At 37.4% G+C, this 576,716-nt stretch overlaps 3 protein-coding genes, 1 long non-coding RNA gene, 1 other non-coding gene and 2 pseudogenes across 9 annotated transcripts; 4 read left to right on the top strand and 3 right to left on the bottom strand.

Moving 5' to 3' along the window:
* The first annotated feature begins 17,608 nt into the window (after positions 1-17,608).
* On the top strand, positions 17,609-72,324 carry Rhobtb3 (Rho related BTB domain containing 3). Of its 5 annotated transcripts, none has more exons than XM_076856997.2 (12): positions 17,609-18,289; positions 18,471-18,696; positions 22,997-23,183; positions 32,004-32,155; positions 34,462-34,573; positions 37,493-37,858; positions 44,830-44,942; positions 48,416-48,536; positions 54,967-55,140; positions 57,676-57,842; positions 65,885-65,981; positions 71,276-72,324. In XM_076856997.2, coding segments are annotated over exons 1-12 (1,833 nt in total). In that variant the 5' UTR covers positions 17,609-18,287; the 3' UTR covers positions 71,392-72,324. The 5 variants fall into 5 exon arrangements, with proteins under 5 accessions (XP_076713112.1, XP_076713111.1, XP_076713113.1 ...); XM_076856996.2 differs by having other exon boundaries at positions 32,001-32,155; XM_076856999.2 differs by lacking the exon at positions 17,609-18,289 and adding an exon at positions 20,311-20,415 and having other exon boundaries at positions 18,624-18,696; positions 32,001-32,155.
* A 6,055-nt stretch (positions 72,325-78,379) lies between these two features.
* Trnae-uuc (transfer RNA glutamic acid (anticodon UUC)) lies at positions 78,380-78,457 on the top strand. Its single transcript has one exon. It is a non-coding gene; the product is annotated as a tRNA-Glu (tRNA).
* An 11,191-nt stretch (positions 78,458-89,648) lies between these two features.
* Glrx (glutaredoxin) lies at positions 89,649-97,704 on the bottom strand. The gene is made up of 3 exons (XM_076856995.1): positions 97,415-97,704; positions 92,122-92,241; positions 89,649-90,676 (listed from the first exon to the last, which is right to left on the bottom strand). The coding sequence occupies exons 1-2, from the start codon at positions 97,619-97,621 to the stop codon at positions 92,128-92,130; spliced, it is 321 nt and encodes a 106-aa protein (XP_076713110.1). The 5' UTR covers positions 97,622-97,704; the 3' UTR covers positions 89,649-90,676; positions 92,122-92,127.
* Positions 97,705-111,083: 13,379 nt separating this feature from the next.
* Positions 111,084-111,575, top strand: LOC143400465 (neo-calmodulin pseudogene; annotated as a pseudogene).
* A 49,401-nt stretch (positions 111,576-160,976) lies between these two features.
* Ell2 (elongation factor for RNA polymerase II 2) lies at positions 160,977-235,009 on the bottom strand. The gene is made up of 12 exons (XM_076856994.2): positions 234,720-235,009; positions 218,014-218,061; positions 194,486-194,607; positions 189,407-189,570; positions 182,541-182,800; positions 176,064-176,188; positions 175,813-175,900; positions 173,291-173,858; positions 170,595-170,661; positions 167,078-167,249; positions 164,907-164,951; positions 160,977-164,811 (listed from the first exon to the last, which is right to left on the bottom strand). The coding sequence occupies exons 1-12, from the start codon at positions 234,864-234,866 to the stop codon at positions 164,695-164,697; spliced, it is 1,923 nt and encodes a 640-aa protein (XP_076713109.1). The 5' UTR covers positions 234,867-235,009; the 3' UTR covers positions 160,977-164,694.
* On the top strand, positions 234,604-556,806 carry LOC143399884 (uncharacterized). The gene is made up of 3 exons (XR_013091444.1): positions 234,604-234,731; positions 476,407-476,523; positions 556,699-556,806. It is a non-coding gene; the product is annotated as an uncharacterized LOC143399884 (long non-coding RNA).
* Positions 373,714-375,027, bottom strand: LOC143399310 (elongation factor 1-gamma pseudogene; annotated as a pseudogene).
* Positions 556,807-576,716: the final 19,910 nt, after the last annotated feature.

Here is a 576,716-nt window from a genome sequence, read left to right as displayed (position 1 = left end):
TTTTACTTATTTTCCAGGGTTTTTTGTTTTGTTTTGTTTTGTTTTGTTTTGTTTTGTTTTGTTTTGTTTCTGTGTGTGTGTGTGCTGGGGATTGAATCCAGGACCTTGTGAATGCAAGGCAAGCACTCTACCAACTAATCTATATCCACAGCCCCTTGTCCAGGTTTTTTAATAACAAAAGTACATTTTGCTTTTTTTTGTAATCTACTGGAAGATGGTTTTCAATAGAAATAAATGTCTTCTTTTTATACCACTATAATCCTATTTCTTTTATCCTATACCTAAGACATGAATATAAAGACACAAATATATGAACTAAAGATAGCTTTCCACACAACAGACACACACACACACACACACACACATACACACACACACACACACACACATCACAGAAATAGAGAAACATACAGAATCTTAAAGTTGGGCATAATGAGAATTTGGCAGTGACTGGTGGTTTTAATCTTTTAAATAGCTTTCATTATTCTCTAAATTTCTCTAGTTTTCATTTCAATCCCTGAATGCAATGGCTTTTATGCTTGTGTACTTTAACATATACTTATGTGACTAAATCCTCTGTTCTCTCTACTAGGTCTGTGTACTAAACTGTCTTGGGAAAAGTGAAGATACATGACTGCAGCAGCTTCTTGTCTAAGGAGATAACAAATTAGTGGTTTAGTCACAATGAAAAGATCTCTGATGCTCAAATTTTTCAGTTTTATAACTATGTATAGAGCAAAATAATTAAAATTTTTCTTTAAAAGTCCAATAAAGGTCAGCTGGTAATAATGCTTATGAAATTTATTTCCCTAATAGAGTTTTATGCTGACACAGTTGGTGGCAAAGTTAACCTTTGGAGACTCTGCAGGAGAGTCAGGGAGGAAAATGTCCTGTCACTTTCTGGTCCCTCTGATCTCCCTATTGACAGAACCCACTGGAAGCCAGAAGCCAAAGGGGCTGGTTGACACAGTGCATACAGACTAGCTTCCCAGTATTTAGACAGGGTGGAGTGAAGAGTGGGCCTCAAAGGGCAAAGGAAGATTTAAACCCATAAAGAAAAGCTGGGAAATTATCATAATATTCAGTGTAGTGGTCACTTCTGGAAGAGTGAGACGGTCCATTTAGGAGGGACATATGTGATAGGATTGATCTGAATAATAATTATATTAATTATTCATTAAACTACACATTTACATGCCATGCTTTTTATATACTTCTTCATAAATTTAAGGAAAAAAGCAATGCTGAGAATAAGAACTTATATCTTTGGATTCTAAAAGTCATAACTTTCAGATGAGCAAATCTGTTTAAAACAGTAGAAAATACATTTTAAACAAGTATTCAAGTCATTACAAGTGAAAAATAACTCTGAATCAAAATATATATATATAATTTGTTTTAAAACTTGTTTCTAACCAAAGAAAAAAATAATAATAGCTAGATACTTGGTGTATTTGTTTTTTTGTTAGTGTAACAGAATTCACAGGTAAGCTGGTTTATTTAGTGTATAGTTCTGAAGGGCGTTTGGAGAGGATCTCCTGGTGGATGGCAATGGTGTCATAATGGCAGGAGTATGTATAGGAAAAAAGGATCACCTTTCAAAACAGGAAGCCAGAAAGAGAGACTAGGTTTCCAAAATCCCTTCCCAGGAAATGCCCCCAATTGACCCAAGGATCTTCTAGTAGGCCTCACCTCTTAAAAGTCTCACCACCATCCTATCCTGCCACCCTGGGACCAAACCCTCAACACATGAACCTTTGGAGGAACACACTTAAACATTCAAATAATAACACTTGGATGTATTTAAATGCTAACACCAAAGAGCACTAGAAGTTGGGAACAGTGGCATGCACCTGTAATCCCAGATATTTGGAGTCTGAGGCAGGAGGATTACAAGTTTAAGGCCAGCCTTAACAATCAAGAGAGGCTCTAAGCAACTTAGCAAGTCTCTGTCTTGAAATAAAACATTAAAATAACTGGGCATGTAGCTCAGTAGTAAACTCCTGAGTTCAACCACAAGTAACAAAACAAAACAAAAGGGCTGGGGATGTGGCTCAAGCGGTAGTGCGCTAGTCTGGCATGCGTGCGGCCCGGGTTCGATCCTCAGCACCACATACAAACAAAGATGTTGTGTCTGCCAAAAACTAAAAAAATAAATATTAAAAATTCTCTCTGTCTGTCTGTCTGTCTCTCTCTCTCTCTCTCTTTAAAAAAAAAAGCAGTAAACCAATAAATGCTGAAGACATAGAGGAAGAGGAAAGAGAGTACAGTTCTTTCAAAGTCAGAAGAAGAGGCACACATAGCTCTCTGAGAATGATTGGCCTTAAATTAGCTAAGGGATTTATATTAACTAGCTCTATATTACTACAATGAAATACCTGAGACAGGCTACTTAGAAAGCAAAGAAAGGTTTACTTACTTCAGAGTTCTGGAGATTCAAAGTCCAGGATCAGTGGGCACCAGTGGTTTGGCCTTGGATGAGAGCAGCAGATGGCAATGGCAGTAGTACGTTTCAAAGCAAGAAGTCATATCACAAACCAGGAATCAGAGACAAATTGAGAGACTGGGGTCCAACAATCTCCTTGAGGTCATGCTTCTAATGACCTATGGACCTCCCCTTAGGTCTCAGCTTTTATAGGTCCACAGCATCTCCCAATGCTGCCACCCCAGGGGGCCAAGCTCCACTGACTCACTTCATTACTGGGGATTGAACTCAGGGTAACTTCTCCACTGAACTAGCTATGTCCCCAATCCTTGTTATCTTTTGATACAGTGTCTCCCTAAGTTGCCTAGGCTAACCTCAAACCTGCAAATCTCTTGCCTTAGCCTTCTGAGGAGCTATGATTACAGGTGGGTGCCACAGCATCCAGCAGGGCCAAGCTTTTACATGTGTACTTTTGGGGAAGACCTTTATTGAAAGTTAGCAGCATTATTATTGCTCTATGATTGGAAGAGGAAGCAAAGGACTGTGAATACATTTGTGGGCAGCTGAGGGGATTTCCCCAGCTGATGTTTCAATTTTCTCTGTGATGTGGAACCTGTAACTGAAGGAAGAGATGTCAATATGAGAAGAGGAAGAAAGGGTAAAGACTTGTACCACTTTTGAGAACAAGAGCATTAACTGGAGAACAAGAGCAATACTGAATGCTGGGTTGAAGTTCAAAGCATGAATTTAAAGTGCAGTCAATCTGCACAATGTTGTGATTTTCTACAGTGATATTTTTACAACTTAGATTTGAGTAGAGGAAAATCAGACACTTGGGTTTATCCAGAGTTGGGGTTTTGAATGGAAAAACAATAAAGCAAAGGATGTGAGCATAGAGATAAGAGATGTACCAGGAAATTTCAGTTGGATAGGGAAGGGGATGAAAACAGAAGAGGACTAGCAGAGGGAGAAAGTGAGAACATCAAGAGTTAGGAGGTCCTATGAGAGAATGAGAGGGAGAAGCTGAGTGATGAAAACAGGACAGAGGACAGATATTTGAATGCATTGTTTTAAAGGTGGAGAAGCTGCAGATAATGGTAATATCAGGCCTGGCCATGGGTGAGGAGAATGAAGTGGAGTGGATGTGATGGTCACCAAAGATGAAGAAGCTAAGGCATTGAAAGTGAGTTCCTGCTGATGGTGAGACCATGGAGGACCAAGAGCACCTTTGGGGTCAAGGGAAAGACAGATATCAGAATTTGATGAACAATATGTGGAGTGCAGGGATGAGGCCAGGCAGGTGACTGGGAGGTTGCTTAATGAGAGTAAGAGGAGAAAGAAGGTTCATATACAGTAAATATCTTGGATCTCAGAAAAACAGAAGTGTTTTAGAATCATGGAAAAATAATGGTCTAAGACAGTTTGAATTCCAGGCCGTGGACTACAGAGGATTGGCAGGTGGCAAAGCATAAGTAAAGCGCAGTGATTAGGATAAGTTATGGGCTGGGTCTATAATAAGAATATCTTGGTGATGCAAGCCTGTAATCCCAGTCGCTAGGGAGGCTGAGGCAGGAGGATGGTGAGTTCAAAGCCAGCTTTAGCCAAAGCATGGTGCTAAGCAACTCTAAATAAAATACAAAATAGGGCTGGGGATATGGCTCAGAGGTTGAGTGCTCCTGAGTTCAATCCCCAGTACCAAAAAATAAAAAATAAAAAATCAAAGAATGGAGCATGTTAGGGTAAACCAGCTATAAAGTTTCCAAGAAGAATTTACCCTATAAACACCCTGATACTGAGTAATGGGCAATATTGATGGCCTAGATGCCAGGTTGGTTCTGAAAAATTCCAATATTTAAGTCACTTCTTGATGTGAGAATCTAGTAGTCAAATATACAAAACTTTTATATGCAGTCATTTGCATTCCTGTCCAGAGAGTTATAATTCCTTTAAAGAACCATATTCAGAGGGTGGCTCTGTGATTGTGACTATTGGATGGTCTTTATGCCTGAAGCCATCATACCAATAGTTCACAAATCTTTCCTAAATTGTTGGACCTGCCAATCAGAGAAGAAAGATTTAGAAAATTGGCCATAATAATGTCTTTCTATGACAAGTCAGTATTGGCATAATTCTAATTAAAATGATTATATACATAAAACATTTTGGGGATCAAAATTACTTGTGCTTGATAAATGTTTAATAACATTTAGTTGCTTAGTAAATATTTGTTGAACCAAAAGATATTAATGGGCTTCCCATGTAAATATTCTACAGGGGAAATAAAGTGCTGGCTACATACCATAATTTCTAATCCCTTTGATAGTTTTCCTTCTCATTAAACATTAGCAAATTGGTATTCCTGTTTATACACTGGCCTCTTGTGCATTGGTTTCACATAAGCCTACTCCCCTGAGTGATCAATCATGGGCACCTTGGCAAAATAAAAGTTTCTAAAAACTTGCAAAACTGAGGAACAAGTCTTGGAAAATGTGACTTAACTGAGGCAATGTCATCCTGAGGCCAGATTGAGCAGTCCAGCTGGCCTCTCCCCATGACATTTCTAGCTTGATTTTTTAGAACAGCAACTCTATTTAGATCAATTTGACTTTCTGCAATAACAATCTTTGAGACTATGATGGGGATTGTTAGAAAAACATTGTTGTAATCAGAGTTAATATAAGAGAACTGAGTAGTTTATTAGATCATAGTGTGTCAACAAAATATGCTGGCCGGAAATGCCTTCCAATTCTGTAGTCTAGCATGGAGAGTTCATAATAGGATATGGTTTGTGGCTATTGGTAGGCAGTGGGTAGTGGTCCAGTAATCGACTGTTCCATTTTAAGGTTACAGTTAGTAGGTACTAAAATGCTTCCACAGAAACAAAATAAAACAAAGTTCATTCCGTTTGTGTGTCTGTGTGTGTGTTGTTTTGCTTCACTGAATCTTGTCTTTGACTAAAGTTACACATTTCTGGGTGTCTTGTTCTTTTTTCTTCATAGACATCGACTTTCTCCTCAATTCTGCAGAAATAGACATAATGATCCATAAAAACAGAATTTTCTCAACATAATGAACATTTCAATAACAATTACTGATTTTCTTTTGTTTCTGTTCACCTACAAAAAGATAATTTCTCACTATTTCAACAAAATGCCACTTTGCTAGATTTCACCTGAAGAAAAGTTTTCTGGATTCTCAGGTTTTAATCCTCCTTATGATTTGCCAATTTCCATTGTAGAAATCAAAATATATGAAAGAAAATTCATACTGATAACATAGCACTATAATAAGTGCTATAATAAGTGCATAGCACTATAATAAGTATCTCTTGGTAATTAGTTCTTGTTTTTAAATTAAATTAATGAAGATATACTGTGACTTAAAGGCAAAACTTGAGAAGGCTGAAGAAATCTGGACTTTTAGCACACTACTTACGCTGCAACCTGGTGGGAGTTTAGAAATGAGAATATATTGCAGAGTTTATTCAGGTATCAGGAGATATTTCAGAGGAAAAGTTTGAAAAGCTCTTCCTGTCCCTGGTATTAGTCCAGAAGCACCTTTGCTTGGCTGTCTGTACTTACTTCACTGAGATAGGACTGAATGTCTTAAAATGGAATCAGATTGTCTTTGTTCTATCCAAGACCTAAAACGGCTGACAGGATATTTTAACACTAGAACATCTTGAAGCAGAACAATGAACAAGCCCCTTCATTAGTAGAAACAATATTAGTCCTATAGAAGCTGTTCCAGTTACTGGTTGGGAAGGGGGTTGGGATCTTTTTACACTGTGGAAAGAAACTTGTAGTATGGCCAGAGAGATGATAAGGATGGTAGTTACCTAAATCCTGATGTTTTAATGTTAAGGTAAGAGAGGCAAGTATATCAATCAAAAGCTGAAATGCTAGCTTAATATTTAAAAATTTAATGCAGCTCTGAAGAGGAACATGAAAACCATTGTCAGAAAGAGATTGCACAAGAAGATCACTGGAGAAGGTGACAAGCAGAAAAAAATAAAGTTAAAATAAATTCCTCAAGGTAAGTTGAACATTTTACCTTTTTATTTTTATTTTTTTAAATGTTTTTTGTTTTTTAAGCTTTAGGTGGACACAATCTTTATCTTATTATTATGTGGTGCTGAGGATTGAACCCAGTGCTTCACACTTGCCAGGTGAGGGCACTACTACTTGAACCACATCCCCAGCCCCATGTTGAACATTTTAAATGACTCTTATCGGTAGACTGTTAGACTGTCCAAGGTACTATTCGCAAAAAATGCAAGCTGCCAACTTAATGGTATCAGTTGGGCTTTCCTTGGAAAGAAAGATCTCTATGAAAATGTCAGTTGCTGTTCAATGTAAAACAGAGTTTGTAAGTGTAGACAGAATTGTAGTCTCAAAAGTGAAACATATAAAGCAAGTTGAGAAAAATAAGGAATTATCACGTGAGGGCAGAGGAGGTCTGGTGAAGATGCTCCTGCAATGACCTTTGAATGAGAAAAGAGAACATTTCTAATCATGCTGGTGAAATGTTCCAATTGGAATAATGCTCAACGAATGGCCATAGACAGCAGAGATGCAGACACCCCAACATAGCAAATTAAAGGAGTGTGACATATGGAGAGAACTTTAAGAGGAATTTTCCTTTGAAAACAGAACAGCTTCTAGTACAGATAAAACAAGAGCCAGATTATAGCAATACTGAAAAAATCTATTTTAGTGTATTAGAGCTCTAAAAAAAAGAGTTTATCAACAAAGTAATTTACCATTTAAATGTAGCATTCTATAATTCTGCATAGCTATGAATGAAAACTTTACAAAAATATCATGTATAAATAAATGACACGTAACCAATTGTGCTTGATAATGATATTTTATGTACTTCCCTGGGCGTCATATTTTAGAATTGAAAATAGTATTAAAGCTTTTCAAGGGCTCAATAACAGAGAAGCATATTAAAGGCCAAACAACCAGACTTCTTTGAAGTTAAACACTTTGAAGAGTGCTGGTAGTCCTGATTCAAAGGAACATATGTTCTGGTATTTTTATGTAATATTTTTTACTGGAAAACAAAATGGTTATTTGAAAAACACCACTGGCCACAGTGATAAATGTGGGTGGATAAGAGAAGTTCAAACAAAGAAACAAACAAGTTAGATCTTTTCTGAAAGAGCTTAGGGTAGTTGCAATTTGTACATGCATAATATTCTGCATTCTCCTTTTGGCTTTTTCAACAACTTATATTGCAACCTTGAAATTTGGAAGATTAGGGGGGAAAAAATGTAGGCTACTTCCCTGGGAAGAATCACCCAAATAATAGAATGAGCAGATCAACTTACCTTGTGTCTGAGTAACTGAATGATTACTGACCCTGGTAAATGATTCTATTTAGGTTATTCTCTGTGGATTGTACAGGGAAGCTAATCTTAAATTTTATGATTTTTGTATAAATTTGCAAACTTTATCTCTCATGAAATTAGCTAAAGCCATACTGTTTCAATCCGCTTTTTCACTCCTGTGACCAAAAGACTGACAAGAACAACTTTAAGAGGAGGAAAAAGTTATTTGGGGCTCACAATTTCAGAGCTGTCAGTCCATAGTTGGCCAACTCCAATGGGCCTGAGGTAAGGAAGAACATCATGATGGAAGAATGTGGCAGAGAGAGCCCTCAGGACTTGGCAATCAAGAGAGAGAGAGAGAGAGAGAGAGAGAGAGAGAATATGAGAGATTTGTCATCAGTGACAAAATATAAACCCCAAAGTCATGCCCCTGTGATTTATCTCCTTCATCCAACTCCTACCTACATACAATTATCACCCAGTTAATCCATTCAAGTGGATTAATGTACTGATTAGGTTAAAGCTCTCATAATTCAACCATTTTATCTCCAATTTAATTTTTTTAGATTATCTCACAAATGAACTTTTGAAGGCTATCTCATATATAAACCATAACAAGTACTAATACATTTTTTTTCACTGAAGTGATTTCTAGGCAAGTTGGTCTATACATTTTTTTTTTTAAATTCTGCCGCAGTCTCTTGCTGGGCACAAATCACGAGTCTCCACACAGCTTGTAGATTCAAACAGCAATTCTTTATTCCCGAACTCACACCGGCTGTCTACAAACACGCTCTGGGGGAATCCACGTTCTCTGCCCAAATCCCCTCTCTCAAATCCACTCCTGCCTAAATCCACCGCATGGGCTTCTGTCTCTCAAAAAATACTGTTTGACCCTAAGCACTCAAGAGGAACTCAGCAGCAGGATACGCCCTATTCCAAAAGAGGAACACCCTAATCTCCTATTACTAAACTGCCCTATTCTAAAGGGGAAACACCCTACTCTCCTATTATGCTAAACTGCCCTATTCTAAAGGGGAAACACCCTAAACACGGATCCTGCCCTGGTCCTTGAGCAAGGTCACCTTTCAGAAGTCCTTCCACTAGACAGCATGGGAGTAAGCTGGCAAGGAATTTGTCATACCTACTTGGCTGATGGCTCCCAGCAAAATTCCATCAGTGATTTATTGCACTTCTGGTCAAAATACAAATTTAATTTTAAATCAAAAAAGATAGGGGAGATAGATCCATAGCCAATGAAGAAAAAAAAAAAAAAAACCATCAGCACTTACATAGTTTGTATTGTTTTCCCCTCTCTTTTACTTCCTGTCTTGCAGTCTCCCTCACCTCAGTAGCCAGCCCCAATGCCCTGTTCTGCTTTCTGGCAGCCCCAGCTTCACTTTGATGTTCTAAGCATGCTTTCCAGAGCAGAATTTTAGACACCAAATTTGGTAAGTTCCTTTTTTTTTTTTTTTTTGTATTTGGGATTAAGCCCAAGGCATTTTACAACCAAGGTGCATCCCTAGCCGTTTTTTATTTTTGAGACAGAGTCTTGCTAAGTTGCTTAGGGTATTACTAAATTGCTGAGGCTGGCTTTGAACTTGCCATCCTTCTGCCTTTGTTTCTCCAGTTGCTAGGATTATAGACATGCCCTACCATGCTTTATAGTTCCAAACCTTCATCTGAAAGAATTTTAAACATGGTCCCAAGAGTTCTATAGTTACTTGCATATATTACAGTTAAGACATTGTGAATACAATAAAACATACTGAAATTGACATTTTTAATAGATGAGCTATTATCAAGTAAATGATACTAATTAAAAATGCATTAATAATGATACAAAAAATTTTTATCTGTGATGCAATTATTAGTAAAGCTTTTTTTTTGAAGAATTATAATTGAATACATATCATTATTTTTAAAATCTTGGTTTACTCTATGATACAGCAAAGATGTCTGATTTTATGTTCGGTTTATTTAAATATACTCTGAAAGCTTACAAAAATTGTGTAGCTAAATGGAAGAACTGCTTCATTAGGTGGGTTACTAAATGATAATACTTATTTTTTAGTCCCATCACCCAATATGCAAAGATTTTACTTGAAATCTGATGAATATATTTCCATTTTGCTTAATATTGCTCAATTGTCTCAGCAAACTAATCAGAAGTTGTTGTGTATATTAACATTTTTAACACATGACTTCAAAACCCACTGAAATTTATAAAATGTTTAGGGAAGGTAGAAAGTTGCATAAGAGTTTTTATAGGTTACATGCACTATTCTTAGTCAGAAAAATTGCATGATAAAGGAAGTATTTTCATACATCCACATACCACAGTGGGTAAGGGCACAGACCCTGGGGCCAAGAGCCTAAGTTGGAATCCCAGCTCCTCTACCCACTGCCTGAGTAGCTATGGATCGGTTACTTATTCTCACTATGCCCCAATATTCTCTTCTGTAAATTAGGATAGTAATAGAATCTACTCATGGGGTTATTGTGAGAATTAAATAAGTCAATATTTATAAATCACTTAATATAATGTCTGTCATTATATTTAATTATATTTAAATATATAAAGGATTATGAGGAGAATTCTCATGCCCCGATGTTGGGAGAATATTGAGTAAAGTCATGTTTGAAATCAGTTGATTATTACATAACAAAGTTGAACATACACATGCCCTGAGACTTGGCAAAATCACAAATATACTTCATTTTAAAGTAAGAGTGATGCTAGCAGCTTTGTTCATAATTGGCAAAAATTAAAAACAACCCACATCTTGCTACAATGGAACTGATAAAATAATGGTCACATATATTTCTATTGGATGCTATTTAGTAACAAAATGGAATGAAAGGAATGGACTATAGTTACATCAACAAGGTTGAATCTTATAAATGATGAACAAAACAATTGAGGCACAAAAGTATATACAGCATGAAACCATGTAAAGAACGTTCAAAAGGAAGCAAAGCCAAAATATTGAAGAAAGTACATATATGTAGTAAAACTATAAGGAAAAATAAACGAATCACCATAAAAGTCAGTCTCACTCTCTCTGAGGAAATAAGGGCTGTAACTGAGGAGAGGCACTGCTGGGGTGTGTGTGTGTGTGTGTGTGTTCACACATGCACATACACATTGATAGCACTCCATATTTTTTAGCCTGGAAAATTTTAGGAATGTTTATTTTATAATTATTTACTAAATTATGAGCATATTTTTCTGTATGTATATTATATTTCACAACAGAAAAAAAAAGTTTAAAACCTGCTATAAAATTCTTGCTTTCACAAAATTAACCATGTTGATAACATTCTATAGCATTTTGTGCTCTGGCCCTATCTTTTTTGCTAGATATGACTGCCTCTGAGAGATGATGTGATGAATTTCATGTGCTTGCTCACAGATTAACCTTCATTTGGAATCTTATCTCACTCCAACAATCCCTTCCCTTCGTTTTTAGTTGTAGGTGGATACAATATCTTTATTTTTATTTATTTATATTTATGTGGTGCTGAGGATTGAACCCAGGACCTCGTAAGTGCAAGGCAAGCACTCTACCACTGAGCCACAATCTCAGCCCTTCCCTTTGTTTTTAGCAAAAGCAACTGACCCATCAGTGGTCACACTTACAAAAGTTTTGCATAAAACATACCTTTTATTTTTTAAAAGTTGGTTATTATTTATAGTATTATTGTAAGATGCAGAAGAGTAAGTACATCTTCTTTACTGAGGTATTTCTTTTTTAGCTCAGAAAAAAAATCATTTTGAAATTGTATTTCATTATTGAAACATAATCTAGTAAATACCATACCAAAACAGAATCCATCAAATACCATAAAGTAGAATATATTAAAAACATCTGTGCTTTCAGTTCAACCTTACAATATGCTTCTCACACAGTGTCATTTGTTCTAACATTGCATCTTTGGGTTTTAGCAAAGCTTTACATGCATAGTCACAAGGTATTTGCTGACAAAGGAATGCAGTTGTTTTTTTCCATTTGTGTTCCATGTACTATCTCAGACATTTTAACTTGGCATGAAGACAGCTACTTTCCCAATGGTTTGTTGCTTTTTTGACTTTCATTTTTAAGAAAACTCAGAAGCTTTTCAGCATTTAGTATTGGTGATTTTTCTTTAAAGAATTGATTTGACTAGTACAATACTTAGGCATGCTGGGAGCATTCTTGAGTTTCACCTCATATGTGGATGTTTAGGTTTTTAAAGGGTAGCCAATTGTGATTGTTTCAGAAGATCATTATCTATTAACTACAATATGTACTTTGGGCGAAGTCAATGTTCCCAAAAGTAGATGTGAATTCACACTTTAAACAGTGTTCTTAATCAAAGGGAGATCAGTAGAGTGGAGGAAACAGACCAGGGAGAGGGAAAAGGGGAGAAAATGGGGAAATATGGGGGAGTGATATTGGCCGAATTATATTGTCATATCGTGTGCATGCAGAAATACGTAACAACAACTTCCACCATTATAATGCAGTAAATTATAATGCACCTATAAAGATATGGAAAAAAACACAGTGTTCATTAATATCAATTATTTTGGTCAGTTTCTCAGCTCTGATTAGCTATTTGGTTTTGACCTCAATGTGGCTCCTGAAGTGTCAGGAGTCAGCCAGGTTAGCTGTTGTTCTTCCTTTTTTAATACTATTTCTATTGGTCTATGTTGCAGAGCTTACTTTACTTATAATCCATAATCCCCTTAGCTAGACACAGAAACTGCAACATGTGACCATACGCTGAAAGATCACACAGAACAGCACCCTCCCTGTCCAATCCCCGCCCACCTCCCCCTTGCCACTGTGTGTTTTGTCCTAATCAAGTGAAAGGTGTCAGTGACAATTCTACATTAAACATTAGTAAACTTTCTTCCTTTCTTTTTTCTTTTTGGAAAAAAAATAAGTATTTGTGAATAGAAACTGAATATTTATTTTGGAATTTCAGTGGGCATCTTCTGTACCCCACTTCAAAGTCACTTGCTCAGTCATAAAATTTTGTTTGTTTTAAACCTGAGAAACCCCTTCTTTGAATAAAAATGAACATGAAACTGTAATCTTTAAAGGAAACAATGACAAAAAAACTGCTCTTGTCAACTTTAATGTGATAGGGCATAAGAGTTCAGATCTCTGCTTACTTACCTTTTTCTGCCCCCTTCTCAGGGAAGACTTGAAGATTACTCTGTGAAAACCTAGTTTCCTTGAAAAACAGAAAAAAATTGTGCCATGTCTACCTCTCTAGGGCTGCCCTCACCAACACTTGCTTCCTCTAGTCATTAAGGAACCAGTTATGCTTTCAAAGGCTGATATGTTCATGTTCAAAATCTGGGGACCAGTAATAACTCACTAGTTACCTCACATGTACTATTCACTGCATCTATTCTGGGATAAAGAGGTCTAACAGAGTGAATGTGAAATGGTGGAGGTATTTTAGCATCTAAAATAGGAGAAACTTGTTTGGTCTAGAATCCTTTTCAGTGTGTTCCCCAGTGGCCTTGAGGTTGAAGACATGATAATCTAATTTGTTACAATTTGTTTCAATAAAAATAATAATTAAAAAAATGCTGCTAATAAGGGAAACTACAAAAATATAAATCAAACAAAATTTAAAATAAAAGGAAAATAACTTTTAAAAAGTGATCTCAAGATAATTATGAAAAGTATCTTTAAGATTCAGGAAATGGGCCATCTGTGCTATGCAATCAGTTGACACAAGCTCCTATAAAAATGGACCTGAAAATGTCTGACAGAACTCAACAAAGATCTAAATCTTACTAATGTCACAGTGCAGCACATGCTGTGAGGAGGCTCTGCTGTAACAAGCCATTTAGGGACTGGTTCCACACTGCAGTGCCAGAGTCCTCCAATATGATTCAAGGCTGACCTAGCTCCATTTGGTTGGGAGATAGAAGGACATAAGAAAGTAGAGAAGAAATGCCTTCTCTTAATTGTGTAGTAGGATCACATCCAATTAGTGAGAACTTATCATGATTCCAAAAGTTTAGGGAATGTAGGTTAGCTATTTTGGAAGAGAAAATGGATTTGGTGAGCAACTAGCCAGGGTTTGTTATGTATACGGGAGGGGAGAGAATCTAGATCAGGGATTCCCAAAGTATAACTTGAGCATCAAGGGGTTTGACTTTGAAAACACCCTGGGAAGTTACTCTTTTTTCTACTTGCCTTAAAATAGAACTGTGCATGCAAGCACTAACTTCACTTCTTGTTGTTCTGTGAATAAACTGTGATCATGTAAGACCCAATACCTTTGCATGTGATTGGTATTTGGCATGAGATATCTCTCCAGTTCTTTTTTTTTTTTTTTTCTTTTTTCTTTTTGTGGTACTGGGTATTGAACTCAGGGACTCCCACATGTTATGCAAGTGCTTTACTGCTGAGATACACTGGCAGCCCTTTTTATTTCATTTTGAGACTGACTTTGAATTTGGGATCCTCCTGCCTTTGCCTCTCAAGTAGTTGGGATTATAGGCATGAGCCCTGTACCCAGCTGTCCAGTTTTTTTAAAATATTCCTTCTCTTCCAACCTCTTCCAAATCTAGAAACTTTTCCTCATCTTTTAAGACCCAAGACAATGTTTACTTCCCCTATGAACTTCTCTCTGATGACACAAACAGCACAGATCTCTTTACAGTAACTGAAATTTATTCTTGTACTTCCTACATACCCTGTTACTGAATGCATTAGCCTGTAACATAATTATTAAGGGAAACAGCATATTTTCCAAAGGATTGGGTATCTTAATATTCATGATCTAGTGACCATTAATTGACTTAGCCTCTTAAGGGCAAAGACTGAGATCTATCTTAGTATCTTCTATACCTACCCAGAAGAGGCCTGGTCTCTCTCTCTCTCTCTCTCTCTCTCTCTAACTGAAGGAAAAATTAATTCTTTCTCCCTCCTGCCACTTCCTAGTTATCACACATCTGTGTCTTTTTGTTTGTTCTTATAGGTTTTTCATTGTGGTAAAGAAAACGAAAACAAACAACAAAAAACCCACAAAATTTACCATTTTAACTATGTTTTAGTGGTATAGTAGTATTAACAATATGCACTTTGTTGTGTAACTGATTTCTGTAACTTTTCATTTTGTAAAAGGGAAACTCCGTGATTCATGGTGGGGTTGGGAGGGGGAGCATGGGAGGATTAGATGAACTCTAGATATGGCAAAGAGGTGGGAGAGGAATGGAGGGGCATTGGGGTAAAAAAAAGGTGGTGGAATGAAATGGATATCATTACCCTAAGTAAATGTATGAAGACATGAATGGTGGGGATATATTTCGTATACAACCAGAGATATGATAAATTGTGCTCTATATGTGTAATATGAATTGCAAATCATTCTTCTGTTATATATAATAAATTATGATAAAAAATAAATAAAAACTTAAAAAAAAAGGAAATCTCCACCCACTGAACAACTCCCTTTTTGCCCCTCCCCCAGCCCTGGTAAACACTGTTCTACTTTCTGTTTCTGAGAGCTTGACTACTTTAAATACTTCATGTAAATGGAATGATTCAGCATTTGTCTTTTTATGACTGCTTATTTCACTTAGCACAATGTCTTCAAGATTTATCCATGTTGTAGGATATGACAGTATTGCTTTCACTTTTAAAGGCTCATTAACAATTCATTGAGCCAGGCCAATGAATTGGCCAGCACTTGTAGACCCAGCTATCATGGAGGGAGGATAGCTTAAGCCCAGGAGTCTGAGAGTAGCTTGGACAACAAAGTGAGAATGTGTCTTAAAAAAAAAAAGAAGAAGAAGAAGAAGAAGAAGAAGAAGAAGAAGAAGAAGAAGAAGAAGAAGAAGAAAGGAGAAATTTATAAATTTAATATATTTATTTAATTTATATACTTGTTTTCCTTATCCATTTACACATTCTGTTTGTTTTTTTTTTTTTTTCCTTTGTGGTACTGAAGACAGATTTAAAGGTAGGTAGTTAGTGTAGTTAGGTAAATCGGGTCTAATATGGAGTAATGAAGGCTATATTGAGAATGGAGTCCAGGAAAAGGGGAATTGAAAATGTCCCCAAGGCCCAGAGCCCTTCCCAAGGAAATGTTAATGAAGCAGCTCCCAGCAAACCCTGAGATGCTAATCAGAAGTCCTTCTGGCCCGCCTGTCTCCCACCCTTTGGACCTTCCCCACCTACATTCCATCACTGCAAGAAAACAGGACAAAGGACAAAAATGCATGCGACTGGAATGGAGGAAATCTGAAAGTAAACCTTAGCTATAAAAAAAGGGAAGACCTGGGGCTGGGGATGTGGCTCAAGGGGTAGCGAGATTGCCTGGCATGCCCCAGGGCGCTGGGTTTGAGCCTCAGTACCACATAAAAATAAAATAAAGATGTTGTGTCCACCGAAAACTAAAAAATAAATATTAAAAAAAAAAAAAAAAAAAAGGGAAAAGCTCCCTCTTCCATGGATTCCACCTCTTGGGTCCCCTTCTTCCTACAGGGAGAAGTCTTTTCTGGGGTCCTTTAATAAAGATTTTACTTTCCACTCTAAACTTGCCTCTGCATGCTTCTCTGGTGTTAAACTTCAGCATCGGGGAAGCAAGGACTCCTCACCGGTAAACAGCCTTAACAGTACTGGGGATTGAACTTGGTGGTGCTCTGAGACAGGGTCTTGCTGGCCTTGAATTTGTGATCCTCCTGCCTCAGCCTTGAGTCACCGGGATTACATACATAGGCCACATCCTCTGGCCATTCTAGTGTCTTTTTGTTTGCCGTGTCGGTAACTGGAGGGGATTGATGAAAACATTTTTTATTTACTGGAGAGAAAAGGCGACAGTATATGCTTGAACTTTTTAAGATGACTAAGGTTCTAGAGATTAAAAGAAATTATACTTAGGTGCAAAGGGAAATTAATTTAAAAAAATCTCTTTGACCACTTAACGGTAAGAAGAAACTATTAAACTATTTTCAACTGAAATAAGGGCCCATAATAAAAATCTGTTGACATTCCAAAGGCCTCCCCGACCTTTTCTTTTTATTCGTCATACACTCAAAACATTGCTCTGGTGAGAAAAGAAACAGCCCAGTTTTAAAGTAGGGCAAAATAAATATAAATAAAAGGATCAACGAACTCTTTTAGCACAAGAGTATTTGTGCGAATTTTAGTATTTATGGAGAAGCTGCAGAGTAACCCCTGTCCCCTTGGTATTAGCAGTAGTCCCTGTGTTCATTTGCACCGAAGAAGTTTGAAGCCCTTTAGGGACTGGACAGGCACCATCTTTACTACAGTGTGTCATCGTGAAAGAATCTGAAGTATCCTTGCATTAACGCGATGCTTATTTTTTCAGTTGGTTTGTGAACTATTATTAAATATGTAGCCATAATGTGTACTGAAAAATCTCCAAGTAAATTAACAAACTTCCTTCAAAAAATATTACACTAAAAATCCCAGTATTTAAAATCTGCATGTTGGTAAAAGTATGTCAAATATAGCTTGAAATAGTAAATAATCCCCCAAAGCAATATTTGCAAATTAATTGGTGTGTGAACAAAGAACCCTTTTTCGCAGCAGCAGCATGAATGTTGCCTTTATTTTTGTTCTCACAAGTATGATTTTAGAAAACAGCTGTAGCGCATGTTGACAAATGACAAAGCGGCAGACGTGGTAAAACACTTTCCGCCAAGGCCAAAGCGTGGGGGGGCGGGGGCGCGGGGTTGCTGGAGCGGCAAACTGGCTGGAATCCCTAGTTTCGCTAACCTCTTTTTTTTTTTTTCCCCAGTCCGGAGTAAGAGGGGGCCTCCTCGCCCCACCCCCTTTCCTGGCTCTGGTTACAGCCTTTCGAGTTGAGCAAACTTGCTGCTGGCGGATTGGCGGCCGGGAGCTCTCCGACTCAGGCGTTGTATTTATTAATTTATATTCCACGGCGCCCAGCGCGGGCCGCTCCTTTGTATCCGGCCGCCACCGCCCGGGTCCAAGGCCTCAGCGGGCAGCGCGTCCCCCACGTCCACCGGACTCCCGCGGCCGGCACGTGCTGGGCCCAGCCGGCCGAGGGGGCGGAGGCCCGTTTTTTTTTTTTTTTCTTTTTTTCTACCCCCTCTTTGCCAGGAGGAGGAGGAGCAGCAGCAACAGCAGCAGCAGCAGTAGGAGGCGACAGCTGCCCCGCCAGGGAGGCGCGGCAGAGCACGGGCTGCGGTCAGCTGAATCCTCTCGGGGCTGCAGACCTGCCCCGCGCTCGGCGACTCACTGCGGCGGCGGCCGCCGGCGATGTTCCCCAGCACTTCCTGACTGGCACGGTGCACTCGGCTGCGCTCACGCGCCCCCAGCCCTGGGCCCCCCGGCTCGCTCGCTCGCTGGCTGACGGGCTCACGCGGCCCCGCTCAGCGTCGGCCGCGCAGTGGTGGAGGCGCGCGAGGGGGTCGCGGCTGGGGATGAGCGGCTTGCGGGTAAACACGCCACCGACTGGCCCCGAGAGGCCGTGAGGAGCTGGTTTTCTCCGAATCGCCGCCCTGCCCTTGAATTTGAGATCATGTACGTACCCGTCGAAGTCCTGCCATTGTCTGTAGCCGGAACGCGAGCGGTGCGCCCTGGGAATAGGGGCTCGCGCCCACCCTCGCTGCGCGCTGCCCCCGCCACTTCCTGTTCGGATGAAAGGGACAGGCGCGCTGACCGTGCTGCTTTTCTCCCCTCGTCCCCCTCTCTGTCGATGCAGGTCCATTCACATCGTGGCGCTGGGGAACGAAGGCGACGCGTTCCACCAGGACAATCGGCCGTCGGGGCTCATCCGCACTTACCTGGGGAGAAGCCCTCTGGTCTCAGGGGACGAAAGCAGCTTGTTGCTGAACGCGACCAGCACGGTCGCGCGTCCAGTGTTCACGGAGTATCAGGCCAGTGCGTTTGGGAACGTCAAGCTCGTGGTTCACGACTGTCCCGTGTGGGTAAGGGACACCAGCTGCTCCGTGCTGAGGCTGAAGGATTTTTTTTTTTTTTTTTTTTAATTTTCTTCTCCCTACTTTTCCCAGTTCCACGAACGCGGAGTGTTTGCCTTACATGGGTAGAGTTTTAAAACATTTTGGGGGACATCTGTAGTCTTTGTTTAGTGGGACACGGGGCAGCCCAGTCAAAGAACTTGGCAATAAGGTAAAAAGCCCAAGTGGAGTGTGGAGCACTTAGTCGTACACTTCACGACTGTGGTATGTTCCTTGGTAGACAACTGACAGTTGAATGTGCCAGCCTCAAAGGACAGGGTCACCAAGTTCCACTAGCAAAGAGCAATGTTTTTTCATGCCTACTCTGTGGAGGATAGGGTAATACTAGTGTTCTATAAATACAGCCCTCTTATAGCTCAGTGTAGGCAAAAATACTTTTCACTGGACAGTTCAGAAATAGTATGTAAAGGTGGGGAAAGACAGAGACTGAGAATTAATTTTAAAGACTCATTTATAGCACTGATAACCTCTGAAAGTTTTAAAAAATATTAATAATACAAATACTTTTTATATGCAGTTCTTTGATTTTAATGACTCATAACTAGAAATAATGTAATTAATGATGTTTGGAATTAAAAAAATCTTTATGATTGTGATAATTAAATGAAGTTGTAGTGAGATAGATAAAATTCAGCTTGATTCTTGTATGTTTCATAAAGGACAAAGGAATCTACTTCTTGACACATATAAATATTTTCAGTACAGTGTAACATTATATTTAAATGTTTTCATTTAGTTTTATTCAAGAATGTCTGTTTTTTTACTAATATTGTTAAATATATTTCAGCTAAAGAGTACAGAAGAAACTTTTATGCAGAAGAAACTTTAGTGTCTAAGAATACACACACACACACACACACACACACATATATATATATATATATAAATTTTAGTGTCACAGAATATAAACTACTCTGAGATTTTACAGTTAAACAGCAATTTTAATGAAACTATACTAGCATACCTTTAAAAAAATGTATAGAATGAATTAGAAAAATTCTTATGCAAATTTCCATATTCCATATTATGGAAAGAAAAGACTGCTTGCTCATATAAATATTCAGATAAAGGAAAGTTTTGTTAGTGTGCTTTTCAATATGTAGGATGCTAGTAAGCCCCTAGCTATGACAGTGATGCTGCTGTTCGTAGGAAGCATCAATGGAGTCTTTGCAAGCAAATGAAGCATGTGTTTTACTTTTGGCCCTTTTATTATGAAAGATCTTATAGCCTCTAAGACTTATTGGATCAATGTGCAGTTGAACAAATGTTTAGTGAACAAATAAATGTGCATAAAACAAAATAAGCAGAATTAGGATGTTAGTATTACTTTCTCTGTTTTTAATTTGAGCCATTACCCTTTCCTGTTTATGTTGTTAATTTAGCAAACAATGCTTGTGATCCCATGTATTGTGTGTAGTAGAATGAAATCTTCCAAATGGATAAAGTAAGCCTCTGTAGTCTGGATTCTTGTCATATATTGATTATTATGGTTTATTATGCTAATCACTTCATTTAGTTAAGACTCTGGTGGAACCAAGTTTGTAACTAGGTGTAATTTTCTAGGTTATAGTGGATCTTCAAACATAGTAGATTACATTTGCAGAATTTCTCATTCTAAGGTGCTTTTCTTCTCTACGTGTTAAGTAAAGCCCATCAGAGATGTTAAAGGTAAGTGTGTTAATCAGGTGTTATTGACATATGTACTGAATCAGAATGTTAAATGTAGCAGAGCAGATAGAACACAGGTTTTGATATCAAGAGGAACTGACTTCAGAACCCCACATTGCCACTTAGTGCCTTTCTGTCTTTGGTAAATCATTTACCTTTTTTCAGTCTTACCTGACTATAGACTAATCATAATAATCTCTGCCTCCTACAGCTATGCTAAGGAGTAAATGAGATAGTAAATGTAAAGTTCTAAGTGTAGAGACTGTGCTCCATAAGTGGTATCTGCTATAATAATAAAATGTTTATTGTAACTCTAGTATAGTCATGTATCACTTATGCTAAGCAAAGGTAAAGTTTCCTCATGTCCTTCAAGATTTAAACCAATACACTAGATTGGAACAGTGATATTAGTTATCACACAAATATATTATCTACTACCACAATCAAGTAAAATAAATTTTTTATTTCAGTATAGAAATTCAGATTTAAAAAAAAAAACAAACACTATTATTTTTTTAAGATGAGTTCCATTCTCTAAATGTGGTTCCAAGTCTTGCATAATCCCCTAGAGGAAATCCTGGAATTGATTTACAAGAGATGGAAGAGTCTTTATTTCCTTCATAATTCTAGAAACCAGTGGAGTGTTTTCTCTTTGACATAGCTTGAGAAGAAATGTGTTGTTGCTCCTTGGAGTTGGGATCAGATGGTTGTGCTTCTATTCCCTAGTTACTTTCTGTAAATCCTTAGCCTTGTTCTGTCTCCTTGGCCATATGTACTTGGCACTTTTTAAATAAATGTGTTTCAAATAACAGCTCATTATTTAGTATTTCTCTCATCCACTCCCTTTTTTTGTGCAGTTACGTTATTACTTCATTTCACAATTCTACATCTTTTCCTGTTTACCAAAAAAATTTTATAAAAAGCAATGAGCTAATACATTCACAGTTTTCTTGTGCAGGATCTGAAGTTCTGATTTCTATTAACAAATGAAAGTATTGTGGTCTTTATAGACAATACTACAGAGTTAATGATGCCCAAACCCAATTTTTTTTTTTTCCCATGACATTTTCCTTAAATGTCTCCTTTTCCTGTATACCTCTCTAGTAGCTCTGGAATTTTGACCTATTTGGAATGTTGAAAGCAGATGCTTCCGCTCCCCCCGCCCTCCCATTCTCTGAGTTAGATGAATGCTTAATATTGGTTCCACCTATATTTAGTTATGAATCCTATTTATATGAATTTACCCTTTTTTGTTATTCTTACATACTCTGGTATACTTTGAATTTGAATACTGTTTAACAGATATAGTTGGAATTGTATGGGGTTTGTGGTTTGGGATTTGGAAATTAGTGAAGTGTTCTGCTGGGAAGTGCTTACATTTTCTTGGGCTGTGTCTCACATCACTCCCCACAACTCACCCCATTATACTCTCTACCAAGTTCATTCCTTTGTCTTTGATCGTCTTTCTTCTTTGCTTTTTTCTTTCTTTCTCTTTTGGTTCATTTAAACTTCCTTCAAAAATGCTCGCTCTATTCCACTTTCAATGGGGTATTCACGTCTAGATATTCTGCAGTTCTCATTACTTGGAGTGCCCTCGTGAGAGATGGGTCAGTCGACAGGGTGTAGGTAAGGGGGGCCACTGGTCAGAAGCTCTCTCTGCACAAGGGCAACTCTGTGTAACACTCCAGAATTTTTCTATCACAGAATAAAAGTTCTTTCACATAGATCTTAATTGATTGATTCAAATACTGTTAACCCTGTTTTGAACTCATATTTCAGACTCATACTGCAAACTTTCATAGCCAAACAGTTGGTCAACCAGGTGTCTTATTTCCTTAGTCTGACTGTATTATATCCCAGAAGACTATACCAAAGGCCAAATGTAAGGATGAATTATGATTAATGATTAATTAGAATATGAGAAGAAAGTTATTGGTATATATTTGGCAGTAGAAGTAAAATCCATAAAGATATTTTCCACATACTACTGTTTGTATAAAAACTTTGAAAAATTGTTTTTAACATATCAGAGCACTAAATTTTAAGGTGTAGGGTCCATAATAAATTACTTATGGTCTCAATTCTAAACATAAATATTATTCATTAGCATACAAAAAGTAAGAATTTCAGAACTAGAAAGACATTTTGAATTTTTAATTTATACAAGCAAAACAAACTGGGTTACAGAAAATCCTTTGAAGCATCATTACTCACACTGTTGTTGCTTTTTCATTTATAATAAAAATGTAACATTCCAGAATGTTAGGTGATTAGAAACAGTATTATTTTTAGAAGTGCTTATTCTTAAAGCATAGATATTGAAAGGGGTTGCTTCTTTCATCAAACTCTTAATTATTATCTAGATATCATGTTGAGCCAGTAATACTTATCTTATACAAAGAAAACTTTTTAAAAAAATTAAACATTTTAAATTTTATATAGCTATGTGTTTAAAAATAAATTTATGTGAATTCCAAAAATTAAAGTATAGCAAATCAATTTAAACTAATATGTTACATTTAGTTTCATGATGGATTTGAAGATAAGTAGACTCAAGTTTACTGTCTACATTTTGGTTTAGGACATTTTTGACAGTGATTGGTACACTTCTCGAAACCTAATTGGGAGTGCTGACATCATTGTGATCAAATACAACGTTAATGACAAGTTTTCATTCCATGAAGTAAAGGACAATTATATTCCAGTGATAAAAAGAGCATTAAATTCAGTTCCAGTAATCATTGCTGCTGTTGGTACCAGACAAAATGGTAAGTATTTAATTTTTTTTATAATTAGCTTGCAGGTACCACATTAAGTTTGAATAGAGTTAAGTTTATTAATGATTAGTACAGTTTTTTTTTTTTTTTATTTTTACCCAAATGACTGTGGGTTCAAATGCCAGTTGTTATCTCTTCATCATCTGATGATAAGAACACATCAAAGGAGAGGATTGAAAACTTCTGCCTTGATTCTGATGGGTACAAATCTGTCTTTTAACTTGCTCTTCCCACTAATAAAGCATTCAGGGGTTGTGTTCTTTTGACATATGAAAGGTACTAACCTGAAATTGAGCCCTAGAAAGCTTTTTTTTTTTTTTTTTTTTTTTTTTTTGACAGTCTAATGATTTACCCAATTGGAAAGAATGTGAGTGTGGGAGCAGAATTTTTAGGTGGATAACAATGAGTGAGCTGAAAACACTGACATTGCTGCCTGAGGAAAGGCAGTTGACTCTGTGGCTAATGGACTGGGTTGGTTGGGGCAGTTGTAGTCACTGCTGCTATGTATCTTATTGTCATCTTTCTTAAGGCCAACTCAAGATTCACTTTGATTAGGTGGTATTTTACATATCTTAGTAATATTTACTCAGTAGAACTGTTATTAAATTATTACTTTTTATTTATTAAAATATTTTAACCTTTTAATTAAGGTGTAGCAAAGAAAATAATATAAAGTTCATTAGTATTAAGAAGTGTAGCTTAATGCAGTTGTACCTGTGTGTATGTCTACACAACCATTGCACAGATCAGGGGGCAGAACACCTGTAGTACTTTAAAAGGTTCCCTCAGGCCTCTTTCCTAGATAATAACACCTTTCCTCAGAGGAAACTGCTGTTCTGACTTCTAACTACAGAGACTAGTTTTTACTTATTCTTGAACTTTATACAAATGAAATTATAGGGTATGTTGTGCTTATCTATAGTTTGCTGTTTTTATTGCTTTACATTATTCTATTGTATGGATATGCCATAATTTATGTGTCCATTCTCCTTTGGATGATACTTAGTTTGTTCCCTAGGAGTAGGATTGCTGTGTGATAGGGTAGGTAAATGTTTAGCATTAATAAATACAAATAAGCAAGCTTGACCCACTCTTGACCCCACATCCTACTTCCCTATCCCCCACTCCACCCCACCCCGTGGTTCTTGAAAGAACCATTCACACTTCCTGAGTCCACTTCCTTTTCATTCTTCAGACTACTACAGTCTCATTTTTACTTCCATAGTCACACCAAGTTCTCACTGGGGTTGCCAGTTTTTATTGCCAAATTTAATATGTTAGTAACAATTCTGTCTTTGAAATTATTTGTACATACCTCTGCTTAATAAAGCTACTCTTTCTTTTCTGTTTCTTCTAATTCTCTGTCTTTTTTTACTGGTCCCCTTGCACTCTCCTGGGCCCCTTTCCATGAGCAGCAACACATCATAGAATTGTTTCCCAGGGTTCCATCCTTTGGCTTCACCTCTTGCTCTTTAACCAAGAACATGAACCAGCCAGTCGGTTGCCCTGGCTTCCTTTCTATGTACAGTGATTGTCCAGTCTGTTTCTCTTGCTCTAGTCCTTCTCCTGACCCATATTTCATAGACAGCATCCTCTTACTGCTGAGTTCCTTGTCTTGGTGAATGATGCAAAATGTCTCCATTCAACCAAAACCAGAATCATCCTAGATCCCCCTTTCTCTCCTGTCCCCTACATCCAGTTGATTAAGAAGCTTTTTTTTTTTTTAACATTTTAAATAACTCCAACACATAAACCCATTGTTTTCTTTTTTATCTCTGCTGGATTTCAAATGCTTGTTATTTAATTATCTTTCCTGGGACTTCTTTATCTCCTAAAAGGATAGTTCAGGTTTTATAGGACCTCAGACTTACATTATTTTGTGATTGGGATAGGGAACCCCACATGAATAAGAAAAGAAAGAATGACAACTCACAAATCTCAAAGGGTCTGTCAAGTACCACATTTAGAAATATTTCTACTTAACAGCCCAACACTTCTTTAAATTTTCTTACATTTTTGGGGGGCTGTGAAGTCTTTGATCACCCCTTCATATGAATCACTTTGAGATATTTTCTGTGGAGAGAGGAGAATGATAATCAGTTTTTCTAACAGCATGTTTTTTCATTCTGTACATCTTTCTGGCTCCGGGCACCAGTTTGTATTGTGTATATATTTCAGCTTAGCATTCTAGTATCTGATGCCAAATAAGTTAGCACTGTGGGTGTCAGAAGTATTCCTCAAAGTCCTTCCTATTCTAGGATAGTTATGGAATAGGAAAATATAATGCACACCTGTAATCCCAGCTATTTAGGAGAGAGCAGGATCACAAGTTCAAGGCTACCCTGGGCAACTTAGAAAGACCTTGTCTGAAAATAAAAAAGGAAAAAGGGCTAGGGGTGTAGCTCAGTGGTAGAGTACCCCTGGGCTTATTCCCAGTGTTGAGGAAGTTTATTTCACTCAGCATGATAGTTTCTAGTTCCATCCATTTACTGGCAAATGCCATAATTTCATTCTTCTCATGGCTGAGTAATATTCTATTGTGTATATGTACCACATTTTCTTTATCCATTCATCTGTTGAAGGGCATCTACTTGGTTCCATAGCTTAGCTATTGTGAATTGAGCTGCTATAAACATTAATGTGGCTGTGTCACTATAGTATGCTGGTTTTAAGTCTTTGGGGTATATGCCAAGGAGTGGGATAACCAAAAATAATAGCACACTGAACCTAAAGCTAAATTTCCCTTAGTAGCATCCCCAAAATGCCTATGATTACTTCAGAACTGCCTTGTACAAGATAAATTGAATTAGAATAGAAAAAGACAGTGGTCTTAGCCAAACATAGTTAAAATATCTTATTTTTCAAATTTGACAAAAGCATATGACCCAACATGAGAAAGAATATGTTATTCAGGTTCCTCCCAGGGCTTTGGAAAGGAAGCACTAAAAGAAGGCTTTCTGTTAAAGCTTTATCAGTCTCATGATAAATTGGCCTCTGACCTCCTATTTTTGGTTTGCCTCTGAAATAATTTCTTTCAGAATAATTATGCTAGAATATTAGTCAGATCATGACACTCAGTGCTTTGAATTGTTTAGGAACTTCCTTCTTCATTAACTTGTATTTTGTAAAATTTCAAACCTAAGAAGGTTGACAGGACTAGGACGCTGAACCCTAGAATTTATAAACACACATGCACATGCACACATTTTTTTCTGAACCATTTGAGACTGAATTATAAATATGTGATTTCTTCACTCCTAATTACTTCAGCATTTATCATTTAAGAACAAGGCCATTCTCCTATTAGCCATAATGCAATTATCATGCAGAAGTTTAACATGCTGTTATCTATTATGCTGTTATTTAAAATATAATTTGTATTTACATTTTTTCAGTTGTTCCAGTAATGTGCTTTATAGTTGTGTGTGTGTGACAACTCACAAATCTCAAAGGATCTGTCAAGTACCACATTTAGAAATATTTCTACGTAACAGCCCAACACTTCTTTAAATTTTCTTACATTTTGGGGGGCTGTGAAGTTTTTTTTTTTTTTTGTGTGTGTGTGTGTGTGTGTGTGTGTGTGTGTTTTTCCAATCCAGAGTATAAATTATGCATTGCATTTATTGGTCATGTCTCTCTGGTCTCTTTTAATCCAGATGGTTCCTCATAATTTGGGGTATATATGTAGTATTTTTGTTTGTCTTTTTGTTTGTTTTGAGGGTTCATGTCTTTCATGACATTGACATTATTAAAGAATTTGGGCTGGATCAGCTGATTTTAAGTCTTTTGGGTATATGCCAAGGAGTGGGATAAGTGGGTTAAATGGTATCTCCATACTGCTTTCCAGAGTAGTTGCACCAATTTGCAGTCCCACCAGCAATGTATGGTGTATGCATCTTTATCCCCACATCCTTGCCAATATTTATTGTTAGTTTTCATACTTATATTTTTAAATCCCAGGTTCCCATTGATAATCCTTATTTCTGTCCAGTATTTGTATCTCACGTTGATGACTTTCTATTGGAAAATCTTACCTGAGATCCAAGATTGTTCATGATCAAACTTCCAACTACTTCTAGAACCGTTAGGAACAATCCCCTTTGCCTTATGTGCCATTCCCACTGAACTGCCTGAAGAACTTAATGCTTTTCTTCAGATCTGGGAAAGCATTGACTTTCTCATTTCTTTGGGTGTCACTGGGTCTCCACGATCTTTATTCTGTTTCTTTCAGGATCCTTCTCAGGCTGTTGGTGATGCTTCTGTGTCTTGGCTGCTGTTATCTTTCTGATTCCTTTACTTTGTTGTGTTGCATTTTTTTCTTGGCTTCCCCCTTCCCCCATGCATTAGTCTGCTGGGTCTGTTATGCTATTCTGCTTGATTAAATTCTTAACTTCAACAACTTTTCATTTCCAAGATCTCTAATTGGGTCTTTCATAATTTCTTGTTCTTGTCTTAAGATTGCAAAACTTTATTTTAAAATCTTAGAATAATTAATTATACTTAGTAGTTCTGTTTTGATTAGAATATTGTCTAGTTTTGAATATGCACCCCAAGTCTTTCCATCTGCTGAGATTTTGTTTCATGATGTGGATGTTTCTCAAAAATTAATTCTTTACTTTCCTACTTTTGAAATGTACTTTCCCTGTTGGATTGATGCCTTCCTTTTTCCCTCCTCAATAGCTGTCTGGGGATTGGGACAGAAGTGAGTAGGTCAAGAATCACTAGACCTATTTGCTTCTCTTGGTGTACTTTGTTAGTTTCCAGTGAGTTGCCTTTGGGCCTTCTGGTTCTTGCCTCCCCCATTGTTAGCTGTGAGCATTCCAGCTTGCTGCAGCGTGTAGGACCCCCACAATGCACTCTGCTTCATTCCTGTGCCATCTGCCTTCATTCTTGAAGGCACTCCTAGTGTTTTGAGCTGATATTTCCCCTCTAATTTTTTAGTTGCTGTATATTCAAACATTCTCTCCATATGTCCCTCCCTCCCTCTTTCTTTTCTCCTTTCTTCATTTCTCCTTGCTTCCCCACCCCCACCTACTTTGTTTAATATTTCCATAGTTTGGCAGGAGGAGAGATCACAATGTGGGCTTAGCTTGTCATCTTGAATCTGGAAATGAATACGTTTTCCTTTTCCCACATGCAGACCTCTACATATGCTGTACCCTGTGACTGGAGTGCCCCTTCACACAGACCTCTCATATCTGCTTTGCAATTTCATACTCATCCTTTCAATCATTATCTTTCTGTGAAGCCTTCCACAATCTCCCCAGGCAGTTAATTTCCTCGGTTCTGTTCCCATGGTAACTGTATGTCTTCATTTTAGTACTTATTAATGTTGTATTTGTTTGGAGTCATGTCTATCTTGGTTCAGTTGACTATGCTTTTATCTTCCTATCTTTTTATCAGTAATGCTTGATGTGTGGTAGGTATGCAATAAACATTTGTTCAATGAGTGAATGGATGGCTTTATGAATAATCTAAGTGAAAAAAATCAATTTCACTAACAAGATAGAGCTAATTTACCGTATAAGATGTGATTACAAAATAACTGCAGAGCTAATATGGCTCTTCAGCTCAGGGACCTTTATTGCCATCCCCTTACCCATCCCTTTCAGTATATGCAACTGCTGGGTACTCTCCTGTTAATTTTCTTGGAAACTCTTAGAGAACTTGTTCAGTAAATATAACCAGTCTTTCTTTTGTTATATATGTATTTGACAAGCTTGACTATGTGGATGTCTTCATGATATTTGACTCTGAATACATTTTGGCTTTTACTAAATATTAAACCTATGTTTAAAGGATAATGTCTTTTTATTTTTTTAATCAGAGTATACCTGATTGTCTTCATAGCCTCAAACTTCTGAACATGGGAACACTGTCTATTATTTTTGAAACCCTGACCCAGTCTGATACATTGCTGAGCTAGAATTTTTGAAAAAGAATTTCTAAAACTTTCAGGCAGTAGCAACATTGTAACAATCACCCTATAGGTTCCCAAAGCCACACTACTTTGAAAGAGATACCATTCATTTGAATGCTAGAGTTACATTGTATTTGCCTTTGAAAACTATCTTTGTAACATCTTAAAAGATAACATGTAACAGCAACAACAACAACAAAAAATCCCACAAAGTTAACAAGAAGCATAGGACTGATTCCCAGAGCCACTATGACTACAAGAATCCACGATTTAAAATTATTTTGGGTCCTCTAATTGTTTCTAATAAAATGCTTAAGGTAAAGTTATTTAATCCTGAAATATCTTGTTGGTTCTCCATTCTCTAATCAACCCAAACCTGACTTTTACTTAAAATCCCATAGGTGATTGATATGGAAAAATGTCAGAGAAATTCAGAAGTGAATCACAAAATAGTTAATTGGAGAAAAAAAAAAAACTTATGAAGGTTTTAAGAAATAAAACTCTCTGGGTTTTATACTGGAGAATATAACAGTGATGGAGCTCTTGCCTATATACATGGCCCTGGGTTCAATCTTCAGCACTGCAAAAACAAATGAATAAAATGGGAATGATATTTGGGCTGGGGTTGTGGATCAGTGGTAGAGCACTCACCTAGCACATGGGAGGCCCTGGGTTCAATCCTCAGCACCACATAAAAATAAATAAGTAAAATTAAGGTATTATGTCCAACTACAACTAAAAAAATAAATATTAAAAAAATGGGAATGATATTTTAGAATTTTAGATGACTAAGTGGCAACTTGTTACAGCATAATATGGTGTGTAGTGACTAGGCATTTTTCTTTTTGCGAGTGAACAAAAAGAAATATCTTCAGTGACAGAGGAGATAGGATTAGCTATAATCGGACAAGCTTTCTCAGAGAGTGTGTCAGGAAGATGCTTATAGCTACACACAGCTAGCTCAAACCTAAAATTAGCTGTGTTTTCCCCTTAAATCAAGATTGTTTGTTAAAACTTAATTCATATTAAATTAACTTCATTTTTCCCCCTGGAAACACTACTGGCTTGGTTTGATTTTTATCCAGAAATAAAGTTTAATGAAATGATTTGCCTACCCACCACATTCCATCAACATAAGGAGACCTTTGTAGGCACAACAAGGCCTCTGTCTTCAGAAAACCAAAGGCACTGTTTAGAAAGGCTTCATAAAGAATGTGAAATATCAATTCATTATTTTTCAGAAGAGACTAAATTCTGCTTGATAACTTTGCTCCAAACCTAAAATGATCTTAGAAAAGCATATCCTTCAGATTAGAATATATCACATAAATGAAGAGAGCAAGCTTAATTTTTAAATTACTTTGTCTTTGGAATCACTAATTCTTTAGTTAAACTTAGTTTTTTTTTTTTTTCTTTCCTTTTTTGATATCATTCTTATTTAGAGGGTAGAACAAGTAATGGCAATTTTACTCTTCACCAGTGGGAGCTCCCTTGCCCAAGGCTGTGCCTGCTCCAGGGATATGACACTCACCTACTGACTGATTTAGGGAATAGGATGCAAAGGCCCAGCTGTCTTTCCTCAAATGTGGAGCACTCTGACAGGCCAGCGGAGCTCCAGAGCCCCTCCAGGATAGCTTGGTCTCTGGTGTTACTGCATTGTTCTTCCAAGTTTTTCCTCTACCCAAATCCACATCCCTCACTCCTGAGAATAGTTGTTCCCCAGATCACTTCCCAGTTGACCTCCTGCACACCCATCTCCATCTTACAGCCTTTTTCCCAGAAAGGCCAACCTGCAACAACAGGCATTTCTACAAATGACTTCTCATTCTTTTGACCTGACTAACTTTTGAACAATGACCCATATTTTAGTCCTGAAACAAAACAATACAAGCTGACGAATATGGAGTTGAATATATATTTTTAGCCTTAGTAGGGAATGTTCTTATAAATAGATTGCTCTGTACTTTCCAAGCCATAAATCTGTATTTGCTACAACTGTGAATATTGGGACAATTCTTTTTTTTTTTTTTTTTTTACATTTGAAAGATTTCTTCAGCTTTTAATTTTTAAGTCTTAAAGATAAAAATTGATTGAATTTGGTCTCTAAAGTTGACTGCTTTAGAACCAAATGATTGAAATGAAATATTTGAATAAAATGTACTTCAAGCTGGGTGCAGTGGCACACGCCTGTAATCCCAGCAGCTCCGGAGACTGAGGCAGGAGGTTCTCAAGTTCGAAGCCAGCCTCCAGCAAAAGCAAGACACTGAGTAACTCAGACCCTGTCTCTAAATAAAATACAAAATAGGGCTGGGGATGTGGCTCATGTTCAAGTGTCTCAGAGTTCAACTCCCAGTATCCCCTTCCCCACCAAAAATATACTTTATGTGGAATTCACAAAGACAGTAACAGGTTGCAGCTTTAAACATTATATCAAATAAAAGTATAAGGTTTATTCAAATTTGGTGACTATATTTATATTTCAAGTTTATTAGAAAGAAAGAAAGAAAGTCCACCTCATTGCTTTTCATGGTTTCTGTGGGCAGTCTCCTTGTAAATTTTGGATTTTTTCCTACTGTCCTAGAAATATTGATGTTCTGAATGTCAAGGTTGAACAAGCAACAAGTCTGCCATTACTGCTGGTTAGTCTAATTACTATACTAGCTTTGGTAATATCCATTCACCTATTTTTAAAATTCTATTTTCTAAAATGCTACTTATTCTCTTTGCAGCTAATGCTTATTTATTTATGAATATCCTTGACACATTTTATTTGAAGTCTAGTGGAGAGTGGTTCTGGTGTATTGTGTAATGATCAGATTGCCTGTGTACTTTTTTCCCCCCTGTGTACTTTCAAAGTTGTCAAATTCATTTTTTTTTTTTTTTTCCAGAAGAATTGCCTTGCACCTGCCCACTGTGCACCTCAGACAGAGGGAGCTGTGTCAGTACAACAGAAGGGATCCACCTTGCTAAAGAGCTGGGAGCTACCTATCTTGAACTACATAGCCTTGATGACTTCTACATAGGGAAGTATTTTGGAGGAGTGGTAAGTGGAAATTCCCATTATATATGAAGTTATTTGTCAGACTATCTTTTTAGCTATTTTCTGGAACATCAATTAGAGTTTTAGTTTTAAAAGCATGAAAGCATGATTAGCCAGGCACGGTGGTGCATGCCTGTAATCCCAGTGGCCTGGGAGGCTGAGGCAGGAGGAGCTCAAGTTTAGAGTCAGCCTCAGCAAAAATAAAGTGCTAAGCAACTCAGTGAGACCCTGTCTCTACATAAAATACAAAATAGGGCTGGGGATATGGCTCAGTGTTTGAGTGGCCCTGGATTCAATCCCCAGTAACACCCCTGCCCCCGCACCCCCTCCCAAAAAAGTATTAGTTTGGTCAAAGAATTGTGTATGTCTGTGGAATAAATACCAGGGAACTGTGGGGGTGGGGAAGATGGTTTTGTTTCATTTGTTGGAGATTCCCTTGGCTGGATTTGGTTTCGTTGGTGGAGGAGGAGGCTGGTTCTGTGGGAAGCTGCAGATCTCCTGCCTTCCCATGGACCTAGAATACTCAAGATCATTCTTTTCCTGACTCCCACTATTTCTTTTCTGTTTCTCTTCTTTCTCCTCTTTGCTTCTCTCTCTCCCTCATACCTAATGTTGCAGTGAGGGTCAGAGAAGGACTGAATATTGGCCAAGGTTGCTAGGAAGATATAGTGTTTTCTTTTAAACTCAAGACTTTAAGAGTATTAAATAAGAACAGAATGATTTCTTTTTAAATTTGTGGATAATGTTGTGCAACTGAGATCTTGGGTGTAAGAAATAATGGCATTTATAAGAATATGAAGGAGATGATGGAATGAAATGGGCATTTGAAATCCTGTGTTTAAGGGGCTGGGGTTGTGGCTCAGTGGTAGAGCATGTGCCTTGCACGTGTGAGGCACTGGGTTTAATCCTCAGCACCACATAAAAATAAATAAAGGTATTGTATCTATCTACAACTGAAAAAATATTTTTAAAAAATCCTGTGTTTAAGTCAGGGATGGGATAAAGAGCTGTGCAGTACTCCTTTCAAACCTGGGCAACAGGGACATCTGCCTTTTGTCCTGTTGCACCACCACCCCACCCCTGCTGAAACCACAAATTGGTGGAGCCAACAGGACGTGCCACCTGGAGCTAGTACCATCTCCCTTCCATACCTGCACCATCTATATAATAGCTGCATGTGTGTCTACTTGTACTGAAATTAAGTGAAATAGAACAAAATGGAATTCATTTCCTCAGGCATTCTAGTTTTCATTTCAGGTGTTCTATAGCAACATGTAGACAGAACTGCTGTATTGGATTATAAAGATAGTAAAGAGCATTTCCACCAGCACAGAAAGTTTTATTCAGTGTTATAACTGTGCTTCCAAACCTAGGACTCCTGAATTTTGTGCCTGTTGACCCAGAGCCTGTTTCCTTGTCTCGTGCAAGCCTCTTTTTCTTGGGTCTGTTCTTAAGTGGACTGCATTACTGATTTGTGTACCTCTAGGCCTGGTGGTGGGAGAGTGACTGAGGGATGACTTCCTGAGGTTTGGGGAGGGGAGAATGAATGGAGTCCCAGTGTCTACTTGTGTGCATAAAACTCCTCAAGACATGGAATGGAGCTGGGGTGAGAAGAGAGAGGTTGTCTTAGAGCTCAGGAGTTAGGGGCTAGTTTCCTATACTTCATGAACTATTGAGGAGTCTGAGAATTTAAATCTGCATCTAGCTGGCCAGGCCTTTATAATGATGTATTTGTCAAATATATATATTTATACAACAGTTTGTTTTCTTGATTTTATAGCATTGAAATATTTTACTGTATGAGTAGACATCCATTTGAGCTTTTGCCCTAGGCCTTGTAAGGTAGATCACAGGCCCGGGATTATATAAGTGCATGTGGATGAGATTTTTCAACTTATAAAATAAAGGACAGGTTTCAAAGAAATTTGTTTAAGAGAAAAAAGTGAAGTTTCCTAGCTGATTTGAACATCTGTAGACATAGAGCCAGATCTGTTCTTGCCTTGAATCTCACTAGTTTTAGCTGCAAAACTTGCCCTCTGAGAAAATTATTGAAAGCCCCATAGTTAGTGCCTGGCTTCTTGATTGTTCAAGATACAATTTCTACTTGAATAAATAAGTTTTCTTATGTTTAATCAGGGCACAATCTGTTCTTCTAGACACATTTTTACAGATAAAATAAATTGTTTACAAGTGTTTGCTAATGCACTGACATTAAGAACATTTGGCAAATATGATTTGGGGTACAAATAATTATGTCAGATATAATTTTTGGACTTTTAATTTAGATTTTTTTTTTTTTAATATTTTAGTTGGAATATTTCATGATTCAAGCCTTAAATCAGAAGACAAGTGAAAAAATGAAGAAAAGAAAAATGAACAGCTCATTTCATGGAATTAGACCACCCCAGCTTGAACAACCAGGTGCGTAGACTTTGGTAGACATTTATTACAAATCATTCCTCACAGGTCTTAGAGTTGTTGTTCTCAAATTTGAGCATGCCAAAGGCCTACCCAACATTCTAATTCAGTGAACTTAGAACAAGGCCAAAAACTTCTCAGGTGATACTTAAGCATGTGGTACTTAAATCACAGTTTGAGAATACCGTTTTAGAATTTGAGCCTGTACATTCTTAAAAATAGCATGTGTTAGAGGGGAGCTATTCTAGATTAAAGACTTATGTGAAATAACTTTCAGCGCTGTGCATGAATCTTGAGTGAATACTATCTCAATTTTAAAAAATTTAAAAGATGTACTTTGGACATTTGGGAGAAATTTTATAGTGGCCTGGAAATTAGACGATATTATAAATTGTTAATTTTCTTGTCTGTGTTAATGGTATTGTGATTAATAAAAGAATGTTCTTATTTTGGGAAGGTAAATGTAAAAGTATGTTAGAGCCAAACTGTCCTAGTGACTGCAACTTACTCTTACATGGTTCAGCCATGTGTGTCTATGTGTTCATCTATCTAGAGATTAGGCAAAAATAATGAGGTTAGTAATTGCAAGACCTAGGTGGAGGATATATGTTCACTGTATCATTCTTTCAACTTTTTAAATGTTTGAAAATGTTCTTAATAAAAAGTTGGAGGAAATAGAGGTAAAAATAAATAAAATTGCATTAATTATAATCAGAACTTTTACATAATTTTGTGAAGTAGACAAGTACTCTTGGGTCAATTTGTTTTTGATACTGTCTTAAAGAGCAGGCACTTGATAGCACAGATGGTGATTATAGTTTACAATGTAATTATATATTTATGAAGAAACTTAAAGAGAGGAATTAAAGATTCCCAAATATAAAGAAATAAGGAGATGAAAATTGCATTATAACCCTGACTTGGTTTGAACATCACACATTGTATGCATGTGTTCGATGATCACATTGTACTTCATGCATATGTGGAATTATTATGTGTCAGTTAAAAAAATTTTTTTAAATTATTTATTTTAGTTGTTGATGGACCTTGTTTTATTTATATGTGGTGCCGAGAGTTGAACCCAGTGCCTCACACATTCAAGGCAAGCACTCTACTACTGAGCTACAACCCCAGCCCAGTTAAAAAAAATTTTAAAGTAGGCATTTGATAAGTATTTGTTGAATAAATGAATTTAAATTAAAAAAAAAAAAAAACAGAAAAACAAAGACTAGAATGGAAGGACATTTTCAGTTATAAAAAATTCATATAAATAGACCATAAAATATACACTTTTGACTTTGAACTTTCTGGTTTGCTTAGTGTAAGGGGAGACCTGGTGTGTTATATGACAAACCCTGGGTTCTTAAATACTTTCTGAATTGGAAGATGGGGGAGGGGTGTAATGGCCGAACAGATAATATAGCTAGCAAGTTATTAGTTCTTATTGATCCAGAAAACATATTAGTTTCTCTGAGAAAGCAAAACATCCCACATCCTTTAGCACTAAAAGAAACTCCTTGTGTGCATCTTCATTTGGGTGTACTAGGTGGTATAATAGACAGGGTCTTCAAAAGCATCCCTTCAGCAAATGCAGTCTCCACTTTCATAGGGCTGCTTCCTGTACCCTTTAGTTAAGAGAGCTGTGGGCATAGCTCTAATCATAACCAATGGGCTATCCCTACAGTCAGGGTATGATTCTGTAGGTGATATTTTCTAAGGACCAATCCTGGGCTCTGGAGCATGTGGCTTTCAGACATATCTCAGCATTTAAGGTACTGTGAAGGTGCCACAGGCAGTGGCAAAGAGGGTGGAATGGGGTACAGTGTAAGGCAAGCCTCACCCCCCCTAATTGCCTTATCATCTACTTTATGAACTGGGCTTTGCTTTGAAGGATTTTCATTGCTAAAGAATTTGAATTCCACAGGTTCAGAAGAGCTCATATCCTTCCATCAACACTCCACAAAGATTCCTTTCCTCAGCTTGGCTGTGGATAAAAGGGAGATGGCAGACATTTTATAGTAGGGTCTGTGATAGGGCATGGGGAACATGGATATTTTGAGCCCATAGAGGGCTAGTCTTACTTTGTTGGTAATCAAACTAGTAAGTGGAAGGTTATATCCTCTTTTGGAAACTAGAGTGTTTAGTTAGCACTTTTGCTGAGGTGTGCTGAGTAAAGAGTTGTTCTGGGAAGCCTGTTGCTTTACTAGGAGGAAAAAAGATGAGGCTCAAAATAAGATGGTTTCAAACAGTAGAGTCCAGGATTCTGAACCCTGACTCTGAGAAGTTGCAGAATTTTCACAGGTTTCCCTTGATCCCCACTCCTGGTTCTGGGAGGAAAAGGACTTCAGATGTGTGCTTGGGTTTTTCAGAACTTAGTACTTTGTTTTAGTTTTTTTTTTTTTTTTTTAACCTCATTAAAGTAAAGAATGAGGGGCTGGAGTTGTGGCTCGAGTGGTAGAGCACTCGCCTAGCATGTGTGAGACCCAGGGTTTGATCCTCAGCATCGCATATAAAAAAAGGTATTGTGTGCAACTACAACTAAAAAATAAATAAATGTTCAAAAAAAAAAAAAGTAAAGAATGATAACTACCAAAATACTGACATTCAGTATTTGGGGGGATGTTTTATTTTGGGACATACAAATAGTGATAAGTGTTGCTTTATTGCTCCTTTTGTCATCAATATATTTTTTATTTGCATGTTAAAATGTAAATGTATGTGTGTCTGTGTTGTAAAATTCTCCTGTAAAATTCATTTCATGTTTTTATGATGATGGTGAAAAATGATCAAATATTGGCCCTTTCTTATGGTTTGACCTGATTACTATTTTAAAATATTGTACTGCATTTAAAGAACCTGAAATTATTGGATCTGTAGACTTAAAAATGTAGTTTATTATTCTTATTTTCTTTTTTGAAACAGAAAAAATGCCTGTTTTAAAGGCTGAAGCATCGCATTATAACTCTGACTTAAATAACTTACTGTTCTGCTGCCAATGTGTGGACGTGGTGTTTTACCACCCGGATTTAAAGGAGGTCATAGAGGCCCACAAGATCGTTCTCTGTGCAGTAAGCCATGTTTTCATGCTGCTTTTCAATGTGAAGAGTCCCACCGAAATTCAAGATTCCAGTATCATCCGAACTACCCAGGATCTCTTTGCTATAAACAGAGATACCGCCTTTCCAGGTGCTAGCCAGGAATCTTCTGGCAACCCACCATTGCGAGTCATTGTTAAAGACGCCCTCTTCTGTTCTTGTTTATCAGACATTCTGCGCTTCATTTATTCAGGTATTCTGTCAAAAGGTTCTGGTTTCTTAAACTCTCATAAGCCTTTGAAATGAAGTATGCCTATAGTCCTCAAGAGTATTGGTTAGTGTTACATTTATTCTTTATAACATCTGAGGTGAAATTTATACATGATATAATATTTGCTTTATTTATAAGAATTGGTCCAGGATTTCTGACATCCTTACAAATTTGTTTACCTGGTTTCCCCCACCAGTTTTTTAAATTGTGGCAAAATACATGAAACATAAAATTTACTCTTAACCACTTTTAAGTTTGCAGTTCATTTGTATTAAATACATTCATAATGTTGTGCAACCATCACCACCATCTTTCTCTGCAACTTGTTTTATCTTGTAAAACTGAAATTCTGTGCCCATTAAACAATAGTTCCCCATTCTCCTCTTCTTCAAGCCCCTAGAAACCACCATTCTAAAATTTCTGTCTCTATGATTTTTGACTATTCCAAGTGCCTCATCTAAGTACAATGGTACTTGTCTCTCTAGGTTTATTTCAATCTTATTTCTTAGCAGTGTCTTCAGGGTTCATCCAAGTTGCCATATCTGTCAGATTTCATTCGTTTTTAAGGCTGAATAGTATTCTGTTGTGTGCATATACCACATTTTGTTTATCCATTCATCTTTTGATGGGCATTTGGGTTGCTGCATTGCTTCAGGTGTTGTGAATAATGCTGCTCTGGGCATGGTTGTACAGGTATTTCTTTTGAGACCCTGCTTTCAGATCTTTTGGGTATCTACCCAGAAGTAGAATTTCTAGATCATATGCTAATTTTTTTGTAATTTTATTTTTAATTTTTAAAGAAATTGCCATATTATTTTCCACATTAGCTATACCATTTTTTAAAAAATGTTTGTTTATTTTTTTAGTTGGACACACTACCTTTATTTCATTTATTAATATGTGATTCTGAGGATCGAACCCAGGGCCTTGCACATACTAGGCGAGTGCTCTACCGCTGAGCCAAAACCCCAGCCCCACCATTTTTTATTACTATCAATAGTGCATAGGGATTCCAGTTTCTCCACATCCTCCACACTTATGATTTTCTGTTTTTCTCATGGTAGCTGTCTTAATGGATTATCAGGGTATCTCATTGTAGTTTGGATTTGCAGTTCTCAAATGACTAGTGGTGTTGAACATCTGTTTTTACCCTTATCGTACTTGCTTTAGTTTCACATCTATTTGTAAAAACTGTAGTCTCCTACTGAGCATGTGTGTTAAGATTCTTTCTTTGAATTACAAATATGAAATGTAAGTCTTTACTGCCAGTTTAAAGAAATAAAATTTTCCAATGGTATATGAAATCAGGTGTTTTAAAACCTAGCTATTCACTCTTTGGTTTGACTCTTAGGTTTTGGAGAGAATTGAAGACATTGCAATTTAGAAACTGGGAGTCATAAATCTAAAGTTAGTTGAGACATGATTAAGTTTGGCAATGATTTCCTTAGAATTTTTTTCCCTTACTTTCTAAGATTCATATTTTCAGTTACTTTTCTTTTTGTCATTTTAAAAACTCAGTGGTAACTATATTCTAAAGAATAGGAGTTTTAGATAGAATTTAAATAGAATTTGCATCATTTTAGCAAAAGAATTAATAGTCTCATGTCCAAGTGTCCTATGTATGCGTAGAAAAGAGTACATATACAATGATCTTTCAAGTAAGCATCTGAATATAAGTTTTCTAAGGAAAACTTTCTTCTTGATAATTTTCTTTTTCTACTTGAAACCATGTATTCGGATAGTCCTCATTTAAATGATTGATGTTAAAAATAAGATGACACTATTTTCATTTGTGTTATAGTTATATAATTTTATAAATTAAAATGTTATGATTTTGAAAAGTATAGTTACAGCATACAGGTTTATGTGTTTAAAATATATATGTATTGGACTAGAATGTGGCGGAAGGTCAGTGAACACTGGCTTGGAAAAGGCAAACGTAAGGACCCGTACAGCACACACCCAGTACTCTGCCTTCAGCATAGCGGGTTCACCGCACGGTCCACTTCCATTACAGAGTATTTTCTAGTAACTGGGAATCATCATATGAATAAGACAAGAGTAGTTAAGGACTTCTTTTAGTACTACAGATTTTAATGTTTAAACCTAGAATTTCACATTGAGTTCAGAATTTGAGACTAATTTTGGAAAGCCAAAATGTTTGCATGTTAAATGAAAAAAAAAAGTTTTTAATGACAAGTTTAAGGAAATGTGAAGGATGTGTTTTACTTCTCAGTGATTTTACTGTTGAAATTCTATGAATTATTCAGCAAGTTTCCCACAATATCCATTCGGTCCTTTCAAAGACACACAAACATTCTGAAGTCAGTTACATCTTTAATATGGCAGCAGTAAAACAGCTACATGTACCTCCAGTGGTTGAACATGCCTGGCTTTCTCCTAGGGAGAGATTTTTTAAAATTCCAAATTTATACAGGCAGATGGGGGAAAAGGGTTAAAATAAAAAGTTCTCATTGTAGCCCATACCCATTCTCCAGACTCAGTTACCTATAAAAACAATTTCTTTTTGTATTCTCTCTGATGCTATTTGAAAGTGAATAATAATGAACTATTAAATATGCTTTAGTAAAAATGTAGTCTTCAGTAACTGCTGTTTTCCAGGGACCATAGATAGTTTCCTGTGGCTGGAGCATAATGTGGAAGTTGAAGGCTGATGGGAGATGAGGCAAGGCCTGTGGAAACAGTTCCTGCCTTTCTTAGAAGCTATGCTAGAGTGTTTTAAGCATCATCAGACTGGACGTTAGAAAACTCATTTCTGGTGATTGTGTGAGGTTGGAATAGAAAAGGTAAGACAGGAAACCAGTTAGGAGGCCCATTATTTCATTCTGGTGACCAACATTTGGGCAGTGACTGTGTTACCCTTGGCCCTTCATCATCTAGACTAGTGCTCTCAAATATTCAAGTCACCTGGCAATCTTGTTAATGAGCAGATTCCGATTTTGGGACAGGCCATAAGATTCTGCATTTCCAACAGCCTCCCAAATGCTTGATGCTCTTGGAAGAATGGGTACCAGTTAAAATTTGGCTTCAAATTTAGTTCAGAAACTGAAGAACAAACCCTATACCAACTTAGGGCACAAAGTCAAAATGGAGTGAGCTGCAAGGTTGATGCTGAACTTTTTGGAGTTGGTGTGCTCAGCATCCTATTGTGTCCTCTGCCTGAAGTGGGGGGAAATGGATGCTTAGCTCTTGATTAGAAAGTAAGTGAGCCAGGAAACGGATTAGAGGGCAGAGGCCAGTGGAGTGAATGGAGTATGGAGAGCTTCTGAGCTACCTTAACTTCATAGCTCCGCTTCCTAACCTGACACTGAACTAGCCCATTTCTTCATGATCACTTCCTGTACATCTCAATGAGGCAGGAGGTGGGTCAGTTATGAACAGGGGTACAGGCCCATGATCTGAGGCTATGGGAGACCCTGGTGCTAGTTGAGGAGAAGGAAAAGTAACTGGTTCTACAGTTAGTTATTCTTCATTATTTAGCTTACTTTTATTCTTTCTTTTTTTTTTTTTTTAATTTTTAGTTGTAGATAGACACAGTATATTTATTTATTTTTCTATATGGTGTTGAGAATTGAACCCAGTGCCTCACACATGCCAGGCAAGCACTCTACCATTGAGCCACAACTCCAGCCCCTTCTTTAATTTTTTACAGGTAATAACCTTTGACTCTGGCAAAAGCTATGTTTAAAAATTAGTAAAACAAGACTGGAGATGTGGTTTAGTAGTAGATGCTTGCTTAGATGTGCAAGGCCCCATGTTCAATCCCCAGCACCTAGGGGAAAAAAAAGAAAAGGAATAAAATATATTTTCAAATAGAGAAAATTTTGAAAAATGTAGAAAATTTGTAAGAGAAACAAAAAAATCACATAGATCTCACTGCCAGGAGAAAATGTTTGAACAATTTACTTTTTTCTAGTCCTTGTTTGTGACTGCTTTAAAAAAAAATGTCTTTTATCCAATCAAACAAAAATTTTTGAATGTAACATACATTTTTCTTAGAGTCTTCAATAAAGGAGCCAGGTCTGTTTTTTTTTTTTTTTTTTTTTTTGTTAGGATATCATGGCCAACGGGACTGTTGGTATTCATGTCAGTTCTTCTGCTCACACAGAGGTAGAACACTAGGGCATGGCATACTATGGATATTTACCCTGAGAAAACAAGGGCTGAAAGGTCAAAAGAAACCTATCTCCTGCCCTTTATTTTGTTGTTCAGGTTTTTCTTTTTCTTTTTTTTTTTTTTTTTTTTGGTTAAATTAAGCAGATTACAAAGAATATTTTGATTTTTTTTAATAGCATGCTTTTTATTTTAACCTGTAGGAATTTGAAATTTTGTTTATATTGTGTCACCTTGGTCATCTGGTCCTTTATTTAAGAGGGTCCTATTTAGTAGTATGGTTAACATTTTATACCTAAATTTAAGGCTTCAGTTTATTTTCCCATTCAGATTTTTAAATAAATAGATAACAGTCCAGGTATGTCTGTTTTGTATGTGTTAATTTTCCATTGGATGATAAAGAACACTGCATAATGTGTCAGTAGTATCTCATGACTGCTCCTTAGAGAAAAAGAACTAGTGGCACAGTGAGGCCCATGGTTTCTTGGTCTTCAGGGAGTAATCCTTAAATGGCATACAATTGTAACATTCTTACAATACTTGACACAGTCTTAGGCTTGCAAATTTCTGTCACCTGATCTCAGATGGTTAAGAATTTAAATATTTGTAAGAGCCTCAAAAATGTAGCTTTGATCTCTTCCTGTCACAGAAGAACCCTAGCATTTCATATCACTTACTGAAATGCTGCAGGGTAGATAAATATGTGGAAATGAGTGTTGATCTTTAGTTTGCATTGTATACCCCTATGCTTAGAATTATTCTTGGCATGTTCTTTTCTGCATTGCATAAAAGCAGCCTGTTACACCTGAGGTTATACCTGAGTACAATGTGCTAAGAGGCTAGATAAGTGCTTTGAAAAGCTATCCTTTAAAAAATCCCACTGAGTTAACTCCCGGGTCTCAGCACCAAAAAAAAAAAAAAAAAGAAAAGAAAAGAAAAGAAAAATCCCACTGAATAATGCAAGATGAATAAACTCTAGCGATCTTGCCATATGGCTTCATGCTTATTCTTAACAATACTGGACTATAAACTTAAGAAATTTAGGAGGTTGGGCTGTGTGTGGTGGCACATGCCTATAATTCCAGTGACTAGGGAGGCTGAGTCAGGAGGATCATAAGTTCAAGGCCAGCCATAGCAACTAAAGGAGACTCTGTCTCAAAATAAAAAGGCTGGGTGTAGTTCGGTGATAGAGTACTCCTAGATTTAATCCCTAGTACCACAAAATAAATAAATAGGTAGGTAGGTAGGTAGATAAATAAATGTAAAAGGAGGAGGGTAGATCTTTTATATCTCATGTTAAATGTCTTTATTACAAAACAAAATTCCTAATGCAATGATTATGGTTTTATTTGGACCTAAAGGCATCAAAGATGATTCCATTAGCATTTCTGATTGTGAAAACAGCCCACTCAATTAATGTGCACTTAAAAATTAGTCTTCCTTTCAGGCTGGGGTTGTGCCTCAGTGGTAGCATTTGTGAGGCACTGTGTTCAATCCTCAGCACCACATTAAAAATAAATAAATAAAAATAAAGTATCATGTCCCTCAACAACTAAAAAAATAATTTAAAAAAATTATCTTTCTTTCATTCTTAGTTATTGGTTCTTTTTGTGTCTTTTTTCACAAACCGATAGCCCAGTGACCTGTGTGTGGGGGTGGGGTGGGGATATAGATGCTCTTTAGTTAATGTAACTTTACTTATGTTAACATGTTAACTTAGTGTAACTTTTACTGATCATATTAAAGGTGACTACAGAGACATTATCTGTGTTCTCCTTCAGCTTGGGTGAGTGTAGACAATCAAAAATACCTACACCTACTACTTGCTGTGTACCGCTTAACCTGGGTTATGATAATTGATGAGATTTCTAAAGGTAGAATAGTGGTCATCAGCAGCACTCCATACATATCAGTCACCTAGGAGGTCTTAAAAACATATTGGTGTCAGGGCCTCAGCTCCAAAAATTATAATTTAATTGGTACGAGACCTCTTCTGATAGCATTTTATAACAGATACATTTCCAGGTAAATATAATGCACAGATAGGACTGTGAATAGCTGGTATAGAATAAATTTAAATATCTTCCTTCTTTTCTTTTAATTAGTATTGAACCTGAGCTACATCCCTAGCCCTTTTTATTTTATTTTTTTGTTTTTGTTTTTGAGACAGGGTCTTGCTGAGTTGCCCAGGCTGTCCTCAAACTTGTGATCCTTCTATCTCAGCCTCTTAAGTCTCTGGGATCTCAAGTGTGTGCCATAGTACCCAACTGAACAAAATTTCTTTGTTCAATTTGCATTGGCTTTTCCACTGGGTCCTTAAACTCTTGATGTTTTTATGCAGACTTTGTGTATGCATAGGGGATTTTCTGGAGAGATGCTCCCATTCATGACACCTTTTGAACATTTTCTGTGTCTGCTGCATATTCCTCTACCTGATGGTCACTGCTCTCCTTGATCAGTATAGGAAAGAGTACATCTACCTTCTTCCCCAGGGCAGACAAATAACTTGGATATTGGAGCCCTTGTCGTAGTAGCTCATATTCTGGTCAGTGCTGTTATCACCAGTCACAGAGAGGTGGCAGCAGTTCAGACAAGAGTACTTCCGGTTTCAAGAAATGTAGGGGAAGCCCAAAACTGATTTGTTAAAAATATAAGAGCTATTAAATGTATTCCATAATTGTAAGACTATGTTTGGTAAAGAAAAACTAGAAGAAAATGCTAAAAAACAAAACAAAATGAATAATGATATCTAGTGTGAGATTAATTTTTCTTACCTTCTGCTGTAACAGAAAATTATAACATGTACTAATTTGCTACAGGTGCTTTTCAGTGGGAAGAATTGGAAGAAGATATCAGGAAGAAGTTGAAAGATTCTGGGGATGTTTCTAATGTGATTGAGAAAGTTAAATGCATTTTAAAAACACCAGGAAAGGTAAGTTAATTTGTTTGACTCTCTCTAACATAAAATGGAGTATGTAATATCGAGTCATTAGAAGAATTAAGTAATATATAAATGAGTGTTTACCCTGAATATATTTCTTCCATGTAACATCTTAAGTAGAAACACATGCTATTTGTTACTTAGATTTAAATTTATGTAAGAATTAAAATATGTGTGAGTCATGTCTTCAAAATACTCATTTGTGAGTTCCAATTTCTGGAATACTTCACTAGAGCTCTGGAAATACATGATCCATGTCAGGAAGGAAGGGTTGTTTGATTTTTCCAGCTGCAGTTCAACGTCTTGGAGAGGATGCTTTCTTATGGCTCACAATCAAAGTAGTTTGCAGGAGGAGTACAGTTCCTATGTGTGCCTTTTTTGAGGGTTCTGAGAAATTTATATAACCAGGTGGGCAATTAAGGATTCTATCTAGTTCAAGTTCAAAACTATAACTAAGTTTGGGGTTATAAAAATATATAATTTATAAATGGTCATAAACATGTGTACATTAAAACTGTAGTAACTTAAATTGTAGACTATATAAGAACTTTTAAAAGTAGATTTGTTAAATTTTAAAACAACGACATTATATAATTAAACCAATGTACTCTTATTTCAGATTCTGTGATAAGCAAGTTGACTATAGTAGATAAAAAGGTACATTGTGTATAATGCCTAGCAGAATACAGATTTATATTTAATGTAAAAAAAGAATATTATTTATTTATTTTCTACAATTGACTTTGTCACTTCTACAACCCTAAATTTATAGTTTAAAAATATAAACTATAATTATAATGAAGATTCCTGACTGTTCTTTAATTGAGAAGAAAGATTTTTTAGCAAAGTAGCATGGAATTAAGGGGCCAGATCTTTCTTTTACTTCAGTAACTTATTGAAGCAGATACTGAAGCTGTCTAGTTTTACAGGTGTTTAGCAGGATGGTAGCTCTCTTGCAACTAATTCAAGTAAGTAATTATTTTGTAAAAATATGTAATACACCTACATTCTGTTTTTCAAAGCAATTGGTCTAGTTAACTTATGTTATGGACCATAACTTATGTATTGACCAATGAAAATGCACATCATATACATCTGTGTTCTCACTAAACTTCTGCCCTCTCACTTTTTTCTTTCAAATTCAAAGCAGAAATGACACATACATTCATACATAATATATAGATACATAATGTTCACAGTGTACAAATTCATACCTTTATATACAGGTAAGGGAAGAGTGTTGCTTTTGTTCTGAACCTGCACCTTTTCATGGGTCTCATTCTGCATACATCCCTTTGGGTACTGAATTTAAATTGAATTCCTCTTGTGAAGGGAATTCCATGCTATTGAACTAAAATCCCTTGCTTGCACGAGAGGGAAAAGTTCTTCCACCCATCTTCTGTGCTTTCCTGGGATAAAAGTCCGTCTCACTGACTGAACACATTACAGGAAAGTAACACTGTGTTGGAGATGCTGCTCAGAGTGCTTGCCTAGCATGCTCAAGGCCAAGGGTTCCATCCTCAGTACTGAAAAATGGAAACAAACAAAACAAAACAGAGAACAAGTAACACTGAATTAGAACTTAGGGAATGTGGATTTAAATCGTGAGACTGCCACAAATTATCTCTACAACTTAGAGCAAGTCAGGGCTTTCTTTAAATGGAGGCACTGTGCTCCTGGAGGCTTCTACTAACTTCCAAATCTGTGATACTTCCTGGCTGATAGTCTCCTTTTTGTGAAGCATTCACTAGCTTCTATCCCTGGCTCCTTCACGGTGTATTGTGGCACATTGTGAATAGGTGAGAATGTGGTCAAAGGACCCCCCATTCATGTGGTCTGTTTTACCTCTCTGCTTCCTCTTGGATGCCATTCAGCAGTGTGTTTCCTTTTTCTTTGTGAGGAAGGATACTGTTATGTTTCCCATTCACTAAAGATTTAAAATTTTCACCACAGTAGATTAATCTGGAGTGGGGAGTATGTGTCATTTATTCTTATTATTCTTAATGTTACATGTGTGATTATTTCTAGGGGATAGAGTGTTCTGATTTCCCTAGCTAGCCAAGTAAAGGTTTAAAATTCTGACCAGGGCTGCGATTCAACCAGGGAAATGGGTGAATCTTTCAGGAATGAGTAAGATATGATGTTTCAATAAAAATCATCATTAAATCATCCCAAATGAGCGTATAATAATGCAATATAATCTTGTAGTCCTAATGAATCCTAGTATTTCAAATAAGTTACATTTCCTCATCTTTTGGGCAACTCTACCTGAAAATGTTCAGGTTTGTTTAACTTATTCATTAAATAATAAACCAGAGTAAGTAAGAAAGGAAAAGAAAATGGATGGAGGTTGAGGAAAGTGTGGCTGGCCCTCAACTTCTAGGTTTGGAACAAAGGGACGTCTGAAGGCTGAGTGGGACGGAGGCACTGCCCCTTGAGGCTGCCAGCTGCAGCAGGCAGGTGTGATGGGACAAGGGATGTTGTTGTCAAGGGAAGAGCAATTGGAGCTCCAGATCAGAGACCCAGGTGAATGAGTAGTCTGTGCAGTGTATAGAAAAGATATTAGGATTATAAGATTGGCGATTAAGATGGACATGAGCCAATTAATCACTCTAAGGTGTGTGTGTATTTAATGTTCATTTCTTTAGGAGAAAATATTGAGCTAATAGGCAATAAAAGAACATGGTATGATAAGGGGAAAATGTATTTTCCTAAATTGCCAATTAAATTTTTGTCTTCTTACTTTCTTTTCTTTTTAAGAGAGAGAGAGAGAGAGGTAGAGGAGAGAGAAAGAGAGAGAAATTTTAATATTTATTTTTTGTGTTTTGGCGGACATAATATCTTTGTTTGTATGTGGTGTTGAGGATTGAACCCGGGCCACACGCATGCCACGAGAGCGTGCTACCGCTTGAGCTACATCCCCAGCCCCTTCTTACTTTCTTAATGAACAAATCAGATAGAATAAGTAAACTTATTTTGTTAGGCATTCATATGTGTTTGTGCTGCTGCTGTGTCTCAATGAAGACCCGTAGCAGTTCAGGTTCCTATAGCTTCTTGGCTATAGAGTTGTGTTTTCACTTAGCCAGTGCCTGTCCTGTGTTGTGTGTTGAGTGTGGTACTATAAACAGGGAGCAGAAGTAGTACTTCAGGGTGAGTTTCCTCCAACACTGTGATCAGAAGTGCCACAGAGAGGGGCTGGGTTTGTGGCTTAGTGGTGGAGCAATCGCCTAGCACGTGCAGGGCCCTGGGTTCAATCATCAGCACCACATAGAAATGAAAAAATAAAATAAGGTCTTGTCCAACTACAACTAAAAAATAAATATTAAAAAAAAAGAAATGCCATGGAGTAAGTAATCATTATTTCTTCAGACACAGACAGTTTTCCAAATTCTCAAACCAGAACTTAAATATTGCCAAAGCATATTGAACAATCTCTCTTCTTGTATTTGTGTTTTTTCTTATAGATTAATTGTCTAAGGAATTGCAAAACCTACCAAGCCAGAAAACCTCTGTGGTTTTATAACACTTCCCTCAAGTTTTTCCTTAATAAACCGATGCTTGCTGATGTTGTCTTTGAAATACAAGGTATGGCTCAAATTTGCAAAGTTCATTATGCATTTTCATTTTTTTATTTGCTTTCCTCACTTTGTTTCAGCTTCTGATAAATGTGTGTGTGTGATTGTGTGTGTGTGTCTGTGTGTGTGATTGTGTGTGTCCGTGTGTGCACATGAGAGAAAGGGGGGAGGGGCGCTTAGAACTTGCAGTCCTTCTGCCTCAGCCTCCAGAACTGCTGGGATTATAGGCATGTGCCTCAACACCCAGCTGTTTTATAGAAATCAGCAAGGATGAGATAATCTGTAATACATTATTATGTATTTTTTTTTGTGTGTGTGAATTTCTTCAAGATCCTGAGTGGTTTGTTTGCTTAGTTTTGGGGCAAGTGTTTTTTGAGTATATGTTTGTGCTGAGGATTGAACACAGGGGTGCTCTCCCAGATCCCTAGCCCTTTTATTTCAAGATAGGGTCTTACTAAGTTGCATAGGCTGACTTTAAACTTGCCATTTACTGCCTCAGTCTCCCAGGTCACTGGGATTAAAGGCCTGGGTAATATACTGGTTTTTGATTCAAGTAAGGTCAGCTCCCTTAAAATTACATTACCTTTTGTTTATTATGTTCATTTCTCTCTCTCTCCTCTCTCTCTCTCTCTCTCTCTCTCTCTCTCTGTGTGTGTGTGTGTGTGTGTGTGTGTGTGTGTGTGTCTTTATTTGAGTGAAAGGATCTAATTTTGAATAGAGGGTGATGCCTGGCCTATATCAGACACCCACAGATATTGCTGCGTTGATTTCTCACAGTGCTCACAAGTGTTTTCCAGAGCAATTGAAAGCTGCTTCTTATCTCTGTGGGAAAGTAATGCCACCTAATTGTAATAAATATGAGCTGTTTTAATGCCCATTATTAATTACTTGCATGGATAATTTTGTCAGATTAGCATGTTAAAAGCAGAATCTTGAAATGAATTCTCATATATATTTAGTTATGCAAGAAGGGTAGAAGCAGATGTTTCCAGATGAATTAACTAGAACTTTATGTGGGCTATTGTGAAGAGTAAGATATAATTCTAATTTTATGGTAGAAATATGTGACAGCTAACATGGTCATTTACTTTAAAAACTATTTGCCCAGAAAGATTCATTTTACTTTTAACTTTGGTCACCTTCCAAGACAAACAGTTAATTGGAAGCTTTCCAAAATACCTTCCAAAGCTGCTGTCAGCACTGTAGGCAGTATGAGCCTAGGACATTGAAAATGAGACAATGAGAGTAACCTTGAGACATATAAAAAGTGATGGGGTGGGGGGGGAAGCCAACAAGAGGCCACAGATTTTCTGTAACCCTTTCATCATTTTAAGAAACCTAAAACTGACTCTGACTAAGCCCCTAATATTATCATGCCTTGATTTATTACTTGCCAAAATAAAACCCAAAGTGAAGCCAGGGTTCATTGATTATTCATTATAGGTGGAGCAAGCCTTTTGGGGATAAAGCTCCCTGTGGTTTATAGAATTCTCTCTAGCTTCTAGAAGAAAAATCTTTGTTGATGAAAGTATTCATGGAAAATGGTTGATGCATTCTATCTATGCAAAAGGCATAGAGATTTTTTTTTTTTAATAAGTCATCTAAGAAGCGTTACACGTCAACAGGAAGGACTGTATCCATTGTTGAAAAAAATACAATTTGTTTTTCCAAGATTAATTTTTTTAAAGTCCATTTTAGAAAGATGGAACAACAGTTTCTATATTCTAAAAGAAGGTGGCTGATGGCAGGAGATGTCCAAGTACGCTTTTCCAAATGATTTCCTGTGGGGCACTGAGATCTGTTTAGCCATAAGTGTTTTAGAGTTGATTGGATTCATACTGAGCAGTTGAGGATGAGGTGGGAACAAAGTACTCCAGGGACCATATGACAATCTAGGGCATGTTTTTCATAAGGGAAAAAAGAAGTGGTAAACTGAAGGTTATGTGGTGAACATAAGAATAGTTTGTAGTGCTGTTTCATCAGGACCTTAATGAATCTAAAGAATGTTTTTTACCCTATAATAGAATATAGTGTGTTTATTAATCATATCCAATATTTTGGACTTTCTCAGATGCTCTGGTACTGGTCCTGTGACCAGGGCTGACCAATCTCTTATCACTCACACAGTATTTGAGACAAATCAGGTAAAATATAGTGGACTCAGTATTTAATTCTTCATTGATGATCAAGTTCTAGTCCTTTGGTTGTCTTTAGTCATTCATTTATTTTTTGTAACCTATATTTCCTTGGTTGGAAGTTTATATTTCCAAACACCTCGGTAATCCTCTTATAGATGGACTGTTGGGTTATTCTGCAAATGAGTAATCACATCACACATGCTTTGTTGCATCACTATGTCCCACAACATCAACCAACCTTTAATAAATGACACTTGATAATGAGATTGATGATTCTGAAGTTGAGAATTGACATGTACAACATAAACGCTCTTCAAACCTTTGCAGGGTATATGGCCTCCGGGGCAATGCCTCTGTTCCACACAGGCTTGGTCATTTTGTTTACCCTTCCTGTGGACTTTTCAGACATCCTTGTGTTTCACATCTTGAAGTTGAGGGCCAGGCTCCCTCACCTAATGTCACTCTAAAAAAAAAAAAAAAAAAAAAAACAATGTCTTTTTTGTTTTGTTTTGTTTTTGGTATTAATGGAAATAGCTGTTTGAAGTGTGAATGTATCTCTAACTTTTTAATCGATAATTAAAGTATTTTATACCAAAAATAGGGAAGGAAAGCATTCTTATATTTCAAAATATTTCAAGTTGACTTATACTGGAATTGATACAGACCCTCAGAATAATGGTTGATAATAAATCATCTCAAATATTAATTATAGAATTTTTTAAAGTTATAGTGAAGTCTTAGATAAATGTGCGGTTTTTCTTCTATACACTTGACCTAAAATATTTGTAATGCAAAATATGTGTTCTGAAAGATTCATATTTGTGAAATAATTCACATTTGGATATAACTTTGGTATCCTTAGTATAAATTTATGTGACACAATAGGAAAGACCATTTTAAAACTAAGTAGTTATTTAAGTGGAAGGTTTACTCTTATGCAATAATAGTAAATTTGAAGTCACAAGTAGTAACTCTTTGGCTTCTTTACTCCAGTTTTGAGCGTGAACATCACTGAACCTCATGGGAGGCTTAGGGAAACCTAAGTGAGGATGAAATGTCTGGGGTATCAGCCCAGAACTAATAAACCAATGCACCTCGATGAGGTAGAATTAGCATAGGCCAGGAAGTCCTAGCTGGGGTCTTTGCTGGGACATGTATTTACTATACAGATTTGAGTGAATTACTTTCCATTATTGATTTTTAAGATTGATCAAAAGTACCAAGTGGATAGTAGATGTGGGTGAAATTTGATGTCACCTTTAAATTTTAACAGAAATTTTTCATTCATAAGGTGAAGCACCTTTGTTTCCTCATCTGTGGGAGGAGATTCTAATTTCTGCCTTGTGAGGTGGTGGTTACAAGAATTGAGAGTGAATGTGGAGGACCAGTGCAGGCCTGACTCATAGATGCCACCTTTTTTCCATGCATGGTAGCCATCTCTGGCAGGTCACTGTGCCATTCATGTTGAACCCAGGCTCCACAGAAAACCCTTCTTTTAGAAGGATTCATACTGTTACCAACAACTGGCTGAAGTCAAAGTGGGATGTAAAAACCCGACATGGGATACTGTCCCTATAATAGGTGATCATCAAATATGTATTTTCACTACTACCTGTAATTCGTTGTTTGGGTTTATTTAAAAAAAAGAAGTTACTCTAGCCACTCTAAAGTTAGTCTTGGTAAATATTTAGACGTGTATAGAAAAATAGGGGTTTCCTTTGACATTTGAATCTGTGTCACATGAAAAGTTCTTTTACAAAATTATTCCTTCCCTGTTTAGCTATGTAGTACATACTCTAAATCTCTCTTCAGCAAGACAGATATCCTTTTTTTTTCAGAATGAGATCAAACACAATTCTAAAAATTTCACTTTTGAAACCTGAAAAGTAGTACAAAAATGGTGTAACAAATGTAGTATTTTATTTTGTATGCAGTGGAATCAAGGCCTTTGATAATCCATCAAAGCTAGTAGGAGAACTGAGCTTTTATATTTTGTTTCATTCTTAAGATTATTTTTTTCCTTAGAAAAAGTCTCTTAAAATGGCAACATCAAATGAATAATACAAAGAAAAGATAGTTTGGCCTTGACATTTTCCAAGAACATGTTTATCTTTTAGCTAGAAAATTGTTTTTTTTTTTTTTCGTTCTTTAAGTAATTCTTCACTTGTATCCTGTTACTGGTTAGTATATAAACACTGCATAATGTTCTTTTAACAAATATTTTTATATACAGTGTTAAAAAAAACATAGCTCTCCTGGGGTATTATGTTAACACAACAATTTATAGCACCAGAACAGTGGTTTAAACAGCCGAGAAACAGAAGTTGATGTTTTCTTTACTGGAAGTCTGATGGCTTTCCAAACTAAATTTCAAGTTTGAAATGGTCTTGAAAGTGTTTTGCTGTTGGTTTTGCAGTTCTGTTGTAACATGATCAACAGAAATTTCTTTCTTTCTTTTTTTTTCTTCTTCTTTTCCCCTACTGTGCTGAGGGTTGGACCCAGGGAGGTTCTAACACTGAGCTACATCCCCAGACATTTTTATTTTTTATTTTGAGACAGGGTTTTGAGGCTGGTCTAGAATTTGTGATCCTTGGAGTAGCTGGGATTATGTGGTATGCCACTGCATCTGGCCTCAACACAATTTCTCTTAAAATTTCAAGACTTATCAAATTCCACCCCCATCTACTATCCACTTGGTATTTTTAGTCAATCTTAAATCACTCTGCTTAACTCAAATTATGGGTCATTCAGCTTGTTTAACTATGCTTCTAATTTTCCTTCTTTTTCTTTATTTTTTTAAAAATGATGCCCTATTTATCTTGAACATTTTTAAACCTTTAAATTGCAAGTCTGATTGCATTACCTGTTTGAATCCTTTGCTAACTGCTGCCTACATATATATCTAGCATGCTTTAATTATGGAACTGGTTCATTTGGTAGAGGGACACTGTCACATTGAGACTGGGAAAGTCGTGACAGAGAAGGAGGATGACAGAGAAGGAGGAGGTAGGTAGTGTTTATTGGGTGTAGCTTTGGGGGCTCCTTCCTTGCTCCTGGTGGGGGAGATATGGTGTAGACTGCAGTGCCAAACATTGGGCTCAGCTAGCAACATCAGGGGCTGCATGTGGATCCCAAGGAATTACTGGCTTTGGAGAGACACTGGGCTTAGGCGGAATTATTCTTCTCTGAGTCAGAAGAGGTTTGGCGTGGATGTAAAGGAGATAACCCAATAGTAGTAAATATTTTTGAGAAGAATATATACCCCTGATAAGTATGAGATTTTACAGATGTGTATAAATTCTTGGGCAGAGTAGTTTGGCACATAGAGTTACTTTCTGGAGGGGGCTGCTTTGTCACGCCCTCTGGCCATGGTATTCCCCATTAAAACTCCTACTCCAAAGCATGATAGCTTCGATTTCCTCACCTTTGTAGCTTCAGTTCCAAACACAATGATTGGCATATGGTGGGTGCCCAGCAGTGATTTGTGGAACTTGTTAGGTCAGACTGAAGGCTGGCAGTGTGGACTTATGGTCTCCTGAGGCTGTAGGAGTGCTCCATTATCTCATGATTCTCAGGCCACCTGTGCCCCATGTGGAACTGCCTTTGTGTGGTGGTGGAGAGCTTAGCAAGCTCTCCCATGAGAGTCAGTTTAATTTAGTGAATCTTCAGTGTGGAGTATGGGCTGAGGGGGCCTTTAAATTAAAGTCCCGATTCCCCTAGAAGAAGGCATTGTTCATGTGGAAAAGAATTGTTGCCTGGGGAGGTAATATGCTTGGGAGAGGCAGGGCCACAGAGATTCTCTTGTCATTCCTACTGTGAGGTATGGACTGTTCCTGGTGTGCTTGTTACAGTTTTCTATTTCTAATATGGGGAAGCCTGTCCAAGACTATTCTGTGAGTTTGGCCAGAAAGGGTCATGGGGTGGTTTTCTTGAAGGAAGGTATCCACATCATTTTCGTCCTCTGTCCAGGGAAGGTGTTACTTTGAGTCAATCAGAAAGGATAGACATTTCGTTATAAAAACAAAGCAAGAACCCCTTTCAGTATTACTGTGTTTAGGAAATATAAATTAAATAAATGGTTACCTGATTTGAAAATTGTTGCTTTCAAAGTCAGCATTTGAACTCTACCATTGAACTTCAAACTAAAATCACTGGAGTAATAAGTGGTTGCCATCCCCCAGATTTGGCTTTTGCATATCAGTTTAGCTGATGATATGCAGTGCCACTCTAGAAAGAAATTGCTAGTGTGGTAACTCAGCAAATTTATCCTACTTGACTTTGTCTTTCTTTTGCATCTTCCAGGTACAACAGTGCCAGCCCATAGGGCCATCCTGGTGGCCCGTTGTGAAGTGATGGCGGCCATGTTTAATGGTAATTACATGGAAGCAAAGAGTGTCCTGATTCCAGTTTATGGTGTTTCCAAAGAGACTTTCTTGTCATTTTTAGAATACCTGTATACCGACTCCTGTTGCCCAGGTGAGCAATATATATGCTAAATAATAACTCACAATATACTTTCTGTGTTACCCATTTTGATAAATTGTGTTCTGTGAAATCTGGTTTTGGTTAAGGTCTACCACAATCGGCATCATGGCATGCGCTGAACAGTTGGAGATGGTGTTGGGACAACAACGAATCTTCAATTAGTTCAAGTAGGAAAGCAATGATTGGAAGCCTTTTATGGGCTTTAAGTCTCTGGCATAAATGTACAGGTCCCAGCCACCTCCAACTGTGTTGTGACCCCTCTAGGCACCCAGAAATGGAGGGATTTGGGGATCCAATGGCCATTCTGATTCTAGAGATTGGAGCACTATCTCTTCCACACAAAGAAGAGGGTTGGGAGACTACTTTTATGATTCTGACTTCTGAATGAGGTATTTTTGAGGACTTTTGATATTCTGAGAGACCATGGAGTCTGGCCCAGAGGATGTGGGATTTTTTTTTTTAAAGCTCCTTCCAACTTCTACTAGAGTCAGACTGTCATAAAACTGACTCTCCCTGAAAACTTTTCCCAAGATGTTTAGGATATCTAGTGAACTATAGAATTTATTTACAAATTCACCGACCAAGGGCTGTTTTGACCAGGAACTAACCATCTGTGGCAACTGTAGGTTGGGACACATCTTGCAGATTTTCTCTAACTGGAGGCAGTTTGGAGAAAGCAAAATCCTTTCAAAGGCCCAGAGCTTTGTGATGCAGTCATAGAAGCCCCTTTGATTACTCTTTATCCTTTGGCCACCAGGTGGCTCCCGCCACAAACACAGCTAGAGCCCCATATAGTCCAAGAGACTAAGACCTTTATTACAAAACCTAGGGAGGCATCCTAGCAAATACAAAAAGAAAACATGTCTCAGACCACATTTCTCTTTAAGGTTCCCTCCTTTAATTTTCAGAGTAGGAAAATTTCCTGCTTTTATTATTGAAATATTTTAAATGTAATAAGCCCTCTACGGGAATATTTTAGAAATTTCAGAAAAGAAAAACAATTTTTCTTTTTTTTAAATTAAATTAGGTTTGGTCTAGCCATGGAGTATTTTGGAGATACTTGCTTATTAACAGATCAGCTATTAAAGATCAGCTTATCCTTTTTGCCTAATAAAAGTTAAAACACTGGTTCTTATTGGAAATAAATGTGATTGTTTATTATTTCAATAATGGTAATTTTGTATATTAAATTAAAAAGTTGACCAGATTTGAAATAATATTAAAATTTGGTGTGTCAATTACTCTTTGGAGTAACTGAAACTGCCCTAACATTAGGCTTCATCCTGCTAATTAGAAAAAATGTTCAGGAAAGAGATAGTAATCAGACTCACAGAAAAGTGTTTACAACAAACAAACTGGGTGGTTGCCAGAGGTGAGAGGCATGGAGAAATGGAAAGAGATTGTTTAATGGATCTAGAACTTCATTTTGGAAAGATGAAAAAAGTTCTGGAGATGGTAATGCTGGGTGCACAGCACCATGAAGGCACTTCTTGTCACTCAACTGTATGCTCAAAAATGACTAAGATGATAAATTTTATGTTATATCTGTTTTACCACAATAAAAACAAGACAAATAAGGCTGGGGACTAGAGCCAAGAGAGAAAAATTGGTAACAGAAAGATTGACCTGAGGGGCTGGGGCTGCAGCTCAATGGTAGAGCTCCTGCCTCGCACGTTTGAGGCACTGAATTCAATCCTCAGCACCACATAAAAATAAATAAATAAAGATATTGTGTCCATCTATAACTAAAAAAAAAAAAATTAAAAAAAAAGATTGACCTGATATATATATATATATACACACACAATGGCATATTACTCAGCATTAAAAGAGAATAAAATCATGGCACTTGCAGGTAAATGGATATAGTTGGAGAATATAATGCTAAGGGAAGCTAGCCACTCCCAAAAAACCAAAGGTCGAATGTTTTCTCTGATATAAGGATGCTGATTCATAATGTGGTTGGGGGGATGGAGCATGGGAGGAACTCTAGATAGGGCAAAGGGGGGGGGAGGTAAAGGAGGGGGAATGGGGGTAGGAAATATTGTGGAATGAGTTGAACATCATTACTCTAAGTACATGTATAAAGACACAAATAGTGTGACTCTACATTGTGTACAACCAGAGATATGAAAAATTGTGCAATATGTGTGTACTATGAATTGAAATACATTCTGCTGTCATATATAACAATTTAGAATAAATTAAAAAATAAAAAAAATTGACCTGATGGATCAATTGACCTCTGGGTTGATACTTAAGGTCAGTTAGGAGTTGCCTACTCTGGATTCCTCTCTGAGTGTGACAGCTTAAGTGGATTTTTAATATGCATAATGGTTTAGAATGCTGATACTGAAGGCTTTTCCTAGGCATTCTTGTCCACATTGGATGATACCATCAGTATGTTTTTTTTTTCCTTTTTCTGTGTGTGTGTATGTGTGTGTGTGTGTGTGTGTGTGTGTGTGTGTGTTAGATTGCGAAAGCAGAGGTTTTATCACCTGTTTCCTCTTATTGCCCTTCTGTTAGCTGGCATTTTCCAGGCCATGTGTCTCCTGATCTGTGCTGAGATGTACCAAGTCTCCAGGCTGCAGCACATCTGTGAACTGTTCATCATCACACAGCTACAGAGCATGCCAAGCAGGGAACTAGCCTCCATGAATCTTGATATAGTCGATCTGCTCAAAAAGGCTAAGGTAATTGGTCCTGTATGTCTGGTTCTTTTGATTTTTTTTTTTTTAATTATAGAAAACTATACTACTCTTTTTTTAATTTTTAAGTTTGTTTTAATTAGTTATTCATAACAGCAGAATGTGTTTATGCACTTTGATATATCATACATAGATGGGATATCATTTCTCATTTTTCTGATTGTACATGTTATAGAATCACATCAGTCATGCAGTCATATATATACATAAGGTAATAATGTCTGTTTTATTCTACTGTCCTTCCTATCCCCATATATCCTCCCTTCCCCTCCCTTCACTCCCCTCTACCTAATTCTTCCCTGATGACCCCCTTATTGTGAATTAGCATCTGTATATCAGAAAAACATTCAGCCTTTAGTTTTTTGGGGTTCTTGTATTTCACTTAGCATGATATTCTCCAACTCCATCCATTTACTGGCAAATGCCATAATTTCTTTCTTCTTGATTGAAAATATATACATTTTATTTATCCATTCATCTATTGAGGGACACCTAGGTTGATCCATAGTTTAGCTATTGTGAATTGAGCTAATATACATTGATATGGCTGCTCTTTTAAGCTTTGTTTTTAAGGGAGATATTAACACTAGTCTTAATTTGGAAATTTGGCTAAATGCGGCTAAAGTGCCTCCACAACAGTTTCTGTAGCTAAGTAACTTCAAATAATTTAGGTTTTGCTCAATCCCTTTCTAAGATGGTGGAATTTATGGGTATGCAATTCTTTCTCAATGATGGCCCTTAGCAGAGTCATTTAAGTGTGGTGCTAAACTGTGTCACATTGGCATTGTAGGAGGTAGAATTTTCATTGTATTTTCCAAAAAAGGATCACATCTTAGCCCTGAAAGGACAATTGACAGTATTGGTCCATATGTACATGGTTAGCCTAACTGGTTTAATTCTCTATTCATTCATTCATTCATTCATATCATTAAGATATTTTGAAGTTCAGTTGCATGTAGGAATATTGATGTACTTCATTAATTTTTATAAAATGCCTTTTGTTGGTATGGCTTACTGTATTAGGAATATAATTAAAAAAAAAAAACCAGTTTGAAATTGAAAATTACTTTGGTATGCCATATTTCTTCCGGGCCTCTTTTAAGCTCAAGACTTCTTTATTTTATTTATTTATTTATTTATTTATTTGTAGTACTAGGGATTGAACTCAGGGGCACTTCACCACTGAGCTACATGCCCACCACTTTTAATTTTTGAGACAGGGTCTGACTGAGTTTCTCAGGCTGGCCTTGAACTTGCAATCTTTCTGCCTCAGCCTCCTAAATTGCTGGGATTAGAGGCATATACTATTGTACCCAATTAGGACTTCTTTATTTTAAGAACTGTATTGCTCCTAATTCTAGGGAACAGATGGACTTTACACAATTAAAATAACTGTGAGTAACTGTAGTTATAAAATCTCAGAATCTGATGGAGATAATCCTAAGTGAAGTTAGCCAATCTCAAAAAACCAAATACCGAATGTTTTCTTTGATATAAGGAGACTGATTCATAGTGGGATAGAGAGTGGGAGCATGGGAGGAATAGAAGAACTCTAAATAGGGCAGAAGGGTGGGAGGGGAAGGGAGGGGGCATGGGATAATTAATGATAGTGAAATGTGATGATCATTATTATCCAAAGTACATGTATGAATACATGAATTGGTGTGAATATACTTTGTATACAACCAGAGATATGAAAAATTGTGCTCTATATGTGTAATAAGAATTGTAATGCATTCTACTGTCATATGTTAAAAAAAAAAAACTCAAAATCTGAATCTGACAATGGTCTATAAATAAACTTGAATTGCTATGTTGAAATCTGTCTCCCCTTGTACCCCATGTGGTTCCAGTCAAAAGTCTACCATCTCCTTATTCCCACTCTCTTTTATTCCTGAGAGCAAAGGACAGGTTATCCCAGTGGTACTCTGCCAGTCTATCCACTGCCTAAGGCAAATTAGGACTTGTGGGGGTTGGGATCGGCTGAAGTGGTATGAACCCTCTAGTCTTTTTCAAAGGAATGTCTTTTATTATTTATTTATTTGTTTGTTTGTTCTAATTAGTTATACATGGTAGTAGAATGAATGCATTTTGACACATCTTGCATAAATGGAGTATAACTTCTCATTCTTCTGGTTGTACATGATGTAGAATCACACCAGTTGTGTAATCATATATGCACATAGGGTAATAATGTCCTATTCATTCTACTATCCTTCCTAACCCCATACCCCTCTCTTCCCTTTATTACCTTCTGCCTAATCCAAAGTACCTCTGTTCTTTCCTAGTGTCCCCCGCCCCCCACCATTGTGAACTAAGATCCACATATCAGAGAAAACAATTGGACTTTGGTTCTTTGGGATTAGCTTATTTCACTTAGCATGATGTTCTCCAGTAACATCCATTTACTGGCAAATGCCATAATTTCATTCTTCTCATGACTGAGTAGTATTCCATTGTGTATATGTACCATACTTTCTTTACCCATTCATCTGTTGAAGGGCATCTAGATTAGTTCCATAGTTTAGCTATTGTAAATTGGGCTGCTGTAAACATTGATGTGGCTGCGGCACTGTATATGCTAACTTTAAATTCTTTAACTATAAACTGAGGAGTGGGATACCTGGGTCAAATGGTGGTCCAGTCCAAGTTTTCTGAGGAGTCTTCCAAGGAATATCTTTGATCCATCACTACAGACTGTCAGGATTTCTTTCTTTTTTTTTTTTTTTTTTTAATATTTATTTTTTAGTTTTCGGCGGACACAACATCTTTGTTTGTATGTGGTGCTGAGGATCGAACCCGGGCCGCACGCTTGCCAGGCAAGTGCGCTACCGCTTGAGCCACATCCCCAGCCCTGTCAGGATTTCTTAAAATGTTATCTGGCATACAACATATTACCTATCGTTATCAACTTTGACATCCAGGGTTTAAAAAAAGCACAACAATTTTGTCTTCATCCAAGTTGCTTAGAATGGAGCCATTTGATAAGGCAAAGGACAGAACTCTCTGATCACTCAAAGCTTGCCTCCAGGCTGAGGTGTACTCATTCTTTGTCCTGTGTATTTCTGGGCATAGAAGGGAATTCATTTAAAGCATTGGGTCTTTTTACTATCTTCCTATTTTGGACTTTATTTGTCTTATAATCAAATCTTAGGATCACATATTAGGGATAGAAACAGATTTAAAAAATTAACCCTCATCTGTCTCTGCAATCTATTTACATTGAGCTTGAGATAATTACAGAGCTCCCCTTCACAACCTCATTTTTTTTTTTTTTTTTTTTTGGTGGTGCGGGATGCATAACCAGGGATTGAATCAGGAGTACTCCACCACTGAACCACATCCCCAGCCCGATTTTATATTTTATTTAGAGACAGGTTCTCACTGAGTGCCTCAGCCTCCCGAGCTGCCTGGCTCTCAGTTCATTTTTGATTAATTATTTTCACACTATTCTAACAACTCTATCATGTCTATTTAAAAAATGGACACAAGCTTCTTTTCCTTTATCTTTAAATAGTTCATGTGTAAGAGAGCTTCCTGTGTGGTCACATTGATTTCTTTAGGTGTTTCCCCTCACCCCATACATACTTGGTTTTCATGAAGATATTCTTTTTGACCTGTTCCCCTACCCCCAATCCTATGGTTTCTCACTGTTATTATCTTTATATATCCCTACCCCCCATAAATTTAAAAAGTCTAATAAAATACCTCTTTTTGAATTGCATTATTTGTTTCTGAAAACTTTTTTATTTACTAAGATTAAGACTAAATTTACCACTTTTCCTTTATTCTATTCCTGGGGTCCCTTGTTGGGCAATTATGAATACCAGATAACAGAAAATATTTCTTCCTAAGTGCTATACTTTGAATCTTGAGTGTCCCTCAAAGGCCCAGGTGTTAAAAGATTGGTCCCCAGCTTGGCACTATTGGAGAGGGTGAAAAATTTAAGAGGTGGGGCCTAGTAGTAGGTCTTCAGGTCACTGGGGGCGTTGTCCTCAGAGGGGATTGTGGGATTCCCATTCCCTTCCTCTTACTCTCTTTCACTTCCTGGTCATGAGGTAAGTGGTCTTACTGTGCCAGGTCCTCCTGCCATGATGTGCTGCCACAGCCCCCAGAGCCACAGGGCCAACCAATCATGAACTGAAACCCCTAAAACTGTGAGCCAAAACAACCTTTTTCACTTTATGAGTTGATTATCACAAGTGTGTATTTGTGATAGTATAGAAAAGTTGATTAATACACAAGTTTCCACTTGAAGTTCCTAGTTTCATGTTCCATTTTACCAGCCACCTCATTCTGATGTGATAAATTTTTCTCTCACCATTTCTCTGGCTTTTTTTAGCAGAATTAGATTCCCTAGTAGCTTTCTGAATAATCAAAACTTCAGTCAGTTTGTTCTCATCCCTGCCAGTTTTGGACCACATATCAGGAAAGCATCTTTCATGTCTTTTATAGATGAGCAGTTTTGGTATTCTCTCATTTCTGATTCCACTCTTCCCAAACCTTTCTCAATTCTCTGCCATGATTCTGTCTTCAGGTTCCTATATATCCATCAAGACATTGCATTATATATGCCATCTCTTAACACAAAGAGATGCTCATTTCCATCAGACATATCACTTTTTCCAGACTGATGTGAAGATTCTTTATCTCTAGCACTCATTTAAGCCCATTTGTCTGTACTTTGATTCCTATGAAGTTGTATTTAATCTCATATTAAAATTTAAATTATTTTTCTTATAATGTATGTTAGTATTTGGCCACCTGTGTCTACAAGCTTTCTTTCTGACCTTTTTTTGTGAGTTCCTGGGAACCTTCTCCATATTCTTCATATAGCTCTTAAACTCTTGCATTTGGTTTATAGATTTTTTAGTGCTTTTCTCTTTTTTCCTTTTGCTTATTTCAACTTGAACCTATTATTTTAGGTTAGCAAATACTTTTTTCAAAAACTTAATTTTTACAATGATGTGTATTTCATCTCTTGTCAAGCTGTCATGGTGCTGGTATCTTATATCTTGGTCAAAAAATAAAATTTTGCATTTTAAGTCATGTCTTTTTAGTTAGCTGTTCATATCTGTGATCTCCCTTCTCTTTCAAAGTCACAGCCCTTAGGCAATATCCTGACCTTTTGGTGATAAGTTATCTGCTCTGGGTTAATCATCTAACAGTAATGGTGGCTTCTGTTAAAGTAGTTCACAGGTTCTTATTCTATTCCCCTGAGATTAGTCACATTCATCTGCTGAAAGATAGGGGAGAAAATTGTTAAAATGTGAATTGGATTGATTAGATGAGCTGTAAACTTCCTTCCATTTGAAAATTCTAATTATATGTACTGAAAATAAGAGGTACTTGTGAATTTATATATCAAAACACACACACACACACACACACACACACTATATAGTGTGTGTGTGTATGTGTATGTATATGTGTATATATATATATATATATATATGTATGTATATATATATATATATATATATGTATATATATATATATTGAATTACACTGCCAGCCACCTACCCCCTTTTTAAAATTTTTTTATTCTGAGACAGGGTCTAAATTGCCTAGGCTGGTCTAGAAGCTGGAGTCATCCTACCTTAGCTTCCCAAATAGGTGGGATTGTAGGTATGTGCCACCATATCTGGCAAGGTTTAAAAGTTCTCATCCGTGAGTTTCCTTCTTAAGGATTTATGATATTATGGTGGCTCATGCCTGTAATCCCAGTGGCTAGGGAAGCTGAGGCAGGAGGATTGCGAGTTCAAAACCAGCCTCAGCAACAGCAAGGTGCTAAGCAACTCAGTGAGACCCTGTCTCTAAATAAAATACAAAAAAGTGTTGGGGATGTAGTTCAGTGGTTGAGTGCCCCTGAATTCAATTCCTGGTACCAAAAAAAAAAAAAAAAAAAAAAAAGATTTTGATATATTATAACTCTCTTTAATTTAGCATCACTTATTGCTTATTTAACATTTTTAAGTATTGTTAGAAGAGCTATAATTAATCTACAGGTGGAAACAACCTAAATGTCCATCTGCGGATAAATGGATAAACAAAATGTTATGTGTGTGTGTGTATTATATATGTGTTATATATATGTTATATATAACACATATAACATATATATATATATATATGTTATATGTATATATATATGTATATATATATACACACACACATATAAATATATATATAAATAAAATACAGTGGAATATTATTCAGCCGTAAAAAGAAATTAAATTTTGATATATAGTACAACATGGATGAACCTTGGAAGACATTATGCAAGTGAAATAAGCCAGACTCTAAAGAACAAATATTCTATGATTCTATGATTCTACTTATGTGAGGTACCTAGAATAGTCAAATTTAGAATTTAGAAAGTAGAATAGTGGTTACCAGGGCCTGGGCATATGGGGTTAAGAGAAATTATTATTTAGTGGGCACAGGGTTTCAGTTTGGGGTAATAAACAGTTCTGGAAATCGATAGTGGTACTTGTTGCACACATGTAAAGGTACTTAACACCACTGAACAATTCACTTAAAAATGGTTAAAATGGTAAGTCTAGTGCATAGTTTACTAAAATCATAATGATAATAATAAAGTTGCCTATCAACAAGTTACTATAATCCAAATTGGTGATTGGATGGATCAGTGAATATTACTGGTTTGCATTGAGATGATGATGTCAATAGCCATGTTGCTTAGACTTGCGCTGTTGAAATGAGAATTGTGTAGAAAACCCTTCTCAGTATTGCAGTACACCCATCAAAGCAACTATTCAGGTATAACTTTTTCATAAGAATATTTACACATGGAAACCCATGCCCTTAGGCTGATGTTTCCTCAAAGTAATTTTTGGTTTGTTCTTCAAATGAACTTGTTTGGATGCTGCTCATCATAATCTTTTGCTCCACAGACACAAATGTAGTTAGTGAACTCCATGACCTTAGTTAAAAGTTTAAATTAAGTTGTACCTGTTGCTACATGTCTGTAATCCCAGTCTGTACTTGGGAAGCTGAGGCAGGATCACAGGTTCAAGGCCAGCTTGGGCAAGTTAGTGAGACTGTATCAAATTGAAAAAAAAGCAAAGGGGCTAGGGATGTAACTCAGTGGTAGAGTGTTTACCACCAACCATGGGTAAGGCCCTGGGTTCAATCCCCAGTATCAAAAAAGAAAAAACCTCAAGAACCTCTAATACTCTTGGTTAACCACAAGCACAGCCATACCTCTGCTTAAAGACATTTGGCCGCTACGGCAGCAGTAGCTTGTTGTTCACTATTGATTCAGCTTATTCATTGAATGATGTCACTTCACTGTTCTGTTCAAAGTAGGGACATACTTTTCTTTTTTTATTGATTTGAAAAAAAAATAAGTAAATGACAGCAGAATGCATTACAATTCTTATTACACATATACAGCACATTTTTTTCATCGTCTCTGGTTGTATATAAAATATGTTGACACTAATTCGTGTCTTCAGACATGTACTTTGGATAATGATGTCTATCACATTTCACCATCCTTGCTAACTCCCTGCCCCCTCCCTTTCTCTCCCACCTCTCTGCTCTATCTAGAGTTCCTCTGTTCCTCCCATGCTCCTCCTCCCTACCCCACTATGAATCAGCCTCCTTATATCAGAGAAAACATTTGGCATTTGTTTTTTTGGGATTGACTAACTTTACTTTATCTTCTCTAATGCCATCCATTTACCTGCAAGTACCATGATTTTATTGCCAAGTAAAATTCCATTGTGTATGTATGCAACATTTTTTTTTAATCTATTCATCTACTAAAGAGCATCTAGGTTGGCTCCACAGTTTAGCTATTGACTTCACTGTTATTTGTTAATGATGGTCCACTTTCCTTTCTGCAGTTACAGCAGCCTCAAGGCTGCATCATACATGGGTACTTACATGTGAATATGGACTCTTACATGGTTCCTCCCAAGTCACTCTCTCTATCTGATCTTCATCCTGATCAAAGGGCGTGGATGTACATTGTTGTTTCTTTTTCATTTTTCTTCCAGTTCCACCACTCTGATTGCCTTTCAACCTGGCTGCTTCATTTCATTGCGACTAACTACCTCATCTTCAGTCAAAAGCCTGAATTTCAGGATCTTTCAGGTAGATCTCCAATTTATGCTTTGCAAAGAAAACTTTGTTCTTTTTTCGTAGAGTTGAGACATAATTTGTAAAAGTAGCAGTTTTATCACAATAAGAAGAGTCAATGTACTACATTCCTTTTAAATTGTGCAGGGTGGTAATTAAGGGCTCCTTATTTCATAGTCACCTGTGTTATATAAGCAGCTTGACCTGTGTTACACAAGAAGTTTTTTAATGATTATTTCATAACTCCCATTCATTTTTAAAAACTTTTTTTCCCCTGAAATAGAGAAGGTGGTGAAATGTGTCCTCAGGTGGCATTTGGCTGTGATACCTGAGATCTAAGTTTTAACTATCTACATAAGTCAGAAGCAAAATTTAATAATACATTCAAATTTATTTCTTATAAAGGAATTTATTGCTTAATATTTGTAATAAACAGTTTTATGTGTTAAATATTTGTATTTATTATGTATATATATGCAGGACCCTCCTATATTACTTTGAAATAACTTTTTTGTTGTTGATTGAAAGTGTTATGAAACTTACTGATCAGAAAGCATACATAATGTGATTTCTAAGTTAAATTACAAAGAGTAAAACCAGTTAAGGGTGAGATTCCTAGTACTCTGTAAGAGGAAAGAAAAAGAAAATAGAATTGTTGTCAGAAGAGACAGACTAATTAGACAGCTAGATACAATGGTTTGCTCACATTTTCACAGCATAGAGTCGAGGAAAAATTGAACTAAAAAGACAAGGAAATGACTGGACACCTGGTCAAGTACTTTCAAGCTCTGGCCAAAGAGGTCTCCATGGAGATGCCTGAAGGTCTTCTGGGGGCAAGTTGCAGAAAGCAGGGAATGAATGAGGAAAAGAACCAGAAAAGAATAAGGGAAAGGGGAAGGGAAGGCTAAAATTTGTGGTTCTTGGACTCTTCTCTTCCTCCTTCTAGTTGATTCCACTTCTGTTTTACACCTTGGAGTTCTGCTTAAAAGTTTAATTAATAAAAAAAAAGATTCTGCTGGTAAAAGACATGAAAATCTCTGGGTTTCCTTCAGGTACTCATGCAAGTACTCAAGCATTTATGGAAACCAAGGAGCACCCAGTTTTTTGTTGTTTTGTTTTTGTTTTTTTGTGGTACTGGGAATTGAACCCAGGGCCATGTGCATGCAAGGCAAGTACTCTACCAACGAGCTATATCCCCAGCCCACCCAGTCAGTTTTTGACAGAGGTGTGCAGCCAATCAAAAAACATGACACGCTTATTGGAAGCATCCCCATTTACATGGAGCTCAACTACAAAGATAGTAGAGTAACAATAAAATCAAAGCAAATCAGTAGTATTATTTTGTGTCTACATTGTGTAAGAAAAACAAGGTTCATTCACAAAGGTAAAGCGGGCTTCTACTTGCTGTCAGTTGGTAGGGACATACTTGCATAGTCATTCTTTAAGCAGTCAGTACTCCCCTGAGCTGCGGTTACTATGCCACCTTAAGTCACCTTCATTATAAAAGAAGAATAACATTATGTTCTACTTACTGTTTTATATAGCTATATGCTATCATGACATACTATTACAGTCTTGAGAGAAAGGTGCTCTATAAATCCTTCATGTCGTTAATTTTATTATATTTTATTACTTATATAATTGCCTATAAAGTATATAATCACTAACTGGAATAGTGAAAAGCAGGGCTGCAGGGTGTAATCCGAGTGGGCAGAGCAAGGGGCTAAAGGCTCTGCAATGGCTGTCTCTGTTTTGTGGGTGGGAATTGTGGGGGTATCCTGAACTCTCTTGTTCCAAGGTGCCTGTTTGGGTTCAGCAGCCTGCCATGGTGTGTGATCCTCTTTAGCAGAGGCATAAAGCCCTTCTGGTTGGGGGGAGGGGGCAAGGGGGGGAATTTGATTCTCTAAATCAATAGTTACACACTGGCCCTCCATAGGTTCCTTGTAGTCTGTCAAGGGCTTTATGTGGACCACGTTTAAAAATTTTCATTTTAATGTTATATTGGCATTTTAAAACTCCATGTTTCTGGCTACTTTGAAAATTGGAAGATGTGAGTACTCTGCGCCCATCATTCCATGGGCAAAAGCCTGAGCAGGGCAGTGGCTGCCACTGAGAGGAGCGTGTCCTTCCAAGTGTTGCAGGTAGCTCTCTCTCCCTCATACCCAGCTTGTTTCACATGGTCACTTGAAGTTCAAAAGGGTTCTCATCACAATTTCTCTAGTTTCCTTATAGAATTGCCCATTTTCAGTTTTAGGAATTATCCCATTGTTGAAATTCTACACATTGTTTTCTCTTAACTAAGAATTTTTCTTATTTAGAGGCGATTAGAAATGAGTAGGTGAGACTAGAAAAAAATCTTATCAAGGCATGGATACCTGAGAACCCTGGTTAAATAATAGCTCATTAAATATTACGAACAGCAACTCATAGGAATATATGACCCTTGGTGGCTATAGATTCATTTTTATCAGTTTAATTTAGCTTAATATTATGGGTTTGTTTTTTTTTTCCTGTCTGCCTGAATTCACGGGTGATAATTGTTCTCTGGTGTTTTGTCTTAACTGAGCCTGTCATATCTTGTCTCCTGGAACCTAGAGAACTATAGTTTCCCTGAGCGTCCAGCTTGTTTCTGCTTATTCAGGTCCTGCAGCCTAACCAGGACCTTGTTAATCCAGATTCCAGTAGTTGAGGTTATGGAACAGATGGAGAAGTGGAAACTGGTTTAGCAGAAAGAAACCTCAGTGCATACAGAAGGGGAAACAAGCTGATTCACCCAGCAGAATCCTAGAAGCTAGCCTTACATGTTTGAGGTAGCAGGTGTTTGAGAAACCAGGACAAGGAGTGGGGCCAAGGCAATGGGATGAGTTGAATCTTTTGCCACACCCTCACTTCCTACTCGGGCAGCTGCTTCTTTTCTTCATAGGAAATAGGAAGTTTACTTATGGAGGCATTAAAACAAAACATATTATAGAATCATGAACTCTGGGTATTGATGGGATAAAGAATGAGGAGCTAGACTGAAGCAGGGAGTTATGTGAAAGTGTATAGATTGTTTAATCAGGTTCCACTCTCCTTCCCATATCCAGGTTCTAGAATTCTGGCACTTAGGTATTTGCCACCCTGCCCTCCATACCCTGTGCAGTGGAAAAATACACAAATGCAATCATTTGGGAGAAATTCACTCTATCATGTGGTGTGTATTCTTCCAGTCACCAAGTCTTACCCATGCCCCAGAGGTTTCTAGACAGCTTTCTAGTAGCTCACTGTGAATATGAAAATATCACTGAGGATCAAAAGTTATTTGGAGGGGGCTGGGGTTGTGTCTCAGTGGTAGGGCACTTGCATAGCATGTGTGAGGCACTGGGTTAGATTCTCAGCACCTCATAAAACTAAATGAATGAATGAATGAAAATAAAGATGGGAAAAATTATTGAAAAAAAAAGAAAGGAAATATAAAGATATTTGGAGCAATCACTGATATAAAAAATGTATACCAAAAATGAAACTAAATAAACAAAAATAAAAGAGAATGTGCTTAAAGGAACATAGATACAGGAGTACCCACAGATTTTAGGTGTTGCAATTTCAAAGAATAAGAGATATGCATTCATAAAGTAGGACTAGAACTATAATAAATATTCAGCTGGGTGCAAGGCATACTTCTATAATCCCAGTGACTAGGGAGGCTGAGGAAGGAACATTGCAAGTTTGAGGCCAGCCTCAACAACTTAGCAAGAACCTATTTCAAAACAAAATTTTAAAAAAAGACTAGGGATGTAGCTCAAGGTAAACCTCCCGTGGGTTCAATCTCTGGTGCAAAAGAGGTGGTGGTGGTGAAGAGGGAAGAAGAAAGGAAGGAAAAGAAATAATATTCACAGAGTTAGAAAGTATAAAGTGATGGTTTCCAGGGCCTGGGTAAAGGGGGATATAGGGATTTGTTTAATGGGTAGAGTTTTAGTTTTGCAAGTTGAAAAGAATCTGGAGATTCTTTCTTTCTTGTGTAACAGTGTGAATGTACTTAACACTATTGAACTATATATTTAAAATTAGAATGGCACATTTTATGGTATATGTATTTACTACAATTTTAAAAAACAATAAAAATGTTGGTCTTGAAAATTAAAAATATGATAGAAAAAATATAAAATATATAAAAATGAAAAATCAACTAAATAAAATAATTAAAAGGCAAAAGTAAAGAAATCTCTTGGAAAGTAGGACAAAAAAATGCAGGGACAGATAGGAGAGAAAGTTTTAGTTTTTTTTAATTGGAGTCTTTTTCTAGATTGAGACTCCAATTTTTAATTGGAGTCTCAATCTAGAAGTTCAGTGTCTATTAGAAGTTCATACAGGGGGCAAAAAAATCCAGTGGGGGAGGAAATTACCAAAGAAATAAATCAAGAAATTATCCTAGTACTGAAAGACTTGAATCAACTAGTGAAAAGAGTTTACTAAGGGCTCAGCTAAATGAACATACAAAGTACATCATTAGTTCGTGTAAGAACAGAGTATAAAGAGAAAACTAAGTTTCCAAGCTTGAAAAACACAGATCCACCCTCAAAGGACTGTGAATCTGAGTGGCGGTGGAGTTCTAGAAGGTAGAAAGCAGTGGAAAACATCTTTAACCTCATAAGGGGAGTTTTCAACCCAGAATTCTATACCAAACCACATAATCTATCACGTGTGAGCATAGACTAAAGACATTTCATCACAAGCACGACCTCAGAAAAACTTCTCAAAGGCCCCATTTTCAGAACACTAATAACAGGTTGTACTTCACCAAAACAAAGGGGATAAACAAAGTAAAGGCCCAAGAGTTGAGAAATGGTGAGATCCAGCACAAAGGCATGGATAGGCCTGGAAAGCAAGAGGGCGAGGGCTCCATGAGAAGGGCCCTGGGCGCCAGCCACAACTGGAGTGGGGAAACTGCTGGATGACTGCGTCCTGGTGGGAAACAACCAGGAGCACTTCACAGAGTTTGGATGGCCAAGTTAGCTACAAGGAGAACTAGGTGGAAAAAGGAGCCAGTTATCTCCAGGAAAAACAAAAGTTTTATTGAAAAAAAAAAAAAAAAGAAGAAGAAGTAAAATAGTCAAAAACTACTTGATGAAGCAGTGGATGAGATGTATATAATTGTAAAATCCCATAATAACTTAAATTCTGATGACTGATTTAACTGGGATGGTGTTAAATGATTTGGAAGGCTTGAGGGAAAGCTCGGATCTTATCTGTTACATAGGAAGTCAGTGGTTAATACTTTGATCAAGAATAAAATGTATTCATTCACATTCTCTTTCTTATAATTTTAGTGGAAGAACGCAGTTTTGTTGAAAAGCACAGATGGCCATCAAATATGTACTTGAAGCAGCTTGCAGAATACAGGAAGTATATTCACTCCCGGAAATGCCGTTGCTTAGTGATGTAACCTGGAGCTTTTATATAAGTACACTTTTTTATTATTATGGAGAATGGGTTGCAGTGAAACTTGTATGACTGAAACCAATGTGGGCGTTACAACAAAGATTATCATACAGTTTAATGTGTTTATTAGTTCTCCATGAAAAAAAAAACTATTGTGATCTTAAAAGGGAGCAAACTATACTACCAACTAAAACAGGCTTCACCCTAAAACATAAAGCTGTTGTACAGCTGTGTTTCCCCTTTAAGATGTCCTGTTGCTTTAGTGATACTAAGACCCCCTCCCCGATAAGAAATGTTTAAATTTTAAAAAATCATTTAGGATTAATATAGAAATTTCATCATGTCTGATTAATTATTAAAATACAGGGTTTTCAAAGACCCAGTGTAGCTCTTTCTCCATGAGAAATATAGGGGAAGACGAAACAGTCCAAGTTGAGATATTTGGAAAGTGATGGGCCACTTGGTTCCAAAGCAGTGACAGTGTTTGAATCAACATCATGAAAAAAAAAATTCTTTCATCTGGACAATCCACCTGAAATGCCTAGTGTCCTCCCTGGGATTTTGATTAGGCAGGAAACTGAACCAGGGTCAGCTTTGTCTGTGTGTGACCTTCAGTCACAAGGGTTTCCCACTTAGAAGGGCATGGCATTTTTTCAGTGTTGTGCTGTTGCAGTCACAAAATTCTTAATAATGATTGAAGAAGGGTCCTGTGTTTTCACCTGGCACAGTGTCCCCTAAATTATGGATCTTTCCTGACAGAAAAAAAAATATATAAAGTTTTCTGATTCAAACATCATTCTCTCTCAAAGAAAAGAGGCTCTGATATCAAGGGAAGAGAATATATATGGATTCCCACCTTTGGGGAAGTCCTTACCACCCAGGGCCTCTGTTGCCACTTCCGCAGGCAAATGAGTGTTGTTTTGTCTTTGTTTTAAAACACTCACATTTAGGCTGTATCACAGAAGAAGAGTTACTTTGATGATTCTGTAACATCAGTGAGAGTAACCTACTTGCCTGACTTTAATATACATTCTATGAGATGCTCACAGGAAAAGGTGCTTTCTAGAGAATTTGCTATGAAGGCTCAAGAATTTTTTTTTTTTTTTTGGGGGGGGGGTAAGTGTTTTTGCTAAGAGTAGGACGTGGATGTCAGTGGCTTGAACTGTTTGAATTTTTTCCAAGGACTGCAAAGCTATTTGATATGGAGTAGCATGAATCTTATCCCTTAAGGTTACCCAGTAAGTTAGAAGAAAGGATATGTATCAAAGATTTGTCATGTGTGGAGAGAAGGGTACTTCGATGGAGGACAGATTAGAACCTCTCTCATATTACACGTGTGTAGAAATGATGACATCAGAAGTCTATAAGCCCGGAGATGGGCAATCCGATTACTATTTATTGTGAACATTATTGTCATCTGTAATTTAGTACTGGACTATATCTTTCTGTTAACATCCAGTGACTTTAGAATACGTATATTTTTCCCAACTTCTTAAAGATCTGATTAAACAATCTTATAATATTAGGATTCCTTACAGTTAACCCTTGTATGTATGCCATCACTGAAAGAGGAAAGCACTAAAAATTTCCTCTAGATATATTTCAAGAAACCTGATTTTAATTGAACTGTGTAAGTGAAGACTGCTGGAATTTTATGCTTTTTGTTTAATCCCTTGGGTTAATCAAAGATTGGCAGATCCTATGAGGCTAGGATTAACATTGTGAAAGAGTAGACCTATAGCAGATTTCTAGAAATTCATTCACATTTATGAACTTTTAAAGTGCAGTGATAACCTTTTGTTCTTCATAAGCATAGTCTCATCCCCATATTAATTACAGCACTTAAAATTCTAAAACCTTTAGGAAATTGAAAAATATAAGTACAAAACAAAGCAAAGTCTTTTCTCAAAAACACTTTTTTTTAAAGATTTCAATAGAATGTAGCTGTTTCGTTTAGGGTGTTTGACCTGAGTGGGGGTTGAATTTGAAAACTGGTACTCCTTGGTATTGAGTGTGTTTTTATTATGCAAATTCTTCCTCCTGTGTGACCCAGACAGTCAGATGTCACAATTTTGCAGAGCTAGTCAGAGTAGAATCAAATTAGTTTTTAAGTGCATTGAATGCATAGACTCAAGACTTTGAATTTACTCAATTTAAAAGAATAAGAAATTTTACTTATCAGTTATCTTGGAGAAGTGAGTGTTGTTTTTGAGGATTTTTTCCCCTAAACTAAAAGTTATTTCTAGGTGGATGTATGCTTTGTGCTGATCTCTGCTTCAGTATATTTACCTACCATTTTATTTAGAAATGATACTATATAGTAGAACTAAGGCCTTTTGTTTCAGAGCCAGGTTTTCATCCTATTTAATCCTTTATATACTTTCTGACTATTCCATGTTCATGGTATAAGAGACTAGATTTGTGATAGAGAATTTTCAGTATCATAACAGACTCACCCTGTTCAAGCCAGCATGATAGCTTCACATTGGGTAGTAGCAGAAGAATAAAGATTGAATAAATTTGATTCCAAGACAGCAAAACTTTTCAACTATAATTTTACAAGCTCTACACTACACTGATATAGTTAATTAGACAAAAATAACCTCAAAGAGTACTTTATTTTATTTAAAGCATCTGTTTAATTCAATCTTTAACAATTTTGCAAAGAAGGGTATGTGTGTATTTTAATATAGCCTGATCTGAATTTATATGTTTTTAGCTTTAGTATTTAACATTTTGTAACAAATAAACCTTTTTTTTTTTTTAAAACAAGTTTAACAAAGTGTCCTGTAGTTATTTATTTTACCTTGAGTGTTGACTTGCTGAAATGATTTAGGGAATACTACCTTACATTTATCAAGCATAATTATTTTATAGATAATTTCCATTACAAAATATTTTACATGTTGTTGATATTATAGATGACTCATGCATGATATGATAAAAGAATTTGTAGTATTTTTAACAACTGTTTAAAGAATAAAAATTTCTCTTAGGAAGGTAACTGTCTTTATTCATGAAAATACTTTGATAATTATTTGACATAGGAGTGAGTTCTATGGGAAAATCGATTTGCAGAATTTGCAAAATCCTGCATATTTAGTAAAACCCAACTGAAACATCCTTTTTATTTTGCTGTCTCTGACTCTTCAAGAAGAATGAATTGCTTCTACATGTGTCCTTCCTTAGCTCTTCATCATACCTTTGTTGTGGCACTTAGGCCTTTGCAGGTACTTATGTGTTAGTTGTCTCTACTTGACCATTACTTGAGGCAGGGACCATGTCTTGACTTATCTTCCTAACCCTCTGTCAAGCAGAGGCCCAGCATAACTATAATAAAGGGCACTGAAAAGGCCAGATATTTATGCAGGAGAAGTAATCACAAACTTGAAAATGGAAAATGTGCTCATACTAATCTTTGTTTGCCCTGTGTTAGGGTTACCAGAGTCAGGTGCATGTGGGGCTCTGGGTGTTGAGGGTGGCCAGTTGTCTGGTGAGTTGAACATATAGAACAGAAAAGTGATAAGCAGTGAGCCATTAAGTGAATGTAGAACATGAACAAAGGATCCTTGGGATACCTGTGTCTGGGAGTCTCTAGTAGACATCCAGTAGTAAACTGGGATAAAGAGATGGAAGAGCGGTTGTTGGGTGTTGTGAAGGGGCAGGTACCTTCAGTGTTGCACAGAGTATACAAATGCTCCCTTAACCGCATGAAGGATTTCCCTGTCATGAGGCAGGTTATGTTCTCAAATTCTCAGTTGTCCTGCTCTGCTATTGCAGTTTAAAATTCTTCAGCTAGCTAATGATCATCATTAGTGTGAGAGTGTCTGAGGACATTCTTGTACATATTCAAAAACAAAGAGCTCTCTTATTTACTCCTACTTAAGAAAAGGCATGCAAAGAAAATGGCATGCAGTTTAGTGAACATAGTATGTTAATTATTTATAAAAAATTAAGGGAAAGGAATGGGGACCTGAGCCCCTTTTTTATTGGGGACTTGGATCCCATAGGACCCACAGGAGAACTCCCAAATAAATTAACAAAACTCAAAACATTACATTTTCCATAAAAGTTCAGCTTAGTCCCTCACCTGTGACTTAGTGCTTATTTTCTTTCCTTTAGATCTAAGGGAGATCCTATTTCTTCTTCCTCCCTGGCTACCTGTGTCACCGCTGGAATGCTTTTGCTTTTAATGCTTATAACCTCGAGGACTCCAAAATTCCCAGGTTTAGTCTCTGACATGTTATGTTCAAACAGAATAGCCTAATGACCAGAAATTACTTAAATTGATCTCTTTATTTTCATGAATGTGTGTTAACATTGTGTAATCAGTAATATTTTGGCTTGGCTCAAAGCTCAAAATATAAAAAGTAAACTTTGGGAACAAAGTCCTTTCTCATGCATGTTTTCCTTCCCCCGTGTCCTACATTCCTCATAGGTAATCACATTGATTAGTTTCCTACAGGCTTTATTTATGTGGATATAAGCAATTCAAAGCACATGGTCTCATGTTCCTCCCACAGTAGACAGAATCATGGCCTCCTTAAGATGTCCACATCCTACTCCCCAGAACCTGTGAGTATATTACTTTTCATGGCAAAAGGGATTTTGCTGATGTGATTAAATTACAGATCTTGAGATGGGGAGATTATTCTGAGTGTGTCATTGTTGTCACAAGGGCCCTTATAAGAGGGAAGCAGTGGAATAATAAGAGTTGGAGGAGGAAGCAATGTATGGTAAGAGTTTGGAAGGTGCTGCCTTTTGAGGAAAGAGGAAGGGGTCATGAGCCAAGGGATAAGGACAGCCTCTAGAAGCTGGGAAGAGCAAGGGAATGGACTGTCCCCTGGGAGCCTCCAGAGCCAGCCTGGGTGACACCTGGACTTGAGCCAGGTCAGACTAATTTTTTATTTGTGGCCTCCAGAACTGTAAGAGAATAGAATTGTGTTGTTTTAAGCCACCAAATGTGAAATTTTCTGCTACAGCAGCCCAATCAGCCTAATAGTAACTGGTTTAATGATTGCTGTGTGAGGTCTCAATATGTCAAACAATGTTTTGTTAAGCCAGTTGTTCTCAAGCTGTAACAGTCATCAGGATCACTGAAGAGGTTATTAAAACACAGATGCTAGGTCTCAGTTTCAGAGTTCTGATTTTGTGGGCCTGGGGTTGGGCCTGAGATTTTGCATTTATGACAAGATCCCATGCTGGTACTGGTGATCCTAAGACCAGACTTTGAGAACCCATGAAAATTCCAGTTCTTGGAGCAAAAGGGCTAATAGCAGCCAACTTCTTCAGGCATTTCTTACCCACCACTTTGTCTTAGCCACAGGGCTTGACATTTAACCTCTCATCCCTAGTCCCTCCTCTGTCTCTTAAATAGTTTTTCTATTTAATGTATCACATTACCTCCATTTTTCTCACTCTGTTTCATAAGGAATTGACCTAAGACTAGGCTTTACCCTGAAATCAAGGCTGGTGGAACAGTCAAGCAAAGACTCCCAGGATAATTTCTCCTTTTTGCTGCAGTCTGGCTGGGCACAATTCAGGAGCCACTTGTCAAAAGAAACTAACTTTATTTTTAGAACCACACACGCCAAACAAAACAGCTCCTCAGGAAAAACCCTCAGAGCCCAACTGCCACCACCGGCTTCCCACAAGCCACTCCCCCAACCACCAGCCTCTCCACCTCCCACAATCCTCCTGCTCTTGAGGCCAATTGGCTGGGTCGCTTGGGCGGAGCCAAAAAAGTTCCCCAATGAGCAGCTCTGTGGCCTGAAAGGGCAGGGAAACAGCCCAATGAGCATCACCGCAGAGGAGCCAATCAGCTAGATGTTGCTGGGGCCACTGTGAGCCAATCATCCCCTGGCAGTCTGAAAGTTTGCTGGGGCCCCTTCGGCTGTGGCTCTCAACATCTCCCCCTCTCTGTTTAAACAACAAGCATGTGGCTTAGGGACCGTGCCTGCCTTAGGTTGTCCAATAGTACATATGGTCCTTACCCGTTATCTTAGGTTGGTACCATTGTAATTGGATCTTACCCGTCACTGACTACCGGTCCAGTATACAGCCACACCTGTGGAGAGGTCTTTGTACCAGCGGGGGGGGGGGGGGGGAGGTTCTTTGCCTCACCTCTGTTGGCCCCCAAATTTTAGCTGAACGATCATGACAAGCAGAAGGGAGGAAGATACACCAAGCCAATTGACGGCTCCTTTTGGAAAAATGTACCACCGATGACACCATCAGCATAAATACCCCAACACTACCACAAGTCACTACACCAACAGATAGTTCACAATGCATACAAGTGAGTTCATAGTCCAAGCAAGTTCTGCAAGCAGTTCAGTGATGGCTATTGCAGAAGCTGTAGATTGGTTTTATCTTTATCTTCACCGGCACTGGGATGCCTTTATTATTTATTGTACTATCAACAAAAAATATTCCTACAGGAGTATTTTGGCAAGAAGGTCCATTATTATGGATACATTTATCTTATTCTCCTAACACTATTCTTACTAGGTATCCTGAGGCTATAGGACAATTAATACTCAAAGGAATAAAAGCAGCAAAGGGAGTGTTTGGAATTTCTCCCAATAAAATTATTACTCCATATACTATGAATCAAATTGATGAGTTAGCTAATGAGTTAAATACTTGGGCAATAATCATGTGCAAATCTAATGTTTCATTTGATAACCACTTACCATCTAATCCTTTATTGTCTTTTTGATCATTGCACGGGGGGAGTGACTTGTGGGAAGCCGGTGGTGGCAGTTGGGCTCTGAGGGTTTTTCCTGAGGAGCTGTTTTGTTTGGCGTGTGTGGCTCTAAAAATAAAGTTAGTTTCTTTTGACAAGTGGCTCCTGAATTGTGCCCAGCCAGACTGCGGCACCTTTTGATATGAGGTGGGGGATGGGCTCAGACATTCTGAAGGACACATACTAAACTTTCTGCAAACCTCCCCTTGTGCTGTTTTGTAGATCTGAAAATCTCTTCTTGTGGGGACTGTGGATATAGCTCAGTTGGTAGAGTTTGTGCCTTTCATGCCCAGGGCCCTGGGTTCAATCCCCAGCACGGCCAAAAAAACAACAAAAAAAAGTCCCTTCTTGTGCTCAGTGTATCTCTAGGCCTAAGTGCTGGATTCTTTTTTTTTTTTTTTTTTTTTTTAATATCTTTCTTTATTTATTTATTTTTTTATGTGGTGCTGAGGATCAAACCCAGTGCCTCATGCATGCTAGGCGAGTGCGCTAGTACTTGAGCCACATCCCCAGCCCTGGTTTCTTACATGTTTTGCCCAGATGAGATGCAAAGTTGTGATTAATGTGGCTTTCTGAATGGTCTTAGAAATAGTCCTATATGCATTTTTAAAGGATTTTAAAAGGAATTTCAAGTTCCTTAATATTTTTGTTTATAAGGATAGAATTTGCAAGTATTTCAGAAAATACTTATTTCCCTGAGTTATCTTTTTATTAGTTTTGGAGTTTTAAAAAGCTATCCCTCTAAGAGTTGGAAGAAATATTAGAGCACAATCATAAATGATGTTTTTAAGGCAAAGAGCCTTATGTGTCTAAATTTGGTTAAATCAGATTTTTATCACAGGGTCCAAGGAATTGGTAAGTAACTGCACCTCAACAAGCAGTCTTGGAACTTTACTTTTAGTAAATTTAAGGCTATAGAAAAATACAATTTCAGTTCAGTTTCAGTTCCCATAAAATTTATGTAGATAATTTTTATTTTTCTAGAAATCTCATTTAATCCTCTCCACTTTGTTGCTTGGGCCACTGAAGTAACAGCAGTTTACATGAATATGTAAATAAATCTTGGGAAAATGTCCAGGCAATAATTGATAGCATCTACTTGTTACCAAAATTAAGGTCCAGGTTGCCTGCCACATAAAGCCAACATTTAGGAGATGAGAATTGGTAGGAAAGGATCAAGTTTATTCAAGGGCAAGCAATCCTGAGAAGATAGATGGATTACCTCCTCAAAGCACCCTCTGGAGGAGATTTTATAGGGAGGAAAAGGAGAAGCAGGGCTGAAAGCTAGTCATGCAGGGTGTCTACTGTTCTTCTAGGGAACATGGCAATGGCTCTTGACCTCAGAGACTTCATGGACAGGACCTTTTATCAAGGGGCAAATGTGAGAGAGGAGGGAAGCCACATGAGCCTGCAATGGTATGTGGAAATGTACCATTTTTCCTAGGACTTGTCCTATTGGTTGGAAGAGAAGTAGAGTTGGTTTTCTAAATTGACAGTGCTTTCCTCTGGGAAATGAATTGCCTCAGAAGCAACTGACATTTTGGTCTAGAATAACACACTTTAGTAGCCATCTGCTAGGATCCCTGCTACCAAGGAGGAAGGCCAATAGCAGTGGCAGAGTGCCCTGGTGAGGTTAAAATGCTTTCCTTGACTCGATGAAAAGCAAGATTAGAATAGTTTCCTTAGCAGGAATTCAGATGTGGAGATGACCTTTTAGATAAGTCAGGATGTAACAGGACTGCTTCTTTGGAGTGGACTGTGGCCTCCTCTCCCTCTGCCCTCTGCCCCTTCCTAAGCCTTTTGAAAGGTTTACATCCCCTCCCTTTCTCAGCATTCTAATTTCTAAAGAGTAGCCCACCTAAATATGTTCTGTACATCAACTTAACGCAACACATGTAAATTGCTGTGGAGTTTAGCTTGGAGAAAAGTAATCTGCTTCCTAACTGAAAGTAAAAACTAACCCCAGGAGGCTGAGGTCCATTGCCTTTGCTGAGTAAAAGAAAAACAGGAGACATACACCCTGGATGACAAAGAGCCTGCTCAGCATGTAGCCTTCCTGCCCTGCTCTAGCTCCAGAATAAGAGTGCTTAGAGGACCCTGGATTCAATCTCCAGTTAAAAAAAAAAAAGCCCTTTTTGTGCCTGACATCCTTAAGATGGAATATAGCCCATCCATTTTCTCAGGCTTGCCAATCCTCAAACAAACCTGCTTCTTTCCTCCCAACTCTTATCTCCTAGATATTGGCTTTTGAGTGGAAGGTAGCCCAGACCTTAATTCTGGTAACAAATAGATGCTTTCAATTATTGCCTGGATGTTTTCCTAAGCTGCTCATAACCATTATCAACAGGAATAAGATTTCTGGGCTGCAGTTGTGGCTCAGTGGTAGGGTGCTTGCCTAGCATGCATGAGGCACTGGGTTCAATTCTCAGCACCACATATAAATAAATAAATAAAATAAAGGCCCATCAAAATCTATTTAAAAAAAAAAGAAGAAGAAGAATTTCTCTTTTCTTACTCTCCCAGTTTCTAAGAAAGGCTAGTTTTGTCAGGGATTAGTCTGAGTAGGCATTGGGAGTGCCTACGCTGTTACAGGGAACCTCTTTTGACCTACTTGTTGCTTATGTCTTCATTTTTATATCTTGTATATGTCCTTTATATCCTTTATGTTTATATATATTATATATATATATATATATATATATATATATATATATATATATATATATATATATATCTTCTAGTATCCTTTCCAAAATGTAATAGTTACTTAACAAATGTCTGTTGTATGTAACAAAACATGACTACTGGAAAACCTAGCACAGTTACTTGTCTCCACGTTCACAGCATTGACTTTATGGCCCAGTGCCCTGTTTCTGCTTAGCACCCAGCCAACTTGACCAGAGAGTTTAGGCCCAGGATAGGGGAATAGGAGATACCAATATGAATAGCAAGATGAGGCTCCACCCTCAAAAAACTTCTCAGGGTCTTCAGTGAGGAGCAACTGTGGGAGAGCAGAAGAGCCACAGGAGACATACCAGGAAGGGGCTTAAGGAGACTTTGGGATCTGGATCTCGTAGGCAGAGGTATTTGTATAAAGTCCAAAGACTGGTGAGGCCTGAGCAAATGGGAGTATCATTATTTCAGCATTACATGTTGTTATGGTTTGAATATGAAGTGTCTCTCAAAAGTGTCTGTGTTAATGCAGGATTCTTTGGAGGTGAAGTAGTTGGATTGCGATGACTGTAATCTAATCACTCTATCCTAGTTCGAATGGACTGAGTTTGAATGACAAGTGGTGTACAGCTGGAGGAAATGGGTCGCTAGGGATGTGACCTGGAAGGATTGGTTCATCTTTCCTGTGGCCCCTTTCTCTCTCTGCTTCCTAGCTGCCATGAACTGAGCAGCACTTCTCTACCACACCCTTCCACCATGATGTTTTGCCTCACCTTGGGCCAGAGTAATGGAGTCAGTTGACTATGGACTACATCTCTGAAACCATGAGCCAAAATAAACTTTTCCACCTCTTAGTAGTTCTTGTCAGGTATTTTGGTCATCTATTAATGCAGAGCTGACTAACGCATCTCATCTCGGTTCTTCATGGTGGCTCTGGAGAGGTCCTTATCACTGGAGGGTCAATCTCCCTTTGCTGCTCAGGATGTTTATCCAGAAGACCTATGATCCTGGGGCAGTTCAGTTCCCATGAGATGACTGCTTCTGCTTAGGGGAGCAGTCTCATGGGGTGATCCATCTGCAAGGGTCTGCTGTTCCTGGAAGAAGGTATAGGGCAGTGACTTGGAGACTTGTAGGCACCACTCCAGAGGTCTGGAACAGGATGTTGTAAAAGCGGCAGTTGAACATTCTTGTAAATTTTGAAAGTACCTTAGTTATTATTATCTTGGTATCCTCAGTCTTAAAAAGGGATGAGATAAGTTATGTAAACTTAGGGCTAATAAACCTTGTATTACCAGTTTTTACATGAACATTCCTTAAATGATTAACCTGCCTACCTGCAGAGCAGGAATTTGAAGACAGATACAAAATAAAGGCAGAAATGTCAAGCTTTTTCCTGTTGGATATCTGAGAGTCCAAATGAAGAGTCAGTATTTGTAGCAAAAGTAGCTTCTAATTTTCTGTTATATTAAAACTTTGGGCTATTGGTGATATTGCCAGTTATGAGTTCTGCTTCCTTGCTTGTTGAAGTCTGAACATTAGAGAAGCACGCCAAGGCAAGCATATAAAGCAGGGTTTATTTTAAAAGGGGGTAACATAGATTTCTCTCGGGAGTGAGAAGGGGGCCATAGCTGGTATCCTGTTATCCCAAGAAACAAGGGTGTTTTGCTTTTTTATATATGCCCTAGGCTTCCTTTTTTTCCCTGCTCTCTTCCCTTTATCTCTCTCCTTCCTGCATATGTGAATAGGTCCAGGAGATGCTCAGTGAGTTGGCCAAAAGGTGCAACTAGGTAGGCTGAAGGGGGAAGGGCAGGATAGAGCAGCCCTGAAGACAGTAACATCTTTATAACTCCTTGTAGGGAAGAACTGTTTAATTTAGCAACAGGTTGGAGCTGGGGCAAGTTCTTGATAAGGGTGGTGGAAGGGTTCTGAAGGCATTAACATTTCAATTCCTCCATTCTCTGGATGGGACTCTTGTCTATCTGGCTTCATTGGAATAGAAAAACTATTTTGTGTGTGAGAAGTACATGAATTTGGGGGGTCAGGGGCTGAATGCTGTGGTTTGAAGTGTCCCCCAAAGTGTGTGCAAACACTGTGAAACAACAGTGTTGGGAGGCAGGGCCTGGGGAGGCAGGTGTTTAGGTCATGAGGCTCCACCCTTGTGATGGATCAATGCCAATTCTAGAAGGACTAACATCTGAAGTTTGATCTCTTGCTCTTTAGCATTCTCTCGCCCTTCCACATTTTACTATGGAAATGCACAGTACAAAGGCCTCTCACCAGATGTAGGGCCCTTGACTTTAGAATTCCCAGCCTCCAGAGCTCTTTAGAAATAAACTTGCTTTTTAATAAATTGCCCAGACTGAGGTATTCGCTTAGAACAGAACAAAATGGACTAATGGATAAGACTGGGATTAAGGCCCAAGGTGAGCTCCCCCTGTGTGACCCATCCCCACTTCTCTCTAAGCAGGAGGCTCTTGCAGTTTTCCCACTCTCCATCCGTTGTTGTCCTCTTCCAGTATCAGCAAACGGGGGTGGGGGTGGGAGTGAAAGATTATTGGTTTGTGGGTTTTGGTGAGGCAAACTTTAATCCAATAAAGTTTATTGGGTTAAAGACATGGACCATTGCCAGAGCAGTGGCTTATGCCTATAACCGCAGTATCTCAGGAGGCTGAGGATGGAGGATCATGAGTTCAAAGCTAGCCTTAGCAATTTAGCAAGGCCTTAAGCAGCTCAGCGAGACCCTATCTCTAAATAAAATATAATATAAAAAAAGGCCAGGGATGTGGCTCAGTAGTTAAGCATCCCTAGGTTCAATACCTGGTACAACAACAAAGAAGACATGGCATAAAAATGAGTGCAAAACCTGCAGGCCAGTACATTGTGTAGCTCAGCATTTCCCAAACTCATTTAAACATGGAACCTCTGTTTTCATCTAACATGTATTAACGTGCCATGGAAGCAGTGTTGTGAGAAACCTACTCTGGGAAACACCAAACACTGAGCTAAGAGATAGTTCCCTCTGGAAAAGTATCTAATTATTTTTTGAGATTGTGGTTCAGTGCTCAAAGGCCTAGGGAAGCCTGTTAATTGCCTTATTGGCCCAGGAAGCATCAACCCCTTGCAGTAAAAGCCTGAATATAAGGCAGAGTGGTTTTGAGTGCATGATCCCGGAAGCCTTCTGGGCTCAAATCTTGACTCTGCTAATAGAACTTGCAATTTTAGTCTCTCTATGCCTCGGTTATCCCATTTGTATAATGGAGATGATAGTAACAATTGTCTTGTCTAGAGTTTCTATGAGATCACATGGAAACATATACAAAACTTAGAATTGCTTGGCAGCTGGTGAGTAGCTGATGCCTAAGCATAGTGTGAACATTCATTGTATTTCAACCAACAGGGAAATTAAATAGCCTCTTTAAAATGTTTTGGAAACACTGCTTAAGACTCATTAACATTGATTTTGGTAAGAGTTAATCATTATTTGAAATGACTTGGCACTACAGTTGTTTGCTAGGTTCTGATCTGCAGAAGTAGATCTATGAACTCCAATGTTAAGTCACTTCTTTGGTACACAGATGGAGTCTCCAGGGTTAAGATGGAGTGGAGCACACTTTTACACTGTTGTGTAAATTAGTACAAATACTATGCAAATTAGTGTGGAGGTTTCATGAAAAACTAGGCTTGGAACCACCATATGACCTAGCTGAACCACTCCTGGGCATTTATCCTGAAAAATTAGAGTCATCATACATGCATACCCATGTTTATAGGAGCACAATTCACAATAGCCAAACTATGGAACCAGCCTGGGTGTCTGTCCATCAATGGATGAATGGATAAAGAAAATATTGTATATATCCATGGTGGAGTTTTATTTAGCCATAAAGAAAAATAAAATAATGTCATTTGTAGGGAAATGGATGGAACTTGAGAACATTATGTTAAGCAAAATTTCTTAACATTATATTAACCCAAACTCAGAACATCAAGTCGTTTTCTCTCATATATGGAAGCTAGGAAAAAGAAAAAAAAAAAAAGCTAGGATGTCATGAAAATCAAAGGGAGATCAGTAAAGCAGAGGAAAGGGACCAGGGAATGGGAGGATGGGAGGGAGGCACAAGTGCTGAGGAGTGCTATTAGCCAAATATATATATATATATATATGGCTGTGTGTGTGTGTGTGTGTTAATATGAAACAACAAATCCATTACGTACAACTTTAATGTGCCAAAAAAATTGGAAAAAAGGTAGATGGGGCACAGCTTTCCAGGTGTATTGGCTATGAATTAGCTATCAACTGAGAAAACAGCAATGGTTAGAAGTTACCATGAAGGTTGGGATGCTTTTTTTAAAAAGTAAATATTTTAAATAGTTTATTATATGTACATGGTAATGATCCTATAAATGAGTTTATATTTTATTCCTTGCTGCTGTTGCCATACAGAAAATAATCCAGGAAAAACTACTAGTTAGGTAAATTAAATATTGGGGGGAAAAACCCATGCAGTGTAATATAGAATGGCACCTTTAATATATAATTATGAAAAGTAGGGATGTATTTGTATATTCTTGGACCTCTTCCAGATCCCCAAGAACTCTGCCCACTGCCTCTACCCTTGGGGTCTGCAGCTTTCAGGGACTTAATCTTCTATAGTCAAAAAATAACCAGAAGCAAAAAGAATCCTCATATTCTCAAAGATCATGCTCATTAGTGGGGAGCACTTATCCTTCACTCCTCAAATTCCTATAAAGTGGGATTTCTCTTCTGCCAACTGCGGGCAGGGCAGGGAGTATTTAAGGGAAGGCTTTGCATCCTCTGCTCCTTCCTTTATTTGGAGGAGGAAGAGGGGGATTTTTCTGGTTAGATATACAGTCTATCAGCTATTGGGCCACATCTTAACCAAGAGGCAGGGGACACAGCTTCCAAGTGGCATAAAGTTCCCTGTCCCCTCTCTGAGGCTGCCTGCTACAAATCTCCTTGATAGAGAGGAAGACCTGTGCCCAAGCTTGCTATTCCTGATCCATTTGGGAATGCCCGCAGTCCTCCTGTTCTGGAGGCAGCCTGTGGCCCTTCTCTCTGGTGCTCTCCAATCATACAGCACCTGCCTGGCAAGGTTAACAGAGATTCTCTGGAAAAGGATACCCACTCTGGCCTCACACTGGTTAATTCTAAATGTGCCACAGGATCCAGCTGAGTTCTTTGCTTCTGCCTTCCTGGGTGTTGCTGGTCCCCATTCCCAGAGTGGATCTTTTTATCCCCATTTGACACCTCTGGTTAGAACCTAGGATGGATTGCATTAAAGATCATCATACCCAGTTCTCTCGGATGATCTGGAGGAACAACAATTGAGAGGCAGTTCGAAATCCCCCCCTTATAAATGACTTGCAATTTTAAGTTATGAAGTATTCCAGGTTTCACAAGGCACAGGGAAGAGAAATAAGAAGGCTATGATCTGCTCTCTTCCAGAAGGCTCAGCTGCATCTGTCCAGAGGCTACCGACCAGGTGACCTGGAGGGAGGATCCTGTGTGGGTGGGAAAATCTGCTAGGGATAAAACCAAATGCCCCAAACTTGCCACCTTCCTTGTTTCCCTTGTCCCCTCTATTCTCCATTCCCCTCCTTCAGCTCTGCATACCTCACCAGAAAAGTTGCCTGGGGACAGGAAATATAAACCTGCACATAAATATAGACGCACATTTAAGTATCAGTTGTACTTCAAGGGATGAGGCCAAAATTCTCTTCCACTGATGAGCAAGATTGAATTCTGATCCTTTAAACATTCAGTGTACTTAATTTTAAAAAAAACAATGATATTTATGTAATAAAGGACTTTTAAGTAAAATATCTTAAGAGCCTAGTTCTAGAAAATATTTCCCAACACTGGAGAATGATTTTAATGGAGTAGTAAATTAGGGAGCATGGGTTTCTCTTACAAGCCAATGTCAAGATAATGGCCTAGTGATACTCACTGGAATTTAAACATTGTGGTCTGGGCCATACAGACACATTTATCATCCTTGCTGTTGTTTCCCAGAAGGGCCATCTTCAGACAGCCTTGAACTGGGAGGAATGGCCGTCAAGAATCCAACACAAGGAGCTAGACTGGAAGCAGTGGAGAGAAAGTAGCTATTAGAGTGAGACATTCATAGGAGATCAAATCACTTGCTTTCCAAAGTATATAGCAAGAAGAGAGCTTTGGCTGTATATTTTTTCTTGGCCATTCTTGTTGCTTTGCCTCTGCCCAGCCTTTGTGCCAACCTTTCGTTGCCCTTTGGAAGACAGTCTTTTTCCTTGTGTATTTATTTCACAGAATTACTCAGCAGAAAACAGAAGGTGATTAGAGAGCCTGTACTCTGCTTAGGAAGTTGCCAAGTACCTTTCCCCTGCTTGTCAGACAGAACCCTGCCAAGGAAGTCCAGCTCTGACACTGCTGAAACTGAGTAGCTTAAAAGAAAAGAGATTCAGGAATGAACAGATGGGGGAACCCCCCAATGATATGACCAGATCCATGCCTGATCATCCACTCATTAATTCATCCATTCAGACACCTAACAGGTATTTATCAAGTGCCTACTCTCTGCCACATTCTTCCCCAAGCCATGGATACAGCGTTGATTAAAACAGGATTTGTTCCTTGACTCCAAGGGACTTACAGTCTAATGAAGGACAATAAACAAGTAAGTAAACTATGGCATTTAGGTGATAAATGTGAAAACAAACAAGAGGGGTAGGAATGCTAGGGAGAGAGGAAGGCAGGGTGTTTATTTTAGATGGGGTGATCTGGGAGCTCTTGCTAAGATGGTGACATTTGAACAAAGACTCTAACCATGGTGAAGTCTATTGGTTGACAAGCCAAATTCAGGCACACAAATCTTCCAACCAGTTTCTTAGTGCTCCCCCCAACCCACTTTTTTTTTTTTTTTTTTTTTTTTAATAACAATATGGGGTTTACAGTCTGGCTTTGAACTTCTGGGTTCAGGCAATTCTCTTGCCCCAGTTCACTGACTAGCTGGGAATTATAAGTGTTGTGCTTCCACACTGGGCTTAGTGCCTCATTCTCAAATATTTATAGACAACCATATCTCCAGACATTTGAGGAAGGCTTTCAAATGTAGAAACAGGGAAAAGACTAAAAGAGAGAAAAACCAACATGCTAATTTTTTTTCCATATTCATTCTCTGCTTGCCTTGCATTTATCACACACCTGGCCAGTTGAAGGGGGTGCAGGTATTCTTTAATCAACTTCTGAAAATTGGAAGTGGGCCATTGCTGAGCTTAGGAACAGAAAATATAGAGCTGTCCACTGCCATTGACCATAGTTTTTGGGGACACCACTATCTGGTTCACACCATAGCCTCCAGACCCTGGGGTGCTCTGTGTTTCCAAGGACTTGCTCAGGGCCTCTCTGGCTTCCCCAAAGGCAGCTCTGATCAACTTCCTGGCCTATGACTCAGTCTTTGGCGTATCTTTTCTTGGCATCGTTCATCATGGCTGTCATAATAGTGCCCTTTCTTTACATTGCAGGGTGGTGTTGCTATTGCTGTTCAGAAGTAAAATGTATTGCGAGGGATGTTATAGAAAGTAAAAATATAAATATTAGAAAAATTACAACAAAATGAACCAGTGATTATCTGTGTGGGGAGAGAAGGTATGCTTTGGGAGGAGGATGTGGGCCTCTTAGTATCTTAGAAACACTCTTTCTATAGGTGCTAAATAGAACCATACATTCTATTCACTCTTGTATATGTCTACTACATTTTATGATTTTTTTTTTTTTTTTGTATTTTTGTGGCATTGGGGATTGAACCCAGGGGCACTCTACCAGTGAGCTACATTCTCAGCTCTTTTTATTTTTTTGAGACAGGGTCTCACTGAGTTGCCCAGGCTGGCCTCAAATTTGTGATCCTTCTGCTCAATTTCCTGAGTAGCTGGGATTACAGGCAAGTGCCACCACTCCCAGTTCATTTTATAATAATTTTAAATAGGCTTAAATACCCACAAAACTGATAAGGAATGGGGTTTGGAAGGATTACACCAGGAAAGCCTTTTAGTACCGTTTTGTATTTTAAACCATGTGCATGTATTGCCTTGATAAAATAGAGCTTCTTTCCTAGAAAATGAGTTTATAGAGATGGAAGTCAATTTCTTGCCTTTGTGCATTTCTGAATCTGTCAAGAGACCAATAGAGATGACTGACTACAATACAGCCTGGTAAGAGTTATAAAGAACCTAAGTGCCAGTACTTCTGGACTGAAGAAGAGGAAGCAATGATATGTTTTTGTCAAGTCACAAAGAAGAGAGGTGAGTATAGGGGAGACAGTTTGTAAATCAAGCCTTGAGGGAAGAGGAGGAGTGTGAATATAGAACAAAGTAGAAAGGGCATTTCTTCACACAAGGAGCAAGGACACAGGAGTGTGAATGAAAGTATAGATTAGTACAGGATCAGGGATGATACCTAACCTCCAGGGTGGCATTTGTAGTGTTGTGCAATGTGACTTGCATAGTCATCCATAGCAATCTTGGCCGAATTGAGTGTCTAGAGCCATGTTGGAAAATAAAATATACAGGGTATTAGGTAGGAAGTGGAAAAACAACATATGAAATGAAAACGATGGTTATTGAACCCCAAAAATAATTCACAGAGCTAGTTTTGACATATCTAAATTGTCATTTCAATATGAAATTTAAAAATCATACCAACCACTTGTACTTAATGTGTGATAGCAGTACATGTCTTTATAAGGGCAGGGACAAACATGAATAAAACTCTGAATATATTTCATATTAATTCTATTCCTTAAAGTCTTGAGAACATAGAGAACTGCATAAAAACCATGAGATAGCTGTATGTACATCTTTATTAGAAAAGAAATTAACCATTACCACTAGTTACCACAGAAGGAAATTAACAATCTTACAATTCTAGAGATAAATTTCACAGTAAGGGAGTCTTAAATTTCCAACTTGTGTGTGTGTGCATGTGTGTGTGTTATTTAGGACAGTGTTTCTCAAAATTTGGCTCCTTTCAGACATACTCTTGGGATTTCTTGGGACAAATTTGGGATATAAGTTTTCTATGCTAATGTTTTACATCTTATATTTTAATCTTGCTGGAATCTAAATCCAATGATACACAGCTGTTCAGGGTGATCTGGAACCATCTTATCTAAGTGTTGCCACATGTTTGCCTCTTGCCCTGCTGCCTCTATCCACATGACCCTGGTGAAGACCAACCCTGTGCTCAAACTTTTCTCACAGGTTCTCAAATTGGGTGCTCCTGCCCTTTCAGAATTGTGGAATGTTTCCAATGAGATCTGTGAGATGGCAAGGTGAGAACAATGGCTCTAAGCAGTGACCCTCAAGGTTAGATGGGGTGGGGTAGGTTTGAAAAAACACACTCAAAATATCCAGGGATTTCATGATACAAATTGCATAAAGTCATGTTCAGCAAAATAATTTCAGCTGATGGGAAATGGCAGGAAACCAACTGTAGATTCATCCTTGGAGCATCTGGATAGATATAGTTGAGAAACACTGGCTTGGAGGTAGAGGCATGCTGGCACACACAGAATGGTTAATAAGAAACACAAGCTAAAGAGAAAAAATATATATCTTTTGGATAAGTGAATACTAAACCAGAACTTGTCATGGTTTTCTGGAACCCAAAGGACCAATCTAGAAGAAAACTGGGATGATCCATCAACCTTCTTGGCCCTGTGGTTAGGGACAAGTTGGTCCACTTTTTAATACAGAGGCAAATGAAGAAAAAGCCGTTTGTGCTAAAAAAATCCCATCCACCAGGAAATACTGTCATCTTCTGCGCTGTCATCCAGCTCTGTAGGAGGACATTGGTGTGCCGTCTGCTCCACTAGGAAATAAACAATGAATTAGTTCTTCTTGGAAGTTCAGTTTCCCCTCATTTCCCTTCCCATAGCCAAACCACTTCCTCTTGCTGTTTAAACACACTACTGTGGATAGCCTTGGGATGAAATTGGCAGCAAAATAGGGACAGCATAGACTGCTGAGGAAAGGATGAATCAAAGAGACTTCTGAATATGAAGATTCTAATCCTACTCCAAGATAGAGGGAATTGGGGAAATGTTACTTTCATTCTTCATCTAAGCCTAACTGGTGAACGTGCTCCAGAATAGCAAACATTTGCAACCACTAATTGGGTTTTTAGTGCTTTAGAACCTCACATAAAACCAGAAAATTAGCACTCATCTGCTGTGACAATGTCATATGGTGTGATTGGAAAATGTATTGTGTTGATTATTTTATTTCAGGGGATTCAGTTGAATTTTTTCAGGCTTACTCCTCCCCCACTTCTGTTACTATTCTATGTAACCATCACAAATCATACATACTCATTGACCAAGGGATAAAGTTATTAATTGGTGAGCAATAGATGCCTTCAAAGAACATTTGGTTAAAGAACCATTAATTTCTCTCATGACAAGAAAAAAAAATTGAAGTCATTCCTGTTTATGAGTCAGTGGAACTGGACTATGTAGAAGTTTGGCAGCCCTGAAATGTTGGGGCAGTGCTGGCAGTTGCTTATTAGACCCCAAGAGCAGCCTGGTTTCTTTCCAAGCTGCTCTTCATCCCCTGGTTTTCCATCAAGCCAAAGATCTCCTTTAGGTGACTGATTTTATAAAATTTACTTTGGTGTTGGAGAAGCCAATCAGACTGAGTCAGTTTGCCATGTGAACCCAGATAAGCAAAAATTATCTCCATTCATACTGCGCATAGAAGAAATCCAAACTGCTTACCATGGCCTGTGTACTCAGTTCCTGCCCACAGGTCTTACTCTTCCTCCTCACTGCCCTTTCCTCAGCCTGCTCTTTGTTTCTTTCAGTTCCTTGAATATGCTTACAGGTTGGCTCAGATCCTATCTCGTGTGCTAATCCCTCCACCTAGCAAGCTCTGCTTCATCAGGGCTGTTCCCCTCCTCCAGGCATGTTCTATCACATCATTCTATTTGTTTCAGGAATTATTCATTTACTTTTTTGTGATCTGCCTCCCTCTCTAGAATACAGTTTTCATGTTATCTTTCTTATGTATGTCTGTTTAGTACAGTGTCTGGCACATGGTAAACCCTTAATAAATATTTGTTAAATGAAGTTTGAGTGAAATAATTTCTCCCATTGATACAATTCATGCCTTTGTAAAATGTAAAATTCATAAATAATTGATGTTGCAGTTCCTCAAATCACTAAGTCATTCTTCCTTAGCGTGAATCCTTCCTATAGCATGAGATATGGCAGTAGAATTCCAGTCTCCTAATGTCCCAGCATCTAGTCTGCCATTCACCTGTAATTACTTCAGAGCTCCAATCTGCTTCAGCCGAGTCAGCAGTTCTCCGTTCTCTTGCATAGTTATTAGATCACTGCATCCACCTATACAATCTTTACCAATAAAGACCCGAGGTACCTATAAAACAAAACAAAAGCCATCCAGGAAAGTTATTAATGAGAACAAGTGATATTTTATCCTTTCAAATCTTCCCCTGATCCAAAGGTTTCCAAATGACTTTAAAACCTCTTTCTCAATATTCTTTTAGGAACTCTTTTTTTTTTTAAAAAAAAGCACTTTTTCCTTTTTTAATATTTATTTTATTTTAGTTTTTCGGCGGACACAACATTTTGTTTGTATGTGGTGCTAAGGATCGAACCCAGGCCGCACGGATCCCAGGTGAGCGCGCTACCGCTTGAGCCATGTCCCCAGCCCCCTTCTTTTAGGAACTCATATGAGGGCAAAATCATTCATTAAAGAATGTTTTTAAGTCAGAATATTTTTCAAACAGAGTATGCTGTTTATGTGATTGTTCAGCTTGTTAAACGGATTTAAAATTTTTGCTCTATAGAAACATGTTTCAGGGAAAGAATTTTAACTGGCTGTAGCTGGACCACCCTGACTGCAATCTATTTCTTTGTATCTGGGACCACACCTGAGACCTTAAGCTGGGCCAGGGCAACCAGGAGGCCTTCCATTTCTAAACAGAGCTGGAAAGTACTTACATTTGGTCTCTCTCTTGGGTTTATGGGTTTGGGTTTACACATAGTCATCTCTTTGTGTTATTAAAACAGGTGAGCTCTGTCCTCAACTAGGGGACAGTGTAATGGTGTCTGAATCTCTTTAATCCCTGGTCCATCATAAGATATTTAAATGCTGCAGTTCTGGGACCAAGGACATTCATCTGGTTTGGCTTCACATCTGGTATAGGTGGGTGGCCCAAGGCAAGCCAGACATTATACCCGCTGAATAGGTTTCTCTCTAGTCACTCCCACTCCCTCCCTCCCAATAGATATAAGCACATTCCAGAATTCCAGGAAGGTCTTAGAATCCTGAGGGAGAAGGAAGTTCCCTCATTGCACCTAAGCAGCTTCCAGTCCCAGAGTGTCACACAAGGCAACTGCCAATGAAGACATAAGCACCATATAGGTTGCCTAAGTGATTGGAAGCCTCCCCCCCCCCCCGCCCCCAAGAATGTACTAGATGGAAGGATGGGAGAGGGGTTAGGCGAAGGCAGTGAGAATATTTTCAAAGCATTTCATCTTCCCCAGAAAGCATAATTAGAGTAAATTGCTTAAAAAGCAAGAGCAACAAGAAAAAGGGTGGAATTACTGTGGATAAGTTTTTATAGTATTCTTATTGAAAAGTGGATCTAAGTGGAAGTGGGCTTTTAAAAAATAATGGCTAAAAACTAAAAATAAATTCTGTACAGCTGGGCATGGTGGCGCCTGCCTGTAATCCCAGGGAGTTGGGAGGCAGAGGCTGGAAGAACTCAAGTTCAAGGCCAGTCTGAGCAACTTGGTGAGACTCAGTCTCAAAAAATAATAATAATAATAATAATAATAATACATATTATATTATTATACTTCCAGATATATATATCTGGAAGTATATCTCAATGGTAGAGCATTTGCCTAGCATGCAAGAGGCCTTGGGTTCAATACCCAGTACCACAAATAAAAAAATTACCACTATTTACAGTGGTCCAAGAATGAGGGAAAACCCAGAGGACTCATTTTGGCCTTGGCTTGCCTGGTAACCTCCCTGCTTAGTCTTAGAAGATCCACCATGCGATGGGATGCATGGGAGGCCTTACAGTGGAAGCACCAGCAACACAACCTGCTTTTTTTTTTTTTTTTCAATTGAAAGCAGGAAAGATGAGGTAGGAAACCTAGGATTTCCCCTGAATCCTGAACACTGCTTCCAACCAACATTTCTGGGGCCCCGTTTAGCTTCTTTCTTCTTAGAATAATGTGGCTGTGGTCAGTTGTAGCAGTAAACAGAATTCAAATGTAATCCTGAGGTCACTCTGCTGCAGAACTTCTTCTGTTGAAAACATTGGCTAAATAAAAACCATCTGAGCTTTATATAGGCAGCCTTGTATTCATTCTTGAACTTCTGTATTTTTGAGAAGGATTGAGCAATCCTCACCATTCCTACAGATTGCCACATCTCCACCTTTGACTTCAGGATTGGAGTTAAGGCAGCAGTCAGGAAGGCCCCAGGTCCCAGGAGTTCTCTCCAGGAAGTGGGTTCTCCCACTTGACCTTGCATCACAATCATGCAAGGGCTTGTTAAAAATGCAGATTTGTACTCCCCTCACCCCTACCAATTTCTGATTCAGGAGATCAGTATTGGGGCCCAGAGAATTTTCATTTCTAACAAGTTCCCAGATGCTGCTGCTGCTGTTCCAGTGATTTGCAAACCATTGTTTTACATTGAGCAGCCATTTATTCCTCCCAGGGTAACCTGGACTTTAAAACCCACAGCACTACAGCTGCCTCCAGTTGCTTGAGACAGGCCCTGAAACTTGAGCAGGGTGTCTGTCCCCTGGGTGGAGTTTTGTTCACACTATCTGGCAAAGTAGCTGGTTTGCCTGAGAGCGGAAAGGCCCCTAGGCCCTCCCCGCACTCTCCAGCGTAGGCAACAGTAAAACCATCTTCAATCACATTGGTGAACAGGAAGGGACACAGGGTGGTAAAACAGGAAACACAGAGGTACAGTTGATTCAGTTGAAAGAGGAGGAAACACCCTCTTCCACCTCTTCTACCCTCCCTCCCGCCCTTCCCCCTCCTTGGAGGAACTTGTTACTGTCCTAGAGAGAAAAAGGAAACTATCACTATAACAGCAACTTTGGTGATATGGGGCCCTGTACTGCTGGAGTAGCCTTAGTTAGGCAGCACTGTCTACACTTAAGAGTTAACTCAGATGTAGCTACTCACATCTGTTTCCCAGTGACTCATCTGTTTGAAACCCACTAGTGGCATCTTATCCCATCCAATACAAACCATGGTCCATATGATGTGTGGTCCCATTATCTCCCCTGGCTCTCTTAACTCATAGTACTCTAGCCATACTGGCTTTCTTTCTATTCCATGAACCTGAGAGGCATAGGACCTTAGTATTTGCATTCTCCTGCCTGCCACATCCTACCCCTAAATTCCTTTCTCTTTACTGTCTATAGAGATATACTCAAATGTTTACCTCTAATGGCTCTATTTAAAACTCTGCTACCTACTTCTGTCTATTTAATTTTTCTTTATAGCCAATCATTTACCTCCCAGTGATTTTATTGTATTTATTGTCTTCCCCACTTGAATGCAAGTTCAGAAAGGCAAAAACCCACCCCCATGGCTATATTTCCAATTTCAAGAAAAGGCCCTGATACTTAATAGATGCTTAAAATAATTTCTTATATCCAGCAAAAGCATCCTTCAAATATGAAGGAAAACAAGCTTTCTCAGACAAATGAAAATTGAGGGAATTTGTTGCCAATAACCCAGCCTTGCAAGATGTGTCCAAAGAAGTTCTTCAGGGAGAAGAAAAATGAGATGGACCAGAACTTAATCCTAATGAAGAAAAGAGAAGCATTAGAGAAGGCCCAAATGAAGGCTCTGATCTAGGGACTGTGGCCATAACAAAATCAAAGCATGCAGCCCGATTGAAGGCCCGTTTCTGTAATCAGTAAAGTCCTGCTGAGCTTCTACTACATACACAGCAACACAGGTCATTACAGGATAACTAAGACAGCAACTACTCTCAAGTGTTCAATCTCTTTGAATATTAACACTTCATTATTGGGGATCAGGAAACAAATAGCTTTGAAGGATTTGTTCTTCCCCTTAAGGATGGCATTCTGGACTCAAGAACCCATGAAAAATATTTTCTAAATGTTAAACCTTAAAGACAACTACAAAAAACATTGTTGCTTTACAAGAAGTCAGCTTTTTCTACTAAAGAACAGATGCTGCCACTTAAAAGGGTAGTTTCCAAACTATGTTGCAAATTAGAATCACCTAAGGATCTTTCAAACTATTGATGCCTGCTCTTGCTGCCTCTGCACATTGGCATGTATTTGGTCTGGAGTGACTTGGGCATAGGGATCCTTTCAAAAGTTCCCCAGGTGATTCTACTGGCCAGCAAAGTTCAGGAACCACAGGCTGAGAGGGATCCAGGGCAGGAGACCCTGTGGGAACACATGGTTGTTTGAAGTGTCCCTTTCTTTTCAGGACCTAGCTCTGTGTTTCTAAGCCACAGGGATTTTCCTGTCATGGAGTCTGCTCCAGAACCTCAGCTGAGAGCAGTAAGGTAACTTATTTAGCCTTTTCTATACTACAATGCTGATTTCTGATTGGAGAGAAGGGGAAAAACCACCTCCCATACTTTATACTCATAGCCCAGAGAAAACTCTTGTCAGTTAAACTAAACTGAAATAGGATAAGTGCTTTCTGCCAACACTGTTTCAGAACATGCCTCCTGAAAGGGAATTTGGATGAGCTGGTGGGACATCTCACCCTTCCCAGAATCAAAAATTGTTTGGCCAAGTGCTAAGGAAGGGGAGGCCTTTCAGAGGCGAGCAGTTTTCAGAGGGTCCCACGGTATATTTGTTTGGAGGTCACCCACTCTACGAGGTCAGCCACTCTAGTCTTGCACCTGGGGTCCTTGAGGATCTGAGATGTGGTGACTTGCCGAGGATCACAAAGCAAGCCATTGTGAGAGCCGGGCCAGAACTCTGGCAGGCCTAAAAATATCCCATAATTAACTTAGAGCGAGGGGGATAATGGTGCATGAGATTTTTTTTTTCCCCTAGTAGGAGGAGTTTGATAAGGAAGAATGAGCAAATTAGGTTATAGTTAAAGCCTAGAAAAAAGATCATAGGACAGCAAATCCCACTCAGCCACGTGTAAACAGAAGGAAGTGTGCACACGAAATGGCTTCTTCCCCCCACCTCCAGCCCCAGCCCATCTAGCCATCAGTGGAAAACTGTCAGTTCAAGGCAGTGCTAAAAACAAAGCCTCCACATAAGTCCTTGCGACTCCCACCCAGCAGTTGGGCCCGCAGACCTGACAGCACACTCTGCCGGGCTCCCTCCTCTACTGAGAGGACCCTCGGCTGCTGTCCAGCTGCCAATTCAAGTGACCAGCGTCTTCCCTCAGGCTCCCTCCCCCACACCCCACAAAGCCCTCTGGTTGCCTTGAAGGACAGAGCCCTGGCTGGCGGTGTCCTAGAAAAGGCACAGGCGTATGTAAGTTCCTAGCCCTGACAAGAGAGAGCAACCCCGGAGTCTTTTAAAACTGAATCCCACACTCACCGTTCTCGCGCCTGTGAGCTGTTGCAAATAATCTTGTATCTCATTTGTGTCACCGGTGGCTGTGATATCGACAAATTCCAGAAGCCCTTGTTTGAAGGGCAGTTGACTGAGGATCTCCTGGGTCTTTCTGCAGAAGGGGCAGGTGGGCTTGATGAACACAACGACCTTCCCTGGCTGGATTTTGCTGTCCACAAACTCCTGAGCCATGTGGACAGGTTGTAGTCTCCCGGGAGGAATCCTCAGTTGCAGGTATTGCTCGGGTGTTAAGCCGCGGCCCAGCCAGCTGGCTCCCTTTTAATAAGGAACCTCCCTGGAGGAGGAGTTTGCCTGATTGTGAGCTTGAGTTTTAAAGGGACAGTCCTGAAGTCATTTCAGCCCGGTATGATTCACTGGTTAGTGTGCCCATGAATGCATGCTTGCTTTTCAGGCATTAGTAGCTATGACCAGGGTGTCTTTGTTTTCCTCCAACCCATCATGAGTGTCTGTTCTTTACCAGGGATCAGAATTAAGTCACACTCTGGGGGAACAGAAAGCGAACAGCCCAGCCTCACAGAGGGCTAAGGAGGCAGTGACCTCTTAAAGCAATTTTTTCCCCCTCTTGGAGCTATGATTGGTTTTTAAAATGGAAATGAAGTCATTCAAGGAACTGAAAGCTTTAACATCATTTACAGGAAGCTGAATTGAAACAGTGACTTTGCACTCTGTGGAAATTGCTTGTGGGGTGTTACACTTGGCTTATATTTCAAATGTTTGTTGTGACTGCTTTAATGAAATCTGTTTTCGGCATTTAAAAATCTGGACAGCAGGGGTGGGGATGTGGCTTGGTTGTAGAATGCCTGCCTAGCATGCATGAGGCCTCTGGTTTTACCCCCGTACCACACACACACACACACACACACAGATAAGTAAATAAAAACCAGAGATTTTGCTAAAGAATCTGGACTTGCAGCTTCTCTAAAATCAGTTGGATAAAATTGAGCTGGCTTTCTTCAGTGGCAGCAGCAGTAGCTGAGTAGCTGTTGTGCATCTTGGCTCCAGTTTGTCACAGGTCTCACCTAGCAGGATGGCCATTGAGACATCAGATTCACCCCCATCAACTTTTGAGTTGGTCGTCCTCGAACAGCAGTTCAGTAAAGGCAAATTCCATCGTAATCCCTGACTTCAAACTCTAGATCAAACAAGGATCTTTTCTGTTTGGCCTTTTCTGTGACCTTCTGTGCTGTTTGTGAGTAGGTGTGGTGTAATGACTCAGCTGTCACATCCACCTGTTATGCAAGACAGGAGGCAGGGCCTGCAGGACTAGATTTTTTGCTCTTCCCAGTATTTCCATTCTCCATGCTCTTCCCAGTATTTCCATTTGGGCAGAGCAAAATCTTCTCTTAGGTTTCTTTCAGACCCCCTCCAGTGTGGGGTAAACTATCAAAGAAAAAATAGCACCTTTAAAATTGAATCATCTTTTCCCAAAAAAGTTTTATGTTGAGCATTAATCTCCAGTAAACATAAAGAACTCAAAAAACTTAACACTTCCCTCCACACATACACACACAAAAAAAAAAAATAAAAATAAAATTTAAAAAATAACCCAATCAATGAATGGACTAAGGAACTTAATAGACATTTTACAGAAGAAATAAAATTGATCAACATCTCTAGCAATTAGAGAAATGCAAATCAAAACTACAATGAGATTCCATGTCACTCCAGTCTGAATGGCAATTACCAAGAATACAAGCATCATTAAATGTTGGCGAAGATGTGGGGAAAAAAGTAAACTCATACATTGTTGGTGGAACTGAAAATTGGTGCAATCACTATGGAGAGCAGTATTGAGATTCCTCAGAAAACTTGGAATGGAGCTACCATTTGACCCAGTTATCCTACTCCTCAGTTTATACCCAAAGGACTCCTCAGCATACTACAGTGATGCAGCCACATAAATGTTTATAGCAGCTCAATTCACAGTAGCTAAGCTGTGGAACCAACCTAGATGTCCCTCAACAGATGAGTGGATAAACAAATGTGATATAAATACACAATGGAATATTATTCAGCCTTTAAAAAGAATGAAATTATGGCATTTACCAGTAAATAGATGGAACTGGAGAATATCATGCTAAGTGAAATAAACCAATCCCAAAGAACCAAAGGCTGAATGTTCTCTCTGATATGCAAATGCTGACTCACAATAATAGGGGGTGGTTAGAGAAGAACAGAGGTACTTTGGTTGGCTATGGGTGTAGGAATGATAGTAAAATGAGTCAGATGTTATTACCCAATGTGCATATATGATTACACGGTTGATGTAACTGTACATCATGTACAACCAGAAGAATGAAAAGTTAAACTCCATTTATGTATGATGTGTCAAAATGCATTCTACTGCCATTTATAACTAATTAGAAAAACAACAACATTTTATGTTGAAACCAGAATACCTTAAAAGAGTCAGGACCAGGACCACAGCTGGACGACGGTCGCCATTGTCACAGAATCAAATTCCAAGCATTTTTTGATAGAAGGGGAGAAAATTGATTCCCAGAAGCAGCTCTCTTCTGTTGCTCTAATTGTTACTAAAATTTAAATGGAAAATGAGATTCTGTGCCCCAGAGAGAGAGCTCATAGAGAGCTCTGTCAATAACAGAAGTGTGGTAGGGCTGAGACTTCTCAACTACAGCTTCTCTTCCCTTCAGAATAAGTTGGGTGGAGGAGTCTGTGTCTCCCCTTTTTCTTTACCTCACCCAGCCTGCCTGCAGGGTTTTCAGAGTCCTTGGGGCTTCTGTGTTCATGGGGCTCATGGTTCTATGTCAGCCTTGTATCTGGCTATACCATTGGAGCCTTTTCCTCTTCAGTGTCTGTTGTGAGTCTCTCCCTTCCTGACACCTCTTTCTACTCTGCATGAGACTGTTCAGTTCTCTCCCTTGTTAAAAACCACCACTCCACCACCACTTATATTTCTTGCTTTCCTGTCTCTGCCCTTTCAGGAAACTTGCTGTTAAATTTGCATCTGTCATTTACTTACCTTCTCTTCTTTACTCATTTCATTGCAATCTGACCTTATTTTTGCTGAAACTCCTCTGCATTGCTAAATTACCTTGTAGCTAGGTATCCTGATTGAGCTTAACCTAGAAGTCTGGGTGTTAAGCTTTTGGGGGAACTGGTGGAGCAAACTCACAAAGGACTGGTCTGAGCCAACTAGGGGCTGGGGTAACTGGGGCAGAGGCTGGATAAGGGAGACTCTATTGTCTGCTCTACAGCTTAGCCCCAGGGACAGGTGTCTGAAGCCCTAGGGCACATGACATAGGACAGGTTCAAGCTGAAAAGGTGTTTTCCTGAGACACTATTTGAGACCAGGAGACAAACAGATGAGACAGAAAAGAAGGGGATGTAGTCTCCATTTCTCAGAAAATCCTGTGGCTTGTGCTTAGTTGGAAATTCAAGCATAGGATCCTTTGGTGCAGCAGCAGAGCTGCTGAGACCTCAGGGGAATTTCAGTGGGAATTGCAGCTGGTGGCAGGGGTGAGGAGTGGGGGTACTGTAGGTAGGCTCAACCTCAAGAGCTGTAGACAACAGTGTGTGTGTGTGTGTGTGTGTGTGGTGTAGAAGCACCTGTGGGCTCTCCCATGGGCCCGAGTGAGATATCCCAGCCCCTTCTAGAAATACTTATTAGAAAATGAGGGTGATTTTTAGGGAGAGGCAGTTCTGCTATGCAGATGGTTGGCAGTGAGTTAGTGATCTATGGGAAACATGTGCTATTACTATTAGCATGATCTCATCTGTATTCACAGACTAATAAAGGCTGCAAAAATTGAGCACAGATGAATATTTTCCAGGCTTTTTCTTTACTTGTTTACTTTGCAAGATTTGACTCTGCCGATCACTGTCCCCTCCAATGTCCCCAATGCCCAGTTGCAAAGGGATATTTTTATTCTTCTCGTATATATGGGTATTCTGTCTCAGCCTCTTCCTCAACAATTTTGCCTCCACCTATGGTGTATCCTGAGTTTGATCTTCTTACACAGCGTAAGTGTCCTCCTTGAAAGATCTTATCATCACATGTGGCGGTTTGAACTCTCACCTTTTTGCTGGTGGGTGTCACATTCATTTTTCTTGTCTGGACCTCTCTCCTGAGCCTTGGGAATGCATTGCCCCACCTGGAGTTTCCTTAGGTCTCTCCACCTCACAGAGACCAAACTGAAGCCACCCTCCCCTCTTTCCATACTTGCTCATCCTCCTACATGTACCATATCATCATCTACCCTGTTGGTTGGGGTAGAAAACTAGAGGCATCTTTACTGTCCTCTGCCCTCCCTTATGCAGAAAAGCCAAGCACTCACAGGTTTGCCTCCTAAGTCCTTCCACAGAGTGCATGCTTAACTGCTCCTGTGGGTCCAGCCCTCATGGTTTTTCATTTGATCTCCTTACTTCCACCCTGGCCCCACAGCCCACTCCATACTATTGCTGGGCAATCTTTTTTTTTTTTTTTAAGGATATAAAAGTTTTATTGGATGCAATATATCATTTTTGGAATAACATATATAATAATCAATAAATGGTGTGAAATTAAAGCAAAATATCTTTAAATAAATTGCCCTTTACAAGCTGATCTACCTGTTGTTTTTTATAATCTTTCTTGTGCAATTCTAAATTTTATTTTCTCATTCTACAATTTTCTATTTCCCTTTTGAAAGGGAATGATGATAAGATCTTTCTTAGCAAGAAGGGTTTCTTCCTTTTTTAATTGGTTCTTTTTAGTTATATATGACAGTGGAATCCATTTTGCTATAGTTATGCAAACATGGAATATCTTATTCTAATTAGGATCCCATTTTTGTGGATATACACAATGGTGAGATCCTCTGTGCTGTATTCATATATGTACATAGGAAAATTATGTCAGATTCATTCCACTGTCTTTCCTTTTCCTATACCCCCTCCTTTCCTTCATTCCCCTTTGTCTAATCTACTGAATTTCTACCTCCCTTCCCACCCCCGCGCTTATTGTGGGTTAGCTTCCACATATCATATTGCTGGGCAATCTTTAAAAATACAAATTTTATCATATTCTCTGTGTCTCTGTCTATCTTCTGTCTGTCTTTCTCTTTCTTTTTGGTACTGGGGATTTAACCCAGCAACTCTACCACTAAATTACACTCACAGTTCAATTTTTTATTTTTAGACAGGGTCTTGAGCAAGCTGGCCTGGAACTTGTGATTCCTTCTGCCTTGGACTCTTGAGTTGCTGGAATTAGAGGCATGTGCCACTCACAATTATTCTTTCTTAAAAGCCTTCCAAGCTTCTCCAGGAAAAAATTCAGATTCCCTAAGGGATGTGGCCCTGCAGATTGGTACCCCCTGCATCCCTTGCTGTACTCCTGCCTTTCCCCACCCTCTCTGTCCCTGAGCTACTGGGACTCTGTGCCATTGCTGTGCTCCTGCCATTCACATCTTCACCGCATGGGACCTGCTGTTCCTGTGCCCAGAGTGCCCTTCCCTCCCACTCCTGTGTGCTGACTCCCGATGGTCCAAGGGGATCCAGATCCAGATTGAGCATTAGCTCCTCTGTAAAGTTCCTCAGAGCACACACTTTTTTCCCCACTCAGTTGGATGACCTTAGCTGAGCTCATATGACACACAGATACATACACAGATGTCCTGTTATTGTTAATTGATTTTCTGTCATCTAGAATCAGTTCCTTGATTATCCACCCACACGTGTATCCATCTACCTATCCAACAAGCATTACTTCACTGCTCTGGGCAGATACAATATTCACATGCAGTCATAGTCCCTAGGAATTTGTAATTTATTGGGTGATATAGACCTGAAAAATGGACACAAGTGTTATTAAGTATTCTGGGTGATACATATGGGCACTAAAAGAGCCCAATCCCCTAAGATGGGTTAGGGAAAGAGCCCATGAAAAGTAGAGTGAGGCTGAATCTTGAGCCCTTGTTGGCATATGTTAAGCACCGATAGATATTCAGTTAAGTATCTGATCAACTGATGTCTATGTCACATCTCCCAAGTAACAATAAGTTGCTAAATGCAGTAGGATCTCCAGAAGGATGTAAGGAGTGACAAGAATGCTTTGGGGCAGGCAAAGCTTATAGCATCCCTCCAAGCTCACTCTGGGACCATTTCCAATCTCAAACACATGAAGATTCTGGCTTGTTATCTGTTTTCAGAGTCTGATCCTGTTTGAAGCTCCCTCCAGCTGTCTCCAGATTTGACCATAGAGGACCAATGACTGACTCTAAGAATCTCTCTGGAAAGACTGTTTCCTTACCTTCCATCTCTTTTCAGACTGCTAGGAGCTGAACTCACTAACACAGCTCCTGTTAACTATGTACATTCCATGTACCAGGCTCAGTGCTAAGAACTCCATAGACACCATCTCTGATCCTCACAGCAACTTTTTTAAAGATAGATATTTTTTATTCCAAACTGACTAGAGGAATAAGGGAATGGTCCCTGACTTGGAGAACAAAGTTCAACCAAGGTCAGGAGTGTAGGCTGCTTTCCAACAGGCTCTGCCTTACTTTTGGAAAAATCTTTCTCATTGCCACAATTTCTAAATCTGACTACAGTTTAGACCTGGAGCTTCTTCTTCCAATACTGTGACCTGAGAGTCCTCGTGTCACACTGAGGTTTCTTGTTCTCATTTGAGTTTATTTGACTCTGTATCTGTGGCATTTCCAGGTTTTCAGCACATTTGGGTCTTATTCTTGCTCTTGGGTTCATGAAAGGGATTAGCCCTGACATAATTATGCCAGGTAAACCAAATTGAGTCCTTTTGAAGTGGAAGTTTCTTTATTAGACAACCAAGATAAAAGCAGCATTTTATTTCTCTTTCCCCAGTCCGTGGTGCCAAGGTATTCTGTCTCATGGGATATCATCTTGTTACCATGCATAGGCTCAGACCATTTACCATGGGAAGGAAGCCAATTAGTTGAGAGGAAAGGCAGTGGTGGAGAAAAAAGTTAATTACAATGAAGTAGCTGATCAGATGTCAGAGATTTTCATCCTAAAGTCCATCTTGCCCAGGAAGTGATTTGGAGGCAGCCTATATAGGAGATGGGTGATTGCAGACTGGTGAGCAACTTCCCACAAGTGGATGTTTGTAGCCAAATGAAGCTTATCTGATCCTAATCACCTAGTCAGGAGATGTTTCTCAGTTCCATAAATCTCAAGATCAAAGATCATTCCTCTGGCTATTCTAGTCACTGATAAGTTTATCCATGTGTACTTTCTGACATATTACACAACGGGTGGACTGGAGGGTAGCTACCCAATGTCCTCTTGCTGATCGTCAAATTCAGGGTAATAAGGGAAAACATGCTTCTCCTGCTTACTGTGAAGTTAAATAGAGAGTCAGGCATGAGATCTTGTCTGAGGGCTTGGCTTCAATTCCTGTCTTCTTTGAGATGGATTTGTTGGGGATAGATGGAGGGTTGATTTCCTTCTAACAGGTTCTAGGGTACTTGGGGGGAAAGCAAATAGATTCAGATGTTAGAAAAATATGTGAACACATTGACTCTAATAACCCCAGCTTTTGTAGCTGCAGCCTCTAACCAGCTTGATCAGGGTGTTTCTGGTAGAGAGTAATAGAATACCCAATCAAAACTAGTTTTGGTTAGAGGAGTTCATTTTTCTCATCTCTGGGGAAGTGGGGGCGGGCGGTGGGTAAGAAGCTGGCACAGAAGTTCAGTGATCCTGGGGCTGGGGGTTGGCGTCCCTGAGATTCTTCTGGTCATCACCTCAGGAGTTCCAGTGTCCATCCTGGGTCTACACATCTGACCTTCACACACTGTGTTCAAAGGTAGGAGGCAGAGGGAGCCCAGGCAGGTATTCCTCCTTAGATGCCTTTTCCCAGCAGACTTTCCTTCCACCTCTTGAGTGGAAACTCGTTCCTGTGTCCACTCTAGGTTCAGTTTCTCTTCTGTAAGCACCTTGCTGTGTGACTTATTCCTGAGCTTTCTGGGCTAGCAAGGGAAAATATGGCTGCTAGGTGATCAGCCTCATGTGGAACTCTGATTTTAGTCTAGCGCATCCTCACCATCAGGAGATGGGGGCTGCTTGTCACTGGTGCTGCTTGTTACTGGTAACTACTTCAGAAGCAAAGGGATTTTTAGTGTTAATCACTCCCGTATCTCTTTGGATGTCTTTTGGCTATGAGCGATAGAAATCACAATTTATACTATCTTAAAAAATTATATTGGAGAAACCAAACATCTAATATAGGGCTGGCTTCAGGATTGGCCTAGTGCAGTGGCTCCAGCTGCGTTTTCCTTTCCTTTTCCTGTGGTTGTGTCCACTTCCGGCCTGATGATGGAATGCCTCATGTCTACAAACAACAATGTCCAGGGGAAACAAGAAGGGACTATTCTGAAATTACTCCACAGCCAACGTCACCTTGTTATTGTTTCAAATTGCTTCACAGGCTGGTTCCTGACCTGATTGCCTACAAACCCACGCAAACACATCTTTCAAGACTAGCAGAAGGAATGGAATGGGATGACTCCCTTTTGGAGAAAATGAAGGCCCATCCCAGTTTCTCCTGTTGAAGAACTCTGATGGGGAAGTATAGATTCCTAAACAAACAGGAACTCTCTAGGTAGGAAAATGGGTACAGGGCAGGTACCAACACTGTTCATCACCATCTCCCAGCATTACCGTCTCCTAGGACACATTTCTTAGAAGCAGTGAGACACCAGTGGGAGTCTTGCTAGTTGAATGAAACTGAAGATACTGAAATAAGAGGTAGGGTTTCTGCTGTCGATTCAAGGCAGTGCACTTTAACCTAAAAGTTTTGAGCAAAGTTACCAAAATGATATTTACTTAACAATTATCCCACTATAGTAGTTATTAGTACTGCCATTTCCGATAAGAAAAAAAGACTGAGGGGGCTGGGGTTGTGGCTCAGTGGTAGAGCGCTTGCCTCGCACATGTGAGGCCCTGGGTTGGATCCTCAGCACCACATTTATGCATAAATAAACAGAGTAAAGATATTGTGTCCGTGTATAACTAAAAAATATTAAAAAAAAAAAAAAAGATGACTGAGGAAACTTAAGCAACTCTAAGGCTTCCCAGCAGGAGCATTGTAGACATGGATTGAAGCATAGGAGTGAGTCCAAAGCAGGTGCTTTCTTCGGTGATCTATAGAGAAAATTCCAGGGTTTTAGAGGGAGGGCAACTTAAGGCTGGAAGGGGTCTCAAAGACTATGTACTTGCACCCCCAGATCCTGAACTGACCTCTGGTCATGACATTTTTCTGCTTTCTGCCTCCCCTCAAGGCCCTCTATGAAACAGACAGGAAATCAAATTAATGAAGAGAATGCCAAGTAAGCGTCCCTTAGGGAGGCAGAAGCTTCTCCTCAGGGGAACCGAATGCCCACACCTAACACAAACACATCTTTCAAGTAAGAGGACATTTTATTCTTCAGGATGGTCCATCCAGGATTGGAAGCAAATGACTCATATGGGCAAAGACATATGAGATAGAATCATAGCTTGCATGTGAGAAAGAAAAAAAGTGGTTCCAAACAGAAGTGGGCATATGCTCACATGGCTAAGCTTTTCTGAAAACACACCTGAACACATTGGTGTTAGGAAAGTGTTTGTAATGTTTCTACCAGCTGGTGGCATATCGGAGCACCAGCTCTATCCTTGAAGCTCAGCTTCACTTCACCTAGCTGATAAAGGTTCTGCAAAGCTACACTTGACCTGTGATGAACTCCCATTTATAATTAGATATTCCCATTATCATCTTATTTCTAGTCTTTTATTTTATTTTTGGTACTGGGCATTGAACCCAGGGGCATTTTACCACCAGCTACACCCCCAACCCTTTATTTTATGACAGGGTCTTGCTAAGTTACTGAGGATGACCTTGAACCTGTGATCCTCCTGCCTCAGCCTCCTAAATTACTGGTATTATAGGAATGTACCACCGTGTCTGGCTGTCTTCTAAATTTTATATGTATACTGTCATGAACAAGCTATGCCCTCAACATACACCAGACACATTTGTGTTTTTGTACAATGTCAGAATTTATTGAATAACAAAAAACTTCAAACTACATCTTTTCATCAGTTTTAATTCACAGAAATGCTTATGGTTCACTTGGTGTCATGACCCAGACAATCACAAATTCTTTTATTCCATTCCAATCTTAATATTCTGACACCCACATCACACATCTCACTTCACTCAATCTCTCTCTCTCTCTGTCTCTCTCTATCTATCTATCATCTATCTATCTATCTCACAATGAGATACATGTGTTACAGAAAGGTTGAGAAAGCCACTGCAGGGTTTCAAAAGGCTTACTTAGAGCAAAGGCAGAGAGCAGATACAAATGCAGAGTCATTGGGCTGGGGATGTGGCTCAAGCGGTAGCGCGCTCGCCTGGCATGCGTGCTGCCCGGGTTCGATCCTCAGCACCACATACAAACAAAGATGTTGTGTCTGCCGAAAACTAAAAAATAAATATTAAAAACAATTCTCTCTCTCTCTAAACAAACAAACAACAAAAAAACAAATGCAGAGTCACTGCAGGTGGTTAGATAAGAGTTTTTTTGGGTGGGACTTTCCTATTGCAGTAGAATTGGGAGGCCAAAGGGAGGGCAAAGAAGTGAAAATACTGCACACTGTATATAAAGTTGCCAACTGGTAAGTTGGCAAAATTCCCTTTCTAGACTTGATAAAAGGTGTCAGAACTATCCCTGTGATCATCCACACACACTCCCTGCCTTCTAACTACTTGTCCTCGAAGAGCTGCTAAAGTTTCCCCTACCACAAGTCAAGTAAGAAGGGCTTCAAGAGAATGATTCTTAAAATTGGGCTATACCTGCAAGAGCCTCTCTCTCCAGGTGGCCACTTCTTCAGAGTTGATCCATTGAGCTGCCCTATGCCTTCTGTTTATTTGTTTGTTTTTTTGGTGCTGGGGATCAAACCCAGGGCCTTGTGCATGCACATGAGCTAAATGCCTAGTCCCTGCCTTGTGCCTTCTGATAGGGGATGTAGAGCTTCCAGAGAAATGGCAGAGTATGATTTAGAAAGAGTGTGAGTTGCCCATGTGGTGAATGGGCACCATGCAGACCCACAACCTGAGCTACCTGATTGCTCTCCACCTGCTAATCTAGCTTCCTGATGGAGTCTCTTAACCATGTCCTGAGTCATGGAATTTCCCAGGAGGCTTGAAACCTGATGATAGCCTTCTCCCCCACCAGACCTTCTGCTAGGGCTTGTCTAAGAAAACTCACTCCTTTTAAAGATGAGTAGTCAGAAAGCAGCCACCACCAGATGGTGGCTATGTTCACTATGTTCAGATAGTACAAAAAGAAAAGAGTCTGGGAGCAGGAAGAGAAGAAGTGTCACCACGGCACTATGAATAGATGGACAAGGAGTCTCCCTGTGGCATTGTTTGTACTAATAGTAATAATAATAACCCCCAAACTCAAGAATGATCCAAAGATCCATGAATACAGAATTAATTACACAAATCAGGGTAAATCTACATAATTGGCTACTTAAAATCCATTAAATATATGAGTTATATCTGTACATGCTAATGTGAAAAGATATTCAAGAAATATACAAACATAAAATTATTTTTTCTTTATATTACAAAACTCTAATGATAAAAATGTACATACTAAAGAGGAAGTTGTTCTTTTATTCCTTCCCCCAAAGTATTCAAATACTTTCACCAGGGTAATCACAATTCCCATTGTTCCCAGACTCTTGTGCCAGAATATAATATTGAATTCGTAAAACAAAGGTCAGAATAATGGATGATTTCATTCCCAGGTATAAAATTTACAAGTTTATATTGCATATATACTATATTTATTTATATATTATTTACATTGCATAAAAAACCATAATATATAAAATCAACACGTGTGTGTGTGTGTGTGTGTGTGTGTGTGTGTGTGAATGTGTGTATATTCCCCCACCGCCTGAAAAGAGACTTGTGATCCTGTTACTCAATTAGTTAACAAATTGTCTCAGTCATCTTTGGGAATAATGACTAGCCTCAGATGGGGTAGGTGCTGCAACCTGCATGACTGTTAATTCAGAAAACTGACCAAGGGGGCACTGGAGGGATTAGAAAAAACAAAAAGATACACATAGAAAGAAAGCTGAGACAATGTGGAACATTATACCCTGATAGCAATGCAATGACCCAGAGCTAGCTTGGCACATTTATTATATAGGTTTCAACATCAAAAGTGTTTTCTGTGAGAATGTCAAAGACTAGAAGCCCAATTATAATTATCAGCTTGTGCTCATAATTCTCTACCCCTGGCAGCTGGTGTCTGAACTCAGATTAAGACTGATAGCTCTGTGTCAGGCACAGAACCTCCTTTTGAGCAGGGTATCACCATAGTGTTATGCTCGAATTCGGGACCCCCAAAAGACCACCAGAGACCCAGACTGATGTAAGCAGCAAAGAGGTGTTTATTGCGAGCTAGCTCGGTCCTCCGCGCACACACAGCAACTGGTGACGCTGAGAGGCCTCGAGCCCAGGGTTTGCAGCAGTTTTATACACTCTTTGGAGAAGGCAGGGACTTCACATACATCATAGCATCTCTTAGCAAATCATCACATGCTGCGGGAAAATCATAAAACAACTCTAAAACATGATTAGCGCATTCACTGGCAGGAACAAGTTGGGTAAGGGTGATTGGCTAGTAAAAGGGGGGGATTCATTTGAACTGATTGGTTTAAGCCATGAGGGGAGTACGTGCTGAACTACATGCTTTCCCAACATGTTATCAACCACCATAAACTACTGGGAGGGTCATCTGGCATCCCAGGTATTTCCCTGTTTCATGCTGATTGGTGGCTGTTAGGGGATTGCTATGGGTCCTCACCTAGCCTGACTGAGTCAGGGACACCTGGCGCAGCAGATCTCTCCTGTTATTTGTAGATAAACAACTTAGTAGGGTGGGAATGTGCCTAGGAGTGTTCTGTAGGTCTTTCCAAGGACAAAGGTCATGTCCCTTCCTTGGACAGGCTTTGCTCTGAGGTAGAGGCTGGTTTTTCAATAGCAACTGGGCAGTCTCAACTGATACCTTTGCACCTGAGTTCCCATCACAGGTGTGCTCCTGTCACAGGGACAAAGGCCGTAATTCAAATCACTGCTAGGTAGGGGCATTTTATTTTCCATCCTTTTTTTCACTGAACATTTACCATATGTATGTGTCACTTTTATGTTTAATTTTTTTAAAGTAGTTATTGGAAGGTAAGGAAATAAAGAAAAACAGTGAAGACTAGTCTTTAATGCATTCAGTCCCAAATTATCAATTCTTCAAATGTTTCAACAAAATTGGCACAGGTGTATTAAACTTGGTTGGAAATCATAATCTATAGCTTATGTTATAGTAAATAATATATCACAATCATAATATGATTATATTCTTATTACATAATTGTATGTTTAAGTTTTTATAGATACCCCATGCCTGGGATGATGGAACAAAATGGGTTCAAGAACTTTGGTAGAGAGTTGGACAGTGGTTCAGGCTGCAGTGGTGGTACTGGGCAGTGAACACCATGTCCTAGCAGCAGCAGCAACAGCAACAGTGGACACACCTGCCACAGCTCCTGCCTAGATGCAGCCATATCTGCTTCTCTTTCTTGTCCTCCCTTCACTCACCCTATGGCTGATAAACTGACCAAGGTACAGACTGTGAATTTAAGGAAGCTCTCTGTTTGGTAAAGATGTCAATGGCTCCATTACAATAAAGGAATTTCGAACTGTCATGAGGTCACAGGATCAAAAACCAACAGAAATAGAATTGAAGGATATGATCAATGAAGTGTATGGTGAGGTTATTGGCGCCATTGACGACCCAGAAGTTTTGACTCTGATGGTCAGAAAAATGAAAGATACAGATAGTGAAGAAGAGATCCTTGAGGCAATCCCAGTCTTTGACAAGGATGAAGATGGTTACATCAAAGCAACAGAATTATATCATGTTGGGACAAACTTATGGGGAAAACTAATAGATGAAGAATTAGACGAAATTATCAGAAAAGTAGCTATCAATGAAGCAGACAAATCAACTATGAAGAATCCATACAGATTATGACTGAAAACCAAAAACCTACTTTCAACCTACTTTTTAATTCTCTAGAAGAATCAAATTGAATCTTACCTCCTGGGGGAAAAAAGAAAAGAAAAAATTTTCATTTATTCATTCTTTTTCTATATAACAAAACCAAATATTGAAAGTACCTTCTGTTCTCACACAAAAAATCTGCATTAATGTATTGGTTGGTGGTCATACCCCGCTAAACATCAAGCTATAAATCAGGTTTATAATATAAATATTGTACTACCCAATGACAAGGAAACACTTAGTAGACTCCTTAAAGTTCCTTTTGCTAATGATTAATATACTGGGCTGGCCAGTTTTTCATGCATTCAGTTTAATGACTCAGCACAGTCAGGCATTTGTATTAAAAACAAAAAACTGGAAGAAATTCAAAACCTATTCTGATGGGTTCTCATTCAATTTGTCATAGCTGGTTTACTTCAACCCACATTTAAAATTAGTTTATCTCAGGATGGTGTGCAGGAAATGGGTGAAGGATAATCTGTTGAGCTGTAGCTATGTAGTAGGGTATTCCTCTTGTACTTCATGTGTTCTGACTGGTGATGACAATGACATACCCTGTTGGCATGCCTGCAATATTGGTTTAGGATTGTTTGCATTATGATAAAATGAAATGGGTATTAGGTTGTCATCTCTCATGCAAATTTTAATAAGAAATATTTATTAAGGGAGCTTTTTGGACTCTTTTTGTTTTTGAAACCTTCTTAACCATAACTTAAATCTGCAGAGTAGGCTGTAGCTGTGGACTTCAGACAACCATCAACATTGCAATTTAAGAAGTTAGAATTTATGTTCATTGCAAGTTGTAAACTGTAGTCTCCCCCAGTCCAATAGAGAACAGAAGTAACAAAACCAAAAAACCTTTGGCAGAGAATGGAGTAAATAAAACAATAGTTTAAATATACCAGGACTGAGAAAAATGACCTTTACTAGAAAGAATAGTGTGTGTGCATGTGGTGGTGGTGGGGGGCAGTTGTGGAGAAAGCAACCAATTGAAGTGGGTTGGGGAACAGGATGCTTGATGGAGCAAGGTCACAGGCTGGAGGAGAGGACAGAGGACCAGTCCCAGAAGGCCTTGTATGAAAGGGGGAGCATATTTTGAGGGCAGTGCTGAGTAGCAGGGATTGTCATGGGACCCCCTGAGATGAAGATGGGCAGGCTAAGTGACCACAATGAAAACCCAAGGGGAAAAGGGATTCTGGACTCTGGACAAGTCACTAAAATGGTTGATTTTGGATTCCAGCTAAGGGAGGAGCCAACAGAACCGGAAGATGATGAAAGTACAGAATAGGAAGGTGTTAAAGTCAAAATGAAGATGGAAAAACTGGTTCAGTGATAAAGATTAAGCAACAATAAATAAGCGATGTTCAGCAATAAGAAATTCAAGCGTATAAGTAGAAATCTGTCTGCCTGGCTATATGACTAAGGATATGAATCAATGTCAGAAATGCTAAAACAAAGCAATAAATATTAAAAAATAAAAAACAAAACAACAACAAAAAAACAGGTTCAAGCTTTTCTTGGGAAACAATTGGCTGAGATCACCTCATAACTAAAAAAGTTTTATTTAACCAGGTAGGCAGTACTTTCAGAGGAAAGCAAACCACCTAGGTTGATAAGTTACCAATGCATTAAACCTTAAAATTGTTAACATTAGGTGTATAATACCTCCCTTACCCAGAAATAACAGCTAATTTTATGCACAACTGGTTGCAAAACAACAAACAACAACAACAATAACAAAAAATCCTTATAAACACAAGGTGAGAAGCTCAAAGGAAATGAATCACTTAGGGACAAAAATATCTTTAATTAGAAAAAATAGTTTGTCCTTCCTAGAAATAGTCACTGGGCATATGTATAGATGGAGCTATTATTCGGAATGATTTATCTAAGGAGCTTGAGGTAAAATAAGAGAAGCAGAATCTTGAAAATAAAAATCTGAGCAATATCATCAGTAGGTTTAGGAAACAACCAAAAGGAAATAGCAGCCTCTTGGCCCTTCCTCACCCAGGATGCCTCTCTTCCTTTCTTTTTTTTCTTTTTTCTTTTTTTTCAGCATTTTTTCCCCATGGGATAACTCTCAAGTTTTGTTTCTCCTCCACAGGACATAAGTTTCAATTAAAGGACTTTCATTCAGATAGATGAGAAGGACATTTGTGGGCTTCTAGTTAATAAATTTCAACACATCCAATGGTAGAGGAGGATGCACTTGTCAGAAATAACAAAAGCCCTATGTATGTGGTGAGTTTTCTAGTGTCTAAAATCAAAATGTGGAGCCATGTCCATAGGATCTCTTATATGAACATAAAAATGTAGGTATCATGCATGACTATATAGAATGAGATGATATATCTATGTAACCTATGTGAAAAACATACTAAGTTTTAAAAATTGCAAAGTACTATCTATGTCAAAAAATGAGAACTAAAAAAAAAAAATGGACCCCTAGGAATAAAGGGTGCCAAGTGGGCAGGTGGGAGCTCCTAGTAGCAGGTATAGTTCAGTGACTCTGGAACCAGAGGTCTTTGGGGTTGTATATGCAAGATTCTCCTCTTCTTCCTCCAGGACAACTGTAGTGGTGTGGAAATTTTTCCAATGCTCTTAGTTTGGTGACTTCTCCTCCTCCTTCTTCCTTATTAGAAATGTTGTTCAAAAACATATACATATGTGTCCTTCCTCTCATTTGTATCTAGTCTTAATCCTCTCTCCAAATGCAATCACTGTTACCAGTTTCTTGTGTGTCCTTCTGGATATGTTCTTGTATTTTTTCTTAAAATAGTATCACTTCTGCCTTCTTTTCTAGCCTTTCCTTTGTTACTTAACAATTTACCTTGAATAAATGTAGCTCTAACTCATCCACCTTCACAATGTTACTTAGTATTCCATTATGAATGCACCATAATAAATAGAACAGTTTCCTATTGTGGGAATTTTTGGTTTCCAGTCTAGCAATAATGCAATAGTGAGTTTTTTTTTTTTTTTTTTTTTGTGTGTGTGTGTATTAGGAGAACTCACTGAGGGATGGAGAGCCATGATTTTGTAGAGATAGCTGGAAGGGGCTCAGGAGCTTGAAATCGGAGGAGTAAGAGAGATCACATCTTGGGGAATTACTACTGTTGGGAAACTCTGGGGGCTTATATAAAATGGTATAGCATTTGTATATAACCTATAAACGTTCCCCTTTATAATTTAAGTCAACTCTAGGTTACTTATTTAATACAATATAAATGCTAGGCAAATTACTCTTATATTTATTGTTTAGGGGATAATGGAAAGAAAGTTTTTACATGTTTTGTACAGATGTGATCTGAAAAATTTCAATCTGTGGTTGGTTGAATTCATGAATGTGGAATCCATGGATATGGGATATACGGAGGGCTGACTGTATGCCATATTTTTTGGTGTGTGAAAAAATTAAAAAAAAAAAAGTTTTTTCCTTTCTCTGAATCTTCCAGGGGAGAAGTTCAGTCCTCACAAACACTTGGTTGTTCTGGGAATCAGCAGAGGGTGTTTTACATGCATTGAATGGTAAGTTCTTTCAGCAACTGCATGATGTCCATGGTTGATTTGACCTTCCTCTTGACTCTGGCCCCATCTCTTTTGAGCCTGCTGCTGTTTTTACAGGGTTGAGCAGAGCAATGTTCTGTTCAGATCAATGTTTAACATCACACTGAGGCTCTTGCTGCTTCCCCAGAGGAGGGCAGGCACTTTTCATTCCCTGACATGTCCCCATACTACCTAACAGGCAAGAGCAGAAATGTTCCAGTTTGGGTGTTGTCTTCTTCTCCCAGGACTGGGTCAGTGTTCTAGAATTATGAAACCAAATGTATTACTCTCTTGTGACCTAAAAAGCAAATGGAAATTCCCTTGGGAGGAATAAGTGGGTGGCTGATGTGTAGACAGCTGCTGGGTTTCCTAATAGTTGAAGTTTGAGATGAGCAATAGGGCAAAGCCACTTAATAACAATGCAATGGATCATATGCCTCACCTCACTTTTGTTACTCATCTTGGGTACTTCTGTCCCTTGCACTTGAGAGAATTATTAGCTCTACCATGAAGAAATTGGTTGGAAGGTTTGTGTAAAAGAAATGAAAAAGAAAATAATGTGTCGGAGACCAGCTCCAACAGGGGGTCTCAGGAGATGAACGGATAGTGAGGAGTCAGCGAAAGAGGGGTGGAGAAACAACACAGACACCAAAGTGCAGGTGTTGATCCCAATCTTTACTTGTGAAGTTGATCATACATACTTTTCATTTTGGCAGGCTCACAGTACTTTGTGGTTACAAAACAGGAATCATTATTCAAAGAAACAAAATATTACCTAGCTACAATCAGAATAGAAGAATGTATCTTGGCTTATGCATAAGCAAACATTTGTACTTTCAGTTCGCGTTTTGCTTTGAGCTGTTTCTGCTTAGTTAACTTTTAATAGTAGTTACAAATGTCCCAAACTATTGGCCTATACCTTGACTATTCTTTCTTGACTTACTGGCTGGAACTGGTGCCATGGTTATGGCAAGTGGTTGACTTGTTATTAATTTTAATCAAACAAGAGTAAGAGCACAAACCATTGTGCACAGGAACAAGAACAAGTTGCCCAGTACTAAGCACTAATCTGTCTTCTTAACATTAATTCTCCTTCTCTAGATTTTAATTTAATTTCTCAAAAACTTCCTTGACAGGAATACAGGGAGTTTTTCATTAGACATTAACAATTTACTCTCCACAGCTGAATCATTGCATTTAGAGCAAACAGATCTATTCTTTAGAAGTAGTTGCATTAATTGGGAAAGTCATGTTTTTTTCCTTCATACTTTATGGTCATATGAGAAATCGCAACTATACTTATTAAAGGAATACAAAAACAAATCAGCCCATTCCCAGAAACATACTGCGCTCCTCCAGAGGATGGACGCCTTGTGCCATCCACCTCAGTCGGGCCTTGCCATTGCCTGAGTCAGGGGAGGGGCGTAGCAATAATGTACTTTTTAATTTTTGTTTCTTCTTTACCTAGTAGAATTTTATGGCACAATTAGAGAAACAATCAGTTCTATTCAGTTATCCTCAATTGTGGGCAGTATGGCAGGACTCCTGGATGGGGTGTTTTTTGGTTTGGTGCTTGTCTAGCTTCCATCAGTGTGCCAGAGGCCAGCAGGGGTTTGGATTGGCGGAAGCCTATGCCATCTTAGATGTTATATACTTTAAATGTGTCTGGGGTGTATTCTGAAAATCACATATAATGTTACATGATAATTTTATATATGAGAAATAAAAGAGAAGGTTTCTTCTGTAATTCAACTGTCAGAAGTGAAGCTCAGAGGAATCTACTGGATAGTGAGATAGAGAAATGCAAAAAATAGGGCTGGGGTTGTAACTCAGCGGTAGAGCGCTTGCTTAGCATATGGAGGCCCTGGGTTCAATCCTCAGCACCACATAAAAATAAATGAGTGAAATAAAAAATTAGCCTCTCTCAGAGAGAGAGAGAGAGAGAGAGAGAGAGAGAGAGAGAGAGAGAGAGAGAGAGAGAGAGAGAGAGAGAGAAAGAGAGATGCAAAAAATAGATTGGAAGGGAAGAAAGCACTGGGAACCATATGGAATTTGGAATGACAGTGTAAAAAACACCTTTCATTTATCAGAAGGGATATGAATAAAATAAGGTTGAGAGGTTGAGAAACAGTCAACTTTATAAAACAGATGGTTCTGGCTAGGTACCAGACTGAAGTAACACATGAAAAAATCTCCTGTTGTAATCTCTTTTGAGTATGTGTGTGTGTGTGTTATCAGACCAAGATTGAAGTTGGAATTGCTCAGCCTTGTGGTCTTCACAAGCACCTGGCCTTCCTGAGTCTTTGGGGGCTCCTGGGTATCCCAGCACACTCTTGTTTGTTCTTGTCATTCTGTACCTTCAGGCTCCAATGCTAAAAGAGGGCTTCCTGCAGGGGAGGCCCCCCCAGAAGGCAGTGTGTAGCAGTTAAGAGCCTGGCTCTCACACCAGGCAGACCCAGGACCTGTCCCTTGGCTGACACTCTCTGGCTGTATGAATTCAGATAAACAACTCTCTGTCTCCCAGTTTGTGTGTGTGTGTGTGTGTGTGTGTGTGTGTCTGGAGATTTAGCCTGGGGTGCTCTACCACTGAACCACATCCCCAGTCCTTTGACACTTGGTCTTCTTGAGTTTCCCAAGTTGGCCTCAAACTTGGCATCCTCCCGCTCCAGCCTCTTGAGTCACTGGAATTACTGGTATGTGCCACTACACCTGGCACCAGTTCCCTCTTTAATTATAGTAACAGGATTCACCTTAAAGGAGAGTGAGGATTGTTTAAGATAATATACTAAAGTATTTTCCACAGTGTCTGGTCCAGAGAAAGTTCTCCAGAATGGCAGCTGGCACTGCCAATATCCAGGAGTGAGAGAGATTCCCTAAGGTTCGTTTCAGAAAAGGAGACAAAAGCCGGGCACAGTGGCACACACCTGTAATCTCTGGGCTTTGGAGGCTGAGGCAGGAGGATCATGAGTTCAAAGCCAACCTCAGCAAAAGTGAAGCACTAAGCAACTCAGTGAGACTCTGCTCTAAATAAAATACAAAATAGGGCTGGGGATGTGGCTCAGTGCTTGAGTGGCCCTGAGTTCCATCCCTGATTCCAAAAAAGAAGAAAGAAGAAGAAGAAGGAGGAGGAGGAGGAGGAGGAGGAGGAAAGGGAGACAGAAATGCCACAAAGATCAGGAAACCCAAGGGTGGGAACCTGAAAAGGATTCCATTATTCCATAATCAGGAAAAATGATCATAAGAAAACAGTGAGGCATCTGAATCCTGGAACTTCTCTCAGTGCCCAGTGTATCTCCAGTCCTGATAATGAAGAAAATCTTGTTCCTTGTTTTCGAGAGTATCAGAGGTAGCTTGAAAGATGTGTCTTATGCCTAGCCAAAGTTAGGAGAAGAGAAAACTCCCATGAAAGGGTAGAAAGAAAAACAAAGGCTGGTGCCCTGGGGCTTGCAAGAAGGAAGAAAAAAGTAGTTGACAGTAGACCAAGATTGCAAATGCAGCCCGGAACTTGGCCTGTGGTGCTTCCTGAGACAGTGGTTGCTGGCAGCCGTTTGCCCAAGTCTCCTGGCAGGTGCTCAGTCCAAGACTGTGGCTCACTCTAAGTAAGCTTTTGTTTAACAAACACATGATTGAATGGCAGTCTAGCTTGGCTAATGGTTTCTATTACTTAGTTACTTTAGAGCCCTTAAAGGTATCAGGTGTGCCTCGTGCCACCAGCAAAGGGAAGTAGGTGGAGGGAGCCCACAGTTGTGGTTTTCCTGTTCAGTATCCTTCCTCTTGCAACAGACTCATATTTCTCCTTTGGAGGACTATTTCTCTCCAACTCTTCCTTCCCTTGGCTTTGGTTCCATCTTTTAAGACGCAGTTCTACCAGGATATAACCTCTGGTAAGTTCCCAATTCCCACTGCCAGGGGGAGCCATGTGATGCAGGCTGGCCAATCAGAATCAAAACAACATGTCCAAGGAGGGGCGCCTGAGTCCAGTCAAGTCAGTGAGATGCAATTCCTACTACCTGGAGCTCCCAAGCCAAAGGTGCTCTTGCTGGAGGGTTTTCAATTTGTGTGCTTGTAACTATTGAAGTTTTGTCTCTCTCCAAGATAACTTGAGTGAGGAGCAAGTCAACACAGAATAAAGCAGAAATGAGAGAGGGCCAAGGGGTTCCTGCCGACTCCATTGTGGCCTTATGTGGCTGGGCATTAACATCCCTGCCTCCTGCTTTTTTGCATTCCTTGGTCTTTTTTTGTGTGTGTGTGCTGAAATTGGCTTGAGGTGGGCTTTTTTTTTTCTTTTCACCCAAACAGAGCAGGACATTGAGGGAATACCTTCTATTTTCGTTTCACCAGCAGAGTAAAAAAGCAACAGGATCCTTCTCCTTATTTCCCAACTATTTTTAAGAGTTAGTTTCTTCTGCTAACCTTTGGTTTCCCCAACTTGTGTTTGACTCAAGCTCTCAAAGCTGGTGTGAAATTAATTCCACATTTTTTTTTTTTAAAAAATAAGGAGAAAACAAAAGGTGATAAGAGTCAACATTTTACAACAAAGGATTTGTATACAATTTACTGTCTTCCCATGTATCCACTGCCAAGTCTGGATTAAGTTCTCCATGAAGGGGTCCTGTCTTTTTCTTGCTTATAGTGGAGGCTTTTTGAGAAACAGTAGTAAATAGCTTTCAGTTGAAAGATGGGGAAAAAAAAAATCATTTGGTCAATGAAGTGAGTATTTATTAACTTTCTAATTCTATGGGTTATGAGTTTGGGGCTTAGTGAGTGTTACTATGTGTTGTGTGTCTGTCTCTGGGAAGAGAATATCTTTCAGTAAACCAGGGGCAAAAGTAAACTGTCTTGGGCTGGGGATGTGGCTCAAGTGGTAGCGCGCTCGCCTGGCATGCGTGCGGCCCGGGTTCAATTCTCAGCACCACATACAAACAAAGATGTTGTGTCCGCCGAAAACTAAAAAAAAAATAAATATCAAAAAAACTCTCTCTCTCTCTCTCTCTCTCTCTCTCTCTCCTCTCTCACTCTCTCTTTAAAAAAAAAAATAAAAAAAAAAGTAAACTGTCTTTAGGTTTACATGGTTTGACAGGTAACACTTTTCTACCCTATGGGCTAGATGGAGATGTGGTTCCCGTATATACTTTGTCCTCCCTTCTTCAGCATATTCAAAATGTTCCTACCTGTAAGATTCAGTTTAAGCTGTGTATGATCTTGGGAAAGTCCCCAACTTCCTTTTATTATCTCATCTGCAAAATGAGTAGTTTGGGCTAGATTAATGGTTACACCGTTGGGGAAATCAAAGTAGGATTTTTTATTCAAATAAAGTTTACACAGAACCTCAATAAAGCAATCAATCAATCAAACTGGAGATGTTTGGTTGATGTGGGGGTGGTGGGCCGGGCATCCTCCTTGGCTGGAGTTCAGAGAGCTCCTGAGGTACCTTCATGAACTTCTAGGACTTGGAGGAACTGTTTGAGAGCTCCAGACCAGATGTTCTCCAAGGTCTTTTCCAGTTCTACACACTATAGTGTCTAGAAATGTTTCTAAATGTTTCTCTGCAAAGTCTTTTTAATATCCTGGTTCTTGCAAATTGCCCCCCGCCCTTTTTATGCCACTTAGCATTTGTGAGGATATCACATACCCTGGCCTATGATTGCAAACTGACTCAGATATGGAGATTTGTTCTTTGAAGCTGAAAACATGCACATTTCTTGTGGGAAATGACTCAGAACTTATTTGGGAAATAGAATGTAACTGAAGGAAATCCAGGAAATAAGGAGAGAAGCTTTGTTCACAGACCAGGAGACTCTGGATCTTAGCTTCCTGGGGTAAGTCCCCTGTGCTGGCCAATGCTGAGCTGCTAGCCCAGTGCAAATGAAGTCTGGGTGGAAGTTTAGTAGGACACAGCTGGGCCAGCTACATACCTAAGGCTCCAACATGGTCCTTCCCACAGACTCTTCCCTCTACACATGTTGGCTAGGCTGTTGTGTTGGAAGGTTGTGGAAGATGTTTGCAGTGATCATGGCTTCACTGTTCAGACCCTGGAGTGGGTGGTTAAGTGACTGTTGACAACATTGCCAGGAAGAAAAGTCTGGGTCTGACAACAGTAGATGTATCCAAGACTGGCCTTTTCACTAGGACCGCGTGGTAATCAGGTTCTCAAGGTTTAGGTAGAGACATTGTGGTTGGAGTACCACCTAGTGGCCATGAAGAACAGTGCATGTGATGAATGAATTCTTTCCAATCAAAGGTTAATGGGTAAATAGTTTGATAAATAGCATTCAGGGGTCTCCTATCAACAAACACAATTCCATTTACACATGATTTAAAGAAAATTATACTGAAAATAATTTTTGCTAACTTTTTAAAAAAACGAATGATTTCAAAGGCATGTCAGTGTTATTATAATAAACAACAATTATCAGAGTTCTCAGTGATAAGATTTGTTAATACCTGTCTACGAATGATTGCTATCATTTACAAGAAAAATTAGGAGAAAGAATGTGGCTAATTCAGTGGAAAATTATTGCTGAAAAATAATTCAAGTTGCCAGAGTATCTTTTGAAATATTGAATCTAAGAATCTTAATGTAAAATGTCTCAAAGATACTCTAGTCCTATGCTTCATATTGTCTTAGCCATAGAAACCTTTCTTCTTATACAATATTATTATTCTGCCTATTTTCAGGTATACAACCCTTAGATTTTCAACAAAGGAAACCATGAAGTTGTCTCTATATTCAAATCTGGTGTATGAATTTGAGGTAGAATTCATGCTGTGGTCACACTGAGATTTTCAACAGACATACTAAGCCACATAAAAATAATCATCATTAACTAAATCACCAGGGGAGGCAGTAAGTACATTTATTGCAAGGGTGTTACCATTGATTAAGTCCATTGAGGACTTCTGTTTTGAAATTGTCTTTGTATCAGTTTATACCACTCACATGAAGAACATATTACCTTGCATTGCCCACTCTTTTGGAAATAAAAACTGCTTAGTCAACTCTGTCATCAAGTTCCTCAGATATTATTTCTTTCTAAAATTTAATTCTCCCTAAAATATGAGAAGACAATGTGAATAAATTCAACGAGTTAAGGATCAGCTCACTGAGAGGGAAAAGGTTAATGGGTAAATAGATTAGGTTCCTTGAGTGACATTCTGAGATCTTGAGTATGTTCTTTCAAATTCTAAATGTTTCACTTAGGGGCTCGAGCTAATACCCTTGAATTGTCTGTAGTTACAATGGAAGGAACAGTTGGGCAAAGAAGTACCACTCATGTCCAAATAGAAAATGTTCCTTTAATTTCCAGTTAGAAAAGTTTTAGCTGATGTGGAAGGTAGGACTAGGTTAAGTGGAGGTGACAAAAATGAGAAAATCTTTAAAAAGAGGAAGCCCTCTCTTCCAGGATGGTTCTGGTGTAGTGTGCATGGCTGCAGAGAGCTGGACTTGGTTCCTAGTGCAACAGAAGATATGAAAGCCAAAGGAAAATATATCCTTTTATTTTTTTCATAAAATATGTAACACATACAAAGCAGTTTACAAGGTTAAGTTCAGATCTAAAGTTAAACTTAGAGGTAACTGGTCACAGAGATGCAGAGCTGGAGCCTTTTAGGAAACTGAGGCAACATGAGGTGAGAAACTAATGTGGCTCCATTTTTAAAAATAAATAAATAACAGCAGCCTGTCCTAAGGAAGGAAGCGTGACCCTTGTCCTTGGAAAAACCCACAGAGCACTCCTCAGTACATACCCACCCTGCTGAGTTGTTTGTCTGTAAATAACAGGAGAGGTCTGTAGCGCCAGGTGTCCCTGACTCAGTTAGGCTAGGTGAGGACCCATAGCAACCCCCCTAGCAACCTCCAATCAGCATAAGACAGGGAAAATACCTGGGATGCCCGATGACTCCCCAGTAGTTTATGGTGGTTGATAACATGTTGGGAAACCATGTAGTTTAGCACATACACCCCTCGTGGCCTAAACCAACCAGTTCAAATGAACCCCCCTCTTGTACTAGCCAATCACCCCTACCCAACTTGTTCCTGCCAGTGAATATGCTAATCAATGTTAAGAGTTGTTGTTTGATTTTCCTGCAGTATGGAATGATTTGCTGTGTGATGTTGTGACGCATAGAGTATCCCCCCAAAACCTATAAAACCTCACTGAACAGAGGACCGGGACTCACTCCCTGGGACCGCTGTGTTGGGAATGGTTGTGAGTCCAGGCTCGAGCTTGCAATAAAGACTCTTGTGTGATTGCATTGGATTCGGCTCCTGGAGGTCTATTGGGGTCCCACAAATCTGGCATAACAGAGCACACACCTTCAAAACCTGATTTTGTGATCAAGTCAGAAAGATTTCTGACACGTTGCTCAGAGTAACATAAATGAGTTTATTGAAGGGATAGGAAGAGAGAAAGGAGATATTCTCAAGGAAGAGAGTGGGTCCTCTCATAGAGGAAAGGGACAACATGATTTTCCTGCCCTCCAGTTTTTTGGGATCCCAGAGAAGTTTCCAGAGAGTCCCTCTTATGTCCGCCTCTTGACTGTGTTGACTGACAGTAGGGTGACGGTAGACTTTCAAGTACCCATTGCCATGACAACTCTAGGTTACCTTGGCCCATGCTGACTGGTTCTAATTGGAATCATAAGTTTTTACTGAGTTTATGATTAGGAGGAATTATCCTTATCTCTCTGGGTTTGGGGATCTGGTCTATGAAAAGAGTCACAAAACTCTCCCTCTTCAGGGTAACTTGGGTTCCTCTTACCAGCACTATTTTGGACCTGCATTTCTCCCACAGATAACAGCTAGTTTGCTGAGGAAAGTGACATATCTTATCCACTTAGGCCAGGCAGAGCTTTTTTGGAAAAGAAAGCATGTGGAAAAAAGAAAGCATGTCAGCACAGTGGACTCATTTTATAGAATTATTCCCTTAACCTCATGTTCCTACCATCTACACCTGTCTGTCCCCTAACAATAGTACTAATCATGATACCCTTTGAATTTTAATATTTGTTCACTTAATTTAGGTGAAATTTAAAAGTAATTTTCAAAGTATAATTTTAATACCTCAAATTATTTAAAATAAGCAACATATACCACTGATTGGTTTTAGATCTGTGCTTGAGTTAAGAGTGTGGGTTCTGACCCTCCAGGTTTGAATTTTAACTTGATGTTGGGCAACTCTCTGTAATGTAGTATTCAGGCCTATAAAATAAGGATGGTTAAAATTGCACCTTTTAAAAAGAATGTTGTGAGGAATGGAAATGAAAACTTATTTATTTATTTGTGGCGGCATTTGCCAAGGAAAGATCATAGCAGACTATTGTGTTTCTCAACACTGGCTCTAACCAGAAGATGCTGATAAAAGTCCATGAACCTGGAGTGACCATGAGACACTAGCAACTGGCTCCAACTGAAGTCTCTTTCCTTCACAGTGAGCAATGGCATTTGTTTTGACCAACTGTATTTAGAACTGCAGATTCATTCTGTTCTTTCCAGACTATGGGATGCCAATTCTTAGTGATAACCACATGGACCTCCCTGGCTAGCTCTTTAACAATTCTGACTTTTCCCTCTCAGTGAGCTATTCCTTAACTCATTGAATTTCTTCACTTGTCTGGTCCTGTGTCTGGCAAGTCAAGAGACTTTAAACTCAGCTCTTAGTTCTTATCTGTCTGCCTGGTCTATTGTCCTCTACTCAGTCATCCATCTATCTTCCCAACTATTTTATTTATTTATTAGCTCTCATGGTCTTAATTTTACTTGATGACAGGACTAAATAATTTATCTAAATCACTTAGACTAGTGCTTTGCAATGGTAAGCACTGATATGTGATAGCTATTATTATCTATTTGCTCACTGTCTGGTATCTTGTCTATATTATAAGATCAACCTATCATTGAAATATTTTAATTATATCTCTATAAAAGTATACATGAGTGATAATACAGTAATAGAACGTTCTAGCCCAAGTTTGCAAGTAATGATGTGGTGTTCAGGAGCCTCTTCAGTGGGGAAAAGGCTGGCATGCTCAGGTCTAAGTTCAGGGTCATAGACCTTGAAGTCTGAAGACTATTCATTCTGCTTCTCTCTGACTGACAGCTTGTAGCAAATTATAATTCTGAGTTCTTAAAGGAAACAGGATTAAAGGTAGTTTGCAAGGCCTGTTTTGACAGCTCAGTGTGTGTACATGCATACTCAGCCTTGGCCTTGGACTACAAACTCCTAGCACAGCACACAAGTGTGGGCTTTCCTTGCTGAGGAAATGACTTCCTTAGAGGAAAGGGCTATCGAGGACACTTCTCAGTAAGTGATACAGAACAAGGCTACATTGTTTCCCAGACCTGCTATTCTATGTAACCTGAAGCTGGGGTCCTGTCCTTATCCATCTGGCCATCACTGCTTCAGTGGTTGCAGCCAATCCAGGGCATTCCCCAGTGGAGTCCAGCCCATCACTGACCTCCACCGTCTCTTCCGACTCGCTTGGTCATTGTGGCACATGTTTGAAATGGCCAATCAAGAAGGGTCTTAGGTGATTTTGTCAGCCTCTGAGTTCTTAAGAAACTTTATATTCAGAAGTAGATAGGGTCACTGAGGTCAGGAACTTGAGATTCCTGCCTCATGGCCACAGGACCTGCTTCTGGAGGTTAGGTTGAGTGCTATCAGGGACTGCATGAGGAAGGTGATGGTAGGGTCACTTAAAGGAGTCAGTAGTCAAGGCCATCACAAGATGGGGCCAGTTCTGCTTCACATGTGAGTTCTAATTGTCCTTTTGATTGGAATTCATTTGTCATTTATTCAGAAGTTTCACTTCCTGCTGATTGTCCAACTGACAGGGTTGAAGCTCTTGTCCTCAAACCAACCCAGAAGAAACTAGAGACCCAAGAAGTAAACAGTAGCTGGGTGAGGTGGTGCACACCTGCACTTCTGCTACTCAGAGGCTGAGGCTGGAGGATCCAGAGTTTGAGGCCAGCCTTGGCCACTGAATGACAGCCTCAAATATAAAAAATAAAAAGTCAAATAAATAAAAAGGACTAGGAATGTCACTCAGTTCAATCCCTAGTACCACCACACCCTGTCCCCAAAGAAAGAAGAGAAGAAGAAGAAAATAGATCCTAGAAATTGATGACATTACTCTTCTCCTTAAGGTTAGAGGTGAATCCTGACAGGAGAAGCTGTAGGAGAAAGTGCAAATGGGAACAGGGACAGTGGCTCTCATGTTCAGGGCTCATCACCTCCTTCCTTAAACTCCTTCCCTGATGCAGAATACCAGAGAAGGGCCAAGTCCTCCTTTCAATGTGAGTTCACAGAACAAAAACTCAACATTTCAGGAGTAAAATTACATTAAAAGAAAGAACAAAACTGCAAATTATATACTCTAAAGCAAACACAGAGAAGAACATCTTAAGAGAATATACTAGCAATTTAAAGTAAGAATAAGAAATCATAAAACTCCCAAGTGAAATATTAGCTGTTAAAGTATTTGAAATGAAGGGCATAGTATATAAGAAGGATAGAGTAAATGAAGTGAATGAATTGGTGAGTTGGAAGATAAGCTTAAGAGAAATTTCCCAGAAAAAAGCAGAAAAGATGAAGAGATAAAGTATTAAAAAAAAAAAAAACACCCAAGATATAGCTTTGAGATAGAAGTAAAAATACCAACCTCCACATAATACGAGTCCCAGAAGAAGAGAATGAAAATCTGGGAACTGGAAATATTTGAGGAAGTGATGGAGGTAATTTCCCTAGAAGAGACTTGGGGAGTTTTCAGTTGGATGGGCCTGTAGCAAATTCCACAGAGATAAAGCAAAAGCCACACCTAGACATGTTGTAGAAAAATTATTTCACAAACAAAAAGTCTTAAAAACTCCTAGAGAAACGGCAATCATTTTGTAAAGGAACAAGAAAGTCAGATGGCTGACGTCTTCCCACAGATGTCCTGGCTGTAAGTAACATACGGAGTAACTTCCACTGCCTGATCTTGTATTCCACCCACATTCAATGGGAGGGTTTCCCCTCACGGAAGATTTGCCACAAAAATCCCCCACACTAAAAATACTTTGGGGGAGTGTTCTCACATTCAAATGAAAAAATGTACAATGAATAAAGAGAAAGGAGAAGGGGTGAAAAAGAGTCATAAGATATCTTGATGACATTAGCACTGTTGAAAGTTAGTCAGTTTTCTTTTGTATATGTGGCCCGTGGTTTGGCTGGTTAATTTTTTTTTTTTCTGGTGAAGCCATAAAAAGCAAAGTTAGTCCATTTGATATGGAGGCAGCAGGAATCTGGGAATTTATACCAATCAGCAGAAAAAGCAAGGATTCTGTGTGGTGTGTATAACCACAGCTGCTTTCTCCTATCACTCCATCACATGCTTGAGCTTTGAGTATACAGTTTCATTTCTTCTTACCTCATGTCCGTTCATGAATGTGATCACACAGTACTCTTGCTCATCAGTAACCCTTCAAACAAGAGTTTACATATCAAATCCGTAAAACATCTCTCTCATACACCAGTCATTGTCCCCAGGGCATCCCCATAGTTCAAATGTCTGGGTCAGAAGATATTCCTAGCCCTCACACATGCTGGGAAAAGCCCATCCTGAGAAGCGCCCGTCTGTGGGATTGGTCCTAGGTCAGGGGTCTAGCCTTCATCATTCCCCTTGGCAGTTCCCCTGGTGTGGCTACCAGTCTGCTGGCCTCCTTTGGGGCTGCAGCCACCCTCTGAGATATTATTGAACTTTTGAGGAGTGGGGTCAGGACTCCATCTCTATGCCTGCCAGATAATCAGATCTAGGTTATGTGGGTGGGCAGCCTTAGTATTCACTGCTCTCCCCGTGCCTTGATTTATTCCTCGATCAAAACAAACCTTAACTAGCAGGAATGCTTGGATATACCCACTTCAGAACAAAGAGTATTCATCTGAAGGGCTCATTGTGACCTTTTTGTGACTATTTCTGTTGTTTCATCTTTTTCTTCACCAAAGAATTCACTATATAGATTTAGATTATCATTTTATTTGTGCAAATGGTCATTTTCAAACATACTTTTTAGAAACAAATATTTTTCCAAAGGAATTTTTTTTTTGTTGTTGTTGTTCTAGGGCTTAATCCAGGGGTACTTAACCACTGAGCAAAATCCCCAGCCTGTTTTTTTTTTTTAACTTATTTATTTTAATTAGGTATATATGACAGCAGAATGCATTTTAATTCATTGTACACAATTGCAGCACAACTTTGAATTTCTCTGGTTGTATACAATGTAGCGTCACACTATATGTGCAGTCATACATGTAGCTAGGGTAATGATGTTCATCTCATGTCACCATCTTTCCTGCCCTCATTCACCCCCCATTCCCTCCCTCCCCTGCCAGCCAGTTTTATTTTTCATTTTGAGACAGAGTCTCACTAAGTTGCTGAGGGTCTTGTTAAGTTACTGAGGTTAGCCTCAAGCTTGTGATTCTCCTGCCTCAGTTTCCTATGTCACGGGATTATAGGTTTGTGTTACCATGCCTGGCTTTCCAAAGGAACTTTTAGAAAGGATCATAGTATTAAAAATATAAAAGTGGGGTTGTTTTGGCTGATATGTAGGGATGAGAGTATTGAGTGTCATTCTTACCCTCCTGCTTCTGTTCTGCAGGCCTGAACTTTAAGGATATCATAGAGAATGGTCTCTAGAATGAGAAACCTGAGTGTGTGACCACTGGTCAGGGTTCCTGACTTTAGGTAGAAAATGAATTTAAAAGCATCATAAAGCTCACCACAGTCCTGGGAGGAAGAGAGCACAGGCCTATAGCTAGGAATGGTGGCCCCAAATCATAACGCCGTGAAGCTGTGGTAGCTGCTGGGCACATGAACTATGTCTACCCCTCAGACATGGGATTATCCATTTGGTTCCCACCAATGAGCCTGGACACAGGAGCCTGCTGCTGGAGCCGATGAGACTGTGGAGCCTCTGGAGGGGCTGGGTGCTGTATGGGTCCTGTTGCCACTACCCCTCACCCAGGAATGGAGCTTGCCAAGTGCTTGCTTCTTTACTTCACCAGTTCTCATTCAGTGGAGGGCTGGAGTCTCTGCCTGGATGATCTTGCATCATGTGCCTTACCTTAGCTGCAGGAAGACGGGGGAAGTGAGTGCATGGCATCTGGCATCTGATCTTCCCTAACGTGAGATGGTTCAGATGCTGGGGGCAGAAGAAGGGATGAAGGATGCCCAGTAGGGTAACTTTGACAATTAGCTCTGTCTTCTGAGTATCATTTCTCTAGGTAAGACCATGGCTCTTCTAAGTCTTTCATCCATAGCAAACATTTTGTGAGAACTATTCTAGTTATTTATTGCTATATAACTACTTCAAAGCTCAGTGACTGAGTCAACAATTTCATTTTATCTTTGGGTGGGCATACAGGGGATTGAACTCAAGGGCATTCGACTACTGAGTCACATCCCTAATCCTATTTTGTATTTTATTTAGAGACAAGGTCTCACTGAGTTGCTTAGAACCTTGCTTTTGCTAAGGCTAGCTTTGACCTAATGATCCTCCTGCCTCATCCTCCTGAGCCACAGAGATTACAGGTGTGTGTCACTGTGACTGGTTATCTCACAGTTTTTGTGAATAAGGGATGCAGGCAAGGCTTAAGTGGGTGATTCTTCTCCCTACAGAGTTAACCAAATGCTCTGGAATATTCAGGCAGTGGCCATTCTGATCTGGAGGGGAAAGGATGGCTTTAACCACTTGCTGATTCCTTGGTGGGAGGCTGGAAGGCTGAACTCTTTCTCTCCGTGTAGTCACAGACCTCTCTGCATGGTCTAGCACTGTAGCTGAACTTTCTATGTGAAAGCTTAGGGCTCTAAGGGACCAAGTACTCTTTACGGCTAGGTTTGGAGCTGGCAGAATATCACTTCCATTATACTCAGTTGGTCAAAGCAGTCACAAGCCATCACAGATTCAAAGTAGGAGAAAGGAAGTGTCACAGAATTGTCAGCAATCTTTAGTTCACTGCAAGAACCAGCTATGTGCCAGGCAAGGTGTTGGGAGCAGGGGATGCAAAACTGAATAGGACATGGCCCTTTCTTCAAGGAGCTCATGATCGTACAAGGTTATAAGACAAGAAAACAAAAAAATGAAAGCAGAAAATGAGATCAATGTAAAGAAGCATTGTAAATTGCAAAACAATTTTAACAGGAGGCTCTAAAATTAGATTAGTTCTAAAACTATATCTAACAAACTATATCTAACAAAAATCATCTCTCTGATGTTTTCCTATATCAATTGCCATTTATTGATTGGTTTGCCAAGAATCAGGTTTCATGAAAAAAAAATCAGGCTTTAGTTAAGAGCTCTGTTTTCATGATCTCAATTCTCAAACCAACTCCTTGGTAGCAGCTGCCACACACAAGAACCTCCCCTGGCTTTATATTTGATTTCACAGCATCTCGCAATCTGTCTTGTGTCAGTACCCACCACTTTCTACCAATTGATACCACTCAATAGATGCTTCTTGAAATGCCCACATAGGTCTGGAGGGACTTAAGAAGAGATTTTCAAGTTATAATGACCCAACCATCTACTCATTAGGTACTGTGATCTGTTCTTTTCACAATCATTACTTTTTTTTTTTTTTTTTTTTGGTACTGGGGGTTAAACCCAGAGGCATTCTTCCACTGAGATAAATTGCCCAACCCTTTTTATTTTGAAACAAGGTCTTGCTATATTACTGAGGCTGGCCTCAAACTCACCATCCTCCTGCCTCAGCATCCCAAGTTGCTGGGATTATAGGCATGCTCCATTGTACCCAGCCACAATTGTTACTTGAATCTGCTGCCCTCTAATGGGCCATGGGCAACACATTTGCAGGCTAGAAAGTAGATAGGGCTGAAGATATACTTAAAGGTGCTTATACTTTATTTGTGAAACTTATTAAATTTCTACTGCATTTAGAGATGTAGATGACAGACTTTGAGTCAACACAGTTCCTACCCCAGAGAATGGTCACCCAGACAAAATGCTAAAACTTTCCATTGGTTTTACCTGATTGTGAATAAGAGATACATAAATAAAAGAAGAATATAGACAATTAGAAAGGTGAAAAATGAAATTAGCATAATTTTATTATTCAGATAAAATTAACATTTTGATGACTGGGGCTGTGACTCAGCGGTAGAGTGCTTGCCTCACACATGCGGGGCGCTGGGTTCGTTCCTCAGCACCACATGAAAATGGATAAAGACATTGTGTCTGTCTACAACTAAAAAATAAAAATTAAAAAAACCCCAACATTTTGATATATTTCTTTCTGGTTATTTTTAGGTAAAATATTAAAAGACTTCATTTTTTAGAAGAGTTTTAGGTTTACAGTAAAATTGAATAGATAGTAGGTGGGACATTTGCTATAGTAAATGAACAAGTATTGATACATCATTATTAACTCAAATCTACCGTTTATGTTAAAGTTCACTCTCTGTGTTGTACAGCTCTATGGGTTGTGACACGTGTAAGATCACTAGCCACCATTTCAGTATCGTACTGAATAGTTGAACCACTTTTATATTGTTGGATTCTACACAGTAGGCTTCTGTATGCAGCTTTTTGTTGCTGTTTATTTTCATGTAGGAGCCTAGCAGGAGCCTCCCTTGATGCCATCGCATGCTCTCTGCAGTTTGACAAACTCCCATAAATCTCATGGGACGTATCATTCCACACTTAACTGGTCGTCTCATGTTGAACATTCATGTTACTGATACATTTTCACATAATTATAGGATATTTTAAAACTAGTTCATAGACACGGCTTTCCAGGATCTCTAGATCAAGGGGGGAAAATCAACTCAGAAACAGTGCCTGGTGGCGTCCCCAGCACCTCCTAGACAAAAGGCTTTTGTGTGCAGGCTGGAGGCCTGTGCTTGAGTGCCAGTTTCCACATGGCTGCCTGCTCCTGGGGGATGGGCCTTCCAAGAGGCAGGCTGGAGGCAGCTTGTGGAGTCTGGCCAGGCACTGGGCTGGCCTCAGTCTTACTCCCCTGGTCCTACAGGAAGGACTAGAAGCATTCATTCCCCTCTCACTTCATCCAGTGCTGCCGAGCCTTTCGACTATATCTGGAACTATTGTTGTTGTTGTTTTCTGCTTTTAGAACTGGTTGGCTTAGTGTAGAAAATAGCTCTGGTGTGGTGGAAGTGAACTGAGGCTGTGTAGGAAGATTTTGATAAAACATGCCACTCTGATTACCCTGCAAGGTCAACCTGCCTCATGGAAACTTCAAACGGTGTCACTCTGTCCAGGAGGTTTCACCAGAGGGCAAAAGACCACAAACATAATATCCCTTTGCTGCTTCTCATGTAAGCCTACACCAGAATTCACAAGAATAGTCCTTTTATTTATTTAGCTTTGGAACTGATAAGCATAAAGCTCAGTATTTGCAAAACCTAGTGTGTCACTTTCTCATGCAGCAGCTTCTGTTCAGTACCCTACAATTCCGTGATGTGGGTGTTGTTATTGCTTACTTTACAGTGAGAAACCTTGGGATCGTTGGAGTTCTTCAGAGATGACTCTGCCATCTAGGGCTTGTCAAATCCACCCACAGTTCTGCAGCTGGTATGTGGCAGGACTGGGAGCTGAATCCAGGACACTGCTTTCCTTGCCTGCCCCCATGAGGATGGTGAGGATGGGCAGGATGCCCTCCGCAGGCTGTTTCATTTGGTTTGAGACCCCCAGTCCACAGGTCCCAGCACACCCAAGAGCTGCTGTGAAGGCCTGTTTGTTTTTGCCCTCCGTGGCGTCTGGCCTGTCCCCTGACCTCCAACCCAGAACTATTTGTTCCAACCATTTCACAGTGTGACATCCTGGCTAAAAACAAAGTGAAGGAGTGTTCTCTCCTCCAGTCCTGCTGTCACATGAGGATCAGTAGTAGTGAGTGGTGTGGTCATCTGGTGATAACAGTTTGTACCTGAAACAAACAGTAAAGTGTCCTGCAGTTTAGGGTCTGGCAGGGCACAGATAGCTGGGAAGCAGCAGAACAAATATTAGTTAGGGGAAGAGTCTTTGGGTTACAGAGACCTGCAGGAGTCCTCTCTTTACTTCTGTGCTGCATAATGTTAGGCAGGTGTCTCATCTTCTGGCCCTTAGTTTCCTCATCTGTGAAGCAGCACTGGTCATAATGTACAGCTTACAGAGCAATTGCAAGGATTATAAAGGAAAAAACCAGTCTGCTGCCTGGCAGACTGGCTATAGTAAGCCCTCAAAATACAGTTTTTATTATTTAGTAGCCAGGAAAACACAGGACAATCAATCCTCTGGGTCCCTGGTGTTCCTAGAACTATCAGCAGACACTTCCACATGGCCAGCACAGCGGGGCCCTTCCCTGAAAATCTTTGTGCTTGTCTTTCAGGTCTCCTTTGTCTACAAATGTCCATGGGTTCAGGTCAAAAAGCTTAGGTAGCAAAAGTTGATTCTTGATTGTGACTTGTGAGCATGCTAGGGGATCTGGCAAAACCCTAAACATACTGCTTGTCTGAGTTTTCTGAGTGCCCATTGCTAGCTTCCCACAAGAGGCTGGGCTTTGAGCCCCACAGTTGGTTGGATTTCACTTTATCTTCTTTACCTGATGGCCAGCCCTGCTTGGCTGGGGGATCATGATGATCTTCATTTCCATGTGGGTGACATTTTTAGAAAAAAGGGAAAGGTTGTCCATTAGCTGTCCTCCTTGAATATGGCTATTTCGTGGGTAATTCTACTAGTAGAAACAGTATAAATTTGGTTCAGACTGTTTTATTTGCTTATTCAGGGTGGTGGAATAATAAATGGGATACTTTATATAATAAAGTTTCTGTCACCTGTAGAAAACCATACAACCCAATAAGAAGGATGACAGTGATGTCACTCTCCCTATTTTGAAAGGTCACGTACAATCCCAGATACATGCACACAACATACTATACTTCTACACATGTGCGCGCACACACACCACAAACACCTATATATTCTTGCATGCATACACACCACACCACATCCTGTAGTGAGAAAAGGATTGTGTGCAAACTCGAGGATTGATTTGGATGAAGAGTACATATTTCCACTAATGTTTTTGTTACCCTTGCTATCAGGCCTGGCTGCTACCTCAAAGCAAACAGGGTACCTAACACAGAGCAAACAGAGCCATCCTCTCTAGGCTGCTGCTTAATCACAAGAAGTCCAGCAGGTGGAGCTGTACCCTGTGCAGAATGGCCAGCCTGCCTTGGCTGCCCAGGAGGCCAAAGAGTTACTGTGCAGCCGGGAAGTGGGTCTACGTGCACCCAAGCTGCTGTGGCTTACGCAAACGATGACACACAGGCTTGACGAGGTCCTTTGTCAGAAGCAATGGGGCTCTGGCATCGTCACCCAATGGAAAACAAAGTGCTTCTGCCTGGCTGGCTGGAATTCACGTTTACTCACCATGGATGCCTAGTATTTACAGGCAGAATGAGTTCATGTGAAATTTCAGGACCTTTCCGGGACTCAGATTTGCTTTTTGTAAACTAGAGTTTACATTACACTTCCCCTCACTTTGGACCATTATTTGAATTTTTAAGTCACTGATTATTCTTCTGCCAATTGAAGGAGTATTTTGAATATTTCACAAGCAATTTTCTCTTTTTTTTTAAGCCAACATCAGCTTGGGTCAGATCTATAGTGTGAGATTTTTTTCACACTTAGCTCCAAAAATAGGTGGCCTTATATCCTCATCTTCCCTTATCCTCAGAGAATACCTCCATGGGATTCTGGAAACCTAAGGTACTACTGAAAAAAAAAAAAACCATGTATATATATATATATATATATATATATATATATATATATATATATACACATTCATACATATGTATACATACACATACATATATATACACACACATATGTACACATATGACTTTTTTGTGCATACTTATTTTTTTTCTTCATTTATTGCCTTCAATATGTTGCTAAGTTTACCCCAGGGGCATGTGTGTGTGTGTGTGTGTGTATTTAATGAGATGCTATGGATTAGAACCCAGGGCCTTGTGCATGCAAGGCAAACACTGTACCAACTGAGCTATATCCCCAGCTCTGCATACCTATTTTTGTTGTGTACTGTGACTGTATATTTTGCAGTTGGATGTATGATAGCAAAACCAGCATGAGTGTCTTTTTCCTTCTTCTTAATTTTATGGATAGAAAATTCATTCTTACAGAAGATCTTAGCTACTTCAAAAAGTTCTTTTTTTAAAAAAAATTACTAAGTAGAGAACTTTCATTTTATTATTTAAAGGAAACACTTTATAGCTATCTTCGGCATATCTGAATTGATGGCACTATTACTCTTATGCTTTGGGGCCATTGTTAAACAAGATAAGGGAGACTTGAAATGAATAACTGCAGGACTATGACAGACATTCTGATAACTGAGATGCTACCAAGTGACTAATAGGTGGGTAGTGTATATGGTATGCGTTTTCTGGACAAAGGGATTGTGTCATGGGATGGACAGCACAGAAAGGGGCAAGATTTCACCAAGTACCCAGAATACTGTGCAATTTAAAATTAACAAATCATTTGTTTCTGGAATTTTCCATTTAATATTTTTGGAATGTTAACTGTGAGGCTTACTGAAACCATGGAAATAAACATGGCTGGTAAGGGGTTAACGGTATATCATTTACATGTTCAAAAGTACATTGTGTAGAAATTCAGGTGAAGCTTGCAAAATGTTTTTCTGTTGAGGAGCCTTGAGGGGATTTGTCCATGGAGACAATGATGACTGGAACAGTCACAGAAGTGAGAAGATAGATGAGTTTTTATTTATTTTTATTTATTTTTACACAAATGGAGCACAACTTTTCATTTCTTGGGTTGTATATGATGCAGAGTCACACCATTCATGTAATCAATCATAAAGAGCTAATAACACAGCTCAGAAGCTGAAGGGAGGAGTGTGAAGCAAACATTGGGCATCTTTCAGGCACAGGATATGAACATCTCTTGTCGAACAAGGAAATACAATGACAAAACAACAAAAACACAAACATTTTTCATACTAAGTCCAGCAAATTTAGCTTTGTCCAACTAAACTCCTTCCTGTACCACAGCACATAGGAAATAAGTGCTCTTATGTATACTCCGTTCTTGTGGATGTACGCGATATCATGAGCAGTTTTTGGTTTGTGATGTAAATTCTTCTCCTTTCTCACTCAGAGAAATATATTAGGATTGAAGAAAATGTGTATGTTTGTATGTCTTTTACATGTAAGAGAGGAAACAAGTATAAACGGACACTTTGCTTGTAGGTTATGATTGAGTCATGTGCATCAGGGCAGTAGGAACAGTAAGGCTGGAGAGGAAAATAACTGTTAGCAATATATAAACACCCCTACTCATAGACCTGTGATTTCATCTGCCACTTTTGTTATCTGACCTTTGCAGAATGGGTACAGCAGATTCCAGTGAGATGGGTAAACAGATTTACGGAGAACTCAAGTGAATTTTCTGAGACATCTATGTCGGAAGAATAACGGAGTCTTTCAAGTTCCAATCATGCCTCTTGTCCCGTATGGCTGACTCGGGAAGACCAGGCTTAGGTCTGAAATGTGCTTCATTCTTTGTCAGGGGAACTGAGGTTCGACATCTCCTATATGTCAAGGAGGTCTCACCAGTGAGGCCATTGGCTACGTTCACTGGTTCTTGGGTGAGTGTTCTATTCCTGGGTGAATAAGAATCACAATCACAATCAGGAAACACACAGATGGAAGAATGGCCAGAGTATGCTTATATTCTCAGGTTTTAAAGCACTAACTTGATGTAAATTGTGAGGAGTGCAGAATGACAGCCAGACTTCTGTTCTGTACCCCTCTTCCCTTCCTGAGGACTATTGTACAATGGAGAATTCCTGACACTATCTTTAGTGTCTAATTCTCCACTGTTGCACAAGTGTTTGTGGCCATGTTTTACTGACTCATGCCCTGCTGCCCCCAATAGAACCGATGACTGTTGAATGGAAAGAAGTCAGCATGGAAAGCCCAGGAATTGTCCCATAGCTTGCCCTGTGGTTTTCTGTTGGTTCTTCAGAATAAGTTGCACGTAGCATAATTTTCAGAATTAACAGGTTTTTTTTTACTGGTTACCCTTCTTCATGGTGAATTGGAAAAAGGATATATTCTGGGGTAGGGCTAAAAGGGAACTTGGTACAGCGAACATTCCTAGACCATGTTTTCAGAGGTTGTCACTCCCTGCTGCTATTCTGGATTTCCCAGAGTCCCACATCTGTGGCAAAGGCCATGGTGAAACAGCTGAGCCACAACTTTGCTGCTTCTCTACAATTAAAACGTTATCACCTCATCTGACACAGAACGGGTGTTGGTTGGAAATGAAATATACATTAGGAATAAGCTCTTGGGAAGCAGCAAAACTGCTTTTACAAAGTGAGGCCTTTTTTTTAAAAGTCTGGAGCTAAACTTATAAAGACACAAAACAGTCTTCTTCCTTGCCACCCCTACTATAAAATTAAAACGTCAAAATACACAGCATTGTACATTTCTCATTGCAGCAACATGTCTTCTAGTTGTTGTTTCATGTCCTCAACACACATAAAGGGCTAATGTATCATGCCAGCTACCCCAACCCTTCCTTTTCCCCATCTTCTTTGCTAATCTGTCTCTCCACACCTGATTAAAAATCACCTTCACTATGAAGTCTTCTTGCTCCAAATATTGTTTTTCATAGTATATTATTTTGCATTGAAACATAAAAAGAAAGAAAACAAACTAACAAGGTTCTCAGGTCATTCCCTGGGTGCATCGTATCTCCAACTGATTGAAATAGTTTCAGAGTAGAGGCAATGCCTTCAGATGTCTTTTTATTCTTTCTTCTGCTTCTTCCTTCCCACGGGCTATCTGCAGTGTAGGTAGCATCCAATCTCAGATCTCTTATTTCCACTGCTGCTGACAGAATGCTCTCCTGGAAAAGCTAAGAACAAAACCACTTCCCCCTGAAGTTCGTGTGAATGGCCCCCAAAATAGCCAGGACATGCAAACTAATTAAGTTTCATGTTCCACCTCTACCTAAATATGACTTTGCTGAAATCATGTCCTATTAGATGACAAATCCGGATGTTTCTATTGCATGGTTGCTGTTTGCCACATACTTCCTGGTCAGGTTTCCAGGTAACCTTAATGGTTGTGTGCTTCTGGGGAAGGAGGAGTAGAAAATAACTCACCTCTTCAGTAAGTGGTTTTAAAAATATAACAGCATTTAAAAGCTTTTAAAGAGCAGTTCTCTCCTTCCGGCTCTGTTTGCTTTGTGATAGGAGCCCCCTAATGCTTCAAGTTTGGCAACATCTGAGTAGGACAGAAGGCAGGTTGAAAGGGCATAAGATTGATTTTTTTTTTCTTTGTAGGACTTTCCTCCGTGAGGAGCGTGGGAGAGAAATCACTTGGGGAAGTGGTGAGGTTTTCCTCTCCATATGCTCTTCATTCATGTGTAAGGCTAAACAAACTCTTTGTTTCAACAAGTGAATCCCAAACCACAGTGGAAGAAGTTCATCCTGGAGCCAAGGAGCTGGCAAGGTCCTGGAGGCAAGGGGCTGGGGCTCCTGTGGACTTTCCATCCATTTTCATTTCCATCCAAAACTTGCTGGGGAAATGGATACAACTTGCTTTTGTGTTTTGATTTGATGTGGCCACAGAGTGACCACCCAGGCGTACTTTGGTGTAGCTGAATTCTGTGGCTCAAACTAGGCCAGATTGTTCTATTTTGGAAACCAAGAGATTTCCCCTCTGCCAGGGTTTTGGGTTTACCTTCCCCAGAGCATTGAGCAAGGACTTCAATGTTTACAAAAATCCCCAGGCCCCATGATTCCTTCCTGTCAGGGCAGAGGGAGGAGGCGTACATACAGAATGTTGGATAGATCTTGCAATTTCAGTCCCTGCATTCTTACCCAGCAAGGACATATGGGGTACTGGGGGTGATGGGATGTATTGGTTGTTTGAACTCTGAAAACTTAATTTAAAAAATTTCACTGTAAATCTAATCATTAGGTTTTCTGTGTATAGTTTTATTATTTCCAAAACTGTGTTTTTTAAAGATATTTTTAGTTGTAAATGGATACAATACCTTTATTTTATTTATTTATTTTTATGTGGTGCTAAGGATCAACCTTGGTGCCTCATAGTGTCAGGCAAGTGCTCGACCATCTGAGCTACAACTCAGCCCTCTAAAACTATTCTTAAGGCCATATTAAAAAAATACTTTTATTATATTTAAATGTTCTTGGAAATGAAGTTTTAAAAATGTTTTGTCTTGTAAGTATTTTTGATTTTTGTTTTGTTGTTGTTGTTTGTTTTTCTAAGTGCTGTTGTAATTCCTGTACAAATGAACATTCTCTATCTGGTTTATTTTTTGTCTACACAGTACTCAGGGTGTGTTCATACAGAATTTATTGATACTAAAAGCTGCTAAGTTAACCTCAAATCTTCTCTAGATTTTTTTTTTTTTAACCCATCTGGTATTGCCTGGAGCAGAAATGGCCCAACCATGTTCTCCGGGTTCTCACCCCAGGGGACTCCCACAGGCAACTCACCCACAGGCTTTTTTACCTCCCTATGCAACTGCTTTTATAGTTTAGGGAGAGTTCTCCTACACAGAACCTCCTAAGTCCTAAAAAATATCAACATGCATTTTATACAGTGGGTCTATGTGGGACCTAATTAAAATATATACATACATCTTTTAGGAGACATGAAGTATTGGGAGCAGGCAAGCTTTTTGCACAGGTGAAAAGAATAACCATATGAATTTAGTTTACTAACTCTATGAAAACGAATATTCTGAACTACTACCAAACTGAGGAATAAAGCTTCATCGTTTGACTTTAAAGACAGACTCTGAAAGTACTGGGTTCCGCAATTCCCTGAACTAATTGGGGCTCTGCAACAGTGGGATGATAGGAGCTAAACAATTCATGTTAAGGCAGATTGAGGCTTGACAAGTTCCAGATTCCCAGCAGGATTTGACTCTCTGAGTCACATCAGCTTTGGGTAGCAGGGAGGAGCAAAACCAATCCGTAGAACTCTAGTAAGCAACACCTGAAAAAGACCTTTAGAGTTCTCGTGAATCAAAAAATATTAAGACTGGGTTTTTGCCACCCTGCCATATAAAATTCAAACTACAGATTATTCAAAGTCACAGATAAATATAAAAAAAATTGTCCCATGGTAACTACCTGGTTAATTAAAATATTTTCAATTTTTTACATCTTTCTATATATTGCTGCCAGTTGACCTGTCAGTTATCTTAGTACATGTAGCAAGGGGAGGTGAGGGCAGCGATGGAGGTGGTCATTTGAAAGAATGTAGATGCAAGGCTGGGGACAGCTCTAACTGGAGGATAAATAGCAGGCCTGTCCAGTTCAGGGTCAAACAGAATTAAGGGGCAGTCCCAGCAAGAGCTTCAGAGTGAATGGATTTCAAAACTTATAGGATAGTTCCTCTCAGGTCCTGAGTGCTGGGTATTTAGTTTATGATTTGCACACATTCATCTTCTTGCTGGAAGACTGGAGGCAAACAGACAGCTCATTAGGAAAATAACTAAAGAGCTAAATATAATGGAGGAAGTAGGCTGAAGTTCCTGGACTGGCAAAGATGGCTCAGCTCACAGTTCACAGAAGATCACAGGCCAGCCAAACCAATGCAATGCATCTGTTCCCCAAAGGTCAGTCATCTAGGACCAGGAAGGGAAGGGAGTTTCAAAGGGCCTTTTGTGAAGCACACACAGCTCTGGCCCCTGAGATTCAAAGCAGGATCTGGAAACTTGTGGAGCAACCACCTGCACACGCTCTGCTTAGAGACCAGCCAGAGCTTTCCATGTCCTCCCATCTTTTCTTTTTATGAGCACTAAAGAGATCATTAAAAACAAACAAACAAAAAACAACTAAACAAAAAATTGTCCCAATTGCTATATAAAAGAACTTCAAATTGAAGTTAATTATTTACCTATTTAAGGATAAGACCAATGATGCTAGATAGTATTTTTTGTTGGGTATTATTTAACAAAAATATATGAGAAATATATTTTAAAATCAAGACATTTTTGTTTGTATCATAGATCATACTGCTTAGTGGCAGCACAGGGAATGTATTATTTGTATCAAAATGAGCCAAACATATGATTAGATTAGCAATAAACTTGCCAAAATTGAAATATACATTACAATAGATTCTCAGTTGTTTTTGACCTCTAGTTTCTTTGACTGGGTCCATCTTTCTATGTATATTATTATTTCTTTCTTATCCTTACAATGATTTTCCTTTTTTTTACCTTCTGTGTTATAAACTCTCACAAGGGATTGTGCTTGTGTTTACTTTTTTAAAACAAAACAAAACAAAACACAATTTTTAGACAGGGTCTCTTAAATTGCTTAGAATTAGAGCTTTCCTAAGTGGCTGAGGCTGGCCTCAAACTTGTAATCCTCCTGCCTTAGCCTCCTGAGTCACTGGGATTACAGGCATGTGCCACCACACCTGACCTTACTTAAGTTTTACTAGAGTAGCAACCACATGGGCTCTGGAATCTTCAGACTTTGAATTTAAGGAAAAGACTGACGATACCTGCGGAATACGAGTCCTAATCCTGGTGCTAACTCTTGTGCCATTTGCTAGTCCATGTCCTTCAGCTGGTCCTTTAGGTTCTCTGAGATTCAGCTTCTACAACTGCTTACCTCACAGAGTTATTACGGACATCAAACAAAATAATGACCATCAAAGCTCTACTCAAATATAAATTGCGTATTATTATTAGTCAGGTTTCCATTTTATACCAAAACAAAGGAACACTGGGAATCATTCATTTGGTATGCTTTCTTCTTACTCTTATCATTCATTTTACATGTTTCCCCCTTCTATTTCTGTCATGTTTCTTTTCAAATTTTATGAGTTAAAGTGATGTTGTCATTATTGAGTCAGGACTGAGTCAGCTATTGAGAATATGCATCAGCTGAACTTCAGGAAGGAATCAGGTTTAGTCCAGGAGGAACTGTCTCTGTAGGAGACAAAGTCCTCCTTCTGCTGTGAACCCTTTATCAGAGCAGAAGGTAGAACTTGCAGGACAAAGAACCAGGGAACTCATGGACAGTAAATATAGAGTCAGAGGAACTTACAAAAGCTGCAGAGGGCAGTTTTGATCCTGTGTGACTAGTAACCTGTAATCATCCTTGAAGACAAGAATATCATAATTTCAGCAAGCTGAATAAAGGAGGCCAGTAGTGAGTCAAGCCCAGGGTTATGCAATGGCTGCCTTGCAGTTCTGAAAGCTTGCTGACAACAGGCTCTTTTTCTCCCCACCCTTTCATTGAAGTTTCTTGGTCCAGGATGGTTGCACCTCTGTTAGAAGTCCATGTTCAAATCAGATTCCTTCAGCATTGGTCATTATCACCTGCCATGCTTCCATTGTGATTGATGTATTTATAAACCAGCAATTCAAGTTCCTCTGTGAAACCCAGCACTGAGAGTCTCAATCTTTGATTTTTGAACCATGGCCTCGTTTAGAAGAATGATGGAGTCTGTGGCACCTTCTCAGAATGATGTTTTTAAGAGCATAATACAAAATACAAGGGATAATAGGGAAATCAATTACTGAAGAATAGTTATTGAACATCTTTCAAAAACATGAGTTATTTTTACATGGATATTAATATATTAAAATATATTAAATGAGATCTACTGGTAGGCTTAATAAGTATTGTACTTTCAAAATAATCATGAATTACACTTTTACATATTTAAGTTTTTTTTGACAACAGTCATTAGTGACAGAGTCACAAAGTCAGTAATTTGTTACTGACCTACATTATTAAAAGTTAGTAAGAATAAATAAATAGGTTTTTCCTCATCCAGTATTATGAACTAGCAGTGTTCCATCCCAGAGCCCCCAGGATGTCTGAGGGCTCCAAGGTAAGCCCCCAAGCTTCTTTGCTGCTGGTGCAAAGCACAGTTGCATGGACTAAGAGCAGCATTATCCATGTCTTCTAGGCATATCTATTTAAAAAACTCAGCTCTCTCAATTCATCCCCAATTAGTCTTCTGTAGTATAAGTTTAATGGCAAGAAATGGTAAAATTAATTTGGAATCTAGAGTCAATGTATGCTGTATTTGCTTTGTGTTATATCCCTGTGACACTCAAGGTTTGAGACTATTTATCAAAATAAACTTTTAGAGTCATCTTGACTTTGAGGGCATGTAGGCCCCTTGGGGGAAGCTGAGAAGGCTGGCACAAAAATGGGCTAGACCTGGTCATGTTTACAAACATTTCCCTAGCATGAACTGAGTACGCCATGTGATAGTTAAAAATACAACTTTTTTTTTTTTTTTTTTTAAGCTTGGGAGAAGTAGCTTTATTTTGGGACCTCAAAGGAAGCAAAGAACGTACTGATTTCCACAATTAGGCAATCTCTGTAGAGAAGATGTTTAAGAAAGCGAAAGGATTAGTAGAACTTAGAAATCATATGCTTTAACTTTTTCGTGGCATAGTTATTAATATATTTTGTCATGAAGGAGATGTTTTTCTTTAAATGTATATAACTTTTACAGTAAATCATTATTGACATTGGCTAAATATTTTATACATATATATATACATATATATACACATATATATTTGTATTTGTACTTATGTATGTATGTATATATATTTTGCCTTTGAACATCCTTATTTTTATTCGTTAATACACACAAAATAGCTAAGTAAACCCTCACTGCTAGAAAATAAATTAGTGAACCAAAGGCAGGACACTGGAATGCTTATACTTCCTTCTTACTTGTTTCTGAGTCACCTACACAGTATTTCCAGATAAATGTCTGAGGGAACTACACACACATGCTTTGATAAGGGCTGAGTCAAAACTAGATGAGAGAAGTGCTATGGATAGAAAGAAGGGAACGTAAGTTGGCAATGGATTTAGGAAATATGGAAATGAGATCATATCCAGAGAACAACACATTTCTTTTTACTTTTGAAAGTAACTCCTCTGAACTGGTAAAGAGCATGGGCCTAGCTCGTGGAAACCACTTAGGGTGACGAGGGCCAGCCAATGGTTCTGGAAGGGAACTGGGTTGGCTTCTGTGGGAGGTGGAGGCTGGGGGCAGCTGCCAACCCTCCTGAGAAGTGGGAACCCTGAGGGAGCAAGCAATCAGCTTCCAGGTTAGGCCCAGCTGTTCCCATATGTGTTCTTAGCAATGCGAGTGACATTCTTGCTATTTCTTTTGATGTCTCTGAGAAGCAGTGGAGTCTCATTTGTTCTCAGCTGGGATCACTGGGTTCAGTGGAAACCCTTCAGCCAGCTTGATACCATCCTCTGCATTCATGTGAAGTGAGCTTGGCCTGAGAGTCCTCCTTATCCTCTCCTTTCACAGAAGGTGGACGGTTAAAGTCCCAGCCATGGTTCTATGCAGGGCCATTCTAACTATGGGAAAAACATCACCATGAAATTTCCCTAGAACTCATCTTTGCAGTGCTTTCAATGGGATTGTGAAACGTTTGGGGTCTCTTGCTCTTGTGAAGAATTTGTTCCCTGTTTTGCTTTATAGGAGTCATTTCCTTCCTGGAACAGTGAAAAACCACTGTACACAGTGTTCTGGGAGCTGTAGGAGGATTAAGAATGACCTTTAGCTGAGAAGCGAGGCGGCACATCTACAGGAGATTCTGACCTATTTTCCTTTCACGTGTATCATGTTGCACCTCTATGGAAAACACGGGCAAAGTCCCAAGCCAGCCACAGGCAGACCCTAATGATTTTCAGTAAACTGGCCTTCAATGAGTACAAAACTTGTTTGAATACACACCTGGGTAAAACCCAGTTTAAATCTGCTAAGGGTGTCCCCTTTTCAAAATGGACAGGTGTTGGGATTTCTTCTAAAGGAGGGAACATAAGATATGGTACACTGGTTGTGTACCATATGTTTGTGTCTCTGAGAAGCGGTGGAGTTTTGTTTGTTCTCAGCTGGGGAGTCACTGGGTTTAGTGGAAACCCTCCAGCCATGTTTGATACCATCCTCTGCACTCACACTGGTTATTTCCTTACATGGGTTATTGTATGATAGCTTGAGGAGCCCTTTCACAGCAATTATCTCATTTGATTTTTCAGACAGAAGGCTACTATAACAATGATTTAGTTAAGAGCCACACGATTACATAGCAGATACAATTAACAATAAAAAAGACCACTCTTTTTTTTTAATTTTAAAACTTTGTGTTAAATAGTTAATAAAACAAATACAGCAATTAAGGCATGAATCATGTTATACAAATAGACTTCATTCAGAAAGAAAATAAACACTTATAAAACACCTACCGTGGAGCCAGGAGTGGCAGCACCACACTTGCAATCCCAGCTATTTGGGAGGCTGAGGCAGGAGAACAAAAATTTGAGGTCAGCCTGGGCAACTTAGTGAGACCCTGTCTCAAAATAATAAGGGCTGGGGTGTAGCTCACTGGTAGAGTACCCCTGGGTTCAATCCCCAGTATTGCAAACAAACAAAAACACCTGCTGTGAGCCAGACATTGCTCAGTGATCTTAACACATTTGACCCTTACAACAGGTTTGTAATATTGGATATTTTACAAAGGAAAAACAATGTTCAGAGATGAGTGGTTTTAGCAAGGGCACGCCATCATTACAGGATCTAACTCCAAGCCCATTGCCTTGCCACTGTGCCATCTTCCTCAGGTTACACCGAATGGATTCTGCCCATCATTTCTCTTTCCTTTTGGTTTTTGCTGTCCCTCCACCAAAATCTGATCACACTCTAGTCTAATTCCATAGCTTCTTTCATCATCATCGCTGTCATAACAATGATTATTCACTGACCCCATTTGAATGTATCTTATTATAGTTACTTACAGGTTTCTCTTCTTGTTCATATTATACCGTATGTTCCTTGAAAGTAGGTCTTGAGTCTTACTCATTTTTATATCTTTAGTAACGTTTTTCATACTGTTCTCCATCTATTATATTCTCAATAAATGTCTTTAAGTGAAACTAAGTGAAAAAAATCTTGTTACCCAGGGAGTGCATAAACTAGACAGTTAAAAACTTAATGTCATAGATAAAAGATGGTGGGGGAACATAAGTTGTGTTTTCTCTTCTCCCTTTCATGAAACCTATTAAAAACATTTAACATTTTCTTTTCTTTCTTCTTTTTTCTTTTTTTTTTTTTGGTAACAGGGATTGAACCCAGAGGCACTTCACTGAACCACATCCCCAGTCCGTTTAAATTTTTTTAACTTTGAGACAAGATCTCTCTAAGTTGTGTATCAAAAAGATCTTTAAAAGTATGAACTTTGATATGAAAAAGTCATCTACAATGAAACTAAAAAACAGCTAAAATCTCAGATCACATAACCTGCCAAATATGGTGAATCTGGATCAAGTAAAGGGAGGCTATAGAGAGTTGAAACACACCATCTAGGTTCCAATTAGGTTGCAGTTTTCTCTGAAAGTTATATGAGACATCCCAGGGATACTTGTACTTTGAACAAGGACTGAAGGTATATATGGAACCCAGGAGAAATGCAGAACATTTCCCAGAGGTTGGTTCTATTTTGCAGAGAAAAGCATGGTCAGACAGATGGAAGGAAACTGTTGGGCAAGATGTGTGTATTTTTCCCCAAGTAGAATTCCTATTTAGGAGGTGAGGCCAGAGTATGAAAAAGCAGTAATGCCAACCAACTTTTCACCGGTTGAAGAGATTCAGACTAGCAGCTACAAATAAACAAAATAACCTAGGAAATGATTGGAGCTGGGAGTCTCCCCCATGATCCTTACATCCTGCTTGGACAACTCACTTGCTTGAGGTCAGAATATGGCAAATATGGCTAAAAACCCTTGTGAGCAATCACATTCAATTTGAGCTCTGCAGCTGCCTCTGGTTAGCCGACTCCTTTCCACAAATTGTAAGCGAATAGCAAACCAGGAGAGAAGTGTGCTCTTTAGAGCTAGTGTTTTCACATAGACTTAAGCATATGGATAACACCAAAAGCAAATAAAGACAAAACCTGAAAACATCAGAGATGAGACACTCTCTAATCAAAAGGATTATGAAGAATAAACTCTTTTTTTATATATCTTTATTTATTTTTATGTGGTTCTAAGAATCGAACCCAGGCCTCACACACATGAGGTAAGCACTCTATTGCTGAGCTGTAACCCCAGCCCTGAATAAAATCTTAAATATTATTCCAGTGAACCAAAAAGTTTCAGATGCATATTTATCTGCATTCTTAAAGAAACAAAAATATATAAACTCTTTGTGAAGTAAATTTTAAGATGAGATATAGGTCAAAGAAAAACAGGGAAAGGAAGTTAAAGTCAGCTAAAAGAATGGTGAAAGAAATTGAAAATAATGAAACCATAAGAAAAGAAAATCCCATTAGAACAGATATTGGTGGGCTGGGGATGTGGCTCAAGTGGCAACTCGCTTGCCTGGCATGTGCAGGGCGCTGGGTTTGATCCTCAGCACCACATACAAATAAAATAAAGATGTGTGTCCACCGAAAACTGAAAAATAAATATTAAAAAAAATTTCTCTCTCTCTCTCTTTAAAAAAACAGATATTGTTGAAAATATAGTCAGAAAGAATAAAGCAGCATTTAAAGGATGGGGAACAAAATAAATGAAATTAAGTAGAGAGAAGATGACACTTGTGAGAGACAGCCATCCATCAGCAAGCATATGGGATAATGGTGTCCCTGAAGTAAAGAACAGAACAAATGAAGCCAGAAAAAAAAAATGCCCCAAATAATATTAAAGAAAACTCTGCTGAAGTAAGTGATGATACAACTGTGCAGATTAAATAGATTTCAGGTGGGAAAGCACCTGTGCATAGAATGTTCAACATGAGGAGTCATAGGAGGTCAAGTTACTGAACTACAAAGACAATGTAAGAATTCTGTGAACATCTAGGCATAAAAAGCAAGTTTCTTACAAATGGGAAAAGAGTAGATTTTTCAGAAGAAATATTCAAGTAGATAAAAAGGGAGCAAATAAAATCTCATTGACTAGGAGATAAATTGAAACAGTCTCAGGAAAGGGGAAAACTAAGGTCAAAGGTGAAGGTCTTAGGCCCTTGAGTCCACTTAAACTTAGGGCTAAAGGAGTGCAGGCAATATCCTGGTTAGAAAACAGAATGAAACTAGTGTAAATCCAAAACACATAGTAGAAATGTGCCGAATAACAAACAATAGCCCAAAATTGTCGGTAGGGAAATGAGGAAATTAGCTTTTATTTTTCTCTCCCAATGGAGCCATAGCCACCACTAAAATTTACTGAATTCAAGAAACAGATTTACATTCTCACTTTTAGAAATTAATGATGTACAGTATTTCAAAGTTTTGTATTTGTGAATTATTTCTGAAATCCTCTAGCTTTACTGAAATCCTCTAGTACAGTTGATCGTGGCTCCTTTTGGAAGACCCAGGGAAATCTGAAGTTTTACACCAGAGGACCCACCATGTCCTTGCTTTGAATATACAATCTTTGCCTTTTTTTAAAAAAAATTTATTTATTTTTTTAGACTTTGAGAGGTTGATGAGTGAGGCAAGGTAATGCAAAAACTGTGGGCAAGAGTCAGTGATTAAATGTTAAACCATTCTGTTTGGTGACAATTCTAGTTTTCACAATTAGGAATAATCTGAATATCATTCAACAGTGATTAAAATAAGCACTATGATATAAATGATGGAATGACATACAGCTATTAACAAGAATAAAATTGGTTAAGAGGGACTATCATGAAACAATGTTAAGAAAAATTTATGTTGCAAGTCTATACTTTGATATCCTTTTTGGACAAAATTAAAAACTGCATGGATAGTTATTCCTGAAGTCTGGGATTGGTGAGTCAGAATAGGGACCTTCTACTTTTTACTATATTCTCTATATACTATTTGAAATTTTTTCGAAAAGCAGAAATGTTTTTTTAGAGCAGATTAAGAAAAACACAAAGGATGCATTTTTGTCTTTTATTGAATCATGAGCACTGTCATGTTTAGTGAGTTAGGAAGATAATCTGCTGAAACTGCTTTGCTCAAGGTGTTCTTTAGAGTCTCCCTCCATTCTGGCATCACACTAGGGGACGCTCAGGACCTACTGTGCAAACCTCACCCCTTGCCTTGGCCTGTTCCTATGGTCTATTCTGTCACTTGCTGGGCCTGCAACCTCACCATTTAATTTACAGTTCTATTTACCTCAACATTTGGACTTGTCTGGCAGTTTTTTTTTTTTGGTTTTGTTTTGTTTTGTTTTTTGGTGGTGGTGGGGGATAGTTCTTAGTGGGTACTCATTTTGTTCTTTTTCTTTTCCTTCTTTTCTTCCTTTTAATACAAAGACAATGGAGAATCATGCACTGCTGGCCATGAGTATGCATGCTTCTTTGCAACTGGTCCTAGGATGGCAGAACCCTTCATTTTACCTTTATTATTTACTCTGAGCTCAGTATTAACTTCAAAGTGAAGAGATATGCTGTTTTTTTCTCCAGTATGACTTTTGCTATTGAATTCCCATCAGAGCCTTCTTTCTGAGCTGTGGTTTGCCTTCTTGTCTGGCCATTGCTGTGTTACCACACCAGTGATGGGAAGGCTGTTCATTTATCCCTTGGTCTCCTTCACAGAAATGATCTACAGATTTTTGGCTCTGGTGTTATAGCACAGTTGATCGTGGCTCCTATTGGAAGACCTAGGGAAATCTGAAGTTTTACACAAGAGGACCCACCATGTCCTTGCTTTGACATCTTGAACTCCAGAAAGGGACAGAAAGGTGACAGTCTTCTGATTTCCCACTCCTATTGGTCTAAGGCCATTTCTGATATGGTCTTCTGTAGACCTTGGTTCACTTCTCACCCAATAGACACAGGCAAAGGAAACATTTCTGAAAAGAAAAACTTTCAAACTTAGGTCACTGGTCAATTTCTAGGCTGGCACTGAGTGATAAAATTTACCATTTGTGGGGTAGTGTTTAATTGACACCAGATTGCTCAAAAATCAAATCAATTTTTAGCATATAGTGGTAACCAGAATTGACTCTATAATCAGCCTGGGTTCAAAGTCCAGCTTTGTCACTTACTGTCTAGCTGTATGGCCCTGAGAAAAATATTTAACCTTTCTGTGGCTCATCCATAAAATTGGATTAGTAGTCCTGGGTAATTCTGAGAAGTAGACAATGTAATTATTTCCTAAGTATTTAAATAGTGCCAGATATACAGGGAAAACTCTACAAATGTTTGTTAAATAAAATATTTGGATTTTTAGGAGTTTGTTTCCTCTATTTTTCCCCTGAGAATGCTTGGCTCTGACTTTTAGATTGCAACCTCTTGAGGGGAGGGGAGCTGTGTTACCCACAGTGCCTAGAAGGTAGTTGTTATGTGATAAACATGCCACCACTGTCTGTGTTAATGAACGAATGACTTATTACACTAAGGCAAGGATTCTGGAGGCAAACCATCATGCTCAGACAGTTGATTACTTATTTGTCCTTTCTTTTCTCCTATTTTTTTCCTCTCTGTTATGTTTTTGTGTCAGACACCTCTGCCTGCGGCAGGCTGCCAAAGGTGAAATCTTGATTAGTAGTGTAGATTTCTGAATCTCATTTGTCATACTTATATGACAAGTTCAGTCCATGTCAGAAGTTTTTTGGGTGAAAATCAGCTAAGTAACACTCAAGGGTTGACAGAAAGCTTTTAAGAAATAGGAAGAATCCTAATTCCATTTTTATTTACTTTTTAGTTGCAGATGGACACAATTTGTTTCTTTTTATTTATTTTAATGTGGTGTTGAGGTTCAAACCCAGTGCCTCACACATGCTGGGCAAGTGCTCTACCACTGAGTCACAACCTCAGCCCTTCATTTTTATTTTTACAAAAACACATAGGTGGGGCTGGGGATGTGGCTCAAGCGGTAGCGCGCTCGCCTGGCATGCGTGCGGCCCGGGTTGGATCCTCAGTACCACATACAAAACAAAGATGTTGTGTCCGCCGATAACTAAAAAATATATATTAAAATTCTCTCTCTCTCTCTCTCCCTCTTTCTCACTCTCTCTTTAAACAAACAAACAAACAAACAAACAAAAAAACCACATACGTGTAGGGCTATAGTCCTATTCCTAAAAGAAGGATGGTTGACGGGGGGCTGTGAACCCAGAATAAAAATTTTATTTAAACATCAGGGTCTATGCTTCTGAAATTAGGTTCAAAATGTGGTGACTTTCATCTTGGGTCCAATCACTTCCATTTTCTTTCTGTTTTATTTCTCACGCTGGGAGAAGCCACCTTCATGAGTAAGGACTTTCAGGTAGCCTAGGGACAGTTTCCTGTGGTGAGGAACAAGGTATTCCAGTCAAAAACCACCAGAGTAAGCCAGGAAGCCAGTCTCTAGCTCAGTCAAGCCTGGAGATGACTGTATCGCTAGTTGACAGCTTGCTTCTAACCCTGTGAGGGACCCCGAACTAGAACTACTCAACTAAGCTGCTTCTAGAATCCTGATCCTCAGAAACTGAATGAGATTTTGTTTGGTGTTTTAAGTTTCTAAATTATGGGGTGATTTGTAACATAGCAACAGACAAGTGCTTGAAAAGTGCCACACAGGACATTCAATCTACTATTTCAGAATTTCTTGGGTGACTGGGTATTTATGGAGAACACTCATAATGAGATCAAACAGGAAACAATGAGTCATATTTTCAAAAATATTATCTGGCTACTACAACTTAAAAATTTTATCCTGTTAAATTTTATAGGAGATAAGAGCTAGGACAATGGGCAGTTTCAGAATCATTTTTGCAGTTTTAAAAAATAATTTTTTTTTTGTAGTTGTAGATGGACAGCATGCCTTTATTTTATTTGTTTATTTTTATATGGTGCTGAGGATCGAACCCAGTGTCTCACACATGCAAGGCAAGTGCTCTTCCACTGAGATACAGCTCCAGCCCCTTTTTTTCCCCGAAGTTTTTATGACTCACTTTTCTAAGCACAGATAGTGTAAGGAGTTTTTAGAGAAAGGAAACCCACAGAGGTACAAACTCTCTATTACTTCTTTTTTCCTTTTAAAAATTATACCAAAGCTATAGATCTTTAATCTCCTCCTAGAAGGGGTTAGAAAATAGGTGGTAATGAATATTACCAAGTCATAATTTATTAAAATAGATGAAAATACCCTGCTGACTACAGTTGTGGGAAGATAACAGTATTCCAGAAAATCCAAACTAATGCCATCAATTACAACTGAGCACATGACTTGAGTTCTCAGCTTTCATACTGACAACCAAACAAGGCAACATGGTGGGCACCAGAGTTTTCATTATCTAATTTAAGGAAATGTAAATGACATTTGGAAATGTAAATGTAAACTTTTGTAAAAGTTCATCAGGAGAAAGACTTATCCCCAACACAAATCTGTAAGACAATTTAATTACATGGACTTGTAAAGGGTGGTGGGCAATAGAATTGTTGAGAATGAGTGTACAAAAAAAAAAAAAAGAGAGATTTTTTTAATATGACTATTTCTTATAGGGACCCTCACTCTGCTAAAGAGATGGCTTGAGAGATGGGTACTTAAGTATAGGTACATGGCATTCTGACTTTGATTTGCTGGAGTAATTCTTTCTTTCTCTTTGTAGTACTGGGAATTTGAACCCAGAGGCACTCTATTGCTGAGCCCCTTTATTTTTTGCTTTTTTTTAGTTTGAGTCTGGGTTTCACTGAGTTGCTGAGGCTGGCCTTGGACTTGCAATCCTCCTGTCTCAGCTTCCTGAGTCACTGGGATTTCAGGCGTGGGACAAGGCACCCAGCAGCTGCAAAAATACTTTTTAATAGAAAAAGATAGCATTTCTAAAATGCGTGTTCCTTGGAATTCTGATTCTAAGAGACGGATAAAAGTGAGTACACTATGGTCTCTACTCCCTCTTGGAGAAAATATCAAAGTATCAAAAGTCATGAAAAGATCTTCATAAAGTAAAAAGTTCCACCTCTGTTAAATCTAGCATTTTCCAAATTTCTTAGGGTACACAACTTTTTGGGTAATGCTTACAAACATTACTGACATTCCTTGGGAGATACCAAAGTCTTATCCAGATGGTGGTCTTTAGTTTTCATTCATTTCCATTACTTGGTGAACTTTTGTAAATACCCTCTGTGTGGGCCCTTCTCCAATGAATTCTGGTTCTTTTGCTTTATCTGAGCAGGGGCCTAAGCAGTGGTGTGGTTTTTAAAAAAAAATCCCCAGGTGATTCTAATGAATGGAGAGGGTTAAGGACACAAATTTGGTTTCAAGTCAGAATCACCCAGAGAGCTGTTGAAAGCACTGATTTGCTGCATTTTCCCTCATGGGCCTCAGATTTAGTAAAGATGGAACAAGGTGTGAAATTTTGTATTTCTAACATGTTTCCAGGTGCTGCTGCTGCTATTGCTGATGCTGCTGGTCAGAGGACACACCTGAGAAACACTACTCTGGGAACAATGTGTTAACAAGGCTGTCAGGCTATCCTATTGAACATCAGTGTCAGTTTTCCTACAACTCATAATTCAGAATAAAATCAGGAGAAAAGTGTGAAAACAGTGCAGATTCCCCCTTGTTCTGGGCTGAAGGGAGATCCAGATGATGCAGATGTCAGGTAGAAACTTAATCTGGCAGATGGTGTTGCGCCTCAGGCGGAACACAAGAGGAGACCCTTACACTGGGGGATGGGAGCCCGTGAGGGCCAGATGTGATCTGTGGAAAGGCCTCAACTCAAGGGCAGAAAGGGAGGCATTTTCATAGCAGATTAAGGTGTTTATCTGTGGGAAGAAGACAGGGCAATGTGAAACACCTGGCTCAGAGCACAGGAAGGACAATGTAAAGTTCACCTCCTGTAAAAAGAGCTTGACTTGAAATACTCTTTGGGGAAAACTAAACTTCACACAGACAGAATGTGAGCGGGCTGTGAGGAGACATGCTGGTCCCCTCTGCCACCAGGTAAATCTTGGGGGATCAGCACAGAGTTGGAGAACAAGTTCTTGAAGCAGGATGACAGGAATTATGATGCAGTGGTGAGACAAGACCTGCACTGTCTGTCATCTAGCGCTGATCCTGCGTGACCCTTCTGGGCCTGTTTCTTGGTGAGTTGTCCTACCTCATACACAATTCTTTTAAAAAAATACTTTTTTTTTGTAGTTGTAGATGGATGCAATACCTTTATTTTATTTATGTGGTGCTGAGGATTGAACCCAGGCCTCTCACGTGTTGGACAAGTGCTCTACCACTGAGCTATGACCCCACTCCTAAACAAAATTTTAAGGGAGAACCAATTGAGAACATCTGCAAAAATGTCTGGAAAGGCATAAGTGTCATATGTTGTCAAATGGAAAAGAAAATAGCCACTGCACTTTCCCACTGTTGCTCATTTCCATTCCCAGAAGAGTGCCATCTTTCATACTTTGGCATCGGCCTCCCAGCCCTGTTGTTTCAGTTTCTTGCCTGCCCACCAATAACCTGGGCAGTCTAACCACACAGATGGCTTGCCTGGCTGCTGGTAGCAGAAAGAGTTTGTTGGCAGTTTTAATAGTACAGACCTATTTCTTTTTTTCTGGGAGAAACTAATTCTAGATGATAGTGCTCTCCCAACATGGCCTTGACTCTTTGCTATAACCCTAGGAGCCTCCTCTCCAACAGGGGGGAGTGCCAGTGGGCTTGGCTCTCCATGCACCAGCCTCTGACCTCGGGGAGGATGGAACAGTTTCTGGGAAGGGCAGTCACTGTTCCTTCCCAGCTCAAACCTTCCCATGTGAAATCCCATGGACCAGCTTAAGGTCCACTCGCCTACTACAATGACATCTATTTTGGAAGATTTTCTCAGAAGGAATTAGCAACATGAGAAGGCCACCAGATAAGACCCTCAAGTGCCAAAATACCTCCGATAAAGCAATAACCCAAAATGGCCTGGCCTCAGGACAGAATCACAAGTTCAACAAAGAAAAAGCAAGACCCTAACTGGCTTTTGTTAATGAGAGGTGATTTGGATAAACATATATTCCATAAATGCTACAAGCCTTTCCAACATGTCCCTCTGGTCCTCTCATCTGACAGGTAGCTTCATGCTGCTTCCCCATGGAAGCCTTGCCCCACTCCCTCACTGCATTATATCCCTTTATTACTCATTCTTGCAGCTACACTTATTCTGCAGCATTTACCATAGTTGAGATCAATTTGTATAATTCACGTGTGTCTTGTTTGATGATGTTTTCCCACAACCAAGCACAAAGCTGAGGTCCATGGAAGGATTTGTTGAATGAATGCATGATGCCGTGACTTAGGAACTCACAAGGTGGTTGTTGCCCTCTACCCCTGGCCACCTCCACAACAGAAAATCAAATTTTGAGCCACACCTGCTGGCCTTGCAGAGTGGTTGGTAAAGAGGAGCCCTAGTTTTGCTCCTCTTAGTGTCTATTTCCTTTCACTGGCATAGGGATTAGAGGTTGAAAAATCAGCAGTTTGGGGTTGGGGTTGTGGCACAGTGGTGGAGCACTTGCATGTGTGAGGCACTGGATTCAATTCTCAGCACCTCATATATATAAATGAATAAAAATAAAAGTCCATCAACAACTAATATAAATATATATTAGTGGATATATATATATACACACATACATATACATACATACATATATATATATTTAAAAAAATCATCAGTTTGGAAAGCAGAGGATTTCTGCAGAGAGCTAGTGGTGTGCTTCCCTGTTACCACAGGGCTGATGGGAGCAGCTTCATGAAGACCACTTAGAAAGAGTGACTTGTGACTCCTCAAGCTTGGGAACTCAGAGGGCTGGTGGGTGGTATATGCCTGAAAACGTTCACAGCAGAGACAGAGCCAGTGTAGGCCAAAAATGCTCATTTGCTTCTGGCTGGGGTGGGCAGGTGGGTGAGCCCAGACATAACACTTCCAGTTGGCACATTCTCCTGGCTAGTTACAAAAAGCCCCTGAGCCTTCTGTATAAAGAGGCTGGGGGTGTGCTATCAGAGGCCAATGTTGAGGGGGTCTTGCAAAGGCCAGCCAAATGAGAGGCCCTGCCAACACCTGGAGAGGCCAGAGAAGGGTTCAGGGTGCCAAGGATGGGCTCTGACATTGTCCAGAGTAAACGAAGGCAGATTCCAAAGGTAACATCCAAGACCTTTCCTCCCTCTCACCTCTCACCCTCTGTTCCTTCAATGCTGGGGGAAGCCAAGTGGTGGGAGGAGGCAGGAAGATGGCAAGAAGCATTTGGCATCTTTCCTAAACCAGGTCTAAGCTAAAAAGGGTGAACAGCTCTAATTTTAAATGCATTTCATAGTTTTGGCTAGAGTTGCATGTTACTGAATTGACAGCCATGCTAAAAGAGACAATGAGGTCTACCTAAGAGTAGCTGTTTTAAAGAAATTATGGGATCTGCCAGAAATTTCACCTCTAAAGGCAAATAGCCCCAAAGCAGGTTTGTAGCGACACGCATGAGAACAGAGTTGCTTTATGATTGCCCTACACATTCCCTCTGGTTTAATCCTCATATAGCCATGGTATTATTTATCCAAGATGATAGAAGGAAGATACAGGGGCCTAAATAGACTTCCCTGCATCACAGGTTGGTAAATCCCAGGACTAACACTGAGACACAGTGTATAAGACTCTCTGTTCCATCATTCTTTCCCCTCAACACTATAAAGCTCTTTCAATCATACTTCCCAAACTTTTCATGTCTTGTTTTTGGGTCCTTGCCTCTGAACTGGCCTGTTCACTAACTATAAGTCAATTTATCTTTAACTAAAGACAGGGGGAAAAATGGCAAGATATGCATATCAACAGTGTAGAAGAAGGATTTAGGCAAGAAAAGTGAGTGAGGAGGAGCAGGTGGGGTGGTGATAATTGGCTATAACAGCAATACAGACTTGTCAACAGGGGCAGAAAGGGAGGCAGGAAGTATGAGGGTGGATAGAAAGGTGGTTTTGCCACAGTCCCCAGTGTCCCCTTATACCTGTTCTCAGCTGCAGAGTTCTGTAGCTCAGGTGGCCATGAGACCCCTGGAGACCCTCTTGGCACTCCTTAGACAAGGCTTATTTAAATGAACTGTATCTTTGGGAGAAGGAGGAAATGCTTACAGGTGTAAGAGGGAGTTGTTTTTACAGCAATCTTTCCCCCAAAGCTTCTTTCTTTTAATTAACAATTCTTTCTAGTAACTAGGTGGCGAGATGTGTTTAGGCTTACAGTCAAGAAGGATCTTTTAAAAATTAACCTTTATATAGACAACTGGAAAAGACAATAAGGAAAATATTCAAAATCAAGCTCAAGTTTGAAACAGAGGTATTAGCACTCTGTGTAGGTTACAGGTAGCCACGATGCTAAGAGATTCTAATGTGATACTTGAAAAGATTCACAGAAAAACTTATTTCACAGAGCAATTAGGGGCAGAGCCTTTAAAAATTCTGAGATGTGTCTCTACCATAGGAGGTCTATCACTGTTATGCCAAATCTTAATTAACCCAGTTCAGTTCTGGCTGGCTGCTTTGCCAAGTATATTGCTACAAAACTTTCCAATCCAAACAAAAGATGGGAAAAAATAATTTAAAAATATGCAGTGCATATAGCATGTTTACTAGGTGTCAGTACCTCTCTGCATATTCATTATCACAACAACCTCTGAAGCAGCTACCATCCCATTTGCAGATGGGAAAATGAGGACGGAGAGCTTTATGAACTCGAGCGGTATGTGGCTTGTGAGTGGCAGAGCCAGGACTCTAAGCCAGGCTGTCTGCTCAGCTCTTCTTGGAGCCACAGGGCCCACTGCCCAGGCTGTGGTGCAGCTTGTCTGGCACTAAAGCACAACCTGTCTGTGTCATTTTCCAGCAGAAACTCCTGGGATGTCTTCAGCCCTACCTGGAAGAGTATGTAAGCTTCTGGGGTCTCATCCTGCTCTGCCATGTGCTGTCATTTAGACATTGTCATTTCATCACCTACAAAATGAAGGCAGTTGCTTCAGATGTTGTAGATGGGCTCTGGTAGCCTTACCGTTACAGGGATCCCAACATCCTTTGATTTTCTTTAGAATGTCTGTTTGGACGGTTGCATGTATACTAGGCATGCAGTAAATGCCAATAAAGACACATGTTAAACTTAAGGTAATATAAGCTAAGATACTTTAATGAAAATGGAAAACCACACCCACTTTAGACTGCAATCCACCATGTCCTTGAAAAGTGAGAGAAAGCTATTGAAAAAAACATATTAGGAAATGAAAACAGAACTTATCTGTAAATTATGACAAATAACAAACATAACTTTTAGAAATTTTCATTTCATACTCCAAATCATTAGACTGTTTAGACACTCAGATTAAGAGGTAACTAGAGGATTGATTGCCATTATGGCAAAGAGATGTCTCCTTTGAAATGTTTGGTTAGTTAATCAAAAGGATTCCCCAAGTAGTTAGTCTGCCACGGGCATCACCCTGCCATTGTTAACTAATGCCTAAATAACAACTTTGAGAAGATATAGTGGCAATGTGCAGAAATCTGAATGATACAGTAGATTCTTGGAGTACTCAAAATCTCTGGCTGCATGAATTTTAAATATGACCTACATGAACAGTCTGCATTCTTTCAAGCACCTTTTATAGGCCAGGCACTAGGCCAGGGGCTGGGGATACCCTGGTGAGCAAGACAGTCTCTACTCTCATGGAACTTAATAATGCAATTAGTATCCAGTTATAATTATGATACGTGCCAGAGGAGGAGCACAAAATGAAAGAGCATATTCCAGGGTGACCCGAGTTAGTATGGATGGTTAGGGAAAGTTGCAGTGGTGATCTTTAGGATGAGGAGGACTTGGCTAAGTGAGGAAGACAGGAGGGCACAGCCGTGGTGTGGAGCTTATATAGCATGTAAGGCCTTGGGATGGAAGCAAGTGTGCTGAGAACCTGAAGCAGGGACTGTGTGACTGGGGTGCAGAGAGTGGGAGTACCAGGAAATGGGAGTGGGACAGTAGATCAGGCTGCTCATGTAACCCCCCAACAGAATTCGAAAGCCCAGTCAGAATTCATGAAGCAGGAAGGGCAGCCAGCCTTTCTTCTGGAAGTCCCAGTTTCTGGCTAATTATGTGGGCTCACTCTTCTTAATTTTTTTTTATTTTTTATTTTTTATTTTTTGTGGTGCTAGGGAATGAACTCAGGGCCTCATAAATGCTAGGCAAGCACTCCACCACTGTGTGGATTTATCTTTAGGAAGCACTCTCCTGCATTTCATAGACCTAGATATGGAATTCTTATTGTCCATTTACAAATGCCCACGTTGTACCAACTATCTAATTACAGTAAGAAAAACCAGCCTGGCTGGTCAGTTGAATCAGGCAGGCAGGAGTTGGAAATGACACATCTCCACCTTCACACACAGTAGATTCATCTGATCCCTGATGAGAATTAAGCAATCATAAAATATCAGAACCACCTGCTGCCACTGCTGGCCTCCTAGCCCAATCTTAGAAAAGTAAAAACAGAAAAGCAGCTACATGTATGTCTAGTATTCAATAAAACAAATCCCAAAGGCTCCACCTTGAAATCTAAAACCTCTCTGCTTTCTCCCTTTCTCAATCAGATAAATTCATTCTCACCTGGAAAACAATGCTTCAAACACTCCTATTGCATGGGGCAAATAATGAATCCCATAATTTAGATTACGATTTTTTTCCAGAACTCTTAAGTGCTTTACATAATGAAATCTTTTCCACAGATTTCTTAGTAAGGAGGCATATTTTCACTTTAGAGCTGAGAACAAGTTGGGCTCAAAGGCAAATACAATGTCAGGTGACCCATGGGAGGAGGGCCTGATGGGGCTGCTGACACAATGACAACTTTTAGAACCTCATTCATCCTTGAGGCTCCTTGTAAACCTAATCAGAGTCACTGTTGGCATCCATCCTCCCAGGTTTTTAATTCCAGTGTTTAACTGAGACTTGCTTTGTTTTCTCCTACCTTATCCACTCATAAAGCTTTTATAAACTGGAGGTTAAGGATTTAGCTAGAATGTCCTTATGTCTATTTTAAACTGGATGCACCCAGAAGCTGGGATAGTCTCTTCATCTGGAGAGAAAATGATATTACAAGACTGTACCCTTCCCTACCTCTACCTGCACTGCTCTACTTTCAAATACCTTACTGCTAAGTCTGAACACATTCAAATGTAAAGGGAATGTAGGGGAAATAACCAGCTCTCAGAAAACATTTGCACCACCCTTCCAGTTTGTCTATCATTTCAGACACATCAACTCAACAATAATAATCCATTTGACACAGCAACCAACCCCCTTTTGCTACTTCTTCAGAATCAAGGGGTTATCTAGCCTGTGTGACTGGAGTTGTCACTTTGCAAAATTAGCCTTGCTCTATATAAAGACAGAAGAGAAATGTGGAGAAGTGCTGCAGAACACTGACTCTGGGGTCAGGCTTCCCAGCTGCTGCCATTTACTAGCTGTGTGATGGTTTCTCCTTTAAACCGCAGTTTACTCACCTGTAAAATGGAGATAACAGATGGTGACGAGGAATGAAATGACACATGCAAAACTGCAACAACTCAGAAGCCCCGCCCCCCCACCCATGGTAAACAGCGTCGTTATTCCCTTGTGATGGTGCTTCTGAAGGCATGTACCTCCTTTATAAAACAGGCAGAGTCCTGGAGCAAAGACCCTGTTCTCATTTCCTGGAGTCACTGACAAGTATGCTCTATCCCAGGACCATAATTTACATGAGGGCATCAGATATATTGTCATATGCTTTGTTCTTTTTTTTTTTTTTTTTTTTTTTTTTTTTTAAGATAAAGTGAAGAGACTTGAAATGAGACAAAAGAAAAACAAGTACCAGAATTGCAAAGTTAACATTTTTATTGAACTGAAATCCGTGTAGAACAACAGGGGCCACTACAGCTGCTGAGCTCAGTAACAACTGAAAAGTCTCTGTGACATTTTACCTTTGAGAGGCCTAATATGGTTTGGGTGGAACAACTGAGAAACAGCGTGTGTGTGTGTGTGTGTGTGTGTGTGTGTATTTTAACACTTCGAAATAGTTTAACATGAACCTCAGAGGCTGGATCAATTTTCAGGTTACAGAGATGACATCTTTTGTGGCCTTCATTCAGTACTGTCAGTTAATATCCTTTTCCAAAACATTTCTCTGAAAGTGCTGGTTGTGATTTTTTTCCCCATCCAGTACACGTAAGAAAAAGATTTTATAATACTTGGGCAAGTAATAAACTGTAAGAACTTCAAAAGTAGTAGAGGTATGTACCAAGCACACCGACTCTGCTGATGAATTGACTACAGAGTCTCAGCTATGTTCCAGAAGCAAAGAATACACCTAGAAAGTGCGAGGTACCCAAGGAGAGTGTTGGAATCATTGGACTATTTTTGTCTAATCTTCATTTCAACATTGTACAACCAACATCCAACTGTGCATCTGTTTAACAAAATAAGGTGAAATACTTTAAGAAAACACCCACAAAGGCTGTAAGATCAATCAGAGAGGAAACAAAAGTAATATTGAACTTTTATCAATCCATGGAGCAATGATAAAACTGACCACACCAATAACTCCTGTGAGAGCAACTACTGAACATCTCTTAACTATTTAAAAGAGTTGAAAGTTAGTCCCTCTAAAGTATCTCAAGGGAAATAAATAACAAACAAGACAAGAGATGAAATTCCCACATTAAAACAACAACAATAAACACATTTGTTAATGTTCTTTCAGTTTGTTTTCATTTAGCTGCTCATTCAACATGAAGTTGCTTTATTAGTGTGTTGGTAAAATCTTTAAATGATTTTAGATGAAATGTAACCAAAAACAAAAACAACCCCTCCCCCTGCACAACACATTCTCTAATTTTGACAATGCTATTTTACACTTAAGTGTTTCTCAAAATTCTTCCACTAGAATAACTGTTATTGAGTGGCCACTCATTTGCACGAATCTAAAAATCTTGCAGCAGGGGATGAAAAGTGATTATAAATATTTTAATGGGCTCATGCTCATCTTCAAAAGGTATGCAATCTGGAGTAATAGATTCAGAGATTTATAGCTCTAAACTTTGCAACACTTATATATCACATTTTGCAACTATCTATCCAGTGTATATACCAAAAATCTGAATTAAGGCTTTTATTGGTATGTGGTCAAGTCTATGTGCAATGCTGGATTTCCACAAAGCATTTCCAACTTCCATTGTTACCCAATTTGTAAACCAGAAGATGTGCTGCTGGAGGTGGGGAGGAGTTCCAACTGGTAATGCTTCACCAACTGGAAATTTTATTTGTAAACAGGTTCTGAAGTAAGAGTTGGCAGTGAAACAACTGAGGTGCTGCCTCAGATCATGCAGAAGGAAAAAGGGATTTGTACCTGCAGACAGGAATGGACTTAAAAAAAAAAAAGTCAATAGTTGGCCTTCAGTTTAAGATTTCAAGATCTAAAAGCTTGAAAGTTTAAAGCTACACCCAAGTCAATGGTTCTCATACTTTAGCTTACAAAAGTCATAGACAGGAAACGTGTGAAATGCAGATACCTGGGCCTTATCCAGTGATTCTATTGCTGGTAATGAAAGTGATCCAAGAATCTTGCTTTTGAGAAACATTACTCACAGCAAATAGCAGCACATAATCCTTGAATAAAAGACCAAGATGCTTAAGAAATAACACTAGCGAGGTAGTTACCTATCGCCAACCCATCAGGAGATATCATAAAAATATGAGGATCAAATGTATTCCCAGATACACTGCTTTTCTTTTTTTCAACTGAAAGTTAGAAATAATATTTAATAATGATTGTACCAAATCTGAGGTAAAAAGAAAAGCACAAGGGATCTCAGGGCTAAAAGAAACAGAATTCCCTAGGAAGTCCATGTTGCATAGAAATCAAATTTCTGCCTCAATGTTTTACAGTTGCAAAAGAGTCTTGTTCATTCTTTGTATAGTCTGTGTACTTTAAGTATGTTATCTATTGTTCTAGTCAATGTTTAGGAAAGAACTTCAAAGAGAAAAGTAAATCTACATATTCTCTCATGTCTCCTAGATACCAACATGTTCTGGTTTACAGTGATACACGACAAAGTCATTTGTTTTCTTGGATGCTGAAGACAAACATCTTTATTAAAGATACTACCAAAAATTTTGGCAAACATTTCAAAACAGATTTGTAAACATAATGCTTCCCTTTTCAACTGGCAGCACTTTGAAAAGACAATACAATAAGACAACACAACTTGAATCAACATTAGTTCAAAATCCTTATATTTTTGACCACATAACTTATGTTCCCACATGATAAAACAAGTGATAGTTTAAATCAACGTTAACAGATAAACTCCATGAAATGAAAGTTTGTGCTGTTTGATGAATCACAGTATGTTATGGTTAAATATAGCCGCTCTTTTTTTATATTCCTGGCATCCAGGATGAAAAAAATCTTTAAATATACATCTCATGTAGGTAATAGCTTCTTTGCATATCTCTCTTCAAAAAATACTTTATAGCAGTATATAAATAGTTTACCTACACATTTAATTTTATAATTTTGCCCCAAAACTATAGATCTGTTTAATTTTTATAACATATCAATTTTTGCCCAACATTAATAAAGCTGACAAACTGTTGAAATGGAAATGCTTTTGTCTTCCACAATAGAAGTAGCAATTTGACAGGAAAAAAACAAAAACAAAAAACAAACCCTACAGTAACACTCGTCAGTTGTTTAACCTGAGCGTTTGGCCTACTGAGAGTAGCAGCTTTTTTCCTTCATGCACGCTCACATCCACATCACCTCTGCACACATACAGGTTGGGCACATGCTTCCAGACGCTGGTAGGCCACAGTATGCTTCCCATTGCTCTAATCACTGGGAAGCAGTGTAGCTAATGATTAACCACACTAGGTACACAACTAGCAAACACCTTAAGGCAACCATTGTAATGGGGGGTTAACTTGCAGGGCGGATTTAATATTTCAGATCAAGTTAGCCTGTATACCTGTGTATAAAATTATACACAAAAACATACTCATACAACTTTATTTTTAACCCTCCAAAACAATGTTTTAATTTTTTTGTATTTTGTGCAAATTTCTAAATATTCTACCATTTAAGGCAAAGAGTTCGCATTAAGAAAGGTCAGAAAATAGGCTTATGTTTATCCAAAAGCATTTCACCTTGCACATTACTGTTGTTTTGTTTTTTAAACACACACAACTTTTAAGTGTGGACATTGGAGCCCCAATATCTACAAAAAATAATTTCTAATGACAAACACAAGTTTTCAAGGAAAAAAACTGATTTGAAGTATAGACACTGGATCCCCAAAATCTAAAAAATTATTTCTATTAACAAACACAAGTCTTGAAAGGAGGGAAAAAGGACCAGAAAAAGCAGCTTTAAAATGCAGGGAAGCAAAGTAAAATGGGGGAAAAAAGTAACTCAAGTTTACTAATACTGAAACTTTCAACAGGCAAAGTTTCATCTTTTTAGAATCTAGAGCAACTCATTTGGAATTTTAAATAAATAAGCTTAAGTTTATTCACATCTTCTGGTCCAAGCAGAGTTCTAGTGCCATGACTCTGCTTGCTGTTGGTCAAATTCACCTATTAGTCTTTTGATGTGAGCCAGCTTGTTATGAAGATACTCGCATCTGTATTTTTCTTCATGATAATTGGGACTAGACTGCAGGTGGGGAAAAAAGACAGTGAGGAATTAGGTTGCAAAATTTATAACATTTCTCAACCACAAGTCAACAAACCAACAGTGATGATACCTACCTGCTTGATCTTCTGATATTCTTGTAAGACTTCTTCATGAACATTCTACAAAATTAAAAATCAGAATTAGAAAAGAGGAATTTTTTTTTTTTGCAACGTAATAGCTAATATGTATTCGGGGAGGATGTAGGAAATAGCAATGAAAGAATATAACTTGGTACATCTTTATGGACAGCAGTTTGGCAACAGCTATCAAAACAGTCGATGCAAAACTGACTCAGCAATTCTACTTATACTACAGATTTATTTGTCCCTGAGTAAAATGATGCATATGCAAGGTTATTCACTGCAGTACTGTCTGTAAAGCAAAAGATGGCAAACAATATCAAAATGTTCATCAATCTATACAAAAGATAATAAGAGGACACTAGAACATATGGAAATACTCTATGTAGTGATACAAAAGTATTTTTAGATAAATTATATTGGTTAGTGCAAAATAATATGGACAATTTTGAATGAATTTACTTAAAAGGAGAAACAGAATGACTAATATATTCTAAGAATTTCATTGTTTTTAAGACTTAAATTTCTTTTCATTTTAATGAAACCAGGATAAACAATAACGTATCATGCTCTAAATTACTTGGACATAATAAAATAATGCAACCTATAGCTGAAGAAATCGTAGATTCAATTAAATATATTAGATATGCAAATTTACTTGGGTATATACATACATATATGCATTTCATACACACACATATAATACACACTTCTGAAAGAATATACTGGAAGCCATTAGTGGTGACATCCACTGGGGCAGGGAGAAGATCAGGTAGCTGAGCAAAAATAGCTAGCTAGTCCTCATGTACCAGATATCAGACTTGGATCTGAGCAGTTGACAAGTGCTTACCTACATTTAGTACTCACAACAACCCTATCCTTATTCCATTTTGTGGATAGGGATTTGAGTCAAAGAGGCATTAAGTAACCTGCCCAAGGTCACACAAGTATCAAACGCAGAGCTAACGACTAAGCAGTACTTGGAATTACATTTTAGTTTAAGTAAAATAATGTACATTGGAAAATAACTATATAGGGAAAAAATAAACCTCAAACTTATTATATCACTAACGTCTCCTACCCACAAACACTGATTCCTCTCCCAAAGTCTTATTGAAGAGGTTCCTCTTACCAGCTTATTGAAGAGATTAATGTCCACTATTATAAGACATAAGCAATCTCTAGAACACAAATGCTCTTGGGATCTTTTGCCTGTTGTGGGGAAACAATCATTTTCTCACACAGGTTGCAGTCAGAATAGTGGCAATGGGCTGGGAGAGAGGCACCATGTCCTCTATGGCTGTAAGTGGGAAAAGGTGATCTGGCCTACACAAGGATGGAAGTATTAATTTCTATCAATGTTTTTGCTAAGAATTAAAAAAAAATCAGGAGACAGGTCAGGAGTCTACTTCTTTTTGTTAGCTATAGTTATATTACCATGTAAGGTAGCAAAGCAAAAACATACTAATATTGGTTAACAAGCATCAGGCTCTGGAATGATTGGAAATAGCACACTTGTCTTCATTTAAACCCCAATCTCTGTAGTTTTCACCTCCTTTATATTCTGTGTTTGTATTGTCTCTAATTTATGTCAGACTGGGGTTTTTATTTTGTTGACTGATTGTGGCACTGGGATTGAACTTAGGGGTGGCTTTACAACTCAGCTACTCCCCACTACTTTTCTTTCTGAGACAGGGTCCCCTAAGTAGCCCAGGCTGACTTGAATTTATAATCCTCTTGCCTCAGGTTCCTGCATCACTGAGATTACAGGTATGTACCACCATGCCTGGCTCAGACTAGGTTTTTAAAAAATAATAATTAAAAAATTTATTTGAAATAGCATAGTTTTGGAGCAAAGCACCAAATTGAGTGGACAGTGTAATCAAATATTGAAATGTATCCCAAGATCCATTTTCCCCCTACTTAGTTGTATTTGGTTTGTTTTTAAGAAGTACACTATATATTATATTGTAGTAGCACAAAGATTTTCTGCTGTGTTTATTTGATTTCAGAAGTGCTTAAAATATTTAGTTTTCTAAAGCAGCAGATGCTGGTCAGTAAGAGGACTTGTTCTAAAGGTCAGTGGGATGGCTGGGGTTGGGTACAGTAGGAAAAGAAAGGAGTAAAATGTAAAAGTCTGTCCATCTAGGAAAAAATTCATTTACCTGGTACTCTTTTGAGCCTGGAGAAAGGCGCTTCCGTTGCGCATCCAGTTTGATAAATCTTCTAGCTACCGTCTCCATCCTGGCGTGCAAAGCCCTGTACTCATCATACTCAGCATTGAAGTCATCCTTGTAATTCTGGCGTTGCTCATAGGAGACAATAGCAATGTATTTTCTAATGAGAAGAAAAATGTAAATGGAGAGTAGCTATAGAACCAATATGACTACACAAGTCTGAGATTTTTTTAAAAAAATTGTATGTATGTTTTTGTTGTAGATGGACACAATATCTTTAATTAATTAATTAATTAATTTAACATGGTGCTGAGGATAGAACCCAGTGCCTCATGCATGCGAGGCAAGTGCTGTACCACTGAGCTACAACCCCAACCCCTCAAGTCTGAGATTTAAACCATATATTTAGAAACTATATCCATGTATGCATTATTTGTATTTAGTGCTGTTCTGCCATTATTCTGTTGCCAGGTCACTTTTTCAAAGAAGCTTCCAAGTGAAAAGATCACACAGGAGGGTTTAAAACCTTCAATGAAGGAGAGCAAATGTGAAAAAGATATAGTGGCAACAGAATTAAAGTGCAACTACATTAAGAAAAAAAAGTATTTACACAGATTTGGCTTCCTGAACTCTTCTTTACCCTAAACAATTCACTACCACACCAGTGGTAGAGGCCAGCCCATTTATTATAAGTTGCACAGAGACAGAAAGACTTGACGGATTAACAGACACCAGAAAAATGTCTTGCAGTTAGAGTGCTGGGGTCAAAGCTGTCCCTGGATCCACTGCTTTATGAGGGAGCCTGTCTCTTAGCCTTTCAGACCTGTAGCAAGCAGAACTCCTTAACAAAGGGTCTTCAGCTAGCTCTCTTTACCTCTTTCCTCATATTTCTGATTAGGCAAATATAAAAAATATAAAAGGGAATTATTTATAATTTTTTAAATTAAAGACATTTTAATATTAAAACTATTATTTGTGGATCTGGGAACCGGGATCATATCTGACCTGGTTGTTTGTACTCTGTGCTCCTCTCATGAAACGCAAAATTCCCTTGACTATTAGACAAAAAAAAAAAAAAAAAAAAAAAAAAAATTGAGGTTTTCAGGCAGATGGAGGAGCTTTGGGATGTACCCTGGGATACACATTTATTTTTCACTGTGTGACATCTTGGAGTTGAGTCCTCTCCATTTGGTTTTATATAATCTTAGCTGTTTTATTTAAATTGCTGTATCATAGATGCCTAGCTGGAAATGTGAGAAAAGTGATGCAGTGAGCAAACTTAGTGTCCTCATTAATATTTTTATTCATGCTGAGTTAGACAGTGTGGAGGTTTAATTTTCTAAGTGTAATTGAGACAGCAGTCGTATGCTGATTTAGAGCTGCCCTGCTGTTGCCTTAGCTGTAAAAGGAGCCCAGGCAGCCAAGTTGGGAAACAGTTCTCCTAGACATGGGCTGCCTTGACTGCACACCAGAGGGAGCCCCTAGGGAAAGAGGTTTCTGGGGATAAGCAAAATGGCTGAACCAATCTCAAAACTCACATTTAATTTGTTGTATAATATATTTATCCCATGTTCTCAAAATCACACCCTCAGTATTTCATTTAACAATTTCCTTAGGGAAAAATACCAAACTGGCCCCAAATGGTGTTGTTTATTTGCTTATACTGGCATTTGAACAAAAACCACTTCACTATTTTTAACAAAATTGTTACAGTTTTACAGTTGATTCTTGAAGCAGTGATGGAATAAAAATTTAAACAGTCTGGATAACTCATAAGCACAAGTAACAAAAGTATTCTTATTGTGTAAAAATTAGTAATACTGTGGAACAACCATTTAAAAATGTTATTATATAAAAATTAGTAACATTGTAGTTAAGTATGAATTATTCAAAGGCTAATCATTTAGGTTTTATACTAAGTTCTTTTGATTTTCTTAAGAGGCAACTTAAGTTCTGTGTTTTGGGTAATTTTCTCATTACTTTTAGATAATTTGCTACATTTATATGAAAACGATTTTTTGTTGTTGTTAAAATAAGTTGCTTTTATCTAAATAAATCAAGCATAAATCAGAGCACTGGAAATGTGATTAACACAGAGATGCACTGAGGTAGAAGCAGCAACCATCCTTAGACCAGTAACCTAAAAAAGCTTTTTAAATATAGAATTAACTAATTAGGTTGGCAAAACACAGCAACAGCTTTGAATCCATGGGGAAAGTTTAGAATATTTTTGAGTCTCCCCACATGATTTCATCATACATAACGAGTATTTTTCACTATGATAAAAGAGGGATTCAAAATCCATCACAGATCATTCAAGCAGCATCCTGGAGGGGACAACTTTCAGAAGACTTTTAAGGAGGAGTGGGTTTGCAGCTGGAGAGAGGAACCCCCCAGCAGTGGAGCCAGGAGCTGTCTGGGAAGCCTGGTTGCAGACCACTAACCCTTCCTGGGTCACTCAGAGGTGGTTACTTTTAAGGGTTCCCCCACAGAACTTTGAAACCACACACTGCCTCAGATGACAGAGTACTCAGCACAGTTTCTCAGGCTCCTGTTAGTTAAGAGATGATAACCAGCATTATGGTTTCATGTGGTCTTACTCCCCAATAAGTATAGCTTTCAGACTACTGTTAAGCAGAAACAACACACTTCAAATCTAAAATGTTTTCTCCTCTGGAAATGAGCAAGGCTAACCTGCATAGCTTAACTTTATCCACCATTAGATGCCACTAATAGGGAGAAAAATGTTCATACAGCCTAGATGCTATTTTCTCCATTCAAGTTATTTTGCACATTTGTTCATTTTCAAAGCTATCTGCAGTCAGATCTCTTTGCTCTTTCACTCTCATTCTTCCAGGCTCTTGCAACTTAATTATTTTCTCCTTACAGAAGCCTTTTATTCTGTAAAAAAGCTAGAATTATGTGTCCACGTTACAATTTCTGTGATAACCAGTTACAAAAATGTCCCTGGCTTACTGTTTTGCAACTTGTCATAACAAGAAAAACATTATAACTGATACTAAAGTGAAATGACCAAATTTTACTATTCTCTTAATTTTAGGGCAGAAAATTGTTTAAACAAAACCCAACTTATCTGTACTTTGTATTATTAAGTGCAGAGGTTCAAGCACTTTGTCAATAATATACCATCCCTTTGGGGGGCCTGAGTGAATGGCTGTGCATTGACAGACTGTCAGCTTGAAGAGTCAGATCCCTGAAATCTTCCATAATCAAAAGCTTGGCCTGGCCCTGGAACAAAGGACAGGCTTCTCTATACTTAAGGCCAACGAACACAGCTCAGAGCAGGGGGAGGCACAACCTGCTCATGCAGACAAGGGTGGATTTGGGACAAGCAGGCTTAATGGCAGCCTTTCAATTGCAGGGGTGGCTCCAGGACTCTATTTCTAGAATTTCTTACTTTTTTGATTTGCAAATTATGGGAAAAAGAATTTGCAAACTTTCTAAAATTAAACAGCTCTCTCCATTGGCAGACAGATGAACTTACATCAAATAATCTGGGAGTTCAATTGTTGAAGAAGGCTCCATGGAGGCAGTGCAACCCGCTTTAACTCCTATGAAAGAAAAAGAAAAAAAATCAGAGCGTTCATCAACCAGCATGGTTATCAAATGCCTGTAATTCTAAAATAGATTAGAAACATCTGGAACACTTTTCCTCAAATTCTATTCTTCCATCTCAATAAGCAACAGTGAGCAAGGAACACAATTGAACACGAACAATAGAGGCCCTATGACCAGCGCCAGCAGAACCCACGCCAGGCATTTAAAGCACCCTGGCTACTGCAGTGTCTGCACAATAAAGGAATTCCATCTTAACCCAAGGTCACTCTTCTATTCTTTCAACAACAGTTGTGGCATCTGCCCAGCAATTCAAAGATTGTGGTGGCAGATGCAGCCAGACAATGGGAGATACAAATTTTACATCAACATCTACTTTTCATAGGATTCAAACAAGGCAGATGAGACAATAAAGTCAGGTAGCAGACTGCTTTGGTCACTGTATTTTTATCGCTCCCCTTTCTTATATGCAGTCAGTAGAATTGGGTAGGAAGTTTCCCCATCAGTTTAAAATAAGGTATTATTGAATGTTGATTTATATTCTATCTTTGTTCCTCATAATATGAAACAGATCATTATTATTAGAACCAAAAGAAAAAAAAAGTCCTAGTCACTCATGACTATGCAGTTAAAGTATATAAGTGCTCAGTATTCTGTTTATTTAAATGTACAATTTCTAGGGGCTATGCTTGGACTTTTCATTGGGGTAATTTTTTTAATCATTCGAAGTATAGTTAAGTAAATAACTCAAACCCTAATCTGTTGGCAAAACATGTATGTTCACTATAAAATAAATGCATATATTTTGAAGGGCAAAGTACACTAAATAAATTGCAAGGAACTATGATAATTGTTTAGCTACACACATTTGATTCAAGCTTGGGTACAGAAGCATATGTTTGTACAACAGCCTGAGTCTTCAAGGGACAACATCAAGTGCAGTACACTTTCCCTTGCCACAGACACCAGAGAAATCCCAGCAGATATAGAGGATGTGGGTCAGATCTTCCCTTGGTTTGAGGATCCCACTTGCTCTGAAAGGCATTTCTGCATACCCTTAGGGAAGGACGCAAAGAGACTAGGTCTGCCTTTCCAGGTCTCAAAGTCTGAGAATACTCAAGACTGTGCTGTAGGTCTCAGCACACTGGAATCCAGTCCAACTGGCACTAGGCAGTGCCTTAGGATCACCCATTGGGGGTGGGGAACGTGGAGAGTGGAGTATGCCTGGGAACCTGATTCATTAACTTTGAGCGTGTAGTTTTACTCCTCCATGACTTTTCCTTATCTGACAAATTCAAGGACAAGAGTGTTGGAGGGGAAAAAAGCTTATGCCTACCTCTCAGGCCATTCTATAGTACAACTTGATCTAAATATTTCAACAGATATGTTTTGCCATTCAGTATAAGCAATCCAGGTAAACAAGTCACTGTGCAATTGTATTCTACAACTCCTTTTGAAGTACCACTAAAAGGAAACAATCAGGGCTTTTCTGTTATGGTAGAATGGTCAATTACATCTGGGTTTAAAACAGGCAGTGATGCTAAATGACAGATTTGGATCTTTTATGTGCTGGCATGCAAGACATTAAATTTAGAAGATAATTTTTGTTAAGTAAGAAAAATCTAAATTTGTCATTAGATTTTCAAAATTAGTATGTCTTAGGTAAGCAGTCTGTCTACTGCTTAGCTTTCTTTAGAGGTAGAGTTATTTTAAGCTTTTCAGGTCTCTAGATATTGGTTTTTAAGTTTCCTAAAGCCTGATCGGGTTAATTTTATGAATAACTATAGATATTAGCTTTCTAAAACAGAACTTCAAAGGTGAAAACAACCTCCCCATCAAAAAATAAAAACTTAATATCTATCTAGCTAATAATAGCTAACAGCCTTGTAAAAGGCAAACTGCTTTCACTGCAAATGAAGATGGTGTTATAGATCTGCAAATATAATTTTACCTTGCCTGTTGTATAATGACATTTCCCTTATGCTAAAATTAATTAAAGCAGGGGTGACCCCCCATTTCTCTGAGAAAGGAAAAAATGAATATTTCTATTGCTAATTGTGTGTCTAGTTAAATCAGTTCAAGAATGGCATATAATCGTCAGACATGTACAACGTCCTAACAAACGTGGAGAAGAGTATCAAAGTCTACCTTCTAAAAGGAGGCTCTGGAGGATGACAGGGTCACTTTCAAATGCTATTATCTTACTAACAAATATGGAAATTATGTGTAACAGTTGATGAAAAAGAAACTAAAAATGACAGTATAAAATTAAAGAAAACAATCTGCTTAAAAGTGCAAATTTAGCTGGGTATGATGGTGCAGTGCATGCCTATAATCCCAGTGACTCAGGAGGCTGAGGCAGGAGGATCATGAGTTCAGAGCCAGCATCAGCAACTTAGCAAGGCCCTAAACAACTTACTGAGGCCCTGATTCAAAAATAAAAAGGACTGGAGATGGGGCTCAGTGGTTAAATGCTCCTGGGTTCAATCCCAGGTACCAAAAACAAAAAAAGTGCAATATTAAGAGCAATAATTAAACAGAAGGTGATTTGCTTAAAGAACATTATTAATTATAAGCAGTAGAATTTCAGACTTGTGAATAGTATGTTCTTCAGTTCATTTATACCTTCATTGGAATTTGGACTGGAGTTACTCAGCTTGGCAATTTCTTCTCTTTGAACGTCTTCCTCCTTCTCCTCAATAGTCTCAATGTCATGCTTTTTTATTTGGTCCTTTTCCTTGTGTTTCTTAGACTTCTTTTTGGACTTTTTGTGAGACATTGAATAGTTTTCTTCCATAGGCTTTGGACACTTTAGTAGAACTGAACCAGGGGGTAAGGTTTCCAGAGAAGTCCTAGAGGTATATTTGTCTTGCTGGTCCTCATAGATACTACCATTTTGACTAAAACTGTCAACGGGTAGGTCTTGAGTCCCCCGGCCTTCTGGAGTGCTAGGGGAATTGGAGTTAGAATTTACAGTCTGAGGAGGATTTGAGACAGGCAGGTGAGTTGAAGGCAGCGGTGGAGGGGTGGGGATGGCAGCAGCTGCAGGGGGTGGCGGGAGACCTGCAGCAGATTTGTCACTGGTGGGATTCAAATGACCATTTAATGTTGGCTGTACTCTATTTGTCAGGTGAGATATTCGAGCTTTTTTATTCACTAAAGGATCAATAAACTCTGAATCCACAGGTCGTTTCTGGAGGGAGGGGGAAGGAAAAAAGTGAGCTGGTTTGCAATAAAATCCAATAAATTCACTATATATATATATGATTGGTTAAACAACTGAGTATTCTTATTCATACTAACCCTTCTCCAAATTTAAATAAAAACAAAACAAACCCTATGACAACCCCCAAACCAAACCAATAGGAAAACAAATTTAAATGTCTAATGTTAAAAGCAGAACCTGGCAAATACATATTTTGCAGAGATACTCAATTATTTTTGACTATGCAGTCTTATTCTAAGTTTCTATGAGACTATGCTGATTTATGAGGATTAGACCACTATTAAATAGAGACAGCCACCCTCCACATTAGTCCAGTTCCAGTAAATAAGAAGAGAAAGCAATTTTTACCATTTGACTGAGAACTAACAAGTTCAGGTAAAAGGGAAGATACCCATGCCCTTTTAATCTCTAATGTTCTAAAATGCTCCAGTTATGAATATTTTGGCTATCATTTATCATTTCATCTGTTTTAGAGTGAGTACAGCTAGCACTTTCAGGGTAATTTCTCTAAGTGTCTCTATCATTGCTAAAAAGCTATTTAATTTTTAAAATTTTACATGTCTCTTCATCATATTCTAAACTGGTAACTGCAAATTCATAACTGATCCATTAAAATTATGAAATACTTTAAAAATCATGCTAATATTAGTTCAGTCTAGCAGTAGCAATAGTATTGAAGCTCAAAAAAGTATAAAACGTAAGTCTATTTTTATGTTTAAATGTAATGTTATAGCTTATATTTTAGCTTGAAAGAAAATAATAGATAATAAACCCACTAATTTATTGTTTTCAGTTCAGTACCATTTACTTGGTACCTGGTATGTAATCTGATCAGAGTAGAAGTAGCTTTTTAGTAGTTGGCATTAAAGTGAGGCTTTCAGGGGCTGGGGTAGTGGCTCAGTGGTAGAGCACTTGCCTGGCATGTGTGAGGCCCTGGGTTCAATTCTCAGCACCACATATAAATAAATAAATTAAATACAGGTCCATCAATGACTAAAAAATATTTTAAAAAATGAGGCTTCCACACACAATATATGTGCAAGGATGGAAATGCTGCCCCCCCCCCTTGCATCCTTCACAATAGGTTTCTAACATTTTCTGTGGTATGAATTGCCTTTTGCCCAGGGCAAGCTTATTTTTTTCTACACATCTGTCTGCTTCTCCCTAATTCTTAGGAGCAGGGTCTTGCAGGGTGGGGAAAGAGAGGAGAAAGAGAACCCTGTGTCTGCAATAGGAGGTGGGGAGGTCTTCCCACTGTCTGTCCAATGTGTCTGGACACTGAAACTCTCCTTGAGAACTCACTCTCTCAGGAAGTTTCAGTGCTAGCTGGTGAGCTGAGAACCAGAAAGCTGGAACTCCAGCGCTGCCCAGGGCTTGCCCAACCTTTTCTGGGATGGGCTATATCTCTCAGGGGAATTCTAAACTGGAATAGAGTATTTTGATTAGAACCAACTGAAAAGAATATTAAGATAACACATATATGAGAAAGCCATAATTTTAAAAATCATTTGCTTATTACAAATACATTTTGCCCAAGAATATTTTTCTAGAAAATGTTTCAGACAAAATTAAATATCTTTAATTTTCCATACAATCTGTGAATTAAATGTAACTAGATAAGTCTTCTAGTGACCAAATTAGAAAGTAGATAATGTTAGAACAAAATGTAAACTTTAAAAATGGAAAGCAAGGTATGTGTTAAGTAATCTGACCAGTAGTGCTGCACAGAGGGGACAGTTCTGGGATGAGAGCCGAGACCTGAGTTCTAGGCTGAGCTTGGCCATGAACTAGCTGGGTGGCTTTACGAAGGCAACCTGTGCAGTCTCTGGGCCTCATTTCCCTCACTTACAAATCAGAGGACCCAACTAGCTGTCCCCTGAGGTCCTTGTCAATTCTGTGGTTTTATAATTTTATGACATACCTGAGGAGAGGACGCAGAATCTCTACTAGAACATATGGGAGATTCTGAATGGCTGGGACCAGCAGAATTCTGAGATGAATTTAGTTTTCTGTAAAGGACACACATGTTCCAGGTAATTAAAGAGAACTTTAAAATGTTCATGATAGAAAGTTCAACCTTGCTTTTCTTTCCCACCTCAACACTAAAATAACAGTGACCAAAATAATTATTTGTATTATTAAAAAATAAATAAGTAAAAGGAAAAAGCTTACCTAGAGAGCACTGATTCCAATAACCGTCTGTCTGTTTCATTGTATCCTGGCCAATCTCGCTGCAGCTCCTTAAACACATAATCCTTTAAAGTATAGGAGAGGTCTTTTGGATTCAGATTGGCCACCTAATGTGTGGTGTAAAGACAGATCATTAGATATTTTTGCTAAAAAAGGTCATCTTCAGGATTTATATTAAAAATAATTAAACCAATTGGCCACAAAGGGACTGCTACTTTGTACATGCCAGATCTCAAAAAATGCTGTTCTTTCTTCATCATCCTTATTTCAAAACTTCATTTTGAGAAGGTTAAAAAAAAGAAAGAAAGAAAAGAAAACAGAAGGAATTAAAACTTTATAAGCTGAGCTGGATGTTTTTTTCCTGGGTGGCTACTGAACTGTTAAATTTCCAATCAAATAGTAAGCACACATTAGGGGAAAAAAATGGGGGAAACAAATTTTAAATAAAGTTTTCTAGGAATCTAAAGCAGTTATATCATCATCATTTACTTCCTGTTATTAACTCCATTACTTCTGAGTCATAATAAAAAGCCTTGACCAAGGCTGGGGATGAGCTCAGTGGTAAAATTCTGGCCTAGCAAGCGTGAGGCCCTGGGTTAAATCCCCAGCACCACAAGAAAAAAATCCTCCATCACTTGTATTAAGAAGAAAACAGTGTCCAAATGGGTTACAAAAGTGTCCTTTCAGCTAGCAACAGAAACTGCCTTTATAAATTGTATCAATTCTGATAACCATGTCTTTTTTTTTTTTTTTTTTTTTTAAATAACCAAGCTTGCTCCTTTATCTGCCAGGTCTCCTGAAGAACCCAGTCCTTAAAATTCCCCCAAACCGATAAACGGAAATATAAACTAAAGAAAAACCCAAATAACTGTTATTAGCCAAATGGTTTATCCCCAAATGTAATCTTTTCCTATCCCTTAACTACAATTCCTAGAGTGTCAAGGCCTATAATCCATTAACTACACAAATGCATGGTTTCAGGTGCCAAACCAAAAGTAACTTTTAAGGCTAGGAACAAGATACTCCAGCCTGTCACTTACTTTGGATATGTTCTTTATAAAAACTTGACTTTTCAGTGTGCCTTTTAAAAGTACTATCAAGCATAGTTTATGCTTTTCTCATAGCTTAGCTGAATAGTAACCTAATATTAAAGTTGGTATAAACTAGAACACAGTACACTTCTCTGAAAATTCAAATTTGCAAATAAATTAACATAGAATACATACTATCAGAAGTGTCTTAAGTGGAAAAAATATAATAGTCCCTTGATTTTCTACTATTCTTGGCACTACACATGCCAACACCCACCCCACAGAATCCCTTCTCTAGGCTTCTGTACTAGGACATTCTTACCCTTCTTTCTCCTCCTGCAGCACCTTTTCTTTCTTAAGTCCCCTTTGCTCACTGCTCTATAGGATGGAATGCTCAGTGTCTGCCTTCTGCCCTGTTGTCTTCATTATCTTTATCTCCTTCTAAGATGACGTTAGTCCACTGACTTTCAATGCCCTCTTTATATGCTGTTAATTCATGGCTCTAGACTCAAATGTTCTCTGAACACCAGACCTTTGTATATAATTACCTATTCATGTGCAATTACCTGGACATCTTTCAAAGAGAATCTATGTAAGACAGAATTTCTGACCACCACTCCACACCATTTTATACCTGTTCCTTTTCCATCCCTCCTATCTCAGTCAGGGGTTGAATATCTATTCAGCTATTCTGGACAAAAGCCTAGTTATAATCACAGATTCCATTCTTTCCCTCACTCTTTCCTAGCACCAAGGCCCTTACCAAGTCTTATTACAAAATATATCTAATCTGATAAAATATCTCCACCATTCCCACCAGACCAAGCCACTAACTCTTCATATCTGGATTTCTGTAGCAGGCTTATGTAAGTAATCTTTCTCTTCAGCTTTTGCCTGAACCTCTACCCCCACCTCTATCCTCTTTTTTCACTCCTCCCCCTGCCCAAGCCATTCTTGCCACAGAAGTCTGAGTGGCCTTATTGAAAGTATAAATCAGATTACTGCATATTCTTGCTTAAAGTTTTATAGTGGTTTCCTTCCTCACTCAAAAGAAATCTGAGCTCCTCACCTATGACCATAAAAAGTCCTCTGAAATTTGGTCTCTGTATCCTCTTCTCTGTTCCACCCTGAACACAACAAACCTTCTCTTCCTCTAGACTACCAGGAGTACTGACTCTTGTTCCTGTCTTTTGCCCAAAAAGGTTCCCTGAACTCCCTGCTGGAAGTAGCAGGTCTCTTTCCCAGAGCCTCCAAACTCCCTGTTCTTCCTGAAATTGTCCAAATATACTCCAGAAGGGCAGGGATCATCTGTCGGAGTTATTTTGGGATTCCAACATTTAGAACAGTACCTGGCACATTCCAGGTACAGACATGCCTTAGTATCCACAGGAATTGGTTCTGAGACTCCCATAGATATCAAAATCCTTGGGTGCTCAAGTTCTTTATATAAAGTGGTATAGATCTTTAGTATTCTCCCATATACTGTAAATAATCTCTAAGTTACTTATTATATTTAATATAATGGATATGCTATTAAATAGTTGTTATGCTGTATTGTTTAGCAAATAAAGGCAAGGAAAAAGTATGTATGTTCAGTACAGATGTAATTTTATTTTGAATATTTTTGATACACAGTTAGTTGAATTTGTAGATATGGAAGGCCAATTATACTTAAAATGAGTAGAATAAATGAATGTTAAGCTTGAGCCAAATAGCAAATGTTAAGCTTAAGAAGAACATTATTCAGATTTATCTAGTTGCTTTTCTGATTTCTAAAATTTATTTTTTCTCCAGGAAAACCATCATTCATTCTAAGAAAAAGCTTTATAAATATATACCATTTTAGTAACAATCCAGATTTGCTGATGGATGTCAAGCATTTTAAAATTCAGGTACAAGCTTTTAAATTTCACTAGGTGCTAGCAGCTTAGTTTACCTTAGATAGCTATAACTTTGATGAATTAATAATGTTTACAGGGTACAAAAAACAACTATATAAGCAATGAATCAGCAGATATCTTTATTGACAAAGAAAAATCATGACTGATCATTTTAGGCAACTTGTTTGTCAGCTGGCTTCTCTGGGACAGATTAACCAATTTTTGAATAATTTAAGTATTTTGTTATTTTTTTCCCCTTTCTCTTTCATGCTTACTTTTAGTCAGTTTCATTGGTGCACAAGTCATTTTATGTTAGCTATCAGGAGTGTTCAGGAAGAGAAACAAGAGGGTAATTGTTTTAAGTAAAAATTCTAAATATGCTTTTGCTATCTTCCTTCTGAGGATTAAATGAGATTGCACAAGTGAATTGCCTAGCACATAGCAAATGCCCCCCAAATGATAGATGTAAGTAGCCCTTGTATCTATGTTTTCACAAAACCAGCAGTTTTCAGCCCATATCATACATTAGATTTCTCAAGAGTTTTATACAATATTAGTGCCCAGGCCCTATTTTCAGACCCTTGGATTTGTTGCTATGGAGTGGAATTCTGGCACTGGCATTTTTAAAAAGCTCCCTGGAGTATTCTAATATACAGCAAGGATGAGTCTTTACATTAGATTCTACCAACCATAATTGGTAGAATAACTCTATGTCCCAATTGCTCAGAGGTCAAGTATATCTACATTTTTAGATATATCTATCTACATACATATGACCATACAACTATGATTGGTCTCTATGAGAACCCCTTCTGCCATTATTTTTCCCTCTCCATCCATTAACCTAGAAGGTAATCCATAACCTTTCTGGAGGTGCAAGTACCAAATATTTTGTCAAATGTAACCTGATTCTCACTTACTCAAATGTAAGACTGAACACACACTCTCATCCTCACTTTTTCTTTCATCCTTTCTTTGGAGCTCTTAAACCTTCTATGGGATATATGGATTTAAATTGTTTCTAAAAGATGTTCAGATCTAAAAGATCCTTGAGGCAGACAGAGGTGATAGGAAATGGCTAATCCTGAACTGGAGTTGGTGGTTTTTCTCTTTTATAACATGTAGTATTACATCTTGAATATAAGAAATGTATTAATAAAAAACAGATTTAAAAGTGTTATTCTTTGAAAAACAGATGAAAGCCTATAGGGTTTTTTTTAATGATGAAATTTAAGAACAACTTAAATTTGGAAATGTTATTGCTTTAGAAAAAACAGAGATGGATCACCATTTATGGTGGATCTGAAGCCAGTATGAAAAATACAGGAAATTAACGATCTGACAAACTATTGACTTAATTTAAAAGAATGGCTTATTATTATACTTAAGCTTGTGATTGCAAGGGAACTCATCACAGCTAATACTGCTCAGAGTATATACTGAACTCATCACAGCTAATACTGCTCAGAGTATATACTGAACTCATCACAGCTAATACTGCTCAGAGTATTAACACATTTATATAATTTAATGCAGACATGGGACTGATATCGGCACACTTGGTGGCAGAAAAAGGCAGGGCAGTGAGGGCAGAAAGTTATATTCAAGACAGGAGACATTCTAAATTATGTAGTGGCAAAATATCCTGGCTTTTACCAAAGACCACAAAATACACTGTATAACTTTACCTATACATAAACAAATGAAAATTAAAGCAAAAGTTTAGGTGATTTGAGACTAAAGGCAGAAGAGAACTTCTTGACTATTCTTTTTAAAAAAATATTTATTTTTTAGTTATAGGTGGACACAATATCTTTATTTTTATATAGTGCTGAGGATTGAACTCAGTGCCTCATGTATACTAGGCAAGCACTCTACTACCTCTGAGCCACAACCCCAGCCCCTTGCCTACTCTTAATGGAATTTTATGGTAAAATTTGTTTGATGCACATGAAGATAAGCCACATTTCAATTAGTTTTTTACTAAATGCTGAATACAACAGACACTAGTATGGCAGTATGTAAAAAAGTGGATGTGGAACTGATGTGAATCTGCAATATGTATACGGGGTAAAAATGGGAGTTCATAATCTGCTTGAATCAAATGTATGAAATATGATATGTCAAGAGCTTTGTAATGTTTTGAACAACTAATAATAAAAAAAATAATCAAAAAAAAGAAGCAATAAATTGGATGGACTCAAACTAAAAAGTTTCTTCTCAGAAAAAGAAACAATCTGTGAGATGAGTAGGAAGCCTACATTTTGGGAGAAAATCTTTACCCCTTACACTTCAGATAGCGCTCTAATCTTTAGGGTATATAAAGAACTCAAAAAACTAAGCACCAAAAAAACAAATAACCCAATCAATAAATGGGCCAAAGACCTGAACAGACACTTCTCAGATGATGATAAATAATCAATCAACAAATATATGAAAAATGGTCATCATTGCTAGCAATTAGAGAAATGCAAATCAAAAGCACTCTAAGATTTCATCTCACTCCATTAAGAATGGCAGCTATTATGAATACAAACAACAATAAGCATTGGTGAGGATGTGGGGAAAAAGGTGCACTCATACATTGCTGGAGGAACTGCAAATTGGTGCATCCAATATGAAAAGAAATATGGAGATTTCTTGGAAAATTGGGAATGGAACCACCATTTGACCCAGCTATCCCTCTCCTTGAACTATACCCAAAGTACTTAAAAACAGCATTCTACAGGGACACAGCCACATCAATGTTTATAGCAGCACAATTCACAATAGCCAAACTGTGGAACCAACTTAGATGCCCTTCAGTAGAAGAAAAAATTGGCATATATACACAATGGAATATTACTCACCAATAAAAGAGAATAAAATCATAGCATCTGCAGGAAAATGGATGGAGTTAGAGAAGATAATGCTAACTGAAACTGACCAATCCCAAAAAACAAATGCCAAATGTTTTCTCTGATATAAGGAGGCTGATTCATAGTGGGGTAGATAGAGGGAGCATTGGAGGAATAGAGGGACTCTATGTAGGGCAGAGGGGTTGCAGGGGAAGAAAGGGGGCATGGGGTTAGAAATGATATTGGAATGTGATGGTCTTTATTATTCAAAGTACATGCATGAAGACACAAATTGGTTTGAATATACCTTATATACAACTAGAGATATGAAAAACTGAGCTCTATATGCATAATAAGAATTGTAATGCATTCAGATGTCATATATAAATTTAAAAAATAATTTAAAAAATGAGGAGGGACGGAGTGTGGGAAGTTCTGGGGAGTGCTACTGGCCAAAGTATATGTTTATATTGTCTGCATGTAACAACACATCTCATCATTGAGTTCAACTATAATGTACCAATAAAAAAGGGAAAAGAAAAAAAAGATGATTTAACTTAATATTAGGCAATTACATATTTCATGCACCATTGATCAAATTACTCTGAATTTCTCTATTACAATAATAAAAAGATTAAATGATAATAAACTCTCTTAGTGAACTTCTCAACAAGAAGTTATACAGAAGGACCTCTCCCTAGATGCCCTCACCTGTTGCAGAATTGCTCCCAGGGAGTTCTTGTCCTTTTGATTCACTCCATCTTTCTGTAGTCTAGCCAGGAGCTCAGGTTTCTTGTAGGTCTTTAGTGCCAGTAAGTGAATCACCCTGTCTCTATATGGCCGCTGAGAAACACTGCTGCTGCCATGAGTCTTTCGAATTGTATTTGCAGGGTTCATGGGGGTTGACCTTTTCCTCTCCGGCACTGCATCTGAGATGGCTTGAGGTGCTTTCCGAATTTGCACTCTTTTCCCTAAAGCCCAGTAGAAATGACAATGTTACATGTTTGAGGGTTATAATATAATGAACATTTGGGGTTCCCCAGCTCAGATTTAGGTACTTTTTCATTTCTGGAAGAAATAAAGATCACTTTATTTCACTTTTTACTTTATAGAGACCTGCAAACAAAAAGTATTCTAAATACATGACCTAAAATTAGGACTTCTTTTGATGAAATCATTTCTTGAAATAAATACGTATTATAGTTATTTGGCCACTAGGCTACACATGGATAATAATTATAGACACAAATGTAACAGACTAGAAATTTTTAGATTGTAGGTTATTTCATATTAAATGAAAATAATTCCCATGCTTACCTGTCCAATTTATAGAACTTAAATCTGCATATTATATGGCATTTCTGAACAGCAGAAAGGAATACAGTGAACATGGTAATAGGAGAAAAACCTGTCCAATCTCACTAAGAGCACATTCTTGGCTAACCTGGGTGACGAATAATTTCACAGATTCAGAAGCCTTGAGAGGGGAGTCAGCATCCACTAGGGATATAGTAATGATATTCCTTTTCAAAAAGTCATAACAAATTTTAGAAGTAAAAAATCAAAACAACAAACAACAAAAAAGAAAACACCAACCAATAAATAAAATCAACTAACCCACAAACTAAACAATCTCAGAGGGGCAGACAAACAGATCTGCCCTCTGTGAGCTGGGACTAAAGGAACCGATGGATAGTGGTTGGAGGAATGGAAAATGGTACAAAGGAGGCCTTCACGCCATTGCCTAATGGACCAGGGCCATTCATGTGGGTAACCCATTTTCTGTTTGGACTGAACACTGACACTTGGCAAATGGTTACTTTGTAGAAAATGTGTGGGCTGACACGATACTATGTGTATGTGCGAAGCTACCCAGAGATGACTGGTTACCGAAGACCCTGGTAATCATTCCCTGTTGAAGGGACAGAAAGTAGCATGAAATGTATAAGACCCTCCTTTTATGATTTTTGAGGTAGAATCTTTTAGATTATTTAGTTCACACTAAGCCCAACTCCATGCCCTTTGGTTAAAAGTGGGGGAAGAACTAGTAATAATGTACAGTGTGGGGCAATTACATTAGGAACAGGACTAACAACTAGAAACAATGAATAATTACAGCAATTTTCATGAGCTGTGGCCTAGGATGAATCAGTTCTAATGAACAGTAACTCTGTCCATGTTGGGCTCCCCATGCTTGGCAGTTTCTTGACACCATCCTATCTCAAGAAAGAGGAAAAGGAGAAATATTCTCTGGAAACCTCTATCAGCTGGGATGTTTCTTTACTATTCAGACATAACTGGTTGCAAATATCAGATCAAAGTACTGCACAACAAAGGAACTCACCATTAAGGAGACTGTGTCTAATAATATGAAAAACTATTAAACTACTTGGAGTTTTGGAGATAGATCTGATTTCTTTCTTTTCTTTTTTTTTTTTGTAATTTAGAGACAGCTGGACCAATGTCAGATGCAAAGGGACCTAATATTTACCAGGCATCAGTTATGTGAGGACAGTATGCTAACAGCTTCATAAACATTATATCATTAGATCTTTCAGTAATCTGAAAAGGTGAACATTGCCCCCAATTCGCAGATGAGGTATCTGAGGCTTTCAGTGAGATATGCTCAAATGGTGAAGTGCTCACTTAGCATATGGGATGTTCTATGATTGACACCCAAATTTTCTCATTGTACTTCTTTGTTTTGCTGTTGGTCCATATTAGATTGTTAACTCCATGAGGGCAGGACTATGGTTGTTTTCTCTACCAGCAGATTATGAATCAGTGTTTGATAACAGAGTGAATGAGAACAAGACAGCAAATAAACAGAGAAGTAGGAATCAACAGAGCTATATTTTCCCATAATGCCATATGGGAATTATTACGATTCTCCAGTATTGATAGTCTGTAGACACACTGAAATTTCTAAAATGAAATTTTAAACTCAAACTTTCCAACCTGACATTACTCAGTTGTAATAGTTTTAGCATTACCATTCTTTGAAAATTTAAGAGGAATTTGTGAGAAAAAAAAATAGGATCGGGGTCATAAAAATATAGGAAATGCTATAAATTCCACACTTGCCAAGAAAGAAACCTGTTTCACTCCTTTCCAAACCAAGCTGACTGATGGATCATTTGGAATGAATTCAAGCCAGCAAGGCAAATAAAAATAAAAACAAAGTGAGAGCACTGCTGCTGTGCTCCAGCTTCCCCACCTCCTCTGAATCTCTCTTTGTCTCTGCTCCTTGGCCTCAGAGGGGCTCCAAGGTCTGGGGTTTAACCCCACCTTCCCAGAATCAGGCAGAAATAAATAAGGGAGGCTAATACTCCCCTAAGAGGGGAATAGGTATGATGTTTAATGGGAAATGAGAATCTGGTCAGGGAAAAAACAGAGCTGGGCCTAGTGACAGGCTGTCATCTCCCTCTGGATCCCTCACCCCCAATACATGCACTTCACTTTTTATCTCCTTTTCCTTTTAGACAGTCAAGCCGTGGTAACCCATTTTTTTTTTTTTTTTTTTTTTTTTGGTCAAATGCTTGAAAGAACAACCCAGATACACTGGGTCACTGAATTGCACTGATCACTTGCTTGCTGCCTCCTCATTCCTCCTGTGCTATACAACCAGGAGGAAGACCTTGGGTTTAAGAAAAGACAGGTTACAGATGAGGAAAACATTGGTGATAGAAATGAGAATTGAGAAGCTAAAAAAAAAAAAAAAAAAAAAAAAAGAAGAAGAAGAAGAAGAAAAAGAAGAAAAAAGCAAGAAAATGTCAGGTTTAAAGTGGGCAGAATGGCTTTATTTTTATTTTTAATATTTGCCTCAGAAAAGCCCTTCTAATAAAGCCTATGGGAAAAATCTAATTCTCTTTCCAGACCCAACTGCTAATCAATTCCCTGGGCTCCTTTATAAACAGCAGCAGTGGTACCAACAGGGCTGGGCAATCTGGGACTATATCTGAGTCGTTGTTTCATAACAAGGAGTCCACTTCTAACTCTTCCCTTTCTTATGCGATGGTAAAAGTGTTTCTCCCTCAATCTATTGGCTCTGAGTAAACAATCTGAAAGAGAGAGGTTAAAGCACTTCATCATAAAGAGAGGAGGGATGGTAGCCATCTTCTGAAGTTGCTTTTCTGGTCTAAGGAACCTGACCAAAAACCCTGGCAACACAGACCTGAGACTTGAAAAACATCAGCAGGGGTGTGCTGATGACATGGCCTAGGTTATGATTAAATACATAATCCACTGCAATGGAATCCATACCCACCATTTGGCATTTGTGATCACTTTTTCAAAAGGTTTATTAAATAAATAATAAATAAATAAATAAATAAATACATACATACTCAATAGACAAAAAAACGTTAAAACTACAAAAGACTTTAGATATTATCTGGTTCAAATACCTCTTTAATATTTGAGAAAATTAAAATACTAAATGATTTCTCTAGTCATTCAAATATGTGTTAACTCATTGAAATTAAGGAGGGTGAGGGAAAGTTTCAAATATAATCTTAGAAATAATATTGATTGTTATTTTAAATTCCCAAATAAATATTAGTACATATAAAGATTTGCAATTCAATACAAGTGCAAAATTTAGGTTGGAAGTTATAAGTAGACTTAAGATACTAGTAAAAAAGAAGTCAGGGTGACTAGTGATTTTTTTCTCAAATATAGTAATGTTCACCCTGACATAAATGTCATGACTAGAACTGAAAATGTTATTCAAGAAATAAAAGTATTGTTTTCTAGGTTAAAGTTGCTCTGCTCTTCTCTAGGCAAATAGGTTTTGCTTTGTTCAGCTCACAAAAGGGTTGCAGGAGCTCATATTCCTGGTGATTAGGCCAGGTGACCTTGGACCTCTAAGAGTACAGTCTCTATCCTGTAAGCTGGGTTTTTGCCCTAGTTCAGCTGTGAAAGGCCTGGTGTGGCATCATGCCACCACTGTACCAGAGCAGAACAGCATTGTTCTCATTTGCCTCCACCCAGGCTGACCCTGCTGAAGGAAACCTGGTTCTGTAGGTACTGAGGCAGCATAGGTGAGCTTTTGGTGTCATTTTACATGGTATAGTCAATTATGAACTAAAGGGGCATGTCCTGCTGTTTTAGGAAGAGAACATGTTCACGAGGCCATGCCTATATCATTTGCTATTTGCTGAGCCCAACAACAACTAGATGTGTAAAATGGAGAGATAATCATAACCTATTTCCTAGAGTGATCATGAGACTTAGATGAGTAACCACAGGTAAAGCGCTAGCTGATACCTTGTGCTAAATGATTTCTCTATTCATTCAAATATGTGTTAACCCATTGAAATTAAGGAGGGTGAGGGAAAGCACTCAGTAAGTGCTGGGTAATATATTTTGAAGAACAAAATTAATTGGATACTTCTGAGATTCAGAAAAAAGCAGGAAGATACAAACCAAGCTGCTTAGTTGGAAAGAAACATGTGGAAAAGAACTGGCAATGGATACAGTTAAATGCAAAAGATCAAAACTTGACAAAACTAAGTACAGTAAAAAAAACAAAAACAAACAACAGACAATCCAATTAGGATACTAGAGTCTTCAAAATTGATTAGACTCTTATTAGGAGCAGTATGTCCAGTTTTGAACTCTGAGGTGAAGAATTGGAGGCAGGCCAGAGGGGAACACTAAAAATAATTAAAGGGTGGGGATATGGGCCATATTAAGAAAAGTTAAAAGGATCTGGGATCATGTGATCTAGAGAATAAAAGGATGCAAAGGTTAATGACAATATTAAGGTCAAGGAAGAACACTGTGCTATGACAGTCAGTGCCAGGGCACTGAGGACAAAGCAAACAGGATGAGGCTGAATAGGACACTTGGGCTGGCAGAGATCACTGCAGGGCTCAGAGGGGAGGACAGCCCTTCTTAGAATGGGGAGACAGAATGCTTCAGACATAAATTTTGGTAAGCTCAAATTTCCTATAGTTACCCCAAATGTATATAAATTATTTGCAATGCTTACAAGAAATCCTGTGAGTTCTAAAATTCCTAATCCCATTAGGAAGTATATGGTCTTTGGGATTTTGGGTGTTGAAAATTTTGTTGTATAAGTTATAAGTAAACACCTGACCAATCTATGTAATCATTGATGATTTTCAAGTTTTGGAATAAATCAAGGTGAGAGTTTTCAGCTTGTTTTATTGGGAGGGGAAAAATTGTTTTCATGATTTGAGTCTTCTATTCTTTTGTCATACACATCAATTTGCCTCACTGTTTATAAAATGTTGGTATGGGTCAGAATCAAACAACACTTTCAAGCAGGCAGATAATTCATAGTTAGTACTTAAATGTAATGAGAGATCTTGTGCATCTTAAAAATAGCTTGAGATTTAGCCTACTAGCACAGAAAGCTAATTAAGTCACTTATGAGAAGAAAGGAGAATGAAAGGAGGCTGGAAGTTGTTACCTCACTCAGTAGGAAAGGGAAGGTATAAAGTCTCATTGTTGGTAACTTACTAGGCAGGGAACCCAACCTCATGGGTCCAGATACCTGGGGAAGCCATGAATTGTTGTTAAACCAAACTAAATGTATCTAAGCTAAGCACCAAGTCCCAGGAGCATTGGCCTTATTCCAAAGAAATACTTATTAGAGTCACTAGTGGAGCCTTTAGAAGTTGAATGTATTATAGCTGGATCAGCTATAGAAAAATACAGAAGTAGAATTATATCAAACCTGGAAAGATGTTGATTAAGGAATTGACTCTTCAAGAGGCTATTTTTGTTAGAATGTAAATTTCTAAGTCAATATCCTTTCATCATTTACTATGGTGACTTGCATTATGAAACCCACCAAGGACTCAAAAAGCTCATCTTCACTTTTGATCATTCTACTACTGTTAATAGTCACTGCGAATGACTCCTCAAAGTTGTTCAAGACACTGCTCATAAAGAAGACTCATCTTGCTGGTCTGGTCTTACTTCCTTTCGATCTGATGCATATTTGAGTGAGCTAATGATAAAGGCGATGGGCATGGTCCAGGCTCTTAATTAATGGATAGATGAGTATGAGGATCATAATTGTGGTACCAAAGAGTCATCACCCTAATTCTTTGCTATAATGCTTTGCCATAAGCACATTTTATAGTCTTGTAATAAAAATTCCTCATTGTTTAAAGATCCTCTGAAAATACAAGAAAAATCTGCAACAGTGAGGTCAGCAACTCAGAAGTTCAAAATAGCTTTTACTGTTAAAAAAAAATCCCTACAAAAGTGCAAAACAAGATCTATACTGTCCATCATAGAAATTACATCATCCAATGACAAAGAAAACACAACGGTACCACTGATCAGAACCCAGTACTGTAAAATAATAATAAATAGGCAACAGAGGATTCCAGATTCAGTAAAGTCATAAAACTTTAAAATATGTTATTCAACTAACTAGCAGTCTGAAGGTAACAGATGACCTTTCTTTGACCACATTATACAAAATGTTCTGAAAACTAGTTTGTGTTTTCATTAAATTAATATTACCCACATTTACCTACAGTGATCTTGAATTACTCCAATCAATCAGCAAGAAGAAGAAAGATATCTATACAAACCTACATATGGTCCACCGGGTTTGATAACTTTTGTGCTTCGGTTGCGGGATTCCTCCTCTGCCTGGGTCATTCTTTCTCTTGTCATCTGATATGAGTCATTTGTTGCACACACTGTAATTTTATCTTGTATAAATCCCAGGCAATTGAGCTGGGAGGCTCCAGAGCTGTCAAGTAAGACAGTGGCTTTGTCAGAGATGACCCTTATTTTGTACAATAAAGGTAAGCAAGATTTTTATTATCCCAACAACAGCAGCCCAAATAAATTTGCAATTCTAAAACAACTAATATTAATTTTAAATGTAAAAATTATTTAAAATATTTAAGTTCCTCTTCTTCATTTCATATCACATTTTTTCCCATGTTCTATACAGAAAGGGTAAAATGAGCTCTCAGAGACCAAATCCATGAATTTTTTAAAACAAAAACTATTTGGACTGAAGACCAGAGTCTTAATGAACACTACAGTTCTACTTTCATTTAATAATCAACTATTTCAAAAATTACCTATCACCAACATGAGAAATGTTTAAAAATTTAATTTTAGTGTAACTATAATGTGAATGCTTTACAGATGACTGGATAAAACAAACCATAATTCTTTTTATTTTTAATAAGGTATTAATTTTAAGGCTAATATCAGAGCTTACTTTTACATTATAAGACTAAACTTCCCCAAAATTTGCAGAATTTACATTTACTACCTTGCTAAATCTCTATATAATAAATATTAAAGAAAATACAGGGAAAATTATTTTTTGCAGAAATATTTTAAAAATTCTTATTGGAACAACACAAATATTAACATTGGCCAAGACAGCTTTGTTTCAAAGTAATATGCTAATATTAGGGGAATCTTGGTAATAGTTATAACTGGGATTTTAAAAGAAAATATTATAAATTGGAATATAAAAGTAATGAAAATAACACTCTAGCTCTGATCCTTTATTTCCAAGCTGAATTGAAAATAACTTTATTATATGATACTAAGAAATAAGTATTGATTAAAATTTTGTAAATTGCTAATAACTGTATTTACAAATGCTTTTTTAAAAAAATAGTTCTTTCATCTCATAAATATTTATTGGGCAGGAACTGTATGCCAGGCAACATGAGAGGCGGAGTCTGTGACAAGGACTTGACAAACATGGTCCTTCATTCAAGGAGCTCTCTAATGGGTGACAAGAATAAGTAAACTAGAAATTGCAACACAGTGTGAGAAATTCCAGGAAGCAGGGGACCCTCTGGAGAGGCATTTCACTTGATGTCTGAGCTGATTAGAAAGATGACTGGATAAGGGGGGTGAAAGACAAAAGTGTTCTAGAAGAATAAAACAACCTGTGTCAGCCCAAGGCAAATAAGAAGGCTTTCAGTTTGGCCACAGAGAGCTAGAAAGGACAATTACCATGAGACTGAAGAGAGAATGAGAAATAGATCACGTAGGGCTTTGGGGGATTTATGGATATTGGACTTATTTCAAAAACACCAGGTTGAAAACAGAGAAAATACCTCATTTGTATTATAGGAAGATCAATCTGGATGGAGAATTGATGGGAAGCAAGAAGGATGCAAGAATGAAAGCTGAGACCATTTAAGGCTACTAAAGAACTACAGGCAGGAGGTGATGGCCTGAACCAGAGTAGGGCAGGGAAAAACACAGAAGGGTATCAAGAATCCAGAGATAGTGAGAATACAGGATTGACAGGATTTGGTCAGTGATTAGAGAGAGGAAGACATTAAAGATCATGCCAGATTACTTGGTATATAGAGCTGCTCTTTACTGAGACACTGAACTCAAAAGAAGGGTGGGTTAGGGATACCATTGGAAGAGAAATGAATTCAGTGTTGAAGACAGGGACAGAAAGAAGGCCAGAAGGGGTATCAGAAGAGAACCAGCTGTGAAGAATATTATTATTTAAGCAAGGGCCGGGAGAGACCTCATGAGACTGAAAAAAACATAGCTAAAGAGGAAAACAGAAAAGTACTATATCATGGAAGCCATTTTAATGGAGTACTTCAAACAGGAGAGTGGCCATATGAAATGAAATACTAGCCATAAGTCAGAATAATAAGGAACCTGTAAGTATCCACTGGGTTTAGGGCCAAGGAGGTCACAGCCCTCTTGGGGGGATGTTTTAGTGGAATGGTGGGGGCCAAAGCCAGACTTTATGTCAAGAAGTAAATGTAAGGGAGGTTGTTTTGGCTTTTTATTTTCTCTTTTAGTAAGACAGATTTGAGCTGAAAAGCCAGTGAAAGAGGACAAGGAGGTATAACCCTCAGGGGAGGCAGGATGGAGGGGGAAGATAGAGAGGAAACAACTGCAGTATACTGAAGGTCTGATGGTAGGAAGTTTGTTTTAACATCTCTCCCTGTTATCTGCTAAGTAATTCACAGAGTAAGCTGAACCTATTGCCAATCATAATTAAGTTACTGCTTACACCATTCAAGGTCAAGGAACAGATTTTTACATGAAAACAGGTGCCAATCCCTATAAGTCAGAGGGTCTTCTAGATAAAATTCTTCATTGGTCCTTTCTTAACTGAGCTACCTTGGAAATTAGACACTTGGACATATGTGTATAAATGTTCTGTTCATCATTCTTTGGCTTAGCTCACTGCTTCCTGTACTTGAGTAGATATTACTGTATGCCCAGTGCTCCCCAAACTATATATTTTCACTAAGCTTGTGAATAGAAAGATTTAAGGAGGTTTTGAAAGGTAATTTAGACTATGAAGTCTCATCCATTTTGTATATGAGAGAAGTGAGGTTTGGAAGGTTTAAAAAAATAGATCAGGAAAGAGACTAGTTAATCCATATTGGTTGAAGATCAATTTGCTGGGCATTCATTTTGAACCCAGCTGACACTAAGAAACTAGAAAAAGGACACATGAAGAGCTTGCACTATTATAGGAGAGACAAGATGCATGGGGAAAATATTAAATAGAAAGGAAGGAGTCATATTATGGATAATTCTGCTTCCAGTCTGAGAAGTGAGTTTGGGTGCTTACTTATTTTCACAATGGGATTTCAAATTTATTTCCATACCACATCATTTTACAATGCTCCTTGAATCACTGAATGGATACTAATATATTTGCCCCAATTTTCTCACAACTGTTTCTATTCTTTTGATGCATTATGGATGGTTTTATAATTGACCTTAAATCTTTCTCCAAATAAGAAGTAAACATGAAGGGTTATTTATGATCTAAGAGCGAGACCATATTCCTTTTTGTGATAAGACCAGTTTTGAAGAAGGGATTAAATTCCTTAATCAGAATCCTAAGGGGACACAGAGTTCAATCTGATGTCAAAATGTCCTATTTTAATAAAATACAAGCATCACAGATGATGGTATCACAATGAGTCTAGTGTGGCCTGTGTTGTCTAAAGAATACTGCACTAGGAGTTGGGACTTGGTTTCCCTTTTGTCCAGTCACTAACTAACCAGCTGTATGCCTTGGGTAGCTCACCTATTAAGTGAAGGGGTTGGCTTACATGATCCCACTATGAAAAATAAGCACCCAAACTCACTTCTCAGATAGGACCCTTGTACTTGGTGATATTACACATATCACAGGGCTGTCCCACAAAACTTTCTGCCGTGGTAGAAATGTACTATATCTATGCTGTCCCTAGGATAGTCAAATGTGGTTTTTGAGCTGGTAAAATGCAATCATTAAGAATGAACAATGGAGGTAGAGAGAAGTGATGGGAGGGGAGGGGAGGGGGTGGGGGGACAGGGAGAGGGGGGGACAGGAAGGGCAGCAGAATAAAATAGACACTAGTATTGCTGTATGTATATACATGTCTGTATAACCAATGTGATTCTGCAACCTGTACACTTAGAAAAATGAGAAATTATATCCAGTTGATTCAAATATATGATATGTCAAGATCATTGTATTGTCATGTGCAACTAATAAAAAAATGAAAAAAGAGAAAGAATTAAGAAGATCATAGTCATTCAGCTGCCTTTAAATTATGTCCTAATATTGCTCCCTATAACCCATAATCTCCATGAAATAATACTTTTTATAAATCCTTTCATTACCTTTGTGAATGATGATATTAAACTTGCATTTTTAGTTAAAAAAAGAATGAACAGTGGAAATGTAAATATTACCTCATCCTCACTTTTACCAATTGAAATGTAAACAGCTACATGTAGCCATCAAATTGAACAGTATAGAAAAGGCTATGATGATCTATAATTCATGCAATTAATATAAAAAACATGTTTAGCGGGAGTAATTTTCAGAAAGGAAAAAATTAAAATATACTCAGGGAAAGCAACATATTAAGGTTAAAAAAAGATTTAGTCATTTTAAATGAGAAGAGAAATTTAGAACTCTTTCAGTAACATGTCTTATTTTGTATCACTGCCTTCTGTTCCTGCTTGAGTCACAACTTTTCTCCCTTTTTGCATGGACAGTACTTACACAGTTTCAAGTACTGCACTCATGAGCCACAAGGATGGACTGATACTGTTAAAGCCTCATACCTCAAAGAAAGGACAGCCCCCCAACCTTCCTTGTCTCTGTGGAGGGGCAGAACAAATTCCCCCTGCCCAAAGGCCCATTCTTGAATCAGGAACAACCAAAGTAAAGCAAAGCAAAACAGCTTATTGTTTCCAGAGGATCTGAGCAGATAAGAGCTTCGTGGTACTCTGGGGTGGGTATGCATTCTTGTCTTCCTCTCTCCATTTTTAATTAATTTATTTTTTAACCAGGAAAAGTGCCTATTCCACTGAGTATAAACATTAAATACAGTATTAGACACTCTTACTAAAATGTATAAAACCTTTATAAAAAATCTTCAAAATTATTTTTATTTAAAAACTCTTATTTTATAAGGTAACATTTTTTTTAACCTTAAAATCCACCCTTACCCAGGGCAAGAATCTAAGAATTTTTGTGATTGTATTCCAGTGAAAAATATAAATTTAAGTGTGTAAGTGTGCTTAGCTCTGCAATTCAATTCTATAAATATTTATGGAATGACTAATGTGTATTTAATTAATTTTTTAAAAACCCTCTTAAGTAAAAATTTTCCCTTCAGTATACCTTGAAAAGTACTTACCTGGAGAATGTTTGCTGGATGCAGTCAAAGCTGCCCTGAGGGTTGTCTTTGCCCACATTTGACAAATAGAAGTTAAAGTTATGTACTTCATTGAGGGGATCACTTTTGGGAATTTTGACAAGCTGAAAGGGGTGAAGGGGGAGAAAGAGACCTCAAATTATTAATTTGCCAGAGAAGACTTTATAATTGACTTACTGGTTTTTCAAGTGGATCATTTTTAACCCCCTTGATATACATCTTTACAGCATTTAAATGATCAAATAATTAATTCAAGGAGTCTGACAAGTATGGCTATAACTCACCAATTCTTATTTCTATTTTCTACCCTTACATATCAGTAATCACTTCTGCTTAGTAATTAGCTTATAAGAGGAACTCTTCATTTCAAACTAGCAAATGATTACAGTTCACATGGAAGTCATATTAGTGAATTTGCTAAAAAAACTCTTCCTCCTTTGAGCTAAACGTTTTCTCTTTGAAATATGCCCCTGATGAACGACTGCAAGATATTTAAATGGTCTCTGACATACAGTCCATATCCAGTATTTTGCTCTCTTAATAAAACACATTTCATTAATTTTTGTTTCTTGAAGAAGAATAACTAGCAGAACGAGGTTAATATCATAATTACATTCAAAGGCAAAATGCAGCTAGGGCGTTTCTCCCTGCCCCACTATTCCCTGATTCATCATCATGTTTATACAACAGGGTCAGCAGTCTACAGAGAAGATTCTGCAAGCCACTCCCTGGCTGAGCCCCAGGCAATGGTGTGGAACCTATAGATGTGTTTTCTGTGGTCTTGCTCAAGGCTGGTTTCCCTACTAGATGGAAAACCTCATAAGCAAAGAAACAGTGTTTCTCTAGATGATAAAGGCCCTGTATTAGGCACATTTCTTGGAATATGGGAGGAGAAAAATAAACCTGTGTACAAGTTTTGGAATATTCTTCCTGTCTTTCAACTGCTTCACTCACCTCAACACCTGAAACTTTTCTTATATTTGTTCTGAAGAGGCTTCATTGGTGTTAAGTGATGATTAAAAAGAGGGTTCATTGATAAGTATGTAAAGTATTACTTCCCACTCTCCAGCCCTCAAACACACAGAGTCTTGGTAATTTAGTATATAAGTAGAGAGGGGTTAAATGTTTTATAATACTCATTTGTCTCAAAATCTGTTCTTTCTATTATTGGAAGATAAAAAGCTAACTGGATACCAGGTATGTGACAGCTCATGAATGTGCTAGTGAGTATCAACATGTATTAGCAATAAAAGAGAATAAAATCGTGGCATTTGCAGGTAAATTGTTGAAGCTGGAGAATATAATGCTGAGTGAAGTTAGCCAATCACAAAAAAACCAAATGCCGAATGTTTTCACTGATATAAGGAGGCTGATTCATAGTAGTGTTGGGAGGGGGAGCATGGAAGATTTAGATGAACTCTAGATAGGGCAAAGGGGTAGAAGGGGAAGGGAGGGGGTATGGGGGTTAAAAAGATGGTGGAATGAGATGGATATGATTACCCTAAGTACATGTATGAATATGCAAATGATGTGAATATATGTGCATATAGAGCATGAAAAATTGTGCTCTATATGTGTAATATGAATGGTAACACATTCTACTGTCATATATAACAAATTAGAATCAAAAAAATTTATGGTCCCTGCCCTTGTAGAGGACACCCTGTAATCTCTGACTTAACCCATCTAAAGAGTCACAAACTTTGACCTACAAGAAAGACTTGGAGTCAACATCTCTAACTCTCCAGAAGAGAGTGAAGAAAAGTAGAAGGGAGAGAGTGTGCACTATGTGGCATATACTAGACATGCAAGAGATATCTGTTGAAGGAATGAATGAAAAAGGAGATGAAATAAGTCAAAGAAACAAATATTTCCAAAGGAAATTCAAAGACTCAGAGTTTAAAAGGTCAAGTTTTATGAAGTGCTAAGAGCTAGGTAATAATCCATAGTGCCTCTATTATCTATGAATTTAAACTATCTTTGTCTCCCTATTTTAAATTAACCCCAATTTCTGAGTAATAAGTCTCTACCTTTATTATCTAGTCTATAAACAATGTTTTGGGAGCACTACAATCACTATTTAATTCCTCCAATTTCCCCCAGTTCTAAAAAATGCTCTAACTTTGTGAACAAGTCTTAATGTACTGTCTGTAGGTAGTCATTAGGCTGTCTTACTGTGAGTGCAAACTCAACACCTAGTCTGCACCCACACTGGCAACTTCTTGATCCTACAGCAGTGGAAAATAGCAGGAGCTAAAGAAATGCTTGTGGCAAACACAAGAGAACTTGAAGTCCATCTCTATGCTGGTGTTAACAGCTTTCCCTGATACATGTTTTGGTTTTCCCGAGAACAGGGAAATGCTGCTGGTCAAGAAGGATATATCCTAGAGCCTCCCTAAGACTTGGAGAGGAGGCAGAGAGGTAGGAAAGGTGTGGACAGCTGAAATCCCATCCCCAACCTGACTCCCTGAACTTCCATCCATCTTCCTCACAACTTTCCATCTCAATCTGCAGAATCTAGTTGGGAAGATTTTCACAGTGGTTGAGGTTTCATCTCCAAGTCAGACTTTGGATTCAGTTTAGGTGGAAAGATTTCTTTTGTGAAGTTCAGGTTGGGGGAATAGAGCCATACTTTACCCATCAAAGTATGAAAGGTCACCCCATTTGGGAAATTCTAAGCTGTATTTTTTTTAAAAGTAGAGCCCTAAAGGGGCTAGAGTTGTGGTTCAGTGGTGGAGCACTTGATTAGCACATGTGAGGCACTGGGCACTGGTTTGAACCTCAGCACCACATAAAAATAAATAAATAAAATAAAGGTATCATATCCATCTACAACTTAAAAAAAAAGAACCTTAATTTTTTTTCCTATTTTTTAAAAGAATGACTGAAGTCTGTGCTAAAATTCTACAAACATGAATTATTCTTTCACTGAAAACTATTAACTTAATTACTAGGGTTCTTTAGCTCAGATGTTAACTGACAAGTCATGGGAAAGCTCTTCACATATCTTTATATTAAGCATTAGATTTTTCCTATTTCATCCTCCAAACTTAGTCACATTTATATTTTTATGGTGAAAGAATGATCTTACTAAACATTTTTTCCATTTTATTATTTATTTTTAACTAACACACATGTAGTTAGAGTCTTTTGTAAATGTGGAGAGTTCTATCACAAAAATATCTTGTATGAAGTACATTTCTCAATAGATTAAGGTCTGGCTTGATGGACAAAGGGGACTTTCATATTCTCATTTTTAAAAAGCCTCTTGAAGGGCTGGGGTTGTCACTCAGTGGTACAGTGCTTGTCTCACATTTGTGAGGTACTAGGTTGGATCTTCAGCACCACATAAATAAATAAAATAAAAGTATTGTGCCCATCTACAACTAAAAAAAAAAAGTCTTACATCCTACAGTGTAAAACTTTTCATTTCCTTCTGATTGGAAGTTATAAAACTTAAGTCATTTAGCTAAAAGTTTCAAGTAAATCCTGAGCATAGGCCCCATAACACAGTTACCCAGTACAGTATGTCAGGCTGAGGCTAAGAGATCTTGTATTAGTCATAAAGAGTCAGACATCAATCAATCCCTTAGAAAAGTCAAAATTCTGACTTCATTGACTTCTTAAAGTGCCCATTTTACTTCAAATGAAAGAGGCCACTTTAACTTATTTGAGATATTTATTCTAGTTCTGTAACTTCCAATCAGAGGTAATTGAAAAGCACATATGAAGCATACATGAACCATAGAATGGCTAAATATCCTTTAAATAAGGCTCATGTGCATTTATTAACTTTTCATTTTCTTCTAATTGGAAGTTATAAAACTTAAGTTATTTAGCTAAAAGTTTCAAGTAAATCCTGAGTCCCTAAATATAAAGACATTCCCACTGACCTATTGGAAAAGCTTAAAATACCTAAAATTGAGAAGTTCCTATATCTTACCAAGGGATGTTCTTCCAAGACTGTTTCTAAATCAGACCTCAAAATTAATTTCCCATGGTAGTTAGCCCAGTTCCCAAAAGCTGATCCTAGGCCCACCTTTACCAGTACATTTTTACTTCCCCATCCCTATAGTCCATAAATTTGAAGGGCAGTTAGTTTTTCAGAACACGCTTTGTGACCATTTGGAAGAAAAAACCACCTATACAAGCTGTGGAACTGGCTCCTATATATCTCAGAGGACATCACAGATGCATATCCACAAGTTCCTCTGACACTCTAGCTATCCATAATGCTCTAGGTTAGATAACATCTCAAGATATCCCAGGTGCAGCCTTCAACACCTAGTTTAACTTCTTCATTTTATAAGTTAGGGACAAACAGGCTCTGGTCTACTCTGAGATATCCTAGTTTAATTGTGAAGCCTCCTCTCTCTCACCTGTCCTATAACCTGCTTTTCCCATTTATTGAGTGGATTGCTCTCTGAGTGAGCCAAAGTGTTTGTTACATAGACTCACTAGTTATAAACATAGTGCTACTCTTTATATCCATTTCACTCTTGAAGACATGCTTAGATATTGGTATAAATAAACTTTGTGTCTAATGGGTAACTTAACAAGAAAATATTACTTAGAAAGTATTAAAGATTGCCTGATTCCAAACAGTTTCTTATTCAAGCTGAAGGAAAGAAAAATATATCACCCTGTCTAGGTAACTGGAAGAGCAGATTTTAATTTTCATTCCAAAAATGAGAGACTGAAAATCAAAGGTTTAGGACCACAATCCACAATTCTCCTCCCAAACACCAGTCTGTCTTTGATAAAAAGCTACAAAGACAAAGTTTCAGGAAACTTTCAGACATTTATAATTAACATAAACACTGTATACCGTATACCAAGATGTGTAAGTCAAAGCTTCTAATTATTCTCGGATACAAGCTCAGGCATGTGGCAATGGAATACTGTCTGAAAGGTCATTTCGACATCAATTCACAGACCTGCTATTTATATAAGGATCCAGGGCAGAAGTGCAATGTGCATGCTGCTGCAACTTTTGCATCTGCTTAAAAGTGTATGCTAACATCTGCTTAAAAGCAGTCGGCACCTTTCCTGCAGAGGTTTCCTACCCTTAAGTCCAATAATACTCAGTATTGGATTGAGGTATACACTAAATTAAAAATAGGGCCAGTAGTGTTTCTTCTCCCATTTATTAAAAGCTTTGTTATTTTGTGAACATTATAAATGATTGAAGTGACAGAGCTCTTCTTTAGCAGCAATTCTATGAGCTTTAATATCCAACTTTTCTGCTAAGGTGACTATAAATGTTCAATGAGATACTCATGAACCAGTAATATTATAGTTTGATATGATAATTCCTGTCTTAAAGTAGACCTATAGGAACAGGAGAGCTAAATTCACCTAGTTTAACGTCTTCATTTTATAAACTGGGGACAAAGAGGCTCAGTGACTTGCTAAAGGTTATGTCCATATTTTAAATTGTAATCCCTAGACTCTCAGTCCTCTTACCTTGCTCCATGGTTGCCCAAAATACTTATTACCATAATAGTCACATGTTATGTTTATGGTCTTTCTTCCCCCACCAAATATAAGCTCTGCAAAGACAGAGGCCTTTGTCTATTGTGTTTCCTGAATGTATTGCCAGCATCTCCAATGGTACTGGCACAAAGTTGTCACTCAATACATATTTGTTGAATGAATGAAAATGTGGATTAATGTCTAAGCCAAGGCTAGAACTGAAGTGTCTGCTTTCTTTCCACCAATATTTCCAAAGCATGCTGAAAAGTTTCCTTATGTAAAAAGGGAATTCTACCCTCAAATAAATTTGGGAAATGCCAGGTTAAACAAAATGACTTTCTTTGCTGTAGGTCCTTTCAGCTTAGTAGTTTTTCCCAATTGGTATGACCTCAGAACCCATCTCCTCTACCCCTCCAGTTATCTTAGAAAGCCAGCTTGCCTCTTAAAATTATTTGGCTAATTTATCTATCATTCAACTGCACACTCAAATTCTTTCCAGATTCTTGATAATTCTAATTTCCTAACAATCTAGAAAATACAGTTTAGCTAGAAAAATATATTTGCATGTACCATTCAGACTGTACATGGTAGGTACAGAATAGATAATCTAGAATCAGAACAGAAAATAGAAACCTCAACCTGAAACCCACAAGTCCTATTTTTCAAACTAGAGCAGCAGTTATAACATTAAGGCCCAACCGACATTATAGGTTTAGAGAAGGAAAATAAAACCTCTCAGATCAGCCCAGATGTGCAAATAAAGGCTGGGGGAGGAGTAGGAAGAAGAGGGCATCCTTCACCAGCAATAAAAAAAGTTAAGAATTAGAGAGATCAGTAAGAGCTAAGTATTTCTGAAGATAAGAAGGGTGGGAAGTGGAGAGATTCCAACATACTTTCTTGCATGTGTTTCTACATCTGGAATTTCATATGAGAGAGATACTTTGCTGAGGAGAGTAGTACAAAATGCCAACTTCATCTAGCACAAAGAGAAATATTGGCAGTTATCCAAAAAAATTCAATTCATGTAGCAATTAACATAAATAATTCAGGACAAAATAAGTCCATTTATTTCTTTGAGTTCTTCCCTTTTAGTAAGATGTTTATAAAGTAAAACAAAATAGCTTTCCTTGTTGTTCTTCATATAGCTCTGTGAGATCCAATATTAGAATTTCTTAAGTAGTTCTGGATTGGAGAGTAGAACAGCCCAATACTGAGCTCTTCCCTGATTTTGGTAGGATCCAGAGTTACTGGAAAAATGATTCCTTAGAATAGCACTCTCATTTCTGATGTATTCTTTGAAATTTATGACCCTTTTGGAGAAAACATTGGTGGCAACATTTCAAAACTAATTTTATTTGAAATTATAAGTAAGCAATAACATCTATGGAAGACAAATACTCATTTTTAAAAATCAAGTACACCCAAATTGCTATATAAATGAAACTGAAGAAACTGCCGAATAATTGTTGGCTCTCTGAATATAATTACTCAGTTAATACAAAGCCAGCCTTCTGGTGTGTCAGATGAGGTGATGTTGATTAACTAACTGATTCATTTAATTTATTTATTCTACATATATTAACTAAGTGCTACCGTGCTGGGCAATGTTTAAATTTCTGCAATATACAACTGAATAAACCTCACAAAAATCCCTGCTATTGTTGCACATATGTAATAGAAATCCAGACATGAGATGATAGTAGCTAGGTCCAGGAAATAGAGAGAAAGGTATTTATTTTTCAATTAGAGATAGCAGAATTTCTAGATATATTAAATGTGAGGAAAAAGGTATTTATTTTTCAATTAGAGATAGCAGAATTTCTAGATATATTAAATGTGAGGAATAAAAGAGAGAAGTAAAAGATGACTGTAAGGTATTTTTGCCAATTGTGTGTGTACATAGATAGACATATGCATTTTTACATAAACATATGAGATTGAATGAATAAATTAATATATCTTGGATGTGATAAGTCCCTTAATGTAACTGAATTTATTAATTAGCTGAATTCACCTTTTATTTTTAAAAAACAATTAACCAATGTTGGTTTCACCAGCTAAAAGGGGGCTTCAAAGTTAGTTTTGTTATGACTCATTTTGTAGCTTCATGGCTAAAAATTATTTAGAAGAAACCAGGTGGTTGGGTGTGAGTTGGTTGGTAGCTGGGTATTTCCAGGAAAAAAGTGGGGATGACAATTTTTGGCAGGGGAAAGATGCAAATAACAGATACTAGAGATACTGTATTGGGGGAAAAATATTTGGCTCATGGAGCATGAGAAAATGAAATCGTCTGTTTAAAAATGAATGCAAAAGTGAAGCAAATGCTAAAGTAGCTTTTGGAAGAAAAGTGAGAAAGCCAGTACTTTGTTCAAAATGTAGTCATAGCTGGTCTAAGCACAAGGGCCTCCTCAATGGCTAGTGAAATTCAGCATCTCTTATCACAAAATTGAATTTCATTTTGTTTTATTAACCAGTTACTTCCAAAATGTAACTCCCCTTCCCACACACAGAATCAATGTTGGTATAAAAACGAACTAAATTATCATCAGATCCTTAAAACCACCCCTGAGCCCCATTGTCTACTTCCCAGTTAACAAATCACCATTCATTTAGTGACTGAGGTTACTGACAACCTGAGGAGTTGACCTTGACCTCTTTTTTTCACACAACCTCAGCCCTTTCAAAATCTAGGTCATCATAAGTCCTACTGCCTTTCCCTCCTAAATTATTCCTTAAGTGTATGTGTTCATCTACATCCTCTGCTTTGGTTCAATATTACCTTTTCTTATTGTGGACAATTTGCCCTCAGCCTCCATTTTGGACCCTTCTCAATCCCATCCTCTAAATCATTCTTCAGTTATCCCCTAACACTCAGTTTTTATTAAAATTGCTATCATAAAATGCCAATTTTATGTCAATCCCAAGCATCATTTACTTTTTCATATCTCCCTCTTCAGTATTCATGCTCCTTAATAGGATATATAAGGTTCCTTCCCAATTGACTAGCACACTTGCAACTAAACCAGTTTAACTGGGCCTTATTCTCTGTCTTATATTTTGTTTTAGAAACAATATTGTGCCATTAGGCATCAAACACACTAGCCTGGTTCCCTATGTCTTGTTTTAACTCTTGCTAATTTATTACCCTTCATTTAAAATTCAGATCAGGAATCCTTTCCTCTTTCAGGGAACTTTTCCTTTCCCAAGGAGGTGGGTTCAGAGGTCCCTTTTATGGGCCCCCGAAGTCTCCTCACCTCTACTATTGTCTTCACTACACTGTACACTAAGTACTTATTTATATGTCTTTTTCTTTCACCAGACTGTTTTTAGAGGTTAGAACCATGGTCTTATAAATATTTTATATATATTTGGGGCATAACAGATATTTGATAAATATTTGTTGGATTTATCTGGAAACTTGGAATAGATTAAATTCACTCAGAAATAAATTTATAAAAATGAAATGCATTACTTAAGAGACTGTGGAAAACTGGACTTCCCAGAAGAGGCAAATATAAATAAAATGAAAGGAGGAAGAAAGCTCATACAGCTGCTGCTGTGTGGCACAAACGTCAGGATAAGAAACTTTCTGACCTCTCTTGTGCTATGTTTAGCCCCCAAACCCAGGTCAAGTGGCTTCCTGGGTTTGTGGAACTTACAAATTTATATCATATGCTTTTCTTTTTTAAAAGTGTATCTCATCTTATGAAAATATTAACAGAAATTCTGGTTCCCAAAAAAATTCCACTTGAAAATGTGACTCTGCTTCTTTAAAGTCACTTCATATTTTAAAGAACTTATGGAGACAACACTAAACAATTCTATATTTAGTAATTCTGGTCAACTAGGAAGCAGAATTATTTTTTTCAAAGGTTTGTTTCTCAGAAACAAAGCCCAAACCTGAATTCTACAAAATAAATGAATGAATAATAAATATGACTGGCAACTTTCAATTCATGTGCTCTTCTTGCTTCCCTGGAATCTTGAAGAAAGCTGTTGCAAGGAGATTCATTCAGAGAAGCAAGCAATAGAGCAGTGTACACATTTAAAGGAAGGACTGTGGACACCTCAGAGTGAGATGCACTTTTGTGGTCTTGGGCTTCTTTTTTTTTTTTTTTTTTTTTTTTTTTTTTAAAGGAAACCTTGTAAAGAACATGAGAATTGTGTAAGGATGACATTATAAGCTTAATTCTTTAGGAAACCTGTCTTGCATGATACTAGAAGGAATCGCTGGCAAACATGGGCAGTTCTAGAATCTGTGCCTGCAGTCCTTAGCAGCTGTGGGTAGAGACTATAACTTGACAGATGAGAGTCCTTAATATCAACAGAGGTTTTGAAAAGTGGCCCAGGCCCTAGATTTTGCAAAACACATGGTTTTACCCAAACCCCATCAACACTACCATTAGAAATTATGAATTTTCCAAGATAAACAATAGATAAAATCTGGGCTGCAGTTGTAGCTCAGTGGTGGAGCATTTGCCTAGAAAATGTGGGGCACTGGGTTCGATTCTCAGCATCACATAAAAATAAATAAATAAAATAAAGATACTGTGTCTATCTACAACTAAAAAATAAAAATAAATAGATAAAAATCTAAAAAACATTCCCATGTAGATTTGAAATTGTATTTAGCTTTTAATTCTGTTTTCAACATTAATTACTTTCAACTCCCCTACTTAAGCTATACAGAATTTTGTATTTTTTTCTCAAAATAAATCTTATGAGAAAACCCACCATGGATTACAAAGAGTCAGAGCTGCTCTGGTTGAGGGAATGGATGATGGGGTTCTGGGACTGCTGAGGCAGCCACTGTGCTAACATCATAAAACCCCGTGGGACCAAAGGCATAAAGCCATGGTCTACATTAGAGATGGAGAAACAATAAGACATGTAATATTCAGTCACACCTAAAATGACAATTACCAAAGACATGTTCAGAAACACACATGCCACCTTTTAACGGGAATCAATGCTGACACTAAAGATAGGAAACTAGGAAACAGCATCCTGCTGTTTCCACTCCTTTTAAGAATGCTTTCTGTAAAACTGAATCCCCTGCCATTTCCATTTCTAAGTTAGCCCTCCCTTAATGGCTTGAGAAGAAAAAGTATAAACTTCTCTTTTACACACAGATGGAAAGGGAACAGCCTAGATTTTGCAAAACTGAACAGAACACATCTAGTGTGCCTGATCATGGGCTCTGAAATGAACTGCCCAGTTTCCCATTCTGGCTCCAGAGTCTACCATCTGCATTACCTTGATCAAGTAACTAACCTCAGCAATCCTCAGTGTCCTCCAAGTAAAATGTAGATAATAATATTACCCATCTCATATGACTGTTGTGAAGTTCGGATATAACCCATCTAAGGTGCTTGGCATAAGGCCCAGCACATAGTATGCACCAAAACGTGTTTGCTCTGGTGATATAAGGACAACACTGGGGAGCTCCTGCTCCTACTTGTTCTGTTTGATACAAGCACATATGTCTTCCTTAAGCAAAATGATGTCTGAGTTTTAAATTTTCAAATGGTCAAAGAATGGTAACAAGCACCCTATAGATAATCATAAGTGACTCCACTGATTCTGAATCATTTGCATTTACCTAAGGGTTACAAGCCTTCCAGGTCTGAACTGTAGTATTGGTGTCAATGAAAGCAAAAGAAGCTATCTAGAAAAACAATTAAAAAGATTGGCAATATTTCTAACCATTCTGAACTCAAAGTATAGATTAAAAAGGTGTAGGGCCAAATTAGCCACAATAGATATCCTAAAAGGCTGAAAAATCTCAGATGCTCTGATACTCCAGCAGGGTAGCAAACATTGCTTCCCAAGTGTCCTATCCACAAAAAAAAAAAAAAAAAAAAAATACACTGCTTTCAGAGCTCCAGAGAATCCCAGATACTAGCTACAGCACAACAAAGAAACAAAGAAATAGAATTAAGGGTTCTCACGGGAACTACAACTTTGTGACTTTACAACATTCAACCTTCATAAATACAAACAATTTTTGAAAGACTTGTGGTATTTTTGCTTGTGCCAAAGCTATAGGTACCCCTAAAAGTGAATAAATATGAATAAGGTCTTAGTATTTTAATTTTCATAGATTTCCCCCCGCCCCCCCCCCCCCCCCCCCGCAAATATCTGTTCTGACATTACATTTCTGTGTTAGGGTCTATGCCAAAAAAATTGGTTCTACTCACAAGTTCAATTCATTTGCTAATTTTTCCTAGTCTATAAAGTAAAACTATTTCTGACTTCACAGGTGTCAATATGTAAAGCACCTCAAGAGCTAAATTAGAACAAAATAGCTCTGACTTCTAAGACACTTGGCATGTCTGATATAAATAAGAGGGCCTGTTAATCCTCTTAGATAAATTGATTTATGATTGTAAGAAATATAAGACTGAAATGTTTCTAGGGATAGTATAGCTGGGCTATTGACAAAGCCATCAAACCTATGTATTCACATAAACCTATGTATTCACATAAACCTATGTATTCACATTCTTTGACCATTTGAAAATTTAAAACTCAGACATCACTATGCTATCAAACAAGGGGCAAAGATTTACATATGAACATTTAATGCAATTACTATATTTGGATAATTAACATCATAGAACGTCTGCTTGATTATCTTCTAGTTAGTTATTTAATTCTGCTAGGAGGTAGCACCACACACATCAGGTCCTCTAGGACAAAAGAACTAGATGAGGTAGTAAACCAGTTTATCCCCTTGTCAATAGCTCACTGCATTGCCCCATAAAAAGAAAGAGATCCACATCACCAGGCTTCATGAGAAGTTTGCAATGTTCTTTTAAAGAAGGCAGGCATGTAAAGATGAGGGTGGAAATCCAAAAACACTAAATTATTAGGACCATAAACATTGGTACATAAAAATGTCAGAACAGCAAAATATGTAAAGTGTTATATAAATAGCATAATTATTTTTTTCTTTTTTAAAATTTATTTTGCATTACAATTCTTAATACACCATTATACAATAATTTATCATATCTCTGATTATATATAAGGTATGTTGACACCAAATTCATATCTAGCATAATTATTTTTAAAAGTTAGAAAAAAATGTAATTATTTCAAAAAGTATCTATGATTGCTAAAATAAAAACTTCCCCCACTATATTGGGAGAAACATAAATTATATAAGGAAATGAAAAAAAAATCAAAGCCATTTCTTATGGCAATATCAGATGCAAACAGTACTATCATTACAATTTTTAAAGTGTATATGTAAGCATGAAAAAAAGACTAGGAGAAATCCAAAAAAAGGTCTTTCACTGTTGAGGACATTTCTATTATTCTTCTTCATTCATGTATATGTACTTTATATAATCCTAAAATGTTCATTCACTTTGTTTTTCAATCAGAAAAAATAATGGCTGTATAAAAAAACAATAAATTATACTTTAGGTTATCACTATGACCCTGGTCCTCCATGTCTTAATTGTCTTGAGTATTTTTTAAAGAAGTTAGAGATTGTTTTCTTACTGAGTCAGAAATTATGACATGTAACACTTTATCCCAAACTAATCATAGTTATCTTATTCTTCAAATTCTCTACGGAAGGAACAGAACACTATCTTCCTTAAAAAAACAACAACAACAATAACAAAAAACTGCCGGGCACGACATTTATTCCAGTGGCTTAGGAAGCAGAGGCAAGAGTATCATGAGTTCAAAGCCAGCCTCAGCAAAAGCAAGGTGCTAAGCAACTCAGTGAGACCCTGTCTCTAAATAAAATACAAAATAGGGCTGGGGATGTGGCTCAGTGGTCAAGGGCCCCTGAGTTCAATCCCTGGTACCAAAACAAAACAACTCCCCCCAAAAAAACACAAACAAACTAACAACCCCTACAAAAACAAAACAACACTGTATCCTTAGCACAAAGTTTCCTTTTATGGCAACAGCTGTGGAAATATATTTAGCATCATCATACTCTTCAATGGAAATGGAATACTTCCAAATACCTTCTTCCTAATCTATGAAGGCTGAGTTGAATGAATACCAACAGGTCTAGACTGAGGAAACTAAAAAGCATTCAGATCAGTCATAAGAAAGAAGTTCTTAGATTAGTAGGGCATTGCATTCATAAATATGGCTATTCCTTATATTCTCATTCTAAAATAAGATATCCCTGACATAACTTATTGAGTAATTATTAAAGATTCTAAGCTTCTTAAATATTATAAAAGACTTCCCTTTTCCTATGGCTGCTTATCGACCAATTTCTTACTGGTGTGGGTCCAATTTGGTTCTTAATCTGTTCTCTATTGAATTCTGAGTTTTGTTACCTCAAGCCCCCTAAGAACCTCATCTTTTTAAATTCAACTAACTGCTATTTTTTTATTCTCCTAATCTGTCCTTTCCAGGCTGGATATTTTTCCCCCCAGGACACTTTACAATGCCCCTCCTAAAACTTGTCAAGTGTTAACTCAGAAAAATGGTTCTCTCCTCCTATATCCTTGATAACAGCAGCAACTCTGCCTGTACCTTCTTTCCACTGAGGAGAGAGATTACAGACAGAGAAAACTTCTTTCTCCTCTGATAGATGACAAAGCAGCTCTATCAAGTAGTTGACTAGTAAGATATTTAGCTGGTGTCTAGCTATAGATAAATTCTCAAGACCTGCCTTCTCTACCTCCTTATTTCAACCTGGTTTTTAAACTTTTTAATATTCATCCTTTCTTCTAGATTCTTGTCATATTTGAATTTGGCATATCCAAAAATTTCTTTTATGTTTACAGAACAATTAGGAAATATAGATAACTGCCTTTTGAGCATCTATTAAAATATGTTCAGGTTTTTCTCATTTAATCTATGAAGATGACAAATTATAATAATGAGAATTAGCTTTAATTTATGTAATATTTGATTCTACAAATAAATATAGTTTGACTTACAAAGACTGATGAAATAACGAACACCTGTAAACTGACCGCTCAAGAAGTAGAATGTCAGCAGTAACATAATGTTTACCCATCTGCTGTCCCTCATCTTTGGCTTGCTTTTCTCTACCAGAGGTAACCACTATTCTAACTTTTGTGATTATTATTTTTTGGGGGATTACTAAAGATTTTATCACATATAAAACTTATACAATATGCTGTTTGGTTCTGCCTGTTATTAAATTTTATAAAAATGATGTTATATCATATGTAGTTTTCTGCCCACTTGGAGTTTTCATTGCCATGTTGTAGAGTTATAATTACATTACTACTTTTTATTGTTGTATATGCTTCCACTGAATGAATATACCATAGTTCATCTCTGTTAACCTGCCATTGTTCTTAATTAGTGTGAACAAAATTTGACAAAAGGAGCTTTTTAGTAATTAAAAGTAACACTACTCCTAAACCAGCATTCTTCATAGTTGAAAAAAATTCTTAAATATAGCTTCATACCAAAAACCCATCTGTAAATCTACCTCTTTTTTCTTCTTACTACTGGATATTCAGAAATAATTAAACCATAGAAAAAAAAATCCTTTGAAGTTGCTTCTTAAAAATCCTTTTCCTCCAAATCTCCAAGGCTAATGCCTCCTGGATAGCTCCATGTTGATAGAACAAAGTTTGGAAAGTTACCTGAACATGTACAGCATGTCCCAAACATACCATATCTTCTATCTCTGCCTGCTGCCATCTATTTCAAATCATGAATAATGGCTTCACCATCCATTCAAATGATCAAATAATAAATGCTGAGCTATCCTTGACTCTTCTTTCTTCATCCTTCCCATATATAAGGAATAACTAAGTCAAGGCAGCTATAGGAGAAGCATGTTATATTGCAAATCTGGCAACATCGCTCCCTGGTTAAGAGCTTTTTAAATAGATGATGATCTCCTACAGTGTTTCCTAAACCATAGCCTGAAACCTACTAGAAAGTCATGACATTAATTTAGTGGACTGTGATCAGGATTCTTTTAAATAACACCACAATAGTGTGACTGTGAATACCTACATGTGTAAAGGATCACAAAGTAAACTGTCTTAATGAAAATTGTCTATAATTGTGTTTGAAAGACATTCATCTACAGAAGTAGTTTTATTTAATTAGAAAGGTCAAAGATCTCGCTTAGAAACTGATGACAGCCACAAAACTTCTCCTGAGAAGAGGTGTATGTGTTTGTACACATGTGGACACTTATATTCTCATTACAGTGAATATAGCTATCATAAGGAAGCCTGTGGGGAAAACTTCTAAAGTCAAGATGTCCAGATCTCATCACACCTCTAGAGAGACTTAGTAAGTAAGAAGCACTGATCTTCAGGGTGAAGTTTTAACTTCTTAAGAAGATGAGGGCATTTCCCATACCAGATTGCCACTTTGCTCATGCTGAACCTCAGATCTGAAAAGTATTCCCACCACCTCCTTGTCCGCCAACTCCTGATAATCCAAACCTCAGCTCAAACACACTTTTCTGAGGCCTCAATGACCATCGCTCTTTCCTATGCTAGTCAGGAAGGTGTTCAACAAATGTTTATGTGAATGTGAAAATAAAAAAAAATGCTCATTAAACACTATTATGGAAAGGTACATTAGTGCAGCAGTGGGAACAGATGCCTAGATCTGAGTACAGGCTCCTTCAACACATAATAAGAAAGAATACTGCAGAAACTTCAGCAAGTAATGTAGCTTCCAAGGCATAGTTTACACATGAGCACAATGGGAGTATCTGCTTCACAACATTGCTGTGAGGATTAAATGAGAATAATATTTGCAAGTGCTTAGTATAGAGTTCTTGGCAGTAATAGTCAAGAAATTTTAAGGTAATTGTTGAAAAATTATTGGAATCTGTAAATGAAATAATAGAATAGGTATTTGTCCAATTTATTTTAAATATAGAACAAATTATAAGACCCTAGAGGAATTTGAAAATTATTAGCCTGATATGGCAAATTCAAAGCATGTTTGTGGGCTCTGAAAGTCCTAAGTCTATAAAACTCTTCCTCTGAACTTGTTTTCAAACAAGCTACTTTGATAAGTAAACATTTTTGACTCAAAGACAAAGTTGGGAACATTTTTGTTTCATAGTCTTGTTCTTTCCAGTTTAAATCACAATTCAAGAATGGTTATAAAAATATACCTTCCTGGCATAAGTGAAGCACTAGGTTTGAGCCTTAGCACCACATAAACATAAATAAATAAATAAAACAAAACAGCAGTTTAATATAATATTACATATTAATATAATGTATATTATATTAATTTAATATATATTATGTGAGTATAATATATACATACACATATATGTGCATATATATTATATATGTATATAATTTATATATATAATCTATGATATATACTTTCCCTGTAAATTTATAATATATACTTTTCCATATCATCTAACATATCAAGCTATTAGTAATAAGCAAGTCAGTCAAGGCTGGACTCAGCAAAGAAAGCTTCTGAAAAGATTCTAGGCAAAACCTTACTATAGTAAACAGGTACTCTCTAAATACTGTATTGCTGTTGTTCACTGAATCTAAGATACCAGCAATTGTAAGAAAATTTTATGTACTACTATGTAAAATACTGACAAACTGTGACATCATACCAAGATGTCACTGATCATGAAATACTTCCAAGTTCAAAGAACTTAATGTTAAAAAAACAAAAACAAAACAAAAAACCAAAATGATACCTTGGAATCAAGGACACATAGATTTGTTTGTTTAAGTGCATATTAAATATTGTTTGGAATAAGATTTGGGACTTGGACATAATTTTACAAAGATTTCTTTTTCCTGCTTTCAATTTTGAATTTCTTAAAAGTAAGTCTCTTGCAAGATAGTCTTGTATGTCTGGAATGGAGCCTTATGCATAGCGAGAGGTCAAAAGATAATTAAATAATGCTTAGGGTTCAAATTTAAGGGATGTTTTAAGTATAAGAACCATGGGAAACCTAGAAGGGTAAAATTATTATTTTCCAAGCTTAAATAAGTGAGTGCTATTAAAGTGACATTGTCTGCAATGAAGATGATTCAGTTTCACAAGTTTTAGTTTTTAGTGAGGGAAAAAAAAAGCCATCAGTGGTAGAGTTTAACAAACAGATAATGTCAGTTAGGAATAAGAAGTAGCATTTTAAGGTTTTATTTACTTCATCTATACTGTCCATCACAGTGCCTGAATGTTTGCTGAATAAAACCAGTAATCAACTCATTGCTAAGCACTTTATGGTGTTTGTGGCATCTTCAGATTTCAGTCATAGTTCCAATTCCTGTTTTCCAAGGTGATGAGGTTTGGTGAAGGACAGACTAAAGGAGTACCCTTGTCTGTGCTCCTGTTGTGGGGGCCTGTCTTACTATAGCCCTTTCTGAAGCCTGTGCAAAGCTGTGGTCAGTAAGTACTTTCAGATAGTTTCTTCAGACACCTAAAACAGAGTCAGCTGCCCTCCCACTCTCTGCTATTCCGAACTCTTTGAAGGCAGAGCTGGCCTGGATTCATCTTGCTTGGGGTCTATAGTGGTACCTGGTCATATTATGAAGACAGGGACAATGAATTTTGCTCACTGTTTCTGCTTATGTAGCAAATGTAGAGGCTGGTTCTTATCCAGAAAGAGAAGGAGGGCAGAGGTGAATATTAACATAAAATAGAGAAGCTGGTCAATTTACAGTAGTTTCAAACTATGATTCCCTTACTGTATGAGATAACAAGTTTCCAGGGGCAGCTCAGACCCTTAGCTAAAATAAGATTTATAGAAGTGTGTGTGTATGTGTGTGTACGTATCAAATTTAAACATTTTAAAAAATTAGGTAATTTTTAATCTTATTAATATCTTAATAAACTAATGTGGTTAGAGCTGTCAGTGTAAACATTAAAACAAATGCTATCTACACATCAATCACTGAAATATTTAAAAAATTAAAACAGAGCTGCCATTATAAATGGATATAATTTTAACATCCTTCTAGTATTAATTACATTCAGGGCCAAGATTATGAAGGTAACTGTTAGTCAGCAACCTTCTGAGCAGACTGACTAAACACAACCATTGGCAAAACCAGTGGGCTAGCCAAACCAAAAGTGGCAGGGGAAAGCAGTCAGAGGAAAGGTATATCATCTAAGAAGGAATGGCAGTGCTGGGGATTTATTTTTGTCTTTACTGCTTGTTTCAAGCTGATAGTTATCTTTGCTTCCCAGGTACCAAGTCGGGTAGAGAAGGGCAGTCTGCGGGAAGCATCTTCAAGGCGGTTGAAATTGCCTACTAATTTCAAATACTGTATAATTTAGTTTTTCAGACTCAATCTTCTTCCCAGCCCCCACAAGGAAAATTGAATAATTAATAAAGTATTTCTGAATGCTGTGCTAAACTTAAAGATTTAACCAAAAAAAAAAAAAAAAAAAAAAAAAAAAAGAAAGAAAGAAAGAAAAGAAAAATTCTACTCTATGTTCTTTGGAGTTAATGACTCTCTTCCATGAGTTTTATAGCACCATTCAAGGCTTTAAAGTTAATAGTTAAATGCCGATTTAAACTTCAGAAGGTCACCATGCCTTTTTGGGAGGCATACATTTAGAACTTGTTTGGCTGGCTATTCCTTGTTCATTCTTGGAAAAGTGTGTGCAATGCAGTGTTTCACTCAGTGTAGAAAATGCATAATACTCTTAAGAAAATATTTTCGATATTCAATTCTTTTCTCAATAATCATTTCTAAAAATTATATATGTAAAATTAACTTCCAATTTCTAAAGCCTCTGGGATTGCTGAGTCTGAAATAAGCAATTAAATTAGAATTTTGGAGCAGCAATCTCATGACAAATACTGAGTTAATTTGAGGCCTGGAATCTCATACTGTGATAAAGTTAACATTGTTTCTCATTGCCCAGAGGAATCATCCCTGGACATCAGTCCCTGAAGCCATAGGCAAATCAACTAACAACAGTACCACGAGCCAGCAGGTGTGGCCATCATTTGCTGTTGAAAACCTTGCCATTTCAGATTTTATCTCAATTATTCCACAGATCTACCTCTGTCTGTGTGTGTTTGTGTGGTGTATGTGTGAGCACAGTTCTTAATAGACTTGGAATTTTACATTCCTACTGCCAGGATATCACATTTTACATCCACCAAAACCTTTGTTTAAAAAGCTGATTCATACCAGTCCCTAATGCACACTACACCTTGTTCCTGATAGTCCCCTGTTCCTACAGTCCCTTGTTAGTGGATGGTTCTGGTTAAATCCTTTATTTTTAATTCTTTCCTGAGTATTAGTATATGTGTGTTTGTCAGGCTGTGAGTTCCCTGAGAGAAAGCCTATGTCTTATACATCCCTGTGTCTTTTCATTCTAAGGCACATGATAAAGCACTTGCCTTCAATAAGAGTAGAAAGAATGTGCAATAAAATAAGAAATAAGCAGAATGATAAACTAACCTATTAGTATATTCATTGATTAGGCAACTGTTTATAGTTTGGAATAATTATGTTCCAATAACTTGGAATAATTATGTTACTGTATCTGTAACAATTGCCATTATGAGAAAATACTAAGTAAATCTGCTTCCAGCAATTCTTCTTTTAAAGCTATATATACAATATAGAGTGAAGAACAGTCACTGTAGCCATAGCTATAGCCTCTATTAACTATGTCTTTAGATAAGAAACTTTCAGTAAGCATAAAAATGGAGTTCAGTTTTTAAAAATTCATTAGAATGCACATCTTTGAAAAATGTTTACCTGCTGCATTTTTAGTGTCTGGTTAAAATGTAGAGATAGAACTATCCTGACTTTTATAAACCTCATTTGACAACAATGAGAGAGCCTTTGGAAACTGGGCAGATTATGCCAACACATCCCTCTGAATTTGTAACTTGAACATTTCAATGCAGTAGCCCACATGGATTTATCAGCTCTCTTTTTTTGTACAAATATGCTGTTCTATAGATATTTATAATCACAGTAAACCTTTAGTTATGAATAAGTATCCTAGGTATGCATTAGAACTGTTAAGATAATTGGTTGGCCCCACCCTTCAGAATCAACAAGGCATTTAGATGATGTATCCAGTTCCTGACATTCATGAGTTTAGTTATCAGAATCAACAGCTCCCATAGATATTTTTATCTTTTTGAATCCAGAAAATGCTTTCAGTGACCATCCAATTTCCTGAATGCCCTCTTTCACTAAGGGAAAGGGGTGTGCTGAACTGTGAAAGATAAAAATTTTTTTATTTTTATTTTTTAAGCTATAAAAGCTGCTGCTCAACTCTGATGGTAAAAATCCAAGTTATCAATGATTCTTAGAATTTTTACTCATACTTTAATGTTTCGATCTGAATTTATTTAGAAGTTAACTTCAACCTAGGAGAACATGTTCAAGCAGAAAAATAAATATACTTGAAAGTTAACCTGCCAAGACTCAAATTCTGGCCTCCTAAAGACATTACTGAGGGGGAAAAATCCTATAATTAGTAACAAGGAACAGCATAACCATGTGGTACTTAGCATAAGTCTCCTCAGGGAAACAGGAGATAATTTTAACATGCCATGCTCACTTTTAAAAGGATATTTTAGCAGGCTTCAGTTATGCTTCAAATATGCCTGCGTGACACTATCATGATAGTTAAGGTACATTTTCAATCATGTCTGGTGTAAGAAGACAAAATTTCTAACTAAGGGTAAGTATGTTTGGAGGGAAATCTAAATTTAAACCTTCCAATTTCAAATCCTAAGTATTTTCCTCATAGGAAAACTCTTTAAGCATACTTCCTCAAGGCTTTTAAGCAATCAGCATGGGTAATGCTAACTTATCATGGCTCTCAAGAAAAACAGAGGAACACTGTACAGAAGACCCTCACATTTATGGCTCTGCATATTCCCTGTAGGCTGTGCCAACCCACTCTTTCCCCTGTAATGACTCTTTGTTTTTACTAAGTCCCAAAGGGCTGGGGAGAGCTCTGCAAAGAGAAGGGGGGAGGGCAGATGGAATGCAGCTGCAGGCTCTAAAACAATGCTGAGTCCATATATTTTGTTCCCAGTTAGAATAATAAAAAGGGAGGGGGCGGTTAAGAAGACAGATCCAGAATAAGCAAGGTAGGAGCAAGTACCCTATAGCTCTCAATCTGCTGCCCCCTTACCCCTCTTCTGTACCAAATCCAACCACAATTCACTTGGGTTAAAAAGCTTATCTGCCAAAATTTAAACATCCATTAAGATTTAAACCTACCAGCTATTTTTAACTAACTAAATCATTTTTATCAGCAATCTATATTCAGGAAAGGGACAGAGTGGGAAGAAGAGTGTTATAGGCAAATATAAACTAGGGAAGCTTGGACACATGGGGCCAGGAACACTATGGGGGAAGATAGGTGGAGAATTTGGAAAAGAAGGCCCAAGCTTTCAAATATAATCTACTTGCTTTGCAATGGTGCTTAAGTCCTGAGGCAATTAGTATGTCAGCGAAAACCATGATCCTTCCAAGATTTCTAAAAGCTACAAGTGTCAGAATGGAAGTTTGGAAGCATACATATATTGTTCACTATCATTTAGTCTTCCAGTCTAATTCAGTGCCTCCTAAGAAAGTAGCCTTTACTTGCATTTCCCTAACCTTAATGTCCCAACTGGATTAAAGAGAGAATTGAGGGAAGCAGCAGCCTACAACAAGTATGGCCTTAAGTTCCCTAGTGAGAGAAATGCAGCTCCAACTTTACTTTCCCCCTTAGCCATTGCTCTCCCCTTCCAAAAAACCCTTTTCTGAAAATCCATGGAGCCCTCTGGGACTCAAGGACTTAGGTCTGCCTCTGGAACAGTCCTTCAAATATTACCAATGCCATTAAAACCTGCAGAAAAACTCAAGAAGCCTTACACAAAGGGTTGAACTAACTCCTCAAATATAGAATCAGTAAGCACTAAAGATTATCTAAAAAGCTATACAACAGAATTCAGAAGAATGCTTGTTCCAATTAGGATCCCATTCATGAACACTCAGTTACTGAGGGGGGGGCGGGGGGAGGACTTCATTGTAAAACTGTCACTAGAAGAAAATCCCTGACATCCACACAAACATCTTCTTAAAGTTAGCATTACACAACAGATTTAGAAGTACTGTACTCTTAGTTGAATGATATAATTAATCTGACTCTCAAAATGTCTTCAAGTTATAAAGTTTAGAACCACCGTATTTATTTACATGAACATTTTTGCATTTTGTAACATTAAAAAAAATCATAAGCATATAGATTTAGAATAAACAAGAGTATGATCATCCTCCCTCAGTTTGCCTTTTTCATAGCTTGATCTTCCAGATATCCATACTATAAGCCAGTACATAGGGACAGAAATGCATATTAACTTCAATGAGGAAGCAATTACTATCAAATATTAATAATAATAACTTAAAATAATATTGATATTATTGTAAAATTTATTATATACTGCAAACACACAATACATTGGTCAATTTTATTAAAAGTTATCACATATTATGCTTTTTTTTTGGTGATGGGGATTTATCCCAGTGCGTCTCACACGTCCTTACCACTGAGCTACAACCCAGCATATTTTGCTTTTTATTATAGCAATAAATTAGACACAGAAAATGGTTCATTTTATACACTGAAAAAGCTTAATTTCTATTCATACATCTCATTTCCTAGCATATATAATTTTTAAAATTGAAGGTACAGACAGCAAATTTTATTAATAGTAACAAAATCACATATTTATAACATGCTTGAAATAAATAATTCTTTATGGAGATTTTGTTGTGGCAAATAAAACATTCATACAAAATTTTGATGTTTGAACCTTCAATAAAAGGTTCAAATATGCAATTATTCATTATTTAGGAAAAAAAATTCTCAAAAAATTCTCTGAATTATTTTTTAAAGAAATTAAGAAAAAAAGATAATTCAAGTGTCTTAATCAAAGAAGTCAGAAATTTTTGTTTAGTCACAAAGTTCACCAAATATGAGTGACCAATGATATTAAGAGTGCCAAGTTAAAGTAAATTTCAAACTCTGTGGCATATAAAAAGAATATTAAATATTTTTGCTCAATCAATAACAGTACTCACCCCTTGAAGCCCTTGGAACTGAATTGAAGGTCGAAAAGGAATTGAATTCTATTAAAAGAAACATAAGAAACAAAAACGTAAACCTCGGTTATGGTGACACAGAACTAAATACATAAACTTTAAATCGATGTATTTAGTCAGTGCTATAGTATATAAAAATGTCTTTTCACCATGTGCTTACTTTCACATGTCAACATATTACAATGCTTTGACGACCTGTTTACATTTCTCTGAACCATATAAATTAAAGGTATTTTTTGGTTGTGTAGCTAATGGTGTTTTTAAAATTGGCTAACATGATTTGTAAAACTAATTAGTATTCTAATTCAATTGTATATTAAAAATTCTTGCTTAATTTCCTGACATATTTTTAATATAGATGAGGAAAAGGAAGAGATAATTGGAGAATTTTTAAAAACTCCAATACAAATATAAAATTAAAATATTTAGGAATCGACTCAAGTTTTCCACTTTTTCACATTTTATCAAGCTTTTACTTGAAGGTCACACAGGTTACCAATATTCTCACAGATTCTTTCTAGGAGAACATAATTCCTAGAACAATGCTTTTTGTTTTTTTAATTATGAGTTTTGTCATCTTTATAACTTCAGTATTGTATCACAGAGTTATGCTGTAATTTTAATTATCAGTCACCATCCCCAGCATAATTTTCTATATCCAAAGTTACCAATATGTTTTCCCAAGGGAATGCTTTTCTAAATTGTTAGAAGGCATCTATAGGAAAATCAGCTTTGAATAGTACTTAATAGTGATGGCACTCTGTGAATTATTTTTCACACCCTTATATCCAAATCCACAAACAGAAACAAAGGTTTCTGGTCTAATCTTTACCGCACCCCCTCTCACTCCCCTGCTCCACCCCACCCCACCCCACCCCTGACATGCCCATAGAGGTGGCCAAGTGTCCTTCCCATAAATTACAGCATATCACCTATTACTTCTAATTACTTCCTGGAACTTATCTGCAGATTTAAAAGTTTACTAATCAGGATTATAATAAACTGGGGTGGGGGAATATAGGGCCTCTTTAAAAGACAGAAAACCTCAATAAAAATATAAAGCAGTAATATTATTTACAAAAATGGGTAACATTTTGGGGAAAAATTATAATGCAAACTATTATCACTGTCTGACCACCAAGAAAAGATAATTTAACTCTATATTTATTAATAGAATCAAAGTACTACTGGGGGACAAATTAATTTCTGGTGAGGGAAAAGAGGGTTTTTTTAAAAGTGAGGATAAAAAGATAGTGCTTGAATTTTTAAAACAATTTTTAGTAGTGAATCATTCTAATTCATGGGCTTTTATAAAAAAATAGAAAATACATGGGCTGGGGTTATGGCTTAGCAGTAGAGTGCTCGCCTTTCATGTGCAAGGCCCTGGGTTTGATCCTCAGCATTACATAAAAATAAAAAATAAAATAAAGGTATAAAAAAAGTAGAAAATACAGACACTAATCTTTAGGAGAAAACTTCCATCCAAACTACCTTCCATGGCTAAACTTACTCTTCCTGAAGTAATAAAAGTTGCTGAGGCTGGAAGCCATACTTTGTGTTGAAGTAGGTGGCCCTACAAGTTAGGTAACACAGATTCAGGTTCCAGCTTTTTTGTTTTTTTAATTTTTAAAATTTTAATTTGTTATATGACAGAAGAATGCATTACAACTCATATTACACAAATAAAGCACAATTTTTCATATCCCTAGTTGTACACAAAGTAGAGTCACACCATTCATATCTTCATACACGTACTTAGGGTAATGATGTCCATCACATTCCACCATCTTTCCTACCCCAGTGCCCCCTCCCTTACCCTTCCTCCTCTTTTCCCTTTTGCCCTATCTAGAGTTCATCTAATCCTCCTATGCCCCACCCCTGCCTATCCCAACCACATTATGAATCAGCAGTCTTAAATCATAGAAAACATTGGCATTTGGTTTTTGGGGATTGGCTAACTTCACTTAGCATTACATCCTCCAACTCCATCCATTTACCTGCAAATGCCATGATTTTATTCTCTTTTAATGCTGAATAATATTCCATTGTGTATATATACCACATTTTCTTTATCCATTCTTCTACTGAAGGACATCTAGGTTGGTTCCACAGTTTAACTACTGTGAATTATGCTGTTAACATTGATGTGGCTGTGTCCCTATAGTATGCTGTTTTTAAGTCCTTTGGGTATAGATTGAGGAGTAGGATAGCTGGGTCAAATGGTGGTTCCATTCCCGGTTTTCTAAGGATTCTCCATATTGCTTTCCATATTGGCTGCATCAATTTGAAGTCCTACCAGCAATGTATGGGTGTGCCTTTTCCCCCACATCCTCGCTAACACTTATTGTTATTTGTATTCATAATAGCTGCCATTCTGACTGGAGTGAGATGAAATTTTAGAGTAGTTTTGATTTGCATTTCTCTAACTGCTAGAGATGTTGAACATTTTTCATATATTTGTTGATTGATTATATATCTTCTTCTGAGAAGTGTCTGTTCATTTCCTTGGCCCGTTTATTGATTGGGTTATTTGTGTTTGTGGTGTTAAGATTTTTGAGTTCTTTATATATCCTAGAGATTAGTGTTCTATCTGACGTTCAAATAGTAAAAATTTGCTCCCAAACTGTAGGCTCTCTATTTACCTCACTGGTTGTTTCTTTTGCTGAGAAGAAGCTTTTTAGTTTGAATCTATCCCATTTATTAATTCTTGATTTTAATTCTTGCACTATAGGAGTCTTGTTAAGGAAGTTGGGACCTAAACCAACATGATGGAGATTTGGGCCTACTTTTTCAGGTTCCAGCTTTAACAATGTGTCCATCAGCCCTATCTCCTGAATCTGACCATTTCCTTGGAGGCTGATTACACTTTCTAACTTGACTACTTTCAATTCACATGCTGCCTTCACTTCTCTGGAACTTGAAAGTCTTCATCATGCTCATCATCTCTTCTTTGTCAAATAAATGAGATTTTTTCCCCCAATTTTCAGATTGCTGATTTCTCCACTGTATATTACCTCTTCCTTGTACTTAGAGACACCAGTATTCTCAGGTATTTGATCATACATTTCATTTCAAAAGCTAGCTTCCTTTCCTCTTTCTATACCCACTCCTTTCTGGAGGTTCACCATACCTGTTGGTAATGACTAAATCTCTTCTCCAGTCCTCATCTGGCATTTTTCTACAGTTGTCTGCTTATTCCTGCCTACAGGGTGCTTTATATTAGAAACTCTCAATACAGCAAACTTTTACTGATTGGCAAACACTAACTCTCCCATCTCCAGCCTCCCCAACCAAACTGGTACCTCTTTCCTACTGTCCTGGCAATGACATTTCTTTACTTTTGAATTTTCAGGCTTATAACTTTAGAATTTATAGTCTCTTTACATCTCCTGTCCCCCACCCCATATTATATTAATCAATTATATGTCATTAGAATCAGAATTCCAAATCCAGAAGAGAAACTGGAAATAATATACTTGATGCCCATCATTCTATCCCCAGTCCTTCCCAGTCCCTGTGGTTCAGTAATATCTAAGCTGGGTCTTGCTAATTTCCTTCTCTCTCTCTCTCTCTCTCTCTCTCTCTCTCTCTCTCTCTCTCCTGGGGACTGAATTTGGGGACACTCTACCACTGAGCTACACCTCCGGTCCTTTTTAAAAATTTGAGACAGGGTCTCTCTAGATTGCTTAAGGTCTTGCTAAGTTGCTGAAGTTGGCCTTGAATTTACAATTCTCCTGCCTCAGCCTCCTGAGTGGCTGGATTACAGGTGATGCCACTGTACCCTGGATCTTGCTATTTTTCTTGTATTACCTTGTAATACACATATCTCCTTTGGAAGGTACAAGAATATTGGTGCCTAATTCCTCAAGCCAGAGTTCATATTTTAATTGGGGGGATACCTGAGGTTAAGTACTGGGTTAAGTCCTACTGGGAAGTATAGTAAGCATTCTCAGAAAGGAAAGGAGAGCATGAATTTTAATAGATGTCAGAAAAGTCAAAAGATTTATGGGAAAAAATAGACTTTGAGTAGTAGATTAGAAAAAAATAAACTCCAGGGAAAGAGAGTGCCCTGAGGAAAAAAGCAAGGAGACAGGAATGGGTACTGTGTAGGAAGAGGGAAGGTGTGTGTATATACAGAATTCTTTCACACTAAAACATACCATAAAGGCTGGGAACTGAACCTAAGGCTCCTGCCTAAGCATTTGCTGTCCTCAAAATTTGCCTTTGCTTTTAGATTCTATCTGTTACAGAATAAATAGGACAGTAATTTAAATTTCAGATCTCAGGATATCCACCCTAAAGATTTATTACCCTGTGAAAGAATCCTGCCTTAATATCCTCCATAGCCTCTTACTGATGATCTTTAAGTCTTGCCTCCCACGGGATAAATAATTGGGGGCTTTTCCTTTTCTGGATAAGAAAGTGAGCTGCTGAAAGAAATGTTTTGGGTAAAGGCAACTCTTTCAGCCATGTGTAAAACAGATGGATTGGGGTAGGGGAGGGCTGGGGAAATGGCTTTGAAAACAGCTCGAGGGATGCTTTAGAAATACTCTGGAAGTAGTGATAAAGGCCTTAATTAGTATAACTATATCTAGAGCCCACAAGAGATGGTGGACAGTGCAGAGATTCCCAAAGAAGACTGATAAGATGTGCTGACAGACTGAATATCAGGCACCAAGAAAAATGATGTCAAGGTGGCTCCAGGGTTACCAATCATCAATTCCAGCCAGTCTGCTGCAGACTTCCTCAACGTAAGCTTAGTCTGTAGCTTTAAAGCCCTTGGCCCATTTCAAGCCCTTATCACCTGGCACCTAGATAAAGGCCTTCCTTCCTTCCTTAAATACTTCCCAATCCTTCATGTATCCAGCAGAACCTCTTAGCATGTCATACAGTTCACAGATGGTTCTCCCACCACATACCAAAGCACAGCAAACTCCTCCACAGAACTCTATACCACTGATGCATTTGACCACTACATTAATAGGATAATTACTGGGAATAAGAAGTTCTAAAAGTAAATGCCACTTTAAGCAGGTATCACAAGCATGTTAGTTTTTTGTCCAAATGTTTTTTAGCCTAGTTTAACAGCAAACCTATGACCTCAATTCACTGTATCTTTAAAAAAAAATTTTTTTAAAGCAAGCTACTTTTAAAAGTTGAAGTAATTATAGGTGGCCAAATAGGATCTGGCATGCTTTAAAAATAAATCTTACCTTACTAATTACATTCCCATAAGAAATAAGTTTTGGAAGGGCTTCAACCTTTGTTTTTTAGTTTTAATTAAATATTTGTACCAAGTAGCTCTTTCAAAATTCATGTAACCCTTTATATAGGCAGGACATTCTCAAGTATTGAAAAGAAGTACCAATAATAAAATGCTCATAAGTTTATTATACTGTTGATTTTTGCCATTACAAACCAATACTACTGCAGTAAAACTTGCTCTATGACCAAAGAGATCTATGTTCACTTATTTCTAGGAATTATTCCTCAACATAGGACTATAAAAATAATACCTAATTTACTAAGCAGTTTTACTAAGTAATATTAATTTAATAATGTAATATTAATTCCTAAAATGATTCCTAGAGAGTGGGAGAGAAGTTTTCCACAGTTCTGTGGAATTCAATAGTCACCTATTCGGGTAGTTTATAACTGTCTCAGAGTTGCATTTAAGATACCTTCAGCTTCCATGTTGAGCCCATCATGGAATGCTTAACCCCAAATTACTCTGAATTATTCTTGAATTACCAAAACTAACATTTATCACATACTTGTTGGCATTTACCTATGGATTTAAATTGTAATCAGTGTCATGATAAGTATATTGCAGAAAATTTCAAAGTCAAATATAATTTTGGAACTTTGCCCTGAACAAGCCACTTTCTATAAATAGTGATGGTACAGGTAACTGATTTAAGTGAGATTATTTTAAGAAATAATTATAAAATTCTAAAAAAAAGAAATAATTATAGTTAGTTAGCCAGTTACCATTTATTGAATGCTTGAAATATATCAGACATGCTAATTATTTTTACCACCACCTTCATGGATTTTCACAAATGCCCTTGTAGGGTAGATACCTGGGTTCTTATTTCTCAGCTAAGTCTTATGAATATCTAAGGTCAGACAACTAAGTGACCTGGGACTCAAGCCTAGTAATACTTTAAGAACTATGCTCTTTCTTTTACTGTCTCACTTTAAAAACTGTGCTTTAATCCACCGTTTTACACATATCTAGCTTTTTCCTATCCTTCTCCAGCAAATAAGTGTATAAAATATGAAAAAATCTAAAACAGACAGGACTAAGAATAGACAGCGAACCGCTTTGGTTTTGCACTATGGCTTAAGGACAGTATCAGGCAATTCAAGAACTTGTTTTCAGTTGTGCAAGTAAACAGTAAAAAATAGATATGATTTTCCTTGAGATATAACATATCAAATAGTTCATTTTGCCTTCCTAAAAGAGGCACTACACTAGTTAAAAACATGTGGTTGTGATTTTTTGTTTTAAGAGTCATTTTAGTCTTTGTTCTTTATAATATCACCTGACAGAGAATCCAAAGTCTATCCCATAATTATATTTTGACTACTGTAATAAAAAAAATATTTAGACAGAGAGAAGAGGAAGAAAGAAAATAGGAGCTAAAGCAGGAAATAGCACAGGAAATCAGACAGTTGATCCTGAAAAATCAAATATACCAGCTCTTGTCAAAAGCCAGTAGAGATAATTTAGAGATAATGCAAAACTGCTTTAATAAACAGCATCTCCTTTGTCTCAAACCTTTTATTAGATGCCTACAGAAGAGTCACTAATGCTCACAGAACCAATCTAGTATTTTGCCTTGTGAATCCATCCTATCTTAGTTGTAGAAGAAACTCCTTTTCTGTAGGTTTTGAATAACAAGATCAAAGAACATATGTAATAAAGAATAATTTCTTTCTAGCCATTACAACACAGAAGAATGATGTACGAAAGGAATTACTAAAACAGTAGGAAGAAGGAAAAACACTAATCTATTTAGCACAATCCTTGTTTTGAAGGATAGCTTCTGAGAAACTAGATACCTGATCCGAAATTAAAAGAACAAAATTTATTGTTGTCTTAAATCTTAGGATTTCAAACAACGTTTAATTGAACATGAAAGCCAAAAATGCTAGCTGAAAAACCAGCCAAATATTAGTTTCTGTGACCCAGCCTTTAAACCAACAATGCCTGAAGCACAACATCCCACTGTTTCCCCCCCTCAAGAGCTTAATGTTGGCCTTATAATTATATAATAAACTTACATGTCAAATCTGACTTGTAAAAGCAAATAAAGCTTTGCTCCTGGGGATCTTGATCTTTGGAGCAGAAGTATAAAGAGAAGTGGTAAAATAAGATTAGATAAATAGAGATTATTTTGAAAAGACTATAAATTGATAAAAATAAAACAGCTAAATCACTTTTTACAAAGTGAATCACTAGGAAGCTTGACTCTGGGAAACTACATGATTATACTCAGTTTTAAAAGATCACTTTGGTTGCTCTTTGGAATGAATTAGGGAGGAAGAGTAGAAATCTGGAGGTTAGCTGGGAGATGTATGTCAGTGATCCTGAAGAAGGATGATGGTGGCTGGGAATGAGATAGCATTAATGGCTGGGGTTGGATTCTAGTCATTTTAAAAAGTGACAGGACTTGCTGATGCATGTCAACAAAAGAGGAGAGAAATCAAAGGTTACTAGTCAATTTCTAGGCAACTGGAGAGTGTTGCCACTGACCGAGATGGTGAACACTCAGGTGGGTATAGGCTTAAGGAGTGAAATCAAGAGTTATATTCATATATATTAAGTGTGTGATGCCTATTAAATTTTGATGAAGAGATACTATGTTGAAAATAAGTGCCTGGAGTTGAAAAAAAAATTCTGATCTCAAGAAAAATATTTGGGAGCCATTAACATACAAATGGCATTCAAATCCAAAAAATTAGATGAACTTGCCTGGAGAAAGTGAACAGATAAAGAGAAGGAAACTGAGATCTCTAGTATTCAGGAGTCAGGGAAATAAAGGATAGTAAGCAAAGGACAAGAGATAAGAAGAAAATCAGAAAATGTTTGTAATAGGAAGAAATGGTCAACATGATAGGATGCCAGAGATCTGGTAAGATAGGAACAGAGAAATGATTTGCAACAGTATCTGGTCAGGTGCAGTCTCAGGGGTGTGGAAGAGACAGTAGGCTCAGTTGAGGACAGGAGGTGAAGAATACATGGATACACCCTCAAATACAACTTTTCTATCTGTTGGTGTTCCCTATGAACACAAACTTCATTATGTTTATTTATTTTTTTTACATGTTTATCTACTTCTACTTAATGATATGTACTTTCTTCATGGTGGGAACCATCTATGACCTACTTGGCTTTGTATCTTCAATGCCTAGTTCTATATCTAGCAGATGTCAGAAGACGAATAAAAATGTTTACTGAAAGAACAGTTCGTAACTCTTGACTGCTACCTCTTAATCCTTTATTAAAGAAGAAACATCTTAAAATATTCAACTGAGTTTTTACTACATGACACCTTTTCTGGTCCTCTGCAGCATTATAGTTTCCAATAATGGAGCCAAAAGCAATGATACTAATTAAATAAATGTTATTTTAAAATATACTAACACATTTCCAAGTAAGTATATTTAGATCAGTGAATTTTACAAGTTCCAGCCTGATTTCACCCTTGAAGAAGCTCCCTATTCAGTGGAAAAGTGTTCTCACCAAGATTACCACCATGGATTATGAATGCAGCCCCTTATTAGTTTACTACACTGTGCATATATAACAAAAACTTGATGTATTCATGACTGTTTTGCTTTGTTTTCTATAAGGAACTGTGAAACAAAAAAAATTTGGCCCTAAGGGCCATGCTGTTGCACACCTGTAATCCCAGCAATTTGGGAAGCTGAGGCAAGAGGATCACAAGTTTAAAGTCAGTCTCAGCAACTCAGCAAGGCTCTAGGCAATTTAAAAACCCTGTCTCTAAATAAAATATAAAATAGGGCTGGGGATGTGGCTCAGTGCCCCTGGGCTAAATCCTTGGTTAAAAAAAAAAAAAAAAGCCCCCAAACAGGGACTAGGAGTATAGCTCAATGGTAGAGTGTGAGCTTAGATTCAATCTCTAGCGCCAAAACAAACATAAAAAACAAAACAAAACAAAAAATAAACAAAAAAAACTCCACCAAAACAGATATGGAGATAATCTGGAAGAAGGAAAAACACTGAGTCTTTTAATTTCATATTATCTATGATCAATAATGATCTTAAGTACAACCTATAGAGATTACTCAATAAAGAAAGTTTAGAAAAATAAAAGCAAAATTTAAAAAGCCCCACTCAAACCAAAATTTCTCCAATTTAAATCTCCCCCTGGACACTAACAATTTCCAAAATTTCCATTGAATAGAACAGTTAATATAGGACATACAAGTCATACAGCACTGTTCTATATTTTGCCTCAGACTCCCAAATATACCTTTAAATACACAACATCTAATCATGCAAATACAAAATATACTTAAGTCTCTTTTGACTATACAAAAGACTGAATAAATGTTCATCAAATCACACTCATCATCTTTATCTCCCCCATCCCACCCCACTCTCCTATCTGTTTCTGACTTTTTCTTTTCTAAAGGTCCCCCCTCCCAGAGGCTAGAAATCTCAACTCAAACTCCTACTTAAAGTACTGTTAAATTCTATAGATTGATTCATCTGTAATATCTTCCATCAGAATCCTAGCATAGACTCCAATAATTTCTGGCCTGGACCATAAACTTTTTCATAACCTGTCTATTTCCTTCCAGATTCACTTCATAGTCATCTTGCACACCAAGATCAGAATAATTTAAAAATATAGCTCAGATCACTCAAATTTCTACTCAGTGTCTCCCCGGTGTAGACAGAATAAAGTCCAAATTACTTCATAAGGTAATCACCCTACTTGGACCTGCTTCAACTTAAACACAACCATCTTTTTCTCCTGCACTCCAGGTTAAGTGAAACAGGGTGTTTCCGACAATTCTCAGAGCTTGCCCTGATGTTTTCTACTACTGTTCTTTACCTATGACATTCTCTCTGCGGGAGATGTGGTCCTCCATCTAGTCTTTATTTGCTAAAATCTTAATACTAAAACCCTTTAAGACCCAAGGATCTTTTCTAGACCAATAACATAGGAACTCCAAGAAGAAAAGAAGCTCATGCCATTGTCAAACAATGTAGTTACTATGAACCTACTAGCTAAATTGTCTGACTGTAGAGGTCAATTCAAGGTATTAATTTGTCTCATGAATCTTTAAGGAGCTTATACCTTAACAAGATTCTCTCTTCTTATGTCCTATATTAAATCACCAGGCATGGAAATGCTAGGTAGGTTTGACCTTTGCTGGCATAGTATTAGTGGAGATCCTTAAACCAGTTCTTCCTGATGATTTAACATGACTCTTAAAAGCCCTAGTAACACAACAGAAATTATAGCTAGGTAGAAATTTAAGAAAGAAGGAAGGAAAAAGGGAAGGATAAAAAGAAGGAAAAAAAGTAAAGGAGGAGAAAAAGTAAAACAAAGATAAAACAATTCTCATCTGACCTGAATTATGCCATATTTTTCAGTTTTAGTTTGTCTATGGAGACCTGGCCATTAATTTATTGCATTCTCCTCCAGACTTGCTTTTCTAGATTTTTGCACAAGTCATAGGAAATGTTGTTTGGAGCTGTGACATACAGGAAAGCCAAATGCAGGGTTATATTACTCACTCTGTTCTTTGATGTAAAACTTAGCTCTTTTTAAATGTAAAAATGACTGTAATATCACATTTAGGGATATATTCTCAAACACTCCAAATATACTTGGGCCCAAACTGGCTGGATTCTGGTGCTAGTTCCTGAGCCTCTCTGTGACAGAGAAAAGGGTCATTGCAAATTGTTAAAAATGACCCAGCATTGGTTCAGCTGCAATTCTCATTTTTCTTCCCTCTGCTGGCTTTATTGCAAATTACCTAACAAGCCCTAGAAGCAAAGCTTCCGTAATTTTTTACAAGTGCAAATGGAGCAAATGGAAAGGCTGAATCTGGTGATTGTCCTTGGTAAGCTTCCCTGGAAATCATTCCAAGAATTCTACACTCCTTTCCTTTTAAATTCTTTTCTTGAACATGTTCCAGTCCTTCACATATGTTCTTTCTCTCTCCTCCTAATTCTGGTGCCAAGGTTCCCTGTCTATCTTTTTAGGCGATCTGGCTACTACTTTTCTCAGGGAGGAACACCTTCCTTTGCACTGAGTAACTAACTGAGCATCTGAATAAACTTTTCAAACACGGCAGCAAGGGGCATAAATTTGATAAAAACCAGGTTAAGATCAAGCAAGCGCTGACTGAAGGTGAGAGTAAGCAAGGTTAAATTACTTAAGCCTGACTACATTTTTGAAGTGGAACAAATGGAATCTACTACACCAAACCTCATTGTTCTACTTAATTAACATGTCTGACAGTGATGGCAGCGCTGTGTTAGCAGATCGGGATACTGAAGTGGAGGCTTTTGGGGAACACAGACTTCTGTATTTATAAGGCATGTTAGTGAAAACCTACACATATACACAATTGAGGGCAGGAAGAATAGAAAGAGAAGAAACAGGAGATGAGTCTTCTCTGTGTCTTAAACCAAAATGAATCAAATGCTGAAATATTCACCTGGTTGAAAGAAAGGCCAAGGTGAGGAAATCTACATTTTAAATTTATCTACATTTTAAAAAGCTTGATATTCTGGATATCTGTGTTAGCATATCTGAATTTTTCTGCAAACCATGAAACCTCATAACTTGTGGAATCAGAGACTGAAAATAAAAAGATCAAGTAACACACTGAAGGGAGCTACCATGAAGGACAATAACCTGGAAGGTTTAAATAACCTAACCTAACCCTAATGGTTAGGTTTAAATAACCTAACCCTAATGCTTTGATTAAAAATAATATTTGTTAATAAAGAGACTGAGTTCTTCATGCAAAATTAAATGATGAAATGAAAGCATATTTGCACAAATTTTCAAAAACAGTAAGATTTTTCCTAAATGATTTGAATCAAGGCAGGAAAATTTATTTTAAGCCATTAGAATTAACAAGAGAATATTTTAACAGAATCCTACTTAAATGGATTTACTTCTTGGCTTTCAGAGATGGAGAATGAGTAGCCCCTAGCCCCCAACCCAACCATGTAAGACTTTTCATGTGATAGTAGGGTAAGCATGATTGTGTTTGAACCACTACCTTTGAAACTTTAAGAAAACATTTTTAAAAACTAAATTGACAGGCTCAGCAATGACAAAATCTAAACTCTATTTTGATAAAATTTTTGTTACACAAATTTATTACTCAATTGTCAAAAAGAAAGCCAGCTATATTACTGGAGAAATTAAGTTTATAAATTATAAGATGTTGTATTTTTCATTTTAAAGATGTTTTATGTTTGGGAGAAATATGTAATTACAGTAATACATGCTCACTTAAAAATATGTAGAGCTTATGCAGAACACATAATCACAAACACCAATTTAAATGATATAAAGTTGTAATTTGTGATTTTTATTTATTTAGTAACTTGTCCTCTCATTCAAACTAATTTATCTATATTTTAAAAAGCTTCAGATCTTGGATATCTGTACTAGCATATCTGAATTTTTCTGCAAACAATGAAAGTTCCTTTTCAGTGAATACTTCATATGTAATCAATTTGAAATAGTTTTTAAATATTCAAAGTGAGTAGAAAATAACTTTTAGGACATATTTACTCCAACTACAACTCCTATTCCTGGACTCACAATGTTCCCCTGCCCATTTAGAAAGTTTTCCAAGATTTCTTCTGTAAAAATAGAAAACTTGACTAATACAGGTAAAACAAGTTTATCTTTCGTGAGGAACTGTGATTTGAGAAAACCAAGATCTTGATGTTTTCAAACATTGTTTCCATGAACCCTAATAATATGGAATATTTGCTCAATTATATCTAAGAACTTGTTTATTCTGCTTTAATCAGTTTGCTAAAATTCCTAAATTCACTTCTTTGAAGACTTAGGTCAAATAGATAATTTAGAAGAGTTAAATCAAATAAACAAAATAATGTGGACCAAAAAAAAAAAAAAAAAAACAACAACAACAAAAAAAAGTCTCTGATGCTTAATTTATCAAATTAACCTGTTGAAATTTCTGGTCCTTAGAAAGTCACTAGAAGAGAAGGAGTAACAGTTTTCACTTTGCATTGGCCAAAGTCACTGTGGAGGTCATTTGTCTTCAAGCATCAAACACCTTCCTACATAAGCAAAGTAATGGTGGGAGGAATTTTATATGAGAAATAAAAGTCACTCCCCCCCCCCCAGAGTAACAAGATAAACTATCAGAAACTTTTTTCTAGTTATCTGACACATGCCAACATTCCCAAATAGAAGCTACAATTTAAAGTCATGAACTGTATTTCTGATAAAGATGAAAAGTAAAAAAGACCAAATAAATATCTTTCCACTTGAGGATAAAAGCTCAGCCAGATGCTGGACACTGTTACCATGCCATGGGGGAGCCCTGGTCTAGCTGAGCCAGGAGAGGCACTCAGGGCACGTCTGTAGGTGGCTTGGCTGAACACTCCAGAGGCTCCTGATAGTGTTTATGGTCATCCCAAAGGTCCCTCATTTCTTCAGCTTCTTTCCTCCCACTTTTTGTCCAACATGGCTTGGCATTTTCCCCCAATTCCTACCTACTTTTTCACCCCCCTCCCTTAAAAAGAGTTTCTAGAGCTGAAGTGATAGTGAGGCCTGGGGACAGGAACTGGTTAAGTCAGGAACAAGACAGTGTTCAACTGCAAAGGCCAAGTCAGCTTATTCAGTTTTCCCTCCCACCCTTTAGCATGCCACTGCTTTTATCACCAGTTTTTCAGGAGAAAAGGAATCCTAGGATTACTGGAAAAAAATGGTAATGATATCAATAGGCAATAGAAACAGTCAAGAACAAACAAAGCTATCAAGTTCATTTCACTGATTTTTGACTGAAGTAAAATAGGGGAAAAAAAATCAAGTGGTGGGTTGGGAGATAAAAAAAAAAATGTTTGATCTACTGTCTTTTAGAAGAAACTGGCATATAAATGTAGAGGATTTTGGACCACTCAAACCTTTGCCACAAGCATGAAAACACAAGGTTATAGGAAGAAGAAATGAAGGCCACAAGAAGGTGGAAAAACAAATTGCAATTCCCCTCCTGGGCCTCCAGTGGTCATGCTGATCAGTGGGCACTAGGGACATTTCTGCCACTTCACTCACCCTGTGTAAACCATTCTCCTCCCCTAGTGTGGGCCTCTTCCTCACCAAATACAGTGTCAATCTCATTGTTTAACAGTACAGTTTGCCTGTTATTTCCCAAGGTGTTTGGCTGTACTCCCGTCTCCAGAGAGCCTCTCCCCACCAGCTGTGTCAGTCTTTCTCTGCACCCTAGGTCTGTTTCTGTCTGGGGACTGGTCTCCTCTTGCTGTTTTTTTTTTTTTTTTCTCTCCAGGCCTCTGTATGTTTTTCTCTTTACATCTCCTGACCTACCTTCTTCTCATGTCATTCCTTCCCACGCCCTTCTCTTGGAACAGGCAAGCTTATCTCCCCATCTTACAGGGCTGAGTTTCTCTCCACTGTCTGCCTTAGTCCCTCTGCCTGTGTATCTGGCTTTCCCCCCACTGTGGGCCTCCCACTCCATGCTGGTGCTAGTCTCTCCATTGCAGGTGCACCTGTCTGGGAGTAGCTACTGAAACATGCAGGGTTTTTTTTTTTTTTTTTTTTTTAATTTCTTTTACCTCTCTACATCTTAATTGCTGATATACACTCAACTATCAGTCATACTTGAGACTTTTTCTCCCTGGGATTTCATAGTGTAGGGAGGTATTTCTTTCTTTGTATGTGCACTCCCCTGTTCTGTCACTTTTCCTCACCCCCCCCCCCCACCAAATCCTGTTTTTCAACATATGCTTCTCTGGTGGGTAACATATGCATCCTGATGGATACATCCATGTGTCCACCCAATTCTTTGAGAGCCTTTCTTAGAGTATATTCATCTCTGAATCTCTCCTGCTCTGTTGACATATATCCTATCATGTGAAGTTCATATACAAGTTCATATACTTACCAAGGTGTGCATAACTGTGTGCTCCTCCTATATGCATGTTAATGTGAGGAGACTAAACTGGCTCAGGTTCACACCTCTCCTGCCATTCTGCTTAGGACTCTGTGTCTTCTCTGTATTTAAAATGCCTGGCACTAGTGGGAGCTCAACAGATGTGAATTCTTTTCTCCACTTTTATCTGAATAAGTATGAGAGTCTGTCTGGGTGTCCCTCCGTTCCTTTGTGCGTTTTATGAGACCAGTTAGAGTGTGTTCCTTGGTATGGATTGAGCTATTTGTCAGTATGCCCCTGTGGGTTATATCTCCCTTTCTTCTCTCCAAATAAAATGTTACTGATATATAAATTATATCTTCCCCTCAGGCAATGCGTCCATTCTGTTCTCCCTCATTCCACAGTACTTACTGCATGTCCATAAACAACTTCCCTATGCCCCTTGGTTGCTAGTGTCTCTTCTTGGTGCCCTTTTCTCCCCCTTTTTTTCAACATGAAAACGTTCCTGGATTTGTGCCCCAACTGCGGTATAAGTGCGTCTGAGCCTCTCCCTGTGCTGGAGATGTGTGCCCATGGTTTTCTCTCCAGAACCGGGGCGGTTAAGAGTCAGGAATCTCTGCCTGGGATGCAGTGTATCTTCCCACCATCAGGATCGCTCGTCGTCTAAGTCCGCGAGTCAACCCCAGACGCTGAGCGTCTTTCTGGTATGTTGAGCTTCCTCGCCTTTCTTTTCCCAGAACCCAAAATCATGTTCCCGGAGCTAGATATAAGGGAGTTCCCATGTGTCTCCCTGGGACGCCGGGTCGGTTCGTGTTCGCCCCGGACGCAGTGCGTCTCCACGAACGCATAGTATCTGTATTCTAGAGCCCCTCAGAGAGCAAGATGTGTCCCTTGTAGCCCGTACTCTCAGCGGCTGTGTCCTAGCCCTTTCGAGTACACAGTGTGCCTACTTGCCAACCCCGCATACGTAAAACGTCTGTCTCTCCAAGTCTCTGGGAGTACAAGTTGTGTCCTACCCCATACAAGGAGCGCCTGTGTCCTGGTCTCTCGGGTCTATGGTGCCACGGTGTTATCCGGAAAAAGCGGACAGCCTGTGCCACGGGTACCCCCTGGTTCTTTACTGTGCGCGCACCCCCTCCCCCGCTACAGGCAGCGTGGTCATGTCACTTCTCGCCCTGGGGCCTCTCTCCCTTCTTGGGACCCAACAAGCCAGGAAACCCGCGGGCGCCGTCGGAAAGTCCCGCAGCGGCAGCGCAGCCAAGTCCGGGCTGCGGCTGCCTTGGCCCCGCCGCCAGGGGCCGCCCGCCTGCCCGCCGCCTCCCAACGCCCCGGCGCCCCGCTGGCCCGGGACCGCGGCGTCAGCTACCCTGACTGGCCCTGCCCTGCCCTGCCGCCACGGGCTCTGACGGCAGCAGCGGCGAGCCACGGCTCACGGGGTCCCCGCGCCGGGTACCGGGACAGGGGGAGGCGCGGCCGGGCGGTGAGAAGTGCCCTCTTCTTTTCCGAGCTGGGTCGGCTGGTCCGCTCACCTTGTGGCTCTGGTAAGTCTCGAGCGCCCGGATCGCTGTCTCGGTGAGCTTCACATGCAGTACAGTGATGTTGTCCTGCCCTAGCCGCCCGCACGACAGTCCGTAGCGCTGCTCCTCCCGCAGGCCCGCCGCCCCCCCTGCCGCCATCTTAAACTCCCCGGGGTGCCACCGCCGACGCCGCTCGGGCTCTAGCCTCCACTGCGGCCGCGGCTGCTCGGGCTTCTGCAGCCGCCGCCACAGCTACGGCCATCCCGCTGCTGACGTACTGTCATATACTGCGCGCAGCCAGACCTCGGGCTGCCACCGCCACCACCCGCCCCACCCTCTGGCCCCGCGCCCCGCCCCGGGCTCGTCTCATTGGCCGTGTTCCCCTCAGAGCTGCCCTCATTGGCCGCCCTCCACTCTCACGGGGGCGGGGCCCAAAGTCGCAGGAGTTTGGTTCCCGGGACGGGACGTCCGAGAAATGAGAGGCTGACGTCGGGGTGACGCTCCAACTTAATCACACCTGACGTCACGTGTGGTTGTCTTGATCGTGATTGGCCTGGTTGGTTTGGGGATCCCCTGCTAATTGGGTATCCAGGCTGCCTGGTTTGGTTACCTAAGTCGGAGCCACACCCCTTTGCGGGGGGGGGGATACTGGCAAGTAAGGGCAGTGGAGAGTCTGGATACAGTGATGGTACTTGGAGAGGAGGATCCCCACTTCAAAGGTGTGAGGGCATGACAAATGACAGTGTAAACACTTTGTCCCTCGACGGCTGCAGAGCCTTGTAGAGCTTGGCGTGTGCACGTGAAGACAGTCGCTGAAGAGTTTCTCCAAACTAAGTTCAGTACTGTGGTTGAGCAGATGTGATGGGAAGGACGCCCTTAGTCATTTTACTCTAAACTTGAGGTTAGTGAGTTGACCCTAGGTTTTAGGGATTGTTTTAAATTGTATGAAGTATCTTAAATACAATGCCATGCCGAAGGTTTATTTTATTTTATTTTATTTTTGCGTGGGTTTAGCATAACAGAGAATCATTCCTATGGAATAAGTTTCCCTGGAGCTTGCCATATATAGTCAGGATCATGCCTTTTAATGGAGTAGGGAGAAGCACCCCTGGTTCGAAGGATACCTTTTTTCAAAGGACCTTGGAAGGGTAGAACTGGCTTGACCTAAATTGAAAGAAACGTTGACATCACTTTCTCCAGAGTTCGGTTCATCTTATTTGATAGGGCCCTGGAAAAAACAGCTATAAGATCAGTAGAGGGGCCCCTGAGGTTAAATGAAAAAAATGGGTCCAGGCGGATGCAGAGGCCTGGCATAGTCGACATTCCAGCTGATGCTGTGTGTGTGTGTGTGGGGGGGGGGGGTGGCTAAAGGAGGTAGCATAATCTAGAGTCCTCTTCAGGCAGTGTGTAGATAGACTGACAGATAGGCTTTCGGAAATGATGAATTAATTGAGTGATCAGAAACACCAGATAAAAACAAACCATTGAAAGGTTTGAAATGATTAAGAGGCAATCTAAGAAGATACTTTTAAAAAATTTGAGATGCTTATCTTTACAGTTGTTAAATTTTTTTTTTTTCATTTTTGCTGGAATTCCCTGGGAAAATTTATAGGTATTTAATCATTCTAAATAGGATTAGTGCTCCAGTTTTCCATGATTCCACACCCTCCACCACTCACACATATGAATACATCCCTTCCCCACCCTACAGGTACACTGTCTTTTGATTCAAACCCTTGCATTATATGAGTATAATATGAATTTCAGAACAATTTTTTCCCCATAGCATTTGAATTAAGTGAAAGTGCTTGTGTTAGGTGTTGTTTTATCACAGGAGAGCTGTTTGTAAATTGACTTAACTGCAATATACTAGAATATATTGGCTAGCTCTTAAGACATGATTAACCCTTGTTAATTTAGTTTACCTTAGTGTTAATACAGAGTGTCAAGTTATCTTAAATTTATCAAATAGGGAAATTAAGACAATCACAAAAAAATTGGATTAAGAATTTTACTTATAGAAGGCAAGTAGAGGCTTTATTAGCTGGTTTTCTCAGCTTTCCAGAAGCATAAACCCTACCCAACTACTTCATATCTAAGTGAACTATAAAATTATTTTTTTCTCTTGTTTGCTTTACTTCCATAGAAAAGGACTGACCATGTATCTAAAACCTTAATTATTGGGGTGAGGGGAGGTTTGACCAGAACAAGTAAAGTCTGTATCCTGCTGCTTTTTCTGTGAAAGTGGGTAAATTCCTGCCCACGTAAAATCCTAACTTGGTCTTCTGTTACTCAGAACTTCTGATGACTTCCAAGTGGGCAGGGAACAAGGGTAATTTTCACTGCCGTTTTCAAATGTCTACAGTATGGCCTCTTATTAGTAATTGATTTTTTCCTTTTATTTTTAGTTTTATTGATTTTATTTTTTTTAAAATACATGACAGTGGAATGATTTTTTTCTTAATTGTGGTATGAAAAATTTTCTTCTGCCCTATTTTAGTGGGTAACAGATCTTTAATGGACAATATATAATTGTAGTGGTAATGTTTGTATTCCTTTGAGCTTTTCAACTGTAGAAGGATTCAATGATCATGTACAAAGAAATATGGTAATCTAGTAGTTCTCTTAATGGACATCTCACAGACATAGCATGAAATTATGCCTACCTGAGTCAGATGGTCAATTTGGGCTGTTCATAAGGATAATTATTTTGGAGAGGGCTGATGAAAATTGCTGTTTGAGAAAGTTATCATTGTATATATATTTTCTGTATTTTTATTCAGTTTAAATAATTAATTATTAAATTACTGCTAAGTGTAGCATACTGTAGAGAATTTAAAAAGTAAACATTATAGTCTCTAAGGGAATTTTCTGTTTTACACCAACATACTCAAAGTAAAACAATTAGATAATTAATAAATGCTAATTTAAATGGTGTTGGTGATAACCTCAAAAATCCAAAGAAAGGAGACATCTGAAGAGGTTTTGTGGTAATGGTGGAACTTGAAAATCTCTTGAGGGCAGAGTATATCCTAAATAAGTGGAGGCATTACAGATGGAGAGAGGCCAAATAAAAATGATATTTATGATCATTGTAGCAGAACCCATGTGAATAAGAAAGCAGAGACCCTGTTAATTTTAAAGTATCCTGCCTAACCTATTATAATCAGAAGAGGCAGTCTCTGAATCAGCTTTCTAAGTGTCCTTCTAGTACCTATATGTACCAAGTAGCTATTGTTTGCATTTAACTGAGAAGAAATCTGCCTTATAAGATAGTTAAGGGCAGGCAAAGACAAAATTGAAGTAATCTGACACAGGGCCCACTCTCTTTCTGATGTCTAATATACAGTGTAGGCAGAGGATATCTGAACATTAAAGTCTTCCTTCTCTGGTCTTCAGACAACAGAATACCTGATATCCCTGAATGGTGCATATTTAATGATCATCTCTGACATATTCAGGACTGCGGTCACTAATTTAGACACGTGTAGGGACCAGTGAGCCTTCAAGTGAGTGAAATAATCCAGATAAAATGTCATAGGCACTGAAGGTGCTGGACTGTGATAATCTGGGGGTGTTAAAGAATTCAGTCATTTCATTAGGATAATGTTTTACCATAATTTTTTTTAAAAAAAGAGAATTTAGTGGTTTCTTGGTTCAATTGATTGTTTAAGTGAACATGCACGGGGGGCCCATGTTGCTTGATTTAATTTTTCAAGAAGAGATTGAAAATGAAGATTTTATATGAACCTCCTGATTTTTATTTGTTAGCATCTTTTAAAAATTTATTTATTTTTACATTTGAATCAAATGGGGTATAATTTCTCATTTTTCTGATTGTACAGGTTGCAGAATCACACTGGATGCAGTTGAAATAAGTCACCTTGTTAGCATCTTAATAAAAGATTTTGATATATATTTTCAGGACACTAAACATGTCTTTGAGTTGGGCATGGTAGTGCATGCCTGTAACTTCAGCCACTTGGAAGGCTGAGGCAGGAGGATCACAAGTTAGAGGCTGTCCTGAGCAACTTAATGAGACCCTGTCTCAAAATCAAATTAAAAAGGTGTGGGAAATAGGAATGGAGTTCAGAAGTAAATACTTCCCTAGCATGATGAAGACCCTAGATTCAATCCCCACTATTGCAAAAGAAATAAACAGCAATAGAATGAGAGTTAACACACGTTTCTAGTTTTCATTGTCTACTTTAGGGATTTTCAATGCAGAAGGCAATCTATCTTGTACCTGTCTTAGCAATTTTATGAGTTATTTCTTAATCCCACCCATACAAAAAGCTAATGCCTACAAATATCAATACAGGATAGTAGCTTCTACTATGCAAAGAAAATATAGAACCTTTTTGAATTCTAGCAGAGAGGAAGTTCTCTGAATGGAGAATTTCCAGGTAGAAATTCTTCCCTTGGAATTCTCTCTGATACCTCCTGTCCTTGTGTTCAACTTGCACCATTTATACTACTCTTCTTTCAAGTCTTTGCCTCACACTGTACAAAACTCTTCTCCTTTTCTTGGATGCAGTTGAAGTAGGTTTTAAAAGAACTTCGCTGTTTATAGAGAATAAAAATGAAATACCTATAGGAAAAGTATAAATATTTGCCATGTAAGTACAAGTTTCAAGCTAAATAATTATTATTTTATCACTTGTGAATAGTTTTTACTGTGTAAGTGTAAGAAATGTCACCTTGTATTATTTGTTGTTGTTATTATTATTTCTAAATCTGGATAGGAATCCCCCCTTATCTCACTGAGGGATAGAACAGTATTTACATAGGTCACACAAATGTTGCAGAATACACGGTGGGAGGCTTTCTAGTCTATGATCATCACTGCTAGTATAATCCATTAGAGGTTCAAGAATTTGTCTTCAGGATGGTTTAGGACAGAGCACAATATGGATGGATAAAACCAGAGGACCTGAATTGAAGCTGGATTTTTACTTAGATTGTGTATTTATTGGGGATAGGACTAAGGGGGTATTGATGGGGATTATAAGAAGGGAGGTTGAAGCTGTTCCTGTCCATTTTTATATGATCATGGTCCAAGTCCACATGATTTTATGAAAGGGATAGCTCATCTAGGATCTCCGTTGAGACAGACAGCTTAATGGTACCAGGTACTGCCTCCCTCTCAGGGAACTTCCTTTCTCCTTGTAGGACAGTGAGTTCTTTTAAAATATAGTGATCTGGATGTAGGAAAAGTTTCATCTATCACCACTCCTTGGACCCCCAGAATCCTACTTTCACTGCCATTATCCTGTCCTGTTACAATCCCTTCTTCACTCTTGGGGCTGAGTAGAAGCTAGGTTAGCAGGGCTATCTCACATTATTTCACACATATTGAACATGGCACACACTGACTTCCTAAAATGGTAAAATTTAGTCTTCCTTAACACCTTTCCAAGCTTCTTTCTCTCTCTGTTTTTTCTCTTTCCTCACTTGAAGAGCAGTCTTTAGGGAGTTGCGTGTACTTTGGAGGCAAAAAGAGTCAAATTTATTTTTCCTGCACACCAATAAAACTCTCTCCTCCTTTCCCGATTGAGCAGAATGTCCTGTCCAAAGAATTGCACAATATAATAATTCAAGTATTGCTTTTTCACACAAGATAATTGTTTTATGACTTTTCAGCATAGTGCAGAGTGCCCTGAAAGATCTCAGAGAGGCTTGGAGAAGAGTGGTGAGGAGTGATCTTACATTCCATGCTATTTTGTACTGTAGAGGAACATGTGTATTACTGAGGAGTTAGGTAGAAGGTGAGGAGGATGTTTGATAAGTTTTTTCACTTTTTTTTTTCAAATGTATTTCTAGTTGTCGCTGGATCTTTATTTTATTTATTTATGTGTGGTGCTGAGACTCGAACCCAGTGCCTTACACATGCCAGGCAAGTGCTCCACCACTGAGCTACAACCCCAGCCCAAGTTTTTTACTTTTAAGGATGCTAATAGTGGGCCAAATGTCATCAACATCAAGAATAATACTGATGATTATGAACAGATTTTTCTTGAACAGACTTTATAGTTTAAAAACAATTGTTGTTATATTATCTCTGAATTTTCTCAATAACTCTGTGAATATACTGTTCTATATACCATCTATATACTGTTCTATCCCTCTGAGCAGAGTCATTTTTATACTTTTGTTACCTATTATGGTTTGAATGTGAGGTGTCTACCAAGAGCCCATGTGTGAGACAATGCAGAAAGGTTTAGAAGAGAAATGATTGGGTTATGAGAGCCTTAACTCAAATCAGTGAATTAATCACCTAGTGGGGATTAACTGAGTGGTAATTGAAGGTGGGTAGGATATGGCTGGAGGAGGCATATGGCATTGGGACTGTTCACTTGGGGTATACATTTTGTATCTGACAAGTTTAGTCTCTCTCTGCTTTTTGATCATCATGTGAGCTGCTTCCCTCTGCCACACTCTGCTGCCATGATGTTCTGTCTCACCTCAAGCCCTGAGGAATGGACCCAGCTGTCTATGGATTGAGACATCTGAAACTGTGGGCCCCCGAATAAACTTCTCCTCCTTTACAATTGTTCTGGTTGGTCCTTGAGTCACAGCATCAAAAATCTGACTAAAACATTACTTTTGAGGTAACTGAGGTTCACATAGTGTATCACCCACTTGATAAGTGACATAGCCAGGTCAGAACCTAAGATTTCACTTGTCCCAATTTAGCACATCTACTTTTAGACATGGCTGTCAGGACTGAAAAATTAAACTGAATGTGTCAGGTTGCCACAATAAAGCAAATGGTTTGTTGTACATTTTTGAACATATGAGACTTTGGTTTCGTTGGTCTTGAAAGCAAGACATAAGTAATTTGTATCACCTTTTTTACACCAAACACCAGACATCCTTCTAAATAGCAAGAAGGCAAATAAAAAAATCCATTCAACTTTCATGGATTATAGTTAGCAAGGTGATTTAGTGAGATTTATGAAAGCTAATTCTGTTTATGTGTGGCATGTTTGATTCTTGATATATTGGAACCTTTGGTATAATGAATATGTATAGTACATATGTACCCATTTGAAAGAGCTCAGAGTATAACTTTAAGTTATTACAAAGATTTATAGTTGTTATATCTTTACTTTTATTGCATGTTGTTCATATCTATGACTCATTTGATAATGAGCCTTTGGCCAAAATTACCCCAATAATATAACTATTTCCCTGGGAAAATGCCACTTTGTGACATTGTTTCCAGAATACATTATGGCAAAAATATGAATAAATAGAGAATAAATGGATCACACCTATGGACACAGAGATTTTTCTGATTTAACAGTTGTAATTGCAGATATGGCTGATCCCATTTTGTTTTCAATTAGTCATTTATTCAAATACCTTTTTTTAAAATCATCTTTAGTTTTTGGACTTGTTATGCTCTACTATTTTTGGAGATTTAGCTATTGCTTTTAGATTGGGAAAAATTAAGAAACAACATGTCCCATTAGGTTAGAATATTTACAGAGTTAGTAACTGGACAATATAGCCTAATAGAAGACATTAAGATAAGAGTAAGGGATATTGGGTGAGAAGCACTATATAGGCACTAATTCTATGATATAGGAGTTCCAGATGCTAGGAATTATTCAGCTCAGGGCATTGGAAAACGTTTTATGGAAGAGTTAGCATTGGCATATCAAAGATTTGTACCTGTGATAATGGTTAAATAACATTGTAAGCTTAAGGATCTTATGAGCTATCATTAAGGTGTTTTGGGGAAAGACAGTAATATGGTTTAACTGGCTTGTGGGGCACATGCAGGTACTTTGTGACAGATGGTAAAGAGAGCTTTCAGTAATGGATACACACTTCTTAGTTTGTATTTTATCTGTGAACAATAGGGAATCATAGGAGTCTTTTGAACTGGAAGTGGCATGATCTAATTCTTGATAGGAATATCCAGGTGTCAGCAGTTTGAGAAGTGGATTAAAATGTGGAATACAGGGAAGGGGGAGCTAAGTTAAGAGGCATAAAGTAATGAGGTCCTATATTAAGGTACTTATAGTATGCATGCAGAAGGGGAGGAGGAGAATATGAAAGTCTCTATGAAGGTCGAATGGGCTGATTTGGCAACTTGATTTAGGTATGAGAGGTGATTGAGCATGAAGAATAAAGAATAATTACTATCATCAAGTTTGGTTTACTAGAAGATACTATGAAAAGAAGTAAGGAAATTAGGAGATTGAGCTTGTTTGGATTAGAGGTATTAGTTATTTGAAAATGTTGGTCTTAGGTCTCAGAATCCACCCCATGAGTAATAATAATAAGAGGTGTGGAATTGGAAAAGTTTTCTGAGGGAGTTTATGAGAAAAGAGGAGGAGAAAGGAAAGAACTAGGGAGTCTCCCCAAGTCCCATTCCCACTTTAAGTTCTGCACAGCTCCTTCCTATAAAGAATTATGGCTATGGTGGGCCACTCTTACTTCCCCAAGCATCTTAGGCTTGTGGTGTGTGTGTGTATCCATGACTGTATTTCCAAGATTTTCCCAGTAATAGCATCACTCTTAATTACTTGTATTTAGACATGTTTCTTGGAGTGGGAGAAAAGGAGTGGAATAAATAACTGCCTTTAGGCATTGCACTTATTTGATGTACACCCACATCCCTTGGTTATGTTATAGCAGAAAGTAGGTGGCCATTCACTGTTGTAGGCAGTAATTGGGGAGCCTAAAGGCACCGTGATCTGGAAAGTTTAGGGAACAAAAGAGATTACTGAGGAGAATAAACAGACCATTGATCAGAGGAGGCTCTATATTATTTGGAAGTTTGAAATTGGGTATACCATGAAATAATGAATAGTATGAAGCCTAAATGGTAATTTGAAAAAAGTATTTAGTAAAAGAATCTTGTTATTGGCCATAGCTATATACTTAGTGAATAAATTCGTTCATTGTACACTGATATTTATCTGTTCTAAATGGATAAAAATTTCAGTTCAGTCCTAAGAAATTTTATACAACTGGAAAAGGAAAGAAATACATTTATTCCTTTAATACTAAAGGCTGATATTGTGGCATAGTACTAAAAGTTATAATGCCACCTTCAAATTGTTAGTGCAAATTAATTTTAATGATGACTATTAAGAGAAATGTGTTTGATAATCTGTAATCCGATCTTGGAAGCAGGGTCATTAACTCAAAATAAGAAGAACTGTTTTTGATTCTGTTCCTCTAATTCTTGCCCTGAATAAAACCACTTCTCTTATGTAATGATTCTGGGTAATTTAAAAGCTCATATTATTTGAATTGTTACATTTCAAATCTTCAATATTTCTCAGCTGAACCAATGTAAAAATATAAAATATAAGGTATGATTTGATTTACCTGCAAAAAGTGTCTTAACCTTTAACAGGGACATTCACGTTTCTTAAAAACAATAGTCCAGAATGTTGATGATCTATTATGGGTCTGACCCTTGGTGAAAAGACTGAGGCCCGAGTCAGCAGACTGTATTAAACCACAATAGTATAAAAAGCCAAGTAGCATGATTTAGCTTTGTCAAATATTGAAGAATATATTTGCATAGGAGAAATCTGTGCTAAGTAGATTTTTTCTTGGTAAGTATTTTTGCCTCATTTTTAGGTTCCTGAATCTATTTTTAAAATTTCTATCTTGTGGTTTTAAAATTAATCTGTCTTTACACACTCACCGAAAGCCTGGAATTTTGAATGCTAGTTTTGAATATTTGCCAAAACTGAAACATAGCGTTGGAAATTTACCTTAAAAATAGAAAATTTGAAGGCATTTTGGGGGTTTGCAATGATAAGTATCCCAAAAGGTTTACTGTGAAATATTTAAGTGTTATCTCAGATAAACATTTTAAAATTTATTTTAAATATATGTACAATTCTGGGCATGTGGCACATGCCTCTAATCCCAATGACTTGGGATGCTGTGGTAGGAGGATGACATGTTTGAGGCCAGCCTCAGTAATTTAGCAAAACCCTTTCTCAAAAAAAAAAAAAAAAAAAAAAAAAATTAACAAAGACTAAGGATGTAATTCAGTGGTAAAATGACACTGGGTTCAATCTCTAGTACCAAAACAATAATATAAAAAATATGTACAGTAAAATTTATTCTTTTTGCTGTAAAGTTTTATACATTTGATAAACTTCTATCACCCTTAAAAAAACTCCTTGTGTTCTGATCCTTCTTCCATTAACTCTTATCCCCTGGCAACCATTGATCTGTTTTCTATTCCTGTAGTTAAGCATTTTCTGGAATGTCATATAAATTGAATAACACATACTGTGTAGCCTTTTGAGTCTGGCTCTTTTCACTTAGCATAATGCATTTGTGATTCATCCATGGTGTTGTATGTACCTGTAGTTTATTATTTTTTATTGTTGAATAGTATTCCATTTTATGGATGCTCTATAGTTTATTTACCAGTTTAGGGTTAAAACATTGTGTCTAGTTCTGGATGATTATGAGTAGAGTTCCTATACACATTCACTAATGGTTCTGATAATCTAAGGGTGAGATTATTGTGTGTAATAAATATATATTTAACTTTACAACAATTTGGTATACTCTTTCCCAAGGGGATTGCACCATTTTGCATTTGACAGTTCAGTTTCTTTGTATACTCGCAGCATTTGATCACTTGTTATTGTTAGGTTTTTTTGTTTGTTTGTTTGTTTTTTAATTTTAGTGGTTCATTTTTGTTGCAAAGCAGCTAAATCTCAGCCAGTCACAATGTTCAAGCCTCAGCCAATCATAGACTGCAGCTGATCAGATCATGCCCATATAAGGTAAGAGCTCGCTGCAGCCTATCAGGTTGTGTCTTTATGCCACATCCTTTTCTCTGACTATAAATGTAACCTGTACATGTGGTTGGGGTACAGCATCTTTGGTCTGGAATGCTGCCTGCTTCTGGAACCTGTTGTTGTTGTTTACAAAAACTGTTACATTTAACTGATCTCAGGCTTTCTTTTAACAATAGTAGTATCTCATTGTGATTTTAGTTTGCATTTCCCCAGTGACTAATGTTACAGAACATGTTTTCTTGTGCGCTTATTTACAATCTGTGTAACTTCTTTGTTGAAGTGTCTTTCAGATCTTTTGTCCTTTTAAAAAGTTGGGTTTATTTTCATATTGGTAAAGTTTTATAATTCTCTATATAATCTGAATTTCTTTGTCAGATATGGGATTTGCCAACTTGTCCCCCACTCTGTGGCTTGTCTTTTTCATTCTCTTAAAGTGTCTTTTGCAAAGCAAAAACATTTTAAATTCTGGTGAAGTCCAATTTATCATTTTTTTCCTTTTATGGATGAAGCTTTTGGTAGTATATCTAAGAATTCTGTCTAGCTTAAGGTCACAGAGATTTTTCCCATATGTTTTCCTCTGAGTATTTTATAGTTTTACACTGACATTTAAGTCTATGGCCCATTTGGAGTTAATTTTTACATGAGATATGTGTCTAGGTTCTCTTTTTGCCATTTGGATTTGTGCCATTTGTTAAAAAGACAGTCATTTCTCCATTGACTTGTCTTTGCACCTATGTAAAAAAAAAATCAATTGACTATAGTATTTATGTGGGTCTATTTCTGGATTCTTTATTCTTTATTGATCTGTGTGTCTTTCCTTTTGCCAATACCACACTGTCATGATTATTGTAGCTTTTTAGTAGAATTAACTCTTGGCCATCTGTGCTAGAAAGAAACAAATTCTGTGAAGCACTTTAGTAAATTTCCTTTTAAATTTTCTTATTAAAGCAAATAAATTATTTATAAACAATTCCAATTCCTTCAGTCTTCATTCAGCTTATGTGTTGATTGTAAACTCAGGATAAATTTATAGCCACATTACTTTTATTTCTTCCCTGGATTGACAAAGACCCCCATGCCCTATGGCATTTAACTTGTGTTTTTCCAGCATCCAAGTCAAAAAGCAAAAGTTTTCAAAATAACCACCTACTAAACTACTATCTGCATAAGTTCCTTTGATGGCTTCACAGGGAGCCACCACCTCTATAGACCCTACCACTCTGCCTGAGCAGGCTGGACAGTGGCGACACCTTACCACTCATTGATAACCAGCTTCCTGTCTGGTGGACCCGCAGTTGGTGGGAACCAGCTGTTATGATTCATCCCATTTAAGATTTCTGCCTTTTGAAAAGTGACGCTAATGGAGCTAGACTGAATGGTGTCTGATTGGGAGAATTTTCTTTATGAAAGCAGTTTGATTTCTAGTGCCTCTGCAATTGAATTTTTTTTATTTTTATTTTTCACAGATATGCTCCAATTTCCAGTTTCTGTGTGAGCTCAGTGTATAGATAAATGTTATTTTCTTCAAGTGTTTATACCGGCTGTTATTTCTTTCTGAAAAACAAACAGGCATGGCAACTTCCACCAAAAGAAAAAAAAAATCATTGTATTACCTATTCTTTATTAGTTTCACAAGCTTTCTGGCTTTTGATAGTCCCTTAAAGACCCCTAGTCCCCTCTTCAAGATTTGATTTGTTACATTTGGATTAGGTAGAAGAATTTTTGAGCGCTTGAGGACATAGCTTCACATATCTTGAGGGCATGGCCTTTCTTTTGGGTTGCTGAAGCTTATTTCATCCTGTTTTGTTTTGTCAATTTCTTACCTTTGATAGATAGTCTTATGAAGATTATTTTATAAAACAGAATATTTTCTAAGGGGTTGAAGCCATTTATAATCATAGGAATAAATTTGTAAAAATACTGAAAAGAGAAAAGAACAATATAAAAAGAATATGCTTTAAAATATTGATAAGGGAAATGTATGCTGGTTTTACAAAATATTGCTTAAAATTAACATTGCCCTTACTTTAGAGAAGACAAGAGAACATACCAAAGGAGGAGAATAATTGTGATTAAGTTTGGAACAAACCAATCATGGTATTGGTATTCTGCATAAGGATTGGTTATTAGTAGCCTTGTACAGCATCACTATAAAAATCTCTGCTACACAGAGAACCACACACCCTAATATAGGCAAGTAAGAGTGTGGTTGGAATACTAAGAAGTGCAATATTAGAAATTCAATATTTTATAACATTTGGTAGTTACAGGTAAATTTTAGCTTTGAGTTGGTGACACCTTGGAGCCGAAGCTCTGAAACACTAATGTACATAGAATCAACTGGGGAGTTTGTTAAACTTTAGATCCCTGGGCCCCAACCCTCAGAGGTATGGATTTAGTAAGTCTGGAAAGTGGCTAAGAATCTGCATTTTAACAACAGCCTCATTGTTTGATCCCTCAGTCATTTCTCCAAAGGTCGAAAGCATCTCCTAACAAAAACTATTGCCCTTCAACTGAATTTAAAAAATATTCTTTCACCTGGCACAGGTGTTATGAAACTTAATGATGATTGAGCTTCAGAGTTCCAAAGAGGTTAGTAAGAACTGGTTTAGAATCCCTAGGTGTAAACTACAATATAACATTCAATGAATAGTATACACAGACTTAAGTTAGAATTTCTTTCAATTAGAAGTTATTAGTTACACAATTTCCATTTCCAGGTCATCTGTGCATCCACAGATGGTATTAGGGAAGGGAGGTAGACCAGGCATAGATACCTAGGGAATTTCACAAGGTTCTTTTATAACCATTTATTGCCTACTGTGCCCTTAATGAAGATACTCAGGATCCCATTAAGTTAGCTGTGAATATAGTAATTGGTCCCCTGACAATAACCAAGGGGAGTCAAATCCTGTGGCTCCACCCTATTCTGGTTATGCTGGCAAGCAGAGAGAAGCTGTTGCCTGTAATCTTCAAGGGCACTTTCCTTTCTGTGGATAAAGCACACTGTGCTCCAAAGGACATTTCTCAAAACACAGCAGGAGTCCCTAGAGAATCCTCCTCCTCTAATTCACACAAGCACTTATGACCTACTTTTAAAAATAAATTGAAAATCCCATCAAACACAAGCAATCAAAATCCACATTTTCCACCAGCTATTCTGTAGACCTAGCATGTACTATTTCCATCTGCCCATATCAACAGCTTAACTATATTTTGATCAGGGATTTTTCCTATCTTTATTGATAATAAGATGAAATGGTGTCTGAAGTCAAAGCAGTAGCACAAATTAATCTGATGTAAGTTGGTTCTTTCTGCATGTAGGTAGCATGTGGGAATCAGATTTACTAACCTGATATTTATGTTCAAAGTACTCAAGTTGGAATGAACCCTGTACTTGTGGTTCATGTATGTACCTGGCCTGTGAAACTCTTCTCGACTTGACTTGTGGGATCTCCAGTTTGCATTCTTTGACTGTCTTTTAGATTGTGGCCTGAAGATATCCTTATTTCAGATGAATACTCATTCCTGATCATCACTAGCCAGACTGCTTGATTTTAATAGTTTCAGGTGTCTTTTATGCAATTTATGTCACCTATCTTATTTGCACTGGTGCCTTTAACTTTCCCTAAAATCAGTCTGCATAGTTTGCATTCATTCATCTCTGATTGTATTTTATCCAATAGAACTCTACAGAACCAGGAAGTGTGTGGTAGGCTGAAGGCTCTGGGAAGACAGGTTAAAGGGCTCTGAGAATGGATGTTAAAATCCAAGCTGTAATGGAACCTGGGTGTGATGCTGGATCTGCCACTTACTTCATTGTCTGACTGGGTTAAGTAAATTTACCCAGTAAGCCTCAATTCATCACAAGTAAACGGAAGGTAACAATAGTACCTATGTCATAGGTGAAGTATTAAATGATTGAGCATAAATAAAAATACTCAGAATTGTGACTAGCACACATAAAATAGATACCATGCCTAAGCCCCATCCTGAGATTTTGAGCAAATTGATCTGAGGTAGGGCTGAGGCATCATATGTTTAAAAATTCTCCAATTTAATGTGTGGCTAGTATTAATAGTCACTGAGCTACATGATACCCAAAGTCTAGATAGATAAATAGTATCACAGGATTCTATGCTTATCCTTCTTGTCCTTTCTACTTTTTGTCTAAGGAACATTGTAGAAAAGCAGAGTTATTTAAAAACTGTTGAAAGCAGGATGCATTAACAGAAGTATACACTGGATATACTTTGTTATGGGAGATTCTTCATGATTCTAACTAAGTCAAGCAGTTTTTCAATTGAAGTAACTCACTGTCTTACTACATATAGAAATCTCTGCCTCACAATGTAATATGGTTCAGTTAACAAAGTCAAGATATATATGCCCACGTAGAACAGAAGAGGAAATGAACTGGGTGTTTGGAGTCTGGTGAGCTGTAATGAATTGGGTTATCAGGTGGCAACTTAATTGTGCTATTGAATGAATTAACACTTCTTAAAAGTGGGAAATTCACACTCAGATTTATCACTCTTTTCAGTGAACTGGTGGAAGTATCCAGAAGATCAGAGTACATTTCTGAAAAAAAATTAAGTGGTTCATTTTAAAGAATAATGGCTATCAGAAGCATTAGGGCCTAACCTATAATGTTGTTAATGTTCCCTATAATATTCCCTGCAGACAAACTAGGAAACTGTAGAGAAGTAGAAAAAAAGAAAATTAAATTATCTGCCAACTCCATAACCTAAAAAGTCATTACTAAGAAGCATATACCAGTCCTTCCCAGACACACACACACACACACATACACACACACACACACAGACCTATATCTATATCTATATCTATATCTAGACATATATGCATTCATGGATATAAAATTCAGGTCATGCTACAGGTAAAAATGTACATTTATCTTATTACTAAAATCACTAAAAGCACCTTTCTAGACAAAATTATTTTTAAGCTTTATTCTGTTTAGTTATATATGACATATGCTAAATAATAATATCAGTTCTCAATAAAGGATATAAGTAAAGGGGAGATTGACACTTCCCAGGGAAGAGAAATGGGACTATGAAGAATAGATAATATGGTATTTCAGAATATCATTTTTTTCAACTTTTCTTATAATTCTTTTTTTTTAAAAAAATTTTAATTTGTATTACTTAGTTATACATGATAGTAGAATGCATTTATGCACTTTGATATATCATACACAGATGGGATATAATTTCATTTTTCTGAGTGTACATGTTGCAGAATCATATTGGTCATGTAGTTACATATATACATACAATAATAATGTCTGTTTCATTCTACCATCTTTCCAATCTCCACATCTCCTTCTCTCCCCTCCCATCATTTCCCTCTACCTAATCTAAGGTAAAGCTATTCTTCCCTAGTGTCCCCAACCTTACTGTGAATTAGCATCTGCATATTAAACATTTGGCCTTTGGTTTTGTGGGATTGGCTTATTTTGCTTAGCATGGTATCTTCCAACTCCAATCATTTACTGGCAAATGCCATAATTTCGTTCTTCTTTAAAGCTGAGTAATATTCCATTGAGTATGTATACCACATTTTCTTTATCCATTCATCTATTGAGGGACTCCTAGGTTGGTTCCATAGTCTAACTATTGTGAATTGACAGACACTTCAGAGAAGAAGAAATACAATTGATCAACAAATATATAAAAAAGTGTTCAACATCTCTAGTAATTATAGAAATGCAAATCAAAACTACTCTAAGATATCATCTCATTCCTGTCAGAATGGCAATCACCAAGAATTCAGGCAACAATAAATGTTGGTGAGGATGTGGTGAAATTGGTGCAACCACTATGGAAAGCAGAATGGAGATTCCTCAGAAAACTGGGAATGGAACTACCATTTGATCCACCTATCGCAATCCTGGGTTTATACCCAAAGGACTTAAAATCAGCATACTATAGTGACACAGCCACCTCAATGTTTATAGCAGCTCAGAATATCATTTTTAATTTTTCATAAGTTATTTATGGAGAAGAGTTGGAAATGCAGGGATATAAAATTATTTATGGATTAAGTATAGTACCTCAAAAGTGCTTCAGAATGAATGTGTTCAAATTCACTAATGATGTTTTGGGGAGTGGATCAATGAATACCTTAATTGCATGAATAAATTTAAGAAGTGCTAAATATATAAGAATATAAACAGAGCCCCTGCTATAGTTGGAATGTATCCCGCAAACTAGGAAGCTTAATCTCTGGTAGAATAGTGCTGAGAGGCGGGATCTTTAAGAGGTGATATGGTCATGAGGGTTCTGCCCTCAGGAATGGGTTAATGTGGTAGTGGTAGTTTGTTATGAAGCAAGTTCAGTCTTCTCCTGCTCTCTCTTGCTTTCTGTGAGTGAGACTTTCTGTGAAGTTATGAAACAGCAAGAAGAGCTCTACCAGTAGTGGTCCTTCAATATTGAGCTTCCCAATCTTTAGAACCATGAGCCAAATTAAATTTTTGTTCTTTATAAATTATTCAGTCTCAGGTATTCTGGTATAGCAACCCAAAAACACTGAGGTGGTCCCTAAAACTTTAAATGCTTTTTCTCTCTTCCAAGACTTATTCCAAAGTCCCACTTATTTTCTTTATTTTTCTGCCACATGAAAATTTTAATTTTATGAAGTGGGGGGCGCACCAGGGATTGAACTCTGGGGCACTCAACCACTGAACCACATCCCCAGCCCTATTTTGTATTTTATTTGGAGACAGGGTCTCACTGAGTTGCTTAGCACCTTGCCATTGCAGAGGCTGACTTTGAACTTGTGATCCTCCTATCTCAGCTGCTGGGATTATAGGCGTGCACCCAGATAAGAATTTTAAATCTTAAAATCAGAATAGGAATTTTAATTCCTAAATTCTGGATAGGAATTTTACTTCTTAAAATCAGAAGAAGAGTTACTGATGATTGCTTCCTTTGTAGATGCACATTAGACATATGGAATATATCTGGCTGTTAGCAGGCAAAAGCACAAAAGAATTGGGAGATTTTGTATTTACAATTCTTGGTGCTGGCTTATATTTTCCATGGTTCAAAATCTTTAAAATGAGGGACAAATAAACCTCATATTGCTGAACTTTCTCTATAACCCATTACTTAAAAGGTATTTTCTCGGAGCTGTGGCTGTGGCTCAGTGGTAGAATGCTTGCCTAGCAGGTGTGAGGCACTAGGTTCGATCCTCAGCCCCACATAAAAAATAAATGAATAAAATAAAGATATTGTATCCATCCACAAGTAAAAAAATACATTTAAAAAAGTTTTCTCATAACTTACATACATATGGATTTATATGCATACACATATGTGTGTAGTATGCACATATATTTATACATGCTTGAAGAATCCTAGAATACTCCGTTAGCTGGTCACTTTGAAGGGGTGCAGTTGGGGAATGCATCTAGAGAGGCAATAACTTTTCACTTTTTATTTTCTTTTACAACGAGAGTGTGCTACTTTTAATTTATAACATGTGCCAAAAGCAGTATATAGTGTTTTAGCATAATTTTATAGGCAGAATAGGTTTGAACAGATAAAAAGGAGTTCATTTAAAAATGTGTCAGATTTCAAGGGAAGCTTAATTGTAGGAAAGGATGCCATAGAATACAATCCTACATTTCCTTTGCCCCAACACTCACATATCAGAACCTCTGATAATGGCCTATCTGAGCCTTTGAAATTAAACCACACGGTGGGAATCTACAACACTAAACATAGCTCCTGCTCTGTGGAAGGTACTCAAGAGTATTTGTTGTATTTATTGGAAATAGGTTCAATATTTAGATAATATTTGACCTGCTAAACTTTCACTGCCTGTTGATGCTTTAGGTATTTTTTTAGTGAGAGGGTTGAGAAGTACAGAACATGATTGATGCGGTACAAGTGGTTGGTTTGTGGGGAAAAAAATGATAGCCTTTTAGGTCAGTTAGTATTTTAGTCTGTTTTCAAAAAGTACTGGATATTTTTTAAATTTTTAATTAATAATGATACTATATTCATTTTGTTCTGTGAAGCTCAGAGTTAATGACCTAAAATTCAATAGGAATGACTCAGCCAGACAATAAAAATTCACTTGAAGACCAAATGTATTATAGGGATGTAGTGTTGGTATTAATTAAAGTTCTGATATTAAAACTGAGTAATCTAGGTAGAGTCTACATTTTGTTACTGATCAGACATTGCCAACAAATGATAAATTAGTGATTTATCTATTTATTAATTTTCTCCCTCCACCCTTCCCTTTCTTTCTTTCCTTCTTTTTTTGGCAGAAGAGACAATAAAGTATAGAGATGCAAAAGTGATCTTCTCACCAAAATAAAACAATGTTCAGCACTACCTGTAACAGTAACAACCAACCATATGTGGCTATCCAGCACTTGAAGTGTGGCTGGTCTGAATTAAAATATCTTGTGTCAAATACACACTAGATTTTGAAGTCCTAGTTGAAAAGTGGAATGTTAACTATTACTAATATTTTTAAAATGTTAATATTTTTATATTGGTTGCATGTTGATAATATTTTGAGTATGCTGGGATGAATAAAAGGTGTTGTTAAAAATTTGCCCACCTTTAAACTTTTGAAAAATCGGTTAATAATTGATAATTGGTTACTGCATTTTAAAAAGTGGTTACTAAAAATTTTCAGTGGCTCATGTGATTCATATATATTTCTGTTAGTGCCAGTAAAGGTTTGATGGCAAGCAAACCAAGAATCAGCAATTTCACCTCTCTTGCTTCCCCAAAGAGGTAAACAAAAGACTTCCAGAGAGGTGACATACTTTCTTCAAAGGCAAAACCTGGTTGGGGATAAGTGAGGAGCTGAACTTCTGTCTTTTGATTCTCTGTCTCAGATTCTCTAGCTTGAATAGTGGCTCCGAATGGAAGATTTGAGGCCAGAGAAACAGGCTTCCTTAGGACAGGTTCATACTGGACTCCATATTTCTTTAACCTTTTAAGGTATAGACAATAGCTTAAAAATTCTGAGGGATAATTTGTTGTTTGTTAATTTGGGGCTTGTATTACTATTAAGAAAGAAAAAAGGGGATTGAGAGATAGGGAAAACCAATAAGATTTTTAAAATTGACAGCTTAAAATTGAAGTCTGGAGATATTTGAAGTGGCTTTTTCTACCATTTGGCCTTCTTTCACATCTCTCAGCACCCTGGGTTAATTATTCCTGCACTCTTGAGTTATTTCATTTTTACATTACTAAAGCAAAATTAACAAACTAATTCTTGAACATGCAGCTTGGAAAAATCTATGTTTTCCCCATTTTTGTGAGCAGCAGGCCAATAAGAATGATTAGTGATTTTGTTTTCTAAGAATTCAAATTCTGTCTTCTAAAGGGCACTTGCCAACAGACTGGATGTTTCTATTTGAAGTCACTTGCTACAATCATCATTGAGATTGTTTTCTTTCTTTCTTTCTTTTTCTTTTTTTTTTTTTTTTTTTTTTTTTGCTCATGGCTTTCAGAGTTGTTGCTTCTAAAGACAAATTCTTATAATACAACTTCATTTAGCTTCAGAACATACACAATCTACTTATTGGAGCAGCTGTGCCGAGTTCCTGAATGGAGAGATGATTTCCCCAGCACATTTTACAGCCACACATCATTCCTGAGGATAATCTAAAATACAAATTATCTTTATTTTTACTCCTTTATTGTATGAGAAGAAGAAAAAGCGAGTCTGAGGGACGTTGTTTACAGCAGCATTTTCTATTTTGATGGCAGTTGCTTTCAAGCACCTGCATTGCTGACTTTCTTGACCTCTAGGCCTCGACTTGCTATTCTCCTGACCCAAGACAGGGACAGAGGCAGGTTGCCTTTATTTAACAGGATTCCTGAAGTATGCATGGCTATGGTATAAAATCCTGTCTTCAATTTTTTCAGTTTTCTCTTTCTCTTTTATTTCATCATTTTAAAGCCTTTTCAGCTTCAGAAAAGCCTACCTTTAAACATTTGAAAAAGTGGTTCCTATTTTTTTTTTTTTTTTAATGACCATATGTTTGTGCCAGTAAAGGAGGTTTGAATAGAAACCTAACAAAGAATTGGTAGTTTTCCCTCCCAGGTGAAACTGGAGATAAGTGACTTTTCCAGTCACTTAAAGGTTGTAGAATCTGGAATGGGATTTTACTCCTCCATCTGTCCCCTTCAAGGCCTGAGAATTTGACTACTAGTAGTTCTCAGTGCTAGCTGTACGTGAGCAGGTTTCCTCTCAAAAACACTCATTCCCAGGTCTAGGCAAAATAAGCCTGTCTTAGAGATTGATATCATTTTTCTCTAACTGCTTTTGTGAGATAAGTTAAAAAAAAAAGGACTCTGAAAAGGGACTCTGTATCTGATTTTTTTTTTAAATAAAAAAAGTTATTTATTGAATACATAGTCAGATGTTTGAGCTCACACAGAAGCTGAATAAATTTCAGTTTTTGGAATTAGAAAATATGCTTTCATTCTTTTCACAGTTATAATTTTAAGCACCTACTGTGTACCAGGGTAGGGCTCCATCCATTAAAATCAATTTTGGCACAATGAAGAATGCTGTGCAGAGGCCTTTGGACAACTCTAGAGGTGATCAAAGGGGATGGAGAGGATGAAGCTGAAAAGTCCAGGTGGAAGAACCAGGTGTTCCTACCTCTAGAAATAGTGAGGTACTGCCTGCTCACAGCCTGTGTTTGCCCTCGGGCTTCCCACTGCTCTCTAGGCTCCGCAGTCCTGGACAGAGTGTTCCTGACCTGTGATTGATTGCTACCCACATTCTAGAAGCTGGAGCTTGTACCTTTTAACTCAATATCTGGGCCCTGGTCTCAGCTTTATTACAAATAACAGCTCTGTGACCTCACTTTAGCTCTTCGATCTGCAAAATGAAGGCTTGGGTCTCCTTTTTCAGCATTAAATTGTTAACCATGCTTCCGACAAGAGGTGGAGGCAGAGCTTCTTCACAGCCCTCCTTTTTAAAAATGGTTTCCCACCACTGGAGAAGGGGCCTCAGTCACCCCAGTGGTGTTGCAAAGTAGAAGTTCAGGATGTGCCTAGGCTGAGGCCCAGCCCCCGTATAATTAAATAAAAATTTCCAGAGACTGGGAGCTGGAGATTAATATTTTTGAGTAATACACCAGCATTGGCAGTAAAAGCACCAGGCTTTGTGGGGGACAGATGTAGGTGCAAAATCCAATCCAGAATTTACCACTTGTTAGTTGTGAATTCATGGAAAAACCACTTAATCTCTCTGAGCCATATCTTCCTTATCTGCAAAATGGGGCAGAATTCTACTTTTCTTAACACATTGTTGATGCTCAATGAACAGATGGCTTTTCTTTCCAATGCAATAGCTAATAGCCACATGCACTTACTTAAAATAAGATATGGTTAAAAATTTGGTTCTCATGTTGACTGGAAGATGCTAATCTATAGAATCTTTTTCACTGAGACCACATTTACTTACAGAAATTCATTTTTAACTCTGTTCTGGAAAACTGACAATATTATCTTTGGTCAGGTAAACAACAGGCTGTATGGCCTGGGCAGAGAATGAAGGAAATCCAGGAAATACTCCTAGTGGGAGACTTTTCTTTCTTGTTCCTATATATCCATAAATGAAATAAACAAGCAGTGGGTACATCCAATCGATTGAACAAATTATGACCTCTTCCGCGATCCTTCACCCCACCATGTCTGAGGCCATACTTAACTTTTAGTCCATTTGCTTAAGTAGAACATTAACTTCTTTCTGCCCTGTGTGTTACTATCAAAGGCACTGTATAGTGAAGCTGCTGCTGCCACCACCACTGCTGTGTGTGTGTGTGTGTGTGTGTGTGTGTGTGTGTGTTGGAAAGTGGAAGAGGAAGGGGCAGGAAGTGGAAGAACAACATGGTATTGGTAAGGGAAGTCACTAAACAGATATCAATCAATGGGAAAAGAAAGGCCATAGATAGTCTGTACTTTATGACCTTATCTGCAAAGTTTAATTCAGGTATTTTGATAGCTTTTCCATTCTAAACTTCTTTAGTATCATTTGATTTGCCCATAGTATATAAGAAAGCACAGGCTCTGAAGTTCAGACCACACTCTAGTATCTACTAGCTGAGCCACCTAGGGCAGTTTACTTAACCTTTCAAGTCTCCATTTTTCCACCTGCAAAATGGGGATTAATGTTGGTCTTCACATTTCATAGGATTATTCCAAGGATTAAATTATACAATCTGTATGAAATCTTTTGTGGAGAGTCTAATGCCAGGTAAATGAGCAAAAGAATTTTTAGAAATTATTTAAAGATAAGAAAGGACATTTTATTGTCAGTAAATAAATGATGTGACAGTTTTAACTTCAACAAGTATAAAAAATATATATTCCTCAGAAGAGTTTTAAATCTACTTTGAAATTTAATGCTCTCATCCCTTTGTCATATCTTTTAGGATGAGTAGGCCTGTTTCTCAAAGAACATTTATAGTTCCTGTGTTACATAAATGTTCCACTTGTGCTACTGTACTTGTTTAGTTAAGCACAGGCCTAGCAGCTGGGGAAGTGTCAAAGTCTGAAGAGGAGGTAAATTGTTGATTTGCACCATGTGTTGAAAATTGCTAATACAACCCAACAGTCTTAAAAACAGGGAAGGTTCTTGTTCTTGATGGAAGAGAGACCACAACTTGCCTCTTAAAATCCCTTTGTATTTGTTTTGTCTTCCTGCAATGATGTTTCTGTTGGCAAAGTTGCTTTATTATGATTTTTTAACCTGAAAACATGGCATATCTTTTGGGTTTTTAATTACTAAGCTGTTTCACACTCTCTTATTTTCTTATGCAGTGTGACAGTGTGACATACCTAAAGGACTAAAAGCTCACTCCCCAGTGAGTGGAAAGTGTTATTATTTATTTTTAGTAGGAAAGTTGGATTGGTTCATATAGCTGCTTTCCCAGCTGAAATAACATAGCAGATTGGTGTTGTTTGAACACTGTTAATTGCTGAACATTTTTAAACTAGTAAATAGGCCTGATCAGCTGGAAGCCAAACAGTAACCCAAACAGACCAGACCACTTTTGATAAGATAAACACTACTAACCTTAAACATTCTCATTGGATTATCTTTCAGTGGTATGAAATGCAAAACTAAAAATACTTTTATCCAGTTAGAAAGACTTTAGGAGAACTTGTTTGGCAATTTGAAACTAAGTTGAAGGTCTAATGTATGATTTAGAGATAATTATCAGCAATGCTGGTACTCTTCCACCATTATAGAACAATAAAGATGGACCAGTTCATAACTGAAAGTCCTAATTTATAAGATCATGTTGTACCCTGTCATTTCTGTTCAGACAACTGCAAACAGTAATAGCACTAACATGGGAACAATAAGTTTTTTTTTTTTTTTAATCTTTTTGTGGTGCTAGGAATGGAACCCAGGATCTTGTACATGACAGGCAAGTGCTCTACCACTCTTCCCCACCCCCATCCCCAGGAACAATAAGCTTTTAATAAATAAAATGTAATATGTGTTCTTTATGAGGTATTTCAAATCTCAAAGTTGGAAACCTTGCTTTTACTCATCTTTCAAATATTCATTGGCATAGCTCTAAAATTCCTTCTATTTTCCAGATTCTAGAGAATTCAAGCTAAAATTGAGTTTGAGGTTTTTATTTAATAATGTAAAAATAATTTTAATGAAATATTGCTGATGTGAACCATGCCCATTCCTTTAAATCTAGAAATAGAGGCTGGAATACAACAGAAATTGACCAGAATATGTGTCATGTCCAGTCAGGAAATGTCAGTTTTAGAGTACTACCAACTTTCTTTTTGAGTTTAGACAAATATTTTAAATTCTCTGTCTCTTATTGATAAGGTAACTTCCTTATCAATAAAGTACAGGGGTGAGCCAGTTTTTCTAGAGATCTTTCTAACTCAGAAATTCAGAAACAAGTTTTTATAAGATTAAAACAAATATTTTGTGTTCTTGGCTCACTATTGAAAAAGAGCATAGCAGGAAAAAAGGGAAAAAAATCTAAAAGTTCCACTAGCTACCAATAAGTAACTACCTTCTAGTCTTTTGTTCCACACTTAAAAAAATTAGAGTTGAGCTCAAGTAGCTTGTGTGTGTGTGTGTGTGTGTGTGTGTGTGTATGCTTGATATTATAATGTTTAAAGTTTTTAATAAACATTTAAAAATTACTGAGTGTGTATGTTTTTCCTGTTGGACTTTTATATAGTATCATTTTTAAATTATTGTAGGTCTGGGGGCACAGCTTAGTGGTAGGGTGTATGCTCAGTGTGTGTGAGACCTGAGTTCAATCCCCAGCAGCAAAGTAAAAAATGATAAGTAATGCTTTATTAAAATATTTGTGAATAAGGGTCATTATTCTTTCTGTCTCTAGCATTATTTCATAGGATAGAGTCTCAGAAGTGTAATTACTAGGTCAAAGGTATGAATAATTTTAAAGCTCTTATGCACATGCTTTCCCAAAGAGCTAATTAAAGTAACTATCATAAAACTATTGCTCTATACAAAGATGCCCATTTTACTGCAACTTGGATGGACTACATTAAGTAATTTTACCAAAAACTAGACATATGGTTCTCCTAAACATATGGTTTGGTATCTTAGGATTTGAAATTTTAACCAAGCACGAAGCCATTAATTCCATATAATCAATTCACTACATACAGAGTGTTAGAATAATTGCAGCCATCTTCCTTTTTCTCACCCCCACTTTATGAATACTGTTCTTATTCCCAAGAAATAGAAAGTAGTCCGAGATAAAACCTACATGCCTGGAGACGTGCTGGTCTCTTCCTGTTCTCAGATAGGAGACAATTTACCGTCCCCTGAGATGGGGACGTACTGGTTTCCCTGTTCTCTCCTTGAGAAGATAAAGGGACATGCTGTTTCCCCGTCCCCACTCTGAGAGATAGGAAAACTCCCTGTCTCTGTTCCCAAGAAACAAACTTGCCTTTCACAAGATCAGGGGATGCTTACTATGTCAGTCAAGACTAAGCCCACCCCTAGCGCTCAGCCATGATTCTAGCCTGTAACAGGTAACATTCAAGGGGGAGTTGTTCTGCTCTCCCTCTCTCTGCACAAAGCTGCCTTGTGAGGCTCCTGACAATAAACCTGCTGCTTATACAGGTGTGTGTGCACTTTTCTTTCACAGATAAAAGCTCCGTTTCATGGTCACACACTATCTGTCTACCAACTATTGGTGAACTTCATGATTGCTAGTTGACTTGGCACAGATTTGATTATGACTATGCTCCAAGGGTATCTAAAAGTAATAATATAACTTTTTTAAAAAAAATTGTTTTCCCTATCCATCTTTAAAAAGTACTTGAGGTAATTTTGCATTCTATTTCCAGAAATAGATGATTAGATATCATTGAACTGACCTCTGCATAATAACCATAGAAAATGGAAAATTATAAAGTAGTTGGGATATAGGAGAGTGAACAGAGAGTAAATCTTAATGAGAAACTCTTACTTAGAGAAGATGAGGGAAATTAAAGAAGATCCAAATAAGTACAGAGAAATTCCAGGTTTATGGATTGAAGAACTCCATATTATTAAGATGGCAATTATCTTCCTGATATATTACATGTATAGAGAGACAATTTTTACAACTCCACTAAAAATCCTAATAGACTTTTAAAAAAATAAATTGACTTCAAGTTAACATTATTAGTGATGCTACCAAGTGACTATGAGATAGCCCTTAATATTATGTGGGTACTTCTCTGTGCCATTCTAAGAACCCATAAACTCATGAGAACAATATCAGGTAAACCAAAATTGGGGGACATTTCACAAAGTACTTGACCAGAACTTGGGACTATTAAAAAAGCCATGCACAAAGCCCAAGAAGAATCTGAGAACTGTCACAGACCAGAAGAAACTAGGGAGATAGGATGACTAAATGAAATGTGGTATGCTAGATTGGATCTTGAATAAAGAGAGAATATTAATGAAATAACTGGTGACATCCAAATGGAGTCTAAAGTTTAGTTAAGAGCAATGTACTAATGTTGGTTCCTTAGTTTTGACAAATGTACCACAATGTTGTACAATGTTGCATTAAGAGGAACTGAGTGAGGAGATTATGGAAACTGTTTATACTGTCTTTGCAATTTTTTTGCAAATCTAAAATTATTCTAGAATAAAGTTTATTTAACAAACAAAGTTTAAACATTTATTCTAAAATTTACGGACAGGTGAGCAACTTAGAATAGCCAAAACAATTTTGAAACAGAACAAGGTATTTAGACTATCTGATTTTCTTATTTACTATAAAGTTACAATAATCAAGACTGTGTGTTACCTTCATAAAGATAAACATATAGCAGTGGAACAATATAGAGAGCTCCGAAATAGGTCCCCACTTACATGATCAACTAATTTTCAACAAATGTGCTGTCAAGGTAATCCCACAATGGAAAAGATAGACTTTGTAACAAATTGTACTAGAAAAACTGAATAGGTATATGGAAAAAATGAACTTTCATTCTTACTTCATGGCTTACATAGACAATAACTCCATATGGATTGCAGTTCAAGAGCTAACACTATAACCCTTCTAGAAAAAAGAAGCAGGTTAGCAGCAGGGAATGCATAGGTGGGTACTTATGGCATTGGGTTAGGACATTGTTCTCAATCACAGGTGATTTTGTACCCTCAGGGACATTTGCTAATGTGTGGAGACATTTGGATTATTATAACAGGAGTGGACATAATTGCTATCTAGCAGGTCATGGCAGGGATGCTGCCAAATATTCTGCAATCCTTAGGATGTTCCCTACCACAAAGTTCAAGTGCCAGTAGGGCCAAGTTTGAGAAAGTCTGGGTTAAGCAATAATTTCTTAAGTAGTTCACAAAATAATGTGTCACATAATAAAGCAATTTAAATAGACCATCAAAATTTAAAACGTTTGCTCTGTGAAAGTCACTAACAAAATATATATATATATATATAAATGAGGGGCTGGGGTTGTGGCTCAGCAGTAGAGCACTTGCCTGGCATGTGTGAAGCACTGGGTTCAATCCTCAGCACCATATATAAAATTTTTAAAAATATGAAAAGAGGCAAGCCCACAAACTGACAGAAAGTATTTTTAAAACATATACTGATAAAAGGCTTGCTTTTGGAATATATAAATAATTTTTATGACCCATAATAAGAAAAAAAAACATGAGGCAAAAGATTTGAACAGACACTTCAAAAAATGACATATATAAGTATGCCTATTAAGCACAAGGAAAGATGCTCAACATTATTCATCATCAGTGAAATGCAAGTTATAACCACAATGAGATATCACTACACAGTCACTAGAATGACTACAACTAAAAAGCCTGAAAACATCCAATGTTGACAAAGATGTGAAGGAATTAGAATGATCATACTTTGTGGTGAGATTGCAAAATGGCCCAATTACTTTGACACTGTCTTACACAGTAAAAAAAAAACATACCCCAGCTGTCCTACTTCATAGGTATTTTCCCAGGAGAAATATGTGTCCATACAAAGAGTTGAATGTGAAAGTTTATAAGTACATTGTTCATAATACTCTCAATTATTCATCAAGTGATTACCACAACAAACAATTGTGTTATAACTGTACTGTGGAATATAATTTGGCAAAAGTGAGATGTTGATGTACAATAACAACATGGATGAATTTTAAAAACCTTATGCCAAGTGAAAGATGACACAGCATTATATTGTTCTTGATTCTATTCATGTGAAATTCTAGAAATTGAAAAACTATAGTGACAATAATTAGATCAATAGTTGCCTAAGGTTGGGTGTTAATGTGGTAGGAGAGGATCAATTATAAAAAGGACATTTATTTTATCTTATTTTTAAAAGTTATTTATTTATTTATTTTTATTTCTTACATACATGACAATAGTGGAATGCATTACAATAATAATTAACATACCTTATATACACACAGAGATATGATAAATTGTGGTATAAAGGTATATTAATGCAAAAAAGAAAAAAGGACATTTTTAAAGTTGATGGAAGTATTCTATGCTTTGATTGTTATGCTGGTTACATGACTATGTGTAACTGTGATAATTCTCCCAACCGTATATTTAAAGTGGGTGAATTTTATATTAGAAATATGAATGAAAATTGAGAATGAAATTAATAATATATTATTAAAAGAATATGAACAAAATAATAAAGGAAGAAATTAATTGTACCTAAAAAAACAACTAAAGATAGTCATTGCCATTGAGCAGGAAATTTAGCTTCAAGATTCCTGATAGATAATACAAAAGTGAAAACCACATGCACTATATACTTTTATTTGTGTCATAAAGGGAAGAGTGTTTCACTGATGGAAGACTCATACATTTTAACAACAGGAAAAAATAATTTTCTGTGATTCTCTTTATATAAGAACATTAATTTTTACACTGGGAAATATTTGCTAAAGGACTTTTAAAAATTTAAAAATATTCCTGATGTGGTTTACTCTTGTGCTGACTGACTATAGACAAACCAAATTTTGCTGAAGAGCTAAAGTACATAGCTTCCTATTGTTCCACCCCTGCAGCAACTTTTCAGATGACAGTAAGCTGACTAAAGCAACTGAGGTGAGCTCAAGAATGAAGGAGGTATGGTTGAGGTCCATGGAGAAGGACTGAGGTATGATTTAAAAATTAGGCTTGTAAGTGTTGACATTTTAATAAGAATCAAACACCTTGATCCAGTGGAGCTTATCTCACCCTACTTAACTGTCTAGCTATGCATTCTGTTGAGTACCTAATTTTATATCACAAGCAGAGAAGAAATAGCTGTGGTCTGACAAATTCCATTTATTAGAATCAATAGTTAGCTGCTTCTTCTATTGAACTTTCATATGGTTCATTTATAATATTCTGATTTGAGATGGTCTGAAGCCTTGCTAAGTTATCTCTGAGATCTAAGCTCAGATAATTACATTAGTTGACCTATTGAATTATTTAGTATTTTCCATCTGAATGCTGCTGAAATTTTTTAAAAAATATATTTTCTTTTTAGTTGTAGATGGTCACAATACCTTTGTTTTGTTTATTTATTTTTATGTGGTGCTGAGGATCAAATTCAGTGCCTCACACTTGCAAGGCAAGCGCTCTACTGCTGAGCCACAACCCCAGCCCAACTGCTGCTGAAATTTGTAGGTGTAAAATGAAGATTTGGTTCTTGGCATACTTTATATTTAATGCTTGTTTATTTTTGAAGCAATTGATCAATAGATTCAGTTACTTCTTATAATATCAGGTTATAAGCAGAGGGAAGGGTTCTCAGATTCCCGTCCATTGCGTCAGGATCCAGTTCAGGCTGTTTAGGTATGGTAAAGGAGAGGGAACTTTGGAAATAGTTATATTAAATGCCTTGGAGGGTTGCGCTGTGAAATGCTCAGCCCTTTCCACCTCCTACATTCTATTCATGACCCATAGCCAGGTAATTAGAATACTCACGTGCTCCTGGTCACAGTTGGAGAGTGTAACATAGTTCTGGATATATACTGTGTAATAGACAGATAATAATATAGCAATTAAAAATCCTTTGATCATCTATTCCATGTTTTCATAGTTCCCTGCATTTCACTTTCTTAGATAACATAAAAACAAAGGCAAAAGGGTGTATTTACAATCTCCCTGTAGCTCGAGTCCAGTTATGACCTAGGTGACATCAATCTGATGCACCAAGGAAGACTTCGACTCAGAAACATGATATAGAAGGAAGAAGGCTGGTGGTCAGGCTCCTAGATGGCAGGAGTCAACTGATTTGGGGATCAACAGTGGCAGCAATTTCTTCAGCCAGTTCTTGAATGTGATGTTGAGAAAATCCTAAGAGGACATCTCAGAACTGGCTGAGCAAGCTTAAAGATCTAGTCCTAAGACCCCATTCAAGTATTTCCAATATGATAACTTTCCTGATTCTGGTGAGTCAATCTCATTTTCCTTTGTGCTCTTTTACAGTGATGATCATTTTTACACTATTGATAATAGTAGTTTCTCATGAGACTATTCCTGAAGCTTATATATAAAAGTATTAACGTTGAAAACATCATAGAAGAGCACTTTGGCACGTAATCACCACTAATTCAAATGGAGATGTCTATTATCATACAGTTGCATTTCCTTTAGATATGAATTCACCAGTTTGATTGGCAAACTTCAGTATACACAAGAATTACCTGTGGAGCTCATTGTATGCACATTCCTGGACTCTCCCGGCAGAGACTTAGATTCATTTGGGCTAGAGTGGGGCCCAGGATTATGTATTCCAATAACTTAATTAGAATTCACATGATACAGGTGGTCCATGGATCACAATTTTAAAACACTGGACTTTATTTGAACCCCTTACACATCTTTTATTCTTATTTATCCTCATTTATCAGTTGTTAGTCCAGTGCCTGGCACATGGTTAAGTGTTTGCTTAGTGGTTGAATAATGTGTTTATTGCCTGATAAATAAGAAAGGACCAACTGTATTCAATACAGTGACACTTTACATTTTCATGTTGCCAAAAGCCTCCGAATGCTTTGGAACCAACATAGCAAATTTAGTGTGGTATTTTTCCATACAGTGATTCAACAGATTCTCTTAAAAGTCAGCTTGCTGGGTCAGTGAGTTTCGCACTAAAGAGACAGTATTCATTTTCTATGCAGGGCCAAACACAAGATATTTTTGTACTAAATTTTGATTCACTTATTTGTCAAGAAATTGTACTTATATACCTTACATAGTAATCATTAAGGAGGATTTCTCTTTCCAGAGCCTCAGGGCTTGGGTTCTCCCAGGACTTGCCTTCCTATTGCTCTTCTAGCCTCTTCTCTGATACACTATCTATGGGTTCTAGGTGCTTAAATTGTAGAAAAACAGTATTTGTGAAATAGTATCTTCTAAGACATCATTGTATATGGATGATGTAGAGATAACTTAATCAAGGGGCTCCAGATGAAAGCCCAATTATTTCTTCAGCTTCTGTCTTTGTTCAAATTTGTTTGAGTAGCCACATATGATAATAGAGCTCACACAAGGTTTGACAAGAAAAAAGAATGACCAGGAATGAAAATCCATAGCTGAAAGCACTCAGAAGAGATGTATCCGCCCACTGGTGCTGGTTGAAGAGGTCATTTCCCCCGTGGGAATTTTGACTCTCATGTACTGTCTTGCTCAGATAAAACCTCCTTCGAATTTTCTTTGTTTTTGCTTGCCTACATCTGGTAGGATCTTGAGATCTTCAGAGCTTCTATTTGATAATTATTTATGTGAATCATTTCATCTGTCAAACTGTAAGCATTCTGTGGGCAAGGTTCCTAGACTGATTGATTAAGAACTCCAGGAAAATGTGAATGAACTGCTGGCAAGGGCCCATGTCTATCTGTTGTAAATGGGAGTACTGGAACAAATATGTTAAAAGGTAGTGTAGGCTTTTGAGATACTTCTTTGAGTGGGGCACCAGTAGTGATGGAAAGAGTTTAAGGGGAAGGGGAATGGAATGCTTTTGGAAATTGGTACTATGGCTTTGTAATGGATGAATGACAATGATGAGAATAATCTTCCCAAAGGTATAAGTGTGTCAATGATTTATACACGTTTTTTTTTTTTTAAAAACTTTAGCAAGGCATATTTTCTGTATCATTAAATTCACTCATTCCTAATTCACAATTCTGATTTTTAGTAACACTTCTATGCAATGCCACCATCACCCTAAATCAGTTTTAGAACATTTTAACCCTCTCAGTAAGATTTCCCTTCTCCAAACCATCCCAATGAAACTTATTTATATTTCCATACCCTAGCTCAGACAACTACAAATCTACTTTCTGTTTATAAATTTGCACTTTTTTTTGATATTTAAGATAAATGGAATCATATGCCATTTCTTATGTCTGGCTTTTTCACTTTGCATAGTATTTTTGAAGTTTGTCAGTGAAGCAGCATTTTACTTTTTGCACTGAAGAGGGTCATTTTTTTTTACATATAATTTTTCATAATAACAAAACAAAATTTTTATACATAGTATTTAAATTGACAAATAATTAAAATTCACAATTCAATGTAACTTTATAAGTTTATTCATTTTAATTGGTACATTATAATACTACATGATATGGGATTCATTATGTCATATTCAAATATGCACATAACATAATTTGATCAATCTCATTCCCTAGTACCTACCTTTTCCCTCCCCTACTCACTCAATGTAGCATTTATTGCTGAGTAGTTTTCAATTTTATGGATATGCCACCTTAGTGAATCATTCATTGGTTGATTGACATTTGATTGTTGCTAGTTTGGAGATATTAAGAATAATTCTACTATGAAAATTGCTGTCTAGTCTTGGAGTAGGTATAAGCTTTTATATCTCTTGTGTAAATACGTGAGGGAGTGGAATCGCTGGGTCACTTGGTAGTTTTACATTTAACTTTTTGAGAACCTGCTGAATTGTTTTCCAAAATTGCTGTACCATTTTATGTTCCTGCTAACAATGTATGAAGTTTCCCATTTCTCCATAACCTCACCAACACTTATTATTATCTGATATATTTATTATGTGCATTCTAGTGGGTGTGAAACCACTGTTCATTCTTGTTTTAATTTATATTTCCTTAATTAAATGGCGGTGAACATCTTTCCATGTTTATTAGCCCTTAGTAATTTTTCTATCTTCTTTAGTGAAATATATATTCATATATTTTGCCTATTTTTGATTGGGTCACTTTTTTATCATGTAAGAGTTCTTTGTGTATTCTAAATATAAATCCTCCATCAGATGTGTGCTTTGCAAATATTTTCTTGCAGTGTATTTATTCTCTTTTTATTTTCTTGGTGGTATAATTTATAGTGAAAAAGTTTTAAATTTTAATGAGGTCTAATTTATCTATTTTTTCTTTTATGAAATGTGTTTTTGGAGCAGTTTTTGTACTAACAAATTTTTGCCTAGTTTGAGGTCTCAAAGATTTTCTCCTGTGTTTCCTTCTATTTGGCTCTTGTATTTAAAACTATGATCTGATCATGTTAATTTTTGTATGTGGTCTGAGGTAAGCCCCTAAGTGCATCTTTTTATATGTGGATATCCGATTGTCCTCATTTATCTCATAAACTGATGTCTGGGTGAAGGCTTGGCTTTGGGGACATATGAAGGGGAATGATACAATTTCCAGCTTTGTGTACTTTGTGTACAGGGAGGTAATGTTCATAACCAAGAATGGTAGAGCACAGGATATAAAACTCAAGGTCTGGTGGCTTCAAGAACAATGAGGTAAAAATCAAGGGATGAATTTGATGTCTTGAGGTAAAAGACTTTAATATGTTAGCTTAGTCTTGTGTAATGGCCTCAACTTGTTTGATCTCTTAATCTAGTAGTTTGTCTCCATCTGTTTTAAAGTATGTCTCAGAAAATTTGTGATTAGTACAGGTCAAATACTGATGTTTGCTAATGACTTTTTAAACACTTCCTGTGCTTACAGTGATATCTTAGAATTGATCACACTGCAGGTTATATGTTGAAAATATGTCTTCTATGTTAACATTACAAAAAATGGCTGAAAATTTTAGTTTAGTGATGAACATCAAATTATGAATCAAGACTACCAATAGTCCTTATTTATTGGTAGTCTTAGGGCTACCAATAACTAGCTTTGTGCTCTTGGCACATAACAACTCTTGAGACCCTTGATTTGTTCCCAGTATAAAGTGAAAGTTCATTCTCAAGATCCTTTCCAGATTGATGTTCTGTTTGTTCATTCAAGCAACATTTACTGAATACTCACTTTGTGCCAAGCACTGTGAGGGGACTCTTAAGTAAAGACAAAGATGCCATAAGTTTTTGTAGAGAGAAATATGAAAAAGAATCATTACAAGAGAATGTCACATATTTCTTGCTAGTTCTAAGGTTCCCTGGGCCTAGAGATATACCCTTCTTCTGAATGAGATTTAATTGGGGAGGAAAAAACAAGGCTAATGCTCCAAAGATCAGTGTAGAAATTGTGCCTGCAGGAGAGAATTAACGTGTTAGACACATGAATGAAGAATCCAGTCTATGCAACTGCAACCAACCTTTGGACAATATTCCTTCACTGTGGTAAGAAGGTGTATTTACTTCCCTAAGAAAGGTAATGCTCAGAACTGTTTTAATGAACTTGGTTAGTACTGAGTATCTAATTCTTTTTATTTTACTAAAAACCATAGTGCATATTTCTCGTGTTTCAGGTTTTCCCAAAGAGCCTGTCTATGGTACAAGATTTTTTTAAGAATAAGAAATTTATTTTTAATATGTCACAAGAACATGAACCTGAAATAAACCAATCTCATGCCCCCTTCCTAAAATTAGCCTTTTAGATTGAGTCAACTTCTCTAACATATTTTCTCAACTTCCTTTATAACTACAGCACCTCAAACTTGAACTTAAATAATCTAATAGTCTTCTGTAGTGCAAAGACAGTGATCCTATGACATTTGAAAGCTTTTCAGACTGGGGGAGTCTTTGGCTTGACTTCCCCCTCAAGTTCTGCTCTGTTTCCCTCCACACATATGCTCATTTTCTCTTTTTGGCTATCAACAGTCTGGGGCTGTTTAAATATGAATGGTGGAGCTGCAAAGCTATAAGAAAATTAAGCTTATGTTATATTCATATAACTTTATAATCTTTATTTGGCAAATGTACAATTTAGGAGCAACCATTGTTTAAGGGTACTTATATATGCCTTAAATTATATATTGTGCTCTGAAAAGGACTTGCCTTATCTGTTAGCCAGCATGCTTGGTTGCAAGTGACAGTAATCTAACTTAAGGGGGAAAAAAAAAGAGGGGAGCTGGGGTTGTGGCTCAGTGACAGAGTGCTTGCCTCACATATGTGAGGCACTGGGTTCGATCCTCAGCACCACATAAAAATAAATAAATGAAATAAAGATATTGTGTCCATGTATAGCGAAAAAAAGTTTAAAAATCCTTAAGCAAAAAAGAGAATTTATTTGCTCTTTTAACTAGGAAGTATAGATTTGGAATTGGCTTTAGCATAGCTGAATCCAGGGGCTCAACAAATTCCAGTCTCTTTGACCCTCTGTCACCATTCAACATTCCTCTAGTACTGGTTTTATCCTCAGGCAGCATCTCTGCATGTGGTAGTTAAAGATAGCCAGTGGCAGTTCCACATTTAACTGGTCTTTTATTAGTTGAGAGCAGTGTATAGAGTGTAGCTCATCAGGAGACTGATTGGTCCAACTTGGTGCTACTTTCACCACTTTAATAATCTTTGTGAACTTCAGAAGGTGGTACAAAGATTGACTATCCAGCAACTGTCCCAGCTCTTGAAGCGAGGGGAGAGTCAGGCCCCCTGACTGACAAACTCTCTCCATCCACCTGGAGTCCCTGGTGAATGCTGAGCAGACACAAACAACAGATGTCCACTACATTTGGTGAAGTGTTGTTAAACACTTTTTAAAAAAATTTATAGTCTTAGTGATTAAACCCAAGGCAAGCACTCTACCACTGAACTATACCCCCAGCCTATGTTGTTAAAACACTTTTAAATAGAAGAAGCACTGGCTTTCATTTGCCACAAAGCTGAAAAAGCTGTTGTTAAAATTATGACAATATTTATGTATTCATTTTTGAAACCACATCAAATGTTATAGAGTTCTATTTAAATCATTCCCACTTTTTTTGTGATACTATAATACCTCTCATGGAATGGTTATTCATTTTCTTAATATTCATTTTCAGATTTTATCAAATTTCTGTAAATATTCTCATTATGAATCCTCACACAAACCATGTTCATTTTACAACTTAAAAAAAATCACAAGTATCCTTATTGAGAAAGATCATTTATTTCCTCGTGGGTAACTTAGATATGTTGATGGTGTTTAGTTACTTAGAATTAAAAAAAAATTGTAATTTTTCTTAAGGACTCATTGAAGACTATTTTTTAAGTGCTCAAGATTGTAAGCTTGAGGAAAACCACATTTCCCTTGATTAGAACATTTTCCATTCTTTTCCATTCTCAGATCTTGACCCTGATGAACTTTCTGATATGAAAAAATTCCAGAAGACATATGAAAGTGATAATTATATTCAGGTATTTTAAATAGCAAGGCCAAGTATAGTAATCTTTTTTTTCATACTTAAATAAGAACAGCTCCAGCTTATACAATGGGTGACACACATACAGAATAAACCAACATTTAAATTTAACACATTAGAATCTTTTGTATATCAAAGACCAGTAATAAAACATAAGTTGATTTTGGCTTTAGAAAACCTGTTGATTGCTGGCAGGTCATGCCACACACCATGTTCTAGAGCTCTGTGGGACCCACTGTCGTGGGATGAAAGAACAGGTGTAATTATATAGCAAAAATACCCTACTCTATTGTTATCATGAAATCTCTTTGTCCATATACAGTGTAGATACATTGTATCTGGAATTCATATATTTTGGTTAATTTTAGCAAGAGCATATCTTGTTTCTTCAATCTACTAGACATAAAGTCAGGAATGTTATGTGAGAAGATGACTTGTTCCCAGGACATGCACCATGAAATATTCAATGGTAAAGGTTGACTTACTCTCCAGCATACTCCCAAGTGATTTAGGACAATGACAATAATAACATGATATTGGTGCTCCATAATTGGACCATTCATATGCTAATGACTATATTCAGAGGCAGATAAGAAAACTGGGTAACTTCAACTCAGGTGATTAGGTTTTCTTCAAGTGGTTTTATTATTTAGCTTGAGATGCTATACTTTCCAAAATTTCAGATCATATACTGAAGCCGATATACATGCCATTAGAGTTTGGCAATACACTTGAAATATTCCTTCAAAGGACTCCTATAATATGTGGGAATAGAATCCTCAATGGTTGAAAGGTTTTATTAAGATTTTAGGATATAGAGAGTAGGGAAGAGGATGCTGGGAAAACAATCTCCACTTTGAAGGGTCCACTGAGTGCCTAGCACAAGGAATGAAGAGATCTTTGTAGAGCATGTCTTCATAAAATTTAAGCCAGGCACCACCACCCGCATAGCCCCATAGGATTAAAGAAAAATTCTGAAAGCTTCCAGACATCCCAGGTCACATATCACAAAGAACAGAATGACTTGAGACATTGTAAAATACTGGAGATAGAAGATAAGAGGGCAATTCCATTACCACTCTAAGAGAAAATGGTTTTCAGTCCAAACTTCTATATTCAAACAATCAATTGTGAGAACAGAATAAAGACGGGGTTCGACAAGGAAAGTTAAAAAAAAAAATCCTCAAGTCTTTTCTTATGAAGCTACAAAAACATATATTCCAACAAAATGAAGCAGAACCCAAGAAGATGAAGTCCCCAGATGGGATACAACATAGGTATTAGTGAAGGAGGTCTCAGATAGGCATCAAGTGTAGGGAGCTGTAAGTGGCAGACAGGAGCAGGAGGATGGAAACTCCAGTACAGAAATAGAGGGAAGAAATGAAGGGAATGAATTATCTAATGACATTAGACTGCTCAGAAATTAATGTGGTAAATTTGATGTAATACTTAGAAAAAATTTTATCATAACTTCTAGTATTAATAAATGAAGTAATTTTAGTATAAATATGGTATTTAAAAATTGATTAAATAACTAAAAAAATAACTATACACATGAAAGTGATTACTCACAGGGAAGAATGCAATAGAGACTGATGAATTCGATAGGTTTTTAGTATCATTTGATTAGATTACCAAGTATTTCAATTATGATGATTAAAAGTAAATATCCGGTGAAAATAAAAGCAATTAAACCAAAGACAAACCATTTAAAGATGTTAATATATGGGAGAAACTGGATGTGGGGCATATGGGAATGCTACATAATTTTACTGTAAATCTCCAGAGAGTTGTTAAAAGTAGAATCTCTTTAAAAGAGTGAAATAAGGAAAATGAAAGACTATAATATAATGCATAGCATATAATATGTTAAATACAGTGCAATAAACTTAAAGAACATCAAAATATAATTTTAATAAGTATTATCCATACCTATGTCTTAAATTTTGAACTTTTAGTATTTCTAATGTCAGTTTTGTTTTCATAGAAACTTTTGATTTTTCTTAAAAAGGATGAATACTTATGTTTAAGTGATTGGCAAATACATTTTTTTCCTTTGGTGGATTACGATAGATTTAGATTGTAACTACTCATTTTCACCTCTTCAACCCTATTTAAGCATCCTGAACCACATAAGAAGTTATGCAGAGCTCCTTAGGGAGCAGGTGGTCAGTGAGCACATAGGGCTCACTCACATTTGCAAAATATTGCCCTCTCTCGTTGAGCATTGTTGTGGTTCCCCTGCTCCTCTTTGTCAGTTTGATTAAATGGTAACTCAGTTTCATAGGTATTAGATGATTTCATCGACTGACTTAGTGACCAGTGGGGCTTAGAAATCAAAGCTTTGGGGGCTGAGAATGTGGCTTAATGGGTAGAACACTTGCCCCAGCACTACCAAAAAAAAAAAAATAAAAAAAAAAAAAATAAAAAAAAAATAAAATCAAGGCTTCTGATGTTCCTGACATCAGGGGTAGGAGCATAACTTTCCTTTGGGGTATCAAAGATATATGATTTCTTGTTATCATCAGAACAGGCATGAAACCCCAGGACAGTGAAATTGACCTTGAAACACAACCTTGTTAAAAATACAGTGATTGGACTGGGCTCTAGCACATTTTAAGGCAGACTTACTTATTTCCTTATTACTTTCTATACTTTTAAATCCCTTTTTATACTTTAAGTACTAGACATTGGAGGAAACTCCTCTCATACCCTGTTTTCACTTGGTGGATCCAGCCAACGAAAATGACAGCCCTGCAATAGCTAAATATCTGAGCTTTAAAAACATATTTTTAAAGCCCTAATTGGCATAATAACCTATAATTTTCTTTTCTTTTTTGGCATCACCCATTTTATATCTTGTACTTCCAGTTTTCCTCCATCACATAATTATCAGATATTCTTGTGGATTTTAAAAGGTGGTTTTAATGTCATATTCTTCAATTAATTGACCAGTTTGCTTCCATTAAGTGTAATCTGTTGTGCTGAACTTCCTGCTGATGGGACATAGTTTACTTCAATAGTGCCCTTTGAGGCTTTTCCCCTGATTTGTTGACTTTAATACTAGTTCCTGGTTGAAGGAAGAAATCTTGGAGGGGATACAGAGTGTGTTCTTCTCATGCATGCAGATTAAGCTTACCTAAGAATAATGTTATTTCTGGGTGAAAACCAAATTGACCATCTTTGGTTCTGTTGATTTTTTCACTGTGTGAATTATGGCTAAATAAATGTCATTCCTCTGGCCTTTTCTTGACTTCTGAACTTGGTTATGGCTCTCTTGATGTTAACGTCTAACTGTATCTCCCCCACCCCCAACATTCATATGTTGAAGTTCTAACCTTCAGTGTGATACATCACACTGGAGGAGGGTCTTTGAGGGGCAATTAGGTTTAGAAGAAGATAATTCTCATTATCTTCAAAATGGGATTAATGCTATTATATGAAGCAACAACTGCACCCCCAGCCCCCATACATGTATTGAGGAAAAGGTCATGTGAACACAAAGTGAGAACATGGCCCTACCATGCCAGGAAGAGGGCCCTACTGAGAACCAAATCTGCCAGGACCTTGATCTTGGCCTTCTCAGCCTTCAGAACTATAAGAAATAAATATCTGTTAAGTCATCTAGTCTGTGGTGTTTTGTTATAGCAGCCTGAGTTGACTAAGACACAGGTCTTCTACAACATTTTCATCTTTTGGATACAGTGCAAACAGAATAGGAAAATTATCAAATACTGATAATATTCTACTTCCTTTTGACCTAGCACTTTTTCATTATGCCAAGTACCATACTTTAAAACCAAACCTAAAAATAATTTTGGGAGATGTCTTTATGATAATAAACTCCTTATTGATCCTTTCATTTTATCATGCTTAGGATTTCTTGACAACATATGTCATTTTTGTTTGCTGTGGTGCTTATTTCCCCTACAAACTGGTGACAATGCCCTGTTTTCCGTGGAAAGTCACCTTTCCCTTTTCTCACTCCTAGTCCATGTGTTTGAAGGAAGGCTTACCTCAGCCATGGCTCCAGGGGTGAGTGTGTTTTTCAAACAAGGACAATCAGAGAAATACAGTCTCCTAATCACATCGATTGGTTCTGAGATGAACATGAGACTCATTGCAGACCATTCTCAGGTCCAAGACTTGCTGAGATAATTGGGATGAGGTTCAAAAACAATGTACCAAGAAAAACAATGCTGAGAGGTGGAATCAGTGGGACAATCAAGGTAATGTTGAGTTCCTATTGTATTATTTGATCCAGTTGTATCTGAGTTTACACTGGACTTATTAACTATTTGAGTCAATTAATTTCCTCTTTGTTTATGGTGAATTTATATTGGGTCTTTATTAATTATGACTGAAAGAGTATTGAATAACATGATTACCAAGTTCATAGAAATTAAGAAGCATGAAGAAACAGTGTATAAAATGACAGAATCAATATCTAGAAAGAGCTTGGCTAAAAAAAAAAAAAAGAAACAACTAATAAGATGATATTCTCTGGTGATAAAATGTAAAGTCCTATATTTGGTTAAATCATCAACTAACAAAATGAGGATGAAGCACATAGATACATCCTTGCCCATAAATGGTTTTAGTAGTTTCAGTGAATGATTAGTTCAATCACAATTATTAGTGCAACAAGTTTGCCAAGAATATGTTCCTTTAGCCATCTGTCTATCTTTATGCCCTTACCACATGGTCCTGATGACTGTAGCTATGTTGTGTGTCTCAAAAGTCAGGTAGTATAACTCTGCAAACTCTGTTTTTCTGGATTGTTGACTCTTCTGTGTTCTTTGTATTTCCACATAAGTTAAATATTGTGACTCTCCCCAGATTAAAAGGAATTAAGTAAGACTTGCCTAATTTTTTAAGCTGGTGGACCTAGTGAATTGTAAGTTGTTTTTAGTACCATTGCCATAGTCATTAGTTAAAGCAAAAATATTTTATGGGAAAGTAAGTATAGGATTATTCTAAGTATTTAGAATTGTATCCTTAGGATAAGATAAAAATGTCCTGTGTATTAATCTGAATAAAACTAGAAAGAATTAATACAATAACACAATAAACTTACAATAGTATTTTGCTTGAGGGGTATACTGGTTGTGTTGTATAGGAGAGAGATTTGTTTTTGTACATACCCTTGTAATTCTAATGAAAAATTTTAAAATAAAAATATAATATACATTATTACTATTTATGTATGTTGGAGATATATTTCTAAAGCAGAACTCCTTTATACACATGAAATGTTTCCTGATTTATGACTGTGGGTGCTATTTGCAGTTAATGTACTCACTTTAATTCCTTTTCTTTGTTTCCTGGGTCAATCTATGACCCATACTTTTAGGAAACTTAATCAATCTTTTACATTATGCATTTAAACAAAATTTTATGATGTGCCTCCTAGTCTTTATTTAATTTTTTGTTCATGATTGCCCTTTACTTTAAATAAGTAGTTATGTTTTAGGCACTGCAGCTCTTTTTTTGGTGCTTTTTATAATTGTTCAAATAAACTTAGTTTCTTGTTTATGCTAACTTAATTTATTCAGGCTTCCGTTCCTTATCTGCAGAAGGCACTGTGGTGTGGCAGTATGCTCCCAGGTCCCTTCCAAATTCGTAAGTCTAAAATGGCATTCCATTTCATTTCATTCCATTCATTACCCTTATAGATAACGATGATGTAACTTAAAGATAAGATGTGGCATTCATAGAATACTCAATCTTTTACAAAGTTATGCCTACAGTTTGCTGCCTCTTAGACCTGTGATTCACAGTTCTATTTTAGAATATTTCCGGATGTCTGCAGTGATCAACAGCTGTGATGGATTGAATCATTGGCCCCTCCCTGCATCCACGTTCTTGCCAGGACTTTGTTATGGGCAGAATGTACATTCTCCTTGGACTTGCCTTTGCTAATGGTGTATAGGCAGAAATTGTACCATTTTTTTCAGACTAGGAACTAAGAGGTCTTGCATTATTCTACTAGCCATCTTCTGTCTCTGTTTCTGCTGATCCAGGAAGAATGAGAGAAGTAGGAAACAGACTTATGTATCTGAGTGAGAATGAGAGCTTCATGAAGCACTGAAGACAGCTGTTTCTGTTGACCCATAAATCTTTAATAATTAAGTCTTGGTCTGGCCAGTGACAGCATTTTTTCAACAATTAACTAATATAACAGGCATTGTTGAATTATTTCCATAGATGTATGTTTTTAAAATAGTAAACACATTCACTTGGTCCAAAATTAAAAATATAAAAGATATATAGTAAAATGGTTTGCTCCCCATTCACCCAGGTTTCATCCAATGTTACACTATCACAACTTGATACTTTATTGTGTTCTTTTGTATCCTTCCAGAATTCCTTCAGGTAAACATAAATAGACATTCATATATAAAGATATGAATATGTGTATATACATGTAATATATCTAATGATTATATAGGCCCACCATTACACTTTTACACACTGGTTTGTACTTTGCTTTATCCTTTTAATACATATTTTATTTGTATATCATATATAGAAACCATTCTTACTTTCTTAAATAAATGCATAGTGTTACCATCATATATCATCATGAAAGAGAATACTCTATTTATGGTCACTTGGTTTGTTTTCTACCTTTTGCTGCAGTTATAAAATCACAATTATAAAAGTCTAAGTATTTCTGTGAATTTATTTTGTAGACGCAATAAAAAGTCCATAATTGCTTGACTTGAAGTAAGGGATAGTGTATTAGATCATTTGCATGAACCTGATTCAGTCAATTGAAAGGCTGTAAAAGAGAGCTGACGCCTCCTTGAAGAAGCAGCTCTGTCTATAGGCTGCAGCTTCAGCTGTCTGAAAGTTTCAGCTGTCCTTCCTGATGGACTATCTGCAGATTTCAGATTTGCCTGGTCAGCTCCACAATCATATAAGCCAATTCTTTGCAATAAGTTTCAATATAGATCAACCACTGGTTTGGTTCTTTTCTGTGGTTGAACCTTGACTGATACATTTTTCTAAGTCCAAAGCTCAGGAACTAACTAGAATTCTATACTTGTTCTTTGTTTATATCACATTAGAAATTTGAACCCAAGTGCATAACCCTATCTACATGTGTTTTTGAGTGACACATCATACTTATTGAACCGTGTCTCATACTATTAGCTTTGTATATTTTGTGCCCTCCAACATGGTAAGCATTTTGAATGCAGACACCAGCTTTTGCTCATTTTTCCCGGAGTGTATCATGTACACTGAATACACAACTCTTTTGTCAAAATTTCTGTCACAGCTGGTATTACTTTTGTATTTTCTTAAAATTTGAGGCTATCATTATTTTTTCTTTTCTAAATTTTCTTTTACCTTTCAATTTAATTCTTACCTTATAAACTTTTAAGATCTTAAAAATAAATGTTTTAAACAGCTTACTATTGCTGTCCCCTCTCTTATCAGTTGTTAGAGATTGTCCTGGATAATGGAAAATCTTAATGAATGAGGTAATAGTCTTTCAGAGAGTTGGGCAGGGATTTGGGCAGCTGTTTTAATCTGTGGTACAGCCCTTCCATGACTGGACTTCTAGCAAATACTGACAAATAAAAATTCCCAAATTTTCAATTTCCTAATAAGTACAGTTGGAATGGGAGGAACAGGTGACTTCCTATAGATAAACCCTAATCCTAAAGTGAAAGTGTTATGAAAGAACAGATCCTAGGTTAAATAATATGTTCCAAAAGGCAGCATGTCTCTGTTTTACTCTATCTCTAGTTGGATTTCATTTCTTAAGTAAGATTTTTTTTTTACATATTCTAATCTCACATCAATTAGGCTCAAAGTAAGTGCTCTGCCAAGAAGTCCTCCCTAGACCTTCTAATAACGTAATATGCCCATTTCCAGTTGCAATAAATTCCAATTAAACTTTCATATATTGTGACCACAAATTTATGAAGTTCTCAGAGATATGGTTGATACTGAAGACAAATAACAATTTGTAGTAATATGACACTTGGCATTATTATCACATAATAAATAGTCAATAGATCTTGTTTTGAGGTCTCAGGACAAGATTCACACATTTGTTGCTATTGCCAAGACTAAGAAAACAATATATAAATATAATAAGCCCCCCACTAGCATTTCTGTCAGCTGAAATCTGAATTAAAACTAGAATTTAAATATGGTTAGGAATTAAAAATGTTATTTATTAAACTCATATCAAGACTGTATGAGTCATAAAATGTAGAATGAGTCTCATTTTCTTAAGGTTACAAAAATGTACATTGAAGTTATGTACAATATATTTGTATTTTGTGGAAAGTAAACCCACATATATATCTTGTTTTGAAAAATCCTGAAACCAGGGTAAAAGCCCAGATGTTTTTTCAAATTCACTCCAGGTTATTTAACTACTGGTACTGACTGTGTTGCACTGCTTACTTTGCCTGTGGAAAAGTAGATATCTGTTTTAAGTCCATTTGTTAATCTTTCTTCTGCAAGAGTTTTGTAAGGGAATACCTTACATTGGAGTCATGTGGAAGATATGTAAACATTCAAAACATGTTTGCAAATCTGAAAAGTATGAAGTTGAACACATTCAACTTTTCCCAATATTGGCTACCAAGGAAAATGTGCAGAAACATTTTTTGAAATGTAAATCAGGAAGATCCAATGCAAACAATCAAAAGAAAAACCTATTTTTTTCCACATCCAAGCACAAATTACTTTATAAGGAGGCTTTTTTTTTTTTTTGGTTAAAGTAACCATAGACATGGTGGCAGGGATGTCAATAATTATTCCTATTGAGCTTCCAAGATTATAGAGTACTTCATTAATACTAGCCAAATTCTTTTCTTAAAGAGGTTCCCTTTATTTTATCCTTAGACAATGCAAAAAAGGGCATTTCATCCTCAGAAAATATATAAAACCTCTTGTTCTGCATTGCTCTCATTGGTAATAAATGTATCTGCTAACCCTGTGATTTGTACAAACGACAAAGTTGCCTTGAAACTTTTTAATTTCCTTAACATTTTCAGCATTTTATAAGACTAAAAGAATGCTTTTTTGCAAGGAGATGGAACTTTCTAAGAGATGTGACCCACTCCTGTCTCCCCTAGTCACTCTCTTTTATACATAAAACTTGGAAGTCTCTTGTCCTTATTATAAACACTTTACTGTTAGGAGGCTTGAGTTTGAATTCTGCTCTTCTATTTTCTATTTATGTGATTGTGGTAGTCTTTAGGCTTGTACCCTAATATTCTGTATTCTGGGCTCCTTTGGGCACACAGCAGGTTTGTATTTCTTGAAGTAAGTCATGACCACATGACATTAGGGAAGAGCCAGGGTACAAATTGCTATCTGCATGGCAACTAACTTCATTTCGGAGAGCAGATATGCTATCACTTTGCATCCTTAGTGAGAACTATGAAGAGCAGAGCCCATAATACACAGGTGGCACAAATAACAAATAAAACTCTGTTGTTTTAAGCCACTGAAATTTTAGGGCTGTTTGTTATTGTAATCTCACCTATCCTCACTAACAGTGACCATGGGCAAGCACTTAACCTTGTTAGTTTCCTTATCTATATAATAGCAATAATAATAGTACATGGTAAGAACTGATGTGAGCACTGAATGAGTTAATCAAGTTAAAGCACTTGGCACATGACAAATCCGTAATTAGTAATAATTATTATTGCTGTTATTGCTATTGTTTAGAATCATGGGGGCCAACGTATATATTTTTGAAACTCCCTAAGTTTACTGTCTTCATAGACAGTCTTTTTAAATAATTGTATTTCTTGAACATTTTTCTAAAATATAGAAATTTCTAACATCCTCTTCTATGTTAGAATTTTTAAGAATCTAGGGTCATCACTATAAATGTCAATGATTATACTGTAATGTGATGTAGTTAAGGAGTCTTTGGAGTATGGGGAATCTAGTATTTTTGTGTGTTTTTTGAAAAATTTCATGGCAGTTTTGTTCTATGTTATTTCTTTACTGAATTTAATATACTTTTTTTTTTTTTTTTTGTATCAAGGATTGAACTCAGGGCAATCAACCACTGAACCATATCCCCAGCCCTACTTTGTATTTTATTTAGATACAGGGTCTCACTGAGTTGCTTAATATCTTGCTTTTGCTGAAGCTGGCTTTGGACTTGCAATCGTGCTGTTTTAGCCTCCCGAGCTGCTGGGATCACAGGTGTGAGCCACTGTTCCTGGGTCAATATACTTTGACTAAGTTTTCTTTTAAATACCTTTGACATCCAAATATATAGCTTTCAATTTGTTTCAAATTTTCAAAGATTTTAATTAGTTTTTTTAGAATTTTACATAATTTAAATGTATATATAATATAGTTAGCTTTAAGTAAGTGGCCATGTGGTGAGTATGCATTGCTATAATCCCTTGTATTAGCCTACTGGTATTTTTTTAAAAAAAGAAAGAATTCCATCTAATCTTTTGTTACCATTGGAAAAATTTTCACTTCACCACAGTTGAGAAGTGCAGTGTTAGTATTCCATCAATTTTACCCTATACCAGAAGTGTAGGTAGAACAATATAATTTGTAAACTTTCAATGTCAACAAACCAGCTTGGCTGCTTGTGAAGGTCCAGGGACCTGCCATTGTTTCCTGCCTAGCAAGCCCATTCAAACTCAAAGTTGGAAGATTCTGTCACCATTCCTGCCACTTTCAGAAAACATGTTAGATAACAAAGTAAGATAGAAAATTGGGGAGGGGAAAGATGGAAGATTTTCTCAATCTACTCCTAGTATAAAAGTGGAAATAGAAATTTTCATTACCACTTCCAGGTAATATTAATTAATTCAGGAGTACCAAACAATAGCTTATTCAAAAATATTATCCATAACTTCAAATTTTCTATAAGTATGTTCTATATGCTAATGTGTCTGGGTATTGGAGCATTAAATAATAACAATTTCTGATCCTTGTTACCTATGTAATGTGTGTCTTTATGATGACTATTTGGGCATGTGATTTCTGAAAAATAATTAAAGGCAATGCTTCTGAACATGTAGGACGTTTGTTTTTTCATTAGCATGCATTTTTCTTTCCTTTGTAACTGCCATTGGACTTGCTCTAGAGAAGCAAAGTAAAGGTAAGACTGGGGATAAAAGGGTCTTAATTCTATCCAACCAACATAGACTACTTGGATATTTTCTTGGAATTTGAATCTTGAGTTACAGAATGACTGACACTATTGGAATAGAATCATTGCAGCAGTAAAAATCTGAAGGGAAAAATAACTCATCTATTTTTACTATCTAGATCCCCAGACTACCTGATTTCTGACCCTACCCCAGGGCTTATCGGAGCACTTCACTCCCTCCTATTAGTTCTGTTGACTTATAACCAAGAAATTCCTGTACAATAAGCCTTTTATGATTTAAGTTTCACATGGAAAATGAACAGAAATAAATATTTTGAGTGTAATTTAACTTTAATATATTGAACAAGAATATAAATTTTCTTTGATCGAAACTCCAATGCTTTTGAGTACAATTTCTAAGCAATTTTTTGATTAGAATTTTTACTAATTGTAATTCACATGCAGTTTCTAAACTCTGAAGATGTGGATAATGCCTACCACTTACTGAGCATTTGCTTCCTTGCCAAGTACCATGCTAAGTGCTTTTTTAAAAAAATGTGGACTTGTGGGTATATGTATAGCTATTTTAAAATATATATGCATAATATTTTTGGAGCCATTTTAGTGAAACAAGAAGTAATTTAATAGTTTCTTCACTTTACTGAATGCTGAAGAATGATTAATTTGACAAAGTCACACAACTGGAAAGTGGCAGAGCAAGGTTGTCTTAACCACTGTGATATCACTCATATTAGAAGTGATGTGATTTTTTTTTGTACTTAACTATAAGCCAATGCCAACATTTTTAGCAAAAGGTAGAAAAAATACTAATGAGAACAGCAGTAGATTTAGAATATATCTTGAAAGCCAAAGTGGTTGTAAACAGATCAATCCTCTAATCATGTGCCTTTACTATATTTATTTCACATTGTTTTCAAAAGATAGATATTTAATTCAGTCACTCAAAATGACTCTGATTAAATGTTTAAATTTGAAAAATTTTCACTTAAGTTTTAATTAAATGAGAATTTTGCTTTCTACTTTGTTAGAATCTAGTATTTTTCCCAGTTTGTCTTCATAAGCCATCACAAATCTAGACTATATATAGTCCAACATAGTACTGGGAAACAACTGACATTATTCAACTAAGGATCATGAGAAACTAGCACCATAGAATGAATAGAGAGAGGTTTATTGGTATTACTGGGTGCTTTCTCAACTTCCTAAATATTTATTTATTTATTTAACGTGGTGCCAGGGATTGAACTCAGTGCTTCACCATGGTAGGCAAGCGCTCTACCACTGAGCCACAACCCTGGCCCCAACTTCCTAAATATTTACAAATTGAAAATTATCTGAGATAATAGAAAATTTTCACGCAAAAATATACTTAAAAATTATATAGATTCATCCAAATATTTAGGATTCAAAAAGCATGCCACAAGAAACTACAATCTCCATTATTCAATTGTTTTAACCTAGTATTATTTGCAAGATCCTTGTTGGTTAGCATTTTCCATTTTCACAATTTAGTTAATTAGTTTTTGAAATTTGTGAACATTTTCTAGGAAATGATCTTATCTCCCAAAATTACTCATTTCAATTAACTTGAATGATCTAATGAAATATGAGTATATCAAACACATCTCTATCTAAGCACTGTTGGAATAAAGTACATGGATGCCAAAATATATGTCATATTGTTAAAGATTTTGGATTTCTATAATAAAAAAACCTTACTTCCAATATAAATATTTGCCAAAATTCAAGGTAGAATTTTGATCTTGCCTGTAGTACAAATACAATAAAGTGTTTAAAATATGACAAAAAATACAGTAAATTAGAACAGTGATCTCTTATGTATGTACAGTAAAGCACAGGGGAAAACTATGTTCTGACTTTCTCCAGGAATCATCCCAGGTATTAAGTGTACTTCTTAGAACCATAATTCTCCAATGTGAACAGGCTTGTCTATTCATGACTCCCCTAATGCATAACAGGTAATGCAGAGAAGGAACTGAAATGGCCAAAGGCTCTCTATCAGACAGGTTCTCCAGAGAAACAAAATCAACATGTATGTTATGTACACATGCAAAGAGATAGATTTTAAGGCAATGACTTATACCATAGTGGCAGCTAACAAGTCCAGCATTTGCAGGGCAGGCAGGCTGGCCAGCTAGAAGCTCAAGCGGGTATTGTTTTAGTCTTGAGGCAGAATTTCTTTTTCTCTGAGAAACCTTAGTTTTTTGCCGATTGCATGAGCCACCTGCATTGTCAAGAGTAAGCTGATTTACTTAAAGTCAACTGATTGTAGATGTTAAATACATCTTCAAATATATATTCATGCCAACACCCAGATAAATGTTTGATTAAGTAACTGGGATTAACTCACCATCTCAGATCTCTATATGGTAACCATGCTGGTAGAAAGAAATCTTTGGAATTTTTTCAGACATGGCCCCACCTGCCAAAGGGTGGTTGGGAAAAGGACAGAACAGATGTAACAACCTCTTGTACTTTTCCAGTTATGTCCATCACTTCTTCTCCAGTGCTTGCGTAGCCGTAGTGGAGAGCAGAGGGGAAGCCATGCTCCACATAGACTAGACAATGATGTGTCAATCACTTCTGGGAAACTTGACTATAAGAGGTCAATGTCAAGATGATGCTATGGTGGCTTTTGATACATAGCTCTTTTGGAGTCAGGGGGACTCCAAATTTCTGGTAAAAATGATGCCCTTCATTTCATTTTGTTAACGAGAGCCTAAATGAAGTTTTACTTTGAAATGCCACATATGGAAACTGTTTTGGCCTCTGTATTCCCTTTGCTTGGGTTTATAATCTTCAGTAATGGAGTAATACTATCAGAGCAGCAGTCTCAAGGCTGGTGGTGGATTGAAGGTTTTTAAATCTCTCTTGACTTTAAAACCTCTGAAACACGTTTTCTTCTTATGGTGGCTTTTATACCAATAACCTGTAAACTTATGGGACACAGAACAAGAATAGTAATTTAAAAAATTGGGTCTGGATAAGCATAAAATTATTTACTTTTTTTTAAGAGAGAGAGAGAGAAAGAGAGAGAGAGAGAGAATTTTAATATTTATTTATTTTAGTTTTTGGTGGACACAACATCTTTGTGTGTATGTGATACTGAGGATCGAACCTGGGCCGCATGCATGCCAGGTGAGCGTGCTACTGCTTGAGCCACATCCCCAGCCCCAAATTATTTACTTTTTAAAAGTTTTAAAGGTATAATCCAAAATATAGGTCATGGAAAAATTTAAGGACATAACAATGTTATGAGACAAGCTTACAGTTCTGATTTGTATGAAAGCCCAATAAAATAGGAGAAGTAGGAACTTTAAAAAATAAGATTTGTATGACATGATAAGGGGATGAGATTTTGTTTTTAATTTTTACTTTCAGAGGTATGGATGGTAATTAAAATCCTGTGAAAAAAGGTTTTCATTGTCTCCTCCTAATAAAATCAGACCATTGAGAAAATGTAACATATAATGTATTGTTGAAATATTTGCAAAATAAATACTGACTTTCCCTTACTTTAGAATAATTCTAGCCAACAACTAAAGTTCTAACAAAAACCATAGAGTTGGGCTGGGGTTGTGGCTCAGTGGTAGAGTACTTGCCTTGAACATGTGAGGCACTGGGTTCCATCCTCATCACCACACTAAAACAAATAAAAATAAAGATATTGTGTCCATCTACAACTAAAACAATATTTTTTTAAAAAGCCATAGAGTTCTTGTCATCCAATGGAAAAATATTGTTTTATTCATTAAAACAATAATTCTATTGTCATGTATAAATAATTATAAAAAAATTTGATATTCTATTCATTTAGACTGGTCTCCTTTAAAGTCATGTTTTTAGAAAAGCTTATACTATTCTAATTTTTTTTTTGTTCCACATAGCTTACATTAGAAATAACTCTCCTAAAAGTTTTCTAAAATGTGTGACAAATTAACTATTGAAACCTGCACTGTAAGCTGGATTTGAGGGTGTTGTGTCTTTTCTTAAAGTTTCTTGACTTTTTCTTTCCTTTCAGCTGCAATGCTCTTTGGAAAACAAATAACAACAAAACAAGAAACTCAATAAATGGTATATTCAGAAAACCAAACCAAACCAATAGTCCTCAAATTTGACACTAACTGAAAATACTGCAGAAAGATTGAGCAGTATTTATCCCAAGTTTGTTAAAAGCAGTTTACTTACAAAAAAGATGGCAAACCAACCCATGCCTCTCAAAGTTAGTAATCTTTTGTTCCACTTTTAGAATACTAGCAAAGTTTATTTTATTAATTTAAAGAAAAGGATTTCAATTTACTCATTTCGTATCAGGACCAGCACTTAGTACATTGAAATTTAGGCATGATTTAAAAAATAACCCCAAACCAATAAATCCAGGGAGAGGAGGGAGAAAAACATATTTGCATGACTCTTGTATAAAGGCCAAAAGTTAAGATACTCATGTCCTTGAAAATCACTTTACAATTTCAATCATCTTTCAGTTCCCAGTTGAGGCCAAATGCAGAGCACTGTGGCAGTGCTGTTTGGAATTGGACAGGCTTTTCTAGAACCTCTTCCTTTGCCCCTCTCAACCACAAAGAAAAGTGGTTTGTTTGCTCCGAAGAGAACTTCCACAGAATCTCACTAGAAACATCTGCTATATATAAACTTTACAACAGACAAAACTGCTGATTTATGTTTTTTTTATAGTGCAGAGGAAAATAATAGACTGTTATTAGGACCTCTACTATTCTATTACCTGATAAAACAGGTGAATTAAGCAGTCTACTTCTACTATATTACCTCATTAATGTTATTTTATGTGAAATAAAGAACTCAAAGCAATTTTGGCCTTGTTTTCATATGAGAAAAAAATGAATAGTTCTTCCTCCTTTATTTCTAAGGCTACAGAATCAGTATGCAATGCTCACTTTCTCAGAAACTTGATGGTACACTTTTTATGCCAGAATAATTGCATTGATTCCAAATGGAGGTCAGGCCTTCTGGCATGGTTAAATATTATATTCTAGGTCATATTTTCGCTAATTTACTTCTTAACACATTAACAAAATTTTCTGCTCCTGAGTCTCACTTGGATTTCTGATTGAGCCAATAAACTAGGGCTTGATCTTTTGAGTTTGAGTTTAATTAGTCTGATAATTTCCCACATTTCCCCTGACTGAGTTTCCTAAAGTATTTTTCTGCTGTCTTAGTCTGTTTCAGCTGCTCTAAGAAATTACCATAAGATCGGTGGTTTAAACAGCAAATATTTGTTTTTCATAGTTTTGAGGCTGTTATTAGAACCTATACTAATGGAAGTCCAAGATCCAGGTGCCAGAAGATCCCATGTTTGGCATCCTGGTTTATAGAAGGCCATCTTCTCTTATCTTCACATGGTGGAGGGAAGAGAAGGGAAACAGGTTTTCTCATAGCTCTTCTTTAAGGACGCCAATGCCATTCTGGAGGCCTCTTTCTTCATAACCTAATCGTGTCCCAAAGGTCCCACTTGCCACATTGTGGTTAGGGTTTCAACATATGAATTTTGGGGTAATATATTCAATTCCTAACATCTGCTTTTGGGAAACTTTGGGGAAAAAAGTTGAAATGTTAAAAAAAAAAAAAAAGCTAGTCCAGTAACTTTTAAGAACTAGGTGCTGCATTTCTTTCCCACGGGACTCCCCATTTTTGATGAATAATGCCATTACTTAAAATAGATGAAGACTCACATAATAAAAATTGTTTATCTACTGAAAAACTTTCAGAGCTGATCCAATTAAACATTAGTTGTTTTGTGGGTTGTGATGTTAATGTCCAATTATTATAGTCCAGTTTTGTTGTTTTTTCATTCCAAATTCCCAATTTTCTTTGAGGAAGAAGAGGACAAATATTCTGCAAATGTGTATGGAAAAGCTGAAGAGGCAGGAAGCTAAATCAAAGTTTGGTCTGTGTCCACCAAATACTGGGAGTTGTGGGAAAATGTAGAGACACATTACCATCATTTGTTGGTTCTTCTGGTTTTTCAAGTTCTCAGCAGAACCAGGATGGAAGTCATTCTTTAATAAACAAATGATTTCATGGTAATGCAGTTAAAATCTGCAAAAAAGGATTCAAGAAACTTTCCAGAAATATTTGTTTGTGTTTCCCTAGCTGCTTCATGTCTAGGTAAAACTGAATGCTGAGAATAAATTCTGAACTACTTCAAAATATGTGCTCATCTTATTTCCTAGTGCCCATGTCAGTCAGTATTCAAAATGCTTCATTTGGGGAAAATACATCTCTTGCTAACATTGGCCATGCTCTGAGGCTGCACTTAATATTTTGCTAGTGAAAATATTCCTAAGATTGCTGTAATGCAGATGCTTATCATGAAAACAGTATTTTGATTTTGTATTTTCCACAATTTTGAGGAAAATTCACTGGAGCACAGGTAATTTTAGGAAAGAATTTGAACTAGTCATAAAGGTCTGAGAAAACTTATTTTGAGATGGTTAATCAAGATTTAAAAGCGAGGAAGAAAACAGTATGTAAGATACATCTGAAAGACCATGTCTTGATGAGTTTTGGTTCCTATAACAAATATACCATAGACTGGGTAACTTAACTAACCCTTATTTCTCACTGTATTGGAGGTTGGAAGACTGCAATCAAGTTACTAATATGTTCTGGCTTGGTGACAAGTTGCTTCCTGTTTTCTTCACATAGTGGGGGTGGGGTGTGAGAAGGGGTAAGGAAGTTCTCTCATGTTTCTTTTTAAGAAGAAACTGATCCCATTCAAAAGGGCTTCAGCTCCCTGACCCAATCACCTCTCAAAGGCCCACATCCAGATACCATTCCATGGAACATAAACCTTCAATATACTAATTTTGAGGAGACACAAACATTTAGTCCACAGTAAGCTCCATTAAATAGTTAATTAAATCCTGTGTGTCTTCTACACGGGCTAAGCTCTGTGATATTATAGTAAGCAAAACACACTCAGACACGGTCCTCATGTCAATGCCTCACACTGGAAGGAGGCAAAATCTAATCACATCAAAGAAATAAAAGTAAAATCTTCACTCCATTAAACAGAATAAGAAGTTACAGGAACATATACGAACAGAATATAAACTATAGATGCACCTGGACTTATGATGGGGTTATAGTTAAATAAAAATATTATAAATTGAAAATATCCCCTCACCAATGCGTTTTGTACTCTCAACCTACCAAACATCATATCTTAGCAACACAGTGCACTGTAGGGTATCTGTTGTTTACCCGTGGTAGCATGGCTCAGTGGGAGCTGTGGCTTACTGCTACTACCTGGTATCTACAAAGTATTGGACTGCAGATTGTTAGCCTGGGAAAAGGCCAAAATTCAAAGTACAGTTGATATTGAGCGCATACCACTTTTGCAGTATTATAAAGTTGAAAAATTATGAGTTGAGCCATCACAGATCCAGTGAAGGATTAAGACAATAAAGAAAGTAACAACTGAGAAGACATCTTAATAAGAGTTCAATAGCTAAAGAGAGGAGAGAGAGCATAGTGTTTCAGGTAGCAGAAAGGCCATCTTTGTTATATACTGTTTATAAAAGTTTGGCAACCCCTCCTCAAGGGGATTTTACTCTCACAGATAAAGTTCTACAACATATGAAAGTCTGAAGAACTTTTCAGTTCAAATTTTTCAGTAAATGATGGGGTGGCTGAAAGAGTAAATTATTCTGTGGGACTCAAACTGAGCTATGGTGGGAGAGTGGTTTTGTTGTATATTGAGACAATGAAGAGAGGGAAATGTAGAAAGGTGAGTTCAGATTCTGGTATAAGGCTCTGGCCCTGTGCTACAGAGGGCCCTCAAATAACAAATATACTAAACACATTAAAAACCATAGATATGGGGGGATCCAACATGGCGGCCGGCGAGGAAGCTGCACTTTCAATATCTCCACATTAACGGGATCAGAAACACCAATTAAAACAGCTACATTCTACCTACTGAGGATCTTCTAGCAAAATTCCGTTGAAAGGAGACCTGCCGAGAATTAGTAAGTTTATTAGACGTGACAGTTTGCCCCAAACAAGTGAAACTTGACTGGCAGCGCGGGCTCAGAGTCCAATCCCGCGGCCACCCGCCGCTTCTGCAAGCGGCAGGCGGCCCAGAGCAGCGCGGCAGAAGGGTCCCCGCCCAGCCAGCAGACAGCGCCCGCCATCCCGGCTACCCTGGCGGCCCTGCTTTCGCCCGGCGAACAGCCACCCCACCCGGCTGGTTCTTAGCCACGGCGCTGCAGACACCCGGCTTTACAAGCACCCCCGGAGGCCCTGCTCGGCGAGAAGGGTCCCCGCCCTGCCGGCAGACAGCTCCCGCCATTCCGCTCTTGTTCTGCAAGCAGCCACCCCGCCCGCTTGGTTCTTAGCCACGAGGCTGCAGCCGCCCGGCTTTACAAGCGCCCCCGGCGACCCTGCTCGGCGAGAAGGGTCCCCGCCCTGCCGGCAGACAGCTCCCGCCATTCCGCTCTTGTTCTGCAAGCAGCCACCCCGCCCGCTTGGTTCTTAGCCACGAGGCTGCAGCCGCCCGGCTTTACAAGCGCCCCCGGCGACCCTGCTCGGCGAGAAGGGTCCCCGCCCTGCCGGCAGACAGCTCCCGCCATTCCGCTCTTGTTCTGCAAACAGCTAGCCCGCCCGCTTGGTTCTTAGCCACGAGGCTGCAGCCGCCCGGCTTTACAAGCGCCCCCGGCGACCCTGCTCGGCGAGAAGGGTCCCCGCCCTGCTGGCAGACAGCTCCCGCCATTCCGCTCTTGTTCTGCAAACAGCCACCCCGCCCGCTTGGTTCTTAGCCACGAGGCTGCAGCCGCCCGGCTTTACAAGCGCCCCCGGCGACCCTGCTCGGCGAGAAGGGTCCCTGCCCGGCCAACAGACAGTTTCCGCCATCCCGGCTACCCTGCCGGTCCCGCTCTTGCCCTGCAAACAGCCACCCCGCCCGCCTGGGTCTTAGACACGCGGCGGCAGCCGCCCAGCTTTACAAGCGCCCCCAGCGGCCCTGCTCGTCGAGAAGGGTCCCTGCCCGGCCGGCAGACAGCTCCCACCATCCCGGCACTCCTGGCGGCCCGCCCGCTCTGCGAAGGGTTACCCCACCCGGCTCTTAGCCACGCGGGCGCCATCTGCCTGGCGCTGAGGGAGCCCCCGGCGGCCCAGCGCAGCCAGAAGGGTCCCCGCCTGGCCCGACAGAAGGCACGTGCCCTTCCGGCTCTGCTAACGGCCCTGCCCACCCAGGAAAGGGCTCCCCACCTTGAGAGGATGGGAAGGAAATCTAACCAAGCCTCTATGAATTAGCGAACTGGGATCTAAAACCAGAGATTATATCAGACCAGAGACAAGCCAGTTCCACCTCTCCCTTCGGTCACTCCTGCAAGGAGCCAGGGGCCCGCCATAGCAGAGAGGGGAAGTCACCAAAGATCGGCCAAAGAGATTCCTTCCCAGCGGACTCTAAATTAGCAGGAGCGGCGAGGGAGCCGGACGGAGCTGGCGGGAACCGCGGCAGCGGCACGGGAACCGGCGGGAGCTGAGGCGGCGCTGACGCAGGAGCCGGCGGGAGCCGCGCGGCGTGGGTCTCCCAGCTACAGCCCCCACCAGTGCTGACAACTGAGGTCTCTTGCACCAGATACGGGGGCGTGGCTACCAGAAGAACGAAACGCGATCAGTATGAAAAGACAAGGAAAGAAAGGACCACAAGCAATGCAGGTCAACTCAACTTTAGAAGAGGTAATATCTGCAGCAGATGGAATGTCAGATAAAGAATTCAGGATATACATGCTTCAGATGATCTGGAGTCTCAAGGAAGACATTAGACAGCAAAATCAGACAATGAAAGACCACTTCGACCACTTCGACAATAAATTACACAAACAAATCCAAGAAGCAAAAGATCAATTATACAGGGAGATAGAGGTTATAAAAAACAAACAAACAGAAATCCTGGAAATGCAGGAAACAATAAACCAACTTAAAAACTCAATTGAGAATACTACCAGCAGAGTAGAACACTTAGAAGATAGAACATCAGACAATGAAGACAAAGTATTTCAACTGGAGAAGAACATAGACAGCTCAGCAAAGCTGTTAAGAAACCATGAGCAGAACATTCAAGAAATATGGGATAACATAAAGAGACCCAACTTAAGGGTCATGGGGATACAGGAAGGTATTGAGGTCCAAACCAAAGGAATGACCAATCTATTCAACGAAATAATACGAGAAAACTTCCCAGACTTGAAGAATGAGACAGAATCCCAAATCCTAGAAGCCTACAGGACGCCGAATGTGCAAAATCATAAGAGAGCCACACCTAGACACATTATAATGAAGATGCCCAACATACAGAATAAGGAGAGAATTTTAAAAGCTACAAGAGAAAGGAAGCAGATTACATTTAGGGGTAAACCAATCAGGATAACAGCTGATCTTTCAACACAGACTCTGAAAGCTAGAAGATCCTGGAATAACATATTTCAAACGTTGAAAGAAAAGGGGTTCCAACCAAGAATTGTGTATCCCGCGAAATTAAGCTTCAGGATGGAAGATGAAATTAAAACCTTCCATGATAAACAAAAGTTAAAAGAATTTGCAGCTAGAAAACCAGCTCTTCAAAACATCCTCGGCAAAATATTACAGGAAGAGGAAATGGAAAATATCAATGAAAACCAACAGCGGGAGGTAGTACAGTAAAGGTGGGGGGGAATAATCAAAGAGGAAAACAAACCATGTTTAGTAACATAAATAAACAAATATGGCTGGAAGAACAAACCATATCTCAATAATAACTCTAAATGTCAATGGCTTAAACTCACCAATTAAGAGACACAGGCTAGCAGAATGGATCACTAAACAAGACCCAAAAATATGCTGCCTTCAGGAGACACATCTGATAGGAAAAGACATACATAGACTGAAGGTGAAAGGTTGGGAAAAATCATATCACTCATATGGACTTCGCAAACAAGCAGGAGTGTCCATACTCATTTCAAATAAAATAGATTTCAAGCCAAAGTTAATCAAAAGGGATGAAGAGGGACACTACATACTTCTCAAGGGAACCATACACCAACAAGACATAACAATTATAAATATATATGCCCCAAACAATGGTGCAGCTATGTTCATCAAACAAACTCTTCTCAAGTTCAAGAGTCTAATAGACCACCATACAATAATCATGGGAGACTTCAACACACCTCTCTCACCACTGGACAGATCTTCCAAACAAAAGTTGAATAAGGAAACTATAGAGCTCAATAACACAATTAATAACCTAGACTTAATTGACATATATAGAATATACCACCCAACATCAAGCAGTTACACTTTTTTCTCAGCAGCACATGGATCCTTCTCAAAAATAGATCATATATTATGTCACAGGGCAACTATTAGACAATATAAAGGAGTAGAGATAATACCATGCATATTATCTGATCATAATGGAATGAAATTGAAAATCAACAATAAAAGAAGTAAGGAAAAATCATGCATCACTTGGAGAATGAACAATAGGTTACTGAATGATCAATGGGTTATAGAAGACATCAAGGAGGAAATTAAAAAATTCTTAGAGATAAATGAAAACACAGACACAACATATCAGAATCTATGGGACACATTGAAAGCAGTTCTAAGAGGAAAATTTATTGCTTGGAGTTCATTCCTTAAAAAAAGAAAAAACCAACAAATAAATGATCTAATACTTCAACTCAAAATCCTAGAAAAAGAAGAGCAAAAAAACAGCAAAAGAAGTAGAAGACAAGAAATAATTAAAATCAGAGCTGAAATTAATGAAATCGAAACGAAAGAAACAATTGAAAAAATTGACAAAACTAAAAGTTGGTTCTTTGAAAAAATAAATAAAATCGACAGACCCTTAGCCACGCTAACAAAGAGAAGAAGAGAGAGAACTCAAATTACCAGCATACGGGATGAAAAAGGCAATATCACAACAGACACTTCAGAAATACAGAAGATTATCAGAAATTATTTTGAATCCTTATACTCCAATAAAATAGAAGATAGTGAAGGCATCGATAAATTTCTTAAGTCATATGATTTGCCCAGATTGAGCCAAGAGGATATTGACAACCTAAACAGACCAATATCAATTGAGGAAATAGAAGATACCATCAAAAGACTACCAACTAAGAAAAGCCCAGGACCGGATGGGTATACAGCAGAGTTTTTCAAAACCTTTAAAGAGGAATTAACACCAATACTTTTCAAGCTATTTAAGGAAATAGAAAAAGAGGGAGAACTTCCAAATTCATTCTATGAGGCCAACATCACCCTGATTCCTAAACCAGACAAAGACACTTCAAAGAAAGAAAACTACAGACCAATATCTCTAATGAACCTAGATGCAAAAATCCTCAATAAACTTCTTGCGAACCGGATACAAAAACATATCAAAAAAATTGTGCACCATGATCAGGTAGGATTTATCCCTGGGATGCAAGGTTGGTTCAATATACGGAAATCAATAAATGTTATTCACCACATCAACAGGCTTAAAAATAAGAACCATATGGTCATCTCGATAGATGCGGAAAAAGCATTCGACAAAGTACAGCATCCCTTTATGTTCAAAACTCTAGAAAAACTAGGGATAACAGGAACATACCTCAACATTGTAAAAGCAATCTATGCTAAGCCTCAGGCTAGCATCATTCTGAATGGAGAAAAACTGAAGGCGTTCCCTCTAAAATCTGGAACAAGACAGGGATGCCCTCTCTCACCACTTCTGTTCAACATAGTTCTCGAATCACTGGCCAGAGCAATTAGACAGACGAAAGAAATTAAAGGCATAAAAATAGGAAAAGAAGAACTCAAATTATCACTATTTGCAGATGACATGATTCTATACCTAGCAGACCCAAAAGGGTCTACAAAGAAACTATTAGAGCTAATAAATGAATTCAGCAAAGTGGCAGGCTATAAGATCAACACGCATAAATCAAAGGCATTCCTGTATATCAGCAACAAATCCTCTGAAATGGAAATGAGGACAACCACCCCATTCACAATATCCTCAAAGAAAATAAAATACTTGGGAATCAACCTAACAAAAGAGGTGAAAGACTTATACAATGAAAACTACAGAACCCTAAAGAGAGAAATAGAAGAAGATCTTAGAAGATGGAAAAATATACCCTGTTCATGGATAGGTAGAAGTAACATCATCAAAATGGCGATATTACCAAAAGTTCTCTATAGGTTTAATGCAATGCCAATCAAAATCCCAACGGCATTTCTTGTAGAAATAGAGAAAGCAATCATGAAATTCATATGGAAAAATAAAAGACCCAGAATAGCAAAAACAATTCTAAGCAGGAAATGTGAATCAGGCGGCATAGCTATACCAGACTTCAAACTATACTACAGAGCAATAGTAACAAAAACAGCATGGTACTGGTACCAAAACAGGCAGGTGGACCAATGGTACAGAATAGAGGACACAGAAACCAATCCACAAAACTACAACTATCTTATATTTGATAAAGGGGCTAAAAGCATGAAATGGAAGAAGGATAGCATCTTCAACAAATGGTGTTGGGAAAACTGGAAATCCATATGCAACAAAATGAAACTGAATCCCTTTCTCTCGCCATGCACAAAAGTTAACTCAAAGTGGATCAAGGAACTTGATATCAAATCAGAGACATGGCGTCTGATAGAAGAAAAAGTTGGCTATGATCTACATACTGTGGGGTCGGGCTCCAAATTCCTCAATAGGACACCCATAGCACAACAGTTAATAACTAGAATCAACAAATGGGACTTACTAAAACTAAAAAGTTTTTTCTCAGCAAAAGAAACAATAAGAGAGGTGAATAGGGAGCCTACGTCCTGGGAACAAATCTTTACTCCTCACACTTCAGACAGAGCCCTAATATCCAGAATATACAAAGAACTAAAAAAATTAGACAATGAGATAACGAATAACCCAATCAACAAATGGGCCAAGGACCTGAACAGAAATTTCTCAGAGGAGGACATACAATCAATCAACAAGTATATGAAAAAATGCTCACCATCTCTAGCAGTCAGAGAAATGCAAATCAAAACCACCCTAAGATACCATCTCACTCCAGTAAGATTGGCAGCCATTAGGAAGTCAAACAGCAACAAGTGCTGGCGAGGATGTGGAGAAAAGGGTACTCTTGTACATTGCTGGTGGGACTGCAAATTGGTGCGGCCAATTTGGAAAGCAGTATGGAGATTTCTTGGAAAGCTCGGAATGGAACCACCATTTGATCCAGCTATTCCACTACTCGGTCTATTCCCTAAAGACCTAAAAAGAGCACACTATAGGGACACTGCTACATCCATGTTCATAGCAGCACAATTCACAATAGCAAGACTGTGGAACCAACCTAGATGCCCTTCAATAGACGAATGGATAAAAAAAATGTGGCATTTATACACAATGGAGTATTACTCTGCATTAAGAAATGACAAAATCATAGAATTTGGAGGGAAATGGATGGCATTAGAGCAGATTATGCTAAGTGAAGCTAGCCAATCCCTTAAAAACAAATGCCAAATGTCTTCTTTGATATAAGGAGAGTTACTAAGAACAGAGTAGGGAAGAAGAGCATGAGAAGAAGATTAACATTAAACAGGGATGAGAGGTGGGAGGGAAAGGGAGAGAGAAGGGAAATTGCATGTAAATGGAAGGAGACCCTCAGGGGTATACAAAATTACATACAAGAGGAAGTGAGGGGAAAGGAGGGAAAATATAAGGGGGAGAAATGAATTACAGTAGAGGGGGTAGAGAGAGAAGAGGGGAGGGGAGGGGGGAGGGGGGATAGCGGAGGATGGGAAAGGCAGCAGAATACAACAGACTCCAGAATGGCAATATGTAAATCAATGTGCAACTGATGTGATTCTGCAATCTGTATATGGGGTAAAAATGGGAGTTCATATCCCACTTGAATCAAAGTGTGAATTATGATATATCAAAAACTATGTAATGTTTTGAACAACCTACAATAAAAATTAATTAAAAAAAAAAAAAAAAAAAAAAAAAAAAAAAAAAAAAAACCATAGATATGGACTGGGGTTGTGGCTCAGTGGTGGTGCGCTTGCCTAGCATGCATTGGGTTTGATTCTCAGCACCACAAACAAACAAAAATCCATCAACAACTAAAAGAAATATATATATATATTAAAAAAAAAACAACCAACCAAACAAACAAAAAAACCCCATAGATACTGTTGTCTCCAAACATTCCTCCATTTGTCTAGCATTCATGGGGCCAGGGAAATTCTTTTCCACATCTTTTAACTTGCCTCCTGAAAATGGAAGGTGATTGCATCCAAATGCTATGAAGTATTTTGGATTATCCTACTTCCAACATGAGAAAGGGAGAGTGCTTTAGAGTCCAGGAAGGATTTGCAGTGTAGAAGCATATTAAGTGAGAGAAAAGATAAATTAATTAACTTGTTAAATCCTTCTTATAGCATGAATGCAACAGGCATTTGCATAATGAAGTTTCATTTCCTACTGGTGCTGAGCATCTATTTTCTTGTTTGTTTTTTTTTTTCATGTAAACCAATTAATGGTTTTGGGATTATTTCAATATGTTCAGAATTTGCAATTGTTGCTTTCAGTGGTTGAACAATATTTTGCAATATTAAATTTATATACAGTCGTGTCTAGATATAATAAATATGCTCAAAGCATGATATCAATTCTTAATATCAGCAACTAGATGGACCTTGAATGCTAGAAATGCAAATACTTTTATTTTTATAAAATTTTAATAGATTAATTACATTTAAAATGGAAAAATTCCAAAGAGAGGGTCCACTTATAAAAAATAAAAACTTGGAAACAATGACAGTACGTGAACTTCTGTTGAGTATGACCCTCATAGAATTTGCAGAAAAGAAATTACAAATTCTTATTTAATATTTAGCTAGTGATCAAAAATAATGCAAATTAATAAATATATTTTTCTTGTGATATCCACAACTTAAATATGTCAGCCAAGAGAATCCTTACAACTTTATATGCATTATTAAATGAAGACTTAATTACTAATTAAAACAATGAGAAGAAAAAAGATAATCAATTTTATATCGATTTTACAAGCCAGAAATAACAAAAGCAACTCTGACCTACTTGTTAGAATACAGAGAAGTTTCTCTATCTTGAAGATTAATGGTTCTGAAATCAGCAAATTGGGGAAGAAGTTCACCAGAACATTTGTCTAGGTGATGATTTTGGAAATGGAGTCAATACATCCTTCTGATGGTATGATACTGTTGCTAGTAAAACACACTCTAATGCAAATTAATAACTAAGTTTTCCATTGCATGAGTATGACAATTTTTTCCTTTCTCTTTTTTTCTCTCTCTCCCTTCATTTTCTTTTGTTCATTCTGTGTGTGTTTGTGTGTGTGTGTGTGTGTGTGTGCATGCACACCTGTGCGTATGCAGGGGATTGAACCCATGGTTTTATGCATGTTAAGCATAACCTTTACCAATGAGCTACACTCCCAGCCCCAGAATTTCAGTATTTCATTTTCTTCCAAATTTTTTCATGTAAGAGATTGTAGAAGCTGTATTTTATATTCTCTATTTAGAGGCTATTTTGTTGTCACTGTTAAATGTTTCACAACCAATATTTAAGATAGACTTAAGCCAATGGATGTATTTGTGAGAGGATACACTTATTTTTTTAAGTAAAATATAAAATATTCTTTACACATTGACACATTGTGTAGCCATAAACCAAATAAACTTTTATTATTTAGAAAATACCCAGTTTGTGGTGTTCTGTTATAGCAGCACAAAACAAACTAAGACATAGAATTGCTAGCTAGGTGGGGCAGTTGCTAGAACAAGCACTTGAAAATGTGGCAGAAGCTTTGGAACTGGCTAATGAGTAGAGGCTAGAAGAATTTGGAGTGGTAGACAAAGTTTACATTTCATGAACGGCAACAAGGATGATTCTGTTTCAGAAGAGAAGAACTGTAGGAAAAGTCTGGAATTTCTTTGAGATTGCTTATGCAGTAGTCACTAAAATACTGGTATAAATATGGAGTGTAAGTCCATTTCAACAAGGTCTCAGATGGAAATGAGGAACAGAGTATTGGAAACTGGAGTAAAGGCCATCTTTGTTATACAGTTCCAAAGAACTTGGCTGAATTATGCTCATGCCCCAGGGCTTTATAGAAGGTGGAATTTAAGAGCAATGAACTGGGATATCTGGCAGAAGAAATATCTAAGTAGCAAAGCATTCAAAGCTTTGCTACTTAGATATATAGCTTCTCTTAACTGCTTAAAATTAAATGAGAAAAGAAAGAAACAATTAAAGATGGGATTTATAATTACAAGAGAAGCAGAATATAAAATTTTTGCAGAATTCAAGCCTAACCATGTAAAGAAGAAAAATGTGTGATTTGGAGACCAAATTAAAGATGTGGTCAAAGGACCCTTTGCTTAAGATATTAATACATGGACAGACGGGAGCCAGGCAATGGAAGAAAGACGCTAAAGGCATTTTGGAGATCTCTAAAACAGCCTCTCCCATTACAGACCAGAGTAAGAATCTTGAGAGTGAGTTTTCAGGAAGAAAAGGTCTGTGCCAGACCTCAGTATTCATTGCCTTGTACTGCCCTATGACTCTGCTTCCAGGATTCTTGTGCAGTGCTCCTGAGCTGCACCAATTGTGGCTCCAGCAGGCCTAGGTGGAGCTCAGTTTGCCATTACAGAGGGCCTTGGCAGTGTCCACGTGGTGCTAATTCTGTAGGCACAGAGTTTAAGAGTTATGGGGACATAATGGCCTCTACTTAGATTTCAGAACAGGTCTTCAACAACCTGGATAACCAGGCAGAAACTTGTCATGGGGCAGAGCCAAACAGAAAGCCCCTTGTGGAACTATAGGGGGTCAGGATAGCTGCAGATGCTCCAGAACTGTAAAACTCTCAGCCAACATCCAGCTTCGCCTTGGAGAGGTACAGGCATTTGACTCCAACTCATGAGAACTGCTTTGTGGTATGTGCCTAGCAGAGCCATGAGCGGGGTCTGGCTGAGGCTTTGAGGCTCCAGTGCACCCAGAAGGTAGGGCATGGAGTCAAGGAAGATTGCTCTGGAACTTAAAGATCTGATGTTTTCCATGTTGAATTTTGGTTTACTGGGGGACTAGTTACCTCTCTTCTTATCTATTTCTCCTCTATGCCTGTCCCACCATTGTATTTTATAAGTTGATAACTTGTTTTGGATTTACAGGCTCACAGCTGGAGGGAATTCGCCTCAGGATGAATCATGTCTTGAGTCTTATCCATATCTGATTTAGTTGAGCCTTTGGACTTTTGAGTTAGTGCTGAAATAATTTAAGAGTTTGGGGCCATTAGGATGGAATGAATGCATTCTGCATATGAGAAGAATATGAATTTGGGCGGGGGGGGCAAGGGGTAGAATGCTATGGTTTGAATGCATCCCACACAGTAAATATTTTGAAAACTTAGTCCTCAATGCAAAAGTATTGAGGTGGGACCTTTAAGAGGCAATTATATTAATGTTATCATGGGAGAAGGTTAGTTATAGCAGGAGTGGATTCCTGAGGGAAGGATGAGTTTGGGTACTTTCTGTCCTTCGCCCCCCTCTCTCTTTCTCTCTTCTCTCTCTCTCTCTTGCCTAGTCTTTCATCCTGTGATGCACTCCAGCAAGAAAGCCCTTAGTGGGTATGGCCCCTGGATCTTGGACTTCCCAGCTTCCAGAACTGTGAGTCAAATAGACTTCTGTTGTTTATCAGTTATCCTAGTCTATGGTATTCTGTTGAAGCAACACAAACAAACTAAAACCCACAGAGAAAGTGCACATGTAATTTTTTGAACTGAAAAAGGGTTAAATAAATTGCAAATGATTGATGGTATTCAACACATAAAAGGAAACAATTAAATTAGTTCATGGGTATAGTGTTCTTTTTTCAACTTTATTAAAATATAATTGACAACTAAAATTTTTATAGTGAAATGTTCAAAGAATATTGTATGTCCAATTCCTAGCCGAGCTTAATGTTGTCTCTCATAGCATAACTACACAGTATTCATAGAAGTTTGTGAAAAAATGTTTAGGATTTGTAGAAATGAGCTTGAAATTTGCTGAAAGAATAATCAACAATTTAAGATTGATGATGAATGATGAAACAAATACCTCTTCAGTAAGGAGAATTTAAAATGAAATGATTAGGAGATAATAGAATAAGACAGAACATCTAAAAATTTTTAAAAAGAAATATTACTCAGTTCAACTTAGATTGCATCAGTAAATCTTGCTAAATTAATAACATTTATTTATGTTTATACTGAACTTCTAGGAGAGAAGAATAACAAAGTTAAACTTAATAAATATTTCATTGGTTTCATACCTGTTATGAAAAATACAGATTTTTACTCGAGGGGAAAATTGAAAACACTACTTCATTTTAGGTTTTGATTTAAAATATAGTTTAGGGAGAGACTATGATACTAAAGCAAACATGGTTGATAAAAAAGGTGAAAAAATCAGGTGAAAAAAAATCTATAACTATATACTACTTACTTTATATATGATTATACTTGTTATTAAGAGACATGACCTCAATTCTGCTTATATTGGTGACATTCTTTGGAACAATTTAAACATTATAGTCAATATATTCAGGATCTGTCCAAATGTGGAAAATACAGAGGGAAAAAATTGACTTAATAGATATATTTGGTTATACTATGAGAATGCTGATCAAATGCTATTTAAGCAATTAGATTTAAACAAAATTCGAAATTCAAAATGTACTATAGCAGATAATAACAGAAAATTTCTCAAATAGTGAATTGTGGTTTTGGGTAGAAAGTAAAATTAATTTGAATATATCTATCCACATATTGGGTATTATTAGTAATATTAGCAAAAACTTAGAAAAAACATCTAAGTTTGGCTATTTCTCTAGCTCTCTCTCTTTTTAGTTAGGAGGAAAAGTTTATTTGGGCTCATGGTTTCAGAGGTTCAATCCATGGTCTGCTGATACCATTTCTCTGGGCCCAAGTGAGGCAGAACTTCATGGCAGAATGGTGTAGTGGATGAAACCTCTCAGCTCATGGCAGCTGAGAAGCAGTGAAAAAGATCTAGTTCAACTTTAGAACTATTTCAAAATTCTTAAAACTGAAAGAAAATGGTTTTATAAATAGAATGGCACTGAATGTGCAGTCTATAATGAAGGTGACAATCTGAAAAAAGCAAGAAAATTAAAGTAAGGATATAAAAATGTCCACATGACTATGAAGAAGACTCATAAAAAAGTTCCCAAACTAATAATTTACTTCATTTCAATCCCCAGTACCTCCTCCCTCCCTCCTCTTCTCCCCACTACCTTCTGTGCCCGCTCCTCTACTCCATTGTCCTCCCCCACATCTATTTATTATTTTTATAAATTGGTACTTTATAGGTATACATAGATGTGGAATTCACCATGGTAACACTCACACATGCAAACAGCATAATTTAGTCAGCCTCATTCTGCTGTTTTCCCCTTTCCTGTCCCTCCCCGATCCTTGAATCTCCCTCCTCCACTCCACTGAGAGCCCATGTTCATGGTGTTCTCCCACCCTGCTTTTTTCATTTTTATTTTGCTCTAGCTCCCACAAATGAGAGAAAACATCTGACCATTAACTTTCTGATTCTGACTTATTTCACTAAGCATGATGTTCTTCAGTTACTTTCATTTATAAGCAAATGACATGATTTCATTTTTGTTTATGGCTGAGTAAAAGTCCATTGGGTATATATACCACATTTTATTTATCCATCCATCAGTTAATAGGTATTTGGGCTGGTTCCATAACTTGGCTATTGTGAATTGTGTTGCTATAAACATTAGTGTAAATGCAGGCACTCAATGCTATAAACTTTCCTCTTAGAACTGTCTTCATACTGTCTCAGAGATTTTGATATATTATATATCTGTTTTTATTTATTTCTAGGAATTTTAAAATTTCTCCCCTGATTTCTTCTATGACCCATTCCTAATTCAAAATGTATTATTTAATCTTGAGGTATTAAAATGATTTCTGTTTTTATATTGTTACTGTTTCTAATTTCATTCCAGTATGAACTGATATGATGCAAGGAATTATTTTTATTTTTATTTTTGTATTTGCTATGACTTGTTTTGTGTCCTAAAATACGGTCTATTTTAGTGAATGTTCTATGTACTGCTGAGAAGAAAGTGAATTCAGTTGTTGATGAATGGAATATTCTATTGGTGTCTATTAAGTTCATTTGATTAATAATTTTTTTTTTTTAGTTTTGAGGAATCTTTACTTAGTTTGTATCTGGATGACTTATCTGTTGGTGAGAGAGGTTTGTTGAAATTACTCATTATTATTTTATTGGGTTCTATTTGATTCTTCATATTAAGTAAGATTTGTTTTATGTATGTAGGTACACTGACATTAGGGCACAGATATTTGCAATAATTAAATCTTCTTGTTAGATGGTTCTCTTAACCTGTACAAAATGATTTTCTTTATCTCTTCTGATTAATTTTATTTTGAAGTCTCTTTATCAGATATGAGAGTAGCTGCTCCTGCTTTCTTTCAGTCTCCATTTGCATGCTATATCTTTTTCTATCCTTTTGCATTTAGCCTGTACATGTCTTTGGTCTGAATTTAATTGATCTCAGTGTGTCCTCTACAGTGTCATCAGGCTCCTCAACCCACAGCTCAGATCACCTATTTCAAGTAAAAGAGTTCTTCACTCTTCTAAATTTTATAGATTCTATTTGTTGGTGCTGAATTGTTGTTTTGATTCACCCGTGGGGGCCAACTATGATAGCATTTCCTCTGAATGGCCTTATTCTATTCCTCAAAGGGATAGATTACAGGGATTAAAAGAGTGTTAAAAATATAGTTCCCTGAGAGCAAAGAAGTTGGGGTATGAAGGCAAAAGGAAGGTTGGAATATTCAAAAAGTGAGAGGAGACAAGGTAGAACTAAGGTCATGCATGAAGGGCCTAAAGAGGGAGGAAGAGAAGACGTAGAAGAGAGAAAGATTTTTTGCTATTAGAGGGAGAAGTGAGGAAAGTAAGAGTAATAAAACAAGCAAGCAAGTAGAGCAGAACAACACCAACCCCACACCCACGTATCAAACAACAAAACTCAAAAATAAGAAAAAAGACCACAAACCCCAAACAAACAACAAAGAAAAAAAAGTACTATTCTTAAAAAAATGAAAGAAATAGCATAAGTTTATTAATAAAAGGAAAGGAAATGAGGAAATATGGGGGAAAACCCTAGAAAACATGTGTGTGTGTATGTGTGTGTGTGTGTGTGTGTGTGTGTGTGTGTATGAAACAATCAGCAAATAAAGCAGACCAAAAACTAAAAATATTAATAATAAAGAGAAAGAAAGAAAAATTCTTAATTAAAAATTCTTAAAAATTTTTCCCTTGAGGGATCTGAGGTTGAGTATTTGCATCCTATTCTATTCCAGACTTTTCTTCTGTCTCTTACTTCTTAAGCTGTGCTCCTCTTAGAGGGAGCCATTGCTGAGTCATATTAAGCCCAATGCCCTTATGTGATTTTTGCCACTCTGTCTGTTGTAGTAAATTGGAAGTATATTCCATTGAAATTGCTATTAGCTTCTCTGTTCCAGTATAGGGAGGATGGAACTGTAAGTACCTTCTGTTGGGATTTTGCGTGGACATCTTAGATCACTGCTTTTCCTGGTTGGAAGTATTGCAGAGATTTGTTTGAGAAGTTCCAGCTGCTGGGGACAAGTTCTAAATGGACCTTTGGACCTTTGGACCTTTATTTGGGGTATGAACTCTGAAGTGCTTAAATTCTTACACCCCTAGGATCTCAGCTGGGCATCTGGGCTTTCAGTATCTCCTCAGAGTTCTACTCTTAGGGCCAGGTGACAGACCAGTCTGGGTGGAAGGTGCACAGAAGGTTTCCTGTAGTCTGTCTGTCACTCAAATATGAATTCCAAGTCTCTATTCTAGAATGTAATCATGCCCACCTGTTCAGTCTCCTCCCTCTCAGCTGATTGTTCACATCACAGAGATCAAATGGAAATCTGGTTGCCCTCTCCTGTCCCCAGTGTAACACACTGCCTGGATAATTTTCCTGATCCTTTTCTGCTGGCTGTTCTGCATGCTGCAGGACTCAACAAAAGAGTAGATTGCGCCTTTCCTCTGCACCTCTGTCTTGAATCCCCCTGGATCCACTATGCTGTATAACTGTTTTGGGATTATGATTTGTCAGGTGTTCCTTAGGTAACATAGCAGGCAATGGCGTGACAGTGAGAAAGCATTTGCTAAGTACACTTAGGTTCCCATAACAACAAAGTTTGCCATTAACTCCTTTAGCTGAATCTCCACCTCTGCTCTTCACTTGGCAGTTGAGAAATATGAAGCACATTTTTTGTGTCAAATTTGTCTGCTGTGTTTCTCTTTCCCTTTGTGTTACCTCTTGCTTTTTGGTGACAGAGCACCACTGTCCCTGCTGGTCTTGGGAGTATTTCCTTATATCCTGCGTTAACTACACCACTATCTTTGGGCTTCTCCAAATCTCTGACAAAAAATTAATGATCTACAATGGTTCTTCAGGCACCCACCTTGTTATGAAGCCATATTCCTATTGTACAAATTGCAAACAGCAAAGCAAGTGGGAAGTACCTCCCTCCTCTATTCCACCATCTTGCGCTCTCAAGAGAAGTTTTGTAATTTGGCATTTCCTGTTATGAAACACAAATTATAAGAAATCTTGATTACAACAATATAATTAGTAATTGCTGAATAAAAGACAATAAAATATATTTTATAGAATAAATCTACAGTATGTTATCTATCAATAATAGATATTATTGCTCATCCAAATATCACTTTCCATTAACATACTACTCAGTGTGTTATAATAATTCAGTTGTATAGTCTCTGATTTTGCTGACTTTCAGTCATAAAAAATCCATTGCCTTATTTATATTTGAAGAATTTTGCTTTTATGAAGTTATTTATCAAGATAGGATGATAGGCCAAATTTTAGCTAACAATGTGCTAGCCTGATTTATGACTTTAAAATACTGGTCTTCATCTGTATTCCTGCCTCAGTACTGCAAGTGTTAGGGGTAGAGATACAGGAACTGCTTGTCTCATGCCAATGAGATTCATGAGATAGGGAGCAATGGACCTGCTTGTTGAAATAGTTGCCTGCAAGCTCATGTTTGGTCAACATCTTTTAGATAGGATAGGATTGTGAACATCCTGAAGTTAGGACATAAGGATAGACACCAAAAAACACTATTTGAAGTACCTCAAAAAGAATTAGAGAAGGTTGGAAAGAGCTTAAGTATACTAGATTTCCAGATGAAGGTAAAGGGGAAAGGTTATTTTAAAGTGGTACTCTTTCCTTCTCCCTTCCACTCCTCACCCCCACCTAGGACTTGCTATAGTAAAGACAAATGCCCAGGATCTAAATAATATTGCCTGATATTACCTTGGTTTAGCCTTAATACTTACAAAAGTCATTTATGCAGTCAATCTTATTTGAGTTTCCTCATTTAGAAATTGTGAGTTAGAGAATGAAACTCTTATACCATATTGTTTTAATTGGTCATACATAAAAATAATTATAAAGCATTCAGCAAAAGTAAGCCCAAATGAGTGTGCCATGAAAATATTTACTGATTTACTATCCTGATATTATACTGAAAACTTAAACATGTAGTTATGACCTACTTGTCATATTTCCATTTAGTTGTTAATTGCTTTCCTGGAAATATTTTTATATGGATGATCAAAAAGAGACCAGATTTAAATGAACTTGTTTCAGAACCTAGCTATGGGCTTTTTTCCCTTAGAAAATAACAAAGAAAGGAGAGAAAAGGAAAGGAAAGGAAAAAAGAGACAAAAAGAAGGAAGGAAGGAAGGAAAAAAGAAAGGAGAAGGAAATAAAAGAGATATTACCTTGGACACAGAAAAATTCAGTTCCATTTACTTTCTGTCTCTCCAGTTTTCTGATGGTAATTAACAGATGGTCCTTGTCTATTTGATAGACCAGTGGGCAAACATGTGCTTCATCTTTAGCTTGCAGAAGTAGTTTGTCATCTGAGGCGGTATGTCAGAGTCTGGCAACAGCACGGAGCTCTATTTACAAAACCACTTCCGCCCACTTGGTAGATTATTTCATTTTTTCAGTCATACTGGTTCAAACATCAAATTCATAAAAATACTTTTCCCTACTATGTAGTTGAAATGACCCTGCCCTGTTATTTTTTCAATGTTTGGCACTAGTCCTTGATAAAGTTAAAAGTTAGTAATCTTGGAAATGTCAACAAAAATCAACAATTCTTTTTTTTTTTTTTTACCTCTCTTAAATGACTATGTTCTGTAACAAGATAAATCACAGAAGAGATAAAATGTTTACTATTTTTTGCTTTGTTTTCTTCATCTATATGATAGAAACCTATATTAGGTATATATTGATGTGTAACATTACTATAATAGTGTCCCAAAATAACAAACATGTACTGTCTCATAGTTTCTGGGGATCAGGGATCTGGGAGCATATTAGCCAGGGGATTCTGAAGGAGACTGTTTTCATGAGTTTGTAATCAAGACATCTGCTAGGACTACAGACATCTGAAGGTTTGATCCATGCCGAAGGAACTGTTTCTAATATAACTGACTCCCATGACTCTTGGATATTTCTCACCATGTGGCCCTCTCCCTAGGGTTATTCAAGTGTCCCCATGGCATGATGATGGGCTCCCCGCAGAGTGAGTGACCTAAACTTTTAGGTCACATACCATCACTCCTGCTATATTTTACTGGTTATACAGGTTAGTACTGAAGAAATGTGGGAAGAGGGATACAGGTCTCTGGAAGCCAGCCTGGAGACTGGTTACCATAAACAGGATTGTATTCAGATAACTCAGCAATTAGAATTGAAGCCAAAATGTACCCCGGGAAAGTTGTATCATTTGAGTTCTTAAAAATTCTTTAGTTTTTGGGCTGGGGTTGTGGCTCAGCGGTAGAACGCTCGCCTAGCATGTGCGAGACCCTGGGTTTGATCCTCAGCACCACATAAAAATAAATAAACAAAATAAAGGTGTTGTGTACAATTAAAAAATAAATATTTAAAAAATTCTTTAGTCTTTAAGATATATTATTAGTTATTATTTGAGACTATGGCAAAAAAAAAAAAAAAAACAAAACAAACAACCACCCCCAAAAAGGGCGCGGCTATGGCTCAGCAGTAACACATTTGCCTGGCATGTGTGAGGTACTGGATTCAATTCTCAGCACCACATATGAACAAATAAAATAAAGGAATATAAACAATTAAAAAAGTAAAATAAACCCCAACTCCCCAAAAACATCGGGAGCCAGAAACCTTAGTTAAGACTCTATCTTGGAAGATATTTGCTCCAAATATGACTATGTCAGTGTGGTTTACTTTATGATAGAGAATTAATACACATTTATGCTTAGTACATTGCAATGCAACATAAAAACTTTAGTTTTTTTTCTTTAATTTTTACAGAATTTGGGGATGAACTCAGGGCCTCACACATGCCTGTCTAGTGTGTTACATCCCTAAACTTTAAAAACATTTTTATTTTTAGACTGGGTCTCACTTAGTGGACAAGGCTGGCCTCAAATTTGCGATCCTCCTGCCTTGGCTTCCTGAGTCACTAGGATTATAAAGCATGCATCAATGTACTCAGCAAAACCTTAGTTCTAAGGATAATGACAGGCATACAAGAACTAAAGAAATGTTAGTTTACCTTTTTCTCTTTCCTTAAGACACTTTAAAGTAGAATTTCCAAAACATTGTTCCATAAAAAAACACCTTTCACCTTGCCATCTTTCCTGGGTCTGTTGTCTGTGTCTGAGAGTGGCCTTCTCTACTATGCCAAACAATTATTAACATCTTCTGTTTATCATTGTGAATAATATTGGGTATCACTTCTCTAGAAGAGGATTTCTTTAAAATAGCTACTAGAATTCAATATTGTATTGGAGGTTGCAGACAAAGCAAGAGAAAGAAATACATGGCAAACAGATTGGAAAGTAAGAAGTTAAGTCCTTATTTGTAGATAACATGATCTTATATTTAGAAAACTCTAGATATTCCACCAAAACCTTTTATAACTAATGAGACAACTCAGTAAAATTGTAAAATACAATAAATCAGTAGTGTTTCTATACACTAACAGCAAACCATCTGAAAAAGAAATCAAGCAAACATTCCTGTTTTTAATAGCTACCAAAACTAAACCAACCATCCACTGAAAGGATAAATTTAACCAAGGAGATGAAAGATTGTTACACCAAAATCTATAAAGCATTGAGAAAGAAATTGAAGAACAAAAATAAATGTGAAGATATATTGTGTTCATGGATAAGGAGAATTAATATTGTTAAAATGTCTATATTATCCAAAGAAACATACAGATTCAACACAATCCCTATCCAAATATCAGTGACATTATGCATGGAAGTAGAAAAATAACCCTGAAATTCATACACAATCACTAGAGACCCTGAATAACCAAGGTAATCATGAAGAAAAAGAACAATGCTGGAGTTTACAGTACTTGACTTTAAAACACTACTGAGTTAGAGTTAACAAAACAGCATGGTACTGGAGTAAAAACAGATAGTTACACCAATGGACTGCAATAGAGAACCAATAAACATCTGCATATTTTCAGCCCACTGCTTTTTGACAAAGGCACCAAAAAGATGCATTGGAGAAAAGTCAGTCTTTTCAGTCAACCATGCTGGGAAAAATGTGTCCATATGAGAAAGCTGAACCTAGACTCCTCTCTCCTACCATATACAAAAGTCAACTTTAAATAGATCAAAGACCTTAATGTAAAACCTGAAACTATTGAACTACTGAAAGAAAACAGGAGAAACACTTCAAAATATTGGCATAGGCAAAGATTTTTTGATAAAACCCTAAAAGCACAGACAACAGAAACAAAGATAAACAACTGGAACTACATCAAACTAAGAAGCTTCTGCACAGCAAAGGAAGCCATCCACAGTAGAGACAACCTGCAGAATTAGGAAAAATATTTGCAAACTATTCATCAAAACAACTCAACAGAAAAAAAAAATCCAACTAGAAGATGGGCAATAATCTGAATAGATATTTTGTAAAAGAAGACATATAAATGATCAAATAGTATATTAATAAAAAGTTTCATATCACTGTAGTCATAAGCAGAATGCAAATCAAAGCCACAATGAGATTGCATCTTACCTTAGTTACAATGGCTATAATCACAGACAAAAAATAGTAAATGCTGGAGAGGATGCAGAGTATGGGGAACGCTTATACACTACTGGTGGGAAGGTAAATTAGTATAGCCATTATGGAAAGCAGTATAAAAAAAATCTAAAAGAAGAACTACTCTATCCAATAATCCCACTACTGGGCATATACCTAAAAGAAAGAAAATCAATATGGCAAAGAGGTATCTGCTCACCCATGTCCATTATAGATAGCCTTATTCATGATAGCCAAGATATGGAATCAATCAAGGTGCCCATTGATGGATGAATGAATGAAATGTGGCATATATTCACATTTCTACTATAATAAATGGAATTCTGTCATTTGCAGCAAAATGGATATAATTGGAGTATATTATGTGAACTGAAATAAGTCAGGTATAAAAAGACAAATAATGTATATTCTCACATTTGAAATCTAAAATTCTATGAAATACTTATAGAAGTAGAAAGTAAAATGGTGGTTACTGGGGGTTTGGGTTGCTGGAAGGTTTGCTGGGGAGACGTTCATCAAAGGATACAAAATTTCAGTTAGGAATAAAATGAAGAGTTCTGTTGTACAACATGGTGACTATAGCTAACAATATATTGTATTCTTGAAAAATGCTAAGAGAGTATATGTGAAGTGTTCACAATACAAAAAAATGATATCTGGTAATGATATGTAGTAATACATATGCTAATTAGTTGGATTTAGTCATTCCACAGCACACACACACATACACACAGAGACACACATACACTTTCAAACAATATGTTGTATATGGTACATATGTACAATTTTACCTGTCAATTAAAAAAATTAAAAATGTTAAGATAGTTAAAAAAAAAAGCCTCTGGAAGGCACATCATAATAAGGTACTCAGTGTCTAATTATAATGACTTCTCCCTAAGAGAACTATTTTAACACAGGCATGAGAAAGTATCTAGCAATGCCTTAGAACAACAGTCTTCCCAAACTTCCCTGACCCCAAAAAGTAGAGTTTCAAAACTAGATCAGAATCTCCAAGGGATAGGGCGGGGAATATACTTTTAATAAGAGCTTCCACTACATATTGCAAATTTACCACTGGAAAGTAGACTGTGGGGGACCTGGAAATGTGATGTGGGGAGTTGGGTTGAGACAAAAGTGAGATGGGGTGGTGTTGAGATTTTCACACTTAGAAATCCTGGAATTGTCAATGATTTGGCATTTCCATGTCTTTTCTGTGTGTGTTTGTATGTGTGTGTCTATTGTGTAGACTGGGGGTGAGACAGCTAACCATCTGTGGATACTGTATTTTCAATTCATTCAGTGTAATTAGTATGTAGGATGTGCCCTCTGTGTTTAAGACATATTGCTCTGTGGTGGTGTTCTCATCTCTGCTCAGCTACTTCTGCATGATGTTCAAAGGAAACCAATTCTGCTCTTCCACTTTGCCATAGATAGTATTTCTCTAGGTGAAATCAAATATCTGCCATGGATGGACATGGGACTTAATGAGTGCAAATTGCTTGTTTAAGATGATAAAGAAGAAGATCTTTAAATGTATTTTTAAAAATCAGTAAGATTAAAAAACAGGCTATATAATGCTGTACCTTCATTTTTAAAAGGGGAACACAACACTACCAATTTATAAAGAATTTTCCTAAACTAGAAACTACTCAAGAAACTGAAAAAAGGGATTACCTTTGAGAGAAATTGGGAGGACATGGGGATTCCAAAAGAGGTGTGCATGAGAACTTTCATAGTGTACCATTTTAAAAAAGATTTTGAATCAAATGAATTTATTGGCTTTTTAATGAGACAAAACCAAACATAGCAATATGTAGGCCAAACCAGACAAGACTGTGGTTGAGTTTTGGTTCATTTGAAACTCTGTATTACACAGATCCCTGACATTCATCACTGCAATCTGAATCGTTAATTCATTAACCCAGTAAATATTTATTGAAGGTATCCCAAGGTCCAGTCTCCATGTTGGGGTGCCAAAGGCACTATCTGTGGCCTCAAGGAGTCTGTATCTCTAGACTCTGGTGGCACTGCAAGGAGAATACATAAAAGAAATATTTTTTTATTGTTTGACAACTTAAATTAATAAAAATTTTCAAGGTGAATCTTGAGTGAATATGTAAAACTTGTTTTCAGATTAATTATACATATTTGTATACATATAATTAATATTTAACTCCATATGGATATTTAGCTCCTAATTATTTTAAGATAAACTCTTTGTCTTGTTTATTCTACTGATTTGTTAGGTCATTACTTTGTTCGTTATCCCAAGATAAACTTCAAACCCAAGCCAAATCCAACCATTAACAAATTCTAGGTAAAATGAATATGTATTAATTAGACTTAAATATATTTATATACAAAATGTCTGAGAGCAAACTGTCCTCAAGGAGAGACAGGAAATTTGAATAAAGAAGAGGGAAGAATCAGGAATAAAATAGAAATATAATCTACCTTCACCTGTAGAAAAAAAAAATAAATGTGACGTCTTCTCCTTGGATTTGGTAATGTAATCTTAACACTAATAATCTTATCTCTTCTGGAGGTTTATTTTGGCTTCTTTTCCCACCTCTCCGACCTGCACACATCCCACTAACTACAGGAAATGTACAGTGCATGTAGTAAAGCAGACTTCTCTCTCTGATTCAAAAGAGACTTGTGTTCCCCAAGTCCTTGTAAAAGTGCCAATAGAAGTTTAGATTGGCTCAGATATAGAAATAAATTTCCTTCCATGGTCCTGGCAAATATTTCAGGTTTCTGGATTCTTAAAGATTCTACTGCTTGGAATTCTATTCAGAAGTCTGCTCTGCTATGACTAATTGTTAGGCAGGCAGTAGATACTCAAGACAAATATTACATTAATATCTTTAGAAAGACTAACTGTATGGAGCAATGTTCTTGAAAAAAATGTTGCGTCTAGAATACCAAAGGTTAAATAACTTGGAGAAGAAGAAAAGTCCATTGGCATTTTGTCATGTATGTTGGGTAAAAAGTCTTAACTCTAGGATGAGAGTTAAAAATCTAGTCTGGTATGTTTTTGCATCTATTTCAGTTATTTTTGCTACATCACTAACCACCCCAAATTTTAGTGGCTTTAAACAGTTTATTGCCATAGCTAACGAGACTCTGTAGGTTGTTCTGAGATTGGAGTTTTGTTTGGGACCCATGTGGTTGTAGGCAGACAGTAATTCTGCGGGGGCTAGTATAATCTGAAGGCTTGACTGAGCTGGATATCTAAAGTGACTTCTCCATCCATATTTGGCTCCTTAGCTGGAATGTCTGGAAGAGCTGGAGTGTGTCCACATGGTCTCTTCATGTGGATATCTTGGGACTCCTTAAAGCACTAGAGGATAGACTTTTTACACAGGGGCCGTCTCTCCCAGACTGAGGGGGAAAGAGACCTGGTAGAAGCTGTAAGCCTTTTTATGACCTGGCTTAGGAGGTCATGCATTACCACTTTTGTAGTAGTCTATTTCTCACTACCACCCCCGCCCCCAAAAAAGAAGACTATACACAAGAGGCAACTGCAAAAGCTCCCAATGGTTGAAGCTGGAACAACAACAAAAATAAAGTAATATTGGATTATAATACCGAATGTAAGATTGGGATCTGTGCATTCATGCTGAAAAATGATTGAATAAATGAATAAATGGGCAGGAATAGACAAATACCCCTTAAGAAGAATTGAAATAATTTATGTAGATATTCTGTCTTCATGGAGGGAGAAGCATAAATCCCTATTCCTTCAATGTGGGAATAGTAGCTTACTTTTGAAGTGTACTAAAGGAAGAGGAATACCTTAGCCATGAGTCAGGGACAATATTAACAGTGATGAATCATGTTGACAGTATTTATTTATTTATTTATTTATTTATTTACTTACTATCTATTTATTTTGGTGCCAGGGATTGAACTCAGGGACACTTATCCCCAGTACCCCCACTTTTTTTGGAGACAGGGTTCTCTAAGTTGCTGAGGCTGGCTTTGAACTCATAATCTTCCTGCCTCAGCCTCCTGAGCTTCTGGTATTAACAGATGTGTGCCACCATGTCTGGCTCCAACAGTATATATTTGTGATATTATGTGTTGAGAATGGTACTTTCCTTCTGTGGTCTTCCCCTCCCAAACCCACAATCTCCGTATAATTATGAAGAAAACTTCAGACAAGTTCTAATAGAGGGATAGCCTATAAAACACTCAAGTAGTACTCCTTCAAACTGTCAAGGTCATTAAAAACAAGAAAAGTCTGAGAAAACCTCACCACCAAAAGGAGCCTAAGGAGACATGACAAGTAAATATAATGTGGTATCCTGGGTAGAATCCTGGAACAGGAAAAGATATTAGGTGAAAACTAAAGAAATCCAAATAAACTACTGTAGACTTTAGTCAATAATAATTTTAATATGTGTTTGCTAATTATAGAAAATGTAAGGTATTATAGGAGATATTGAGTGAGGGGTATATGGGAACTCTACTGTGGTCTCATTTGTTCTACAAATCTAAAACGGTTCTAAAAACAAGGTCTGTTAAAAAAAAAAAAAAAAAAAAAAAGAGTCATAAGGCCAGCCTAGACTTTATGGGTGTGAATGGTGGAAGACGTGACTTTGCAGGACTGTCTATAATAATATCCATTTTTTCTGCTGATTTTCTTCTGAGGATCTACCTCTGTACTCTATTCCAGGTTACATGGTCAGAGCCTCATCTTCTGGTTCCACAGGCAGAGCCACTGACAGTGGCCAAAGGCAATAAGTGAATTTTATCTCCCTCGCCAGAATTGAAGAATTGCATCTCCTTAGCCATAGGATATTTTTAGGCTGGCAGTGACTTAAACAGGGCAATCAGAGTAGTTCTGGGACTGTTAGAAAAGTTCTTCTGACCTTGAAATTGGGCAGATTATCTTTCCATCAGGAGAGGAGAACTGAAGGTGCCAAGAATCACGAACTAGGGTTTGAGAAAGCAGCCCATAAAATGGGATGGTCAGGTAGGACAGAGCCAAAAGAAGGATAACAAGCTGAGGGACATTGTAAAGTCCAGAGCCCATCTATGTTTGCAGGAGCTCTGCCTCTGGAATTTTCTCTGTTATACAAGTCAGTTTTTTGGTTTTTTTTTTTTGCCTTAAATAAGTGTCATTTAGAATATTTTGGTCCCTTACAATGGAAAAAGGTCCCAAGTGATAGGAAAAAAAGAGAAAGAAAGAAAGAAAGAAAAGAAAAGAAATATACATACACACAATGAATTACCCTCCAGTTTATTTCTATGATAAATAGGATCAGAACTATTAATTGATTTTAAGATTGCTGTTTTTGGAAGTTGCTGTATTTACTCCAATGTAGTTCAGTATTTATCTAAAGATAAACTTGAGTGTGAAATATGATATATCAAGAACTATGTAATGTTTTGAACAACCAACAATAAAAATTAATTAAGAATAAAACAAAACAAAACAAAAAAAAATAAAGATAAACTTGAAAAGAATAACTAATATGCTTAGGACATTTAAAATGGCTGCATAGCACACAGGAAAATTTGGGCTTTTTTCTGTATTTGTGTTAGTTCACAATCAAAATGATTTTCAAAAGACTAAAGCTGAATTTATTTATTAGCTCTAGTAGTTTCTTTGTAGACCCTTTTGGGTCTGTTAGATATAGTATCATATCATCCGCAAATAGTGATAATTTAAGTTCTTCTTTTCCTATTTTTATGCCTTTAATTTCTTTTGTCTGTCTAAGATTAACATTAAACAGAGACGAGTGGTGGGAGGGAAAGGGTGAGAGAGAATCGAATAACAGCAGATGGGGGAGAGAGAGAAGATGGGAGGGGAGAGGGGATAGTAGGGGATAGGAAAGGTAGCAGAATACAATAGTCACTAATATGGCATTATGTAAAAACGTGGATGTGTAACCGATGTGATTCTGCAATTTGTATTTGGGGTAAAAATGGGAGTTCATAACCCATGTGAATCAAATGTATGAAAGATGATATGTCATGAGCTTTGTAATGTTATGAACAACCAATAAAAAAATAAAATAAAAGACTAAAGCTGATTTTTTGTCTGCTGTAGAGATTGGATTGGATTCAGAATGTGAAATAGGATGCAGGGAGACCAATTTGGAAGCTACTGCAAGAGAAGGTTGCTACAACAGTAGAAAGGATGCAACCTCTGGAGACAGGAAGCCTTAAATTTGGACGGTCCTGCCACTACTGAACTATGTGACCTCAGGCAGCTATTTTTCTTCTTTGTGTCTCAGTTTGTTTCTTCTGTAAATATATGATATTATTCTTTGTTGTGAGAATTATCTATGTTATGTACCCAGCATTTAATATTCTGAGTAAATGTGTTCCTTATTATTCTAACAACAATCAGAGTAAATGTGTTCCTTATTATTCTAACAACAATCAACAATTTGAATTAAGGCTGAGATGGAATGGAGAAGGGGGAATAGATGGCAGCGATGTCAAGGAGGTAGGTTGTGCAAGCCTCAGACTGAGCGGATGTGTGGGCCAGGCAGGATAAGAGAGTTGCCATACTCCCAAGGTAGATATTGTTCACTTAGCAAAAACAAGAAGGTCCAAGTTATTGGGACACGTGTATGGGGGAGCTGAGAATGAGGGAAATTACAAATTCAGGGTGGGACTTGTTATAGACATGTACACAGAGATGCCTGGAGACAGTGGTCTCTGTGAGTTCATAGCTCAGGGGTAATTAGGGCCCCAGCGTGATATTAGGGAGGGAGTACTTTCTAAGAAAGGTACTCAGAGTAATGAGTAGAGGACCATGGTTAGGGCCATGGGGAGCGTTTAAAGATGGAGGCAACAGAAGAGAAGACTAAAAAGGCAGGGATGAAGGGAGAAAATGTTCTTAGTGTCAAGAGGGGAAGCAGAGGTTATAAGACAAGGGAGGAGAACATTTTAAGATGAAGAAAGTAGTTTATATTGTCAGCTTCCACAGAGAGGACAATTAAGGTTTGCACTGAAAAAAAAAATTAGATTTAGCAACTAGTTTTGCTAGGGACACTTGAATCTGGAATGGTAGGGCTGGAATCCAGATTGCAGCCAATGTAAGAGTGGGCAGGAGGTAAGAGGTGGACATGGGGTTTGATTGTCCTCTGTTCATTCAGGAAACTGGGCTGTGAGGGAGGAAGTTGGAAACCGGGATGGTGGAATTTTGTTTGTTGGTTTTAAGAAGTGAACCAGTTGGATGTGAGGGGAAGTAACCAGACTAGAGAGAGAAGGAACTCTGAGTTATGTGGGAGAGGGTGGAATTTGCTAGCACAGGTGAAGGAATTAGCCAGAAGCCAGAAAAGGATGGTCACTTCCTCTGGAATGAGGGGAAAGTTGGCACTGATGGGCACAGATAAAAATAGATAATGTGGGCGGGGGTAGGGGTGTGTGATGAGGGGTTGAGGAAGTTCATGCCGGTCATCTCAGTAGTCTGTGTGGAGGTTATGAAGAGAAAGGTACTGGCCATAGCCCAAGAGGGTTAGGAAGAGCAGACACAGTTACCAAGCTGTTTGGGAGACTCTTTGCTCAGATGTGAGCTTAGAGTGGGGTTGTTGAGCTGGATGCTGTGGCACACGTAGCTCAGTGGTAGAGGACTTGCCCAGCAGTCTTGAGGCCCTTAGATACACCGTGCCCAGGGCAAGGCCAGATTGATTTCCCAAGACAGGCGAGGGGTAGGGCTTGTTGAGTGCTCCAGTCCTGCTGCCTGAGTTGGCAGGGTTTCCTCTATCACTGCTTCTTGTTGCAGCTGCAGAACTGAGGAAGGGTGTAGCTGACAGGAGCAAACTGGGAGATGGGGTAAAGTGAAGGCTGAGGGCTGAGTGTGCTGGCTGGGAAGTGTGGTCAAAATTCCAAACTCCAAGGATTTTTGGCAGTGGTGGATTTAGTTGAGTGTGTGTTTAGGAACTGGGGTAATGGTTTTTGAAAAGTGGCCTCTTTTTCTCTTCCTCCTAAAACTTCAATCTGAACAAAGAGACACATGGTTATCTGCAAGGCTATTTTTTAGTTAAATTGTTAGTCCCTAGTTAAATAAATGGTCCCTAGCTGGTGGATTCCTGAGAGTTATTATTTCTTTTCAGGGAGGGGGCTTCAACTATTAAATGCTTGGTTAAGAAAAAAAATGATATATGTAATTTGAGATTTTTAGATGATGGGAATACAGAATAAATCTTAAAATACCAGCGAGACAATGTCAGCATTTACATGGGCATTACAAACAACTTGGGCTCTATTTGAAATTAACTAAAAATGTCATTTCAAAATAATGTATGGTTCATTCTACTTTTTCTCTTTTCTTAAATCACCTTAATGCTTTTATGTGCACTTGGTGAGAGGATATGAAATGGATTTTAATGGTTATAAGTAGCTATTGATACATGAGTTATTCAGGGTGTGTGTATGTGTGTGTGTGTGTGTGTGTGTGTGTGTGTGTGTGTGTGTGTGTGACTCAAATAGTCTGGTTGCATTTTGTGACATTAGATGACAAGTTTGAGTGCTAAACAAAAAGTATCTGTGGGAGTTAATTTTAGATCAGCAGCTAAAATTCTCTTTGAGGTTTCCTGATAGAAAATATTGAAATCAAACTATTCAGGAATTTGTCTCTTAGTAAAAATATCTTTAAAATCCTGAAGGAGGGAGGATAGGTAAGTGAAAACTTGGAGATGGAGGTAATACTCAGGGTGGTTCTGGAAGGGACCAGTTATGTTGATAAATTTTTGTTGCCAAGTACTGCCTTTTAAAGGAGTTTCTGCCCCTCTCTAAGTTTCCTTGATCTGTTCTGCATTGGGAAAGGGAGGAGAGAAATTAGTCCTTTAGAGGATTCTATCAATGACTCTTGTGGGTGATGGTGTTAGTGTGATTGCAGTCAGAATTCCTATGAGAAACTGACCATCTCTGTGCTATAAAAATGTCAGGAAAAATGCTCACAGTAACACTATTCTTAGTAGTCACAAATTGGAAAAATTAAAATGCCAACAACAGAAAATAGATAAATATATAATGGATCTCACAATGTAATGATGCAACTGATGATATAACAACCAGATGAATCTTTGTCACAAAATGTTAAATGAAAAAGAAATCCCAGGAAAGTATTTATAGTAGAATTCTGCTTTTACAACATTCAAAAATAAGCAAAGTAACAATAAATATAAAGTTCAAAGTAGTGTCTACTCCAAGGCAGCAAAGGTGGAGGGCTCATAGAGGACAGTATGGGGGAGAATATGTAAACAGATGTAAGTTATTATTACCATCATTGTTGGTTACATGGTGTTTAAGATACATAAAATAAAGTGGGTCATGCATTGATTATTGATTAATGGAGATAGAACATTAAAAACAACAACAAAGAAGTAAATAAAACATTTCAATAAGCATGACATTGTGGGCAGCAAATGTGACTGTAGCACAGGTGTGGCTGGCAAGCCCAGCTCTTCTCACCTGGTAAGCTAGACTGAAAAGGCTCTTTCCTCTTTCAACAGTATCTATCTCCTAGTTTTAAGAGGGACTATAGACAACCAAAGAATTTCAGGAAGTGGTATGTTCCATGAAAAGCAAAACAAAACACAATAGTATCTGCATGAGTAAATGTGTAGATTTATTTCTAGGATAAGTGCCCACAAATAGATAAGTTGCATGAAAGAGTATGCGCATTTAAATTTTTGATGGATACTACCAAATTATTCTTCAAAAAATATACTAATTTTCAGAACTTTTTTTTTTTTTAAAAAAAAACATCTTTGCCAACACTGGTGATTATCAATCTTTTGGTTTAGCCAACTTGCAAAAAATTGTATCTCATATTTGCTGCAAGCAACCCATTTCTAGGTGAGTTTTTGGTGTGGGAGTAATTAATGAATTGGAGACTGTATACATATTTCTGCTCCATTATTGGCAAAAGAATGACAGCAGTTATATGTGCCTAAAAATTCTTTGGGAACAAGTGTGTTCTGTGATTAACTCTATTATTTGCTGCTCTTACATAAACCACGCAGGGGCAAAGGAGGAAGGTAAGGGATATTATTTGATGCCTTCAGGTGCCAGACACTGGGCTAGGTGCTTTCACATGTTCTCTCATTGAGTTTATTCATCATGGTTTCTAGAAGCAGTCTAGAGGTTCAGAATTGAAGACCTGGCTCTGGTGATGCCACCAACATTTAAACCCTCAAAACCCATGTGCTTATCTGAAATATATATCTTTCTTTGAGACTAACAGAAGATAGCACCCACTTAAAGATATGGTATTTAATGGGTCTATTCCAGGAGTTCTCAACCTTGGTTGTACATTGGTATCTCCTGGAGAGCTTGAAAAAATACATATGCCTGCATTCTACTTCAGAGATTCTGATGTGGGTCTGGGGTACAGTCTTGATGTTAGGATTTTTAAAAGTTACCAGGGGATTCTAACATCCAAAGTTAAGGGGCACTGGTCTAATATAGTGATTTTTGTATTTCTTTTTAGACTTGTATTATTATATTTTGTGACATTGTTTGGCTATCATTTAAATTTAGTGACTTTTGCCTGGGTTTATTTTAAAACTTTTGGGAAAATCCCATGATAGATTGTGAGATAATTACAGATGTCCTGGTGTGAGATGGGTAGAAGAACTTATTACTAAATTCGTGTCAGAAATTGCTGAGCTAATTATTGCTGAATCTTTATTTTGCAATTTTTAAGGTCAGGAAAACCAACTGCAGCATGACATAAGCAGTTTTCTTGTAGAAGAGTATTAGCAAAATATTAGTATAACTTATGACTTTCACAAGCACAATAACATTTGTTTCTGAATATGAAAGGGGGCAGGACAGGAAGCTCAAAAATCACTTTATTAGGAAAGTGAGAAAGAATATGTAACTAGATATGAGACTAGAAATGTCTGAGTTCTACTGGTTTTTTAATGAGCCTCATGCTATTTTATGGTTTAGATTCTACTTATCCAAGATTCCATTTTCTTGGCAAAGTGGAATCACAGAAGCAGGATTATTGTCCTATTACTGGGCTGGGAGAAATATTTTTTTTTCTTTTCTTTTTGGTGTGTGTGTGTGGGGGGGTATATTATAGATATTCAAAGGAAGGGTAAAGAAAAGGCAGCCTTTGTTTGGAGATTTACTCCTTTCCTGAGATGTTCTTAGTTTTTAACTCCTAGTCTTAGAAAAATAAGATTTAAAATGTATTTGTGGGAAAAATGGGTCCAATCTCCAGGATGAAAGACAGGTGTTTTTCCCCCCACCCACCCCCACCCTAAAGGGTGTTCAACCATGGCTTAGACACTCTCAGGCAGGCATTACTGCTAGCATCAAATTAAAAAAAAAATTATAGTTGCAGATGGACAGCATGACTTTATTTTATTTAGGTTTTTTTTTTTTTTTTTTTTAATGTGATATTGAGGATTGAACCCAGTGCCTCACACATGCTAGGTAAGTGCTCTGCCACTGAGCTACAGCCCCAACCTGCTAGCTCCATTTTTGACACCTCTGTTTGGAAGTTTTTCAGTATTTTGAGTTGAAATCCATTCCCTGTAATCTTTACCTACAAATCCTAGTAATTCTTTTTGGAGAAATCCAGATCCAATATATTCAATCCATTGCCTTCTTTCTCTTGAAGTCCTGTCCTTTCTGGAATTACCAATATGCTTCAGGTTTTCTTTATTTGGCATTGTGTTCAGACTTCTGATTGCTATTCTCAGTACTCAGTCTGATTTTAAGATTGTGTCTTTTAAAATATGAGGCTCAGAACTGTATTGCTCCAGGTGTGGTTGTCCATTATGGGATCAATAGCAGAACCATAACATCTGCTATTGACACTATATTTCTATTAATAGAGACTGGGGAATGTGTTTGCTTTCTTGGCAGTTGCCTTATATTCTTGACAAAGACTGACCTTGGAAACAACTGACTCTCTTGGATTGTTTTGCATGAAACATTGTCATATCAGGTCTCCTCTAGTCTATGCTGATGCAGTTAAATATTTTGTACCTTCGTTTATCTGTTCAAAGTTATATTTCAGTTTGATAGTGGTAAGAGTATTTAAGTTTTTGACCCTGTCCCTGATTGAAATCATTTGTGTAATTTTCTTAGGGTGGAAGAATAGTTTTAAACATTTTGAAAGCGGGGCTCCTTTATTTTTCTTAGAAATATCTAGAAAACAAACAACAAATCTGTTTCTTGACCTTATTCTGGGTATTTGAAATGTGTGTGTGTGTGTGTGTGTGTGTGTGTGTGTGTGTGGTGTTGTTGTTGTGCTATATGTATACTGTGTGTTCATACTATAGAGTTTTTACTATGGTATTCTATCGGATCTCTCCTTCAGAACCAAGTCACTAATTCCCCCAGTAGTCGGAGAGGGTGAAGGATGAGGACCCTAAACTGAGTTCCTCTCTGGGAATTGCCTTCAGCCGATGAGTTGCCTTACTCAGGGTCTCAACACTTCACTTCCCAGGGACAGTCTACATTATTGTGACTGGTTCAGGCAAGGAACTGAAGGCTCAATCCCATTGCTTTGAGAAGATTCCCAGTGTTACAACTGGACTTTTTCCTTTTATAATTAAACTGAAGTTTAATTCTTGTCTTTTAATATGCTTGTTTCTTCTACTCTCCCATAGGTGTTGATCTCAAGGGCTTTCCTCAATTAACTTCCTATTGCAAAGCTCCTTAGAATTTGTTTTCTGGGGAATTTGTCCTAAGAGATTTGGTACCCGAAGTGCTCTAAGAAAGCCAATTTAAAAAAACAAAAAAACAAAAAACTTTTCCTAGTAGATGGACACAATGCCTTTATTTTATTTTTATATGGTGCCCAGGATTGAACCCAGTACCTCACATGTGCCAGGCAAACAATCTGCCAACTGAGCCACAACCCCAGCCCAAGAAAGCCAATTTTAAAATGGGCTTTTGGAGCTGATCCATGGAGTTGGGTAGCAATGAATAATAATAAGGTGAATAATCCTTATTAGGAAGTAGCTGTCCAATGATGGCTCCTTTCACTGGTAGTAAAACGGGATGGGAACCCATGGAAGGGAATGAGTTGGCTGGTAACATCTCATACTTCTGAGAGATGGAAGAACTAATTGCAAAGACAGCAGAATTGGATGGTTATTGCTAACTGTCATTGATGCATAGTAGAAGAACAAAAAAGTCTAAAGTGTAAAAATTAGGAAGGTCTCCTTAATAGCAGGTAAGAGGAGTTTATCTCCTATTGCTTGTAGGCAGATAATGCTGAAAACTACATCCAGAATTTAAATTTATAAGCAGCACATCTCCAGAAAAGATTAATTTTTTAGCTCTGGTAAATTTTCTGTGCCAGGTCTAGGATGGGAAAAGAATAAGACTCTAACATCTGAGCAGTAAATATCTGGATCAATGCACCCAGCTCTGCCTGAACCTTTTAGGCTTGTTAGAAGTAGGCCTTTCTTTCTGTTACAGAGCAACAGTCCAATCTTCACTTGAAGACAACACAAGGCCTTTACCTTGCAAAACCATACTTGGTCCCTGGAGACCTGCTTCCACTTTCTGGCTATCAGACCAATCACTAAGGTAAGTCAAATATTACTGGACTAAGAAGTTATGAGTTTGTCGAGGAAGGAAAGGAACTAAGTTAAAGTCCTTCCCTAAAGAACCGAAGGCCATTAAATCAGGTAATTTTATGCTTGGAAAAGTAGAATACTCAAGCATTCTGAGTGCTGTTGATCTGGATACCTAGAGACCTGTTGCCTTCTGTTGGAGAGGGGATCTGCTGGCGTATGAAAGTGAGTAAATTAATGGAATCGGGCTCAGCACTGGCTCACGATGGGTCCAGTAGATCCAGAGATCCACTCTGTGGTCACTTAATAGGTGCTGAATGTATATTTGGCATGGACATGTAGATAGTTGGCATAACCCCCACATTGGTTCTTTGGCCTGTAGAGTCAGAGTTGTTATCATAGTGAAAAGAAGGTCAAGTGGAAGAAAAGCCTCTTAAAATATCCCTCAACCCCAGTCAAGAGAATAAATCAAAACCATATCCTATCTCAAAGGTAATGGGTAGAGATTAGTGTCACCTTTATTAAAGATCTAAAGAATGCAGACAATTCCTTTCTCCATTTCATTTACCAATAAATTTTGGCCTTTTCAAAAACCATACAGATTCTGGAGGATTAGGATGGACTAAGGGAAAACTCCATCAAGTAGCAGCCCAGTTTCAGCTGCTGTGTCAGATATGGTATCTTTGCTAGAACAGACTTACATAGCCTTATGTATCTGGTATATGAGCATTAGTTTGGTGCTTTTTTCTATCCCTAACAGGAAGGAGAGTCAGAAATAGTTTGTGTTCACTAGGATGATAGCACTCCCAAGGTTATGTTAACGCTTGGACTCTCAAAACATTGTTTAGTCTAGAGGGGTCATGCACCATCTGGACATTCTATAGTTTATCACCTTCATCTTCTATGTCAATGATGCTGTGTTAATTGGACTGGAATGAACAAGGAATTAAAAATATGTTGGTAATTTTGTTAAAATCCATGTGCTATGGGTTGGTGGAAGATAAACCCTATGAAGACCAGGTTCTTGCCAAAGAGTGAAGTTGTTATTATTATTATTATTATTATTATTATTATTATTATTTTACTGGTCTATTAGTTTGAGAAATGCTGAGATATTTCTTTAAAAATAAAGAATAAATTCTTTCATTTTAAACCTCCTGTCACTAAACCCATCACTCTCACCCTGCATAAATCTCAATTAAAAGTCGATCAAAGACTTAGGTACTAGACCAGAGACCTTCCACCTAATGGAAGAAAATGTAGGCTCAAATCTTCACCAGGTTGGCTTAGGAACTGACTTCCTTAACAAGAATCCTAAGGCACAAGAAGTAAATAAAAAAATCAATAAATGGGATGGATTCAAACTAAAAAGCTTCTTCTCAGCAAAGGAAATAATCAATAATGTAAAGAGAGAGCCTTCAGAATGGGAGAAAATCTTTACCACATGCACCTCAGGTAAAAATTTCCAGGATTTATAAAGAACTCAAAAAAACACCAAAAAACAAAAACAAAAACCCACCAAATAACCCAATCAATAAATGGGCTAAGGAACTGAATAGATACTTCACAGAAGAAATACAATCGATCAACAAATATACAAAAAAATTGTTCAACATCACTAGTAATTAGAGAAATGCAAATCCAAATTACTCTAAGATTTCATCTCACTCCAGTCAAAATGGCATTTACTAAGAAGGAAGTAAATATCTGTTAGGCCTCTTCAAGTTCTATCAGCTATATATGTTCCATATTTAGGAATATTTCCTCAATCCAGTTACTAAATGAAAAACAATCTTTGAGTAAGGCCCATAGCAGGAAAGTTCTCTGTACTAGTTCTAAGCTGTTGTACAAGTGGCCTTGCTGTTCAGCTTATTTGACCAAGCAGACCCTATAATATAAGATGTGTTAGTAATGGGAGAAGGTACCATGTAAAGATTGTGGAAAGACTCTTCTATTAGTTTTATGGGGACCGTTGTAACAAAATACCATAGACTGGGTGATTTAAACAATAGACAATATTTTCCCACAGTTCTAAAGGTTAGAAGTCCCAGATCAAAGTCCAACAGGGTTGGTTTCTGGCGAGGGCTCTTTTCCTGGTTTGCATAATCTGCCTTCTCATTATGTCTGCATATGGCCATTCCTTGGTACTATAATTCTGGTCCTTGATGGAAGTGCTCCTCTTCTGGGAAATAAGACAGAATTCCAGACCTATTAAACTTTAAGTTACAGCTGCCACCCCATCACTTCAGGTTCCTCAGACCAAGACTGACAGTCAAGAAAAGGAGTCACCACCCTGGCAGGGGTAAATGACCCTGAAGGGAAAACTGTAAGATTGCTTCTACACAGTGGGAGCATGGAGAAATTGGTTTGGCATTTAGGTCATTTGCTGGGAGAATTTCTTACTCCTGTTTTGCCCAATTTTGAGAGTAAATGGGAAATACAGCAGTCATGGCCTAAAAAAGGTTATGATGATTAGGCACTCAGTCCCTTCTGGGGACTGACCTCTTAGTCACCCCACCAGCCAAGGTACCTAGAGTAGCAGAGGTGCTAGCTGAAGATAAAAAAAAAAAAAAAAAAAAAAAAAAAAAAAAAAAAGAAGAAGAAGAAGAAGAAGAAAGAAAAAAAATAGAAAAAGAAAAGAAAAAAAAAGCAAGAATAAGTAAAAGAGAGGTGAAGCAGTGAGGATCAGTTGCAGTCTTGAGACAAGCTGCAAAGCTTGTTCCACTACCCTCTCTCTCACAGCTTCTCCAGGAAAAGAGACCAGTTGGAATCTTGGAAGTCTTTCCCTCTGAACTTATTACAGAAAGCAAGTGGCTACCAGTGGCTTAGGGCTGGGCAGTGGTGGATCTGATGTGCTGCCCAGATCTTCCCTTCCAGACTGAGGCACTCAACCCCACAGTAATTGGACTGCTCATGGCTGATAGTTTTCACCTGAATCTCTATCTGGCAATTGCTCTCAGATGAAGGGAAACAGTCACCAAGCTCATGCTCTCGTCTTAGGGACAGCAACTGATCACTGTGAGGTTATAAATGCTCAGCCATTACTTTGGGTAGCACAGCTGAGAAGGACCATCCCAGCTCCAGAGAACTCTGTGGAATTGGCTGGAGTCCTTTGTTTCAATTGCAATACAGCTTAACTCCACTCTGTGCCTATTCCTATTTCCCAGGCTCCTGCATAGTTGTTGATCCTGAGAGCAATCCCCTAAAACTTTCCTGTATGGAAATGGCCATCTAAAAATCTGATTTCCCAGGAATTCATCTGAAGTTTCTTACTCTGGTAGTTCAGCAAAGAAGAAACACATCATTTGAGCTCATTATACATAGACATACAACTGTACTTTAGCATGCAATCCTGATGTATGGTCTCTTTTAATTAGGAGCTGTAGTAAGCACCTTAAAATGTCTTTGAGTTTGTGTGCACAGTACTAGGGATTGAACCTAAGGGTGCTTTACTATGGGGCTACATCCCCAGCAATTAAATTTTTTTTTTTTTTAAATCTTGTGACAGAGTCTTGGTAAATTACTCAGTCTGGCCTCTAACTTGTGATCCTCCTGCTTTAGCCTCCCAAATTCTGGGGTTATTATTTTTTTCCCCTGATACTGGGGATTGAACACAGAGTCTCATGCATATTAGGTAAAAATTCTACCACTTAGCTACATCCCAGTCCTTAAATGTCTTATTTAATCATTTCCACAATGCTGGGAAGTAGTTTCATATCATTCCCAATTTATAGACAAGGAAATTGAGACAGAGAGAAGTGAGATGCCTTCCTGAGTTCATGTAAGTAGTGCAAAAGATGGGATTTGAGATTCATCATTCTTCCCTCTCCTATGCTATGATTTTGGAACATAAGAATGGGTGTGTTTGCTGGAGACTCCTGATTCATTGAGTATGTGAGACAGTGGGTAAGGGCTCACATGATGTACATTATTCATTTATAAGTTTACCTGTGGAAAAGCTAATCTAGCAGTCATTGTGGCTTTGTCAGGTGGATGCAGAGGAGAAATTTAACTTAGTTCCTTGTTAATAATGCATTTAGATATTAAAGTATTTTAAGTGACTTAGATTTATGTATCCTATTGACCATAAATATTAGAATGTAAATGGTAGCAAAGGGACAGTATTTTTTTCTACTTTAACTCTGGTATATCTTGACACTGTTGATCACATAATAGTCGGAAGCCAAACCTGTTTCTCTTAACTGTTGTTGTCTTGTACAATAGTGAAGGTTGAACAGAGATTATCAGGAAGTAGAGAAAGCCCACAATCCTGATAAAACCAGGCTCCCTAGTCTTTATCTAAGATGCTTTAGTGCAAAGTTAACTTTGGTCACATTCTGTTGCAGATAAAGTTGACGTTAGATTGCTGCTGACTGTTAAATGATGGGCAAAAGTATGCAATTGCAGCTCTTGTAAAGATTTCATTTTTGTACTCTCAGTAAATTGATGATTAAATTTAAGAATGACAGTCTTTACTAACTATAAAATGTGCCTCAGACTGTGATGATGGGGTCAGTTATTGTGGTGAAGTCTTTGGTGCTGTCTATAGTTTACTGCATTTGTGAGACTTCATTCTGCATGATTTTCACAAGTGATATTTATTGTCTCTGGATTGTGTTATGTGGCCAACAGAGGGGAAAAACACCTGCTTAACTATTTAAATAGTCATAAGTCCATAATTTCCTGAAATAACCTATTCTAACTTTCTCAGAAAGATGTGAAATTCCCTTTCTGGGAATTGTTTTTTGCTTCAGAGACTTGCCCTCAGTGACATCTACAGGGATATGATATTTCCATGTTAAGTGAGATAGAGCTAAAAGTATGAAAATTAAAACAAAAATACCACACAAAAAATAGCTAGGCTAGATGTCCTCCTTGCTCAATCCCTTTATCTTCTTCCTGACTTCACATGTTGGTAGTGGATAAGCATTTCGGTATATTTCAGGTCTAAAAAGAAATTAAAGGCTAGTAGTTATCTTGTGGTATTTATTATTCCTGTTACCAATATTTCTTAGACACCATTTTCTTCTAAAAGTATTTTTTACAAGTCCCTGACAAGTCAATTCAAAAGCCTGGTGTTTGAGGAGAGAAGTAGTACATTTCTTCTTGGTGTAACCTCTGAACATAGGTAATTTCGGGGGTTTCCTGTCCCAGCATTGTTTCTTAAAACTTTGAAAGGACACTAATGAGTCAAATCAGCTCCCTCAAATCTCAGTGGAATAGGCATAGCTGAGAGTTATTGTTTAAATTAACAATTTTACATTTGTTTTTAAAATCCTTCAAGGTGAAGAAAAAAGTACTGAGAGGAAACTTTTGGGGGTGCTGAAAATGATGTGGAGTGGTGGGTAAGGGGGATGTATACATGTTTTTCTGTGTATGTGTTTGTATATGTATGTATATATACACACACATACATACACACACATATATATTTGTAGAAGTTGTATGCTTAAGATTTGTGCTCAAAAAATTCTGTATGAGTATTTACCACAGTAAGACAAATTAACATTCTCTAGTTTTGAAGACACTTCTATTTTAAAGAATTTAGAACATAAGATAAGGTAAAAAGTGAAAAAAAAATTTAAAAGTGTAAAGTGCTTTGCAATTTAAAGATGTCACAATCTAGAAATCAAGTAATGTGTTTCATAAATAAAGTGGGTTGTCCTCCACCTGTATCTTTTAAGCCCTACTTTAAGCTGGGCATAGTGGTGCACACCTGTAATCCCTCAAGCACAGGAAGCTGAGTTTGAAAGATTGTAAGTTGGAAGCCAGCCTCAGCAATTTAGCAAAGGCTTAAGCAATTTAGCAAAGTTCTTTCTCAATAAATAAAATAAAATAAGTAGCAGGGGAATGTAGCGCAGTGGTAAAGCACCTCTGGGTTCAAGCCCCAATACCAAAACAAACAAACAACAACAACAAAACCCCCCCATGATTTAGCCCCTGAGCCTGGTGCTATAGAAAGAGTTCTCTTTTTGATGGGCTAGCTCTGCCCTGCTGTGGGCCTTAAGGGTTTAATTCTAGGGCAATTAGCCTATAGATCCTTCTCAAAGCCTGTCACCATATTATGACTATGAAATAGCACATACTGTTCCTGGTGTGATCATGGACAGAGTGTCCACGGGAATTCAGTGAAGTCAGGGAATGTATTAAGGGTAGCTATTATAGGGCCAGAGATAGCACCTTGTAAGAATATAATGAGGACGAGAACAGACTAGAACATTTTCATTCTTGTTAGCGCTTTGTTAAGCATTTTGTGACGGAAAACTGCTAGTGCTGGCAGGTTAATGAAGAGAGAAGATGAAAAACCACTCTGTGAGTTCCAAACCAAGTCCATCATTAAAACAGGGTTAAACGTCACTGGCAAGCCAGATCTGTGGACACTGACAAGTTACAGTACAGTAGATCCTTTTAGCATGAATGTTGCTGATGGAGTCAGCCCAAACAATAGTGCTCTGAGAGCCAGCTTGGATCCTTTTGCCGTTGCAGTTTTGTCTCTTATGATTCTGCCCATCTTCCCCATTGACTCTGGACTGCTCCATTTGTTACCACAGCTTGCTGTTTGATGATAGCTTTTCTAACTACTTCTGTTTCTATTTATATTCTTCTACAACTTCCACATTTCCCCTCCCATTCAAAAGTCCTTTCCCTAGCTAGCTTTAAGGGAGCGTGGGTACGCATTCTTGCCTCTGCTCCCCTCCTCTGCTTCTCAACAGCTGGGTCTGGTTTTGCATCTCTCACTACTTCAGCACATATTGATCCTCCCTTTCCTTCTCACTTACTGTCTGTGACTTTCAGCCTGGCACTTAATCACATATTTTCCAACCTTATTTTTCAATGGTTCGTATTTTTTTCCTTAATTCTCTAGTTTTCTTGATGGCAAAGCATCATCTTCATTTCATGCCCACTTTAGGGGATAACACAGCTCCTCACACATACTGTGGTTTAAAAATGCACTGTGTGATGGACAAGCTATGTACTTAACCTTCCCATAATACCAAGTACTCAATCTTTTGATTAAAATTAATGTCATGTAAAAATGTGTACATAAGGATTTTATCTTGAATCCCAAGCAATTTTGTTCTTAAGGTTATATTCTTTATTTGTTTTTTATTTTCCTTTTACGATTCAATCTGACAAGAGGGGCCGATTTTGTATGTGTAGTAAATCCTGTGCTCAATATAGACTTCCAGTAAATACAGGTTTTAAATAATGCAATATGGATATGGCTCATTATAGTCTCTAAATAATTACCAGGGCCCTTAATAAGGGAAATACTTCTTTGATGGATCATTAGAAACACATTTGAGGTAGACTTTTAAACCATTAATGATCACAGAGACTGTCTTAATTGCTTTTGAAGTGAAGTATTCTTTGTGATGTGAAGAATTGCTTGCTAACTCGTCTGTTTTCCTCAACTGGATTTCCCTAAATTGGCTTACTTTAAAATGGGCATACCTGTGCTTAAAAAGATCCAGAAACCCTCCACCTATCTGCAAATACAAAAATAGCAGTAACAACTGACAGTCAGCCTCTTTCTCCCCCACCTCTGTCAGTTATAGGGACTATTTAAAGTTATATCTTTTTCATGCTCTTGAAGTAATATGAGGTTTAGATTTGACTCCCTTTAATCTGAAACACTGACTGAGCGCCAGACCACTTAGCAGCCTGCCATTTTTTTCACCAGGAAGGAAAAAACAGCAATGTAATTTACTGTCCACATTTTATAGTTTTCCCTTAAAAAAAACCCAAAAAACAAAAAACTGCTTACACAGTTCCTGTATTTGCACAGACTAGAAAGTGAAATGGTTTTTAAATGTAGCCCTGTCTGGACACTACTGGGAACCAATAGCAGCTGACAGCTCCCCTAGCTCCCCTAGATAAGGGGCCCTCTGGGAATCAAGGTGTCAGGGAGAGTGTGAAGGAGGCAGGTTCTGTGAGCCTCGGGGTGTCAGTGTGGGAAGGACCAGGGTCTCAGCTGTGCTGTGCTGCTGAACCTACACAGGCATCTAGATCACAATCCTGTCATCGTTTTGGTCAGGTGGCAGCATTTACTGAGCACTGACTCACTGCTTGGGAGTTTTTCATCATTACCTTGTCTGAACCCTGGTTGGTCTCTTAGGGATTCAGCCAAGCTTTATTAGTGAATGAGCAGTGTCTGCTTTGGGCCTTGTCTAGGAAAACTGGAAAAAAAAAGTGGGATTCCTGAAGCTTTATCTTCAGGAATGTGTCCCATCCCCCACCTTCCTCATCCCTGCACCAGACTTCTTCACATTCTTCAGCATTTTTCATCTTCTACCCAACATTTACTTGTAGCTCCATCCATTCATTTAGCAGTTAGTGAACATCTGCTCTGAGAAGGCACATACTAGACTAATATAGGAGCTCCATGTTAGGCTTCTCCAGAAAACCAGAACCTGCATGATTGTACCTGTGTGTATATATGTATACACACATACATGCATAACACACACTCCAATGCAGAATCAGTAGTATGCACATGCGTGTGTATATGTACTTACACATGTGCTCCAATAGTATCTATGTATCTAGACTTAGTTTAAGGAATTGACTCATGCCATTATGGAGGCTGGCAAGTCTTGATAGTGTAGATAGCTTGGCAGGTGGGAAACCTGGGGAAGAGTTGGTGCTGAAGTTTAAGTCGAAAGGCAGTCTGAAGGCAGAATTTTCTCTTCCTTGGGGAAGGGCAGTTGATTTTCTAGTAAGGCCTTCAACTAATTGGATAAGGCCTACCAAATATTATGAAGAATAAACCACTTTATTCAAAGACTACTGATTTAAATTCTAATCATATCTTAAAATACCTTCACAGCAATGTCTTGAATAGAGGATGACTAAATATCTGGGTCAATCATCACAAATACTATGAATCCTACAAAGGAAAATAATAAGGGTCCGCAATGAATGTATGACTAGTTAAGGAGATGGCCACATAAGTAAATAACTATAAATTAATTTATGAGCCTGGGAGTGGGTTACAGCAGCTATAAAGCAAAGAGCTTTGGGGATCCAGAGAACTAGAGATAGTAAGAAAATCTTCAGAAAACTTGAGATGAATGTTGAGAGCTATGTAGGAGTTTGCTCAGTGGAGTAAGGGCTGGGAAAGCAGAAACCATCCTAGGTCCAGTTAAAACAGAATTTGCTTATGAGTGCTTGCTTCTCAGCACATACACTAGAATTTGCTTAGGAGTTCACTTATTCTCCATAGCTTAATTGAATGCAATCCCCATGCACCTTACTGTTTTAAGTGCAGTTGAAATGCAATGATGCATTGTTGCTGTGATTGAATAATAATGATTACAACTTGTTGAGTTCTGCTTGCCTTGTGTCAAGCACTGTGGTCAGTGTTTAGATTATCTCAATGACTGTCCCAACACTCTGTGGGAGAAGTTTTCAGTGATGATGCTCAGTCAGCATGAATTCTGTTCATGCATGGTGAGGGCTCTACTGAGCTTATTCCAATGAGGCGAGGGCAGAAGAGCATAGTGTTTTCATTGCTGACTTAGGTCTGGGGCAGCCAGGCCTTGGGCCCAACCTTCACTTGCATCCCAGGTGATTCTATAGCTATTCTGGTGTAGATGGAAGCTTGTGGGATAGTACACAAGCTTCTTCTCATCCCAAAGAAAGCCTTAGAGAATATTTCAAAATTCCACAGCAAGTTGAGGTTCGAATTGTGGCAGTTTGATGTCAAAACCTGTGCTCTTTCTACTAAGCCACACTGCTTTAACTTCCAGACTAATGGACAAAACAGTGATGTTTAAAAAAAAAAAAAAAAAAAAAAAACCTACAAAGGAATAGAGTCAGTGCTACAGTATAGGTATCTATAAAGTACAGATGATGGCATGATGTGTTCCAAAGGAGGTGTGGGCAAATAAGGATTATCTCTGGCATAGCTGTGTACTTTCTAGAGTTTTATGCACTTCCTGCTACTTTTGTTGTGGATGTTAGTAGGACATATTCTTAGATGATGAATTTCAGTCAGTCTCAAAGGGAAGAAAAATTTCAAAGTAAGCTATTGCTTTTTGGAGTGGCTTGAAGGGGATTATCTGCTCTCTGATTAGCTAAAGCAGTATTTTTTCCAATATATATACTCACATAATTTTGCATATAATTTGAAAAGGTTCAAAGCTCAGAGATTCTAGTTAAAGTCCTGGATCTAAGCCATGAGCAAGGGAACTTAACAGGAACAAGCCCATTTGTGTTTAGCAAACAAAAGGCTTAGAAATGATGAGCCATTCTGTCACTGAGATCATATATTCTCCAGACCTCTAAGGTAAAAACTTGACCTTCTTACCATAGTTCTGAGGATTTACGAGAAGTTATTCATTTAGGTTGGACCCAAAGTCTGTTATCCTTTGATGTCAAATAATTGCCTTATATAAAAAACCCTTCTAAGAGTATAACACGTGTACACAGTATAAGTTGTATTTTGTGTTTTCTAAATAAACTCTGTGTGTACACAGACTATACAAAAAACCAAGCTGCTATTCTGCCATGTTCAGGAGGATGAAGAGAGGGAACTAGTTGAATACTTAGTACCTCTATAACTTATTTAGTTAACACAGGATTGCCTTTAGATAAAAAGGCATTATTTTTTTGCACTACTTTTCCTATTTGAAAAATGCAAAAAATGAAGCTCAGAAAGTCTAATAAATTGTTCTAGATGACCAGGTAATGAGTAGCTGAGCCAGCTCTCAAACCTAGATAGATTTGTCTTCTGAGCTTAACAGATAACACTGGAGTTTGTTGCTTTTGGACTTCCTTGTGTCTATGTCTTTCCTGTTTGAAAAATTATTCTACTATCAATCTCACATTTCCACCCTGCACTTTATGGCATGGCCCTAAAACTATTAATCAAGATTCCCTGATAGGCTTTTCTTGGACTCGTTTGAATTTTGCATGGGGAGACTCAAAATTGAGAATCTTGTTGAAACAAATTCTTTTGGCATTAACACCATGACTGAGCCAATCACTGGTGCGTGCTTAGTGAGATTTCCTGAGCTACACTGCTAATTGTCTTGGCTTCTTTTGATTCTGTGAACTATTCAATGTCCTTTAATAATTAATGTCTTTCCATAAATAGCATTAGGGTCTGAACTGTGTCTCCCAAAATTAATCTGTTGTAGCTCGAACCCCAAATGTACTGATATGTGAAAATGGGGGTTTTCACAGGTGATTAGGTTTAAATGAGATTGTATTCTTAGGACCTCATGATGGGATGAGTACTTGGAAACACCCTGGAATTTCTGTTACTTTCTTTATTCCATGCAAAGATATAGCAAGAAAATACCTATCTGTGAGCTAAAGGGAGCCCTCATCAGAAACCAATCATGCTGGTTACTCTGGTCTTGGATTTCTAGCCTCCAAATCATGAGACAGATTTTTGTTCTTTAAGGAACCTAGTCTATGATATTTTGTGACGGCAGTCTGAGCTGATCAATACAGGAAGTTAGTATCCATTGCTTGACACCAAAGAATCTGATAAATATACAAAATGACTAGTGAGAAGACATATTTTAGGTTTTAGTATCTTGGCTCTATGACGGGGAAGAAAAAAGCAACAAAGTTTGAAACAGCAAATTAAGTGACTTGTTATCACCTCTAGATAGGAAAAAAATTTGTGAATGAAGGAGAGGATTGAAACTATTTCATAATTTGAAAATTTTGAATTATTTATTTATTATTCCCACGCTCCTGTATCTTGTTTGCACATTTGTGATTCCTAACTTGATCATAATTTAGCAGTATATTATAGATAAACCAATGGAGAATTAGAAAATTAATTGTTCCAGGAGAACTTTTCCTTCAGGCTATAGAACTGGTGAAATGAAAGCTCGTCCCCAGAAAGTGGTCTGCAGGATAAAAAGCTATACTGAGATGGCACCTGGATCTTTCCTTCCTACTTGGTTGCTTTGGTCTTAAAGAATGTAAAATATTCCTCCTGTAGGAATTTCTTTTCTGGCTCCTAGTCCCAACTTCCTAATATAGGTTCATTTTTTATTTTTAGAGGTCTGTTTTGACCTATATGTCTTTAGCTCTCACTGTAGTGCATTCCATCAAATGTTCAGTTCTGAGAAATCAAGTCAGGCAAAGAAGAAATGTCAGGTTCCATAAAGATGTGCACCCTCCTACCAGTATTTCTTGGCACCATCTGTATTTTTCCTATTAGATATAGAACATTTTGAGTTTGATGATGTCCTAGCAATCATATAGTCCACCCTCTTAGAGATGAGGCCTTAGGGGCTGAGAGAAGTGTCTGTCTTGTCAATAATTACGTAGTTAATTTGTGTTTGAAAAGGAACTCACACCCAGTTTTTCAGAGTTCCAGTTCAGCTTTTGTTCTACTTCCACAAACTGCCAACCAATTGACCAAGCCAAGAGAATAAAATCAATTCCCCTTCAACTAGAACTAAAGAAAAATATGGAAAATAAGAAGAAATAGAGTTTTCAAAGTATTGAGTTTCACTGAGCAAAAGGGGAAGATTTGGAGCCATGTGGAGGAAAGAGGCAGAGAAGTAATGCTTTTTGGAAAGATTGCTTTTAAGCTTACTGCCAGATTGCTTTACTCCCTGGGCATGTGTCTGCATGCTTATTTCATGGGTTAAATGATCCCTTTAAGGTGAATGAAACACTGTCTCATTTCCTTGTGAACAAAAATTTTAGAAGACTTTTGTTTTCCTCTTGGGAGTTTGTCACATTAAATCTACTTGGTTTGAGCATCGATGTTGAAAACGGGCTAAGGGGAACTGGCACTCATTTCTCTAATTGGCATCTGTGCCTTCTTGTCTTTGGAGAGGTGGATGCTGTCTGGGCACCCTGCTCCTGTTCCAGCTGCAGAGTGAACATCCAGGGTCTACGTGGACAGCCACACCCTGGGTCAGGATGGTTTGTTTTCAGTATAGGGCCAGCTGTTCCAGAATTGTTTTTTCAGGATTGGAAAGCACAGTTTTAGACCCTAAGGCTGAAATGAAATGTATAGGGAAGGGTCAAATGACATTTTGCTGGATTATCATCTACTTTCTGTTTGAAAAGTGAGAAAGTCTATCTTCAGTGTTCTTTAGCATTCTGACTTTAAACATATTGCTCTAAACAACATATGATGAAGTCATAAATATTGAGTGAAAACACATAACCCTGTCTTTTCCTCTAGGCAACAAAAGCAAATATCAAAAAAAAAAAAGGTAGAACGGATGAGATTTATAATCTGCCTTCTGAATTCAGAGCCATTTCTTGGTAACACCAAGGGTTTAAGCACTAGGTCTGGGCTCTTGGGTACCTTTATGTGAAAATAAAAGACAATAATCAAGTGTATATTTTAGTGAGGAGAACATCTTCCGGTCTTCCTTACCACAATGGGCTGCTGGAGTTGATCAGTTAGTAGCAGAGAATTCAAGGCAGGGTTTTAGGAACTCAGGCTCTGTGTCTGAAAACACTTATTGTGTCATAAGAATTTGCTGTGTCATAAGAATATCCAGTGAGTTTTTTTTAAAACAAACAGAAAACAAAATAATAAATAGTTAGTTCAATAATTGAAATTGGTTTTTTTTTTTTGAAAATTATTTCCCCTCCTTACATTTGGATTTGACTTACAACCTTCAAGTCCTAAATCCCCAGATGTTTAATAAAGGTCAAAAACAATATGAACAAACATTTTAAATTAATTCATAGTTGCATCTTCCCAATGTAATGATACACACTTTTGCATAATAGTACTTTCCATAGGCCTATATGCTGTATAGTATTTATAACCATAATATTTTATATTATACTATTTTTCATGTAATACTCTCTCAATATTAAAATTTTCATGTTACATTAACAATTGCCATTTTAGACAATGGAATTATGTTTCATATTATCTATCACACTTTCCTAACTTCTGTTGGCCACTTTGCTTTCAACTTGTTAAGTTCCATTATAGAAATATAACTGTGTATTATAAGTAATATTTTATTGATATCTTCACATAGATAGCCTTTTATTATTATTTAGTTGAACTTTTTAACAACATATTCCCAGAAATGGCATAAAAGTTAAAAATTATGAATATCTTCATGGTTCTTGCTGTATAATGATAGTGTGCTTTCTAAAGTATTTATATAATATGACCATAGAGATGCTTAGCTCATGAGAGGTTATATCTGGCTAAACGCATTGCAAATTGAAAATATCTCAAGTTGAAAATGTGTTTAATAGTTTAATACCCCTCACCTACCAAACAGCATACCCTCGCGACCCAGCATGCTGTAGAGTCTTGGTTGTTTACCCCTGTGATTTCTGGGCCCCCTGGGAGCTGCAGCTTGCTGCCACTGTCCAGCATTGTGAGAGAATATTGATCACATATTGTTAACCAGGAAAAGATCAAAATAGAAAATCTGAGTATAGTTTCTACTGAATGTATATCACTTTTGTAATATTGTAAAACTGAAAAAATTTGGAATCCAATCATAAGTTGGAACCCTCTGGGTATCTTCTTCTGCAGGGTTTTGTATTTTGGCTATTATTGTTTGCTTGCTTTAGTTTGCATTTCTTTGGTTATTACCAGGAGAAACATTTTTCTTTGTGGACTGATCGTATTGTTTCTGTCAGTTGTACTTGATTTGATGTGAACTTTGATGTGACTTCTGAATACTCGACAGTCTATTCTATTATGATCTTTAGACCAAGAGCATCAGAAGAATTCTTTCTCAGATTGATTTGTCTGACTCAATCACTACCTTTTAGCTGATATAACTATTAAATTAGTTCCATGAAGAAGCTATCCTGCCTCTTGCTGTTTCTTCACATGGGGCAAAGAGAAAGGGGCGGGGGAGGGAGGGAGGGGGGGAGGGAAGGAGAGCAAAACATAAGAAAACTTATTTTTTGGTGTCTTCTTATAAGATGCTCATCCCGTCATTATGGAGGGGCCTACCCTCATGACTTCATCTAACCCTAATTGCCTTCAGAAACCCCATCTCCAAGTATCATCCCTTCGAAAGTGGGGTATGGCATCAACATATGAATTTGGGGAGGGGAATACAAACATTCAGTCTCTAACGCTCCCCTTCTCTCCACTCCAGCCTTAACCCAAGTACTCCCCTTCCTAACTAAAGGGTGACTCTTAAGTGGTAAGTATTCATGAATATCTAATTGAACTTTGAAAAATCTAATTATAATAGATATGGAACAAAATGAAACAAAAAAGAAAGATACATAGGAAGTAATTGTTGAATTTAATGTTGAATTAAATCAATCACTAAGCATAGTTTGTCTTGTGGGTTGTGATGGAGGCATATGGTATGTGTTGGGATTTTAGTATCCATTCAGTGATTGGAAATGTTTTATAACTCATGCATTCTGAATTTTGAGTCCTTGTGTTGAACACCATAGAGGGATGGAGGGACGGAGCTTCTTGATACAGAGATCTTAGTGGCACTCCTGCCTCTGTTGTACCCCAGCCCCTTCATTTCACTCCCTACCCACATTCTTTGACCTCAGCTCCCATGTACCAAGAGGCACCAGGCTAGTTATATGTCTGGGCTATTTATTTTCTCTTGTGAGTCAGAAATGAACCAATATCTTGGCAAGGAGATAAGAAGGCAGTTTTGCAGGTAAACACAATCATGATGACTTGAATGTTTGAAAACATTTTAAGCAAGTATATTACTTATATGATTCTTAAGCTTGAAAAGTTATGTTAGGATTTTTTAAAAGTCCCATTAATTGATAATTTAAAAACGCAACTAGTTTGTAAAGTCTGAATAACCTTATTTTCTTATAGTAAATAATGAAAATATTACAAAAAAGTGATATAGTAAAAGATAGATTTCTTTCCCATCTCACGCCTTGATTCCTCTGACCCTTCTTCCTCTCTGTAGAGACAGCCAAAACTCATTTCTTGCGAGTGTCCTTCCAGAAACATTTTCTATACAATCAGGTTCAATATCATCCATGCATGCCTCCCTAAGAAAACCCATCAACACAGAATGTATATTCCTTGGTTAGTTTTATTTTCTATTTTTACCATGTTTTGTTTCTTGGAGCTTGTTTCATATCAGCACAAGTTGCTTTATTGAATTCTTTTTAATGGCTGGATAATGAGGATATGCCCTAATTTATTAAAGTAGCTCTCTATTAATAGGTATTTAGGTTATTTCTAGTCCTTTAAAAAGCCAACTCCACTGCATGAAAAGCCTAGTGTGCATTTTAACAAGTCTGTTTGTAGTATATCTATAGGCTGAAATATGAGCAGAAATATAAGGTTGTACTTGTAAAAAAGGAAAACCATGGATATTATAGGTTTGACTACCCACTACCCACCTACCACTTATATTCATATCTAGAATCACTTATTTAGCTTTCTATTCCTCAGTTCCCTCATCTGTAAAATGAGTATATACAATAGTATATGCCTTGAAGAGATGTTATATGTATCAGATAAATGCTATACATAAGTACAGCATTCTGACATCTGTGTATAAAATATTCTCCATAAATATTCTATTAGGATAATTTCCTAGAAGCCAGGATTTTCTCCTTTGAAAACATCAGTGCAGTTATTGAAGAACAGCTGTGTTATTTTTCCCTCCCTAACCTTTATAAAGAACTCTAAGCTTGTGTTTGGTAGGGTGCGTTGGGAGTAGGAATTCCTGGTTGTAGAAAGCAAGAGGCTGAATGTAGTCTCACTTTATTATTATTATTTTTTAATGTCAGCTTAAAGGTCATCATGATGGGCCTTAATGTCCTTATCTGTTACATGCAGTAATTAGATTAGATGATCCTTTAGGTACTTTCCAGCTCTGACAATTATGTTTCTGCTTATTCTATTCTCAAAATCAGTTATGATTTATATGGCTCAGACAATTGTGGGAGCTACATTTAAATTCTGATTCATCTAAAAGTGTGACTTTGCATATGTTGTTCCCTCTGCACGGAATTACATCCCACCTCTCCCACATCTGCTTGTTGAGGGGAGCTCTGACTCCTTCTAGAAACTCAGTTCTGGCTGGGCCTTCTCTATGAAGACTTCTTTGAGTGCCATAGTTGAGTTAGGCTCTCTCATTTTTGAGCTGTTTTAGCCCCTGAACTATGTAGTGGGATAAGAATTTTGATACAGTAGCTGATCATTTCATCTGTTACCCCAGATTTGATCTCACTATTATTTTTGATTCATCAGGGAAAAGGTGACCGGGTCTTTCCTTAAATTGCAAGTTCCATCAGTCAGGACTCTGCAGGAAAGGAAATACATGTGTGCCTAGGTAAAACAATCACTCGGAGAAGCCATGCCCAGTGCAGCTTTCATGCTCCAGAAGAGAGAAAGTTCTCTAGATAGGAGTAAGTAAGAGTCAACAATATGACAGGTCCCTGACAAAGAAATGAGATGCTCTGCCTTCTAGTTAGGGCATAACAGGTAAATTGAATTTTCAATATGCAGATTATTGCTTTACATACTCTTCCAGTCATCTCCTTCTCTCCAGCTCAGTACAGGGAGGAGAATGACTGAGCTTGTTGAAAGCTATGTAGAATCTTGAGTGCCCAGGGAAAACCCAGGGAGATAGGAAGAAACCAGGGTAGAAGTGGTAACATGGGGCATCATTAGATTGGAGGGAGCTTGTGCAAGTCGCAGAGAACCTTGGTGGCATGGGAACAAATGATGATATTCTTGTCTTGAAGAGGAACATGGAAGTGGTAAAGGGCTGAAGATGGTTCTGTTGCATTTACTGGGGCCCAATACAGTGTGGGACCAACACAGTGTTTTCATATATTTTAAAGAGAATTGGGTTAAAAAGAATTGGAACCCAAGGTACTTTTGATAGGGGACACGAACAGAATCAGCAGTGACCTGCATGGACCAACTACTGAAGACCAGATGGAGGACAGCCCAGCACATAACTTAAACCAGATGCTCATCCTATCCCAGAGAAATGGAAGAATCCCAAATTGGCTGGTTAAGTTTCCAGCCTGGAAAAATGGGAACTTCATAGTAGAAGTTAAAATTTAGTTTGTTAAAAATTTTAAAACATATGTTTCTAGTCCCTCTAAATACTTGTCCATGGTATTGTATTTGTTTGATTCTTTGTCTTTTTCTCTGGGTTACAACCACTTTGAGAAAAGGCATGAAGTCTTTGTTTTCTGTTTTACTTGTTCCCATACTTTACAAGTGCTGACACAGAGGATGCTTGCAGTAAGCTTTTTGAATGACTAAATGGACATTTTTTGGTTGGCTATTCTGTGTCATGAACTACCCTAGGTGTTTTCACAGTCCTGTAAACTGTGTATTATTATTTCCATTTTGTAGTCAAGAAAACCAAGGCCCAGGGAACTGTTACAGCTCATTCATGGGCAGCAGAAGACAGATCTCTCTCTGACACCATACTGCCTTCTTTAGGGAAAAGTGATTCTTTTCTTTTACTGTTAGGATATCACTATGGAATAAGAAGGAAAATTAGTTTTTCACTTACATTAGTAAATATTTACCTATATCACTTTCAAAATTCAGATTGGTTTGTTTGTTTTATTTTTATTATATTACAAGTTTTCAAGAAACACTTGGTACAATATGACAGTGATCCCACAAGTAGAATCAAGGTATAGACAAAACTTCTTTATAATACTGCCTTGCTCATTTGTTTAAAAAAATGTTCTTTGTAGAAGATTTGTAAGACCAGAAAAAAGACAGATGTCAAAGTTCACTAATATTTCTACTTCCTAAAGATAGCCATGCTGACCTTCAGTAATAATTCACTCCAATTTTAGAAACATTAGAAAATTGGTAGTAATACTTTGTCTACATGCCATTATATCACACGAGTTCCACATGGCACAGGATACTTACAGTTCATGGAACCAAGGACCTTTAGATTGCTGTGTTCAGTGGGAGGAGAAATTATTGTGGCTAGGGCTTAACAGGTAAATTTAGTACTCAATATGCAAATTATTGCTTTATATACTCCTCCAGAAAACTTTAAAAGATTCAATGAAAAAAAAATGTTCAAATAATGCAGCAAGACTATTAATGACTACAATAATCTTTGATTGCAGCTTGAAACACCAACAGGATAATAAAAATACTCTGAGGCATAGTTTATGAATGTCTTAACAAGCCCAGAAAGAGGAGGGGCGTGATTTCCAGGAGAGATTTGATCCCCTGGCCTCTGGCTCCATCCATACACATGGTCAGGGACTTGCCACTTCATCTGTTTTCTTGGACTAAAGAGAGAGAAGTTAGAAAGTCAGTCATGGGGCATGACACTGATTGTGTAAGTGCAGCAACATCTTCTCTCCCTTCCCCAGAGGGGCCAAAACACTGAGCTCAGACCAGAAGTAAAAATGTAGCACTAGATTTACATTTCAAACTTTCTAGAAAATTAACATGTCTATTTCAGACCACTTAAAGAAGAAAGGTACCTTCCACCAGGGCATGAAAATCTTCTCAATGTGAATAGAAACCACTGTAGAATTGTTTTGGCTTGTTTCCATGGTGTTTAAGAAAGTAGGAGGCCTGGAGGGCACACTAAATTGAGTTGATGTTTTTAGGTTTTTGACATGTGGGGACTAATCTCATTTCCAAGTCAGTGTACCCTGTCAGCTGCTGCAGATTAAAATATAATTAGCCCTTCTCTTTAATTGGCCATGTAATAAACCCATCATCTCAAGCCATGGTTTGGTGGTGCAGAGCACAGACTTGGAGTCAGACTGCCTGCATTTGAACCCTTATTCTGTTGTTTATAGGTTGTGAGAGACTTTGAGCAAAATGCTAAAAATCTTTATGCCTGATTTTTCTCATTTGTGCCTATCTCCTAGAGTTTTCATAAGGATTAAAGAGTTAAGATGTACAAAGCATTCAGAACAATGCCTGGTACATACTAAAAACTGTAAGAGTGTTAAATAAAACATTATAATTAGGTTTCCCATTGATGATTGATGGTGAGCCAGAGGTAAAACAACTAGCTGGGAGTAGACTAATGACATATGGCTGACTTGGGCATCTCATAATAGTACTAAAATAAACTGCCGATGCTTTTATGGCAGAGTGGGTGGGTGGTTAAGTGAGAAATAAGCAGGTTAGGGTTGAATACTGCAGGAGCCTTGAAACCCACTAGATTGCTTTTGTAGGCAAAGTGTGTGGTGTTACCTAGGGGACTGGATATGGAAGATTAAATAACTTTAGGAATCAGATGATTTTTGAAGTGGGATTGACATTTCTCATATTATTTACATGGATTGTGGGGTGAGTTAGAATAGATAAAATGAGACCAGGAAACAGACTGGAGCTGTCTAGAGTTTATTCTTCTTGCTAGGCTTTTTTTTTTTTTTTTTTAATATTTTTAGTTGTAGATGGACATCACATCTTATTTATTTATTTATTTTTTTAATGTGCTGCTGAGAATTGAACCCAGTGCCTCACACATGCTAGGTAAGCACTCTACCATTGAGCCACAACCCCAGCCTCTGCTAGGCTTTTGGATAAATCAGATAGAATTTGAATCTTGACTTGGCTGATTCTATCAGTTACCATTTATTGGTTTCTGCCTAACTGCATCAGAGAAGTGATATATTGGAAGTGGAGAAGTTCAAACACCCAAAGGAAAGATAAGGAAAGAAATTTAGAAGATCTAGGAGTGAACTGTTGGATGGGCCAATCAGCACTTTGTCTCTCTGCTCCAAGTTTATATTGTCAGGAGAGGACTCAGTTGGCCCAGTACAGGTCTAGTTCCTATTCGTGGGTTAGAGGAGACAGGGCATCTTGACTATAATCACACTTGACTGTATTCGAAGGTGGAGTTCTTCTGAAGCAAAGTCTGCTACTACCAGAGGGAAGAAAGGAGAAGGGACAAAAATAACAAATAATCACTTTACTACTCTGTATTGCTTCAAGCAACCAATGAGGCAGACAAAATGTGTAAGGAAGTAAGGAGGCCCTAAAAATTTTGATTTTAAATCTCTTTACCCCGTTCCAATTGTCTTTTCCTCTGTATGTTAAGTTAGATTCTGAGCCTGTACTCACACTAGAAGGAGTCCCCCCAAAATGGAATTTTCTAATCCTTATGCAGTCTAATTTTAAAAAGACAGCTTAAAACATTGTAAGGATTTTTATTAAGTCATGATGATATTTATTCAATTATATATTTTACTAGGTACTTATTCTAGCAATAAGAGTAAAAAAGCAAAATAGCCATAGAGAAACAAAAATAAAAACCCAGATAAATAACAACAAACTGCCCAAACCATCTAGACAACAGCAATAATGACCAAAAACCCCAAATAGAATATCCTCTGTTTTTCAGAAACTTATAGTCAAGGAAGCAAGACAGGCATACAAATAAAAACAAACTATACAACTGCCACGTAAAGTAAAAATAGTATAATAGAGAAACAAGTAAGAAAAGAGAAAAAAAAAAGTTCTAACTAACTCTGCCCTGGGACTGGGTGGATATGACATTTAACTAATTCTTGAAAAATGAATGAGCACTTATAATTTTAGATTGAGACATTTATTATAAAAACAAAACTGTGACCTCAAATTATAAACATTCTTCACACTACAGTCAGCAATACCAATTTCATCCACTGGCAGCATAAATATTGTTCTTCTGTCTCCCAGGGGCCTAAAAGTGAATCTGTAAATAATACCCGTAAGTCAAAAAGTGAGGAATAAATAGTCACATTCCTAAATTAAAACAATTTGTAAACAATGCTCTGTTCATAATAACTGTGGGCTCATGAACTCACATAGGTATAAACTGTGCCAGGTCCTTCCAGGACTTGATAAACTAATCAGCAGATGTCTGTCACTCATGAGCTTAAAGGTCAGAACCTTTGCTGGGTTCATGGGTCTTGGGTCAGCTTTTGGCTTCTTGGTATTGGGGTGACTTCTGTGCTTAACATTCATGTCTTGGATAGAACTGATTTGTAATGTGCTTATGTGTTAATAATGTGTCTGGATTTCAAGCTGTACTAGAAATTTAAGAGCAGAGGAATGACTGAAATTAGTTTGGAAGGAAGAATTTAATCCCAAAGTAAGTCAGCAAAGCCTCACCCACCAATTAGCAGATTATTCTCAATTGAAAAAATATTGTCAGGATTTATTATAATGAGAGTATGTTTTCTTGTAGCAACTGGATATTTCTAAAGTTTTGAGAAACAATTTGTTTTCTTGATTAAATGTTTTACCTGTTCCATTGCACATTTTTGTCTAAACTACCTTATACCACTTTTTAGACCAAAGTGGGAAGCAAAGAGGAAGTGAACAACCAGTGAATATAGATAAATAAAAAACCCTAAAAAATAAAATCTATTTAAAGAATTGCATTAATTATCTAATTTGAGTTAATGAAAACTGTACAGAGTCCCAGAAATGGTTCCTTTGACACCATTCTTTTGCCCCAGATAAAGTAAGAATTGCAAGACCTGAGCTTTGTCTTGGCTCTGTTTCTACCTCCCTGTGTACGTCTAGGTAATATACTGGCATGGTCCCTGTGCACAGTTGACCTTTCTGGTCACTTCTCTATGAGTTAGCCCTACCCTTCCCAAATGCCTGGTAGGTTCTCAATTTACCTCAAACATTACAAACTACTCAAAAAAAAAAAATCAACCAAACTCATACAATCTATGAGATATCTGTATAGACGTATTTGGTTGCAGTTCCTATTTCATTTTAGGAAACAGTCCTATGTTTTATTTTGATTAAAACAGATCAGGCAAAAAATATCTTTAGTTGGTAGGGAGGAATAGATTCTAGCTTACTTGTGGATTTCCTATTTGTAGAAACATAGAATAATGTTCAATAGTTACACGATTATCTTTCATGTAACTCCCATAATAGGTAGTATTCTTTAAATGTTGGTGGAGAGAAATTCTCTTGCATGAAATTTGGCTAAATTAAATTTACATATCAGATTATTTTATCATCAGAGGTTTTATTTCTATTTCTCACAAATTATATAACATAAGAGAGCCAAGAGTGTATGTTCAATTATTTTTTATTTATTCCTCCTAAAACTTGGAAGACAAATCTTTGAAATTCTGTTTAATTATTTCTATTTCTCGGAATTCTAAAATTTCTCCATCATTCTATTTTTCATAATTGTTCAACCTTGCCATGAAAACCTCCTCTATACCAGAAGTACATGATAGAGAAAAGGCTAAGAGTCAAAGGCATGGAGGAGGAGAAATAAATCATTGAAACCCACATTGAGCTAAATGCTCCCTGAAATGCAATTTGAAGATGAGTGTTCCAAATTATTTTTCTCTGTGCAGAACACAGAATAAGAGGAAATCGATCAATCACTTGATCAAATTCAGTCAATGAGAATGGAGCAAAGATCATTTGAGTGGTGATGGATGGTACTTGAATGTGAATTAGTGACTGATTTGGAGGAATTTTCAGAGGAGTAGAAGTAACAATGTCAAATCAGGTTAACTTATATATGTAGCTGACAGATATGGGCTGGACATCGGAACACTCTGCCCAACAGCTTCCTCCTGCCTGTGCAGTTGACCCAGACACTTCAGACCTTATGAATTGAAACATCCATTTGAAATCATTTTTTCAGTCCTGTAATTTTTATAGCAACATATCAGGTCTAGTAAACTACACTCATGTATCTGAATGCGTCTGCATAGAGATGAACAACTCCCAACAATGCCTCCTTGACAATATGCTGTTGGTTGCTAATGGGAAAAATCCCACAAGTAATAATTAATTAGAAGGCATTCTGTTGCTTCCTGGAGGGTTCCTTCCCTAAATGGTTAAAATATGCAGCTCTATAGGGCACCACCTGGTTTAAAAATCTTTGACAGATGGTATTAGCAATGCACATTTACTTTTGTTTTAGTCATGTAATATCTGAGCACAACTCAAAAACAAAGCCAAGCTACAGATGATCGTTAATATTACATTACTGGGACCTCATCACCTGCTCTAGAGACAAATTCTCTCTCATGTTAATTAACACCCAGTACCCATCTAAGTCACTTGCTCTTTGTCCTCTCCAGGCCATGAATGCCAGCTTGCTCTTTTCCACAGATGTTAAAAACCAACACTTCAGCAAGGTGATTGCCAAATAGAAGAGGAATATTTTATAAGTGCATCCTGGAAGGATGACAGACTCAGACTTTTAGGAGACTCAAGTAAGCAAGGCTAGGATGGTCTCTCAAGCCCAGCATTCCTGCTTGGATCCTACAGTTTTGTTTGGGCTGCAGCACTGGTTGAAGATATTAGTGTTGCAGATCCATTAAGGATTTATTTACTCTGGAGAGCTTTTATATTAGAAAATATAACTATAGGGTGTTTCATTCTTTATTAAATCAGTTTTTCCTTTCTTTGAATTAGGAAACACTGCCCAATTCTTGTCAGTCTTTCTTCAGTCTTTGTTTCTGATATGTTGCCCTTCTTCCATGCTCTTTTATCCCAATCAACAGGGGCAGGCAGTATATTTTTTTGTTTTGTTTTGTTTTTTTGGTTTTGGTACTGAGGATTAAACCCAAGAGTGCTTTACCACTGAGCTATATCCCCAGTTCTTTTTTTTTATATTATTTTTTTTTAGTTGTAGTTGGACATAATACCTTTATTTAATCTATTTATTTTTATGTGGTCGAGCCAAGGGCCTCATGTGGGCTAGGCAAGCACTCTACTGCTGAGTCATAACTCCAGCACCCCCCTAGTTCTTTTTTATTTTGACACAGTGTCTCACTAAATTTCTTAGGGCCTTGCTAAATTGCCAAGGCTGGCCTCCAACTTGTATTCCTCCTGCCTCAGCCTCCAAAATGTCTGGGATTACAAGCAAGTGCTACAGTGCCTAGCTTAGATTTTGAATACTGAAGCTTGAGGCAGGTGTTCATTCCTGGCTCACAGCCGGCCTTGGTCTTGTTGTATACAGCCAGCCGATGGAGTTACTGAGATGCCCAGAGTGATTCTGATAGTACTCTGGTGGGTTGAGTTGATTTTTAATTACAGCCAAGCACTTATTTTCAGGGATTTATTCCATTTCCTTATTATGTCAACATCATCCAATTAATGATCAGATGCTTTTAGTCAACATCTTCTGCAGTGTAAAGAACTTGAAAAATCTTCCTAATGTCCAGTCCTTAATAAATAGCTTTCTCCTATGCACTCTGAAGGAAGCATGCAACTTTCAAAGGAATAGGTGGATACATGGGTGCTTTTCTTTTAAACACAGACTAGAACACTATTTTGGAAACCATAAGAATTTAGGGATGCATATATATTTTAAGGTTTATAAAGTGGTACAATTTAAAAACTGGAGGCAGTTTGGTTCTGTCAAGATTTAAAACTATATACTCTTGACCAAGGAATTTTGCTTTTAAGACTATATCCCACAAGCATATTAGCATATGTGTTTCATGAGGAATATACAAGGATACAGCATTATTTGTGATAGCAAAAGATTGTAAATGATTTAATGAATGTCCATTTCATAGGGGAATAGTTAAGTAAATTTTCATACATATATGAAATAGAGTCTTTTAAATGGTTGGTGTAAGACTGAGGTGGGTCTAAATGTACTAACATAGAAAATTTCTTTCTTTTTAAAAATTAATGTATTTTAATTAGGCATATATGTCAGGATGCATTTTGATTCATTGTATGTATTTGCAGCACAACTTTTCATTTCTCTGGTGTATACAATGTAGCATTGCAACATATGTGCAGTTATACAAGTACCTAGGGTAATGATATCCATCTCATTCCACCATCTTTCCTGGTCCCATTCCCCCTCCCTCCCCTTTGCTCCAAAGCTCTAACATTTCTAACATATGCTAGGTATCAAAGACCAATACTGCCATTTGTCTATTTTTTTTTTAAAGGACTAAATTTTTAGTTTTTATTTTTAAAAGGACTGTATGTGGGCTGGGTTGTGGCTCAGTGGTAGAGCGCTTGTCTAGCATGTGTGAGGACTGGGGCCGATTCCTGGCACCACATAAAAATAAACAAATACAATAAAGGTATTGTGTCCATTTACAACTAAAAAAAAAAAAAAAAAAAAAGAAAAAGAACGGTATGTGCCCATGAGTATGTTTGCATATGTGTAGTCTTTCTTGATGTACTCTTATCAGCAGATATCTCTGATGAAGGGAACTGGAAGTTGAGAGAAAAAGGAGTCTTACTTTTTACAGTATGCCTTTTGTTAAAGCTTAAAATGTTTTTCTTGTGCATGTAATTCCTAATCAAATGAGCAGATAATTAAATAAATATAGATAAATTTAAGATGTTAATGTATCATCTCCTCTTTGGATTTCTTCTTACTGCTTGCTTTTCACAGAAAGAAGTCTCTCACTAGGTGTAGATCTTTAGTTCTGGCACCTGCTGACCAGCTGTGTGATGCTTAGCAAGTTATTTAGTGTGGCCCAGAGCTTCATCTTTTTTTCTTCCTCCTGTGAAAGAAGGTATTAATATCTCAAGAGTTATTGTGAAGATTAAATAAGGGACCTAGCATAATGCCTAGGCTATAATACTTAATGAAGTGGTCGTGAAAGCTAATTCCCTTCCCCTGGTTCCAAGAGGTAAGTCTGGTATCTGCAACACCTCACTGTAGCCTAAAACCTTTTCTTTGCTCTTCTCTGAAGTCTTGCTGTGGCTGACTGAAGTTTTATGGTTTACTAGACACACATAGACACACACACACACACACACACACACACACCACACGCAAAAGGGGGGGAAAAAAAGAAGATACCACAGGGCACATAAACAAAGCCTCCTTACCAGTGTTGTGATTCAAAACAGGTCTCTAGGAGGGCCCCTAGGCAGGGTTACAGCAGGTGGGGCTGAGCTCCCATTGAGCACCTAGCATCCTCCCCAGAGCCCAAAGCTTCACACTTCTTTGTGGCTGTGACCCTTAAGCCCCTCTGGGGTGCTCTTAGTTCTGACAGCTGCTCAACCCAGAAGAACCAAACAGCCAGGGAGCTACCTAGAGTCTTTTCCTCTAAAATCTCCTGAGGCCATTTGCTTTCTGGAAGATAATTTTGTTTTCATTCTTTTTATTTTTACTTTTTGAACATGTATGAAAAAATTATATTCTGTTTTGGTGGGAGGAAGAGGATGCTTTTTAAATAAAAGACTCAGGAATTTTGTGGCAATAAAGGGTGTGTGTGAGCATGTGTGTATGTTTCTGTTTGAGGATCAACAGAGAATGGGAAGCAACTGAAGTGTTTTGCTTTGGCCCCCTGTGGCCTTGGTGTAGTTGCTCTACACCACATGCTGGGTAGTTTTACACACACCACTTCAGAAGCTGCTGAGGCCCAAGACCAGGAGCACAGAGGAGGACCGAGTTCTGAGCTCTGGTGAGAGAAGTCCCGAATAGCAGAGGGCACAGGAACTTGATCCTATTTTTGTTATGACTCCCTGCAATGCATGTCACGCTTAATTTATAGTATGGGATTTGGGGGACCATGCTGCATCTGAAACTAGACAGACTTAGGCTTGAAAGCCAACTTTGCTACTTTGTACAAGTGACTGAATTTCACCTTTTATTATACAGGGATGAAGATGGTAATTGCCAGCTGGGGCTGGTATCCTCAGCACAGTGCCTGGCACAGAGCAATGCCCAGTCAGGGGTGTGCTAACGAGGATCCCAGTGTCTTTAAACCTGAAATTTAGTTCTTGCAGAGCAGACATTGTCTTTTGCCCTTTATGAGATCCTAAGTGCCCACTACATGGTCTAAGCACTGCTGGAATAAATGAGTGACAAATGAATGAACGAATGAAATCTCCGAAGCGGAATCACGATGTTATGAATTTTATGACACATTTACCATTCTCATTTGACTGTTATCTTTGGAAGATGCCCTTTTTACATCATTTCCCTCTTGTCTCTCTCAGAAAACTTCCCTGCCTCTGTGCATTATTTTCAAAAGTATCATTCACAGGTACTTTATTCCCTTAAAGAAACTCTCTCTCTTATCTTTAAGATCAGTAGAAAATAAAAGGAAAGGAAAAAAAGATCTCAGGGATTTATAGCAGACTTTGTTATTGTTTCTTATTGCTTAAAATATGCAGGGGAAATATTTGCTTTTCAGGATTCATGCATAAAATTCTCTTCTGTTTACACTGTCGTGTTCAATATGCATGCTTAGACTCTTTCGCATCCAAACTTGAGTTGGGCTTATTTTTAAAACTTTATGCAGCTTCATCATGTAGTTCCATGACACTCAAATTCAAGATAGGCCATTATTCAGTTGGTTCAATATGTACAGATACTTTCAAAGAGTGAGATTTAACCATTCATCTCTTTTGTATTTGACCTAAAAGATTACTATGGCATACTATTTAATAAAGGAGTATAATTTGATACCAACTTTCCCAATTAATATTGTGATTACAACAGGAAGGCCCCAGGGATTTTCTATTTCCTGGAGAGAAACCTCTAAGCTTCCACTGTTCAGTGATGACAAAACTAGGCTCTAATGTCTTATTAGCTGCTTGAGAATCATAGAGACAGCTGGAAGAGCTCACAGAGGTCACCCAGTCCAACCCCACCCTTTTGCCGAGACACTGGGAGGCTTAACCAGGATCATAGAGATAGTCAGTGGCAGGGTGAGGCCTAGAAGTCAATCTCCTAAATCATTCTTCAGTGATTTTTTCTAATTCACCTACTGCCTTTTCCCCTGCACTGAAGATGTAGAGGTTTTATTGATGCATATTCAGATTCTGTATTTTTTATTTAAATAATTACAAGATTCATGACAGAAGATTGATTTTATTGATGAAATTCCATGGCAGTAATGGGGATGTGCCAAAGGGGAAAAGAAAGAGGGATCAACTAAATGTGTTTGGGATCCTATTTATTACAGGGACTAGCATTTTCTGACCTTATTTATTATCCAATTGTGGACAAAAGTCTAGTACATATATGAAATGAGTGAAGAACAATATACAGCTGTTTCATTAAGTGGTAGAATTTTAATAGTACAGGGAAGATGTTTCTTGAGCTGTGCAGGAGCAAACAAAGGCTACTCCTGGGTCCTGAAGAATGAGCATGGTTTGATATGCATTTGGAGAAGCAGAACATTCCAGATGAGAGCTAACAGCATGTGCAAAGTAGTGGAGGGCAGTGGAGTGAGCCGTGTGGGGGTGTGTCTTGTGTGTTCATGTGAGCCTGGTGAGGAAGCCAGTCTGACTAGAAAATAAGTCCAAGTTGGTAGGGTGTGGTCAGATTATGAAGGACCTAAAGAGAGGAAGAGGTCAGACTTAAAGAATACTGGGAGCTTAACTTGTATTTTGGGCTAAGTCATGACTTCATAGAGGCCTATTTGATTCTGACAGTTGGATGGTTGTTGGCAGTATGGGTTTGAAGGGTCTAAAGGACTACTTAGGGGGCACTTGAGAGTCAAGGCAGAAAGAGGTAAAATGGTAGAGTTCAGTGGAAATCAAAAAAGAAGGAAAAATATGAAGATGTTTCAAAGGAATAATCACCAGGGTAAAGGGTTTAGCTTTGGTAGATTGAGAGAAGAAATTAGTTGAAGAGGGTCCAAGGACTTTAACCTGGGTACCTAAGCTCAAAGAAGTCCATTTGTGTTCTGAACTCCATTTCCTGCAAAGACCAGAGTTTGAGCTGATGGCTCTAATAGAAACTATTCCTGGTTGGCAACCTTCCTCTCCCCATGTTTCAGGTTTCAGGGCTGTTGTATTAAAGGTGTGTCTTATTTCCCTTAAGGAAAAACAATATTTGTAAGAAAGTTGGTTGGTTCCTTGCACCTGCTTTCTGATTATTGTTGACTTTGCCACTTAGTTATCTCATTGTTAAATATATAGAGAAAGATCCCTGGAGCCCATTAGTCTCCACAGGTGGGAATGGATTTAATCTTTGGGAGAAAACAAAATTGCTTACCTGGAATGTTTGTTCTCTGACTAATAATGTAGTCATGCTGATCCACCCTGTATACCTGTGAGTTCCCAAAGGTTTTGGCATTGAGAGAGGGGCATTAGAAATGGTTTGATTCACATACATGACTAAGGGAGCCAGTTGGGGGAACCTTGGCAATACTCACTGGGAGACTGATGAAACTTGAAAAGGTTGGCAGGCACAGAGGCCTGCAGACCTTTTACAACAGATTGACATTTTTGTGATCTAAGGGACATTCTATTCCATCTCTGCCATATCACCTTCATCCTGAGAGGCTGAAAAAAGGATATGTGCTGCAAGTTTTCCTGATGCCAGCAAACATTTAAGTAGTAAAAGTGTTATTGTTATTACTGAATCCTCCTGGTAACCCTGTGAGGCACATATAATTAATCATTGGCATGTAACAGACAAAGAAACAGTCTGAGAGAGGTAAAGTGAGGTAAAGCAAGCTGGTAGTTGAACCATGGCCATCTGACTTAAATCCTGACTTTTTTTTCACTCTACGGTGCAGAGCTTGGGCAAGCAGTCAGGCTCAGAGAAGCTGCCAACTTGTTTACATGTTTTATTTTTCAATTATGTGACACTGGTTCTTTATGGATTGTTTGGATTTGTCTGTTACCACCAGCAATTCAGAGGGTTATATATCATTCTCCATTGGCTATAAGCTCGTGAACAAATTATGCTACACATTTCATCCATTCAGCTGTTTAAATTACCCAGCAAACCAAATTCTTGTTTTGCTTCTTGCAAGGTCCTGTTTGACTTGAAAAAGGAAAAAAAAAAAAAAAGGTGTTTCATTTCTCTCACTATATTTAGCTTCCTGGGACAGTAACTTCTACCTGCTCTTTGAGACATTGGTCCAAAGCCAAGGCTGTTGTGCAAGAGAAGGGTGAAGTGGCTGGATTTAGACTGTATCTTGTGTCAGCCATTTTGACAAGGACAAAATTTTGAGGAAAATACAGCCACATGGCTGTAGGAAGTGCTGATTTTCAAACCCACTTGGTGTGGTTTGCTGTTTTTCCCCACTAGGTTTTCTTGATCAGCTTGTCTTTGAACCACTGATTATTTTAAACAACTCTTCTTTGAAAGGTGATATATTCTCTGCTTGAATCTGTGGCAAATCCTTTCTCCTTGCCCTTATTTTCTGAACATGGACCTATTGAAAATGTCTCTAGAAAAGTTACTACATTTTTTTCTTGAAATTCCTAAGGAGAACCAAATATCTCTTCTTTAAATTGATTATGGTGTTCAGCAATTTAGATTATGTTTAAATATCAGAAGAAGGCAGATGATGGCAAGGCTGGTTGAACTCTGAAGCATCTTCCTCTTTGTTTTGGCCAATAGGTTGCTGGTCAAGTTGATACCACAGGCGTGAGTTATTCATTAGGAGGAAGACAGCAGAGTGGATTGTGAAGAACTCAAGTCACAGGAAAGGACCCCCAGTGTCATTATCAGTAACTTTACCTAATCAGTATCCCTTACCTAATCTCAGCCCTTGAGAGTATAATTTCAATTAACCTCCTCTGAAGCTGCTCCAAGTGGGGTGGAAATAGCTTATTGTCATTTACTGTGTCAGAAACCTCCATACTTGCTGGGAGATAAGGATCCTTAGAGTAAATCATAAGAAATTCTGTATCTTGATTGCTATTAAGGTATCTCGAGGACCTAAAGTGGCTCATCAATGAAATAGTGCTTGTGAAAATTTTAGAACAAAACCCAACAGTTCAAAGTGTGTTCTTCTTGGGAAAAAATTATTCCCAGAACTTAAAGTCAGCCCTGCGCCCTGCACTGTCCCAATCCCTGTCACACAGAACAGGACAAAGGATAGTGATAGAACAAGACCCAGGGAATGGGAACAAACCTAGCTATTGGCCTAGCCACTCCTGCTTAGCACCTGTCATTACTTTAGAGGAGAGGACACTCAGTTACTACCCAAACCTACTTCTGTGTAACAGCTGCTGTGTTGTTTCCATTTCATCCAATCACTTAGTAAGCTGTTTCCTGCTTATCCATGGTTGACTGGATCTTTCACAAATCCTCTTTGTTTGAAAGCCCCAGTTTAAGGCCCTATTCCATTACCATGCAACAGCCTCTGCTGTCTGAGTGAAGCGCTCTAGCTGGTTGGGTCCCAGGTACCTGATGACATGAAATGAGGTGACAATTCCACAAAAGTGCTCTGAACAGGGGAATGACATTGCCCCTGTCAGAACTGGCAAAAAGATGTCACTCTTGGGGAATATTCTCACCAGTGGATGCTGCTCACAGCCTTTGTTCATGCAGATGAGTCACACAGATCATCAAAATTCTCTAGAATGCTTTTAAACATATAATTTCCTGTGCCCTGTCACCTGATAGTCTAATTCTGTAAGTTTGACGTGGCACCCAGGAATATATTTTCTAAAGTTTTGTAGATGATTGATTGCAGGAGCCTTTGACCTAAACAATTGATCCTTCCCAAAGGAATGATTTGTCCTGAATAAATGGGGAAGGTTTTGAACTTTACTAGTTTATTGATCTATCTAAAAATGCATTCTTTTACAGGGCATCAGAGGGCTCTGATTTAGTTCTATGACTAGCCCTTATTAATTAGATGCACTGACTGAAATTCATGGGCAACATCCATGTCTTTACAGTCTCTTCTTAAGTTGCTTTAGTTTGACTCCTGGGCTGGTGGGCTTTATGAGTTGCAGCGGTATCTGATAAGCACTACCTCCCCCAAATCCCTCTGCAGCTCAGCCTCTCCCTTGTGACAGTCCTACCCAGGCCTGGAAGTACATCCATGGCCTTAGTCCATTCTCTTGCACCCAGCATATGTCCCATCACATGTGGGTTATATACAATGTGCCAGGGGTGAGTGCTACATGATCCCTCTCTTTGAGCCTTTCCTTCCTTCCCCTAACATGCTGGCTTCTGTCTCAGTTTACTAGCCTAACATTCCAATTCTTCACTGGATCTGCAGCCTACCCTGTGTTTTAGCCACTACCTGTGTACTGACTCACTGCCTAAACCCTGGCCCTTTTCTCCTGTGGCCTGCTCCTCTGACTCTCTGCACTGACTGAGGCTACAATAAGGACATGAAGTGAAGTGTTCTATGTAACCACCAGACTGCCCAAGGTAAGGCCCATTGTCTAGCTGGGTGAGTCTGGGCAAGTGACCTAACCACTGCTTTGATCTTCATCTCAGTTTCTTTGCTTACCTAAGTTCTTCTTCTTCTTTTTTTTTTTTTTTCATTTTAAACACAAGGAAACAATAGCATTTGACTCACAGAATCATAAGAATTAAAGAGACAACATGTGCCAGATATGTAGAAATGCTCAGTATTTGTAAGTTGCTTTAATTATAATTATTATTGCTTGCTCTGAGCCATAGAACCATTGCCTACCTGATTGCAATTTTATGAATTTTGTCATCTACATGAGTCCAGTTCACTATTTCCTTTGGACACTGTCCTTGTGCTGCCCAGCACTTCTGATCTCAACTGCCTAGTTCCCCATCTCCCACCAACTGTACAGATATTGGCTGTTTTTTGATAAATCTCTTGTGCAACCAGTTTCATTTATGACAATTTGTCCTCTTTATTTTTCCCCCTGACAGAATTATTTAAGTTCCTTTGGATACATAGCCTTTAATTTCCAACTGGTCATCTTTTTTCTTGCAATTTAAACCTTTTTTGATTTCTTTTCTTTTAGCTGCTTAAATCAAATGCAGATTAAGAAGGGAACAAGGTAGGCTGAGGGTAGTAGGGAGATAATCTGGGGTTTTCTACATGCTTTCTGCTTAATTTTCATTTAAGACCATGCTAGTGTGATGAGCCCCAGAATGCAGCTGTCCTTTGGTGACTTAAAAGCTTATGCTCTTATCGGAGAATTCCCTATGTCTTGTTACATTGCTTTACCAAAATGAATAACATCTCCTCAAGCAACTGCTGAGGTATAAGGGAAGGCTTTATGAGAGACTGCTTAGTGGTGAGGATAATAATGATGGGTCAAGAGGGAAAGAGTATTGCTTTGTATTCACAAATATTTGATTAGTCTCCTTTTGTGTGTGTGTGTGTGTGTGTGTGTGTGTGTGTGTGTGAAATGCATTGGTCTAGGTGCTTAGAAGAATATGTATGAATAAAACACAAAAATCTGTGTTGTAGAAAGTTCCCAAAGGTGAACATAAAGTCAATTGTTTTTCAATATAAATATTTTTGTTAACATTTGGAGGGCAGAAATATTTTAAGATGTATTAATAATTAAGCCAATCAAGGATTAGGAATTATGACATTTTATAGCATGCTTGGTGAGGAAAGATGTTAATGATATTTGAACTAGGGGAAAGAGACCAAGAGGTGGGAGGTGGAGAGGGAAGGAGGAGGTGCTGGGAAGTGATATTGGCCAAATTATATTGTTATATTGTGTACATGTGTGAATATGTAACAACAAATCCCATAGTTATGCATAACTATAATGCAACAATGAAAATGTGGATAAAGAATAAAACTGGTTTTGATATTAAAAAATAAAAGAACAAGTTATAGGACTTAAAAAAAGGAGTAAATGTAATAAGTTTGGCTTTGATAAGAAGTTTACATTTTCAAAAGATAGACTGAATATTGAAAGGCATTAAAATTTTTCCTTGTAGTTTGAAATTTTCTAGAAAATGTTGATGAGGCTGTGAGAGTCTAAGATAAATTGTGTGCTATAAAATTTATACGTGTTGTTTGACAGCAGTCATTCTCCAAGAAGTAATGGAAATCTCTTGAATTCTTCATTCGTTGGTGTTTCTCAGTGGAGCAGGAGCGATGTCCTTAAGAAGAGTTAGAGGGAACAGTGGCAGGAAGGGTAGGAAAGCGTGACACTGGCTTGAAGATGGTGTTCTCCGCACACCTACGTGGCAGGGTTGCCTGGTGGGTGGAAGGGTTATGTGAGGACATTCTGTGGCAGAAAACTGAAAAAGGTAGAGAAAGGAGAGGGTATTTCCCTCAATCTTTAAAAAATGCGAAGTACTTTAGGAAGAGTCACATCTAAATTTTTTTATAAACATCTTAATATCATAGGAAAGAAAGCCATCTAAAATTGTATCTTAAAAATGGTTCTATTTTAGTATATTTAAATTCCATATTAAAACGCTAGAAAGAAAAAAAAAAAGCACAGCCTTAAAAGACACAGAAGGGGAAAAAAAGACATAGAGAAAATTTAGAAATCCAATGTGAATTCAGCAAACTGTTATTGAAAATCCAGCTTGTGTCCAGCACTTTGCAAAGACCTCTTGAATAAAAAAAGTAGGCTAAAATCCATCTCTAGTTCCCAAAGAACACACAGTACAGTAAAAGGCAGGGGTAGGAGGTGAGAACCATTATACACAACATCAGATAAACACTGTTCAAGGTTATAAATGGTCTATAAGGTTAATTTCCTCAAATTTCAATGGTGGGGTTAGCTGGTTTTCAGTATTATCAGGTTTTCTCTCTTTTCTTCTTTTTACCTTTATGACATTTTTTGTGATCTTACAGTTTAATTGTATATTTGGTGTGTATGTGTGTAAATCCTCTCAAATCCTTTTGAGATGTATCAGGATGTAGTTTTTAAAAAACTAGTAAAAATCAGGTATGGTGGAGCAAGCCTGGAATGCCAGTAGCTTGGGAGGCTGAGGCAGAAGGATCATAAATTCAGTCAGCCTCAGCAATTTAGTGAGGCCCTGAGCAAGTTAGTGAGACCCTATCTCAAAATTAAAAAAGAAAAGGGCTAGGGATGTGGCTCAGCAGTTAAGTGCCCCTGAGTCCAATACCTGGTACAAAAAAACCAAAATTCTTTGATACAGAAAGATTTTAATACACAAATCCTAGTTATAGTAATCTTACTGTTATATAAAATCACCTCTCAAACAAATGGGTTATTCAGAAGAAGGCTTGGAGTGATCTGGAGGGGTGGACAAGGGTCAGGATTTTTCCTAATTTGAAGAGATGATGACTTGGCAATTTCCTTACAGTCATGTCACTTAGCCTCCTGCTCTTTTTATTCCAGCTGAGGGATAAAGAATTAAGCCAGGACTGGGAAGAGAGGGCATCTGTGAAGATGGAGCACCTTCCTTGTAAGGAGTTGAGTACAAGTAGTTCCAGGGATACAGGGTGGGAAAATGAGGCCCATCTAGGCAATGAGGGACCCAGATGGTTAAAAAGATGTCTAATCCCAGGGATTAAGGTCAAAGATGAGATGTCACTCAGTAGCTCCAAAGCACAATCCGGTGAGTATAACCCAGATGTTTCTATTTTAAAAAGTTAAGTCAGGGGGCTGGAGTTGTGGCTCAGCGGTAGAGCACTCACCTAGCACGTGCAAGGCGCTGGGTTCGATCCTCAGCACCACATAACAATAAATAAAATAAAGGCATTGTGTCCAACTACAACTAAAAAAATATTTAAAAAAAAAGTTAAGTCAGGGAAAATCTTCTGTTCGGACCTAATGGAATATGGTTGCTCTACTCATAACACTTAGGACACCAAATGTGTGGGTTTTCTACACCAAGAATTTCTCCTATTCGCTTCAGATACTAACCACACATCAATGATTCAGTTCAATTCTAACTTTCCAGATTTATGGCATACCCACAGGTTAGAGTTCAATCCCACAAGACTGCCCCCCACTTTAGATGGCATTGCAAACAGCGTATCATAGATGCTTCTGTACAGTTTGGCTCTATGACCCATTCCCCTCCTCTGGTTCAAAAATTTGCTGTGACTGCTCACAGAACTCAGGGAAACACGAATACTAGTTTATTACAGGGGATTTTATAAAGGATATAAATAAACAGTCAGATGAACAGGTATGCAGGGCAAGATCCAGAAGGGTCCAGAATGTTTTGGACCCATGGAGTTTGGGATATGTCACGCTGTTTGGCTAGTGGATACATTTTCCAACCCCAAATGATCTCCTAATCTCTTTGTTTGTATGCTAATGGAACTTATATAAGTTCCATTCTGTAGGTATGGTTAATTAACTGGTGTTTGCCTTAACCTCCTTAACCTCCAGCCCCACTCTATCCCTGGGAATGGGGCTGAAAGATCTACCCTTTCAATCACATGGTGGATTCCTCTGGCAACCAGCCCCCATCCACCAAGTGTCCTCAGCATAGACTCAGGTATGGTTAGAAATGGTTTGATGTTAATGACAAAAGATGTTTTCTCACTCTTATTTCTTTAGGAAATTTCTATTGTTTTATTTAGAAGCTGTTTCGGGAACTGGGAAAAGGACCAAATATATATTTCTTATTATATCATAAGAAAGGATAAGAAGCAAAACTGTTAAGATGAACAAGTACTGACAGGAATAAAGATCATGTGTTCTGGGCTGGGGCTATAGCTCAGTGGCAGAGTGCTGGCCTAATATGCATGAAGCACTGGGTTCAATCCTTAGCACCACATAAAAATAAACAAATAAAGTAAAGGCATTCTGTCCATCTACAACAAACAAACAAACAAACAAATAAAAAAATAAATAAAATCATGTGTTCAAAGGGACCAAATTATTTGTATGGTTTTAAATTTCTTTTATCCTGAATTTCAGGCTTAGGGATGTAGCTCAGTAGTAGAGCACTTGAATAGCAGCATGAGGGCCTGGGTTCAATCCCCAGCACCACAAAATAAAAACAAACAACAACAAAGAAGCAGCATCTAGGAAGACTGAGGCAGGAGGATCACTTGAACTCAGGAGTTTGAGACCAGCCTGGATAGGGTTAACACAGTGAGATTCTGTCAAAATAATAATAATATAATAATAATAATAATAATAATAATAATAACAACAACAACAACAACAACAACAACAATAATAATATAGTTATTGAGATTTTTATTTTATTTTCTTTTTTAAAGAAAGAGTGAGAGAGAGAGGGAGAGAGAGAATTTTTTTAATATTTATTTTTTAGTACTTGACGGACACAACATCTTTGTACGTGGTGCTGAGGATCAAACCCGGGCCGCACGAGAGCGCTACCACTTGAGCCACATCCCCAGCCTGAGATTTTTATGATAAGCATTTTCCATGGATAATTTTCTATTTATATCATTTAGTTTAGTAAAAACTTCTTTTATACAAAAAGAAAAACTGAATTGTATGCTAAATGTTCTGAGAGGTAAGTATGGGGAAAGTCAGTGGGAATATAGCAGTTTCCTGACCCTCACCTTATGTTTGAAAGTTACATTTGAGAACTATATTTTTTTCTAACCATATGATTTATTTTTATTTTTTTTAGTCATACATGACAGCAGAATAAAGTAAAGGCTTTACTTTATATAATACATACATGGAATGTACATACGAGAACTATATTTTTTTCTATACATACAAATTTAAACATATTTGGTTTAATTTATAAAATAGGCATAGAAAGAGATTAACAATAAGTCATAACAAAACAACAATTATAAGAAAAGTTAGGTGAATGTGTTCTCTTTCTCTTTTGAAATATCTTATTGTACTTTTACCTTTTCACTTAAAGCTGCACTTTGCAGCTTCTCTTTGGCATATTTGAATTACCAACATCACTACTCTTTTGGGGCCACTATTAAGAAAAATGGGTCTTATTGAACACGCTGAGATACAGTAACAGATAAGGGTGCTACTGTATATTATTTAATCCAAGACTCTATTGTCTCCTTTAGTGGCAACTACACAAATTGCAGGCATAGTGATCTTGTATGAAAAGAAATAACCAGCCTTGCAAATCAACCTACTAAGCTGCGCTAAACATCCATTTGTGTTGGGAATTGGTTGGTAACCACTTTAAATCAAGAACGGAACATATTATGTTATAATTGTTTATTTCTCTTTCTTTCATTATGTGAGAGCAGGGACTCTATTTGATTTATTTTAAGTTATATAACTAGAACCTAACACTGTATGACACATAGTTGGTTTTCAAGAAAAAATTATTAAATGAAGGAATAACTCTGGTGAGGGGAGAAATAGAAAGGAAGAAAATCCAAGAAAGGAGAAAACTGAATTGTAATTATTTTCCAAGAATCATCCTTGGCATGGGTGATTCCATCTAGAATGGCACATTAAGTAACAAAGAGTGTCTTAATTTCAGTTTTCCCAAATTGTAGACTTATCTTTCCATTGATGGCATGTTTCTTAAAACAATGTTAGATATTTGAATGATACGTTCCTTTTTAGTCTAGGACTAAGACTTTGGAGAAAATATGTGGAATTTCAGTCCAAAATATATTTTAATCACCTAAAATTCATCAAATAAAATAAGTCTATTGCCTCTAGGGAACCCTTGGCATGCAGTACTACTGTCCATTTGATATAGAGTGGGTAATGTAGCACCTTTCTGAAAGTGCCTATTTAATTCATCTGAATTAAGTGGGAATAACTGACAGAAGAGTTTTAACCACAGAGGTAAAGTAACTGTCTGAATTGCAAAGCCAAGAATGAGTCCAGGTTAATGGACATACATTAAGAAAGGCACTGCAAAGATGTGAAGTAGGGGCCTCAAAAAGGATTAAGGATTAGTGCTTTAAAATCGTGATAGCACACAGAAAAAGGCATTAGGAACTTACAGCCATTTTCTAAAGCAACCATTCTCACCCTGAGTGCAAAGGATGCCTTTCAGCTGGAGTGGCTTTTGCCATTGCCTGGTGCCAGAGAGCTGAAGCCTTGGCAGTCAGTTGCACACAGCTTCTTCCCTGCAGGAGTGCCAGCAAGGAGAGGCTTCCAGAGCATGTCTGCACAGGAGACCTGAATGCTTAGGCTCCTTAGGTTCTAAATAAGGAGATTCATTCTGACTAAGAATCCTCCTTAGTCAATCCTTGATGAGTACAGAGATGGCAGCCCTGTTGATTTCATTATGTTATTTAAAAGAGTGTGTTGAAGAAAATGTTAATTGGTCCCCATGACTGATGATATGAATGATATGCATTATATCATAAGAAAAGGTCAATTTTTGCATACCTCGTATTATCATCAATCCCTCTATTTTGTATACTATCAGCTTGACCTCTTAGGCCCTCCCAGAATTTCAGGATACAGTTTCAGACATCAAAGAAAAAAAGTTTAAGAAGGATTATTTTTCAACGACAAGTAAATGAATAAAATAGCTTGATCATTGCCTCTCGGCAAATGCACAAAATTTTTAGACAGTAAATAAATAGAAGGTTGTTTTAAAGTGCAGTCCACCTAGAGAAGTAGTCTGGAGATAAACACAAGAGGAAGAAGGATGGTTGAAAAGGAGAAGAAATCTGGACAGGATATTCTTCAACCCTGTGTCTCCAAGTGTGGTCTGTGGACCAGTGCTGTCCACAGCCCCTGGCAGAAATTCAGTCCCTCTCATTCCCCTAACTGACTGAATCACAATCTGAATGTTGATTCTCAGGTGATTTATGTGTACACTGAGGTTTGAGAGCTTAGTTGGCTCTTGGAGACCAGAGAGGCAGGGATCTGAGAAAACCTGCATTCTATGGGGGTTTTCAAACTTTTCTATATATGAAAAATTGTTAAATAGGCAAGTTCAGGGCCCACATCAAAAAGATTCTGTTTTCATGTGCTTGTGTGTACCTAGAAAATTTGTATTTCTAATAAATTTCCCAGGGCTTCAGATACTTATGGTCACTGACAACACTTTAAGAAACCTCTGCCATGGATATCAAGATCTCACAAAGGAAGGGAAAATCTGTTGAAACAGTAGGCCTTAAAAGCCTTCCTCCTCAGAGTACAGAAATGAAGTCTCCTATTTGAGACAGGAGAAATGGTTGCAGGACTCCACGTCCTGCTCTTTCTAACTTTATGTTCCAGTCACGCTGAGCTCTTTGTGCTTTCCTCAACTCACTGCATGCTTTGCTATCCTGTTTTCTCTGCTCTGGTTTCACAGTCAGAAGGGCCAAATTTGGATCATTGTGTAAGGCATGCACAGTACTAGTTTTGTGACCTCAGGCAAGCGATTCACAATCTCTGACACTTGGATTCCTCATGTGCAAAATAGGCCCTGTAGTACGTGCTTTGTGGGGTTATTGCCACAATTATAAGAGAAATGGCCTGTGTAAATTATGTAGCATATTATACAGCATGTAGCAGACATGGTTTTTTATTCTTTTCAGGCTGAAGAACTACTTTTTTTCCTCTAAAACTTAGTTGTTCTTTGTAGGGTTCCTTGACAATCTCCCCTTGCTGCGCTCTCAGAGTACTTAAAACATGTCTCTCTTTGTGTCTCTTTTGACAGGTTGTTATTAGTTTGTTCTCTCTCTACCAAACTGTGAGCTCATCAAAACAAACGACAAAAGCAAACCCTATTTTATCCCTCTGTAGTTTTAGCATCTCACACAACATAATAATGGCAAGCTGATTATGTGCAAAGCCCCATTCTCAACGCTTAACATATTAGCTCATCTGAATCCTTGGAATATCCCTATGAGGATTCCTGGATGGGGAAACTGAAGTATGGTAAGATCACACTATGAAGTGACAGGCCTTAATTTAAACCCAACAGTTTGGTTCCAGAGTTCAAGGTAGCAGACACTGAATGGAAGCTTGTTAAATTGCTTTGCATAGTGAGTTTTTTTTTTAAAGAGAGAGAGAGAGAGAGAGAGAGAATTTTTTAATATTTATTTTTTTAGTTTTCAGTAGACATAACATCTTTTATTCATTTTTTAAATTTTTTTATGTGGTGCTGAGGATCGAACCCAGCACCCTGCACATGCCAGGCAAGTGTGCTACCACTTGAGCCACATCCCCAGCCCCTGCATAGTGAGTTTTAGCAACTTCAGGAGAGTTCTTTCCTCTCAAAAAAAAAAAAAAAATGGTGTTCTAAAGATGACAAAGGAAGAAGTCAAATCATCGTTCAGTTTTCTGATGTGTCTTATTAACCTGAACAAACATCAAAACAAATCACACATATAAAATGTTTAATGGGTTCCTTCTGAAATGAAACCTTGAAGCTGTTATGATATTGCAAAGATAAGTACTCAGATTACTCCAAAGAGCAAGATTTTTGTAGAACAAGAGTAAATGAATATAGAGATTCTGATTCCTGAAATAGAGATTTTTCTTTTTAGCTTCATTGAGGCATGATTTATATATAATAAATTTCACTCATTTAAGTGTATGGCTTGATGAATTTTGGTAATTATATATAGCTACATAACTTCCAACACAATCATGATATAAATTATTTCACTCTAGAAAGAAAGTACCCCATGCCTTTTGCATTTTCTCTTTTCCTCACTCCTAGTTTGCATAGTGAGTTTTATCAACTTCAGGAGAGGCCTTCCTTCTTTAAAAAAAAAAAAAAAAAAGCAAAAACAAACAAAAAAATCAAAAGGGTGTTCTAAATATAGTGACAGAAAGCCATTGATTTGCTTTCTGTTACTATAGTTTTGTCTTTTTCAGAATGTCCTACAGGTAGAATCATACAGTATGGTAGTCTTTAGAATCTAGATTGTTTTGCTTAATATATACCTTTTGAGATTTATCTGCATTGCTTTTATCCATAGTTTTAAAATTATTAATAAATAGTATTTCATTTTATAGCTACATTTGATTTGTTTATGCATTTATCAGTTGATGGGCATTTGGGTTGTTTCTCATTTTTGATGATTATGAATAGACCTGCTATGAATATTCTTTGTGTGGAAATATGCTTTAATTTCTCTTGGATAAATATCAAGGAGTAGGTTTCCTGAGTTATATGATAAATCTATGTTTGGCTTTACAAGACACTGCCATTCTGTTTTTCCATATGGCTTTACTGTGTTGTATTTCTTCAGTGATGTATTAGAATTCTGGTTGCTTCCATCCTTGACAACACCTGGTGTTGCAAGTCTTTTTAACTTTAGCTATTCTAAAATCACAGTGGTAACTCTGATTTTAATTCACAATTTCTTGATGACTAATGATGTTGAGCATCTTTTCTGAACTCATCAACCATCTGCCTACCCTCTTCTGGGATTGCCTATGCAAACTTTTTGCTCTTAAAAAAATTGGATTCTGTAGCTTCTTATTGAATGGCATAAACATATGAACATATAACAACACTTGATGGTGTATAATAACCCTGGATATAAGCCCTTTATCAAATATATATCTTGCAAATATTTTCTGACCGTCCATGGATTTCATTTTTGTCGTCTTAATTGTGACTTTTGGAGATTAAAAGGGTTATTTATTTATTTATTTAATTCATGTTTTCTTTTTTGTGCTTTTTGTCTTAAGAAATTTTCCCCTAACCCAATGTCACAAAGATTTCTTCTTTAGAAGTTTAATGCTTTTTTACATTTAGGCCTACTCTTTGTTTCAGTTTTATCTTATGTTTGACAAAGAGGTTAAATCCTGCTGTAAGTAGTCCTGCCTTCTAGCTGATGTGCCACATAGCTCATCATGTAACCCTGTGGGATTAAACATGGCCATGTAGAAACTAGTTATAAGAGAGCATGTGGGTGTGAGACTCAGGGAAACCTTTTAGAGCTGGTAGCTATTCAGTTCTCAAGTCCCACAATAAATAGTATTGTTTAAATTAGGCTTGTGATTTTTCATGTGGGATGTGCAAAAAAGAATGTGAAGGAAAAAATTCATAGTAGATGAGGAGCTCAGGTAATTTTCTGAAGTCATTAAACTTTGAGTAGATAGATATATTCAAAACAAAGTTTACTAGATAGAATAAGGAATGGCTATAGTGCCTATTTTTAATTCCAAGTTTTGTTGGATGTTTTAACTAGTACACCGGTAGTATTGTTTTGCTTTTAAAAAACTTTTCTTCCCATTTCTAGGAAGCACAAAGTCCTTATTGGAAGGGCTTCATTTCTTCTTGCTGCAAACCTGATTGAAACAGAGAAGGATTAACCTCAAGAAAAATTCTCAGCTTGAAGTCTTTTTTCCTAGCCTGCCTTTTTCCCATTCCCACATGCTTTGATGCTAAGATAGTCTGCAGTTTCAAAATGCCAACAAAAAAATTCTCTGTATTTGGGCTTTTGGGGATTGTTAATTATTGGTGGCAATGGATGAGTGTTCAGCACCTTGGAACTTTTGCAAGAGAAACTTAATAAGGATACGTTTGCTGTAGTTGGAAAAGTTTTTGATGAACAGCTGACCTTTCAAATGTTTATATGAGTTGAATCTCTGAACTCCTGTTAGGAAGGTCCAAGTTCTAATTCAGACTCAGACACTGAATCTCTTTGTACAGAGAGCTTTTAAATATCTTCAGCTTTAGTTTTCACATTTTGTTTTACAGGTCAACTTCACCTATCAATTAACTGGTTAACATTTATAAAAGTTTTGAGAGGATGAAACATACTCTCTCAGGGCAGTGCCCTATTGTTCCCTTTCATGATTATGGTTTGCTATTCACACAAAGTAAGTGCATTTGCATTGTAGAAAGGAAATGATTCTACAGTTCCCTAACCATGGGATAGAAAAAACATGTTCCTTTTACACAGAGATTGTGAATAAAGCTTCCACTGTTTGGAGGGGAAAATGCAAAAGGAAGCCCAGTTGTCTGGATTAGGTCACTTAAAAATACCTTTAAAAATATTTACATAAATCTCCACTGGCTAACTGATTCTCTGAGCATATTCTGTAAAAATTTTTCTCAATTCCTTTTGGAAATTCACACATACATAATATTTTTTTGTCCATTTTGTCTTACATGAGGCCTCAAGTTCATGGTGCTCAGAAGCCAATCCATACAACTAAAATAACAAGGAAGGTGGAATCTGGAAGAAAGTTGAGCCTGAGAAATTAAGAAGGGACTTCATAGAGCCGGCATGGTGGTGCATGCCCATAATTCAGCAACTCAAGGTGCTGAGGCAGGAGGAGCAAGGGTTTGAGGCCAGCCTGGGCAACAGAGCAAGACTCTGTTTCAAAAAAATAAAAAGGATTTTGAATGTAGCTCAGTGCTAGAACACTTGCCTAGAATGTGTGAGGCCCTGGGTTCAAGTCCCAGTACTGAAAAATGGGGGCCTCCTTTCTAACTATGCACCCCGTCTCCTCACACTGCCCCATTTCACTATAGTATTTCTTCTTTTGAGTCATTGTGGATGTGTTTCATTTAGGTGGGTTCATGTGTTGCGTATCACCTGCCCCAATCAGCCTGGTGGTCTCTCCCTAAACAGTTTCACAAAACTCCCATTATGTTTCTAGACAGTATACAGGGAGCAGCAAGCCAGGACACTTCCATAGCTTCACTGGAAAATGTCATTTTGAAATCACTCCAAAAGTGTTCGTCATTTTGCTTATGGATGGAGTATGAAGGGAATTCTCAGAGAATCATATGTCTTTGATGTAGAACTTCATTTGGTTCCCATGAGGGAAAAGACAGGGTTGTGTTATTAGAGACATGAAAGAAATCAAGGGATACAGGCATCTCTACTGGGGTCTGATCACACCTGGAAGATGGTGATCTCTGCTGCATTCTATACCTGGAAGGTATCTGGAATGGAGATCAGAGGTTACACTTAGGTGTTTTATTTGGCCTGTATTGTGCTCAAAAAAAATTATTATTTTTTAAAGTTTCTGGCTCAGTGTTTAGATATTCAAATGCAAACAAAACCATAAATGATCCTAAACCCCAAAGTTTATAGAAGATTTCACATAAAGATCAGGAATTTCAGTTTCTTTTGAAACCATGGAGGATCTGGCATTCCTGGATCTGCATTTGTAAGTGGCAAAAATCGACTATATTGGAGCAGCAAATACTCTTTTGGACACTCTGAAGCATGTCCCCTGGCACCATGATGTGTAATTTTTGCATACTCTTGTTCTGAAAAGGATGAGTGACTATCATTTTATCTCTATTCCTTTCCAAAGAAAGGAACTATCTTTATAGAGAGAAAAGAATGATTAAGATGAAATATTTTGGCCTTTTTCAGCTGTTTTATAGTCAGAAGTTCACAAGATTATCCTTATATGAACTAATTCACATATATTTCTGGTGCTTTGTCTGAGAGGAAGATGGAGAGCAATGAATGTGTTAATTTTTTTTTTAAAGAGAGAGTGAGAGAGGAGAGAGAGAGAGAGAGAGAGAGAGAGAGAGAGAGAGAGAGAGAATTTTTAATATTTATTTTTTAGTTATCGGTGGACACAACATCTTTGTTTGTATGTGGTGCTGAGGATCGAACCCGGGCCGCACGCATGCCAGGCGAGCGTGCTACCGCTTGAGCCACATCCCCAGCCCGGATGTGTTAATTTTATGTAGGCTTCAAAAGCAAATTAAATGTTTTTTTAAAAACATTTAAAAATTTTTTTTAAAATGGCGTATCTAGAGATTTAGGGCCTTTTTTATATGAAAACTTTGTAAATGTGACTACTTGACTACAAAATAAGCCATTATCCATGGCAGCTTGGCAAATGCCAGGATTATATTCATACCTAGAATGAGGTAAAGTGACATCCAGATACCACCAATACCTCTTTAGTGAAAAAGAATGGGTTAGTTTGTGAAAAAGCCTTTATTCTCTGATAGTTTCCATTTATAATCCTGCCTTATCCACTAGATTACACGCAATTTATAGTGGACACAAGTAGCTCCCTATATTTTCTGGCATTTATTCTTTTCCTTTTCATCATCTGGATTTCTTTTTTGGGTGTTATCTCTCTTCTGTCCAATGTAGTCCTGGGGAAATGGGGATAGTAAATCAAGCCTCTTTGCACTCCTGGAGAAGTACTGGGTTCTTACCCTCTTGTGCTGTGTAAGCCAAGAAAAGGGCAAATGATCTCAGATGGGAAAGCTGAACTTTCCTGGTTAATTGACTCTTGAGGTGAAAGCAATAGTTGAAAGCAATAGTTGAAGTTCATGCATTCCAGGGGTATTGCCTTGATGGTCAGGTATTCCTAGTCTTGTTCTTACCCTATTCCCAAATCTGGTTCTCCATGTTCTCTGTCAATTTCATGAGATTCTCCAATATTCTGCCTTTTATTTTGGTAGAGTGTTTTCTGTTGCATTATAATTCAAGTGCTCTAACTGATCTATCTAAGTTTGGACCCTGTTTCATCACCTCCAAGGCTACCATGTTGGTCCACTCCTCAGAATCTGCACCTGGAATATTGTAGTATCACCATCTAAAATACCATATTATTTTTCTGTTGAGTTCCTTCCTTTCTTCCTTCCTTGCTCCCAGTGTGGGGGATTCAACCCAAGGCCTCATGTATGCTAGGCAAATGCTCCGCCTCTCAGTTACATGTCCAGCCCTTTCTTAGTGATTTTTAAAAGACTGCCTATCTATGCCCACTGCAACATAACTTTCAAAAGGACAGATGGTGATCTCTGCTACAATCTAGCACATGGAATAGTGTATGCCACACTGATTTTTTTGACATATGATGAGGCCTTGGGGGGAGTTATTATTGTTATTGTTAATATATTATCATCTTTGCTTATATCCATATGATCTAGCATGATGCATACTGCAAAATAGGCACATAATACATTTTGGTTTTGTTGTTAAGCCTAGCTACTATGACTGTTAAAGAGGATAGAGCCATCAGGATCTAATCCTTTCATGGTTTCCTTTGGTTAAATGGTCTGTAGTAATCATAGGGACTAACTCCACCCAGTATTTGAGCTTGTGTTCACTTTGTTGTGCGGGGGGGGGGGGGGGGGGAGAATACAAAACCATCAGGACAAAACTTGCTTAAAGAAAGGTTCAGATTAGTTTCAGCAAGTTTACACAGTCAGCGTTTTGGAGGTGAAGCTCTGAGGTTGAATTAAGCCAAGAAATACAATTGATCATGCTAGTCTGCAAATTTCATTTGTAAGTTCAGTTGAAGTGTAAGTGGAAGGGCATCATGTCATTAGTTCTTTTAGAAGCAAAGATTTCCAGGATAGGAAAATATGTGTGAGCTTGCCCAGTTAGTGAGAGATGGGCTGTCAATGAAGTTCCCAGGGACACTCCTTGGGAGAGAAACAAGGACATCACAAGGGACTATTACTAAGCGAGACGTTTTGATCCATCCCTTTATTCTCTTCTCACTGCCTCCCCCATGAGTTAAACCAAATGGAGTGGTATTGTGATGAAAAGATAAAATAATTTTAATCCAAATTTAGTCCATTATTTCAATCAAAAGATTTTTTTTCTTCCTTCTGTAATCAGGCATTCTAATTTTCTTATCCCATTCCAAAATTGTGTCTTTTAGGTTGGCAGGGCTTCAAATGGTTTTAATCATAATTTATAATTATTTAAGCTATTTCAGTGATGAGAATGTCTATGATTATAGGATGCTGTTGAAAAATGAGTTTTCTTTCAAAATATCATTGGTCAGTTTTGATTTAGTTAGAAAAAGAATCACAAATGCAAAAATATAAGTTTTGAGAAAGTACCCTTTTTAGCTTGAAACACTAACTTGTGTTCTTCTCATCAGAAGTAAAAGAAAGATTTTATTATAAACGTGAGAGAATACTGCTAAAGATGAACTACTTGTAACAAGAAGAGAGCTTTTCCTTCAGCAATTTTGAAATGCTGAGATACTTTCATTTTTCTGTTATAACTCAACTCTGGAACCAAGAATTTCTTCCTTGGATTGTGAATTCCCAAACCTTAAGAGCAGAGTCCAAGTTTTTTTTCTGAGACTCTTTTTCTTCTTACTAAAAAATAATAAATGGCACTGGCAATATTTGAGTTAGATAAATCCAGGCTAAGGTGAATTCAACTCGTTCACACCTGCTGTTCAAATCAAAATCACCTGGGGCCCGAGGTTGTTCCCTTGTAACAAAGTGTCTGAGGAAACAAGCAAGGAGCTCCCTTAGTGGAGATAGAGGATTAACTCAGATTTCATGTGCCTGTGACAGTTGATGAAATAAGATAACCACCCAAGACTTCCCGGCAGTTCAGTGTTTTATGGAAGTGGGGTTTGTTTTGCAGGTTGTTAATGAATATTCAGATGACAGAATCAAGTTTTCCATTTTTATTTCACTTTGTATCTATTTCAATAAGTGTTTTTGTATAGATGAGGTAAAATAAAGTACCTGTCCAGCTTGGACAGTGTGATCATTTCCACTACTTATCAGATAATGTGTAGTCTATGGAGCAACTTGGAGGCTCTAGAGAACAGGTACTATTCCTACTAATTTTTGCTTTCCAGAGTCTAGCATAGCGCTCAGGACATGGTAGGAGATCCACACATGCTTAATGTGAGACAGCTCAACTAAAGAGATGATTTTTAAATTGTGATCTAGGTTTTTGATATATACAAATGTCATCAATGATTTTTTTCTCTCTCTCTCTTTCTCTCTCTCTCTCTTTTTCCCAATGTTTAGTTTCTTTTAATGAACCCCAACTCCCTGAGGGGCAGCTAGGTGATGGTAAGAGATGTTCACTTGAAGATCTTGTCCTGATGGAAGGCTTTGCCCACATGCTGGAAGGCCCCCTCCCAGGAAAAGTACTTTTAAACCAGGGTCTGGGTCTCCTCGCTGCCAGGATTCAGTTTCTGCCATGTGTATGCCTCCTAGTCTACCTGCCAATCTAGACTCAGCGGAAAGGCAAGCTCCTGACCTTGGAAGACCCAGACTCCAGAAATGGAGCTGCTATTGTTGGTTCCAAAGAGGATGACACTGCCAAAGGCATTCTTCCTCAGATTTTCCAATCACTGAAACATTCCAGTGATGAGGTTGCAACTCATGAAGGTCTGGGTGAGCTCTTCAGGAAAACAGTACTCAGCGTACCACAAAGACCAACCATCCTTATCAAAATGCTCCCCAAAATATGGCAGGGCCATAGAGAGCATGTCCTCATTGGAGTATTTGTGTTTAAATTCATCCAACACAAAGGTACTCTTAGGCAGGTGAGCAAAGGGGTCCTTGGCCTTGGGCTCAGCAGCCAGTGCTGCTCACATTCATCCATCTCCTCCTCTGGAGCTGAGACAGGTGCCTTTTTTTTCCTCTTTCCAATCGGCCTGGGGCTTTTGCTTCTCTTCCCGCAAATCTCTTTCTTTCCGTGGGGTGTCCTTTTTAGGCTGTCTCTCTGCAAACTTCTTAGCATCAAACTGAGCCATCTTCTCACACAGTTTCACGTCCCCCAAGACAGCCCGTAACTGGAGCTGGTTAATGCAGGTAAGGAACCAGCGACTGGTACTGGGAAAGGCCTGGCGAAAAGAAGGTTCCAAGACCTGTTTATAGAGCCACAACAGGGTGCAGACAACTGTGATGTCAGCCAGTGTCACTCCTTCACCCACAGGAAAAGTCCTCGTCTTCAAGTGAGCATCCAGCAAGCCCAGAATCCGCCTCACCTCCTCCTTTGCATTCTCAGTGGCCTGTTTGTTGTGGTGCATGATGGCCAAGGTAGGGAACACCCAGGTACTGGCTGGGGGCACTATGTCACTATCAGCAAAGCTCACCCACTGCAGTACCTGGGCTGCTTCCTCTGGAGTACTTCCCCGTAGCTCCTCATTGCTCACATAGTAGGCGATGGCATTGCTCTCAAATACACAGAATCCATCGTCACCCTCAAATGCTGGAACCTTGCCAGCAGGAAATTTGCCGAGAAATTCAGGGGTATGGTTGGTTTGGCTAAAGTGGAAATGGGGTGGTGCAGAGAACACACTGACCTGAGCCCCACTGTACTAAGCAGCGATGAGGGCCTTGAAGGCCCTTCAGTTTTCAGTGTATGTGTACAGGGTCCCAGCCGACATGGTGCTTCCACAGATAAAGTGGGTGGGGCTCTCATGCTGCCGAAAAGTAAGCCACCAGGGCTCATCAATGATTTCTTTTTATCTATTTCTTTTCTAAATGATCTCTTTGGCGTGTTCTATTCAAATAAATATGGCATTAGAGGTCCTTAGGGTACATATATGAGGCTTCTTATAATAAGAGTTGCCTAAATTTGAGCAAATTTAAGAACACTCATATCCACTATTTTAGCACATTTGTATCATCTCTGTGATGTCCACAATCTTAGCGGTGAAGTGGTTTTTCTTTGTCATTATTTATTCTGACATCTAGACCAGTCCTCTATTTTACTAACCACATGCTGGTTCACGTTATTTACTTCTAATAAAAAAAAATTTCATTCCTAAGTACTGGTAGAGGTTAAAATAATGATGGGGAACTCAGAAATAAGGTTTCTGAAACTTTTATATCCTTGGCATGAGTTTTAAGGTGTTATTTTAGGTGGCTATTTTTCCAGTTAAAGTTTAGAATGATGGGAAGTCCACTCGGATTCTCAGAGTTGCAAGACCTGACGTCCTTTTCAGTTGCCTCCTCATCCCAAATCTTTAAACATCCCCTCCTCCTCCTTCTTCTTCTCTCTTCCTTTACCCTCAGATTTTAAATATCTTGAATTACCCCCCCCCCTCCAATATATGGGGTCGACTCAGATTTAACTGCAATTTATTATATCTTTCACATTTTTCATCTAAATATGTTAACCCCTTAGAGGTTAACTTACTTTTTGCTTATATTCTTATCCTGTAAGAATTATATCATACATCCATAGGTAGAGGTTCATACATGTGTACTTACTTAATGAGCAAGGTGATAGTGGCCCATATCTGTATTTCTTGATACTTTTAAAAAATATTTTTAGTTATAAATGGATACAATATCTTCATTTTATGTTATTTTTTTACGTGGTGCTGAGGCTTGAACCCAGTGCCTCACACAAGCTAGGCAAGAACTCTACCACTGAGCCATAACCACAGACTCCTATACTTTTTTTTTAATTTTTAAATTTTTTGTGATAGATGGACATGATACCTTTATTTTCTTTATTTATTTTTATGTGGTGCTGAGGCTCAAACCCAGAGCCTCACACGTGCTAAGCAAGTGTTCTACTACTGACTACAACCCCGGCCCCCTATACTTCTTAATATTGACAACAAATACTTTAAGCATTGATCTCATGTCAATATGAAATAAGTTAGTAATAATGGTAAAAAAGCAATATAAATTATTTAAAACAAAGCTGAAGGTTACAGCAACTATTAATGTATAACAATAACGTGTACTGAAGGTAACAGTAAAGTTATCTCAATGCCATTTTACTTTATGCCCTGTCACCTTATTTACTCTGATCTTTGATGTTGAGATAGGACATCAAATGACTTTAATGACTAGTCTTCCACAATTATCCCCTTCCATTAAAATTTTAAAACTGTCCCTATCTTTAGAACTCAGTGTTACTGCTTGCTGGGTACAAATGTATCTTAACCCAAGGGGATAGTTTATATTTATTGCAAGTGCTCATATTTTACCAAATCAGGCTCTGATTTAGTATAATTCTGAGCCTGTTACTTATTCTTCAGCCTTTAAGAGCAAAACAAGCATGGGATGTATTCTCCAAAATTAATGACAGAATTTTACTTAACATTTTAAATGTGTATTAAGTGCCCTTATATTTAAAGAGTGAACCTTTGGGTTGATAGTTCAATGATTAAAGACTACATGAATGTCATATTTCATGGTAGATATGAATAATTCTGACTTATGATTTCCAGTGACCTCAGTGACTTTTCTCCGTGATGGGGCAGGCATCTAAAGGTTAGCTTTTCAAAGATTGAAGCTAGCATAGTGGTGAGACTGAATCAGATATGTGAGTGGATTCTTCATCGAATGGGGGGCATTGTGAGAGGGCTTCTAGATTGTCTGCCTTTGAATCCTGGCACTGCCATTTCCAGACCCTATGGAACAGCAAGCGAATGATTTTAACATTTTTCTGTTTCCTTCATTGCAAAAAGGGAATAATAACAATAGTACTTCCCTCATAAGGTCATTGTGAACTTGAAATGAGATACTCAGCTTAAATGCTCAGTTAGCACTCAATAAAAGTCAGGTAGTTATTCCCTCCTCCTTCTCCTCCTTCTTCTTACCTTTCTATGAGATATCGCTATATCTTTTTTTTTTTTTTTTTTTTTTAAGTCATCTGTTTGCATTTGCTTGGATTTACCTGGTGCAGAGGACTATTCTCTTTCCAGGCACTTCCCTTCCTTTTCCCTTCTTCCTTTTCCAAATTGGCAGTGGTATGGAATGCTGTCTCCCTAATTTGTTGCCCCTTTCATTTTTAGAATTTTGATATTACTTAGTAAGAGAAAAAAAAAAGAGTTTAACAGGCATGGGGAGGGGATAAAATGTAATTCTAAAGACTTCTTACATTTATTATCCTTGGTCTGATTCTCGTTTCCCTCACAGGGATGTTCTCCATTTGTTCAAAAAGTAACTGCTTTCTCTTTTCTCAATGAAGATTGGCTTCCAGAAGGATCAGTGCAGAGTGTGGTGGGCTTGTTTGATGGGACGATTTTTTATTGATTTCCATTTCGTCCAGGAAAGTTCCTTTTGGTGATTCATTTGCAAACTCAGCACAAAGCCTGATATATTATTAAATTCTCAATATTTTTGTTTGCTTAGTATAGAATTTCCAATTTTACAAAAAATATATCACTGCAATTTGTGAGGAAAGTGTATTGAAATACAGCCTATGAAATCTATCTTCAATGAAGACATTGTTGAAAATGTTTCATTCTGTCTTAGAAAAAGTTCATTGTCTTGATTTAGGATAAGTGATTATTGATTTATCTTCCTAAGTAGTTGTTCTGTTTTATCTGAGGATTTGTACTGTATGCACTGTTGAAGCTCATCTTTTTGACATTTTGCCCCTTCAATTTGTTTCCTCTCTCTCTCTCTCTCTCTCTCTCTCTCTCTCTCTCTCTCTCTCTTTCTTGCATTTGTTTTAGGAGCTTTATGTTTTAATTATTTTTGTAAACTTCCTTAAGTATTTCCTGAAACCACGATAGTCTCTGAAAGCTTTTATATTTGTGAGTATTCAAACCATGACATCCTACAATCCTTTATTTCCTCACAATAATGACAGCTATCATTTGTTTATGCACAGTATTACAGACTGTGCAAAAATACTTTGTAATAATCTGTTAACTTCCATTAATAACACTATGCAGAGAACATTAGTTGAGAAAACTAATAAAGAGGCTAAGGTCATAACATTAATAAACCAGGAAGTCATATTTTGAAATCATTTGGACCCAAAGCTTGGACTTTAGCCTTTAATTACTTGAAAAAAAGTGATGAAGTGGATTGGTCCACCATGTTGTGAAAGCATATTGACTTATTTCATTTGTACATTAGGGGCATGAGTATGTTTGTTACATAAAACTTCATTAGCAATGGCATTTGAACAGTTCAATGACCTAAGCCTTTGAAATAGGTTGGAATAATTTAGCATTAATATAAAATGTCAAATTATAGATCAAGGAGAGTATAATAGACATTATTTTTATGAGTAGTACTAGAAAGTGAATGCAAGGATATTCTACTACTTAGCTACATCCCTAGCCCCTTTAACTTTTTTGAGTCAGGGTCTCACAAAATTTCCATGCTGGCCTTGAGCTTGTATTCCTACCTTAGCCTCTGGAGTCACAGGGATTTTTTTGGAGGGGAAGTACTGGGGATTGAACTCAGGGGCACTCGACCACCTGAGCCACATCTCCAGCCCTATTTTGAATTTTATTTAGAGACAGGGTCTTAATCCTTAATCTTTTGCTGAAGCTGACTTTGAATTTGTAATCTTCTTGCTTTAGCCTCTGGAGCTACTGGGATTACAGGAATGTGTCACTGCACCCAGCGAGTCACTGGTATTATAGGCATGTGCCCTCACACTCAGACATAATAGATAAATTTATGTGCAATCATCCCCAAGATAATATTTCCTTAGTTGATTTAAAATTTATAGAGGGGCTGGGAATGTAGCCCACTGATAGAGTGCTCACCTAGGAGAGGTACTGGGGTCTGAATGAGAACAATATATATTCCATGCTTGTATAATTATGGCAAAATGGATTCTACTGTCACATATAACTAAAAAGAACCAACAAAAAAGTGAATTGTAAATTTATCTGAAAATGAACTAATATCATTGAGTATTGCTACTTGCTGTGTCTGAAAACTGAAGTGATTCCAGCCATACCTTCTAGTTGTACAGATGAATTGTAAAGGAGAAAAGGACAGCCTGATTTCTTTTTGTCTTGATTGATAAGTCTAATCTTTTCTTTACTCTAGAATATACTTTATGGTCTTACTATGGAATATTAAACGACAAGAGGAAAGTTGTTTTTCTCTCTCACTTTTTGTTCCCAATTCTCTTTAAGACATTTTTGTTCCTAACAGTTTTGGAGAGCATTCTCCTTCCAGGCATTTAAAAGCTTTTTTGGCATGTAATGTTGCCAGTGTTAACACTGGCAATTGGTACAATTTACAACAGTGCATTAAATATAAATCTCATTTTTATATCACTTGCTTAAAGTTGATTTGTGATAAAACTTTGTTGTTAAAGATAGATTTGTCTTATGAAATATTGCATGTGTCACCCATGCAGTTGAACTATATGAATGTAGGCAATTACATGTTAATTTAAGAGTATCAGTGAGTCCCTACAGATTCATTTTTGTTGTGTCTTTGTTAGCTTTGAATAAGGCCATGATGGAGTTCTGTGTCCTTGAATTAGGTAATTTCCTGTCTGGGAAAGAGACACTGAGTCATTAAAATAAAAGATTTTAAGCACTTTTTGGAATTTCAGATTAGCTTCTGACATATCTGAGTAACTTCTCAGCCTTGAGATATTTTAGTGACATCCCAGTTCCCTTCATGTGATTAGAATATTGTAGTTTATATGATCATTTAGCAGTTTATCTCAAGTGCTTTGAGATCCCCTGAGGAACATGGAGAATCATAATATTTTCTAAGTATTTCTGGTCTGTCTCTTTCTGTGAATGAATGGGGCATTTGTTTTGGTTTTTACTGCACTGTATTTGATTTTAGTTTTGACCAGTGTTTCCTTGGCCCTGGCCTCTGCATGGTTGTTTTGCTTAGAGCATTTACCTTCAGTGAGTCTGACTTTTCTATTTACTTCTTTAGTTCTCTAGAGACTTTTTGGTTTCTGGTTTATTTTTTATTGTTGTTCTAGGTTCTGTGCCTTTACCAAATTAGATTTCCTCCCCAATTTAGCCTTGCTTTTTAAAATAGATGATGAAAGTGATATTGTCCCCCAACTTTTCTCAACTTCAGCTAAGGTTTGCATGACAGAAGTAAGTCTGACTGAAAATGATAAAAGTAGGTGTTTTCACAACTATCCTAACAGCGACACATAGGTAGTTACTTTGGTTTGCATAGGGGAAAAGTTAATTCATTATATCCATTGAGGCCTTTGGGCATTAGAGCTTAATTCTCTTGTAGAACCCCAGCTTGGAAGGACAGTAAAACTTACTTTAAACCTATACAAAAGGGAGTGGCAGGGTGACCCATGCTTTGTCAATGCTTACATTGGACCAAGTAACATATGGGACACCTTTAAATGGATTTTCTCATTTAATATGGAAACTTACTTGACAATTAAGGAAATAGGACCACTTATGGAGCTTTAGTTCAAACTTTGCTGTGGTTTGAGTATTTCTCAAGGGTCCATTGTGGTTAAAAGCTCAGTCCCCAGTGTGGCACTGTTGGGCGGTGGGTCCATTGGGGTGTCCTTAGGTCTTGGGGTAGAGGTATTTCTAGTGACTCTGTTGGTAGTTCTTGTGCAACCTCTTTAGTGATTCTCAGAAGAGATGTTTTAGTCAGGTTTTTCACTGCTGTGACTAAAGGATCTGGTCAGGGCAATTGTAGAGGAGGCAGAGTTTATTTGAGGGCTCATGGTTTCAGAGGTCTTAGTCCATAGAAGGCCGGCTCTATTTCTCAGGGCTCAAGGTGAGGTTGAACCTCATAGAGGAAGAGTGTGGCAGAGGGAAGCAGCTCACATTAGGGTGATCAGAAAGAAGAGAGAAAAGCTACTCTCCAGATACAAATATGTATCCAAAGCCATGCCCCAATTCCCACCTCCTCCAGCCACACCCTACCACTTGAGTTAATCCCATTAGCCTAGGCTACAACCTAATCATTTCTCCTCCAAACCTTTTTGTATTGTCTCATGTGATCTTTCAGGGAACACCTCACCTCCAAACCATAACAAGAGGGTTGCTCTATAAAGAATTTGGCCTCACCCATCTTCTTTCTTTCTGCTCTTGTTCAAGGTATGATCCCTTGCTCCTACCGACACTCTCACCATGATGCACCACCATCCACTGTCCTCACCTCAGGCCAAATGCATGGGGCCCTCATTTGACCTTGGATTTTGAACCTCCAAAAATGTAATCTAAGTAAACCTTTTCTCTTTATTAAGGTAGCTGCCTTAGGTATTTGTTTTGTAGCAATGTAAAATTTAACATAATTTTTATTATCTTTTATTTATTTTAAAGGCTTATAGCAGGAAACCCAGGATAGATCACATATGATGGTTCATCTTGCAGCTGGAATGATAAAACAAAGACTTTGAGATCTTTGAGCTACCTGGTAGTAGGGGCTAAGTTCATTTTTTACCCATTTATATCTTTAGCACCTAGAGTTTCTGGCCTATTATAGGTATATGATAAATATTTTTTGATAAAAGTAAATGTAAGTTATGTAGATTGCATATATTAGTTTTTAATTTCCTCCAAGATAGTTTTTCATACTTTCATTTAAAATTTGAAGAGATTATTAATCAGTTATAAGTGTGGTTATGCTCTTCATTCAAGTAGGTAAAAATTAAGAGAATGCTAAGCTTAAGTAGATTTGTTCTGTGAATATGATGGGAATAAGAGGCAGTCATCAACAGGAGCAAGCATTTTCCACTGAAAGTTTGTCACAGGAGCTAGGATGTCCTGGTTCCTTGTGTCACTGGCTAATGCTACACTAAATGAGATGAAACATGATTACAATAGGACATGTTCTCCATCAGGAACTGTCATGAGTCATTGCTTTTATTGGAAAGAAATTGTTCAGTAATATGAAGACTTTGATACAAAAGTGACCATGACTGGCACAAAAATGAGTCTTCTCATGAAGACCCTGGTACCATTACTAGATCCATTAAAAATAATTATTCTGAAAGTGAAATCAGAAATGTTTATCTCCATTATGTATACAAAGAACAATGTGATTTTGGTGACAGGGACAACACTGAAAATATGAAATCATTTAGAAAATGTAATAGCTTTGGCAAGCAGAAAAATGTATATAATTTCAAATGCTATGAGGCTGTTATTAATTATAATAGCATTGTCTTGATTACCTTTGATAAAGATTCAGAGTGTGATATTATAAGATTTTCCTTAAAATTAATTGTGCTTGGTTGAAATTAGTATGCCAATGTTGTGACAGTATATAAAGTTCCACTGGTGTTTTTATGAATAAAGGCAGAAGGTAAGGAGATGCACGTACACACAATTTAAAATGAAAGGAGAAAAAGAAATGGGTAAAAGGTTGATGGGGTGAATGGAGGCAGGAAGGAAACAGAAGTCATAAACCCAGGATAATGATGAGATCCTCAACCCCTGGGAGAAAAGAGAAATCTTGGGAAGATCTAGTTCTCCTATACAGAATTAAGCTATAGAGCTGAGGGTTCAAAGGTGTCCTTCCAAGGTTCTCAAGATTAGATGGCCTCCAGCTGATGTCTGGATAACATTGGTCAGCATCTTGAGTTTTCCCCCAAGATTGTGCCAACTTCTCCCTGACTCCCTGCTCCAACCATCACCAGGCTTATAATTACTAAAGCCAAAACCTAGGAGTCATTCTTGCTTTAACCTTTTCACTTACCTCCCATAACCAACCCATGAGCAATTCTGTAGTTCTGTTTCCAAAATAAACTTTGAAACTATTTGCTTGTCTCCTTCTCACTGCCACCCCTGATCCCAAGCCACCACCATTTCCTTCCTGGCCAACAGCAAGAGAATTCTAATCTCTTTTCTAATCACCTTTTTGAACTCTTGCACGCTACATTCCTTTCTTTCACAGCAGAATGATATTTAAATCAGTAAATAAAACAAACTCTCTTCTTTGTTTAAAATCCTCCAGTGGGTTTTTGTAACTCTGAGGACAGTAATGGCAACCCCTGTGGTGCTGAAGGGAACCTGGCTGAGCTACCCACTCTCCATAGGTCCAGTCACACTACCTGCCTTGTGTCCTCAGTGGAACCACGATTTCTCCTGCCTTAGAGCTTTTGTTGGTGCTATTTCTTGGACTTGACTACCTTTCTTCTTCTCATCCCATCCCATTTTCTCTTCCTTCCATCTTAAAGTGCCTCCTTGTGGAGGCTTTCTCCTTTTATCCTGTCCAAAGTTGTCCCATTTATTGCATTGCTCTATTTCCTTCATAGCACTTGTTATGATCTACAGCTTATTTGTGTATTATTTCCCTTCCATTCAGAGGCAGGAACTTGTGAATTTTTCACTGCTGTATTCCCATTGCCTAGAATAATATATGGGACATATAGTAAACACTCCATCAAAATTGGTTGGGTAAAAATTAAAAATGTTGAGATGTCAAAAAAGTCAGTTTTGTATAACTGTAATAATGAAATAGCCGAGGCAGGTCTTTATAAAGGAAAGGTTTTATTTAGCTCACAGTTTTAGAGGCTAAAAGTCCAAACATCATGGTGTAGTCTCTGGTGAGTGTGATGCTTGGCTATGTCCCCTCACAGTAGATGATCATTGTTGGAGTGCATGTGGGAGGAAGAGATCCCATCATCAAACAGAAAGCCAGGGACCAGTTGGCTCTTACAACATCTCAACTCATGAGAAATCATAAGTCCCATGAGAGTGACCTTAATACCTTCTGAAGAGGCAGCTCCCCAATGACCTAAGGATCTCCAACTAGAGCCTATCTCTTTAAGTTACAACACCTCCCATATAGACATGAGGACCAAGCTTACAACACATGAACATTTGGGAGACATGCTCAAACCATATCCAAGCCATAGAAGATGTTCTTCTGTGTCTTTGGGAATCATTGATCTACCACATCTCTCTCCCTGTGGCTTAGAGAAACCCACAAACCTTGCTACCACCTATTTCCATTTTCATATAGCTTTTTTCCTGCTCTCTATACCAAACAAACCTCCTACAAATGAACTCATTCATATAGACCTCTGGAAGGTGCTTGCATGTGGACAACCTCTAGGGTCCTCCTAGGATGGCAGTCATGACTGACTCTCAGTATATGGGTTGAGCTTGGGTTCCTGTTGAATTCTTTATTGAAGTCTGTTTGCATTTTTCATTCTTTATCTCCAAAGTAAAGTGACTTTAAACATGTGTATCAACAAACCTTGCAGACTTCTGAGAAGGAACATTGAGGTTGTGTCTCCCTTCCTGAAATCAATTTTAATAAGAGAGTACTTAGAAGAACTTGTGGGGGGAGTTGCATATTCTTATAAGTCTGCAATTCTGATACAATTTTGGTTTTACGTTTATATTTTCCTTTTTATAGCACTCTAAACAAAAAAATCATATGAGCATATTTTGGATTCTCTGGAAACCCACTTTACAACAGAGGGTCATACTCTTCTCAGTGCCCATGCATCTGTGTTCATGATTAGTTGGCACCAAGTGAAGGCTAAATGATGTGAGTTACCCCACTGTAGAAACTGAAGTTTTGCTGTACTTTAAACAGAGTCATTCCTTAACATTTGTTTCTAAATATGTATGTGGATGGTACTCTTTGTGGTAAGCTGTCACCAAGCCTTGGTTTTCACAGTTTAAGGAGACTTAACCGTTTCAGCAGGAACTTTCAGAGAATGCTGAGGAAACACAGCGGGGAAGTTAGGTGAGTAGAACTCTGTTCCCCCACCCCTTGTTCTGCATCCCCTGACCCTCTTGTTTTTAGCAAAGCAGTGTCCCTTTTCTATTTTGTACATCAGTCTTCCGTTTAATAAACCTGTTGACCAAAGGATATTGCAAAACTTGTTTTAAACTACTGGTCTAGACCACTGCAGTTCCAGGTGAAAATTTCAAATATTTCAAGAATTTGTAATCAAAACAATTGGCTAAGATTTGATTATACCCTTATTTTCAGATACAAAATATGGGAAACTGGCTCAAACTCAGAACCATAAGCACAAGTGAATGTTCATTCAGAGCAAAACAAAGCACATTTCAGTTATAGCAATGCATATCAGAGAGGGATCCTTTATCCCTTTCATGTAACAGAGCATGGTGGAGGTGATGCCAGGGGACCATAGTGCATCAGAGACAGCCAAGACCAGAACCCAAGGCCCTAACTCTTGTCCTAGCACTTTTTCATTATTCTAATTCTCTCTCTTCCTCACATCCTTTTCTCCCCCTCATAATTGCCTAATGAAGAGAGACTTAAGACTTTTAGAGAAAAATATGCTTTTTAGAGTATTTTTCGGTCTTTGGTGGTCTTTAAAGTTAAGATGTACCCCTATGTGACAGATCTTCTTACTATAAGTACTATAATTTTGCCACCTCTGGGACCTGACTCTTGATTGCTATCTTTTTAATATTTCTGAAGTTCTTATTGAAATGTACTGATACACTTATTTGGTATGTAAGACTCCTTGTTTTGCCCATTCTTTTTAGCATGTTTTCTTTGGGCCACATGTCTAGAGAACTTACTATAAAGTCTAGTGGGTATGGTTTAACCTAGCTCAAAAAACTCACATTCTGTAGGTTTACTACAACTGGGACATCTTTTCATTCCATTTGCAAGATTTGTGTTAAGCAGATTGGCTACAAAAATTCTTTAGTTTTCCCTTTGTTGGTTCTTTCATTCCATGAAGTTCTTCTATATGTTTATAGTCTTGCTAGCTAAAGACAGCTATTTCTCTATGGAAGAGTCTTAACCCTCTCTTACTTTACTTCCAATTACTTCTTTCTCAAAGATTTTTCCCTCCGTTCCTTCAAAAAATATCCATTGGTACTGCTTGGGTCACAGAGTATATGTCTAAATACTAAAATTACATTACTTCTGATGCCATATTTCATTTATGTTGCTGAATGGAGCTTTGACTGTTGTATGTGGAAGAAATGGAACAGTTTTTAAATATCCAGCAAAATTTTCTTTTCTGGCTTTTTCTTTCTAGTCCCCATTGAGTTTGTGTCTATTCAAGAGTACCCTACTTCTCTTGCTGACTGAACTTCTGGTTTCAGACATCTCCCATGATTGCTGACATCTTGGGAATTGAATTTATTGTTTTGGGTCCTTCTGTGTACGATTTGGCATGTATATACACAGAACCTCATTTTACTTTCCAAAACAGTATTGCTCTGAATTGTTAGAGGCCACATGAACTCTTCTGAACTTCTAGGAAGTCAACAATCTCCCTCATATGGGACCAAATACAGAGGGACTGGGCTCATTTCGCTCATGTCCGTGACTGACAAAAATAAACAACTTGGTGCTTTTTCTCTTGATGTAGTAAGTAGGTTACTGTGGTCCCATGGAAAATATCTTTTCATCTTTCTGTGTTACAGTGATACTGCTAGATGGTGATTATGTCAATTCAGTTGTTGCAGCTTTGGAATTCTTTTTTTTTTTTTTTTCTGAAAACCTCACAGCTAAATGTAGTGTATGACAATCATACTTAAAGTTTATTTTATTTTTGTGTATACATGTATTAGTCAGCTCTGTGTCACTGTGACCAAAATGCCCTACAAGAATAACTTAGAGGAGGAAAAATTTATTTTGACTCATGATTTCAGAGATTTTAGTCCATGGTTGGCTGGCTCTGTTGCAGAAGCAATCATGGTCGAAGGGTGTGGCAGAGGAAAGCTGTTCAACTTGTGGCACCTGGGAAGGAGGGTGGGGAGAGATAGAAAGAGAAAGAGGGAGGGAAGAAGGGGTGGAGGAGAAGATAAAGCCTTCCAGGGCATGCCCTCCGTGGCCTATTTCCATTTGTTGGGTCCCACCTTGTGCAGTTTCCTCCTCCTCCCCACAGTTCATTTAGCTAGGAAGCATTAATCCCCTGAAGAGATCAGAGCCCTCACCATCCAATTATTCCCCCAAAGACCCACCTCTGAACACATGAGACTAGAGGATGTCCCAGATCTAAACCATAACAACACATATGTAAGGAGTATCAAGAGATTAAACAGGAAGCTGCATCCTGCTGTCCTATGGAAACTGATGTTGGCCAGGTGTGTAGGCTTCCAAAAATATGTAAACGTAGAGGCACATTCAGAGAGTTTTCAAAATACTAACATACTCTACATATTACTCTGCATATTTCTTTTATCATTTAAAATAACATCATAACATCCTTCCAGCTTAACAGACATATATGCTTTTTGTATCAGCTGCATAATTTTCTATAGTCTGTGTACAATGTTATAATCTAACTATTATCCCATTGATGGACATTGAGATTATTTCTAAGTTTTCCCCACTAAAAATGTTGTTATACAACATGCATATATCTTGTCATTGAGATGTTTTTATTGCTATAGGATGGATGCCCCAAAATACAATTGCTAGGTGGAAGTGTATATGTTTCTTAGTGTAATAAATATTGTCCTATACTTTGCAAATGTTGTAGTTAACATGTTTTTATCAGCAATGTAGAATAGTGTCCATTTTCAGTATTCTTGTAAACACTGGATATTTTACTCTTTAAATTGTAGACCAAATTCTTGATTAAAAACAGTATTATATTTGAATTTCTATGTCCTTTTATCTACCAATAAGGTCAATTTTTTTTGGTCATTGAAATTTCCTCTTCTGTGAATATTCTGTTCATAGCTTTTTCCTATCCTTATTTTGAGTTGTTTGTTTCCTTTTTTCAATTTGTCACGCTTTATATTTTAGAACTAGTAATATTATATGTGTGACTTTAAAAAATAAACTTCTAATTTTAGAACAGTTTCAGATTCACAGAGCTATCGTGAAGACAGCACAGAGGGTTCCCCATGATATCCTCTTCCCTCTTCCCCTTCATACATTTTCTCCTATTATTTGAGTCTTTACATTAGCATGGTATATTTGTCATAATTTTTGAACCAATATAATCCAGTATTATAAACTAAGGCCCATACTTCACTGAGACATAATTAGTTCTTTTTTTTCCTTGAGAGAGAGAGAGAGAGAGAGAGAGAGAGAGAGAGAAAATTTTTTAATATTTATTTTTTAGTTCTCAGCGGACACAACATCTTTGTTTGTATGTGGTGCTGAGGATCGAACCCAGGCCGCACGCATGCCAGGTGAGTGCGCTACCACTTGAGCCACATCCCCAGCCAGTTAGTTCTTTTTCTAATGTTCTTTCTCTGCTCCATGACACTACCCAGGAGACCACATTATATTTCATTGTCATTTGTCTTTAAACTACTATGTGCTGTGACAGTTTCTCAGCCACTCCTTGTTTTTGATTATATCGACAGTTTTGTGGAGCACTCATTTGATATTTTATAGAATGCTCCTAAACTGGAATTTGTCTGACTTTTTTTTCTCATGATTAGAAATGGGTGATGGGTATTTGGGAGTAAGATCCCAGAGCTAATGTGCTATTTTTATTACATCTTGTCAAAGATACAATCTTCCAATACAATTTATCATTGTTGGTAATGATGATGTTTTTCCTAAGTCACCACTCCACCAAGCCCTACTTTCCATTCTGTCATCTCAGGAAGAAAGTGTAGCTCAAACAAAGAGTGGGGACTTCAACCTTTTTTTGAACGTGCAGTACTTATGTAAATTATTTGTAATTCTTCTGCCAGGGAGATTAGTATCTTCTCCTCTACTGGCATATTTATTCTATCACTTATTTATGTCAGTTTGGACTCACAGATATTAATTCTGTATTTTAGGTCATAATCTGATATTATTTTGTTGCCCAGGGTTCCCATGTTATTAAGATACTTTAGTTGGCTCTTGTGCCCTTTTGACATCTACCTTATCATTATTTTTTTTTTTGTCCTTTCCTCTTTCTTTCTCTCAACACTGCTTTGTGGGGCTACAAGATGCTCCAGGCGCCGACTGCCCTAGTTCTAGAATCAACCATTTCCCCAGGGAGCTGTGGCTCCTTTCATTGGACAATATATTAGGAAAAAAAAAAAAAAGAACCCTGGACATTATAAATGTGCTTGTTGCTATGGGAACATCACTGCCTCAAGCCCTCTCAAATTATAGAAGTAAATGTGTTTAAAATTTCTATATGTAACCATCTGTGTCTATATCATGCTGAACCTAAGTTTATACTGATGTCTTCAAATCCACTCCATAACCATGTGGATACTAGTCTCCTCTTCTCGAGTATCTATAACTACCCTTAACAAGAAGAAGCCTGGCTCCCCTCAACTGTCATTCATTTCCTTAATTGTTTCATTACTTTTAGTGGTATCAGAATTGTTAACCCATATAGCCAGGAAAGACAATAAGAGTCCAGTGTTTATCAGAGGACTTTTCCTTTAGTCTTCCAGATTATCAAGTTATTTAGGTCAGTGTCATTTATCCCACTCCCTTCTATGAAGTTGTTTCATACATTTTAAATATAATGAGATTGTTTTGTCACAGTCTATATTCCATTCTGGAGCCTCTTGACCTCCTAAATTAAGTTTTAAAAAGTTTTGTAACTTAAGGTTTAAATCTAAGGTGCTGTAAAATATATGTTTTAAACAAATTGATAGTCATGTATCTACCTTTTTAATAATCTATGGAATAGATTCAGTGTCTTAAAATATACCAGGTGCTTCAATTATTCAACTCCTTCTTCCTCTTCCCACATAACCACTGAACTTTTCACCATCTTAAGTGATTTCATCTTTTACAGAATGTGATATAATTGGAGCTATAGAATAAGTAGTTTCTTCAGACTGGTTTCTTTCACTTAGCAAAATGTATGTAGGCTTAACATATATCTTTTTATGGGCTTATAGTTCATATTTTTACTTGCTAAATAATATTTCATATATGGATATATCACAGTTTGCTCATCCATTCACTTATTGAAAGATTTCTTAGTTGCTTTGAGTTTTTGGTGATTATAAATACACCTGCTGTAAACATTCATGTGCATGTTTTGGAATGGACAAGAGATTTCAGTTAGGTATATAATTAGGAGTGCAGTCATTGGATCTTATGGTAAGATTGTGTTTAACTCTGTAAAGTGCTTCCAAAATATCTTCCAAAGTGGTTAAATCCACCAGCAAGGAATGATTTGCATCCTTGCCTGCAGACAATGTAGTCTGTTTTTAGAATTTAACCACTTTAATAGATGTGTGGTGATATCTTCTCATTTTAATTTGCAATTCCCTGGTGATGAATTGTGTTGAGGATATTTTAATATATTTATTTGTCATCTGTGTGTCATCTTTCTGAGGTGTCTATTTAGATCTTTTGCCCATTCTTCAGTGGGCCTGTTTTCCTATTAATTTAAAAATGTTGTTTATATTTTTTTGTTTAAAGTTCTTTATTGGATATGTATTTTGCATTTTTTTCTCCCAGTGTATAGCTTGTCACTTCATTTTCTTCAGAGTGGTTTTCATGGAACAGACATTTTAAATTTTAATTAATTTCAACTTATAAATCTGTCTGTTCATGGATTGTGCTTTTGGTATTGTAAATAATTCATTATTAAAACCATGTACACATATGTTTTCCTGTATTTTTCTAGAATTTTTGTAGTTTTGCATTTTACACTTAAGTCTGTGATGCACTGTGGGTTAATATTTATGAATAGTGTAAACTCATCGAGGTTCGTTTTTGCATTTGAACATCTAATTGTTTCAGCATATTTATTGTAAAGACTATCTTTTTTTTTCAGTGAATTGTTCTTGCTCTTTCATCAAAGATCAGAAGACTATGTTTGCATGAATTTACTTCTGCACTTTTCTTTCTGTTCCAATGTCTATTATTTGCCAATATCACATTGTTGTGATTGTATTAAGGCTTAAATTTTTTGTGTGAGTCCTTCAACTTTCTTTAGCATTGTGCTGGCAATTCTGGGTCTTTTACCTTTCCATATACACTTTAAAAATAGTCTTTCAACAGCTATGAAATAACTTGCTGAAATTTTGGTTGAAATTGAATTGAAGTAATTGGCTGGTCATCTTGGGAAGAATTGACATTTTATATGGGGGAGGGGTGCTGGGGATTCAACCCAGAGGAGCTTTACCACTGAGCTATATCCTCTGCATCCCTCCTTTTGAGATAAAAGTCTTGCTAAATTGTAGATGCTAGCTTTGAACTTGCTGTCCTCCTGCCTCAGCTTCCAGGGCTCTGAAATTATAGGTGTATGCCAAATCTGGCAAAAATTGGCATCCATGAACACAGTATGTTTATCTATTTATTTAGCTGATTTAAATATATAGATGCACACTCATAAGTTTTTTTGGCACTATTATAAAAGGAATTTTTTTTTTAAGTTTCAAATTATAATTGTTTATTCCTGGTATTTAGAAAAGCAATTAACACTTATATATCAACTGGTATCTTGTGACCTTGGCATACTTGGTTACTAGTCCTAAGAGTTATTTGTTGTTTTTATTTCTTACCTAGAAAATCATGCTATATGCAATAATGATAGTTTTATTTCATCCTTTCCAACCATTTATCTCTTATTTCCTCTGCTTGTCTTATTGTGCCAATTAGAATACCTAGTATAATGGTGAATAGAAGTGGCAAGAGGGACATCTTGCTTTGTTCCTGATCTCAGAGAGAAAGCATCTAATTTCTCACCTGTATGCAAAAGCTGTGTGCCTTTTGATGTTCTTTATCAATTTGAGGAAGTTGCCCTCTATTCCTAGTTTGCTGTTTGTCATCTGTTTTACAAGTATTATCTTCATTTTGTAATGTATCTTATATTTCATTCTATTTCTTTTTATATTCACATTTTATGCTTGTATTTTAATGATATCCATTCCCCAAGATCTTTCTATATTAGGTCTCAAATAGACTGCCAGATTCTTTGTCTCACTTTTGTTTCTCTTACCAATGCCTAAGATTCCTACTGTCCTAGGGCTTACTGTTATATGACCATGGGTTCATATTTTTCTGAGTTCAGTTCATAGATATCTGTTTACTAGTTTTATGATCTTGGAAAATATTTACTTTTTCTGAGCCTCAGTTTCCTCCTATGAAAAAGTTCAGGTATAATACCTCTTCAGAGGGTCCTTGTGACATATACATTAGCGCTCAACAAATGGTTGCTGTTATCTTTATGTTTTATGGTGAAAGTTATTTCACCTGTTTTTTTATTCTAGAAAGCATTGAGGTGATACAGTATAGCTTTGTGACATACCAAAAGCAATCAGAACAAAGCTTCATTTATGCGACTCTCTTCCCCTGTGTACAGGAAACTATCTTTGTCATACTCTAGGTTCAGCCGTTGTTAAATAACTGTTATAAAGAAGTAATTCCCTTCTAACTATTTTTCTTAACCTGAGCAATATAAATGGCATTAAATTTTTGTTGAAGGAAAACTTGAGGGAGGATATGTAAACTTTCAATCAGCTATGAGTAAATGTGGTTATAAGTTAGAAAGTTAATCGTTAAATTTATAGCAATTGTGTGTCAATGCAAGGAATGTTATTAAAGAGTTATCAGTACACAAAAGGGAACTATTATTTCCTCATTGACATTCAAATAGGGTTTGTAGTTCAGCATGCATAGTTAGTTTTGGGGAAGAAATTGATGATGGCTGTACTTCTTTGTCCCAGTAGGTACTTTGTATTTCTCAGATTGACATCACAAATTAGGAGTTACTTAGCTAGAAATAGCTAGTGTTCTGCTGGGAAGAGGATTTAATTGGGAATGTACTCTTGGAATTTCTGAATTTGAAGCAAGATGACTGTTGAAAGCACACCAAGTATTCAGAAAGTAGTATGTGCCAACCATGTAAAACCAGCATGAGTCTTGGGCTAGAGACTGATCTATTTGGGTGCTAGGAGCCCATTGTTTCCCTTGCCTTAAATTGCCTAACCTTTCTTGGTTTCTCCAGATATAAAACAGTAATCATACTTTCCATTATTTAACTCACAGCGTGATATATGAGCAGAATAGAATAATGTGGGTCTAAGATTCTTCATTTGTTTTTCATTACTTTTAGGCTGAAATCCAAATTCCTTAGCAATCTCATAGTGGCTCAAAATACAGGTTTTGGAGTCAGACACATGTTGTGAGCCCAGATTCTGACTGCCATTCACAACCCTGGCTTTAGACAGCTCTCTTGACCTAAGTTTCAGTTTCCTTGTCTGTAAGATTGAAGAGAGTGATAGTCCCTCATAAAAGTTGGCATGAAAGTTACGTTGGGCAATGTACAGTGCAAACACAGCATGTGGTGCATTTTATGTGTTCAGTAGCTTATCCATGTTACTATGGCAAAGAAGGCCTTTGCTATCTGGCTTTTATAACCTCATCTGCCATCATTACCTCCATAAATTGACCTCTTGTTGATCCTGAATACAGTCCTCTATAACCATGTCCCTCACTTATCTCCTGGCTTTTATCCACCATTATACTATATTTCTTTGATGTCACAAATTCAGAGCTGGATCCTCTTTGGTTAATGCATAGTGAGACTGTAACCAGTTGACTCAAGAAAATTTAAAATGTGTAAAGTTAAAACAATATAGGGATTATTATAAATATAGAAGAATTGGTAAAATATACATATTCAGTATATTAATAATTTTGCAAATGAAAGTTCATTTCTGTATAGGACATATTACAGAGATGGCCAGTGAGTCAACTTAAATGTATGAACCCATTTTGTCTAGTTTCTCAGTGTTAAAATAAACCAGGGGAATTGCAACAAAAGTCTGAATTTCTGGCTTCCCTTGACAAGGTTGAAGATTTAACATCGTGAAACCCCCATTGCTGCACAGAAATGGTTGGGTTCTTTAATTAGATTCATTCTTTATTCAAATTATAAGCAACATAGAAAGTCCACATTTGTGGCCCTTTTTGTAGCTAACCACAGAAAATTCATCCTTTCCTCCAGAAAAAATTGATTTGAAAAACACAGAATGTAGAAAAGCACTGTTCTTTACCGATTCTCAGGTAGGAGGGGTATAACCAAAGAAGCAAAAGCAAACACCCACACTATCTGCCTAAACCAAATGTTCTTAAGCATTTTCAATCTTACTAAAGTCTACATGTCTATTGCTATGTATAGTCTGCGATTGAAAATCCTATTCAAACTTCTATTGTTGTTTTGTTCTTTGCTCTTCTGAGAAGCTCTATAGTTTTGGGAAACTGAATTTGAGTTATTTAATCTCATTAATTTGGTCAATTGGGATATCCCAATTGACTATATCATATTTTGTTTTGAACTTGCATTGTGTACTTTTTATTGTTTACATTGACTAAATTGAGCATAAAATTGCCAGATCACTTTACTCTGGGTTTTATAGATACAGCATAAAAGGTAGATTAAGCAAAGAGATAGCATTTTTCTCTGGGCAGAGTGTGGGAATTTGAGGTTCTTATCAGACTTTGAAACCTATAAATGTTGAATTATACTAGGTAGGCACTTCCTGTTTTTACTTGTCATTGAATCAATTTTCTTCTTCTGAAGTCCTAAATGAGCTTTGAACAGCATTTTTTGGGAAGAGATATGGGGGCAGGTGTAGTGGGAAAATATTTAAAAATTTACTTAAGAAGTTTTTATCATTTAGCTCAAGTATGGGAATAAACATGGTTTGTGTGAGACTTGGCAACTTCTCATCCCTCTTTCAAAATAAACCACATCCGAAACACCTTTGTAAGGCATGTACTAATTGGTTTTTGGTGTTTGCTAGTTATTGTGTTATTACCTAATCTTGTCCAGTCAGACATCTAAAAGGAGGCTTATTTCCAAGAGGCAGTATAATTCAGGAGATTGGGTGTAGACCCTGAAGTTTGATTCGCTGGTGCTTTTCACTTATCAGATTCTTGAGAATATCAGTCAACATGCAGTATCTAATTTCAGTGAAGGATAATGGTTTTATTTCCTCCACCTTCAAAACAATGACATTATAACAACTTAAAGGCAAATTGCTGTAAAAGAAAGTAACATTTCAATGAGTACAGTAAGACATAATTAGATGTGTATATAAACAATATTTACAAGATAATGCAATAAAAGAGTGACTCAATTTTTATCCCCATGTGACTCAACCATGTGCATGGTCTTCCTTATATAAGCAGCAACACTCTCAGTCTTATCACTGGACTTGTGAAATAAGCTCACTGTGTTAACTTTGACTGCATTTTTGGTGGGCTGGGGTGTGCTAGTGCCCCACAGGTATACACTTTAAATAAGTGGCCCAAATCTCCTTCTATGTCAAACCTTTTCAAACACCCTTTTCTCTAATCCCCTGACCCAGTTGGACTTGCTCTCTTGTTGATGATATTGCTTAACTTTTTATTTATTTATTATTTTATTTGTTCTTTTTTAGATATACATGACTCCAGAGTATATTTTGACTTATTCAACATATATGGAGTATGATTTATTCTAATTAGGATCTCACTCCTGTGGTTGTACATGATGTGAATTCTTATTGGTGATATATTCATATATGAACATAAGAAAGTTATATCTGATTAACTCTACTGTCTTTCCTATTCCTATAGAAACTGTTTTCCCCAAATTGCATTTTTAATTTTCATATGGGACTATCCTTAAACTGAGTCCCTTGAGGGCAGGATGCAACTTTTTCATCCTCCTTTGCATCTACGGCAGGGAGAATACCTGGTCTCCAGTTGCATATAGAATGGCTGAATCTACCCATTAATTTTGGTGTATTTTTATTCATTTCTATTTTAGAAAGTATTACTAAATTATGAAAAGCAATTAGGTAATCAGATATTGGTGGTGGTAGTGGCGGGAGTATTTATTATTACATATATTTGGTAGGATGGCCTCTGAGGATCACATCAAGAAAATGATCAAAGACTTAAATAATATACTTATATTCAGTGAGTATATTAAATTCAATAATGAAAAGAAATTGAGCTAATAAAACATATGAAGTGTCTCAATGGTTAACAAACATCAACCATACCTGTGAGCAGAAAGCTGTTGACCTAAATAAAAATTCATCCCTTTTGGTGGAAGTTTTAATATTTGAAAATTATCATCAAGAATTTTTAGATATTAAAAATTCAGGTTGAGAGGGGGTTCTGTACATATGAAATTGACTTTTCCTTAACACCAGATGACCCCTCTTCTTATGATTGGTCTACTGACTCCACTTTTTTAACGATATGAAGGACTCCAGGAAGGAGGATGAGGCCTTCCTCTTTTAGGGCCTTCTAAGCAACTGAAGTGTGTTTCTTCTCCTTGAAGGCCTGCCTTGCCTCAGGGAGTGCAAAGCTGCAGGCCCTGTTTAGCTGAGGCTCTTCCATTTGCTCACTAAGGCTCACGCCCTGGTTGCTTATGTATCAGATCACTTTTGTTGAGAAAGCACCTTTGAAACATTTGATCATGCCTGCTCTTGGAGGCATTTGTATTTGAAACTCTTCCTTATGTTTCCTTCATTTGCATTTTGGCTTCTTTTGCTTCTTTCTTTGACATGACCCTCATTTTAAAATTTATTTTTAAATACATACTGAACACTTTTTATACACCAAACACTATGTTAGATTCTGGAGTTAGAAAAAAATATCTACCACACCCTATAAAATCTTACTTCCTCATATCATTTTGGTGGGGAGTGTATAGTGTCTTTGTAGGATTGGTTCTTTGCTAGTTATAGCCTCTGGACATATACTTATATTTTAAATTCTTAGCTTTTTGCTCTTAGCTTTAAATAATAAGTTCCTGAATTCTTTAGATAACTGTGAAAGGTCAACGTGCTTAAATTGTCTTTAGTCATCAGTTATTAGATATTGCCACTTACTATGAGCTTATCTTTATTTCACAAGTGTCTATTTCTCAAAAAAAGAAATTCAAAACTAGGATAATGCTTTTAAAGTTTAACATTTTCTTTTTTATTATGTCTTTATTAGTGCATTATAATTATACATAATAGTGGGACACATTGTGACATTTCATACATGCATATGGCATGGTTTGTTCTATTTTAGTGCACAGTACTCCCCTTTCCCTCCTGTCCTCTCTCCCCCTGATCCTCTTCCTCTACTGTATTGGTATTCCATCTGTTTATTTATTTATAATTAGTGCATAATAATTATACATAAAAGTGGATTTTTTGTGATACATTTATACATGCACATAACATAATTAGGTTGATTGCATTCTGCAGTTCTTCAATTTTCTCTCCCCTCCTTCTCTCCCCTGATTTCCTTCCTCTAATCTACTATTCTCCTTCATGTTTTCATGATATTCCCCTTCCCTTTTTAATTTATCTCTAGCTTCTGCATATGAGAGAAAACATTTAAACCTTAACTTTCCAAGTCTGGCTTATTTTAGTAAACATATATGCTTCATTTTTATCCATTTGACATAATTTTATTCTTCTTTATGGATAAGTAGAACTCCATTGTATATATGTGCCTAATTTTGTTCATCCACTCATCTGTTGATGGACACCTAGACTGGTCCATAACTTGGACTTTATGAATTGCACTGCTGTAAACATTGGAATGCAGGCATTGCTATAGTATGCTGATTCAATTCTTTTGGATTTTTAATAGTCATGTTCCTAATCTTGTTTGGTTACTGCCATTGGGGAAAGATATGGAGAGAAAAATTTTTATTTAGGTTGAAAAGTCTGACTCTTCTCCCAACTTAACTCTATTAAAATCATGTGATGAGATTATGTACTTCTTACTTCAATTTATTTTTTTTTTCTTTAAAGTATGGTTGTGAGAGACAAAGGACATGGGTGTTCATTTGAAACCAAAAGAGTAGTTAGTAGGGAAATTATTACAAATTTTCAGAGTTCAGGGTGGAGAAGAAGCTTATGGTTATTGGTGTCTCTAGGTCAAAGGAGGAAAATATTAGGAATATGACATCTTAAGATGCCAGAGGAGTCAGTTTGAAATAAAGAGGAGTTTTGGATAAATAGAATGTATTAAAATTTGACTTTAATAGTACTTTTCAAAAACAATGAAAGTGATATGTTTTGATTTTTTATTACTGTATATCTTTCTTTTATATTCAAACTTGGAGGGTTAAAACCATCTTCTAATCCTCTGGACTGTGTTCAGCTGGGTGACTCTGCTCCACATGTAGTCATCTGTGGCCACAGCTACCTTGGAGTTCATATAGGAGAGAGTGACCAAGATGGCACACTTAGTGGACAGTTGATGCTGCTGTCAGCTGGTGGCTTAGCTAGGGCTATCAATGGGTTCCCTCAGTCTCCTATGTTCCTCCTATGGCTGCTTAGGCTTCCTCATGTCAAGGTGGCTGGATTTCAAAAAGCAGGATGTAGAAGCTTCCAGCCTTTTTAAAGACTAGGCTTAGAATTGGTGCCACTTCCCTTCTGCCATGTTTTATAGGTCCAAGAAGTTATAGGGATGACTTATATTTGAGGGAGTGGAGCAATAGACTCCACTTCTCAAGTTGGGACAGTGACAGAATTTGTGTCTTTTTAAAATATACTATAGTAAAGCTAGGTGTAACTAATCAGTATCAAAGCTAATGTTTGAAAAAAGCAAGGGGCACGAAAAGAACAGAAATTTACACATAAGGTCTCTCTTGAGTGCCTGTAATATAAAACAGGGAATATGCTTCATGACAATCGTATATAGGTGGTCACCTTCATCCGGTGATTCTCAAACTCGAGTCTTCACTAGAATTGTCAGGAGGACTTACTAAAATATAAATTTCTGCAACTTGCTTTCAGGTCTTCTGACTCAGCAGGCATCGGGTAAGGCCTGGGAGTTTACCTTTCTATCAAATCTAAAGATGATGCTGATGCTCCTTTTCTTAGGAACCACCACTTTAACAATCACTACTTTTAGACAGTGTAGGACTAGAAAGAGTAAAGGGGGAAAATGAGGAAAAGGGGGGAAAGATATTTTTTTCTTCAGTGGTATTTTTTTTTTTTTTGGTGGAGCTGGGGATTGAACCCAAGGCCTTGTGCATAGTAGGCAAGCACTCTACCCACTGAGCTATATCCCCAACCCTCTTCAATGGTATTTTGAAAAGCCTAGTATTAGTAGTTTAAATTTAAGTTTCAAGCTACAACAAACACATTAACATAGGGCCCTTATATTTGTCAGGGTAATTAATCCTATACTGCAACACCAACCCCTGAGATATCTTTAGCTTAATATAACAAAGATTTCTCCTCACATATGTGAAGTTCAAGGTGAGTCAGTAGCTTTCCTCTCTGTGGCACCACATCATCTGGAACGTATAGCCTTCACTGTTGCTGAGGCAGGAGAAAAAAAGAGAAGAGAGAGATGAGAAAGACATACCAGGTCTTAACTGCCTCAGCCTGGAAGTGACACATGTTACCTTGACTCAGAGTCTGTTAGGACCAGCCACATGACTCCAATCATAGTACACAGGATGCTGGGAAATGCAGAAAAACAAATGGGTAGTTAGAAGCCTTAACTTTGTCTACCATAACATCCATCTAATGTTAGTGCCATATGTTTTGTGATTAGGCATAGCTGGAAGTGGAATGTATTTCATGAGCCCTCAGAACTATATGAACACCTGTGCTTATGATTATTGCAATATTATTATTACTTTAAATATATTATCTTCTATGAGTAATTTATGGTTTTATTCCTATTTTCATTAGACCGAGTGTCTAATGACATCACTGTGGCAAATTTGCCATGTTTTTCCTGTGATACAAATAATTTGGCAAGCCTTGTTACCAGGTTATAGTAGTTGCTCTGTTAAAGAGTGGTTAATAATACACCATCTCTTACTCTTTGCTGATTTTGCCAACCATATAATGTAATTGTTGAAGGTAATTGTTGAAGTAATTACTTAGACTACGAGAGTCTAGACAGCCTGTGACAATGGGCGACAGGGCATTATTAGGACTTTAAAACCATCTTGTGGATGTTTTTGAAAACAAAAGAATGAAATTCATTTTCATCCCATGCACATACATTGCACTGTTGGCTCAGTATTAGAATATGCAGCACAAAAGTTGTCAGTGAGGAACAAAACATGATTTGGTTTAATTCATTGGATTCCTTCTTACTGCTGTTGCCTGCCTTCATTAAAATCGATACCACAGAGCAGGATTCCAGGCCAATAGAGATTCTTTGGTCATGGAAAATCAGTGCTTGGTTTTCATCTGCTCATGAGAAGCCATTATTTGGCAGGTAAAATCCTCAGAACATGGTATACACCCAGTTGCATCAGCTTTGAGTCAAATTTCCACTTCAGTTTTATTCTTGAATTCTGCAGGTTTAATCAACACCTCTGATATGTTGAAATAATATGATGATGAGAAGTTTTCTGTAAAAACATGTTTGAGCGGTCACCTGACTTTGCTAAATTAATATACTGCTTATCACAATTATTAGAAAGCTTCTGAGTTATGTTTTGCTGCTTGAGTTACATGGTCTCAGTTTACACTTAGAATATTCATAGGATTTATCCTTCAAATACTTAGTAGTTACAGGAAGCTTCTTTAAATGAATAAGTAAGTGACAGATCAGCATTACTCTTCCCACTAAACAGATGAAGAAACTGAGATAATTTCATGACTAGCCCAGCGCGTCCTGGTGAGTCAGGGGCAGAGTTAGGATTAAACTTCAGTTTATATGCCTAGACCAAAGCATCTTGTGTAACTCCGAAGTTAAATTTCTGGAGGCAGGAACGTTCTTAGTTTAATATTTGCTAGAACAATAGAATGATATGCAGTTATTAAAACTGGAGAGTACTTAAATCAAGTTATCTGATCCATTTTGACATTGTGGCTGCAATGCCCTTCCCGGACTGGGTGAAGAAATGCTTGAATATACACAGAAGACTGCATAATGTAGTAAAGAGCAAGAGACTAGACTTGGAAGAAGCAGACTCCACTGAGACATGTCTTATAACCTCTCAAGAACCTCGGTGTCTCCTTGTAAATTGTGAGGAACCAGAGTAGACATTCCCTAAGGTCCAAATTTCTATTGCAAAATTTCCAAACTTTATATTTATGTCTGGAAGGATCCTTTTAGATGAATTTTCACCCAACTCAAATTTTCATGTTTTTGAAGATTTATTTCTAAGTGGCAATTGTTATGAGAGATAGTTTTTGTGTCTCTGACATAGCATATGGAATCTTCTCTCTGTCATCAGCTTTGCTAAGGATCACAGAGACAAATTGGGGAATGAGGTTTCTCTACGAGAAGGCTAGGTGTATAGAGCAGGTACAAACTTGTAGGGCAAGACTCTCTCCATGACCCTGCTTCCCACTCTTCCCAGAGCTGGAGGCTGAACTCTAACCCATTTCCTCCTACCCATTCAGTGCTTTATTGATGGACAGAAGAAATTTTTGCATGGGGAGGATGTTTGCTAGGCTATTTTGTTAGCAGTTCTTGTATCTATCCTATTCTCATGCACTTGGTCAGTTTGTCCTGGAATGAGTCTGGGGAATTTGCTTTTTCAGCTCATTTCTCTCTTCCCACTCTTGCCAAATTAGAAGAACATGGCATCAACCTCATTGGCATGTGATGATGCCTCCCTGTTTCTCCAAGTCTGCCCTTGTGGAAGGAAGCCCGATGAGACTCACCAAGGGCAAAGTCTGGGAGTCGGACTCCCTTTGAAGGATTTTCTCTGCAGAGGCCCAGGTTTATTTCTGAATAACACTGATCCAGAGGCCAGTTTCACATCCTGCAAAAACTCTCTAAGAGAATGTGTCAGCAGAACCAGCATTGCATGTCTAGACAAAGAATTGATATTAGCATCATCAGCCAGCATCCAATCTGTTAACTCTTGTGTAAGCATTTGCTGTCTGTGCCCCAGGCATTTTGGGGCTTTAAATGAAAACTTTAGCTCTAAGATTTAGACTCAGATCTTTCGGAAGGTTCTTTAAAAGAGAGGAAATCACAAAGTATCTTATTTCAATATTAGATGTTTTATTCATAAATATGAAAATCTCCTCATTTGTTCCCTTCAGTAAAACGGTGGTGTGATTACCATCTTCATTCTATTATATATTTCAAGAAATATAAGCACCCACTGGGATCCTATGTAGAGCATTTTGCTAGGCTCTGCTAATACATTGGTGAATAAAAGAGCCAAGGGCCCTACCTCCTGGGGTTTATGGTTTAATAGGGGAGACTGACCACAAACAAGTGTAACAGGATCTTTCTGTCTCAGTTTCGGCTGAGGCAACAAAGGATAAAGCAGTAGGTGTCGAGTTCTTTGGCTTTCTAAATTGAGGTGCCAATTGACTGCCTCTGCAGGACTTGCAGAAAGGGTACCTCAGAACTAGTTCTGCCAGTCTGAACCCATCACCTACCTTGAGGGCATTAAAGAGAAGGCTTAGTGTTCTCAGAGTTTCAAGCACTGGTAAGGAGGATTTCTTGAGAGTTGTCACTGTGCTGTGTGGTCCCTCATAGTGAGGGGCTGTGTGTCCCCCTCCCTCTAATCTAGTAGCAAGGAGGCTTGTAGGCAACCACACAGAGAGAGCACTGTCCTATGTTTCATGAGGTTTTTCAGGGGCTAGGGACCAATAGACTACGCATCCAAGGCAGAGGCAAGGGCTCAGAGAGAAGAGGTACCGCATTGAGAATGCCCAGAGCCTTCAGAGTTGAATGGGCAAGAGGGGGCAGACAGGGTCAACTTGGAAGCAACTAGTTAAGGAAGAATGTGGGAGGAGTGAGGTGACTCTGGAAGAGGATTACCCCTGGAATGGAATGGTAAGTGGGAAGGTAGGAAAATGTTTAAGGGATGACCAGAAAGACCCTGGTCTGGCAAGGCAGCTATAGATAAGGCATCTGCCATGATGGTGGTGGTGGCTCTATAAAGCCCAGGAGGAACAGGCTTGGGAGGCTCATTTGTTCCTGCCAGGTACAGAGGCATCCACCCCAGATTACAGCTATTTGCAACAAGTTAGACCTATCTTCCCTCTGTACTAACTGCTTGCTGAAGGGGCCTGCATCCATGGCTAGACAGATGGGAGGAGAAAGCTGACCAGAGTGCCTTCCCAATGAGCTTCCAGCCTTCCTCAACCGAAAAGGACCAGTGTTCATGACCTGGAAGTTACTGGGACAGGTGGGGGACTGGTGGGAGACTTTATCTGGAGATGGAAGAGGACACAAAAGTAGCAGATTCAATGGGGGCAGAGGTCATAGAGGACACATTGCTTTCTGTTTGTGCCACACTAACCCTGGTTCCTTTGCTACCATAATATGATCAATAAATCACATATCCCACTGTCGTGTATTTAAAAAATAAAACCAATAAAAAATAAAAACAATAAAAATAAAACTAATAAAAAATAAAAGCAATAAAAATAAAACCAATAAAAAAATAAGTCACATATAGAATTATAAAATTGTATTCTTAAATAATGGTGGAGGGGGATGGTAGTGGTGGGGGGCTCATTCAGATAGGGTGACAGGGAAATAATATTTGACCAATGAAAGGAGCAGGATTCAGCTGTGCTACTAAGTGTTTGGTGAGATACGGGAAAACGGGCATCTCTAGGACACAGGCAGAGGGATTGTTTATGAGGAAGTATTTGAAGAAGTATATCCAATAACTATTTGGTTAGCTTCAGCCAAGGATGTTTTCGATCTTTTTATAGGGCACTGAGTTAAATGCTGTGTCTTATAAACAGGTTAAATACCTCCTTCACTGAAGCATAAGATTTAATTAATTATCTTTGTAGTAAAGGAGCATTTTGATAAAAGATAACATCTAAAGGCTGTATAGAACAAGGAAGCTTCTGCTGTCAGCCCCAAGCTCCTAATGGTCCCAGTTAATATTCTTTTTTTGGGTATTGCTATGACCCTGGCAGTCTCTCCTAAGGGGCTGACTACCTTTTATGAAGGGTGAGAACAACAGGTAAAGAAAAACAGAGCTCTCAGGAGGGAGGGAGGGATGACTTCTTCATGTGTTTTAGGGTCCTGTTTGTGTGTTAGGCTCAGAGAAGACGACTTGTTGGAGACATGCCATTCAAAATAATACATGGTAAGAGAGGCAGGTGTAACTCCTTGCATCAACACACCAAAAAAGGAAATCAAAAGAGCAAAAGAATTAGTGGTCTGGTAAATTCCTGGGAGAAAAGTTCTGCTGGAATATGGACTCATCCATTTAAAGCTTATATCCTGGGTAGACAGTTACCTCAGTCTGCATCTGTGCAGGTGCACTTTCCAAGTCCTGGTGGGTTCCATTTGGCACTGAGTCTCTACCAGGGGATGGAGTACCCTGGGGCAGGGAGCAATGCCCCAAGGCCTGTGGGGGCTTCCAGGAGAGACAGGCCAACTGTCAGTCCATACTTTCAAGAAACTCTCTCTGATTGAGAGAAAGAAACACACATCTGGCAGTCACATATGCAGAACCACCCCAAGGAGGTAAAGAGAGAGAAAATACGCTTCCCAGGAGTACCAGGAAAAGACAGTGCTGTCTCACTTACCAGAGATATCTTGTCTCTAGCTTTTTTTTTTTTTTTAACATTTTTTTTTTTTTTTAGTTGTAGAGTTGTAGGTGGACACATTTATTTGTTTATTTTTATATTGTGTTGAGGATCAAATCCAGTTCCTCACAGGTACTAGGCAATCACTTTACCACTGTGCTATAAATGTGCCCCCACCCCCCACACCCCATGCCTCTAGTTTTTAACTATTTGCTTTCCTAATAACATATGCTCAACGGAGCAACTGGCAAGTACAGTATAAAAATTCAACTACTTTCCTTTTGAAGAATATTTTGAAAATAGAGAAGGGACTTCTCTATATCAGAGGAAGAATTTTGGGCAATCTTTCCTCTTTTCCCTTTGGTGGGGAGCACTAATTTGCCTTTAGAACATGCACCTTTTGGAGAGGAGCCAATCTACGAATTTCAAAATTTTAAAAGAATTTTGAATTAGAGTGCTTTGTAACAAGCTGGCCTTGCCAACATCATATATATCACACTTTTAATATATGCTCTTTGATATTTATTAATTTACAAATAGCAAGTAAAATGTTTGTCAAAAATTTCACTTCTCAGTCTCCAAGTTGGTATTGTGGTCTTCAAATTTATGTTTTCCTTGGTGGCACATCACAGTAGGAAGAACATAAGTATTTGGGTCAAGCAGACCTTTGCTAGAATTCCAGCCTTACAATTCTACCCTGAATTCTTGCTTTGAAGGGGCCCACTTGGACCCTCAGAGAGGTATAAAATAACCCTTCTCACAGAGAAGAATGTCCCAGGGGTCAGGAAAAACGCTCACCTGAAACCTCTTCCCTTATGCTTTCAGGACTCTCAAACTCCCTGCCCAAGCAGTCACTGGAAGGTGCTTCCAGTTTTCTGGGCCTGGGAGAGGCCAGCTGGGCTGTCTATTCTTATGGCCTAGTATGGGGCCTGACGTGGGTTGAGAGACAGAAAGGGTGAAGCCTTGGTCTGGGAAAACTCCATTTGTGTTAAAAAATGACCAGAGATGGGTCCCTCTGATCTGACTCTGGGTAACACTGGTTGCAAGTAACTTGGCTTTTCTCAAGTTCATTTTTTTTTCTTTAGAAAATGTTTATAAGAATTCTTATCTTAACAGATTTTAAGGACCTAATTAGATTGTTATAGAAACAATTGTACCCATCAGAGTAATCAATACTCACCACTATCAATTTTGGCTACAGTCTCTGGCCAAACTGAAAATATCTATTAAAGTCACTATAAAACTGAAATGCTTTATTAATTATATTGCTAGCACTAGTGACATTTCAGGTATATAGTCCCTTAACTGAAACGTTTAGAGTCTGATGTTTTCAAATTTCAGAATATTTTAGAGAGTGAGTGTTTCTAAAAATATGCCTTAGCTACATCTGGCATTACACCTGGAATATTCGAAGCAGGGCTTCAATATATTATTATTTACCTTTCTCAAATACATCAGTTCCACATTAAAATCTATTAAATACATGACAAGTAAAGATTATAAATATCTTCATGTCAATTCTGATCAGTTTTTAAAAATAATTTTTAAAATTTTAGAATGGTTTTAGATTTACAAAAAAATTACATAAATAGGATATAGAGAATTTCCATAAGTCCTGTACACAGTTTTCCTTGTTAATGTCTTCTATTAATATGGTACATTTGTCACAATTAATGAACCAATACTGATATATTAACTGAAGTCTATACAGTTTTCAAATTTCCTTAATTTTTTCTTGGTGTCCTTTTTCTGTTCTAGGATCCCATCCAGGACACCCTGTTACTTTTTACTGTCATCTCTCCTAGGGCCCTGTTGGCTGTGATGGTTTCTCAGTCATTTCTTGTTTTTGCTGGACCTTGACAGTTTGAAGAATACTGTTCAAATGTTTTAAAGAATTCCCCTTGATTGGGATTGTCTATATTTCAATCTCACAATTAGACTGGGGCTATAACTTTTTTGGGTAGAGACAACATGTGCATACCTATTAAGAGAACACATAGTAACACATATTAACAGAATGTCCTTTCAACAGAATATCACTGTTGATAACATTGACCATGTGGCTGAGGCCGTGTTTGTCCATTTTCCCTACTATGAACTTATTTCCTTTCCCCTTCTACTCTACCTTTCAGAAGAAAGCCATTATGCCCACCCACACTTGAGTATTGGGCCTTAGGCTCTAACCTCCTAGGTGGAGGAATTCTGCACTTTGGAATTCTGTATGGGAGATTGGTCTCTTCTTTCTCATGGGTTGGGTTTTGCTGCTAAATAGGGTTAAGATATCTTTTTCAGTTTTGATATTGTGTATAGGGGAATATAGGCCAGAACCAGCATTGTATCTAAATTAAAAATGTTGTACCACAACATGCCTCCCCGATCCCCATTTCCCTTCGGTGACAGAAGTATTTGGTGGCCGTTCCTTATTTAGGAGAATTCTTATAGGAAGAATGACAGAGAGCAGGTAGGAAAGAATAAAGGCAGCCTGATTAGCACTCCTGCGCCCAGAGCCTTGGCTGGTCCCACCCCTTGCACATGGCTATATATTCTAGAACAAGAAGTACTTTGGCTGCTTCCACACCTTCAGTACAAATTCAGCCTGAAGGGAAATACTAAAAATATGGTGGTGGATGACCGAATTAAGAACATAAGTTTTAAAAAGATAAGACAAATTTTCCTTTTCATGCATTTATCAGGCCTTTTAAAACATGCACTTTCACAGAAACTCTTGAACTGGCATTATTCAGGACTGGGAGGAATGTGAACAGATGGAAAGCTAGGTGGTTCTTCCCCAGAACACACACAGTCTCTTCCCATTGCTCTCTCCTGCATTCCCACCTCCTGTGAGGTTACCGGTTCCTATTCTGGGGCAACTCTACCTGCTATATTTCAGGCTCAGTCCCTTTCTCCTCACCTCTTCTGTCCTTGCTTCCCTCCCAGCTGTGTGAGATTCTTAGAATTTTTATTGTCTAATCCTAGCTCTTCTGTTGTCTCTATATGGCTTCTGAAGTTTGCTTATTCCAGGGGTCATATTCCAAAGTACCTGGCAGTTTGTGCCATAAGGCCGTGGCTGGGCCTTTGTCAGGCACTGTCTTTTGGGAGAGCAGGTCCAAAGGGAGGGGCCTCACTTAGGCATGCCAAGGACATCTGGAATGGCCAAGGACAGCAGCTGATTACAACCTGCAGATGAGTCTTTTGATGGATTAACATATGCGGAAAGGAAATCATCAAATGTATTTTGTATCACATTGGTCACTAGAGCCTTTCAGAGTTAAGCTCTCACCTTCACAGTCATTACTGGCACTTTTCTTACATGCTGTCAGGACTGACTTTGTCACTTGTAGAGTCTCTCACTGGAATCCCAAGAAAGCATGCTTTTGATAGGGCAACTATGTGATCCAGTTATTAATCTGTTATGGTTTAAATGTCCTGCTGAAGCCTAACAGCCTGTGCTTTTGTGGACTGACAGTTAACTCACAAGGTATCATGAGCCCTGAGCAGCACCAGGATTGGGAAGAATTGGCTGATGGGAATGTATCTATAGTGAAGTTTTTCCTAATCCAGTCTTCAAAGGAGCCAGTAGGAAGATCTCTTCTCAGAGTCTACTTTATCCCTTTTCAGCCTTTTGACATCATTGCCTACAATGACAGACATCTCTTTGGTTTAAGATGGGCAATCTTATCTCTTCTACCTAATTTAAAAGAATAATGAGGAAAGTTAGAAAATGGTTCAAACTTCTGAGGAAAAAACGTACTGTATAATTTAGAAGATGAATAATCTTCAAATAACTCCTTGAATTTGAGCTCCAATTAGGGAGAAACAATTAAGCATATTGGTACTAAAGAAGTAAAATATTTCAAACACTCTGTGATCTTTGTCATGTCTCTTTTTTCAAAGTTCAAAAATTAAACATAATGATGGACTAGATAAATGGTTTTATTAGTCACCATCTGGTTATGCTACTTGATGAACTGACTGAAATTTCTTCGAGATCTTCTTTTCAAAGTTCCCCCTGGGAGACCAAATCCTTCTAAACCCATGTTCTAGGATGCCTTTGAACTGCCTGCAAAGGTTTCTAAATATTTTTTAACAAAAACTTCTCTATCCATAAAAGTTACTGAACTACTTAAATCTAATAATATATTTTATTTATTTCTATTAAGATAATAAATTTAGTACATTATGAAGTGTTTATATTGTTTGAAAAATTCTTATATTTTACCCTGCATCAAACCATCTATTGTATCTTAAATTATTTTTTTCAATAATTCTTTATGATTTACCTTTTCATAGGTTATTTTTTCTCTAAATATGATTTATAAAACTGCTTAAGTCAAGAATTAAAAAAAATATTCTTCATTTACAACTGAGACTCTCACTTTAATGTTTTTTTTTTTTTTTTTTTTCCTGATCAGAAAGACCTGGAGTTTTGTCTGGTTTTTGCCCTGTGTGATCACAGTGAGCCATTGAACTTCTATGGACTTTGGTTATCTCATCTGTAAAGGAAGTGATTGAGCTAGATGATTTCTAAGATCTCTTCAGGTTTATAGTTTGGATGATAGGATTTAACTTGGCTCATCTCCCAAAAGGATGTTCTCTGAGTTTGCAAAGACTGTCCTAATTTGACCACAGATGTTATGGATTTGGAAAGGCCTCTTTTAGGAAACTCTCCAAAGCGTATTCACTTGCTGTAAGGGCATCTTTCTGTAGCATAGCTCTCCCTTAGGGTGTATTAGGAGTGCCTCTGTGGAATGCCACTCAGGCAACACCACTGCAGGGGAGCTGGCTACACATTATAATCATGAAGCTGTCAGCAACAACATTATTCACAAAGAGGACCTCAGCTAAGAAGTGAATGCAATGAATTTTAGCCAACTAGTCAGCATTTGGCCTTCTCACTTTTCCTGGTTGCATTATGTTAAAAATCTTTATTTTGGGACTGGGTTGTGGCTCTTGCCTCACATGTGTGAGGCACTGGATTCAATTCTCAGTGCTGCATATAAATAAATGAATAAAATAAAGGTCCATCAACAACTAAAAAACTTTTTAAAAAAATATTTATTTTTTGAAACTGTGCAAGCTGTGGTGTTTACAGAAATAGAGGCATAAAAGTATAAATTAAAATGTCCCTTCCTGTAAACATACCATAAATTAATCGTCTTAAATGTTTTCTTTATTCAAACAGGTGAATTTAGGACATGACAGTAATAATAAGCATTCATCTAAAGAATAGATTTTGATCAAGGAAGTCTCCCATTGGCTCCATATATAATCTTTATTCTGTTAGTTTTCCCAAGGCAAAAATTGCACAAAAGAAATAACACAGCTCTTGAAATATAATATTAGTAAGACAATCAAACCAAACCAAACAAAAAACAAACACAAAACCAAACATAACAAAACCTTTACACAAAAACTAGCCTAACAATGCAAACTACAATTTAATAAGATTCTACCACACCTAGGCAACCACCCATATCCAGTCTGTATCCTGGAAAGACTTATGACTAAGCAAAGAGGAAAGACCATGAAAAGAGTCAGTCATGGATTTTTAATTTGTAAGCACAGACTGATCCAGGGAAGATTTACAGCAAATTTTTATTCCAATGCCTTTTATTGGTGTTTTTTAAAATCCTCTAATCTGTGTCTGTCAGCAACAGTCTCTGATTGCTTCTTTAGCCAATGTGAAATGAGAGGAGGATCCTTGTTTAACCAGTTTTTAATAACTGCATCTCTGTGCCAACCTCACCATCATTTCATTTGCATTCAGTACCAGAGTTCTTTACTCACAAGATATGATGTTTAAGGATATGTTATATCTATAATGATATAATTAAAGTGAGGAGTAATTATACAGGAAATGAAAAATCAAGAATGTCATATTTCTGTCCCAGGCAAGTATCATAGATAACAGCTCAGTCACAGCAGGCCCCCTTTCCCGTGGGAGTTTGGTTATGAAAACATTGATGACAACTCATTTGACATTTGGTATAAAAGATGCTTTATGTTTGCATTGTAGAAAATGTTAATATGCTGTAAACATTGGCATCTAATATGTAGGCAGCTGTAGATAGTGTGGTTAAGCAGAAGGGGAGATTTCCCATGAAAAATCGATAAATGTCTATTTATGAAAATGATTGTCAGAATTGCTCTAAGTGGAGAGTACTGCCCTTCTTAACAAGAATATAGAATAAATGCTAGTTGTTTTTATTTTGTGCCATGATTTGTGTGTTAAAACTTAATTCAATTACCCTTATTAAGTGATTAATGCTTAAATTGATGTAGTAGCAGTAATAATCTTGTATTATGTGACACTCCAGTTATTCCAGCCATGTGTTTTACTTGCTAGGTGTACTCAAACTGGAAAAAGGCAAAGATCTAGAAGCTAGCTGGGGTCTGATGTGGATTTCCCTTTAAGCTAAAAAAATCTGGATCATGAAATTCCACTCTGGGGAATATATTGTCCTTCTTTATGCCAATGAAATGCCCATAGCACATGCAAGTCTAAATTAACAGAGAGAATGGACAGTCAAGGAATTCTCTACAGTCTGAGTGCTTGGGAGGTAGGAATCAGCACCCTCTCCTTGGCTGCCTCTCCCTCTCCTGCTTCGGGCACCAGGATGAGCAGGACTGACCTTGCTTGTGGGGACAGTAGGTGGCTTTTCTTAACATGCTGCCTTCTCCCTATCAATTTGTCTGTATTAGATATTTTAAATGATAAAAATAACTAATTTTAGTGAGCAAAACAATGCTTAGTTGTATAAAGCAGAGCAATGAAAAGATGCATAAAGCTAATAACCTCCCTCACTGCCTTGTTTATTCAGTCTTTACCACTCACAGAGTCACATACAGGCAAATATACACACACGCAGATTTTTCTTTAGTACTTTACTAAAGTGAGACAAAATGCACATTACTGTTTAAAACTATTTCTGACCACAATATAACCTTTCTTTAGGCTTGTAGATAAAGATAAACTTTACTCTCTTTATCACAGTTTAGTCTACTATTTTCTGGCCTTTCCATATTTTTTTAACATGGAAAAACCTTTTTTTTAATAACAGCTTTATTGATCTGCAATTCATATACTATGCAATTGAGCTTTTAATATTTATTTTTTAGTTTTCGGTGGACACAACATCTTTATTTTATTTTTATGTGGTGCTTAAGATGGAACCCAGTGCCCCGCGCATGCCAGGTGAGTGCGCTTGAGCCACATCCCCAGCCCCTACAATTGAGCATTTTAAAATGTATGGTGGCTTTTAGTATATTCACAGTATTGTGCAACCATCACCACAGTGCAATTTAAGGACATCTCTCCCACCCAAAAAACAAAGCCCATACCTACTAGCAGGCACTCTTCATTTCTCTTCAGCCCCTGGTGACCACTAAATTGCTTTCTGTTTGTATAGATTTCTGTTTGTATGTTAAATGTTGTAGACATTTAGTGTAAGTGGAGTCATACAATGCATAGCTTCTGATGTCTGACTTTATTCATTTATCATAATGATTTCAAGTTTCCTCTGTTTCATAGCATGTGTCAGTACTTTTTTCCTTATTGGGGATGAATAATATCTCATGGTATGAATATAAAATATAAAACATTTTGTCCCTCCATTCATCAGTTGATGGGTCTTTTTAGGTTGTTTCTACTTTGAGGCTATAATGAAAAATATTACTATGAACATTTAGGTACAGGTTTTTGTTTTTGTTTTTGACATGTGTTTTGTCGGCTTTCTCACTGCTGTGATTAAAGGACCCAACCAGCACAATTTTAAAGGAGGAAGAGTTTATTTGAGGGCTCAGGTTTTCAGAGGTCTTAGTCCAGCGAAAACTGATTCCATTCCTCTGGACTTGAGATGAGACTAAACACCATGGTGGAAAGTGTGGTTGAGGAAAACAGCTCACATCATCATGGTGATCCAGAAGCAGAAGGAGTCCACTCTGCAGATACAAAATATATACACCAAAGCCATGCCCCAATTCCCACCTCCTCCAGCCACACCCTACTACTTCAGTTAATCTCATCAGGGATTAACCCACTGATTAGGCTAAGCATATAACCCAATTATTTCTCCTCCAAACCTTCTTGCATTGTCTCACAGGTGAGCTTTCAGGGGACACCACATCTAAACCATAAGAACATGTTTTCAATTCTTTTTCATATATACCTAGGCATGGAATTGCTGAACCGTATGGTAGTTCAATGTTTAAAATTTTGAGGAACTACCCAAACATTTTCCTTTGTGAATGCAAAATTTTATAATCCTGCCAGCAATGTGTGAGAATTCTAATTTCTCCACATTCTCATCAATACTTGTTCTTGCCTTGATTTCTTTTCTTCTTGAGACTTCATGGTGGGTATGAAGCAATATCTCATTGTGGTTTTGATTTGCATTTCTCCAATGACTAATGATGTTGAGCACCATATCATGTCATTATTGGCCATTCATATATTTTCTTTGGAAAACTATCTATTGACATTGTTCACTCCTCTTTTTCTTGGATTGGCTGTTAATCATTGTTATGAATCCTTTATGTATTCTGAATATAAGTTTCTTATCATATATGTGGTTTGCAAATATTTTAAAATCTTCTTTGTATTGTCTTTTCACTTTCTTGATTGTGTCCTTTACACTAAAAATTTTAAAAAATTTATGAAGACAAATTTGTTTATTTTTTCTCTTACCACTTTTGCTTTGGATATCAGACCTAAGAAATCATTGCCTAAAGACACGATTTTCTCATATGAGTTTTAAAGCTTTAGCTCTTATATTTAGATTAATTACCTGTTTTGAGTCAAATTTTGTATATGGTGTGAGATAGTGTCCAATTTTATTCTTTTGCTTGTAGATAATGTTCATTTGTGAAAGTTCTTCATATATCATTCCAGAACCATTGTTGAAACGATTATTATTCCCCATTGAATTGTTTTGGCAGCATTACTGAATCTAATTTGCCATAAATGCAAAGATTTACTTTTGAATTCTCAATTCTATTCTTTTGACCTTTGGGTATGTCTTCATGCAAATACCATACTGTTTTGGTTATTATAATTTTGTAAAATTTGAAGTTCTGAATCCTCTTTGTTTTTTTCCAAGATTGTTTTTACTATTCTTGCATTTCCATATGAAGTTAAGGATCATCTTGCCAATTTCTACAGAAAGGCAACTGAGGTTTTAATTAAAGTATTGCTAAACTAACGATATTAACTTTCTGCCGGGCTCAGTGGCACATGCCTGTAATCCCAGTGGCTCTGGAGGCTAAGGCAGGAGGATCTCGAGTTCAAAGCCAGCCACAGCAAAAGTGAGGTGCTAAGCCACTCAGTGAGACCCTGTCTCTAAATAAAATACAAAATAGGTCTGAAGATTTGGCTCAGTGGTCAAGTGCCTCTTATTTCAATGCCTGGTACCCCACCCCTCAAAATAATATAACTTTCTGATCTTTGAACATGGATGTCTTTCCATTTATCTATGTCTTTAATTGCTTCTACACAATTTTTTAGTGGTCACTGTACGTGTGTCACTTGTTTTGTTAAATGTATTCCTAGATATTTTATTCTTTTGGATGCTATAAAGAATAGAATTTTTCTAATTTCATTTTCCAATTGTTTATTGCTAGTAGAGATAGATGATGCCTTATTTACAATGGTTCTTCTTAAAATTTTTCTCTTTGGTTTTATGATAATGTGAAAGCAATGCACATTCAGTAGGAACTGCAGTGTGAATTTTGATCTTTTCTGAGCTAGTGATGTATGGTAAGATACTCCCTTGTGACTCTGGGCATTGGCAGTATACTCCAGCTCCCAATCAACCAAAGATCACAAGGCCAAACAACTATACTCTATGGTGTACAGTGCTGCCAGTGTTTTTTGGATATTATGATTTACATTTTCTTTTCATATCAACAGAATGCCCATCTGTGTTTCTTGTAGCAAATAAAATTTCTGGTTTTGGCTCTCAATATAGTGTTTAATAAATTATATAAGATATTAAAAATTTTATTATAACATAGACGTTGTGTTACATGCTTTTGCTCAACTGTTAATGTACATTTTGAGCATACTAAGGCCAGCCAAACTAAACTATGGTATTCAGTAGGTTAAGTCCATTCATTGCATTTTTGGCTTATAAATATCTTCAACTTATAATGGGTTTATCAGGATGTAAACTCATAAAAAAATCAAGGAACATCTCTATATAAATATAATTGCCATTAATTGGTCTTGTATCCTGAAGTCTTACTGAACTCATTTGGTTTTCTTGTAGATGTCTGTGGATTTTCTATATACAATATCATATTATCTGCAGATAGATATGTGCACCACTTCTTTTCCAAATGAGATGACTTTTTCCCCTTTGATAAATTCCTTTGACTAATACCTTTAGTACAGTGTAAAATAGAAATGGCAAGAGCCAACATCCTTGTCTTGTTGCTGATCTTCAGGGTAAAACATGCAGTCTTATAGTGTTATTTAGAATGTTAGCTGTATGTTTTCTATAGGTGTCTTTTTCCATGCTGAGAAAGTCTTCTCTATTACTACTTTGTTGAATATTTTTATTATGAAAGATGTTAAATTTTTTTAAAATGCTTTTTTTTGTATTTGTTAAGCTGAACTTGTGACTTCCAAACTATAATGTAATAACATGGTGTAATATATTACTTGATTTTCATATGTTAAATCAACTTTCTATTTCTAGGAGAGTTGACTATGTATATAATCATTTTAAATATATTATTTTCATTTGGTTGACTAGTATTTGTGGAGGATTTTTGTGTCTATACTGATAAGTAATTTTGGTCTATAGTTTTCATTCATCATTCTGTTTCACCTAGTTTTCTTATAAGTGTAATACTAACCTCTTACAATGAGTTAGGAAATGTTCCTTGTTCTATATTTTAGACATGTTTGGGTTTTAATTCTTTCAACATTTAATAAAATTCAGCAGTGAAAACATCTGGGCCTGGGCTTTTCCTTGAGGGTAATTTTTAAATTACGAATTCAATACTTTTCCCTTTCTAGGTTTATTTGGATTTTCTATTTCTTCTTGAGTCAATTTTGGTAGTTTGTGTCTTTCTAGGAATTTGTATATTTTGTCTGGGTTGTGTCATTTGTTTTCAACCAAGTATTCACTTTCTTCTAATTATTTCACTTCAAGATGTATTATTGTGATGTCTTCTCTCATTCTTGATTTTAATAATTTGCATCTTCTTTCTTTTTCTTTTTGTCAATCTAGCTAAGATTTCATCAATTTTGTTGACCTTTTAAAAGAAGGAATCTTGATTATGTTGATCTTCTTTATTGTTTTTCTTTGTATGTACTATTTAACTATTGACAGACATTCAGACTGTTTCCAATCTCTTCATCACAATCAAAACCATAACAAATATACTTGCTTGTAAATCCTTATTTTCTAGTGCATTTAAAATTCTTCAGAATAGATTCATAAAGTTGTACATTTTTATTTTAGCAGATATTGCTAGATTACTTACTCAGTGGTGTTCTTGGAAATGTAAAAAATCTTATTTCTAGCAATTTACTTCTCCAAGCTGGTCATTGGGCCTGATGTCCACTCAGGTATTAAGGATCACTTCGGGAATATCCTTAGCACTGAATTTGGGGTAATTATACTTATGATTTATTTCTGGACCATTCCTTACTTACTATGTAATTTTAGATAATTTACTCAACTTTCCTAGCCATTATTTTTCTTTAGCAGAATGGCTTTTGCCTGCCTCATAAAATTTCTGTGGGGATTGATCTGGGTGTGGTGGTTACATGCCTGTAAATCTAGTTACTTAGGGGTTTAAGGCAGAAGGATCACAATTTCAAGTTCAGTTTGAGCAACTTACTGAGACCCTGTCTCAAAATAAAAGGGTTAGGGATGTAGCCGTGGTAGAGGCCCCTGGGTTCAATCCACAGTACCACACATGAATGGTTGTTAGGATCAGATATAATATGAATTGCAGGGTCACTAGGGATGGACTCACTTGAAACCAACTTTGTGTGTTTAAATTCCAGCTCTGCTGCTTATAAGCTTAATTGTGAGCCAATTACATAATTTCTGTTTTATCATCTGTTACATGGGAATGATGACATTAACTCATAGTATTATTATGATGATGAAATTAGTAAGTACATAAAAATATTCAGAATAATGCATGACTCTAAGAGCAAGTATTTAATAAGCATTAGCTAAAAGATATGTATTTCTCATTTCTTCCTCTAATCTTTCTCTTAAATACGTATGTGGGGAGAACTTATGTACATACGTGCCCACACATACATGTGGAGAGAGAGATTTACTCAATTGAGAAATGTAAAAAACTCATTATTTCTAGCAATTTACTTCTTCCAGCTGGTCATTGGGCCTGACGCCTACTTAGGTATTAAGGATCACCTCAGGAATATCCTTAGCACTGAATTTGGGGTCATTGAGTACATTTATGTGCAAGATAAGTAGAAGATAAAAAATAAATGTCAGTTCCTTTGCCCACAGAAACATGTAAGAGATATGTTCACTTATAAATGTAATACAAAATAGAAAGTGTTAGCTGTCATAAAAGGACAAAGAAGAAGGACTCTTTAGTTTAAAATGAAGTGATGTTCTGGGTGTAACTTCATTTTTGCTGCAGTACAGATAATTGCTCTGATTAGCCTGTCATTTGGCAGAATTTGAAACAATGGCACCCACAAGGATTAAGATTTCCTAGAGAAAGTATTTCAAAGTAAGATCAGAAAGATGGTTGACTGATTATCAAAATCCAATTGTAAATATTTATTGGTTATTCACTTTGAATTGGGCAATGTAGGCACAGAGAACAGGACAGACCTGGTTTCTCCCTTCCACCAGTCTGGAAATTATGTTAGTGAAGAGTATGAACAACCAGAATGAGAAAGAGAGTATGCAGAAAGAATGAAGTGAAAATGTTAAACAAAAAATCAGGTAACTTAGCTGATTACAGTTATGTCTTGGGTAAATCAAATGGATCTGATATTTTCATTTTTCCTCTCTCTTAAAATTAAATTTGTGAGTTAGGCAGAAGTATTAAGAATTGAGCAGGGGTAATTGTAGGCAGCCTTGGTAATAGGGGCAGAACATGAAGAACAGGAATTCTGGGAAGAGAAGTGTGTGTATGTACATGATTCTTTGCTGATAAGGCTACCATTTGATGGTGATATATTATAAATATTTTAGCTTTGAATAGAGTAGAAGTGGCCATGAAGAAAGTGAGGGTTCTAGGAGGGGTCAGGCAGGTTGGTGATGGGAGGGAGAATGCAGCAGGGGAATCTGACAACTCTGTATGGTCCTCAATCATTATTCCTACAAGCTGAAACACAGTCGATGTCTTTGGGTTGGTAGTAAAAAAGACACATGAAATAGAGAGCAGAGTCCAGAGCACTTTTATCCAGTGCCCTCACTTCAGGGAGAACATGAGTGTGAAGAGAGGAAGTGGATGCATAGGACAGTTTAAACCAAGAAAGCCTGCATGAAAACAGATTCAGACCTTTAAAGAATTACATGATGTAAGAGTCAATCGAATTCCATATTTCAAGTGAGTTCTCTATCCTTCATTTTCCTTCCTTTCTTCCATGTTTTTTTTCTTTTCAAAATATTGATTAAGGGCTTTAATTTATTTTTCCTGATAAATAATTATACCAGTTGTGCTGGTGAAGAAAAAGTGGTTATATATGTACATAAATGCATTATAAGCTTTTCTGATATAAAGGATGCATATCACATGATTCACACATAATAAAATATACAATATTCTACTTTGTAAATTTTTATAGGCAATTGATTCTCACAGACTGCTTTCACTGACTTTTGCTAAATTCCTCTATTCCTAGGCAGCCTGTGGTGGCAAATGATGAAAATCACAGTTCTGACACAAATGTCAGATGTAGTTTCATTTATATTAACAATTGAAAGTGAATCAATGAAGATATTTTTCAGAATTTCACTCATTTATCAAAGATGTGAATGACTTCTTTGCTGAATCAGATAACAATATTTTAAATTATTTATTCTAATTTGTTATGCATGATGGCAGAATGCAATTCATTTCATTTTATACATAAAGAGCACACGTTTTCAAGTCACTTATTGTACACAAAGTATTTTCACACCATTCATGTCTTCATACATGTACTTAGGGTAATGATGTCTAACTCATTCCACCATCATTCCTAACCCCTTGTCCCCTCTCTTCCCCTCCCTCCCCTTTGCTCTATCTAAAGTTCCTCCATTCCTCCCATGCTCCCCTTACCCCATTGCCATTATGAGTCAGCATCTTCATATTAAAGAAAACATTCGGCCTTTGTTTTTTTAGGATTGGCTTGCTTCACTTAGCATTATATTCTCCAACTCCATTCATTTACCTAAAAATGCCATGATTTTATTCTCTTTTAATGCTAAGTAATGTTCCATTGTGTATATATGCCAAAGTTTCCCTATCCATTCATCTATTGAAGGGCATCTGGGTTGGTTCCACTAGCTATTGTGAATTGTGCTGCTATAAACATTGATATGGTCCCATAGTATGCTAAAAATTACAACATGCTGAAGAAAGAAATTAAAGAAGATATTAGAAGATGGAAAGGTCTACCTCGTTCTTGTATAGGCAGAATTAATATTGTCAAATTGACCATACTACCAAAAGCACTATACAGATTCAATGTAATCCCAATCAAAATCCCAATGACATTTCTTATAGAAATAGAAAAAGCAATCATGAAATTCATCTGAAAAAATAAGAGACCCAGAATAGCCAAAGCAATCCTTAACAAGAAGAGTGAATCAGGTGGCAACATAATACCAGATCTTAAACAGTACTACAGAGCAATACTAACAAAAATGCATGGTATTGGCAGCAAAATGGACTGGTAGACCAATGGTAAAGAATAAAGGACACAGAGTATAACCCACATAACTACAGTTATCTTATATTAGACAAAGGTGCCAAAAACATACATTGGAGAAAAGATAGACTCTTCAACAAAAAGTGCTGGGAAAACTGGAAGGTTGCAAGATCTAAACTTTTCTACTGCAGAACTTTTCAGAAATTATACTAAAATATTATAATACTTTTTATTTCCCAATATTTGCCCTATAGAAATAAGTGTTGGTCACATATATGAAGTGTAGTTTTGTGGTTAAGCAAATTTTTGATTATTATTATGATTATTGTGGAGAAAGTATAATTACACTTAATTTTTTTAAAAAAACTACTCTGCATTTTACCAACAGGGTAAATTTCACTGAAGCACCAACAAATTGTCCTAAAGATAAGTTCCAAACTACCACCAACTTTCTATTTAGGGAGAGAAGAACGTAATCCAGTGTTAAGCCTCTGTCTCTTTAAAACAAAATATGAGGTGGTGAGCTACGTGGCACTTTTGATTATATATTGAAACCACACTAAGTCCCTGAAATCCAAGGGAATATTGGGCTCTGGTCCTTTGTGCAGAATGCTCACATGAATGCTTACAGGAACCAATCCAGAAGCAAATTGCTGCTGATAGTAACTGACAGCATGAATTACTGCACTCTCAGAGATGCTGCCAGGATCAACCAGTGTGATCTCACTTTTGCTCATATGGCAAGCTGAATTTGTGCATGAACTAGAACAAGCTTCCCAAGTTCAGGGAATGGCAAGGTCTCAGCAATTGTTTGAAAATAGCCAACATCTTTGAAATGAATCACTGGCATCTCAGCTCATACTTATAAAACTAGGTTTTCTTTGATTAGTTTTTTACCCTAAGCATGTAAAGTCTTTTGCTAGTGCAAAAGGAGAAACTGACTCATCTGCTCTTTGTTATATGAAACCAGAAACTCAGTGAATGCTTAGGATAGCATCAGTTTCTCCTCAGCAAGCTGACTTCCTTCTGGGTCCATCACTTGTTATGGTCTATTTGAAGACTTTCTGCTGCTGGTAATTGCATGATGATTCACAGTGACTTTCAGAAATCTTCCTTTAATTTGGAATGAACAAAAATATCAATGGAAGAACCATTTTCTTCATTAGAAATGTTCAATTTAGTTAAAATATATATGATGGAAGATGCTTTAAATATAAGTTTAATATTTGTGCATACCAATAGAGCCAAGATTGCTAAGATGTAACTCAAATATGAGAAGAGCTCACCCCAAATATATATGCCTGGAAAGAAAAATAGGAACTGGAAACATTTGTCCAAAGGATGAAATCATAGATACAATATCTGCAACCAAAGATCGGTTTTGAGATTTCTTCCATTATTTCAATCCATTTGAAAATTTACCTAAATAGTACCAAAATTACAGAAGAAAACTCTGCATAATTTAATGCCTTTACCTATCACTAGCAATGGGAAAACACAGACCTTGTGAGATCTTCAAGTGTTCTTGGCAGGTAAACAGTCTTCTGGGTCATTTTTTTTTTTAAAAAAAAGTTTTAGATTTATTTTTTATTTTTACACAAATGGAGTACAGCTTTTCATTTCTCTGGTTGTACATGATGTAGAGTTGTAGCATTCATGCAATCACACCCATAATAATGTCCATCTAATTTCACTATCTTCTCCGCACCCACAATCCCTCCCCACCCCACACTCCCCTTTGCCCAATCCAAAGTTTCTCCATTCTTCCCTTACCCCTCCCCATTATGAAGCAGCATCCACTTATCAGAGAAACCATTCAGTCTTTGGTTTTATTGGGACTTCCTTACTTTGCTTAGCATGAAATTCTCCAGCTCCATCCATTTACCTGCAAATGCTGTAATTTCATTCTTCTTTAAGGCTGAGTAATATTCCATTGTGTATATATACCACCGTTTCTTTATCTGTTCATCTATTGAAGGGGCATCTTGGTTGGTTCCACAGTTTAGCTATTGTGAATTGAGCTGATAACAGCTGAGGGGGCTGTATCTCTGTAGTATGCAGATTTTAAGTCATTCTGGGTCATTTTTAAAAGCATTGATTTTTAATTCTTACATCTACATATGTTTTCTGTTAAAAGAACAAAATATTTAACACAATTGATATTCATTTCTTTTAAAATTTATTTTAGAGAGTTCTTACTTCTCCTGAAGCAATGGTCCCTTTTAAAAAGGGTACCTATTAACATAGAGGGGAGGGAGCTTCTTCCTCCAGTCTGTTTTGCTTTCTCTAGAAGAGGTAATGGACTTCAGCCCTTTCAGGCATTTTTTTTTTCTAGTTTGCACTGCTCTAATGGTAGCCATGAGAAAACAAGGAAAGATGGACAAGCTTTGTTTGCCAGGGGGAACCTGGGCTGATTAAGGATAATCTGAAGAGAAGGTTTTCAGATTGGAGAGCCCTCCCTGTCCAGGAAATGTCAGCGCTGGACATAGATAATCACCTCATGGTAACATAGGGTTACTCCATGTGGTCACAGGTGCACAGAGGAACAAGCAGTACCTCTCATTTTGGATGTTCCACAAGCCTGTTCTATTCAACAGATCTAAAACTCAACTGATTACTTCCTGAACCTCCTCCTGTGTTTGTGATCTTAATAAAAACTCCACCTTCCATCCTGGCAGGAAAACAGAGAAACCTGGGGTTCCCTCTTGACTCTATTATGTCCCTTGTGGCTCTGTCCTGTAGAAATTAAGCACCAATTAAAGTTTAAATTAATCTCTCTCAAATTCTGTTCCATGTTGTTCATTTTCATTCTAAGTTTACATGTCATCTCCTTTACAAATAAGCCTTCTAACTTACCAGTATTATTTGCTCTAGTCTGATCTTCCTTCCTCCCTCCCTTCCTCCCTCCCTCCCTCCCTCCCTCCTTCCTTCCTTCCTTCCTCCCTCCCTCCCTCCCTCCCTCCTTCCCCCTCCCTCCTTCCTTCCTTCTTTCCTTCCTTCCTTCTTTCCTTTCTTTCTTTCTTTCTTGGGAGTTGAACTCCCAGGGCACTGTACCACTGAACTATACCCCCAACCCCTTTTTATTTTGAGCAGGGTCATACTCGGTTGCCAGGGCTGACCTCTCTTGCCTCAGCCTCTCAAGTTGCTAGGATTACAGGCATGCACAACTACGATGAGTTTGAGCTCTATACTTTCAAAAATACACATCCGATAATCCATGCTTTTGCTTAAAAGACTCCCCATTGCCTTCAAGGAAAAAGAAAACAAAACAAAACTAAGCTCCCTTGAAGGGAATATTGACCTTTCAATCAGCAATCTCTCACCTGCCTCTCCATAGTCTCTATTTTGGATGCCCTCTCCTTCCCCCCTTTCTACCAGATAATTCCTACTTGTCTTTCACATTTTGATCTAGTTATTATCTTCTCCTGGAAGGCTTCCCCTGACCCTACTTCTGGCCTCATCACAAAATGTTCCTGAAGGATCTCATTGTGATCACTGTGCTAGTACATAGTGCACCTTGAAGGTAAGTTAAGTGTTTTTATTTTCCTAATGCATCAGCCAGCACAGTGCTTGGCACATCGTAAGTAAATGAATACCTGCATTTAGGGAATTAATCAGAGAAAGCCACACAGAGAAGGTGGAGTTGAGCTGACTCACACTCGAGGGAGTGATCAACAAGATAGAGATAGAGAAGGGTATTTAAGGCAGAAAGAATAACACAACACATATGGAAGCATGATAGGGTTTGCCATGTTCAGAGAACTACAGGTGGCTTAGAACTGTGACATCACAAAGGGTGTGGTACAGGATCCTGTGGCCAGCTGTGTTCAGGAGTTCCATATTAGAATCTGCAACTAGTTTCTCTCAAAGACTAGAAAAGCTTCTGGAGGCTGTTGGTGTACTTAAGAATGAAGAAATGTCCAAACATAATTTCACAATGTGTGATATTCTCATATACTTACAAATTAGCTCCTGACACAAAATTTATAATGCAGTATAATTTGTTAATTATGAAAAAGTATACAAGAATATTTGTTCATAGTGGACCATAAGACTTGCAGTCAGGCAGAGGGGTGAACATTTGAAGATGTGAGATGAGTGTCTTTTTAAAATATCATCAGCATATCCCAGGACCGTGTATAGAATCTCCTTGAAAGTAACATCAGGTTTAGCATTAAGATATGAAAAATTGTGCTGTATAAATGTAATAAGAATTGTAATGCATTCTGCTGTCACGTATAAATTTAAAAAAAGAAAAAATATATATGAGCTAGGAACCAAATGGCTCTTCATACCCTCATCTCCTTGTTTTCTTCTCACAGGTTCTATCTGTGAAATCCTTCCATAGGGATGTTGTGCTGAGGTATTTACTCCCATGAGCTTTCTTTTTTTTTCTCTTCTTATTTTCATTTTTTCCTTTTAACTGCTTGAAAATGTCTTTTAACTTCAAAGAAATTCAATATAAAAATGAGAAAAGGGAAAACTTGAAAAATGGAATAGAAAGGGAATGATGCTTTGAAAAGTTTAGAAAAACAATTAAAACTGGTAAAGAATGTTTAAGAAGTAAAGAAAACCACATGTACAATTTTAGGTAAAATAGGTCATTAGTGTAATGGAAATAATTAACTAAATTGTCTAAGTGTGATTTTTTTTTTTTTTTTTTTCCGTGCAAACAGAAGATTCAGGAACAAGTAAGCTTGGAGCAAGTTAGTGAGCAAACAGACTTCCTGACCTTGCCAGAAGGTTCAATTATTTTTTTTTCTCCAGTCTGTTGGAAAAGTTCAAACTGCATTTAGAACCAAGCCCCAAAGAAAATCGTCAATTTATTCAAGATAATTTTTCTATATGCTGGTTCATATGCTTATATACAAAGTTATTATTGATTTTTTTTTAAAAAAAAAACATATTCCACACGTTTTCTCTTTTTTCTACCAGATAAGAAGGCATGGGTGTTTCTGATAATATTCACAACAGAAAACTTGCTTATATTTATAAAATAATTAATCTGCTATTTCTCTATTCCCTGATAGAGTTCTTTGAAATCCTCATTTGAATAAAAATTTCTATATTATTTTAGTTCCTTATTCGCTTTTGTTAGAAGAATACAAAATTTATGTATCAGGATTTTTCTCCCTCTAGAGTCAGTGCAAAAACTTTCCTTCCCAGGGTGTGGCCAGGTCCTGGTGAGTTTCCAGAGCCTGTGCATCAAGGCCTGCCTTTGTCCTTGCTCCTTCTCGGCCTCCTTCCTGGGGCTGCCGTCACTTTCTGATGTGGACTTGGAATACAGGGTGGCCAAAGGTCTCGAAGAGCCACAGTTAAGTGTCCAAGGAGGCTAGCAAGACTTACAAACACTGTTTGCCACTTTTTTTTCTCTTCGCCACATAACTGTGACTCAGGTCTTTGTTTATGAGAAAAAGAAAACTGAAGTGCAGGTAGATGGTTCATCATAGTCAGTGATTCAGCGGTAGAAATCAATTTAGGAAGAACACGACTTCCTTAACTCTTTCACCTGTGTTTTTATTTTTCCCAATATTTGGTTTATGGTTATCTGTTCATTAGGGGAACAAGAGTAAATGTCATTTTAGATGTTATGTGTACTTTATGTACAAATAACTGAAAAAATGGCCAAACTCTTTAACTTTTCATTTGTAGTTAGTTGCATAAAATGTGCAGCTATCAAAATAGACATTAGAGGTTATTATAACAGTGATTTTGTTGTTATATAAACGAATTAAGGAACATTAGAAGTGGAAGTTTTATTTGTTACTTTTTAAAGAATTGGAAAGCCTTAGTGGTCAGTGTTTTCAAAACACAGCATTTAAAATTTTTTTCATAAAATGAAAGAGGAAGATGTTAACTTCTTGTTTATAGGTTTAATGTTTAAATAAAGTTCTCATAATTTAAAAAAAGTCTTTCACATTTAGTAGCCATCTTCAGTGAGGTTCTTAATATTAAAATCTTTGTAAATGTCTCTGCTTTCTTGTTCTGATGGCTATTTTCATGTTTTATGCCTTTAAAAACAGCCCTTGGGGTTAGAAGTACCTTTCAGATTTTCTAGTGATGTCTCCTAGTTAGCCTGTTGTGCTCCGAGCACTGTTGAGAAGGCTTCTGGTGATTCGAACTGGAGCCTTTTAGCTGGTGGATTTGGAAGTAAGGTCTGGATTAAGATGTGAGTTCCACCTTTAGAATCCACCCAGGAGTTGGAATAAAGAAGGGAGAGGATGAAACATTCTATAGGGAACATGCTTTTACTGTTTCCTAGAATATAACTGCAGGGTGAGTATAAAGGAAGGCATTTAGTCATGGAGCATGATTTGGAAAAAGATGGGTTGAATTTTAAAACAAATCTAGGTAAAGTTTATGCTCATCCAAATAATGATAGGTGTCACATTTATCATATAAATTTTGGACATAACATGTGGTATGCAAAGGTTAATGCAGAATTCCAATACAACACAGAATAATTCATTTATTTGTTCCATGATTTATTGAGTATGTTCTACAAGCCAGATGCTTTGACAGACACTGAGGAATTTTTAAGTATATGCAATACTATCTCTGATATAGTCTAATTTAAAAATATGATGTCTGAGTATGTACAATATTAAGTAAAAGCAAGAAAAACTATTTCAATAATTATTCCATAATTTAAATAATGTATTAATCAAAAAAGCTTAGTTGATATATTTTGGCCAGTAGGAAAGAAAGATTTTCAGAAAAAGAGATCCCTTAATAGATATTTGGAATTTGTCTCAGAAACTGAAAATTCTAGACCTATTGTCAATAACAATTTACTTTTAAACCTTACTTTTATTATTATTATTGTTATTGTATCCAGAATAAAGAGCTTCTGGACCAGCATTGATGCATTGAAAATTTGGCTGCCCTCCTGGCTCTGCTCTTCGTGGTTGTGCAACCTTAGGAAGTTACATTTATCCTCTTTTGGCCTTGTTTCTTCATCTGTAAAATGATAGGATTATATTGAAAAATAGTTATGGTCCCTTCCAATTTTAACATTCTCTGGTTCTTTAATCTTTTGGATTTGAGGGTAGAATGTAGACACATGGACACGAACATATGTTGAAATATATTATTAAAAATACAAACAACCCAGAATTTTGGATTTAGTTGGAGTTATGAATGAGTTCTGGTTTGCTTATACCACAATACAGACTTCTGTGCTCTATTCAGTTTATATCTTACCAACTCATCTTTTCCAAGGATAAATGCATATGTATGAGTTAGGCCTTTATGATAAACATAGCATTTAATCACAGAAATTTAGGGCCATCCCAAACCATAGATAATGACACTGTCCTTGGCCAGGGCAGGTGCAGCTCAGATAATATCGCTCAGATTAAGTGCAACTGCATCACAGCACTAGCCTGCAGGCATCCTGCTGACGCAAAGCCTGGGATCCCAACTCCCTTCTGACACTTCCCCTCTCAGTCTTTCCAGAATCCCTCCCTAAATTGGAAGCACTCTCTTCTTTATGCTCCAATTCCCCTGTGTTCATTCTGGGATTAAAATTTACCGTGAACAACTCTCTCTTGCTGGGTGATTTGTAAGCTTCTTGGGAGAAAGGACTGTGTCTTGTTTATGTTTGTGTTTGCCATAGTGCCTTCCACAGGGTAGGTGTGCAGAAATTTTTGTTCAAATAGATAGTTCAGTCAGTGTCTGAAACTACTGAACTTAAAAATAACTTTAAAAGTGTCAGCATATTCCTCCTCAAGTTCCAATGCAAGGTTAGAGACACCAGAGAACACTGAAAACTGAGCTTTGTGGTGGCAGAATGGTTTCTCGTGGTTGGGGGTGGCAGTAATAAACTGTGGGAATCTAGGCAGTTCACTCAACCTGAAAGCAGATTTTTGCCTGGGATTCTCTGAAGGGACTCCAAATGTCTTTGTAATTACTCAAGGAATGGGATTCTCCTCCATTGTTCAGGAATGGGATTCTCCTCCATTGGTCAGTGAGCCATTTTCCCACCTGAGGCTGTCCATGTTCTCCCACAGAGCCTGGCTGTGCATTATGCTATGCCTTGATACCATTCGTGACTTGCTGTCTATATAGGCCTACGTCTTTATGTTGCAAAAAGAGGTGCTAGCCTGAGGAAAGAGTGAGATACCAAATTAAAAGGAAAAAAAAAAAAAAGATTTACTAGTAACATAGACTCCTGTCCATTTTTGTTGATCTCATTTTCTCAGAATCACTTTTAACTCTATTTTCTTTCTATAAATCTGGTAATACGTTTATATTGTTATTTCTTGACTAATCTATTTTAAGTATCACCAATGATTTTCTGCTCTGTTTATGGTGGATTTAACTTACTGAAACATTACTCAGCTTTTTATTCATTCATATTCCCAGTGTCTGATGTTAATTTTTCTGCTTGCTGTTGTAGTTTTTCTATGTCTGTGATAAGAGTATTCTTTTTAGTGGTCCCTGAACTTAGGTTTATCTCTTGAATGAATATTGTGTAAGCTGGCCATAATAATTCCTGTATTTTTCCCTCTATCTTGTCTTGTTCTCATCCCACCTTTAATATCCATCAGCTAAACTTTTTCATGTTCATTTATGGTTTTTCTGTAAATATAATTGAACTTTCATACATTTATTCTAAAGCCAATTCAGAGTTTTCCACCCAAACTATGTAAATATGTAGTACTATAGATTCAAATAGACTGCCAACTTCTGCTCTTTTTTTCCCCCACGGATTCAATGTTTTGACCCTGATCAGAGAACAGGGATTTTATTTTTGAAGCCAGCTAGATTGTCTTTCACTGCACTTGTTTAAAAGCATACCACACTGGTTGCTTCATATTTGGAATTTGTTTTTGTACAGTAATTTTTTTTTCTGTAGATTCTAACTACCTTTCTTTTTTGTTGTTGTTGTTGTTGAGAGAAGACACAGTTTCTTCACTATATCACTAAAATTTTCAGATTTGTGCCCATTTCCCCAATTAAAAACACAGTATCTTATTTGGACGATCTTCTTGCAGCCTTCTGACTTTGTGTTTTATCTTGGGTGTTGCCTTCCATGCCTGCCATGAACCATTATCCTGGGGTTTCTTTCTTTTCTTTCCCCCCCCCCCCTGTTTTGTGTATCTCCAGCCTCATCTTTCTGGTTTTCACCTTTACTTTGTCAGAATATATTTACAAGTAGTTTCATCAGAAAGGAATTGGTGAGGAGGAGGGCTGCATTGGTGGTGGTCACTTTTCTTTGCATATATAAAAATGTTTTTACACATCCTCACATTTGATTATTCTTTGGGCAAATACTTCCAGGTTCAAAATAATTTCCCTGGAACACATGTGATATTGCTCAGTGCTCTCTTGTCTTTGTCAATATCTGTCTCAAACGAGTCCCTTTAATTTCATCCTGCTGAGCCAATATTTGCTGGCTCTTTCAGTTTGATGACTTGTGTCTTTCTTCAGATCTGAAATATTTTCTTTCTTTCTTTTTTAAAAATAATTCACTTCACTTTCCTCTATTTTCTCTGTTCTTTATCTGGAACCACAACTGATTGCATGTGAACTTTATGGATTGATACTTCATGGCTCTTACCTTCTCTCTTATCTGTTTCAATTTTTTGTTTTTCAATTCTATGTCCTGATTTTTCTTTTTTCATTTTTCATCCATCCTCTGAACTTTTTATTTTTTCATTAAATTTCTGGGCTAGTGTTTTTGTGATCTATTTTTATTGTGATCCATTTTAATAGATGCATATTCTTGTTTTTATGGTTACATTATTTAAAATCCTGAAGAGTTTAATTGGAAAAATTTTTAAAGTTTCTTCTGTTCTTTGCATTTCTACTGTGTTCTCTTGGGTCTATGGCTCAGTTTTTATCTTAATATTTGTTTTTAATGCTCTTGGTATTTCTCATATGTCTGGTGATACTTGTTTATTAGTTCTTGTTTTAGAACAAATGTTTAGGTCAATTATTCCAGGGGTGGGGTACTTTAGTTTTCCTTGCTAATACATAAGTGAGTTATTTTCCTCGATTGCTTCTCCCCTGAATTGAAGGCTCTGTGTATAGGGACATCTTATTATCTTCAGGATTTGTACTGGGAAGTAGGCAGGGGACTGAAGAACTGGAGTTCTACTAGCAGCCTGTACTTTGCCCAGGCAGCTGGTACAATAACTTTAGTTGTCTGTGCTTGCTTATCTGAAGGGGTGATGCTGGGCTGCTTTTCATACAGTACCAGTGGTCCCTGGGTGTGTGCCTTGTGGGAAGCAGGATCAATAGGTATAGGAACTTTCTGGAAGGATTTCCAATGAGCCTGTTTTCACTGTCCCCCACTCTACCTGCAGTCAGAGCTGAGGTCCTCTGTAGTGTTCCATTGAGAATTAGGTACCAACTTTGTTGTGGCCCATTCTGCTGTCTGTGTGGCTGCCCACAGTATCCCATTTCACAAATCCACAGGATTCTGTCTAGTTTCTATTTCTAGGAAATTGTTGATTTACCTCTCTTCCCTTTGCTGTTAGGCTTCATTGCCTTTTGAATTTCTTGCTGTCCTCTTTGTTATCTCAGGAAGGAGGTGAGCGTCCCTCAGCTCACTGTCTTGAACTGCAGCTCCTTTCCCCTACGTGGCCTGTGGGATGCTAGTTCCCAGTCTGATGAATGCTTTAACAAGCTCTGGAGGGAGTGATTCTTGGAAGAAAGGAGGCTATCCTATAAGAGTGTAACAAATTATAACTTCCAAAATCTCAACAGAAGCAGAAAAACTCCATATCCTGACTCACTTTAAATTATATAACCCAATACCAATAGGTACACAGGGTACTCATAAGTCAGACATGATTTCAAGTATTGCGCGCTGTGTGCGCGCGTGCGAGCACACACACACACACACACACACACACACACACACACACACATACAATCTTCCCTAGCAATAGCAGTAAAAGAAAAATACTATAATTGTCTTCATTTTACAGATGAGGAAACTGAGGCACAGAGTAATTAAATAACTTGTACAAAGTCACATATGTCATAAGTAAAAGGGTCAAGATTCAAATTTTGTCTCCCAATCTGAGCTCTTAGCATTTATGTTATGTTGCTTCTTATTTGCTTTTAGAAAATAAACAACGGATATATCAAAAGGGTGGAGCCCCAAATAATACCTAGTGGAATATATTCTTTTTTTTAAATATTTATTTAGTTGTAGATGAATACACAGTATCTTTATTTATTTTTATTTGGTGCTGAGGATTGAATCCAGTGCCTCACACGTGCAAGGCAAGCACTTTAGCACTGAGCTACACCTCAGTCCCTGGAATATATTCTTTAAAAAAAAATAATACATTTCAAGATCGAAAACTGAGTGTAATTTCATGGTTATGAGGAGGGCTGAATTGTGAAATTCCAAATGCACAGTTAAAAATATTCTATAGAAAGAAAATAGGCAGCCAGGTAAAGAACTCTGCCATCTCCTTGATAAGGATGGAGGACATCCATGTAAATTATGAATGAGAAAACATAAAACAAGGAGAATACAAGTAATAGGACAAGAATTTCAAAAGAGTTAAAGTCAAGGATTTGCCGAGGCTGGCAAAAACCACTAGAGACAGCAGCAGCAATTTTTATAGCTATTTTCAGAACAATAGATGAAAATTATAGGTCCATTGCTTGAGAATGATGGTATCATGTTAAAAGAAAACACTGTGCTTCCGCTTTTCTTCTCTCTATACAAAGAATAATTATGGTTAAGCTGGCAACACTGAGAGATCAATGAATTAAGATGTCGTTGACATCCATGAAAAGAGAAGGTTAACAACAGCTTAAATATTTTAGAAGAATTCAAATCCCCTGGGCAGAGAATTACATTTTAAGCAATAAACAATCTCATTGACATGATCATAGAACTATCATATTCTTTTGAGAAATTTTACAGAACAGGGAAAAATTCAAAAGAATGGCGAAAGGTACATATGATCCTGATTTTCAAAAGGATGGATGTGATAAGTTGTACCATTTCCTGCAGGCACTTTTCATGGGACCCCTTTGTACAGGAATAATGTATTTCTTACCCTATTAGTGTCAGGGTTGGCCATGTATCTTGCTATGACCAAACGAACAGGAGAAATAGCATGCCAAACAGAAGCCACTTCTCAGCAGAACTCCTGTTTTCTGCCATCTCTCTCCTGCCTCTGCCACAAGATTAGCAGTGTAGTCCGGATAGCAGCTGCTCTTTCAGATGTGTTCTGGAATAAACATGATATGAATCAGTGTGGCAGCAAATATACAAGTAACAATATCTTATCAGAAGCCAAGAGATTTTAGAGTTGTTTATTACAATAGCACATCCTAGTCTATTCTGACTCTTTTAGGATCTAAACAATAGATTTTGAGAACTACTAACTGGTAATCTTAATGTTGATTTTTCAAGAAAAAAATACATTTTTAATAATAAAATCTGAGAGCTTGTAGAAAAAAGAAAACATAGTGCCAATGTAATTTACATCAGTGTATGTCAAACCACTCTTATTCCTCTTGTTTTCATTTTATTTATTTTTTGATGATATTCTTAGGGGGTATATGTAATTCTATAGATACAGTGAAATAGGTGTTAAACATTTTTGTTTGACTAATTGCTTCATATTATTTTTTAAAAGTAAATGGACAAGCATTTACAGTGATATCATTCTATATTTGTTTTGATCATATGTATTATGCCCTGCTGGAAAACATGGAGAAGTATGCTATGAATGAGTATAGGTAGATGAAGTCATAGCTGGAAGGACAAGATACTTAGAGAAGAAACTTTAGGAAATATTTTTTTTTGTCTTAATCTGCTAAAAATATGTTATCAATTATTTAAATAATGGTTCAGACATTATATATGTCATATTTATATAACATGTGACCCATTATATAAGATACTCTCTGGAAATAAAATAAGTTGGATGGCAAAAGTATAATAAGAAATGATACTATCTATTGAAAGGGTACTGAAATCAATGTGATAAAATTTATTTGAGGTCATATAATGTGAATTAGTGCATAACTTGAAATTGTATTTTCAAATGTCAGTAGGTTTGTGTGAAGACCTGCATGTTGGAGTTTAGGTAAAGTCAGATAGCTTGAGTAGATCCAAACCTCAGCATGAGGGTGACTCTATAAAAGTGAGGGTGATCTCAAGCTTATTAATGTACAGATGAGGGGATTTTTATGTACTAGTATTGTATTAATACATAAAACATATTCTGTCCTTTAAAGAACTACTGATGAAACACAAGAACATTGGGATCAGTTTCTTGGGCTATTTATTCTACAGTGGAAGAGCAAAAATGGAGTTGAGCAGAAAGAGTAAGTGTATCTGAATTTAAAGCAAAAGATGGCTGGCCTGATAAGAGAGAAGATAAAAGAGGAGCAAAGGGTAACAATTGCAGATGTGTTCATGCCTAAGGAAAGCGGGATGCTGAATATCAACATACAAGATCTCCCTGGCTGCTTTCTAACCCCTGAGCAGACTCCTGCTCTTCTAATTAACCCTGTACCCTGGTGATAATGTTATAAAGGTAGAGAAAAGATGCACTGAGTAAATGCACATCATGAAAGTGCTTTCTGTCCCTGAACGACCATCACAATCATTTCAGGACTTTTAAAAAAGACATACTGAACAATTTCTGGTAAAGGGTCCTGGGAATCTGTTTTCATAAAACTTGGTTTGCTCCAATGATCTAAGGATAATGATGTGTGAGCCACAATATCATGTGCTGTGTTGGGAGTTTTAGAGGCAAGTGTTGTATTTGAGAAAATTGGTATATCAGCAAGGGATGTAAGGCTAGGACAGTGGTCCCAAATTTGGTCTTCAAGGACCAGTACAATTTTAAAAATAAATAAGTATTCATCAAAATAGAACTGCTGACTTTTTATTACAACAAACCAACCAGGCAAATTATCTATTATCCTTATAGTTTCATTTAAAAAATTAATTAAAAATCAGCTACACAGGACATAATATAGGAAAGAAAGTAAAATTCTCTTAGCTCAAATATACTTAGTCATGTTAGTTTTACTTCTTTTTTTTTTTTTCATTTCATCATGGACTGGTGACACTTTCTTCATATTGTGGTATCATGTGGTGTGTTAGCATTTGAAAGCCACCAGGATAGAGTATGTGTACTTCACTATGGCCTCTGGCAGCATACCACTCCATTGCTCTGTAGGGCCAAGTTACGCATAAGCCAGTTTAGGGACTCTAGTTCCTGTAGTGATGGAGGAGAAAGCTCTGGAAAGAGTACTTGGATGGTGTGGTAAGTGTACACAAATATCTTAGGATTTATGAGAAATTATTTGTCCGAAACAATCTGTTTACCTACAGAAAAGACTTGTGAGAATCTAAAAGCCCTATTAAAATACATAAAGCGTTTTTGTATAAAATAAACTTTGCTATGATAGAGAGCAGAACTAGACCAATTAAATAAAATCACTGGCAGACCAATTTCAGTTTAATATAGGCAAAAGCTCACAACTATCAGATTTTTCCAAAAGTTATGGAAAGATGGGTTTGCCCTCTCTGTAAGAGCTCAAAGTACAACAATTTGTTAGAATGTGGATGAAGGGGTTCTGGACTGAGTTGGAAGTTGGATTAAAACCACCGTTTTCTAGCCCTGACAGGCTCTTGGGAAGCTGACAAATATGGATTCCTGGACCTCCACTTGGATCTATAGGAACAGAATCACCATAAACAGGGCCCAGGAGTTTGTATGTATAATAAACACCCAGGAATTGTTAGAGTTGTCTACATTCTTGGAAAATAATCTGATGTAATGAACTCTTAATAACTTGAAGCATCTGTGATGACAGATTCTATAAGATGCATATAAACACAGTATGTTATTATGGTATCAATATTTGAATATCTATATAACATATTTTATTATTGATTACTCAGAAGTTATTTGAAACAGCCAGTTATCTGAACATTAACATAAACTGAAAGCATTTATCTGTGTTTTTTTTTTTTAATTTTTAGTTGTTGATGGGCCTTTATCTTATTCATTTATTCATATGTGGTGCTGAGAATCTAACCCAGTGCCTCCTACATGCTAGGCAAGTGCTCTACCTCTGAGCCACAATCCTAGCCCACATTCATCTGTTTTTAAATGAAGTTTTACTTTGAGCTTGAAAGAGGAATTAGCTTCACATGATAAAAAGAAGTCCACAGTTCTAATTGTAAAATATAGATGTGTTAAACTGCCAAACAGATAACATGTTTGTTCCAAAATTTTTTATGTACAAGATTTGAGACTCATTTTTTCCAATCTCAAGTTGAATATTAATTTAATGATATTAGATACATGTTTATTTCTATGAAGAGAACATTTATTGAGTCCTTTGTTGTTTTGAAATAATTTTTCATTTTCATAAATGTGTCATTCTGTCATAGCTTGAGTTAACCTCTCTATTTAGGTTACTTGAACAGTTTTCAACCACAAAGAGAGGCTAGCATCTAAATTACAGGCCAGAAGAAACTAGATAGAAGCTACTGATCAACTGAATATATAGTATCATTTCTTGAAACATTTTAAATTTCTAATCTAGAGAATATTTTTCTAGTACCCTTTGAGCCATCCAACTGCTAAAGGAATACATTGTCATAAGCACATTTTCCTTTTCTTCTTAATGCATCTAGGTTCTGTTTGGTTACTATTCATTTAAATAGTCATCAGATACCTAGTGGGAACCAATGATGCCAGGTATGATGTTGAGTACTAGGTAAACATGATTTCTGCTCTCTCAAGGCCATGCTTAATAAAGGCAAATTATAATAACTTACAGACAAATACATAGGAATTTTGGTTTGTAAAGAAAATTAGAGGTGTCAGAGAATTGTTGGGAAAGCCTCCTTTACAGAGGTTAGTTTGGGAAAGTTAGTGTTATTTGAGCCAAGACTTGAACACTATGAGGGGCTGTGAGAAAAATAGTCAGTGTAAAAGTCCTTAGGAAGGAATCAGCTGGGGAACTGAAAGGCCAGTAGTGTAGCACAGTTGTAATGAAAAATTGGGGACATAAGATGAGGCCAAAAAGAAAGAAAGGCCAGATAAGGCAGGATTTTACAAGCTGTGATAAAAATTTGAATACACACACACACACACACACACACACACACACTTATATACTCGAATCAGGGAGTGAAATATCTTTGTTTGTTATCAAATTCACTCAGGTTCTGTGTAGAAAATAAACAATAATCAAGTGAGAGGGAATACAGGAGACTTGCTGGAAGATGCTGCAAATCTAGGGTTGATGACTGTCTGATGGAGCAATGTTTTTATTGAGAATGTTGATGAAAATTGTATATACACTCCTGAAACAGACATTGTCAATTAAGAAGGACACATAGTGACTCTTACAGCATGATTGTGTGTGTGTCTGTGCATGTGTGTGTGTGTGTGTGTGTGTGTATGTGTGTGTTACTGGGGCTTGGACCTAGGTCCTCACATGTACTAGGCAAATGTTCTACTCTGAACTCCATCCCCAGTTCATTTTTCTATTGGTGCACATTCACTCTACACAGTGGTTGGTTTCATTGTGGCATACTTATACATGTGTTTAACATAATTTAATCAGCTTCACTCCCAAATTCCTCTCCTCCTCCCTCCCACTCATCCTTTTTTTTTCCTACCCCATTGGTCTCCTTTCTACTTTCATGATGTCCCCCCTGCCCTTTTACCCTCCAGCTTCTACATATGAGAAGAAACATACACTTGTCTTTTCAAGTCTGGCCTATTTTGCTTGACATAATATGCTCCAGATCCATCCATTTTTTTTTCTGCAAATGGCATAATTTTGTTCTTCCTTATGGCTGAATAAAATACCATTGTGTTTATGTACATGTTTTCTTTATCCATTCATCTGTTTATGGACACATGGCCTGATTCTATAATTTGGCTCTTGTGAATTATGCTGTTATAAACATGGGTATGCACGTGCCTCTAAAGTCTGTTAACTTCTTTCTTCTGTGTAAATGCTGAAGAATGGTATAGCTGGATCATATGATACCTTAATCTCTGTTTTGTTTTTTTTTAAGAAACCTCTATACTGATTTCCATAGTGGTTGTACTAATTTGAAATTCCACCAATAGTGTAGAGGAGTTCTTTTTTCTCTGCATTCTTGCCAGCATTAATTGTTATTTATGTTATTGATTACCATTCTGACTGGAGATGGAATCAATATTGTCTTGATTTGAATTTTCCTGATGATCAAAGATGTTGATTTTTTTTTTCCCAAATAATTGTTGGCCATTTGTGTTTCTTCTTTTGAGAAGTAGCTGTTTAGTTCATTGGCCCACTTAGTGAATGAGTTGTTTTAATTTTTGTTTTGTTCTTTGGTGTTGAGTTTTTTGAGTTCTTTATATATTCTGGATATTAATCCTCTGTTTGAAGAGTAGTTGGCATAGGTTGTTCTCCCACTCTATTGTTTCCTTTGCTGTGCAGAAGCTTTTTAATTTGGTTCTACCCCATTCATTGAATCTTGTGGTTTTATTTCCTGAGCTATAGGGGTCCTATTCAGGAAGTTATTTCCTGTGCCTGCATATTGGAGTGTTTCTCCTGTTTTCTTTTAGTGGTTTCAAAGTTTGTTTATATACTTAAGGCTTTGAGTCATTTTAAGTTGACTTACATAGGGTGGGAGATACGGGGTGTAATGTAATTTTTCTACATACAAGTTTCCAGCAACATTTTCCCGGCAGTTTCCCAGCAACATTTTCTCCAATATAAGTTTTTAGCACCTTTATTGAGAACAAGAAAAAACAATCCCAAAACCAGTAGAAGGAAAGAAATATTAAAGATCAGAGTTGAATTTAATGAAATAGAGAATTTAGAAGAAAACTACAAAGATCAATTGGTTCTTTGAAAAGATAAACAAGGTTGATAAATCCTTAGGTAAACTAATGGGGTGGGGGGAAGAAAAAAGACTCAAAGTAATAAAAAGCAAATATTACACAGATACCACTGATGTTCAGTGGTATGCTAGGGACTATTTTGAAAACTTGTACTTCAAAAAAATAGAAAATCTAGAAGAAAGGGATTGTTTCTAAATAAATACAATCTACCAAAATTAACCAAGGACATAGAAAACCTAAACAGATCAATTACAAACAAGGAGATTGAAACAATAATAAAAAACCTCCCAATGAAGAAAAGCCCAGGACTTACAACTGAATTTGATCAAATCTTTAAAAAAGTACTAACACTGATGCACCTCAAATTAGTCCATGAAATAGAAGGGTAGGGAATGTTTTTAAATGAATTCTATGAAGCCACCCTGATACCAAAACCAGATAAAGACATATCAAGTAAAGAGAATTATAGACCAATGTTCTTAATGAACATAGTTGTAAAAGTCCTTGATAAAATAGTTGCAAATTGAATTCAGCAACACATTAAAAAATTCATACACCATGATCAAGTGGGTTTCACCCCAGAGATGCAAGGATGGGTCAACATTTGCAAATCAATAAATGTAATTCGCTTAAATAGAACCAAGGACAGATATCACATGATCATGTCAATAGATGCAGAAAAAGCTTTTGACAAACTCAACATTCCTTCATGAAGAAACTTGTAGTAGAAGGAACTTACTCAACACAATAAAGGTTATATATAACAAACACACAACCAATATCATATGGGGAAAACCTAAAAGCATTTCTCTAGAATCAGGAATAAGACAAGGATGTCCATTCTCAATACTCCTATTCAATGTAGTACTTGCAATTTTAGTCAGAACTTTATTTAGTGAAATTAAAGAAATAAAAGGGATAAAAATAGGAAAGGAAGAAATGAAATTATCACTGCAGATAATATGATCCTGTACTGAGAAGACCCAGAAGCCTCCACAAGAAGACTTCTAGAACTGATAAACACATTCAGCAAAGTAGCAGGATACAAAATCAATATACAAAAATTAAAGTTTTTCTATATACCAATAATGAATCCATGGAGAAATAAATCAGGAAAATAATCCCATAGCTTCAAAAAACAAACCAAACAAAACCGCAAACAACCTAGGAATAAAACTAACCAAGGAGGTTCGAGTCCTCTACAATGAAAACTGTGGAACACTGAAGACACTAGCAGACACTACAAGATGCACTAGAAGTTGGGAAGACCTCCCATATTCATGGATATGTGAAATTAATATCATTAAAATGGCCATATAACCAAAGTAATCTACAGATTCAGTGTAATCCCCATCAAAATACCAATGACATTTTTTCATTAAACTATAGCAATAATCCTAAAATTCATATGGAAGAACAAAAGACCCAGAAGAGCCAAAATAATCCTGAGCAAAAAGAGTATTGCTAGAGGCATCACACTATTGGATTTCAAATTATACTACAGACTACAGAACCATAGTAACAAAAACAGCATGCTGCTAGCATAAGAACAGCAAAGTCGATCATTGCAATGAAAAGAAGCTGCAGAAAAAAACACAGAGCTATAGTCATCGGATTCTTGGCAAAAGTGCCAAAAATGGAGAGAAGATAGCTTTTTCTTTTCTTTTGAAACTGGGTCTTGCTAAATTGCCCATTCTGGCTTCAAAAATTTGATCCTTCTGCCTCAGCCTCCCAGGTAACTGGGATTATAAGAATGCAACACCTAGTATAGCTACAACATGAGGTTGTTTTTTTTTTTTTTCCATATCTCTGGTTGTATATAAAGTATATTCACACCATTCGTGTCCTCTTACATGTACTTAGGGTAATGATATCCATCTCATTCCATCATCTTTTTTACCCCCATTCCACCTTCCCTTCTCCTCCCACCCCTTTGCCCTATCTAGAGTTCCTCTAATCTTCACATGCTCCCCTTCCCAACCCCACTATGAATCAGCCTCATTATATCAGAGAAAACATTTGGCATTTGTTTTTTTGGGATTGGCTAACTTCACTTAGCATTATATTCTCCAACTCCATCCATTTACCTGCAAATGCCATAATTTTATTCTCTTATCGCTGAGTAATATTCCATTGTGTATACATAACACATTTTTTTAATCCATTCATCTACTGAGAGGCATCTAGGTTGGTTCTACAGTTTGGCTATTGTGAATTGTGCTGCAATAAACATTGATGTGGCTGTGTCCCTGTAGTATGCTGTTTTTAAGTCCCTTGGGTAGACTGAAGAGAAGTATAGCTGGGCAAAATGGTGATTCTATTCCCAGTTTCCAAGGAATCTCCATACTGCTTTCCAGATTATCTGCACCAATTTGTAGTCCCACCAGCAATGTATGAGAGTGTGACTTTTTCCCCACATCCTTGCCAACACTTATTGTTGTTTGTATGCATGAAAGTTGCCATTCTGACTGGAGTGAGATGAAATTTTAGAGTGGTTTTGATTTGCATTTCTCTAATTGCTAGTGATGATGAACATTTTTTCATGTGTTTGTTTTCATCCTCTGAGAAATGTCTCTTTAGGTCTTTGGCCCATTTATTGATTATTGGGATATTTTTTATTTTTTTGGTGTCTAGCTTTTTGAATTCTTTAAGTGCTCTATCTGATGTGCGAGTGGTAAAAATTTGCTCCTAATCTGTAGGCTCTCTATTCACCTCACTGGTTGTTTCTTTTGCTGGGAAGAAGCTTTTTAGTTTGAATCCATCCCATTTATTGATTCTTGATTTTAATTATTGAGCTATATAAGTCATATTAAGGGAATTGGGGCCTAATCTGACATAATGGAGATTGGGCCTACTTTTTCTTCCATTAGGTACAAGGTCTCTAGTTTAATTCCTAGATCCTTGATCCACTTTGAGTTGAGTTTTGTGCATGGTGAGAGAGAGAGGTTTAATTTCATTTTGTTACATATGGATTTCCAGTTTTCCCAGCACCATTTGTTGAAGAGGCTATCTTTTTCCCAATGTATGTTTTTGGCACATTTGTCTAATATAAGATAACTGTAATAACTGTAGTTAATGTGGATTACACTCTGTGTCCTTTATTCTGTACCATTGGTCTACCAGTCCATTTTGCTGCCAATATCATGCTGTTTTTGTTACTATTGCTCTGTAGTACTGTTTAAGGTCTGGTATAGTGATGCCACCTGCTTCACTCTTCCTGTTAAGGATTGCTTTAGCTATTCTGGGTCTCTTATTTTTCCAGATGAATTTCATGATTGCTTTTTCTATTTCTATAAGAAATGTCATTGGGATTTTGATTGGGATTACATTGAATCTGTATAGTGCTTTTAGTAGTATGGTCATTTTGACAATATTAATTTTGCCTATCCAAGAACAATTTAGACCTTTCCATTTTCTAAGGTCTTATTTAATTTCTTTCTTTAGCATTCTGTAGTTATTGATGTAGAGGTCTTTCACCTCTTGTTAGGTTGGTTCCCAAGTATTTATTTATTTTTATGTTATTGTAAATGGGGTAGTTTTCCTCATTTCCCTTTCAGAGTATTTGTCACTGATATACAGAATGCCTTTGATTTATGGGTGTTGGTTTTGTATCCTGTTACTTTTATGAATTCATTTACTATTTCTAGGAGTTTTCTGGTGGCATTTTTTGGGTATTCTAGGTTTAGTATCATATTGTTGGCAAATAGTGCTAATTTGAGTTCTTCTTTTCCTATTCATATTCCTTTAATTTCTTTCGTCTAATTGCTCTGGGCAGTGTTTCAAGAACTATGGTTAAATAGAAGGCATCCCTGTCTTGTTTCAGTTTTTAGAAGGAATGCTTTCAATTTTTCTCCGTTTAGACTGAAGTTGGGCTGGGGCTTAGCATAGATAGCTTTTATGCTGTTGAGAAATGTTCCTGTTATCCTTAATTTTACTTGTGTTTTGAAACATGTATGAGTGCTGTATTTTGTCAAATGCATTTTTTGCATCTATTGAGATGACCATATGACTCTTATCTTTATGTCTATTGATGTGATGAATTACATTTATTGATTTTCATATGTTGAACATGCCCCAACAATGGAGCATCTATTTTCATCAAACAAACCCTTCTCAAGTTCAAGAATCAAATTGACCATAACACAATAATTCTCGTGGACTTTAACACACCTCTTTCACCACTGGATAGATCTTCCAAACAAATGGAACAAGGAAACTATAGAACTCAATAATACAATCAATAAGTAAGACTTAACTGACATACATAGACTATTTCATCCTTCAATGAAGGAATACACTTTCTTCTCAGCATCACATGGATCCTTTTCTAAAATAGACCACATATTATGCCACAAAGCAACTCTTAACAAATACAAAAAAGTAGAGATACTACCCTGCATTCTATCAGATCACAATGGAATGAAATTAGAAATCAATAATAAAATAAAAAATCAAACTACTCCAAAACCTGGAGACTAAATAATATGCTACTGAATAAACAATGGGTTGCAAAAGACATCAAGGAGGAGATTAAAAAATTCTTAGAGGTAAATGAGAACAGTGATACACCATATCAAAATCTCTGGAACACAATGAAGGCAGTACTAAGAGGAAAGTTCATTGCATGGAGTTTATTCCTTAAAAGAAGAAAAAGTCAACAAATAAATGACCTAACATTATATCTCAAAGCCCTAGAAAAAGAAGAACAAATCAACACCCAAAGCAGCAGAAGTCAGGAAAAAATTAAAATCAGAGCTGAAATCAATGAAATCGAACATAAGAAACAAATGCAAAAATTCACAAAACAAAAAGTTGGTTCTTTGAAAAAAATAAATAAATTTGACAAACCCTTAGCCATGCAAATGAAGAGGAGAGTGAGAACTCAAATTACTAACATACATGATGAAAAAGGAAATATCACAACAGACACTACAAAAATACAAAAGATAATTAGAAATTATTTTGAAAACTTGTACTACAATAAAATAGAAAATATTGAAGGCATTGACAAATTTCTAGAGTCATGATTTCATAATTTGCACAAATTGATATACACAATTTAAACAGATTGATTTCAAGCAATGAAATAGAAGATGCCATCAGAAGCCTATCAACCAAGAAAAGCCCAAGACTGGATGGATATACGGCTGAGTTCTACAAGCCCTTTAAAAAAGAACTAATACCAATACTCTTCAATTTATTTCAGGACATAGAAAAAGAGGGAGCACTTCCAATCTCATACTATGAGGCCAATATCACCCTGATTCCAAACCAGGCAAAGACACATCAAAAAAGGAAAACTTCAGACCAATATCTCTTAGATGTAAAAATTCTCCATAAAATTCTGGAAAATCGAATACAAAAACATATCAAAAAGATCATGCACCACGATCAAGTACAACATGAGTTTTGAACCTGTATTTTTAAGCCTAATGTCCACATGTTCAGCATTATCATTAGTTTCATTTGTTCCTGGTTTTAGCCCCACCATCTCCTTTACAGTAATCGGTTAATTAGGTGATAGGTCAGGGTGACTTCGTCAGGGTCAGGGGATATGTCCCAGTTAAAATTCAAAACCACTTCTTTGTTATTTCTGCTATTATCTTCTATCTTCCCTTAGGTTACTCTTCCCTAGTTTTTAACTTCTTAATTGTCTGTCCTGAGAGGAACATAGGCTATGGTGTGTGGCCTTCTTCCATATTCAGCTGTTTGCATTGAAATATCTTGATTTTTATGTTGTTTATAGGGTTTTCCCCACAGGAGACCAGAGAGGTAAATAAAAATTAAAGAAACCTTTAGAGCACAACTAATTTTACCCAGGGAAGAGAAAGTATGGGACAGTGCCATTCCTTTCTGTTGAACCCTGAGCGCAGTGGGAAAGGGTTAGACATGTTTTCAAAACACTTTTTTTTTTTTTTAAAGGAAACTCATGCTGGCATGGCTGTTGACAACAATATAATAAAGCTTAATATTTATTGAGTCATCTGTATGTAATGAGCTCTGTTGTTGGTGTTTCAAAATGAAATATGTTCTGTTGCTATCCTTCTTTGCAGAAGAGGGAAATGAGGCACAGAGTTGGTTCAAGGTCCCACAGACAGTGAGGGACCAACCAAAGATTTAAAGTGAGTTTTATTTCTCTTTGCTAGGCAACACTACCACTCTAGGCGAGAGGACCTGACAATCTGTAGAGAGGGAAGTTTGCAGGGCTAGGCTGAGGAGCTCTCTGCTTGGCCTGTGTCCCTGACCTCCCTGCCTCCTAAGGAGGCCCTTTCTCTAGGCTCCATTTCCTCAGTACTCAATCTGGTTTTGCTTCTGGGCATCCTCTTTGCCTCAATCTTCCCCTTACTTGAGTCTTAATTAATAAGAGTCTCTGTTAATTTTGGTTGCCAAAATTAAAATAAATATGCCCCCTTTTATTATCCCTGTCTTTGACATTAAGTTTGGGACATGGATTATCCACTATTCTTTGCTTTAACAGCTGTCATCTGTTTCTCTGTGGATCCAGGTATTGTTCTGAAGGACAGGAGAGTGGAGTTCTCTAAACTTGAGGGAGACAAAACTTTCCTCCCTGTGGCTTGTCCCCTTAAGTGATGAGCACATTCATTTATCAGCTTGTCCTTCTCACAGGCATACTCTCGGTCAGAGCAGACTCCAGGAGGTGACTTGTCTTGCTACTGAATTTTCTTCATGTGTTTTTTTTCTAAGTACGTATGAAATTATAGTCTTGAGCTTTCCTTTTTCATACACAAACTAATCATTATGAAACCCAATAATGATCCCTGAGGGAAAAACCACACTGAGTGAAAAGGCTCAGACGTGGAGTGAGGGTGTTGGACAACAAGACACCGTTCCGGGACTGTGGAGACAATTCTCTCCAAGGCTTGGAGGGTTGCATTTTTAAAACTTGAAGCTGTTTTTGAGGATATTATGCCATCGTCTCCCCCAAAACATTGTGTGCTTGTAAAGTCCATTTTGCATGCTCCATATCAGTCCTGATCCTATAATTGGTGAGTTTTCAGCACCATGTTTTATTGATCTGATAACTTGAGCATAGAAGAGGTGAAAATACCAGAAAAATTAGAAATACTCTATGAGCTGCAGGGACTGATTATCTGCAATACCTTTAACAAAAACCCTTTCAAATTTTATTCGCAATTATTATGTAAAGACAGTATGGTTAACTTGATTATTTTCCCTTGAGTACAACGAGGGAGTGTAAGTAAGAAATTTCCTTTAAACATTGAGATTTAAATATGATTTCTTTCATAAGATAGAGGATAGATACACCTCAGTATTTTAGTTTTGAGAGAGAAAGATTTTAGTGCTTAGTTTTATAGGTAGTATAGTCCTGTTTGGGGGCCAACAACAAGGAAAAATGGACAAGGGAAAGTTTTGAGAACATTTGCCTTTCAAAAAAAGGGTGAAGATCTCATTTAAAAAAAAAATCTTTTAGCAAAATCTATTTTTAAGAAAAGACTCAACTATTCATTTACACTAATGTGAAAATGAGCAAACACAACTTAAAATATGATCGCTTACTAAGTAAGTTGTAGTTTTACATAAATCAAATCTTTAAGTGCAAGAGGAATCTTCCAATTTTAATCTGTGTACTTGTTTGTTTCTTTTGATCTATATTGTACTTTCCCAAAAGGGTATTTAGGACCACACACCATATAAGAAAATAAATTTAAAAATAAATAATTGAGAACATTAGGATTCCTTAACTATTGGTAATTTTGTTTTTCAGAAAAAAGGGGCCACAAGACTTTAACATGTTGTTCTTGTTATTATACACTTATTTTTTACCTTCAAATCTTATTGGAACAGGAATAGAGTGGGGTCACCAAGTCCATCTACAGCAGACCAACATTTCAACACAGGTTATGTAATTTTATGGTGAAAAAAGTGTTTTTATCTTTCAGCTTGTTTGGGACATTTATTATAGTTTACTATTCCTGGGTTTGGTTCTTTGGTAGCCTTCTCTGATTATTTATTAACCTCCCTTTAAAATGCAATTTAATTATTTTAGGAAGGCACAAAGTTCATTATTCCTAGTTATAATAACAAATAAGGCTACTGTAGAACTTGAAATGTCTTCTAAAGCAGAAAATTTGTATGTGAAACAGTAAGTTCAGTAGGCCCTGGCTTTGAACACCATCATAAAAGGTAATCCTGTGGTACCAGGGCAATGATGCCTATGTTGATGGAATGTTTATATGATACCTGTGCTCCAATTGGTCTATGCACTTCACTCCTAACCTCTGTCTTCCCCTCCCTCTATTGTTATCCTTAGGAGGACAGGATGTCAAAGGAGACGAAATGCTCTCCCAGGAGAATCTAGAAGGAAGAAAGCAGCAGATCTCTTCTACAGATATATCTATTGTGAGTTTTATCAGGGATGATGATTGCTTAGGATCCAGAATTCAAACTGAGCACAGGGAAAAGTTAAGTTTTACCCCCATTTGAATAAAAAGAATCCCAGAAGACCTGAATAAGTCTCTAGATGTTATGCTTACCCATCAGAAAGAGATCATGGTCCTTTACCTGTCCTCCAGAACTTAAGAGCAGCTGGAATATCATATGTGTTCAATAAGCACTCACAGGATGAAAATTCAATGGCCTCTTCCTTCTCACACTTTTGTCCTCTGAAGATCAGTGAAATAGGACCTGTTAGGTACTTATAGCTACAGGAAATCCTCAGTTCTTACTCTATTGATTGATCAAAGGTAAAGACGCTTCTACTCCTTATACTGTCTTCCTCCAGGATACTCAGGTCTGGAATCAAATAGCTTTCATTCGAAACCTACCTTCAACACTTACTAGCTGTGTGGATGGGAAGTTGTTTAGCTCCTCTGTGGCTCAGGTTCTTCAACTCTCAGAAAGGTTGCTAGCAGCCACAACATAGTAGCCCAATTTCAGGAAAGCCTCAAGTCTAACCTATTTAAAGAAAGGTTCATTTTGGCTAAAAATACAAGAAACTTCAAGGAGTTAAAGGCCGATTCACATCTGCTTGTGGCTTTTAAAAATCATGTAATAATTAAAAGGGCATTGAGAAGGGTGGCTTTCCAGAGAGAAGTAGGCAGCTTTCCAAAGTATTTTGAGTCAGGAGTAAATATTAGTGGATTTCACTGTTAAGAGATTTTTAGGATTATCTCCAAGGACATTAAGAGAGTTTATTGGTCTAAAAAAATAAAAATAAATTTTAAAAGCCTTAAACATGAGATTTTACTTTGAAGTTATTTTTCTTTAAGAAACATGTCATTCATTCAGCAATTTACTAAGCAACCACTATATGCAAAACATGTGTTTTTCACCCTGGCTAGAGCAAAAAAGTGAAAAAAGTATGGAGCCTATTCCTAATAAGTTTAAGGAAAAATATTTAAATAAGTAGTGCTCTTCCCAAAAGCTATCCTGGAATCCATCATGTCACTTCCAATATCATTGCCATTGTCCTTAATATAACTCTTGGACAGTGAGTGCCTCAGCGTCCATGTATAAACTGCACAACAGCAGGAATGGCTGCTTTACTTTTGGAAGTACTGATACCATTAGATATTAAAATACCCAAATTCCTCTTGATTGATGATAAATACTATGTCTCAGAAACCCCAAGAGCCCATTGATCCCCACTGCTGCAGAGATCCCATGCCAGCCCCAGCTCCCTGGAATGCCTTACAAGCCTGTTACCTAAATAGTTAGTGCCTGGATCACAGGTCCTGTGGTGCCATCTGTTCTGACCACTTATGTTCTGCCATACTATTGCTGAATATTTTGATTATCAGCCCTAATAGATTAGAGAATGATACTGCATTCACCAATCCTGCTCCCACCCACCTCTTTCTCTGTGGTGGACCCAGAGCCCCATCTCCCACTCTAAGTTACTTTTAGCTGTTGATGACTATCGGTACAGATATTGGTCTGCAAATATTTGTTAAAAAAAAAAAAAAAAAAAACCAGACTAAATTCCAAAAGGTTGGTCCTAAGACTGTTTTGAAGTGTGGCAAATGTCACTCAAGTTCATCTGGGGTCTCCTAAGGAGACTACTCAGAGAGGATGACACCATTTGCTGATAATTGCTGGTGCTTTGGTGTACACAAACAACAATATTAGGCCAATTACTTTTTAGTCACACCTTCCATATTAGGTGAATGTCTAAGTTTGGAAGAATCCTATTTTAAAGTTCTAAAACCTTTACTTTGGAACTTTCTTAAAATATAGTGAATTTTTTTAATTTCCAGCAAATGAAATGTTATTAGCATATTAAAAGGCATGATAAACATTATCCCAGTACCATTATGGAATTCTTAATACCTAGTAGATATAAAAAAAAAAGAAGTGAATATTTTTTTCTAGTAATAATTTGATCCAGAATTACATAGAGTATAATGTATGGCAAAATTCTGAAGGAAAGATAAGTTTTTGTCATAGGAAATATATATTCATAAAAGTATTGCTATAAAATATGCTCATTTTTATAGGACAAGGGTGTTCACATTTATTTTTACTTGTTACAGGAAAGTCATAAAACAAAAATACAAATCATCAAAACAAAACAAAAAGGGACTTTACGGAGACAAAATTACTGATTGGTGGGATAGTTTTGAACAGAGTGAATATCAATTACTTTTGCTAAATACAGAATTGACTTTGCATCCAACAATCGAAAAAGTTGATAAATGGTGCTTAAGTAAAATTATTGCTGGCTCAGCTGCTGTCATTTCTATGAAAGTCAGTAGATTTTTTTGTTCCATAATGATAGTGGATTCTATAGATAGCATTACTATAGCCTGTAATATTGACTGTTTAAGGTTTATGGGCTGAATAAATGAGTACGCAGATCACAGTTAAAAATTATCTCTTTTTGGATCCATCTTTGGATTTCATTACTTTTAACTATAGTACTAATTTTCATTTTTTTTTATAAAATAATTTTAAGTTCATGGTACTTTTTTATCTACAAATTAGATAAGCAAAAATATTACCCATGTTCCCATCACATGTAAATAACTATCATTAACATTTTTGAATGTGTCCATTTTCTATATATGTGTATTAAAAGTGCATATGTAAGTGTGTATGTACATTTGGTTTACAAAAATATCGTATCATCATGAACAACCTTTTCTTTTACATAGAATGTAGTAAAACATCTTCTCCAGCACTATGTTTCGTGATTGCATGATATTCTACTATAAAGACATAATGATTTATTTCATTTATCTTCTGTTGATGGCGTTTAGGTTGCTTTTAGTCTTTTTGCTATTGTGGTACAGAAACTTTTGGCTATTTCAAGAATCTTTTCTCTTTTGTGCTATTATTCCCCTAGACAGTTTAATTAAGCCTATTGTTCCCCTCTCAGAATATTTTTGCATAAAAATACAAAGCTATAAAGAAAAAAATACTTAGGTTCAAAGTATTATCAAAATATTTTTTTAAATTTGTGTTGTATATGCTTATTTATAAACATTTGATCTCCTGGCACATTTAACAGCTCCATAATTTTAACCATCAATGAGCATAATTGAATTTTGAGATACCTGAAACAATTAGAATGTAATATGAAAGTAGTTTCCATGTTTCATTTGTTTCAAGGAAATGTGCTACTTACATTAATTATGTAAGGAAATACTAAATATCAGTTAGAGGTTAATGAAAATAAGATATGAAATCAGTCACTCCAGTTTTATCCACCAATTCTTATAGACAGAACTCAAGAACCTCTGTGAACGTGAGAGATTAATTTGGAAACATTTGCAAATAGTAATAAGGGAGAAGTATCTATGTTTCTCAAAGATTAGCAATATGGACTTAAAATAACCAATGACCAAAAATACTAACCTTGGTGAAACCAATGGAGGTTGAGAAAGCATAATCTGTAACACAAATAGACCAGCCTGGTGAGTAATGGTGGAAGAAGCCTAGGAGGAGCTGTGGGAAGTTAATTATGAGTACGCATTCAAAGGAATGGAAGAGTAGAGAAAACCCCTGCTATTTCAGGCTTCTAATGAAAAGACATTGTGTGTTATTGAAAACAGGAGAATGAATGACCTTTTCTCTTATCGAGGCCCAAATGTCCCAGTCTCAACAACCAATGACTGCAAAATATTATCTTATTTCTCTTTTTTTAAAAAAATATTTTTTAGTTGTCAATGGTCCTTTATTTTATTTGTTTAAATGGAGGCTGAGAATCAAACCCAGTGCCTCACATGTGCTAGGCAAGCACTCTACCACTGAACCACAACTCAGGCCCTCTTATTTCCTCTTAATACCAAAGTGATGTGGGCTTCAGTCTCACATAGCAGCCCTCCCCTCATACTTTCCCTGACTTCCCTGTATTTCTTAGGATGCTTTTCCAGGACAATTCAAGACTGAATTGTCTTCTGTATCCTTCCATCTGGACTTTCTGAAAAGCTATCATGAAGTTGCCTTTGTTGTTAATGACCTTTATGAGGTTGCTGCCTTGAAACACAAATACAATTTTACCCTTTCAATGACTAGCTTTCGTGCAAGGTATGGAGGTGTAGGAGGGTAGGGGTCTCCTCTGTACTCTTACTACTCCATCCAAAGAAAAATAGTTTCTCTCTTAATTCCGCTCAATAGAGAACAGGCTGCAAGTTCCCCCAAATGCTTGACTGCACATAGTGGATGGGCAGTGCCATAGGGAATACTTTACTACCAGGACAAAGCCTCTAGGAACAGCCCTGTCTCAGGGCTGCTTCAGGGACTACTCATTGGTGTGGTTAAATCCTTTCCCAGAAACCATTAGATCAAAGGAGTTTTCCTTCTCTCCAGTGAAAGTCCCATTCCCCAGAGACTGACTCTCCAGTCCAAAATTCTCCCAGATTGACAGTGCAAATGCTATAGGAGGACCATCCCAGCATTGAATTGGGCTTATTATCTCCAGGACAAAGTGTACTTTGTGTCAGAATTTATTAGTCCAGCATCTATACACTCTGGATTAGTTTAGGACTAAGTTCGTCCTAAATAATACCATAACCAAAGTGTAGCCTGGTTCTTTGTGTGTGTGCATGTTTCTCTTTCAGCATGCAGTGAAGGTCTTATTTGCATATCCTTTTACTAGTCTTTAAATTCAAGTCTTGCAAACAGATGCTTTGATGAGGATAAATGAATCTTCATGTCTTTTGCACATTTTCTAATTGGATTTTTTTTCTTTGTTTAGTTTTTGAGTTTTTTTTTTTTAAATACATTCTAGAAATTCTTTGTTGGATATGTGGTTTTCAAATATTTTTCTCCCAATTTGGAGCTTGTCTTTTAATTCTTTTTACAGTCTTTTGCAAACATTTCCACTTTGATAAAATCTAGTTTATCAATTTTCTCTTTTATGGATTGTGGTTTGGGTGTCAATTCTAAGGATGCTTTGCTTAGACTTCAATACCTAGCACGTTGGAACACGTGTAGCTTTACATTTTACAATTAAAATTGTGATCTATTTTGGGTTAATTTTTATGTAACATGTGAGGTTTACTTCAAGGCTCTTATTTATTTTTCCTATAGATTTTCAATTGCTTTAGTACTATATATTGAAAAGGCTATCTTTCTTCCTTTGAATTACTTTTGAACTTTCATCAAAAGTCATTTGGGCATTTTTGTGTGGTTCTATTTCTAGGTTTTCTAATCTGTTCCATTGATCTATATGTCTGTGCATACACCACTAGCATATAGTTTTGTCTACATAGTAAGTGTTAAAATTAGATAGACTGATTACTCCAATTTTACTCTTCTTTTTAAAAAATTAAAAGCTATTCCATTCCTTTACTTTCCCACATAAATTTTATTTTTTTATTATAAAATCTCCATTAAAATGGTTTTATTTCTTTTTTTTTTATTGGTTGTTCAAAACATTATAAAGCTCTTTTTTTTTTAAAGAGAGAGAGAGGTAGAGAGAGAGAGAGAGAGAGAGAGAGAGAGAATTTTAATATTTTTTTTTAAATTTTTTTTTAGTTATTGGCGGGCACAACATCTTTGTTTGTATGTGGTGCTGAGGATCGAACCCAGGCCGCACGCATGCCAGGCGAGCGCGCTACCGCTTGAGCCACATCCCCAGCCCCCATTATAAAGCTCTTGACATATCATATTTCATACATTAGATTCAAGATGGTTATGAACTCCCAATCTTACCCCAAATACAGATTGCAGAATCACATCGGTTACACATCCACATTTTTACATAATGCCCTATTAGTAACTGTTGTATTCTGCTACCTTTCCTATCCTCTGCTATCCCCCCTCCCCTCCCCTCCCCTCCCCTCCCATCTTCTCTCTCTACCCCAACTACTGTAATTCATTTCTCTCCTTGTTAATTTTCCCATTCCCCTCATATATGTAATTTTGTATAACAATGAGGGTCTCCCTCCATTACCATGCAATTTCCTTTTTCTCTCCCTTTCCCTCCCACCTCATGTATCTGTTTAATGTTAATCTTTTCTTCCTGCTCTTCCTCCCTGCTCTGTTCTTAGTTGCTCTCATTATATCAAAGAATGTTCTTCTTTTTCTTTGTCAGTCTTGCTAGATGTTTGCCAATTTTATTGGTCTTTTTTAAAAAAGTGTCTCTTAGTTTTATTGATTTTCTCTATTGTACTTGTTTACAAATTCATTGAGTTATGGCTCTGTGGTATTTTCTTCCTTCTATTTATTTTGAGTTTATTTTTCTCTTCTTTTTCTAGTATCTTGAGGTGAGAGCTTGCATTATTGATTTTAGGCTTTTCCTCTGTTCCAGTTCAACATTTGGTGCTATAAACTCCTCCCTCAGTACTGCTTCAGCTGTGTCTCACAAATTGTCATGTTATACCTTCATTTTTATGCAGCTTATTATCATTTTTTAATTCTCTTGAGATTTTCCTTTCATTCATGAATTATTGTATTTTTTATCTTTCTGCTATTGATTTCTAGCTAAATTCAGAATTACACTGTATGATTCCAATTGCTTTACATTTGTTGAGATTGGTTTTATGACCTAGAATTTGTCTACCATTGTACTTTTGAGAAAAAAATGTGAATTCTGATGCTGTTGGGTGGAGGAGGGTTCTATAAATGTGTAGGGAACAGTTCTAGTCAATGAACATGATAGCAAATTTTCTGCACTCTTGGCATTCGTGTTCTGAGAAGGCAGTAGGGAAGAAAGAAAATAAAGACATAAAGACCAAGGGGGCAGGGAGCCAGGGAGTGATGGGCATTATGGTGAAAACAAACAGGCTTATATGGTATAGAGACACAAATAGATTGTACTATATTTGGTGTTAGATGATGATATTAAGCTGAGAAGCCCAGAAAACCATATCCATAATCCAAGAAAAAGTCTTCTGCTTACATTACTCTAGTTTACTCTGTCCTCCTCTGACCTCTTTTTGGCTAAATCCTTAAAGCCACAGCACAGTTCTACATTCCTGGTAAAGCCTTCTGGAACATTCCTGCCAGGAAGAAGAAAGTGCACCTGATGTAACAGAAACTGTAAGTCCTGGACTGGAGAATAATCTGATTGGCCCAGTGCAAAAGGATTGGAGAGAAGAAGAAACCACAAGTGGAAAGGCCAGATGAGGAAATTAAGCTAAATATATACTATCTCAAGAATATTCACAGAAGTTACTGTTAAAATTATATCCTTGCTCACAATGAAATACTGTACAGCAGGCGTTCTCAGACTTTTTGGTCTCAAGGCCCTTTATGCCTTTAAAAAATTGAGGATTCCAAAGGACTTTTAATTATGAGGATTATGGCTGCTGATATTTGTCATATTATAACTTAAAACAAGTTTTAAAAATATTTATTTACAGACCAATTTTAAAAATAAACTTTCGCATGCTGACATAATTCTTTTTTTAAAAAAAATCACTTAATTTTCCAAATTCAAAATGCCATGAGAAATAGATGCATTGTTTTACATTTTTGAAATCTATTAACCTTTGGCTTATGAGAAGATAGTCAGATTTCTCATCTATGCAACTTCATTTAATCAGTTGCTGCATGTCTCATTTAAAACATGTTAAGAAAATCCAGCTCATACAGATAAGCAATTTTATTTTTTTAAGGGATAAATGTGGATATATCCTTTGATAGTACACCAGAATTTGACAATTGGTAATTTCTTTTTTTAAATTTCTTTTTAAGTTATTGGTGACACACAATATCTTTATTTTATTTTTATGTGGTGCTTAGGATTGAACTCAGTGCCTCATGCATGCTAGGCGAGTGTTCTACCTCTGAGTCAGACGCAATAATTGATAATTTCTAAACAGTTATTTGCAATCTGAATTCTGAAAACATGTCAGTAAACTTTTTATGTTTGTACTTTGAATGGATCTTTTACTCATGCAAAATTTGTATCCTGCTTTGGTTATCTGGGTAATAATAGTTTACTAATTTTCTCAGATTCTTCAAATATTCCCTTGTATAATATTTTTAAAAATTATATACATTAAAGTCTTTTAAATTGGCAAGCTGTCAAGTTCATGGTGATGAATATGTTTTTCAAAGTTTTAATTCTCCTTCTCCTTCATGTCCTTCTCCTTCTCCTTCTTTCAATGAGAAGGGTTGAATCCAGACTGTTTCTCACATGCTAGGCTAGCCCTCTACCACTTAGCTACATCCCCAGCCTGTTTCTTCTTTTATTTTTGAGACCGAGTCTGGCTAAGTATTCCAGACTAGCCTCAAACTTGTAAGACTTCTGCCTCAGTCTCCTAAAAATTCTAATTCTTATTTAAAAGCTGAAATTGTATCATGGACATCTAATTTCTGCCTGTTGTTTTCCTTGAAGTTAAAGACTCATTTCATTTTTGACAAAATGTTTGTCAGATACTCGGGTCTCAATAACTGTAGTTTCCCCATCAGTCACACTATTAAGTAAAAAATGGCATTCCATGACACATTTATTTAGCTTGTAACTCAAACAGTGCTTTTCTTCATGACTTCTTTTCATTCATTGTATTTTAATATACAGAAGCAGTACTTTGTGCATGCTTAAGATTACATCACATAGGAAATATTTTATAGATACATACTCAAGTGTTGAGAATTAATAAAAATTAATATATATATCAATTTATATATAATGTTATAATTATTAATATATAAATATAAGTATTTGTATATAAACATATACTAGATACTTTTAACTGAGTACCCTAAGCGTAATGGCATTTTCGGTCTTGGTTTTGTAGATTGGCAATATATAATATTGAATAATAACAGAGAAATTACTAGAACAGTTTGTTGGTGTTGCCTTGATTTGTGGTCATGTTCTAGCAATTTTATCTACTGTTGCCTTTGTGTTTTCAACACATTGAAAAAGGCAGATTATATCTGATTATATTTATGAAAACAGTACTTCTGGGTCACACATCTGAACCACACTTTGAGAACTATTGTTGGAAAAAGTGAGACTGATCTATAACTGCACACAAAAATATAGTCAGTCTCAGAAATACAAAGCTGAGGAAGCCAGACCCCAAATAACACATGCCAAATGTCCTTTATTATATAAAATATAAAGACAAGTGAAACTTACTGATGGTGTTAGAAATGAGTGGAATGGTTCACTCAGAGTTCCAAGCAGGAGGACGCAGGAGGTGGGCCGGCAGGAGTGTTGAAATGCTCTCATTTTAAGTTTGGCATTGGTTGTATGGATGTGTTAAGGCTCAAGATTTCAAGTTATTTGCTTATAACATGTCTGCGTTCTGTGTGAATATTATATTTTGATAAAATTTCAGAAAATAAGATGAGGGTTTTTTGGTGTTTTGTTTCTTCAGTTATAATTAAAGTTTAGGAATGGTTGTATTTTAATGACAAAGACTAAGAGTAAGTGACTTTTGCTTTTTAAAAATGCTAGCAAAATCAGAAAATCAAAGACTACCTTGGTTCAAATTTGAATCTATCATTTTTTGGATACTAGGTGACTCACAGTTCAGAATTTATTCTATTTGGTCATTTGGCATTTCATAGACTTTTTTTGCATAGTAATCTGTACTTGATTAATTAATTAATGTGTGAACATTGATGATCATTCCCTACTGAACATTTTTAATGTAGTTTTTGAAGTTGGATGCAAGCTGTTCATGGGGATTATGAAAAGATTTATAACAGTGCAGTTTTATGCTTTAAATGGATTATTGTCTTTGGAAGATCAAAATGAAGTGGAGGCTGTATTTCATGCCGGTGGTCCAGCATAACAGGCTGGCTAATGTGAAAATAATGTAATATTCTTATTCATGCTATGGCATATTGAACAATGCAACTAAAATATTCTGTTGGAGAGGTAGAATTAGGACCCCAAAACCATATTAGGTATTTGACCTTTACTAAAATAGTATTCCATTCCCAGAATCCTCTCTCACTTTCCCTACTCATTTAAGTACTGTCCCTCTTCCAGGCTGGGCTCAGGCCCTGCCTGACCCACAGAGATTTTCCTAACCTCTGCAGCCCATGGTCACCCCCACTCCTAAATTCAGCACCCTTTTGTATGTTGCCTATTTTGCAGTTTATTTGTTCATAGATTCAATCTACATTTGTATATTTATCTAATATTTTCATCATCTTTGGTGTATGATCTAATGAAAAATGATTCAAACCACCTGTGTAGAAAGACAAGTTAAAAGTTCACTTCAGTATAGTCTGATAAATGTGACACTAGGGAGAAAGAAGTATAGGAGGTGGGGACAGCACACTGGTGAAGCACTGATTGGCATGGTACCAGCTAGACTTCAGAGTTAGACTGTTGGTAGACAGTACTCAACTGAGCCTTTGCTCTTCCACATAATTCGGGAGGTATGTCACATTACTTAAGGTCTTTAAGTCTCAGTTTACACAAATGGAAAATGGAGATAATAGGTGTTTCTGTCTTAGAGGCACTGTGAGGTATAAATGAAATTGTATGTGGATCACATAATATATGTCTGGCACAGGATAAATGTTCAATGGGTATGGGATATTATCACTATTTTAAAAATGCTTGTAATGCCAAATGCCTTGTGGTTGATTGTTTGAGCTATATTACAATGGCAAATATATAGTTTCAAACTCAAAGTAATTAAAGGTCTTTTCCAATTTATAGTTGGTTAATGACAGTTTGGCATACAAACAAGGCCTTCTGACTATTTTAAATGTTAATTTTGTAAGATATTTCTTGATGAACAGTGCATCACTCAGATGTAGCTGAGCTATTTAAAATAGTGGTGACTGGTAACTGACCAACTGAAGTGATTCTACTTGTTTGGTTCATTTTGTCTCTAAATGGTTCTGAGCTTAGTTGGCTATTTAATGAGATTATCTGACATTCCATTTTGCTAGATTCTTCCTTGAGTTTAATAATCTATTTGAAATAAAATTATCATTATTTCAGTAATTCTGTGGCAGAGAAACTATCTCTGATGCCCTTTCTTAGTATGACTGAGAGTGAAGGGTTGTTCTACTTCCCAGTGTCATTATTTATAATTATATACTTCACCAGAGGAGATCACAGTTGATTTCATTTTCAGCATGGTTAGCAGCAGCACTGGGTCAGGATGGATGACCTGAATGCCCTGGTGTCCTCCCTGAGCCCATGTGGGTCAATTTGTATTCCCTAAAATGATGCACTCAGTTTTGAATTTCTGGACCTGTAAATGTGACTATATTTGGAAATAGGGTCTTTGTAAATGTAATCAAGTTAAGATTGGATCAAACTGGATTAAGATGGACCCTGATCCAATGACTGGTATCCTTATAAACAAAGGGAGATTTGTACACAAGGGCACGGAGATACTAAGGAGACCGAGGGACAAAATCATGAAAAACCTGGGGCAGAGGTCAGAACAATGCATCTTTAGGTCAAGTAATATCAAGGATTCCCAGCAACCATCAGAAGCAAGGAAGACGTAAGAAGAATCCTTCCTTGGAGTCTGTGAGAGGAGCATGGCTCTGCTGACACTGATTTCAGACATCAGGCTTTCAAAAGTTTCCAGAACTGGGACCATCCAGCTTATGGCACTTTGTTATGACAGTCCTGGGAACTAACACAGCCTCAGGTGTTCCTATGTGTTATTGGCTCTGTTCCTTTTTTGTCTGTATTTGAATTTATCTCTTGAGAGACAGTGTCCTGGACTCACATTTTCATGTTTAATAAATGTAATGGACCAGAAAATAACTATCATTAGAACAGTTTGAAAATCTTAAAACTTTTCCACCTTTTCTATCTTCATGAAATTAACAAGCAGATTTATAACAAAATATGATCATGTACAGATATTAGGCAAAGAAAAAAAGTAGTGAGCTAAGTAATGAGTCTTGGCAGAGTGGATTCTGGGTAGATGATAGAAAAATTTTATGATGATGATAAAAAGGTAAAGAAACCAGGTGTAATCTCTGACCCAAGGAAAGAGAAAGGGAATATACATAATAGTACCTGGCAGGAAAAGACAGTCTTGGAGTCAGTCAAAACAGTCTTGGGTCAGAGTGACTGAAAACTCAGACCAATACTGAGTCTTACAGTTGTAAATCTTTAGGTTTACAACTGATAAGTGGGGTGAAGATCAGCCGGGCATATGATTGATGTTGTCATATTCCAGTATCTCCCAACCTCAAATTTTGGCTTTTCTCTATATTACCTTCACTAAACTGAATAATTTGATAGCCAGAGGAATCAAATACTAACCACTGGGAACCTATGAATAGTATTTTTAAGAACAAAGAGTCTTGTGGATGGGAATAAGTTAAGATTTTTGACATGGGGAGCTTATTCTGTATTAACCTGGAAGGCTCCCAATATACTCCATTGTAAGTATCTTTGTAAGATTGAGGCAGAACCCCAAGCACTGAAAACAAACAAAAAGCAAAAACAAAGAGAGCGTGAGGCAGAGGAAGGAAGATCCACAGACATGGGAAAGAGTGGAATGATGTAGCCACAAGCAAATAAATGCTGGCTACCCTCAGAAGCTGGAAGATGCAAGGGACTGATCTCCAGAGCACATGGAGGAAATTGAGGTCTGTCCAACTCCCTGGGTTAATCCGCTGAAAGTTATGTTGAACTTCTGGCCCCCAGACCTATGAGAGAATGAAGTTCTGTTGTGTTAAATCTCTAAATTTATGGAGACTTGCTATGGTAGCTCCAGGATATGAATTTACCTTTTCAAATGATGCATGATGGCAAGATGGTTACCAGAAGCTCTCCATGAGGTTCGAGTAAATTGGAAAAGAGGGGGTGTCTTGTTATGTTTACATGCAAGTTTCAGGATTCAGTCTGAAATGACTGACTTGGCTTATGTGCCCTTCCCTGAATCCATTGTCATTCCTGGGGAATTAGGTGTTGTAACTGGTTCCACATGGGTCATGTGCTCCTCTCTCTGATGCAAAAGGAAAGGAGCTACCATCTACAGGGTGGGCCAGACCTGGTTTCCTAAAGGAAGTTTTCCATCTGGCCAAAGTCCAAGAATCCACCGAAAAAGAGCTCTTTACTATTATGATAGTTCTCATCTCAAGCCTTTTTATTCTGCTTTATAGGATCATTTCATAAAAATATTACATTATGGTTAGTTTTCTATTTATGTAGTTTCTTTCCCATGTGGTAAATTCCTAGAGGTTAGTGATTGTGTTTTAGTTTTAGTTGGTGACCCAAATTGTACATGATATTTTCTTGTTAGTATTGTTTAAATTTTTAAAATTCAACATTCATTTAAATTTAAATGAGTAATTGACAGTAATTATAGAGTCATAATGCTAAGTATCTCATAGTAATAGCAAAATTAGCCAAGAATATATTTAGAACACTTTCAGGTTCATTCAGTGCCATATAATCTCAGCTCTATAATATATTCTATTACATATTTTCTACACATTTTCTTTCTTCTGTCTCCTCCATATAATAATAACCTTTTCATTTACCAACCGTGTCCCAAATTTTTCTTGATTTCTGAACAATAACTGCATAGCTGTGAAAATGCATAGCTGTCATTGTTCAGACTATCTTTAGATATTTGTCTGTTTCTGACCTCTGATGTTTGTGTTACAGGGGACTCAGGAAACAGAAATTTGGTTTTAAAGACTCCTCAAGCAATTGCATTTATGCTATCCAGCCTCTAAATGGTGACAGATTCTGTCGTCAATGACAAAAGAGGGTGTGTGAAATTCTATGTGAATTTGACGTTTATCTAAATTGTTGTCTGATAGGGAATGCATCTTTATTATAGGAGACACTACAGATTTGAAAAATTGACCAACATCAGATGAATCATAAATGACTAAAGAGAATTAAAGAATCAATACTAACTCAGTGGAGAAATAAAAAATCATGTTCCAGATATACTTAAATTATATTCTCTCATCCATTGTGAAATGGGATATAAAAAAGGAATTTTCTTTCACTATTTGAAGTAATCAAAGCAAGTAATAGTCTTATTTTTTAAATATTTGATTTAAATGATAATATGAAAACATCAGTTGACCTTTAGTTGTTCTGTGTTCTTTAATTTTAACACAATAAAAAAAATTTAAAAATTATCTATTAATCTGCTCATTCAGAAGTAATGCTTTTGGAACAGGTGAGATAAAGATAAACAAATCTGAAATTTAGTATGTATCATCACAGTAATGATGGATAATTGCAGTATAATTTCCTGATAGTTGAGATTATCTACTTACTGAAATATTTTTATGAAGTTAATTTTTATATATAAATGAACAAATAATTAGATGAAGCATGCTTATCCAAGTGGGGAGTGCCTTATCAGTAACCAAGAGCACTTTCTTTTCCCTAACTGAACAGGGGTGGGACTTGTGCTAAACTTGAACTTGTACCTCTATAGAGGAAAAGGCACAAAAGAAAGAGAAGAAATGCTCCCATTCAGGAAGGTGCTGCTCTAACTGCTCAGGGGATGCAGGGGGCTGGGGTAAAGCAGGGAAGCTGCTGGCCTTACATGTTGAAGGCACAGAGGCCACTGTCTTACTTCCACTTTTACTCAGACTCCAAGCTTAAAATCATATCGTATGTATGCCATGAAACTAAAATTAGTCCACTCATGAACATGGACATACAGGCATTGTAATTCTCAGTGCCATTTGCCAGGAATGGTGTACAATAAATATTTATTGATCTAGCTTCCCATATTTTCCTCCCTCCCTCCTTTCCTTTTCTTCCTTCCCCCTTCCTCCCTTCTTTCCTTCCTTCCTTCCTTCCTTCCTTCCTTCCTTCCTTCCTTCCTTCCTTCTTTTCATCTTTTGCCTCCTGTTCACTTTCTGTCTACTATTTTTGGTTAAAAAAACACAGTTTTATGGAAAATTAGAATGATATATACACATTAGTACTTGTGTTCAAGGCAGTGTGTAGTATGGAGAAATACAGAGATGTAACAGTTTGAGTTTTAAAATTGTAACTTTTATTTTAAAACACATGCAAAATAAACTAGATCGTAAAGAGTTAAGTGGGAGTCTAAAAATAAAAGGTGGAAAAAGCTTATTTCTGTTGCCAAAAAAGAGGGAGGGTTCTGAGTTCATATGAAAAACAGTGAAAGTAAAATTATAGGTATGTTAGAAGTTTCTTGAAAAGTTTTTATTGCTGAGCTATAGTATACCAACTTTACATATATATCATATATAATGTATAACATAATATATATTAATAAGGTATATATATATATATCTACATATATATTTAGATATTTTTCTCTCTCAGATGATTTTCTTGAGGATCAGCTATTATTTCTGATGCTTTGTAGATCTAAGAGAAACAGTAGTAAACGACACATTACTACTAAAAGCACCCATGAATATCATCTATAAGAAGTAAGTTGGCTAAACCAGAGACTCCATACTTGAACCAATTTAGGAAGCAAAATCCGTTTAGTTTCCTGTCCTCATTTCCCCTCCCTTCTTTCTACTTTCCTTCCTTCCTTCCTTTGTCTGTTTCTAAAAATCTAAATTTCCAAAGCTCTTCAGGTACTAAGCCTCTTCTGTGAGCATCCCTTTGAGGAAGGGCCCCCTCCCAACAGCACTAACTAGCTGCTTTCTAACCAGCCCTACTCTTACCTGCACTTCTCAGACACAGAGAAGAAAGCACAACCTGAACATCATTTTTTCTGAACCTGCAGAAATCTTTTCCAGAAGTCCTCAACTGCCTGCTGACTATAGTTGCTGGGACCTGGGAGTGGGGGACTGATTCCTGGCACCATATTAACTGGATGCCTTCCTTTGTCAGCTGTCTCATCCTGGTGACTGATACAGAATCAGAAGAGCAGGATCTTCTAACCTTTGTGACAATAAGCAGTAGAATTGCCCTCATCAAACATAGCCAGCTTTCTGGGAGTAAGCAAATAGAGGGGGAACAAGTCAAGTTTATTTGAGAGCCCAAGAATCCATTTTATTGCAAATTATATTCATGTTTTCACCTTTTCTAACTTCTTGTTTTCGAGGTTTAGCTTCTTTCCCCCTTCCTTCTACCTAACAGCCATCTTGGCAAGTCCTCCCTCAAATCATTTCCTGTCATGACATTTTTAGAAACCAAAATAACAGCATTTACAATGTAACAGCTAAATATTCCCATAGAGTATCTTCGTAAAACAAGCATTTTTTTTTTTTTTTCATGGTAGGTTTAAACGCACCAAGGGCCATGTATTCAGACTGAATCTCTTCTGGGTGTCCACAGTTTCTGGCTAACCAATAGGCTGATTGCAGCACTGTCCACTGTTGCTCTATAATCACATCTGGCATATAAAGCTGGCGACATTCTGGCTTCCAAGTGGTTCTCATGTAGTGTCTTGTTTTAATTTCAGAACACACATTTATTCAGGGAGTGAGGAAGAGGGTGCTTTTAATAATAAGGGGCAGCTGTGTAATTTTCTTTAAAAACGAAGTAGAGGTACATTGTAATATTACATGGAATTATGAGATACCACAAATGGAATGTCAGTTGGACAAATGCAACGCATTATGAATTCTTTGGATTTTTTTATTTAAAAAGACGATCACTCATGCTTTTTTTTCAAAATAATTACTTACTTAGCCTTTTACATCTTTAATTTTTCCATTTAAATTTAGTAACACATAAACTCAGAGAGGTGCTAGGAAAAATATCCAAAGTGTCCACAGACAGTCAATGTTCTTTAAACCATGATGGCTAAACCTCAAAAATAGATGGAGCACCATCAAAGTTGAATTGAATGACTCAGTGTCTGGAAGACTCAGAAGGTTATTTTCTAGTTAGGGGAGGGGAGAGACTGGTCACTTTAGAAATTCAGAATCATGGATAGAGGAAGTTTGTTTTGTCTTGTTTTTCTTTTTAGAAAAGAGCACAAAGTGCCATCACAGGAAGTTTGAATCAGAGAGAGGTTCCTTTAAAAAAAAGTAAAAAGTTATCTTACTTTGTTGTTGTTGTTACTTTTTTATTTTTTAAAGATTATATACTAGCCTGAAGCTATACCCGAGAGATGAGTGAGTTTACCCAACTTCCACAATTGAGGGTCAAAGCCAGGAGGTTCTCTTCTTGTGTGTCTCTTCCCTGGTAGAAGCTTGATAAACTTGGTGCTCACTTTCCTATACTCTCAGGTATACATGTACAAAGGTTGATCTTGTGATCTTAGTCAAGTGTTGATCAGTAATATAAAAGGGAAATCTGGTGGATCACTTTGCTATTAACAAGAGAAAATAACTTCATGAAAATATTTTTTAGCTTCCCTGGCTTTGTACCTTTGAATGGGAATGAGATGCCTAGAGCTTAGCTATCTTGGTATGAGGTGGCAAGAAAGAGAGACAACAGAACAGGAGAAGGGAAAGAGCTTGGTTCCTTTATGGTGGTAACCAGCCACTATGCCAAATCTGGATCATCGTGTCTCTGGATTGCTTCTTATGTGGCCAACTAATGATCTTAAACTTCTTAAGTTAGTCCTTAGTCAGTTGTTCTGTAACTCATATGTCTGAACATTCCTGATTGATACATCTTGAGAAATTAATCTGCCCAAGTTTATAAAAGACATAGTATTATTGTACTATAGTCTCAGTTGGAATTTAGGCCTTCTTACATTTTGTTCAATTTTTTTTCTCATATCTTGTGTCCTGTTCTATCACCACATTCATCTCTGCATGAATAAATGGGTTCTTGTCTTGAGTAAACCTATTTTTAAGTGAAAAAGGAAATTGTGTTTGTCCTCTAGAATACTGCCCACATTTGCAATACTTTTGGCTAAAGGAACGTTCATAAATTTTATAACCTATCTTTACATAGAAGGGCTTGACAAAATAAGTCCAGGATTATGGGATGATTAATTTTCATATTGAAAGTCTTGATTTGAGAAGGAGAGATAACCATTTTGAGTTATAAGACTATTGAGTGAATTTAATGTGTCATTATGCTTGCCAAGTTGATTGTATTTGAAAACCTCAAATTCCTTTCTTGTAAATTGTTTTAAGGAACAAGTAAATAAAATTATGTAAAAATTGAAAAACTGTAAATAAGTATTTAGCAAAAAGAGTTAATAAAATATGTAGGTAATAACTCAAAACACAGGAAGTCCTCTACCAAAGTTATTTGAAAAGTTGAGTTATGGTCCTGGATTTACCAATTATTTTTCCATGACAGAAACTTTACCTGATTGGTAAATAATCATTTTGTGGCAACATAGAATTCTTGGGTTGAGAAGACTAAAATTTCAGGTTATTATTACCTAACTCTAAGAAAGGACCTACCAAATCATTCCACTCAGGTGAAAATGGATGACCTTCCAAAAATTTAACATAAAAGAATGTTGGAAAGTTCTCTATCAAATAATCAGGTATCACAAACACAAATCATGTTCTAAGATGACTTCTAATTTGTTATATGAAGGATGCTACATATGAAGGACACTTTTCTCTTTTCTATCAAGTCCTTAGAAGACATTTGTTTTCTACTAAGCCATCAAATGATCCTGCACATTTTACACTTATGTTGTGACTGTGTTTGCTTTCTATCATCAATGCCTACCATCATGCTTTCTTTCACAGCTTGGAAAAAGATATACAATTTCCAAGACAATGGCTGCAATATAAAGATAAGGTAGCTTGGGGAAGTAGAGAGATGCAGATGTTAAACAGTGGTACTTTTCTGAGCCTGGTAACCATGGCAGTACTGCAGGGGAGTTGTTTATAGAATGAATATGTACAGAGTCCTAACTTTATTGAATGAATAGTTCAGCACATCAAGTTGTTTAGAGTGAACATTGTGCATGATTATTCTGTTTTGTGATTTGAAAGGAAGACATAATGGGTCAATTCAGTGTGCCCTATTTTTCACTCAAGCAATCTATTTTCTGAATTAGTAGGAAACATTTCTTCTTTCATAATGTATGAAATGTGAAGGAGAAAACTGGACTTAGAATCCCTTTGATAAGAGTTAATTATTTGTTTCTCTTGTAAAGATACTCTGACAGACCCTCAATAAATTCTTCTTTTATCCTCACCCATGTTTCCTCTGTTATAAAAAAAAAAAAAAAATTGGATTGTCTGATTCTTCTCCTTCCTGGACAGCAAGAGCTGATGCTGGCTATTCAGCCATTATTGGGCCTGAGAGGGAAGATCCATGAAATGTCAGACCTGATGATACCAGGACTTTGTTCTCTCTCTTTGTTGGATACTGTCTTCTATCATTTTATTACTCATTTGTATTAATACTCCTAAACTACCCCATAATCTTAATAATTATTATCTGTAAAATTAAATAATTGAACTTTTCCCCTTGATAGCACTCTGATTATACCACTTTAAGTCTCACTTTCTATTCATTCACATCTATAAAAATAATTGTGGCTATAAAAACTTCTAGAAGAAAACACAGAAGTAAATTTTCACTATCTTGGGTTAAGCAATGATTTCTTAGATATAGCTCCAAAAGCATAAGTAATAAAAGAGAAGATCATTTCTCTTCAAGATAATTTGGTCTTTGACCAAATTGAGAACTTTTGCTTTTCAAAGTACAACATCAACACAGTGAAAACGCAGGTGAAAGACTGGGAGACGGTATTTATAAATGTATGTCTGAAAATGTGCTGGTACCCAGACTATATAAAGAACTTCTTATTGAAAAGACAACCCTGCTTTTAAAAATTGGCTTAGGATGAGAGTAGACATTTATCCAAAAAAGATATACAGATGACCAATGAGGACATGAAAATACCCTCAAAATCATTAGCCATTAAGAAAATGCAAATCAAAACCATAGTAAGGTACTAAGTCACATTCACAAGAGTAACTATAATCAAAACGAATAACAAGTGCTGACAGGTTATGAAGAAAATTAAACCCTAACACCTTGTTGGTGGGGATGTTAAATGCTGCATCTGGAACAATTTGGCAGTTTTTCAAAATATTATACATAGAGTTATTGTATGACCCAGCAATTATTTGAGGAATATACACAAGAGAATTGAAAACAGATGTCTAAAAAATGTACATAAGTTTTCATAGAAGTCTAAGTCATAATAGCCAAAAAGTGAAAACAAGCCAACTACCCAAGAACTGATAAGTAAACAGAATGCTGTTTGGCCATACAATAGAATGGAGTTTGGCAATAAGAAGCAATGAAGTATTGATATGTGCTAAAACATGGATGAATTTAAAAATCATTATTCTGAGTGAAAGAAGCCAATCATGAGAGATCACATATTTTATGATTCCATTAATACAAAAATATAGAATAAACAAATTTATAGAGATAAAAAATAAACTAATGGTTGACTAGGGTTTGTAGGAGAGAAAGAGCAAAGAGTTAGAAGTAACTTCTAATGGGTATGAGAATTCTTTCTAGGATGATGGAAATGTTTAACAGTACATTATGATGATGTTGCCCAACTCTTAACTACTTTGAATTGCACATTTAAATGCACTTAAAAGGTAAAGTTCATGGTTTAAGTTATATCTTAATTATGCTATTAAAATAATTGTGATATAACAACATGAAAACAATGACATTGGGTAGTACTTTATGATTTATCAGTTTCATTGTGGAATACAAATGATTAGACTAGAAATGAAACATTAAAGGAAGAAAGAAAAAATGCATATTGCTGGAAGTGACCCAGTTATTTATATCCTATTACCACCAAAATATACCATACTATAACAGTGGATGTCAGAACAGAAGAGATAACCAGAAGGTAACGTAAAATAGGGATCTGGTATATGACAATCAATCCCAATTACAAGTGATGTCTAAACTCTTGTTACTGATCAGAGTTAGATAAATGGAAAGTAGGGGATGCTAATAGGACTATGGTGCTTTAAAGAAAATATAGCATATGTTGGTGATAAAAGGGCTAAAATAAATCAGAGATTTAGAGTAGAATACAATCCACTTTAGATGTATACTTTTAGAGAAACACTTACCAAGGTGTTATTTGGGGACCAACTCATATCAGAATATTACAGAAAGGATATTTATTGAAAATGAAAATTTATCAAATTTATCAGTTCTACCAAAACCTTATGAGTTACCATCTTTGGAGAATGGGGGTTATGGAAACCAGAAATCTACAATGTAAAAAAATGTCACAACGTGGTTCTTATGCAAGTAAATTAGAGAACATTGATACAGAGTAGAAAGATGTGTATGATCACAATTTTTATTATATGTTACTGAAGTCCCAGAAAGCAAAATAAGATAGGAAAATAAATAAGTACTACCAGGATACAGCCACATCAATGTTTATAGTAGCACAATTCACAATAGCTAAATTGTAAAACCAACCTAGATGCCCTTCAGTAAATAAATGGAGAAAGAAAATGTGGTATATGTATACAACAGAATATTTCAGCATTAAAAGAGAATAAAATCATGGCATTTGCAGGTAAATGGATGGAGTTGGAAAATGTAATGCTAAGTGAAGTTAGCCAATCCCCAAAAACCAAATGCTGAATGTTTTCTCTGATACAAGGATGCTGATTCATAATGGGAATGGTGGAGGGAGCATGGGAGGTTTAGAGGAACTCTAGATAAGGCAAAGGGGAGGGAGGATTAGGGAGGAGGCATGAGGGTAGGAAAGACAGTGGAATGAGATGGATATCGTTACCCTAAGTACATGAATGAAGACATGGGAAAAAAAAGTGATGCAGGGATAGAAAGTCACATTGTTCTTATACAAAAATATGTTCGTCTGAGAAAAAAAAATTCATGGTAATCTAATAGTTAGGATGTTTGAAAAATACAAGAAAATCTATTGAAAAAAGAATATTTAGAATTTATAGTGTTTAGCCAGGTGCAGTGGCACATGCTTATAATCACAGCAACTTGGGGACTGAGGCAGAAGGATTGCAAATTCCAGGCCAGTATGGGCAACTTAGCAAGACCCTGTCTCAAAATCAAAAAAAAGAGAAAGTGCTGGGTGATGGGGGGCACTGGGGATGTATCTAGGTGGTAAAGTGCCTCTGGGTTCACTCCGCTTTACCAAAAAATAAAAATTCAATATTAAAAAATTCAATAGTGCTATGTCTAACAGCACAAACTTGCAGACCTTGCAGAAATGCAATATATTAAAAAATATAATTTTTTAAAAAGTAATCAAAGAGAAAGGGAGGGGAGTAGGGAGATAGGAGAGAAAAACTATAAAGTAACTAGGGAAAAAAATCTCACAAAAATTTTTCTTCATGCATGAAACTATGAAACTTTATTTAAAGACATAAAAGAGATTATCTCCTAAGCAATTTAAGGAAACATACCATGTTCATGAATAGAAGATAAAAAAATGTTAAATTTCCCTCAAAGTATGAAGAAATTTAGCACAGTTTGAGTCAAAATTTCTACAGGCTTTTTGAAAAATATACAAAAGTGCATAATAATTCTCCTTTAAAATACAGTTGCATATTTTAGAGAAACACTTGCATATGTATACATAAATATTTATGTAGCATTACTTGGAATTTTAAAACAAAAAGGGGGAAACAACCTAACCTAACTTCCTACTGGTAAGGGAATGAGTAAATTGGGTTATTGCTATTTGAGAATAAAATGAAGCACTTGCATCAGTTTTCATGTATCCATATGAATAAATGTGAAACACAAAATAGTCAATAGAAAAGGCAAATTGCTAAATGATATTTATGTATGATAACAAATAAATGAAGTGCAAAATCTAAAATAATACCATATATATTTCATATGTACAAATATTGTAAAATCATACAGTCTTGCATAGAATTGATTCCCTAAAGTTTCCGGCCTCATCTTCATAAAAAGAGAAGGAAAGGCCCAGGGATGGGATTATAGCTTTAGATGTACTTAAATTCTTTATTAAAAGAGTCAGTAAACATGGAGCAAAGATGGAGTAATATTAACATCTGTTAGATCTGTGTAGCCTGCAATTAACTTCTGTTATATTACTTTTTATATCTTTAAATCATTTCAAAAAAACAAAATCAATAAACAAAAATTGATTTGCAGAGCTTTCAATACCAATCAACCCTTTCAAATGAGTTGACATAAAAGCCTCATATTGGTTTAGATCCTTTCATCAATATCAGCTGTACCTGAAAATTGGACAGATGGCAAATGTAATATTCTCCTTCTTTGACAGATGGATAAACTGGAAGGTTTAATTACTTTCTCCTAGTTTTAAAATCAGTAGCTCTGGAAACAAAATATTTTGGCCAATAACTTGAAGTTTTAGCTACCACACAGCAAGCATATCAGCCTTTATAGTTTCTACTCTGTGAGACAACATAACAAATTTACATGTATGTTCTATTACAAATATAAAACCAACTCTATATCTCTGTGTATAAACAGACACTATAGAAAAGGAAGACACAATTTTCTTAAAATTTTAGTTTTTCTTATGCTGCTGTTATAAATGAGCTTTTCCATCCTAACATATCCCACTCAAAATCACAATTTATTAATCATTTTTTTAAGTGAGAGCTTAGAGGTTAAGTAAAAATCAAGAGTAAATCAGATTCCTTACCAGACCACTTGATTTTTTTGCTTTGGAAGTGGTTATTAAGGCAAAGAGCACCTGACTTATGTTCAGGAGGTGTAAATTTTCTTCTCAAGCTTTTCATTGGCTTTGTACTAAGAAAATTATTCGAATCTTCCATGATTTGTAAAAGTTTCTAGATGAAAAAATATATCCGGTTAAGACAACAGCATTAATCTTAAAATGCATTGCTTGCACAACTAGCTGGGGCTGGAAGTAAGTGGTCCCGGTAGGCTATAGTGGGAGATGAGCCTGGAGAAACTTTGAATTTTACTCAGCAACAACTAAGACTTTTGAGGAATGGTATAGTGTTATCTGCCTTATAATTTGCATGAGAATAATGTCATTCAGTTATTGCCAGTTGTAACATATGAGGAAATCATACTATATCAAGACAACTAAATAGGGCCTTTTCTTTTTTCCTCATAAAACAAGAAGCCACTCACAAAACAAGAAGTCAGAATGTAGACAGGCCAAAAAGTTGATGTAGCTCCTCCAGTGCCATCAAGGACTGAGGTGCTTTCTACCTTTTTGTTTCATCAGCATTAGCTTGGAGCGTTTGTCTTCATTCTCTCAAAATGTTTGTTTTATCTCGAGGCTGAAAGAAAAGAGATTTTCAGAAGATAAAATATTCATTCCACGCAAGTCTTTCTTTTCCCCCTCAGCTATATGATAACTTTGATGGGAGCCCTCTTCAGTAGATATATGTACACATATTTTTGGCCAGAAGTGGATCACCAGAAAGTCCAGGCAGTGTATGTTACATGCCTGTGTGTGTTTTACCACACTATTTATTGACATATAGTTTATTTACAAAAAAATTATGTATATAAATTGTACAGTTTGATGAGTTTTGACATGGGTACATCTATAAAATCATTATCATAATTAAGATATCAAATTTTTTAGGAGGTGAATATATTTAAATGGGAAATTTATCACCTGAATTAATTAAAGATTTTTAGCAAAACAGAATTGGGAAAAACTAGCATCTGCCATAATTTTTATATTCATGAATTCTCTAAAGGGTGCTCTTCCAAGTGGTTTTCCTCCTTCATCTTGGTGGACTCCAGGAGAACTTTAGGGACGGTAGGAGCATGTCTTGGGATTGTTTCTGGGCTGTGTCTGCCTTGGCAGGCAGTGTGACTATCACTTTTAGAGTCAAATCAAGGTTCAAACCCAGTTCCCGTTACTGATCTTGAACAATTCTGTTAAATCAAAATTTATTTATTACCAACTACATGAGAGCCATTCTGATATTCCCTGAGCATATAGAAGTAGAAAGGGTGAACATAGTCCATCCCTTCATAGAGCTTACTGTCTTGTGATGGCTGAGCCTTTCCCATACAAAGGAATTGTGGCAAAGATAACTTTAGTTCTTAAAACATGTAAATGTTAGTTTTATGGGAATCGTTCAGACGCTGTCCTACATTTGGCTTCATTTTACTAATGCTGAAATTTGGGAGCTTGGATCTCTCCACTAGAAGGTTTGTTTGATTTTGGATTAATCCCAGGAGTTCTGGGCTTTTTTTGGAGCTAATTAAGGCCAACTATCTTCTTTCTCCCTCTACTATGACCGTAAGCCTCATTGGGTTAAGAGCACATGAACTAGTTTCTTTCCTCTGGGAAAAGAGAGTTCTCAAGTATCTTCTTGGATCTGAGAAATTCCTTGCCACTGAAAATCCTTCTATTTTGAAGTCACTCAGTTGCTGGAGCATATCCACCCCACCCCTTCCCAGCTCACTCCTCTGGGAATGATCCTGGCACTGGGGAGACATCAGAGCTGTCCAGAGATGGAACTAATCCTAGACCATGGGGACCCTGATTCTTGACCACAAGCACCTTGATTTCTTCCAGGAGTATTGAGAAATGCTGTGAAAGTTAACCATTCTTGCAATTTCTTTTGCTTTTGGATAATATCAAAAGTATATCAGTATATTATAATGATTATCTTCTGTTGAGTAACTATTGTGATTCAGGCACTATGTATTTTTATAATTACTTTATAATTATTATTTATTAATTATTTTCATTATTTTGTAAATAATTCGTTTATAAATAATTGTTTTGTTAATATATAACTATTGATTAATTTTTATTACTTTATAATTATTCCCAGTTTTACACAACAGAAACTGAGTCTGCAGAAGGATGAACTTTCTGCTCAAGGTCACTCAGCTCACAATGGGTGGAGCTGGAATTCACACCAAGCTCTGTCTAACTTCAGACTCTACTTTCTTAACCACGGGAGCTATACTGTGGCTGCTTTTGGATTTGCTTCCTCTCGGGAAATATTTATCACAGCCGTCTTAGGAAACGGTTTTGTGGAAATCCCAAATGCCATAATGGTCAGCTCTATTTTCCTTTTAAAACTCACACTTCAGTGGTGTGTCTAGGAAAAATGGCTGTCTTTTCCAGGCTTTTGGATTTTCTGCCGCTATGCTGGCTATATTGCTCCTCGGGTTGGCCTCCTGTGAAGCAGCCAGTTCTCAGAGCTTGAGGCATGCTGTGCCCTGGTAAAAACAGGAGCAAGGCTCACAACTGACACTTGCTTCTGCAGGACTGTCTTCCTCAGGACCCTGAAGTCTGTCCCTTTTCTCTGTTCAGTGTTAGTTACTGTGTCTGAAATATGGTTGGATGGGCATTTGCAGTGAATCCCTCTGAATTTTTAAGAAGGTTGAGGGGTAAAGAAAGAATGGAGGAAAGGCAAAAGAATGCACTCTATGCATATTCAAAATTCATGTGGAAGGCATTCTTGCTGAACTTTCCCTTAATGTACTCCTGGCCCTAAGGTGGTTTCTCCTAACTCTTACATATTTCAGACATAGTTATACTCAAAATTAGTCTAATATTCAAATTTAACTGAGTGGTCTGTATTTTATCTGGCAGCCTTAAATTAGACAATGTATTTATTACTATCATGAGTAATTGGACCATGGTTTTTATTCTTCATCTATGAAATAACATAAGATGTTCAATTCCTCTCCACATGTAGTGAAGGATGAAGAATGTCCAAACCCTGTCTTTGCAGAAACAGCTCAGTACCACCTTTTTCCTAATCCCTTTTCCTCAAGTAAGAAGTAATATCTTCTGACTCTTCTAGTCTGTTCATTGTTTTGTTTGAGATCTTGAATTATAGCTCTGTTAGCATTTCTCAAAGAGAAGGATCCCAGAATGAGAAGCTTCAGAAGCTTCAGTAATGAAGCTAGGGGTGTGTGTGTGTGTGTGTGTGTGTGTGTGTGTGTGTGTGTTGGTACAGATTGAACCCTGGGCTACACACATGCTAGGCCAGTGCTCTTCCAGTGAATTATATCTCCAGATGTAATTGTCTAGGCTGGCCTCATATTTGTGATCCTCCTGCCTCAGCCTCCCAAGTAGCTGGGATTACAGGTATGTGCTACCATGCCTGGTACAGTTCTCTTCCTTTTAATGATTTCAAATCACTAATGTTCCATAGCAGTTAAAATGGCTTGAGGTCTGTCCACATGGGGGTTACACATCATTGCGAGGAGCTGAGGTGGTCCTAAGCAAGCTAGTTCTACAAGGAGACGGAATATGAACTGAGAGAGGGTTCCGCAATGACGAGGCATCCCAGAACCTCTGTATTGGGGTTGATATTGTGTGGCTTGTCTGTGCTAGATTTTTTACTTACATGAATCTTTATTCAAAGGTGGTCTTCAGCTTTTTTTGGTACTTCTGTGCTCTAATTTTATCTAATATAAAAATTAGAGCTATGTTAATTCGTAAAGTGGTGTCTAAGAGTTTTATATTCTTTTCTAACCTATGAGGGTGGTATTAATAATTTGAAAACTTCCAATTCCCTGCAAAGTTTCAATGATTTGTACATAATGTAAATGGAAATGATTGGAAATGATTGTGTGTGCCTCCTCTTGTGGCAACCTTATGATTTATTTAATGTGTATTCTAAATACAGAATTGTTTGGGGGGTCACTGGAGATGGGCATGTTAAGTTTTCCTAAGTTTACTGGGCTTCCTTCCAAATTGGTTATGTCATTTACACTTCCATCAGCACGTGTGAGAGAATTCCACACCTTCCAGCACCTCTGGCTATCAATAATATTGTAGTCGTCACCAGCCAGATAGCCTCATTATAGTTTTAATTTCTATTTCTTTAATTATTGGTGATATTAAAGTTTTGATACATTTATTGACTAGTTAACATATACTAATATGATTTATATGTAAACATATGTAAATATTTAGTTCATTTAAACAGTACCTGGTACAAAATAAGTGCTAAGTGACTACTATTTCTTTATTTCAGTTTTGTTTTCTAAATTGCCTAGAATGATCCTTTTCTTCTTTTCTATTGATGTTTATTTTATTTTATTTTTTGGGGGGAATATACCAGGGTTTGAAGCCAGAGGCACTCAACCACAGAGCCACATCTCCATTTTTTTTTTTTTTTAATGTTTTTGGTTTTGAGACAGGGTCTCACTAAGGTGCACAAGGCCTCACAAAGTTGCTGAGGGCTGGCTTTAAACTTGTGATCTTCCTGCCTCAGCCTTTGGAGCTATACGATCCATCACGCCTGGCTTGATGTTTATTTTTAAATTGTCTTTTAAAAGGATATTTGAGTTCATTTTGACCCCAGAGTTAATAGGAGTATGACATTCTTTCTTGTCTCTTTACTTTTATTCTTATAAAATATCACCATACTACAGAGATTTTTTTCCTTATATAAATTGTATTCGATTTCTACCTTAATTTTTTCTTTTTTTTTCTGCTTGGATGCATATAGTATTCATCATTTACCCTGAAATATTAAAACTTCAAAAGACTCTTTTCACTAATATGCCATATTATGAAGTCTTTTTATTCTAACATCTTATAATTTTCTTATATCTTCAGTTATTGCTTCTGTCTCATTTTCTTCTGGTATTGTCTGGCATACTATTTAATGACATTGGATTTTTATTATTTATATAATATACTTGTATCATTCTTTTTCTCATCTTTAAATCTTTGCTCTTTTTTCTCTGCATTCTGAAAGAACCTTTTAAGTTTATTCTTCATGCCACTAATTTCATTTTCTGCAGTGTCAGTTCTATCTTTACTGCCTCCATTCTAGATTAGAGTTATAATACTTTACTTTTTGTCTCTTTACCTTCCCCTTTTATATTTGCTATCTTTTACTCAAGCAAACTTCTTTTTAGTAAGTAAAGCCTCATTTTATCTTTTAATAGTGCACATTTTCATAATTTTATGGGAACATGAGACACATGATTCTACTATTTACCTCTATTTCCTATCTAGTGAATAACTTTTAAGTTTTCCTGTTTAAAATCTTGAATGGTGCATTGTTTTTTATACCATAGAATATTTTCAAAGCCCCATCTCCAGTATTTTTTGAGGGAGCAGTGGGCTACCTTTTGGGTAGTTTAGACTTCTGCTTTCTTCTGTGGAGCTCGACTCCAGTTGATTATCAAAAATGTCCTCAGTTCACAGATTTGCCTCCCACAGCCTGTGGGGAGAAAGAAGGAAGGTGGACCCTGGGTACACCAACAGTGGAATGTTGACTGTGTGGGTTTTCTCCCCATATTAGGTGAAGCTGCTTTGCAGGTGTCGGGTTTCTAAGTCCAGTTTTGTCTACTGCCTCTTCCTTAACCAGCTTGCCTCAGGCCTTACACAACCTACAGCTGAGCCCAGCTGCTTTCACAACCGCACTCTTACTGCATCCTATGACCTGTAAGAATTCAGGAACTTCAAAAAACACTCCCTCCAAATACTAGAGCTCAGCCGGAGCAAAACAAAGCCAAAGGGGCATATTTTCACTCTGCTGTCTTAGCGCCTCCAACCATAGCATCTTATCATTCCAAATAGGAAACTATGTCCTGGAGAATATGAGAGTTGTGCCTTAGTGACTGGTTTTATTTGCTTTTTATCTGATTTACTTTACTTATAGCTGAAACTTTTCTTAGTTTTTGTGTGTGGAGGTTGTATGCTTAGCTTATAAATTCAGAGGTGTTTTTTTCTTGTCTTTTAGTACTTCTGAACATTTCAGTGGAAATCTAAGAGTAAAGGATGTGAGACTCCTGTGCTCTGATTTACATTTCCAGTTCTTTTAACATTAGCCTGTTGACCATAACAGATTTTCATAGAATAGCTGATGACTGAGTAAAGGATGGACATCATTCTGAACTGAAGGGATACTAGTTGTTTTATGTGACTTTAATATTTTTGTTGCATATGGGATTTCTTCATATTTCTATGCTAGGTACTTCAAATGCAAATACTGATAATAAGGTCTGCAACAGAAAAAAAATTTGGACTACTCTTAAAATAAGATCAAATATTTATTACTTAATTAATAAAATAAATTTTGTCTGCAATTCTCAGAGACTCAGTAGACATAAGGATGAATAAGGAATGGCCTCTAACCTCTACAAGGAGTCTCATATGATAATAATATATTATATGATATAGTGGCAGTAACTACTTCCTCCCCCCACCCCCCCAGGTCAAACATAAGAACTATTTCTTGAAAATGGAAGCATTCAGAATAATGAAATGTTTTTCTTTTTCTTTTTTTTTTTTCTTTCTAGCAATGGAAATCTTGTTGATTCAAGCAATTCAATGAAAGAATTATTTTACTAGGGGCTTATAAGAGATTGGGAGAAAGATTGGGAGAATGTTTATCTCACTAATCCTGGGGTAATTGAGGAAGAATTTCCTCTCTTCTGTGATGCCTAGACTCACTGGAGTCAGACAAGTTAAATTTGACTGAATTTACATGTTAAGTATATTTTTCCTAAATACATATGATTTTTCACTTTGTTAATAATTGGCATCAGTGTGCAATCACATATTTATTTTAAGTACTGTTATAGTATTCCTATCCACATATAGAATGGGAGACAGAATATAGCTTCACTTTCAGAAGAAGACACATTTTATTTCTGAACTTTCTAAATTCTAGTCATTGTATGCCACCAATTGAAAATATTTTGCTCATCAGAAATAAAGATTATCTTTATTCAGCGGCAGGCATGTGGATCTTATCAAATATACAAATATAAAATGGATTATCAAATGTAAAAATAGATTTTGTCTGCCTACCCTCATTTAAGCCTTCTTTTGGTAAAATTGCCCTAACTTATTTTTGTTCCATTTTGTCTTCTAGGACTATCAAATGAGGTACTCCTTGCCCAATGCATTGACCACGTGGCTCAAGCTATACCCATGAGACTTCCGTGTTTTTCTGAGAATTGCTTACCTCATAAAACTGTTGAAGGATTAAGTGAGTTAATGCTTGCAAAGTCTTTAGAAGCATTACTAACACAGGTTAAGTGGTGCATAGTGTGGGCTTTCATCATTTTTCAATCAGAGAGACACAGAAAAATATTAAAGTCACATAAAACAACTAGTATCCCTTCAATTCAGAATGATGTCCATCCTTCATTCAGTCATCATCCTATTCTAGGATGCTTAGAATGATTAGAGTTGGAACCTTCTGGCCCCACTGCCCTAAGACACTCTCTTTGTTCCTCTACACTGCTCCAAAAGGCAGCCCGATTCTTATTCTTATTCTTCTCAGTCTAATTATGAAGCATTTCCTAAAGTTCTATGAATTATCTCATATCTTTCCAATAAATTCACTCAGTAAATGATTCCACTCTCTGTTTCTTACAATCCAAGAATCTTGGTGGATAAAGGGAAGATATTAGTAAAGCTACAAACATTGCAGTTAAGTAATATTCCCCCCAAATTGCATTTATGTTTTACTTTGTAGTGTGTTCTCTTACTCCTTCTGAATATGGTACTCTTTCATTCTGGGAAATTATGTCAAGCAAAATAATAAGAACATACTAGGATCATGTGAAAGAAAAGAATGGAACAAGAGAAAGTATGGAAATAAGTAGCTCAGTAGCACTAATTCTTAGGGAAAAGTCACCATTATCAACACCAAAGTCACATATGCCAGATGCTGTGTTTGAAAATTCAAAGATACTATTTCTAACTATTATATTAGGTTTTTACATAATATTAAACCCATTTTAGAGATGGAAGAGCTGAATGTTAGAGGCTTGCTTAGCAGTTAGAAGCTAACTGGATATCTAGCACAAGTCTTCTCACTACAGAACTTGTACTCTCTAAAATGACTTTCCTGAATTTTTTTTAAATTGTGAAATTTTAAAAAATTGTTTTTATGCTTGCATGGAATATTAAGTTGAAAACTTAATATTTATTTATTAATGTTTATTGATATTTACTTATTTATTATATGTTAATATTTATTGGTATTTATTCATTTTTTCATTAAGTATTTATTGAATGACTGTATGGGTAATTAAGGTGTCCATGAGTCTATGTAGTCTTGTAGTCTTTTCTAGCCTTGGGGGATATGTCTTAAGAAGTAGCAATGGAAAAGTGCATGCAGAAGATTAAATTAAATCTAAAAAATATGTCTCAAAGACAATAACAGTAACTACTCCTTATTTTATCCCAGGTAATCCACTTGCAATTTATTTCAATAGATGACAAAAATCAACTTATTTCTTCCTGGTGCCCCTATCTTCAATCAATTCTATTATTCTAACATACATTCATACTGTGGTATATTTAGGAAACTTTCTAAGCTCTAGAAAATTTTAGTTCCCTTATTTTAGGATCTTGCTATGCAGCAAGAATGTGAAGGGTATCATTTGCTAAAGAGAAAGTGGCTAGAGTCCTAAGTATGCCAGTACTGCTATTAAGGTTTTAGACACACCTGCATAGGACTAGAAGTGAGTAGCCACAACCCCAAGGAGCTGGAATGCAATGATTATGCAGAAACTTTTACAATATCTACAGTCAAAGCTGACAACCACTTACCCTCACCTTTTTTTTTAGCACTAATAAAAGGATCTTGCAAGAACATACAGAAAATTACGTTTTAACCTTTTCCCTCCCTTGATTTCATGTGATATATTATCCCAGTTTAGCAATAGAAGGAAAGAGATTAAACAAGTTGCCCTGTTGACAGCAGAGTTTACTTTGTGCAGAAGAAATTTTCTGTGTGCTCAGAGATACCAATGTTTGCTTTCCATGTAATGGAAAAAAAAAAAAAAAACCCATAAAGGTAATGAGTAGACACTCTATCAGCTACCAAAGAAGCACAACTCAGCTTTGGTTGTCCCTGGGCAGGAAGGTTCTGCATATTCAGATTCATTATTATTAATTCATTTTATTTTTCAAGACTTGGTCTGTGGGAGATTGTAAAATCTATTCAGTGGTGAAAGGGAAAATAAGATTTCTGTGGAAAATTAAACTGAAGAAAAGAACAAAATGAGATAGAAAGTATAAATGCCAGAATAAACTTCAGGACAAAATAGGGTAGGCAGCACAGGAGTGTGAGCTTCTGTTATTACTAAGCAGAGTGGCAGATGATTAGAAAGTGGTTAGAGCTGGAACATTCTGACCTCTAGCATCAGTCTCCTAAAGAAGCTTAAAATACAAACAACAAACAAGCAAACAACCCCGCCCCAAACTCTTTTTTTCATAACTGGTTTGGACATACTAAAATATCCTGCCTCCTTTTTATTTCTTTTCAAGCATCTTTGTTGTTGTTAGCAGGTTATCAGTTCCCTTATAGAGAAACAATATATGCCTAATTTTATCCTTTCTCATTCTGTTTTAACCTTTTTGCACTCCTTGGGTGATCACTATGAGAAGAATGGAGTTATATGGGAGAGTGTGAGCTCTGTGTGTCCCTAGGGAGAACCAGGCTGAACAAGAAGAGATCCCATAAGCAGCACCAGCTGCCCTTTGGATTGGGGAACAGGAGACTGTAGATCCTCCAAGGTAGGGGTGGCTGAGAAGCCCAGACAGACACTCAGGGAACATTCCCAAACTATAGCATTCCAGGTCAGTGGTACTAAACAGGGCAGAGCTTATAAAATACAGACTCAAGGGTCCCAAACAAACATTCCAAACTCTCATATCCACGAGAGAATCCTGGAAACCTGCTTTCTTAACATGCAATTCTGAGATCAGGTAGGATTCTGAGATACCATACTAAGTATTTTTATTTATTTTTTTAGTTGCAGATGGACACAATATCTTTATTTTTATGTGGTTCTGAGGATCGAACCCAGGGCCTCACATGTGCTGGGCAAGTGCTCTACTGCTGAACCCCAACCCCAACCCCCATTCTAAGCCTTTTGTGAAGAATAGCTTCTGACTCCATTGACACAATTGCTAGCTTGCCAGGCATGTGAACTAGCACCACTGTGTTCTTGAAAGGTAAGAAGTTTGGGGCAAGTTTCTCAATACATTCACCTTAATAAAGAGAACCTCTTCCCCCCAAAAATTGCTACCTTCACTTCCCAGGAACCTGAAATTGACATATTTCATTTGCTTTCCCATTTCTGGTTTGGTTTTGTCCTGGACAAATATTAGGCAGCTTGATAAGTGATCTTAGAGATAAATATTGAAGAATAATAATTTCATTCATTGGAGGTTTCAGAGAAATGGAAATTTACCTGCTGAAGTCTCAAAACTTTTAAAAATATTTGTATTTTTCTTGATGATTTAGAATTCTCACTATAAATGTGGTTTATTTTGCATGATCTACAATATATTAAGAAAGTTATTGTGCAGACAGATCATTTTTTTCTGTGATTTTTATTTTGTGTTGGGTTATGGCTTTGGTTGGCCGTCAGTGCTGTCTCCTCTTTGAAGGCCAGCTGTCTTGCTCCTGTCAGTGTGTCGCCAGGGGATGCACATCCCTTCATTTCATTTCTAATCTTTGTGGACTGCAGTACCATAGAGCCAAGCTGCTCAGAACAAGGTCTTAATTAGAATGAACTGGATTCTGGACAGAGGTCTGGCAATCCCTCCTGGGAGTAACTGTTCCAGCTTTGGGATCTGAATGCCCTGGTGTGTATTCTGCCTGCTTGGAAGGTTTTGTTTACGTGTTTTTATTGTGTTTACCAGCACACAGTTTGTTACTGAGGACTCTGAGTTAGTAAAGTGGTTAGTTTAGAATATCTGAGGAGTTTTTGTCTTTAGCACAAAACTTGGAGTGAGCATGGGTCCATGTGTATCAGCATATTCCCGTAGAGCATGTTCAAGCTAATGAAAAAAAAAAAGAAAAAAAAAGAAAAAGGCAGTGCCCAGCTGGAAGAGGGAGCAAATACAAGTCAGAACATTGATTTTATTTTCCTCTCAGGATATCAGCAATGCTCAGTCTTGGGTTGCAGCGGGAAGGACTTGACTTTTCCTTCCTGTCATTTTATTTCTCCACCAGAAAATCACTTAGCAGCTGTCATAGTCACACTAAACCCTTGGCTGCTTAGTAGCTTAGAAAAATGCAACCCTTTTCTATGTGCTGATAATCAGAGCAAAGAAAAGCATCTGCAGGGTTATCTTAAGGAAGCAAAGTAGAACTAATTAATGCCTAATCTCCAAAGAAAGCCGCCACCCCGCTGGCTGCTGTCCCAGGGAAGGCAAGGCATTAGGTGCCACAGAGCAGCTGTACACAGAGACTCAATGCTTGGGTTCAAAAGGAAATGCGTTCCTGTTATACCTGCTGTCTATAGTAGCCGCTTGGGGGTTCAGGCAGTGCTACTACTTATGGGGGGCATATTTAGCCAAGCATGTTATAAATCTGTACACCTTTGCAGTCTGTGAGAAGGACTTCATCTTGGATGTTTGCTTTTTGTTGTGAACAACATATACATACACCTGCCAAAGATGATAATGGTCACCAAGTATTCTTGGCCTCCCCTTTATTTATTTCTTCAAATCTACATATTCTCTCCACCATCCTCTTCCGATTCTGTTTTTATTTATTTATTTTTTCCTCCTTTGCTCCTTGTCCATTTGAGGCCCTTTCTGAACATGTATTTTAGTTAGAACACTTGATGCACATTGGCTGGGTGTAAAGAGAGGGAAAACTGTTTTAATGACCATCCGGCTTTCAGTGTCTGTAGTCAGCACAGTTCAGGCTGAGTTAAATAGCATGGTATCCATGGTGAGAGAGGCGGAACGCACCAGGCCTTTGTGCCAAAGGGAGATGAAACACGTGCTGTATATCTGGACGTGTTTAAAGGCAGTGATTTCAAAGTTCTGATCCTGAGTTTATTATTACTAATCAGCTTGCAAGACAGAATAAGAACATACAAAAGCAAGTGGCAAAGTGGGATGAAACTCCAAAAGACTTAAAATTAAAGCCAGATAGAAATGGGTTAGAATAAAAAGATGCTTAATAATTAATATTTAATTTAATGTCAGTGACTTTAAAAAATAAGCAGTTATTTCAGCTTTTAAGGGACAAGTTTTATATCCTACTAAGACCTTAGATAATGATTCACAATGACAGAATTATAATGTGCAAATTCTTACATATTTGAATTGTTGTATTAGCAATGTTCTAAGAGAAAAAAGTTCGGAGTATTTGAAAAAGATTTGTTTTGTTTTTCCTATAATGAGTCAATGTATGGCTTTTAAATTTTTTTTAGTTGCAAGTGGACACAATACCTTTATTTATTTTCCTGTGATTCTGGGGATTGAACCCAGTGCCTCACATGTGCTGGATAAGTGCTCTACCACTGATTTACAACCCTGACCCCTATGGCTTTTTAATTTTGATGTCAGGTTTACTAGCAAAAATTATTACCTGTTAGTACTGTTAAGATTTTCTCATCTGTGGGCATGATTCAATGCATTTATTGGTGGGAGAAGACTTGAACTTCTGTTGGAGCTTCCCTTCTTTATAAAAGTAATTATAGCTCTTTATGGACAGAAATTGTTTTGATAATCTATCACCAATTTATCTAGGGATTAAATATTGATCTTTGTCACATAGCTGCCATATACCTTTTTAACTTGTATTATTCCAGATTTGTTTTTCATGGAGTAGTATTTACAGATGATAAAAAGTTATATGGAACATAAAAGAAGAAAACACTGAAGAACCGTTCAAAATACATAAGACATCTGTTTTCATCATTCATAGATTGATTGTATAGCACCTCTTATGATGTGGATATGAAGTATTCCTCAAAAGCACCTGCAGGGATATTCAGAGGTGAATGATTAGATTATGAAAGCTGTAACCTAATCAGTCCATCCTAGTTTGAATGGACTGACTGGGTGGTCACTGTAGGCATAGCTGGAGCAGATGGGTCCCTGGGGGTATACCCTGGAAGGGTGCATCTTCCCTGAACCCTTTTCCTGTCTTCTCCTCTCTTTGCTTCCTGAATTCCATGAAATGAGCAGTTTTCCTCTGCTCTTAGCCATGCTGTGCTGCCTCACCTTGGGCCCACAGCAACAGAGTTGACCATCTATGGACTGAGGCCTCTGAAACCATGATGTCCAAATAAATTTTTCCTCCTCTAAGCTGCTCTTGTCAGGTATTTTGGTCACAGTGGCAAAAAAATGACTAATACAGTACCTTCAACTCATTTGCAGTTTTCTTATGATTATTAGGTGAATGTGGTGTTATGAAGTCTGATACAAACCAGGCATGGAGAATATAGTTTGCTCAATAAGGAGGTCAGGAGTCTGAATAATGCGTTCTGATTTTGACATCACCTTTAGTTCTATAAACTTGAAAAATTATTCAAATTCTCTGTGCCTTATTTTCTTCTTTTACAAAGAGGATATAATGGGGCTTTCCTCATAGAATTGTTGAAAAACTATACACAATCAATTAAAACCCAGAGTTTAGTGCCTGGTGAATGGTTAAGGTGTAACACATGTCTATAATGACTGGTTAGGGTGTTCCAACTGCAAAAAAGGCCATCATTTCTGCACAAATTCTGACAAACTGAAGACATTTCCAAAACAGAGAAGTCCATTGTCTTTGAAAGAGGCCTGCCTACGTGTGATATCAAAATTAGCTAGATTAAACACCATAAACAAAGCAAAGCAATAAATTTCACTTCGTAGGTACATGATAAATATTTGCTTTATTAATGAGAATTGGATTTTAGGCATTAGGAACTCATAGACTCAAAAGCTTTCTGAATTGAGTGTGGAAATTTAAGTAAATGTCACCTTCTCTAACTGTCCCATTCAGTGTTTTAATCTCTTCTACCATGTTTCCATGAATAACAATTATACTATACTTGAACCTTTCCAGTGATGCAAGAAGAGTCAATTCTGATGAACAGAAAGATGCCTCAAGCTGGGCTGAAATCTGCTTCTCTTTCTCTCACCCTTCTTTCCCTCTCTTTTGTGGCTTCTCTGTATGTTAGTGGCTTCCATATTTGAATATAGTTACTTTTGAGTATTTTCATTCTCTTCCCTTTCCAAACACAAAACCTCAATTCTTTCAAACTTTCTCAAACAACAGTATTTCAAGTCCTCTTATGTTGCAACCCATGAACTTTGGAACTGAACATATTTCAGTTAGAAATTGCATTTAGCTGCAACAGGAACCAACAAACTAGTGGCCTAAAAAGACAGAGGTTTATTTTTCTCTCTTAATAAAAAGAAATATTGCATATTGCTGTGGCAGTCCAGAGACAATGTGATAACTCAGTAAATTTATCAGGGACCCAGGATTTTTGAAGTCTCCTCAGCCATCCTGAAGGTGTGATTCTTATCCTCATGTGATACAGGTGACCATTATAGCCATGTATTCCTATTCCAGGCAGGAAAAAGATGTTGTGGGCAGAAAACAACAGATACAACCTTTGGGGTTTCCCTCCTCCTCCAAGGAGCTTTTCTGGACACCTTAGCAGAAACTCTTCCTTACCATTGGCCATAATCAAATTACCTGATCAACCATAATGGAAGATTTTTAAGCAAGGTGTTATTTCTTATCTGAATAAAAATGATGTTCTTTTGGTAAAAGCAACAACAACAGCAGTATGATAGATATAAGGTGAAGAGAGACAGTCTGCATCAGACTGTCCTCTTAAGCTATCCCCTTTTAAAATGGGGTCTCCCTACTTTACCGACAGTCTAAATTTGGGATATCCCTGAAGAGTAAAGTAGGAATACATCTGTCTCCAAAAACTCAACTTCTAGAAAATGTTACCAACTAATTAAAATATCACAGGCAAAAGTACAAAGCTGTCATTTCTTGGGCAAAGCTTTATTTAACCAACTCATTTTATCTAAGAGTCAATAATCTTAATGCTTATCAAGACTTCCCACCTGTTGAAAGTTGAAAGCCTGCTTTGCCAGGATTGATTTTTATTCTGTGTTGTTACTTAGATATTAATGTAGTAGACCCATAAGCCAGTCTCCAATTAAGCTGATTTCTTCATAAGGACGAGACTTAGTGAAATGCATGAGAGTAAGTGGCATAGTTGTAAATTTTATGAAGATATAAGTCAGTGAATGAGGGTCTGTGATATGTGTGTTAGTGCCATTTATATTTCAAGAAATTATCCAAGAGTGCAGAGTCTTGCTGGGATGGATGATGCCTAGTAACTTCACAGAACCACTTTGCTATTAACTTCTCTTTCTCTTTCTTTTGCAAAGAATCCCCAGATTTCACTGGAAGGACAAGGCTCCCCACCTCCCAATCTTTTACCCCACAAAAATAGCATAGTAGTACCCTTTAGGAATAACTATTAATAAAACCAAATAAAATGCATGCTCACTCTACAAAGAGTTCTAGCAATTTGTGCCTGGTCTCTGAAAAGGAAAGGAGGTGAGATAAGAAGAACAATTGGTGCATAACAGATATCAACCAGTCCAAACATCTGGCCACAGCGAAGCCTGGACCTAGCTAGCTGTAGTGTAACTGATAGCCAGATATCAGTGAAAGGAACAAATCAGGGCCTTCTACTTGACTAAGTCTCATGAATACAGAAATGTGATTAACTGTCTTTATATCTACCCATCCCCGCTCCCCCCCCCCAGGGGGGGGGAACTAGAGAGGAGACTCAGGGGATTGTTTCCCTGGGCTCCTTAGAAAAGGAATTGTCTCAGCACTTAATGCTGACAATTATGGCTGAGTGCAGTGGTGCCTGCCTATAATCCCAGCAATGCAGGAGGCTGATGATTGCAAGTCCAAGACCAATGTCAGCATCTTAGCAAGGCCTTAAGCAACTTACTGTCTCAAAATTTAAAAAAAAATTAAAAATGAAAAGGGGATCGGGGATGTGGCTTGGTGATTGAATCCCAAGTACTGGGGGGAAAAGTGGTAATGATTAACATCACTTCTAAGGGCAGCTTAACAAATTGACAAATACCTTTCCTGCTGTTATTTCTCCATTTTCATGTTCATGCTAAAGTTGAAACCCTATAAACTCTTAACTACCTAGTTTCCCAAATGCCTACCTTTCTGATATAGAATAGGATGGAATTTAAGATCACAATCCAGGAACTGGAGGTGCACACAGGTTGTATCTTACTCTTATTGACTCTGATAAAATTTTATCCAACGGTCACTAAAGGTTTCTCTTGGACAGTTTTCCATCAGCCCAAAGGAAAAAGAAGCAAAAATGTGGTACAAAATATGGTTACTGATTTCCTAAAGGTATGGTAACTTTGGTAATGGGAAGGGGAAAAATTTATAAGAATGCATTTTGCTTTTGCATTATAATCATAAAGCCATGTTTTCTATGAGTTCCAATTACTATCATTCATTCACAAAGTACTGTCCCATATACTTCACATTATGCTAAGTTTTAAAGACTCATGGTTCTATGAGAAATTGTTCCTGCTCTCATAAAGCTTATGTCTAAGTGACTACAAACAACTTATGTTAACATCAAATTTTAGAGTTCTGCAAGCACACCAAGTATGCATAACAAAATCTCAAAGGAGTTAAAAGTATGCATTGAGAGTTCCATTTTAAAAGTGAAGACATCAAGGCTCACAGCAGTTAAGCAACTAGCTAGAATGCACAAAAAGTAATAACAGAGTTAGATGTCAAGTCTTTGTAAGTTCCACATATTACAGAGATGTGATGAGTTATTTATATATGAAATTTTATTATAAGAACATTAGGTAAAGTTTGATGTCTGTATTTTGACATCTTTCATGATAATAATGTTCTGACCTAGATTCCTGAAATAGAGGTAGTTCATCCAGGTTGATTCATACATTGCAGATCTGAACTATTGATAAAATGGGATAGAAAAAAATTGGTGATTGAAATTGTTACTTGTTGAACTCCTCTAATGCTAAAGAATGACAAGAGTCTGACAGTTAAGGATTGGTTTCTATCATTTGCCAACTGTTAAAGACTTAATAAAGACATAAGGGCTATTAGGAAGTGTATATTGCAAAGCATCCACTCATATATAAAGGATTACTTGAGAAAATGAAATTTTATCTCCCAGGTTCCAAAGAAATCACATAACATTTTTAAAATAACCAAAAATAGAGATGTTTCTTCTCCTCCTCCTCCTCCTTCTCCTCCTCTTCTTCCTTCTTCTTCTTCTCCTCCTCCTTCTTCTTCTAAATCTTTTTTTCCACACAACTTTTGAGTTCTGATCCTAAAGTAGATTTTATGTAGTTGTTATCTTTCTTTGCATAGCCTGTTAAAAGAGAGTTTAATCTATCCAGGGCTAACACAGCAATATAGATTTGGTCAGGAAATTATTCATACTTGTTTTTTGTTTTAGTTGGCTTTTTTTTTTCACTGCTATGATCAAAATACTTGACAAGAACAATTAGAGGAGGAAAGGTTTATTGGGGAGCTCATGGTTTCAGAGGGCTCAGTCCGTGGATGGCTGAATTCATTGCTCTGAGACTGAAGTGAGGCAGAACATCATGGAGGGATGTGGTAGAGGATAGCTGCTCAGGACATGAAACCAGGAGGCAGAGAGAGAGCTCTGCTTCTGTGTATCAGCCTCTACGTTTATACAGTCATAATTAGAATGCCTGCACTCTTCTTGTATGGGCAAGTGTTGTGAAAAATTTGTCAAAATATATATATAGCAAAGGCATACCCTGCCAGTGACCCACCTTCTCTAGCCACACCCTACCTGCCTAGAGTTAACATCCAGTTACTCCTTATCAGTGGATTAATACATTGATTAGGGCAAGATTCTCATAACCCAATCATTTCACCTCTGAACTTTCTTGCATTGTCTCACACATGAGCTACATGAGCTTTTGGGGGACACCTCACACACAAACCATAGTATTTCTCTTCAAAGTAAGTGGTTATCCAGCCTGGCACATACCAACATCAACTAGGGAGCTTGTAAAATAAGGTGCCCCAGAACCACAGTGTCTCTAGGGGTGGGACTAAGGCATCAGCAACTATGTAAAAATACTCCTAGGTGATTCTAATGTGCATCTTGAGTTGAGGATTGCTAGAAACTCCTATTGGAAAGCCAGGCAACTAAACTAATTGTTACTAAAGAGTGCATGGCTTCTAATATTCACATTTCCCAAATTAAAACCTAGTGGAGAATCTGGTCAGAGTGACGAAGCTTCTCTCATCCAGCTAGGTAACTGGTCTGCTTATGTGGGCCTACGTTTGAATTTAGCTTCCTAAAGCCAAACGTGGTAAACACTTATCTGATGTCTGTCTTTCAGAAGACTGTTTGTAAAACTGAAATTTGTAGGAATATAAATACATTTTGATTGCCCAGACCTTTGATTGTACATCTATCTTCATGCCTTTAGAGATGGAGCTATGCCATGACAGTGAGAATAAAATAGACTCCCCCAAATCATGTGAATATTAGACCACTTAATTGCTTTTTAAAGATATTTTTTTTGAGAGAGAGAGACAGAATTTTTAATTTTTCTTTCTTTCTTTTTTTTTTTTTTTTAGTTTTTGGTGGACACATCTTTATTTTATTTTTATGTGGTGCTGAGGATCGAACCCAGCGCCCTGTGCATGCCAGGCAATCACGCTACCGCTTGAGCCACATCCCCAGCCCTTTAAAGATATTTTTAAGGGTACTGTTTAAAAGGTATTTTTGGTCTAATACAGAAGCGGCTGAATATCAAATTATCCATATATTGCTCAGATTTTCTAGATACATAGAGTGTATCTTCCTAGCCATTAATTTTTTTCTGTATATTAACCTCTACATTTATACATTCATAATTAGAATGCCTACACTCTTCTTTTATGGGCAAGTGTTGTGACAAACATTTGTCAAATCCTCCTGTAATAAAGTGTGTGCACAATGGGGTCAAATAAAACAGACTTTGTATCCTGATTTGGCTTCCTACTAGCTGTGTGACTTTGGGAAAATAGTTAACCTCTCTGAGACTCATTTTTCTTATTTATAAAATAGTTCCTGATTCATTTTTCTTAATTATTATTTTTTATTTATATATGACAGTGGAATGCATTCCAGTTCTTTTTACACATATAGAGCAGAGTTTTTCATATCTCTGGTTGTACACAAAGTATATTCACACCAATTCATGTCTTCATACATGTACTTTGGATAATAATGTCCATCACATTCCACCATCATTTCTAACCCCATGCCCCCTCCCTTTCCCTCCCACCCCTCTGCCCTATCTAGAGTTCCTCTGTTCCTCCCATGTTCCCCCTCCCTATCTGACTATGAATCAGCCTCCTTATATCAGAGAAAACATTTAGCATTTGGTTTTGGGGGGATTGGCTAACTTCACTTAGCATTATTTTCTCTAACTCCTTCCATTTCCTGAAAATACCATGATTTTATTCTTTTATTGCTGAGTAATATTCCATTGTGTATATATGCCACATTTTTTTTATCCATTCATTTACTGAAGGGACCCTAGGTTGGTTCCACAGTTTAGCTATTGTGAATTGAGCTGCTATAAACATTGATGTGGCTGTGTCCCTGTAGTATGCTGTTTCTAAGTCCTTTAGGTATAGACCTAGGAGAGGGATAGTTGATTGTGGAGTTTATAAAAGAATCCATATAAACATATGGCATAGTACCGATAACATAAGCACTAAATATTGTTATTGATATTTCTTTTATTGTTATTCAATTCTTTGAACAAAAAGCATAGAAGAAAAATGAATAATTCCTTTAGAGATTAAGAATTGTTTAATGGAAAAAAGTTGCCTTTGTTTTATTGAAACTATTTGAAATGTAGTAATATGAGCATCTGAAATATAAAATCAAGATGTATGACATAGCATATTTTATTTCAAAGGAATGTCACACAATTTCATCTGTCTTGGCATATGCTTTACCAAAGTCCCTTTGTCTGTTCCCAGAATTTTGTAGGAGAGACTTAGGACCATGCACCTGAGAGAGGAGAGAAATTCATGCTCTTTCTGTCAAGTTTTAGGCATTCATTCCTTGGGAATGGGGTGGAGTGGGGTGGGGTAGGATCTGATCAAAGTAAAACATTGCTGCAACTCTCAGTCTTTTTAAAACATGATTTCCAACCCTTATTTGGATGTTAATATAAGGATTTATTGCTGAATTTATTTAGGGTGATAGACAAACTCCGGGAACAGCATGTACAGATAATCATGATCTTCCAGTTGCTTTACGGAAATGTCCATATGCTGACCTACTTTCATCACCTTTCCAGAGCACAGGGCTTCCTGGTGCTTTTCTCTCTCTTCTCTCTCTCTCTCTCTCTCTCTCTCTCTCTCTCTCCTCTCTCTCTCTCTCTCTCTCTTATTATATCTTGGTGAAATTATTATAAGGAGATTTTATATTATCACTCATTTCGGAAACAAAATACAAACAGAAACAATAAAGGGCTTAATCTAAAGATTAAAGCAAATCTCAAGGAGCAGGAATGAAAAGTCCTTTGGTTTCTAATTTTCTTCCCTCCTGGTGGCTTTTATTTTTCTCTCCTCACTGATGCTCGTAGGGCATTGCAATTTACGTCTATCTTTGCCATATCCCTCTCTGATTTAATCCCTTCCTCATGTGTACTTGTAATATCTATTTCTGTACACAAGAAAAATTTACTACTTAGCTCTTGAGGGTGAAAGAAGCTGGCCATGTATGTAAATTTTCATGAAATTTTCTCTGAATTTTGCTCAAACAAAATTCAAAATTCTGTTTGAATTCTTGCCCAGAGCTATGCTGTTAGCTACAAAAGTAGGCATTTATTGACATATAATAAAAGAAGAGTTTCTGATACCAGGAATATTTTCTTTTGGGAGCAGGTGAGAATTGAAGGCCCTTCTATCTTTATGAATTCTCCACTAGAATACTAATTTTTAATCTCGACACGGAGACTGAATTTTATATTCCTATTAACTTTTAGAGTGCATTTCACCTTTTCTCTCTTCTATTAGCATATTTGTTCAAGTCTTTTCAGTTATTCCACATTAGAATTTTACATGGACCAAAAGTTGCATTTCTTTTGTAGCTTATGTGGCAAGCACCGAATGATTAGGAAACAAAAAGAGTTCATTTTCCTACCCTGAACCAGATGAGTCATATTCTGGGTCAGAATGGGGGTTGGCAGGAGGAAGAAGGAAGGTAAAGAAAACTAAGGGGTAAAAGGAAGATAGGTATCAGGAAGAACTCCAGCCAGGGCTGTTGGACTGAACTTTATCAATGCTGCTTTATGATATGTGTCAAAACAAATGCAGGAAACAGCTTTTTTCTTCCAAGTTTAGAATGTCCTGGTAACTGATATTTAAGTGAAGGAATGTTACAATTGGAACAGCTGACCTAAAACTATTCCCAAAGCCATCAATTTTATTTATTAAACTTACTGAAGAGAAGAAAAGTTGACAAGAGAAGGCATAGATCATTTATTTATTTGACAAGTTACTCAGAGTTCTTTTCCTTGGTAGGGCAACAATTAAGATGGATTTTATTATGCTCAGCATGTGTGTTTGCCTGCTTCAAAATTGTTTACATATTTACTGGCAGAACTTTAATGAAAATAGAGCAGTCCAAAGGACTTTTATCCGCGTCTATGGAACAGTCTGAAAGTTGCATTTTTAATGGGTGATGACCATAGTTGTTTTTAGGATTCCTGAATGAAGTCATAAAGTCTTAAGAATTTTGAACCCAAAGTTTTGACTCATGTTACAATTTGAGTAACTGCTTTATAAAAAAAGAGCTTGGTCTAATTTTGATCCTGTGGCTTCATTATCACAAGTTTGAGGCTCATTTCCTAGGGATAATATTTATAAGCCCATAATTAAGGCCGTACTTTAGCCTTGAGTTGTGAGCAAAGAGATACATCAAGACCACTTGAGGACTTCATTTCTCAACTCAGGAGTCCTGTGCTATAACATTTGGGGTTATTTTATGCTATAAAATAAAGACTTCAGAATCTTCTGCTAAATAGTGCTAAACTTTTTTTTTAGCAAGATTTTTGAGAGCCTTGAATGTGCATGTGAGCATTGTGACTGAGAAGGTCGGGACATGCAGTGTGTCCAGATTATTATCAAGCAATATCCATTTGTGTCTCTCAGAATTCTGTTTCTCAGAACATGGTTAAGGAGAACTTCCTGGAGTGATAGGGTTCCTTATAGGTCTGTGACTGTCAATCAGCCCCTCTGAGCTTAGGTCTTCTAAAAATGCATAACTTGCCTGATTTGACAGCAGGGCTTGTGACCCTCCACGCTTGTACCCGAGTGTCCTGAGAGAAAGCATTCAAAGGAGTCGATTGACCACTATCCAAGATGGGGCACTCCTGTTGATCCATCTTAAGCCAAGATGTTACATAGCAGTTTGGCCTTCCTAATACATGATCCTCTCGCCTCGGCATGAGTTCCTGGACCAATTATCTGTAGCTAGAGTTGCAGTGTGAAGTGACTCAAACCACAGAAATTTAGTGCTCTTTTTCCTGGGGTGGAGGCTGTGGCAAGTAGTTAAGTTTTTAAGGAGGATTTTAGGAGGCATCCATCTTCAGGTAGGATACTCACTCATTCACTTCCTTAGCAAGCATTTGTGAATACCTATTAAGTAGTGAGTACCATACTAGACAGTGGGGATTCAAACACGAGTAAGACGTGACATCTTCCTGATGCTTAAGCAAGTACCAGTTCATATGAGGATTGTTCTTGCTTGCTTCATAAAATATTATTCAAATCTAAAAATAGTAGTAGTAGCTTCATTTTTGAAAGCCAGTATAGGTGATATACTGAATGATATATCACCAGTGTATGTATGTATATGTGTGTGTATGTATATGTATATGTGTGTGGGTATGTATATGTATGTGTGGGTATGTGTATGTGTGTGGGTATGTATATGTATGTGTGTATGTGTGTGTGTGTGTGTGTGTGTGTGTATGTATGTATATAGATATATATAGATATATATCACCAGTTGTTTTCCTACATGTTATTTTTCTCTGTCTTGTTATTTTCCTATTATTTTATTTTATTTTTTGGTCTAATTGTAATGGTAGAAACCATGCATACTGGCACAGGAATGGGACACTAGGACTAGGAATCCAATACCTGTTGTTTAATTGATGACACTGGCAGATTCTGGTCTCTTTTCCATCATGAGAGAGTACAGGCCTGAATGATGTCATCTTTTTACCTTATGCATTCTCAAGACAGGAAGTCCAAATGGCTCCATGACTCACTGTGGGGCAGGAAAGGGAGAATGCAAGAGCAACCCCAGAATTGATAGAAAGAATGAAATTGTAGCAGTAATGTGGATCTTTGCTGCTTCTGGGCTATTTCTCACTGTCCTCTGTGCAGGTCTTGATGAAGAGAGTTCCAGTGATAAAGGCATAATTAATTTGTTTTTTGACCTAAATTTAGAAGGATCCTGGGCTCATGGCTTAATATATTTCTATTGTAGAAATAGTTATAGAGTAACTTAAACTTTCTCAGCATTGACAGTGTGCATAGGTAGAGGGATGGCTGTCATTCTTTGGGGTTCTGATTAATATGCTATAAATTATATGAAGGTATTCTTGCAGAATTGAACATCCTGAGTTAAAAAAAAATCCATTCTTCCATCTGGGTTTTAAAAAAAAACAGCTGGCATAGTGGTACACACCTGTAATCCCAACGGCTCAGGAGGCTGAGGCAGGAAGATCGCAAGTTCAAAGCCAACCTCAGAAAAAGTGAAGTGCTGAGCAACTCAGTGAGACCCTGTCTCTAAATAAAATACAAAATAAGATGGGAATGTGGCTCAGTGGTTGAGTATCCCTGAGTTCAATTCCCCCCAAATGTTCCCACCTAGACATTTAAATATATGTATTAGATTCTATTTCATAGTTGAAGAAAATTGAAATATCTTGGGATGAGAAGGATAAACAGTGAATGTTGTTGAATGTGAATTTGCTGTTGATATTGGCACCAGTTGCTCAAAAAAACATTGGGGATTGCTTTGAATTTATAGCCAGGCAGGCACAGTGAATAGAAGACAGGCTTCATGGACCTTCTCCTAAGAACACCCCTATTCTGGTTAACATTCTATGAAGTAACAGTCTCATGTATGGTATGTCATTGATTCATGGGTAACAGCCAACTCCAGAACTAAGTGATAATACTGCTTTTCTTTCAACTAGTTCTTTACCCATTTATTCTTTGTAATTCCCTGAATAATATCATTATTCAAAATGTGTATGTCACTGTGCAAGGCACCCAGGGGATCATAGCACCACAGATGAAACACTGTCTACATCTGCTAAAATGTACATAGTTTAACAGATTTTAAGATGTGATCAATTCTGTACAAAGTAGTGCAAAGGAAGTTGTAATAGCTTTGCAGAATGTGATCATAAGTTAGTGGACTCACTGATGGCTGGGTCAGTGGGGATCAGCCTGTAATTCTGCTGCAGAAAGGTCAATGGTGAACAACAATCTAGCAACCTCATTATGTTTTAAACATGAAGCACACATTACTGTGTTATTTCAGAACTCGTTTTGCATTCTCAAAGGAAAAGCTATAACACCATAGTTTTTTGCTTTGTAGGAATATAAATGGGTACTCAGTACATTAAAGGCCACTTCCAGAACCCAACTTGATCATTGGTATAGCCTGGTACTCAGTGTTACAGAGGCAGGTATATAGATATATCACTCTTTCAAGGAAAATTTCTCATGATTTATGACAATATTTTAATGTTTTGATAAATGTTTCTAACTTGTATTTATATTGTCTTTAATTGGAAATATCACACTTTTTTCACATTTGAGCATCTTTGAAATTGGAATATGTTTTACAACCACTGACACACCATAGTTTAATTGGCAGCATTCCCTACTCACCCTTTAAAAAAAATTTTAGAGGGACACATCTCTACTAGGGGGCACTGGAGACTCCCCATGTTTCTGGCACATGATACACTAAAGGATCTAGGGATTCAAGTTTTTGGGGGGTCCTATTATTATGGGAAAACCAGAATACCTTATAGTATATCTTGACATCTTACTATGTTCTCTCTTAACAGCAAGAATAGATATGATATAAAACTGCTTCATGAATTTGGATGGTTTCATAACAAATTCATCTGGCATTCTGTGATACTGCAAAGTATGTGCTCCTCTACTATGAATTATAGGCACATTTAGAGATGATCAGGTAAAAAACACTCCCATATGATGAGCTAGATGACTATGAAAGGTGTCATAACAGAATATATGAATAAGCAGTGAGAGGGCCTGACAATATAAATCCTGAGTAGGAAGAGGTTACTCTGGGCTGGAGGAAGTTAATGGAAGATATGAGGGGTGGAACTGACCTTTGAAAGCCACAGAGATATGGATGAGTAAAACTGGGGGAGAGGGAATGTATGTAATTCTCCCTATTTTTTTTTTTACCATCTGTCTTCAGTAGATAGCCATAGATGTGTATTCAAAGTAGATGAATATTTTTAGATTTTAGAAGGGCATTTGAAAAAACAGCACACATTTATGAGACTAGCTATTATTTTTATTAAGAACCAGTTAGATTGGCTACCATTCTGGGAATCCTGAACACTTATCACTAAATTTGGTTGGCAAAGAAGTTAGCAAAACACTGACCCATGTTTAAGATAGCACAGAAGGATCAGTGGCAGATTTAACTCCAGAGAGATTTCAAGTGGACCAGCTGTCTTGAACCTGAATGTGAACTGAGCATAAACCATGACTCTTGAACTGTGTAACATGACTAAGCAGAGCTCACCTAAAGCAAGCAAGAGCATACTAGGTTTATTTAGCAGGCAATTTTGAGGTCTTCTCAGTAAACAAGACACTTGGAAGGTAATCTCAGATTCTGTTGTGGACATACCACTTATGCTTCACATCTCATGAGCCCTGTTCTTCCTGAGATGAGGGCCTTGAGCTGCCATGCTTCACACAGGACTTAGTTGAGGACAGGTTTTCATTTTTAACTGGGACTGCCTTCCCTTTTTCCTCTCCTTCATTGCCTCCCCTGCTTCTTCTAACACAATTAAAGCTCAATTTGAGCATTCCAGAGAGTGTATCATTAGATTTGATATTATTTCTTTACACTTGTAGTGTAATTTATTATTTATTCATTCATTCATTTATTTTTGCATTACAATTCTTAATACACCTTTATACCACAATTTATCAATATATTGGATTGTATATAAGGTATGTTGACAACAAATTCACATCTTCATACATATATTTTGTATAATGATGAGGGTCTTCTTTCACCATCCATGGTATTCCCCTTCTCCTTCCCTTTCCCTCCCACCCCTATTCCCTATCTAGAGGTAATCGTCCTCCCTTGCTCTCCCTCCCAACCCCATTTTGAACCATCCCCCTTATATCAGAGAAGACATTTGGCATTTGTTTTTGGGGGATTGGCTAACTTCACTTAGCATAATCTTCTCTAATGCCATCCATTTCCCTGCAAATTCCATGATCTTATTCTTTTTTAGTGCAGAGTAATATTCCATTGTGTATAAATGCCACATTTTTTTATCCATTCATCTACTGAAGGACATCTAGGTTGGCTCCATAGTTTAGCTATTGTGAATTGTGCTGCTATAAACATTGATGTGGCTGTGTCCCTGTAGTATGCTGTTTTTATGTCCTTTGGGTATAGTCTGAGAAGAGGAATAGCTGGGTTAAATGGTGGTTCTATTCCCAGTTTTCTAAGGAATCTCCATACTGCTTTCCAAATTGGCTGCACCAATTTGCAGTCCCACCAGCAGTGTATGAGTGTACCTTTTCCCCCCGCATCCTCGCCAGCACTTATTGTTGTTTTTCTTCATAATGGCTGCCACTCTTACTGGAGTGAGATGATATCTTAGAGTAGTTTTAATTTGCATTTCTCTGATTGCCAGAGATGATGAGCATTTTTTGATTGATTGTATTTATTGATTGATTGTATGTCCTCTTCTGAGAAGTGTCTGTTCAGGTCCTTGGCCCATTTATTGATTGGATTATTTGTTTTTTTTTTTTGGTGCTTATCTTCTTCAGCTCTTTATATACCCAAGAGATTAGAGCTCTATCTGATGTGTGAGGGGTAAAAATTTGTTCTGTAGAGTAATTTAAAACTTCTGAATTATGTGATGAAGCTCTACTATACAATCATAATACCAGATCATATTATTATTATTATTATTATTATTATTATTATTATTATTATTTAGTTTCTTTCTATTTCAGTTCATCTTTGATCCAAATGATGAAAAGACCCATGGGAATACAAATACATCTAAGGCAACTTCCATAAACAGAAGGCTTAGGGCTTTAGCATCCCCTCTTTCCATTCTTTTCGTGTGGTAGAGGAGCAGTTTCAACCTTGCTGCACATTAGGGCACAGTATTTACTGGTCTGAGGTAGGGATCAGAATGAGGTAGTTTCGACTACTCCACAGGTGAGTGGAGAGTCAGGCTTGAGAACCACTCTGTTGTTATTGGAACCTGTTCAGAACTGGTGGATATCTCCAAATCCAGAGGTCAAGGCTGAATCATGAGACAGAATTTCCTCAACAGATGTTGGGGAAAAAAAAGACTGCCATGGATATCCAGAACATTCTTGGGTCCCAATGCTGAATTTTCTTAGACTAAGGATTTCAACATCTTTGACTCTTTTCTACCCACTGGCTTCAGAATAAACCATGATACAGTTCTTCTAGCTAACATATAAAGTACCTTTGTGAGAGTTAGAAAGAAAAAAAAAAAAACTTCTTCCTTAAGATATTTATTGCATGGAACCACCATTTGACCCAGCTATCCCATTCCTCTGTCTATACCCAAAGGACTTAAAAACAGCATACTACAGGGACACAGGCACATCAATGTTTATAACAGCACAATTCATAATAGTTAAAACAGTGGAACCAACCTAGATGCCCTTCAGTAGATGAATGGGTAAAGAAACTGTGGTACATATAAACAATGGACTATTACTCAGCATTAAAAGAGAATAAAGTCATGGCATTTTCAGGTAAATGAGTGGAGTTGGAGAATATCCTGCTAAGCAGAATGAGCCACCACCATCCCCAAACAGGGGCAGAATGTTTTCTATGAAAAGTGGATACTAATCTGTAATGGGGAAGGGGTATTGGATGAGTGGAGAAACTTTGGATGGGGGAAAGGAGATGGGGGAAGGAGTGAGGGTGTAGAAAAGATGATGGAATGAGATGAACATCATTATCCTAGGTACATATATGATTGCAGGAATAGTGGGACTCTACTTCATGCATAACCAGAGAAATGAAAAAATTCTACTCCATTTGTGTACTATGAATTGAAGAGCATTCTGCTGTCATATATAACTGATTAGAACTAATAAAAAAATTTTAAAAAGATATTTATTGCAGTATTTTGGTAAATTTTCTGTATAAATGTACAAATCTATGGTGATAACATTGTAAGCAGTGTCTTGCGGAGTTGTAAAGTACACAGACTGCTCAACCACACCCTGTGTCCCATCATATTCTTGTTTTTCCTGCTTAAACAAGTCATGACCTGAACTAGTGACCTGGAGACTATAGGCCTCAGATGACAATTGTCAAAAGCTGACCTAGGCACAGCAATTAAGATAAAAGGCAACTTCAAAGTGTGAGATGATGGGTTAGATGTTCTCAAAAGGTTCCCCACCTCATGGCCCAGTCATGTTGCTTAACTTAGTCCAGCTGCTGGAGAAATGAATTTGAAGGTGACCAAGTCAATGTCTAGAAGCTGTGAGTGAATAATAAATAAAATCTGTAAAAAATAGGTCTTTGCTTGATGACCTTGGATGGCTTTATTTGCTTACACAGAGCTGAAAACTGATAGAACCTCTCGAGTCTCAGCAAAATTGCTGAGTAAGCTGGGCGTATTTTGAGATTCCTCAGCATCTTCTTTTTGGGCCTTTTCTGTAGGTCTGCATGTGGGTAAAGAAGCATGTATGTTATTCATGGGATATTCTGCCTAGTCAGCAGGTTCCCCAGATGTTCCCCATCTTTATCAGAGCTATATATAAGCAGTAACACTGACCACTGGAACTTTCTGCAGCAAAGGAAATGTCTTATTATATGTGCTATTCAATGAAGTAGGCACTAGTTGCATGTAGTAGGCATTGAAAGCAGTCACTTGCTATATGGCTGATGAAAGGAACTGGATTTTTAATTTTAAATACTTTCCATGAATCTCATTTAAATAACTACCACAGAGCTAGTGGCTAACACACTAGACCGCACAAGTCTGGAAGATAGGTCAGAGGGGGAGAAAGCTAATATTTATGATACACCTTTCAATTTTCAGGAACATTTTTAATGGTCCCATTTAATCTTCCCATTACCTTTCAAGGTAAGTGTTATTTCCATATTTTTTTTTCTTTTTTTGTTAGTACTGGGGAGTGAAGTCAGGGACATTCGACCACTAAGCCACATCCCCAGCCTTATTTTGTATTTTTATTTAGAGATAGGGTCTGAGTTGCTTATTGCCTCACCATTGTTGAGGCTGGTGTTGAACTAGGGATCCTCCTGTCTCAGCCTCCAGGCCACTGAGATACATAGAGGTATATGCTACCGCACCTCACTATTATTTCCATTTTATGGACTGAAAATACTTGAAGCTCAGAGAATCAATTACACAAGTTCCTATGATTAGTAAATGGACAAATTACCCTTCAGACTTAGCTTCTTGTGATTATAAAGCCTGCATTTGAAGTTTTCTTGAGGAAGTGTCCTTCACTGTGAAGAGTTAGAAGCTAAATTAATAATAACAACAACAAAAATAACAACTACTAAAACGCTCCTATCCAATGTTACTCTATGGTGAAAGTAGAATCCTTACCAGAGAGGGTAAAATGGATGTGTGGTGGTCCCAGGAAGAAACAACATGCTTAGCAGACAGGAGGATGGAGCTGGAACTGAGTGATAGGGGTAAGAGGAGGGTGCTGAAGCCCCTGCTCCGGTGGAAATAGGTTAACCTCACCAACACCTCCCCAACATTTCATATGCCCAGAGTTAGTGCTCTGTCTTATTATATCCATTTTTCATCAGACTAAAGCCAGGCTTTTGTACCCTGGATAGAACCTCCAGAAGCTCACGTCTTAGTAGCTGCTCACACTGAGAACAGGTTATCTGGAAGTTGTCAGCTTCTCATTAGAGGCCAAGCTTTGGCCAGGAACATGTAGTCCTGCTCAACCAGTTCCTTCCCCACAGCACTCTTCCTTCTTTATGCCTAAAATGTCCTGAGTCCACATTTATAGCTCTTTCTCCTATAATCCAGCTGCATTCATGTTTTTTTTTTTTTTCTTGCATCTAGTGAATATGCAGGCATCTCCTAGGCAGCGGTTCTCAGCCCTGGCTGCATTCAAATTAACTGGTGCACTTTGAAAAAATATGGCTTCCAGGATCCACCCCAGACAAACTGAGTTAGAATTCATGAGTGGGTAAGGCCATCAGTGTGTTTCCAAAGCGGCCAAGGGATTCTGATGGGTGGGCCAGGCTGAAAGTCAGAGCCTCTGCTGCACATGATGCATGTACAGACTTGTTGAACCCGGGGCTCTACCTGGTGGGTAGAGGAGGGTGGGTGTTGTGGTCAGTGAGTGATAAGTAATTGGACAAGTAGCCCAGGGAATCTGAAAGTGGAGAAGACAAAAGAGACATGGGAAGGACCCCAGAGAGGGTGACCAATTGCTGTGGATGAGTGGGGCACGAGAAGAGAGAGCTTCAGGGTGTATTATCAATATTGACATTTCTCCTAATTAATAATCATTTGTTAAGAACATTTTGCACCAGTTCCTGGTGTAGGTGAAAAAGATAGAAAAGAAAGATCCTTCAATGGGAAATGTTGTAGGCTGGAGAATCAACTGAGAGAAAGAGAGCAATTTTTAGAACTTGGATGACTGGAAACAACCTTCATTTAACTACTCACATGTACCACTTGCCATTTATTATTCAGTATGATTAGCTCTCACACCCATCATTAAACATGTGTTAGATTGTGTTTACTGTAAATTGTACTTAAGTGCAGCAGTATCCTCAGTTCCATGTCATCTTAGTCTTTATGTGGTCTGTTTGTGCAGTTTAAACAAACTGAAGGTGGACATTTCCACCTGCAATTTTTCTCATAAGGCTTATGTGTAAAATAAATGTTTACAACGATTTTTTTGGCAAACGTCCTGGTGTAAACTGCATTAAACAAGTCTACTAACTTAATGCACCTCTCACCAACCCACTCCCTCTATCACCTCACATCTAAAAAGGTACCATTTATAATCAAAGGCTAAATCAAAATATTTTCTGTGATTTGCTGGAGATGTAAAAGAGAAATTAAGGGAAAACCCCTTTCTTGATAATCAGGTTCACAGGACTATGGCTGTGGCTGTGTTTGTGGAGACAGTTCAATGTCCTTCTCTCCACTGGAGCAGCGTCAAGTACATCTCCATCGCTTTGTGCCTAGTCATCCTGGGCTTCCCATCAGCTTCATCGGAAAGCAGTTTTACTTTTGTTATGGGTGTCATGCTCCAGATGAGAGCCTTCCACTGGGGAAGGTGGGATGTCGAGGACAAAGACTTCTGTCCTCTCCCGGGTACTTGACTCCTTTTTGATCTTCATAACATAAACAAGTATATTAATGAATATTCCATGTTTTCATACTTTATAAGTGAAATAATGCATGTGTATACTTTGGTGTCTGTCTTCTTACTATGTTTGTGAGATCCAGTCATGTTGTTCTGGGTGGTTGTAGTTGATCTACCTATATAGCCGTAGAGCATCGGTTGTGTAAAGGTACCCCTTACTTGTCCATTCAACTGTTGACGTAGTTCAGTTTGAGGCTGTTAAAATTGCTGCCGTGAACATTCTGGTACGTGTATTTAGGTAAACATACATTTGAGCTTCTGTTGGGAATATGCCTAAAAGTGAAGTTGTCTAGCAGTACAATATGTATTTTGTTCGTTTTAAATAGATACTGCAGAACAGATATTCTAGGTAGTTGTATTGAGTCTTCTGTCCACCAGCAGCATATGAGAGTTCTTATGCCTCCACATAGCCTTTCCCACATTTTCCATTTTAGGTATTCTGTTACATGTGAATGTATTAGGGTATTCACCAAAGCACAATTGATAGGATTGGCTCACACAGCGATGGAAGCTGAGAAGTCCCACCATCTGTCATCCATCCCAAGGGAAAGCTGGTGATGACCTTCAGTCAGAGCCCAAAGGCCTGAGAACCACAGGTTTAGCATGTGGGAAAGGCTGACTGGTGTAAATCCTGCAGTCTGAAAGTCCCAGAGACCCAGGAGCTCTGATGTCTGAGGATGAGAAAAGATAGACATTCCTGCTGAAGAAGAGAGCGTGAACTTATTCTTCCTCCATCTTTTTGTTCTGTCATACCCTCTTCACAGATTAGATGACACCTAGCCACATTGGTGAGGGCAGATCTTTACTCAGTCCTTAATTCAAGTACTAATCTTTTCCAGAAACACTCTCACAGACACACCCATAAATGTTTCGCCAGCTATCTGTCCATCCATTTGTCCAGTCAAGTTGACACGTGAAATTAAGCATCATAGAGAAGTGTCACATTGTGGTTATAATTTATATTTTCTTGGTGCCTATTGAAGTTGAGCACCTGTCATATTTATTAGCCACCAACAAATTTTTTTTTTTGCTTCTTATTTTAATATGGTTACCCCAATAACATACACACAAATTTTTGTGTGTGTCTATGGTACTGGGGATTGAACCCAGCAGCACTTTACCACTGAGTTACACCTATAGCCCCTTTTCATTTTTATTTTGAAACAAGATCTTGCTAAGTTGCTGAGGCTGACCTCAAACTTGTGATCCTTCTGCCTCAGCTTCCTGAGTAGTTGGGATTATGGTGTGTGTCTACACACCCAGCCAAACAAATTTATTTTTCTGCTTTTTCAATTAGTGACTTTTGTTTACTTTTTTTACACTGTTATAATGTTGAAGGAAAACCAAATTCCTTCCTTATAAGTAAACCTAATAGTTATTTTCTAAAATTGTTTGGTTTCCTGTTAGTAAAATGAGCAACTTTCTCCCAGTAGAGGAGGAAATCATTTTTGAAAATGAAATGATTTAATAAATGTGAACACACTCAAGGAAAACTATGCATTGTACTTTTGGAATTTGAATACCTGATCGGAATCTTTAGATGAAATATTTTACACCAATTATGTCTTCCTCAAAAGATAACCTTAATTCTAAAAGGAAAAACAAGCTTAGAGAAGAAATTGTCCTAATGGAATTTATTTCTTAAATGAGAATACTGTTCTAGAGTGGATATGATATTGATAGACAATTAAAAAAAAAAAAAAACATGGGCTATCACTTCAGAGCCCTTTGTATTACTGGAATTCAGGGCGACCCTGCTGTTTTGTGATATGCAGTCATGGAAGTTCACAAGAGGTAGTGTAGGTGTGCTAAGTGAGGTAAATTGGATAAGCTCATTAACCTAATAGCGATTGGGGCATTTGGGGCTTTGTTCAACACTACTTGGGCAATGTGAGAGCTCAGAAAAAAATCTAGGGAGTAGTGGGAGTCACAGAAATGTAAGTAAGATTGTCTGGCTGTATCTCACTTTTTCCATTCTAAGCAAATAGCATGGATTTATGGCCTGTCAATGAGTGACAAAGGTGTGTAAAAAGTGTTGGCTTTCCTTGTGGAAGAAAAATGTTTTAGTTGGTCAGATATTGCTGACTGAACATTATTATCCTTTGGAGCATCAGTAGGATTTAAACTGATTCCAAGTTTTTCCAGATTACTTACTTCGATATTTTTCTACACAGAGAAATATTTTTATGAAAATATCTAATTCAGGGGACAGTTTTCTCACAGATGGAATTCTTTGAACTCTATACTTCACTGGTCAAGAGAGAGCACAGAGTACATACCTTGTCACATGTTGGCTTTTCTTGCCCCAGTGTCTCCTAGATGGGCCTTAGCAGTAAGTGGATCAGTGAGGCACTGACAGGTCCTGAGTCTTAACCATCTACCAACCAAGCCCTGTGCCTGACATTCCTCTGATTTTGAAGACTTCAGGACATTGGAGTTTTCTGTTTAAAAAATGCATAAAAACTTGGGAGGGGGTATACCTAAAATTTTCAGCATTCATCATCTTAGTAAGAACTTGCTAAAAAAATAAATCTCGCATAGATCAAAGAAGGAGACGGGGAAGATATTGGTTGGAGCCCCAGTTTTATAGTCTAGTCTTGATTCTGTCTAAAAACATCCTTGAAAGGTATACATACATTTACTTCTTATTCTAAGATCATGAATTTAAGAATAAAATATCTTTTAAAACAGGCATCAAGAAATGGTTCAAATATAGTTTATGCCACTATCAAAGTTGCCTGAACAAAAACGATCTTGTGTGTGTCTCCATTTTTATCCATTACCTCCTAGGGATGATAGGTCCAACAATGAAATGAGAAGAAGGGAGATGATACATTATTTCCTTCTCACTGGTCTTTGTGTATAATATTTTTGCTAGTCTATAAAACTGACATGTCCCCCTCTGCCCCTAAGTAGCTCGAGTTTCAAAAATCTTTCAAGAAAATTGTTCCACTGTTTTTTTTTTCTTTCCATTTTATACTGGAAATTCTTTGTTATATGTTCTGACTGGAGAAACCTGGTAGAAATAATAATTAATAGGAAAAGAGAAGCAATAGAAAAGGTCAGCTGATCTACTTCCGCAGCCTCCAGATCTGCACTCCTACCCCCTTTCCCCCCCAACTTCCTTCTAATTTGGAAATGCCTGAATTATACCTGTGTGGGCAGTGAATAATTTGTGCCTCAAAAGAGAGGGAGGTGAAGATCTGCTTGACTTCTGCTGAAGTTTGTCAATTAACACCTTGAGGTGGTAGCAGATGCTATTACCTGGGAGACACATTGACCTTTGATTTTAAAGAAACCAATGCTTTAAAGTTTCAGATAATTGTGTCTGAGGTAATTCACAGCTGGTCTGGGGCCCTTGGTCCTTTCATTGACAGTCAGTCATATTTTAACTCATCCCCTGATGTACAAGGTCTATTCATTGACTCAATGAGTCACTAATTGCCTTTAAAGTTCCATTAAAAGCAGAGAAATTACTGAAGAGCTTCTATTAGTCACACTTTGATCCTGGTTTGGTTAGACATTTGAGGCAAGAATTGATAATATAACCAATGATGTCAAAAAAGAAAGGCTAATGCAGCTGTGTATTAGTTATTCTCCACTGTTCACATCTAACACATACTAAAAATGGCAAAGGAGCTATTGGAATGGCATCCGGTTGGTCAGTGTGACACATTGTAGAGGGGATGAATGTTAAATCACCAAGATGACAGTTTGTGTAAACTCTCAAATTGGAGAATGTCCTCCTCTTTCCTCCTCCTTTCCTTGTCTTTATGTCTTCTATGCCGTTCTCTGCTTTCAACCCTTGCATGTAAATACCACATCTGCTCGAAGCATAGCGTTTATTTTGAAGGACACAGGTAATTCAGAAGCTATTTATGTTCAGATATTACTTACCTAATTTAGATGGCTCAGCAATGATAAAATACTAGCATGGCAGAATCTAAAATAGTTTGGCCCAGCTTATTAAGTTGTTATGATGCACATTACAAGCTCATTTGCTATAATTAATTAGCGGAGAGAGGATAGAGCCTCAGCCTTAATTGCTTCTATCTAACAAATGTTTTCGAGGAGAGTTCATTTATTAAGAAGAGTACAACTGGGAAGAGTACATATGATAAAAGCTCCTTTTGTTCTCCCTTCACTTTACATTCTTTTTTCAAGGCTATGATTTACAATCATATTTTAGAGCTCTCAGTGGAAGCATACTTTGTGCTTCTTTGCCAATGGTCTTCCTTGCTAAACTGACATTTTTTTTACATGCCCAGTCCTTTTTATTTTATTTTTTTTACATTATTTTTATTTTTTATTAATATTAATTTTTGTTTGTTTTGTTAGACATGACAGTAGAATGCATTTATGCACTTGATATATCATACACAGATGGGATATAATTTCTCATTTTTCTGAGTGTACAGGTTGTAGAATCATATGGATCATACAGTCACATATATACATAAATTAATAATGTCTGCTTTATTCTACTGTCTTTCTTATCCCCACATCTCTTCCCCTCCCCTCTCTTCACTTCCCTCTACCTAAATGCTATTCTTCTCTAGCGCCCCCTGCCTTATTGTGAATTAGCATCCATATATTAGAGAAAACATTTGGCCTTTGGTTTTTCAGGACTGGCTTATTTCTTAAAACACTATGTTTACATGTAATGTGTTCTTCTCCCAGTGGTTACTGGTAGATCTTTGTGCTGTAACTCTTTCCAATTATTTTTCTATTAATGGAATAGATTCAGAAGGAATGAAAGGGTTCAATTTTCTCCCTCAGTTTGTTAACCCATCAGAACAGGATCAGATAGATGGTAAGTATAATTTTGCAATCAGAAGAGTAATATAAAAAAAGTCATAGTAAGGAGAGACAGTAAGTTTATATCAGTCCCTTGAACTAATATTATTATTTTATAAATACTCTTTAGTTCCTGGGGCTGGAGTGCATAGCTCAGTGGTAGAGCACTTGCTTAGCGTGTGCAAAGCTCCAGTTTTTTGTTGTTTTTTTTTTTTTTTTTTTGAAAAAATACTTTTTTAGATATTGATGAACTTTTATTTTATTCATTTATTTATATGTGGTCCTGAGAACCGAAGTCAGTGCCTCACACATGCTAGGCAAGCGCTCTACCACTGAGCCACAACCCCAGCCCAAAGCTCCAGGTTTTGTCTTTAGCACCACAAAAAAATTTTAAAAGAAAAGTATTTATCTTTTAATGGTTTACGAGGTGGCTTTTTATTTGATTTGGTCATCTTTCAAACACTGTGGCAGGCTGGACACAATATCATTACCTTCCATTTATAAATAAAGGAACTGAGGCTGAAAAGTATTCAGGGACTGTCCTTGAGCACACAGCTTCCCTTAGTGGAAACCAGAAACAAGCCTGGCATCCTGATGGCCAGCTAGCACATGCTCTTTATACTCCTGTTGCTATTTTAAAAACAAAGAAGTAAATACAACAGAGACTCTAACATTCACCTCCTTAGATTTAACAAACATTAGCCTTCTATTTATGTGCTTCAGATCACTTCTGTTTGGGTATTTGTAACTAAGTATTTTGAATGCATCTAATACCGTCCTTACCCCATTTCTTTCTCACCCTTCCTATCCATTCTCAGAAGTTTCCAATCTCCTGAACATGTTTGTAATATTTTCATGAAGGTATTCATACTTTTGCTCTACATATATATGTCCACAAATAAACACAGTATTGTTTATGTTTTAAATTTGTTCACACATGGAATCATATGTAGCATTTTTCAACTTCAGTTTGGTCCTGTCTCTTTAGTAACATATTTCTGAGATTTATGCATGTAGATCTAGTTCAGTCACTTCAACAGCTTCATAGTATTCCATTATATGAATAAGCCACCATTTATTTATTCATTCCTTATCTGTAAATATTAGATTATTTTCCATTTCCCCCTATTTCAAAGCAATGCAATTCAAAACGTCTTTGTACAATCCTCCTTGGCCACAGGTAAAGGAATTTTGCTAAACCCAAAGAATAAACCTAGGATAGTAACTAAAGTGCTATGGACATTTTCAACTTTTGTGGGCAGATTGTTGTTCTCCAAAATAGGTATACCAGTTAGTTCTTCCATATCAGTATATATTCCGTTTCTCCACATTCCCTCAATTGGTGTTATAACTTTTACATCCTCCTCTCCCCACAATTCCTCTGGTGTATGCAGATTCTTCCTGGTTTTAATTTGATCCCTAGTCAGTTTGCTTATCTTTTCATGTTAACTGGTTATTGTGATCTCCTACAAATTATCTGATTATATTATTTTCTTGTTCTGTTTTTTCGATTGAACTTTTTATATTTTTCTTATTATTTCTAGGCTGGTATCTGAAAGAGGGAAGATTTTCTCATTCCTAAAATGAAGGTTTTCTGAGCTGCAGAGAATAGTTCTCCACCTAACTGCAGAGTAGAAATTAGCTGTGAGAAAATATTTGCAAGAATCTGATGTGTTTGTCCAGGAGCTTGCTATCTTCCTTACTTGGGGAAGAGGGCAAGAGATACCCTCAGGGCCCTAATGAGGAAAGGAACTGACAGTTTGGAAGACCAAGAGTACAGGAGTTTTCTGTGGGCCACATGAAGGCAGCCAGGGTTGAGTTGTTTCTAAGGAACCTTCCCCACCAGCTTCCTCCTAGGCAAGAAGATCCTAGTAGTAAGTGGGTTTCAGTACACTTCTTTAGTCAAGACCCAGGGGGAAAGACCAATAGGTCAACTGAAAAGAACATTGTTGCAGTATGGAATTTGCTATACAAAGTACCATTTTGCAAAAACTCTTGTAGGAAGTGATCCAATAATAAGAAGAAGAAATTTAGGAGATGTAACCAAAGTTATGAAAAATAAAGATGACTAAATACATGTTCTAATGCTTATTTTGTCCAAAAAATATTCAAATGCAGGGATGGCAGGACTATTAACAATCCAGAACTAAAATTTTACATAATATCAGCATAGGAGCATAGGGAAAAGAGAGTAGAGAGTAATGGTGTGTGTTTGTGTGTGTGTGCATGTGTGTGCATGCTCACACACTCACTAAACAGATAGCCTCAAAATATACAAGGCATCATGATTAGGAAAAGGTTCCTTTTTTATTCACTGAAAGTATAAGATGGTCAGCATTTTAACATATTAGTGGTCTTAAAAATAAAAATTACTATGTTCAATCAGGAAAATGATTTGACAAAAGCAGGCAGTAGGTCGCATGTGGGGTGATAGGTGGTGGGTGATGGGTAGATAATCCAGTATTAACTACTTCCCCTTCTTTGAAGGCTAGCAACCTTCCAGTAAACAAGAGATACCTACAATGAAGGGAGGGAAACCTTAACTTGGAATGAAAATAGAAAGTTTCTTGTTTTGTTTTTGTCTTAGGATGGACTCTCTAGCAGTAAAACCAGAGAATGAGATTCCTAGGCAAACTCTTGAAGAAAACTCTTCAGAAAAAGTAAGGATAAGGATAAGGAAGGGAGAAAGCTAAGCAAGGATGTAATTTCAGATGCTGTCCAGCCATGGCTTCATCTAGAGGGGAGAGATTGGCAATGTAAGTCATATAACAGGACTGTTTTACCTGGAGCCTTAGCCTGGCTCTTGTTCCTTTATAGTCAGTTGTTGATGTGTGTTTGGTGGTGAGGGATCAAGACTTCCCAGGCAAGGTGGTACTTGTCAGCCAAGGGCCATTCCGAAAGTATCCTCAGGGAGCCACTCAGAGAGAGTCTTTATAGAACCTGAGAGCCTAGGGATGGTGTGGGGTGCAGAATATGCTAGATTTCCTCATAATGAATTATACTGAACTGAAATTTTAAATTCTGGATCAAGATTATATTTTATAACTCAAAGTGATTGCAGAATTTTATATATCCTAACTGTGCTCAGAAAGCATGGGATTGCCTGTATTTTTATCCAGGGCAGAGGAAGATGTTCTTTGATAAACAGAGGTAGGATAAGATAGAAAATAAAGTCAAATGAGCCTACATGAATATACTTATATGAGTATCAATATACCATTGTGTGTACACAAACATGCATATGCCCCCCCACATTATACACATATGCTTCATATGCTTATGCATACATACTTTATCATATCCCATACACATACTTATATTACATATGCATATATATGCACATATTTCATCTACTATCTTGTATCCTATGGCTTAGGAAAAACACAAATGACATATAAGGATTTCAAAAGCAGCCACTATTAACACCATTATTGTATAGATACTAAAATCTATATGGTTATTATTCCTAAAGCAAAATTATAGATGATACTTATACTTCCTTGTCAGCATCTACTTTTCTTAATTTTAGAAAGTTGAAAAGAGGGCATTTCTGTTTCTGCCAAAGATCTGGAAACACTTTGTCCCTGGAGTGGACATTCAGCCAAATGAGGATCTCCATAGGAATGGAGGAAATCACACACTCTGCTCCAGGAGCCAGTGTTTGCCAGCTCACATTGCTTTACTTTGGATTTCTACCATTTCATCGAGGGTCAATCCAAAGACCTGAGACCCACTGTGGTGCTGCAGATTGCTGAGCCTCGCCAGGGAAGTGTGTCCTCTTGTGCCTTTGCCAAGTAAGGATCTGAAGATGAGATGTTTGCATCTCTGGCGCCTCACATTTTGTGCCAAACCAGGACTTCACTGCGAGAAGTCCCCCTGCCAACTTTCCTTTATTAAAAAGATACTACTTTCCATGCCCAAGAATAACGTTCTGGGAAAGGATAACCATTTAACTGTGTTTAACCATGATCCTAAGGAATTCAACAGGATCCCACAGAATTCCAAACAATGTATTTTTTAATTCACAAGCAGAGGATGAAAAGTACATCAATGGAGAGACTATAAAGTGAATATAGTCCTTAGAAGCCTATAGTATCGCAAGAGTGCCAAGTATCAATATCATGGGGGTTGTTGTCCTACACCACAGCCATATGTAGTAGGCCTGTATTATATTTTGAATAATAATAAAACATGCTTCTTTGGAAGTTGTGAAAGTTGAACTGACTGTTAAGGATTTGGCATTTTGTTTTGCTGTATAGAATGACATTTAGCATGTGGTTTCACACCCAGCATTTAGGAGTTCCTTCAAGCTCAGTGGTACTAGACACAGGCAGCATCCCACTAGCATTCAGAGTCTCCAGGAACACACTGCTTCATTGTTTGAAAGCACATCTTTTACTGCCAGACAACAGGCAAACACTAATGAAATTCCAGGTAGAGCCATGTTTATTTGTTTTCTGTGGTTCAGAAACCATTTCCGTTTGCTTGAATAAGACACTGTCTAAAAGCAATTTCCTTTCTCATTGCATGGCTCCTTGAAACGGTAAATTATTAAAATCACCAGGGCTACTGGTACCATAATGAATGAGAGGTGATCTCATCTTATTGAAGGCACTGAGCAAAGGAAAAGATTAACATAAATCTATTCTATGAGATTCAAGGTTGTAGGCATGTGTGTATGTGTGTGTGTGTGTGTGTGTGTGTGTGTGTGTGTGTGTATGAGTGTGTGTCACTGTTTGGTAGTTCCTCTTTCCTCCCCCTCTTTCCCCCACACATGCTCCTTGATTTCTACATTACATTACAAAGATGATTCATCTTAGGATAAAGTTCTGTCTTTAGCCTACATCACTGCTGATGAAAGGTCATGAGTAAGAAGAGAACAATGAAATGACTAACAGTGAAATAGAATTCACAAACAACACTGAATGAGGTTGCTGAAAAATACTCTTTGTTTATAGGTGGGTCTCAGTGTATAGAGCCACTGTATCCGGACTGAACTGCCAATCAATCTGGATTCTGTCCTTGCTCTGATTGTGATTTGGGGCAAGGATTCATCACCACACTAAGCTTCAGTTTCCATTTCCATAAATGGTGAAAGTAGTTATCCACTTTGCCCACTACAAAGAATGAAATGACTCATGTGAAAACACTTCATGAACTGCTAAGCACTTTACTAGTATAAAATACTAGTTGAACAGAATATGTGTTAAAGCTAGAGACTGGATTGGTGCCCTTAAGTTTGCTCCTTTCCATTTATTCTCACTGTCATTAAGCTCTTTTCTTCTCAGTTTCTATTCCTATCTGGTCTTGGCATCTAATTCCATCCTTCAGAATCATTTTAGTCTTTCCTGTACTTTGAAGACAGGTGAAACTTCTTAAAACCTTTCAGAAAAAAATGTCTTCTGAAGTCTTATAAGCCACTGGAGTCCCATGTAGTAGTTTAAAGTAAAATAAATAAATAAATAAATAAACCATAGTAAAAGAGTAATATAGATGTTTATGTGACCCAGTTCAGTTTAGACCTCTCTATGTCTCTTCAGAATATGGAGATTTCAAGATAAATTGATTCTAATTCCCAATTCCATAGTTTATAACTGGTCAAAATGATATCATACATAGTTTGAGAACAAATTTCCTCATGATTGCTATATTCACCATGATTTTTTTCTTTTCTTTTCTTTTCCTTTCTTTCTTTCTTTCTTTTTCTATTACAATGACAAAAAGGTGAGTCAAAATATCTAAAGGACAAAAGTAAGCATGTTAGGTTATTTAACTGAAAAATTCAAAGGTAGGATGGTTTCAGGCATGTCTGAATCCAGTGACTCAAATTATATCAATACACTTCCTTTTGTTTTTGCTCTGCTTCCCTCTGTTTGTTTGTTTAGCTAATGGTCCTGGGGATTGAGGCCAGGGATGCTTTACCACTAGCCCATCTAGCCCTTTTCATTTTTTATTTTGAGGCAGGATCTCTCTCAGCATTCTGGCCTCAAACTTGTCATCCTCCTGCCTCAGTCTTCCCAGTCAACTGGGATTACAGGTGTGTGCCACCATGCTTGACTTCTGCTTGCCTCTGTGTTCTCTTCATGTTTATTTAGTCTTTCTCCATGTGGTGGACATGCTGATGAAGGCAGCCTGAATCAACTAAGATTAGCTAGCTGTTAACTACTTTTTGCAAACAGTAAGATAGATAGATAGACAGACAGACAGATAAAATAAGTGAGTTCATCTCTTTTATTTATGGGTTCAGTGATAAACAACCCAGGGCTGGTAAAACAGTTATTTTCTGTGAGATCTTAAGCAACCTTTCCTTATAGCTTTCTGCACTACCATCTCTGGAGTGGGGACATTGCTTAAAGACCAAATGGGACCAAGCAGCAAATCACAAGAATGGTAAAAGTAATGATAATGGGTACAAAGCAACTCCCCCCCACGCCCCCCCCCCAAAAAAAAAAAGATTTCTGAAAGCTCTCACCTGAAATTTACCATGTGGCCATATATAACTGCAAAAAATGCTGGGAAATGTAGACTCAGTCTGTGTATTTTATACTTCCACTTTAAACCTTGCTATTCTGGGAAAAGTAGAGAATAGATATGGGAGAACAATTTAAAGCTTCTGCCACTTTGCCCAACAGTCATCTGAGTAACATTATAGACTCAATGGAAAGACAGCATTTTCTGAGAGAGGGATGATTGAAACAACAACAACATTCCTGGTACCACTCTGCTAGGCTCAGCTCAAGTCATAGGCCCTTTGTTGAATCAATCACTGTCACTGGTGAGATGACAGGCCTTATCATATGCTCACCCCTGTGATGTTGGTTTGGGGTGTGGTTAGGCCAGTCAATACAGGCCATTTGGGATGGACTTCTCCAGGAAGAAAGTTGTGTAGGTGGAGGGTATCTAATACCAAACAAAGGGAGAGGAAATGTGGAATGGCTGTGAAGAACAGTAGTCCATATGAGCTTGTCCTATCTCCAGTTTCATCATGAAAACATTCAGTTTTATCCCATGTCAACTGGGTAAAAATTTAGTTTCTTCACCAAATGAAAAAATACACTTCCACTCCACTTCTGTATGAAATAGAGTAATATTTCACCATATATGTCTCAGTACAACAAAGCGTTAATAGTTGTCAGTTCCCATGCACTCAATAAGATGTGAATGTTGCATTAATGAAACAAGTCCTTGGTGTGCAAAGCACAACCTAAATAACCTTATGAGACATCCACAGCTGCTGGCATTGGAAATTTCATCCAAGCCTCAGTCACCTATTAGAATTGTAGTAGGAAGATTTTTATTTCCATGACTCTTGCAAGTAAATATTCATAATCACCACAATCTAACCACATATTATATTTGAAACATTTTTAATAGTCACCTATTAGTGACTAACAGTAAAGGTCAACACTAGTCACTGTGTGGTTATCATAACCTCTGGAATAATTACTAAATATGCTACTATTAAAAATTGCTAATTTTTATCAAGTTAGTGCTTTTTGACCTTGGCTGTACTCTGGAATAGCCTGATTATTTATCAAAAATAAATCAATTATAAGGTTTGTTTGTCAAGCAATTAAATCAGCTATCTAGGGACTGAGGGTGGGGGTCCTTTTTATCTTTAACAGATTTTATCAGATCAGCCCCTATAAGCAACTAGTATTAATATTGATTGTGGTCCATGTGAATTAATTTGTCTTCCTTAAACAATATTTGTCCAAAATGGAATACGATAGACTTCATAAAGACTGAAATATAACATGGTTCTTTGACTTTTCTCAGATATCTCTGTCTCCTGGAGATGCAGGAATCTTACTCACAAAAAAGACTTTAACTCTCTATCCTTCCCACCTCCCTGACTCTCTGACTGGCAAAGCTTCTTCTACTGCTTGAACCCTGGCATGTAATGTTTACTGATGAACATTATCAGCATCATTTCTGTCTTATCTGGGCTAAAGCTCAACATGGCACACACTGCTTAACAATTGGAAGGAATGGCCTGCCCCTGCTTAGACCTTAGACACTCTGGTGAGGCTCCCATTCCATATTTGTGCAGATGTCTGGCAGAGGTCAGAACGTGGCTTGATACCAAGAAAGTTTATCTTGGTTGTAAAGTGTCATAAATCCACCAATGAAACCATGTTTATTTAAGTTGGCTCCTTTCTCAAAGAATTTCATGTACTATTAATACCCTGTGGTCAAGTTCAGGAAAAATTTATTTTCATGGTCAGCATTATCAATGGAGGAAAATCCATTTGGGTCCTCCCAACCTTCCATGTGAGCCTTGCTGTAGCAGGTAGACTGTGGTGGAGGTAAGACACACTTGTGTACCAGTGTAGAGATAGCACATGAGAATCCTTTGGGGTCAGCTTCTACAAATGCTCATGAAACCCTATGTTTACCAAGATGTAAAAGAAAGGGGAAAAGGAGCAGCAGGTAGAAATGAAAGAAAGCAAATAAAGCAGATTATCTTTACAAAATTGTTTTAGTGTAGCTGATGAAAGAGAGGAAATAAAAGTCCGATCCACTGATTACCAGCAAGGACTGAGTGTTCTCAGAATAACTATTGGCTGATCATTATGTTCTTTCTAGTTCCAATCCTAAATGAAGTCCTGGGGTACTTCAGGATACTCCACAGTGTCATAGGTGCTAGGGTGCTAATCATCAGGCCTTCAATTGCCCATATAGATAGAACTTCTAGGCCATAATACCCATGTAGCTAACCATCATGGGCTGAGGGACGTGCTCCAAGGAGTCATGACTTCTGTGGGTGCAGGGTGGAGGAATGGAAAGAGCTGGACTTTGGAGCCTGACAGATCTACATCTTCTTTATTGTGATTGAACAAACATAAAATGTCTAGTATTGTGTAAAAAGGGCTCAATAAATGACATCTATATGCCATACTGATTACACAGGGTAAAGAAAAAAAAAATACCAGGAGAGAAATCATCAGCACAAAATGGGTGAGGAGACAAGAGACACCTTCCCAGGGCAATTTAATGTAGGAGAGTAATTAAAGTGAAAAGCCTGGAAAGGTTGACAGCTGTAGTTATAAGAACATCAATTTATTCTCTTTTTCACTTGCATGAGTCTTTATGCAAAGTGAAAACGGACTGATTCTAATGATGGTGAATCTTTGTTAAGCCATTGCTCAAGCCCTCTGCACAGATCAGCAAAATCTCACTAAAAGGAACCCTTCCATAGCTCTGACCTTTCTAATAGCTCTAACCTCTATTAACTGTTTAAATTGTCATAAGATAAGTTGGTGTTTTAAGGTCTTGGTTTTCTCATCTGTAAAGAGGGTGAGAAATACCTGTATTCCTTTTTTCTCAGGGATTTTTAAGGTTCAAATGAAATATAATATACACATGTATATAGCTTATCTGTTCATTTAACAAATACATATTGTTTACCATGTACCAGGTTTCCAGGTGCTGGGGTAGAGGGGTGACCAATGAAGATTAAAGGTTCTACTTTTGTGGAGCTTGCATTTTGGCACTAGAAGAAAGTTGATACAGAAATAGACTAATGACCCTATAAAAAGTCAAGTGTGGACAAGTGCTATGAAGAAAATATGTAGCTAAGAAAAAGAGGTATTATGGAAAAGTTTCATAAAATGTAAAGAACTATATACATTTAAGATTTTACCTTCAGGCTTAACTGATTGATAGGATTAAGCTCAAGATATTTGGCATTGGAGAATATATTTGATTCTTTCAAATAAGAGGAATTTCCATTATCACTCCTTACAAGATCAGCCTTCTTTAAAAAGCTGCCCCATGTTTCTACCTCCTCCTAAGTCCTCATATTGGCATGAGGCTGCTGAGAAAGGACCTATCTGCTTTAAAGCACAGAGAAATTTTTAAATCAGTGCCATAGTTATTCAGGATTTGAGTGTCTCCTCAATCCTAATTCCAGTGTTCCTTTTTCTGTGCCTTTAATTTTTTTTTTTTTTCTTTTGGCCTTAATTCTATTCTGGAACTGGGAATTATCTTTTTATATGAATTTCTCATAGATTTTTTTTTCCTCTCAGGCCTGTTGAAGATGGAATCATGCTATCTTTATAAGTGCTATGTATTAAATATTAATCTTTAATAGTGGTTAAATTCAGTTCATTTTTGTAATTTCTTGATTAATGTTAAAAGCACACTTCTCAAACATTTATGAATGTTCCACTAAGTGGAAGGCATGTCATTGAATAGAGAGGAGAGAAAATCATTCCATTCTCCCACTGGGCTGGACACAATTGAATTACAAAGTAAGGCTGAGAAGCCAGCTGCAGACTTTATTTTAGCATAGAAACAGCAGTCTCACCCAAGAGACTGAGTGCTACCAACTTCAACTGGAAAGAGGGCTAAGATATAAGAGTTGCCCTTGGGCATTAGGGTGCCACTTCCACAAAATCCTGGTAATGGAATTCAAATTAATTTAGATATTCATTCCATTAAGTTGGGCCTCTTTAAAATGGTGTTCCCTATATTAACATTCAGTATTAACAGTTCATTATCTCCATTCTAAGATACTTTAAGTACTCTCTAGATAGCCACTGGTGGTTCCAAGGTAACTGACCTGCAGAAATGCCACCCCCGCCCCCCAAGTCTGTTTAGCAGAGGCAAGACGGTACCTCTCTCTCAAAGGACAGGAAGGGGTCATGGGATGGTTGCTGCAAACAACTCCTCTTCTCTCAGCTGCTCCCTGAACTCAAAGAAAAATGTTATAAGGATTGATAGTGTTTTGTAAAAGGATGAGCCCCTACTGGGAGGCACAAGATATGGACTATGTTGTGACATGAAAATGCCTGGCTTTGCAACAGTAAAGCTCACAACTGTCCTTAAAGCTTAACAAATCCAAGGATTGTCCCCTAAATTTGTTTCCCTAAATTTAAAAAAAAATTGTTTAAAGTAGGAAAGATTCTTATTTTTTTATTGTTAAATTGTGTGCATGTACAAAGATGTAACAATAAATTCTACTATTATGTATAACCATACTGCACTTATATAAAAAAAAGAAAGATTGCTAAGGAGGCTAGAGATTAAAATAACATTAAGATCATACAATTTGAAATCCAATTTAATAGTCTCAGCATGAGGGCAAGTATTTTTTAAAGTAAAAGTCATTATCGTTTCCCCATCTTCAATTCATTCTGTTTTTTTTTTTTAATTTACTAATTTGACCTGAAGGTTTAACCCCTTTGCAGTTTGTTAAAGGAAAATAAGGTCATAGATGGTACAAATATTAAAATAGTGATTTAATTTGGTATTTGTATATTTGTTGAATTCCTTCTTAAGTCCTAGTTAAAAAAATAAGTCAACCACCTGTGTTGAAAAGTAGTATGTTTGAGCCATAATTTCCAGTATAAAACTCAACTTTTTTGTTTAACTATGGGATCATAGTCAATGCTCCATCTCATTTCCCCTTTCTTACTTTTCCTTCTTTATCTCTTCGTCTCTCAATAGACTGTTTATTTGGGAATCTGATATGTGACAAGCAACTTTTTTTGACCTGAAGATTGAAAATATGTTACGCAGTTTACTGGCCTAAGAGAGAGGAATTCTCTCAGGCACACTTCCCCCTCCCTGCACCCCCTGCCATGTCCTCCCAGTCTTGACCAGAGCCTCTATCAACCCCTACTTCAATCTCATAATTGAAAAGAAAAAGAAAACATTGTTCCAGCTCATTCTGGCTTGAAATAGCCTTTGAGCAGTATTTACAAAGAGTCATTTCCATGACAATATGAAAAGCCCTCAATTTCTATTCCATGTTATAAAGAGGAAAATTTCACATTCAAGTGACCCTTCAGATCTGTATTTTTCCAAGGTGTGAGATCGATGTAAAATGAACCCTCAAAGAAAATGGTTGGGAAAAACCAATAAGCACACCCTGGAGATTCTTCTCCAGTATGGCAGGTCCCATGTATCCCTTAGTGCTATGTACATTAGTCCTCTGTTGAATATAAGATCTATAGAGAATACTTTCAATAAGGAAATTGGAACTTTATCTGCTTCTATTCTAGATTCTATTGAAAGTCCAGACACATCTAATAAAATGAAATCACGTTTATATAGGTAGAGGCACATTTCCAAGAGATCAGACATTCAAGTAACTGAGGAATTTGTGTGATTAGCATCTGAAGTGCACTCATAAGGGGCTGTCTCCTTAAAACTGATGGAAGTCATCCTACAAAGAGAATTTCAGCATTTTCTATAGCCCCAGAAACAGGAAACCTTTTTGTATGGTGGGACTTGTGAATACTAATTCTGCCTTGGTATTTTCCTAAACACTATATGAAGAGATTGAAATGAAACATAAATATGCTACACTTTTAAACATTTTACTTTTAAAAAAGCTGTTTGGGGATTCCTATGGAATTTCAGTCTTTTTCTGGTTTTGCAGAAAGGATTTAGGTTTTTAAATTGCATATTGACTCTGACCCTCAATGGCAAGAAAATGATGAACACACTTTGAATTAATGCTGTAAATTTCCTCATTTGTTTTATTCCACAAATACTCTGGAGGAAACTACGTGAGATGAGGGTACTGCTTTTTTTCCTTCCCCCATTTGGAAAGTAAAAATTACTGTTGAACATGAAGTTTCATAATAATTGCATAATTTTTTTCTCACCCATGCCAGCATGTTGCTGGTGAGGTACACGAATATTGAAAAGGAGTCATCTGAGAACTGAATTTTAACTACAACTTAGAAAAAAATTTTCTGCAGCCAACTGCATTTCCTCAGACTTGCAAAAATTCATTTCAGAACATTTCTAAGCAATGACACAGCAACAAAGAAAGAAGGGATAAAATAGTAATTTCATAATCTGAACTAAATTAATATGAACTTCAAAGTACTAAAATAAGAATAAACTTCTGCATTTTTCCATAAACTTAAAATAGATTTTTATACGAACTATATTATTTTTCAAAAAGACTGGGAAGCTTTGGGCATATGACTACATTGTAAGAACAAGGGAAATACTGCATCTAAAGTCACAGGGCAAAATTCTTGAACTGATTCCATATATATAGCCTAAAAAGGGTTGAATCCCTGTGCCTCAGTTTCTTCATTAAAAACATGTATATCTTCATCTAATAAGCACAAATATTCAAAATTTCAAAAGTTTCTTTCTGAATTTGCAACTAGAAGAGTGTGGAGATATGGCTGATGAAGAATGCATTAGCAAGTGAAGGATTCTGAGGTTTTCTCTTAGGGGAGTTGGTCAATGAGCAAGTCTTTTGTCTTACATCTGGCCTGAGCAATGTTTCATCAATACCTCAGACTGCAAGGCCCACTGTAGAGTAAGGAATTTTTCATTTCCAATGTTACATTTCATCCTGCTGGGCTGCTATGACACACTGCTCAATTTTGGAGCTTATATGATTCAAAAGAAATCTTTCAAGTGCTTTGGGCACAGTGAGTACTTGTTGGAAATGAAAATGATGGTCAATTCTTTTATATTGCATATAAGATGTTTCTGTGATGTTTGTATTATACATATTTTCCTCAAAGTATTTGAATGTGACTTCCATTAAAAAAATAAGACTAGGGTTGGGGTTGTGGCTCAGCGGTAGAGCGCTTCCCTAGCAAGGCCCTGGGTTCGATCCTCAGCACCATATAAAAATCAATAAAATAAAGTTATTGTGTCCAACTACATTATGAACTGTGCCATCCTCCTCCTCAGAAGTGTGCAATAAGGTAGCCTTGAGGGATGAGAGACAGTCTGTATTTCTTGGTTCTTGAACATTTAGACGATGGAATCTTACTTCCCAGAAGTAGGTAGGCTGAGTTCTCCAGATTTTTGTTGTTGTTGTTATGGACCATTAGTCTTCAGCGGTTCCAGTTTCTTCTTTTATTCCTCTCTGATGATTCCAAACGACTTAATTTGGCTATGCTGAAATAGTATTTCGAATACATATGTTGCTTAAGCTTAGGATTTATCATCAAACACTGATATATATATATATATATATATATATATATATATATATATATATATATATATATATATATATATAAAATGTGCAACTAGCTACAACCTAGAAATAGGGAATGCTTGCTCTACTTTTGTGCATTGATTTGGATTAAGTCTTTACTACTTCCTTTGTGTTTATCTCATTCCTGAATCTGTCTTTTGTGTACCCATCTACTTAATGTCAGGATGGATTGAAGAGATATAAGGAAGAAAACGTAAAGATGAAAACTGGTCTCTTGTTCTTGTTTTTAAATTTTGTACTAACTTACCTCAACATAGCTTATCTCAGGAATTTATCAGTTTTCTCCTGGAATTCTGAGAATCTGGTGCTGTAGAGTTTTGCTTTGGTTTGACTAGCATAGGCCTGGCTGAACCAGTTCTCATAGTAATGCCTGGGAAGTTGAGTTATTTTCCCCTATCTGCTCAGAGGAAACACTTGTTGCTCTGCAGAGAAAGAAATTGCCAGTCTCAGAATTTTCCTCTTTGGTGACTAATATAGTAATCTGAAAGCATTCATGTAGATTGTGAAAATATTTTATCTTATAATATTTTTACAGGTGGCCAAACCTAAACAATATGTTTGTACACATTTTCTCACTTAACATACACACAGACCCCTAAGTTGTCAGCCAAGATTGCCAGCTTTGCGTTGGCCATTTGCACCCAGCAGGCCCTGGAAGGCTCACTGTGCTCTACACAGTGGAGACAGAGGGGTGGCCAGTTCAGTGGAGCTGCCAGCATGGATGCCTTCTCACCTGCAGTTCTTTTCATCCTGCATTGAAATGCTGTATTTCTTGTGACACCTTCAGTTTTTAGAAATAGAAGGAGAACAAGGCATATAAGAGCTGTCTGCTCATGTCTCTTTACCACGGGTGCTGGGTACAGGAGCATCTCCTGAGAAAAGCTTCATTGTTTAATAAGGACTCATTCTCCAGTGTTGTGTTCTTCTATTGGTGGAACATGGAGAAAGATGCTTCCCCATGTTGGTTACTATGGAAAATAGTGAAGCAAGCTAAGTTGATGGAAATTTCTAATAAGAGTCTCAAATGCATAATGGATATAACTCTTTCTTTTTTTCCAGGAAGAGAAAGAATTGTCATCTTGAATAGCTACATTTAACACAATAGTGCTTTTTAAATCTCTCTTTTAAATTAAATGGCCCCCATGGAGATGTAGTAAAAATGAACTACTGCTTTTGTGCCTGAGTAGGATAAGTTGATTTTGGAAGGGGCATACTTGACTTTGGTCTGTGTCATAGTATTTAGGGGGTGAGGGAAGAACAGGACAATGTAACATTTTGAACCAATGGACTCACTGAGGACTTAATGCCCTAGGTATGACCCACTTCTTTCAAAAGTGGGATTTCATAATGATATTGACAATGATAAAGAAGTGTCACCTCACTAATTTGAAGACAAGGCATCTAATTTTCAAACTGAATTAGAAACATATTCTAAAAACCTACAAAAAAATTTGAAACAAGTAGTAACAGATAAATCCCCATATTGTCCAAAAGAATCAAGGTGTATCATATTTTTACTAAGCCAACTCTGAATATTTTACTCTAGGAAAACTAAAATATGCTAATTATAAACCCAAGATAATAATTATTTCTTTCAGGCAATATAATAGGGGCTTTTATTTGTAATTGCTCCCATTTGCCAAATGTAATGGAAATTGAAAAAAAAAAAAAAAAGCATCAGTGAAACCAAAGGAACAGAAAAATCCTATAAGTAATGTCACATAAATGAAATATCAAAAGTCAATTTTTTGTGGCGGGGCACTGGGATTGAATTCAGGAGCACTGAACCACTGAACCACGTCCCCAACCCTTTTTTGTGTTTTATTTAGATACAGGCCTCACTGAGTTGCTTAACACCTCACTTTTGCTGAACTCTTGATCCTCCGGCCTTAGTCTCCTGAGCTGCTAGAATTACAGGCATGCACGATCCATGCCCAACCCAAAAGTTTTAAAATATTAAAAGCAAAAATATTCAAAACTCCATATGCAGTAACATATCAAATTATCCTTCAATAAGGTATGTCATAGATGAACACACACACACACACACAACAAACACGGAGAAATGATTGAAAGGCTCTAAGTGTTAACAGAGGTTATTTCTAGACAGTTGCATTGCAGAATATTTAAATCAATTCTTCATGTTTTACTACATTTTCCAAATGTTCTATGATAGTTTTATAATTTGAGGGACATATATCTGAAGTTTTCTATAGCACTTTCTATTGAAGAGGAGCTAAATTTCAAGTGCAGAACTAGTTAGCATGCAAAACTCTAACTGGAGTGTAGGGTCTGAATTTCCTTCCTCCTTTAATTCTGTGGCACTTATTACATTTTAAGGTCTAAAATCCTTTTATTTCTACATACCACCATCTTCCTACTAGAAGCAATGCAATATCTTTCCTTGCTGTTGTCTTTCACTCTTCTTTATGAAAATGAACATGTGTAAGTATCTTTCAAATGTGTTTTAAACCTACTTTCCCTCAAGAGGGCTTTTCTGATTAAACCCACTCTATTTTTTAGTTTAAATTTTAGCTTTTCTAAAGTAAGTTTCTAAAACATTATTTTATGGTGGTTATCATACTGTTTTATAATCTTCTGCAAATCATTTTCAATTGAAGCATCCTTCTGTATCTAGAAGATACAATCTCAGGTAACAGGGGCTAGGTCTTTGCTATTTTTGTTTTCTGCAAAACAATTGGAAGAATGAATCCATACTAACCATGTGGCTAAAAATAGTACCAGGTAAGCCAGGAATCCTGTGAGAATAATGGAGCAGAGGTATTTAGGTAAAATTCTGACTCTTGCTCGTGGGTTGATGTAACTTTCTACTGGTGTCTACTTAGCTATGTTGGTTATGTCCAAAGGTACTGCAATACTGTGGGTTTGGGGAAAGATATATCTTGGCCCTCTGTTCTTCATTTTATGTTATGGACTGGTTTGGGAGACAGGAAACGTAGGAAGTTGGCTCAACTTAAGATTTCATAATGGCTTTCTGACCACCCTCTCAGGCCCTAACTGTCTGTTGCTCCTTTGCATTAGATAATGGATGGTAATTCGATTTGCATTATCCTGAATTATTTTTATGTCTTCTAACTAGTAATACAATTACATGAGTTTAGGATATTTTCAGTGTGAACAATTACCTATATTCTCTTAGAAAGACTAATGCACAGAATGGAAGTTAGTTTCTTTTTCCATATTTAGGCAGCTTTCTATAGGTCTGTTACTTACTGACCTATAGCATTTGACAATGGGTCAGAATCCATACAAAAGTTTTGAGGAAGAAATTAATATGACTGGGTGCTTGTCATTTCCCAAAGTATTAGTTTTGAAAAAGAAACTCAGGAAACAATTGCTTTAGCCTAAAGAATAATATGAGGGAAAACATGGGGTTTAGGAAAGGAAGTTACCTGAGAGAATTTCTTATTTCTTCCCTAAATAAGGTTTTTCTCATATCCAGCCAGATGTACTTGTGCTTTGCTGTTGCTATGGCGCTCTGCTGGTGGTGAGGGAGAGAGCTGGAACAATGTCAGCATTTCCCTCATTCCAACCTAGATGCCTGATGTGAAACACAGTTCTTGGGATTTTTAGCAGTTGTATTGGGTGATAGCCAATTTCTTACATTTTCTTCATGTTCTATTAATTAAGCAGGAAGATACCCTGAAAAAAATGGAAATTAAAAATGTATCCTAGCCAGGCATAGTAGAGCAAGCATGTAATCAGAGACTTGATAGGCTGAGGCAAGAGGATCACAAGTTCAAGGCCAGTTTCAATGATTTAGTGAGATCCTGTCTCAAAATTAAATAAACAAACAAACAAAACTAAATAAATAAAAAGTGCTAGGGATGTGATTCAAGTTGTTAAGCATCCCTGGTTTCAACCCCTAGTAACAACAACAACAAAAAATATCATTTACTAATGACAAAAGGAACCAAAGATAGACTAGGCACAGGTAATCCAAAATAGCTATCTTTTTTGTTGTTTTGTTCTTTTTGTTGGATGGTGGAATAGTCATCCCTGGCTTCCAAGTTGTCAAAATCCTAGTAGTATCAAGAAAACTTCTTCCAACTATTTTGTCTCCCATAGAAGTCTTCGAAGCATTGTGTGCAGGATAGCTTCCAAATGTAATGCTTGAGAAAAGATTAGAAATTATTGAAGCTCATGTCCTATGGGCCTCTGTGTGGAGAGTGTGCAGGTGCTTTCAGAGAATAGAGAAATATCAAAGTATGTGATCATATCCATCTTAATTCAGCCAAACTTCAGTCCCCCCAACAACATACAGATCATCTGCCACATGGTATTGACTTGAGCCTAAATAGGAATCTTGCTAAGCATTGAGCATATACATTCAGCCCATTGCTGATGACCCCAGGCCACAGGGATCTTGCACAACTCATCCTGGAAACTAGACATCTCTATATCAGTGACACGAAATCTGAAGGTCAACATTTGCATAGAAGGAACATAAAGAATCCAGTGACCTAGACCCACATTATCACCCTTTTTCCTTTTTTGGCTTGAAATATAGTCCTTTCAGTTACTGCTTGAAGAGAGCTGCTTATGTCTAAGCAACCCAATAAATTAATCTTTGTTCCAAATTTCTCTTTGGCAATCACTATTTATCATGGGGTAAGACTAATCAGTGAATTAGATGGCAGAGGCAGGATTGTGGATGCAGGAAGAGTATATGACTTCATTTCTCTTTGCTGAAGGAATTATACTTACTTCTCTGGGTTGCTGTGGAGTCCAAATAATTTGTTCCAAGTATAATGCTTAGGAAAGGTTCTGGCACACGTGAAGCTTAGCTATCATTGTTGTTTCTATAATCTGAGGATATTAATGTAATTTTCCAGTGTCTGAGGACAACTCCAAACTATTCCAGACATATACACAGGTTTCTGGAAACCACTTACTATGAGTTGAATGATGAGAAACTTCAGTCTGTAAGGAAACGTTTAGGACCTTTTAAATTGAAATTGAAACTAATAGCAGTTGTAGTGCCAAATACTTGAATAAGGGGTCCAGTCATTAGGTCATTAGGTACTTGAGAGAATTTGTGAAAAGTGCCAAGCTCTTGTGTGTGTGTGTTTTAAAAATTAAAGGCAGAGTAGAGAAATTGTCCATTTCTAGAAAAGCCTTTTAATTTGGTAATGGATTAATTATATGAAATCAAAGTCAAGAAGGCAGTAGGAAAAGACAAATATTCTAGTAATGCCATTTTAAAGTGGTTAGCCACAACTTTCAGTAGCAAATTGAAATGGCTGGGAGAACAGATTGTAATATTGGAGAACATGAAAATGCCCTCCTGTTTGGAAAAGTTGCACTTCGTGCTTGCTGCAGCCCCCAGGATCCTGCTGGGTCAGATCCTCTTCCCTGCACCAGAAGACCCTGTCACTGCTTGGTGGCAGCCTGCACACTTCATGAAAGCACTACTGCAGGACGAAAGGCCCTGATATGAAGGTGTGACTACAACAAGCAGCTCACAAAAGCATGCATAGCATGTGCTTTAATTGAAAAATTTGCCTAAATAAGATTGTTCTGTATGATTTTGATGCTATGTGGATTTTAAGGTTAACTTTTTCTTTTGGCTTTCTCCCGATGAGTGCCAGGTATCTATTGAAAAACCATAGCTGGCCCTACAGAAAATTAGTCTCAGGGTGACTTCTTCCTTTTATTTCTTAAGAACTACTGATTTCTTTTCTGCCTCACTAACAAGCATTTTATTGACTTTGATTAGCAATTCATAAAAGAAGCACTGCCTTGTCTATTTAAGGAATGCCTCAGAAATTTTACCTTCTATCACTAGGTTATCAAAACAAGAAAGAAAAGAAACCTGTGTTGGGGAAGGAAAGCTTGCTACCTGGTGAAATTAGTCTTTATTTTGTGGTTTGAGACTTATCTTTCTCAATGTTCTAAGAAACAAAGAGCTGATGCAGACAGAATCTAGTCAAGGAAATCTCCCCATACTTTTCCCCTAGAATGCAGAACTGCTTCATAAAATGAAAGTGCTCAAAATCTAGACTGATTTGCCTACATTGGGTGAGTGTGCAAAAGTAGTCTCTCTCTCTCTCTCTCTCTCTCTCTCTGCTAATTTAGCAGGTAAAGGTTTAATCACAGATCTATATGTAAACCATAACACATAGAAAATGATTTAAGTGACAGTTTTCTCAAGTCTTTCAAATATAGTACATAACTAGGACTTTCTAGCTGCAGAAGAGAGAAATTTGTTCATTACATATGATGAATGTCACAGTTGTTAGTTTCTCAAAAGTCGTGTAGCTCAGTAGTAGAACACTTGCCTAGCATATGGGAGGCCCTGGGTTCAATCCTCAACACTTCAAACAAAACAAAACAGCCAAGGATTAAAAGCCTTTATAACTGAAAATGGTCAAACAAATATTCAAACTAGATTTCGAGATAATGCCTCCATCAAGTTTTTTAATCAATTTTATACCTAAAAGTTATTACTGTTGTTTATTCAGATATAACTTATATACTTTTTAGGTGTAGAGTGCAATGAATTTTGACAAGTTTATATACTTGTGTAACAGTCACCAAAAATAAGATGATAGGATACTTCCTTATGGTGCTTATCTGTAGGTACCCTCCTCTACCTCCAGCCACTGGCAACCCACCACCCTCTCATGACATCTGTTTTCTGTTCTGTTTTTTTATTTTCCAACATATTATATAAATTGAATCATTCCATTCTTTTGAGTCTGCCTTGTTTTTCTCGGTTTTCTTGTTGTTTGAATCTGTAGATCTTTCCTATTTATTGCTATGTGGCTATAACTGTATCTATTCACCAGTTGATGGACATTTGGTTTATTTCCAGATTTTAGTTTTTATAAGTAAGTTCTGTAACCATTCATACACAGGTTTTTATGTAGACATAGGATTTTATTTCTGTAGGTTAAATAACTGTATGTCAACTTAACTTCGTAAGAATCTAAAAAGCTTTTTTTCCAGTGTGGCATTCTTACCAGCAATCTATTATCATTTGATTTAATTTATATCCTCTTCTGTGTTTAGCATTGTCAGATTTCTTTTTGTTTATTATTTATTTTTAATTTAGCCATTCTTATAAGAATGTAGTTGTAACCCATTGTGTTTTTCAAATTTTTTTTTGAAAGGCACAATGATGGTTTATTGAAACTTATGTTTTTAAATAATTTTTTAAAACTACCTTCATTTTATTTATTTATTTTTATGGTGCTGAGGATTGAACCCAGGGCCACACACCTGCAAGGCGAGCGCTCTACTGCTGAGCCACAATCCCAGCCCCTATTGAACACTTATTATAAACTCTCAGCACTGTTGTGGGTGCCTACATGAGTTATATTTATTTCTCAAATGAGCATATTTGTAATTCCATTTTTGCAAATGAGGAAATCAAAATGCAAAACAATGAGTACAGAGACCTTATTTTGATTAGCATTGGCAGGAGAGCCGTCCTGAGGAGCAACACATGATTAGGGGTTAGCTAGGAACACAGAGGGAGGGATGTTCCAGGTAGAGATAGTGGATAGCTTGTGTGTAACGTGTAGCATGGAGACAGGTCCAGGGAGGGCTGGCAGCCAGGGCCTTGCAGGTGAGACTGGGAAGAGCCGGAACTTTATTCTAAGAATGAGATGGCATGGAGGCGTTTAGAAAAGAGCAGCTGTGAGAACACAGAGGTGGAAGCCCTGAAATAGAAATGTCACAGAGCTTGAGTACTTCTGTCTGTCTGGAGTGGATTTTTCTCTCTCAGTGGGGACTAGGCTAGCCACAGGGTGACTCTTCCAATTCACACTTATATTTGCCGAGTAGTTTCATCATTATTTTGATATGTCAAATTTTAAAAGTTAAATTTATAAAGTTGTGGAGGACACATCGGATATTTGAAGGTATGTCAGATATCAGAAAGGTAAGTTCTGTAATTTTGTTAACAAAGTCATTGACTCTTGTTCTTCTACTACTGGTCTACATTATTTGTAAATTATAACTATGCAATACCTAAGCACATAAAGTTTCAGCAGGCACAGGAGCTGCTTTCTGGCCAGCTGGGAATCTTGATATTACAGAATTTATAAAACCATCAAAAATTTTTGCCCTGCCTCCCTTTTTTTAAAAATTTTTTATTTTTAACACAATGTATCAGGGAACTGCAGACCAGGAGAACATGTCTGCTCATTATCTCCCAAACTGAAAAGTAGCCAGTGATTTTATGCAGTCCTTCAAGTTGCCTCACATAAAAAGGTGGTACTTGCCACAATGAGAGAATAAAATTTGCTAGAGTTACAATATTGATTTGCTTTTTGTAAATCTTTGCAGAAGATAGGCATCTTTCCAATTGCCTTCATTTTGGTTATTTACTAGGCTTTGTGATCACTTGCTTCAGTCCTCCTCCTCTGGAGTTTACTATCTTTTGGCCTACAGCAAGGCACTCCCTTGCCTTTTCTATGTAGTTGGAGTATGGGTAAAGCAGATAAATGGGGCTCCAGTTTCTCCTTGCTAACTTTGCACAGAACTTTCTGTGCTTCACAAACTTAACTCTGTTCCTTTGCACATAGTTGTATTTATTTTTGCTTTTTTTTCTGCTAAGAATGCCTTTGTCCTCCATATCTGCCATGGAAATTTTACTTATCCTTCAAGATCAGATCAAATGTCATCCAAAGTAATGCCAAATTCCCTGAGCCCTGTAAGTCACATCTATTGAACTCTTCTCTTGTATTTTGGGACCTATCACATTGCTTTGTGATGGTCTGTTCACATCTCATATCTTCCCTAGTCTCTGAACTCCTCCCAGGTAAAAACCACCTGTTCATTGTTCACTTAACACCTTACGTACTCAATAATTGTTTTTGACTAATCCTTTGAATCTGCAATATAGCTAATCTTAGAGATTGACTTCAACTTAGAAAAGAATTGGTAGAAGCATTTGCTAAACAGGAATGTTTATTAAAAACCATTTGTAGTTTGGCAAAGTAGTAGTTCTAATATTTGATTGATCTCAGATAGAATCGAATTCCTTTCACACTCGCCCAGTCAATGTGATTATGAGCCTCGTGTCCTGTGAGAGAAAAGTCAAAGAACTGAAAGAATTCTCTGACTCTTGTTGCCAATATTGGACTGGGACACATACACATGCACATACATGCACATGTGCGAGTGTGCGCAGACACACACATTGATATGATCAGTTTATTTGGTCATATCTGCAAAATATTAGAACTATGGCACTAAACAAATAATTTTTTCGTATAAGTTTATCCCATGCAGTATTTGAGGTGTACTTATATTATAAAAAAGTTTGTTATTTATCTGAAATTCAAATATAGCTACATGGTCTTTATGTTTATCTGGCAACCCTAACCAATTGAAAACTCTTCACTTCACACAGTGGAAACACCATTGAGGGATAGACAGTGCTCTTGGAATTCAGTTTAGAAATATACAGTGGACAATGTGAGGCTATTTTTTCACTACACTTTTCAATATAAATCGATTCAGCTGAGGACTATTTTAGTCAGGATTGAGTGGAAGAGCAGGAGAGGAACAGGTAAAAAAGAGAAGTGGGAGCAGAAAGTCACTCTGTGGCCATTTAAATCAAGGATGGCAGCTTTTGAATTATGGTAAAGATATCACAATTCTTTGCTATTTTTCTCATGGAGAGTAGAGGTCTGTTGCCTTTCCTTTGAATGTTGGTGGATTCTTTGATCAATAGGACAATGGCAGAAGTTATTTGTTGACAGTTTTTGAGCGTAGGCCCTAAAACATGGACAGATGCAGCTAAGCCCAGCCTCCCTGCCATTCCCAAGGAACATGAAGGCCAAGTTGTTTTACTCCATAGCCACTTGAGTGAACTGCCATGTGAATTCCTTCAACACCAGTGGAGCAAAAAGAATCACACAACAGAGACTTACTTAGATTTTTGACCCATGACCTACAATTGTCTTTTTAAGCTATCAAGTTTGGGATTTTTGTTGTTGTTGTTGTTTATGTAGTTGAACACAATACTTTTTTTTTTTTTTTAATGTAGTATTTAGTATCCAACCCAGCACCCTGCACATGCTAGACAAGTGCTCTACTGCTGAGCCACAATCCCAGCCCCTGGGATGGTTTTGTATAGCAGAGCAATGGACAAACACAAGAGTGAACACAAACAGTAAATTCCCTCACCGTGATGACTTTAAAAAAAAAAAAAAAAAAAACTGCTTTCAATCACTGAGCATTCAAACTTCTCCATTTCCTTGTTTGTTTGCCAAGGAAATCTAGCTTAGAAAGAAATCTAACCTAGAATGCTGTACAAGCTAGAGCTCTGAGCCAAGTTGCCACAGCTGAAGCTTAGTTAGAACAGAGTCACATATCTTCTGTCCCTGTTCCAGACTTCCCAGAAGCCAGTAGATGCTCAGTAGCCCAACTGGGAAAGACTGTGAGCCATGTCAGACCTAACCTAAGGGGCAGGTTAACCACAAGAAAATGGGCAAACTTGGGACTATATGAAGAGGAAAGCATGAGAGGGAATCTCAGGAAAACTGGTATCATCAGGTAAATATCAGCCATAAATGTGCAGAGAGAGCAGGAAGTCAGGTCTGAAAACATCAACAGCTGTACCTGTAACAAAGCAACTTTCTGCAGGGAGAGAGAAAGGCTGAGAGAATGCAGTGGGAATCTGGGAACCCCCATAGGGAGTGTGATCATCAGGAACCCCAAAGGAGAATGATGTAAGAAGGACACTGAGACTCTAACCCAAGCCACCCAGGGCCAAAAGGCTTTACTAATTCCTTTGTGAGGAAAGATTAAATAAGACCACACCTGGGTTATATATGCTTTAATTACTGATATTTATCTATCTTAATTGTTGAGTAAGTCTGTTTCTAGTTTTACTTTGGTTTTCTCAAATAAGGTCTTTTGTTTTCTAAAATATTACACACAAGATCTCTGTGTAGATATTGTTAAATGTAGGTGAACCTGGGTGATCTCAAAAGATTATCTAGCTATGTGCTTGATGCCTACAGAGAGATTAGGCTTGAGTCAGCAAGGTCCCTGTGTAACTGCTAGATGCTAGCATGATGACTCTCCCGAGAAGAGACTTGCTCAGCTTGGGCATCGCCAAGGAACCCTTTCATGCACATTTGACTTTTCATAAAAACACTGGTTTATTTAAAGTGAGGCATACCTGCAGGAGAAAGGTTTCACCCTCCTTTAGAATCAAGACCTAGCATATTTTGTTCTATATACACTTGAAAAATAATTTTCTCTAATGAATATGTGCAATGATTATAATAATTATTCAGTCATATCATATGAACCCTTCTTCCAAGGAAGTGCAAAGCTTTTAAATAAGCCTCTTCTAAAAAACATCACATGCTACTGTATATAGCAACATAGAAGCCCTGACTTGGCATGCTCCTATATTAACTTCATAGGTGGGGTGAACTCCTGGGTTATCTGAGGTGGGTCCCTTGGAGGACCTTGTAAGTGTTTTATTAGAAAACAAAGAGCACATATAAAGGTTTGGTAATACCTGTACCCTGGTATTATTCTTAATGCATTGCCTACAAAGCTAATGCTTTATTCAGAACCAATAATGCTGCATGCTGGAAAGCAGATCAGCAATAGTTCAAATTTATTCAGAATCCATAATGCTGACCACATAACAACAGAAAAACAGTCATGAAATGCTATCATGGCATGGTCAGTTATTATAACAATAGCTCAGTGGCTTGACATTTTCAGCGGTAAAATATCTAGGCATCTGAACTTAAAAAAAAAATCACAGCAATTTTTCGGCAGGGCAGCAGAAACATATTTGTAACCATAAGACGCTGATTCATTTTCTTGCCTGTTAACCTTCCTGCTGGAGCAATTGCTCCCCTGGCTGGATTGTTTGATGATGAAGTGATCAATTTCTGGACACCTAGCAAGTTGCTGTACATTTGAAACTCTCCAGAGCAGGAGTGGGCAATTATTTTGACTTCAAGCTCAACTTGGCATATTTGGCTCAACTTTCCGTGGGGAATGAGTGCTTCACTGATATGCGGGAACACACATATCAGAAACAACTTAATGGTAATAGTTCCATGGACTTCTCAGGAACTGTGTTTCTAGACTGATGGACTCTTTTCTCCCGCCTGCTGGTATCGGTTGCAGAGGGCCATTGTCTTCATATACCTCAGCACTTCCAAGAAAACATTCTTGGCTCTGTTCAAAGTATGAGCAATGTCTGAATTGCACACATCATTTTACCTTCGTTGCTTATTCTCTCAGACCTGCTGTGATACCCAAGCCACGTGGTGAGATGGAAAGACACTGGATTTAGAGTCAAAAGACCTAGTTTTCCAACCTCTCAATTGGATGTTAGGGAAACAAAAAATCACTCAGAATTTTGTTTTCTGGTTTGCTCTTCAAACTATAGTAAAATGATTAGGAGTCCCTGTCCCACAGTGAGGCTGCCTGAGTTACTCTGAGCCTTGGTTTTCTCATCTGGAAAAATAATATTAATAGCTAACCTATACTGTTACTTTGTACCAGGGTATTTTCTAAGTGTCTTACATATTTATTAACTCATTTGGTTCTCACAACAACCCCATGAGGTAGGTAATATTATTATTCTCATTTTTCAGAAGCTAGAATTGAGGCATGGGAAAATAAAGTAAGTTGTTCAAGCTTGTAAAAACAATGGTGGAATTTGAACCCAGGAAAATATGACTCCAGAGTTTTTGCTACACTACTGGCCCCATAGGCTGCTATGTAGGTGTCCTGCACCATCTATGAAATGGATCAAGTCTAGATCTTGTAACCTAACAACCTGTAGGGTTGTCAGACCAACCCTACAGACTTCACAGGGGTGTTTTATGCAGCACAGCCACAATAGGTATGAAAGCAACGTGAAAAGACCTTAAGACAATTTAGAAACCATAATGTATTTTGACCTTTCACAAAAAAGTTTCTAGTAAACAATATTTGGGTTCCAGAACTGTCCAGATGACATTAGGTGATAGAAAATGGAATTATTGCATCAGGGTTTAGTCACTTGAGAGAGTCCATGCCAAGTGTTCCAAAGTGCAAGTGTCTGGCATGAGTCAGATGTCTGAAGCTAGGAAAAGGCCAGATGAAGGTTCCATCAACATGCAATGAAAAGCCCAAGTCCAGGCAGGGGATTTTAAATTTGTGATGGCAACAAGAAGCCTAGTTAGGTATGAAGAGATGTCACATCTTTCTTCTCTACTAAGCATGAGCAGAATCCTTTTAGGCTCCCTCTGGTGCCCCAATAAACAAATGATTCTGGAGCCTCCAGATTTCATCCTCTGGTGAAACAGGAAGGATGAGTAGTTACCATTCCTCCCCCAAAATTCACAGCACCCACAGAACTGAGGCTGAGGTGACTCATTAAAGGTGTGGAGAGATTGAGTGAGGCTTTTGCTTTATCACCTAAGTGTGCTTGGGTCTCTCAGATTAAAACTGACATTAAAAAAAAAAAAAAAACTGACATGAAGAAAGACAAAATCTAATTTTCATTAAAAGAAAACAAAACATAGGCTAAATGCAAGATCAAATAAGAAAAAGCATTTAATTTGCTATCTCCGCCACTCATTACATTCCTTCTTGTTGTACAATAGGACAGTCCCCTGTCCCCACCCCCAACACTCTTTAAACTGATCTTAGAGGATTTCACAGTAGCTCAGGTAGCCAGCTTTATTTGAATAATCCCTCTTGAATGCTAGGATACTGTTGGTTTTGTCACCTAAGACTTAATATGGAGGTACACTGGTAATCTTCTGTCTGAATCTCAGCTTTTCCCCGCAGAAATTTAGTATTTTGAAGGAATTAAATCAGTTGTCACCATGATGTAAAAGAGAAATAAATTGATATAAAAATCTAGGGTTTGCAACTTTGGATGAATTAGAAGAGTGTAACAACAGTAGGCTTTCGTCCATATACAGTCATAACCTAATGAAGGTGATATGTGGCTGTCTTTCTAGGTCACCTGCCTATTTCTTCACTCAGCTACCTGCCTAGCGCTAAATAGACCTCTACTTTGGAGCTAGTGACATTGTGGTAAGGGGCTATACTGTGCATAAGATGCTTATTCATATCCCTGGCCTATACTTACTAGAGGCCAGTAGCACCTCTCTGACCCCCAGCCCCTTGTGCTATCAACCTCACTCCATCTGTGATAACCAAAAATGTCTCCAGGCATTGTCAGTCTCCTGGGGGAGCAGTAGGAATGGCAATGGCCTTCAGTTGATAACCACTGCCTTAGAGCCTGCAAACTAACAAAGCAGTATTGTATGTTCTTACATGTTAACATTGCTGCCTCCTTAGGCTCAGTGTTATAATGTGAACAACTGGCAGAAACTTCTTGAACCTTATGGTTGTCTTAAAATTCCTGACAATCTGGGTACATGCCTGCAATCCCAGTGGGTCAGGAGGCTGAGGCAGGAGGATTGTGAGTCAGAAGCCAGTCTCAGCAACTTAGTGAGGCCTAGCAACTTAGTGAGGCCTTGTAACTTAGTGAGGTCTTGCAACTCAGCAAGACCCTGTCTCTAAATTAAAATACAAAAGAGAGCTTGGGATGATGCTCAGTGGTTAAGTGCCACCATTCCAAAAGAAAGAAAAGAAAAGAAGAAAGAAAGAGTAATAAAAGAAATTTCTGACATGGTTGGAGCACTGTTTCCTTCCAAATGAGCTTTCTTATCATCTCAGTGCCAGATTTTTAGACCACTAATTGACACTAGAAGGAATTTGACAAGTCGCAAATGTCCTCATTTTACAGATAAGAAAACTGAATTCCAAGGAGTTGAATTGCCCAAGGTCACTGTGTTAGCTTTTCATTACTGTTACCAAAATACTTAACATAAATGAGAAAGAAAACAAGGAGAAAAAAATTGGGGGGATTCACAGTCTCAGAGGTTTCAGTTCATGATTAGCGATCTCCACTGTTTTGAACATGAGGTACAGCAGAACATTATGGTGCAAGGGTGTTGTAAAGGAAAGGTGCTCAGCTTATGGAAGCCAGAAAGCAGGGACAGGGGGCTGAGGACAAGAAATTTTCTTCCAGGGCATGATACCAGTGACCTACTTCCTCCAACTAGGTCCCACCTCCCACAGACCACCTCCCAGTAGTCCATTAGTCTATCAATGGATTGATCCACTTATGAGGTCAGAGCCTCATGATCCAATCACTTCCAAAAATCTCCACCTCTAACCATTGCTACAGTGGGAACCAAACCTTCAACACATGCGTCTTTGGAATATACTATATATCTAAACCATAACAATTGCATAACTGGCTAGTGACAGAGTTTGAACTAGAACCTGGATTCAAATTTCTAGCTTACTATTTTTTTTTTTTTTTTTACTATTTCAAACACTGAAACTTAAAAGAAAATTCTAGGTATGACATACATATACCCCGGTGAATGTATTTAACTGTTTTTATCCTGGCCATTCTTCTAGATGACTTCAGGTCCGTTGTAGTTGTTTCTATGTTCTGCCATGATTCAGAACATAAGCTGCTTTATTCAAAACAAAACACTACAAAACACTAAAACAAGTGCTTTATTCCATTGTATCCAGATGTCTTATGCTAAACACACGGTCTTAAATAATCAATCATAAATAATAATCCTTTCAAACCACCAACTGCCAAAATAATCTTCCCGCCACTCGGGGACCTGAAAAAGTGAGCTCTATTTGGGATGCAGACTGCACAGGAATGAACCTGACAGGGACAATCTGCTCTATTTTATTTGGTGGAATTTACATCACTGCTTAAAGCATACTCCAGGGCTTCACCTGGGAAACAAGGATGCAATTATGATCCCAGGGTTGGAAAGTAGGAGTCCTCAACCGCAGTTTGGGGGACCCTCATTGGCACTGAAGTTGGCAAACTGTGTAGCAGGTCAGGGAGAAGAAACAGCCTTGCTACAGTGCCACAAGCTTGCAAGGTCATTTGCAGGGACACCAGCAATCAGCCTCACCTCTTGCTTCACAGTCAGTTCTTCACCCCCTTGGGCCTGGGCCACAACCCTTATCTGTTTACACCTACTCTGTAAGCTTCCTCTCACTCAGTGATTCATTTTCCCCTTTGAAAACTGGCCATGGTGTTCATTCCGATTTTGTTTGACTGGTGCCTGGGTGCTTGTTGCAAAGGGAGAACATGCCATCTGAGACCCGTGGAAAGGATCCAGTATTCAGACATTTCAGGCCTTTACATCCAGCCAGATGTGCAGCAGCCTCAGGCCCAGGGAAGGGTGCTGGGCTCAGTGCTTTGGTCCATATGACAGGCAGAAATTTTGAAAATGTGTCCACTCTTTCACTCCCTGGTATGTCTCTATGGCTTGTTTTCCTGCTGCAGCTACTGGTATCTTTATATCTGGTTCTAAAAAGCCATCCTGTGGCTTGAAATATCTATATTTTTTAAATGCTACATTTTGTAGAATGCATACTTTCCTCCAGCTCCACTATGGTTAGAAACCCAGCATTACCTTGTATTCTCCCAGCAGGTGGATTTATCAGGAGAAAGGGACTCTCAGTTTGTTTCTGCCTTTACTCTGCCCACATGTTATTGTGTTTTGGGGGGTTGCTTTCATGTTGGTCTGAGAGCTTTCATCCCCTCCCTCTTGTCCTCTCCACCTTGCTTTTTGGTCTGAAGGAACTGAACTTCTGCAGCTCCCCACTCTGACCCTTCAGTTCAAGTCCAGTGGCCAAACTTCTGCCTAGAAACTTTCATGGGTTTGCAGGTTTTTAAACAATTTCGAGAATTGAGGGGCAAAGTGATGTCCTGACAGGTGGCTGGCTGTTTTGCCACTTGCCCCTGCAGACACAGATATTTAATGATCACCTTCAAAAAAATGTTCTCATCCACCCACTGGAGTGTCTAATTAGCAAATATAACTTCTAGTTTGACAAGTTCCTAAGATTTTTTAAGCTTTGTTTTCCAGAACATCACATCATCACCGACAGCATTGAACCGTGAGGTGAGTGCTGCATGTCATTTTTTATAGCAAAGGATATTTTGTCCTTTGTAGTAGCTGGACCTCTTCTAACAGTAAATTATCTGATTATAAGTATCAGAAACCACAAAGAAAAGTCAATCACAGTCTCTCACTTTGTATCTTTTTTTTTTTTTTTCCCAAGGACATGACTTAAGGAAACGGGGTTGTTCTTTTCCTTTCATATTTTCTTTTTCTTTTTTACTTAAAATCTAGGTCTTCAATACCTGTGGGTCCCCATTCAACAACGATTGCAGACAATGACCACTCACTGGTCTGGCCCAAGTGTTCATTTTCAGGTTTTTTTTTGTGTGTGTGTGTGTGTGTGTTGTCAGTGTTTGTAATAGAAATTTCAGAGATTCACGGACCTACACAGGCCACAGAGTTCAATCATCTCATCTTATAAATGAGGAAAACTGAGGCTCCAAAGGGAAGTGCTTCATTCCAATTTATACTCCCTGTTTCTAGCAGTGGAGGAGGTAGGAGCAGGACTAGGACCCTCACTGCAGACTGACTACTGTTTTCCATGGATGACATTATTTCCCTTTTTCTTTTTCCTGCTATTTCTGATCTTTTTTCAGGCATTCTAAAATGTTATAGGACATGAAATTCCAAAAACCCTGTTTGATTTGAGATTTTTTTTAATCTAATGGCTTTTCAATACTAACCCTGACTGCATTAAAGAATAGCCCCTATCTTATTAATAGATATTCTCCAAGCTGATCTTCATTTAATTCACTGTTTCCTAGGACCCTCATCCTTTCCAGCTGGTTATTAATTATCAAGCAACATCCTCTTGAGCTGTCTCTATTTCTTAATTACCTTATTAATTGTAATCACATAAATTGATCTCTTTGACATTCTAAGTCTGACTCACTGAGGAAATAAGTCTAATATTCACAGGAGACTCCAGCAATCTTACTAACTTATTATTTCCATTATGCAGACTGATATCACTAGGAGCCAGATGTGACCGCTTAACTGAACTGGCCTTTATCCTAATCATAATTACAGCGTCTTCTAACAATTTTCTATTAGCCTTTCTTGCTTACTGAGACACACATCAGTCTTATCACTTCATTTCTACCCACCTTCACTCTTAAATCTGTAAAACAGAAGGAATTCTTCCCCCCAACCCTGCCATGTTATCTTGGGGGTAATCCTTTATTTGAAATCCAAGCAATTATAGAGAAAAACATGAACATATTCTAGTTCTTCAAGGTTTTTACTGTAACACTGTACCCTAGTTGGCTGATACCCAATTAAACAATAAAAAACTTGTCAATTTTTTCATGTATAGTCTCCTAATGTGTGTTATTTAAGAACTCATCTCTTTTCTTCATGACAAAGTACACTACTGTGCATGCCACATTTCCCCCCAGGTCCTACTTAACTTTTATGAAGTGACAAGAATAAACAGCTTCTTATGCATAAAGTTGGTCATTGATCCATACAATTCTTTGTGAATTGATTTAGAAATGATTGATTGGTAGGAAATTAAAGCTCAAGATTAGAACCCTTATTAAAAAAAATAGTGGATTAGGCAATTCCTATGCAAGTTTATTTGAAGTTGGGGAAAAATCAACTCCAATTTCTTAGAATGAAGGAAGCAACATAAATCCAAAATGCAAATATCTTTCATGGTGAGAAAAATTATGAACTGGATGCCTCCAATAAGCATGGGGATTTGGGGGCTGGGGACACAAGGACTTTATTTCATGTCTGAGTATCACCATGCATCTCAGCAATCCTGTGCCTGCAGAACATTCAGCACAGGATTGTAGGGATGCACTCTCTGAAGCTGTCCCTGGCTGAACTCCTTACATTTTCTGCTGACTTGCTCATTCATTCATCCAACCTGAACTAAGAACCTGGACAGGATCCTCAGGACCCTTCCCCTCCCCATCACTTGTTAAACAGTTCAATCTGTCATTAAGTTCAGTTCTGTTGAGTTGTTACCTTTGCTACCTTTCCTTTGTAACCCACCTCTTCCAGGGCTCTTGCTTCAGTTCAGTCCCACATCCTATCTTTCCCAGTTGAATGCCATAATCTCTTTCCTGACTTCAGTGGCATCTCATCTTCAGTGGCATCTCATCAAAGCCCTCCATGAACAGCCTGGTTAGTCATATCTCTACTGCCCTTTCTCCCATCCTGCATTTCAGTCCTACTGAACTACTCACAGATCCACCACACTTGCACGTGATTTAATATCCCATGCCTTCCAGGTAAGTGTTCTCTTTTTTTTTTTTTTTTTTTTTTGCTTGGAGTGTCATTCTCACATAATTTTATCTGTAAAACTCCTATGTATTATTCTGGAAAGCCTTCCCAGGACCCATAACAGGGTTGATTATTCCTATTAGTGTATGCATACTCATTAATATACTAGTTAATTGTAATTCCATACTTTGTTTATGTGCCTGTATTTCCCTGAAAAATATGAATACTTCAAAGGTAGAAATTATGACTTTCCATTGTTTTTCATCTTCAGCTTCTAGTGCATTATGTAGCACACAGGAGACTTCCAGTGAATATTAACGTAATTAATGGAGCCCATGATCTTTTGAGATTCTTTCAAATTCCATTCTTATATCTGACTTTATACTTACATTAAGCTTCAATATCGATTTAAATATTTAGGGAACAATTTGTGATGTGAACATCATTTACATTTGCGAGTGGTAACTATTCTTCTGACACAGTTGAGGGCTGGATGAAGGAGAAGCAAACACCTGTGCAACCATGAAAGTGGTAGAATGTGCCCCCTGTACAGTGTAGGGGATGGTTCTGGAGGAAAACTAACCTTACTTTACATTTCAGTCTGTTCTTCATTCCATGTGTGACTTTGGACAAAATCCATTGAGTTTTCTGAGTCTCAATTTTATTAGCAATTATTAATAATGACAGTTGTTGTTGTTTATAATAATAACACCAAACTGTGTGAGGAGTAAATCAGGTAGCATGTATGAAGAACTTCCTAGAGTCCTTGGCATATGGTAACTTCTCAATAAGGGATGTTCGTTATCAAGATCATGGCTTCCCCTGCATTGGCCTCTAGAAAGCAGAGGCAGAAATTAGTGTGATAACTCTGGTAACCAAAGGACTCCTCTTTCACAGAGAAAATACTACCAGATTCCTCATCTGATTCACAGAACATTTGAAAACTATTTGAGTGACTATTTTCTGAGTTCTAAGAATGGTAAGTATACAGCACCATCCTTTGCATAGGAGATATGTGCATTAATTTTATGCAAGGGATGTCTAAGAGCATTAATTCTTTTCCTTTGGGAAAGAAAGGCAGAGTGATCACCCATATTTTGGCCTAACCTCAGTGGAATAGTGAGCTAGAAATGTATTTTTAGAATCAAAATAATGTTTTCAAGACACACAGAGGCATCTTGGATTAGCATAGAATAAAAGAGAAGGTTCTCTTCATAAAGATCTTTGAACTGTGTTGTGCTTCTAAAGTAGAGGAAACAATTTTGTGGTGGAGAGACCATTGGACTAGAGGTCTGAACATCAATTTAGCTACCTTCCCTGGGGATGACTTAGGGCAGCCTCTGATGTGCCGAGAGCTTTGAAATCTCCATATTGAGGATAAAACCCATCCTGTTGACTTTACATATTCACGAGAGTTTTAAATACAAGTGCTTTACAGGCTGGTGCAGTGGTGGATGCCTGTAATTCCAGTGGCTCAGAAGGATGAGGCAAGAGGATCAGAAGTTCAAGGCTCACCTCAGCAACTTAGTGAGGTCCTAAGCAATTTAATGAGACTTTGTCTCAAAATAAAAAATCAAAAGGTCTGGGGATGTGACTCAGTGGTAGAGTGCCTCTGAGTTCAAACCCTGTTACCAAAAAAAGAAAAAAGAAAGAAAGAAAACCACAACCCACAAAAAAACATAAAACAAAAAATGCTCTACAGTTTATAAGATGGGTATACAACCCTTAGGTACTGTGAAGGTGATACTCTGCTTGACTGCCATTCTGCTGTCTCCATAAGATGATCCCAATAAACCCAATCTTTATCAGCAACTCAAGGATATAGAAGGAGAAAGAAATTATTTCAGATAAAATTACTGACTTTTGTTTATTATTTTCTTTCATCCTGTGCTGCAGGCTTTTCCTCAACCTTTCCATTGACAATAAAACATTTATTCTTGTGATCCCAGTTGCTATTTTAAACTGCTGTTCTGAAAAATGCTAAAAACTCAAAGTGTGGGTCAACTTTATAAGGCACTTACTGCACTCCCAGACCACAGGGAGTTGCCCAGAAAGCCCGGATGAATTTGTAAATCTGCTAAATGGAAGTATCTTCTGATTTTTCTTTGCAGCCAGAAGCATGAAGCATGAATTTGACCTGTCCTTCTTTCCTTCCTTTCTTCCATTCCCCTCTCCCATCCTCCTTTATTGGATGTGAGCTTGCTCCAAAATTGAGTCTCTTTGCTGTTAGATTCCCCGCCTTCTGGACATGTGTGTACCTTCTGTTTTCAGAATAGCAGAAACCAAGGGGGATTCTCTGCCAATGACCTTAGTAGAGTAAGAGGTTCACACATCATCAGTCTTCCCCATTGACGCCCTGCTGGAAAAACGGCCCATGACCTCCAACAGTGTTTCAGAACCTCTGCCTAAAGACTTGAGCTAGATCTTACCTTCTGCCAGAAAAGATCTGACCCACCATTTCCAGCCTAGCTGGTTTATGGTCACTAACTGCCAAGCGTGTCCTCTCCTGTTTCTTCTCCTCGATCTCTACTTACTATACCTTCCCTTCCCTCTGTAACACGGACAAATAAAACAAAACAAAAAGCTATCAACTAAAGTTCTGGCTCCCCAAATCACCCTAGATTTCTCCAGCTTCCATTTGAGATCCTCTCTTCACCCCCATACTAGTTATTGAATATATTATGTATTTTGGATATTATTGCTAAAAACTTTATTTATGCTGCATTTGGCATCTTTAAAATAATTTTATCCATTTTTTTTCAACCCATTTGGCAAGAACATGTCTTGACTCTTCTTTCTTGTAAAGAATTTTAGCAGTATTTCAAAGTATTATTTCAATTAATAGTCAAACTTTTATTACAATCTACTACATACTATTATAATTATCAATATTTGTGGATTCACTGATAATAACTGAGAGTCCAGTAAAGACTATGAGTCTTCCCTGAACCACATGTATATGGATGGGAGTGCAAGTCACCTCCTTATAAGGAGGAAAAACTCTCAGAAAGTGACAACATAGATGCAGGTTTAAATTGATGAAAATTATGAGTGTTAAAATATCATGTCTCTTTCTTTACTATTTTGACTCAATCTCAGAGCTTTTTTTTTTTTTTTTTTTTTTTTTTTTTTAATTAGGGATTTCACCTCATTACAAGATTGAGTAGGTCCTTTCTGGCCCCCTCAGGAAAAAGCTGAACAAACAGATGGGCCTTGCTTGGAATGCCAACTGAGAAGAGCCCCATTCCTGCCAACAGAAGCAGTAAATTCGCTGGTGACCCTGCTAGCATGCAGGCTCCCCTGTCTGGTTTCCCTAGGGAGTGCTGCAGCCAGAAATAGCCAGACCAGAGCTGGTTTTAAGGAAGCTCAATAATCAGGATCACAGGCATGATAAGTCACAGTCTACTTTTCATGCCCCTAACATTTTTTCTGTTGTTACTGTCAGATCTAACAAGCTTGCTTGTGGTATTGAGGACCCCAGTGCCTTGCATTGTTAGCAAGAATTTCCTATGGGTTAGCTGATCCCCATTTAGTGAAGGATTTCTCTTTCCTTATCAGATTAATCTCAAGAAACCCTGCAAATATCCCTCTACTCAGCAATCTATATTATGTGTAAATGAGGCTCTGGACATAGACTTGTTAAATTGAATTCTGTAAGGAGTATAACTCTATTTTCTGGATTGGCTTAAAAGATATCTTGGAAGTTGAGCATTTTTTTTTATCTCTTTAAGATATTATTTTAATCATGAAGAATGGTCCAACTTGATGTTGCAGTGAATTATCCATCCTTTGTCTTTTCCTCTTGAGTGCTGATTATTTCTGCCAAAGAACGATGAGTCAGGAACACCTTGTCAATGCCAAAATGGTTTGAATGTCCTCTCCAGGGGTATTGTGTATATTAGGTTGAACCATATGAATTGTTGATATTTAACCAATTTTTTAATTTATAAAGACAACAGATTTATAAGATTCACCTAAGACAACTTTTCTCCATTGTTTGTGAAGAGTTAGCTGGGCTTTAGGACATGGACAGAACAGAAGTCCTTTCCCAGACACCCCTTGCCCCGACCCTGTGCCAACAGATAGTGAGAAGGCTTAGTGCCTGCTTCTCTCTGAGTAAATGCAAAGTAATCATGATGATATCTTCAGGGGGTCTTCACTTGATGGACAAATGTGCCAGCTTTGGATTTCTAAATTACATTCTGTCACTAGTTTATCATTTCATGATTGCTTCTTCTCACCGCCTTCTTTCCAGTTACTACTCAGGTCCTTTAGAAGGCAACCGAAGTTATGCTTTTAAGAAGCTTCTAACAATCAGTATGTCTTTTGTCATTCTCAAGCTTCCCTTGATAGTGTCATGAAAGGTCTTCCTTTCAAAGTTAATGAAATAAGATTTGATGGGAGTTGGTAAATCAAGTCTGTGAATGTCCAAGGACTCTTAATTGACTTTGTAACAGTAAAAGTAATGTGTCCTGTATTCTATATGCAGGGTTCCCATCTTCTGTGGAGCTGGCCCATTATTCATGGCTGTGTAGATCATGGAGTGACTTTGGGAGAGTGTAAAGAACCCATGGGTGCTCAGCATTGGTACAGGAATAAGGAAAAAACTTATGTGCCTATTTTCTGTCACTCACATCCAAGCCTCTTTACTACTTCCTGTGATTTTTTGGTCTGTTAAATAACAAAATGAAAGTCCAGGAAAAGACCTTAAATGTTATCTAGAACAATCATTGTTGACACTTACAAATCAGATAAAATTATGAACTCTTTTCCAAGAAAAGTACAAGCATATATTCACCACAATCCACATGCTGTATTCAATTTTAGAAGTTTTATGTAAAACCCTTACAGAACTGTGGACTTGTGCCTAGGAAATCATGACTCAAGATTTCTACTATCTTATTTTACATGAAAACTGAGAGCCCGGGGGATGAAGTGGCTTGCCCCAGATTATAAAACCTTCCAGTTGTAAATTGGAGAAAGACTCAAACTCAGCTCTAGTGACTCCACTTTTACTTCGCTTTTCTCTTCCCTTGCATGCTAGGTCATATGTTTCATTCCCGTTCTCTTGTTTACATGCAGAACACCATAAAAACAAACCAAAAGGGGGAGGTGGGAGTTGACAGAAGGGTAATTATATGGGATCCCACACTTCTTAATTATGCAACCAAGAGACACAGGCATAGACTACACCAATAGCATTAATAAACTTGGTCAATTGATTAAAAAAAAAAAACAAAAAACCTTCATCTCTTTTAAACAAATTGCCAAGTCATTCTTGTTTTTCAGCTTGATCACTGCTTGTGTTTTATTGCAGCTTATTTCTCTTGTTTCTATATGCTCACCAGGACAAAAATAGTCCTACCTCTTCTTGCTTCTATTTACCTTCTGCAAAGAAACTAGCTGAATCAAAGGTCAGAATTTAAAGAAATTATTTCATTGACAACATTAAATATTTACTGAATCTCAACTTTATTCTGGCACTGAGTCAAGTTACTGTCCCTGCCTGGTGGGTTTGTAGACAGAAATGTCACTGATTTGGAAGGGTTTTCAATGCAGAGATTACTATGGATTAAATCCTTGTCTAACTGGTTTTGCTTTTTCAGCCTTAAATGATGATGAGATGAAGAGGAAAGATGAGAATACAATCATTTGTAGGCTAAAGCGTGTTTTATGTCACGTTGTCAACATGACATTGGCAAAAGGTGCACGAGTCACTCCTGTAGCTTTGCAGATCCTTCTGTAGGAGGTCTCATTAGGAGCCAGAAGCCCTTTACAGCTCACGTAATCACTGGTCCCGGCAGTGATCTGGGATAAAGGAGGCCTCAGGGTCCCCCAGTGTAAGGTAAGGAAATAAAATAGGACTGTCAGGAAAATTTAGCCAAGAGATCGATTAAAAAAAAACACCACCTCCCCCACAAACCCAAACTGCAAACCTTCAGGGTATCCATGCAGGGAAGGAGAACTCACAGTTTATCATAACACAGTGTTTTAAGTTTCCATTTCTCTTTCATCCTCATGTTGAGACAGGGTTGACTGCAGCTGAGTTTGCTTCTTTTATCTGGGAGTATCCTGGGCTTCTTCCCAGATGGAAGGCTATTGCATATAACCTTGGTTACTTTTGCTTGGGTGGTTTTCTTTAAATCAATTTGGACTTTTTTTTTTTTTCTGACCTGAATAAATTGTTTAATCATAAATAGACAACTAGAATTGCTTGTTGTCAGTAGTGGGCAAGGATACAAATTAACATATAAACTGCTAAAGTCAAGATGATTATGTACTCGGAAAATCAATTCTGCAGAGAGTGTGTGCCAGATTTGGGGACAGAGCAACAATGGCATGAAAATCTAGGAATGAGAAGTGAGGCGGGTAGTCTTCTTGAAGACTTCCAACTGCTGGCACTGTTTAAGTTCCTGAGGAGTTCCATAGGCACCTGCTTCGCTGCCCCACAGCCTCCCCTACAGGGTCTGGGATTTGGTGTGTGAACAGCCACCCAGGTTCTCCTTCCCCATCTGACTAGGGATCCTGATTCAGGCAACATCTATACCTTGAGCACAACCCTGTAGTTTCCTTCTGGCCATATCGCTCAGTGTGTGAATTTCTGCTTTCCTGGTCATTTGCCTTTCTTTTCTGAAGGTTCTGGGTCTTGGGCTGCCAATTTTATAGGGGAAGCCCTTGTGTTTTTATAGCTTCTCTACTTGACAATTCCCTGATTCCATTAATAGCCCATCAGCTAAGTGCAAATGTTTCTTGTCCCCTCCTCCTCCCTCAGCACGAAGTGGTGACCCAGTTAACAGGGGACAAGAGTTCAGGGCTCTTATGCCTCTGTCTGCACTTCCAGGACTGTGTGTGTGCCAGAGTTAGAATGACCCGTACGAGGTGTTCTTGGTGGGGGTTTGAATAGGGGAAGCTTCTGCTGTTCTCTGCATAGTCAGATGAGGAGCTGTGTGTTTGGAAAAGACTTTGAAAAACTAGAAGGAGCAGCCTTTTCCTGTTGATGTAGTGTTTTAAGGGGCTAGATCAGCTCCTGGCCTGCTGGGAGGCCTCTGTTGCCTTTTGTCTAAGTGGAATGGATGGTAGGGAAAACAAGCCCGTGGGCCTTCTGAGTCCTTTGATTTCTGTTGTCTTCTTACCTGCGCAGGGCACACCCTCTTGGTTCTGGCTGGGACTGCATCCAGGTGTCAGGTGGGGCCAGGGAAGGGTCCAAAGCTAAGATTCTTTCTTCCTGTGGTCAAAGGTTAACTGTGGGGAGGCAGCTGGAGAGTCGAAGCTTTTTGTGGTGAGGCCTGAAGTGAGGGCAACTTCTGTGTAGAGCAACAGCAGAGGGGGAGGAAGTGGACACTATGTGTGATTGCTCAGGTGGGCAGCTACTAGAAAGGGCACCTATTTTAACTAGCAAAGAATAAGAGAAAACAGGCTAAAGCTCTGATGAGCTGTGTGGTTTTAGTTGCAAAACTCAGCCTCTCTGAGTCTTACTTATACTTGTCTGTAAGATATGTGTGAAGCAGGTGTAGCTTTGCCTCAGCAAGAAAATTGGCATGTGTTAAGGATGAAGTCTCTTCAACATACTTAGGTTCAAAAAATGTCATATCTCATTTTTTGGTGTTTTTTTTTTTTAAATTCAAGTTCAAAATTCTTTCTTCAGAGTGCCAATGCTCAGTAGTCATTAGTACAGGCTCTGCTCTCCAGGGGCTGGTAGGCATCCCTGGAGGAGAACCCAGATCAGAAAATTGGCGGGGAGACTTCTCTTTTCCAGCCTGTCACAGTCATTGCTAATTTGTTTATTGTCCAGGCTAGAACATCTATTCAAAGGCTTGAGGCTCCATTCCAAAGCCCACCCATCCCTATTTCATCCCTGATGCAACATGAGGAAGGTGGCCTGGTGCTCATGACTGAGAGCTCAGGACCCTTAACATTCATGTGCCAGCCCTTCAGAGGTCCTGCCACCTTTAGGAAATGGCTTGGAAGGCCTGGCTGTGTGCCACTTGAACAACTTGTTGCCATTGGCCACTTTCGCTGTCTCAGAAAAGTCAACCCAGGGTCCTATCATTCATCTCCTTCAACCTCAATACTTACTCTATCTCCTTGGATGGGTATGAACATAGTCATGTTGTATGTATAGTGAGGACTATTTATAGAATTCTGATTAAATAATACTTTAAACAAAAGCCAGGAGGGAATTCCTACTCTGGTATCCCCCAAACTCATTTTTTTTTTTTTTTTTTTTTTTTTTTTTGTCCAGAAACACGAAAGTTATCTTCACTTTTAGATTCAAGACCAGGAGCTCACAGAACAAAGGCTGACTTGTCCATTCTACTATAATATGCTGTGGAAAGATTAGTCTTATACTAGACTATGATATTAAAATTAATCTAAAATTATATCTCAACAAGGTATCCTGCTACAGAGACTATTGAATGCTCCTTCGATTTTTTGCCTCTCCACACCTGAAATCTGAGATGCAGCCACACCCCTCATTATCTTACTCCAGTTTTTAAAAGATTTGGTGCCCCCTTTTGTTTCAAGATGACTCCAGTCATCCTCCCTCCTAAAACTTTAACCTTGCTCTTGCAGGGATATGTATCCTTCAGACTAAACTTGTTAGTTTCCCTCCCATTTGTGAAAAAGTAAATCTACCTCTGACACTCCGTCCCCTTGAGAGGGTCCCGCCTCTTCTATTTCATCCAAACATCTTAAAAGAGTAACCACTCATGTGCCATTCATTCACTCAGCACCCCCCTGCAGTCTGCCTGCTATTTTTGTTAGGGCCACCTGAATTCTTCTAATTCTAAAGTACAATGGACATTTTTCAGTTGTTGTCTTGCTGTGCATTTCCAGGGCATTTGGCAGTGTTTATTATAAGCTCCACTGTCCCTGACAGTATTATACTATCTTGGTTTGTCTTGTTTCTGTTCCTTATAAACCTTGGGCTCCTTTCCCTTCACCCACCAGTTACATACTGGGTACCCAGGTGTCTGTTGTCAGCCCACCAGTCCACTGCTCTTCTCAGTTCTGATAACTCTTCAAGGATGAATTTATCCACTCTCAGCATTTCATCTACCACCTGTATGCTAATGACGCTCATTCAATCCCAACTCAGACTGTTCCTGCAAGCTTCAGACTCAACAATTCCATCACCTGCTAATCATCTTTGCTCTGGTACTCTTTAGATATTTTTGAATCTATTCCTCAAAACCCAAATGTAGCATTTCCCTCCAATCTCTATTTATGTGTCACTTTTTTTTTTAACCCAGTAACTGAAGTTGTGAAATGTCAGCCTTGACTTTTTCTCTTCCTCAATCTCTTCATCCAACTGATCATCAGATCCTGATGTTTTTTCCTCCTGTGCGTTTCTCAAATACTCTATTCCTTACCACCAATACTCTTTCTCAAAGGTACCTTCTCTTATTTGTACCAGTATAGCAGGCTCCTAATCAGCTCTTGGTTTCTAGATTTGCTCCCCTTCATTGCTACCTATTACACTACCTATAAAGTGTAAATCTGTCTCTGTCCCTCTTTGCTAAAACTATTCTAAATCTTCACACAGAAGTGTAACCTCTTTCTCAGCATGCACACCCTCTGTGACTGTCCCTTGCTCACCCTTAAGCCTTGGTTTCTGCCACTCCTCACCACTCATTTAAGCTTCAGCAAGACTCATGCAGCAGTAATTTTCTGCTAACATTCTATTCTCTCTCTGTTCTTTGCTTCCACTTTTACTAATTATTTTTTTTTGGTAGTGGTACTGGAGATTGAGGTCAAGTTCTCATACATGCAAGTGCCCTACCCTAAGCTACATCCCCAGACAACTGATATATATATATATCAGTTGGCCTTTATGCCTAGAGACAGAGAGAAGAAAAAGCCCACAGCTAAATACCTATTCAGTTGCTTTCTCCAGCAACACAGCCAAAAAGGGTACTAGGCCTATATTATTTATATATCCTGTTTGTTTTAAAAACTGTTAATAAGTCTGCCAAACATTGTAGGTCCTCACTTCCAGAAGTTCGGCTAGACCCAATGTGTTCTGAAGAGTGCACTGCCCTCTAGTGCCTTCCACTGGAAGACACAAGTCCAAGCCACACTGCAAGGAGTTCTGCAGTTTCTTGTGTGGGGTTTTACTATAAAACCTTTACTATTACTATTTGTCCCAAACTGGCTTTGAAGATCATTAACACGTTTTTATTTACTTCAAGAGTAGTGTTTTAGAAAAAAAAAAAAAGAGTAGTGCTTCAGAAGGAAGCGAATGATGTACCTCAAAGAGCATTGGATTTGGAGTTCAGAGATTAGTTCTGGCCCTGGTCCTCAGGCTATCTGAGGACTTAGATCTTTCACCTATGCATCAAGGAGTGGAAAATATCACCCCCAAACTGTGAATCATCAGAAAGAATATTCAGAGAATAAATCTGGGAAGAATTTCATTAACCCAGTAAATATGTTATACTAAGTTAAGAGCTATTTTGCAGAAATTATGAGTTTACATTTGTCTCTACAATATTAAATGAAGAGTATATGAAAAAAAAATTGTGTTTGCAACAATGACAAATTTGAACCTGACACCATAAAAACCTAAAACTAAAACTGAGCTAAAAGAAAAGTAAAACTTACTCTGGGGTTTCCAGAGTCTGTTCCAATATGAAAGCAGCAATGAGTCCACACACACACACACACACACACACACACATTTTAATTTGCTGTTAAGCTCTAGTGCAAGCCCCATCCATTTACCCTGATTTCCCCTCTCCTGTTTTCAACCAAGAGAAGGAAATGGGAGTCTTTCATTTGATAAGAACCAACTATAATCTCTGTATAGCTATATAATAGCAATTGATCCTATGTGTTAGTCAGTTTTACATTGCTGTGAACAAAATACCCAAAAAGAACAACTTGAACAACTTAGAGAAGGAAAAGTTTATGTTTGTTCATAGTTTCAGAGCTTTAGTCCAGGGTGTGCAGACTGTTGCTCTGGGCCCATGGTGAGGCAGACCATCATGGTGGAAAAACGTGGCAAAGGGAAGCTGTTCAAGACATGGCAGCCAGGCAGCAGAAGCATGGAGTGGGGGTGAGGGAAGGGGCTACAGGAAAGATGCACCCTTTCAGGGAATACCCCAGTTTCCATCTCTTCCAGCCATGCCCCACTTGTCTAGAATTACCTCCCAGTCCATTCAAACTAGAATGGACTGATTAAATCACAGCTCTCATGCATGATATAATCATTTCCCTTTGACCATTTCTGCATCAACACAGGAACTTTGGAGAGACACCTCATAGCCAAACCATAAGACTATATAAATTTGCATTTTACATACTTTATCATCTTAGTGTGTCAGTTGGCTCCTGAGACTTTTCTAGTTATGAAGAGAAAGGTAGAATTTATTCAGATAACACTCATGACCATAGTTACCCTGGGAGAAAGATGTCACAGAACCAGAAACACAGCCACTGGAGATGATGTCTTCATTCCCGTGGGTATGCTGGTGGATCTTCTGTAATATAAATCTCCACATCTGAAAACTATGCTCATGATGTTCATTTCTATGTAGTATAAGATCTTTTTTGGACATTTTCTTCCATAGAGGAAAGATACTGCCAAGTTCAGTGCTGGCCTTCTCTTTTGGAAAAAGAGAAACCTGGAGAGATCAAATCTTTTTCTCAGGATCTAAAAATCTTTGGAACAGATTTCTGACATAAACTCAATCATTTTACAACTCTCTTGATTAGCTTACTGTCTATGACTTTACAAAATTCTCTGGGCATTATCAGAGAGCCATAACCAAGAAAGTAGTCCAAGCATTATAAGAACATACAAGAAATTAGTACTTAAAACTTTGTTTCTTATGCTTCCAAAGCTAAGGAAACTTTAAAATATTATTTTTCTTTTCTTTATTGTCTCAGCCTCATCTATTCTGAATTCCTTGCTAGAGGCATAGCTAGGAAGTAAGTTTCAAATGAGAAATGAAAGGACTGCATACATCACTGATAATATTCTTTTATTTCTGAAAATGGTAGCACAAAAATTGTTATAAAACAATCATTAAGAAATTCTCAGTATCATCTAATAAGTATTAGGCTGAAATACTGAAAGAGAAACCAAAGTAAAGGGAAAAGAATCTATTTTTTATTCTGCTCTTGCATCTCAAATCATTTGTGCATTTCAAATTTCAGTTTCAAATATTTGAGGGTAAGACTCTGCTTGGTTTTACGTAGTTCTTTCTTTTATGACCTAATTCGTGTGCCCTCCTATGCTATTTTATTTCTGCTCTCTTCATGCTTTGCTTCACTGATTATCCTTCTTCCTTTGTAACCCTTGCTAATTAATAGAAGTTACAAATTTCACTGGGTATGGCCACAACATGGGCAAGTCTCAGGGCCTAATAGGAATATTTAGATAATAAAAAGTATTGCACTCTGAGTCGATCATATCACAAAGACAACTGCTCTGAGATTTTAGTCTAGAGAGATTCAGTTTCAGTCTGTATAAATATGATTTGGTGATGGTCTTGCTGCTTTTTCTGGAGTCTATTCTGTCCTCTTCCTAGAGGTGAGCCCTGGGGAAGAGGTATTTTGTGAGCAGTGGAGGCCCTGCCCAGAGGCCCAGAGGCCCAGAGGCGGGGTTATTGGAAATGCAGCAGAACACCCTGTTCCAGGGAGAACTTTTGCCTGGCTGTTTGTACTCTAGAGACTCAGAGATTTGGCTCCTGGAGTTCTCAACTCTGACCTTTGCACCTTGGCAAGGCCAGTTCTCATGTTTCTGTCCTGATCTCTGTGCCATTCCAGCTCTTTGGTTTTTTTGTTTGTAGTGGCCGGCCATGTATATGCTGTGGGAACTACGAAACTTCATCAACAGGGACAGAAACTGAATTTATCCTGGAAATAAAAGCAATTTTAGGAAGAAAGTAACAAAATATCTTTCCCAGCACCTGCTAAAATAATGAGAGGCCAGGTTTCTGGCTTTCCTGGTGATTACTAACATTGTTGACTACTTCCAGATACTACAGTGAAGTACTTTAGCCATGCAACTTGATTTGGATAGCCTGTATCAGAAGAGAACCACCAGAGGCTTTTGATAACATGCTTTAAATAAAATATGATAACATACTATCCCAATAAATTATTTAAACATCTTGTACCTTGTAAGCTGCATCTGTAAAGCAGAACCCAAATGTAAAAACAGCACGCATAATAAAACCTTCATCCCTGGGGTTTGTGAAGCTCACCCCCATGCCTCAGGAAGTCTGTTCCTTGGAAGGTTAGCCTTTTGTAAAATCAAGGTATTATTCTTTACTGGTTAGTTGTTCCAACAGTGCACATGATGGATAAGAAATGATAGAGCAGGGGAGTTAAGTGACTAAGTGTGAATCACACGGTGAGCAGGGGAAAACCCGAAAGTATAGAAAGATTCAGATTTGTCTTATCAGAGACACATAGTCATGTAGTTTAAGTGACACGAACACTTAACATAAAATTTGAAGTTACGGGTATGGAGGCAAGCAATATAAGATGCCCTTGTCAAATGCAGGAATACATACCAGTCCTCATCCTTGGAGGAGGACTAAATGTTGCCAGCACAGACACTTCTATGTCTGATTTGCTGGTAGAGATGATAGGTGGCTCACTGGACTTAGCACTACCAAGAACTAAGGAAAACCAGCAAACTGAGTGTGGGCAGCTCCCTAGCATGACTATATGAAAATCTCCCCAGGGTCCTGCTAAAGACAAAAAGCTGTAGATGAAAAGGGACAAAAGTCTTCAAGCTCTGTAGAGTGGGCTCCTTCAATCTCCAAAGACTGGGTACACTCACAACCATTTAACATGGACAGTATCACAGAAAGGCTTTATGGTGTGTCATTAATCCCAATGACTCGGGAGGCTGAGGCAGGAGGATCACAGGTATGAGGTCAGGCTCAGCCTTAAAAAGACCTTGTCTTAAGATTAAAAATAAAAAAGAGTGCCCCTGGAAACAATCCTCAGTACTGGGGGGAAAAATAAAGAAAAAGAGAGACTTTAACAGGAAAATGCCACTAGTGAAGTTTTTTGTTTCATTTTTAAAATAGTCAATATTAAGAGAAAGAAGAAAATCCAGCCAAGCTATGTTTTTGCTATTTGCCTCAAGGTTATATTTTGCAACACAAATTATGTACAGATTTAACAAGGACATAATATTATCTAATTTGTGCTGTTGTCTTCCCAGGATCTAGAACATTTTCTACAGGAGTGTATATTTATCTCTAGATGCCTCTGGCAAACAGTTCCCTTTAAGCTCAGGTCCTTGTGTGAAAGGAGCTTGTTACTGAAAGCAGTGAGCCACTCTGCCCTCAACACCCCGCTGCTGGTTAGCATGTTATGAGTAGCACCAGTCTGTTCAATTTTATTTCTGTTAATTTTTAATGAGTTATTAACTCAGTCATCTTGGCTATGAACCTCTGGGACTGTGGGGTTGGTTAGTAAGAACTGAATCAGCTTGAAGACTCTTAGTAGTCTCTGAAATCTAGTGACATTCATAATGTGTTTACTCACTCAAGTGACAATAAGAGAAACAGGAAAATTCAGTCACTTTGGTTACCAAGGGCCAAAGTTATCTACCTTAGTTGCATGACCTTTCCTCATTGAAGCATTACCCTTCAAAGGAAGATGGTACCACTGCCCCTTTTATTAACATTTGCTTGGTTTATAAGAAACTTTCACATCTTCCAAAGCCAGTAAACAGTCAGGAAGCAGAGAAGACTTGCTCCAAGCTCTAGGAAGTATATGTCATGACAATTTTCTAATTAGAAATGAACATAAATTATACCTACTAATCCATATGCTAAAATCACTGTTCATTACTGAAAAAATAATAGTGGAAAATAGCTGAATGTTTGTAATTTATATCCCAAATCTACCATCACTACCTATGCCCAGGGAAACATCAGTGAATAGTCTTAAGGTACATTTGAAGTGATAAGGTGGGTGGGTGTAATAGAAATAGTTTAGTAGAAAAATTTTGTACCCAGGGTCTAATAAAACAGTATTTTCTTAAATCTAAATGTCTACAAATTATATACAGAAGTATTATTTGTGTACAGCATATAATCATGATTATCAGTGGGAATCATTTTGCATTTAATTGCCACCAGTAATGGAGAGAAATTTATATCTTTTTATTTGTCTTGTCATTAGAAAACATGACTTACTGTAGATTTAAGTTGTTTTTTTTTTAGTTTTTAATCTTAAAGTTGTTATCATAAAAATCTTTGTTACATCTCTTTCTGTTTGGTTCATTTGTTTTTTATTTTAAGATCAGTGGTTATACTCCTTGGTATTTATCCTAAAGAATTAAAATCAGCATACTATAGTGATACATGCATATCCATGTTTAGAGTAGCACAATTCACAGTAGCCAAACTATGGAACAACCTTGGTGTCTATCAATGGAAGAATGGATAAAGAAAATGTGGGGGCTGGGGATGTGGCTCAAGTGGTAACGCGCTTACCTGGCATGCACGGGGCGCTGGGTTCGTTCTTCAGCACTACATAAAAAATAAAGATGTTGTGTCCACCAAAAAAAATAAAAATAAATATTAAAAAATTCTCTCTCTCTTTTAAAAAAAGAAACTTTGGTATATGTACACAACTGAGTTCTATTCAGTCATAATGAAATCATGTCATTTGAAGGAAAATGAATGGGACTTGAGAACATTATGTTAAGCTAAATAAGCCAAACTCAGATAGGCAAGAGTTGTATGTTTTCTCTTTTATGTGGAAGCTAGATAGGAAAAAGGAAAATAAAAGTGTGTGGGGGGGTAATCTCATGAAAATTGAATGAAATGGACAAATATAGACGAAATGGACAAAAGGACCAGGGGAAGAAAGGAGGAGAGGGAAAGGGGAAACTGGGGAATTAAATGGCCAAATTATATTTTTATATTGTGTGCATGTACGAATATGTAACAACAAATCCCACCATTATGTATGATTATAATGTACCAATAGACAACATGGAAAAAAGAGAAAAGTGATTATAAAAGATTAAGTCACACCCAAGGTACTATGTATAAGCTTTACTGAAAGAGAGTTTGAAGGTTAAATTAGGAATAATAATTTTCTTTTTGAATTTGAAGTCTCTTCAGTGTAAATGCCTAGGTAACAACCCACAGTCTTCCTTAATATAGTGGTTCCCATTTACATACCATATCCTCAAACAACCTCTACTATAATTTTATAAATGTTTTTCTTTCAAATGATGCATGTTTCACTTAAATAGATTTTATATAAGTGGAACTGTTAGATAATGACTACAAATGGAAAAACCAGTGATTCTGCCATAGTAGATGGTAACCACAAAAAGAAATAATGGCAAAACCAAGCAATTAATATTCAATTCTAGCTAGAAATTTGAGCCTGAAAGGCCCTGAGGCTAAATAGTTTTCTCATTGTTTCTCTCTTTTTCGCCTAAGTGTTAGAGATGTGTCAAAGATACTGAATGGTGACTTTCTCCAGGCATCATGAGATATATGGGAGAATTAGAAATGAAGAAGTTTCTTTCTTCTTATGATGTTGTGGTATTTTTGTTGTTGTTGTTTTTAGATATACATCACAGTAGGGTGCATGCATGGGGTGCAACCATTGCAATTTTGATCCCATTCTTGTGGTTGAACATCATGTGGAGTTTACGGGCTGTGTATTCATATTGGAGCATAGGAAAGTTGTGTCCAATTCATTCTACTCTTTCCTATTCCCATCCCTCTCCCTTTCTTTCATCCCCCTTTGTCTAATCCACTGAACTTCTATACTTCCCCTCCCTGCCTCCCTTGTTATAGGTTAGCATCCACATATCAGAGAGAATATTTGGCCTTTGGTTTTTTTTTTGTGCTGTCCTGGATGTTGGCTTATTTCACTTAGCATGATATTCTCTAGCACCATCCATTACTGGTCTAAATGCCATAATTTCATTCTTCTTTAAGGCTGGTTAATATTCCATTGTGTGTGTATATATGTATATATAAATCACATTTTCTTTATCCATTAATCTGTTGAAGGGCACCTATGTTGGTTCCATAGCTTGGCTGTTGTGAATTGAGCTACTAGAAACATTGATGTGGCTAAGTCACTGTAGTATGGTGATTTTAAGTCCTTCAGTCTTCAATTCTATTTTTCTGCCAATACCATGCCTTTTTTGTTATTACAGCTCTGTAGTATAATTTAAGATCTGATATTGTGAAGGGATGTAGTGTTATTAACACCTTCTTCCAACCCCAAATTACCTTCCCCTTAGAAAATAATACCTCAGTAAAACCAACTCAGATCCCCTAAGCTTAACAACAAGGGTGGTAGTGTACCACTGTCCATGTGAGACTGAACTGAATCCAGGGTTCTCATTCCCCAGGATTTATCTTCCTCTTAGAAATTCTTGCTAGTTGGAACTGTTGCTGCCACCACTGAGATGACCTTAAAGAGTGCTGTCCTGGACATTCTGGCTCAAGCAGATACATAGGGTTTCTTCTCAGGTGAATACACCTGAGAAGAGCCTGCTGGACTTTTAGATGTGGACACAAACAAATAGGATAACAGGCAATGAATGGAATAACTGAATTTATCTGTGAGCTCTTGCTAAGATACTGAGTGCTGAACCCACCCCCAAACCTTCTGATTCAGCAGGCCTGGATTGAGACCTGAGAATCTACATTTCAAAGAAGTGCTCAGGTGAGGCTAATGCTGCTGACCTGGGAAGACAGCTTCAGAAACTACCGTCCTTAGGAGACCCATTGTGACCTGGCTTTCCACTGGCTGCCTTCCTTTAAGATAGCCCCAAATTTCAGGTATGTTGGGTGACTTGTTAAAGGATAATTTCTAATTCTAGAACAGAAAGGCAGTTAGACACATCAATAAGACTGAATTAATATCTCTCTTCCTCTTACTGGCATAGATTATCTCTTTCCTCATAGCTACCCATGTTTTTCTCCCTCAAGGAGATCAACCAGCAATGTCTCCTTAATGCTAAGCTATACATTCGCCATATTCCCACATCTCTGAAGACAGAATGTGTTTTCATCACATTGGCCACACTACCAATACCCTGAGCCCACAGGACTATGGTTGCAGTTGCTCACATTAGCATTGCTTCATTGAGTTAAGTGCATTTTGGGTACTGCATGAGTTGATTTCATTACCACTTAAAATATCTTTAAAAATTATGATATTGTGAGCATTGAGACAAAAAGTTATTGTGTGTGAAGAAAGGCGTGGGAAGAGGGCAATGATCTTACATTTGGTTTTGAAGCAAATATTTTGTCACTGGAAGAATGATCACAATTCCCTATCTCTATAAAGAGCTCTGACAGTTTTATTTTAAAATAGCAACATTTACAACACACCCGTACATCATTTGCAATTATTTAAATGATGATGAAAATTTTAACTTCAGTTAAAAAATAAGGCACACACAGATTTTGAAAATTCTTTGAGGGTAAACTAGTGAATAATTTGAAGTCCTCAGAAGTCCTCAGATCTAGATTGCAATTTGTCAAATGGATTTTACCTAGACAAAATAAATACTATAATTATTCATGATAAGACAAGAAAATCAGGATAATTTATTATTTTTTTAAAAAAAGATACTAAATATTTTATGTTAAGCTTTGTTTTGTATTTTAAAATTAGCTCCTTTCTACTTTTTTTTTCTCTTTGGTAGGGTGGAGGGGAGAGTTAAAATATCCTTTAGCTTTTACAGTAATGATGCTACTACATTACTCTTTCTTGACTCCCCTTTAAAGCAACAACTGGGTACTTTACATAAGGAGGCTGCTCCAGAGTAGAAAAAGCTGAGTTTCATTTGCTTGAGAGATACATGAAGTACGGCCTATAATTTGCTAAGCATTGTGTTGAAAGCAGAGGAAGAAACTGCCAGTCCCTGAGAAGAAATGAATGCTTCTAAAAGCAGCAAGACTATCATTTTAGGGAACGAAGCACAACTTAATTGACATTAGTTTTCTTAGTGGTCCCCAAAATAATTGCATGATTTACAAATATTGATATCTCAGATTTAATACAATGCTGTATTTAAAACTGTAACTCTTCCTGCTGACCTACCCTATCTTGCTGTATTGTGCTCTATAATCTACTAATTTGCTCTAAGTTTATTACTGTCTCTCCAGCTGGAATGTGAGCTCTGTGAAGGTAGGGACTTCTGTTTATTTATCCTAGCACCTGGAGAAATGAGAACTCAAAATTTATTCATTAAATGAATTAATGACTGACTGAGAACTTGGACTGAAACCTGCACATGAATATTGCTTTACAGTTTACCCTTGTGGCCTTAATAGAACTAATAGCTCTGCCTTTGTCAGGGTAGTAGCTTAAAGGCAAAACCACATTTCAAGTACTTTGGAATGCGACCAGGGGACAAGATTAAGGTCAGAACAACGAGCCCTAAAAAAAATGAAGAGGAGTCATAGACACTTTCTGCTGGTGAGATAGTATATCTAGGAAGGAAGCCAGTATTAAGGTGGAAAGACAATGGGAGATTATTCTCTTATAGCATATAATACAAACAAATATATACACAAATGCAAGATTGGACAATTTCTCCCATAGATTTTCCTCATGTACAATAGTTCTCTTTTTTGAATGTTAATCCCGTTCTCCAAGATAACAATCAAGTGGTATGAGGAATAATTTGATGTATTAACCATGAAAGCAAACAGCTGCCATATCCCATGAAAAAAATTCAGATTAGAATGAATGAGAATCAGGTTGCAGGCTAAGCAAATAGTCTAATTAGACTGTGATCTAATGAGAAGCTAATCATATTTTACTTTTTCTTCATGTTCTTATTTATTTTTTTGCTTGGTTTTGATAGGCTGGCTTAATTTGCTTTTGATGATTTTTTTTTGCCCCCTGGGAGAAATGAAACAGGTGACTAAAACTTAGGAAGTGGGTGGCAGATAGGCTGAGGTCAGTGGAAGCAAATCCAACATATATCTTTTGAGCCAGGCATGATTTCCCAGGTTGAATTATATTGGAAATCGTTTGTATTGGTTCTTTCATTATCATTTACACAAACACAGCTGAAAAATCAGGTTAAGTGGCTGATCACTGAATCCCATGATTTAGTGTCTTTTAGACACAAGGGGTCAGCATTTCAACACAGATGCTGAGCTCAACAGCCTTGTTCTCTTCTGTTGGGCTGCTCTGGCCTGATGTGCTTATGTATATGAGAAGGATAGAGAAATGAAATGCAATTTATATTTTGCAAATTACTTTCTTTTCCAGTTTAGAATTCTGACCTCTCTCTTTTAGATTCAATCAACCTGCTATTGCTGTGGGAGATGATATGGAACAATGAGTTTTTCTAGTCTCACTGGCTCTCGTGGTTTCGACAAGCTTCAGTGACCTCCAGATTTATACTAATTTTCTTCTCTGCAAAGAGCTTTTTAACCTATAGGGTCCTTAATCTATGCTTGCTTAATAAATGTATTGGGTGAATTCCTGGACTGTACATTTTACTGATGAAAATATGCCAGGAAAAAGGACTACAGGGTGAATGAGATTGTATATTGATTCTGGGCCTATTGGGGCTTTTGCCTTAGCGTCAGGCCCATTATAATTGTTCTCTTTTTATCTTCCCTTTCACTTGCTCTTCCTAACTCAGTGTAAGCACATGGTACAACATCTTTTAGGACTCACTATATTTTTTTTTCTATCATTAAAAACATTGCATTCAGTAAAATTCATTTCTTTTGGCAAACAGTTCATTGAGTTTTAACAAATTATGAATAGAGTTGTATAAAACCACCCCAATCCAGTAAAGTTCCATCATCCCAAAATATTCCTTTGTTCTACACCTTTGTAGAAAACACTGCCCCATCCCATCCCTTGGCAACTATTTATCTGTTCACTGGCCTTATGGTTTTGCCCTTACTGAAACATGAATTAAATAAAATATATAATGCATAACCTTTTGAGTCTGGATTCATTCACCTAGCATAGTGCATTTGAAACTCATCCATGTTGTTTCATGTATCAATTGTTCGTTATTTTAACTGCTGGTTAGTGTTCCATTCTGTGGATATGCTACAGTCTATTTATCCATTCACTGGTTGGGGGATTGTTGGGTTTTTTTTTCAGTTTTTGATGATTATTAATAAAGCTAGTACAAGCATTCACATGCAGGTTTTTCTTTAAGCATTAGTTATCATTTCTCTTGCATAAATACCTAGGGTAGAAGTGCCAGGTCACGGGCACTCTGTATTTGCAACTGCTTAGTCATTCTCTTCAAAACTCTTAAAACTCGCATGAAAGCAGAATACATGTATAGAATTTAGATTCCTGCCTTTTGAGAATGTTCAAACAAATAGAATTTTTAGGCCAGAAGAAAGCTAATATGACATTTAGACCTTATCTTATAAAGATAATGTGAGTCCAAGAGAAAAGAGGGAGTTTACTCAAGGCTATTTAGCTAAGCAGCCACAGCTAGATGTCTGGTCTTTTGATATGACATTTTTTTCAGGACTCTGAATTTAATTTCTTAAAACTGATAATCAGTTTGGTTCAATAATAGAAATAACCAGGATGATGGTTAAACAACAATGTGTGCTTTTATAATGCTTTTTATTTATTAAAAGTATTTTTGCATTTGTCATAAATCTGCCCCTCTCTATCCTTTCCTATCCCAAATAAAGGCACCACCATCCACTCTGTGACTCAGGCCAGAAACTTTGTTACTATCCTTGATATTAAAGGTCTAGGAAATTCTCTGTCATAGTACAACTTTCAATAAATATTTATTGAGAGAAAGACTTATTGAACAAACACATGCATTGACTATCCAAAGTCTGTAATCCATACAGCATTCATGTCACAAGTTAGAAAAGCTTTAACAAGAATAATCAGTCTTTTACATTTGGCAGATAAAACATTGGATGCCTTTCAGTATGCTTCCCACTTTTTTTTAAGTGACTCAAAATAAATGACCATATTTATAATGTAGTGTTAAATTTTTATCAGTAATTCTATTCACTTCTTCCCTTTCTTCATAAAATAAAGCTCTTTTCATGTACCATACACACTGTTCTAGCCCCGGTGATACAGATATGAACAATGGAGTATGTCCTTTGTCCTCTTATCTTCCTTTTCACCTGCTTTCCCTTTTATATGCTATTAGAAAAGTCAAGCAGCACAGGTGATAATAATGTCTGTTCTGTGTTAGTATTATGGGATGGCTGGGTGGGCTCACTGAGTCTGGGGTAGCTCAGTAAAAACTACAGAGGCTTTTGACATCTGAGAGGGATCTAAGAGAAAATTAGCAATGAGCCAGATAGAGAGTAAGATGATGCATACTCTAGGCACAAAGAACAGTGTGTTTAGGGAAGGAAGAAACATAACGTGTTAAAAACAAACAATGACCACAAAAAATTGGAAAAAGACCTATGTGGTTGGAGCAAGGTAGATGAGGGATGGGCCACAGGAAATAAGGCTCCAAAGCAAGCAGGGACCAGAAGATGGGGGTTTCTGAAGCCAGAGCAGGGATTTGGGGCTTAATTCCAATAGCAATGGAGGTGATATGAAAATTTTCAATAGGAAAAGATACAATTATATTTTTACTTTTAAAGTAAGTCTTTGGCTTCTGTGAGGAGATTGATTGGAGAAGACAATGAAGATGGAGACCAGTTAGGAAACTATATTCAGAATCTATTGCTGTGTAATTAAATACCCCCAAACCCAAAACAAACACTCCTCTTACAGTTTCTGGGATTCAGGAGTCCATGCACAGCTCACCTGGTGCCACTGGCTCAAGGTCTCATCAAGATCTACCGTCACATCTGAAGGCTCAATTGGGTAAGGCTCCACATCCATGTGGCTCATGTAGTTCTTGGAAGACTTTGGTTCCTTATAGTCTGTTGGATTGGGAACTGCAGTTCTTTGTTGTCTGTGACTATGTTTAGCCAGGTTTCTCTAGAGGAACAGAGTTAATAGAAAGTATGATTATAAATAAAAGGGAAGTTATTTGATTGGCTTACATGACCAGAAGTCGGATAGTTCACAATGATCGTCTGCATCTGGAGAGCTGGAGCAACCTGTAGCTACACAGTCCAAGAATCTGAAGCCTCAGAACAAGAAGGATCAATGGTGCTGCCCGAGTCTGAGACAGAAGGCTTCTGGAAACTCCCTGCCAGAACCACTGGCAGAGTCCATTTTGGAAGCGTGAAGGAGTGAGAGTCTGATGTCCTAGGCTATTGCAACAGCAATCAAGAATGCACTCAAGGAGAATTGAGCTTGCATCTATCTGCTGCTACTTCTGTGTTCTTCCCTCTTTTATTCCATCCAAGCCACCATCCCACTGGATTGCTTCCCATGCTTAGGGAGGATATCCACTTCAGTTTGCTATCCCACATGCCAATCATTCCTAGACACACCCTCATTGACACACCCAGAAGCCTCTTAATTCTCTTGTATCTCTGAATCCAATCAAGTTGACAATTCACATTAACCATTACAGGAGGCTTCCCTCAGTTGTCATGGGCACAATTAGAAAGCATTCATTCAGAACACAGCATCTGGCTTCCCTCAGAACAAGCAAACAAGACTGAAAACAACATGAAATTCAGAGACTTCTAGTAACTTTTCTTGGAAGTGACATCCCATTATTTTGGCTAGATGCTATTTATTAGAATAAAAAATAGAGGCTATACAACTGTATGAATATCCAAAGATGGAATCACTAGAGATCATTTGAGAGACTGTACTATGGAAACTATTCCAATGATCCAATGGAGAAAAGGCAGCAGTAGGATTTGGTGGTGACAGTAGGACTGGTCTGAAATGCTAATAATACCCCCTTTTTTTGGAAAGTAGAAATAATATTTAGAACAGAATTGGTAAAATATGATAGTTGATTGGATATGATAGATAAAGGAGATATTTTAAAGAGGATTCCAAGTTTCTGGTTTATGTCCTGAGTAGATGACAACCTTACTTATATTGACATTTCTAGGAAGAGAGAGATGGTTGAGTGCCAAGTTAGATATTAGATTTCTGGTGCTTGTGAGTTGTTAAATTTGAATATAAGGTAGGTGATTAGATATTAGGATTTGGAACTAATGGAAAAGTTGTGGTTCAGACAATAAATTTGGCATTTGTCACATAGAGTAGATAATTACTTGTCTTAGGTCTGAATTCCCAGAAGCAAAAATTTTCTAAGTGACAGGTGGGTCTCTGGGTATATGAATTCTTTCTAATTGTGCCCATTTGCTTCTGGATTCATATAAACTACCACTGGATATGTGGCCCCACAAAGTAATAACCATAGACATAAGTTATCAACAACAATTAACACAACACCCCAACCTCATAGGATATCTTCTCCAAGCTGGCACCTCAGTTGTGCCTTCAAGAGGTTATTCCAGTCTCTTCCAGGACAGCAATGTCTGGGTTATTCAGTGTGTAGGAACCAGTGGATTTAGGCTCATTAACACATTGTGCGACATTCCTTGTTATAAATTTGGCCCTTTGTCCTTAGGCAGTATTATTCAGGATCTTATGACTGTAAGTCAAGTACTCTAGGAGTCTTTGAATTGTGGGTACTGGCCAAGGCCCTGTGGGAGGGAAGGCAAACCTATAACCAGAAAACATGTTTTTCCTGAACAAAACAGATCATTATTTTCCAGGGTAGAAAGAAAAGGATTTTCAATGAAATGGTGTGTTTGTCTTCATTTGAGATATTAGTAAGGCAATAGTATATTTCTCATCATGTTTATTTTTGATAGGTTGGAATGTAGCAATAGCAATAACTAGTTTTGCACTGGTGGGAGGGACAGCTTATTTTTGTACCCACGTGATATTCTGTGAAAAGACCCAGTGTGTGCCAGCTCTGGTATGGCCAAGGCTACCAATCAACTGAGTCATCCTGTCTGACCAGTTTTGTAGTGCCACTTCCATATAAATACTTCCTGATGGACATTAATAGATGATACACGTTGTGTGGCCATTCTCATAGGTCCATGCACTCCAGTCCTCTTTGTTACCAGTCTTCCAGTCCAAATGATCCAGTTCCAAATGAGACTTTCTTTACTGCTTAGGAGTCCATGTATATTCTTTCTTCACACAAAGTAAACCATTAGGCATGCTAACTATTTAAAACTGGAACCCTATTAGGTGGAATATAGTGCAAGAGCAACTTATTTTAGTTTATGCCAAGATATCAAGCTGACCTAGCTATGAATTGGTTTTTTTTTTTTTTTTTCACCTTCATTATTGAGCAAGTTCTCAGGTTTTATATAGAACCATTTTAGCATGCCCACAACTCCAGGCCTTTAGGTTTCTTCCTTAGAAGTTGGATAAGGCTGTTTTGGCATTACCACCTCACTTAATATGAGTCAGTTTTTTTTTTCCCATGTTCTTAAGAGTCATTCCAGCAATTCAGTAGGACCAACTCCAAAGCCCTACAAAAAGACCTCTGAATGGCCCTTGGAAGCAAAGGCAGACTAAAACCAGGGAAAAGGCCCACAGACTGAGAAAGCTGATTTAAAGGGACCTATGTGGACCATCAGGTGTGTTTCCTAGGAAGCCATAGAGAGATACTGAGTCATTGGATAAACTGAGAATGCAAATGCATTCATAGAATGTATTATCATAGAGATCAATGATGTCCTTGCAAAGAGCAATATCAATGGGATGGTGGGCCCAGGTGCCATATTTAGAATAAAGAATAGGAGGGAAATAATAAATCCAAAAGAAAAAAGACAGGAAAGAGAAAAAATAATTTTAACAGTGGAAGGGAGGAGAGACATAGCATGATGATGGAAAGGACTATGGGTTAAGAGGGTTTTATTCTGTTTTTTGTTTGTTTTCTTTTTAAGTTTTGAGAGGAAAAAAGTGAATATGGTTAAGTTCTAGAGTACAGTAGGTAAGGGAAGAAGAGGGAATCAGGGAGGGAAGGAGACTGAGAGAGAGTCAGTTCACAGTGTATAACCCCTAAGAAGATTTCAGAGGAGATGAACCTCAGTTTAGATGGAGGAGTTGCTTTTGATGGTAAAGGACACTCTTCATATTGAAACACAAAGGAAAGAAAAGAATAGATTAGGGATTTGGTGTAGAGGTTGAGGTTAAATAAAATGGTCTACTTTCCTCAAATAGGAGGTAAATTAATTTGCTAAGAGTTTGTGGGTTAGAAAAAGTAAGAAGTTGAAGATGTCTGAAGGAAATCACAATGTCTGAGGGAAATCGCAGATAGTGTACAGAAGGTTGGCAGATTATAACAGCAATGAAGAGGGTTGAGAGGGGAAAGGCTACATGACATGAGGCCAAGAAGGTCCAGGATTTACAGAGGGTAGGAAAACACCTGTCTGGAAATGGATCTACTCCCAATACTAGTGTACTTGGAAAATTAGAAAATATGCAACTTGGATTAAAAAGAGCTATCAAGGAAATAATCAAAGGGAAGTTAAATTTGGTTATGAGCAGAAAGTGCAGGAAGATAATTTTGAAAATATAGATTTGTTTGTTAGAGAGCTAGGGTTTCTGGAGAGTGAAATGAAAAGTGTGGGCACAAGAACTAGAGCAGATTGGGGGAGGGAAGACATGAAACATTATAGACAAAATAATCTGCTATGATTTTTAAAAAATGGTCTCACTCTGTTTTAAACCAGTGAGGACACCATTTTTTTTCTAACCATTAATATAAACTGTTCCTTACTTAAGGCAAGTCAATTGGGACAATTTGTTAAAATTGCATTTAAATAAATCGTAACTGAAATTGCAGTTGATTTCTTGCTGTGGTCTAAAATGAGTTTTGCTTTTAAGGATATGTTCATGTTTGGGAACTGATGTAATTCACCACTTTGCTATGATTATAGAAAAATCTGATCATCTCCTCTTCTTTTGGCTTCACTCTTACATGAGACCTCATATTTTGCCATAAATTTTAAGAGGTTCATCTTTGTTTGTTTGAATGCAACACATTAACTCCTCATCAAGACATGACTACAGATGTTTTTGTCTTTCATTTTTATCAAGTAGCCTAATTGTAGTTTTGAGTTTACCAAGGATCTTTTGGAATCTGACAGACTTAAACTGTGGGGAAGGATGGATGTTTATATATTTTTCAAAATAAGAGGATGTTTGCAACTGGGAAAATTTCACTAGTATCATTTACTTACATTATTGAAACTTAGCAGTGCATGGGAATATAAAAACTGGAAAGCACATTGGCCTCAGATTGTTGAGAAAAGGTTGAACTTCATTTGGTAAGTGGTAAGGAGCCTGTAAACTCTTTTCTGATGACACAACTTTTATCATCAAAACTGGGCTGATAACTCGGTGAGATAACTCAGAAGTTGAAGTAGAGAGTAGAGTTGGAGGTAAAAAAGAAAAGTAGGGCTATAGTCTAGGTAAGAAATAATGTGAGTCTCATCTGTGCAAATGACCACGATTGAAAGGTAGTAGTGGAGAAAATTATGTATACAAGCCACACTTGATTGGCAACTGACTAAACTGCCTGATTTCTCAAATTACACTGGAAAATCCAAAATTCCTGATCTCAAGCTATCCTTTTACTATTCCCATTCCAATTTTATTTTCTCATGTGCCCCAAATGTCTTTCTAAGCCACACAGAATTTGTGTTAAAAGAAACAGCACATTTTCCAACACCTATAAAACTGGGGAAGAGAAATACAAACAATTGCCTATTACCATTACACAATCACAATTGCAGTGGATTCTCCCTGCCTGAAATTGGCCCTTGGTTTCCCCTGGTGACATTTTCAGAGCTTCATTATAAGTGAAGAACCTTGGTAACCATGTCACACATTTTCCTGTGGTCTGAAACATACTCATTTAATCAGATGATGACCTTTATTTATCTACAAAATGTGACACCATTAGCTGTTAACCAAACATACAAAGTGAGGTTGAGACAGTGGCTTGGGACTTTGAATCTCAGGATTTAGATGTTTTTCTAAACAACATCTAGGCAAAAAAGAGCAGAAATTTCCTCTCTTAGCAGATACATTATAAAACTGTAGTTGGGTATGTACAATAAACTGTATAACTGTTTCCTAATATTTAGTGCCCTACTTACAGAAAATTTTATTTATCTGACCCTTTGAAGTTAAATATGGTTATGTGAGTTGCTGCAGCCAAAGAAACTTATGGCAATGGGATGCACATGCCTTCAAGGTAGAAGTTTAGAATCAGTGCATTTCTTGCTGTGCTGTCTCTACCCTCTGACTTGGCAACAGGTAATGTGGACAAGGGCTGCTCTCTCAGGCTGGGTCCCTTGGCAAGAACCAAATGAGATCAAGCAGAGCCCTCAGCTGACACATGAGAAAAATATATCATGAGCAAAGAATAAAGCTTTGTTGCTTTAAGCAACTGAGATTTGGAGTTGTTCCTTACCACAGTATAATTGACTTATCTTGATTGATAAAGTGTGTATATGTCTACTGCACACCTGTATCATATTTAGAGTCATTTTTAGAGGAAAAACATATTGGAGGTAAAGGTAGCGTGGGTGTAACAAGAAAAAATTGGCAGAAAATAGTCTTTAAATTGTCACTACAAATAGATGAAAATAACCCATTTATTCTTTGCTTATATACTGCTATAAAATGATTAAATATTTTGTTTTAAGTGCTGAAGGTTAGAGAAGGAGGTGGAGAGTTGGAAATAACAAAATAATAAATGTACAAATAAATGGAAAGTTCTTCAGATTTTCTGAAAGGATCAAAGAAGAGTAAACCAACAAAAATGTTTCTAAACTCAGAGACTAAAACAGCTGTCAGGTGGGTGTTTTCTGCCTCTTCACCTGGAATTAACCAGTGGGTATGCTTCCACCTGCCAATCACTTCTTAAAGGGCCATCCTGACACTTGAAATACTGGAGGAGTTTATCATATCCACAAATCCCCCACAAAGTGGGCAAAGTGTGAAGGCCAAAGATTGTATGCAACTCAAAAAAGAAGTTCTTATATGCCACATTTTTTTTGTGGGCATCTAGCTGGCTCCACAGTTTAGCTATTATGAATTGGGCTGCTATAAACATTGATGTGGCTGTGTCCCTGTAGTATGCTGTTTTTCAGTCTTTAGAGTATAGACCAAGGAGAGGGATAGCTTGGCCAAATGGTGGTTCCATTCCCAGATTTCCAAGGAATTTCCATACTGCTTTCCATATTGGCTGCACCAATTTGCAGTTCTACCAGCAATGTATGAGTGTACCTTTTTCCCACATGTTCTCCAACACTTGTTGTATGTCTTCATAATAGCTGCCATTCTGACTGGAGTGAGATGATATCTTAGAGTAGTTTTGATTTGCATTTCTCTAATTGCTAGAGATGAGAAACATTTTTTCATATATTTGTTGATTGATTGTATATCCTCTTCTGAGAAGTGTCTGTTCAGGTCCTTGATCCATTTGTTGATTGGGTTATTTGTTTTTTTGGTGCTTAGCTTTTTGAGTTGTTTATATACCCTAGAGATTAGGGCTCTATCTGACGTGAGGGGTAAAAGTTTGCTCCCAGGATGTAGGCCCTGTATTTACCTCACAGATTGTTTCTTTTGCTGAGAAGAAATTTTTAGTTTGATTCCATTCCATTTATTGATTCTTGGTTTTAATTCTTACACTATAGGAGTCTTATTAAGGAAGTTGGTGCCTAATCCCACATGATGAAGATTAGGGCCTACTTTTTCTTCTATTAGATGCAGAGTCTCTGGTTTAATTCCTAGGTCCTTGATCCACTTTGAGTTGAGTTTTGTGCATGGTGAGAGATAGGGGTTTAATTTCATTTTGTTGCATATGGATTTCCAGTTTTCCCAGCAGCATTTGTTGAAGATGCAATCTTTTCTCTAATGCATGTTTTTGGCATCTTTAAAATCATAGCATTTGTAAGTAAATGCCTGGCATTAGAGAAGATAATGCTAAGTGAAGTTAGCCAGTCCCCAAAAAACAAATGCTGAATGTTTTCTCTGATATAAGGAGGCCGACTCATAGTAGGGTAGGGATGGGGAACATGGGAGGAATAAATGAATTCTAGATTGGGCAGAGGGGTAGGAAGGAAAGTGGGGGCAGGGGATTAGCAAGGATGGTGGAATGTGATAGACATCATTCTCCAAAGTACATGTATGAAGACACAAATTGGTGTCAACATACTTTATATACAACCAGAGATATGAAAAATTGGGCTGTACATGTGTAATAAAAATTGTAATGCGTTCTGTTGTCATAAAAATCAATTAAAAAAAGAAGTTCTTGAAGAAACTTTCTCCAAGGTGCTTAAGACTTTATCATGTTACTTTATATGTTGTCATGGTTTTAAAGGAAGGATTTCTTTTGTGTTTCTTGAAATATTCTTCACAGAGAAATGGGTAATACGAACTAAAAGATCAAATGAGAGGCTACAATCAGGACCTTACTCAAGTATTACTTTGAGGAAATTAAGCACAAATTGCTTTATCTGAATCATCAAATTTGTTTATCTTAAATTGCTTTAGGGTATGTGTGTGTAGCTCCAAGAAAATGAGTGTAGTGTTATCAATTACAAATGAGTCAGACAGTTGTTTCAGAGGGCTTGTTTGAATGTATTATTTGAGAAATTTGGCATCCATGGTTCAATGCAATAGGAGATCTGGTTTCAGCTTTCTCTCCACATAGGCAATATCTGTTCCCTCTAACAGGGTTTATAAAATCCCTTTTAATTAGAATTAATTAATTAGTTAATTAGAATTAATTAATTAAATTAAAATTTAATTAGAATTAAATCAACATATAGGAACCAGAATCGTGGTAAGGAGTGCTTAGGCTTTCTAGATAGATATGCCATCTCATATGACCATGGTCAACATTTGCTCACAATCCCAGAGGGAAACAAAAGTTTGTAAATATCAAATGATAAAAAAAAAAAAAAAACAAAGGCTCCTCTTTGAACAAGTATATAAACAAAAAACAAAAGACTTAATTTACTGCTGCCTAAAAAATGACACCAAAATGACCATAGTGTTTAGTAGGAGGAATGTAGGAAATAAAGAAACAACCCCCAATTTCATCTTTAGCTTATTGAGGACAGAGCTCCAGACTTAGGTGTATAATTTAGCCCACCAACAACTTCCATTTTAGTGATGAACAAACATTGAACTTACATGATCTTTCCCCTTCCTCTGCCTGCTGTGAGGATTAATTTTATGTGTCAAATTGACTGGATAAAGTGACAGCTAGATAGCTGATAAAATATTATTTCTAGATGTGTTCATAAGAGTATTTACAGAAAAGATTAACATTTGAATCTGTAGGCCAAGTAAAAAATATCCACCTTCACTGGTGTGGACAGGCATCCAATTCATTGCTGGATTGCATAGAACAAAAAGGTGAAAGAAAAATGAATTTGCTGTCTCCCTTGGAGCTGGGACACCCATCTCCTGCCCCTGGACATTAGAATTTTTGGCTTTCTGCCTTCAGATTCTCAGACTCATCTCAGAGTCCTCTTTCTCCTAGTGCTTAGAAATGCTGGTCCATTTCCCCCCTAAAGTCTAATATAACTGTTGGTTGAAGTCTCTTTTCTTCCCTTTTTTTGAAGTGTTCTTGGTGGTTAGAATTCTGAAACTTTACAATAATTCCTTGAACTATTTACCTGATGATTCTCTCATCCCTGACAACATTGTCTTCTATCTCTTTTTAGACATTTGTCATTTGAATATTAACCTTGTGAACTATTGTCTTTTAAAAAATCTATGTATTTTAAGTTTATTCCTATTTCTAACTTTTCATATCTTTACTTTTCTCTATTTTTTATATCTCTTACTTGTTTCTTGGAAGATTATCATGTAATTCTCCTATTATTTTTTTCTTTTTTTTTTCAGAAGTTTTTTTTTTTTTTTTAAACTTCATGGAAACTGTACTGTTTATTCTCTCATTTATTATTTTTTAAAAAGTTTTATCTTCTTTGTTTTAAATTTTTTTTTAGATTTTGATGAAACTGTATTTTATTCATTTGTTATATGTGGTCCTGAGAATCGAACCCAGTGCCTCACATGTGCTAGGCAAACGTTCTACTACTGAGCCACAACCCCAGCCTTCTACATTTATTTTTGAACATTTATAAGTATATATTTCTTTTCTCTCTGATGACTTTTTTTTTTTTTAGGTTTATTTAAACCCTTAGAGTCTTTTTTTCTTTCTAAGTTATTTTCATTTTTTGGCTTGGTCTCCTAACCTTTGGTTTAGTGGCTTTCCTCAAATATCTGGCAGTCTTTTGCTGCCTATTCATATTTAAGTGTGGGCCACCAGAAAGCTCTTTTGGAAGCCCTGTGGCGAGGCTTCACTTTACAGGATCTGGCTGAGCCATTCTGTGAATGAACACCCCAAATTAGTACCTTTAGATCTTTTCTTGTGAGGTGATCATACTCTTTAGAAAAGCATCTCCTAATCTTTCTGATGTCTCATCATCCCACTGCCAGACATCTGGGAGCCAAGGCAGGAAAGATGGCAGTGTCACAACACTCAGTTAATTTCACACAACCCCTCTCTTTTCAGTTTTTGCCTTTATCTTGAAGGTCTCTATTTTATTTTCCTTATAAGCTCTCTTCACTGCACCACCCATTATATTTTCAATTGTTAATCTGTTTATTCTTTGTCTTCTCCAATTACAAAGTGAGACATGAAAATGAGGTTTTTATCTTTTATCCCCCATGTCTGACAATAAGGCCTTACATGTAGCAGATGCTGAATAAACTATATATAATTACAGGTTAAATCATGAGAAATTTCTGCTATTCAACTGCTTTTGGCAGAATGGTGATTTCTCACAGTAAGTTAAATTAAATAAAAAAAGGATCGGAATGGCTAAGGATTACCACTATTTTTCTTATATGGAATTAATCATAGGTGGTATTGAATGAACTAATAAATACTAAGTGGGGAAAGTCAAGTCTAGAGATGCTAAATGACTTGCTGACTTTCCCAGGATCATACAATGTTAGGCAGTAGTAGAATCAGGACCAGAATCTTGTATGTACCAGTCACTATTAGAAGCTCTGGGGATAAAAAAGTGACTAGATTTCCTGCTTAATATTTCTAGGAACAGAAAAGACAAAAGATAAGCAAACACCTTTAATAGGGTATCAAATGAAATTGTTCTAATTTTCTTGTAATTTCCACTGAAGGGCCCAAACTGAGGGAAATAAGCAATATGAACCCCTTTAAACTACAGAAAGTAATGGGGAACTGTCAAACATCCCTTCAGAGCCAGGTTGGTCCTTTAATTCTTTTTCCCACAGCAGCATTAAACCTTTGTACACAGAACACTGAAATTCACAGGGAAAGGACCTGCAGTTCACAGCAAAAGGGTGAAGGAGTCAAGAGTCCTGTTGCTTTATTCCCACCCTCTCTGTTTTCATGGTGGGGATATGGCAGAGTTTAGATTGTAGGTGGCCAGATTGATTGCCGTGAATTGTGGCTCAACTATCACTCAGAGCCAGTTGATGTGGTGGAATTACCTAAATACCCAATCTGTAAGCAACACAAAAGGCACATGTCATGCCTGTTTGCCTCATAGCAGAGTGGTAAGAAAGCTTGAGGTGCTATCTTACAACTTAACCTATTCATGACACAAATGGATTTGAAAGGCCCCCCCAACCATGTGGACCTAAAATAAGTCAAGTTAATGTCCCTGTACACTCACTCTCACTTTCAATTCCTGGTATCTATTCTCATATTTAAAGGAAATGAAGAACTTCCATTGAGCAGATGGCAGTGTACATAAGGGCCCATGAAGTACACCTGTTTCTTGTAGGCCACAGTGACAATGGAGACAGCTGTTGACCTGGGCAAGCATGTGTTAGCTTTCCATTAGCTCACAGTGTTCACTAGGCCATCTGTAGTTCAGAGCTAAGTAAATGGAGTAATTTTTTCCATGGTTGGCTCATTGGCTCATTTCCATAGGTTGTTATGTAGAAAAGCTGATAAAGCATGATTGCTCCAAAGGCGGGGGTGGGGGGGGAGGGAAGCAAGTCAGAGATTCTGGCAAAGTTTCCAGGAAGGTTGTCATTAACAAGGCTGCTCAATAAAATCCCCACCTCCTGTAGATACTGTACTAATCCTGAGGGGAGGGTAGATGTGCTTGGCTTATTGTCAGATGTCAATGAGGAATAGGGAAGAGGCTTAGCACAGTCACACTTATTTTCTGATAACTCGCTTCTTTTCACCTCCTATCCTTCCTTCTTTTTTCCAGAAACATTTATAGCCAGTAACATGGGGATAAAACATTTTATAAGGTGAATGGAATCACAGGGTATAAAATAGCACTTCTCATCCATTATCTTGCAACAGGAGGTTCTGTGTCTCTCTAACTTGTTGAATTGTAAATTAAAGAAAGAAGGAACAACTCTAGGTTTGGGTCTCTCATTTTCTATCAAAGCATATAGCACATAGTAAGTATTGAATAAATACCTACTGGTATTTATTGGCATATAATTCATAAATTATATACTTGCCTTGGTAAAAATTTTCATCAGGAGCCTAGATGGCCCATTTATACTAGTCTTAAAGATCTAATAGGCTGAAAATGAGATACAAAGAGGAGACAAAACAAAAAACTCCATCATGGCAGGATTTAAAATTGATACAAATGTATGTAGAAAATATAAAAGCACTTTAAAATTGATACAAATGTATGTAGAAAATATAAAAGCACTTTATATTCTAATATTAAGGCAGCATATTTAGCTATCTTTTTAATCACTACTTATAATCACTACTTTAAATCACTACTTATAAACACTTAGCTAATTTTGCCTTATAATTAACTTCACTTGATTTTCTCTTTTTAAAAAAAAATTTAAAAATATTTATTAAGAACTGATATTGCACAGAACCACTTTGCATTTATTTTCTCCTGTCTAGTCAATGAATCAGAGATCATCCTCATTTTGGAGATGAAAAAATAGAGGCTCTGGGAGTTGAGGTGATTATCCCTAGGTCTTGAATGGAAGTTTAGGAGTGGAACCCAGGTGTGTTTGACAGCGGTGAGACACTTTATTAAATTTTAGATAGCTCCTTCAATGCTCCTAATTTTACCTTATCTTTTTGAATTCTACTTGGGATATCATTTCCTATGAGCTTTGTTTCCAATTCTTTATTTTTTTTTCTTTCTTTTTTTATCAGAAATTTGGTAACACATAAGATATACCCATGACCTTCAGAATTTGACTAGACCAACTCTTGACAAACTTTGACCTCGATCAGAATTGACTTTTCAAGCCAATGGGTAATATGGTAGTTGTCTTTGGAAGTTATGAGAACATGCAGGAGAAGGACTTTAGGAAGATGAACCCTACTGGCCCAAGCAAGCAACTGAACACCCCGCGAGAGATTAGAATCCCCCAGGGAGTGACCACAAATGTGGATCCCACGGGACTTGTGCAGAAGATGAGAAAGTCTGATGCAAGGGTTAAGGGTAGTGAGGAGGTCCTGGTTATTTCCAAATTTAAATTCTGTCCCCATCCCAACAAAAGCAATAAACCCTGCTGGAGCTTGCTTCCCTCATATCTTCCTGACTGAAGCCTGCCAATTTCTGCCTTCCCTGAGACTGCACCATGGAAACCACTCTCATTTCCTTTTTTTTTTTTTTTTTTTTTTTTTTACTGTGACCCTCTTTCCTTGCTTAATGGACATCCTCAGCCTGAGCCACCTCAGTGAAGACTGAAGAGAGCATTTTCTGTACCATCTTAGAAAATAAGCTCCTGGATATCTCTTGCACCAATTTATACTTAACCAGGGAAGCGGAGTCTGGTAGATGTTCTTATGATCTGTGTGTCTACCCAACTTTTGGGGGGTAAGAACCCTGCCACTACTTGATGCTTCCTGTAGGCTCATGATAATTCTGTTATTCATCATCACAGAAACCCCACTTTCAGCCTGTGACTATAACCTTTTCTTTATTCTTATGATCATGCTCCCAAGCTGAACTGCAGAGATTTTTTTCCTTGTTAGCATTGGCTTTTAGTTTTGAGTTCATTTAGCATGATGTACAGTCCTAGCTAGGAAAGGAAACTGCTAATTAGAACGTACACCCCTCTGTCTTTTGTGCTGATCCTCTGTTTTCCTTGTTTTCTCAAGAAAGAATCTTTAGCATCTGTTTGAGTTCAAGCATGCACAGCTTTCTGCTGTAACACATTTTCTTCATTTGACAAGCAGGATTGTCTTACAGAGCAAAGCTGAGCACCCTGACATCTGATTACAGTACATGCAACATAGTGCTTTGCTCCTCAAGAGTACCGGATGACAGGGATGGTGACCTGTAAAAAGCAATTAAGGCTTCAGAATCATTTCTACTTGTGAGCTGGGAATGAGGTGGCAGAGGGCACTAAGGGGCTGCTTATAATGGATAATAGGCTCTTTGTGTAAGGCACAGGGTAGGACATGAAATATCTTAGATTCTATAACAATGTGTTATTTTCCTCTGCTAAAATAGGTAGACGAATGCAATAGAACCCTCTAACTCTGGGAGATCAACTTAATCTTCTTTGCTTTTGCCAAATATATCCCACAGAGAATGTAGGCATTTTTCTTTTTCAGCAATAGCCAGTGTTTCTGTCTCACTAAAGTATATAGAAAATTGCTTAATATTTTGGAAGCATTGTAGACAATTCCATGGATAACTTCACATTTAAGAAAGAGATTATGTTCAAAGGTACAACATGGGCAGTTTTGTCATCTGTGAGGCTGTTGTGTTGGATGTGGAGCATGAAATATCATATTGGTAGAATCTGAGTTGTTAGAGGCACCAGTCTTGTTGTTCTTTGATCACTGGAGGATAGATCTTTTTTTTTTTTTTTTTGAGGTTAGATCTTAACAGACAATTTTTCCAACTCTATGAGTGATAAAAAGAAGCCTGACCGAAATTCCAACCTACTGGGACTCCAGAAAAGTTTGACCTTCCATACTATTCTCCCTGATTTGGTTGTTTTAGCAAAGTCTATATTTTGCTTCCCTCATATCTTCCTGACTGAAGCCTGTATGGGCAGCAGGAGTTGTTGTTCCATTTAGCATGTGCAGCTGGTATAAAACATATATAAAAACATTAAAATCGGGTACTTTATATGGAAAACCTGTTCCACTCTACTCAATATTGGATAATTGCCAACTACTCAAATATACTTGATGGAGAAAAGATGAGTTTACATAGCACCAAAGAGATGTCTGCCTGAGCCCATATGTTTTTAACCCAAATGTAGGTGGTGGTGGTGGTGGTTGTTTTTTCCCAAAATGTCCCCTTTCCCCTTTATCTGATTCTTGCACTATGACAAGTGAAAAAGCAGCAGGACATATTCAGGACCTTAAAATGCAGAGCCATTACCAGAAAACAAGAAAGTCCTTTAGAAAAGGACATCCCAGGAAAAACCTTTATATACCAATGAACACTTAGTCTATTCTGAAACTTTGGAAAATAGAGAATGTATAACAGAAAATATTCTGGGCTGAAATAGTTTCTGACCTTCAAACTACAGGCTCAAGGTGGAAAGGTAGGAATGATACACCAAGAGAATGTTACCTAGGGCCCTCTTTATGGCTTACTATCCTATCTACATCAGTCTGAATAATTTATGAGTTGAGAGGTACACTATGCCCCTGTGACTGCTCAATATCTTTGGAAAACACTTTTATGTTTTGATGGCTTTCCACATTTTAAGTC

Source organism: Callospermophilus lateralis, chromosome 5, assembly GCF_048772815.1.
Source record: "Callospermophilus lateralis isolate mCalLat2 chromosome 5, mCalLat2.hap1, whole genome shotgun sequence".
Lineage (NCBI taxonomy): Eukaryota > Metazoa > Chordata > Mammalia > Rodentia > Sciuridae > Callospermophilus > Callospermophilus lateralis.
Note: the sequence above shows the minus strand (reverse complement) of the source record. Positions and strands in the feature narration are given on the sequence as shown.

What these genes read in the sequence shown, in the direction of transcription:
- Ell2 (XM_076856994.2), bottom strand. Translation starts at nt 234,866, where the DNA reads ATGGCGGCAGGGGGGGCGGCGGGCCTGCGGGAGGAGCAGCGCTACGGA. An exon ending in ACCCGGTGGACCATATGTAG is followed by an intron (nt 182,801 to 189,406) that starts GTTTGTATAGAT and finishes ACTGGGCTTTAG; the next exon opens with GGAAAAGAGTGCAAATTCGG. An exon ending in TTGGAATCAGTGCTCTCTAG is followed by an intron (nt 175,901 to 176,063) that starts GTAAGCTTTTTC and finishes TGTCCTTTACAG; the next exon opens with AAAACTAAATTCATCTCAGA.
- Rhobtb3 (XM_076856996.2), top strand. An exon ending in TACCGACTCCTGTTGCCCAG is followed by an intron (nt 55,141 to 57,675) that starts GTGAGCAATATA and finishes CCCTTCTGTTAG; the next exon opens with CTGGCATTTTCCAGGCCATG. An exon ending in ATCTGCTCAAAAAGGCTAAG is followed by an intron (nt 57,843 to 65,884) that starts GTAATTGGTCCT and finishes TTTTTCTTCCAG; the next exon opens with TTCCACCACTCTGATTGCCT.
- Glrx (XM_076856995.1), bottom strand. Translation starts at nt 97,621, where the DNA reads ATGGCTCAGGAGTTTGTGGACAGCAAAATCCAGCCAGGGAAGGTCGTT. An exon ending in AGCTCACAGGCGCGAGAACG is followed by an intron (nt 92,242 to 97,414) that starts GTGAGTGTGGGA and finishes TTTGTTTTATAG; the next exon opens with GTACCTCGGGTCTTTATTGG.